Raw genomic sequence first — 576,716 nt, forward strand, 5'->3', positions numbered from 1 at the left:
AACAGATCCTTTATTGTATCGCTTTTCGGTCCTTTGGTTACATTAAACCTCCGTTGAAAACTTCGTCTTGTTGCAACAACACTGTGTTCTAGGCGGTGGAATTCCAACACCACAAAAATCCTCTGTTCTAAGGAATAAACCATGTTGTCTACAGCACACTTCAACGTTGTGAACAGCACACGCTTACAGCAGAAAGACGACGTACAGAATGGCGCACCCACAGACTGCGTTGTCTTCTATATCTTTCACATCACTTGCAGCGCCATCTGTTGTTGAAAATTGTAACTACTGTAATTTCGAAAGTTTGTCCGCCTGAAAATGTACTGTTGTCCCAAGCATATTGCAACAAACGGTGTATTTCTATCGCTGCTCGTTTAGTTTTTATTGCCGTTTCAAATATACCGCTCATTTTTGAAACACCCTGTATCTGTGAACTTATTCCAAATGCTCGCACTTTCGCTAGCAGCCTGCAATGGGGCACGGTGTCAAATGCTTTTCGGAAATCTAGAAATATGGAGTCTGCGTGTTGCTCTTCATCCATAGTTAGCAGCGTATCATGTGAGACAAGTGCAAGCTGAGTTTCGCACGAGTGATGCCTTCTGATTCGTCGGCATAAGTTCCTCACTCTCAAGAAAGTTTATTATATTCGAACTGACTTATTGTTCTACTTTTTCGTGTCCGGAAACCAGGTCACAATCTTTCAGCCCATTATAGGGCCACGTCCAAGGCTTCTTTCTTGTCCAGCCATAAATCGTCTCGGTTGAGCCTATAAGGGCAGTTTGGGCAGACCAGCAGATACTCCATATTCTGCACAGCGCCACAGCCACACTTATCATCCGTGGTCCCAAGACCCCCACCTGATCCTATTTGTCTTCACTGGAGCCACCCCTGTCCTCATTCGGTTCAGTCTCCTCCATGTCTTCCTGTTTGTGTGCTGAATCCGCTGGGCACTTCCTGTGCAGGTGGGTAATCAGCTGATGATTCTTCTATTATCGTGGCTAAGAACCTTTTACGGGATTTCAATTGCCCGGGTTTAGATTCACTGCCAAAAAGGGGATGCCGATGGTCAAGAGTTTGTCTGGGCCTCTCTGTGAATTCATGTGATGTTCTCCGAGAGTTGGTATTCGCAAACCCGGCAGCTCTATATAGTTCTGGCAGGGAAGTAGGTTTATGCATCCCGTTGTTAATCGACATGTTTCGTTAACATGTATGTCGATCTTCTTTGCAAGGGTTGATCTGGACCATACTGGGCAGGCGTATTTGGCTGTAGAGAAGCCTAAGGCTTGTTCGGTGGTTCTTAATAAGGAAGGTTTAGCACCCCATTTGCTGTTAGCTAGTTTCCGCAGAATATTATTTCTGGCAGTCACCTTTTCTCGCGTCTTTCCGCAATGGTACCTGTATGTCAGAGATCTATCGAGCACCACGCCCAGATAAGTTGGTTGTCGGTATGCTCCAGTGTGGTATTAGTCCAAGAGAATTTAAGTTTACCGTTATATTGCCAGAAGCGAAGGTGGAAGGAGCTGACTTGTGTTTTGGACGGGTCTGGCTTAAGAAAGTAGTTTTCATAATACTCTGACATTTCTCTAAGAGCTTTCTCCAGTTGCTGTTCTACATGCTCAAACGTCCTCCTGCGCTGTAATTGCCAGGTCATCGGCATACAGGAAATGAATGTTTCGTATGCTTAGGCGTCGGTTGGTCGTTGGTGTACAGATTAAACAGGCAGGGCGCCAAAACGCTTCCTTGGGCCAGACCATTTTTATGGTTTCTTCATCTGCTCTTTTTCCCATTGAGTACAACATAAGATTGTCTATTTTGTAATAGGGACTCGATAATCTTAACAAACTGATTGTCTCTTAGTTCATTATAGAGCAGCAGCCTGTGGTTAATTGTATCATATGCAGAGCCAAGGTCGACCAGGCCTAGCCCTGTTATCTTTTCATTTTCGTATCCTTCGTCTATGTGTTCTGTCAAGCACAGAATTTGGCTAGTACATGATTTTCCAGGTCTAAACCCAGCTCGTTGAGGAATAAGTTTCATCTCAATAGAGTCTGTCACACGATTTAAAATCAGTCTCTCATACAGTTTGTAAAGATGACAGAGGAGAGATGCTGGGCCAATTTGGCGAATCAGGTACCTTCCCGGGTTTTAAGAGAGCCACTATCCTTGCCTTCCTCCACATCTTGGGGATCTTACACGTTTCGCGACACTGATTGAAAAGTCGCAGGATCCAGTTCTTTGTGCCTGGTCCAAGGCGTTTGATCTGCTCCGTGCACATGTCATCCAACCCAGCTGCTTTACCGCTTTTGGTATTTCTGACACCCTTTTCGAATTCCTTCATTGTAAAGGGTGTTAAAAACATATTAGTTTCTCATTCTAAAGTCCTGTTAATTTTTACTTTCTGTTGTTTTGTATTAGTCTTTCCAATCAGGAGCAGTTAATGAGCCACTTCATTAGATGTTACGATGGGAGACTGTTTGGGCCCATTTGGGTCTCCGTCGAGTTTTTTAATAAGATTCCAGGCTATTTTGCAGCTATGTGTCATATCCGTTCTCTCCAGGGTCTCCATCCATCTATTTTGCCGAGCTTCACTTAACATTTCCATCAAAGCCGTACCACATGCTATTGTTTCTTGATTGAAGGGGTCCTTTTCGTATAACTCCTCGTATTTTGCTAGGAGATGCCTGGAGTCATGTGAGAGACCTGGGATGTACTGTCGGCAGCCTCGTGGTATATGTTGTCTGGAGATTCTCTGTAGCATTCGCACAAATGCCTGGTAGTTCCCTGGGGTTGGGGCGAGGTTTACAATGGCTTTATCCAGTTTCTCTGCGAAAGTTTCCCAATTGGCCTTATTAAAATTAAATCTTCTGCGAAACGGTACTGTAGTGGTCTTGACTGCTGTATACACCTGTATCCCTACTGATCTATGCTGTGTTCGAGGAATAGGTTGATATACTACTTTAGTAAAGCAATCTTTTATGTTTGAGCTGGTAATACAGTTGTTCAAGTTTCCATATTTTAGTTGTGAAGGAGGGGGGAAGTTTTGGATCATGGAGGATACTGAGGTTTCTTATTTCTATTCATTCCTCCAACAGGTGTCCGCTCTCGTCTGTTTCATTATATCCTCATGTGATGCTGTGACAGTTAAAATCTCCTACTATGAATCTGGTGTTTTGGTTTGTGAAGTTTTTTGGCGGGGTGAAAGCAAATCTTTTTCCTGGAAGTTTATAATCGGATATTACTGTAAAGTTTCCAATTTCAGCTGTTAGTATTTCGATATCATTGGCTGTAGATTTTCCAACAAAAGTCACTGTCATCTCAGTTCTAACGAATATGGCAATGCCGTGTTTACGATGTGGTATTTCCACAGCTAGTCGCATTCCTTGTATTGCAGGTTCAAATGGTTCAAATGGCTCTGAGCACTATGGGACTTAACATCTGTGGTCATCAGTCCCCTAGAACTTAGAACTACTTAAACCTAACTAACCTAAGGACAACACACACATCCATGCCCGAGGCAGGATTCGAACCTGCGACCGTAGCGGTCGTGCGGTTGCAGACTGTAGCGCCTAGAACCGCTCGGCCACTCCGGCCGGCTGTTTTTTGTAATTCCCTCGACATTTAGCCTTACAATCGTCAGAATTGGCTCTGAGAAGTGCCTATTTGTTACCTTCTTCCAAGGTTTCCGGTGGTGGGAGGATTGACCTTTATCGTTGATGATAATGTTTCCAGACGACTCCGGTATGCAATAATCTGATGATGTTGCTGTACAATGCTCTCGCGGAAGCTCCTTGCTTGTCCCCTATTCGAACTGAGAATATGTTCAAGGATTCTGCAGCAAACAGAAGTTAGGGACATTGGTCTGTAATTTTGCGGGTCCGCTCTTTTACCCTTCTTATATACTGGAGTCACCTGCGCCTTTTTCCAGTCACTTGAAACTTTGTGCTGGGAGAGAGTTTCACGAAAAATGCAAGATAGGTAAGAAGCCAATGTCGTTTCCAGGCACTTATTAACAAATACGAGGGTTAACTCCTGTGTAGATATTTCATCGCTAAATAAAAGACAACAACAACTCCTGCTTCAAAATGAACACTGGTGAACATAAACTGAGAGCGATTTTTCTCCACTAAGTTCTGAATTAGCCTCACATTGAATTCTTAATAGGGACGGTTCCACTGCCTCCACATACCGCTGTGTGCCTCACGAAGCACAGGACAATAAAGATGACTTGAGAAATCCCAGTAGTTTAGCATAATCCTTATTACACTCCTGGAAATGGAAAAAAGAACACATGGACACCGGTGTGTCAGACCCACCATACTTGCTCCGGACACTGCGAGAGGGCTGTACAAACAATGATCACACGCACGGCACAGCGGACACACCAAGACCCGCGGTGTTGGCCGTCGAATGGCGCTAGCTGCGCAGCATTTGTGCACCGCCGCCGTCAGTGTCAGCCAGTTTGCCGTGGCATACGGAGCTCCATCGCATGCCGCGACAGCGTGGACGTGAACCGTATGTGCAGTTGACGGACTTTGAGCGAGGGCGTATAGTGGGCATGCGGGAGGCCGGGTGGACGTACCACCGAATAGCTCAACACGTGGGGCGTGAGGTCTCCGCAGTACATCGATGTTGTCGCCAGTGGTCGGCGGAAGGTGCACGTGCCCGTCGACCTGGGACCGGACCGCAGCGACGCACGGATGCACGCCAAGACCGTAGGATCCTACGCAGTGCCGTAGGGGACCGCACCGCCACTTCCCGGCAAATTAGGGACACTGTTGCTCCTGGGGTATCGGCGAGGACCATTCGCAACCGTCTCCATGAAGCTGGGCTACGGTCCCGCACACCGTTAGGCCGTCTTCCGCTCACGCCCCAACATCGTGCAGCCCGCCTCCAGTGGTGTCGCGACAGGCGTGAATGGAGGGCAAATGGAGACGTGTCGTCTTCAGCGATGAGAGTCGCTTCTGCCTTGGTGCCAATGATGGTCGTATGCGTGTTTGGCGCCGTGCAGGTGAGCGCCACAATCAGGACTGCATACGACCGAGGCACACAGGGCCAACACCCGGCATCATGGTGTGGGGAGCGATCTCCTACACTGGCCGTACACCACTGGTGATCGTCGAGGGGACACTGAATCACTGAATAGTGCACGGTACATCCAAACCGTCATCGAACCCATCGTTCTACCATTCCTAGACCGGCAAGGGAACTTGCTGTTCCAACAGGACAATGCACGTCCGCATGTATCCCGTGCCACCCAACGTGCTCTAGAAGGTGTAAGTCAACTACCCTGGCCAGCAAGATCTCCGCATCTGTCCCCCATTGAGCATGTTTGGGACTGGATGAAGCGTCGTCTCACACGGTCTGCACGTCCAGCACGAACGCTGGTCCAACTGAGGCGCCAGGTGGAAATGGCATGGCAAGCCGTTCCACAGGACTACATCCAGCATCTCTACGATCGTCTCCATGGGAGAATAGCAGCCTGCATTGCTGCGAAAGGTGGATATACACTGTACTAGTGCCGACATTGTGCATGCTAAGTTGCCTGTGTCTATGTGCCTGAGGTTCTGTCAGTGTGATCATGTGATGTATCTGACCCCAGGAATGTGTCAATAAAGTTTCCCCTTCCTGGGACAATGAATTCACGGTGTTCTTATTTCAATTTCCAGGAGTGTACATTTAAAACATTTTTTCTTATGTTGGTTCTGTTGAAGCAAAGATTTGATGATACCGTAGCTTGAAATATTGTGTAATGACTTACCTTTTAACTATTTTGATATTTTGTCCGGAAGCCTCATCCAGATAACTGAACTGCAATAAGCAGATGACAAAGCTTCACCACCTCATACATCCGCAGAGTTTGCAGTTCTTTATAAATTGTTTCAGCAGTATATGCAAATAGTTTAGCCTGACCATCGTTATGTCGGAAACAAAGGTACTCGCACAACCAATTCCTGCAACTGCCTTTCCGGATTTGGTTGCGCTGTTTGGGGAAGGGTGCCAAACGGCGAGGTCTTCGGTCCCATTGGATTGGACAGGATGGGAAGGAAATCGGCCGTGCTCTTCCAAAAGAACCATCCCGGCATTTGCCTGAAGCGATTTAGGGAAATCGTGGAAAAGTTAAATCATGGTGGGGGACGCGGGTCTGAACTCTCGTCCTCCTGAATGCGAGTCCAGTGTGCTAACCATTGCGCCTCATGCTCGGTCCTTTTCCGGATTTCAGTACCTGTGTTTGCAGTACACCTTTGGTGCAAGTAGGTCACTTCCTCTGTCTAGGAAATATATTACCAGCTAACTGTTCATCGGAAAAGAACGTGGGAAACACAATACGTCCTGATCACGTCGCTTCTACACGTCTCGCAAATCATCTTTTTGAAAATGGACAACATTAAACAACAAATTGGTAATTTTTCGAACAGTTGTTGTTTCTACCCTGCTCTATGGCTGCGAAACCTGCACGCTATAACCCCGTGATCTCAAGAAACTAAATCGTTTTAACCATCACAAGCTTAGATACATTAAGAGCGTCAAATGGTATGACTTCACATTAAACAAAACTCTTCTCGTGAAGGCGAAGATATGCCGTAGAAATGTTCAAATGTGTGTGAAATCTTATGGGACTTAACTGCTAAGGTCATCAGTCCCTAAGCTTGCACACTACTTAACCTAAATTATCCTAAGGACAAACACACACACACACGCCCGAGGGAGGATTCGAAACTCCGCCGGGACCAGCCGCACAGTCCATGACTGCAGCGCCCCAGACCGCTCGCCTAATCCCGCGCGGCTATGCCGTAGAGAAGCCATCGATATTGGTGAAACGTCCCCTTTTGAACAATTTTACAGGACTGAGCTTATACTGACACACAGTATTTTTAGCGCAACGCAATCTGACTTTCAAAATTCCCTACAAAAGAATGGCCCTGACTAACATTAAACTATACCTTTCACAAATCACTTACCTCACAAAAATCTCCGCTGCTCAAGCTACTGCAATACAGCGAGCGCCACTACTACCAGCTAATTAAAAGATTCAAACTATGGAAGGCACTAACTACTGATAGGGATAGTTAGCAAATGAAAGATATTAATAGAGAACAAACAATGTATTTACCTTGATATCATCATATATATAGCAGTTCATGACAAATTACAAAACTCCGCCATCTCTCTCCCCACATCCACCACTGCTGGCGGCTCACCTCCAACTGCGCAACGCTACGCGCTGTTCACAGCCAGCTGCCTAACACTACAATGGTTGAGTATTACAACAATGCAAAGCAGCCACAGACTGCACACAGCACAGCCAGTGATTTTCATACAGAGGTGGCGTTACCAAAAAAAACCTAAACAGCCTACTTACATAGCCCCCATGCTCCCCACAAAAAATTTTACAAATGGTTTTGGGCAGTGGGCAATACATATATGTTAAAATTTTTCATAATCGTAATTACAATAACAAAGAAATCAAATGCACACACTTATTGATACAATGTTGGTCAAAAGCTAAAATTTTCTCACAGTCCATAAAGACAGTCCTGATCATTCATCAAATTGCAGTGTTTTTCTCAAAGTCTGAGCAGTAAAAGAAAATGCACACGGAAGTAGTGGATTTCCATGCAGTCTTGAAGAAGTAGCTTTGTCCTTCCAACGGAAAGACAGTGCTGACTCTTGACATGCTGACAGGTAATGGGCCACAACAGAGCAAACCCACAGCGGAGTCAGTCGAAGTTTTGAAGAGTATTGGTGGGTAGGTCATCACAGAGCAGACCCACTGTAGTCCTGGTAGAGATTACGGTATTGGTGGACCACCAGAGGTGCAGACCCACTGCAGTCCTTGTAGAAATAATGGTACTGGTGAGTCAGCAAAGACGCAGACCCACTGTAGTCCTTGTAGAGATAATGGTACTGGTGGGCCACCAGAGGTGCAGACCCATTGCAGTCCTTGTAGAGATGGCCAGTAGCCATCTGTTGTGACTGTGCAGGTGCACAATCACCATTGAAGAGTCTTGTGGATAATATAGCAAGTCCATAACCACCACTTGTGCACTCACAAAGTTTTTGGAATTGTCCTTAGAACCAGCAATGCTGTTAACCAGCCCCTTGCTGAATTATTAACACATGTGCTAACACTAACAGTCCCTACTTCTCACATATTGTCCATATACTATGACCAACAGAAACGTGTGCAGTGAAATGTAACTTACAAGTTAATAATATGATGAACTGGTGACAATTACAATTTTATAACATGAGAATACAATTACAAAGGTACAAAATACATCATTAAAGAACATAACAATACAGAGAACATTTGTAATACAGGCTTTACAAAAGAATCGAAATAACATATACATCAGTGTCACAGGAATTATGACATAAGTACATACATGAAAGATCAGAATAACTTTTGGAATATCAACTTCACACATGAGCATTAAAACAAAACAGAATAAATAATGTCTAAGCATATTTACAAGGTAAATATCATATTATTAATGCCAATTATATTTGAGGATAACAGTATTCCTCATCATAGTGAATGTAGCTTAAAATTAGAAAAATTCTACAACATAAGTCTTATCAGATAAACATATAAATACAGGAAAAACATAAATACACAAGGGAACACAAACACATAGTGGGATAACACAAGGAAAGGACAGGGTTTCTTTTACTGCAGTATTTTGCAAACAAAACTTTCTTTACTTCTCAGAGATCTCCCTTCGTTCCTCACTATTTCCAAAAAGTCCTATCTATACCTGTTTTCTGTATTCTAACCATATTTCTTTCAAAATAATTATGGCTCATTGTACAATACTCATTTTGGCCCAAATCTTTTTTTATATACCTTGTCAATGCATTGCTTCCAATTCATCATAGTTAGTTTCTTATATAGTCTACCCCCTCTTAAGCTAACTTAAATCTACTGAGCTCAGATGCTAAACTAAGGGACGAGGCAATGCAGTAGCACAAAACAATTAACACAAACAGCAATGATCAAAAATACAAATGGTGAAGCAAGCAACATAAATTAGAACTAACATAAGGCAATGAGCAGCAAACAAGAAAAATAAATCTGGCTTAGCAGAGTAACACAAATTAAAATTCAGTAGCACTATGCCTGGCAAACAGCAGCAGCAAAAAAAAAAAAAAAAAAACTTATCTCTAAACATAACATAGCTCAAGCAGAAAAAATATTACACTAAAAATGGCCATGTCTAATACCTATGTCACATCTTAACACTAGAGTGATGCATCACGATAACTTACTCTACCAAAAAAATTACCAAGTAGTTGAAAAGAAAATTATGTATGCAGTTCCTGTTACTAGTCCCTTCTTATTGTTCTTTCCATTCCAAGAGCTCCTTTTTCGATGAATGTGGATCATAAAGTAATTATTTAATAGATCTGTTGACAGAAAGTGTTCACATTAGCAAATGCATTTAATTTTATTTTATGAAACCAATGCTGCAAGACAGCTGGAAACCAGATATCAAATGAAATAAGCAATTACGCAAACCAAAGCAAAAAAATATCATTCAATAGTCATGTGACATTTCATAAGTTAGTAGAAATTCTCTCAACTCTCTTAGAAAGACGCTTGTCAGAATCAGGTGAGCAGATGTAAAAATATTTCTCGTCATTTCGTTAGGCATTTCTGTAAATATCATAAATTAAGAGCTCCACAGTGTCAACATATGTTTTCAAGTTCGACCGTGTCGTTTTTGCGATGCTCTCTACAAAGAAACGTCAATAGCGAGGATAATGGCCTCCCCTTTTTTTTCTACCTGTGCCGCTGAAAAGGGCTCGTAATAATGGCTTTTTCTCCAGGCGTCTGACACCCCTGGCCGCTCAGCTGGGTGCCCACGACGCATTACGTGCAGGTGGTCACTGAACTTTCTTACCGAAATATTTATGACACCAGTTTCCGCTACAGTGACAGTCTCATATAAATATATTTCACAGGTCAAGAATTTGGGTTACAAATCTGTAGAAACAAAATCCTATAAATATAACAGCGTCCAAAAAATTTTCGCCAGCATTGTGATACATTTACGCATATACACACATTTCCTACCTCTTAAAGTACGATTCTTGGTTTCCAACATCCTTTTTCACAAGTCAGTGTCTCTAACCGCTACTCATTACTCCTTACCTTATTACACATATATATATTCGTCGACCCTTCTTTAATATTTCATTATATGAAATATGTAGCATAATCAAATTCCTCATATAGCATCAGCTTCTTGACCATAAACATACCTCAGCAGCATAATACACATCGTCGTCGTAAAAATAACATCATAACACCTCAGTCAACTCTCAAAATCGTCGTAGCTTCCTCCAATAGTTTCAAAACCTAAAAAAATTCTCTGCTCATTTCAATAGTGTCATCAACCTCAAACGTACTTTAAAAATCATGATCCCATACCAAATACCTCATTCAAAGCTCTCATAGTACCACAATGGCTCCGAAAAAATATGAACAGTTCACAAAGTACTGACAAAATACAATTTCATAAGTGTGAAATTATTCAACTGTGTAATTACGTAAACATCTGTCACTAATGTAGTAAAAAAATGTTTGTTTCTTTGTTAAATAATCAGATAGCTGTGTAATTTATGTGTTAGAGAAATATGGTACCGATGTGTAAAGTTGTACAAGCAAATACCATATTAGCTAGGGCTCCTTGTGCTTGCCAAACACATGGTACACAAAGTAGGCGTGTACCCCCCTGAGGATTAATGTAATTATACCTTCAGGTGTTACAGATTACAGCAATGGGGTACTGTAGCGCTAAACTGTGCGTCATGTTGTAAGATAATCTCTGTGGAACTGTCATAGTTATCGTCCTCTGTAAGCAAAGTTCTGCAGAGGTCAATGTACTTACCTCATGATAAACAAAAGTGAAATGCTTTGCGTATAGATATCTTAGTTATTACGCTTACTGTTGTGATGAAGAAAGTACTGTGCTGTGACGTATTGTTGTGCCACGGAAAAGGCTGTCTCATTGTAGCTATACCACAAAAGTTAAATACTAAAACATGTTTTACTTTCCAGAAGAATTCAGAAAAATTGTGCAGATATAAAACAGATACACCGCAAAAGCAACAATGTAAATTGTGTCACACATTAGTAGCGTCGTGATATAGTCGTGTAGCTGTCACACAAACTCCAGAATGTATATTCAAGTAAACCAAAATGTTGCATTAAAATCTCATTAGCAGTACCAGTATGTGTCCTAAGTATGTAAGCCTGATAGTCGTTATGTAATCGTGCAACTAACAAGCAAGAATGTACAAATACAACACTGTGTCGTCTGTTCACTATAACAATGCATTCGTAATTTCTGTTTAAAAATGTTCCCTAGGTTCTAGACTGGATATTTGACTTCAAACATTGTTGCATGTTAACAGTTTCTTAAGTCTGACAAAGCATACTAGAAATGTGAAGTGAAAAGTTTTATGGCAGAGACAAAGTTAAAAAGCAGATTATCTTTCAATAAACGGTTTTACATGTGAAATGTGGTGTAAACCTTTACTCTTCCTAGTACGCAGAGTTTCAACTTCAACGCAATTATCATGTGGTATACGTCGGATTCTGTAAGGTCCATTGTAAACTAGAAAGAATTTGTGACTCAAGTGTTTCTTCTTATGTGACAATGAATGAGCTTTAATGAGAACTTTCTGACCAATATGTAATTTCTTTACATTTGCTTTACCGTGTAGTTTTCTCCTTTTGTCTGCTGCAGATTTTATATTTTTAATAGCCAAATCAATTATGTCTTTGTGTCGAAGTTTACGTGTATTCGGGAAAGGTACAAGCTCTCTGATTCTGTTCGGTGGTTTTTCATTCTTCAGTACAAGAGTAGGTGGTAAAGCAGTGGAGTCATGAGGAATTTCATTCAGCACGTTTTGAAATAAGTGTAAATATCTGTCCCAATGCTGATGCTTTCTGTGACAATAGTCTGCAAAGCTTATTGATTTCTTTCATAATCCGTTCGGAGGGGTTACAATGTGGTGAGTACAATGAAATAAAAACAGGTTTGATTTTATGGTTGCGAAGCATGCGTGACCAAACAGCAGATCTGAATTGCGGTCCGTTATCTGAAATGACTTTACTAACGTGTCCAACTTCATGTAAGAAATTTTTAACAAAGGCGTTGGATACAGACCGTCCAGTGGCTTTACGTAACGGAGTGAAAGAAACAAATTTTGAAGTAAGTTCAACAGCGACTAGAACGTACGAAAATCCATTAGATGTTCTGACAAGCGGTCCCAAGAGATCAACAGCAGCAAATTCTTTTAATTTAGAAGGAATAATAGGAAACAACGGAGCACGATGTGAGACAGTAGATGGTTTCGCGTTTTGACAAAGTTTACAAATAGAAAAGACTCTTCGAATTCTCTTTTCCATATTGTTAAAATAACAAGTCGTTCGAAGAATATGATAACATTTTCGAATGACAAAATCGTCTGGAATGCAAAGTACCCATAGCTTGTCATCAACAGTGCAGCGTTTGAAGAGTATGTTGTTTCTAACCAGGTAATAATGCCGAATCTGAGTGTGTGTCTTTTCATGCCATTTACTTTTGATGTCTTTCCAAATCGGATCTTTATCTTGTTCGTGAGCAATTTCCTTTAAAGATGTGGTGATGAAGTTTTCAAAGGCGACTTTCTGAATGTAAAGAATACTGAAATTTTTCTCAATGTTGCCTTCTGTGTTACTTTTCTCAAGCCCAGCCAGTGCGCGTGACAGCGCGTCCGCAACAATGTTCTCCTTGCCGGGAATGTAGACTATTGTGAAGCGGAATTCTTGCAGAAACAATGCCCAACGTTTTAACCTGTAATGATTTAATTTTGAAGACATAAGAAATTGTAATGCACGATGATCACTGTATACTTTTACGTGCTTACCAGAAAGACAGAAACGGAATTTGTTAAATGCCCAAGCGATAGCTAAAGCTTCTAATTCAGTAACGGAATAATTTTTTTCAGATTTTGTTAGCACTCGGCTAGCAAAAGCAATGGTTTTCTGAATGGTAGTGTCATTTTCTATGGCTTCTTGAAATAAATGGGCACCAAGACCGACTTTAGAAGAATCCGTGCTAAGGCAGAAATCTTGTGACAGATCTGGATGAGCTAGTATTGGCGCGTTAAGTAGCGATTCTTTCAAAGAATTGAATTCCAACTGTGCTTGTTCGTCCCAGTTCCAAATAGTATTTTTTCCAGTGAGAGAACAAAGTTTTGGTGTAACAAGAATTTGCATATTCAGAAAACGACGGTAAAAATTTACGAGACCTACAAAACTGCGGACTTGTCTTTTTGTGGATGGAACTGGAATGGCTCTGATTGCTTCTAACTTTTCAGGATCCGGCTGAATGCCTTCAGAAGAAATAATATGTCCCAAAAACCTCACCTTTGACCTACCGAATTCAGACTTTTCCAAGTTAACTGTAATTCCAGATTCTGCAAAAATACGTAACAAACTGTTGAGGATGCGATTATGCTGTTCCCATGAAGCTTCTGCTATTAGAATATCGTCCACATATAAGGTGATGTGACGTTTTAAGAACTCAGGTAATATGGAATTTAGCCCGCGAATGAATGCTGCTGAAGAAATGTTCAAACCAAAAGGAAGTTTCCGAAACTGATAACAAACGCCGAAACAAAGGAAAGCTGTGTATTTTCTACATTCTGGATGAAGTTCGATCTGATAAAAGCTGGATCTGAGATCAATGGAAGACAACACGTTTACACCATTAAAATTTTGAAGAAGTTCTTCCAACGTTTGCGGCCTGTCTGTTTCAGGAATGATGATAGTATTGATTTGTCTCGAATCTAAGACAAGCCTGATCGATCCATTTTTCTTCTCAACAACATGTAATGGATTGTATGAGCTTACTGCAGGCTCAATAATGCTCTCGTCAAGCATAGATTATATTTCTGTTCTAACACGCTCCCTATAATGTGCTGGAATTACATATGGTCTAACACAAAATTTAGTATGCTCACGAACACGAAATTGGTATTGAAATCCCTTGATTGTTCCTGTTTTATGAGTAAAAACTGTGGAATGTGCTTGTAAAATCTCAAAAAGGTCCTGCCTATCAGTGTCATTACAATTCTCAATTGTTTGAATTTTATTCTGAATTAACTCATTAATTTCAAATATGCCGTCGATATCATCCCTGTCAGTACTTGCAGAGTGATTGTTAGTGTCAAGTTCCGTCGAAAATTCCGAACTGTTGTCTAACAGGAGGTAAAGCCGGTTAATTTCTTCGTCATGGTTTGAGAGCCAATCTTCAAATTTCAAAGCTACTGACTTACCTTCTTTTTCTAAACTTATTTCAGCATCGTGAAAGTTTAAGATTGCTTTGTATTCATTCAAAAAGTCTACTCCCAATATAATTTCCGTCGACAATAATGGAACAGTGAGAAAGTTCATAGAGAAGCTGTGGCTTTGACAAAAGAATTCTAAATTGGTTTGTTGGCGTACTTCTACACTTTTTCCAAAGATTGCACCTTGTAATTTAATCTTACGTAACGGAAGTGTGGGGCAATCGTTCGATTTGTTGCATTTGCTGAAGGCTGTTTCACTAATTATTGAAATGGGAATGCCAGAGTCAAGTACTGCCGTAAATTTTACGTCATTTACTGTAATGTGAATCACAGGATATGCAATGTTGTTATGTTTTACGTCGTGTTCTTGGAGTAAGATGTCCCTAATGTCTTCCATTTTTACGTAATTGCTAGCTACGGCAGCTGCGTCGTTAGTTTCATACGTGTTTTTTGTGGCTGCCTGCAGTATGAGTCATTGCCTATTGTCTCTTTGTTGGCGCGCGTCGTTATTGGGATTTGGAGACCTAACTTCTACAAATTCACCGTGACGAGAGGGTCCTGCCCTGTTTAAATCCCGCCAGTTCTGATGCAATTCAGGTCTGTCGTTACGATCACATCGCCTGTCGTCATGTTGGTAGTTCCTGTAGTTTCTTTCTTGTCGGTTAAGTGGTGGAGAATTTCTCCCTGAATCGTAACTGCGCGCTGGACCGTTGCGTCTAAAGTTATTCTGTCTCCCGTAATAATAATTATTTTGGTTCCCATATTGTCTGTTTCTCTGATTGTCTCTGTAATAGTCATTACCGCGGAGAGGTGATCTTTCCCTGTAATTATTACTACTCTGCCAACGGTTGTCATACGGGTGGTGTCTGTTTTGGTCACGATTTACGTTATAAGAATAGCCTTGTCGTGTATTATTTCTGTCATCGCGGAATTGTGACATATGTGACCTGTAATTGTTGTGCTCCTGTTCTCGCGCTCCACGATTGTCAGTGTCAATTTCCAGTTCTTGTAACAGTCCCTGTAAAGCTTCAATGTCGTCTTTGCAACGTCCTGCTAAAATAATATGCCGTAAATGTTCAGGTAATTTGATTAAGCAAATGCGGATGAGTTCTGAGGGGCTGTATGGGTTTGACAGGTACTGATTCTTGTGCAACATGTCTTCAAAATATTTCACAACACTGGAGAATTCAGATTGTTCGAAATGTTTCATCATTATGATGCCATGTTTTACTCGGTCTTGTGTGGCTTGAGACCAATATGCTGAGAGGAAGGCATGATAAAAATCTCCTTCACTATGACAATCGTGAATGACCGAACGCATTCTTACAGCTGGTTCATTCTCTAAATAGCCACACATAAATTCTAATCTGTGTTCTAACGACCAGTTGGGAGGAAAACAATGAGAGAATTGATGAAGCCACGCTTGTGGATGAATGTCGTTGGCAGAATTCTTAAACGTTTTGAATTTACGTGTAGTAATGAACAGCTTATAGTCAAAATCATCGTGTCGGCGAGTAGCATATCGGTCATTGTTGCGTCGTGTCGGCGGTTCAATCCCAAAATTCGGTGCACATTGCCAATTTCTTACATAATTTCCGAAATGCCCTGTGTTATTATTTTGCGGCTTTTCCGTATTTCTAAGTCCCTCTTCCCGTGTTGGAGCGCGAGTGTCCTCTGAAATACGTAATTCTTGTATTACCTGTGTCAGCTGATCTTGTACTTCCCGGATTTCTCTTTGGTGTTGCGTATTAATTTGATTCAGATTTTGTTTCAGTTTCCTAATTTGTTCGCTGTCTTCTGTGTCATTAAAGACTACCGGTTTTGTGTCATTCAGATTATCATCTACTTTTGTAGATAAGTTAATGAACTGATCTGAAAGTTCGGCTACTTTCTCCGATAGTGTACTCATTTCCTCAGTGTATTTTTCTGAACCAAGTTTCAGAGTATCTACTGTGTCCTTTAAGTTTTCTTGAGTTTTTGCAAGTTGCGTAACCGAATCGGTAGATGCAACTGAATCAATTTTAGCTTGCAGGGTGTCGTGATTTTCATGAACAATGATTTGCAGTTCTTTTATGGCTGCTTCGTGATTCTGTAATGCATTTTCATGCCGCGAAAAAATAGGTTGGAAATGCTCACAAATTTGTGTTTTTACGTCATTACAGACTTTTTGACATTTCGATTCAATGTTATGTAACTCAGTAGTTAAATCTTCACGTGTTTGTTCAAGAGTTTGTTCCAATGAGTCTAACTTTTTAAGATTTTGTTCCACTGTGTCTAACTTTTGAAGATTTTGTTCCATTGTGTCTAACTTTTGCTGTGTTTGACTCTGATTTTGTTCCATTTGTTTCTGATTTTGTTCAAGCATTGTGTCTAACTTTTGTAGCCTTTGTCCCATTTGTTGCATTAACTGTAATAACAATGCACTGGTGTCTGAAACACGTTCCTCAGTGCTTTTCGGCAGTGAAGTTGCACCGGCAACATTCACATTTTGACAAGCAGAAAATGTGTCTTGACTCATTTGAGAAAACGGTGAGGACCCAAAACCTGAGTGTACAATATTTGCAAAATTGTGTCCTGTCATTCCCGATTCCTGAGGCGAGCTGTTGCCGACCGATCGATCGATAATGCTTCCCTCTTCACTAATTGTTTCACTGTCCACGCCATTGTTTGCCACCCGCTCCATTTCCCTATGCACAGTTACCAAATTACTACTTTGAATGTCTGTTAATTGATTACATGGTGGCGCTAACACACTGCTTTCGTCTTCGCTGTCATTTCTCAATTTACTTTGGAGCCTAGTGTTACGTTTTTCACACGCCATTATTGTCACAATGTTTCACACGACAACACAGAAAAACACAATTTGAAGAGCAAAAATAGGGGAACACATTAACATAGCACTGAAAATAATATCTAGTTAATTGCAGCTGCGAAATACTTGGTGCAAATCTACATGCGTGCCACACCTGTTTTACTGTACAACAATGAAAGACTGCAACTACAAAGGAGATTCTCTCTACAATTACGCGCTAGCAATAAACAAAATCTACACTAATTACACAAACTACAAGAAAAAATCAGAAGATTCCAGTGAGGTATCCTCGGCTAAGGGTCGACATATGAAACGTCCCCTTTTTACAATTGTACACGACTGTGCTTAAACTGACACACAATATTTTTTTAGCGCAACGCAATCTGACTTTCAAAAATCTCTACAAAAGAATGGGCCCTGACTAACATTAAACTATACCTTTCACAAATCACTTACCTCACAAAAATCTTCGCTGCTCAAGCTACTGCAATACAGCGAGCGCCACTACTGCCAGCTAATTAAAAGATTCAAACTATGGAAGGCACTAACTACTGATAGGGATAGTTAGCAAATGAAAGATATTAATAGAGAACAAACAATGTATTTACCTTGATATCATCATATATATAGCAGTTCATGACAAATTACAAAACTCCGCCATCTCTCTCCCCACATCCACCACTGCTGGCGGCTCACCTCCAACTGCGCAACGCTACGCGCTGTTCACAGCCAGCTGCCTAACACTACAATGGTTGAGTATTACAACAATGCAAAGCAGCCACAGACTGCACACAGCACAGCCAGTGATTTTCATACAGAGGTGGCGTTACCAAAAAAAACCTAAACAGCCTACTTACATTGGTTACCAACTTAAATGGATTGGTCGTCTTCAGAGGATGAAAAATTAACCTGGTGCAAGTAGGGCTCGAGCACTAAAGGTTTCGTACAAACTTGGTTACGTATATACACTGAAGAGGCAAAGAAACTGGTACACCTGCGTAATATCGTGAAGGACTCTCTCGAACACGCAGAAGTGTCGCAATACGACGTGGCATGGGCTCGGCTAATGTCTGAAGTAGTGCTGTAGGAAACAGACACCATGAATCCTGCAGGGCTGTCCATAAATCCGTAAGAGTACGATGGGGTGGCGATCTCTTCTAAACAGCACATTGCAAGGCATCCCAGATGTGCTAAATAATTTTCATGTCTGGGGAGTCTGGTGGCCAGCGGAAGCGCTTAAACTCAGAAGAGTGTTCCTGGAGCCACTCTGTGGCAATTCTTGACGTGTGGGGTGTCGCATTGGCCTGCTGGAATTGCCCAAGTCCCTAGGCATGCACAATGGACACGAATGGATGCAGGTGATCGGACATGATGCTTACGTACGTGTCATCTGTCAGAGTCGTATCTATACGTATCAAGGGTCTCATATTACTCCAACTACACACGCTCCACACCATTACAGAGCCTGCACCAGCTTGAACAGTCCCCTGCTGACATTCAGGGTCCAAGGATTCATGAGGTTGTCTCCATACCCGTACGGGTCAACCGCTCGATACAATTTGAAACGAGACTCGTTTCACCAGGCAATATGTTTCCAGTTAGCAACAGTCCAATGTCGGTGTTGACGGGTCCAGGAGAGACGTAAAGCTTTGTGTCCTGCAGTCATCAAGGGTACACGAGTGGGCCTTCGGCTCCGAAAGCCCATATCGATGATGTTTCGTTGAATGATTCGCACGCTGGCATTACTGATGGCTCAGCACTGAAATTTGCAGCGAGTTGCGGAAGGGTTGCACTTCTGTCACGCTGAACGATTCTCTTCAGTTGTCGTTGGTCCCGTTCTTGCAGGATCTCTTTCCAGCCACAGATTTGATGTTTTACCGGATTCGTGATATTTTCGGTACACTCGAGTAATGGTCGTACGGGAAAATCCCCACCTCATCGCTATCTATATCTCACCGCTCGTGCGCCGACCATAACACCATATTCAAACTCGCTTAAATCTTGATAACCTACTACTGTAGCAGCAGTAAGCGATCTAACAACTGCGTCCGACACTTCTTGTCTTATATAGGCGTTGCTGCCCGCAGCGAAGTATTCTGCCTATCTCTATATTTGAATACGCATGCCTATACCAGTTTCTTTGCCGCTTGAGTGTATATATGCAGTTCATTCATCCTGAGAACCGAGAATTTCAACAATCCAGGATGAGATTTTCACTCTGCAGCGGAGTGTGCGCTGATATGAAACTTCCTGGCAGATTAAAACTGTGTGCCGGGCCGAGACTCGAACTCGGGACCTTTGCCTTTCGCGGGCAAGTGCTCTACCAACTGAGCTACCCAAGCATGACTCACGCGCCGTCCTCACAGTTTTACTTCTGCCAGTACCTCGTCTCCTACCTTCCAAACTTTACAGAAGCTCTTCTGCGAACCTCAGTTGGTAGAGCACTTGCCCGCGAAAGGCAAAGGTCCCGAGTTCGAGTCTCGGCCCGGCACATAGTTTTAATCTGCCAGGAAGTTTCAATTTCAACAATTTTTGCCTGTCATTGTTGTTGATACTGGTAAGATTTTGGTCCCGGGAATTCCAAGACTGTATCAAAATCTTTACAGTAGTTTCTCATACTAGCCCGGATATACAAAAACTAACAGGGAGGGGACGTCATTTTATATACGTAGAGAGAGAAAATTTAATAAAACATTTATATTTAGTTACTAAAACAAGACTAAAATTTAATGTGTGTTCAAATGACAAAAGACTTTTTTATATGATATAATTACAGCTAAACAAGTTTCAGATTTTTTGCTCTACTTGTACTGTGAAACCTTACTTCTTGCGAAGATACATGACCCTAGGCCAACTGGGAGCAACCTACAAGTCTTGATGAGTGAGTTTCCTTGTATCAAAATGTGTGACAAATTGGCGTCGCTTTTGACCGCATGACTTAGAGGCTTAGTCTTTTTACGTTGCCAAGGGACCATGGTATGTGACATAAATTTGAACTTGATATGCGACACTGTTCCAGAGAAAACGGGTCTTGACAAACGCACAGACTAACCGACAGGCGGATAAAAAGTGACAAAAATATTTTTTCGTCTTATACAATTACATATTAACAATATTCGGATTTTTTTTTTCCTTTACTTATACCGTGAAACTTTGCTTCTGAGCAAATTCCATGATTCTAGCTCAACGTCAAATACCTCCTGATGAGTGAGTTTTCATCAAACTATCAGACATAAATGGCCACATCTTTTGATTGAAGTGACTTGGAAGATTAAAAATTTTGCACCGGCAAGGGACCGTAGACCTTAATAGGTGACTAAAATTTGAACTTGATATGTCAACGCGTGAATGAGAGAAAGGATTCTTAACGGTCGGACAGACAGGAAACCAGACGGACTAACATCAAAGGGATTCCACAGGGTGTTTCCGGAAGAATGTGCAAAAATGTAACAGGACAGGACTTTGAGAATTCTCCACTGAACAAGAAATTGAGGTAGGAAACCTGGGGTCGGAGAAGCCTGCTTAAGGAGATATGGAAGTAAACTTGTCTATCCCTTTGTCTAGCGTTACTACTTTCCAGCTTATTTACAACACGGGTACAAGTTTACACATACTGTGCTGTTTATTTACATGTACATTCCTTATTTCGCCGGCCATCCTGATTTAGGTTTTCCGTGATTTCCCTAAATCACTCCAGGCAAATGCCGGGATGGTTCCCTTGAAAGGGCACGGCCGACTTCCTTCCCCGTCCTTTCCTAATCCGATGATACCGATGACCTCGCTGTCTGGTCTCCACTCCCAAACAACCCAACCCCTTATTTCCCGCAAGGAAACAAGGAGGACAAGCCTGATTAATAGGAAGTCATGATGCAGGTTTTGTTTACTTTACTTGTCCATAAGGTGTCTCTGTTGTATCTTATTTACATTGTCCCATGACAGAACAGTGCTATCAATCAACATCGGACCCATTCATAACTCAGTGCTATTCAGAGACGTACGGTACTATACGACGGAGTAGTGCCGGTACATTATTCCCTGGTCGCTGGATTGGAAGCGGAGGTCCTATTCCATGGCCTGCAATGTCACCTGACCGGAATCCCCTTGATTATTTCCTATGGGGATAGCTAAACTCACTTGTGTATGAGACCCCAGCGGATACAGAGATGAAATTAGTTGCCAGAATTGTGGCTGTCTGTGATGTCATTCGAAACACACCAGCGATATTTGTCAGGGAGCGTCAGAATCTTTTTCTCCGATGTCATTCTTGCATTAAGGTTGGTGACACTCATTCTGTAAAACACAGTACAAACCGTACGTTCGTCGTGTCAGTGATGGTATGTGCAGTTATCTAATGTAAATAATAAAGTACACAGTAATGTGATTTTATTCCTATTATCTCCTTAAACTGACTTTTCGGACGCGGGATCGCTACCTCAAACTGTTCAGTGGAGCATTCTGTGTCCTGTTATATTTTTGCGCGCTCTTACGGAAACACCACGTATAAGTGTTCCGTTTTTACAGACTGAGCACGGAACCATAAAAACGAGACTTTCTCGGTAATTTCTGAGTAGTGAAGTGTGCACAAGTAGGAGGCCCCGTAGTGCTCCTCTGATGGTATGTAAGAATCAATACAAGAAGGTTCCAGAGAGTCTAAACATTGACCCGAGTAATTGGTGCGCCATAGCAGCCGCCGTTATGCATTTTAAGAAGGACAGTCAAAAACTCGAAGAAAAGTCAGAGATGCAAGCTTCGCCAGGCACGTCTTCTTCCCTCTATTGTGTGTAATCTATGCGGCCGCATGTTTCATGCCAGGACTGGTCTGCTGAACCAGCAGAGGGATCTCCACACGCGACCTGCGATGCAGTAAAGGAAAGACGTCACACAATGAAAACTCGGTACGACTACGAGCCGACGAAGGGGATGTTTCAGTCTTCTTTCCAACGCCGTTTACTATGCAGTGTAATGAAGTTATCAAAGTCTGTAAGATGCGACGGCTTTTGCAGATATGCCTGTGTTAATATCGCATCGTTTGCATGTTTGACTGCTGTTTCATTGTATCTGGCTACATAGCCTGCACTGATCTGGGTCGTAACCTCCCCCAGCTGCATTCAGTGCGCTGCTCTGTGGCGTCGATGCTGGAACTGGTCACAAATATTCCCTGATTTTTAGTTTCCTTTACCTGTAACGCAGACATAGAATGGGTAACAACAGAAATTTCTCCAGATCTATGTCCTATATCCCATCCAGGAAAAGCTCTCCTTGGCCACTTCTTGCTGCATTCGACACGAGGTGTGGCTAGAAAAAAACCGGACTAGTACTGGTGAAACAATAAAACGAATGCAATAAGGCTGAAAGTCGCGTGGCCTGTCACGTGACTCTCGCTCCGCCTACTGCTCGAGTTTCATCTGCCTCCTGCACTCAGTCTGCCCGTGGCGTCTGTTTTAAGTAGTTGACGTTTTGTCTGTGCGTCGGAAAATGTTGAGTGTACAGAAAGAACAGCGTGTTAACATCAAATTTTGTTTCAAACTAGGAAAATCTGCAAGTGAAACGTTTGTAATGTTACAACAAGTGTACGGCGATGATTGTTTATGGCGAACACAAGTGTTTGAGTGGTTTAAACGATTTAAAGATGGCCGCGAAGACACCAGTGATGACACTCGCACTGGCAGACCATTGTCAGCAAAAACTGATGCAAACATTGAAAAAATCGGTAAACTTGTTCGACAAGATCGCCGTTTAACAATCAGAGCAGTGTCTGAGTTAACAGGAGTTGACAAGGAAAGTGTTAGGCAGATTCTTCATGAAAGTTTCAACATGAACAAAGTGTGTTAAAAAATGGTTCCAAAGTGTCTCACAATTGAACAGAAGGAACGCCGAAGAATGATTTGTTCTGACATCCTGGAAAACATTGAAAGTGATACCACCTTCTTACAAAATGTTATTACTTGCGATGAATCGTGGTTTTTTACTTACGATCCCGAAACTAAACGCCAATCGATGCATTGGAAAACTCCTGGTTCTCCACGACAAAAAAAAGCACGAATGCCAAAATCGAAATTCAAGGCAATGATGATTGTTTTTTTTGACATCAGAGGGATTGTGCACATTGATTGGGTACCAGAGGGACAAACAGTGAATCAGCATTACTACATTAGCGTCCTGGCTACCCTACGTGAGCGAGTACGGAGAAAACGGAACGATTTGTGGAGAAACAAGTCATGGATCCTTCACCAAGACAATGCCCCAGCTCACAGTGCGTTGTCAGTGAAGAAGTTTTTGGCAAAACACAACATTCCCATCTTAGATCATCCACCCTACTCATCTGATTTGGCCCCCTGTGACTTTTTTCTTTTCCCTAAAGTCAAGTCAGCTTTGAAAGGAACTAGATTTGAGACTGTTGAAGCAGTAAAAGAAAAAGCGACGGAAGTAATGTATGGACTTACCGAAAATGATCTGCAGCGTTGCTATGAACAGTGGAAAATTCGTATGGAGCGGTGTAGAGACCGAGGAGGAGAGTACATTGAAGGAGATAACATGAAATTGTAAATAATTGTAAATAAATGTTTTTTCCAGCATCAGTCCGGTTTTTTTCTAGCCGCACCTCGTATATGTAGCACAGATCATTAACGAGAAATATCGGAATGTTGTGGACCGAGATTCTGCACAGTCAGTTAACATAATACAGTTTTATACTTATTTACACGCTGCTCGTTGAAGATCAGTATACTTAACTTTGCTCATGCACGCGTGCTATTCTCTGTGGCTAACAAATGAATAACACTTTTTATATAGGGTATTCAGAAGAAACTTCCTCAGTTTATTTTTAAACAGAGCTTTGTTGCATCGGACATTTTGTAATGGAATTAGGTAAAATGTGTAAAAATTAACATTCGTTGATTTTTATTTGCTTATTTATTTATTGTCAATTTTGTTCAGAGTAATTGAAAGCGGATGCACGGGCAGCAATTAACTGAATCTCCTATAGAAATCGCTATAGAGGTTCTGCGGAGACAACCAGAGATTTGTTATAGCAACGCGATGATAAAAGACGGGGTAGGAATATCTATGGAATGGAATAGTCAGCTGAGCATGTCGCCAATATCAGACTGTGACTGTTACGTGCCGTTGGTATGACTTTTTTTTTACGTTTTGTGCCCAGCCCGAAACTTTAATCGTACTCTTACTCGCCTTGTTTGTACTTATTACACAACAGTGATGCTGAATTATCGCCGCTACGGGAGGAAACAAAAGTTCGGCAAAGGAGGGAAAGTTAGTTTTCATTGGTAAGTACCACAAACGTCTGCTCGTAGTAAGGAGCGCTCTACGCGTTGATAATAACAGGACATACTGTAATCAAGACATTAATCGTAGGGCTAATTTTTGTGACTATGTCCACAAATTTAATAGACCGGTGTTAGATAAATTCGGTATACAGACTGGGCCAATGTTACTAGGCGTCGTAACCAATCGAAAACCTTAAGATAATCTTGTTTGTTTGTAATAATTATAGAGAAAAATACCAGAGTCGGTTGCTGCATTTTTTCAGATAATTATTGATACAGATACCAGAGTGCACTGCTATTAGATCAGATCTCCCTGACAATGTTGATCTTAACTTGTTTTGAATATTTTTTCTAATGAAGAAAGGGTTTTTGCTTTAAAAACATAGTACAAAGGATGATTATAATTTAATAATAAATGAGTGGAACAGTCTAGGGAACCTTTCAGAGAAGTGGATCTGCAGCGGAATGTCACAGGTGTAAACGTTGTGTGATTAAACAAAGCTTAGCAGTTATCCATAGCCCTAAAAGCCTGCCAGTAGCTTATCTCTCAAACAGTATATTTTTTAGAAATTCTGTGCGGAGAATTTTACGTAAGCCCAAACTGAAACGCATTTGAAGACACTGGTTCTAATAAACGACTGAGTAAACAAGTGTACTTAAGCGTTCCAGGTCGTCTGATGAAATGTATCAACAAATATGGAAAACGATTAGTGAAAGAATATTATAAATAATACTGTAGCTTGAGTAAAGTGTCCAGTTACATAGGAATTCCAACGGTTTGTTTTGTATTCAATTAGGTTACGGTGTGATAGCTCCATTTTCCATATTTTTCGGGACACTTTCATTTTGGCGTGCTAGGAAGCCATTTGCAACGACACAGCAGAATACTTTACTAAAACAGCGATTCGTTAAAATTTGCAAATGCAGTATAAAATCAGGAAATAGCGTCGGCTATCCCTTCTCCTCGTCTGACAATTGCGACGTATGACCTGTGACTACTGTCGCAAACAAGTCAAACGCGTTTACGATCTTCTCTTCAAATCTTTACGCGGATTTCACCCTACATAGCTATTTAACATTATTAATATGCCAATGCAATACGTGTACAAAATCCACGGTACTTTTCAACAGAATCTGTTAATTATGCTTATCCATTACGGATTAATCCTGACGACGCCATGACATCTAAAAACTTCAAAATGTTTAATGACAAAGCTTACGCTACACCATAGCTGCGCAACTTTTGGAAGTCTGTGTATGTAGGCGACGAAAATGCTGTCCTCCGCATTTGAATACTCATTCTAGAGATGTTACTGCTCTATGCGATGAAACATTTACGTTGTATGAGCACACAGCTATTGAAGTAAAACACTGAAGCTAATTATTGTTATATGGAATTAAATTGCATCACGAATAGAACATCAAATATCGTATGTTACCTATGCAGATTAATAAGTGATACAAATTATTTTACACTGTCTAGAAATACTACAACGTCAGAGCATCTACCGAACTTCACAGATACGTAACAAAATACGTAATAATGTGCACCTACGTCAAAAAACTTTTTGTTGCTAGTAAACGAAAGCAATAAATCGGCTAATATTTTTCACGTTATATTTTCTAGAAGTTACGCGGTGCTCGAAGACATCTGAAAGTTTTTCACATGAAGATGGGATCACTGAGAATTGTCACTTGCAGTTAACAAGCTTGTTTCATTACCCATAAGCGATGCTGTTGGATTTTATTTCTTGTCGTCGGACCGTAAGTGTTAATTCACGTCCATAATGGAAGTAATTAGTAGCGTATCTAGCATTAAACTATGTCGCTGAATGTCAAGGCAGAGACGGTTGCTGTTTTTGTTAATAGTTTGAAAAGTAGTTAGTTATTATTTTTAACTGGTTCTAAGATACTCCTTGAACATGCTAGAGAATTTTTCGTCGTTGTGTGCGCGTAGAGTACCAAATATTTGTTCCGTACAGGCTTTGTTTATTCAAGATCTAAAAATCAAGCATCGGAATTGTGTTGCGACGATTCGGAGCTCATAGTCGTAAGATCAATTCTCTAACGCTGGAGTCGTAAACAGTTTAAGCAGTTAGTGTCATTTCATTCGGGGACTTACAACCTCGGCAAGCCTTTTTTCTAGTTTACGTAAACGCATGAGTGTAAATAAGACGTATCTATGGATCGATATGATGACGTACTCGGCTTCCTAAACACAGGTTAATCACCTGACATTTGTGTTTGGCTCGCATAACCTGCTGATGACTCTTAAATTTGTTTAATAATAATATCCGACCCAGCAATAACAAAATGAAACAAAAGAGAGAATTACCCGTCTTGCTTTCTCAGTTCGCTATTATTTTACATCATTGACCAATTATTCGAAGAAAACAAGTTCTTATTAACGCATACCTTTTTGGGAGGTGAAGTTACATTTCAACACTAGTAGCGAAGGTATATTTTCTTCCTCCTAGTGTTGTAACAAGAAATATCATTACTCACTTTAATTATGGATAAATTAACTCTAAGATTTCAGAACGCAGTAAATGTACCGTGAAGTTTCAGTTAAAATTCCGTACTTTTATAACACAAAGTATTATTTTTGTGACACTTTTTGGACAATGAAAAGTTACGTTCAAAGATAAAGTCATCCAATAATGTTATTCAGTAGTGTATTAGTGACTAAAGAGGAATAAACTGCATTAATTTAACGATATCTAAAAAAGATTTTATCCCTGGCACAATACATTAATATTCACACAGCTTGACATTTTCCAGTTTCACCAAACAGTCATTTTCAGAGCAGTATAAAACATGAAGGTGACAACTGATAGTTCACAACGAAAATACGACCTGAACGCTAGATAGGACTATTCATCTGAAAATGACCATTCAATATTGATGAGACTAATTAATCAACATGCATACATACCACTCTGAGTGCATCCTGGAATTAAAACAGTAAATAATTTTCTCACTCTCCGTACTTCTCCAATTTTTATGTTTTTTTATTTTTTTATTTTCTTTTTTTTTGTGAATAAACCAATCATAGGTGTCTGCAGCACGATTATATCAGCATATTTCATAAAACATAATGAGTTACTTCACACCAGGACTTGCAGTGACACAATGTTTATAAGCTGCAGTAGCTAACTGTTTAACACTCTCCGTAATAAGTTCCTTCCAGTTCAAATGGCTAACTGTATGAAAAGTTAGAAATGTACAACATTTTGCTTTATCTATTAACTAGTGAACATTTAAACTCATTGTTAGTATCGTACCCAATGATCTGTATAGTCGAATATACTGTGCCTCTCTTTAGTTGGGGCAGAAATCATTTGCGCATATCTATTCTAACAATCTACGAAAACTATTAACTACGTATTCTGTTGCTGAATGTATGTCGTGATTGACTGGACTAGTCGCGTTATCTGCAAAAATTGCCGATAGTTCTAGTTTTCTGTTACCGCATATATTGTGTTTACGAATTTTCGTTAGCTTTTCTTGGGAATTTTTTTGAGTACCAACATATAAGAAGGAGGAATCAGCTGATATGCCGTAGTAATCTGGCAGTTAAAACCTTGGACTCACTCACGCACGGAGACATTGAAGTTACACAAAAGGAAAATTATTGTATCGTGGTTTGTTGTTTGTAAGTCTTAGCCAAACTTTCGTCACATGTAATAACAAAAGTAACAATAATCACGTTGGATTGTACGAAATCCTAAGATAAATTTATAGCTGCAGTCAGTAACTAATCGGATGTTACTGTTTTATTTTCTGTACTACCATCGTCTCTCAAAATATATTTAGTACACTCACTCTTTATTTATTTATTTACTTAATTTCAATTAAAAAACAGCGCTACTGCACATCATTCTTAACGTATAGCAATGTTACTTTATCTCAGACTAAAAATTAGTTTTTGCATCCTTTTTACCAAATTAGTACTATCTACTTCATTCTGTAAGTTTTATGAGTTATAAAATATGATAAAAAGATTCATCAAGTTTTAAAAGGGATCAGCTTTTTCAGTTCAAACCAGGTACTTTATCAAAGTTTGCTGGTTAACGTTCTTTATTGTAATGAAAAGGGAAAACGATAGAAAAACCTAATTTCAACTTACTTTAATTTTAATATATACTGAAACGACAAAATACATCTGCAAGCAGGGGCTGTATAGACTCACATTTAAAGTTACGCCGTCCATAGATGAATTCGAAAAAAATCTCACTCTTCCTATCGTTAAACAATTGTTATGACCAGACGAAACTACAATCGTCCAGCCATAACTGTGGGTTCTTTGACTGCTCTTCGAGATAGCTCCTTGGACTGCAACATATGAAATATTAGTTCGTTTATTACACGAATGATAAAAAGATTTACTTAATTTAGTTCAATCCTTTGCCACAGGCGTGGTTGATAATTTAGAACTCTCATTAATTATTAAAGCATCACTTGATGCACTAATTAACAAACTGTTCTCTTGAACTACTATGTTCGACATTTCCATCTGAGACTTAAATAACTCCTTACTCCTACTCTTATGATGTTGGGTGCACCAGCCGGGATCACAAAGTAAGACAGAGTACTTCCATGCTCGGCTCTATACTGACCTCCATGTGAGGTCACTGCTGTGCTGAGAGAGGAGATGTGTCTTCAGAAGCATCTCCCATTTGTCGATGTAGAGTGCAGTAAGACATCGCTAATATCTGTCATATCAGTGCGCCATGCCGCTTTGGTGTGGTACCGCGATCTCTGGATGATACCACAGCTGTAACACAGAAAAATGATAGTGATATAAATTTAACAGCTGTTTACAACAGAATACTCAATAGACAGTCTCATTGAGATTACCATTACACTACCTCTAGCCGATCACACAACAATAATCAGACAGTGAGCTACATTTTAGTGCAAAAATTTAAGACAATCTCGTGACATATATACTTTTCGAAATAGGTACAATACATGCCCTTCTTCCAGTTTTAAACATTTGACATTTATTTTTATTTAATTTAAATACATTAGTTATGCAGTAGCTTTTGTTTAACGAGCATTGCTCCATCAAAATTTTGATCTGAGAAGCAATATTGAAGCATTCTGATGTCGAAATGTAGAATTAACGTGGCTTTGCTGCGCAAAGCTTTGAGGTGCTCATCTTTCTCGTGTGTCACTCCGTGTCACGCAGATGGAAGAAAAGAAAAGAGGACTTCAGTATAATGACATTTTACATATTACTCTGTATTTTATAGAGAATGTAAAGAAATGAAAAATGGTTAGGATTCCTAGTACTACCGTTTCATTTTCACCAGTTTTCAAACACTTCTCCTCACAGCTGTCTAAGGTGACACTCTTGTTTATAAGACTCACTTATGGAAATGGAGTCTTACAAAACAGAGACCTTGGAGGACGTGTTCAGTGCCGTTAGTTACCGCTCTCAGAGTCCAGCCACGGGGACGATGTCTGCAGCACGCGTCGGCTCCAGCGGCGCTATTTCGGACGCATCTTACGGCAGCTGCATCTGCAGCTGCAGCGCCTCGGCCTGCCCTGTGCCACCGCCCACATTTATATCCCGCTGGCGGGCAGGTCACGTGGTCGGCGACAGCGCCGATCGCCTTCTGTTACACCCAATCAGCCCAATTGAGTTGATCAAGCCGCTGCCAGGCTCGCTCGCCTATTCCCCGCCCAGCAGCAGGAGGACGTGGGAGAAAGAGATTTCACTGTCCGCTATAGGGCTACGATTACGCTCGGAGGCTTGGGAACGACATTGTAGCACAGGCTGTCTCGGACACAACCTAAATCACAGCAGCCATACTATTGAAACAAAGCGTGTGTGTTATTTCAGCACCACGCGTTTTGATGGTTGACGTCACCAGCTTCATATAAGGAATTACGTATTCATATTCCTGGTGTTGGTGCAAACCACATACACCTTTTCACAGTAGCAAGTGCAGAACTGGTTACAATTCGTATTTTGAGATAAAGTAAACCCAGAGAAGATGCTGCATACTGCTGTTTGTTGTATGTGGTCTCAACTGTACGAGTGGTGTTACTCTATAACAATGTAGCACTTCACCTTCACTGAAGAACATATACAACAAATACCCATATGCAGCTTCTTTTTGGCTTTACTTACATTCAAAATACGCTTTGCACTTGGCCTGCTGCAGTGGAAAGGTGTCTGTCCTCTACACCAACACCAAGAATATGTATACATAATTCTACACCTCAAGACTATGGTATGAGCCACTGAAACGAGTAGTGGTACGAAATTAACATGTCACTGATGCGGAAAAACTATTTCATTTATATTCAATTATCAGTCCCTCCTCATCACGATACAGTCCTTTATGGACGAAATAATTAATTCGGAGGTCAGTCCGAAGCTCTCGAACAAAAATTTCAGATTTTTTCCATACGCTTTTGAACCCTAGCATCTTCAGAGACCTGAGACATATTTAAGACACGCTATTTTTATATAGAGACATTACTAATGTACCACTTTTAGAAAGAGGAGCGACACGCTGGCATCCCTCCACTGTCCGGGCCGTCCCCAGATACATCTTCGGCTTGGAATCTCACTGACTGGAGTAGAATTTCCTTCGCTGATGAGTCCCGCTTCGAACTGAGCCCCGATGACCAACGAAGACGTGTCTGGAGGCGCCCCAGACTGCGGTGGCGTACCAACCTTATTTTCGTCCGCCATATACCCTGACAACCGAGTATGATGGTCTAGAACGCCATTTCTATTGATAACAGGACCCCTTCAGTTGTTGTCCGGGGCACCCTTTCAGCACAGCGGCACACAGACGGTATTGTGGCCTCGTTTTGTTGCCCTTCATGGCAAGCCCCTCTGGGCTTACATTTCAGCAAGATAATGCCCGTCCGAACACGGCAAGAGTTTCTGCTCCTTCTCTTCGCGCTTGCCAACCCTATCTTGGCCTTCAAGGTCGCCGTTTGGAGCATTGTGGGCAGGGCCCTCCAACAAACTTGGGATTTTGACGACCTAACGCTCTAGTTGGACAGAATTTAGGACGATATGCTTCCAGTGGACATCCAAGAACTTTATCAATCAATGCGAAGCCCAATAACATTTGCCCAAGGCGCAGAGGTGGACCAACGCGTTATTGACTTGCTCAGTTTATGAAGCTCTCTCTCTCTCTTGACTAAATCATCCATTTTTTTCTGAAATTGTAACCATTTGCTAGTCTGTATATGTAATTCACATCTACTGATTTCCACTCCAACCGAGTAATTCCTTCGAAATGCGTCGGTTTTTTTTTCTTGGAGTATATGTAGATATGAAGGACATTTAAGTAAAATGTTAATAACGTTTGTTTTATTTAAAAATCATTAACAATATTCACATAAAAAATTCTGAGGCATTACTTTTCAGGACGCACTCGTATATAGAAATGTATGACTTTTATCTCCATGGTGTCTGATTAACATCCCCATGGTCAAAATAGTAGTTACCTAGTGGCATATGAAACACCACCCCCTGTTTGGCGAGCGGCAGTCAAGTTGGTACTTCACCACTATTTGAGGGGTCTCTAGACACGTCTTCAGTCTAGAATCTAATTGAGTGGAGTAGAATCGTCTTCAGTCATGAGTTCCACTTCAGACTGAGCTCCAATGATCAGCGACTTGCTCCATTTGTGAAGCTCTTTCTCTTGAATTAATCATCCAATTATTCTGAAATTGTAACCATTTGTATATCTGTACATTTACATCACATGTACCGATTTTCGTCCCATTCGGATAATTCCTTCGCGCTGTGTCGTTTTTTATGTCTTAGAGTGTATATAGGCCACTCGACCTCTGCCGTCTTGCCTATCTTTCCTAAAAGTGTTGTATTTGGGAGGCCCAATTTGTTCCTGGCCGTTAGCTACGTTTCGGCGATTCCTGCAGCATGAGTGTCATCTTGTAATGTGTGCATCAGCAGTGTACGCTTTGTCCTCAGTCCTCGTCCGTTTACGAAGAAGATGATGATAATTATGATGATAATGATGGTTTGTTTGTGGGCCGCTCAAGTGCGCGGTTATCAGCTCCCGTACAAATTTCCAATCTTTTACTCAGGTCAGCCTCGCCACTGTCATGAATGATGATGAAATTAGAAAGAGGAGGTGTAGGCGTTGTGCATCATCCATCGTGACGGTGCTTGGGGAGGGGGCGGGGCGTGTTTAGGGTGGGTTGAGGGGTTGGTTTTTTGTGTGTTGTGGTGTGTGATGTGTTTTGTTATGGTTGTCTGAGTGTTGCATGGGGGCTTAATTTTAAAAAATGCAAATAATTTTTTTTTTTTTTTTTTTTTTTTTGCTTTAGTAGCTGTCTGTCCGATTACGAAGTCTCGTAAACGGTTGGCCCTGACTAGTATTATTACGGTATCTGACTGCATATAACAACAACAAAGAATGAAATGAAAATTTTCGTTAATACAATTAATTAATTAAGTCCCCAGCAACTATAAAACCTACGAAACCAAAGCACAAGTATAACTGTTCTGTGTGTGGAAGTATGACTCAACGTACGCATCTGGCACGGTTCTTCTTCAATAACACAAGAAATTTTAAATATCATTTATACTGAATTAATTAAAGAAAATAAAAATACCATAATTACTCAAGAGAACCAGAATTACACTCTAATCCCAGAACACAAGCCAGATGCTTTGTTGACTGAACCTGTAATGAAGCATTATTTACGACATTAAATAATGAAAAGTAAATCAAGTTTCGTTACCTTCATATATTGACCAAAATCACTCTAATCATTACAATATATCTCCACACCGACTCGCTATTACCACATCTCAACAAGAACTTTTCAGTATCACATCTCAGCAAGCACTCCCTACTAGCACATCTCAACAAACACTCTCTGCTACGAGTTCTTAACAAGCACTGACTACTCCGAGTCCTCGACAGGCACTGCCCACTACGACATCTCAATAATCACTGCCAGTGGAGGCGGCGGAACAATAGTCTCTAGCGCGATCTCTGGCGCTGTGGCTCAGTGTAGGCACCTTTCATATGCCCTTCCTCCACGGGCTAGAATTTGATGGTATTTTTGCCAGCATTGGTGGTGAAAATACCACCAAATTCGTCAAAAAAATACAGACAAAAATAAAAGATAATATTAATACGTAGATATCATATAACTAGATAAAATTTTGGCTTTGCACTGACCTTTCAATAACCTAATATGTAAAATACAGTAAGCAATACAAATTCTTTCATACATGTGACTTTACATAATAGTTTACACAAGTATTATGTGGTTAAACAGTTCAATCAATAGCGTCAGCAATGACGAATATGTGCAGGTAAGAGTCTCATAACTTTTCACAAACAGTAATACACAAAAAATCACTTTATACAAATATTCACATAAACGTTTTCCATAGCTCAAGAATAAGCAGTTGACCGTTCCAGCAGTAGCACCCAGCAATGGTCAACAGGTGCAAAAACCAACACGTGACTTTTTTTTTCAGTAGAAACAGTCCATCAGTGGCACCCAGTAATGTTGAATAGGTACAGACACCAACAAGTAACACCATTCCAGTATAAGCAGTTCCATTAGTGGCACCAGCAATGTTGAGCAGGTGCACACAGCAACAGGTGACATCTTTTCAGTAGAAGCAGTCCATCAGTGGCACCCAGCAATGTTGAGCAGGTGCCGACACCAACAAGTGACATCATTTCGGTAGAAGCAGTCCATCAGTGGCACCCAGCAATGTTGAGCAGGTGCAGACATCAACAAGTAACACCATTTCAGTATAAGCAGTTCAATCAGTGGCACCAGCAATGTTGAGCAGGTGCAGACATCAACAGGTGACATCTTTTCAGTAGAAGCAGTCCATCAGTGGCACCCAGTAATGTTGAATAGGTGCAGACACCAACAAGTAACACCATTTCAGTAGAAGCAGTCCATCAGTGGCACCCAGCAATGTTGAGCAGGTGCAGACATCAACAAGTAACACCATTTCAGTACAAGCAGTTCCATCAGTGGCACCAGCAATGTTGAACAGGTGCAGATATCAACAGGTGACATCTTTTCAGTAGAAGCAGTCCATCAGTGGCACCCAGTAATGTTGAATAGGTGCTGACCGCACTCCATAAAATTCACTATCACTAATCACACTGTTCATCAGCAGAAATTAAACATGTCCTAGTGGCACCAATCATGTAGAAAAAGTGCAAATAACAGTCCATAATATTCCCTATCACTAATCACACAGTTCATCAGCAGAAATTAAACATGTCCTAGTGGCACCAATCATGTAGAAAAAGTGCAAATAACAGTCCATAATATTCCCTATCACTAATCAGTCAGTTAATCAAAGTTCATTAGCACAAATTATGTTGAACAAGTGCAGGTAACAGTCCATAATATTCACCATCACTACTGAGACAGTTCAGTCATGAACAATAGTTTGAGTGCACACACAATTAACAAAATTATTATCAATGCTCTTACACTAAACATACAAATCATAATAAACGCACAAATGATATCAGGTAGTTGTCATATTAACTATTACAATACACAATAACAGTAAACCTATAATATTTATGGGTGTCAGTGCAAGCCACAACAAACAAGTAAAATAATATTTATGGAGATAGGTTGGTAGGATTAGGAAAGGAAAACACACAAAACACACTCACTCATCTTTCATCCACATTAGTGCTACTGTATAATTGAATAGTGTTAACTGTGTAAATGCAATTCTGTCAAAATTTTATGTTCATCATGTGTATCAAGTAGTAGTGGCAGCAATGTATAACAGTCAATAATAGTTAGTCAACGTCATAGTCATCATGTCAAGACCAATGTTTGCCAAGCCAGATCAAAATGTACGGTTGCTGAACAACTGTCAGTGAGCCAAGATATGCAAATGCTTCTTCTCTCAAAAAAAAGTATATACTGCTTAGTGATTTGACAAAGTGTGTGTGTAGACAATCTTCCTTCTACTTGAGTGTTCTAGTCTGCCATCTTCATCCTCCTTGTTCCATATAGACCAACAAAAAAAATATGCTCCTCACTTACTTCACCTCTTATCCACCAGAACTCCAATGATCATCAGCATCACATAATCTCAATACTTCAATAATACCTCTTTCATCTACATATAAACCTTATCATCAATAATACCTCTTCAATACGTCGATACATATAAACCTCATTTACCTTACCTCTTGTCCACGAAAACTCCAATAATCATCAACTTCACATAATCTCAATACCTCAATAATACCTCTTCAATACGTCGATACATATAAACCTCAGCACCAATATTATTTCACTTCCATAACAACTCTTTCCTCTAGTCAGTCTCCTCGAACAAGTACAGACAGAATCCTAGTGCAAACTTCAATTCAGCATCCCATACAATCCGAAGACACAGTGTCCACACACAACCTCTGTGTAATCCATCTGACCCAAATTTTCTACTCATTATAAATTATAAGATACATTTTGGTTCCTTGTCCATCATTAAATAAAAGAAATGCATACATGACCTCTAACAGACTTAGTTCGAATAACTCTCAGTAATTAAGTACGATTACGGAGTGTTAATGATCATAATATTTCACAGTGTGTACACCACTTCAAGAATCATGGCAAACAGAAGCAAACGTGTGGAGTATTTCTTGTGTCAAGTGTCACTTCCTATTTCAACTGCTCACGAAGAATGCAGTGTAATAACTGTTAATGGTCTAACCCTAGTGTTGGTATGTCATGTCGTTAGCTTCCTTCCTATTAGCATAAACTTATACAGCTTCCATAAAACCTCCAGCTCATGTGACATCTATGAAGTTTCTTGTACTCATGTCGTTCGTCGAACTACTGCAGTTCATTTTCTTATCTTAAAAATATAAGGCACTGAGCGTAAGCAAAACATGCAACAGCGAGTAAATATACCAGTGGAGAACAGAATGTCAACAAGTGGATGCAGCACAATCCCTATAACGAGGCTCTGCCAAGCAAACAATCTATAATTAATACCACAGTGTAACCTAAACTCCATGTTCGTACACAGTATATCAGCATTGCTATATTCTAAATTGAAGAGTAGTTATGACAACAAAACAGAAATGTGTAAATATGCAATCCATACGCAAAGCGGCAGATACATATCTTACGTAATAAACAAGTCATTAGCATCACATCAGTATAAGCAAATAAATGTTCATATGTAATCTTAATAAGTAAATATGAAGGCGCAAGCAGATAAATCACAAAGTGTAACCTACATACATAACCACAATCAGCACAATTAATCAGTTGACAATTACAATTTACATAAATAAGCACAGCAGGCACATAATTAAAAAATATGACATCAGTGAAAAAGCATAGCAGCCAAGCGATGCATAATATACATAAGTAACAACACTGTTCATTAATCAATAATTGTCAAAATCAGTTAATGTGCGCAAGCACGTCGTTTCACAAGTAAATTCATAGAACATGAAATTAGCACAAAGTATGAATCACGTAATCGCGAGCAGAAAATTACGTCTAAAGTACGTACCTAAGTGGAAATATGTTACCTGAAAAATAAACTCAAATTAATCGTTACCTTTTTAGTTTTTTAGTTTCTTCTTCGAAATTACATTCTTCCTGAAATTTTCTCGATAGCGAGTCCTCTTAACGTCGGACACACACAGAATTTACCTGAAGGTCTTAAATATTTTATACAACCGTATCCTGAAAAATACTGAACGTTAATAACATAATTTATAAAGTCACCATAGCTTTATACATAATTTAGTCGGAGAAATTAGACTGTGTATTTGTTTACGGCTGTCAGTGCATTCGCACTGAGCGCTCGATCAGCTGTGGGCGCGTGACGTAGGAAGTGATTGTTTGCGGTCAACGACTGCCTTGTGCGGCGCGCAGACTGACTGTTGCTTTGAGTATGTGTCGCCGCCAAAACACAGCGCGGTATCCTTGTACTCTCTGCATGTTTACATGTAGCTGTTAGTTTCTCTAAAGTATGTCATTCCACAAAAATTTTAACGTTTGATATATGATGTATTCCTTTAGAGCGTCGTGATATAAGAGTTTCTACTTCAACAGTGTTATCATGAATGATTTTGCGAACTCTATATGGACCGTTATAAAGCAGAAAAAATTTGCGACACAAGCCTTTTCCTTTGTGAGATAAACGATGGGACTTAATTAATACCTTTTGACCAACTGACGAAATTTTTAAACGACCAGGACGTTTAGCTGATTTCTCTCTTCTTGCAGCCGCAGACGCAATATTCCGTAGAGCCAGGTTGACAACTTCAGAATGCCGCAGTTTCCGTGAAGGCGGAAAAGGAACGATTTCAGAAATGCGATTTGTTGGTACTTTATTTTTTAATATCAATAGAGGCGGTAAAGAAGTTGAGTCATTAGGAAGTTCATTCAGAATGTTTTGAAAAATATGAAGATACTGATCCCAAGTTCTGTGATTCTGATGACAATAAAGACGGCACAATTTATTGATTTCCTTCATCCATCTCTCTGAAGCATTAGATTGAGGGTGAAAAAGTGAAATAAAAATTGGTTTAATCTTACGACGCCGTAGAGTACGAAGCCAAACTTTAGAGCGAAACTGTGATCCATTATCTGATATAACCTTATCAACATGACCAACATCTTTAAGAAAATGTTTGATGAAAGCATTAGATACTGAACGAGCTGTTGCTTTGCGTAAAGGTGTAAAACACACATATTTTGATGTCAGTTCCACTGCTACGAAAATGTACGCAAAACCATTAGTAGAACGAACCACAGGACCGAACAAATCGTCTGCAGCCATGTCCTTTAATTTCGATGGAATGATAGGAAACAACGGTGCTCTGTGAGAAACAGTTGGCGGCTTAGCCTTTTGACATAATTTGCATTTGGCAAGAACAGAACGAATACGTTTCTCCATATTACTGAAGTAGCAATTTTCTCGTAATTTATGAAAGCATTTTCTGGGACCAAAATGCGCATAACTGAAATGCGTAAATGAGGTGTGGCCAAATCATCCAATCTAACAAAGCGTCTAAGAAAATTACAGACACCAGGGAAACTACGAACATCACGTTTTGTAGTAGCAACAGCATAATTACGAATAGCGTCTAACTTCTCTGGATCGGGAAGAATACCTTCTGTAGAAATAATGTGACCGAGAAATTTCACCTGAGAACGACCAAATTCAGATTTTTCCAAGTTCACTGTAATGCCAACTCGTGCAAAAATACGTAACAATGAATCCAAAATTTTGTTGTGCTCACTCCAAGAACGTTTAGCAATAAGAATATCGTCAACATATGAAGTAATATTGTCACGAAGATAAACAGGTAAAATTTCATTTAAGCTACGAATGAATGCTGCAGAAGATACAGTAAGTCCAAACGGTAATTTCCAAAGTCACTTTTGGGTAAAATCGTCATATCCGGTTAATCTTTACCTACTGTCTAGATAGATTGATAGTCGAAGAGTTGTTTTGACAGATGCAAAAAATAGTAAAAGAGTAGGCAGCGGTGCAGAAAACTAAAAGGGAAATAGCACCACTACAGCTCGGGGCCCTGTGAACGCTACGGCACATATTCACTTAGAGTAGTGAATCCCCTGAGGACTTAAATAGCCGCACATAAATTCCAGTTTGTGTCTTAGTGGCCAATTTGGTGGAAGTGCGTACGTAAATTGATCTATCCATGAACATGGATGTATGTCATTCTTAGAATTGCGAAAGATCTTAAATTTCCGAACAGTCAAAAAGTGTTTATAGTCAAAGTTTTCGCCTCGTGGCGACAAAGACCTACCGCGTCTGTCCCAGTCCCAATGTCGATTATTGTCAAGTTCGCGCGCCTGGCGCTCTCTTGTTGCATCCCGTAAATGAAACAAATTATTTTCTTCAAACCCCTCTGCTATCTGTGATTCCAAATTTCTTTTGATGTCTTTTCCTACAATTTCGCCTTCAATTTGTTTGACTTGCTTTCGTAATGCCTCAACTTCCCTTTTAACGCGTTCATTAAATTTTCCCTGATTTTCAACATGTTTATTTATGTTCTGGTACTCTTCAGTTTCTGCAAATGGTAATGGAGCTGTATCATCCGAATCTCTGTCCCCATGTAAACTAAGATTTGTCAATTTATCTGAAATCTCCTCAACTCTTTCCGATAAGTCACCTATTTTTTCTTTCTGTTTATTTACGTCTTCCGTAAGTGTCGCGACTCGGGTTTCAGTATTAACACATTTAGTAGTTAACTGTTCATACTGTTGTGTTAGGTTATTTAATCTGTCATTTGGTACGGATTCCTCGATTTTCTCAAATATTTCTTCCTTATCGTGTACACGTTGTAAATTCAACTCTGAAAATTTTTGTACTATCACGCGATCTCTTTCTTCCTGTTCTCTATCCTGTTCCCTTTGTCTAATCTCTACTGCAATTAATCTATTATTGTGAGAATTCAAAATCGGTTGTACTTCTTCTCTAATGTCTTTTTTTAATTCATCTTTCATGTTTTTGAAACATGTCCCTATTCGTGAATCTAACCGTGTTTCCATTGTTTCCATCTCTGTTTTAATTTCAGATCGTAACTGTGATCCCACTGTTTGTAATTCAGATCCCAACTGTGATCCCAGTGAGTCTAACCGTGTTTCCATAGTTCCCATATCAGTTTCTAATCGTGTTGCCAAAGTTCCCATCTGTGATCCCAGTGAGTCTAACCGTGTTTCCATTGTTTCCCTATCTGTTTTTAATTCAGATCGTAACTGTGATCCCAAATTTAATATTGCACTCATCAACTGCTCCATAATAGCCGGTTCGAAATTCTTTTCGCCCCTAACATTTCCCGCGAAACCAACTTCTTTCGTCATAGCTGTAAAGCTATCTGTGTTCGATACTATTTCAGAATCTTCTATCGTTAATCTCGTATTCTGTGAATTTCCTGATTGAGAAAAATTTTGAAATGGTTCCGGACTATTTTCCCGACTTATTAAATTGTTTTCCACTTCATTATTCATTATACTGTTCTCCTGTGTTGGCGAGTTCGCCATGTCAACAATTTCGTCATTCTGACTATCCATCATTTTTGCCTTTTTCATCGAACGCGTAATCATTTACAAAACATACAAAACTCGTCACTCTATGAAAATTACACACAATGACACTTTATCTCCAACAATACCATTCACACGAAATGTTTCCCTCAAACACGATTAATCGAACAATTGAAATAATTGCGCTAAATTGTCAAACGCGTATACAAGACAACAAAATTAAATTCTGAAAAAAAAATACCATTAGAAGAATGACAATTACCAAATCTACACATGCAAAATAGACTACAATTACTAAACTACAAATTACTACAACAATCCTACTGTCTACTATTTCTACAATCAGAAGAATTCCAAGGGACGATCCTGGCAGGGTCGCCACGTGCATGGGGGCTTAATTTTAAAAAAAATGCAATTTTTTTTTTATTGCTTTAGTAGCTGTCTGTCCGATTACGAAGTCTCGTAAACGGTTGGCCCTGACTAGTATTATTACGCTATCTGACTGCATAGAACAACAACAAAGAATGAAATGAAAATTTTCGTTAATACAATTAATTAATTAAGTCCCCAGCAACTATAAAACCTACGAAACCAAAGCACAAGTATAACTGTTCTGTGTGTGGAAGTATGACTCAACGTACGCATCTGGCACGGTTCTTCTTCAATAACACAAGAAATTTTAAATATCATTTATACTGAATTAATTAAAGAAAATAAAAATACCATAATTACTCAAGAGAACCAGAATTACACTCTAATCCCAGAACACAAGCCAGATGCTTTGTTGACTGAACCTGTAATGAAGCATTATTTACGACATTAAATAATGAAAAGTAAATCAAGTTTCGTTACCTTCATATATTGACCAAAATCACTCTAATCATTACAATATATCTCCACACCGACTCGCTATTACCACATCTCAACAAGAACTTTTCAGTATCACATCTCAGCAAGCACTCCCTACTAGCACATCTCAACAAACACTCTCTGCTACGAGTTCTTAACAAGCACTGACTACTCCGAGTCCTCGACAGGCACTGCCCACTACATCTCAATAATCACTGCCAGTGGAGGCGGCGGAACAATACTCTCTAGCGCGATCTCTGGCGCTGTGGCTCAGTGTAGCCACCTTTCAGTGTATGCATTCGTCTTTCAGGGTCAAGTGTACCCTTGTCGTTGTGTGTATTTTATTCCGTGTTTGCATAACCTCAAAGTTTGTTTCCAGTATGCCTTGTGGCTTTTGACTGCCTCTCTACAGACTTGAAATAGGTCGAGCAATACTGCGGAGACGACCCGTGTGCGGTCTCCTTAAAGCTCTACTTGGCGGCCGAGGTCGCTCTCTCTGTCTGCAGGGGACGTTGCCTCGTCTACGACCTTGATGGGGACGCTTGTCTCTATGGTTGTTGCCTCCTTAGGTTGTTCGGAGCATTTTTAGGAGAGGGCACTTGCCGCACTGTTCTTTTTCTTTGTGCTTGGACAGCGGGAGAGGTCATGGGGCTCACTTTACTCTGCACACTTGGTTTGTTGGGTGCAGTTCATCGTTTTATGTACAAATGAAAGTACCTACAACATTGTGCTGCTCGGTGGTGGCGGGGGGTCCTGCGGCTCCCGCGTTATCTGTTTCCCGGCAGTGAACTTCTGGGTGTAGCCGCCACGTTTTATTTGCTTCTAGGCCCTGTTCACACAGTTTTTGGAGCATTGAGACGTCCGTCGTGCCTTGGGATTATTATAGCACAAACTTAACAACGTCCTTGGTTCTCTCCCTGATTTGACACTCGGTACTGCCTCTAGGTACCCCCATTTCCTGAGCGTTCCCATTATTTCTCTTTCCTCTCCCCTAATTTGATTTCTAATGTGTGCTGTTGTTCCCCTTAAGTTTACTTTCAAGTGTTTTATGCTCGCTACGATTTCACTTGTGGTACTTTTCTAGGTCCCCAGTTAACTTGGGACAGGTGGTGCTCTTCGGAACATTTTTTGACTCGTATGCTGTACACTGTATTTCCTGTTTGTTCATCTTCGGTGTGTAACGCCGGAAATGCATATCCTCCTATTTCCATCTATTGTACTATAAATTTGTTTTGCTTATTTTTGTTAACTCAATATATGACATTTCTGTGTCTTTACATATTGTACTTGTTTTACTATTTGTATATATATATATATTTATGCATTTATGTCGATGTATAATTGGTTTGTTTCGTAAATATTATTTGTATTTTTACGCTGGGTCTTGCCTAGGGAAAACTGCTATCGAACGATTACATCAATAGGTCGTGTGAAGAATCAAAGTGTGTAGGATCTTTGGTAGTGTTAACTCGGCCGCGTGGATCGCGGGCAGAGAGAGTCTGGCTGGAGTAGCGAGTGGAGCAGGTGTGTGGTGTGAAGCTCCCGCGAGTTGCCGCGCTTTCGGGGTTTGGCAGCATGTAATTGCGCTCGACTTGCGATGATAGTTTCTGACATGGTGTCGCGGACGGGAAGCATTAGCTGGCGCACATCAAGAGCCCGTTTCGTCTGGTGACCGTGTCGAGAAGAAGGCGCGCCAACATCCAGCTTCTGCAACAGCGACGGCCGACAATGAGTGACTGTCGCCACCTCCTAGATCGACGGCTTCAAACCTTCAATCAACCAACAAGGAAGACTGGAAGCACGTAAAGTTTTAGAACTGTATGGCAGACCTCAGCTTTTCAAATTGTTCCATTTGCCTCGCAAAATTACAGCAACTTAGCATGAACCTTTGTTGCTCATTGTCCCAATTGCATTACCAAGCAGGGTCCGTTCCTTTTACGAAATGAACCCGAGTATCGTTGAAATTCAAACGCCAGCATAATTCCATTTCACGGCTTTAATTTCAAAGTTCAGTTAAAGTATTCATAGCTGGCTACAATACTTAGATTACACAAGCACAAATTAAGAGTGCTAGTTTTGTTACCATATTTTAGCTTACCTGTGACTGCAGCTCAGCTTGGTACGTACTAAATTTTACTATTGTTAATTGTTCAGAATCGTTTAATTCAAGTTCAAAGTTAAATCTCTTATTTCTAAATTGCGTAGATTCAAGTAGCTTTTGAAATGATTGTTGAGGTAGTCCAAGACTAACCGTATTTTACTGAATTTCGATGTGCTTCAGAAAGAAAGCTCACTATTAACTTCAGTCACTAAATTAACTTTCGATTTTCCGGTTTTGTTAATTCTTTTGCTAAATTAAGTCAGAGTGTAGCGAAATTTATTACTTCTGACAAACTTTCAGTTTTCACACTACACGTGTCAACCTCCAGTTGCCACGCTTCTAGTGCTAATTGTATGTGTAATAACCTTTCTTTTTCAGTTACTATAGTAATTGTCCTTAGGACTGGCGACCGTAATTTCCCCCAAATCTCAAATATCTAATTACCGCTAGTTAATTGTTAACGTAACGGCCGCACATTTACTTTCTTTATTAACTTTACCCCTGTTTCAAAATTAATTTCCACCAGTTTCATTTGCATTTTTCCTTTCATTAAGATGTAACCCTTTCCTCCCTCTTTACCGACAAATTAACCTCGGTGACGATTGCTTTTCCCAAATTTCCATTAGGTACACGCGGTTTAATTTTTCACTGTCGTTAAGGTCGATAAGTGAGGGGGAGGTTACAGGTGGATCTCCTTCTGCTTGGCTGGAGTTAGGGGCTATCAGGTGGACTGTCCCTAGTGACGGCGGCGTAGCCCGAAGATAGTGGGGGAGCCTGTGTCCCTGTCACTGGTCATTTTGTGCGCAGTGTTGCCTACTGTGTATGTTGTTGTACTGGAGGTGCTCGAAAATGCTCGGTTGGCATCTTGCGCCGGCAACTGCCTCGGCCTGAGGCTCTCCACGTGAGCCCAGCCCTATCAGACACGTGCGAGGGTATCGCGGCAGTGCCACCGGCCCTGGGACGGAGATTCCCCTACTGCGGAAGAAGCCACAAGAGTTCTGCCACACGAATCTAGTACAAACGACTTGCGCCAATTTTCCTTTTTTCCCCCCCTCTGTAACACGTTGTCTGACACTGCGTTCACGAAATTCCTGCTTTTTTTTTTTTTTTTTTTTAGTCAGACTCGGCTCCGCCGCAATCTTCTTCCTCCTCTGGCCCGCCTTTGCGGCTGCTTTGACAGATCCCGAAGATCTCACCGTTAACTGTCTCGCTGCTGACGCACGTCCGCTCCGCTAGGTTGCTCCGCTAGGTACGCCCGTAGAGATTTCTGCGGGCGCTCCATACATAGAACTGAGCGGTGGCTGTCTCGTCCCACCCCTTCCTACAAGCGTCGGGTTCGACGACCTGTGGTGGGGTCACGGACCGGCGTTCGACTCTCCGTGTGTTCAGTCACGGCCACACTCGCTAACAGTCAACTGCTTGATGCGTTCATGGGGTATAGCTACTAGGGCAAGGTTCCGTGCCGAACTTACCAGGTAGCTCTCATCCCTGCTGATGAGATTACCATGGAGCCCTATCGCAACTGATACTTTAATGAAGCTATCCCAAAAAAACCCTAGTTCGGCACAACAATTCTGTTTTCTCAAATTCGAACGTGTGTCCATCATTGGGGTTGTGTTCTGACATTGCTGATTTATATTCACGCCCCAGACGCACGTATCTAATGTATTAGATGCAGCGCTGTGAGCTGCTGCGCTGCATTTGCCCAATGTACTGGCGCCCACACTCACACTGGATGATGTATGTACCGGGTAATTGCAACTGTAGTTTGTTCTTTACCGAGGCAAGCAAGGTGGCCTTGATGTGGTGCTCTTTCTGAGGATTCTCGCACTTTTGGCTTAGGGTGGAGGGAGGGGGGAGCAATGTAGGGGCTAAAGGCGAGCTTCTCTTCCTCTTTCTGTGTCTCTTCTTGGAGGTTAGATCTATCATTCACCTAGTCTGCTCTTCGCTGTACACATTATGGCGGGACACCTCTCTAAGGTGTTGCAGTTCAGCTAGACGGCTGTCTTTGGCACAAATGGCATGTGCCTTGTTTATTAGAGTCGTTAGAACAATGTACCATTGTGCCGAGTAATGTCAGGTTGTTGCATGAAGGTACAGATCTGCATGGATCTTCTTTCTGTAGTCTTCATATCCTAGGGTACCGTCTGTCTTTTTTCTTATTACAATCAAATGGCTCTGAGCACAATGGGACTCAACTGCTGTGGTTATCAGCCCCTTGAACTTACAACTACTTAAACCTAACTAACCTAAGGACATCACACACATCCATGCCCGAGGCAGGATTCGAACCTGCGACCGTAGCAGTCGCACGGCTCCGGACTGAGCGCCTAGAACCGCGAGACCACTTATTACAATCCCCTAGAATGGAAGACATCCAGTCTGTTCTACCACCATCGTGGAGGAGCCGCTCTGCCATGTTCCCACACAATGACGGTGTCATCCACACAATGACGGTGTCATCCATATAATGGAAGATGTGTTTAGTTTTGAGCCGTGCACTCTTTAGTGGCACACACTGGCGGCTGCGGTGTAAGAGCACAACAGCAGGTGAGCACCCTAACTTTTGACATCTTGCGTATTTATTGGGTATTTTTCTTTGAATGCTGTTAAACGTAATGTAGATGCACTAATCTGAAATACACGGCACTAAATGTACCGTGCTGTGCTACATGTAGCCTCTAGACTAGGTGAAACTTGGTATCAGCTTCGTGAGCACACTTCCATTTGTGCACGTTTTGCAGAGCTTTTGTGTACGCGCAACCGGTGTGATGTAATTGCCTTACGGGCCAAATTCGTACGGATTTAATAAACGCCGTGCGCGATGCACAGCGTGCACTGCTAGACGTTAACATTCAACTACAAGTTTTCGTCAGTGCCACCAGATGGTAGCACACTCGGGAGTAAGCGAGAGCCTACGGCCATTTCATCAACTTGTTCACAGACTTCCCGACCACATTTACAGTAGGCTGTGCTGAGTACACGTTCAAACAGCTTGACTGTTTGTTGCTCAGAATCATCTGCTAAGAGTATTAAGGTGTCTCGAAGTGATACATGTGTTGAAAGAGATGTTATGTCGAAGCTCACCAGCAAACGACCGTTCTGCAGCAACATCTCTTTGAGCAAGGCCACAAATTCAGCCTAGTTCTCCACGTGATAACTGCAGTGATTCACTATGGGTTTCAGATATGAGGCCAGATAATTGGACGCCCCAGATGTGCGTTAATTGTGTTCTCTACAGGGCGCAGTAGTACACGCGCCTTTCGAATTTTAGTTAGTCCGTACAAGCATGGAGGTTCTGGAGCCTTTGGACAGAGGTGCTTCGTATTTTCTTTCGTCAAAGCTGACTCAGGATAGGTACTGTTTTTGTGATCTAAAGTGTTGGGTCCTCCTTCACCTTCCTGTTGGGAGGATTCTGTAGCACAGTGCTTCTTTTCTGGCAGTAACCATCAGTTCGCCGTAGAACTATCGCATTTGTTATCAGGTAGGATTATTGTCTTTCCATCTTCTCTTAGCACCCTAGTGCCCTACGTTCTGCTGTTGTCACATTCGGTACGGGAAGTCGGGATTTGTCGATGATGCTGAATGTTTCCCGCCTAATTTCCTCCACCTTTTCCACTGGTAGGTCACGGATTGGTTCTTCAGCTCCGCTGATAATGTGTTTCGGTATCGTGTTTGGAACAGGAGCCAAGTTCAGCCCTTTGGAGATGGCTGAGGTTGTAGCGGCATCAGTGCCTTCCTGCGTCAGGCTTACTATAGTCATGGTACCCTTGACACCAAGTGTCTTCATCTTAGGTCCAACCAGCCGCTCGACTTTTCCGTGTTGTCTGGCGCCGTCTCGGGATTTCGCTGTCGGCAAATGAGCTTCACTCTGCGCATCGCCAAAAATATGTTCATACTGCGCCAGCGATTGTAGGTGGCGTGCGAGTAGAGTCTACATTGACATATGCCTCACCGACATCCGTCCCCAAAACCCACAAGGACACCCCTCCACCAGATGCACAACTTCAACGGAACAGTATTTTACCATTTGTCCGTACACTGGCTGAATCCACTTACATTATTGCGCCGCAAACGGAAGTGGGAAAATTTGAAATAAATTTTTTTCCATATCGTTTCCCCCTTCTCCGATAAAATTGCCGGCCACTGTAGCCGAGCGGTTATAGGCGCTTCAGTCTTGAACCGCGCTGCTGCTACGGTCATAGGTTCGAATCCTGCCTCGGGCATGGATGTGTGTGATGTCCTTAGGTTAGTTAGGTTTAAGTAGTTCTAAGTGTAGGGGACTGATGACCTCAGATGTTAAGCCCCATAGTGCTTAGAGCCGTTTTGAACCGATAATATTCCGTTAAAAATTGACGTGATTTTGAGCAGCAGTACTTCTTAACTGCAACTTTAATTATAATCACCCTGTATAGGCTGATGAGCCAGAACATTATGACCACCTGCTTAATAATTTGTCTGTCCGTCTTTGGAACGAGATACAACACTCATTCAGCGTGGCAGGGATCCCACAGTTTGTTGGTAAGTTTGTGGAGGTATGTGGCAGTAGACCCGATAGCGACCCAGATGGGACCAATAGATTTACGTCAGGCGAATCTGGTCCCCGAGACATCAGCACGAGTTCAGTATAATGCTCCCCAAACCACAGTAGCATGGTTCAGGCTCTGAGACACGGACAATTATACTGCTGAAAGATGACATGGCCGACGGGGAAAACATCTAGCATGAAGGGATGCAAGTGGTTCGCAAGTGTTATCACGTCTTCGATTACTACCACAGGTCGCAAGCAAGCGGAGGAGAATGTCTCTCATGGCATAATACTGCTCCCGCCAGCCTGCATCCGTGGCGCGCTGCACGTTCAGAGCCACCGTTCACCCCCGTAACGGCGGAGTGGAGACAACCACCGACCAAGTGTAGCAAAAATGCGACCCACCCGAAGAGCCGACAAGTTTCCATCGATCCGTAGTCGGATCCCGATGGTCTCGTGCCCGCTGCCATCGTAATTGATGATGCCGTTGGATCAGCATGTGAAGACGTAGGGGTGGTCTGCTGCGGAGCTAACGTTCAACAACGTACGATGAACGGTGTGCTCCGAAACACCTGTGCCTGCAACAGCATTGTGCTCTTTCGGCAGAGATGCCAGAGATTACCACCTAATGCGCTTTACAGAACAGACAAGAGTCCAAACCACACGTTCTCTGAGGAGTCGACGACGTCCAAACATAGTGGTAGTTTCATTGTCCTCCTTCCTCTTTCCGTAGATGCTCACGACACCAGCACGTGCACATTCGACCAGATTCGCTGTTTTCGAGATACTCGATCACAGTTCTGCGTGATAATAATCCGCGCTTTGTGAAAGTCGCTTATTTTATTTCCCCACTTGAAGCCTATATCGTCGCTAGGGTGACCTCTGTCCGTGTCTGCTCCGCTTCATACTTTCGTTACCTCATCACGTGCCCCCAACGTCACCAGGCCGCATATGACATCGCGGTAGGCAGTGGTTATAATGTTTTGCCTTCTCACTGTATATGCCCCTGCACGTCTTGAAAAAATAAAAGAAACGTCGTATAGCGTAGGAGTAGGAGTAGGAGAGGATTGTTTGGGTGCACGACAGCGAGGTCTTCAGCGCCCGCTCAGTAACAGATGGAGGACGGGTGTCAAGAAGATACTCAGAACGGGAAGATAAGACAGAACCAAAAACACAGGTAACAAGCTCGAAAAAATACGTGCCTACCCACACCGAAACGTGGGACGAAGCATGTCGTCAGCAGTAAAACATGGACAACACAGGAAGAAAGTGGTAGAGGAAGCTGAAACAATATAGCAGATGGAAGTGGCTGGTTGACTGCAAGGAAAAAAGGGAGGAGCCAGCCACTCTGCAATACACTACAACCTCCAACCTAAAAGTTTAGGCCTGAGTCCAGACACACCACAAAACTTTAAAACCCTAGACGCACACGTCTCATCGTTAGCTAAAACACAAGGCATTTCCCCATCAACTTGTGCTTCTGCCCTTGCATCATGGTATAAAATGTAGTCTATTAAAATGTGCTGGACAGAGATGTGCACACCACAAGGAACGATCATTTCGGTTCCATATCCACAAAAAGTGTGTTAGTGATTATTTTTGTGCAGTACCTATCTGAAGCCGATAGTATTCCTAGTGTTCACTTTTTCTGTACTTGGATACTATTTTTCTCATCAGTACGCCCTTTCAAAGCAAAGCACTCTGTCTTCACAACAACTGGTGGACAAAATATGCCACTATCTTTCGACCAGTTGAAGGAAGCAAAATTCTTGTTTATTGCGAAAGAGCAAAAGTCTTGTTTACTGCAAAAGAACTACGATAAAATCCTCTCTAAATGCCTGCCCTTAATTACCATAGCATCGCTAAATGTCAGTAATCGACACGTTGTAATTTTCTATGTACGCCGCTCGTCTTCCAATTGCTATGGAGCTGAGTGAGCACAGCGATCGAGGACCGGCTAATAGTATGGAGCTCCAGCCAAACACAGTAGTCTAAACAATTGCTGAGCTGAAACTCCGGCTCCGTCTCACAAAAGAAGCGCACAAACACACAAAACAGGAAAACAGACATAATAAATTTTACGTAGACGATTCGCAGGCCTTTGGTGTACAAGACTCCCCTTCCCATCTCAAGTTACGACTCTGGAGACAGGAAGAACATCCAGCTACGTATACAAATAAATGTCAAATCTAGGATGACAAAGTAGATCTTCATTGTCAGATGGACCCTAGAAAAGAAAAAGTATACGTCTTCTAAAACTGTCTAAAATTTAAGAGCTCTCCATTGTGAATGCATCAGACCTGTAGAAGCAGAGAGCGCAAATTTGCACACAAAGTTCAAAGCATAGACTTTCACCATTTTTAACCGCTGGATATCGTAAATCGAAACCAGACAGACTTTGTTCCGTACTTAATTACATTCCCAGTGACAGCATGCCTTCGTCTTTAGTATGAAGAAAATAAACTTGATACCGATACATCTATAATTAACGACAACGAGTTGACAAGTTACGTTCCTAGCGAGGTCCTTATTACGATCGGTAATGACGTTCTCAAGGACGGATACTTGGCGCCAACTGTGTTTGGAGTGTTCAGTTCAAACACAACACAAATTATCATGCTTGGGTATACACAGCGCTTTATTTACATTGGCCAAGCAAGGAAACCGAAACTCACGAGGTTTCCTACAAAATGTGGTCGAAGCTCATACTCACTGCACTCAGTGAATTAAACTCACATAACGTGGGATCGTCTCGCCGTAGATGTTATTAGATATTAGGAGGCCGAGGCTATCAGAATCTGCAGTGTGCAGTCGTAATATTTAATTTCAATAATTTCGTGGAGCCGTTTACATATATAGTTTCAGCTCGTGGCTCTCTCAGTATTGTGTATTAGCCGCTGCATATTGCCTTCAGTCGCATCACTCAAGAGAGAGGAGGTGAGGGAGCGGGGGGGGGGGGGGGGGGGGGGAAGATCGTATGAAACGATTGCTGTCAGTAACGTAACGTCCGCCAGCTGAATAGAAACTTCATGGCATAAGAACAGACAAGACGTATTTACAACATTTTTTTCATTCACGTGATTGTTCGGTTGCACGTTTACCGCGATCCGCGCTATTGACCATACTGTACGATTCTCGGCACTACCTGCCCTGCGTTGGATTTTAGTCTCGTTCGGCAGCACTGCTAGGAAGCTGCCGCGCGATTCGCAGCTGCGCCGTTTATCTGCAAGGAGCGAGCGTTCTCTGGAGTCCCTACCCTCGTCCCCGTCCAGAAATACGCACCCCGGCCCGCCCCCACCAGCGGTGTCCGCCGCGCCCAATCGGCGCGCGCGCTCGGCTGCCGCACCGCCGGCCGCTTCCCCCGCCGGCCGGCAGGAGCGCTGGCGTCGCGCCCCGCGGCCGGGACCCGCGGCCCCGGCGCGGCCGCAGTGTGTGCATTGTTGCGGAGCGGAGTGGTCGTGGCCGAGCTCGCGTACGCCGCTGGGACTGCTCGCTGACGGACCGGTGCGCGTCTGTGCGGGAGGGGGCGGACTGGCGTCTGCCGCTGCCGGCTAGCTTTGTGCGCGCGACGGACCTGTGACTGACTGCCGTGCGCTTGTAAACACTTGTGAACTGACGAAGAGACACAGAGTGCCGCTCGTGTGTGTATACTCTCGGTCGGCGGTGTCTGCGACCGTTTGATGTCTGGTGAGTGTTGACTCGTCTCCTCTTGCTATTCTACTTCTGCAGCTACACACGTGTTTGACTATTTTTACAGGCACCCTTTTTGTGTCGTGTCTTTATTCGTCTTCCTTCCATCCCTTTTCTATGTCTACTTCATGTTGGTAAACAAAGCAAATGTTCCTCATTTGGCGTTGCGTTGTCAAGTGTATCTACGCGTTATGCCGGATATATAAAGAATACTCATTTTCTGAAAGAAAATGCGGAAATTCAAGAACGTACCATTCCATCAAAATTCTAGCTATTACATAAACTTTTCACAGCATCTTTAGGAAGTTGCAGTAAGCTCTGTCTGTTTCCACAACAACAATTATGAGTTTAAATTCCGATGTTTTAAAATAAGACATAGAGTCTCAATAAACACACAATAGGACGTTGCATATAAAATGATGCAAGCGTTTTGAACTCAGCCGTGTTGTGAAAGAAGAAAAATAGGTTTTGGTAGTGTCAATATAAACGAAAACTGCGCTAATATTAGAAGACAGACATATAAATATTCGTTATTTTACGTGCATCAAGTACTTCTCAATACCACTATTCTCTGTGTATTATCAATTATCCTTTGGCAACTCCAGCACAGAGTCACAACTTAGAGATCGGAGCTCTTTTTTTTAGATTTACTTTAGATACAGACTTGTGAGTTGACTTCAAAGTAGGATATTTCTGGAATGAGTTACCTGCTGTTTGTCACTTCTGCTGTTCTAAGAGTGCCATTGTTACTCGCTATCTGGATAAGAGTTTATACCTGACGTTTCCCTATGGTACAAGGAGCTTTGGTTAACGGGCCTTACTCGTATTTGGGAACAGGGAGATAAAAGGCGTGCGCAACTGAAGTAGTTCTCTATTTCTAATTATCTAGATGGCAATGAAATTTCGAAGTCCTTCCCAGGTTGTTTTAATGGTGTCTTTGTGCGAAATAATTGAGAGGGAGTGTGAGATCAGTAAGGAAATACAATCAAAATATTCTTGGGGCAAGAATCGCCGCAGATTTAACTACTCCTTCGCATACCGACAGGATCGGGTGCATCCGCTACCGCTACGTTAGATAAATGTTTTATATCAGGCACGTCCTTAAAAAATTGAGATTCCCTAGCTGGTTTTCCATGTGTAGGATACTCTTAGTCACCTTTTACAATTACTTCACTACGATAGCACAGACAGGGATTCGACAAAGTACACCTCGGTTCTGTATAGTAATCTGTTCCATGCAGCACTTCTACGTTACGTGCATCGTTCCAAAGAGAGCCTGTATACGAATCGAACTCGAGCCGTTTCTGAGGTACGGGTTGCACGCCGGAATTTCATTCGGTAAACCACTTCCTCTGCAAAGTGGTCCTGTCTCAAGGGACTTCCGTTTTAATAGTCATACACTATAACTTCTATATCCTACAGAGGGAAACTTTAAAGGCACCGAACATATGTACTTGTACCTCAGGCTTTACGTGCCATGCTATGGAACTGGCATTAAAACACAAGATCTAAGTTCCGCGACTTGAATAAGTGGGAACCCAGAAGTTTGTATCAATTTGAAATGTGTGAGTTTAATTCACTGAGTACAGTGAGTATGAGCTTCGATCACATTTTGTAGGAAATCTCGTGAGTTTCGGTTTCCTTGCTTGGCCAATGTAAATAAAGCGCTGTGTATTCCGAAGCGTGTTAACTGGTGATAATTTGTGTTAATGTTTGGACTGAACACTTCAAACACAGTTGACGCCAAGTATCCGTCCTTCAGAACATCATTACCGATCCTAATAAGGACCTCGCTAAGAACGTAACTTGTCAACTCGTTGTCGTTAATTATAGATGTATCGGTATCAAGTTTATTTTCTTCATACTAAAGACGAAGGTATGCTGTCACTGGGAATGTAATCAAGTACGGAGCAAAGTCTGTCTGGTTTCAATTTACGATTGCCAGCAGTTAAAAATGGTGAAAGTCTATGCTTTGAACTTTGTGTGCAAATTTGCGCTCTCTGCTTCTACAGGTCTGATGCATTCACAATGGAGAGCTCTTAAATTTTAGACAGTTTTAGAAAAGTATACTTTTTCTTTTCTAGCCTCCATCTGACAATGAAGATCTACTTCTGTCATCCTAGATTTAACATTTATTTGTATATGTAGCTGGATGTTCTTCCTGTCTCCAGCGTGGTAACTTGAGATGGGAGGGGAAGTCTTGTACATCAAAGGCCTGAGAATCGTCTACGTAAAATTTATTATGTCTGTTTTCCTGTTTTGTGTGTTTGTGCGCTTCTTTTGTGAGACGGAGCCAGAGTTTCAGCTCAGCAATTGTTTAGACCACTGTGTTTGGCTGGAGCTCCATACTATTAGCCGGTCCTCGATCGCTGTGCTCACTCAGCTCCATAGCAATTGGAAGACGAGCGGCGTACATAGAAAATTACAACGTGTCGATTACTGACATTTAGCGATGCTATGGTAATTAAGGGCAGGCATTTAGTGAGGATTTTATCGTAGTTCTTTTGCAGTAAACAAGACTTTTGCTCTTTCGCAATAAACAAGAATTTTGCTTCCTTCAACTGGTCGAAAGATAGTGGCATATTTTGTCCACCAGTTGTTGTGAAGACAGAGTGCTTTGCTTTGAAAGGGCGTACTGATGAGAAAAATAGTATCCAAGTACAGAAAAAGTGAACACTAGGAATACTATCGGCTTCAGATAGGTACTGCACAAAAATAATCACTAACACACTTTTTGTGGATATGGAACCGAAATGATCGTTGCACGAATGAGACAAAGAATTCTTTACAGTTGTATATAAGAGAGATTTTATTATAAAATGAATGGCTTTTTGGGTCGTATCTACGTTGAATACTCTGTATAACCCGACTTGAGGCGGCATTTGTGCAACCGTGTAAGCATCACATTTACGAATGGACTTGAAAAAGTAAGTTGCACATTATTATGGCAGGCCAAGTAACTTTTATTGAATGCTGCGCTACACTTCAAAGTGATGCAGATACGTGACATTCTTCCTCAACATTGCCACCAAGTCTCTGTAAACGACAGTCGGAGAGATCTGACAGTCGTGAAATTCCTCGACGACAGAAATTCTCTCCCTGGGCGGAGAGCCATTGGAGAACCGTTGTGTGAACGTGCTCGTCGCTGGAAAATCTGCGACTGCTGCGAATCAGTTCGTCGTCTGCCTGGACTGTGTCGCCTCCCTTCCCCCATCAGCATCAGCCACGTCTGTGCGGCCTCCGTATTTCACTACGGTGGAATGCAACATCGTATTTGGTCCAAATAGGGCCAGAATTTCCTGTTGAATTTGTGTGGAATTTAGACCTTTTGCCCATAAGAATCATACTTTCCCGTGTACCTCAAATTTCGAGATGTTTTTCAACTGCCGCGCCATTTCAGTCCTACACTGTGACAGATGTCTTGTCTGTACAGCAGTAGAAGTGTATCTGCACGAAATACAGAACATGTACTCGCTTTCCGATAATGTGCGGTGCGACGTATGTAACTTGCTTCTTGAAGTCCTCTCGTAATTTTTAATGTGCAGCTTCACATGTGGGGTAATCACGCAGCCGTCCGTGGCTGATAATCTCGTGAAACATTGGCCTTAATTTTAACTGTATTTTATAGCATAACGCGGGATCGTACTCAAAAACAATTTACGTATGTTGAGGTGTTAAGTTTATCTCGGTAGTGATTCGATACTGCTTAACCTCGTCCCGTAAAGCATTGCATAGTCATAGACTACAACGGAATGTGGTGAGGGGCGGTTACCGAATGTAAGTGGCTCTTACCAAATTATTATTCTACAGAGTATCATACTGCATGCACGATTAGCTCAAATAATTTCTGACTGATAGAATCCAGCAAGTAAGACTGGACGATAGCATTTGATAGAAACTAATTGTCGTCGGCTGTGTAAAAGAAAAACGGGATAGAAAGGCACATTTTGTCATTATACACAAACCAATAGCTTGAGGAAACACTCAGATGGATCGATAAGGACGATTTTGTCTACAGTAAGTATCACTGGGTGATTGTTCGGAAATGCACAGAGACGTATGCAATATTCAGGTTTAGTGTGTAGACAAATACAGAATAACGCTCACATCCAGAAGGAAGCACCCGACATTATGCGGTTATTAAGTGACTTGTGCGAAATCAATACTGCATAGGTTTACAAATAATTTGTTTTGGTGTTTTCTGGAAAAGCTTTCCAGAAAGCACATACGAGACGCTAGTGCTAACTAGGTACAGTACTGTTCCAGTGTTTGCAGTTCTATCGACTAGGCAAGAAGAACGCACAGCTAGGAGCACAATAGGCCGGTTTGGCCCATATGGAAACACAGTAAAAATGCTCAATGAACTTAGATGAAGATCTTGGACAGAAAGGCTCTCGCAGAATCGGTAGGACATGCGACAATTCTCTTAAGACAGTATAGCGCATGCGGTTGTACAGAGACGACTACGAGTTTTCTTCATATAAGACAACCACTTACACCCGACCTCCTGAATTATTTATTGCGTATATTCCAACATCTGTCTTCCCCTGCAGTTGTTGCCGTTTACTACTAGTTGTAGCGTTACGGAAGTTATTCGATGGTTTTTTTAACATGTGGCCTGTCATCCTAACTCCTTCTCTAGTTAGTGTTTTCTACACATTACCTTCCTCGCCGATTGTGGAGAGAAATTCCTCATTTCTTATCATTTCATTGTGCATAATTTTTGGCGTACTTCCATAACATCAGATTGCAAACACTTCAATTCCTCTTCCTTTCCTGCAGCCTTACAGTCCATTATCCACTTAGACTCTGGAAAGCACTGGGAAGTGGATGACACAGGATACGTAGCATGTTAGGTTTCTTCCTGTTCCACCCTAAGCGTCTCTGTGCTCTCTAATTAGCATCATCTTGTCTTGATGGTTCGTATGGAACAGGTGAGTGCGAATAGCTGTGCGTCAATGTCTATGCAGAACGTGAAAATCTTTCGCGTTGGAGTGCTAAAGTTGGAGCTGCTTTCGTGTGAAACTTTGAAGTACTAACAGTAACTCACTTGCACCAGTAATAGTTTTGGCGGTAAATACGGACTTAATAGCCGTCTTAGAGGCAAATAAGCCCAATTGGTTGGTTGGTTTTTGGGGAAGGAGACCAGACAGCGTGGTCATCGGTCTCATCGGATTAGGGAAGGATGGGGAAGGAAGTCGGCCGTGCCCTTTCAGAGGAACCATCCCGGCATTTGCCTGGAGTGGTTTAGGGAAATCACGGAAAACCTAAATCAGGATGGCCGGACGCGGGATTGAACCGTCGTCCTCCCGAATGCGAGTCCAGTGCCTAAAATAAGCCCAATTAATTGGACTTTAAACCTTTTTACGCAAATTGTTTCGAATCGCTCAAGCCCGATGTTTTTACGTAGGGATGCTGCCTCCGAGCTTGACTTAAACGACCTTCGTTTGGTAGGTATTCAGTAGCTGTTTCGTCATTGCTGCTGTCGCTGTTTCGTCAGTGCTGTTTTTCATCGAACGAATTAGCGTCTACGAGCACAGAGTGAAGGGGATGGAGCGTATCGACGTATGGGGACTGTAATGTTGGAGGTACGGAGAACGAAACTGTCCCGGAGCAATGTCCAAAATTCACTGTATGTCTCTTTGTTAAATCTCCAGCCGCATTCATTCCACACTCGTTATGTAACTCAAATTCTGACTGAAAAGCCTGAATTTCGACGAAGAAAATTACATGTATCTGATGACGGATGAATCGTAGAAAAAAATGTCAAGTTTCCATGTTCGTTGGCAGTGGTCTAAGACAGAGAAGAATCTCGTCAGTTATTGAAAAGTAAACGAACGACGGAAAATTTGCTGCTTATTGTATTCACCTTGACCTGTGCTCTGACTTCGATCTCAAGGCGTCCGCCAGTTTAGGCTTCTCAGAATTTTCGCGACGTTCCCTCGAGAGCAAAACTGAGCTTCCATGGGATGCCTGTGCTCCTGTGGTACATTCTGAAAAGATTTCCTCCTCAAATTAAGACCTCTGTCTTATCTTACTCGACTTATTTCGGCGAAGATGCTATCCTTGCCTGTGTTACTCTGCTCTTTCCGTTATTCTCGCTTCGTCCATCACACACACTGCCAGCGTACGGAAGAGAACAGTGCGTTGCGAGTACAGGAGCAAAGTGCCGTCCGCTATAAACGGCACAGCGGCTCGTGAAGAAGAAAGGTCGCGGTAGATTTTTCACGGCCCTGCGGCGACGCCGGCGGCGTGGTGTGGCCCGCGGCAGAGGCGGGGAAGAAGTATTCCATTAAGCGGGCGAAACCCACGCCGCACTGAGGAATATTTGAGCTACTTAGCGGGCCCTGGGGCCTGCGGCAGGAGGGAAATTCGCCGGACCGCGCGCTGCCCGCCGGTAGCCCGGTAGCCTGGTAGTCTGGTAGCCCCGCGCGCTCCCCTGGTAATCACAATGCGCGCCGCACGTGGGCTCGGCTCCTCCGCTTAATGGAGTTAAGTAGCTCAAACGGCCTGATGGAGCCGGCCGGCATCTGCTCCAGATACGCCCGCTGCCGCGTCTTCGGCCACCGCATACGCTCCAGCCCACATCGCTCTGCGCCCGTGTTAGGGGGCACAGTATAACACGTGGGACAAGACCGAAACGGCACGGCGGTCTCGCAGCGGATGTCAGAGCACGGGTGAAGGTGAAAACCGGAGGCAGGAAATTTTCCTTCACTCGTTTACTTTTTAATAACTGACGAGGCCCTTCTCTGTGCTAGACCATTGCCAACGAAAGCTAACATTTTCTTTTACGCTTCATTCCAGTCCTGAGCTATATGTAATTTTTTTCGTCGCAATTCAGGCTTTTCTGTCAAAATTTCGGTTACATAACGAGTGTGGAATAAATATGGCTGGAGGTCTAAGGAAGAAACGTAGAGTGAATTTTGGATACTGCGGCGGGGCGGGTTCGCTCTCCACACATCCGACATCACAGCCCACATACCTCGATGCGCTTCTTGCTGTCCATCTCCTCGGCTCTGTGTTGGTAGTTGCTCAGTCGATGGATAGCAGCAGTGAGGAAACAGCGACGAAGTACCTACCAAACGAAGGTCGCATAAGTCAAGCTTCCAGGAAGCACACGTACGTAAAAATATCGGGCGTGCCGGACTCTTCAACAGCTTGCGTGAAAGGCTAATGAGTCCGCACATACCGCGAAAACTATTATTGGTGCAAGTTAGTTCCTGTTATTACTACAAAGTTTCACATGGAAGCCATCGGAACTTTACCAGTCCGACGCGAGTAATTTTCGCGTTTTACATTCACTGACTCACAGCTGTTCGCGAGTTACTGCATCAAGTCGTTCAGTTGTTTTATTAAAAAGAAATGTTCGCCACACTGTGTCACGATTGTTCACAATAGACGTCTCGTAGAGTTTAAGTACAACAAAAAATTAACACGCAAATAACTGCCAAATTAAGTTACTCGGAATTCTCAAATCTTAACTAAAATGTTCTAAACTGTAATCGCTTCACAGTTCCAATTCAAGAAGTGACAGAGCGTGAGATTATCGTCATCTTAGCCAAAATTTCTGCGGCTCGGTTTAACATGTTCTGCACTGTAAGACAGTTCCCGATTGACTCCAAGAGACACAGTACTGTAGTGCAAAGTCCAACACGAAGCGCGAGAATTGCTTAATTCCTATTGGTTGACGATTTAGGCATCCAATCTGAACAGCTCCAGCCTACAAATACTCCAAGCATCTCCCAAGTCATCGAGCAGAATTACAGAACGCAGTGTATAAAAGAAATTCTGAATTTACGAAACCAAATTTAATTTCAGTAGATCAAATTACGAAATATTCCCAGAAACGAAGTACTATTTTATTTAAGATCGAACTTTTCTTTTGGCTGTTTTTATACAAAAGCATGCACGCTGGACATACGTCGCATGATGCAAGATTGCACAAGAACGTCCCACGCATACATTTTACATAGTTTTTCATAAAATAAAACATCACACGCTACACATGTCCTCCATACAGTCTGTCACTCTCTCCACAACACCCATACAACAAAACATAATTACTTAATAATTTTGGAATGATTACTTGTACGGCATCAAGCTGTTGTAACGAAAGCAAAGAAACTTCTAGAGAAACAATTGATACGGAGTAGTCTCTTTGGTTATAATTTCAAATTAGATTGTAAGTAAAGACATTACAATACCTAGCTCAGTTTTATAATGCCAGAAAAGTTATTAAGATTTTTAGGTAAAATTCTGTCTCTCCTAAGGTATTGAAGATAATGCACTGAGATCCTTACAGTACTGTTGTAGTGTCAGTACAAGTTTGTATATGAAGTCTGAGAGAGATGGAATAAAATTTAATACTATTTCCTTAGGTTAGTAGGGAGTGTGCGTAGCGAAGTCTACCGCACGGCAGGCCAGCTACTGAAGGTAGCCAGCGCTCAGAGCGCTAGCGGCGCCTGCCTGCACCAGAGGAGCAGGCTCTCCCTCGCTGCTGGGCTGCACGGCAAGATCGCAGACTCTGACATCGTTTACTTCATCGCAGGGAATAAGGACTCGGAATAATCTGGCCGTTCACAAGCAACAGAGAATATTTCAGGAGGTGGCACTATAGGCTGATTCGGATAAAGTATTCCACATAGAATGTGCCGAATTTTTATTGGCTTAGGGATGCAGCTGTTAGAATACGACCCAAACAGACACTCACACAACGTATTAAACAAAGCAAACTGTTAAGCTCAAAGTTGACTTTACTAATCTTCACCTATGACTTTGGAATTCCTCTAAAAAAAAACACATGTAGCTCTTCTGACGCCGTCTCGGTGTTCTTTCATATGTGCAGCACTATTCGTAACGCTAACGATCAATTCCTGTTTTTCTTTGTAGGGTTCGCATTTCAACCATCCCCATAGGCAAAACCTTAAGCAATTAAGGCCCGGGGATTTTGGCGGCACAGAAACGTGACACATCACGTAAACGCTACATTCCCAGGAAGATGCGTCGGCGGAAATCCTCACGTTTCTTGGCCATCAAAGACCTCGACCCTTGCCTTTATGCATTTTTGCCTGTGGGTATGGTCGAAATGCGAAGTCTACAAACAGACAGTAAACACAAGAGACGAACTGACCGTTCGCGTCAGGAACTGTACTGCCTCGATGAAAGGATGCCGAGAGAATCTCAGAAGAGCTACACGTCGACTGTCTTAAATTGGAAAGCGCATTCAAGTCACAAGTGGAATTTGAAAATCGTCTTTGCGTGACACCGTTTGCGAGTATTTATTTGGTTTCCCATCTGTTGTCTCTCTGTAGCTAATAAAAACTGGAGTAATGCTTTATGGAATGTTTTTTCCCAATTAGTCTCCTAAACTATTTACTGATTCCATCGGAAACGCTCTCTATAGGCTGACGCGAGAGCGTAGAACTAGTATCAAATGCTTTTGGGACACATAATTGTTGACGGCTGACAACTTGTCGCAGAAACAAAGATATATAGCACGCGTAATGGGAAATACGTGGAGGAGAGACATCAGAGGGGATGGATAAGGAATCGATTAGCTCGTTACAGGGAGGAAGGAAGATTAGAGTTAGACACCGGAGCAGAAACCCGGACTGAGAAAGGACGGGGATGGAAATGTCGGGCGTATCCCTTCCAGAGTTCTACCACGGCATCTGTCTTAAGCGATTTGGGAATATCACGGAAAGCTGAATCTGAATCGTGCGACAGGGATTTGAAACTTCGCCCTCCCGTGTTCCGTTACTGGGAGGAAATGCGTCTGACCTCGGGCTCAAGATGCACATTAAGGTGGCAAAGAAAACCTGGAGCACTGAGAAGGATGTAGAGCTTTCGGAACGCATGATGACAGGTTCAGTAAGACAGTAACCTTCCGAAAGGATCGAATAAAATGAAATAACACAGTAATAATCAAATGTTTCTCGATGGTGATAATAACGGCGTGGGCTAGCCTTCCCAAAATGGTACAAATTAAAAAATGGCTCTGAGCACTATAGGACTTAACTTCTGAGGTCATCAGTCCCCTAGAACTTAGAACTACTTAAACCTAACTAACCTAAGGACATCACACACATAGATATCCGAGGCAGGATTCGAACCTGCGACCGTAGCGGTCACGCGGTTCCAGACTGAAGCGCCTAGAACCGCTCGGCCACACCGCCCGGCGGTAAAAATTCACCAAACCGTAATAAATACCCTTAGTATCATTCTATTTGTTGTGTACAACGAGATTCAAAATTTCTGTCACAAACTTCCTCAGTTTGGAATTGTAGTTGGATATGTAATATTCAAATAATAGGGCCATTCAGTCAGCCAAAATCGAACTAGCATTTGATGCAACTTTCTCCATTTTTGGTATTGTGCAGTTGCACTGGCTGACTCTTAGATATACATTTCAGTTGCCTTGGATACTTGTGTTCAAATAATTACTATCATAATGAACAAGAGGATACCAGTATTATCAAAGATCGTATCAAACGTAATATTTCACTTAATATCCGTAAACACGATTATGCTTCCTTTCGATAATGGTCCTATGTAAGTCACCTTAAATATAATTATAATCACTATATTTTCATTGTCTCTAGAAGTTCGAGTAAGTTGTTTGCTAAGCAATATTGGCGGCATTTCCAAATTAGTTTCAATTTATAGCAGACCATGAGGGTTACTCAGACGTATATAACACGATTTGTGTACATTACTGATTGTACTGCAACTTGTCATGTAGCCACATTAGGTTAACAATACAGAAAGTGTAACCGTAATATCCATGAGTTTATGACTCGAAACGTATAACTACAACAACTATCAATGACCGGCATACTTTAATAAGTATAACATAAGAACGATTCGGAGCTATAGAAAACTCCTCGCAACTTCCTATGCTGATCACTGCGTTTGTGTCCTGTTCGTAGGATTCGCTCGATATTTTCACAGGTGCGCAACGAAAACTACGCCGTTTGAAAACGGCCGCAGCGAAATATCGTGAGACGTAGCACTCTCCTTTTATCTTCTAAATAACATCCAGTGAACATGAATATTTGCTTTTGCAAAACATGTGTGATTATTTGGGGTAGCGGGCTATAAGTGTAACAACGAAAACATTCTTACTGAGTCAGACGTTATTGAGCGAAATAAATGTCTTCCGCAGTCCATTCCGCCGTCTATATCACAGAACCCATAATTTTATTTATACGGTTTCATAACATGTAGTAGTGCGACGTGTAGCAACCGCTCTCTCGAAATCAACAGCGAGTCATCACAAACTTATTTGAATCAAGCTAGCTAGAGAAGCGTTGTTTACTATGCGGCAAATGCTCAATTAATCTCGGTAGCATCTGTAAGAAAAACCAAAAATGTTGTCCATCTAGATCCGAATTTTTGTATTTCTTACTGTTCTGCACCTAGAGATTTTTTTTCCTCGGTATGCTAGTAATACGTCATTTTCAGTATTGTCCGATCACGTGCTTCATCTCTGAATAGGTAGACGCGTTGTTTACGTAATCAGCGTAGTGCACACCCGAAAAGTACAGTTCTGAAACAGTCTGTTAGTGTTCCACTGTGGCGCCAGAAGGCATTACTGATTTGTATTAACACAAATACATTTGTAAACAATAGATCAAGGAAGATTGTAAACAATATTATTGTTAGATACACCACAGTGGAGTCCACTATTCGTCGCTCACTGAAAATAATGCCGATAGAACAACAACGATTCACAGAAAACAATGAAATGACGCAGTGGTTAAGACACTGAATTCTTATTTGGATGAGTAGCACCGTGGTGTAGTGGTTATGATGCTAAACTGTTGCAGGGAGGGTTGTGAGTTCAAAAGTCACCTGGACTATACAATTTGTCAGCAGCTCGTGGTCTCTCGGTCGCGTTCTCGCTTCTCGAGCACGGAGTCCCGGGTTCGGGGATTTTCACCTGCCTCGAGATGACTGGGTGTTTGTGTTGTCCTCATCATTTCACCATCATTCAAGAAAGTGGCGGGATTGAACTGAGCAAGGGTTGGGAATTTGAACGGGCTCTGATAACCGCGCAGTTGAGCGCCGCACAAACCAAACATCATCATCATCATCATCATCATATTTGGAAGGAGAGTAATTCAAATTCACCTCATATCTTCCAAACATAGGTTCCTCATGGTTTCTCAAAAGCGTTTAATCCGAATGCTGGAATATTTCGTTCGGATAGAGCACGGCCGTTTTCCTCCATCGGCAATCCTTATCGAGCTTCCGCTCCTTTCGTTTCGTCGTCGACGGCCAGTAATATCCTAACGCCACTTTCGTAATCGTAAGAACGTACGTTGCAATCCATAATCGTTTCCCTAGAATTGCACTTGCTACTTGTTTAAAAATATTATCCTGAAAGAATTCAAATTCAATTAATTCAAAACGTCTGCAGAGTGTCTCGCAAAATGCGAGCACTGAGAGAGTTGACGATGGTCCACGCTAAGTTTGAAGGCCCTCTCTCTGCTATGTGAGATGGGCGGGCTATGTGCCGGTAACAGGATTCGCCCTATTGCTCCTCTCTCACCATCTTCTACAATCAGCAACACAAAAACACAACACTACATCTTGCTCTCTCTCTCTCTCTCTCACACACACACACACACACACACACACACACACACACACACATTCCCGTACATAACACATGGAAAGGCGCCTAGAGCGTGAAAAGTAATAAAAATCCTTCCGAATTAAGCAGCTGAACCTTCAAGCCAATATTACCGTACGGCATTACACTTCCTGGTTTCATTTTCACACCACAGTCAGGTGGTCAATAGGCATCACTGTGCAGACTTCGACGTAACGACATAATTCGGAAAATTTGGACTCAGCTTTCGGAGAAATTAGGGAGCTGTAGAAGATTGCTATGATGAAGGTAAACTGGCGATCTTTATTTTGTGACTACGTCGAATAGCAAATTAACGTTCAACAATAATTGTTAACGGTACAGTCTCCGATGTAATGTCATATTTCGAAACAGCTTTTCGCTTTCATGTAAAGGCAAATTGTTTCTGATTCTGGTTTTATTTTGAGCATGAACGCAGAAATTTTGTATGCTTCCTGTGTTGGAACGATGCTCCCTACATTCATCCACATTTTATCTTGACTACCGTCCTCTTGAGGGTTGAACATTTTTGTTCGAAGTGGACAGAGAATTTTGGGGAATGTACTGGTTGTCACTTCAACTAAGTTATGAAATAAAAATGTAACCGTTAAAATGTGGCTCTAACGTCGTGAAACTGGCTGGTTCATGAATAAATATTTACCATAAAGCTAAACAGGAACGCACTTTATATCAAAATTGAAGCTTGACGTAATTTTGTTTCTCCGTTTCTTAGATTCTCTAAAGAAATGCAAGAAAGGCATCGAGACCCTGCTTTTAAGTACACCGCCCGCCTTAGTGACTCTGATGTACTCACATTAGCCGGCCCTTGTGGCCGCACGGTTCTAGGCGCTTAACCGCGCTGCTGCTACGGTCGCAGGTTCGAATCCTGCCTCGGGCATGGATGTGTGTAATGTCCTTAGGTTAGTTAGGTTGAAGTAGCTCTAAGTCTAGGGGACTGATGACCTCAGATGTTAAGTCCCATAGGGGTCAGAGCCATTTGAACCATTTGTACTCACATTCTTCTGGGTGTCTGAAACTAATCCCACGTCAGGAATGGCAAGTGAGGCACGTGCTCCTATGTACTGCACGAGTGCCTTTATTTGAAGGAAGAAAGCAGGACTTTGCTCTCCTCTGCTACTGAGATCCTCAGACAGCCCCCGCTACAGCCTCCTGTAGTCGGCGACCCCTCCTCTCCCAGCGGAGGCTCCCCACGGCGGCGGTCGACTCCGGACGCGGTCCGGCATTGACATTCGTGGAGAGGCCCCACGTCCGCGCCTCGGCCGGAAACGGCTCCTCTGCTGGATGCGCCTTTGTGCGTGACCGCCATTGTGCCAGAGGCTCCTCTCTTGTTTCAGGCGGCACAATATCCCAAGTTTCTCTTCCACCGTACGAAATACGAAAGTAAACCCCTCGAATTTTCCGATTCCACTTTGTACTGCGATGAGACGCACATGAAATCACTGTTTACTTGGAAATTTCTTACACTCCATCACACAGCAAGTTTCATCGAACATCGAGCAGATCTTAACGAACGGGATGGCGCAGCGGTCAGCACACTGGACTCGCATGTGGGAGGACGACGCTTCAAATCTAGATTTACGTCTTCCGTGGTTGCCCTAAAACGCTTGAGGCAAATGCTGGGATGCATCCTTTGACACGGACAAGCCCGATTTCCTTGGCCAGCCTTCCTTAATCCGAGCTCGTTCTGTGTCTCTAATGAGTCGTTATCGACTGGACGTTAAACTCTAATCCTCCTTTCTTCCTTCCTTCAGTCAGACGCTGATCTGACGTCCGTCGAAGCATGGCGACTCAGCCCCTACCCATGGTTCTTGTTTCACGAAAACTTGTTTTAATTGTACTTTGTAATTTTTAAGAAAACCACGTAAAACTTGAATAAGAATACGGGAAAGGAAATATCTTTATGAAGAGCATTTCAGAGGGTTACGTTACACTGATTTCTTTCGCAGTTGTCTATGAGGCAATTTTCCAGTTATTTCCATTTTTTCCGTTTAGTTTTTCCTCGTGTCGCAATGCAACTTATACAGTGGTGATGAAAAAAGTATTAAGCATATACTCGTGCTAGGGACACTCAAACGAAAATCAGACAGATGGAAAAAAGTAAATAAACTGTTTATTATTCCAAAAGTAATCGTAACAGGGGAAAATGGATGCGGTTTCCTACGAAACCACGATGGTACCCAGGCGTACACCTCTTCATCCGGAATAAATCGACAGCCACGTATGTCTTTCTTCAGGGCTTCAAAAACACGGAAATCTCATGCGGAGAGATCGGGACGGTATGGAGAATGTGTGAGGCCGTCCCAGCGAAACTTGTGCAGCGTATCTGAAACAATTTCGGTAATATGTGGACGTGCCCATACACGTCCCCCCTATGTGATTTCTATGTTTCTGGAGCCCTGAAGAAAGACGTTCGCGGTCGTCGATTTGTTTCGATTGCGGAGGCATACGCCTGGATACCATCATGGTTCCGTAGGCAGCCACAGACTTTCTTCCTTCTCGACATTAACCGTGTTGTCTCACAGTCGGATAAATGTATTAAGAGGTGTGGCCATTGTTTTTGAAATAATAAACAGTTAACTTACTTTTTTCCATCTGTTTCGTTTTCATTTGGCCTCCCCCTATATTATTTCTTGGTCTGTTCTGTTATCATGTAAAAACGGTAGTTCATCTAATGACGGAAGTTTATACGCCACAGACTGATCATACAGATAACAAGTGCCACATAAAGCTGATGGTAAATTTATTTGCCCTCATTATTTTTTCATTTTCGCAGATATTAGATACAAATATAAAATATTTGCCGCAGCTTACTCATGTTGCGAAACGTTTCAGCTCGGTTTCAGACAGCAATGGCGTGCCGCACAACATAAATGCGTAATTCAATTTTTCTCCACTTGCTGGCTCGGAGATTATCGGCCGCACGCAGAACTGCGACCCTGAATCTGAGAGATACGTCTGCGACAGAGGAGAGCAAAACGACGGCTTACCCGCCAAAGTCTTGCCGCTGTCGCGTTTGTAGCGTTTTAGCTTTTTATGCGAGCCCCGCATCTGCTTCTTCGCGGCTCCGATCGCTGAGCGGCGCTCGTGGCTGGTTTTTGCACGGCCGGCAGCTCGACGCGTGTGGCCGTGCGATAGCCGGCAGACGGCGGAACGGAGATGGCCCGTCGTTACGTGTGATCGACAGCCGCACTTCTTGCGAGAGGCGAGCGTAGGACGGCCGTAGGACTCTGCTGCTGCGTTCCCCTTGGGCCGTTATGGCGGGCCGAGGAGAGGACTAGAGCACACTTTATTGCAACGGAGCCGCCCGTAGACAAGGTCGTTTTGATTTCAGCGGCCTCAGCTTCGTGTGAATCAATGCCGTGTTTTCATATTTGGCGCCTGACGTCATCCGCCGTAAGAGGAGCTCGCGCCGCCCGCTGCCGTGACAGACGATGGGTCTGCTGCTCGTCTCCACAGTTACCAGACTTTATAGCAGGTCGTAGGGCGAACTGACGGCTGGAAGTTAGCAGCTCCAATTCTTCTTATCCTCAGATGCTAAAAGGCGTCATTCATGAATTTTCAAACATAAACTTGTGTAGGTAAACACAGCTTCCGAAATGGTTAAAGCCTCTGAAAGGTTTCTTCACTGATATTCTAAATGTTACGTCCTTGGCCGAAGGCAACCATCACGTGTCAGTCGTTTCTGCGTCGTCTGTTATAGGAGCGAAAGATTTTAGTTCAAATAGGTAAAACTTAAGACGTAGACTTACATAAATAATTTGCTGATAAAGTCAACGAAATTAAGTGAGAGAAATTGAGGGTTTCAGCAGTTCCATTCAAATCAAAGAATACTGGTATTTTCGTCGGAGTAGAAAATGGTACATTATTTGCCTTTCTAAAGTCTTGGTTTGAAACTCCGCCTTTAGAAGAGGTGTAGGTATTTAGAAACAAGTAGTTCGAAAAACATAAAACTAACCGCGCGTGTAAAGTAATGCTGACGCAGCAATTAAAGCCAGTTGCAAGTAAAGAGAACCGAGGTTCAGACCCATGTAGATTATACCGTTTCTCTTTTTACATTTGTTTTTCGTTTTCTTCGACGTTTATTTAAAATAAATATTTACTACCTGGTGCTACGAAAAACATAAAATGCAAAAAAATGAGCAGGACCTTATGTCCCGATATAAAACAGTTTCTTGTATCATGGAATTAAAATAAATATCAGGAATCGTGAGACAGGAGTACGGACATATTGAACAGCTTGAGACATATCGAACAGAGCACTAAATATTCACAGTGGTCACATATCGTCTTTCCAAGTTCGTATTTGTTTTTCCTTGTAACTTCGGTCACTGAAATCGATGCTTATCGAACAGAATATTGAACACTCTCCGTGATTACACATCATTTTCTGAATTTGTATCTCTTTCTTCTTGTTACTTCTGTCTCAGAATTGTTTATTTGTGTCTCGTCTCTTGTATCTTATTTCTCACCTTTTTTTATATCACTTCCTTCACCCCTCTCTCTCTTCCTCTTTCTGTTTTCCCTGTACCACCTAGCTTCTCACTCCTATCTCTCTCACTCACACTCTCTCTCTCTCTCTCTCTCTCTCTCTCTCTCTCTATGTCTGTCTCTCTGTTTCTCGTCTCTACAATTTTATTTTTAAAGGTATATCGCTGAGATGGAGGATTCTACAAATAGTTTTGGTTAAATTCTTGTGTTTTACGAATCGGAGTATCGTCGACACAAGACGGTTAACTAAAGTTGTGAAATTTTTGTTAACTAACTAACTCCGTCCGAACAGGCCTTGAAGACCCAAAGATACCGACTGTATTTATATTATTACCTAAATGTTCCCAAGATCTTTGTTGAGTCTATCTAACCAAATTGAGTTTGACATCTAGTTTTGCTAATGAATTGTGCTTATCGATATAACACCATTCATCAGAATATTGGTTCAAATGGCTCTAAGCACTATGGGACTTAACATCTGAGTTCATCAGTCCCCTAGACTTAGAAGTACTTAAACCTAACTAACCTAAGGACATCACACAGATTCATACCCGAGGCAGGATTCGAACCTGCGACCGTAGCAGCAGCGTGGTTCCGGACTGAATCGCCTAGAACCGCTCTGCCACAGCGGCCGGCTTCAGAATATTGGTATATTTATTAGGAAAACGCAGGAATCACTAGAACAGAGTAACTCGCAGTACGATCGCTTGCGAAACAGGAAGATGGGTCAGGCCCACATCGAATCCGCGCTTCGCATTAACGATGTTGGACTGGTATACCGGCCAGCCTGAACGTGGTTTCTACACGGTTTCGCACGATCTCTTAGGGAAATGCTGGGCTGGTCCCCAAATTCCGCTTTACAGAATAAGATACACGAACAGTTTAAATACGACAACACGCAGAATAAAGTCTACACGACTCAGAGACAGACGCGCATAAGACTTCCGTCCCTTAGGTTATGTTGACGACTGTGGGGTCGGGACGGGCACCCGACCACAAAGCTACAATAAACTCTGCTGACTTCTCAAACAGGGAATACTCTACTAGGCGGCAAAACGCTAGGCAAAAGAATAAAATGAGTAGCAAAACGCTACTGGGAAACAGGCGGTAAGGTTTAATATTGTACTTTTTAAGAAACGTAACTAACTTTGTCATTAGATTGATGATTTGTTTGATGAAAATAATCCTTCATTACGGCTAGTGCTATTGTAGAATGTTTGCCATTGATTTCTTCCTTCTTGAGAAGGGTCCCTTCCAGCGATTTATCGGAGGAGAACTACTGTGCAACACATAGTCCGAACGACTATAGGGCAGAGGTGAAAGTGATGGTAAGAGTTACAAAATATTTCTCGGACTAACAGCTGCTCAAACTCTGTCTCGTTTGTTTATTAGTCCGACGAATATCCAACTTCCCTAATGAACTTAAATAGATGTGAGAATGGTGTCGGGTTTCTGGCCGGCGTTTCAATGAACGTCACATGCTTCAGGTTTATCTAGCTGGGATGGTGTTGAACGTGTACAATGTCAACAGTGGCTGCGAGGAGCGGAACTTTCACTCCGCTAGCCCTGGGAAATAGGAATCCGAGCTGCCGGTTGTGTCGCCGTGGCCCGGCGTCGCGCCGTCCTCGCGTATGTCGGGATATGTGTCACGCGCCGCGCTTTGTAGCAGACGCCGCTACCAGACTACCAGGCGGCGGAGAGTAGAAGGCGCGACCAGCTAACGAGCGAGCAGCCGGCGCTGCTTTTTTATTCTGGTTCCATTCCACTTATTTATGTCGCGCCTCCTTCCGGCCTAACATACTGCAGCCGCTCATTAAGGCTGGAGCCGTCCCACGTATCGGCAAGCGCGGAAACTCTGGTCTAGTGCGTGAGCGTGGGGCAGGCTCGTCTAGCGCCGCAGTGGCTGCGGCAGCATCCGAAACCTCTCCGGCACGGTGGATGCGGGCCTGACAGCCGTCATCGAGATGAAAATCTATCTCACCACCAAGTATTGCTGCGTCTGCTCCAAAGTTGCCGCACAGGAAGAAGGCAGTATTGACACACACACACAAAGACATCTGAACATTTCGTAAAAAAAAAAAAAAAAAAAAAATATTGGTTATGCTGTGTCGCCATACTATAAAGTCTGATTTCCCTAGGTGTACGAAAACTCAAATGACGTACAGATAATGTTGAAAGGCATCGAAAAGTGATGTGTCATCTATTTACAAATTACGTGTGATCTATTTACAAAGCTACAAAGCTATCGGTAAGTACGTGTGGCTCACAAACGACAACTCCAAAGATCATGATACTTACTAATTAATATATAAAATGGTCACATCACAGCGATTTCGTGGTACTGATTCATCTACACGAAAGACATTGATCACGAAATGCACGAAAAGTGTGAAAACTTTTGGGACACTGTACTTAGTCCCGGCTTGCTGAAAGCGCTGTTTGGCGAATGCCGATGACGAATACTTTCCCTTGGACGTCTCAGACGAACACGAATCACGAAGTCGCCCGTGTGGCTGCCTGTTCTGGTCACAGCAAATTGCTGAAGGCCGTTCCTATAAACGTAAAACCTGAAGTTTAACTGTTGCCTAAACGGTCGACGTGTCAAAAAAATTGACGTGGAATTTTTGTCTGCAAATTATCTTTTTCTTCTGCAGACGACCTCTCCATATGAGTCGAAAACTCACTCTGTACACCAACGTAAGTGTCGAAATAGAATGTAGTCGGTAACATGCGCTGTACCTTCGCTGCCTAAGCCCCTGTGTGTGGGACGGAGCCAAAGTAGACCAACAAACTTCGAAAGTCTTAACGCTAGATAAAATTTTCAGCTGCAGTTAGTACCAATTCACTGTGTGCTCCAGTCTGGAATTGTGACTACAGGGTGTAAAACAGGACATTTTGTACTTATTTTGTATGTGACATACCATTGGAGACCTTGTAACTATAATTAACTAGCGCATAAACTATAAATTATGGCCTCCATTGAATAATATATGGAGTAGTAAAATTTACGATTGTTTACTAACAATTTAACATTCCCCCTGCCCCCCATTTAGTGTTCTAGGGTTACCCTTTACCTATTTTCTATTTCGACATGGCGGACACTTGATCTCTGATGGCTGTTTACAGGATGGTAATGTAATTATGATTTATTCGGCTTGTTATCCGAGTTATGTTTATTTCTGTGAAAATACCATAACGACAATGAAAATGTCTTTAATATGCAAACACCAAAGCGTACAGTACAAACCACGCATGTACAAATACAAAAGTACTATGATATTGTTGCTGTCTCTGCATTCCACCATTCCGCCGCTCTTCCCTTGCATTCAGTGATCCCATACACGCAACGCAAAAGGCCAATTACTTGCCGACAAGCCTATCCATACTGCTTTTTTTGACTGCTTACGTAGAATCAACGGTGCCGGAAAAACAAATCCTAGAAGGAAAATCGCAGAGCTGAACGCAAGTTTTAGGACGAACACTAAGGCCAGCATTAGTGAATCCAACAAGTTTGTTTCCAAACGAGACACATAGCACGCAGTGTGTGCATTTGCACTGTTTTGAAATATTTTCAGTGCAGATCGTATGCAATATGAATGGACTAACAAATCACACGAAACGTAATGATCCTGTAACGGAAGCAACAGATTCTTAGTATTGAAATAATCAGCACAAATTCCTGAAAAAACCGCTGTTATTTTGTCGGTAGAGTCCAGATTACTCTGAATGAGATGAACAAATGATTAGGCTTCGTTTACAGTCTCAGTGGGGCGCCCAGACGTGATCGTGACACCGCGTGTCGCCAGATACTGAAAGTCGTTAACAGAAACTGATTAACCCCGCATCGGCCGACCGGCTGACAGCTGCCCGCGCCGATGCTATCGCGGCTATTTCGGCCGCAGGAACGGCGCAGCAGCAATCGCGGGCGCGGCGCATCTCGCGCTGACGTCACGGCACTACGGCCTCCTCTGGCTCACACGTGCTGCACATCACGCTCTGGTAAACGCTCGCCGGTAGCAGACGCCGGCCGGAACGAAAATAACTGCAGACGAGATCGGTCGGCTCAACGTCACAGGTACGACTAGTCTGAATCATTAGCGGTGGCTGCGATAGGGACTGAAACTGCGCCACCTGCGAACTGGCGTGAGCTCTGAGGCACAGCGGAGAGCTGGGTGGGAACCGGGGTACCGTACCAGCACTCGTTGTTCATTTCAACCGCAAGGCTCTGTTTGCAACAACGGAACAGCTACTTAATGCACAATTAACATTTGTTGCAGGGTACACATGCGAGTGATTCAGCTGCCCCCACAAACAGGTTTTATGCAACCTGCAACGGCCTCAAAAACCACATGCGCCATGCGAAAACTATTAGCTCTGTAGGAAAATGAACAGGACCTTTGTGTAGGAAATTTTAATATAGTTAAATTTTGTTCAAGTATAACTTTTCCTTAGATGCTGCAGTTTTCGAAATATTCGAGAAAATCCGCTATTTTATTGAATAACTCGAAAATTGTGGCCTCTGGCGGAAACGTCTCGCAGTACAAAATTTGATTACATTAAATTTCCTACATAAAGGTACTGTTCATTTTTTTTTTGTAGGACTATTAGTTTGCGCGTAGCAAGCGAGACAATATGAAAACTCGTTCTTGGTTTTTGAAGGCATTGCGGGTTGCATAAAAGACATAGCTAAGGGCAGCTTAATCATCCCGTGTAGTGTTGAATCAGTGGTAAACAACAGATCGCTGTTAGTGGATTGCAAGCATGTGTTCACTGATACCACAAACAGTCTGGAGGAGGACATTAGTGTCAGCAACAATGTCATCAGAGACGGAGCACAAGGGTGGAGAAAGAAAGTGACTGTGCCCTTTCGAAGGAACCATCCCGGCATTTGCCTTAATAGACTCCTAAAACCACGGAAAAAAATCAGAATGACTGGATGCGGGTCTGAACAGATGTCCTCCAGAATGCGAGTCCAGTTTGCTAACCACTGCGCTACCCCGCTCGGGGTACAAACAGTCTAGTCAGTTTTAGAAATGACAAAATTTTTCGCCTCGACCTTAATTACATACACGATCTGTCGTGCCATTCTCAAGTGACAGCCCACTGTGAATCACTCCAACGAGTATTCGTTCGTCTCAAGAGGCCACTGTCCTCGTGATAACCATGTTTACGTATTTCATATGCATAGCAATAAAAATCTGTGTAGCTCAGTGGCATGGTGCTATTCTTTCAGCTGCACGTCACTGTTTGCGTGTCTCTAATATCCCCTAGTAGTCCTACAGGAAGAAGTGGGCCTGGAGTTCAACGTCGAATCCAAACCACCTGTCCGTCCTGGTGGCTCCTCCCATTGCTGAGACTTGAACGCTAGATTAGAGGCGTACGTGGTCCGACCGGGATTCGATCCAGCGAACTTTCGGTTTCCAGCCACGTAATTTTTACCACTAGATCGTCAGGCATCACATGCGCACAATAAGACATGATTTTCGTCATCTGTCCCGTACAAGCATGTAGGACTTCATGTAATAATTCCTGTCGAATGCATGTAGTTATGCTCTTCTGTTTTCCACTGCACGTGCACGGGGAGTGTTACTGACTGCAGGACTGAGGATGCCATTAAATAGGGAAGAAAATTGTCTGCTCGTTGTTGTGTTGTGGAGTATATCTGGAGTATACCAACTCCCTTAGCATATTTCGACAAGCTCCAGAAGGTCGGCCGAAGTGGCCTAGCGGTTCTAGGCGCTTCAGTCCGGAACCGCGCTGCTGCTACGGTCGCAGGTTCGAATCCTGCCTCGAGCATGGATATGTGTGCTGTCCTTAAGTTAGTTAGGCTTAAGTAGTTCTAAGTTCTAGGGGGCTGTTGACCTCAGATGTTAATTCCCAAAGTGCTCAGAGCCATTTTAACCATTTGAACCAAGCTCCAGGATTCTGACCGTTCATTGGTGAAGACGCGTCAGAGACGCTAGGAAAGTATGTGGAATATGTGACATCAGTGGCTCATTTAATGTAATGACGTCTAATATTTAGCAGTTCTTCACTGGTCAGTTACATCATTATGACCTCAAGTCACCTTTTACACCAAACGTCATGTGTAATTACATATGGAGATACGGAGTATCAGTGGCACGATAAAGTGTTGTTTCGTGATCAGATGGACCTCAGACAAACCATGCATGCTGTGCCCCCCCCCCCCCCCCACCTCCAAAATTACTCCAGAATTTTTTAAGATTGTCTAGCTTCCTGACTGGATTGACCGCGTCTTCTTGTAACGTCATCCTTTAAGTGCCTTTTCAAGTGGTGCTTCTCTTGTATGCCAGGAGAAGACAGTATCCTCTTGATCCCAAGGCATGTACGTTGCATGAGTTATGGAAACGTCTTTTAGACACACATCCAATGATCACGTTGATCATTTTGAAGGCGACATTCTGCAAAGAGGAGTGTCACTAGTTTCTCGCGTAGTTCTTAGCGAACGTCCACCTCTCAATCAATCCGCAAGCGTTGCTTCATATGTTCGACATCTGTGCGGCGTTTGTAATATATAAGCAGAATAGACATCAGAATATTTCCATCGCGGACACGGTTATAGGTTGTACATCTTACTTCGGGCAGAAGCAACGTTACTGGATGGACTTGTCTGTACGACAGTACGAGTAACAACGTAGTTTCGGTCATCTGACGGAGCTCAAAGCAGTCTATATTCCTTGTGCTAATTCCTAGTCTGCATTTTTCCGCAGTACCCACTCATCAACATGCACACACACACACACACACACACACACACACACACACACACGGAAACTCACATGTAGCTTGTTGCGTTCCTCTCCGCTGCACTCTTCCAAGAAAGCTATCTGTGAAGAGGCGCCACAGCCGCCAGCATAAAAAAAAATCGCAGAGTTCTTGCGTAGACTTCTTTGCGGCTGCAAAGCGCCACGCTGAAGCCTTCTTCACTTACGAGTATACTGAAGGACATACGAAAGATGGTTGGCGCACTTCTTTTGACAACTACTGAGGTCTCTATTGTAGGCTTTCAATTATAAAAATCTTACTAAACTCGATTCTGAAGTTACCTTTACCATAATGAAATAAGAATGTGCCACTCACTATTTACTGAGATCTTATCTGACGATTATTATTTCGGATACTGATATGAGAATAAGCCACCTATAATAAACTGTTTATCCGATGCCTGCAGGCGCCGATGTTTCGGGTGCGATCTCGGATCAGCCCCGCGGCGAAGAATGTACTAGATGCACTGTGAAAATTTTCCACACAAAGTAAGCAAACATTTATAACGAAACTGAAGAGCAGCTCTAATCCCTGTGCAAATTTTGTCGTTACAACAAACCACATCAACGTTGAGGGTGTCCGCTACAGTTGTTTGGCGTTTCAAGCCATTTAAGCGTCTGTCTCGGAATTATATTCTGCAAAGACCGGAAAAATCCTCAGATAACCACTATTTCGCCTGAGTGTGTACTATGTACAGAAGTACTTGTACTTTTTATGTACTACCTATTCGTCACGCAAATTGTCAACGCTGTTCTTACCAAATCGAAATTAGCGAACTAGGTAAAACTTCTAGGCCGTGATAAAGCAACCCGTCGTCATCAGTGAAGATGTCAAATTTGACTCAGAAGATCTGTAATCTTCCATTATCGAAACATCGAGTTGTTTGGAGACGTCTTGTGCAGTTCGTGCATGTCATCGGTTCTCAGCAACTTTGCACGCGAACGTATGGTGGAACGACCAAGTTCAGTAGACAATGATGGCAGGTGTTCATCCTTCCTAAGTGAATAATTTACCAATGATTACGTTACATAGATTGTGTTCCCACTTTCTCAAGAATGTTGAATATTTGCAAATGCAGACTAGGCAACAACGTAATCCAAGAAGCAGAAGTAAAAACTCCGCTCCGTATCGCATCGACTATAGTCGACAGAAATAACTTTATTTTAGCGCAAGAGCTTAAAAGATCATTAGCTGAGAGATGCCCAAACAGAGCAGCGTTACTGGAAGAGAAGCGCTTCTCTGAAGGGGCACCGCGAGCAAGGGAAAAGTCCCAGCTGGCGTGCGATCTGGCAAGCTGCGGCCGGCTTCCCAGAAGGCGCTGCGCTACGAACAGCAGCCGGGTCCATTTCAGAAGTTCCTGTTACTAATGCTGTCTCAGGAATAGCTCAACACGTATCACTGTTCCGGCGAAAGGGAATCTTTTCGAAGGAATGATAGGCTACATGCCGTTTGTAGGGAATGCTGCTATCCAGCTTTCTGTACTAAGTTCACTACAAAATATAATTTTGTACACGTCTGTTTCCTTTCACCTGCTCCCAAATCGTGCCGTTAATAATCATATTCCTGCTAGTAAGCGAAAATTATGTGAGGTTTATTTGGCAAGTCTTTTCATTTCCGCGTAACTTCGTGCTTTCTGCAGTCCCGCCTCGACCTCCCTCTATATTTCTTACCTCCAAACTTCTCTAAGTAACGAAAATGATGATTCATCGGCAACTGTGAATGTTACCTATTACACCGATGCCTTTAATCAATTTGGGTCATAAATTTCTTTCTCCCAAAATCGATTCAATACCTCTTCATAATTATCCAGCCGGCGCAGCTAATGTTTAGTATTGATTTACTTACACATACATTCTCCGAAAGGCACTATACGGTGCATTGCGGATGTTACTCTGTGCCTCTGCTGTTCTGCCTTTGCTGTTCCACTCGCAAGTGGGGCGAGGAAATCCAGTTATTTACGTGCTTGATTTATCGTATCTTGCCTTCGCAGTCCTTACACGAGATGTGTGTTAGTACCACTAGGATCATTCTGCTGTCTGTTGCAAATGCCGGTTTATAAACTTTATTAATAATGTTTCGCATACGAGCAGCTAATCCACTTGGAGGTGATAACCAGGTAAGTAGAATTATTAATTTCATACAATGATCGACGTTAAGCAGTCACATGTTGTATTTGTTGGCCATTGCCAGTTAGAGACTCTTCCGATATCCACTGACATGTTCAAGTGAATGAAATAGTATATAGTTGAGACGTAATGGGAAGTGTTAGGACAGCGTTCTTTGTACGATAAGCCTTAAAACGTCCGACTTGTAGGATTTGTGCTGTGCGAAAGCTACGCAAGATGCCAATATCGCCTGACAGTTATGCTACCGAGCACCTGGTTCGCCTTCGCGTTTGGCGGGTTGCGCGTCTCAGCATTACTAGGGGTAGCGATCGCACCGATATTGTTCAGATCGCGACCCTGGTATATGAATGCCTGTAATGGTTGATGCAGCTGGTTTCGGTTATACCGGTTTTGTTCATATCCAGTTCAGCCTGATTGTTCAAACCGCTCAAAATAACCAGTTTCTGAAATACCCGATTTTTTGTTTTTTATTGCTGTTGTTTCCAGTAATAAATGTAGACATCGGTTCTTCAGACTTTGACCATGTACGTACCAAGACACGTAGAAACAAATTATCGACTAAAAGAGGTAAATAAAATGGAAGTTAGTCCGTCCGCTGCTTTTTTTTGAAAAGTAATCGGGGTTGAGTACCACAAAAAATCATCAGTATTTTAACAGGAATTTGAATCAAACTGACTTTCTGTTGACAAAAAATTCTAATGAACAGTTTAGATAGTACGAAAAAATGTTTACAAGAATGAATTAAATGACTAATTCAAATTTTAATCACGAATTAATTCATTGCTCAATACTTAGTGTCCAATCTGTTCATAAATATTCGTTCTATAGCGTGTTGATCGGTAAATGGACTCGTTTCATCAGAAATAGTATCACTCAAAGACGATACTAATCCTTCAGAAGCTACAGAAGTTCCTACAAAAGATAAATATTTTAGGACTACAAATGACAAACCTGGCGTATGTCTTTTACTCTCCTTCGAAAGAAAGAAAGGATCACTGCTTCTGGGTAGTGAAGTATGCTGAAAGTTACGCTCTATTCCGTTCCGAAACAAAGTTTCAGGCCCCACTAGCCCGCTCTTGGCTACTTCGTGATCGTGTGATGTGAAAAACGGTTTGCAGTTATTGTGAACTCCTGCCTTTGAAATAAAGATGAAAATATGCCAGTATCATCCAAGCAGTTATTTGTGACAGCTTTTCTGGGTTCATGTACATTTTTGTAGACCGTGGATCTGTGTATAACTGCGCGGCAGAAAGTTCTGTAATAATTTTGACCTTATGTCTTTAGAGCTACTTAGAAACTTTTCAGATAGAAATTTGGCTGTAATATGTTTAGTATAGAGTTTTCTGAATGCATTTTCGAACATGGTCACTAGGGGAATAACAAGACTTCGTGTAATGTACTCACTTCAATTAGTCTTTGTGGCCTCATCGAAAAGCATTAAAATATCCAATAGTTCCGACAGAAATTCAATGCAGTTAAATACCTCCAGACAAGGGACGCCGCCAATCTGCAATACAACCGACCCGTGGCGGCGACGGCGAGAAACTGCCGTGTGGACAGGGTGTGGGCGAGTCTCGCAGACTGCGGTGCGCACCACATGGCAACAGCTGCGTTACTGTCCCACCAGTGCTGTACCGATTCTTGTGTAGTGCATTTATTGTTAGTTTCTTTCCTACAGTAACTGAATGTTACAAAGTAACGGAAATTTTACAAATAAACATTACTCGTTTTTTTTAAAAAAAAAAAGAGTGTTATTTAAAATCCAAAATTTTTAGCACCACAGTTATGGCAAATTTAATAATATAGTTATTATCTTAAAAAATTTAAGAACCTGTCATAAACGTCAGCAAATACCATAAAATACGTGTCATTCAGAAATAAGATAACGGTATCGGTTTTAAGTGGTCGGTTTTTCCCGACCCATATTTTAGTTCTGCATTTTTTTCTAGTTTTTATATATTTTTGTGCTTTCTCAGTAACTGATTTTTGTTATAATACCATTCTACATTGAAGAGTCAAAGAAACTGGTAGACCTGCCTAATAACGTGTAGGGCCCCCGTGATCATGGAGAACTGCCGCAACACGACGTGGCAGGAACTCCACTAATATCTGAAGCAGTGCTGGAGGGAATTGACACCATGAATCCTGTAGGGCTATCCATAAAACTGTAAGCGTATGAGGAGGTGGAGATCTCTTCTGAACATTGCATGGCATCCCAGATGTGTTGTAATGTTCTTGTCTGGGGAGTTCGGTGGCCACCCGAAGTGTTTAAACCCAGAAGCCATACAGAGTAGCCGAGCGGTCTGAGGCACCTTGTCACGGTCCGCTCGGCTCTCCCCGTCGGAGGTTCGAGTCCTCCCTCGGACATGGGTGTGTGTGTTGTCCATAGTGTAAGTCATTTTAAATTAGATTAAGTAGTGTGTAAGCTTAAGGACCGATGACCTCAGCAGTTTGGTCCCATAAGACCTTACCACAAATTTCCAAATTTTAAGCTCAGAAGAGTGTTCTTGGAGCCACTCTGCGCATTGCGCATTGTCCTCCGGGAATTGCCCAAGACCGTTGTAATTCACAACGGACATGAATGGATGCAGATGCTCAGACAGGATGCTTACGTACGTGTCGCCTGTCAGGGTCGTGTCTGGACGTACCGGGGTTCACATATCACTCCAACTGCAGACGGCCCACACCATTACACAGCCTCCACCAGCTTGAATAGTCCACTGCTGACATGCAGGGTCCATGGATGCATGAGGTTGTCTCCATTTCCAGAAATGTCCATCCGTTCGATACAATTTGAAACGAGACTTGTCCGACTAGGCAACATGTTTCCAGTCATCAACAGTGCAATGTCAGCGTTGACGGGCCCAGGAGAAGCGTAAAGCTTTGTGCCGTCCAGTTATCGAGGGTACACGCGTGGGCCTTCGGCTCGGAAAGCCCATGTCGATGACGTTTCGTTGAATGGTTCGCACACTGACACATGTTGATGGCCCAGCACTGAAATCTGCAGCAACTTGCGGAAGGGTTTAGCACTTCCGTGATGTTGGACGATTCTCTTCAGTCGTCGTTGGTCCCGTTCTTGCAGGATCTTCTTCTGGCCGCAGCTTTGTCGGAGATTTGATGTTTTACCTGATTCCTGACATTCACGGTACACTCATGAAATGGTCGCACGGGAAAATCCCCACTTCATTGCTACCTCGGCGACGCTGTGTTCCATCGCTCGTGCCCGAACTGTAACACCAAGTTCAAACTCACTTAAATATTGATAACCTGCCATCGTAGCAGCAGTAACCGATCTAACAACTGCGCCGGACACTTGTTCTCTTATATAGGCGTTACCGACCGCAGCGCCGTATTCTGCCTGTTTTCATAACTCTGTATTTGAATATTCATGCATATACCGGTTTCTTTGGCGCTTCAGTAAAAAAATCAACTTTCTTGAAGATAGCAGGAGATACTTGAATTTTACTAGTTTTCACAACGGAGTATTTCTTTAATCGCAATTAACTAGAAAGTGTTATCGGTGTGCGCCACTTCGACGTATGTTCAGAAAGGTAATGGTGGAAGACCGATACGGTCAGATGTCGAGCAACCATAACTGATACCGAGATTGTGACAGTAGTGCTGAAACATATGCTCTTTCCGCACGTCCGTATAACTCCTAATAATATTCCTTTCCTACTTCCGTGATCTGGTCTAAAACCCTTTCGTAACTGTTAACTGCCGGCCGGAGTGCCCGTGCGGTTCGAGGCGCTTCAGTCCGGAACCGCACGACCGCTACCGTCGCAGGTTCGAATTCTGCCTCGGGCATGGATGTGTGTGATGTCCTTAGGTTAGTTAGGTTTAAGTAGTTCTAAGTTCTAGGGGACTGATGACCTCAGAAGTTAAGTCCCGTAGTGCTCAGAGCCATTTGAACCCTTTTTAATTGTTAGCTAGAACTTCATGAAGACTCTTTTTGCATCACGAATGGCCTTTCATCGCCGAAAGCAAATATTTCTAAATTTGCCTTACTGGCTCTGTACACCTATACTGAAAAGGGGGCGGCCTTTTGTTGGCAGTAGTGGAAGAGAGTTGGATGTTTCCGTATGACAGCTAAGGCTGAAACGATCTCGTTTCGGTTTTGCCACTTCCCGATTTGGCCGCAGGAGGAGAATCGAGGCCACTGCGTGTGTGCCGGCCGTCATAGCACTCGCATGTGGAAACCCGCAGGATAACGGAGTCTGCAGATGAAAATACCCCGCTTTCCGGGCGAGTAAACAGCGGCGTTATTGCGGGCGGCGAGCGACGCTTCCCGCGCCGGCCTCACTGACGCCCGCGGTTGTGATTGGCCGCAGCCGCAGCAGCAGCAGCCGCAGCAGCAGCCGTATCCGCGAGGCCGGCCGTAACTCGCGCCGTGGCGGGCCGTTTGTTTTGGCCGGCGGCGAAATCCTGCGTGCGGCTGACACAGGCCAGCGGCCGGCCTCGGCCAAACCGAAATACCCGCACCCTCGCTCCCTTGCCCTCCCCGTCCCTTACCTTACCTCACCTTCCTCCCGTTTGTTTGTCCAGTGGATCTGGACCTGGGTGCTTCCAGCATTCTGGTACCGCCGGTGACGGGTCCACCCGTGGGGGTGAACGCTGCAATACGGCACCCCGACAGTTAATTCGGATACTTAGATACGATACTTACAGATCGATCACTGCTCCTGTGAAACTACCTACTGCGCCAATAACTGTACGTCTAGAATGAGATTTTCACTCTGCAGCGGAGTGTGCGCTGATATGAAACTTCCTGGCAGATTAAAACTGTGCGCCGGACCGAGATTCGAACTCGGGACCTTTACCTTTGCGCGGGCAAGTCTCGGTCCGGCACACAGTTTTAATCTGCCAGGAAGTTTCATATCAGCGCACACTCCGCTGCAGAGTGAAAATCTCATTCTGGAAACATCCCCCAGGCTGTGGCTAAGCCATGTCTCCGCGATATCCTTTCTTTCAGGAGTGCTAGTTCTGCTAGGTTCGCAGGAGAGCTTCTGTAAAGTTTGGAAGGTAGGAGACGAGGCACTGGCAGAAGTAAAGCTGTGAGGACGGGCCGTGAGTCGTGCTTGGGTAGCTCAGTTGTTGGTAGAGCACTTGCCCGCGAAAGGCAAAGGTCCCGAGTTCGAGTATCGATCCGGCACACAGTTTTAATCTGCCAGGAAGTTTGAACTGTACGTCTACTTGCCCCTGTCAGAAGCTACCGCCCACGACTCTTCTGCCATGCACACAGTCTCAGCATTCCATCCAGCCGCAGCCGTTCTAATCAGAATCCCCTTAGTGGTCGCATAGTAACGCGCGTCTCGTGAACTGCAACGCCAACGTCCAGTTTCCTGGTTTAAAAGCTAGATGTTCTGCCCACAGTAAACCTTTATTCTACATAGTCTCTTATATATATATATATATATATATATATATATATATATATATATATATATATATATATATATACACTCCTGGAAATTGAAATAAGAACACCGTGAATTCATTGTCCCAGGAAGGGGAAACTTTATTGACACATTCCTGGGGTCAGATACATCACATGATCACACTGACAGAACCACAGGCACATAGACACAGGCAACAGAGCATGCACAATGTCGGCACTAGTACAGTGTATATCCACCTTTCGCAGCAATGCAGGCTGCTATTCTCCCATGGAGACGATCGTAGAGATGCTGGATGTAGTCCTGTGGAACGGCTTGCCATGCCATTTCCACCTGCCGCCTCAGTTGGACCAGCGTTCGTGCTGGACGTGCAGACCGCGTGAGACGACGCTTCATCCAGTCCCAAACATGCTCAATGGGGGACAGATCCGGAGATCTTGCTGGCCAGGGTAGTTGACTTACACCTTCTGGAGCACGTTGGGTGGCACGGGATACATGCGGACGTGCATTGTCCTGTTGGAACAGCAAGTTCCCTTGCCGGTCTAGGAATGGTAGAACGATGGTTTCGATGACGGTTTGGATGTACCGTGCACTATTCAGTGTCCCCTCGACGATCACTAGTGGTGTACGGCCAGTGTAGGAGATCGCTCCCCACACCATGATGCCGGGTGTTGGCCCTGTGTGCCTCGGTCGTATGCAGTCCTGATTGTGGCGCTCACCTGCACGGCGCCAAACACGCATACGACCATCATTGGCACCAAGGCAGAAGCGACTCTCATCGCTGAAGACGACACGTCTCCATTCGTCCCTCCATTCACGTCTGTCGCGACACCACTGGAGGCGGCCTGCACGATGTTGGGGCGTGAGCGGAAGACGGCCTAACGGTGTGCGGGACCGTAGCCCAGCTTCATGGAGACGGTTGCGAATGGTCCTCGCCGATACCCCAGGAGCAACAGTGTCCCTAATTTGCTGGGAAGTGGCGGTGCGGTCCCCTACGGCACTGCGTAGGATCCTACGGTCTTGGCGTGCATCCGTGCGTCGCTGCGGTCCGGTCCCAGGTCGACGGGCACGTGCACCTTCCGCCGACCACTGGCGACAACATCGATGTACTGTGGAGACCTCACGCCCCACGTGTTGAGCAATTCGGCGGTACGTCCACCCGGCCTCCCGCATGCCCACTATACGCCCTCGCTCAAAGTCCGTCAACTGCACATACGGTTCACGTCCACGCTGTCGCGGCATGCTACCAGTGTTAAAGACTGCGATGGAGCTCCGTATGCCACGGCAAACTGGCTGACACTGACGGCGGCGGTGCACAAATGCTGCGCAGCTAGCGCCATTCGACGGCCAACACCGCGGTTCCTGGTGTGTCCGCTGTGCCGTGCGTGTGATCATTGCTTGTACAGCCCTCTCGCAGTGTCCGGAGCAACCTAGAACTTAGAACTAGTTGAACCTAACTAACGTAAAGACTCACACTCATCCACGTCCGAGGCAGGATTCGAATCTACGACCATAGCGGTCGCGCGATTCCAGACTGATGCGCCTAGAACCGCTCGGCCACATCGACCAGCGTTTCACATAGTGGAGACTGTTTTACAACTTCACAGTTCTCCCAGTTCATCCTGCTCATTGTCAAGCACTGGAGACTACATATTCCCCATCGCTCTTCTTTCAGAAATACTGAGTTTGTCTTTCTACATCTGACAGCTGTCGAAGTTTCTGAGCCACGTAGCACTACTGAACACGTAACAAATTTGCGACAGTAGTGTACTACTTAAAAACGGAAAGATACATTGATCCTGAAGCAATTCTTTCAGTTCTGCCATTTCTTTGATAATTTGTTGCGAAACCAGGCTATTAGTTACCTGGAGTAACAGTTATCACTTCTAAGACTTCGGACGAGTTTCTTTTTCACGAAACTTGTTACTATTCTATCTTTCTACTTCCCAATAAGTTTACTTAGTACATTATATCGCATGTGGCAGGTGGAATTTTGTATTCTGCGCTTTCATAACGTAATATCTAACGCTAGAAGGAAGAGTACAATGGTTTAGTTAATGGATAACTCTTAAATGTTTTTCGGTTTTGCTGCTTTCTATTTACCACTCATTCTTTAATATACTGATAAGTATGACTGAACACTATGCTGTCCCTTTCGTAAGAATTACGTTGTTAATGATCATCTTTCTTCAAATGGTTCAAGTGGCTCTGAGCACTGTGGGACGTAACTTCTGAGGTCATCAGTCCCCTATAACTTAGAACTACTTAAACCTAACTAACCTAAGGACATCACACACATCCATGTCCGAGGCACGAATCGAACCTGCGACCGTAGCGGTCGCGCGGTTCCAGACTGTAGCGCCTAGAACCGCTCGTCCACCCTGGCCGGCAATCTTTCTTCAAGAACACTCCCAATTATTCAGTTTTGCTTTGGCCGCACCACGAAGAAATCGTGAGGCGCGCAGCTGACGTTTAGTTAGATTAATCCTTGCGAAAGTATTACAGGCACGGTCATCGAACTTAAATGCAGACACCCGAAAGTAATCTAACGTTCTCGCGAAATGAGGGTCGGCAGATTTAGAATATAATTACTTCTGATAAAATATGTCAGTCGCATCTCAGGTGCATGGCTCTTAAGAACAACCTAGCAGATAACAGGATGGGTATAGAACGAGGGAGAGCAACAGTGTGATCTCATTCGATATGCGAAGTGACTACTGAACGAGAGCTGTCGGTAGAATCCATTGAGAACGTTTTTGGCGATATGCGAAACGAAACTACCGAAAAGATACGTATGTTAATGGGGATGGTACGTTAGTGGAGTTGCCGTTGCGTGACGTCTGGCTCTCCCTTTTTCTGTCTCTCTCTCTCTTAGCTACAGTCTCGTGAGCTACTGAGTGGAGAGTCAGTTGGAAGGGTGGGCGCTGTGTCGGATCGCTGGGAGTGGTGGGAAACTCGAGCAAGCCGGCAGCGCCGCAGTGACGGGCGCCACCTGCTCCGCCGCTCCCGGGTTTGCTTTGCTTTCGCGCGCAGCCAACACGATACTCCTTGTAGGCGGCCGTCCGCTGAGCCAGCTGGCTGCGCAGGCGGTGACAGCGGAAGCCGCTTCCTGACTGTCGCAGCGAACGACGCTGGCTGTCAGCGTCGCTATGTCACCAACACACGCAGAAAAAAAAAAAACCGACAGCTCCATTTACGTAGAACTGACTTATTTTCCCCCGAGGTTCCATTATAATTATACTCAAAGTGCAGTAACCTAGGAAGTAAAGCTGTAAACTCATACTCTCCAATAGCTAACATCAGAATCCGCATCTACAGCATTGATTTTGTTATAGATTTTCACTAAATTACTTATGGCAAACGGTGGAAAGGGTCCTGCAGTAAGGAAGCGATCACCTCCTGTTGTTACTCTTGTACATGTTTGTAGGCTGTTCTGCATCTGAGCCGACCGAAGTGGCCGTGCGGTTCTAGGCGCTGCAGTCTGGAACCGCGAGACCACTACGGTCGCAGGTTCGAATCCTCCCTCGTCCATGGATGTGTGTGATGTCCTTAGGTTAGTTAGGTTTAACTAGTTCTAAGTTCTAGGGGACTAATGACCTCAAAAGTTGAGTCGCATAGTGCTTAGAGCCATTTGAACCATTTTTTTCTGCATCCGATAGTTACCAGCAACGTCGATGGTACATTAATGTCTCCCCACACATTCCGCTTGGTTCACCGGACGCCTCGCGTAATACCACGACGTAAGCTTCCTTCTTCGGCTCCAATTCTCTGCCTCGTGATGACTGGGTGTTGTGTGCTGTCCTTAGGTTAGTTAGGTTTAAGTAGTTCTAAGTTCTAGGGGACTGATGACCATGGATGTTAAGTTTCATAGTGCTCAGAGCCATTTTTTTTCTTCGGCTCCAAGCTCTCCGGAATATATCCTGGTATTCTGTGCAGGACACACTCCTCTGTAACAACTGATAAGCTGGCGAACGTCTCAAGCGTCACCAAAATAGAAGAAATTCTCGTAGGTACTTCTTATCCTCCACCGTTCCCACATTACTAAATTTGCTAGCATTGCCTTATCCCATGTTCCGCCAGTTTACTTTTTTCTAATAAACAATAAGCATTTACCTCTATGTCCAATCTGCGTTTTTTTTAACTTATTTCAGTTGCCATCTCTTCATTTCCTGCTTTACCTGTACGCTTATTTTCTTACTGGTTTGTATACCATCACATGTCTAGTACCTCAACTTTATTCTTCTGTCTTCCCCCTACGTTTTACACATAACCGCATGCTGTGTTGCCGTAACTCACTTTGTCACTTCTATCGCCACCTTGCAAACTGGACAGGTTAGCTTGTCCAGTGTACTTTACCCGCTGTCGGAAACTTTGCAACTGCATCTCTGAGCGCCTACCTGCCCCATGGTTCACGGCAGGATGGTACTGCTTAGCAGCCGATGAGAGCCGATGCTCCCACACAGCTTGGAGGCGCCGTAGCGAACGGAAGATTGTCTCAGCCAGGCAAAAAAATGCAGCGAGTACACTTGTGTAGTTTGTAAAGTATGACAGAATAAAGCATTTTTATCTGTCAAGTTGTGTGCCGTCTAATCATAGAGTGGAAATAAGGGGAGATCAATCCTTCGCACTATACTCAAAACTTAGATGTACCAACGCAGGATCAAAGGCCCGCAAGTGGACCTCGTACAGTGTCCTACCAGACGGTAATGATGAATCTGCAGAATTTCGAATGCGGTGCACATCATTCAAGTGACAAAATTTGAAATTCTTTACATGCTCAAGCACGTCGTTAGTATAACAGCTGTGACCATGGAAGGAACGAAGGTTAGGGTTTAGTGCTTCGTCGACGACTGGGCATTACCTACGGAGCGCAGACACGGGTTTGGGAAAGAAATCGGCCCTCCCCTTTTCCATGCTACTGCCTCGAGCGATTTGAGGAAACCGCGGAGAACCTAGAGCTGCGTGGCTGGACCGAACAGCCGCTCTCCCGACTGAGGATCCAGTGGCCCACTACAGTGCCAGCACGCTCGGCCAGCGGTAAGCGGGGAATCAGAGAACAAAACCAATGTCCGTAGCGGAGGAGGAGGCAGCGAGAGCGTCGCAACATCTGCCGCTGGCCGGGGCCTTGGCGGGGGCCGGCCTTAAAAGGTTAACAAATCGCCTTGCACAACGCGGCGCCGCGCCGCGCGACGCAACGCAACGCAACGTCCATTGTTTGCCCAACAGCCGGGCTGCGCAGCTGCGACCGGCCCAGCCGCCGCGCCGCCACGACTCCACAACACCCAGCTCACAGCAGACTGCGCACGGACCAACTTTAACCTCCTCCTTTGACGTTTGTGGAAAATATCACAGCAGTGATCAAGTATAAGTTCTGGTCTTAAACTTTTTTCCCAAGAACACATTTTACCTAAAAGTAATCACATGCCCCTATATAACCGGCCTGTGTGGCCGAGCGGTTCTAGGCGCTTCAGTCTGGAACCGCGCGATCGCTACGGTCACAGGTTCGAATCCTGCCTCGGGCATGGATGTGTGTGATGTCCTTAGGTTAGTTAGATTTAACTACTTCAAAGTTCTAGGGGACTGGTGACCTCAGAAGTTAAGTCCCGTAGTGCTGAGAGCCATTTGAACCATTTTCGCCCCTATATGTACAAAAGACAACAACAGCAATAGTATCATCGCAGACACACGCAAACCATACTACTTGCAAACGATGCTGCAGTATTGGTTTCTCCATTATGCTGCGTAATATACAAGCCATACCCAAGAAGACAAGAGAGGGTTATTTTAGATCTCGGCCTGTTCTACTGTTCTCTTCTTTTCAGCGATATTCCAGCAAGTTTGGACTGGGAGGTAGCAATATTTGGGACGCGAATATCGATTTAAATATTGCTTTACAACGAAATGGAACCACCCAAAACTTTTCGGTGATGTAGGTAAGTTTCGAATTGATTTTCATCTGTAGCCAGATCGAAATTGAAACTGTTACTTACTTACCTGAATTTCCTCATTTTGAGAAGACCGAAGGAACGATCTTTGACTTGCTAAAAACATTCAACAGCCTATATCACATAAATATTTCTTTATTTAAGAAAACCGGTTCGATACACTCTACTTGCCTACTTACTTACTTACTACGTTACCCACACCACAGACGACCTTTGGCCTCGCCGCGACTGATGTCTTCTTCTAGCCGTTGCCTCATGACCTGGCCTTCTCCACACATTACATACCCATAACACTTCAGCCTCGTCTCTTTAATCACTACCATAATGTCCAGCAATTTGTACAATTCCTACAGTCCGCGGTTTTTCCTTTTTCTACAGTCGTCTCCAACCTTCACTGGTCCAAAAATCTGTGTCATAAGTTTCCTTTCTGTCTTTTGGACCAGAGTCCAGGCCATGTAGGACCAGGAGTTGTATTACAGTCCTGGAGATACTACTCTTCGTGAATCTCGATAGGAGTCGGGTCCTCAGCAGCTTTGCAAATGGAAACCATGACCCGTTTCCAACCTATATTCTTGCCGCTATTTCCTGGTCTGACTTGTCACATTCACTGAGTACTGCCGCAAGCTATTTCTACTCTTCCACACTTTCAAAGATTTTACCATCCACATCTAAAGGTCTACCACCGTTCTCCCTGCTCATTACGAAGTATTTGGACTAATCCATATTCATCTTCATACTTGCTCTCGTTGTCTCGTCCATTTACTACTCCTGCCATCTGATCCTGATTTTGTTCATACTTTCCTATTAAAACTGTATCATTCGCATAGACCAGTGTTTTGATCCTTCTATCCAATTGAATTCCTATCTCTAGGCTTGTTATTTTCTTATTGCTCTTTCTCCAGCCAACTGGATAGGGGTGGGGGCAGAGGCGGGGGAGAGGATTCAGTCTCCAGTTCTCACCTTGTACTTCTCCGATATCTTTCCAGTCACTTTCGCCATGTGAGTTGTTTCTTCTGTTCGTTTTATTAACTTTATGAGAACTTGCGTCCTTCCCAGTTCTTGCCATATTGCTTGTATGTTCAAGCGATCATATGATTTTTTGGAAGTCAAAAAATGGTTCAAATGGCTCTGAGAACTATGGGACTTAACATCTGAGGTCATAAATCCCCTAGAACTTTGAACTACTTAAACCTAACTAACCTAAGGACATCACAGACATCCATGCCCGAGGCAGGATTGAAACCTGTGACCGTAGCAGTCGCGAGGTTCCAGACTGAAGCGCCTAGAACCGCACGGCCACCGCGGCCGGCTTTTGGAAGTCGCGTAACAGTTCCTCGTATCGCCTGTTGTTTGATACTCTTCTGTTGTTGTTACCTTGTTATTTATATACACTCCTGGAAATTGAAATAAGAACACCGTGAATTCATTGTCCCAGGAATGGGAAACTTTATTGACACATTCCTAGGGTCAGATACATCACATGATCACACTGACAGAACCACAGGCACATAGACACAGGCAACAGAGCATGCACAATGTCGGCACTAGTACAGTGTATATCCACCTTTCGCAGCAATGCAGGCTGCTATTCTCCCATGGAGACGATCGTAGAGATGCTGGATGTAGTCCTGTGGAACGGCTTGCCATGCCATTTCCACCTGGCGCCTCAGTTGGACCAGCGTTCGTGCTGGACGTGCAGACCGCGTGAGACGACGCTTCATCCAGTCCCAAACATGCTCAATGGGGGACAGATCCGGAGATCTTGCTGGCCAGGGTAGTTGACGTACACCTTGTAGAGCACGATGGGTGGCATGGGATACATGCGGACGTGCATTGTTCTGTTGGAACAGCAAGTTCCCTTGCCGGTCTAGGAATGGTAGAACGATGGGTTCGATGACGGTTTGGATGTACCGTGCACTATTCAGTGTCCCCTCGACGATCACCAGTGGTGTACGGCCAGTGTAGGAGATCGCTCCCCACACCATGATGCCGGGTGTTGGCCCTGTGTGCCTCGGTCGTATGCAGTCCTGATTGTGGCGCTCACCTGCACGGCGCCAAACACGCATACGACCATCATTGGCACCAAGGCAGAAGCGACTCTCATCGCTGAAGACGACACGTCTCCATTCGTCCCTCCATTCACGCCTGTCGCGACACCACTGGAGGCGGGCTGCACGATGTTGGGGCGTGAGCGGAAGACGGCCTAACGGTGTGCGGGACCGTAGCCCAGCTTCATGGAGACGGTTGCGAATGGTCCTCGCCGATACCCCAGGAGCAACAGTGTCCCTAATTTGCTGGGAAGTGGCGGTGCGGTCCCCTACGGCACTGCGTAGGATCCTACGGTCTTGGCGTGCATCCGTGCGTCGCTGCGGTCCGGTCCCAGGTCGACGGGCACGTGCACCTTCCGCCGACCACTGGCGACAACATCGATGTACTGTGGAGACCTCACGCCCCACGTGTTGAGCAATTCGGCGGTACGTCCACCCGGCCTCCCGCATGCCCACTATACGCCCTCGCTCAAAGTCCGTCAGCTGCACATACGGTTCACGTCCACGCTGTCGCGGCATGCTACCAGTGTTAAAGACTGCGATGGAGCTCCGTATGCCACGGCAAACTGGCTGACACTGACGGCGGCGGTGCACAAATGCTGCGCAGCTAGCGCCATTCGACGGCCAACACCGCGGTTCCTGGTGTGTCCGCTGTGCCGTGCATGTGATCATTGCTTGTACAGCCCTCTCGCAGTGTCCGGAGCAAGTATGGTGGGTCTGACACACCGGTGTCAATGTGTTCTTTTTTCCATTTCCAGGAGTGTACATTCCCTTTATCGCTCGAAGGCCTTCCCTTGGCTCTACAGCTGGCTTGTACTTTGACATTGTTCGTTTGTCAGGTATAATGCTGGCCGCGGTTTCTTGTTAACCATATCTCTACATCTGTCTGGAAATAAAATCATCTCAGCCAGAATATGTGACAATGATTAATATCAGTAACTTGTTCCGAAATGGTAGGCAACAAACATTACGTTTCGCCTCTTGTCGTCAGCAAAGTCATTACAGAGTACTAGGTCAGGTGGAGCAGGCATACGATACGATAGCGGGTGCATCCTTTTTCAAGGAAGCTTCCCGCCATTTGCCTGGTTGACTTGGTCTAAACTGGAGCTACTCTACGAATTAAAGCGCTCACAAACCACTTATACCTCCCATACTGGAGCACTGCTCGTGGATATGGGATCCATATGACGCCCAGTGAGGAAGGGGCGTGGAAGGTATACAACCGTGGAAGGTACACAAAAGTGGAAGGTAACTTGAGGTATACCAAGTCTGGGCGAAGAATACTCGTAGTCTTGTTTCACAGATGTAACAGATACGCTGCAAAGTCTTAATTGGAGCCCACTAGAAGTACGGAACTGTGTTCCTCGTGAAACCCCTGTACGGCACGGAGCGAATATCCCACGGAGTGGAAGCAGCCGCCAGTCGGGAAGAGTGTTCTTCCTCCGCGCATATTGGCCCCTTTCCTTGCGGGTACGTGCGGGTTGTATCGTTTGTAACACCTCTCCTTCCTCTTTCCGGCCAAAAACTGGCAGTAATAATTCCATCCACCACTGGGATTCGAGCACGTCCGACTCGACCGTCATCGAACAGCCCTGCGCAAGCGACCTGGGCTGTGGGGCCGGTGTGATATAGACGTAGATGAGGAGACAAAGAGATGCCGACTACAGACACAAATAAATTAGCACTGCATAGGATACCTCGCGAACGAAGACGATGATGAGTCCCATACTCCTTTACAGAGCGTAGGGGAGCGACGCGGGAGACCCGCGCCGCCTTACTAGGCAAGGTCCTAGTGGAGGCGGTTTGCCGCTGCCTTCCTCCGACCGTAATGGGGATGAATGATGATGATGAAGACGACACAGCAACAACCAGTCATCTCGAGGCAGGAAAAATCCCTGACCCCGCCGGGAATCGAACGCGGGACCCCGTGCTCGGGAAGCGAGAACGCTACCGCGAGACCACGAGCTGCGAACGAAGAGGCTGTATGAAAAAGGCAATCATTGTGTAGAACGAGTATCACAAAACAAGCGAAAGCTGTTTGTTACAGAAAAAACTGCAAGATAATAACGGTGTAGAGTAATGAATCTCATAACGAGCAAGTGCCGAAAGAATGAGAGGCGGCAGCAGAACTGCCGCGACAAGTAACCAGACGACATGCAACGACAAACAAACCTTAAGGTGAGATTAATTCAAATCGATGACAAGGCCATTGTTGTGATTAGACGCGAGACGCGCCGGTACCCCGTATTATGGTTACGGCTAGTGCTGAGGTAAGCCGTGGCGATTCGCCGCGGCTGTTGATACGGGAACCACTGGCCGCGACCTGCCTGCTGGAGGCTGAGCTGGCGGCGGGGACTGGGCGGCTCTGGCGAACAACGGCGCGGCCACCGCCTCATAATGGGGGCCGGCAATTAGCGTGTCGGCCGGGCGATAAATAAGGAGCGGGCGCGCGGTGCCGTAAATCAGGGCGAGCGCCGACTGATTAAAACCCTGACACCCGCAGACACCCTGCCCCGGCGCGCGGGGTCGTTGAACCGCGTGCGTGGCACTTGTGCGGGGAGAGGGAATGTGTTGACATTTGCACCGAGCCCAGGACAATGCAGGTAGTGGACAGGGGTTCCAGAAGCAGAATACGCCGTCCTGTCCGCCGCTACTTGCGGCGTATTCTATGCAAAGAAATTTGGAAATTTGTGGTAAGTTTTATGGGACCAAACTGCTGAGGTCATCGGTCACTAGGCTTACACACTATGCTAAGGACAACACTCACACCCAAACCCAACGGAGGACTCGAACCTCCGGCGGGGGGAGCCGCGCGAACCGTGGCAAGGCGCCGTCGACCGCACGGTTACCCCGCGCGTATGGAAGGCCAAAGCCCATTTCGTGCACAAAGTTCCCTGTCCTCGCACCAGTTCGTAGTGTGCGTGGCTTTCCCCCGCAGTTCAGTACAGCAGTTGACTTCTGACTGACAAATAGTATTCCGTTTCTTAGTGCAGCCAATGAAGTACGAAAATATTTTGTGAGCGCAAAGAAGCGGGCAAAAGAAACACACGCTACAGTCACATCAGTTTACGTTGAAGAAGCAGGGCAGCTCTTCAGTCGAGGCTGCGACTTAGTCACACAGAAGTGCGAAAGAATCGTTTCATCGAATTAGGTGAAAATCACACACGACTCTACGGATTCTGGTGGAACATTCTTCCAAGGAAATAATTTATTAATGAATGATGGTAGGAATTTTTTACTTGCAGATGATAACAGGGAACCGAATGACAGAATACAGGTGTTTGTCAACGAAAAGGGAAAAGCTTGTTATCAAACTGCGAATCATTCTTTGTGGATGGAACGTTCAAGTATTCGAGCAAGTAGATATTTATACTCCACGCCGGCCTTAATAGTTCTTCGGAGGAAACAAACACCATTCCAGTTGTTTACGCTTTACTGCCAAATAAAAATCGAGAAACATATGAACATTTTTTTACAGCTATTAAAAGTAATGTGCCTGGATGAAACCCTACGTCTCTAACGATGAACTTCGAGATTGCCATCGTCCAAGCGCCTAACAGTTTGTTTCCTAGAACAGATATTACTGGTTGCAATTATCATTTTAAACAATGTTTGTGGAAACAAGTTCATTGTTCAAATGGCTCTGAGCACTATGGGACTTAAACATCTGAGGTCATCAGTCCCCTAGAACATAGAACTACTTAAACCTAGCTAACCTAATGAAATGACACACATCGATGCCCGAGGCGGGATTCGAACCTGCGACTGTAGCGGTCGCGCGGTTCCAGACTGAAGCGCCTAGAACTGCTCGGCCACATCGGCCGGCCAAGTCATTGTTGCGGCCTTGCTCCAGCCTATAAGGGAAACGAGGAAATAACGCTGTCACATAATTTTGTGTTCTGCTCTAGTAAATCTTCCGCTGGGAACGTTGGGTGATTTTTGGCTGTGTATTCAGGAGGTCACGCCTGAAAACCAAGATCTACAGGACTGTTATAACTATTTTGTGAACCAGTGGCTCGATGACAAACGTATGCCAAGAGAGATGTCGAACTGCAGTGGAAGGTGACATCGCACTAAAAAGGTCTCAGAAGGAGGGAACAGAAGAATAAATATATAAATATCAAAAGTTCATCCGAATCTTTATTCATTAGCGAAAAATCTTCGAGAAGATGCAGAGTACCACGGCCACTAGTTTCACCGACTAATTTTAAACTTTTATGTGAAAAGAAGATAAAAGTCAGCGATGAAGGCTGGCAAAACCATTGCGAAGGCTCTGAAGAAACACCAAACTGACCATCTTTGAAAAATTTGGAAATATTGGAAAGTAGATTGAAAGTTCCAAGAAATGTGTAAAATTTAGTTTTGATATAGAAATTTTTAAGACTCACAATCAGTGCAGGGCAACAAAACTGTGAACATTTGAAATGACGCGGTTCGTAAACCGAGAAGATTTTGTTGAAGCATGCAACCGCGAAAGACTCTGAAGACAACTATCGTCTAATACGGGAACTTCAGAAGCTGTCTTCTAACCAATCAATTTGTATGGTTCTTAATATGCAGTTCGGTAAATTCCGCTTTGCTACCTTAGTACTGTCTGAAAGTCGCAAGTACGACTAAAGCAATAGGCACATCCTAGGGCAATCATTTTGGGACTCCCTGAAGTCGTAGCTACTCGTAAATGTAACGTCAACTGCTGAATCCGGAAGCCATTTGATGATAGTTCAAGCCAGTTTCTGAATTAATATGTTATTTTCGTTGTGAGATTCGCAATTGGTCTGAAAACCAAAAGACATTAAAAAGAAGCAGCAGCAGGAATGACGTACAGGTTTGCTCTCTCGCAGACAGTCTGATGTACCAGTTTTTCGCATCTGGAAGCGCCAGCAGTTGACGTTACATTTACCCATGACTTCAAGGGGCTGGAGAAGAATTGCCCTAGGATATGCGTATTGCTTTACCGAATTGCATATTAAGAACCATACAAATTTATTGGTTAGAAGACAGCTTCTGAAGTTACTCTATACTAGACGATAGTTGTCCTCAGATCTTTCGCGGTTGCATGTTTCAACAAAATCTTCTCGGTTTACGAACCGCGTCATTTCGAATGAGACCCTCGAGCTTTAGAAAGCTGTCTGCGCCATCGTCATCAGGAGTTGGAATCACTGACTGCCAGGCCTGGCACGGTGATCTACTTACAGAGATATAATGGCAGCGTGTGGAACCTTGCAGAGAGGGCCGGAGTGGCGCATGTGCGAGAGGCATGTTGGCCAGCTTGCAGTGGCTGCGTCTCGCCACGGGGCTGAGTGAGATGACACGGCGAGAGCGAAAGCAGAGCAAAGAGGTAGCAGGCCAGACGTTTGTAGGGACGCGGGAGCGGCAGTTTCTAGTGTGGCGCCGGCTGCTCGCGCCGTGTGACGTCACTCGACCCCGCGGCGGAGCAGAGCCGCTAGGAGGTGCCCGACTTGCTTTCCGCGCTTGCGCCACTGCGACCCGCTCTGGGAAGTTCCACACGATGCCATTACATCTATATAAGCAGAACACCGTGCCCGCTGCGGCAGTCAGTGATTTCAACTCCTGATGACGATGGCGGAGACAGCTGTCGAAAGCTCGAGTGTCTTATTCGAAACGATGCGACTTGTAAATCGAGAAGATTTTACTTTAGGCAACAGTTCTTCATTATAGTGAGCCTGGGATGAAGTATTTCCTACGTCACAATCCAATGACCTCTTGGTAGAATGAACTTCATTTTTCTGTCACCATAACTTCGTTATATATAGAAGGCGGCCGCGCGAGTTTAGCCGAGCGGTCTCAGGCGCTGCAGTCGTGGAGTGTGCGGCTGGTCCAGGCGGCGGTTCGAGTCCTTCCTCGGGCATGGGTGTGCGTGTTTGTCCTTAGGATAATTTAGGTCAAGTAGTGTGTGAGCTTAGGGACTGATGACCCTAGCATTTAAGTCCCATAATATTTCACACACATTTGAACATTTTTTAGAATGCGTTTCAGTTACGTCACGCTCCAAATCATCACTTCCCGTCGCCTCGAGGTAGCGATTTCAAACTTCAAAGGGGTCTTCAGTGGATATAGGAAAGTTATGGACCAGATATGGCTGGGGAATGAAGTAGAGTACAGCATCATACGTCTATCTGTCGTCAATCCACATTTGTTGAAATGAACGTCCTCATTTTGAGAACTAAAATTTACGAAGAATCTTACAAATTGAATTTAAGAGGTAAGAGACTGCATAGATTCACTTAATAATAACATAAAATTTTTGTGCTTGTATAAACATATGTTAATCAGTAGGTTCATCGAATACAAACATATGACAACTCTCTCTATGTCAGCAAGGGGATCAAGTGGGTACCAAAAATGGTTGCGAGCTGCAAATATTGGCATTTCGACGTGTTTCTTGCCCGATATCTAGGAACGAGAAGCGCTTTCGGCTTGATGAGAAGTGATGGAACGCAGTCAGAGAGCGTGAAGGGCGAGGCGGCGGGACGGCGCCGGCGGCCTCGGCTGTGTCTGGCGACCGCGGGCCCGCCGCCACCGCCGCTGCCAGAGCCCCGCGGGCCGCTGCGTTGCGCAAGGGCAGGCGCCGCGCCGCGGCGCGACGTGCGCGGGGTGCCCGCCGCGCCTCATCGCCGCCGCTTTAATTACACGTCGGGTGCCGGGTGCGCGCGCGCCGAATACCGCCGCTCTCTCCGGAATCAGCATACGCGGCCTCCCGGACTGGCGCCGTCGCTGGCTGCTGGGCGCGCGCCTCTAGCAGGCCCGGCGCACACTGGCTGTACTCCGCTCTCTGGCACTCAGTTGTTACCTCCTCGGTGGAAATTCTTCATTTAACCGCTAGGGTAGCCGAGAGCGCTAGTGCTCTGCTTCCTGGACAGCGGGCCGGCCGCCGTGACCGAGCGGTTCTAGGCGCTTCAGTCCTACGGTTCAAATCCTGCCTCGGGCATTGATGTTTGTGATGTCTCTAGTTCAGTTAGGTCTAAGTAGTTCTAAATCTAGGGGACTGATGACCTCGGATGTGAAGTCCCATACTGCTTAGAGCCATTTGAACCATTTGAACCTGGACTCGGGTAGGCGCGCCGACCCCGGATCGAATCCGCCTGGCGGATTAACGAGGGACGGTACGCTGGGCAGCCTGGGTGTGGTTTTTAGGCGGTTTTCCACATCCCCATAGGTGAATACCGGGCTGGTCCCCACGTTCCGCCTCAGTTACACTACTCGCAGACATTTGCAGACTTTCGCATTATTTCATTGCTTACACTCGATGCAGTCAGCTAGGGTTCACTACTCACATCCCGGGGGGTTCGGGGTGGCGGCCGGAAGGACATCCGGCAACCCTCACTACCGCAACCAAATCCGTAGTAACACGGCCGACCCCGCGTTGAAGCGGGACAAAGGCGCCAAGAAGGAGAGAAAGAGAGTGTAAATTCTTCATTTGTGTTTACGGACTACGGTACGGTTCTCCCCGTTACCGTTTAGTGCCTAAGTCGCTGCAGTCATGGACTGTGCGGCTGGTCCCGGCGGAGGTTCGAGTCCCCCCTCGGGCATGGGTGTGTGTGTTTGTCCTTAGGATAATTTAGGTTAATTAGAGTGTAAGCTTAGGGACTGATGACCTTAGCAGTTAAGTCCCATAAGATGTCACACACATTTGAACATTTTTTTGTAATGGACTGGCTTGCACAGAGTCCTGATCTGAATCCTATGGAACACCTTTGGGATGTTTCGGGACGCCGACTTCGTGCCAGGCCCCATCGGCCAACATCAATACCTCTCCTCAGTGCAGCACTCCGTGAAGAATGAGCTGCCATTCCCCAAGAAACCTTCCATCACCTGATTTAACGTATGCCTGCGGAAGTGGAAGCTGTCATCAAGGCTAAGGGTGGGCCAAAACCATACTGAATTCCTGCATTACCGATGGAGGGCGCCACGAACTTGTAAGTCATTTTCAGCCAGGTATCCGGATACTTTTGATCACATAGTGTATCTCGTATAAAATATTACCTGTTGTCGAAAAATAGAGCCTTCAGCACAGAACTTACGAAAACTGTCTAAAGATACAACCTCGGAAATATACAAAAGCGGCCGGTATCACAGTTCACTGATAAATGTCGCAAAGTTCTTATCGCCAGATAGCGGCCTTTCAATAGCAAAATCCACCGGAACTAAAAATTTAAGACCTTCGCGAAGTGTTTCTGCTAACATACTATTTCTGTTTAGCGAACTGCAGCAATGAGCTTTTTTCCACAATAACAGACATTCCTACTTTGAAGTAAGACAAAAAAATGGTTCAAATGGCTCTGAGCATTATGCGATTAACATCTCTGGTCATCAGTCCCCTAGAACTTAGAACTACTTAAACCTAACTAGCCTAAGGACATCACACACATCCAATTGAGGCAGGATTCGAACCTGCGACCGTAGCGGTCACGCGGTTCCAGACTGAAGCGCCTAGAACCGCACGGCCATGAAGTAAGACACTCTATCAATAATAATGAAGATAAGAACTCCTTGAAAGTCCATAGATACCTATTAAGAACATTATAAGAGCTGTATGTGCCTTATATTTGACTAGAAGATGGGATCGGTTCGTAGGACATGTTCTGAGGCATCAAGGGATCACCGATTTAGTATTGAAGAGGGACCAAGAGATGAATACACTACGCAGATTCAGAAGGATGTAGGTTGCAGTAGTTACTGGGAGATGAAGAAGCTTGCACAGGATAGAGTAGCATGGAGAGTTGCATCAAACCAGTCTCAGGACTGAAGACCATAACAACAACAACAACGTGCCTGATAGCCGTCACAGACGCGCGCACACACACACACACACACACACACACACACACACACATACACACACATAAGTTATATAAATTATACACATATATTTCAAATAGTTACAAACCCCCGGTACGGAGCTAAGTTTCCAAAAGGTTTCCCTTGGTGACCGGACGCATGCCGGACGTGGATACCTCGTCCCAGACACTCCCAGTTGGGATCGCGTCTTTGCCACTCGCATCTTGCCTAACAAGAACAAAGTTCTACAACCCCACATCTCACGAGTGGAGAACGAATGACGAAACTTGGCGCGATACATTGGAGCTTTCCTAAAGCAGGTAAGGTAAAGCCTTGGACGTACCTTCAAAACGTTTGCGGCCAATTTCCTGCCGTATTTTTTGGACAAATGATGTTGCGTTTCGTGCCTAGGGATCTCGACATCGGCGTATTGTTAAACACTCTCCTCCCTTATTATCTTTCTGAGCGTGGTACTATCTCGTTTGATTGCATCACAACTTGCTTTCTGACGCTAAGAAGCATGTCGATTCCACAACTTGGTCTGAAACGTTCCTGTTTTCACCTATAGCGTGGAACGTTAAGACTTATTCCTAGTCCTGGTATTTGCTCCATGTATGAATTTTCCTTTTCTCTCTGTCACTTCAAAACACACTTTCAGTAGTAGTTACGATGGGGGTAGTGTATTTATTGAGAATATCCAGATATGCGTCCAGCTTGTTCGTAAGTTATTTCATCTCGGAAAATATTCAATGTCAGCAGGTAACATGTCTATTCTTTGCACAACACGATTCCTCCGGATATTAGGCCCTAGCTGTTGGGAAGCCGCCGCAGTAGAGCACTCTTTTTCTTAAATGTCTACGAACTTTTCTCGCACAGCACTTACTTCCAACCTACGGATGGTGCGCCCCACGCTTGGAACGTGAAGAGCTGTCCAGTTTCCGGAATGAAACGGCGTCCTTGTAACATAAGATGCGATGCCAGGAGTCGAGCATTAACATGCATTGCTCGGCGCAGCCGAAGTTGTGATTGCTTAATTAACGACCCGACGGGGGGACGCCGTATATAATTAGGAGCGTCTGCCGGGCGCGCAGCTGCGTCCACCTACTGAATAACAAATGCAATTAGAACGCGCCGGGCTATCTCAATCACATCGTGCTCTCCGTGTCGGTCTCTCTGCTGCCGTGTCTCCCTCCCCGTGGCGTCCCGCCTCCCACACCCGCGTCTCCGGTCTTCTGTGGTGCTGTCCCGTTCCAGCTTTTGTGTGTTCAGCGTTTCTGACGAAGTGATTACGTGGAGGGAGCAGTAATAAACTAAGGCTCTCTATCTAAAGGGAAGCCTTTTCTGACCCCTGTCCACATATTGGTCGCTGCTCGCAGCCATCAATAGCTCCACCGAAATGTTGACCTGTAGTGGGACAGCAGGTGTCTCCCTCGTTATGAGGGTCGTGACTCGCTGGTGGCGCGATCCCACAATAAAAGCGTTCTTATTTCGGGTACTAGCAGAACGATATAACCAGATGACCACGCCTAACAACAAGTGTAAAGATTTATCCATTCGATTTGTTTGTCGAAGAGGACTCGACGGTACCGATGCAGGGAAGTTGGACAGAGAAGCGAACGAAGAGCGGAAGATGTTAAAAATACAAGAATGCGGTGCGCATGATGGCCGCTGCGGAAGACGGTGAGGAGTATTCGTCATTTCTACAGTCCTGTACACCGCCACAGATCCATTTATTTCCGTGATCCAGTCTCAGAAGAATACTGACATCTTTTGCTGGCTACAGCAAGACGAAAATTAGACTAGAGGAATGTAGGCTTTGAGTCGTCCGTACACTGCAGAAGAATGCATAATGGCTCGTTCTGCCCGTCGTTACCATTGGTGCAAGAATTGCAGCACAAGCGATTCTCACTAATTTAAAATATGCTAACACTTTCTCTAATGTGTTACACAGGAAAATAACGATTCTCAGAAACGTATATGAACGTTACATCCTACATTTTAATTAGCCATCTCAAGTCGTAGACCCTTAGGACCTATGTGCAATCAACACACCGTTTCTTCGAATTTCGTCACTTGTTTCGTGGATGGGGTAGTTGCGGGCGGGATAACAAATCAGTGCTACTGGGAAAGGTCAGGGTACGTTAGATACCTCTGCAAACCTCTGGATCAAGAAACAGGCAACTGTTGCTCCTTCGCTGCAATGAGAATCGGAGCGTGTGGAAGGGTAGGGCACGCTGGATGTGAAACTCAGGGTTGCTGCAACGACCACGGATTAGTGAGGACCGCTGTTCGCCGTCCGACCCTCCAGATTTAGTGGTTGCTGCTAGTAATCGCAAATGGCAAATTTGGGTACGATTCTTTAGAAAAGGAAATCGGTGATTTCCTCCTGCATTCTTCACAATCTGAGGATGCACTCCAATAACAATGTCGTCGACGAAGCTTCAGACAGGATCTCCCTTCTGTCGTACGCATGAAGTAGCTAAAATGTTTGGAGACAGTATAACCTCGTTAGCGTCTTACAGAGACGTTCAAGGAATTTGAAAAACGTAAACGACTAGATTAGCGCCGGCCGGGGTGGCCGAGCGGTTCTAGGCGCTACAGTCTGGAACCGCGCGACTGCTACGATCGCAGATTCGAATCCTGCCTCGGGCATGGATTTGTGTGATGTCCTTACGCTAGTTAGGTTTAAGTAGTTCTAAGTCCTAGGGGACTGATGACCTGAGAAGTTAATTCCCTTAGTGCTCAGAGCCATTTGAACCATTTGACTAGATTAGCTGGAACAGGATTTACAAGACAGATGAAAGACTCGTGTAAAAGACGAGGTGCTGCACAACGTTAATTTGCGATCGAGAGTGATTCCAAGGCATTTAAACACGTCATTATGCTAAACATTGGGGTTTTGAGAGGTAATGTGAGAATAAGGATGCTATATGGAAAGATGGGGTCTCTTCTAGGTATTAGCTAATCTCCTTCGTTTTATTTTTATTTTTCGTATTTTTTTAGGTGTGTCTACATCAGCCTCCAGTTTCGGTAGCCAAAATTTTCTCAGAAACTTGATCCATACTGAAGAAATCTTTCCGCAGTGGGAAGAGCAGTGAGCGCTTCGCCGCCAGAACACTGGAAGATTTGCAGCTATTCGTTGATATGATTCTGCCAGCTGTTCCAGCTCTACCTTTGGAGGAGACCGCCTATTAAATATCGTGTATAGGGATAGTTTAGCGAGGTGGCGCAGCGGGCGGGCTGCGTTTACAGGGAATTAATAGGGAGTTTGTCATGTGGCGTGCGTAGCTGGCCGGAGAAAGCGCCCGCTGGTGGGTAGCCAGGACACGACTCGGCGCACCGCGTCCCCTACACGGGCTGCGGCCGACCGTTCTACCATTTCCGTCTCTCTCTCTCTCTCTCTCTCTCTCTCTCTCTGTAACACACACACACACGGGGAATAACAGAACGTCGGAACGAGCACAGGAGTCGGCTGGAACAAATTCAAGCAGTCGACTAGCATTTCGTGACCGGCCAGGATGTAAGCGGCGTGTATCGCTTACAACAGGATCACAACAGGACGAGTTCCTGCCGCCAGCTCTGTCCGTACTCGTTTCTTCGGACAGATAATCGATTATACCGATAATTTAACGATAGGCGTCGACCGAGTCTACATATTGCGATCGGTATCTGTTACCGTCGGAAGCACCCTGCTCCCTGATCGACTTTCTCGCTCGCGTACCACCCCACCTGCCCAGCGAAGAAGGCCGTTGATTAAGATGCCTTCGGCCTTTGAAAGGGAAATCTCGTTTCATAACGCCGTGTGCTGGAAATGCGTGCTCGGAAATTTATCGTCGCGTGCAAATCGTGTGAACACACAGGCGCGCTGGTGGCAGGTGCCGGTCCGAACGCAACACGGCTGCTGTTTCCAGCAACATGCCCATCTGTTGCTCGCTACTGGTGTAAGCAGCGGCCCGAAAAACATGAATAAGGACAGCTCGATTGAATCATCAGTTATCACGAACAGCTGTGATTCTAAATAAACTCATTCGGACAAGAAAATGAACATTTTTAGGAGGGAACCGCCGTTCAATTAATTAGATACACCTTTCCACTACAAATACCCACATCGGAGATTCTGGGCGTGCGATCGCGTCTGCATACACACGCAGTGACACGCGCTACCGCCGCGAATGGGTGCCCACTTGCACGTTTCTGATTGTAGGCGCACGCTGAATGCGAAGAGAATTGTGTACAAATAAGAGTATCTTGCACATATCATAGAAACAAAACATGTACTGATAAATAAATATAATTTATTTGCTCGGCAGCCATAGTTGGACTTCTAGGGAGTTAAAACCTAGTGCTTGGCTGGTATCTCTTGTCTTTCTTTATTATGTATCTTTCGAAGGACTATCTCAGCAGCGACCTTTCGTCTAAGCAGCAGTTAATATTTCGGGCAGCGTGAGCCAGTTTTGTAAAATATTCCGAGGAAAAGAAATCGACGCATTTTCTGCAGAATTAAACCAGGTTATACGAAAATGATTTTGTTAATAAATGACGCAAAATAATGGCGTCAGACCCCGATCTTAGTAGTTCTGATTAATAGACTGTTCCGTCTTGATCAATTTTTCACTTCCGTAAATTGCGCAACTTATCTCTCAGCATCGTCACTCAGCTAGAGATCCGAGAACTTTCCATCAGCAGTAAGCGCCGGTAATGTCTATATTCAGACACATGAGTAGCTGTTTTACACAACGCATACAATTTTATCTTTATATATAAAAAGAAAACAGACCACTTTAAAAAACTATCAATACACAGTATCTCGTCAGATTATTACGAATGCAAACGTACAACGTACGAAACATGCGAAAACGTCCCTTGAACGACAGAAACGCAGCCTTAACTACTAGATGGCGGCTGCGTGTTTTGATGGAACCCGTGTTGTTACCGGAATAGTAAACGGTGATCCGTTTGCGAGTTGTGTTCTCGTTTATTTTGCAAGTAGCAGAAAACACGACGTTGTAAATTTTACAGCATGTCACGCAATATCGTAATAAAACAGCAGCAAGTTATACATTCGTTTTACATATGAGAGAAGTTAATAAGAACGTGAGAATTACTTTCTGCGAAGAAGTGCATTGTGTCTGTAGGACATTGGAACAGTGAGGTAGGGTCTAAGGCGCTGCAGTCCTGGACTGTGCGGCTGGTCCCGGCGGAGGTTCGAGTCCTCCCTCGGGCATGAGTGCGTCTGTTTGTCCTTAGGATAATTTAGGTAACGTAGTGTGTAAGCTTTGGGACTGATGACCTTAGCAGTTAAGTCCCATAAGATTTCACACACATTTGAACCTTTGAGCAGTGAGGTAGTCAAGGACAAAAAATTAACGTAGACATTTAAACAATAGAAATGCATACGACAATTGATAAAGCAATAAATGAGGTAGTTGCCTTTACAGTACCTGTCTCAGCAATTTTCAGCAAACATTCTGAAACTTCCTGGCAGATTAAAACTGCGTGCCGGACAGAGACTCGAACTCGGGACCTTTGCCTTTAGCGTGCAAGTGCTCTACCATCTGAGCTACCCAAGAACCACTCACGCCCCGTCCTCACAGCTTTACTTCTGCCAGCCATGTCTCCGCAATATTCTTTCTTTCAGGAGTGCTAGTTCTGCAAGTTTCGCAGGAGAGCTTCTGTAAAGTTTGGAAGGTAGGAGACGAGGTACTGACAGAAGTAAAACTGTGACGACGGGCGTGAGTCGTGCTTGGGTAGCTCAGATGGTAGAGCACTTGCCCGCGAAAGGCAGAGGTCCCGAGTTCGAGTCTCTGTCCGGCACACAGTTTTAATCTGTCAGGAAGTTTCATATCAGCGCACACTCCGCTGCAGAGTGAAAATCTCATTCAGCAAACATTCTGTTGTTTTGCAACAACCGCAGAGTAAAACTGCTATTGAGTCACAGATCTGTTAAAATGTTGATCAGCTCTTACAGTGCGTTTAGGCATTAGCGCAGATAAAAATCGATTTTAAGTAAATGTTGGACGAAATTAACACAAGCTAAGCAACACATCCAGTATCTTCGTAAAAGACTACATAGATGTTGTCCGTTGTTGTTTCTTTATACACTGAGAACATAGGCACACCGGACAAAAAATTAGTCAACACGAGGAGACATGGAGTTCACGAGTTTCTTAAAATATGCCACGTGCATCTGCAGCCGCTCGTTGATGATTAGATTTCATAGAGATACCAAATTGTTGATCGTTATGATTCACCCGCTGTTCGAAATAGTTCTAGATATATTGTAAGGAATTTAAATCAGATGATTCAGAGCGCCAGTCGAAATGGGACCAGGTGCCTGAATGTCCGTCGAACAGGAAACCTATGCGTGCATACGACTCTTCTCATCCGTGTCCACAGCGTACTAGTCGTGAAGAACATTTATTCACCGACTATGTTCGTGTTGATTGTGACGTCATGGTACGAGAAAGAGCCCCGAAATGTCGCAGAACTTTCTCCGGCCTCAGCTACAATCTTCGCACACTGCGGGCTAAACTCTTCATTTGCCCGTCGACGCACTCGATGACTTGGATCACGTGAAGGAAGAGGACCACAGTACGCGCCTCCAGTCAGCTACTTTCCGGGCCCTGTGTTGTTATGCACATGGCAGGCGTGAAGCTTTATGCGCTGCTCCATTTCTCATTCCGCTCGGGAACTGGTTGAGCTGGACCTTCATTCACTGACTGCAGCAGTCCTTGTCGGATTTGAAACTGACTGTCATTGACAAACCGTGACATTCGTTTCCAGCCGCTGCCGGTTACGATCTTTTTACGATCACAGTTCATGTGACGTGCTACAACGTTGTGGTTGGTGAACCATTCTCTGTAGACACCGTAGACGATTCGCGTTGGTACACCAACAAATCAGGCAACTCCATTCACGGTTTGGTCACTGGCACATCCAAACTCCACATCTCCTTTGCGCCACTTAGTCACGTGTGCATGTCAACCCGTCTCATCTCACCGATTCCGTACACCCGACCGTCACGTGCACAGCACTTCACAGTCATTACTTACGTCAGTGGTCGATGGTCACATGACCACTTGCGGCGCGGCACGTTACTTTTCACCGCCCTGTCAGTGTCCAGCAATGTTTATTTGTCTAGCTGAAAGCTGTAGTAAAAAATACTAGACCACTACTGTCTACTGCAGGTCGCAACATACATAGAATTGTCCGGTAAACGGGATGTGGCTAGCACTGAAATAAAAGTTTTAACTTGGCAATGTAAATTTTCAGGAGTATTTTTACGATAAAGATCACAGTTAATACTGCCAAGTCCGTACTAAGTGTCAACACAATGTAAAGCTCCCACGCACTCCACAATCACACACGTAGCCAGTTTATGGTATTTGCACGCGTTACCGAAGTTAGTAGAGTTCACTAGATCGTTTAGTTATGAAAATGCTCGCTCAAATGTTGTGCACTCTGCTCTACATGTAATACCTGTTCCAGTCTTAGATCGCACAACACGCCACGCGGTTTTAACTAACAGTCAAAAGCAATAATTTTGATATTCCGTCCGAAATTCCACACGACTTCCACTATACCGTTCACTTAAATACACTTTGTACTACTTCGTGAACTCCTAATTAGCACTTTTCCGCGATTTTACAGTACTTTCGTCGGAGCTGTTTTCAATGAGATGTTACTAGTTCGAACCCTCATCCCCGACCCCACTAGATCACACCAAAGGCTTTGTTCCCAGCCAGCATAGATTGGCGCGAGCGTGCATTTTTCTGATTGGCTGATATCACAAACAGCAAATCAGGTTGCAGTATTATCCCGCGCTAACCCGCGCTTTACTTCAATGACCAATCATAGTAAAACATTTCTTTCTATGCCAATTGCTAAATAAATAAATTTAGAAAAGTATCAAATATAAAATTACTCCTTCCGAAATTACCGATTAATTTGTGTTCTACTCACGATTTATTAGTACCATAAACTGAGTGCACACTTAATTATAGTAAATCCCCTGTATAGTTTAACTGGTACTTCGTGAATAAACAAAACAATTTTCATTTACTTCTGTTCTTCTTCACTCATACCACACTCACACTGCTAATTACTACACGTATAAAACAATTATAATTATTCAAATACATTAAATATTAGTCAAAAATAACTTTCCAACATTGTTTTGACTACGACTGCTAGCACTGTCCGTCAACTGCTGACCTCTGCCGCCTACTAGTACAACTACGTGCAGCTCTGTAACTCAGGTCCATGTCAGCTGGTGACATCTGTCGGTGACTCATGCCTATAACGATATCGTCCTAACAAGTGACAGAAGCGATGCGAAGGCGCTACGCCTCACTCTGAACACCAGTTTTGCACCATCTAGGCGAGCGCTGAACTCTTTTCTAAGGCAGTCGCTATTATTTTGCCCATTGAGCTTACTATACCCACGCCGGCGAAACATTGCACTTGACTGTTCGCATTTTGTCTAGTTAGGATGGCTATACTGTAATAGCGATGTTGCAACAGCAGCCTCTATACACACAGCAGACGATACAGTTTTCCGTCCCGTCTCGTAAATGCAAGCGATTGAGCAATTACAGTGTATATAAAAACTCGTGTTTAGTTGTACTACAATGACAGGAAGTAAACAACCGTATAGTAATGCATGTAAAAGCATAACAACGCGCACCCTTTCGATAACGGAGCAAAGAAGTACAAAAAAACAAGCATCTGACGACTGGTACTTTAAAATCAATAATGTACGTAGTTTACAAAATAAATAATAACCGAGATTGCAATAAATAACCAATATTAGTAATTTTTAGCTCACCAATTTACAGCGATAATGGCGCAATTGCAGCCAGCTGGCCATCGTCACTGTTGTCCGACTCGTCCCCAAAACCGTCTTCATCGCCGTCATTAGCAAGATGGCCGCTGATAATGCCTTCTGTTGTCTGTGCTGCTCGTACAAGCTTCTCGACGTGCTCTACTTTTTTTCTCCATGAGGCTGCATCCACAGTCACAAGAGCTTCACACAACAGCTTTTCCACCTCTGTTATTGTAAAGGACTTGTTGTTGTTCCTTACATACATTTTTACATCACTCCACATTAACTCAATAGGGTTGAAATGGCAGTGATATGGTGGCAGCCTTATTACAGTATGACCCCGCTCCTTGGCAATTTCGCCTACTACATATGTAGGTGTCGTAGGCTTATTTTGTTTAACAAGAGAATATAACAGAACCTTTGTCATACTCATATCTGCTGCAATATTTCGAGCCTGTAACAACTGCACCATAACTTCTTTCCGATCATTTGTGGTTGGGGCTTTGTTTTGTATCACCGAATGATATGGAGCATTGACCATCACAATTGTTGTAGGGACAGGAAATTGTTTTAAAAGGTTCCTGAACCACTCAACAAACCGTGTGTGATCCATATCTTCATGGTAATCACCAGTCTTTTTTTATCTAAAAAGTAAAAGTGCGTCAGGGACAAAACCACTGGAGGAGCCTGCATGGACCACAATTAATCTAGCTCCTCTTCCCGTCGGCTGATGGCCGCTACTGCTGGGTGTGTTATCCGTCCAGCATTTACTGACAGCTTCCCCAGCATTAACCCACGTTTCGTCTAGCCAAATTATGGAATGAATGTCTCTGCCCACAATTTTGTGCAAGAAAATGCTACGAGTGGTAACAATATGTGCCCTCTCTAACAGTGCTTTGCGTCCGTCTAGCGTTTTGTAACGGAAACCCATATTTTTAGCACAATTTTTAGTGATGTTTTACCACCCCTGAAGAGTTCAAATGGCTCTGAGCACTATGGGACTCAACTGCTGAGGTCATTATTCCCCTAGAACTTAGAACTAGTTAAACCTAACTAACCTAAGGACATCACAAACATCCATGCCCGAGGCAGGATTCGAACCTGCGACCGTACGCGGTCTTGCGGTTCCAGACTGCAGCGCCTTTAACCGCACGGCCACTTCGGCCGGCCCTGAAGAGGTCACTTTCTTTTAAAGAGACTAATAACTTAGCTACAGTCGGATACTCTTTTCTGCTGTAGTAAGCATAAACATGCCTACGAATTGCATCAGTCTGGAAAAAATCTAAATCTGTGATAGGACTAGGCTGCTTTTTCTTCTTTCCTGGGGTTGTTAAAAATGTGTTATTTGATCCAGACAGCTCTGAATCATTACGGCTCACTTCAGTATCTTCCAAGTTTTGTAGTAATACTCCATTACTTACTACGGTTCTTGCACTAATTCCTAGAGTTTTCGACGTACGTTCCACCACTTTATCGGCAGGAATTGATGGCTGTCCATGAATGCTTACGTAGTTTTTCTCCTGCTCGCAAAACTCACGAGTTCTGCTCAGTAACTCCAGTGCCTGGCTGTTTAGCGGCACCCCTCGACGCAAAGGATTGTTACCAGGTGAACGAAGTGTTTTCGGTGGCATTTTCCAAGTATGTAAACTCACAACGTAACAAAAGTCACAACGATATAGCACACAGTACAACGAAAACACGCGGTAAACAACATACAATTCACGTTGTATACACATTCACTAAACAAAGCCGGCAACGCGGGAACTTCGACGTCACAGCACGTGAGTAACAGCAGTGCTCGGTGCGCTGTGATTGGCTGGCGCCCCACGCTGAACGCCTAGCGCCTATCGTTCTTCACTTGTTACTCTGTTACGCTGCCAACTTCATACGCAAACGTCAAGTGCAATGTTTCAGTGGCCCGGGTGTAGTAAATAATGTGGAATGACGGTGGAGATGTTTACTAGAGAGGCTCCCCGCTGTTTCCCTGTGATGCCGCCCGGACGGCGTCGGTGCAGGCGCGCAGTGCGCAGGTGACGGCCGGGAGGTGAGCTGCGCTGGCAGGTAGCTGCCCGACTCATTACGGATGCGCGCCGGCGGTGCCGTCTTGTTCCCGGGGCGCGCCTGCCGCTCGCCGGCGCTGTTACTCATCTACAACGCCGCCCATTACTAAATACACGTCACTGCGCCGCGGTCGACGCGTCCTTCTCGACGAGTCCTAAACGCGAGCCCGTCCACTGTCCACTGCAGTATAAACACGACACCGACCGATCCCCGGCAGCGGAGCCGGGACCAGCGCTATCACTTTACGCTGCGAGGTGACAGGTGTCGCAGGAGAACGTTGTAAGGCGATTGAATTGAACGTCAGACGTACGCTCCGAGGACACAGAATGTTGTCCGGTGGAAAGGATGACCGGTCAGGCACATAACGCAAAGCCTACATCGCGCGCACAGGAAACTGGATGTGATAACTCGTTATTATCTTGGCAGTATCTCAAGAAGTAAATGTACAATGGAAATGAAGAAAACATGACAACTTTCGAAACTTGTTCTACGAAACGCGCAGTTAACAATCGAGTCCTTCGTCTTCTGCGGCATTACTGATCATCGTGACGTAAAAATAAAACTGATTCTTATTTAAGGGGAAAAAGCACCAGAATTTAACTCTCTTAGGTTACAATATCTTATTGCAAGTCTTAAAAGATGCTGTTTACGGGATATATTGAACAGCTGTGTATAGTGGCTACATGTTTCTCTGTTTTAGACGGCCGGCCGGTGTGGCCGTGCGGTTCTAGGCGCTTCAGTCTGGAACCGCGTGACCGCTACGGTCGCAGGTCCGAATCCTGCCTCGGGCATTGATGTGTGTAATGTCCTTAGGTTAGTTAGGTTTAAGTAGTTCTAAGTTCTAAGGGATTGATAACGACAGATGTTAAGTCCCATAGTGCTCAGAGCCATTTGAACCATTTGTTTTAGATCTTAACTGCAATTTTCTAAGTATGTAAAGTAAGTGTAACGTCATTAAGTACTGACGATTCTCAGACTATTGACACACAATTAATTATAATGCTAAGAGGTAACGTTACATTACATTCGTCAGTGACAGCAGAGTTTACTATCTTTCTATTATGTTTGGCGAGCTAAACCTTGCGTACTACCCCTAAACCCTGACTAGAAAATGAACGGGGAGGCAGGAAGTGGATAAGAATCGCTGTCAGCGCACATCCATCAACTTTCAGAACAGAATACCCAGTGTGGTAATACAGGGATCGAGTAGTACTTACACAGCTGTGGGGACTTGCCTCATCTAGTTCCCCTCACAAAGGATGTCTGCAGCAGTAGCCGAAACGTCAGTTTTCGTGTGGCGCCTTACATGACCCACACCGCCAGGACTACTTATTGAATAAACTGAGGTACATAAAATGATGAGATAGTGCTACGCACGTATACAGACGGCGGTAGTACCGCGTACACGAGGTATAAGAGGGCAGCGAAATTTGCAGAGCTGTCGTCTGTACTCAAGTGATACGTGTGTAAAGGTCTCCGACGTGATTATGGCCACACGACGAAAATTAACAAACTTTGAACGTGGGATGGTAGTTGGAGCTAGACGCATGGAACACTCCATTTCGGAAACAGTTGAGAAATTCGATATTCCGAAACCCAGCATCAACAGAGTGCCGAGAATACCAAATTTGAGGCGTTACCTCTCACGACGGGCTACGCAGTGAGCGACGGCCTTCACTTAACGACCGAGAGCAGCGCCGTTTGCGTAGAATTGTCAGTACTGACAGATAAGTAAGACTGCGTGGAATAACCGCAGAAATGAATGTGGGAGGTACGACAGGCGTACCCACCAAGAGGACGCGAAATTTGGCCTCGATGGGCCAAGGCAGGAGACGAAGGACGGGAATGCCTTTGACAACTGCACGACATCGCCTACAGCGCCTCTCCTGGACTCGTGACCACCTCCGTTGGACTCTAGACGACTGGACGGGCGCTGATGACCGCGCAGTTGAGCGCCCCACAAAGCAAACATCATCATCATCTAAACGACTGGAAAACCTTGACCTGGTCAGACGAATCGGTAAGAGTCGACGGTAAGGTTCGAGCGTGGTGCAGACCCCACGAAAGCATGGACCCAGGCTGTCAACAAGGCACTGTGCAAGTTGGCGATGGTTCCATATGGATGTGGGCAGTGTTTGCGTGGAATGCACTGGGTCCCCTGGTCCAACTGAACCGATCGTTGACTGGAAATGGCTGTGTTCGGCTGCTTGGACACCATTTGCAGCTGTTCGTGGACTTCTTGTTCTTAAATAACCATGTCATGTCACTGGGACACAACTTTTCGTGATTGGTTTGAAGAACATTCCGGATAATTCGAGCGAGTGATTTGACCACCCAGATCGTCCGACATGAATCCCTTCGAACATTTATGGGACACGATCGAGACTTTATTTCGAGTACAACGTCCTGCACCGACAACACTTTCGCGAGTGTGGACAGCTGTAGAAGTAGCATGGCTCAATATTTGTGCAGGGGTCTTCCAACGTCTTCTTGAGTCCATTCCACGCCGAGTTGCTGCACTGTGCCAGGCATAAGGAGCTCTGACGCGATATTAGAAGTTATGTCATGACTTTTATCACCTCAGTGTATAGGAGATACCTAGCCAGTAAGAATACCCACGCAGGGCTAGAGCTACACTTTGACTAAAGTAACAGCCAGCAGAGGCTTGCCAGGAGAAGCATGGCGCAAGGGCCAGGGAGGGGAGAGGAAGGAGACACACACAGACAAACACACACACACACACACACACATACACACACATTTCGCCGACCCTACACTATAGCTGCCGTGGTCACCTCCACAGCCCTTCCCGCTGCCGACAAAGACGGTGATGAAAGTCGATAAATACTAATGTCAGATGCGCGTGCAACTATGTAAACGAGCCAGCAGCAGCGCTCTCCACATCTTACATATGTGAATTATTAAATTTACATTCATCCTGTTACAAAGTTTAATGGTATAAAATCCGGATTTAAATAAAGGTAAACCTAGACATTTACATACAAAGCGTAACATACAATTTCTTGAGTCCACCCGTTTGTTCTTTTAGAGGGCTGTCTTGTACGCCAGGAAAAGAGGATTTCTCCAGCCTGAAGGTAACGGGTTGGATCTTTCCGTGATCCTCTTAAATGGATACGGGTCGGGGCACACGATACCGGCTGCAGTTCGACCGATTTTCCCGTAGCAACCGCTACTGTCCAACGATGCAGAAAAGTTCTTAAAGTGCTGTCTGGAGGCAGCGCCTTAGACAAACAGTGTCAGCACGAGCAGGGAATGGCCAGTGAGAATGCCTACTTTCTGCTCCAAATTCTGACTGGGCTGTATGTCGACTAATATCGTGCTGCTGTATGGAGGTCGCGAAGTAAAGTCGGCAGGCGCCCCTCGTGAGACCGAAGCGGCGAGGCGTGGGCCCTCTGGGACGGATTTGCGTTGTAAAGTGGTGGTCATTTCGTGGTTGTTAAGTTAGTGATCCTCCTTGGTCAGAGAGATTACATTTTGATACGGACAGCTCACTCAGCTTTCGAAATAGAGACCCTGTGTGCGGGCGTCGACTTCTGCTTGAGTGCTTTCCTCTTTTCCTCTGCGAGCTTTGTGGATTAGCGAGCGTAGTCTCGTTCGGTCAAAGAGGCCTCAGAGCAGGGCGAGAAGACATTAGCCAGCTGGAGGCGGTGTTGTGTAACAGTGACGGACTCGGCTACGGCTGATCCGTGCCAATAAATTTTTCGTTTGTTGTGCTAATTTGAGTGCGGTGCTTTTGCGAGACTTTTTCCTTTATTGGCAGTGAAATAAATAAATTAAATGGCTCTGAGCACTGTAGGACTTAACTTCTGAGGTCATCAGTCCCTTAGAACTTAGAACTACTTAAACCTAACTAAGCTAAGAACATCACACTCATCCATACCCGAGGCGGGATTCGAACCTGCGACCGTAGCGGTCGCGCGGTTCCAGACTGTAGCGCCTAGAACCCCTCGGCCACTCCGGCCGGCGGCACTGGAATGGTCTGCTGTTTTGTTGTGTTGCGGGTGCTCAACGGCAGTTGAGTTGAACGTGGAGAACCTGTCGCAGTCCAGGGGTCGCATCTCGGAATATTTCCTCAAAGCAGTCAGGTAGCTGAAAGACTTGTAACTATTGGTTTTAGGATTGTGAGGTTTAACTGTCTGTCGGGTCAAAGAGAGTCTGGCGATGCTTGTTTATATTGATTTGGTAATTAGCAGTGTCGACAATTAATCCGGGTCCGCCAGTAAAGGTTTCCGATTAAATCCGCGGATCAGTGCGTCGTGTAATTTCCCCAGCGCACCGCTCACCGCCAAGAGTGCGTGCCTTCAGACTGCGGCTGTTTCTCACTTCGCGCCACGCCACGGAAACTCATAGGTACGGACAAAACTAGCGTTTCGATAGAAGCACGAAGACGACCTGCTGTACCGTCACAGGAATATCACGACGAGGTTCTGCGGAGCCGGTTCTATCTGCAACCATATGTTGGCTGCTTTGGAACTTGCCTCTCCGATGACCTTGACATTGTAAACCCTGTATTACAAAGAAGCAGTACATCAATTCCTTTCTACTGTCGTGTAATGTCAGTGCGTAACCCCGTACACTTTTGCCGTCCACCATTGCGATAATGACGAAGAAGGAGAAGCGAGCTGTTTTAGAGAGATGTCGCAGTCTGGGGTAAACAGAAGGGGCTAAAATAAGCCGCCTTCCGCTCTTTAACGGCGACGCGAGCGCAGCAGTGGCGTCCGAATAAATTTCGGCGAGGGACAGGTGCGCCGCGCGTCGGCTCGCGGCCAATGCGCGCGGCACCTGTTGGTCGCGGCGGCGTCCACACGCGGGCTGCCGGGCTCCGCGCTACGGGCCCGCTCTGCCTCCCGCGTACGCCCGCGCCTCGGCGGTGGCGGAGGCGGCGGGGGCGGCGGGGGCGGCGGGGGCGGCGGCGCGCTTCTGCAGCCGCTCGTGCTGGCGTTCCAGGCCACCGCACACAGCCGCTCGCGTTCCTAAGGGTCATTCACAGACAAATATGTTTTGGAAAAGGATTCTGCCTTGGGCAAACACAATTTTTCTCTCTCACCCATTCACGTTTCGATGAAATTTCACCATCGTCAGCAAGTTAAAAAATCTGTTAATAGCATTTTCTGATTTTCCATGTAGCTGTCTGTCGTCTGCAGTGCAGCTTGTACTTTGATACAGTTTGTCGTCCGCTGTTTATGTGGTTTCCACGTCATAATGACTTAATGAGAACTGTACTCGCAAATAGACACTGTGTGACTACTACGATTGAATGTTTCGTAAATAGTGACACAGTGAGTGTGAGTATGGTCTGGTGTTATTTTAAGTGAGAAACTTTAGTTTGCATGTGACTGTGGGAATATTTCTGTTGTTACGAGGCACGCTATTCCATATCTATCCGTGGCCGAGCGGTTCTAGGCGCTTCAGTCCGGAACCGCGCGACTGCTACGGTCGCAGGTTCGAATCCTGTCTCGGGCATGGATGTGTGTGATGTCCTTAGGTTAGTTAGGTGTAAGTAGTTCTAAGTTCTTTGGGGACTGATGACCTCAGACGTTACGTCCAATAGTGCTCAGAGCCATTTTAACCATTCCGTATCTAAATGTCTACTACATAGAAGGGCTTCCAATAAACGCTTGTGATAGTGGAAACTGACTTCGTAAAACTACAAAAATACGAATCGAGTGCCTCGTAGAGAGCGGATGTTGCTAATCGATGAAAGACTGAAGCGCTTCGCTAGATAACACTGGAAGAAAAATATTGAGTAATAGTTGCTTCTCGTAGCTAAACGTAACTGTATGTAACTGTGATAGCGCTAGACAGGAAGGAGTAATTTGGCTGTATAGTGGCGCTGGGGTATTGTGCAGTGGTCGCAGATGAGCGAATATGAGTCCCTGGACCATTTCTTTAAGATACCGAGCGACACACATACCTTCTGCCGTAGTGAAACTGCATTTTAGGTCCAGTAGTATATTAAGATCTGCAATTGAGTGATATAAATACCTTTTTTACTTATTTACTAAGAACGAGCAGGGTATTTTTGGGATTGCGAACTGACAACCCTTCGATTACCTATGAGGGTCGCATGCCATTAGCTGGCGTTCAATGTAACTTCTAGTCTTTTGGCGCAGTCCGCCTTGTTAGTTGAGTGGAAGCCGGCAAGGTAGCTCAGAGTCTTCGGTCAGAGGGTTAGCTGGCCGGAGTGGTCGAGCGGTTCTAGGCGCTTCAGTCTGGAACCGCGCGACCGCTACGGTCGCAGGTTCGAATCCTGCCTCGGGCATGGATGTGTGTGATGTCCTTAGGTTAATTAGGTTTAAGTAGTTCTAAGTCTAGGGGACTGATGACCTCAGCAGTTGAGTCCCATAGTGCTCAGAGCCATTTGAACCATTTCTTTCTAATAATAAAAAAAAACTGAGTTAATGGACCAACGATGAACTTGAATAAGCGTCATGGTACGTCCGCCCCAAACAAATACAACGAACAATAACGAACAGAATGAGATTAAAAAAAAAGAATGGTCAGCTCGTCTGACTGCCATGCAGCAGGCCCGGCTTCGATTCCCGCCCGAGTTGGAAATTTTCTCCGCTCAGGGACTGGCTGTTGCGCTGTCCTTACCATCATTTCATCATGATCGACACGCAAGCTGAACAATGTAGCGTCAAGTGAAAAACTTCCAATTTGGCGCCCTATATTCCTCAGGTGGGAACTCCCAGCCATGAATGCCAAACGATCATTTAATTTCATGCCTGTTGGCCCAGTTATGAAAAGGCTTATCCTCCTTAGTATTTACAAGTGCCTTGGGTTAAAAAAAAAGAAAAGAAAAAAGCCGGCAGCGTCGATTGGTCCTAGTAGTGATCCTTGAGGAACACCTGATGTTGTTTCTCTGCATCGCGTATTTGCCGTTCCATTCATTTACGTGCCGTCTAAGAGCACACACTGTATTTTCGTAATGCTGACATTAGAAAGTGTGAGTACTGTGGCATGCCAGACGTGAGTAAAATCATTTAAAGCGTCGGCCGCGTGGCGACCACGTCGCTGCGTCGGAGAGAGCGGCGGCGGCGGCCCGCTATAAAAACGGGCGACTTGGCAGGCGGGCAAGGCCGCAGCGCAGCCGCGAGTTAATTACGGGGAGTCGGCCGGTGACGGCCCTAATCTGCTTACTCAGCCGCCCGTAATGGACACGCGACTCCCAGATCGCTATCGGCGCGCCGCGGTCGCAGCTGCCCATTAAAGGCCGGCCGCGCGCCGCTCCACAGAGAATAACGCCTCATCACGGCGACAGTCACTGCAGCTGACACAGCCAGCGCTGGGAAGACGCGTTCTCGTTCTTTACGAGAAATACTTCCCTATTGTGCAGTGAAAAGCTTCGGAAGACCGGCAACCCTCGCCGGTTGTTACTTTATCCGCACACAGCTTCCTGAGGAATTTTAACGCAGCTGGTTGGGGGTCGCTCCACTGTACATAGGGGATCGTGGACGACACACTGAGGCTTTTGCCCGGCACGAGACATTGCCTCACTCTAACAGACACTCCAAAAGTCACACTGAGAGAGTAAGATCGTTCGGCTACTCGTTATGGTAGTCGGATGCGCAGGAACAGTTTCTCTCTCTCAGTACTAACAACTCCTTACCGTAATCGTTGTTTTCCTCATGCATCACTCAGCCGCGTCTCCGATAAGGCATACTGGCCTGGAGGCCCCACACTCAGATGTCCCAGTTCTAATCTCGATAGCTTCAGTACTATTCATATCCCACGTTAAAACCACGAGAATAGAACAGATGAACATTTTCTAGTCAGTAAGAAGTGCACCACAGTCTTATGCAGTAAAGGCATACGACAGTGTTGATGATGCTTTCTTCCTCGAAGGGTATTTTAACTTCGGCGACCCTCTTGATTGCATAACAGTAGACTCTGTCACCGACATCAGTAACACAAATACAAATGAATAACGTACACGTGCTCATCAGTCACGAAACACATTAACACAAGCCCCAACACTCACAGTTTGCGATGAAAATGTAGATGTGAAAATGTGCTACTGTGCGTGGCTTCCTGTCAGACGCTTGAGTTTTCTTCGGTGCACAGTGAATGTCCACACCCTGCTTGTTCATCATTTAAATACGAAAAGCACCGCCACACTGATGGTGAAGTGCTTCGTTCTCTTTGTAATTTAAAACTTCAGTCGATCTTCATTGCACGATGAGCATAAATAACATTCCAGTTTTTCGTTATGTATCATTAAGTTAAATCATGTCCCTGAGTTTTAGTTTCTTAGTGCATCACTCTTGTGTCTATGTAGTATTGTTAGCGGGTGTCACCATGACATAAACATGAACATTACAGCCGTGTCAGCAGTTTTCACAACAGACTTAGTCCGCAGCGCGTGGGTCTAGCGGCTAGCGTTGCTACCTCTGGACCACGGAGTCCTGGGTTCGATTTCCAACCGGGTTGGGGATTTTGTCTGCCCAGGGACTCGCTGTTACTGTTGTCCTCATCATTTCATCATCATCATCATTCGTGACAGTGGCTAGACTGGACTGTGTAAAAATTGGGACTTTGCACAGGCGCTGATGACTGTGCAGTTGAGCCTCACAAACCAACGGAATGGTTTTTTTCACGCATTCACTGAAATCTCTTTTTTGTGAAATCGAGAGAAACGATGACCATCCAGGGATGACAAGGAAAAGAAACTGGTGCATGTGGTACTGTGAAACGTCACTAAGGGTAACGTATTCGACTGACAATGTCAGCCCATCCATTTTATCGACTTTTCCGTCCTAAGAAAACCGTGACATGGCAAATCGATGTCGCGAATTTTGTTTTATAGAACCACTCATCCGGTTCAAAGTGGCAGACGAATGCAAGTTGGCATGTGCATAGTCGTGCGTTCCCTATATTTCCAATCCAAGGCGAGAGATTTCAAAGCATTATGAGCCCTAGTGAAGATTTAAACATAGCCTAATTGCGAATATGTTTCAAGGAGTCCCTGACTAATTCTACTATCACAGCCATAGCAATAAAAAATTAAATTTCATTTTGATGAAGGTCTTATTCCGTTAATTAAAAGTTAGTGTCTTTTCTGACGAAACAAACAGTAATGTGCAGACAACCTCGTATGTGGTGCAATCACAACTATGAGTATTCATCTCGGAACCGCGCGACTGCTACGGTCGCAGGTTCGAATCCTGCCTCGAGCATGGATGTGTGTGATGTCCTTAGGTTAGTTAGGTTTAAGTAGTGCTAAGTTCTAGGGGACTGATGACCTCAGAAGTTAAGTCCCATAGTGCTCAGAACCATTTGAACCATTTTTTAGTATTCATCTTGGGTATTAATAACCGCTGCAGCTGTATTTTGGTCCGCTATTACTGGACCACTACCGGTTTCGTGGCGTTAAAGCCCCATCTTCAGGTGACATATGATTAAAACATTAGAGCGGAAAAGCTCGGAATCTTTTTTCCCAGCATTCGTTGTCCGTCAACACGAAACGCCGCTAAAAAACTGTATAGCAGGTTTTAATTTCAGACGCACCGTCTTTTAGCGTCGTTTTGTGTTGACGGATAACGAATGCTGGGAAAAAATATTTCGAGCTTTCTCGCTCTAATGTTTTAATCATATGTCACCTGAAGATATGGCTTTAACTTCACGAAACCGGTAATGGTACATTGATAAAGGACCAAAACACGCAAGATGAAACAGTAACGTATCTCTGTTACATTAGAAAGGTTAGCCCTCAATATCGGGTTTCTCAAAACCAGGTAGCTGGTACTGCAGCAGTTTCCCACAGTTGCTTAGTACAGTACCTCGTTAATAACCCGCCTACGCTTCATAAACACAAGACACAATGTCAGAATAAGAGTAAAAGTGGAACAAAATTCCTATGATTCATAGGCAGACGGGAAACACGACTTCCCGTTTTAGAAAAAAATTGGAAATTTGTGGTAAGTTGCTATGGGACCAAACTGCTGAGGTCATCGGTAGCCTAGGCTTACACACTACTTAATCTAACTTAAACTAACTTACACTAATGACAACACACACAAACCCGTACCCGAGGGAGGACTCGAATCTCCGGCGGGGGAAGCCGCGCGAACCGTGGCAAGGCTTGCTTTAGAAAAATGAGGTTTTTAGCAATAGGAACGACATCCGGCAACAAAATAAAAACAAACGACAAATCACGGATGGGTGATTGTCTACCATTAGCGGACTCCTACAAGGGAGACAAACGCTGGACGGACACGAGGATAAGAATCAGAAGGGGAATGCTTCGCAGCGGTGTCCTCGCATCTGCACGCGGGACGGGCCCCTTGTTTATCTCTCCGACACCAATGCAGGACTGAGACGCACGCGCGGCCTTGCGCGCTGCCACTGGGGAGGGCTGCCAACACGCCGGGATTCCCGCGCCGGCCGCGCGTTAGACATGCAGGCAGGCCAGTCTGCGCGGCGGCCTCCCCAGAATAATGACACTCACTGGAATGGCCTGGCCTGGGCCGTGGGAACGCCAGCGGACCCCCTGGCTCAGCCGAGCGCAGCAGCTGCGGCTGGCGGCGGCGTGGCGACACCACCGTGTCTCGGCTGCGTCACGAAGCTTCTGACACAAATTTCCCACGTAGGCTACCGAAACCTCGAAGAATGCCAAACACTCCTTAAGTCTAATACCTTCTTAAAAAGGTCTCCTCGGTAGCCTACTTACGAACAAAACTTACGCCTATCAGGGCTCTCTACAGGTGACCAAATGGAAATAAACTGGACAGCATTAAAAGAGCTCGCTGCCCCTAATGACCACGCTGGCGACATCTTAACGGAACAGCAGGGTTAGGTGGCAGTATGATGTAGCAGCCTGCCCTCGCGGCTAACTCAAAGAGGGTCAGCCGGCGGACCAGCGAATAAGCGGACACCCTGGCCTGGCTGCGCCGGTCTTCTTCCTGCCACGACACTGACCAGAAACCGTTTGAAATGCTTGCAACCGCGTTCCAGCGTAGGTCGTGATCAGAAATAATTGTTCAGAAAAAAATTCGACACGTTGCGCCATTTCTGAGATGTTTAGCACTGAAGTTTCCAGTCAGGTCGTTGCGGGCCCAGATTCGAGCACTTGCACGTGCTAAGTTGCCGTAGTGCATAAACATTACCACTTGCTGAAATGCTCATTTCCAGTTAAAATGTGCCTCTATCGGAAGTGATAAATTTAAGTCAGGTGAGCAAAAACTACATTTGTTCTCTTTGATGAAACCAAACAAAGAACGCGTTTGGCGACTTCGCCTCCGGCAGGCTGCCTGAATTTGCCGGCGCGACGACGTGATTGGCCAACTTCAGTGCTAATGAACTCGGAAACAGCGCAACGTATCAAATTTATTTCTTAAGAATTATTTCTCAGCGCCACCTCCCCTGTAACAGCCTTACAAGCTTTTCAGACTATTTCTGACCACCATCTGTACTGCAGATATTCGCCACGTCTAGACGTGAGTTTTTAGGATTCTCTCTCGCTGGGCAACTCGGTTTGGTGACTCCCTTTGATAGCGGTGTGTAGATGTTCCGGTAAACTCATGAGTACTGCCTGTGTACCGCTAGCGACAACTTCCGTGGCATGGATCTTGTTGACATTTTATCGTCCTACATTTACTGTTTGCAGAAATATACCGTGTATGGAAATTCCTCGCTTTTGCAGCTTTAAAAAGGTGTTTCACAAGTGGGAAGCTGCAAAGATGAACTATTTCTGTAAACAGTTTTCTTACTACTAAGTCGTCTCTGTGATGGCACCTTCACCCACCTAGGCGGACCAAATTGTAAGATAATATTCATTCTGAATATCACAAACTACTGTCAGTGAAGTTTTTGTGTTCAATGTCTAATTTCGAAACTTACAGTACACTTTATTTACTTAAATTAAATTGTTTAGGTTTGTTTGCATCAGGAAATGCGTGCTCCACAACCGTAATAACGACGTCCAAGTTAGGAGGAAGGGCCGGCCTGGGGGGCCGAGCGGTTATAGGCGCTTCAGTTTGGAACTGCGCGACTGGTGCGGTCGCAAAAAAATGGTTCAAATGGCTCTGAGCACTATGGGACTCAACTGCTGTGGTCAACAGTCCCCTAGAACTTACAACTACTTAAACCTAACTAACCTAAGGACATCACACACATCCATGCCCGAGGCAGGATTCGAACCTGCGACCGTAGCAGCCGCACGGTTCCGGACTGCGCGCCGAGAACCGCGAGACCACCGCGGCCGGCCAGGTGGTGCGGTCGCAGGTTCGAATCCTGCCTCGGGCATGGATGTGTGTGATATCCTTAGGTTAGTTAGGTTTAAGTAGTTCTAAGTTGTATGGGACTGATGACCTTAGAACTTAAGTCCCATAGTGCTCAGAGCCATTTTTTTAGGAGGAAGGACAGCACCGCTCGTAAATTTTTAATTTGTTTGATGCAGATCGATTTCATCTAATGTGTAGCTATCTTCAGTGTAATTATGTCCAAGTCATGATGACTAGTCCCAAATAAAATCGTACGCTGTAACACGTTGCCCTTACAGATAACAAAAAGTTGAACTGTTGGGTCAAATGGCTCTGAGCAAAAAAATGGCTCTGAGTACTATGGGACTTAACAGCTCAGGTCATCAGTCCCCTAGAACTTAGAACTACTTAAACCTAACTAACCTAAGGACATCACACACATCCCTTCCCGAGGCAGGATTCGAACCTGCGACCGTAGTAGTCGCGCGGTTCCACACTGAAGCGCCTAGAACCGCTCGGCCACATCGGCCGGCTAACTGTTTGTTATCTGCAATGGCAACGTGGTGCCATGTGCTATTTTATTTACAATAAGTCTCATGGCTTGGATATAATTGTATTAAAGATAGCTACACAGAAGCTGAAATCGATCTGCATCAAATAGATTAAAAGTTTACGACCGATGCTGCCCTTCCTCCTGCCTAGGATTAAATTACATTAATATTAGTCTATTATAGAGACATAGAAAACGATTTACTCAGTTATTTTCTCACTACTGTCATTCTTCGGTGAAACACTGAGACTTGCCACACTGCAATATTTTTTTTATGTTTTTCACTCTTTTCGCCGTATGGCTGGATTTCTCAGCATTTTCTGGCTGGCAGGTTCCTTTCTTTTAGTATGGAACCAATGAAATGAAGTTTCCGCCGGCAGAGACTTCTGCTCCGCTCTACTGAGAAAAATAATTACTTTGCTGAAATATTACTCAGAACCAGAATATATTGGGGCAAGCCATTTTCGCTTGCATGAAAATATCAGTCCGAAATCTAATGGTGGATATCACCAATATGAATGTAATGACACAATGCTCTACTAACAGCACCGTTGTTCCATGACTTCTGCACCTCTTTTTTACAGTATTATGCGTGGATGTGCTCTGGCCAGTTACGACACTGACCATGGTAGAAATTCCAAGCGGATCACCGAGCGAGGTGGCGCAGTGGTTAGACGCTGGACTCGCATTCGGGAGGATGACGGTTCAATCCCGCGCCCGGCCATCCTCATTTAGGTTTTCCGTGATTTCCCTAAATCATTCCAGGCAAATGCCGGGATGGTTCCTCTGAAAGGGCACGGCCGACTTCCTTCCCCATCCTTCCATAATCCGATGAGACCGATGACCACGCTGTCTGGTCTCCTTCCCCAAACCAACCAACCAAGCGGATCCCTTCCTTATAATTCAAATACTTCTCCGAAAGTCAAAACGTTCCGTTAAGCTACATCAGATATGTGTGTCTGTCTGAGCACAGTGGGAGAGGAAATTGTACACATTTAAGTACGAATGAAATGATTTTGTAAAACAAAGACATTAAAATTTTTTATTTTGAGATTGTTTTCCGCCATGCCTATAAATATGCTCCCTGTATCTTTTGACCTGATAATGAATCAGAATTTTCGATTTAGTACTGAGACAAACTTACATAGATGCAATTTTTTTTATTAAACATTTACAATGTGTTATGCAGGAGCTCTTAGGCTCATTCACTCTAGTGAATGATTCCTCACGTGTCGTGGCCTCTGTGTAGGACATTCAGACAGCGCCGATGCCTCCGTTCTGTGGCGATACCATCAGCCGTTGTCACACTCTTCAGCGGCCTTACCTGTGCCAACTGCGCAGCGCGCGACGCAAGCGGAGGATCTGCTCGGACTTGACGAAAGACTGAGCGATGACGGAATTTCCGTCGAGGCCAAACAAAACAGCGAGCTACATCCCAGGACACCAGTGGCTGCTGACGAAAGATAGCAGCCCCCACGTCGTTAACCAGTGGAAGAGAAAACATCGACGAATATGATCACAACCGTTTAAGAATCCTTCTCTAGCACATATCGTTTTCAAACATTATATTCGGCTGTGCCAGCAGGAGAATGTTTAGGAAATTATGGTAGCTCTGTTCAACATGGTTGAAATGGCTCTGAGCACTATGGGACATAACATCTGAGGTCATCAGTCCCCTAGAACTTACAACTACTTAAACCTAACTAACCTAAGGACAGCAGACACATCCATGCCCTAGGCAGGATTCGAACCTGCGACCGTAGCGGTCACGCGGTTCCAGACTGAAGCGCCTAGAACCGCTCGGACACACCGGCCGGCGACATCTCAGTTTTTAAACTATTTTCCTAGACTCAGCAATTTTTTCATTATTTATCTGTGACTGACGAAACATACAAAGTCTGTGTAAGTTTTCATTGGTTTTATTTGATGCACTAACTGCCTATATTTTTTTATTTCATATATGAAAATAAATTAGAATTTGACATTCGAGGAGGAACGCTGTTTTATCTGTCGTCGTAGCAACTGCGGTTTACAGCCGAGATTTACTTCGAACGCGCTAGTAATGTAAGAGTATGCATAACGTCGACACCGTAGCAGCTAGTTTCTGTAGTCCCGTTTCAGCTGGAATTAAAGTTGTAACCATAGTAACCACAGTAACCACACTGACTCGACTACAAAACTACACTTGAAGCTACCTAGAAAACGTTCAAGGTACATGACGAAATTTAGCAAATCTGAGGCTGTTTTGCATAAGAAAGAGAAACGGTGCGGCTTCCTCCACTGTAGTAAAATACGTTTTTGTTCATGCATTTCACAAGTAATAACTTTTTAACAATTTTGAATTACAAAAGTTTGTTAACATATTATACTATGAGCCTACCAGTGGAACTTTGATCACACTAGGAACCTTACGTGCAAACTGTTCCACATCCACAAGGTGCGTTTTCAGGCTAAAGTCCTGAGAGACGGCGAGCGCCTATAACAGGTTGGTGCTATAGCCAGCCACGCGAAAGCTCCTGACACTTTTGCACACGAACTCACCTCGCTCATTAACAGTGAAAGTTGAAATATTAACGCCAGAAAAAGTAACCAACTGAGACGAAAGAGTCAGATATATTGAAAACAACATTAAACTTCGTTAGGACTCGTCACTAACTTTTACATGTTGTCCTTTTAGGAATGGACGACGTGATAGTTACTACGCAATGAATAAATGACTTTCAGTGCCCGACGTATGCAAGTTGTAACTTATTACCCTCCCACTTCTCCGCCAGGAAAAGAATTGTCTCAGTTTTATAGCAGACGAAGAGGACATTTTGTGTTCAAAATGGTTCAAATGGCTCTGAGCACTATGGGACTTAACTACTAAGGTCATCAGTCCCCTAGAACTTAGAACTACTTAAACCTAACTAACCTAATGACATCGCACACATCCATGCCCGAGGCAGGATTCGAAACTGCGACCGTGGCGGTCGCGCGGTTCCAGACTATAGCGCCTAGAACCGCTCGGCCACCACGCCGGCGACATTTTGTGTAATGAGTGCTGTACAGTACCAATGTATGTAAAGAAAAGCGACTTAGAGCCACCAGATGTTGTTGCAGTCTCTATTTATGCACAGGAAACCAGTTTTGCTCAAGCGACGATCTTTAAGTGACGAGTCAACTCAACGTCAAGTTCAAGGAAGCGTCCTTGTCGTCAAATGCGCAATTGCTTTTAGTTGTGACATAATGCGTGTAGACGTTAAAGATGCTGCAACTAAAACATTTACGAATTTTATCTTTGTTTAAGTTGTTGCAATGTTAATCCGTAACTTGTAAACGGTTGTCTGTGAATAAATACGCATTACAGCAGCTTCTGGTAGCTTCGTGACGCTGTTCTTTTGGTAGGCTGGACGTAATCCTGGATACGTTGAGTGAAAGTTCATGATTTATGCCACTAGAACGCCGCGGGTTTCTTCTACAAGTATTATGGTGCAAAATCTTTCGTAGGGGAGGCGGGGGGCGCGGGATTAGCCGAGCGGTCTGGGGCGCTGGAAAATGGTTCAAATGGCTCTGAGCACTATGGGACTTAACTTCTGAGGTCATCAGTCCCCTAGAACTTATAACTATTTAAACCTAACTAACCTAAGGACATCACATACATCCATGCCCGAGGCAGGATTCGAACCAGCGACCGTAGCAGTCGCGCGGTTCCAGACTGAAGCGCCTAGAACCGCTCGGCCACTCCGGCCGGCTAAGGCGCTGCAGTCATGGACTGTGCGGCTGGTCCCGGCGGAGGTTCGAGTCCTCCCTCGGGCATGGGTGTGTGTATTTGTCCTTAGGGTAATTTAGGTTAAGCAGTGTGTAAGCTTAGGGACTGATGACCTTAGCAGTTAAGTCCCATAAGATTTTACATGTATTTGGACATTTTTGGAGGTGGGGGGGGGGGGGGGAGAGGAGGTATATACAAGGCGTAAACGTTATAAGCTGCCAAAATTATACAGACGGAACATCTCGGAGTGCTTTACAAAAAAGTCTAACAAATGTCGTTGTATCACGTTCTTTATTCCTGTATTTCTAAAAGGCAGATATTTCGACGTGTGATAGTAGACACATTTCTGCTTATGTTGTCAGATAACGGTACACAATCTTGCTAATGTATAATTGACATCGACGCGGCGGTCAGAGAAAGGTAACGGACGAACTACGGCAATGTAAACACTGGACGTGAGCAAAGACGCGGCGAGGCGGCTAGGTACTACCGAAACAAGCACAGGAAACAGTTACCGAGTTGTTAACATCGTGTAATTCGTTTTACGTAAACAATGAATTAAATACGACCAGATTTTTTTCTCGTTTACAACATTATCAAAACGGTGGTCGTGGTAGTAAAGAAAAGCTATCATCAAATAAAATGTCTTTCCCCTAGAATAAAATCAACCAGTTACCACGTAATTTTATGTGCGTTCATTATAATAAACTGTTTCCTCTTTTTACAACAATATCATAACGAAAATTAAATTCGGATTACTTTCCTTTCCTACAATAGTACCGTAATCATCAATTACTTGTATTCTACTCACAGGGCCTTTTATGGCACTTTATACCGTTTACACCCTGCATTATTGTGCAGATGATTGCAAAGCGTCCGTGCTTTCTGTACGCGACCCCGAGAAGACACCTCCGAAGTGCGTGTACGGGCGAGGAGTGGAGGGGGGCTGGCTGCCGGGCAGGCAGTGGCCGCCGCTTTGAAGGTTTGACGTGTAGCAGGCGCGTCCATTTGGGACGGCGCTGGCGCCAGCGGTCCTCTGAGGGCTGAGTGCCCTGGCGCCAGTCACAGCCGCGCGCCACTGGGTACCCAGCCCGCACCTTTTGTGCTCTCCTCGCCAGCACACGTGCTCAGCGGTGGCCGGCGATTTCGCCTATTCGCTTTACAGTATGTTGGCGATACATTTTCATGTCCTGGCCAACCGACTTACTCGAACGACTATTTAGGTACTTGTTACGAGTAATTAACGTGGAACACCGACTCAAGATCTAATTTTCTGTTATTCGCATTCATAAACCCAAGTATTGCCGCAGGTGAAAGTTACGGTATGAGCCAGAAGGGCATGCACGAGATGTCTAGAACCGTCGACTTTTGATTTGTAACGTGACACTTCACTTACTGGTATCCTACATACTACGGACACTATCAACGTTACGTCAAGTGTTCAAGAGGTGAGCATTCGACAACTGATAATTCGCAAAGAAGCGACCATTTTTCCGTATGGTTAATATTCCTAACTCTTCTTTTGATTTTTTAATTGGCTGGATGTACTGTGTGATAGACCGATCGAAATCATTATAGTGGTGCAACATATTATATAACTTGCGCGGTGAAGGTTTTGGCGAAAACAACTAAGCGAGGATGTAAATGAGAGGCTGCAGTCTGCACACACAGCTTCTTCATTTGTTTGCCAGCAGCCACAGTTAGTGCTGTAAATGCTCCAAAATGGTTCAAATGGCTCTGAGCACTAGGGACGTAACATCTGAGGTCATCAGTCACCTAGAACTTAGAACTACTTAAACCTAAGTAACCTAAGGACATGACACACATCCATGCCCGAGGCAGTATTCGAACCTGCGACCGTAGCAGCAGCGCGGTTCCGGACTAAAGCGGCTAGAACCGCTCGGCCAGTAAATGCTGTACGCGGACAAATTTCTGACTCACATTCACCACGTTTTTCCCTATTTTTGCAGATGAATCGACCACTTGCGTATCACCACTTGCAGGGAATGTTGTTCCGACATCACTGATTATTAATGTTGTACAACAAACGATTGTTTAATATGGGAGATCACTGAAGCTGTGTAATTAACGTGAAATGAGGTGAATAATAGCGATGTGACAGTCGATCTAGTAGTATTTGGTTTCAGAAGAAGAAGTAGAGGTTTCAACCGGGCTTCGCAGTGCGAACCGTAACAGGGATGAGGCGGAAAAAGGTTCGTCAATTTCCAACCATAAATCTGAAGAAAATACAAAGAACGAATATGAGTGTAATGTGAAGCAATTCATTCGGCAGCTTTAGTCCCCAGAACCCAAAGTTTAACGCAAGACGCGCGAAATTTGTATCAAATATGATCGAAATTATCCGGATACCTGTTAGTGGACATTAATATGTGTTGCGTCCACTCTCCGCCTTTATGGCGGTTTGAAGTCTACTGGGGAAAGTTTCAGTGAGGTGTCTGGATATCTGCGGAGGAACAGGGCTCCACTGTCCACGAAAAGGCGAAACCGGAGGAGGTAGTGATGATGTTAAAAGCTGCGATCTGATGCGAAGTCGATGTTAAACTCATCCCAGAGGTGTTCCACTGGGTTCATGTCGGGACTCTTGACAGGACAGTCCATTTCAGGAATGTTATGGTGCACAAACAATTGCCTTCCAGGTGCTGCTTCGTGACAGCATGCATTGTCATGCTCATGAAAACAAACATAATATCCGAAGTGTTCCTCTACTGTACGCAGTATACAAAATACATTCATGTCCTTCAGCATTTCATCTGCATACCATAAACACCTCCTACATAGTCCACTGCTGACACTACACATGACGGCAGGTAACATTCTACAGGCAGTAGCCAAACCTGAAGCCTCACATCGTGTTGCCGCAGGTTATAGCGCGATTCATCATTCCAAATAAGTCGTTTCCTGTGCCCAGCAGCATCTCCATTTACACCAACTGAAACGTGGGTCAGCTTTGACTACACAAATGTGTGGCTTACAGGAGATGCTCGAGCATCGCGCCCCGTTGTTTTCAACTCCTTACGCGTAATCAATGTGCTAGTTGGAGAGCTACAACCACTTTGGGAGTTACAAGTGATCCGTTTCGCTGATTTCATCCGCTTTCTATACAACCACCTTCGGCAATGATAGACGGCCCTGGTGTGTCAGGACTTGGGGACTGCCGGTTCTTGGTTTTTCTATGGTTGTTCCTTCGCGTTTCCACTTCACAGTCACGTCACCAACAGTCGAACTGGGTGCCTTTAGAAGGACTGACACGTCCCTGGTGGATTCTTCACCCAGGTGACATCCAATGACTGGTCCACGTTCGAAGTCACTGAGCTTTCCTGCCGGCCGCTGTGGCCGAGCGGTTCTGGGCGCTTATGTCCAGAACCGCGCTGCTGCTACGGTCGCAGGTTCGAATCCTGCCTGGGGCATCGATGTGTGTGATGTCCTTAGGTTAGTTTAAGTAGTTCTAAGTGTAGGGGACTGATGACCTCCGATGTTAAGTCCCATAGTGCTTAGAGCCATTTGAAACATTTTTGAAACCTTTTATCACACAGTGTGTTCTTTGTCGAAGTCCACGAGAAATACGGGCCCGCAATGAACTTGTCACACTAATCACTTTGCCCGCCATACGCTCGGATCCGTGCAGGGCCCACGGGAAATCAATACGTAGTTGAAAAGGTACGGACTACAGGTCTTAACTTTGAAGTGTGTTATGGAAAGCACAGTGAAGAGCTATTAAACTCGCCTGAAGCAGGTACTGGCTCCTCGCTAGGGGTGGGCTAGTGGTACTCTTAAGAGCTGTTGTGTCACGTGCTGTGACGTGGATCTCGGAGTGTGTAGACTCCTGGATGGAATCTTCCTAAGGACTAGAGGGCAGCAGTGGGTGCCAGGTACAAGCGACGACCTTTTGCGTCGCTGGGAGTGACGCAAGTGCCGGCTGCGGAAGGTAAGTGTCGACGGAGGCCGGCGGCCCGCGCACGCTGGCCGGAAGGGCGTGTGGCGGCTGGCGGCTGCGACTTCCGCCGGCCGCGCCGCGCCGCGCCGTATCGCTGGACGATGGCCGTCCGGCGCGGCGGTGTGCCCAGCCGCTGCGCAAACACACCGGCCGCCTTATCGCGCCGCTGCCGCCCCTCATCACTGCGGCCTGTCGTGGTCTCTTCCTTCACCACTCGACGCACGAATTTCTTACGCACTTTTCCTTCTGCATTTGACACGTTGAATGCGTCAGCTTTAAGGGTAAGCCAGCTTACAACTAACTGGCAGTGAGGCCCATATCACTAACGTCGATTTGCAGTACGGTTTTGGAACATATACTGTATTCGAACATTATGAACCACCTCGAAGAAAACGATTTATTGACACGTAGTCAACACGAATCCAGAAAATATCGTTCTTGTGAAACACAACTAGCTCTTTATACGCATGAGGTAATGACTGCTATCGTCAGGAGATGCCAAATTGATTCCATATTTTTAGATTTGCAGAAGGCTTTCGACTCCGTTCCTTACAAGCGTCTTCTAACCAAACTGCGTGCCTATGGAGTATCGCCTGTGCGACTGGATTCGTGATTTCCTGTCAGAAAGGTCACAGTTCGTAGCAGTACACGTAAAGTCATCGAGTAAAACAGAAGTAATATCCGGCGTTCTCCAAGGAAGTGTTATAGGCCCTCTATTGTTCCTGATCTATATTAACGACATAGGAGACAATCTGAGTAGCCGTCTTAGATTGTTTCCAGACGATGCTGTCATTTACCGTCTTGTAAAGTCATCAAATCACCAAAACGAATTGCAAAATGATTTACATAACATACCTTTCTGGTGCGAAAAGTGGCAATTGACCCTGAATAAGGAAAAGTGTGAAGTTATTCACATGAATGCTAAAAGAAATCCGCTAAATTTCGTATACACGGTAAGTCACACAAATTTGAAGGCTGTAAATTCAACTAAATACTTAAGGATTACAGTCTCAAATAACCTAAACTGGAACGATCACATAGATAATGTTATCGGTTGAGCAAACCGAAGACTGCGATTGATTGTCAGAACACTTAGAAGGTGCAACAGGTCTACTAAAGAGACTCTCTTACACCACGCTTGTCCGCCCAATTATGCAGTATTGCTGTGCGGTGTAGGATCCACATCAGGTGGGACTGACGGATGACCTCCAAAAAGTTCAAAGAAAGGCGTCTGGTTTTGTATTATAGCGAAATAGGGGAGATAGCGCCGCAGTTATGATACGTGAATTGCAGTGGCAATCATTAAAACAAAGACGTTTTTCGTTGCGACGGGATCTTATTACGAAATTTCAATCACCAGTTTTCTCCTCCGATTGCGAAAACATTCTGTTGGCACCCACTTACATAGGGTGAAATGACCATCGCGATCAAATAAGAGAAATCAGGCCTTGCTCAGAAAAATTTAAGTGCTCGTTTTTCCCGCGCGCCGTTCGAGAGTGGAACAGTACAGAGACAGCTTGAAGGTGGTTCACTGTACACTCTGCCAGGCACTTTACTGTGAATAGCAGAGTAAACACGTAGATGTAGTTTTGGATGGGAACTGTTGGCACGGAGCTTTTCTAAAGCGGTGTCGCTTTATATTTTGGAGGGCCGTGATTCGAATCCGCATCCTGCACTCCAGAATTAGGTTTTAGTGTGTGTTTTATTTCTTCATATTTTGCTGAACCGTGTAAGGGAAACAGAAGAATACTGCTTATCAGAAGGGACAGATGATATCCTGTGCCAATCTTCTACATCTACATCTACACTCCGCGAGACAGCTGTCGGTGTATGGCGGAGGGTGTTTCTGGTACCATTAACTATGGAGCGTGGCAAGAATGATTATCGGTAAGCCTCTGTAGTAGCTCTAATTTCTCGAATTTTATCGTCGTGGTCTTTTCGCGAGATGTATGTGGGAGGAATTAATATCTTGACCCACTCTTCCAGTAAAGAGCTCTTTCTAAATTTCAATAATAACCCTCTCCGTGATGGACAAGTCTCTCTTATAACGACTGCCACCGGAGAGTGTTGACCGTCTCGGCAACGCTCTCGCGCCGACTGAACGGTCCCGTTACCAAACGCGCCTCTCTTAGTTGGATGTCCTACCTCGTAAGGATCCCAGACTGATAAACAGCATTCACGAATCGGTCGAACAAGCGGCTTGTAAGCAATTTCTTTCCTGGATGAGCTACATTTCATAAGACTCTTCCCATGAATCTCCTTCTGGCACCTGCTTTTTCTACTATTATTATTAATGTCGCTCTGATTAGTGACATTTTACGGTAGATACTGTTTGCAGCAATATGTGACTAATAGTGCAGTAGTTGGTTTCTTTCCCTGCATATGCACAATATATTACATTTATTTACGTTCCGGGTCCAATGTCAGTGCCTGCACTGTTCATCAATCCTTTGTAGGTCTTTCTGCAAATCGATACTCTCTTCTGGTGTTGCTACTTCGTTATAGACAACCGCATCATCTGCGAACAGCTTTAAACACCTTCCGAGCCTTCCTGATAAATCATTCACACACACACACACTGTAAACAGTAACGTTCCTATCAAACTTCCTTAGCGTAATTTGGAAATTAGCTTTGCATCGACCGATTTTGTTCCACTAAGAGCGATGTGCTGAGGTCTATTTGCAAGGAAATCTTGAATTCATTCGCAAATCTGGTCCGATACTCGGTAAGGTCGTATTGTCTTTACTAATCGTCAGTGCGGGGCGCTGCCAAATGCCTTCCTTCTCCAATCCAGGCTCTTGATCAATCTCTAACACCTCGTAGCAGAGGGACGTTAAATCCTAACAACCTCTCCTTTCTCGTTTTACATTACATTTCCTGCGTGGAATGTAAAAATTAATAACCAATTGCTAAGTGATTTAATAAGGCTATATTCTATATTTTAACCGGCAGTATATATTATTCTTGTGCTCGCTACCATCTCGAAGAGTGACTACTTAAATTTTCACAGTGGTCTTACACACACTCGCTGTGAGCCCCTGTGCAACAGTACTCATTTCCAGGCAGCAGTCTCATTTACGCGTAGAATGAATGACTGACGCGACGTACTAAATTGCTGTCCTGTTCCCAGTTCTGGCTAGGTCACTGGAGATGCGGGAATGTAGGTCACGCTGCAAGAAGTCTCGTACAGAAAGATTCCTCGACTAGGGTAACAATGCGCACAGGTGTTACGTGTCATCACTTCTCGTCAAATCCATCGATTAGACAGGTCCCAACTGAGGTTTTCCCAGACTTTCACATGTTAATGCGGGGGAGCGTCTTTTTTTAAAAATGAATCTTTGTTGTTTCTGATCTCTCACCGTCAACTAAGGTATTAACAGGCGTTTCCTGATGTGCATGTACATATACATGTGCCTTGCGCATCCTGATGTAGTTACTTCGGCGAACCTAACGAGTGGGAAGCGAGTCGTTTAGAGAAGTTAGATTGCAATGACAGCTGTGGGAAAACGACAGAGGAGGGGCGAATTTCAGTACCCGCAACTGGGCGTTGTGCCTACTGAATTTCCAGTTAAACGAAATTATGGCATGTCAGACACCGATTTGTTCACACAATCCATCAGCCGGATCGCTAAATGGTATAGGTCCCAGACATCGGCTTTGAGTCGCGGAATAATATTGGTGTGGCGTCTACCATCGTATGTGCACAAACAGAGACACAACAGAACAATGACAATATTTATTTTACCTCTGCACTATTCTTTGCAATGTATATTGTGGTGACAGACTGATCTGTAGCGTTGTCTGAGCTCTTCTTTGGGCTGAAACGCGACAGTTTAAGATGGCTATTTTTGGATGATGTTATTGGATGTGTTAATATTTGTAAAGGAAAATGATATATTTGAAGAGTTGTGGTCAGGGAAACAGGTGTTAGGCAACAGTATCTCTGTCTGCGATGGCAGCACTGTGGAGTCGCAGAGTCTTTGACAGTCAACAGTGGAAAGCTGTGGTGCGCCGCAGCACACTGTGTACAGTATACAGCGTAATGCGTGGATGCACTTTTGGAGTTATGTGAGTTGCAGATTTATTACGAGGAGGAATGGTGACTCAGAACAATGGTTGGATACCATACGGACATAAAAAAGTTTTGAAATAAAGGCCGGCTGCGGTGGCCGTGCGGTTCTAGGCGCTTCAGTCCGGAACCGCGGGACTGCTACGGTCGCAGGTTCGAATCCTGCCTCGGGCATGGATGTGTGTACTGTCCTTAGGTTAGTTAGGTTTAAGTAGTTCTAAGTTCTAGGGGACTGATGACCTAAGATGTTAAGTCCCATAGTGCTCAGAGCCATTTGAACCATTTTTTTTAAAATAAAGAACGAGATATTATTTGATGAGCCAAAAGTTTATTTTTATTGTTTTAGACTTGTATTGTTGGCCGATTTCACCCTCGGGACAGTCGTGTTTTTGCTAATTATTCTGTTGATTGATCTTCTGAGTAATTTACTGTACCACGGAAGTTATTAGATTAAGTGAATTTTGATAGCAGAGCCTGTAATTGTTTGCTTTGAAAAGTTCCTTCCTAGCTGAAATTTCAGTACTTAAAGGTTCAATCATGTGTTTCATTGGCATTCTGTCTCAAGATTATGAACCCAGTTTCCCTGGAACAACTGTAGTTAGATTTTAGCAGTATTTGCTTAACTGGTGCGAGTCTTGCAGTGTTGCTGTTTCTGCCAGTACTTCATTTTGCAGGTGAGATTCATAATACGTGATTGCTTCGTTTCCTTTGCGCAATGTAGGTTCTGTCACTTTCTTTATTTTACCAGGGCCATATGTCAGTACACTGAAATTTTCATGTGTTTCCGGTTACATTCTTATACAGGTCGGTATTACAGTTTGGTTTGTTTTTTTATACAGTTACGTTTCTTTGAAACAGTTCGCACTGACCAAGTCTACTGAGAATGAAATTATTGGTTTGCTTATTTCAAATGGTTCAAATGGCTCTGAGCACTATGGGACTTAACATCTGAGGTCATCAGTCCCCTAGAACTACTTAAACCTAATTAACCTAAGGACGTCACACACATCCATGCCCGAGGCAGGATTCGAACCTGCGACCGTAACGGTCGCGCGGTTGCAGACTGTAGCGCCTAGAACCGCTCGGTCACGCCGGCCGGCGTTTGCTTATTTATTTGCTTGTGAATGAGATCGGCGGTTTTCACACACACACACACACATACACACACACACACGCAGCTCGTGGTCTAGTGGCTAGCGTTGCTGCCTCTGGATCCCGGGGTCGTGGGTTCGATTTCTGGCCTGGCTGGGGATTTCTCTGACTCATCATTTCATCATCATCATCGTTCGTGACTGTGGAAAAAAATTAGACTGTGTAAAAATAGGTACTTTGCACCGGCGCTGATGACCGCGCAGTTGAGTGCCCCACAAATCAAACATCATCATCACACACACACACACACACATACACACAGGATTATTTTCAGTTCCATAAAATTGATGTGGCTTTGAGCTCAGCAGCACACTTGGGTTGTCAGTTCACATTCCCAGGTTTGTATTTACGATAACACGCGCAAGTAAAGGTTACTCACACAGTTTTGTCTATAAATAGCAGCGCGACATCAGCAATTGTTGACAGTCTGTTTGGAGTGAAGCCAGCGAGTACAGAAACGAACACATCTCGCAGAACGTAAATAACAGCCGAAGCCAGGCCACTGATCAATCACACCGAAGAAGCCAGATTAAATTGAAAATGTACGTAAGTTAACGGCAAGTGGCTGTCGAAAGCGGCCGGCTCTGCGGCCGCACCACGAGCTCCGCAGCGTGCTGTTCTGCGCCGACTCCCTGGTCTGCGGACGGCAGGGAGGCGAGTCGAGGCAGCTGCCGGGGCACGGCGCGCCGTCGCCAGCTCTGCGGAAGAATGCGCCGCCGGAAGCACGTGTGTGGGGGAGGCGGCGCCGCCCAGCAGCTCGGAGGAGTAGCGCGCCGCCGTCGTCGCGTTTCTAGCTGTCTCGAGTACCTGCTAGAGTAATCTGTACCATTTTCACTCCCCCCCCTTTTTTGTTCCTTTATTGTAACTGTAATCACCTATACAGGCGGGCTGTCAGCAGCATAGTATGCTGCTCTTCAGCCTTAAGTGGAACAATAACATGACATAGAGGTGATACAGACAATACAAAAAACGGCAGGCAAAAAAATGGAGATACAAGAAACAATAAACAAGAAGCCGTTCACGTTGGACGATAAAAACACTAACACTTGTAGACACGGCGCACAAAACACGCAGAACGGCGACGACACATGTGAACAGTTGAGTTGTAACTGCACGAAACACAAAACGAAGCACACACACTAGACACTGATGGCGATGATCTCCGGAGCGCGAATGTTCACTATGCGTGTGCGAGTCCGGGGACCTGCCAAGAGAGGAGGAGGAGGAAGGGGAGTGGGAGAGGGAGAGGGGAGAAAGGGGTGAGGGAGGAAGGGGGAGGGGAAGCCCGGGGGAAGAGGGGTGGAGGGAGGGGACGGGGGAAAAGGAAAGAGAAGGGAAGGGAAGAGAAGGGAGGGAGGGTGCCTAAAGAAAAGGACACCGGAAGTGGGGGGTGGGGCAGGGTCAAAGTTGATAGGAGGGGTAGATGGAGGGGAGGAGGACATCATCAGGGAGGGGGAGCTGGCGGAAGCCACCTTGGGAGAGGGTAAGGAGGGTGGAGAGATGGAGACCAGGTGGGACGTGGGCATACAGGCGCGGCAGCGGGCGGGGGTGGGAGAGGACTGGGGAGACGAGCGGGTGAGGAGGATCGAGTTTACGGGAGGTGTACAGGATCCGTATCCTTTCAAGGAAAAGGAGGAGGTGGGGGAAGGGGATGAGATCGTACAGGATCCGCGTAGGGGGGGGGGGAGACGGATGCGATAGGCGAGGCGGAGAGCATGGCGGTCAAGGATTTGGAGGGATTTATAAAAGGAAGGGGGGGCGGAGATCCAAGCCGGATGGGCATAACAAAGGATAGGGCGGATGAGGGATTTATAAGTGTGGAGGATGGTGGAGGGGTCCAGACCCCACGTGCGGCCGGAGAGGAGCTTGAGGAGACTGAGTCGGGAGCACTCCCCCCTTCCCCCTCTTTTTATACCTATTTTCGTATTGCAGTTTCCGGGCAAGTGTAGCATTATCGTGTCTACCATACACCCTAGTCGTTGCAATGAAATGCTGTTATTCCACCACAGTACCCGATCCTGTAGTGTTTCAAAGTTTTAGGGTGAGAGAAATATTAAATAAAGCTCCCTTGTTCATTCTCGGCACGTCTGAACCGGTAGCTCTGTGCCGGTACGGCCGCCTCCCGCCTCCCGCCTCCCGCCGACGCCTCCGCCGGTGCTGCGCGCCTCGGGCAGCAGAGCGCGCGGGCGCCGCGTCACGCGACGGCGCGGCCAGACCTCGGCCAATCAAGCAATCAGCGCCGCCTTCCGCCGCCTCGCCACACACACACAACACAGTCTAGCGCTGACGAAGGCCAGCTGCCGTCTAGAACAAGAGCAGAGTCCGCTACTGTTCCCGATGTGGCAGAGTTGTGTGAGGCAAAGTATTTGATATACAAAGCGCAGTTCAGCATCGGATGTTAAAACTGACAACGTGAATGAAACTTCATTAGTACCAGGGTACTCATACAGTTTTAAGTATCATCTGTAAAATTCATGACTTTCGGAAATCCCCGTTACAAACTTCCAGGGCTTGTAGAGAGGGGTGAGTACATAAAATTCTGTACTAGAAAAAAATGGTTCAAATGGCTGTAAGCACTATGCGACTTAACTTCTGAGGTCATCAGTCACCTAGAACTTAGAACTAATTAAACCTAACTAACCTAAGGACATCACACACATCCATGCCCGAGGCAGATTTCGAACCTGCGACCGTAGCGGTCGCTCGGCTCCAGACTGTAGCGCCTAGAACCGCACGGCCATTTCGGCCGCCTCTGTACTGGAACCCACGTCTGAAAACGTACCGTTTTCGTGCTACAACCATTTGAAACCATGTTGGTAACGCGACCACTTCTACGAGTAATTGATTAGGCGGGACCCAGTACATCACTTGTTTTTCAGTTCCGCTCATTAATAGCTAAATAGATTGCTTGCGTACTCTTTGATAGGTTCTCTTCAACGTGATGCAGTACGCTCTCTACCAATTCCGGTATGCTGCGTCTCCTTGGAGCAACATAGTCACGCTTGCTGACAGTGAAAGTACCCTCTCTCGTAGCCTTTGCGTAACTGTGCGGAAAGGGTATGTGGTGGAGTCGGACGTCGTGGAGAACGATCTTCATAAAGGCGACGAACTGCTCTCACATTATCGTGCGCTTCGCCATTCAGAGAGCCACGTCGGTGTATTCTGCAAATGTGTGGTCAGCCATGTTGTTCTAACACTCGCAGACACGTGAATGAGCCTCAAGCAGGTCGGATAGGTAGGAAGGACGTCAAATGACATCAGCTGGTGACGTAACCGTCCACCACTATGAATACCCTGTTACATACCTGCCTAACAAACTTGTTTCCAAAGGGCTGTAGCACGGAAATGGCATGTTTCGGGACATATGTTCCTGTTCAAAGTATTTTGTACTCACTCTAATCGAAGCCGTGCGGTCTCGGGTGTCTTGTTACGGTTCGCGCGGCTGCCCCCCCCTCCCCCCCCCCTCCCCCCCCCCCCCCCACCACTCCCCCGTCGGAGGAGGTTCGAGTCCTCCCTCGGGCATGGGGATTTCTGTTGTCCTTAGCGTATGTTAGTTTAAGTAGTGTGTAACCCTAGGGACCCATGACCTCAGCAGTTTGGCCCTATAGAAAAAAAAGGAGCAAGGAACTCTCCAATCTAACCGTCCCAGAAGTTTTTTTCAGAGCAATTAATATTTTCTTTATTTGCAGGTACATATCTGCAGGCCCGGTAAACATTCAAATCTCTGCTCCATAATATCGTATCGCGCCGTTACGGGAGCCACAATAAAATGGCGAAAGGTATCTACCACTTTATAAATGGCTTCTCTGTCGGCAGGCTACAATATTGTGACGTGGTGATTCAAATGGTTCAAATGGCTCTGAGCACTATGGGACTCAACTTCTCAGGTCATCAGTGCCCTAGAACTTAGAACTACTTAAACCTAACTAACCTAAGGACATCACACACATCCATGCCCGAGGTAGGATTCCAACCTGCGACCGTAGCGGTCTCGCGGTTCCGGACTGTAGCGCCTAGAACCGCACGGCCACTCCGCCCGGCGTGACGTGGGGACTTCAATGTATTCCACGCCTCTGATAATGAAAACTTTATCAATGCACCTCGTGGAAAGTATATCCAGAGCCACGTTTCGTGAAAACTCAAAATCATTTCAACACGGATGTTCAAATGGTTCAAATGGCTCTGAGCACTATGGGACTTAACTGCTGAGGTCATCAGTCCCCTAGAACTTAGAACTATTTAAACCTAACTAACCTAAGGACATCACACGCATCCATGCCCGAGGCAGGATTCGAACCTGCGACCGTAGCGGTCGCGCGGTTCCAGACTGTAGCGCCTAGAACCGCTCGGCCACTCCGGCCGGCAACACGGATGTCTTAGAAACTGAAAATGCTAGACGGATCTCAGTCCCAAAAGCTTCCAAACCGTTTTGCATTCAATACATGATGTTCTTTTTGTGTTACCAGCCAATGTATGAAACTACAGAAAATACACTCCTGGAAATTGAAATAAGAACACCGTGAATTCATTGTCCCAGGAAAGGGAAACTTTATTGACACATTCCTGGGGTCAGATACATCACATGATCACACTGACAGAACCACAGACACATAGACACAGGCAACAGAGCATGCACAATGTCGGCACTAGTACAGTGTATATCCACCTTTCGCAGCAATGCAGGCTGCTATTCTCCCATGGAGACGATCGTAGAGATGCTGGATGTAGTACTGTGGAACGGCTTGCCATGCCATTTCCACCTGGCGCCTCAGTTGGACCAGCGTTCGTGCTGGACGTGCAGACCGCGTGAGACGACGCTTCATCCAGTCCCAAACATGCTCAATGGGGGACAGATCCGGAGATCTTGCTGGCCAGGGTAGTTGACTTACACCTTCTAGAGCACGTTGGGTGGCACGGGATACATGCGGACGTGCATTGTCCTGTTGGAACAGCAAGTTCCCTTGCCGGTCTAGGAATGGTAGAACGATGGGTTCGATGACGGTTTGGATGTACCGTGCACTATTCAGTGTCCCCTCGACGATCACCAATGGTGTACGGCCAGTGTAGGAGATCGCTCCCCACACCATGATGCCGGGTGTTGGCCCTGTGTGCCTCGGTCGTATGCAGTCCTGATTGCGGCGCTCACCTGCACGGCGCCAAACACGCATACGACCATCATTGGCACCAAGGCAGAAGCGACTCTCATCGCTGAAGACGACACGTCTCCATTCGTCCCTCCATTCACGCCTGTCGCGACACCACTGGAGGCGGGCTGCACGATGTTGGGGCGTGAGCGGAAGACGGCCTAACGGTGTGCGGGACCGTAGCCCAGCTTCATGGAGACGGTTGCGAATGGTCCTCGCCGGTACCCCAGGAGCAACAGTGTCCCTAATTTGCTGGGAAGTGGCGGTGCGGTCCCCTACGGCACTGCGTAGGATCCTACGGTCTTGGCGTGCATCCGTGCGTCGCTGCGGTCCGGTCCCAGGTCGACGGGCACGTGCACTTCCGCCGACCACTGGCGACAACATCGATGTACTGTGGAGACCTCACGCCCCACGTGTTGAGCAATTCGGCGGTACGTCCACCCGGCCTCCCGCATGCCCACTATACGCCCTCGCTCAAAGTCCGTCAACTGCACATACGGTTCACGTCCACGCTGTCGCGGCATGCTACCAGTGTTAAAGACTGCGATGGAGCTCCGTATGCCACGGCAAACTGGCTGACACTGACGGCGGCGGTGCACAAATGCTGCGCAGCTAGCGCCATTCGACGGCCAACACCGCGGTTCCTGGTGTGTCCGCTGTGCCGTGCGTGTGATCATTGCTTGTACAGCCCTCTCGCAGTGTCCGGAGCAAGTATGGTGGGTCTGACACACCGGTGTCAATGTGTTCTTTTTTCCATTTCCAGGAGTGTATCATAACAAGTACTCGCATTTCTCTGAACGTTATCTGCCTGACAGCAGAAATCTTCATACGAGCTATTCCTCAGCTGAGTACACTGAAGGTAGTAAGAGCTTATTACAAAATAGCAGCATTAATAAACGCTGTTTCTCTGTAGCTTTGCGATTTATTTTCTAAGGAACTGCGTCTGTTTACTTGCGCCCTCCTCCATTCTAAGAAACTAATGAGTGGCCACAGCTCTCTCTCTCTCCCCCTCTCCTGCCTCCGATACCATTCCACGGCCCATAGCTCAGTTTATGGGTACGTTTTTCTGATGCACAGTACTTATAGATCGTATAAATTCGTGACATGCCGCAGTTCCTTGGCTTTCCGCCTTCATTGCACTACATAATCCAAACTGTTGCCTGACGATGATCACATTCTCAGCGCAACGGAACATGCCTTTCCTGGAACACTTTACGACTGTTGACCAAACTAGCAGCCAGCCGGAGTGGCCGATCGGTTCTAGGCGCTACAGTCTGGAGCTGCGTGACCGCTACGGTCGCAGGCTCGAATCCTGCCTCGGTCATGGATGTGTGTGATGTCCTTAGGTTAGTTAGGTTTAAGTAGTGCTAAGTTCTAGGGGACTGATGACCTCAGAAGTTAAGTCCCATAGTGCTCAGAGCCATTTGAACCAAACTAGCAAAAACTAACCAATGCTCAGTTCGCTTAACAGTTTCTGCGTCCTCAAACAAATTGTATGCAATCGCCTGCTCTTTTTTACTTCACCGTCCCAACAAAACACACTGAGTATATCTAAAGGAGATATTAAATCGGTACCACTAAAATTCGAAGAATTGCGTTCTTGTTCTTATTGTTAAGGCGTCGAGATCGCTCACTGCAGCAAGCATTTCCCTGGGGAAAAAATTACAGGGGCTAAAATGCACTTACGGTGTATCGCGACTCTTGACGTTGCGTGCTACTGTCGGCAATTCGTTATCGTTGTTCCTAGCCCATAAGGTGATAGTATACTATGACCAGTGAGACTCACTGAATGTGATGACTTGTTTCGGCGGAAGACACTAATTGATTACTTTTGTTATCTGCACGGAGAGCGCGAGATTTACGACTAGGTATTATGGATCACAAAACTAGTTACTAATTATCGTATTTATTCCTTGTATTGTATGTTTCTCGGAATATGACAGGATTTCCTGGGATATTGTTCTGCATTCCATTGCTATAGATTGGTTGTGGGTTGGCGAAGTCAACCATTGTGAGTATAAGGAAATTGGTTGTAATAATGGACTGCTCTAAAGTGTAGCCTGATGATGATTTCAAAAATTTCACGGGGTATTTTCAGAACGTCCCAATTTCCGAGATGGTGGTGAGGCAGGAACTTGAGAGTACGGTTTAAATTTCACGGAATATTCAGTTTTATATGACAGCATTCTGTACAATATATTCCAATGTGCTGCCACGTAGTTTCATACGCTCGACATCATGATGAGGTTTATCGACCTCTGTTTTCTCACTGGTTTGGCCGCCTTCTCTAATCGTCCATTCACGATTCGCCGTGTTCGCTTCCCATAATTCACCACGCACACAGTTGCCAGCTGCAGCGCAAAACGGGAAAGCCACAGTACACCGTATGAGCACTTTTATCAATATATATATGGAGAAGGGAGTGGGCGGGGACTTGATTTAACGACTAATTACAGGATTTAGCTGAGGCATCCCACGCTTCCGACAGGAAAACCTGCGTCAAATTTGGAGAAATTATGAACACCAAGGGGACACAATGAAACTAGGCAGCACTGTATGTGCGTGCAGCTGGTAAAACAATGTCTGAAAGCACAGAGGTAGATGGGTTCAAATCCCCGTGTCGCATTCAGTTAGTATCTTTCACGTACGACCGTCATAATGTGCGAGTTTCAAGGAACGGAGTAAAAGAGTACTTGCGCTAAGCCTCAGTGGACACCTCTTAGTAGTATGATTTGTATTCGTGATTCCATTTTTCAGCCTCCAGAAAGTTTCATCTATGGCTGCTCAGCCTCACATTTAAGTTTAAACAGCTGTCTTAATTATGATATTTTAGAACGCTGCCTCTTGCAGAATGTCAACCCACCGGTTAACAGAGTACTAATTTGGCATACAGTGGCAGGAACAACCGTTACATCTGACGTAATGCAAATGGCACAGGACTTTAACACTGGCGAACTGGAGGGAGAGTACTGGTATTCGCGAAAAGCTCGATACAAATCTCCACCCGTCTGTCTGGTTTAGCTTCTTGGTGGTGTTCCTAGATCATTTTACACGAACACTGCAGTGGTTACTCGGTTCTTTTCCTCAATCCAATTTCTTATCCAACCAAGCTAGTGTATCCTCTCAAGTGGCGTCATCGCGTTTTGGAACTGTAACTTGCCTTCCCTACATTTCTAGATAATAAAGTAATATTATGAATCCCTGTGTGAGTACAACTTGTTTTATCTCTTACCAAAAAATACCAAAACTAAAATAAACACCGCCAATTAACGAGTATTATTTTGCATGCTATGTAGGACATTCAGTGGCAGCTAGGCTATTTGCGCACTCGTGCACCGGACCTTTCCGCACGTCCCAAGACTAGTATTTGTTTCCCGATATCAGCCGCCGTTACCCAGTCGAGCAGAAAGAGAAACGACGGGCATAACTCTTTCGGAAAATGCGCTGTTTGTTGAAATACACGTCAGAGCACTTTGTTTGACGGCGGGCACAATTTTAGCCGTCGGTGCTCTCTGGAACTGTGAAGCAAACCGCCGCGGCTCAGATCTGAGTGACTGCCTGCCAAACACGCGGCTCTCTGTAGATGGGCGCGGTACCCGCGTATCACACGCACACCGGAATTTTCCACTGGTAGATACGAACACACGACCTTGCACGACATTCTTTAGCTATTTAGCTGCAAACACTCAAGCTCTGCACTAGGTCGCGCAGAAAAATCCACCTCTGACGTATGGTAAGGAATGAAATGAAACGACCTGACTCAGTACTTGCATACTTTTGCTTGGGACACACACGTTCAAGCTACATCTATGAATCGTCATAAAACATATACATTCTATATAACATCGTAAAACATATGTGGCCATCAAAATTTTAAAAGGACGTCACCGCCAGACACAATGGCTTACAATGTAGAGGCATTCGATAACAGGCCAAGGTGTATCTGCCTACTTTTTTCCGTGGAGATGATCTACGTGAAGCCTATACGTACACACGAAAAACGAATATTCCGTATCTTTTTGGCGAAGCGCTCTCTGGACAATACGGAGCTTTGTTCGGCTCCGTTGGACATACGAAATAAACCCAGGAAAAGACCAATTCACCCTGTTGACCTCTCGAAAAGCGCTGTTGAAGAAACTGACAGTAAAAAGACATACGAGTACGGAACTACGCAGGCTCGTGACTGTAGAATTGGCTGTGCGCTCTTGTGTGGCTGCAATCCACGTGGCCGCTTGCCCAATGCTGGGCAATAAATTACGATTTGAGAGCCCATTTAACGGGCCAGATGTAGGCTTGGGCGGCAGGCCGTGGAGATTATGCTGATGGCCCATCAGCCTTGGGCGTTCTGATGCGTTGTGTGTTGCAAGTCTCTGCGAGAAGCAGGGGGAAGAATAACGACGCTGAAGAAAGGGCGGTGCGAGTTACGTCCGTGAGTGAATAAGGCACGACGTTACCACATCTTCTTCTAGATATCTATGTAGGGCAGGTGCCTGAACTGAGTAGTTAATAATTTAGTTGCCTCGCAGGCCTGCATTCTAAATTGAAGGCTATTTGCGCACAGAAATATCAACGTCGCTATTTAGAGCGAGGGTAATACGTTAGAAGCCCAGGGGTACTGCAGCGCTTGTCTACCGAAATTATCGCTATTTGTATCGACCCTTGTAAGGAGGTATTACTGGCTAGACACGTGTAATTTTGGAGCGTCTGTTGCCGCTAGTTTTCGTCGTTCATAGTCCCTGTCTGTAGACTGCGTGTGTGTTCATGTGGCTGTGTGTGTGTATGTGTGTTCAAATGGTTCAAATGGCTCTGAGCACTATGGAACTTAACTTCTGAGGTGATTAGTCCCCTAGAACTTAGAACTACTTAAACCTAACTAACCTAAGAACATCACACACATCCATGCCCGAAGCAGGATTGGAACCTGCGACCGTAGCGGTCTCGCGGTTCCAGACTGTAGTGCCTAGAACCGATCGGTCACTCCGGCCGGCCTGTGTGTGTGTGTGTGTGTGTCTTTGTATTATTGAGTAAGTTTTACTGTCGAATACGCCAGTAACTTTGCATCTGCTTTAACAATTGGGCAAAGGATGTTGTCCTTCACATTTCCAATTTTTTCACATGAGTCCAGAGGCTCGATACTTTTTCCAAATGAAAACTTTGTCTTTTATTGGCTGTAAATTTTGTTTAATGTTCCAATTTATATGATACTGACCAATCTCGACTTTTTACTCACTAGAAACCTACCTATAAAACATGTGAAAACACGTATAGAATCAAACATGTAACGTATATGAGAAAACACCATTGGTAATGTTGTCAATTTAACTCAGGACACAGCTTATTACTCACATTCAGATAACCTGTATGTAGCGCGTCGTAACACATGTAGCACGGGAATCGATCCACCAGCCAAGATGTGGAGCCAGTTGCAAAAACTAACGTGATATGTATGATACACGCACATAATGATTTTAAGACACCTGGGAGAACCACGTACGTATAACTTAAGTCTGTATTTAACAACAAAACACTGATAATCCGTATCATTTCATGCACCAACGTCAAATTCATTCTCCTGGTCTGTTTCACATTCAGGCTGAACGATAAAACAAATGTTCGAACGTATTACAAAGGGGCATCTGTTTTGTACTTCAGTCTGCGTATGAGCCGAGCACGATAATAAGTTCGATTGTGGTGCAAGAAATGATGTCGCTTGTCTTTTGTGCGTGGTTAAGTTATACTGTACTGTACGTGATTCTCCTGGTTCCATTATAAAAACTGCCTCCCTTTTTGATACAGATCACGTTGATGTTAATAAATGTCTCCATATGTTGATCTATTTCCATGCTACAAGTGTCGTGACACGTTACGTACAGCTGGATGCCAGGCTGTATGCTACGTCAAACTGACAACGTTGCTATTTCGTGTTTTTTTTATAGACGTTACATTTTTATTCTTCTGTATTTCGGTACGTTTCATAGACAGTTTGATAATGACTACAAGCGGCCGGCCGCAGTGGTCTCGCGGTTCTAGGCGCGCAGTCCGGAACCGTGCGACTGCTACGGTCGCAGGTTCGAATCCTGCCTCGGGCATGGATGTGTGTGATGTCCTTAGGTTAGTTAGGTTTAAGTAGTTCTAAGTTCTAGGGGACTGATGACCACAGCAGTTGAGCCCCATAGTGCTCAGAGCCATTTGAACCAATGACTACAACGTCGAACGTGGCCAATAGCAGACACATTTTAAAATGCTCGTAGTACAGCCAATAACGGAAATGCTTTCGTTGAGAAACATTACACGTTTGTTCGTCCAATCTTCAGTGAATCTGTCACGGTGGTAAGACACTGCCTGATCAAAAGTACGCGGACACCTGCTGCTGCAACGGCCTTCGCCTCTGTGTCGGCTTCGTCTCTGCTGGGCGTACTTCCAGTGAAGACTCTGAATGTCTGCTGAGGAGTGGCAGCCAGTAACCTGAGAAGGTGGTGATGTTTCACACTGGGGTCTGGATCGAAGTCGACGTTCTACCTCATCCCAAAGTTGTTCCACTGGGTTCACATAGGGACTCTGCGTAGGAAAGTCTATTTCAGGAATGTTATCGTCCACAGAGAATTCCTCCATATGCACTGCTTTATGATGTGGTCCATTGTCATGCTGATGCAAAAAATCATCAGCTCCGAACTTTTCCTCTGGTGTACACAGTACACCGTGCTGTAAAACTGTGGTCATATCCTTCCGTATTGAGGCCGGCCGAAGTGGCCGTGCGGTTAAAGGCGCTGCAGTCTGGAACCGCAGGACCGCTACGGTCGCAGGTTCGAATCCTGCCTCAGGCATGGATGTTTGTGATGTCCTTAGGTTAGTTAGGTTTAAGTAGTTCAAAGTTCTACTGGACTGATGACCACAGCAGTTGAGTCCCATAGTGCTCAGAGCCATTTGAACCATCCTTCCGTATTGAGCGTCTTACACGCAATAAGGGTACCACACCTTAACCGCGAAGAACATCGCCATACCATAACATAAACTCCTCCGCGCTGCGCTGTTGTGGTAGACATGATGACAACAGGTAACTTTCTTCAGGAGTTGACCAAATCCAAAGCCTCCCATCAGACTGTCACAATATGTAGCGTAAGTCATCACTACAAACCACTTGACCACTGAACCCCATTATTTGTAACTGCCTCCGCACAGTCATTGTGCTAACTGGACTGCTGGTAGCAGCTTGGAACTCAGTGGTCGTTCCCTTCAGCCGATTTCATGCTATTTCTTACGGCCATCCTGCACAATGGTGTACGGTCCTTGTCCACCAGTACGTGAGGTCTGCCTGTTCTTGGTACTATCAAAGTCCTGAGCAGTCTTGCCTGACACATTCTACTGTTAATACTGACAACACGTTACTTCCCACGTCCTTTTATACTCGTGAGTCCGTCTCTGCTGTCATCTAGTGATGAATTCCGCGTTACGTAAGGGTGTCCGGGCACTTTCGATGAGACACTGTTTCTTGTGTGCCACAGGAGCCCGCGCGCTGTGATCGCAGAGTGTTGTGAATGTGACGCGACCCCGCAGGGCCCGTGGGCCGCTAAGCAGTACAGATGGGCTCCCTCTCCGCGCCTCTCCTCTCCTCTGGACGACGGCGAGCGAATCACGGCCGCTTCCTGCCGCGACGCTTAATGGCCGCCTTCCTTCAGGAGGCGACGTCGCCTCAACTCGACGACCTCCTCCTGACGCTCCGCCGCCAACTGCGCAGCCAAAACACCTCGCCAGTCTTCTTTCCGAATAGTAGAATGGACGATATAAAGGTGTGTAGAACAAGGTACACGAGTAAAAGATGGCTAATGGAATAACACAGCAGAAGAAAGGAGTAACGTTCGAGTGAGACGACGTTGCACGATGAACGTAAGTCGCCATGGTTTTCTTTAAAGTGCCTTTTTAGCATTCACATCAGTTGACTGGTGGAAGCGGGTGAGTGGGAGGGAGAGAGAGAGATGATGATGATGATGATGATGTTTGGTTTGTGGGGCGCCCACTGTGCAGTCATCGGCGCCTGTGCAAAGACCCAATTTCGACACAGTCCAATTTTTCACGCAATCCAATCGGCCCACTCTCACGAACGATGATGATGATGATGATGATGGTTATGATTATGAAATGATGAGGACGACACAAACACCCAGTCCGCGGGCTGAGAAAATCCCCGACGCGGCCGGGAATCGAACCCGGGACCCCGTGATCCAGGCAGGAACGCTAGAGAGAGAGAGAGAGAGAGAGAGAGAGAGAGAAACAAAACTGAGGCGGCAACGCAGGCGTTTAAACACCATATTTACCGATTTGGAGTCCTGTAGCGTAAACACTGTGTCACTTCCGATACTCCCAGGAAGTAGGGGGGGTTCAGCTGGCATAGTAACGGATGGAACCGTAAATAATGAACATTTATAATATGCCGCGGCAGTTCCCGATATGGAAGGATCGCTTAGTATTGGAGAGAGTTCTGGGCAATGAACTGTCTCTGGATTTCTGTGTGTTCTAACAACACGTCTCGTAACTCAAGTCGATGTATTAATCTTTCAGAACTTTGTATCTACAGCTCCGAACGACACATATTGTTGTACCCGTTATCTGTATACGATGTGGATAGGCCGAGAGACTGGTAGAACATGGGCGACGAGCAGTAAACCATTTTGAGGATCGATCATTAAAAATGCTCCTTGACTTCGATTTTTAGTCGGTGTCGTTGACTTACATTACGTCATATACCGCCGTGTACACTTCCGTAACTGATGTTCTGACAGAGCTGCCGGCTCTTACGTGTCTTGGTACAGGTTTTGCGCTCACAGCGCAACACTTCTTCCCACGCAAAGTAAAGCTTCTGTGCCCTCTCCAATTCCATAAACTTGTTTTTCTCTGTTCTGTAACTGAGATCTTGTGCTGCATCACAAAATGTATTGTTGGTAGGAAAGCGCGATTATGAGACACTGTTTGATAGAGCACGTTTTCACGACGACATTACGATATTTTATAATTTGGGTTTATTTATCTGTATAAAAATACTCTCTTTTACAAGCGTACATGTTAAGAGATGGAGGATACATCACTTGAACTGTCCTAAATTCTTAATTATATGTGGGTCTTTTCTTTTCTTCTAGAACGTTAACAGTTTCTGGTACTTTGTTCGTAGTACTCCTCACATTCTCAATAGTTGTATTCAGAGTGTTTTTAATGTGTTTCCACTTGTCTGAAGTGTCTCTGGAAGAGCGTTCTGAGTCAGGTGCGGTTGCGAATACTATGCGTCTTGCAGTGCCAACGTCTTGCTTTTTCACACGATCCCTTTTGTTACATTCCCGAAGCAGGGTCTCCTATATCGCACTTTTGTCGACGTCGGAGTAGGATTTTATGGCAGCGTTTCTAAGGGATCGCCGAAGTATTTCTCCTATTTTTGTTTCAATAATTCATGTGGCGTAGGAATCATTTCATATATGGTACTTGGAAAACGCTGTCAAGGTGAATTTATTCTCAATACTAGGTGTAAGCGTGCGCTTCGCAGCGGAAATTAAAGATGGGCCTTTACATAATGCCGCTTTTTCGAGTTCCCTATCTGCGTCGGTAAAAGCGGAACGCCTTGTCAATAAATTTCTTTTTTCCTAGCTAAGAAGTCAAACATAAAGGAAACCTGTCGAAATAATCAAAGAAATAGTTTTGTAATACACAAAGCGAAATCAGTACATTCGTACATTCTAGCCAAGTAAAGTCAATGTTAGTTTGTATTCGTAAAGATAAGAATGCGGAGCTTAATTCTGTCACAGATGGGAACATCTGTCACTGAGTTAAAAAAAAAACTAAGGTAAAAAGTAACAGCACCATTTATTCGTTGCCTGCAGAACGACGAAACCAACAGCGCTTTCTATTCGCCCTTTGCTTTACTACACCGTCACGTAGGTAAACAATCGAACTACAGAGCTGAACAGACACCTAAACCTTTAAATTACGCTACTTTTCTCGTAATCCGATTTTGGTGAAATGAAGCCACAAGTTAGCCATGAAAACGCCATGAAAATTCGTGTAACAGTTTTGCACATTATCGTGTTCAAACCGACAAACAGAAGGAGACGACGGGGTTCACAGTTTTATTATTAATATAGATTAGAGGCAAACGATAAAGTAGAAGATGAAGAATACGTATCGGAGCAGCCACGAGCAGATAGAAAAATAAATGTAAAGATTGTAATTTATAAGAAACGACCTGCAAGACGACTGACTAAAACCTGGGAAAAAGTGAGGGAGGGTAACATGTGCATAGATTTAGAAGTGGAGAGAGGGAAAGCGAGTTACAGGAAGAGAAGTTGGAAGGAACAGACAGGTAAGGTGAGGTGAGGAGAGGGTTATAACGAAATCTGCGAGTGAGAGAAAAAGAACGGAGGCGTTTAAGGGTAGGAAGAGGACTGTGGAGATAACTAGAAGAAAATGACGGACGAGATGAAAAGGACTCGAAAAATAAATCTTCACATGTCCTGATGAGTGTAGAGAAATCGAATGTAAGAGAAGACAGGTACTGTGGCAGCGTAAGGAACTTCATGGAGGTACATCTACATCTATATTTACACTCCGCAAGCCACCCAACGGTGTGTGGCCGAGGGCACTTTACGTGCCACTGTCATTACCTCCCTTTCCTGTTCCAGTTGCGTATGGTTCGCGGGAAGAACGACTGCCGGAAAGCCTCCGTGCGCCCTCGAATCTCTCTAGTTTTACATTCGTGATCCCCTCGGGAGGTATAAGTAGGGGGAAGCAATATATTCGATACCTCATCCAGAAACGCACCCTCTCGAAACCTGAACAGCAAGCTACACCGCGATGCAGAGAGCTTCTCTTGCAGAGTCTGCCACTTGAGTTTGCTAAACATCTCCGTAACGCTATCACGCTTACCAAAAAACCCTGTGACGAAACGCACCGCTCTTCTTTGGATCTTCTCTATCTCCTTTATCAACCCGACCTGGCACGGATCCCACACTGATGAGCAATACTCGAGTACAGGTCGAACGAGTATTTTGTAAGCCACCTTCTTTGTTGATGGACTACATTTTCTAAGGACTCTCCCAATGAATCTCAACCTGGCACCCGCCTTACCAACAATTGATTTTATATGATCACTCCACTTCAAATCGTTCCGTACGCATACTCCAAGATATTTTATAGAAGTAACTGCTACCAGTGTTTGTTACGCTATCATATAATCATACAATAAAGGATCCTTCCGTCTATGTCACTATTTGAAGGCAGTTTGTTTACTGCCATTCTTTTATTTGTGAAGCATCTTCACTGGCGATTTCCAGAGCTGTTAGCGCATGCATCTGGTCCTGGAGATGTATTCATTAGTTTCCATGCTCCAGTTGGCCGATTTCCGGCGTTCTTTCATCCACATTTGATTCAACACATCGCACTTGCAAGAGCTAACAGCGCTGGAAATCGTCACTGGAGATGTTGCATAAATAAAAGAAGCGAAACGCATATGGCAATTAAGAAACTGCCTTCAGTTAGTGGCATAGACGGAACATACTTCCACGAATTTTGAAGCAACTAAAGAAAGACGCAAAGCAGAAAAAGAATGATGGTACGCGGTCTTAAGAAGGCGGGCTAGAGACAGGGCTGTTACTCAGCCTGGAGGGAAGACACTGCGAACGAGCCACCGCGGAGTAATGGAGGCATAATTGTGGCGGGCTGCACACACAGCGGGACGGGGGCCTTTCAGCGCCAGCTGTTACTTTCGCCGCTGGCCCGAGTGTGCAGGCGCGCAGATGGCGGCGGCGGCGGCGGTGGGTTATTAAAAGCCGGCCGGCCAGAGAGGCTGCCGCGACTGGCTCAGCCGCTGCGTCCGCACCCCGCCATTCCCAGAATTTTAGCGTCGCTCCTATAAATAGCGGCCCAAAACATGGCCACTAATAGCGGACTCTGTCGAAGGGAGAGCCGGAGAGAGGGAGAGAGGCTCCGCGCGAAAACTGCGGCCGGCCGCAGTAAAGTGGCCCGCAGCAGGTGATAAGCGGCGTAAGGGGATCGGGGTTGCGCCGTCTGCCAGGGACGGGACGGACTGCTAAGAGAGCAAAAATGGTTCAAATGGCTCTGAGCACTATGGCACTTAACTTCTGAGGTCATCAGTCCCCTACAACTTAGAACTACTTAAACCTAACTAATCTAAGGACACCACACACATCCATGCCCGAGGCAGGATTCGAACCTGCGACCGTAGCGGTCGCGCGGTTCCAGACTGTTGTGCCTAGAACTAAGCGAGGAACACGCTCCCTTAGACTCACCAGTCTCTCCAGAACACAGAGTTTGGTAGCGATGCGAGATTGAGGAAAAGATCCGTGAATGATATTTTGAACACTCGTGGGGGATAATCTGCAAGGTAGGGGGATGAGTCAGATCCACAACTAATTTTTGCAGACAAATAACGGGCATTTTATCTGGTGCATCGTCCAGGTTGGCACTCCTGAGTGGTTTTCCGTATACAATTTTTTGCTAATTTTCGTCACTTCACGACCCAGTTACACAATTGATAAAAAGACCAAATAATTGATAAGAACACGATGAGGTTGTGGGGACCGTGTAATTTAGTCCCTTCACTGCTTCCTCAATTGCAGTTCGACGTTACTGGAAGGCAACACGGAGGAAGGATGCTGGTCTTTAGTTTTGAAAGTTGTCCTTCTAAGCGGGCTTTGTCATTTACTTTCAGTTCAATTGAATGAAAATCCGTCAGTTGTTCCAGAGGCTCAATCCAGGTGACAGTCAGAGGCGTTTCGTGATCAGCTAAATGTTTTGGGTTGAGAATACACCCTGGATCTATAAAGGACATGTAGCAATTCGAATGTCAGACCCTGCGTTTGAGCTACTCTGTTACCCGTAGTGAGAAGGCATGCAATACAATTACGGAAATCAGAACCAGATTGGTCAAAACAAAATTAAAAACAGTTGATTAATTGCGCTAACCAATGAAATTGTCATTTTCGGACATTCAACCCACGCTTACAAAATATAGTAGAGAAGAGAAGAGCTTATCATATAATTCAAAGAGTGTCGCATTCATGAGAGAAAGATGTACGTAAGTAGTGAGTGTTCTTTCGCACATGTCAGAAAGAACAGACATTACATACACTTTATTCAGGCGAGGACGGCCAGTAATCTCTTCGGTGTGAATGCAAAGCAGACTCGAACTCTTCTGGGAATCGGCAATGTGCCGCGAGTAACGGGGGTAATAGGCAACGGGCACTACGTTAATAGTGTGTGGACAACTTGAGAAGTTGGGTGTGGCGTGCTAGGCAGGTCGCGCACTTGCGCCGACCGCTGTGTTCCCGGACGGGTCAGTGGCGAGAGCGCCTGCCTACTAAGCAGCCTTACTGCTTTCGAAGTCCGGTCCGCCACAAATTTACAGCTTTCATCTTTGTTTTAAGTCAGTGTCCACTCGCAGCCATTGTCTGTAATTCCTTTGTGTGTGAAGACGAAGTCGAGTTTGTGCCAGTATTGTTACTAGCAAAGTAATCTTTCATCATTCGAAACATAAAATTGGCGTTACGTTTTAACGACATTTCACGACACTGTGATAGGAGCATTAGCTGGGGGTTTAAAAGTTCTGCTGTATGCATTTTAGGAGGACAAGCTACGAGGTTGAGTCAGTGCTTAGGCCGCAAACTGGGCCAGAAACAACAGCGGCGCGTCTACCAGACTGAAATTTATTTTGCTTTTCACATTAGTCCCCTTGTAAACTTAAAGACTTTTCTCATCGTTCGACAAGTCCTTAAAGGTCTACAGCATGGAATCCTTGTGGCAACGTTCCCATCTAAGCGGTGACCCCTCCGGGTGAAACAACTTTATTTGGCTCCTTAAACTGCTGTGTCATGTGGCGTAGCGAACCACCCCTAGGACGGGGAAACAATGTACCACCACAGCATGACGAAGACGACCAGGACGCTCCTTGCTTGTCATTTTTTTTCTTGTCCTTTGTTGAGTCTCTGTATCCATCGGAACACAACTTTGTACGAAATTCCTTTCTCACCATACACCAGACGAATTTCACTATGAACGTCCGCTGTGGACAGTCCCATGGTTCACAAAAATCGTGTTGTTCTAGTCGGGCCCACATGTCACACCTGCCATCTCGGTCTGAGTGCAGACGATTAAGCGTTGGCCGCAGAATACTGTGTATCGGTTATCTTCCAAGCGCCGTGCGGTTAAAGGCGCTTCAGTCTGGAACCGCGTGACCGCTACGGTCGCAGGTTCGAATCCTGCTTCGGGCATGGATGTGTGTGATGTCCTTAGGTTAGTTAGGTTTAAGTAGTTCTAAGTTCTAGGGGACTGATGACCACAGAAGTTAAGTCCCATAGTGCTCAGAGCCATTTGAACCATTTATCTTCCAAGCGACATGCTGTCACCTACTAGATGCGTACGGGCGCGAAATTTAAAACGATATGCGATATTCTAGCGTTTGCGACTTGTTTTTTGACACGTCCGCGTAGTTTTGTTGGTGTTGAGCGCTTTTGTATGCACACAGACGTGGCAACGCCGCTACACCGTCCTATGAACACAAATGTCGCTATTGTAGCAGTCGATGGGTGCTCTTCTGAGAAACCGGGCAGTTGAACCCCAGACGAGCAAAACTCGGTGTGCGGGTAAGTCTACGGGTGGCAGATCGTCAAAACGTCGCGTAGAGAGTGGCACGTGGAGAGCACAAACGCGACGGCGCGAATGATCGAAACAGCAAACAGGCGGAACAGAGAGCGCGGCGCGATGGGGAAGTCGGGTCCGCTTCATGTGGTCCCAGCGTACGAACCCACTGGCCAGGCCTGTCGCCGCCGGGGTCAGCGAGCCCGGTAGCCTTGCGCGCTACTCTACCGTGAGACCCACGCCACCTCATCTGTGTCCATACGCGTGTCCGCTGGAGCGGATACTAAGAACGCTACCAAAGGTTCGGATTTTTCGTCGTCTACTGCACCTCCGGATGCCTCACTTATCAACTTCCTTTCTTCCCGAAACTCGCGCAGAGGAGATCTACCTTTTAACATTTCGCAGTACAGCAAGCGAATCTTTGCGTTACGAAAGCTCACCTGCGATGGCGTTTTTAAGGTAACGATTTTTAGTTGGTGCAGGAAAAAGAACTCATCTTGATTGTCTGAGACACCTGCAACAATTATACTGTAACTGAAAACTAACTGCCGGCCGAAGTGGCCGTGCGGTTAAAGGCGCTGCAGTCTGGAACCGCAAGACCGCTACGGTCGCAGGTTCGAATCCTGCCTCGGGCATGGATGTTTGTGATGTCCTTAGGTTAGTTAGGTTTAACTAGTTCTAAGTTCTAGGGGACTACTGACCTCGGCAGTTAAGTCCCCTAGTGCTCAGAGCCATTTGAACCATTTGAAAACTAACTGTCGCGTGAGACTCCGCCTCAACGATGGGTTGCGCCCTTTCGTATTTCCTTCCCTGATCTTAATTGTGGTTCCTCTCTTTTGAGCCCAATCCGGCGGATACCTATGGTAGATCGGGGAAAACCACCGTTCAGGCTGTGTTGCTGGCGGGGCCGGAAGGTGCTAACTGCCACACCACGTATCATTATAAGTCTCATTGGCTCAGCATGAATTCTTTGTACAACCAACCTACACAGCCTATACCTCAACCTCCACTACACTAATAACTTCTGATGTGAAGCTTAAAGTTAGGCACCTCTTCAAGGGACCTACGCCTCCTGGTAAGACGCGGCGCACGGCCTGGATGGAAGGATCTTAACTGTGGTCCCTCTCTTTTGACCCCAACCCGACGGATACCTATGGTAGATCGGGGAAAACCACCGTTCAGGTCGTGTTGTCGGCGGGGCCGGGAGGTGCTTGCGCCTCATGTACTCTACCAGGAGCCTTGTAGGCTCAACACAAACCGTTAGCGTCATTACCTGTATTAGTTTTACCACAAGTACCCATCCATTAGCAATTTTGAGCCAAGCACCAAATCAGTTACCTCTCTATTGTATATCGTAAATAGTTCAGTAGGCTGGACATGGAGGTCTTAGTCTTAGTTTCTAGCTTTAACGTACCCTAATCTCTTCTAGTTAAGTTAGTTTTTAGGATGGTAGATGTTAAAGGTATGGTGAGCGATAGCCAGCGTCTTGAGGGTCATTCCAAGACCCGGGCCACCGCCCACAACCAGGTGACGGGAAATATTATACCTATCTCTTCTCTATTCAATTCTCTTCCTTCCTTCTTACTAAATATTTAATTTCGGTTTGTTTCTTAATATCTCACTTGATTTTGTATTAGTTATAAGTTTTTCTAATGCTGCACTAAAAAAAAAGATATCAAATGGATGTAAACAAATAGAGCCCGCCTCCACGTGGCGGGACACGGGCAACGGTGTAAGTGGAGACGGGATCCACTTACAGGTTAGGTGTGAGGTGCTGAACGCCCCCTTAATGTCCTTTCCTTGCATTTTATTAGTTGCGGATACCCGTTGCCTCGGAGAGATCCGTATGCACTTACCCTCCGTGCACTTCTCCCTCCAAGCGATGGTACTCCCTGCAAACGCATCAAGAAGTTTCGTATAGTGGTACTGCCTTCGCGGGAAGATCGGACAGGCGGCGAGCGAGGCAGAGGGAGGGCGTGTTGCGTGTCTGCGGAAGCGGCGAGTAGCAGCGTTCGCACACGGCAGCCAGCAGCAGCAGCAGCAACGGCGGCAGTGTTTGTTGGCGCAGAACGGCGCAGCGCGCACGCCGGCCGTAAACTGGCCGCCCGTAAACACCGCCGCCGCCTCCCTGAGTCACTGGCCGGCGGTTTGCGGGCGCGCACCGCACCGTGGGCGGCGTTTCCCTTCCAGCATTTTCGCTACAGCGGTGGGTTGACGCCGCGCAACCTACAAGCCCCCTGCTTGCCGAATACGAGGACTGCAGGTTCCGCTACTCGCGTTCTCCGACGCTCAAGAGCATAGTTATTAGGGTCCTTCTCCTTCTTCCGGCCACCCCTAAACTACCGGGGTTTGAAAAGAAATGTGAACAGCACCTGATACGATGTATGGGGGACACTGACCTCCAAACCGGACTAAATCCTCCGGAGGACTGACACATGTATGTGTTGAACACTGGCCAGAGGGATTTTACTCCATTCCTCGTGATAAAATTTTAGATAGAGTATGATGACAGGACCATGAATCGTTAAGTCACGAAAGACATATGTCATTTCGGCTCACACGAACTCGGCAACTGTTACCTGTTCAGCACACTGACTCTGTGTATGGCCCAAAATTGCCTTTATCGTCAGTACCTGAACGCGGTGACTTACAGCAGACCTACTACTTTGTCGTGGTCACTACCTGCAGCAGGTTAACAGGCGATATTGTAGGAGTGTAGCAATGCTAAGCTTCAGAGTGTGCGTATGTGTATTGAACCGGGGACCTAGAAACGACGGAGAGGCTTCGTGGTTCACAACCCCACAACAGGCCACAGCAGTCCACCCGCCCCACCGCCGCCCCACACCGAACCCAGGGTTATTGTGGGGTTCGGCCCCCAGTGGGCCTCCCCCCCCCACCCCCCCCCCCCACCCCTCCCACCCCCCAGGAACGTCTCATACCAGACGAGTCTAACCCCAAATGTTTGCGTGGTAGAGTAATTATGGTGTACGCATACGTGGAGACAGTGTTGGCGCAGCAATCGCCGACATAGTGTAACTGAGACAGAATAGGGGAACGAGCTCGCATTGGCCGACGCAGAAAGCTACAGAGTAGTATGTATTACAAAATTTTAAAAAAGGTTAAGTTATTTTCTGCAATATCCTTACTTACGAGTAAGTATTTAAAGAACATAAAAGGTATAATAACGAGTTTCGGTTGCGACGACTTTAATTCCGAAGATATTTTTAAGCTAACGAGAACACAAAAGCTTTGCATGAGAGGCGCTAAAAAAAGGGCATTTCACCATTTTGCGCCGGCCGGTGTGGCCGTGCGGTTAAAGGCGCTTCAGTCTGGAACCGCGTGACCGCTACGGTCGCAGGTTCGAATCCTGCCTCGGGCATGGATGTGTGTCATGTCCTTAGGTTAGTTAGGTTTAATTAGTTCTAAGTTCTAGGCGACTGATGACCTCAGAAGTTAAGTCGCATAGTGCTCAGAGCCATTTGAACCATTTGAACCACCATTTTGCCACTTCACAATTAGTTCTGGAAGCATCTTGTCTTTCTCTCCTATTGTTGTCAGATTTTGGTACGGAACCAGACCCGAGACTATTTCACCAAACGTAAGAGAGTTTATATTGTTCTCGAGTTACTCACAAAGAAGTAAATGTTAAGGATGAGCCTATTCAAACAAGGAGTTAAAACGAGAGTTCAGTCTTCCGGGTTGCACTTGTTCTTACATAAAGAGCGCAGAGAACTCTTCTCCCCAAGATTTATGTGTGCACTGTGCTGCCTGAAGGATAAGTTGTGGAACTGGGGTAGGAGGTTTAGAGGACCCTTCCTCGTTTTTTTCTGAGTTTCAGAGTTCGTGAACGCCCCGATCTTCGCAACTTTTCAGAACACGGGCCTTGATTCATCCCGAGTAGACGCCGCTGCTTTATGGTTGCAGTCGCAGTTGTGTCCCAGCGCTGATCGTCAAGAAATCTTAGACTCATTCCGAAAGCTCTGAAGAAAAAATGGACATTCGACTGCCCCTTCCGCTGCCTCACTTACTCCTTTTTCCCTATCTCTCCTAGCGAACACATGCAGCTCCGTGCGCCACACAACTGGAAATACATTCAAACTTCGTCGTGATAGATCCTATTGTTTTCCTGCAATATTATGACATTCAAATGGTTCAAATGGTTCTGAGCACTATGGGACTTAACTGCTGAGGTCATCAGTCCCCTAGAACTTAGAACTACTTAAACCTAAGTAACCTAAGGACATCACACACATCCATGCCCGAGGCAGGATTCGAACCTGCGACCGTAGCGGTCGCGCGGTTCCAGACTGTAGCGACTAGAACCGCTCGGCCACTCCGGCACAGAATCTGCAATAATGAAATTTAGAGAACGGCGTATATAGATGCTACAGGCAACCATTACGACTGCTCAAGTTGTGCAACCACTTTTCACTCGACAAAGAATAAGACACATTCCGATGACGTATGGCTTCCTGCAAGGTTTCCAATGTGTGATGATGCAACCATCGTAAATGACTATATATTATGTTCTGACATCAGGGCAGAGATTAATTTACTAGTTAGTCTGTCGTCTATTTTAGCACAGACTGAGACGGGGGTGAATTGCGAAATATCTGACTTCTTGCCTAAGACATTAGGGAAAAGGTTTTACTGTATCCTTAGGATGGATGGCTCATCCTGTTTCTCTCTTCCTCCCCTCTCCCTTCTTTTTTTGCGAGTGATCAGACGGCAAAATTTTTCAGAGTTACTTTTAAGCATGTATTGTACAGTTCAGCATAATTTAAAATCGAAGAAGCTGAAAATTTTGTGTTTTCATGACTGGGTCTGAATATATAGGTGAATGTGATTGAAAATTTGAAAAAATAAGTGTAATTTAAGGTGAAAATGTATTTTCTGCGTTTCAGTTTTAACTCCCTTGACCATATGCTTCTCGGACTATTTTAGCATGGGCGCCAATAAATTCGCTGTTAAGCGCCCTAAATACACACACACACACACACAGGTACTAGCACAATACAGTGGCTTGCAAACTTTGAATTGTGTACAAAACGATTTGTGGATGTTACTTGAGCCCCAGTGAAATAACGAGGACGACCAAAGATGAAGAGTGTAAGCTTCGATCGAACGAATCAGCGAGAGCACGTGTTGCGCTGTTGGGATGCCTGCCCGTCAGTTTTCCACTCACGGCTCCGTATTCGTGTCCTGCTTCAGTCCTGTTGCGCCTCTGGGAAACGTCTGCAGCCGCGTTAAAATCTTACGGACTGCAAATGGGAGCAAAATTTCCGGCGTATTCCCGAGGGACCGCGGCAGCAACACGTGGCAGGTCGGGACGCGTGTCCCCAAAGCACCAATGGGGCAGCCGCGACTCGGTTAGGGCAGCAGCCGCCGCCGCCTTACCAGCTCCTGGAGGTGAGCGGGCTGTTCGGCCCTTCCGGCGGACACGCAGTCTATGCGCGTCTTGTAGCCAGGCAGTGCGCCGTGCGTAGCCGCGGTCAGGGCCACCGTCAGCTCGGTTTACTACGCTGTGGGCTTAAAGCCAGCTGCCAGCTGTGGCACCCACTACCAATGAGTGGCAGCTGACGTCGGCATCGGCACTCCGCGAGCCACTGTGCTCTACCAGTATTATCTATTTTCACTCCTACCCCAGTTGCGTTACGAGCGAAGGAAAATGACTAGACGTCTCTGTGCGTACACTAAAATCTCTCTTCCATTTTTCTGCCGGCCGAAGTGGCCGCGCGGTTCTGGCGCTGCAGTCTGGAACCGCGAGACCGCTACGGTCGCAGGTTCGAATCCTGCCTCAGGCATGGATGTGTGTGATGTCCTTAGGTTAGTTAGGTTTAACTAGTTCTAAGTTCTAGGGGACTAATGACCTCAGCAGTTGAGTCCCATAGTGCTCAGAGCCATTTGAACCATTTTTCTCTTCATCTCTACTTGAGACACATCATGGCAGCGGCATAATGATAGCATAGTCTTCTTAGAATACAAATACTCTAAATATACCCATTAGGTAATGATGGAAGCTGAAAAAATGAATTAAAATTTGTGCTCATTTCTTCAGCTGTAGATAAAGATGGGACTCAACTGTCTCGAGGAAAATTACGCCCAATAATGTTTGCCGACAACTGCGTCATCTTTTTTCCAAGGATTGCCACGTAAGTTCCCCGAGCACATGTATTACACTCCGGTATGGGCTGAACCGACCTGTTGCAGTCGTACCAACGCGCCTCTGAATTTGTTTAAACTCTTTTTTTTCTTGTCATGCCTACTCGCTAGCGACTTCGAATAGATACCAACTCTCTAGAGTTGGTCGTACTACCATACTGCACGCAAAAGAAGAAACGAGCGTATGGCATCGTTGATGGGGAGGCCCCATCCGGGGAAGTTCGGACGCCAAATGCAAGTCTTATTTCTGTCGACGCCACACTGGGTGATTTGGGCACCGGTCATGAGGACAACACGACACTCAGTCCCCGAGCGGAGAAAATCTCCACCCGGCCAGGAATCCAACCCCGGCCCGGTTGCATGGGAGGCGAGCACGTTACCACCCAGCTAAGCAGGCGGACATTGCACGAAACTTCCTTTACAGATCCTTTCATTTTCCGACTATCTTTCTTCCGTTCGCCTTTCCTAATACTGATTCTACGTGATTTACTTCTTACTATTACCCCTAAATACTTACACAATTTGATGTGATGTTCACCACAAACCATATTGTGTGCCGCTCCTTCCGTATCTTATAGGCTTTATCTTTATTCACCTCAACACGAAGGTCGATCTTAACAATGCTCTGATTTGCTAGTGATCCATTGGAGGTAGGGTGACAGTTATCTCCCCCAGCTGGAGAGCTATTTAATGTAATTACTTACTGAGGAACCTACGGTCTACTGGGAATGTCTTCAGTATGGCTCTACTCTCTAGAAGCATAAATCACAGGAGACACGAGAAAATTTAATCTGAGACCCAATATAGCATGGTAGATAGATCCCTTGGGTTACTTAACTTTTTATTTTTTTAACGGAGCGACGAACCACTACGAAGTTTACTGAAATCTGTAGCAGTGACTATGCAAGCGGAGGTAATGCGCGGCATAATCGCTAGATATATACATGCCATATATTTATTTATATAAATCATCAAATCATGTTGATGCATTATGCGCAGGTCAAAATCACACTTCGTTCATGACAAGATTCAAATTTTCTCTCCATTCTTGGATTTCAAGCCATGTACATTTGGGAAATGTCTGTCGTACTTCTAGAACAATCTCTCTTGCCACTGCCATCTGTTACAGAAAATGAGAAGAGGAAGTACCTTGCGAACTCAGCAGGTTGGAAACACAAGAAACTGTGGTATAGCAGCTGGCCGATACAACCTTCCTCTCTGACAGCCTTTGATCACTGCTTCCTCGCCTTGGTTAGTATCGTTGTGCGAGCTGACTACACTAGACCATAGCTCTGCCTGAAGGAAGGTTATCTGCCACATCTCGTAACAGAGCGCTGTAAAGTGTTGTAGATATCGATATCTGTTAAAATGCTACATTTCATTGTATTTCTGTCACATATCACTAACTAAATATTAGTTTCATGGTTATTTCTGAAGTAGTCAGGATATTTCATGCGAATAAAACATAGTTGGGAACTATCAACAGTAGATCACATGACTCTGGAATGAAAAGAGACGTATCTTCCCTTCAGCCTGAGTACTCAAAAATAATTTTAAAATATCGCTTGGTAATTCAGCTCCGTATCTTTCTTTATTGATCTCTCTCTTAGCGGTATGACACCAGATATGTGGGAACGGTATTAGGCTTATATATTTATATTATCTACTGCTCAACATTCCGGGTAGAGTAAACTCATTACAAACAGTTTAGTACAGACACATTACTTTAAGATTTTACAAAGGCGGCAGCTGCTAACAACTTATTTGTCAGAAGAGAGGTTTCAGTTTAGCCTCCTGATAACATCAACACTGACACACATGCACAGAATACTTTGATAACGGATGATTACCTTAGTGACTGCAATTAAAAGATTAGGGATTAACGTAACGTCGAAGACGTGTGCATTATAAATTACATGACTGAAGTGGCAATGGTTCTACCGCACAACAGCAGTCTCAGTCTCTCAAGTGGTGTCCGAAAATAAATATTCCCCAAGTACGGACAATAGCTAGTATGAAGACTTGGTGACGCAAGTCCCTTCGGTGTGATTATGACACACCATCCCAGGCGGAGACGGGCTTGTAGGTCAGGGACGGGTGCCTCAAGGACGGCGGCGGCGGCGGCGGCGGCGGCCTCTGCTCGGTGCCGGCCCACGCCGCCCACACGTGTCGCACACGTGTGTGCCGACCTCTAATTACCGACTGCGTCTCTTCCGTCCGCCTCGGCCGCGCCGTGTGAAAGACGGGGGTGGTGAGCGCGCCCCCCTGTCCGCAGCCAGCCACCGAGTTTCCTGGGACTCGCGCCCCAGGTGGACACAGGGGCCTAGGGGGAATGGCACGCAGCACGCGCACGTAGCTGTACACCAGTACTCGTCCAAAGCGACCTCGCGGAAAGATGCGGAAATACCTAGTGTCCCCTCCAACAGAGGAATGCGTGTCCTTGATTTTCATTCAACCTGGATTCACAGCTGTGATAACTTGTTGAAATGATTGCATTCCGCCTGAAAATGTCAGTTGTACTGTAGTACAACTTACTGGTACATCAACATTTACAGACAATACATTCGCCAAAAACCAGCTATGGCACATTATGCTGCATTATTCTCTTGTACATATTGTACGGCAGGGTCACTCCAAGAGAAATGCACACTATTTTTTCAAAAAAAAATCCATCTTTTATTCTGCATGTTTGAAAGTTTTACAGTGTGTAGATACATCCTTTAGCAACAATATTTTCATTTCTCCACATAATTTCCATCCCTCCCAACTGTCTTACGCCATCTTGGAACCAACGTCTGTATACACGCACGGTAAAATTCTGGACCAACCTGTTGGAGCCACTGTTTGGCATGCATGTGAATTTGCATGATGCCACTCCATTGATTGCCTCTTCGTCTCTGGCGAAAAATGATGGAGCCATGTTTCATCACCTGTCACAATTCTTCCAAGAAATTCATCTACACTATTCTCGTACTGTTCCAAAAGTTCGCTGCATACCGTTTTTCTTGTTTCTTTGTGAGCCACTGTCAACATCCTGGGAACCCACCTCGCAGAAACCTTTTTTAACGCCAATACTTCCAGTATTCTGCAAACACTTCCTTCCCCTATCCCAACGTAGGGTGACAATTCGTCCACTGTGATGCGTCTGTCAGCAGACACCAATTCGTTAACTCTCTGCACATTGTCTGGAGTGTGTGCAGTACGAGGCCTGAAGCTGCGAGGACAATCCTCAATATTGCCGTGCCCGCTTTCATCATGTAGCCTGATTGCCAACCGACTAACTGTACTGCGATCGACAGCAGCATCTCCATACACCTTTCTCAATCTCTTGTGGATGTTTCCCACTGTCTCGTTTTCACAGCACAGGTATTCTGTGACAGCACGTTGCTTCTGACGAACGTCAAGTGTAGCACCCATCTTGAAGACATGCTGTGATGGTGCCACTCACGGGAACAGGTTGGACTAAGTTTGAAAACAAGCGGGAAGGATGTATCCACACACTGTGAAAGTTTCACGCCTTCAGAATGAAAACTTTATTTTTACAAAAATAATGTGCATTTCTTCTGGAGTGACCCTCGTAATTAAAGAGGGTCCACAGCCTTCGTACTCACGCTGTGCGAGGTGCTAGAGATACAGGTTTTAATTACATCTGCAACATTTGCACTCAAAAAGTGCAATGGATGTGGACATTCTTCAGATACCACTTGTTCTAGGGACTAGTTTGCTGCGAGGTGCCATCGCTGATTGTGCTGTCCAGATACTTGAAAATTGTACAATAGGACAACGAAAAAAGCAAAACTAACAGTTGCAGGCGCAATGCCATCATTTACAGAATGCCTATTTACTTTTGTTCGTTGCGGATTGTATATGGGAGTATGTGACTTTACATAATAAAAGCGCTAATGATAATACACAGCAAACAGTCACAGAAATTCCTTGTATTTTTCTACTACCAGTTTCAAGAGAAACGCATTATTTGATGGGGTGCATACGCGTTCGTGCGTGTGGAGATACAAGTTAAAAGTCTTCAGCATTTAATCTGGTGACGACATTATATTTCAATGCGCATTTACGTACCCGACAATATAGCATATGCAAGGTGACTTGACAAATTGCCGGCCGGGGTGACCGAGCGGTTCTAGGCGCTACAGTCTGGAACCGCGCGACCGCTACGGTCGCAGGTTCGAATCCTGCCTCGGTCATGGATGTGTGTGATGTCCTTAGGTTAGTTAGGTTTAAGTAGTTCTAAGTTCTAGGGGACTGATGACCTCAGAAGTTAAGTCCCATAGTGCTCAGAGCCATTTGAACCATTTGAAGCTGGCAATTTTTCAGCAACCGCAAATTATAGTTCGGGAGTTAACGTGAGTTAACGTACTACCTTCCTCCCATGGTATGCTGTACGATTAGTACGAAAACAAAGCAAAGTGGGTTAACGATATTGCCGCCAATTAAACCGAACAGAGTGTTATTTGTTTTTAAGACCGCTTACGGCCATGAAAGAGACTTAGGGGCACATGATGTGAAGGGGTAGCAGTGTGATAGTGTGGGGCCACCAGAAAAGCTCCGGTGAAAAGTTGTTTGAGTTTGCCTTTTGGTGAAAGTCCCTTTATTTTACAGGCCGGTGCACGTGGCTTCACTGCTTCTTTGGATCCTGTTATAACATTCGTGTTTGAACAGGCAAAATATTTAAGCTTGTTATTTTTTTTTGTCTGTCTTGAAATTGTGCCTTCCTATCTTGTGTTAATCCTGTCACCGCTTCCGTCTTACGCATTCTGGCCTTTCTCGCGGAGGGGCATAATGAGGTCGTGAGACAGAGCAGTTGTACTCGCGAGGAAGATGGAACAAATCCCAGACCGATGATCCAGATTTTGATCTCCCATGGTTTCTCGAAATCGTTTAAGGCAAATGCTGGGATGATTCATTTTGAAAAGTGCACGGCCGATTTGCTTCCCCACTGCAACCTTTTGCTACGCCTGTAATGACCTAGTCGTTGACAGGACGTGTACCCTTCCGTCCTTTCATTCTGATCTTTGTTGCCACTACAATGTTCCCCTAGCTACAATACTTTTCGCCAATTCGGGTTTTCGATGCCAAGCTAATCCTTTGTACTTGTTTAGCAGATGTCTCAGAGTTTTTTCTCTCCTCCTGGTAAGCGGTGGTTTATGGATTTCTCTCGAAGTCTATTGTATGCAGCACCGTTTCGATAGTACATACTTTATCTACTTTATTCACTGTAACGCCTGTCTTTTTCCCACATTTCAAATATTTCCTTTTTTGTTATTACACGGTCGTCACAGAGGTTTATACAGCGTATTTCACAATTCCTTTTACAGTCTTCTAGCGGCTGAAGAGAGGACTTGGTAAATAAAGTTCTGATAGAGAGAACCTCTGTCCGGGCATGTAGCGTTTGGATATAAAATAGGTCTGAGGATCGGATCACTTTCAAATCTGCCGCTTTGCCGTACTATACGTCACGGTAAAGATGCACAACGTGTGCCCCGGATCGTCTCAGTCCATCACACACCATTTTCGTCGGAGTACAGAAACAGCTGGAGAAACTGGTGCATTCGCGAGTAGGAGGGTTGACTGCGGTGCGCCACGGTTCTATACCAGAGGTTTGTGCAACTCGTGTGTGGAAGCACGAGTGGCAGATACAACCCGTACAGCGAACAGCAGGTCACTACGGGGAGCACACAACTCATACCTCACTGTCTACGCTGCGTGCGTGCCCTGAAGAGAGATATTTGGAACTTAACCGATCTTCATACTTCCCCATCAAAACTTTATCTACTATCTCCCCTCTACAACCCATAAGAGCCTGTAATAGGAATTTTGACAATCCTAAATATTGTTCGATATACGGCTGTCGTTGTATTTATTTTTTCGATGGTGGTTTCTACTAATTTTACGTACTAAGTAGCTGAAATATTGTGCGTAGGCTTACTGTGGTGGCGTGTGCACTCTTTTGGAATAGATTATGCTCAAGTAGAGTGGAGACTTTTATTCCTATACTCTTCCAATGATCTTGAAATATAAATGGAGCTTTTTTATTGGTAATTAAAAGCTCGATAATAACTACATGCCAAAATCAGCTAACAGTGTACGACAAGTAACTAATTTATTCTGAAATTCAGCAGTCGATGGGCGTAAAACGGTTTTAACCTTAGAAAGAGAATGACAAATTCTGGTTTCAGTTATCACCAATAACATTGCCACCGGTTTTCCGTACTTCATCCGACGACTTCGCGTTTCTCTGCCAGTATTTGAATTTTGCAGCTTTTACTATCGCAGTCCACACTATCGGAAGGGAAAACGCCGAACAGATGCCTCTAGCGTCTCAGTTGTGTGTCTGTATGTCGCATTCTTCAGTTAGCAACATCGTTTCACAGAAAGAGAGGAACGGGAGAAATCAGGGAGACACTTTGCGGCGCCCCGTGTCCCGCCCCTTCCTGCTTGCCCCGGGCTGCAGCCACCCACCGTCGAGTGTCCGCCCCCGCCGCCGCCGCCGCCCCCGCGCGTCACAGCTGCCGGCCGGCCGCCTGCCTACAATATTGACTCTGTACACGGCGGGCTTCGGCCGCCTCTATCTTCCCCGCCTGTATCGCTCGGGCAGAGCCGGCGGCACCATAAACATTAGGCTCCACAAATAAAGCCCAATAAAAGTGGTTGCGCCCCAGCGGCAGCTGGCTGCCAGCTATTTTAATCTCTGTTATAATGTTTGTGTCCGGCCGCCGCGCGGGAACAAGAGCCTTCCGAACGACTCCTTTTCTTTTTTAATGAGTGTTTACACGGCTCGTGAAGCAGCTCAGAACCCTGATACACGCTCTTGGCGCGCTGCAACGATCGCAGCGGCACTAGCTCTTTTTTAATACTTTTATAAAAGTGTGCTTGAGCATGGGCAGCAGGTCTGTCAGACACTGCTTCCAGGACGGCAACACATTTGATCAGCACGGGTCAAAACTACGCCGTAACTCAGCTTCTGATCTTCGCTGTAACATTCATAGAATCACTGACTTGATGGCGAGATTTTAGCTCTCATTCGAAAGGAGCGTGGTTTCAATCCCCTATCAGTAATTAGCGTGTATTCCTTCCGTGGCTTACCTAAATCACTTAAAGCGAATGTCAAGATTGTTCCTTTGAAAAGGGCGTGCCTGATTCCTTCCTCTAAGCTTGTCCACTCCGAGCTCGTGTTCTGCTCTGATCAGCTCCTCGTCGACGGTACCTTAGATCATAAACTACTCTCCTTCCTTCCTTTCACTAAGTTTCTTTGCAGTTTTTTTAAGTATACGCTACTGTCCAATGCTTGATTCACAGTTTAACTTCCGATTTTACCCCGTATGTCTCACTCTCCGAGACAACGTTCTTGCTTTGTTAGCCATATTGAACATTGTGACTCTTCTAACCAGTCCATGAACAACTGAACAAAGAGCTGAATGTTTGGGACGATATACTACTGTCCAGGAAGAATGGGGTGTCAAAACCCTGCCATGTCATATTGACATAAGTTTTCCGCGATGTCGCTAAGCAATTTCAGGCGAATAATCCAATGCTTCCTTCAACACGACCAAGGCCTTCGTTAATCATATTTCTCCCTCATCGTTATAGTTACGCTGATGTTGTTGAACATTAAAGTCTGTAATTCCGCTTCCTTCACCGAATCAGATAAGGTGCTTTAAGTACGGTAATAAGTCCAATAACTGGCGAATTCCATGTCATCTCTTATAGATGTGATCGAAGGAGCATATTGGATAACTAGGGATATCTTATGGATGTACGATGCAGATAATCCCCAAGCTTCACTTTCTCTCAAAACACCAAGTCTCTTCTGTGTACTGACACTCTCGTACTGGCGACACAGTTCGCCTAATTTGAAGATATTCATTTCAGTCTGCAGGATGGGACTATAAGTCTCCAGGACTACTGCAGAAATGACTAGCTGACCCTCAGGACATCAGAGACACAAATGACTGCTTCGGTCTGCAAACTAACCATGTTGGAAGGAAAGTAAAGTGGATCCACTGTATCGGAAACAGTTGTCTGCCCTAAACCGATACTCATCCTCAAGAACTGCTGTGAGGGCTTGAAAAGGAAGAATCAGACGAAAAACAACTTGCTTTGTAAAATCGCGCAGATTTGAGATCTTATGCTGTGCTATTCGGCAGGTTGACATTGCACTGAACAACGCATCAAGTATTATCATTGATGTTCTTACGCCCATCCAACTGTAAAAGACATTATTTAGAATGGTTCAAATGGCTTTAAGCACTATGCGACTTAACTTCTGACGTCATCAGTCGCCTAGAACTTAGAACTACTTAAACCCAACTAACCTAATGACACCACACACATCCATGCCCGAGACAGGATTCGAACCTGCGACCGTAGCAGCAGCGCCTAGAACCGCTCGTCCACAGCGGCCGGCTATTTAGAATGAAATGATAATTAAATCGACACCCTAGCTGCAAACAGGCGTTGATATACATCCTTGGGGACATGTTGAAAATGTGTGCCCCGCCGCGATTTAGAAACAGGAATTGCTCCATAAAACATCACAAGGGAAGTTTGAACTGATGTGGAATTTACGCCCATTTAACGAATAGATTAGCTGCAGGTCATGACTTCGGTGGAAATGGATGGTTCTCGACAACGCCCGAAAGGTTGTACAGTCAACAGAGAATGCACTTACGGACTTATGGGGAGCGCATCAAAATAAATAAGTGAATTCTGCTGAAGAAATTATTGTTACTTTTAAGTTCGTGAAATAAAGGGATACCTCTACTTTTCTTTTGTTTTTCTTGTTCTTTCTTTATCTGTGCCATTTATAATTTTCTTACTTTTTCTGTTTATCTTGATTCTTGCTCCCGCGCGTAGTTTTCTTTTAAGACAGACATTTTGAATAGTAAGAGCAGTGCATCTTGTTCAAATATATTCCAGACTCTCTTTTCCCTAGCGTTTATCCCATCGTACGATGTCCGCTTTTTCATGATTTGGTGAATATGTTTATTACTTTACTTTGTGGTCGGATGCTCTTCTTTGCGCCAGTTGACCACCCATATGTGAATGGTGTAAACTTTGTTTTGTGTGCCATCATATTTTAACTGTCCGTGTATCGTATACTCCGAGGCAAGTCGAGACCAGACCTACATTTTCTTAACCGATAGGGAAAATCGTATCGCTCACAATTTTAAAAAAATGTTGAAACGAGACATGTCATGTCTGGCACGGTACAGAGCATTTGCAACTGAGCTGTTAGATCAGAAACGAGTGCAAAAATTACTCCAGTCAAGATTGTCTGCGAGACAAAACACGATCGCGAACACGTTATACATCTACATCTACATCTACATGATTACTCTGCAATTCACATTTAAGTGCTTGGCAGAGGGTTCATCGAACCACAATCATACTATCTCTCTACCATTCCACCACCGAACAGCGCGCGGGAAAAACGAACACCTAAACCTCTCTGTTCGAGCTCTAATTTCTCTTATTTTATTTTGATGATCATTCCTACCTATGTAGGTTGGGCTCAACAAAATATTTTCGCATTCGGAAGAGAAAGTTGGTGATTGAAATTTCGTAAATAGATCTCGCCGCGACGATAAACGTCTTTGCTTTAATGACTTCCATCCCAACTCGCGTATCATATCTGCCACACTCTCTCCCCTATTACGTTATAATACAAAACGAGCTGCCCTTTTTTGCACCCTTTCGATGTCCTCCGTCAATCCCACCTGGTAAGGATCCCACACGGCGCAGCAATATTCTAACGGAGGACGAACGAGTGTAGTGTAAGCTGTGTCTTTAGTGGACTTGTTGCATCTTCTAAGTGTCCTGCCAATGAAACGCAACCTTTGGCTCGCCTTCCCCACAATATTATCTATGTGGTCTTTCCAACTGAAGTTGTTCGTAATTTTAACACCCAGGTACTTAGTTGAACTGACAGCCTTGAGAATTGTACTATTTATCGAGTAATCGAATTCCAACGGATTTCTTTTGGAACTCGTGTGGATCACCTCACACTTTTCGTTATTTAGCGTCAACTGCCACCTCCCACACCATACAGCAATCTTTTCTAAATCGCTTTGCAACCGATACTGGTCTTCGAATGACCTTACTAAACGGTAAATTACAGCATCATCTACGAACAACCTAAGAGAACTGCTCAGATTGTCACCCAGGTCATTTATATACACTCCTGGAAATGGAAAAAAGAACACATTGACACCGGTGTGTCAGACCCACCATACTTGCTCCGGACACTGCGAGAGGGCTGTACAAGCAATGATCACACGCACGGCACAGCGGACACACCAGGAACCGCGGTGTTGGCCGTCGAATGGCGCTAGCTGCGCAGCATTTGTGCACCGCCGCCGTCAGTGTCAGCCAGTTTGCGGTGGCATACGGAGCTCCATCGCAGTCTTTAACACTGGTAGCATGCCGCGACAGCGTGGACGTGAACCGTATGTGCAGTTGACGGACTTTAAGCGAGGGCGTATAGTGGGCATGCGGGAGGCCGGGTGGACGTACCGCCGAATTGCTCAACACGTGGGGCGTGAGGTCTCCACAGTACATCGATGTTGTCGCCAGTGGTCGGCGGAAGGTGCACGTGCCCGTCGACCTGGGACCGGACCGCAGCGACGCACGGATGCACGCCAAGACCGCAGGATCCTACACAGTGCCGTAGGGGACCGCACCGCCACTTCCCAGCAAATTAGGGACACTGTTGCTCCTGGGGTATCGGCGAGGACCATTCGCAACCGTCTCCATGAAGCTGGGCTACGGTCCCGCACACCGTTAGGCCGTCTTCCGCTCACGCCCCAACATCGTGCAGCCCGCCTCCAGTGGTGTCGCGACGGCGTGAATGGAGGGACGAATGGAGACGTGTCGTCTTCAGCGATGAGAGTCGCTTCTGCCTTGGTGCCAATGATGGTCGTATGCGTGTTTGGCGCCGTGCAGGTGAGCGCCACAATCAGGACTGCATACGACCGAGGCACACAGGGCCAACACCCGGCATCATGGTGTGGGGAGTGATCTCCTACACTGGCCGTACACCACTGGTGATCGTCGAGGGGACACTGAATAGTGCACGGTACATCCAAACCGTCATCGAACCCATCGTTCCACCATTCCTAGACCGGCAAGGGAACTTGCTGTTCCAACAGGACAATGCACGTCCGCATGTATCCCGTGCCACCCAACGTGCTCTAGAAGGTGTAAGTCAACTACCCTGGCCAGCAAGATCTCCGGATCTGTCCCCCATTGAGCATGTTTCGGACTGGATGAAGCGTCGTCTCACGCGGTCTGCACGTCCAGCACGAACGCTGGTCCAGCTGAGGCGCCAGGTGGAAATGGCATGGCACGCCGTTCCACAGGACTACATCCAGCATCTCTACGATCGTCTCCATGGGAGAATAGCAGCCTGCATTGCTGCGAAAGGTGGATATACACTGTACTAGTGCTGACATTGTGCATGCTCTGTTGCCTGTGTCTATGTGCCTGTGGTTCTGTCAGTGTGATCATGTGATGTATCTGACCCCAGGAATGTGTCAATAAAGTTTCCCCTTCCTGGGACAATGAATTCACGGTGTTCTTATTTCAATTTCCAGGAGTGTAGATCAGGAACAGCAGAGGTCCCAGGACGCTTCCCTGGGGAACACCTGATATCATTTCAGTTTTATTCGATGATTTGCGGTCTATTACTACGAACTGCGACCTTCCTGACAGGAAACCACGAATCCAGTCGCAAAACTGAGACGATACCCCGTAGGACCGCAGCTTGATTAGAAGTCGCTTGTGAGGAGCGGTGTCAAAAGCTTTCCGGAAATCTAGAAATACGGAATCAACTTGAGATCCCCTGTCGATAGCGGCCATTACTTCGTGCGAGTAAAGAGCTAGCTGCGTTGCACAAGAACGATGTTTTCTGAAACCATGCTGATTACGTGCCAATAGATCGTTCCCTTCGAGGTGATTCATAATGTTTGAATACAGTATATGCCGCAAAACCCTACTGCAAACCGACGTCAATGATATAGGTCTGTAGTTCGATGGATTACTCCTACTACCCTCTTATGCTGGTGCGACCCGCGCAATTTTCCAATCTGTAGGTTCAGATATATCGGTGAGCGAGCGTTCCGTTGCTTCTCTGCGAGACACGGAGTGCCTGCCTTCCTGATGACGGGAGCGAGCCCAGACGCGGTCACCTGCTGTCGCAGGGCGCAGGAAGCTGTGGGGCGCTGGATGGAGGACACAGCACGCAGCAGTAAGTACGGCGCGGGGCCGTTGCCCGGCCGGCAGCCGGCCTGTCGGCGCTAAAACGGTTTGTCGATACCCACTGCGGCTCTCCGCAGAGAAGCGCTGAGTGCGTGCTGCGAGCGCGCGCTGACCACCGCTACCGGCCAGCCAGCCAGGCCTGCCGCATCAGATACGGGTGGGCTCTTAAGCCGAGCGCCGCGCCCGCCTGTCCGTCACTCACTCTGGGAGCAACGCCCCCGGCGTTCGGCCGCCTGCAGCCTCCATTACGACAGCGCCCACAGTAACACGCGTAAGCCACCAGCTAGATTTGTCTCGAGCCGTTTAGGTGCCGGGACAATTCTGTTTTTTCACCATTACTGAGATCCATTTCATTAGTCGTACGACACTTCTTCCAAATACGTCCCAATTTCTTCCTTCCTGCGTAATTTACTACATCCAAGGTGCTCAGTAAGCTTTACTATATATCTCAACGTTTATTTTTTCTGCGACTTTTTCCTGATTTTGTACAAACTGGTGTCTCGATGAACCTCGTAACGCTGAAACCAAAATGTACCCTTAAACTATTTCCTTCCGTTTCCTCCTACATCAGATCTTGTGAGTTGTCGCTAATGACCTAGACTTGCCCTTCCTGCCTCCCAGCTGCACGTCTCACCGCATACTTCTTCCAGTGAAGGCTTCTTCATCAATTACTTATCTAGTCTCTGCTTTCTACTATCGCCTCGTTTCGTGATTCATCTGCCCACGTAAATTTTCACATCCTTCTAGAGTTTCATATTTCAAACGCTTGACGTTTTGTACTTTTGTATTTTCCACACTATCTGCATTATACTCTTATACAAAGCCGTGCTCCTGACAAGCATATGAATCAATTATGGACAAATTTTCTCAGCAGTTTTCTTGTATCGAGGAACATTTTTCGTAATAAGCGTTACTTTTGTTCGAGTTATCTTCTCGTGTGATCTTGACAGAGAGCAGAGTTCTTTATCTCGTCCATTGTATCTTCTGCATTTGCGGTGTTTATAAATCGATAAGGTAGTTATTGTTACTCTTCAGCAGCGTGACATTGTATTTGATGTAAACAACAATATGATGCTGTGTGTGACCTAAACACGTCGGATAAAGCCCTGAAAGACAGTGCCTCATATTACCCAAAGTCTTGCATACAATATATACATGTCTTATTAACTGACCTAAACCCAGCTGAAACACGTCTTGGAAATAAAAATAAATCGCAACTTGTTGCTAACAACTTGTAGTTTTGACTGAAAGAGGGATGCATCAAATATTTGTTTTTGAACAATAATTTTGGGCATTTACTTCCACTTATTGTAATTAGTTTGTATTCTCTAACAGTAGTGTTCTCTTCCCCCTCCTGTTCCACTATTTTGCCTATACGTTAATTTCCTCTTATAAGGCAGATAAATGTCCAAGGACGAGAAGGCAGCGTCTTTCGTTTGCTCAACTCCGCTATCAGACATTACCATTTCCCACTAGGCAGTGAAGAAAATGCGTCTCTATGAAGCTGACAAGGTATTCTCCATGTAGCATTCTTCATGTACCACACAGCGCAGACTTAGCACCTTCATATGCGTATTATCCAGAGAGAATAAAAAGTACTGCTCGGTGGAGAACATCCAAGTGATAGCGAAGTATGACATTGTATCAGAAACAGTAGGGCTAACGCTAAAAATAAAACTGTCCGTAAAATATCTGTAAGGCTGACGCGGAAATGACGCTTCTTAATGAAAAAAAAAAATGGCTCTGAGCACTATGGGACTTAACTTCTGAGGTCATCAGTCCCCTAGAACTTAGAACTACTTAAACCTAACTAACCTAAGGACATCACACACATCCATGCCCGAGGCAGGATTCGAACCTGCGACCGTAGCGGTCACGCGGTTCCAGACTGTAGCGTCTAGAACCGCACGGCCACTCCAGCCGGCGCTTCTTAATGAACAGGAGAAAACTGTCATCGCAGAAAATGCTGGAGACCGTGCTTTCGGTGCACCGATCGGTTGCTGTGGTGTTACGTGTCTGCGCACGCACACCACCCGCAAACCGTATCCCGAGTACATCGGTGCGACATTGCCTTTGACTGAGCGGAGGAGGCGTGTTTAGGGGCCAGTTGTATTCAACACAACATGGCGCTCACAATAAAACGGCATGTGTACATTTCTGCGCATTTAAGCAAAAGGCAGTTCGTGGAAAACAAAAGAAGAAGAAAAAAACGTTTTTGGTGGAGTCCCTCAGCACAGCTGACACGCGTGTCTCACAGTCTGACAAAGCAGCACCTTCTGTGATGCTCACTAACAAGGGCCGAACCCGTCTCGGTCTTACTGTAAATATTTTCCGGTGCAGTTTTGTTTTACCACCCCGTATTTTGTGGGAATAGTGAATGATTTTACATGTCACCCTCATGAGATTATTGACACCCGGCTAATATTCTTACTTTTGTTATCAGCAAGATGTTTCAAGGAAACTACAAAAGCTCAACAGACAAACACAAGCCAAACAGACCGCAGAACCATCACTCAGCGTGGTGATAACTAAGGTAACCCATGATGTCACGGAAAAGGACATAGAGGACGAACTAACAGAACAAGGGCTCGAGTTTACGAAAGCAAAAAGAATCACTTCGAGAGAATATGGGAAGCCTATACAAAAATTAAGGGTCATAACCCGAAGCAAATGAACAGTAGACAACCTACTCAACAACCATTTTAGAATCTTCCACAAATTCCATCCAGTGGAACAGTCCCATGTACCACCACCACAACCGGCTCAGTGTGCAAGGTGCCATAAGTTTGAACACACTACCGAGAACTGCAAAAGCAAATTGCTGTGCAACAGATGCGGAGGGCCACACACCATAGCAAATTGCCAACAAGACATAAACAAACCAGCCTGTGTCAACTGCGGCGGACAACATCTCTCGACGGACATCAAATGCCCAAAACGCCCAAAAACACCAGTGTCAATAGAAGCCACAGCCAAGATTGTCTGCACAGATGAACCAATGGTTGAAACAACAGACGACAACCAAAAAATACAAACGGTAGTGTGTGAGGACTTCCTCCGAGCGACAACGCTGGCACTTATAAACATACTCCCTGACCGAAAACACCTCGTTCTAACGGCGATGAAATACCGAGCACAGAAACTTGCGAACGTAGTTGTCCGCAGTTCCCGTCGTCGAGCGTGGTGGCTAGGAGAACAGTGTCCGGCTCCACGGTAACCGCCGCGGACACGGGCGCGCGTCCTCACAGCCGGCAAACCGCGCGCCGGGCGGGCCGCCCGCTGCGGCTGTCGCAACGGTTTCCGGTGCCCTCGGCCAGCGAGGTGGCGCACTTCCAAAGCCAGGGGCTGCGTGTCCGTCTCCGGTCGCCACCTTCCGAGTCTCGCCACGGGTAACCTCGTTTACGGTTTTCGTGGTACTCTGAAATTGCAGTAGGCAGTTGCTGTGAGGTTGTCAGCAACATAAATTTCTTCTACCTTCACTCTACATCGGCATGTACTGTATCCCCAACATCTGCCCTGTAGAGAGAATTATCCATAATCGACTGTTAAGGCTGGATCTTATTAACGACTGTTTTGATGCTGAGGCTTTTGTAACAGGGATAACATTGTTGGTACTAGACCCTTACCAAGACTGGATGCAGAAAGATTCATATATCGATTACTACTACGTGGTCTAAGTTAATATCCAGACAAACCAAGAAGACATAGCTACTTAAAGAATTACATTTCGAGTGTAATTTTTGCGACGCGGATGAAGCGACACCTAAGATAAGAATGTCTGCGGGTGTGTCTACAGGCATGGCTAGAGTTCATGCTGTGGACTACCTTTGTTACGAGGTTTTGCTTCATTGAAAAGTTTGGCATATGCAACGTACTGTTCGCTTGCTGCAAGTGTGTACGGTCTAAGAACCACAGGAAAAATTTCTCTACTTACATAGTACACGGCTCTCTGGATTCTGGCATCATACATCAGCTTCAGAGTTGGCAACAATAACGGCGAGTATCGCACTGGGGTCGCAGTATCTCTTGCCGTCGATTTTTCGGACTGTCTCTCAGGCTTTTGGTAGGACGAAATAAATCTTTCAGGATTCCTTCTTATGCGCTCTTTCCTCGCGGAAATGTTTCATTTATTGTTAGTTTTCATCATAAGCGAAGGCATAGCCGGCCGCGGTGGCCGAGCTGTTCTAGGCGCTTCAGTCCGGAACCGCGCGACTGCTGCGGTCGCAGGTTCGAATCCTGCCTCGGGCGTGGGTGTGTGTGATGTCCTTAGGTTAGGTAGGTTTAAGTCGTTCTAAGTTCTAGGGGACTGATGACCTCAGATGTTAAGTCCCTTAGTGCTCAGAGCCATTTGAACCATTTTTTCAGCGAAGACATATCCGACACTCGGAAAATGACTACAAATAACTGATAACCGCTCAGATAGTTGTTATTCTGACAGGCATCCGTTTCTATTCGAGTTCTGGTGGTACTCGTCAAGAAGTGTCATGGTAATCAGAAACTTCCTGCGCCTATTTACTGTCGCCAGAGTCGAATGTTTGCTAACCAGTTGTTGTTAAAGGATAATACACAGACAAGAAACCAATTGAGAGAAGAAGAAGAAAAGTGAAAATCTTTACGTTTCTCTTGATTGTCCACTCGGTACGGACACTCCTATACAGCACCAGTCCCTGCAGGTGGTTTGGTTTGAAATTTGGTGTTAACATAAGCCAACTCAGTTTCATAATAAATTTCTTCAATATATATTCAATAAATAATACGTTTCTTCAATGAACAAGAAATAAATGAACAAAAACGCTAAATCTGAATTTCAGTTAGTTCCTGCTAGTTTACGACGAGTAAGAAAGGCGCAATAGACGTACATTATGACACGACATAAAAACCACCTCCGTAAAAATTTACATAGGTATCGTCACGCACCGCAAGAAATTTTAAAACCCGCGCTACACTTGTCCCATCATTATCTAAAATAGAGCGAAACGCCCCACTCACTGGTAGACACGCCCCACAACCAACAAGTAAACCACAGCTAACTGAAACGTGGAAAACTAAATGCTGTGCATCGCTGACACGATTCATCCGTTCCCCACCCAAACGCCAGGTATCGATTCCACACGTCGAGGGTCAGTGCTTTGCGTAGATAACTACACCTTCTTCAGAACAATAAAACCCACAAGTGCCTAAGAAGACCTTTGTCAATGATTAAAAGAACACCACAGCTATACATTTATAAAAGAAAAAAGGCAATTTATGGCGGGTCATGGCCCATCGAATATAGGCCCGTGTGAGGTGGAGCGTACACCATTAAGTTAAGTAGTGCTTTAGACTTTGTACATATGTACTGTTTGTGTTTTCCTTTTTTTCGTTTATAATGTATAGCTATGGTGTTCTTATAATCATTGACAAAGGCCTTCTTTGGCACTTGTGGGTTTTATTGTTCTGAAGAAGGTGTAGTTATCTACGCCGAAACCTAGGTTAGCACTAGGTGCTTTTTTCGCAGTCGAGGCGGGTTTCTAGTTTTTTAATATATTAACCAACGATTGCTAACGCGCTGCGATGTTGAAGGTTCTTTCAGAGACTGGTGGAAGTGGTTTGAGTTCGCGTATGGGTTGAGATGGGAACATCGCGGCTGTGTTGAAATGGAATATTAGTGTTCGATACCCATCAACGACTAGGTCACTGGTGACTGAATGTCAGATTAGGGAAGGTTGTGTCCTTCCCAACGGTACCATCCCAAGTTTTCCCTAAGCCTTTTAGGGCAATCACGGACAAGCTAAAACCGGATGTCCGGACAGGGATTTGAATAGCCGTTCTCCCAAATACGAGTGCCTAGTTTCACCACTGCGCCACCTCGACCCGTCTTGGCTGCATTATCACCAGTGAAGCACGCTAAATATTTTTTCTATCTATCCATCTTGTATGAGATTCTTTCTCGCGATCAAAGTACCGCCATTAGAACAGTGAGAACGCTCCCAAGCCTAGAACGTGAGCGACAAAGCACGGACAGACATACAATGTTCAACACCAGGCTGGTCCCGCCTCGTCGAGGAGTCGGGCCGACATCTGGGAGAGCGCGGTGCTGCGCGGCGGCGCCCGCCTACAGAGGTGTTTGACTTGGGCTCGCGTTACAGTCGGACCGCCTCCAAAATATTTTGCCGCCTTCCACTGCTGACGAGCCGCGAGTTCCCTGAACGCGCCGACGGCGGGACGCCAGCTGGAAGGCCAGTGGTCCTACCGTGTTACCAGATGTTGCAATATCGCTATCGTTACTTAGCTGGCAAAGAGAGGAGACGTGCATTCTGACCATTACATTCAGTCCAAGTTTACTGCCCTTGCAAGACTACCTGTTCGTTTCATTCGCAAAAACTCTACGTGATTGTGAATATAGTTCTGACAAGGAGTCCCCTCACGCCTTGTTGACTGGCGCGCCGGAAGACGCCTCTGTAACGGGCCTGCGGACATAGTTGCTCTCTTATACGAAAATACTCAGAAAGTGTCCGTGGACAACCCGTGAAAGTGTATGGCAGCAAGTTGGGCGCTTACACGCTAGGGTTTTAATTCAGTCTAATTCTATAATATATACTTCATTAAGACAACCCAATCACAGGTATTACCTGGTTCGAAATTTATTTGTGCAGTAAAGGATATTGAAAAGGGGAAATTATTTAAAATAATTCTTTTTAAAAACTTTTCATATTCTGCCATCACCTTCAATTCGCAACTGAAATGTTCAGATATGCTCGTGTCTATATACTTTACTGTTTTCTGAGGCAAAGTAAAATTAAAATTTGAATAGTGGAAAGTAGTTTTACTCCTAGTGTTGTAATAATAAATGCAAGTCGTATTTTCATACTTTGACTTCACAACAAGCTGCATAGGCGAGACAACTGTTTTTAGGTTGTTCTTAGTGTTCTAATTTATTAAAGAGTTGCCTGCATGAAGTCCGCTATAGCAACTCCTTGAAAAGAATTATTTTCTTCTATGTTTAGCAACGTCCCAAATAATATTTCCACGAGACGTTGATGAGTGCATATCTACAAAATAAGTCAATCATCGCCAAACCACTGAACTCCTAAATATAGAAAATAGACGGAGACAACTGGACCCTCTTGTGAAGCTGATCAAAGAACTTTCGTTCGCTGCCAGACCTACGGGCTGAGTCACGTTACAAGATGGGGAACTCTTCTGCCCCTGCCAGATAGTCGCGGCCCTGTCCCTGGCGTCGCACGCGTGTCAACGTGGTGTAGCGTGGCCGCTGCTGGACTACCTCTGTCCGCCTCTGGTCCCGTTTTATACACCGAAGAGGCCGTTTCCGTCGTCGCCTTGACTGTATCCATCATACTGACTGCTGGCCCACTTTCTATTCTGTGCACGAGCATCTTTTCGCCAGTGTAAGATGACATGTGCTCCATATGCACAGTGACTCTTTTCTTTTTTAAAAAAAGTCCTTGTGTTTAATGCTTTGCTGGTAATAAAGGCATGAGCATCTCTGCATACACGCGTATAGGTGATATGATACACGTATATGTTTTACGTAACTTTAGCCTTTTAGTAATATAATACATCCGAATCAATGTACGTTCTCTCTGTATAACAGCTGTTACTGAAATTATGTGGTTGTAACGACCGCGACTCTGCATGTGGTACAAAGTGAAAGTTAGTAATATGCCTCTGAGCACTATGGGACTTAACTGCTGAGGTCATCAGTCCCATAGACGTAGAACTACTTGAACTTAACTAACCTAAGGACATCACACTCATCCATGCCCGAGGCAGGATTCGAACCTGCGACCGTAGCGGTCGCGCGGTTCCAAACTGTAACGCCTAGAACCGCTCGACCTCTCCGGCCGGCGTTCATGATATGCTTTGCAACATAAGAGGTCTTCTATTCTATCTGTTCTTACATACGTCTGTGAACTCCTTATGGGAAAAAATTCAGCGACCACAATATTGGTAATACAGGTTTATAGAATAATTTTGTTAGGAGAATGGACCAAAGACCTAAGCAGAGAAGAGTTGACGCAATCGGCTACAACAGTACATGAAGTCGCTAGAAATAAGCCATGTTGGACTCTCAAAGGACGTTGGTCACATCAAACGGCACGCTGAAAGCGGCTACCTCCGTGACGGATACACACTGTCGTCGCACATTTCATCACGTCCGCGGTACTCAAGCCCGACACGCTTTAGCTTTGAAACGGAAGGAAAAAGTTTAGAAATCAAAGAAAAAAGCTTCCTTTTACGACGGCTATTTCGTACGCCTGGGAATGAAGACTGGAGAGCAAAGTGCCATCCAACAAGGAGGTAGCCTATTGCATAAAGAAGCGAAGAAAACTAACCGGAAAAGCGAGGGAGGTTGTTCAGTCGCTAAGCCCTGTACCGATATTCTACAGGAATCGATTTCCAACCCCAGAACGGCGATTAGGATTAAAAAAGGGGTTTCCCGAATGACTTCCGGAGAATGTCTCGATTGTTTTTCCAACAACGGAAAACGAGATCCCTTCTCCCATTATTATCCTGCTCCGTCTTACGCTCTGTCTCTAATTATGTGGATTGCTAAGGGGCGACCTATGCGGCCGAGCGGTTCTAGGCGCTTCAGTGCGGAACCGCGCTGCTCCTACGGTCGCAGGTTCGAATCCCGCCTCGGGCATGGATGTGTGTGATGTCCTTCGGTTAGTTAGGTTTAAGTAGTTCTAGGGGACTGATAACCTCAGATGTTAAGTCCCATAGTGCTCAGAGCCATTTGAACCATTCTAGGGGACTGATGACCTCAGGTGATAAGTCCCAGAGTGCTTACAGCCATTTGAACTGTTTTTTTTATTGCTAAGGGGCGTTAAAAAGTCCAAACCTTACATGCTCCCCAACATGGACGTTAGACGCTGTGCAGTGCTTACAACGACTCTACAGATATCTTCTTAGTATCACAAGTTACGAATGTATTGCACTGCTGTTGTTCCTCCCTTCCTCGGTTGTAGCATCGTCATTCAAGAGAGAGGGTCTGACGGCCTTGTCAAGCCTGTCCTGTTTTGGTTTCCAGCATTAGTGGCTAACAGCAGACACGATGGAGCTGGTGTTCAAATGTTCGAATGTGTGTGAATTCCTAAGCGACCAAACTTAGGTCACCCGTCCCTAGACTTCCACGCTACTTAAACTGACTTATGCTAAGAACAACAGACACACCCCTGTCCGAGGGAGGACTCCAACGCGGCGATCTGCAGCGAATTGACGCATGGTGCAGGAAATGGCAATTGAATCTCAATGTAGACAAGTGTAATGTGCTGCAAATACATAGAAAGAAAGATCCCTTATCATTTAGCTACAATATAGCAGGTCAGCAACTGGAAGCAGCTAATTCCATGAATTATCTGGGAGTACGCATTAGGAGTGATTTAAAATGGAATGATGATATAAAGTTGATAGTCGGTAAAGCAGATGGCAGACTGAGATTCATTGGAAGAATCCTAAGGAAATGCAACCCGAAAACAAAGGAAGTAGGTTACAGTACGCTTGTTCGCCCACTGCTTGAATACTGCTCAGCAGTGTGGGATCCGTACCAGATAGGGTTGATAGAAGAGAGAGAGAAGATCCAACGGAGAGCAGCGCGCTTCTTTACAGGATCATTTAGTAATCGCTAAAGCGTTACGGAGATGGTAGATAAACTCCAGTGGAAGACTCTGCAGGAGAGACGCTCAGTAGCTCGGTATGGGCTTTTGTTGAAGTTTCGACAACATACCTTCACCGAGGAGTCAAGCAGTATATTGCTCCCTCCTACGTATATCTCGCGAAGAGACCATGAGGATAAAATCAGAGGGATTAGAGCCCACACAGAGGCATACCGAGAATCCTTCTTTCCACGAACAATACGAGACTGGAATAGAAGGGAGGACCGATAGAGGTACTCAAGGTACCCTCCGCCACACGCCGTCGGGTGGCTTGCGGAGTATGGATGTAGATGTAGATGTAGATGTAGAACCTCCGGCGGGAGGAGCCGCGCAACCCGTGACATGGCGGCTCTAACCGCGCGATCACTCCGCGCGGCGATGAAACTGACTGTCGTCCCGCACCCCGTGCAACTACATACAACGATTTGTCGCCTCTTTTCCTGGTTTTCGATCGCGATTGATTTCTGAAATCAAATGTTCAAATGTGTGTGAAATCTTATGGGACTTAACTGCTAACGTCACCAGTCCCTAACCTTACACACTACTTAACCTAAATTACCCTAAAGACACACACACCCGTGCCCGAGGGACGACTCGAACATCCACCGGGACCAGCCGCACAGTCCATGACTGCAGCGCCTTATACCGCTCGGCTACTCCCGCGCGGCTTGATTTCTCAACCCTGGTGTACAGCACGCTTGACACTGAGACTGGAGGGAGACACTTGCGACACGGTGGCCGTAACTCGCTCTGCGGTGGTTTTCCCACGGTGAGGGGAGTGAGCGTGGCGTGGGCGGCACCGCAGAAGCAGCAACGCAGGCCGCTGGCTGGCGGGCTGGGCTGCGTCGCGGTTCGCGGCTTGGCACCTGCTTGCTCGCCGGCGGCCTTCCTGAATGGGCGCCTTGTGTGGGCCGGGGAGAGCGCGGCGCGGGGCCGGGGCAGTGGCCGGGCCGGGCAACGCGGCGGCAACAGTGGGAAGGCGGTAACGGCAAAGCCCGTAGTGCCAGTGTTTTGGGAGGCCATTTCACCTTAGGCCGGAAGTGAGCAACAGGTAGCGGAAATGTTAGGGGAATTTTACTAACACTGCTTGTTGTTTGTCTGATCAAGACACAGACAGGGCAAAAGCACCAGTGGCGCAAAGATGTGAGCTGGTGTCAGTGCCACAGAGACTCGGTACTTTCGTGAGTTCCACCAGCAGCACGGGCGGCACTGAAGATGTGGATATCGACTTCGCCTTGGCCAGTTGCCGGCCGGGTACAAACAGCCAGTAACCGGATGACAACGGACCGAAGCCTACTCGTAAGATAGAAGAGCAGCTCTCGCCCATTTGATTATAGGTCATCGTCCAGGGCTGACTTAGACAGGAAACGTCGTTCCGTAAACAGACAGTTCATGTAAATTGCTTTTGCTGTGTACTGTGAAGTCTACCTACGATTATCTTCACTTAGCCATTGGGGGCCTCTTCTGTGTTGTACTGCCGGCCGGAGTGGCCGTGCGGTTCTAGGCGCTACAGTCTGCAACCCCGAGACCGCTACGGTCGCAGGTTCGAATCCTGCCTCGGGCATGGATGTGTATGATGTCCTTAGGTTAGTTAGGTTTAAGTAGTTCTAAGTTCTAGGGGACTGATGACCTCAGAAGTTGAGTCCCATAGTGCTCAGAGCCATTTGAACTATTTTCTTTTTTTTTTTTTTTTGTGTTGTATTACAAGTACTGTTGCGAAGTTCTTATTTGTCAAGACACAAACATAAGTTAACCTTTTACCTCGTTTGTGCGACTTTGTTACTAATTTGTTGGAGTGTCGCAGAACCTTCGTTCCCCTATGCTGTTACGACAGTCTGGGGCACAGCTGTGTAATAGTGGCTGGGAGAAATTGTCTTAGCCCTTTCACGGACTCACAAATTCGGTCTACAGTAACAACAGTGGCAACTCGACCTGCACACCAGTAGGTACGAGGTCTTTACAAAACTGGCTGCGAGGGTTTGCAAAACTACCTAGTTCGATATTCGTTTAGAGGTTGAAAGAAAGAACACGGAGAAGTGTTGTGAGAGGAACCAAAAGAAGGAAAGATCTTCGGAGTAGCAGCTAATGAAAGGAATTGAGGAAATCAAATGCCTACGAATCAAAATAATACACTATACCTGTAACACGGAAGTGATGTATACTAAATAGGGTACGCGAAGGAAATTTAATTGGACAACAGCACCTAACTAATCCGAAATCTTAAAAATGGTTCAAATGGCTCTGAGCACTATGGGACTTAACATCTGCGGTCATCAGTCCCCTAGAACTTAGAACTACTTAAACCTAGCTAACCTAAGGACATCTCACACAGCCGGCCGGAGTGGCCAAGCGGTTCTAGGCGCTTCAGTCTGGGACCGCGCGACCGCTACGGTCGCAGGTTCGAATCCTGCCTCGGGCATGGATGTGTGTGATGTCCTTACGTTAATTATGTTTAAGTAGTTCTAAGTTCTAGGGGACTGATGACCTCAGATGTTAAGTCCCATAGTGCTCAAAGCCATTTTTTCAACATCTCACACACACCTATGCCCGAGGCAGGATTCGAACCTGCGACCGTAGCGGTCGCGCGGTTCTAGATTGTAGCGTCTAGAACCGCTCGGCCACCTCGGCCGGCCCTACCCCTACCCTCCACCCCCTAGAAAACAAAACAAAGTAACAAAAAATAAACTGCTCGGTGCAAGCGTATAAGATAGCATTACGAACGAACAATGAGCGACCCTTCGCTAGAGGTGGTGAGTTCTCAGACTGCTGCTGTTAGGTGGCCCTGGTCTGGAGTTCGGTGCGCTGTGTTTGTAGAACGGGGCGCCCGACGCCGCCACGGCGCTGTTTGTTTACAAGGGAGGGGGAGGCGAGCGATTTCTGGACACCGCCATGTTCTGCACTCACTGGCTGGATCGTTATACGCGCGGTTTGTGTGTGTACGCGCGTGTTTAAAAACTTCTGGGAGGGAAAGACGGAGGAAAGCAAAAGAGAGCAAAAAAATCTCTTCGCGAGAAACGGATTGACTGAGCTCAGGCGTTATTAATACCACGCGGAATCTTCCGTGAGCGAGGCGGTTGTTTCGCACGGTCGGGTAAGGACGCGGCTGCGTACACTGGACGGTATTTACTGCACTGTCGCCGGCTCCTTTGTTTCGAACTGAGTGATAGGTCGGTGGACAGGAAGCTTTCAAACTGGCCCTGCCGCTACAGTAAACTGTTCACCTGAAACAATGCCACTCGCATGCGACGCCGAGAATATCGAGGGCAGAGATGTTCCAAAGAAGCTACTTTTCCGAAAACTACGAGCATGCGTAGGAATATCGTCCTGGACGCTTTCTGGTAGGCAGAGAGTTTTTTCTATTTACAGAACCGCCCGAGACGGTGCAGAGATGAGCACACTGGACTCGCTTTCGGGTGGACGACGGCTCAAATCCCAATCCGGCCACTGGCTTAGATTTTTCGTGATTTCCCTAAAGCGCTTAGCCGGGGTCGTTCATTTGCAAGGGCACCACCGATTTCCTTCTCAATCCCTCTTTACCCAAACTTCTTCTCTGTCTCGAACGACCTCGTTGTCGACGGGACCTAATACTCTAATTTTCCTTCCTTCTTTACTTCTGTTTGTAATGCGTGCCCGCGTGAAGTCCTTCAGTTTCCTTGTTTTAAAACAAACGTCATGCAGATCTTAGTTACACAGTTCACGGCTGTAACAACTCATCTTACAGCATTTACATAGTACTCTCTTCGTCCGTCATGTGTGATGAATGCATATCAAACATCACGTGCGGATTATAAGAACGAAAAATAAATCTTAGAAATACCACAGATCATTGAGAATTGAGATGTTGGTACATTGTATACCACATGAAGACGTCAATTAAATGAAAAATATTTTTTCCTGGAATCTGTACATTCAATACTAGGGTGATCCAAATGATCTACATCTACATCTACATCCATACTCTGCAAGCCACCTGACGGTGTGTGGCGGAGGGTACCTTGAGTACCCCTATCGGTTCTCCCTTCTATTCCAGTCTCGTATGGTTCGTGGAAAGAAGAATTCTCGGTATGCCTCTGTGTGGGCTCTAATCTCTCTCATTTTATCCTCACGGTCTCTTCGCGAGATATACGTAGGAGGGAGCAATATACTGCTTGATTCCTCGGTGAAGGTATGTTCTCGAAACTTCAACAAAAGCCTGTACCGAGCTACTGAGCGTCTCACCTGCAGAGTCTTCCACTGGCGTTAATCTATCATCTCCGTAACGCTTTCGCGATTACTAAATGATCCTGTAACGAAGCGCGCTGCTCTCCGTTGGATCTTTTCTATCTCTTCTATCAACCCTATCTGGTAAGGATCCCACACTGCTGAGCAGTATTCAAGCAGTGGGCGAACAAGCGTACTGTAACCTACTTCCTTTGTTTTCGGATTGCATTTCCTTAGGATTCTTCCAATGAATCTCAGTCTGGCATCTGCTTTAGCGACGATCAACTTTATATAACCATTCCATTTTAAATCATTCCTTGTGAGTACTCCCAGATAATTTATGGAATTAACTGCTTCCAGTTGCTGACCTGCTATATTGTAGCTAAATGATAAGGGATCTTTCTTTCTATATATTCGCAGCACATTACACTTGTCTACATTGAGATTCAATTGCCATTCCCTGCGCCATGCGTCAGTTCGCTGCAGATCCTCCTGCATTTCAGTACAATTTTCCATTGTTACAACCTCCCGATATACCACAGCATCATCCGCAAAAAGCCTCAGTGAACTTCCGATGTCATCCACAAGGTCATTTATGTATATTGTGAATAGCAACGGTCCCACGACACTGCCGGCCGCGGTGGCCAAGCGGTTCTAGGCGCTTCAGTCCGGAACCGCGCGACTGCTACGGTCGCAGGTCCGAATCCTGCCTCGGGCATGGATGTGTGTGAAGTCCTTAGGTTAGTTAGGTTTAAGTAGTTCTAAGTTCTAGGGGACTGATGACCTCAGATGTTAAGTCCCATAGTGGTCAGAGCCATTTGAACCATTTTCCTACGACACTCCCCTGCGGCACACCTGAAATCACTCTTACTTCGGAAGACTTCTCTCCATTGAGAATTACATGATGCGTCCTGTTATCTAGGAACTCTTCAATCCAATCACACAATTGGTCTGATAGTCCATATGCTCTTACTTTGTTCATCAAACGGCTGTGGGGAACTGTATCTAACGCCTTGCGGAAGTCAAGAAACACGGCATCTACCGGTGAACCCGTGTCTATGGCCCTCTGAGTCTCGTGGACGAATAGCGCGAGCTGGGTTTCACGCGATCGTCTTTTTCGAAACCCTTGCTGATTCCTACGGAGTAGATTTCTAGTCTCCAGAAAAGTCATTATACTAGAACATAACACATGTTCCAAAATTCTACAACTGATCGACGTTAGAGATATAGGTCTATAGTTCTGCACATCTGTTCGACGTCCCTTCTTGAAAACGGGGATGACCTGTGCCCTTTTCCAATGCTTTGGAACGCTACGCTCTTCTAGAGGCCTACGGTACACCGCTGCGAGAAGGGGGGCAAGTTCCTTCGCGTACTCTGTGTAAAATCGAATTGGTATCCCATCAGGTCCAGCGGCCTTTCCTCTTTTGAGCAATTTTAATTGTTTCTATATCCCTCTGTCGTCTATTTCGATATCTACAATTTTGTCATCTGTGCGACAATCTAGAGAAGGAACTACAGTGCAGTCTTCCTCTGTGAAACAGCTTTGGAAAAAGACATTTAGTATTTCGGCCTTTAGTCTGTCATCCTCTGTTTCAGTACCATTTTGGTCACAGAGTTTGTTATTATTCAAACGAGATAACACAGATACATCATCTTTCGATGTAATGCCCGTTACGTGTAAAGCACGAATTCCACCGCTTCGGAACTGCAACGAGACCTTTTTTTTTTTTTCGCCACCGTGTGTTTCGCATCTTGATCGCTTCGCAAGTAAGTCGGTCGGGACAAGGTCCGTTGAGCAACGCAGATGTTGGAGTGTTCGAAACGTTCAAATTTCATATGCTGTTTTGTTTCTACGGCTGAACTGGCACTATTGGGACGATTACTCGTATTGTCGAATTGCAACGAAACACTTGTCAGATTTGGGTATGAATTGCTGATCACTGTGCCCTTTCCGTGTAATCGTGCAGAATTGCCCCTTTTATGTGCCAAAAGAGACTGAACACGACTTTGACTGCCGATGGTTGACTGAGCAATTTGTTTTCGTTTTGGTGAAAACCTGTGGCACCACTCCAAACCCGATCTTATCGTTCGTGTTGGAGGTAGTGCATCCAAGTTTCACTCCTGTAACAATCCTGTCGAAAAATCCATTATCTTGAACCTGGAAACGACACAAAAGTTCCTCACAGGTGCCGACGCGACGATCAGTCAATTCACTCGCCAACAGACGTGGCACCCTTCTTGCGGACTCTTTGTTGAATCGCAGAACACCACCTGACAACGTTGCTTGCTGAACCAGCACAAATATAAAAAAAAAAATCTGTGTACTTTCGTTGCAGAAATAAGCCTATTTTCCTTCAGTACCTCTTCCACTGCGGCGACGGGGTATGCTTGGGTCATCTTCCGCAGACGTAATGGGCTCTATTAAAGTTTCTGCACCACTCTTACATTTGCTGTAGCAACGTAGGGAAACATCGTATTGTGCTTTAACGGCTTCACTACTCAGATAATGTGTGACGCGTCGTGCTCCAACAGCGGACAAAGCGGCGGCCGCGTTTGCATTGATGTAGCTTTCTTTCCCGTTACGCAACACCAGGCTGTCGACTGCTGGACATTTGTCGAAAAAATCAAATCGGCAGTACAACTTCCAGTAATTTTATTGATCCTCTAAGGTTTTTATTGTTTAATCACTCTCATAGCTTAAAGAAGTGTTTACAATAAACAAGTAGCTTTGTGACGAGTATATTCGCTGTCACAGCATGTCCTTGAAGGGAACTGGTAACAAAGATAATTAACAATAAAAGTGGTGGAAGCGTTTGGAACGAAATGCTGCAGTGGAGCACAATAATCAAGAGAGCAGGTCCAATATGATCAAAGTAAGAGTACAAAGCAGTGAAATCTTATCATGAGTAGGACCAGCTGAGCTGTCGAAGACAATCGAAAGAGCAGCAAAAAAAAAAAAAAAAGTGTAGATCGGCTAGCGTGTGTACAGGTGTACGGGGGGCACTGAGAATAGCACAACGCAGAAAGAAATACGGGACAGTGCTAAGCCTTTCGATAATCTGATGCCGAAGAAAGAACAAGAAAGAGCTTTCATACTGTTTGTTCAGGATTGCAAGGCGAGTCTGAGTAGGCAAAACTGTTTTTTAGAGCCGCTGCGTGTCACAAGATTTATTATAGCAAATGGGCGTTTCAAAATAAATAAGTACGTATATCGGATAAATCTTATGACCAGCGGTGGCTTAAGTAAGCAAATTTATTTGGCAAGTTTTGTAGATTTCTGAATTTATTGTAGTCGAGCTTAACAAAGGAACCGCAGAAGTGGGGCACCGAATCGAAGTAACACATACAAATCTTCGGGGAAACTAATTTCTTAAAGCAGTTAAACTTTTAGTGGCGCTAAAATTAATGAGAAGAGGAAAACAAACCTCACTGCGGTCTTGTGTTGAGGAGGCTGTTGGATGAGAAAGTGTGTGTGTGTGTGTGTGTGTGTGTGTGTGTGTGTGTGTGCGTGCGTGCGTGCGTGTGCGTGTGGAGGGGGATGGCGGGCATCGCACCGCTTGTGGCATAATGTTAGCCGCGCTGTCCACGTCTCGTCGTAAATCTCATCCGGTGTTGTAAAAGTCCGGCCGGGGAGCCAAGGAGAGGAAATAGGCTCTGCGCCCGTGGCTCGGAGGTCCGCTAGGAACAGGCGGAGAGGCCGCGGATGTCCGGCCGCCACTGAGTTCTCGATGTACTCCGACTCTGCGAGTGCCGACAGGTGTGCAAACATCGAACGGTGGATAAGTCTTCTCGTGCATTGTAAATGGTTCCGAACTTGGCAGTCGAATACTAGCCAGCCTCCAGTGCATTCGTCATTTGAGACTAGCCCAATATTTGGACGTTCCCAGCGGTAAACAAAACTTATGGCAACTCTGAGACTACCAGACGATACACATACCCAGATCTATTTTCAGGTGGTGTTCCCTCACGTCTTACCTGAAATTCGCAAGGTCTGCTCACGGTACAAAGAAAGTCTCTTAAGTTGGATGAGTTAAAAACTAACGGCTTAAAACATGTGGCACCCACTCCTGCAGTAAGATAAGTCGTTAAGCGTACCGTCAACTCATTCCAAATCTTGTTACTCATAGCGAGTCACAACCATACTTCTCATGTCACGAACGTATAAGACGCCTGTTTATGCCTTAACGCAGAGGAAGAGTGTCTGATATTGAAACAGTGTTGAAGAAAATGTTTGTGGAAGGCAGAGTCGCTGTTTTGGTGTGATTTTTTATTTATATATTTCTGTCACAATTATTCATTGTTGCCAATTAGTTTCTAAATATTTACAGTATACTGATGAACTCTTTTTTCTCATTTCAGGTGAGTAAAAGCTGCTGATTATAAATTACGGTGCAACTCCACTTCCTGTGTGTCGTGTAAGTACTATCTGTGAGTACTACTCGCAGCGGTCACCAGCGCAATTTTTACTGTATCACATGAATCACTTGCAGCACGGCGTTTCAGGGCTGTGTAGATGGTGGCCGCACACGTGGTAGCCAGATATGTACGAAGTGACGCAGCTGGGTATCCACGAGCAGCGTCCTCGGTGCCTGTACACAGCGCACATGACCGAGTCCGAAAGGTCGGATTCACGTTTGGTGCCGATATGGACTGAAATCTCTGTCTGGCCATTCCGATTTAGGTATCCCAATGTTTCCTTGTTTTGCGTGGGGCCCGTGTTATGTGGTCCAATGTAGGGTCTCTTACTGCTCTCTCGGGTTAAGTTGGGAACGGGTACTCTCGAGAATTCCAGCGTGAGCGTATATGGCGGGCTGAAATACACTGACTAGATAGTGCGGAGACTACTTGGTTACTTGCGGTGCACACACAAACGGTTTAGAATGCTGTTCCAGTCCGCCTGGTTAGTTTATTTTCACAATACTAAACTACGATGTTGAATTTGTTAGTAAAGATAAAGGACGGTCAGTAGACTCAACAGTAAGATGGTTGTCGCAAGTATAAAAATCTCAAGCATGTTATGAAGATGTGGTCATTTCAAGTAGCTCTTAAAAAATGAGCATCATATGCGAAGAATACGGATATTTCTGAATAAATCTCATTTTCATTCTTGACGAGAACGCCACACGAACAATATCTTGCATTTTTATTGAAAGTGGGCTTGATAGTGAAAATAATCAAAAAGATTAGTAGATAAGTGTTAAAACAAAGATGGAAACTGATGTTGTTATCGTACTTTGCGAAATGTCCTAAGTTAGGAAGTGAACTGGTGTTCGGCTAGACTGATATAAAGAAGTAGGCGATAACATTGTTACACACCTTCAGCTGTCCTTACCTTTGGCTGCCCTACTTGCCAGCAAACACGAAAAAGTACAGCACTACTGCACCATAAAATGTGTATAAATAATTGATGGAGTCAGTAGTTACAGACACAGTGTGTTTCATATGTCCGACACCACATGCTCGCTTTATATTTCCTCTATTTTTTTTAATTTCATTTGGCCTTCACCATGAATACACTATTTAGCCATCAAAAATTGAAAATATTTTTTAAACATAAAAATGAAATGGTTACTTTAAAATGATAAAACAATATTTCTTAGTAGTAACTAAAACAGAAAATACTCTTAATTTCTAAAGACAAAAGTAATAAGTACGCTATTGTCTATGAAAATATTTACAAACAGGTTTGTGAAGTTGCTGCTCGTTGACGTACGATCAGTTTTATAATCAAGCACGAAAAATGGTGATTTTCTCATTCGTTGATGTGTGATAAGATTTTAAAATTGCCAACTGAAATAAATCTTATCAGACATCTAAGAACTGCCTTTGCGTTCTTTGTTAGGAGACAAGTAATGCCTGTAGGGAATGGTGTCCTCTGTTTTCTCAGTTCTGAGAGGAACTATTATCTGTGATGCTGCAGCTTGGAACAAGCGAGGATTGGGCTACTGCAGTCAGAGGTATCTGAATTTCTTAGTTTTGTGAAATCTTATGGGACTTAAGGGCAACGGCCTTGCCGCAGTGGCTACACCGGTTCCCGTGAGATCACCGAAGTTAAGCGCTGTCGGGCGTGGCCGGCGCTTGGATGGGTCACCATCCCGCCGCCATGTGCTGTTGCCATTTTTCGGGGTGCACTCAGCCTCGTGATGCCAATTGAGGAGCTACTCGACCGATTAGTAGCGGCTTCGGTCAAAGAATACCGTCCTAACGGTCGGGAGTGCGGTGTGCTGACCACACGCCCCTCCTTATCCGCATCTTCCTCGGAAGATGACACGGCGGCCGGACGGTCCCGGAAGGGCCACTTGTGGCCTAAAGACGGAGCTTTTTTTTTTTATGGGACTTAAGAGCTAAGGTCATCAGTCCCTAAGCTTACACACTACTTAACCTAAATTATCCTAAGGACAAACACGCACACCCATGCCCGAGGGAGGACTCGAAGCTCCGCCGGGACCAGCCGCACAGTCCACGACTGCAGGCCGCTAGACGGCTCGGCTAATCCTGCGCTGCACTTAGTTTTAAGAGCTGCGAATGAGCAGAGAAGCTGCCGTGATTTAATCTCATTGGAGTAACTGAAGAGATAGCTTTGCGGTGCAGTGACATGTTATGAAACAAAGGAAAGCGAGGTTTGTGAGGCTAAGCCCATCCATAACACTTCATTTAAGTTGGCATTCCTTCTACCCACTGGGAACTGACTCCCATTTTAACTTGACGCAAGAGGCCTGGGAATGGTAAGTGGATACCGAAGTAAGTCCCGGATGTGGAAGATTCCTTGGCCAAATGATCTATTGTTCCACTGTACAGAGTGCCAAAGTAAGTGAATGTATTTATTCCGTCGAGAACCCTCAGTTGCTTGAAAGCCCTGTGTCTGGCAGCAGCAGTAGCAGTCGCGTCGTCTGCCCGTGCGGCGGCAGTAGCCGCTCTGAAGCGCCTTGTTGCAGGAGCACCCTTCCGAAACGTCGCGGCAGCCGAAAACCTGCCCCCCGCCACAAAAATAGACAAAAATACGACACCGTAAAGCGCAGCCCCCGGCGCGCCCCGCCGCTGCCGGACCACCGGCGCCGCCGCCGGCCCGGTGTTGGGGTTGGGGTTGTTTTTGTGCCGGCCATTGTGCACCCCCGGCACTTATTCATGCGCGAGACCGCCGCTGCATTAATACAGGGCGGTGCGAGCGCCGCGCCCCGCATAGCTGGCGCCCAAGTGGCGCGTGGGCGGCCGGCGCGAAGGGCGGCAGGGTCTCCAGACTCCAGGTTCCAGGCTCCAGGCTCCAGGCTCCTGTCCGCTCGACAGTCGGCCGCCGAGGCTCCGGCTAACAAGAGAACGTCTCCAGTACAAGTAAACATTTTGTTTAAAAATAAGTTATCCGAAAGGTCGGTGGAACGCTGCCGTTGCTTGCGCCTTTACTTGGAGTCGATAAAAGAAACGTATGAGCCCCATTCAATACAGCGCAAGTACTCCACAAATCCAGCTTGTAGATTTCATCAAAGTAACGTGATGAATTTGATGGCTATAGTCTATTCTAGATCTCGGCAGGTTAGCCGAGAGCGCTAACGCGCTGCTTCCTGGACTCGGGTAGGCGCGCCGGCCCCGGATCGAATCCGCCCGGCGGATTAACCACGAGGGCCTCGATGTGATTTTTAGGCGGTTTTCCACATCCCGCTAGGTGAATACCGGGCTGGTCCCCACGTTCCGCGTGTTACACGTGTCGCAGACATTTGAAACACGTCCGCACTATTTCACGATTTACACTAGACGCAGACAGTTGGGTTACACACTGATTCCGTCCTGGGGGCGGAGGGGGGGGGGGTACGGGGTGGGAGCAGGAAGGGCATCCGGCCATCCCTAACACTAACATTGCCAAGCCCGTTGTAACCACGCCGACACTGCGATCGCTCAGGGAGTATGGCGTAAGCGAAAGAAAGAAAGTCTATTCCAGGTCTCTAATCCCGAATTCCACTTGTGCCGTCACTATTTGGACGAGGGCTGTTCGGAAAGCGGAATCCGATCGATCGCGACATGGAAAAGCACACTTTTGTTTTGTTTTTAGAGCGCAAAAAAACTAGGGTCGTACGCGCCCGTGTCGGAACTGTAGAACACGAAGGCAAAGAGAGGACTTAAAAACGGCTAAGCGTTAAGCCCAAACGACGGAAGAGGAGACAGCTAAAAACAGGGACGTGGAGAAAGGTCTATAAAACACGCCATAGAGAAACGGAGGTCCTGAAATGAAAATTACTGCGACGGATAAAAAGTAAAACGCGGTCGAGAGCCCGCTCGTCGTTCGCTAAAACGGCCGATAACTCACACAGCAAACACAAACGAGAACGTAAAAGATAAAAAAAAGGGCATTCCGTCAGGAAATGGCGGACCGTCAAAGGTTGAGCGCAGTGAGTACAAAGTGGTGGGGGAGCACCACTTAAGAAATGGCGATCGCTAAAAAGACAATGCCCGATGCGCAGTCTAGTTAAAACGATCTCCACGCGGCAACCGGGCCGAGAGGAAATCGTCGAAGCCGCTGGGAGCGGCTTAGTAACCCGGAGGTCGTTACTGCGAAGGGAGGGCCAGAGGGGATGCCAAAGGGACACCACCTGCTGACAGTCGGGAACACAGGGATCACCGGAGGGAGTGTAAGAGCTAGCGGCCTGAGGTAGGAGGACTGCAGCCCTGGCAGCAGCGTTGGTAGCCTCGCTTCCTGTCAGACCGACGTGAGCAGGAACCCACATAAACATCACACTGGCTCCATCAAGAGCGAGCAAGTAACAGCTCTCCTGAACCCGTTGCACTAAGGGATGGACGGTGTAAGGTCAGGTGACCTCGGAGGTCAGTTAATAGCACCGCCACGGCAAATCCAGCGTTTGGGGTAGGTGCGGTGGAGATGGTTCCTCACACGTAAGGTAACATGTGGAGGGGCACCGCCATGTTGAAAGTATATTCGCTTGGCTCAAGGACTGTCTTCCAATAGCTGCACAAATGAATTTTCCAAAAAATGCACGTAGCTCTCTCTCTCGTCAGTTGCTGATTGGATCCTTCAAAAGGTTACCGATCAAGCCGCACCAAACATTTATGGCAAAACGATCTTGGAAATTGCTACTCACTGAACCGTATTTTGCCATGACCATCGATGGCTATTGCGTGTGTTGTTTGTTCCATGTCGTGAAAACTGGGCTTCGTCAGTGAATAGTATAGATCGAAGCAAATGACTATTCGGAATTACCCAGTAGCAGAATTGAAGTCGTTGGGCATTGTCACCAACGTGGAGATTTTGGACACGCTGATTGTGAAATGGATACAGGTTTTCCGCATGTAATGTTTTCCATACACGTATCTGTGAGACATTCATACGCAGGGACATTCTTCATAGGCTCGTACTGGGACTTGGCTCAACATTTGCGATAAGTTCTTCCTGTTCTTGCAAAGTTTGTTGACGTGCACGCTCGGACGAAAAATGTCTACTTGTAAGAGAGCCTGTTGCACGCAAATTGATGAACACTTTGATAGACACCCTGCGATCAGCTAATCGTCGAGTCGGAAAGCGCCTGTGGTATTCTTCTCTTGCAGCGGTAGGACCACCGTCGCAGAAGCCATGAACATACACCATGTCTGGGTATTCCTCATTATAGTGGACTTGCGGCATTGTTAGCAGCGCTTGTACGAACACAGTTAAACCTTACACTATACAGTTAACAGATCCGTCGCAGGTACATTACACAATGCGGCTAACACGGGACAATTGCGCAAGCAGCGGGTGATTGTACTACGTACGTCACATGACCATAATATGTGGTAGGTTGCATAGCGGAAATATGGCATGTACCCGTTCATTGTTTGCAAGAAAATCACGTTACGGTCCAGTTGTATTGCGTATACGTAAATTTTGCAGAATTAAAGTTCCTTTCAATACCGATAGCTCCATAACGAAGCATTTGCGGACCTATGTTCGTATAACATTTTTTGTTCAGGAGTACTTGTACTATCATAGTTTAAAATATTGACTTCCCCCCCCCCCCCCCAAGCACCGTCTATATTCCTGCAGGTGTGTATATTCTCAGTTTCTCGAACACGTGCGTAACGCTTCCTTCCTCGCTTTTCTGCAGTAAAACGTAGGTCTTCTCCAGCTTCTGAAGTAGTGTGGCCGGCCTGTTTCACATGTGTTGCCAGAGTGGAGTACGGGACTAGGCAGGCGCGAGCTCAGCCGAGGCGGCCCTCGTGCCGGCCGCACGCAGGAAGCTGAGTCGGCCGCGGAATCCGCGCTGGCGCCACGTGGCCCCCAGGCTGTGGCTAAGTAAGCCATGTCTCCGCGGTATCCATTCTTTCAGGAGTGCTAGTTTTGCAAGGTTCGCAGGAGAGCTTCTGTAAAGTTTGGAAGGTAGGAGACGAGGTACTGGCAGAAGTAAAGCTGTGAGTACCGGGCGTGAGTCGTGCTTCCGTAGCTCAGATGGTAGAGCACTTGCCCGCGAAAAGCAAAGGTCCCGAGTTCGAGTCTAGGTCCAGCACACAGTTTTAATCTGCCAGGAAGTTTCATATCAGCACACACTCCGCTGCAGAGTGAAAATATCATTCTGGAGATGGTTATTTCTGCTGTATGAGAATTCCAACTCTGTACTCCAGTTGGAGCCCCAACCCAACTTGCGGATGCCTATGGCAAGACAGCTCGTTCAAAAGGCAAAAGTCACGGTTTGAGTGTCGGTCCTTCATACAGTCTTGTGTTTCTGTGAGTTTCAGAGAAAGATCCTGTTTGGCTTTTTGTGCTGTTTACACACTTGATACGGACATTTTTTTTATTGGGTGGCTCAGATTGAACACGAATTTATCAGTGCATGTTGCGGCCTGACGTCAGTAGAATCAAGTGATCTTGCCTGCACGGTCGCCCTGACCTTTCGTTTCCCTAAAAGCCGCACGGCTATTCACCGCGCACAGTAGGTATCCTCTGGAAGTCCTCCTGAACCCCCCCCCCCCTCCCTATAGTCACCCGGCACGCAGCAGCGCCCCCTCCAGCAGCCGGGCAGCCCGCGGCCGCCGCCCGCTGCCGTAGCTCAGGCTATCGACACGAGACAGCACAGCGGCGCCCCCGCTCGACACTAAATCTGCGCGGCTGCTGCTGTGGCTGCTGCCGCCGGTAAAAAACGCGGCCCGCCTTTGGGACGGCGCGCCGTACGTCATCGGCGGCTCTTCCCGCTGACTATTCCTGTCTGCGCCACGCCCTCTGCACGCCGGTGTGGCAGCCGGCGCGGGGGCCGGCGTCTGATTGATAGTCCGGCCACCGGGCGGAAAGAAGCGCCGCGCACCCCGCCGCTGCGGCAGATCCCTGTGGCAATCGCGGTCGCTGTACGTAAATCTCTCGCGGCTGCAAGTCCCGACAAAACCTGTTCCGCGCGGGCTACACCCAGCTCCTGTGTCTGCAAACAAGGCCCGTCACCTGTCGGTACTCGCACTGTCGCTAAGGACGCTAGCTGCACCTACATGTTGTCGTCGCAAAAGCAGCGTATTTCCGACGATGTAGGGACCTTGAGATTTCGTCTCAGGCGCTGCAGTAATGGGCTCCAGATAATTAGGTTAAGTAGTGTGTAAGCTTAGGGACTGATGACCTTAGCAGTGAAGTCCCATAAGATGTCACACACATATGAACATTTTTTAACCTTGAGATTTCGTCTGTGTATAGGTTACGACTCACAGAAAGAGGGAACAGTCGTTAAGTCGTAGTTGCCAGGGTTACATGTCCTCTTAGTGAGGGACGATCTAAGGACGTTCAGAAATCCCGAGTTCCTTCAGAAATGTTCTACAGCCTGATTGCGAATCAGAAACAAATGAGAAAAAATTTCCTCTAGTTGCCAACTTATTTGAAATTGCTTAATAATCTGCACAGCAAAAAAATGTGACAATTTTACTACTTGAAATGATTTCACGCATAACAGTTGAAGCCATCGGTTTAATGCTGTCATACCAAGTACCATTTCACACTACCTCTCCGAGCTATTGGGTTTCAGTTTTGCTCTATTCGCTAATTTTATGGTAAGATATGTTTATTTTCTGTAATTTAAACCTTCAAACGTTGTAATAGTAATAAATATGAAGCAAATTTGTTTTCTGGTTTAACTGAAATGTGAAGTGTTGAAAAGATTCGACAAACTAGCTTCAGTACATGACTAGAAGATAAATTCGCAGTATACAGTACTTTTTAATGGAGTATGTGACACATCGCGCAACGTAATTTGTAAATGTAGAATTGTATCCAGTTTGAATTTAATATTATATTCTGTAAATGCCGTTGAAATACATTGCTAAATTTAACAACATTATTGTTTTGGGACTGTTAAGTAGAAGCGAAATATACTTAGGTTCGTAGACGTTGATACCGTTAACTATCGATTTTCACTAATTCTGTGGCAGTTTTCTTCAGTAAAGTACAGTAGCAGCGTGCGTTTCCATGAATAATTGCGAAAGACCAATAAAAATCGATATTTGCAGTATCGTCAAAGTATCTGAACATATATGAGGAATTTAACTGAGTCTGTTCGTTTCTCTCTCTCTCTCTCTCTCTCTCTCTCTCTCTAAATATATATATATATATATATATATATATATATATATATATATATATATATCACTCTTTCTCGTTCTCTCTTCTGAAAAAGCTAGACACGAAGTTGGTCTTATTTTTAATATTTTGGTTCTGAACTTAGAATTTGTAGATAAAAACGTATTTATACGATATTGCGAAAGAGCTGACTAGCGTGTAAATGGAATGTTTCGCTGCTGCTTCATAATTAAAAACATCACGACTGCGGTTTTATTTGTTCTTCTCTATCTCCGTCTCTTCTTTTCCAGTATGTTTAATTTCTTTTGCTAGCTATCTACCATTTTTGTCAACAGTGCTCCGTGAGTTGTAAAAAGAGTAAAATCGAAAGCTTCTGGAACTTGCACATTGTCTTCTGTTATTCGAGAGAAATACTCGAAACGAACACGGCGTTGACTCAGTTTATAGTTTATGATATTTTTAAACGTTCGCATACAACGCTTCCGTAGGGATGTCACGGCAGTAAATGTCGATGTAGAACACCGTAGCGCACTCCAACTGCCAGACTGCTACCGGAACGGTGCGATAAGTGGCGAACAAGTCCTTCCATTGGGCCTTTTAATTTTACCCGCTTAGTAAGAGCAGCTGGAAACCTGCATAGTCGGCCGTTAAGACAACAGCTGTCCGGGGCCACTCGGCACCTCCGCCGGCGTTTTTACGGCGCCGCAGTCGCAGAGCAGACGAGAGGCGGGGGTTCGGCGGCGCGGCGCGTCCCGCCCGCCCGCGCCTCTGCAGAAAGTCGCGGCGCGCTCGCTTTTTGCGTCAGCAGCCAGCAGCAGGAGCAGCCGGCCGCTGTCGGGGTGCGCGGCTCGGCCGACCTGCACGCGATACCAGTCGTTCTTTGAGGAACGCCAGCCCGGCCTTAGCTGTACGCGCGAGATAGCAGCGATTGCGGTGGCCGGTGCCTTCCGTCTCTCCAACTCGTGGCACACATCGCAGGGCAGACACTGGCCGTCTGTCTGCCGACTGAGCACTGCGCATGTCGTCAGCATCGGACCAAAATTGTTCGTGGCGGATGCATAACGCTGTTTGTTTACATTTCCAGCTAAAGCTTCAACTTTAATACTGTACTTAGTAGCCCATTTTCTTACATATCGTTGCTGCTACGTATGTAAACTGTAATACGTCAAAGCAGGGAAAGCGAGGCCGACGAGAAAGACAGGCCGCAGCCCGTACGTCACCAAGGTAGTCCTGCGCTCGCCCGCTCGCTCAAATCAGCAGACAAACTGCGTTTCTACACCTGTTAACTAGTAACTAGGCGTGTCCGTACAAACGAAAACTTGAATTTCTACTGGGATCCGCTATTATGGAATCTTAATGTAATTGGCAATTCCTTGGGCCTACTTATAATTTCTTACCACTGTACTGGCATACAATAAAATAAAATCATCCTAAAATGATTATCAGTTGCATAAGGCACCACTTCCAGCATGTAATGAGTACTCTTAGGCAGAAGAGACTAAATGCTATAAACAAATGGTTATACTATTTATATCGAGTATTGATATTAAATTAAATTTTGCTGTAGTACTGTTAATCAGTAAGACTTCATAATAGCGGATTCCAGTGGAAGATGCAATTCTCGTTAGTACTTACACGCCCAGCTGCGAGTTAACAAGTTTAGAAACGCATTTTGTCTGCTGAGCTGAGCGAGCGAGCGTGTTCAGGACTACCTTCGTGACGTACGCGCCGCAGCCTGTCTTTCTCGTAGACCTCGAGGGAAAGTTACTTGTTGATTGGTCGATTCGGACGACGGGACCAAACAGCGAGGTCATCCGTCCCATCGGACCATGGAAGGATGAGAAAGGAAGTCGGTCGTGCCCTTTCACAGGAACCATCCCAGCATTTACCTGAAGCAATTTAGGGGAATCACGGAAAATCTAAGACAGGATGGCTGGACACAGGTTGGAACCATAGTCCTCCCTGTGAGACCACTGTGCTAACCACTGCGCCACATCGCTCGGTGAAAGTTACTTGTCACAAGCACATAGCACAGTGGCCTAATCTAATTTATCACAATGGAATAGGCACTTCATCTTCTGAAAATATTGAGATGTACTGTAATGAAGAGTTAATATCGGCCGGCTGGAGCAGCCGTGCGGTTCTAGGCGCTACAGTCTGGAACAGAGCGACCGCTACGGTCGCAGGTTCGAATCCTGCCTCGGGCATGGATGTGTGTGATGTCCTTAGGTTAGTTAGGTTTAATTAGTTCTAAGTTCTAGGTGACTGATGACCACAGAAGTTAAGTTGCATAGTGCTCAGAGCCATTTTTAGTTAATATCGCAGGGCTAATTTATGTGACTGTTTGGCCATGTATTAGTAGTGGGACTAAGCAGGAACTGGGCCACTTTGTTAGTGCGGGTTGTCTACATCAGGGGCAGGTATGCATTCAGTGGCAATCCTGTTAAGTGCTTTTCCATGTCAGCCTATTGTTCTCCTTTGATTGACAGGAGAACAATAGGCTAACATGGAAAAACACTTAACAGGTTTGCCCCTGAATGCATACCTGCCCCTGATGAAGCCAACCTGCACTAACAAAATGGCCCAGCTCCTGGTTAGTCCCACTACTTGTATTTAAGACACAAGTTCATAAATTCGCTATTAGTCCGTTGAATGTAACAAACATTTCGAGCAATTTCCATGCTGCTAGTAAGATTTACCTACAACAACTCTGAATTGTACCGATCTCCAAACTTCAGTGCTTATTTCAGTCACAATACCATACTATTAGAAGTGCTTATGTCATGGAGAAGAGTGCATACAATTAATAATTCAGCTTCCGAAAACAAATCGCATTAAAAAAAATAAAAACAGAAGAATTTTGGCCATAAAAATATTTCATTGTGTGATAAATCGCTAATTTGGTACATGTCAGAGCTCCAAATTCAGTCTTCTTTCACAACACTTTCACCTCGATGCACTAAGAATACATTTACACAATACCATCCATGCAGAATTTATTATAGCAGACACTCGAAAATCCGATGAAGTGTGTTGTAAAACCCCTAAAAGTACCTGTGGCTATCCCTTACTTCCCGCTATAAAAAAAATATTAAAAAAAGCGATCTGTGACACTTGTATGCCCTTCCATTTTATTCCTCAGAGCTTTAAGCCAAGCTCTTTCCAGACATTGAGATAACGAATGCAAATTTTTAAGATACAAGTGAAACGGCTGTAATATGAATGGTACTTTTGAACGATATCTGTCTCTATCAGCGATGTAATGACATTCAGAACCCGCAGAGCGCTTTAGCAGCAAACCTCATTCGCAACAAAGTCACGTAACACTTGGAGCCGATGTGACAAAACATCTCTTCTGCGCATCTGAATGCTCACTCCGTAGATATTCGTAACCTATGGTCCGTATTAGGTATTTGAACCTCGCCAAAACACAAATGTGACCCTTGTTTGAAATTTCGTGACAGGCTGCAACTGTGTGAGGGACCGACGTTCGAAGAGATATCCTTGACTTGTGACGCTCTTGCCAGTTAATCTGCCCAAGCGCACCTCACAGCGTGACTCAAGTCTGCCAGCAAACACATTTTTTTTTTTTTGGCCGTTATTCCTCTGTCGCAGGGCCCGCATTTGGAAATTCTCATTGATGTAGCACCTGTATCTATGCTCTTTGCGGTTTCACAGCTTAATTGTAATTTAAGGGCAGTAAATTCTGTTTTGTGTTCAATTTGTCAGTTCTCTGAGACGGATACAGGAAAGTAGTCCGGTATTCATCCAAACAGCAGCATAAAACCATCCAAAACACACCGACGCCACCGATTTGATTGATCAACCCGACTCACTGATCCGATATATGTCTTGCTAGTCGTCATGTGTCAAGGTATAATCTCTATACGTGATAGTAAATAACGTAAAAAGAACTGAAGATAACGAAAATAAATAAGAACAGAAAAAGAGGTAAGTATGCATGACTGAAATAAATTATCATCGTAATGTATGCTAATAAGAAACGCACAGAGAATCTTTAAATCCGTTACAGTACATCGCATGATGAAATCATAATATTATGAAATAGCGTTAATTTTTAATAATAACGAGACTAGTACACAAGCAACAAAAATTCACAATAAGTAGGGTCTAAGAAATATTGGAATTGGTAACTAGAATTAAGCTGTACTCGAGGGTTCATTAATTAGATCGCCTTTTCAGCAGGTGTATACACTAAAACGTAATCTAATAGGACTTCTGCACTTGTAATTGCTCTCTGAAACACTGCGAAGACGTTACTAATATTGGAATTGCTAGCTCGAATTGACCTATGTAGGTAAATTCTAGTTACCAATTCCAGTTTTTTGTTGCTTGACAGCGGTAGTTTTACAGAACAAGTACATATATAGAAATACAATTACGTTTCAGAGAATACAGCTACCGCAAATATATTTGACATATGTATCATGGAACGGTTGGAATCGGTAACTAGAATTCGCCTGTATAGCTTAATTCTAGTTATCGATTGCAATAGTCATTGCTTTTTGTGGATTTAAGTTGGCTGTGTTCTATCTTATCTTTTAGAACTAATACGTCGGTTTCTCCACATTTCGAGCTACTGTTCCGTATTCGTTGTCATTCATTTCATTTTCCCGTTTTTCTGTTGCATTTTAGTTTCTCCACGTTCAAAATCCCAACTTCCCAGCGCTTCTCCCGCTAGATTCAGTAATTAATACAAAAATTAGCGCTATTTTATAATAGTATGACTTCGCCATCACTTTACTGTAATGAAATTTAAATTACGGGAATAGTTCTTATCAGGCATGATTTTTTTTAATTGTTGTTCTTATTTATTTTAGTCAACTGTAACTCGTTTCGACTTTATTCATGACTAAATAACTGCGTGAAATGTGACTGTAATTCTGTCGCATACTACTTTTGTTTACGAGTATGATCCGCTGCTTTCATTTAAAAAAATGGTTCAAATGGCTCTGAGCACTATGGGACTTAACTTCTGAGGTCATCAGTCCCCTAGAACTTAGAACTACTTAAACCTAACTAACGTAAGGACATCACACACATCCATGCCCACGGTAGGATTCGAACCTGCGACCGTATCGGTCGCGCGGTTCCAGACTGTAGCGCCTAGAACCGTTCGGCCACTCCGGCTTGCCGTTGCTTTCATAAATTGCCTATATGTAGCGCCTTTGCTTTAGGTATGACGTCATTGCTCAAAGCCGACGAGTCGAATCTGACACTAGGATTTGTCGAAAGAAGCATCAATACCGGGCTTATATAAAAAAAAGGGCAATTTGTTGTCTAGTGAACACGGATAGAACGGCAATAGCAGATCACGAACTGGGACCAGGGAACAACCAAATTACTTACTGCAATACTGAAGTTTTTTCGAGGTCCTATCATCACTATCTAGAATGTTCAAAGACGCCACTGAAATTTGAAAGCATGAATAGAATTTTACGAGAATAGAAAGAGAATTTAAATTGGACAAGCTGTCTTTTCAAGCAGCTGATTTGGTCGGCTCTCGAAAACAAATAAGTCGAGTGTTAGTAGTCGGGGACGCGTTGTGTGCTGAATAATCGTCACCTCCTTAGAGGCGCGCCGCTTCCTGGGTGGCCGGAACTGCCCCGCGACGCAGCCAACACACGTGGCCGCCGCAGGCTGCGGGCCCTCGAGGAGGATCAGCCTGCACTCAGCCTCTCCAGGATTCCTCGCCGTCCTCCAGCTGCAGACTCACGCCTTCCAGATGCGCCGCGCCGGCATGTGCTGCTCGCGGAATTTCCCGAGCAGCTGCCTGCTCCCTGCCACGTCACGACCACGCTCTGTGTCGCCTAGCAACGGACCCTCACCCACTCCCGCACGTCCTTTGTTAAAATAACAAGACGCGCGTTCTGTTCACAGCTATACGCCTTTCCATTTTATTTACATGTTTTCCGTCTAACTTTTGTTCTCTCAAGTATTCTCTAGTTACTAACGTAAACAGTGCACGTAGTACCTAAAGCACTAGGTCCGTATTCTGGTGGTTCGAGGCACATGTTCCCGACCATTTGTCTTCACTTTTGGGTTTGTTGAACTTTCCTACATCACTACGCCGTATGCTGAGATTGTTCCTGCTCCTCTGGTTGCCAAAGTTTGCTTTTTTTCTGCCTCTGTTGACCTCAACTTTTGTGAAATGTTAAATTGTCGCTCCTCCATCCTTCTCTCTTGGTATATGCTAAGATGGTGTATGTTCTTTCGGACATGTCCATGTGACCATGCAGCTGGTTAGAATGAAATTACAATGCAATGAAAATCCCTTAGTATATATATAGTTAAGGCTCACCGGCCACTTCACCATCTTCTTCTTCTGTGCAGACGCACTCTTACGGGAATTGGCAACGCGCCACGAGTAATGAGTGTAATGTGCGGGGGACACTACGAATGTAGTGCGGAACAATACGTTGAGAATGTGGGTTTCGCGGGAGGCGTGCCAGAGATAAATCCCTGCAGTCGCGCTATCCTCTGTGTCCTCGGTGGCTTTGCCGGCACGGTAGCTCAGCGTGTTCGGTCAGAGAGCTGGTTGGCCCCTGTAATAAAAAACTGAGTGGGAGGATCAACAAGCCAACTTGACCGAATGTCATGTGACATCCACAACGACCAAACGCAAACGATCAACAACGAACAAAATGAAAAAAAGGAAAAAAAGATGGATCGAGAGTCTGCCATGTAAGCAGGAGATCCCGGGTTCGAGTCCCGGTCGGGGCACACATTTTCATCTGTCTCCATTGACGTATGTCAACGCCTGTAAGCACCTAAGGGTTTTCATTTCATTGTAACTTCTCTCCTGACAATATCCGTTTTATCTTTATTTTACTTTTTTGCATTCATGAGTCGTCACGTTTTACCAGTATACTAAGCATCTCTCATGAGATGAGGTTTCTATGGATTAACCTTCTCTACCTGTTGTCACGTTTCACAAATTTCATTCGATTGTCTCTACCGAGTAATTAATCACAAATCGTGATCGTGATAGCGGGACACTGTTGTAGCTGGCCAGTGGGTCGAGGAAACATCACCAAGGTGACAGTTGCCACACATGTTTTACTTAGTAATCATATTTGTCATTACGTGTACCGAAACAAAACGCTGGGCAGTTGTACTGAGTTTAACAGAACAAATATGTACACAAGGTAGTGCTAGAAACTGAGGCACTGAGGCACTGATCGCAGTAGGATTGTTTGGCCTTCGTTAACACTTGTCTTTAATGCCAGAAAAATCTTCATCCTGGAAGTATCTGGAGAGAACGCTGAGAACAAGAGCTCCAAACAGATGCCTCGTATCAAATTAGATTTATTACTGAGCATTTAAAAATGGAGAACTCACTAGTTTTGGAGTATTTCCAATAAAATGTGTTGTGACTTTTAAAGCGCGGACTGCATTTTAATCTTTCCAAAACTTTAACTTACCATTTTTAGTCACTTTCGTCCTATGCTGCAGCATCTAGCACTTCCTCATTCACAAATAATTGATGTGGCCACAATCGTTTGACTTTAACAAGGGACTGAACAGCAGTCTTAGATACTGATTCAGCAGTCTGGATCAAACAAAAAGCGACTCTGGCTTCTTACGGTTTCGAGTACCTAAACGAGCTAAATTCACGAAGCCAAACACGATTTTTTTTTCAGCCTAATAAACGTCTCCACATTCAGTTCTATGCTTTCCTTACTTGTAAGTTAGCACAGCTTAACTCATACTAAGACGATATGTGTGTAAACAACTCTTTCTCGATAAGTATAGACTACTGCGGGGAGCTGAGAGCTGTAAAACGCTAGCAGGCCAGAGTGTGTGCCTTTGGCTGGCTGCGACCACGTCCGGCCTGTGTGTGCGCAGACGTCGCCGCCCGTTTATCTGCTGTGTGTGTGAGAGCGCTGCTGCCGGCACAGACACCGCCGCTATCGCCCCTGCCCAATGTCTGACCGGCCGTGGCTGCGCCTCTCTCTACGCGGGTACGAGGCCGCCTAGATTATTCTAATCACGTCTCTGCTTTACCGACAGCAGCAAGGCGAACAAAAACACTGCTGCAGCGTCCAGGTGCACTCGTACAGCGCATGGTTTTGCGTATCAGTTCCAACGCTTGAATCACGGCACGTCGAGTTACTCAGTTTACAGGTACTGCGTTGACACAACACCGTTTTACTGTCTCTGCGAGGCCTCGAATCCTTCCCTGTCACTTCCCAATACCATTTCTTAATTTCTTGACTTGTACTGATTACTATTTTCCGTAATCTTCTTTTCGATGATACCTTTGACCCATTGCGGTTTTGCGTACGATTAGTTGCTAATTTCGTGTAGATAATATTTAGTATGTGCTACAATATACTTGATGGTCGAGTGTGTAAGAGTCTATAAATCGAAAGGTTCAAAACTTTACATCCGTGTGGTCCTGAGGTACTCTGTGGCACACGACACATTTCAACAGTAGCAGCGTTCTGCACTTCTCAAAAATGCGAACCTGTAATGTTACTCTGAACAGATATTGAAGCGCAGAACCCCACTACGACCGACTGCCGGTAATTCTTCATATTTGTGAGTAAAGAAACGCGGTACAGTGTCCAACTGGATGGTGCGTAATAAATCAGTTCAAATGGCTCTGAGAACTATAGCACTTAAGATCTGAGGTCATCAGTTCCCTAGACTTATAACTACTTAAATCCAACTAACTTAAGGACATCATACACATCGATGCTCGAAACAGGATTCGAACCTGCGACCGTAGCAGCAGTGCGGTTCCGCACTAAAGTGCCTAGAACCGCTCGGCCACAACGGCCGGCTGAACACCAGAGCTTAGATTTGCTTGGGTGTGTGGCGCCTATATTAACATTTCACGGCCAGAAATGTACCTTAACAACCATCAGCTTACACTCCCTTTTGGTTTCGCATACAGTGAGACGACCAGAAATCTTACAAGTTTTTCTCGCCAGCTATCTCGCTATTTACAAAGTATCCGAAAATTTGTGAATTATCCTAATGAATAATTGTTTCATAGGCTCTATGTAAATCGCCACCAATTTCACCTTCATTAGAGAAGACATGTTGGAACTGCGATCGGTAGGAACTGACTACTATACCGATTTTGAAATATATCGAAATTCTGTCTTTAATGTGGAATTTGATAACGAGACCACAAGAGAGAGTCTACAAAACAATGTGTCCATAGTTTCGCAACTAACTAAAAGACGTACCCCGTATTAAAAAGCATAATAATTTCAACCGGGCGAGGTGGTGCAGTGGTTAGTACTCTGGACTCGCATTCGGGAGGACGACAGTTCAAATTCTGACTTCGGTTTTCCGTGATTTCTCTAAATCGCTTCAGGCAAATACCAGGATGGTTCCTTGGAAAGAGCACGGCCGACTTCCTTCCCTACTCCGATGGTACCGATGACCTCGCTGTTTGGTCCCTTCCCCCGAATCAAGCAAGCAAGCATAGTCATTTCATGCATCGATGAGGCTCTTTTTGTACCCGTGACACTGGTTAAGAAGACTGTTCATCTTAATCATCTGGAATGTGGTGATAAAAGCAGTAGTTCACCGCCACATCGGTTCAACGATTCAATCGTCATCATTTACACTCTGAGGGGCATATTCCTCACTTACATAGCAACACGAGAAAAGTTCGCGTTTAGGTGATTATGCTGAACAGGGTCGAGTAAACGGTGAGCAAAGACTCTTTGAAGACGAGAGGGAGAGTACTGGTCTGAGCAAGTGTTTAGGGGCAACGCAGAGGATTTAGACTGGCACCGCTGTTAAGACGGCCCGGCAGAGAGGGCAGCGGAAACCAGATGTGAGCGGGGCGGATGGTACGCTCTGATAGAGGCGCATCCTCCTCCTCCCCCTCCCCCTCTCCCTCCCGCCACCGCCTCCGTCCAGTGGTCGTCCCCTCTGGTGCAGCGGCCTCTTAATTGCCTTCTTTCCGACCGGCGAGTTTTAATGGGGACGCTCCGCGATGCCAATCACGCTTCCTTCCGCCGCCCCCGCCCCCGCCTGCAGCCTTCGACAGCGATCCGTCTCAGGGCCTTAGAGCTGTCAGTTGTGGGCCACTGTGGGACCCGCGAGACACGACGAAGTTCACTAATTCGCGCAGAAGAGTTTCTCATCAGTGCTGAAAAAAGCCGACTCACTGGTCCCACATCCTGGTGAACACCTATGGAACACGACAAATGTGTCTTCACCAACGGTGAGAGGATCCGAGATAATACTTTGCCATCAGTATCTCCATCTGCTCGTTGTAGACAAATATTACAGGCCACATGTCTTCGGACGTCTGGGGTCGATGGTGCTACTATGCTGCAGTCTTTGCTGTCGAACTGCGGAACACTTCGAACCTGCGCTTGTCTTTATTTCCCGAATGTTTCAAGAAAATTGTCTCGGTGCCATTTTTGTGTCCACATAAATCACTGACTGTTTGTTACGTAGCTTTTCGTCATTATATCGACTATTATGATGCGATCTTGCGTATCCTGCGTGTCTTCTTTATGTCCAGCTAAACCTTTCTCAAAAGCATGGACTGTATTACACTTTATAATCTTAGCCTGCTCCTGCAGATTTCTAGTCTGATGCTTATTTTAATGGTAACTTACCTATTCCTAATACCTTGCCTACAACTTCGATAACCTAAGCCATATTCTACAAAATATAGAAATGTCTTGCTTAAACTACTTTCCCTAGGTGGTCTTTCTACTAACTGTTCATTTTTTTTTTCTTTAGCTGCTCACTGTGTAAATCGTATATAACTAATGAAAGTTCAGGAGGAATAAAAATTCTCAGTTTTGAAAAACAAGCCATAAATTGACAGCACTACCTCCTGAGGGCACAGTACACAATCTCATGTATATATTATAGGTTAAAATATATGCCTTCTCGGCGTTTTCGCGTGTCCGAAGATGTACGTCGTCAGAGCTATCGAAAATCCTAATACACACCTCGTAAGTACAGACAGATGCGATATGGGTGCCACAAATCCCTTCTGCCGCCACTATCAATCGTTCACAAACATTACATCCCCAAACACTCTTGAACAGTGTTAAAAGTGTCGTGCTAGAGTCTGCGTTAGTCAGGGTAAGCCCAAGGCTCGTTTACTATGTGATGTGTTTGATCTACATTCTGCAAAAAGAAAAAAAAATCTTCAGCTGTAAGTGGACGCAATTCAATGAATACTTTCTGGTATTTTGTTTAAATTAACCATATGATTTCGGAGCGTCAGCCATTTTCAGTTGTCACTTACTTTATTTTCAGTCGCAGTCCCAAACAACTTTTGGAGCTGTTACCGGCATCAGAAGATAGCCAGCAGCCGCAGGTTCAGCCGCGGATGATGACATCCAGGGGTTACATAATCATCCGAACTGGTAGCAGCTGTAAAAGTAGTGCGCGACTGTGATTGAAAACAAATTTGTTCTTTACTTTTAAGACTACTTGCATAAGTAGACTCAAAAATTTCAATTTGAGGAGAGGTGTAAACCGTGCTCACAGGCCGAGTTTCTTTACAGTCTGGAATACGTCACATATAGGACTAGGGGAAGTGCAGACTGTTACAGAACTTCGTTCATTTCATCCAAATGATCTGTTAGGCTGTAAGTAGTGCAGATGTGGAATGGAACGAGCATATGAGAACTATGATACTGAAGGCGAATGGTCGAGTTTGGTTTATTGGGAGAATTTTGGGAATTCTCGTTCATTTGTAAGCAACTAGCGTGACATAGACTCCTGGAAATTGAAATAAGAACACCGTGAATTCATTGTCCCAGGAAGGGGAAACTTTATTGACACATTCCTGGGGTCAGATACATCACATGATCACACTGACAGAACCACAGGCACATAGACACAGGCAACAGAGCATGCACAATGTCGGTACTAGTACAGTGTATATCCACCTTTCGCAGCAATGCAGGCTGCTATTCTCCCATGGAGACGATCGTAGAGATGCTGCATGTAGTCCTGTGGAACGGCTTGCCATGCCATTTCCACCTGGCGCCTCAGTTGGACCAGCGTTCGTGCTGGACGTGCAGACCGCGTGAGACGACGCTTCATCCAGTCCCAAACATGCTCAATGGGGGACAGATCCAGAGATCTTGCTGGCCAGGGTAGTTGACTTACACCTTCTAGAGCACGTTGGGTGGCACGGGATACATGCGGACGTGCATTGTCCTGTTGGAACAGCAAGTTCCCTTGCCGGTCTAGGAATGGTAGAACGATGGGTTCGATGACGGTTTGGATGTACCGTACACTATTCAGTGTCCCCTCGACGATCACCAGTGGTGTACGGCCAGTGTAGGAGATCGCTCCCCCACACCATGATGCCGGGTGTTGGCCCTGTGTGCCTCTGTCGTATGCAGTCCTGATTGTGGCGCTCACCTGCACGGCGCCAGACACGCATGCGACCATCATTGGCACCAAGGCAGAAGCGACTCTCATCGCTGAAGACGACACGTCTCCATTCGTCCCTCCATTCACGCCTGCCGCGACACCACTGGAGGCGGGCTGCACGATGTTGGGGCGTGAGCGGAAGACGGCCTAACGGTGTGCGGGACCGTAGCCCAGCTTCATGGAGACGGTTCCGAATGGTCCTCGCCGATACCCCAGGAGCAACAGTGTCCCTAATTTGCTGGGAAGTGGCGGTGCGGTCCCCTACGGCACTGCGTAGGATCCTACGGTCTTGGCGTGCATCCGTGCGTCGCTGAGGTCCGGTCCCAGGTCGACGGGCACGTGCACCTTCCGCCGACCACTGGCGACAACATCGATGTACTGTGGAGACCTCACGCCCCACGTGTTGAGCAATTCGGCGGTACGTCCACCCGGCCTCCCGCATGCCCACTATACGCCCTCGCTCAAAGTCCGTCAACTGCACATACGGTTCACGTCCACGCTGTCGCGGCATGCTACCAGTTTTAAAGACTGCGATGGAGCTCCGTATGCCACGGCAAACTGGCTGACACTGACGGCGGCGGTGCACAAATGCTGCGCAGCTAGCGCCATTCGACGGCCAACACCGCGGGTCCTGGTGTGTCCGCTGTGCCGTGCGTGTGATCATTGCTTGTACAGCCCTCTCGCAGTGTCCGGAGCAAGTGTGGTGGGTCTGACACACCGGTGTCAATGTGTTCTTTTTTCCATTTCCAGGAGTGTATTTTTGAGTACTTTTCGAGTTTTTGGGATACGCAGCAGGTCTGGTTAATGGAAGACGTCAACGAAAATCAGAGGCGGACTGTTAGGTTTGTTACCGGTATGTTCGAACAACACGTATGTGTTACAGAGAGACTTCGGGAACTTAAATAGGAATGCTTGGAGGAATTGCGACGTTCTTTTCGAGAAACACTATTAATAAAATTTAGAGAACAGGCATTTGAAGCTGACTGCAGAACCGTTCTACTGCCGCCAACGTGCATTTCGCCTAAGTACCACGAAGATAAGGAAAATTGGGGCTCTTGCGGAGGCGTGTAGACAGTCCTTTTTCCCTCGCGCTATTTGCAAGTGGAACAGGACGAGCAATGAGTAGTAGTGGTACAGGAGATTTTGGAGATTTCCAGCTTTGGCATTCCCATGAGGACCATGCAGATCTTCTCGGAAACTTTGGTCGGAACTTGGAAATCGAACTGCTAAATGTTATTGTGTGCCCATTGTCCTATGGAAAAATTAAAATGTGTGTGTGTGTGTGTGTGTGTGTGTGTGTGTGTGTGTGCGTGTGCGTTTGTGCGTGCGTGAGTAACAATGTAAACTACGGATACTGAACGGACGCGTGTTTCCTGTCGCAATGTAGCCGCACGAGTTTCGCTAGCCACTGTGCGCTCTCGGGGAGCGCGTGGGCGCGCGGGGCGCTGCGGTGTTTTTCTACCGTGTGGCCGTGCCGCGGCGCGTCAGTGTATCAAGCGGTGCCGCGCCACAGATTGGGTTCCCGAAACCGCGGCGCTCTGCCGCGCTGACTCAGCCGCGTCACCTGACCGCCCGGCCGCGCCGCTGCTCTCGCCCTGCACGCCTGCTCGTATTTAAAAACCAGCTGTGGCACCGCACCGCGCGGTAATTTATGGCGGCTCCCCGTGGTTGTCACAAGGGCGAGGCGGCCCATTTAAAAAATCTGGCTTCTGCGCTCCATCCTGTCACCAAATACATCTGTACTCTGTGTGGGGTGTGTGCGGCAGGGCGCTTCGATTCGTGAGTCGCTCACAGGAAGAATGGCATCAGCTCTGTTTTCCTCGTCCTGGTCATTTAGCGAGATTGTGTATGAGACAACACGGTACATCGCCCGAATTTTCTCGCAACGCATGCTCTCGGAATGTCGACAGTAAATCTCTGCGCTCATAAGCGACGTCTGCAAGCCACCGAGCCCAATGTTTTTTTTTATTCCAGAGTTCAGTCCTGTAGAACAAAAATGTTCTAAAACGTGCGCAGCGACTGGTCGGTCGTCGCCTCTTCGAACGCCTGCCATGAGGTCGAGTTGTTGCTACCGACTGGCTACAATTAAACTGCAACTACTCACGAAGGTCCAGTATGGGCTGTGATTATCGTATGGCAGCGAAACTTGGTAGATATGCTAATTCGTTAATGCGGAATCGATTCACGTTGGGAAAAAAATTAGTTCCAAGTATTGTGGCCACCAGGTGCCAATCTGGCACTTTGAATACAAGAAAGACGTATAGAAATGTTTCCACACATAACGGATTAGGAACGATATGTCGAGAGGAACGGTCAGACAAGTGAGGAAGGCATAATGTTGACTTTATTATTAACCTCTGTGGGTTTTCAGATGACAGCGTGCATTTCAATTCGCCATACAAGGAGTGTACAGCTCTACATTTGCATCTGGTGGCAAAAATTAGAACTATTTTTTTTTCAGCGTAAATCGGTGTAACGTATCTACCGAGTTTCGTTGCCAGACGACAGTTACAACCCACACTGAACCTGCGTGAGTAGTTAAACTTTAAGTAGTCGTCAGATATGTCAATAAATAAATATTCAATTTCAATGCATGCCCGTGTCTTGCAGGACGTTACACACATCCGCATCGAAGCAATTTAATTCCTTGGCTGTGGACCGCGTTATGGAGTGGAGGTTGTCCACAATTTGCTGTAACAGTTCTACAAACTGAGCAGTCCGCACACGGAAGGTCTAAGAGTTTCCTGTGCCTGGTCGAGGGGTCCCTGATTCACCGACGCGACCATTAACTCTCAGACATAATTTGGGAACATTCTCCTTGGAAATCCTTCTGTATACAGGCGCCTTGCTGCTTGACTCTTGCATTGTTCCTCCCCATAAACGAGATGCGTGTCAGCTACCTCGGGAGGAGTGCAGTCAACCGTCAAAAAACTGTAACCAACAGTGGAAATTTTCATGTAAACGTTGTTGTTGATGTGGTCTTCAGTCCTGAGACTGGTTTGATGCAGCTCTCCATGCTACTCTATCCTGTACAAGCTTCTTCATCTCCCAGTACTTACTGCAACCTACATGCTTCTGAATCAGCTTAGTGTATTCATATCTTGCTCTCCCTCGGCGATTTTTACCCTCCACGCTGCCGTCCAATACTAAATTGGTGATCCCTTGATGCCTCAAAACATGTCCTACCAACCGATCCCTTCTTCTAGTGAAGTTGTGCCACAAACTTCTCTTCTCCCCTATTCTATTCAATACCTCCTCATTATTTATGTGATCTACCCATCTAATCTTCAGCATTCTTCTGTAGCACCACATTTCGAAAGCTTCTACTTCCAAACTATTTACTGACCATGTTTCACTTCCACACATGGCTACACTCCATACAAATACTTTCAGAAACGACTTCCTGACACTTAAATCTATACTGGATATTAACAAATTTCTCTTCTTCCGAAACGCTTTCCTTGCCATTGCCAGTCTACATTTTATATCCTCTCTACTTCGACCATCATCAGTTATTTTGCTCCCCAAATAGCAAAACTCGTTTACTACTTTGAGTGTCTCATTTCCTAATCTAATTCCCTCAGCATCACCCGACTTAATTCGACTACATTCCATTATCCTCGTTTTGCTTTTGTTGATGTTCATCTTATATCCTCTTTTCAGAACACTGTTCATTCTGTTCAACGTAACTTAACGTAAACCAGTGATAATGTAATTCTTTATCCAAGAACGTGGAAACAGCTACCACTAATGTAAACATACCAATCGAAGCAGTAGGATTAAATTGTGTTGCAGATGAAATTACTATCTCAACGTATTGCATACGAAGCAGTCAAAACAACTGTGGATCTTGTAACGTGGGAAGTGCAACGGCCCATAGCGGGGAAATGGCCCACTTTTGACATATTTGTCTCACAAAAATTGTTTTTGATATCTCCTCTAAACACTAAAATTTTGTGTACCTACTAATTTTACCACACACACACAGACACGCACACACACACACACACACACACACACAGGGTGTCCCAACAAATCACCGACAAGCTTTATGAGCAAGGTCCTTACACCAAAACAAGATGGTTCAAATGGCTCGGAGTACTATGGGACTCAACTGCTGAGGTCATTAGTCCCCTAGAACTTAGAACTAGTTAAACCTAACTAACCTAAGGACATCACAAACATCCATGCCCGAGGCAGGATTCGAACCTGCGACCGTAGCGGTCTTGCGGTTCCAGACTGCAGCGCCTTTAACCGCACGGCCACTTCGGCCGGCTCCAAAACAAGAAAAAATGTCTATTAACGATGAGCTCTACAATTCATACCTTACGACATATGAGCACTTATTCAGTAGAAGAAATGTAGTTCACACTAGTGAAGATGAAAAAGTGCTCATATTTCTTAAAGTATGCATTTTAGAGAACATGTTTGCCCGCATCTCGTGGTCGTGCGGTAGCTTCTCGCTTCCCACGCCCGGGTTCGCGGGTTCGATTCCCGGTGGGGTCAGGGATTTTCTCTGCCTCGTGATGGCTGGGTGTTGTGTGCTGTCCTTAGGTTAGTTAGGTTTAAGTAGTTCTAAGTTCTAGGGGACTTATGACCACAGCAGTTGAGTCCCATAGTGCTCAGAGCCATTTGAACCATTTTTTTAGAGAACATGTTTACTGGACATTTTTTCCTTCGTTTGGTCGATAACAACTCGTCCCAAATTATGGAAAGCAAAGTCATTGCAGTAGAAGAGAACTGTTTCACAGTATCGAAGATACGTGTAAAGGCATGTATTTTAAAGCCCATGTTTTCTAGATACTTTGAGTGCAGATATTTTTGCTGACGACTGAGGACAGTGTACTGAACAACACTGTAGGAATATTTACTTCATCTGCATCATACCGCTATGTTGCGTGTTTTGTAATCGCAATCACGAATGTACAGAATTCAAAGTGATTTGCACTTGTAAACTGAACAACCTGATTTTAGCTTAAGGTCACGCGGTTTACATGCACTGATACAAGCTCCACACATTCGTAACGCGCAGTTGCTGGACTGTATGAATGTTGGAAGTTGATAACACGCTCTCGTCATAAGTTTTATTTCGGCCAATTACTCACAAGTTCACGGTAAACAGCTGTATAGCCGTTCCGTTTATTAAGACTGACGGGGCGTGCTAGCCGGGTGTAAACGCTCGCCGCGTCGACATGGAAATCGCGCAATCGCTGCGGTGTCGTGGTGTGTGTCCGGAGGCGGGCGGCCGCGTCGGCGCCAGCCCTGTTTGCCCACCGACCGTCCGAAGTGCAGCGGCAGCAGCAGCAGCATGAGCAGCACGTACTCACGCGGGACAGCCGGCGCAGTGGGTCGCAGGGTCCCAGGCGCGTCTCGCGAAGCCCTCGTGCATCGTGCTCGTTACTGGTGACAAAGCCGGCGGCGTTAAAGTTCACAGTGACTGCAGTGCCACCGAGTCTGTTTTAAGGAAAGTGGTCGAGGTTCACATGACCGCGTGATTTCCGTCAGTGTTGTGCCACAAACGGACGTTGTCTGCTATGTGCTGTACGTTATCCGACATTGCTCTAGACACTGTGACAATTGCATCCGTTTTTCTCTAAGGGTGGCCACCAATATTTCCAGGTAAGTGTAAAGTTGCCATTCACATCGAAAGAAATCTCAAAACGAGAACTCAGCTACTCCAAAAAAATCTCGTTCGAAAGAGATGTAGCTTTTTTGACAAGATGGTTACAATGGAGATTGCTGTCATGTTAGGGCGAGCTAATCATCTTTATAAAACTCGACAGTGGAATGCTCGTGCGAAAATTAATCTGACATCCAGGAAATCGGTAACCTGCTTTATCTCAGTGAGTGTTTCCACATTTTTCAATAAAAATCTCATTTAGGAAAAGAAAGGAATACAATACATCTAATTCTGGATTATAGTAGTTTAAAATTGGCCTTACCATGGTGAATAAAATTCCATATAATAATAATTTGTACAACAGCTAAAATACGAACGTTGCCCAGAAAGTAATGCAACGCATTTTTTTTTCTCAGCCGAAAACAATGCCACGAATGCGAAGCGTTACGTATGTGTTATTTGAAGTCTCCTGAGCGAGCGCGACAAGTTTCCCTCACTTCCGACAGATAGCGTTGCTGCAGGGCAGTTTCAAAATGGCGTCTGTAGGTGACGTACGTTACAAGCAACGTGCAATTAGTCGCTGGGCACGGAGGGTGAGGTCATCAGAAGGCGGTTCGGCGCAGCTCCACGATTTGCAGCGGTCGGGGAGACCATCCATTGCTGTCACACCTGGCATGTTGCAGCAAGGTGATGTCATTCGCGAGGACAGACGCATTACGACTGTAGAAGACATTTTGAGAACGAAGAGGAGGCGATTCACAAAGTGAAGCACCGGCTCCGCCACCAGGACAGGCCATACACGCCGTTGTTTCGAGCTGGAGGAAGGCTGTGCAACTGGATGGATATTACGTGGAAAAATAGGGCGTGTAGATAAAACGCCATTTTTTCGTGTGTGTAATTCTCAATATGTTCAATAAAGAACTGTTGAAGGAGAAAAATGAGGTCCATTACTTTCTAGGCAACCGTCGTAAAATAAAATGTGTGCTTGAACTGACAACTTCGCACGAGGTAGTCAATTCCCACCGTTATGCCTCAGTCGCTCTTGTCACAAGCGAAAAGGTTTTCTTTCGGTACTGGTACTGAAGTTTCAAGCGAATCAACATATTATTCTTCCGCTCAAAGGTAGGGACGTCTACGAACAATCAGTTCTAGCCGATATGGACTCGCATTCGGGAGGACGACGGTTCAATCCCGTCTCCACCCATCCTGATTTAGGTTTTCCGTGATTTCCCTAAATCGTTTCAGGCAAATGCCGGGATGGTTCCTTTGAAAGGACACGGCCGATTTCCTTCCCCATCCTTCCCTAACCCGAGCTTGTGCTCCGTCTCTAATGACCTCGTTGTCGACGGGACGTTAAACAACACTAACATAACCTAACCTTCTAGCCGATATCACCATCATCACAGACACAACACTATCTCACTTGGACAAGCTTGAGTCAAGAAATCGGTCGCGGTCCACCTCAATTTATCTAACAGACGACGGAGCACTTAAATCACGGTGGCCAGTGTGAGGTTCGAACCATACAGCTACTGAGCACAGGTAAAGTCTCCTAACAGCTGTGACGCCTTCTGCCTTTTATGTGTAACAAGGACAGACATTGGTTAAATTTCACGTTTTCTTTACTTTCGCTAAAATGTAACTTTGTGCTGACACTCATATGCAGTTAACTTTGATGATAACACCGCCCCTAGCGTTTCCGTCACAAAATTACATTTACTTGAGCTGAAAATGAGTGCGTCTTTCGTAATCACCATTGTCTTATTTTCATACAACGAACAGTAGAACAATGTTAGAAATTCATGGATGATGGACTGACAGACAAGAATGGCAGAGTTATTTTCGATCTTCAGGGCGCTATCGAGGAATTTTGTTTTCAGTTATTTAGTGGTAAGTGTCTTCAGATATTAATTGTATTAAATACAGTTCAAATAATCGATTTGTAAGCAACACGTTCTCAGAATTCGATATATCTGGAAGAAGCTGAGATTTCTTTAAGATTTTGACCGTTGCGTTCTGCGCTGTTAAGTGCAAGCTTTCCACTAGTAATTCCTATTGCATCAGACCGGAGAATACAGCCTTAATAAGTTTCGATGACGTTTAGGTCGACTATCGAAAACCGCAATGACTGTCAAATCGTATATGGTCAGAGACACATTTATACGACTTATTTGCAACACTTGTCAGCTACTGCGAGCATTTACTAACCTTTTTCTCCTCAGAACGCGACCACAGCAATACCTACTTTTGTAGTAATGTGCCTGCTTTACAATTTCCATATTAGCCAGAAGTAATTCCCTGTGCTTGCTGCCAACTCTGGGTCCTCATAGTGAAATAAAACCCGAGGTTAACAAGTTGACCTCAGCAGGAGCCCTACTTCGAAGTCTGCCTTCCGCACCACACGTCCGTTCTTTTACTACCGCTACGGGGTAATTGAAAATCTCGCGGCGCTTCTGTTTTGAAACCCAGAAGGTTAAACGCTGCCTGTACGTGCAGCTGAAACGAACCATTCGACTTCCTCATACTGTTCGCTCTATTTTTAACGACATAAGCGGCGTTAATCGAGTGCGACCTTCTGTATTAAAACAAAAGGCAAATGATAGATGCAAACCTCAGATTGCGTAACACAAATTATACACTGAAAATTCACTGAAAGATGTCGAAATATAGTGATAAAGGCACGATTCGTAGCAATTCTAATTTTGAAGACATGTATTGAGGACAAATCGAATTTAAGCCATCCCTACAAAATTAAAACAAATGAAACTGAAAAGAGGTGGAACACCTTTCAACAACTGCTGTAAGCTGTACAGCTGAAAACGATCTGGAAGCAACGATATGGTGACTAAAGTTACAGCTTATCTCGGTAATGTTAACATATAATAAAAATCTGCCTATACGTGTATTTCGATGTCAGTCTGTTTGCATGTTTACACTGTTGGATATTTTTTGACCACCGACGTAGATCCTAGAGTTTAACGGCGAGTGATGGAGCGTACAGGAGTACCATCAACAAGGACGCAGTAGGTGACAGCTGTGTTTCATACACTCACTGAGTACATATGTTGAATTTTATATTATGGAACCTGTTGAACACGGAACTGAGAGCGGAATATCAAAACCCCCAGGAGCTACATCAGATGAAAAAGGTATTACGCGGCTAACGTTTCATACAGATGGTTTTGAACAGGAAAAGTAAGTAGAAACTGTTAGTAACAAGATCTGTATACAAACAAATCACTTCGCGAGTTTTAGAACGTAGAAGGGGATTAACAATATTTCATTTCACATCGTGGACTTCAAAATAATAATCTCGCAGGAATTCTACTAGATGTACTTCCTTTTCCACGTTCACATTGCGTTGTTCAATGCGATTCCAATCCTTGTTCAGCTGCACGTTTTAATTACGAGATGAAATGATTAGGACAACACGAACACCAAATACCCGAGCGGAGAACATCTGCGACTCAGCCTCACATCCCCAATTACCTCGTCTGCTACCTTCGAAACTCCACAGATATTCTGCAGCACACCCGCTCCTAAAAGGAAGGATATTGCGGGAACATGGCTTAGTGACAGCGTAGAGCAGGAAGTTTCAAATCACAGCACGCTCCACTGCAGGGTTGAAATTTATTCTGGAAACGACGACCTTCGCTGTCCTTCACTCATCCTTAGTACGGCACAGTTCAGTCGTAGAAGTCTTTGACCGCCCACCCACTGATGTAAACAATTCAATATACGGGGTGTAACAGGTATCAGTGCAGATATTTCTATTGGTGATTGAGGAAGGGGTACTGAACAACATTATACTTGCAGACTAATAGTTATAGCCATTACAGGTCATACGTTTTTAGGTTCGTTTGTACCTTCAAGTACATGTGGCAAGCGTGAGCCATTCTCCCGTGAGCAGCAGGTCAGGCGTTGAAGTGTGGACACATGGACGCAAAACGGTTAGTTTAGACAGATAGGCGTAGTGCAGTACGACTGAGCAGAAAGCACCAGCTCGTAATAGAACTACAAATTCCAGGGCGCCGTACTTTCTGCGCTCTTTCAATTGATGAGAAAAGATGTGACACGGACAGAAGTTTATATCGGCTGCTTCCTTGTTCTCCGCTCACCAGCGTTAACACGGGCTCTAAAGAAAGCGAACGTATCAGATTACAGTGGCTTCGGAATCCAGGCCGAGGTGACAGACGTCGCCGTCCCTGCGGCACGTCCTGCGCCCGGCGTTGACACCTCAAGTACACGCGCGCCGCGAGGCGACCGCACTCTCCAGTTTAATTCCGTGCCCATACTTGGCGGAGCGCCTCCTTTGTGCCGTCGGCCACGGAGCCGGATTTCCAAAGCCGCTATCGCTGTCGGATCTCACCGGCGCTACGTGCGTACAGCGCGACGCGGCTCTACACGTCTGCGACACGCGGGCGGCGCCACCTCGCCGGCCACGGGTTAAGCTCACGCAGCTGCCCACTCTCCGCCAGCAAGCCACACACACTGCTCCACGCTCGACGCCTAACAGGCGATTACTTCTCCACTTCCATATACGACGTAAACTCATTACGAGACAGGTACTTGATATACAGCTTACTACACAGCTATTCGTCCAAATTTACACTGAAGACAGTAGAAAACAGGATAACCTTGTATGGAATAACGACTTAAGTCCCGGCGTCTAGTGTTGGAGTCAGCCATCACTTTTCACTTTGCTATCCGGTTGGAGTGACTGCGTAACTAGGCACTCACGGATAATACGCGACGCAAATGGTCGGAGGGGGACGCTTATTCTCACCACAGAAGAATAAACTCTCCAATCAGTTGGATAAAAATCGATTGACAAGTATAGGACACAACAAGTGTTTCAGATAAGCCATGCGTAGGACATGCTATTGTGTGGAGAGTTCTACAGGGTGAGGTAAATACAGTGTTAATGGTTGTAACTTGTAAGTGCAGATATTTCTCTTGGTGACTGAGGAAAAAGTGGCTCTGAGCACTATGGGACTTAACATCTGTGGTCATCAGTCCCCTAGAACTTAGAACTACTTAAACCTAACTAACCTAAGGACATCACACACATCCATGCCCGAGGCAGGATTCGAACCTGCGACCGTAGCAGTTGCGCGGTTCCGGACTGAGCAACTAGAACCGCGAGACCACCGCGGCCGGCCGGTGACTGAGGACTGTGTGCTGAACAACATTACATTGGTATTTACATCATTTGCACACTAATAATTATATCGATTACAAATCGTACGTTTCTAGATTGATTGGTGCCTCCAAGTAAATGTGGCAAGGGCAAGTAAATAATGCTTAATCCTCCCCCCCCCCTGTGCAGCAGATCAGGTACTGAAATGTGCACGCGTGGATGCAAAATGGACAGTCTATATTGACAGGCGTCGTCCACTTAGTGGGCCAGTACGACTGTGGAGAAAACATCAGATCGTGAAGTTCGTGACGTGTTTGTGGGAAGATTGTTCGATGCAGAGAAAAAACAACCAACACGCTGATCTGGTTACAAGTTAAGGTACCACATATAAAGATATCTGTACTTATACACGTTACACCCTGCATGTAAAACCGATCCAGAACAGATTTCATGCACCTTAAGCTATGCAACCGAACGTACATCATCTGCAGCACATGTACACACATGCGCTGCTTCTCTCCCACGTGTACGTTGGATTGTCTACCTCAAGGTGCATGAAATATTTTCCGGGCCAGTTTCATATCTTTAGCCTGCCCTGTAAATATGCAGCAGTATTACTCTTTATACAGCTAGCTCGTCACTGCACTGAGAGCACATGATTACCTCTCCACTCTTGTTGTTTACACGTTGGACACTTCAACAGATTTTCCAGAAAATTACATTTTTATCAGCAGTAAAATATTAGATTCTTCCACCTTCTACACAACACCAGAAAAGTACATGAATCCATAGAGATTCTACAACTGACACTTGAATTTTTATTAAGCATTAGGGTTCCTTACTTCAATCGCTAAAAACTGAGTCCTTATGGGTTCACTTTGTTGTCCGGCCGGCTGCCTGACTTAAGACCCCTTTTTCTCAGGAAAGGGTAGATGTACCAAATTACAATGTATGTCACATACAAAGGTCTAAGGTGCATTCGCCGTGTGAAAAATTTAAGCCCTAAGTCAGTGTAACCAAAAATACGACGATTTATACCACACAAATTGATAATCGCATACTCACACATCTAGTCCTATAGATGAAGAATGCACATACATGTCCATCCTGGAAGTCTAGTGGTAAAGCGCGTGCCTGGAAACAGAAGTCGCAGGATTGAATCGCAGTCGCTCCACGGATTTTTCAGTCTTTGTTCTAGTCTAGCTATCTCAACGATGCCAGGAGTCGCCACAAACAACACGTGATTCGGATTCCACTTTAAGCTGTATGTCTGCTTCCCCAGTTGGATAACTGGTATAGGTTAGGGACACGCAAGTTGCCGAAGTGGCATCCAGGCCATTGGGCCAAAGGAAATTATTATTATTATTATTACGATAATGTTATTAATATTGTTTTTGCATTTGTACATAACTACTATATTTATGCATAATTAAGTTATGCGGAACCCTCAAAGCAGAAGTCCTCCTCGCTCTTGTCCAGTTTTTCCTTCATAATAGGTCCTCAATTTCTCCTTGAAAAAATCACCGCTGCTTCCTCCATCCATCATTCTCCAACTGAGGTAGACGTTGGCGAGACGTAAAAGGGCAATCCATCACCTTAAATTTTATCAAATAGCGATTAGTTTCTAATGACAGTGGTCATCAGTGACTGAAAGCCATCTTTCAAAACTTTTTACTTTGCTTCCACGTTTCTGCAATGGAATCTCTAGCCACGTGCTCCTTCTATGGATAGAAGACTCTCCTGCTCACAAGCCCTTTTGCAAGTGCGAATCGTAATATTTTCCGTTTTTTTTTTTTTTTTCGGAAGCCTTCTCAGAGTAAACCAGTTACTCAGAAGTCAATTAGGATCGCGGCTAAGCACATGCGTTCTTCCTAGAACGTTTCCGACGGTTCTCAGATATAAGAAGAGATTTCAACAAATGGAGGGAACCCGAGTGGCCGAGCGGAGCGTCAGTTTATTACGCTCCTCCTCAGGCCTATCATTTGATTCGCTCTGACCGTTTGTGGGGCGCTAAGTGGCCCCGCGCACAGTGGCGTGCAAGAACTCCATTAGCGGCCACTGCGAGGGGGGGGGGGGGGGGGGGCGGACCTCGCTTTTTTGCTCCAGCCGCGGAATGGCTGCCGGAGCCACAGAGGCAGAGCGAGGGGTCAGACACGAGGGAGGGCAGCCGGGTCCATCAGCCACAGCCTCCCTCCTCACTAGTCTACAACACCAGCACCAAATTCTTTATTTTAAAATGGGACTATTTGCGCAACAAGTAAAACTACTAATCTCTACATTTGCTATCCTGTCATCAGACGGAGATATGGTTGACCGATTTATATCAGGGCACCTATGACCCAGCAGTTTAACACCCTAAGATCGTAATCAGTCAATTAATCTATCTATGTCTTAGATTACTACTCATGAAAGGTTACGCTGCAATTGCTCCATACGAAAGAACACGAAAAACAACAAAAATATTGTACACACATTAACAGAAACATTCTTTTGTAGGCTATAAACTTAGAAAATATTATCTTCGTATTAGCATTTTTTTAAAATATTCTAAGTAAGACAGAAAAGACATCTATTTCTGGTCGATGAAACAGAAATATTAGTAACGTCTCAAAAATAATGATCGACTGGCTAGTCAAAGCGACGATCTATAATAGTGATGAGCGCCTGCCCCAGTAAAATACCGTGTGCGAATAGCTTCAGTACCTCATACTGTCTTTGATTTCCCTGAGAAAATAAACATTTTCATCAGGGTATCAGCCGCTGTCATAGATCGATCTCCCACTGCAAATGAGCGTAATGCGGCTGTTTATGAAATTGCAGCTTGCACGGAAAAAATTGACAGTTGCAATAAGAACTGTGTTCTAAAGCAGCAAACTGCATAAATGCTTTATGAGATGTTGCGGCCATTTTTAATGCCCTCACAAACTGACATTAATCTTGTTGCGAAACAGAGACATGCCCATAACAGTCCAGAATCGATTCTGACTACTGCATTATCGAGATAATACTGGAGAGAAATATCATAACCTTCCAGTAGCCCTTATTTCCCATTCAGTGAGTGTCAACTGTTCCCATACCTGACGAAATGGCTTTTTCCTCAAGATTTTGTGGAGAAGTGTTAAGTACTTCTGATCCGGCATGAGTGAAACGTCTGACGATAAATTAAATTCTTCTTAGATGACCAGAGAATGTTCTTCCATAGTACTTAACCTGCTTGGGGCGACGGTGACTAAAAATACTGTAACGCCTTCCAAGTTTTCGCTGGGTAGTACGTCGATTTGCCTATGATGCGATCCGAGCTTGTAATTGCTCTATCAAAGCGTCCACAAAACAAATGCCAAGTGAAAGTCTCATCTCAGAGACAAACGCACAGTGAGTGAGACCCTGGAGTGGCTGGGCGAGCGCGTCTTCTGCCGCCAAACTGCGATGTTTGGGGCAGCTGGCGGCTGGAGCACGTGTTGCTGCCTGCTGGGTGTACGCGGCAGAGTACCCAACCAGCCACACTAGCCTAATTTACAAACGGTCCATGCAAATGTAAAGCAGGAAAATACCATAATTATCTGGATACGTAATACACACCTCAGTAGAACCGTGTTGCATTATAGATGTCACGCTGTTGTTAGATGTGATGGTGCACTCAAAATCATTAGCCATTTTGGCTTCGTCAAGCAAATAAAAATTTGGTATGTGAAGAGCACCGTTGAAGCGTACATACTGCACGTGAAGAGAGACACAACAGCCCGCATCTCGTGGTCGTGCGGTAGCGTTCTCGCTTCCCACGCCCGGGTTCCCGGGTTCGATTCCCGGCGGGGTCAGGGATTTTCTCTGCCCCGTGATGGCTGGGTGTTGTGTGATGTCCTTAGGTTAGTTAGGTTTAAGTAGTTCTAAGTTCTAGGGGACTTATGACCACAGTAGTTGAGTCCCATAGTGCTCAGAGCCATTTGAACCATTTTTGAGAGACACAACAGCACTGCAGTAGATAATCCTTACTTTTACGGTGAAAATGGTACCTTGTTTGTTGTTTTGAGGAATCTGTATTTTCTGACGTTTCGCTTTTCTATTTCGACTGAAGGTATTTCACTTCTGTCCGTTACTTTGCCTTTTTCAGCAGTGCTTGTAAACTAAGTACTTCATGTGGAATGTACTCATTTCGTATCGAGCTATATGATTCAGCTGAAACGTATTTTTTTTACATTCTTCCAACCCACTGATTGGTGCATCATTCGTAAGGCGGCAAATTCTGACAAGGTGCATAGCCCACAGCTGAGCTATCACCGTGTTGAAAAGTTGGATTCAGCTTGAGGTATTACAGTACACTCAACTTCCCGAGGAAAACTCGGGAGCCAGTTGGACGACAACTGGCAGCTCTGAAAGTTCGGGAAGTTTATATCTGCTGGGAGGGCGGTGTGGTAACCCCAGGGCCTCCATAGCGCAGTCCAAATGGCACCTCAGAGAACGACACGGCGGACTGTCAGCGAGTCGTGCTCCTCTGGGCCTGACGGTGGACTGACTGCTCGGCCAGACCGTGAGCGGCCAGCTTTAGGGAGGAGAGACGCCAGTTGGGGCCGGCCAGGTGGGCGGCGGCGCGGCCCGCCACAGCCGGACTCCCACGCCCCGCCGCTGCCGGAGCCAGCAGCAGCCGCAGACGCAGGCGGCAGCGGCAGCGGCAGATGGTCGGGGCCGCAGTATCTGCGCTTATCTGGCGCGCTGGCCGCGCCCGCTCCCGGACCAGCTTTTTTAGCGGCGGCTTCTGGTAGCAGCGTGGGACACGCCGCGCCGTTCCCAAGGCTTCCCGAAGTTCACCTGCTGCTCTGCTCTGCCCTGTCCCGTTCACTGGCTTACACGGCATCGGCGACGTTTAAGGGGAGCTGCCAGCGTGTTGGGGAGTCGGCCAGTTCGGATTAATTAGCATAAGGGGCCAATTGGTACATAGCTTCCATTTCCTGCGACCGTAGAGCTGTCATCGTGCTAGTTGGGAGTGTAGGTAAAGAGCCAGCACTCACTCTAACTTCAGTCTGCTTGGAAAGTCACGAAGAAAGGACCCTTATTTCATCATTTGTCTGAATGACAAGTGAACGTTTTGATTGTAATTCTTTTTTTAATGTGATGAACACGTAGCTCGAATGCTCTTATGGGTGCTCAGAGGCGAGCTCCTCAGCGCCCGTAGCTCAAACTGGGGCCCTCCTTATGGTGATTTTCGAAGGAGTAGTTAACAGTGGCTGCATGCCTCTTGTGTTTGAGGTATGGAACTGTCTGGTTTCCAGTTTGTTGTCGATATCCCTTTGGGACTAGTTGGCACCTTTAGGTACACGGTCAGTTGGCTTAGCTGTAGCAACAGGACGCATCGAACAATAACAACAAGGTTATGGTGAAGTACATTGCCCATAAGTACCCTTCGAACATTGTCAAAACCGATGCCAACGAGATTCGTCTGTCCACTATGGTCAGATATAGGAAAACCTGGAGGTGGCCGAATGACGATGATTCGGTTTGATACCACCAACGGAAAATTTTGTGAAAATTCAACCCTCCTGTTCAAATAAACGAGCGCCCAACTCCTACCATTAGTGGGTTATGTAAAAATCGAGCTAATTCTACACTCCTGGAAATGGAAAAAAGAACACATTGACACCGGTGTGTCAGACCCACCATACTTGCTCCGGACACTGCGAGAGGGCTGTACAAGCAATGATCACACGCACGGCACAGCGGACACACCAGGAACCGCGGTGTTGGCCGTCGAATGGCGCTAGCTGCGCAGCATTTGTGCACCGCCGCCGTCAGTGTCAGCCAGTTTGCCGTGGCATACGGAGCTCCATCGCAGTCTTTAACACTGGTAGCATGCCGCGACAGCGTGGACGTGAACCGTATGTGCAGTTGACGGACTTTGAGCGAGGGCGTATAGTGGGCATGTGGGAGGCCGGGTGGACGTACCGCCGAACTGCTCAACACGTGGGGCGTGAGGTCTCCACAGTACATCGATGTTGTCGCCAGTGGTCGGCGGAAGGTGCACGTGCCCGTCGACCTGGGACCGGACCGCAGCGACGCACGGATGCACGCCAAGACCGTAGGATCCTACGCAGTGCCGTAGGGGACCGCACCGCCACTTCCCAGCAAATTAGGGACACTGTTGCTCCTGGGGTATCGGCGAGGACCATTCGCAACCGTCTCCATGAAGCTGGGCTACGGTCCCGCACACCGTTAGGCCGTCTTCCGCTCACGCCCCAACATCGTGCAGCCCGTCTCCAGTGGTGTCGCGACAGGCGTGAATGGAGGGACGAATGGAGACGTGTCGTCTTCAGCGATGACAGTCGCTTCTGCCTTGGTGCCAATGATGGTCGTATGCGTGTTTGGCGCCGTGCAGGTGAGCGCCACAATCAGGACTGCATACGACCGAGGCACACAGGGCCAACACCCGGCATCATGGTGTGGGGAGCGATCTCCTACACTGGCCGTACACCACTGGTGATCGTCGAGGGGACACTGAATAGTGCACGGTACATCCAAACCGTCATCGAACCCATCGTTCTACCATTCCTAGACCGGCAAGGGAACTTGCTGTTCCAACAGGACAATGCACGTCCGCATGTGTCCCGTGCCACCCAACGTGCTCTAGAAGGTGTAAGTCAACTACCCTGGCCAGCAAGATCTCCGGATCTGTCCCCCATTGAGCATGTTTGGGACTGGATGAAGCGTCGTCTCACGCGGTCTGCACGTCCAGCACGAACGCTGGTCCAACTGAGGCGCCAGGTGGAAATGGCATGGCAAGCCGTTCCACAGGACTACATCCAGCATCTCTACGATCGTCTCCATGGGAGAATAGCAGCCTGCATTGCTGCGAAAGGTGGATATACACTGTACTAGTGCCGACATTGTGCATGCTCTGTTGCCTGTGTCTATGTGCCTGTGGTTCTGTCAGTGTGATCATGTGATGTATCTGACCCCAGGAATGTGTCAATAAAGTTTCCCCTTCCTGGGACAATGAATTCACGGTGTTGTTATTTCAATTTCCAGGTGTGTATTTTAATAACTACAGGTAGCTATAATAATAAGCAGAACTTATTTTTCTTGAAGAATTCATTGTTTGTCCATATATTTAAGTTCGTACTGTTGTTTATACATTGAAGAAGAATTTATTTTTGTTTATGTATTATTTCTTCAAGAAGAAATTATGTTTTGGTTCAAATCAAATGGCTGTGAGCACTAAGCCACTTAACTTTTGAGGTCATCAGTCCTCTAGAACTTAGAACTACTTAAACCTAACTAACCTAAGGACATCACACACAGCCATGCCCGAGGCAGGATTCGAACCTGCGACCGTAGCAGAAGCGTGGTTCCGGAATGAAGCGCCTAGAACCGCTCGGCACAGTGACTGTCACTATCCACCAGAGTGGAGGAGCTTCAGCGTTACAGGCGAATCATTACCGTGCGTCGATTGGTGTATTTGCACTGTTGTATTTTCTCGGAAATACATTTCCTCCGAGCGCTCATACGCCGTGACTGCGACAAAGATCTCACAGGGAGCTCCTCTGTTGGTGCTGGAGACGCCAGCAGCGCGTTTGTACCGTAACTGGAGCTGGATGACGGCGCTGTCACACACGCACGCCCGCAGCGCCGCTGACCGGAAAGGAAAGCGGAGCAGAGCAGCCTTTTACCAGCGGCAACGCGAGGCGCGGCGGGGTGCTTGCTTGGGTGGTAACGTAAACAAAGCGCGCCGCGTAAACAGGGCCGGGCCTAGCTCAACACGTGTTCCTCGGAGGCCCACGTGGCCGCCCAACGGACGATATTCCGTGCCGGCGTCAACAGCCGCGCAGCCTCCTCTCGGCTTATTTGGTGGGGCGGGAGGGGGGGGGGGGGGGGGGAAGGGCCACGCACACTCGCGGGTAGTGCAACGACTTCCCGGCGCTGCGGGGCCGTGGACGACGAAGCTGAGTTTCACTTCGGGTCTCGGACAACAGACTTGTTCCCGTCTTCCCAGCTTCCACAGTGGATCCGTGATAGTTTTCGAAGGCAGGCATCCGCGGCCAATTCCACTGATGGAATCTTCTCAGACTGTCGTGTTGATGCACTGCTTCGTCTCAGGATATCGCACGTCCACCGTAGTTGTTGGCTAGAGACACCACAGGGGTTGCTCAGCGATCCACTGGAAACCCTTTCCTTACTCTTGCACATTGACACCTTTCCATCAAGACTTCTGAATTCAGTGCAGGCGGCTGTTAAGGTTCGTTGATCTGGGAGGGGGGGGGGGGGGAGGGGACCAAACAGCAAAGTCATCGGTCCCATCGAATTAGGGAAGGATGGCGAAGGAAGTCGGCCGTGCTCTTTCAAAGGAACCATCCCGGCATTGCCTGAAGCGATTTAGGGAAATCACGGAAAATCTAAATCAGTGATATGACATAAATGAGCGTTAGTGACCTCGGGCATGGGTGTGCTTGGGAAACTGTAAGACCTCGTCTTTAATACAGCGACGCATAGGGCGGATAATTTGTGTTGTCACTTACTCATCGGCCAGACAGCTCACTACCAGCTCCTTCCTCATCACGACACAGAGCCATCAACCACCATCTCTGAAGACATGTGGTTGGCTTGCTTAATGCTCCGTCGGGAACGGAGATGCACTCTCTAAGATAAGTGTTTCTACTACATCCTGACACTACACCACAAGATGACGAGTAGGAAACTTGAAAATTTCCTAAAGCGACGCTGGTACAAAGTTAATAATCCGATATTCCACCAGACTGGCGCTGATATAAAAAAGGAAGGAACAAAGAGCAAAGAAAAATCCAGTCACAATTTAAGCGTTTTTTCCACAATACAGTATTTGATGTAGCAGCGGAATGTGTGCTTAGGTGACCTTCTCCTGAATAGATGTCAATTATAGATTTCTATAAAACCAGTCTGAGTAAGATCTGTAATGTGTGTCAAGGACAGCTGTTTGTGGTAATATAAAATTTCCTTGGTCCAAGATCCCTTAAAACTGCAATGTTCACGTTATGAATTTCGGAACTTGATTGTTATCTTCAAATGTGACTAATTCACTAACTGTTCCTCAAGATATGTGACAGCTATTAGTGAAGTAATCACATCTGGAGATGGCAAACAAGTGCTGAAAGCGGTAATGTGAACATCGTAATCTTTAAACGATCTTGGACGTAATAAATTATTATATTAACGCCTTACACTTCCGTTTGACAATATGGCAATTTTTAAAGAATCTGTCAGTGGAATGTCCGTGATTGTAATTCTGTGATATTGACAGCTAAGTTCAGTGGACTGAAAGTATTGTCAGGCGTTTCTTTGCTGTTTTTATTGCATTATCAGTACTACAGAATACGAAAACATTTCGTAGCATATAAAAGTTTTCAGTCGTCGCTTCTCGCAGGTCTCGAATATTGAAGAAAATACATTTTTTAAACGTTTAATGCCAAAGCTGCTGTTTGTTTCCGCGCTGACTAGTTTCAGGCTTTGCCCATTTTCGCGAGCTGCTTATTTTGTGTATAGGTTATATTCGTTGTGGAAAGTTCTGTTTATGTCATGACATATGTATCTCAGACATCCATTGTCCAGCATGATGTGACACATGCGACAAGGATATTTTATGAACAGTGGAGAATTTGTTGTCATTGGATTACACTGTGTGACGCGCTGACTTTTTATAAAGATCACGTCATGCTGGATAATGAAGACCTGAGACAGATTTGAGTATGATGATATAAACAGAACTGTCCACACCAAATATATCCTATATACAAAATACGTGGCTTGTGAAAATGGGTAAAGCTCGAAACAAATCAGCCAGGAAATAAATAGCGGGCTTTGTGTTAAACATTTAAAATAACTTTTCTTTAATTTTCGCAGTGTACTACATAGCATATCACAACCATTCAGCGTATGCCTCCGAAGGTGAGATTTAGTCTGTAGTGAATGTGTGAAACAGACACAATAATTACTGCACTTGTCGCACCCGTCTGAATGCCTTTCATTTCTTTCTCCACGGTAGCTTAACGAGTATCCCAGACAAGCTACCAAGAATAGGTACTCCGTTGATGCACAATCAAGTTTCACCAATCCTAAAGGTGATGTACGTATTCTAGCATAACTTAGTGTCATATATTTAACCAACGTGATAGAATATGTTGGATAGAATAAAAGCAGGCATACATAGCGAGTTTTTCACAAGTCATGTACCTGATTTCACTCATCAAAACTATTCTCTGTAGATAACGGTAAAGTGACTGGTAAAGAGTACTTTTACATTGTGCGATGTGTTATCATTTCCCATTGTTCTGCTCACAGATGGAGCGTGGAAACGATGAGGTCTTATAAACATACTTTCGATTCCTGGTGTTAGGATTATTATGTCTTGTAAGATTTACAACAAAAGAAATTATGAATTTTCGTAGATTTTACCCCGAAAATAAGTAATTTTTGAAGTAAATTTAAGCAAGGTGCAGGCTTTCTTTTTCCTCGAGCGTCTACCATTTTGGATTATAGGCCTACGGTATTTATACTGCTCTCTCCCAATAGTCAGCCAATCTACTGACTATCTGCTGTGCTCTTGCTCCATGTGCTCCTTGCAGTTCATACTCCCGCGTATTTTACTGGCACTTAGGGTGATCTGCCACTCATGACACAAATCTAAATTTGGCTAAATGGTGCCTAATTGTCTTCTAGATTCAGATACAGAAGGCGCACAGCACCAGGACTTCTTCTTTACGTTCAGTGACGACTGAAGTAAAAGGTAGGTGATCCAACCACAAAGGTAAAATAAAATAAATTCTCCAAATCATGAAAACGGCGCAACCTTCTCGACAGGAGCAACACTAGGGTAGAGAGAGAGAGAGAGAGAGAGGACGGAAGGGGGGGGGGGGGAGGGGGCAGGAAACGACAGAGAAAGAGGGGGGTACCTAATTGCCTTAGAGTTAGTCGTGCGACAGAGGAGAATTAATGAGCCGCCGTCGCATCGAGCGGTCGTGACACTGTTGTAAAGCGTCGGGAGCTCGGATGGTTCACTCAGTGGAGAGCGCCCTGGAATCTGTAACGGGACCGGCAGCGCGGCGTAATTCGTCGCAGTGTGCAGTGAGGGCAGGGCAGCACGCACAGACCGGACTCCCACACCCTCTTCTTCCCTCTCCTCCTCCCTTCCCCCCCCCCCCCCCGCCTTCATTAATAATACCCCCGACGCAGCCGGTGGCGGCGGGTGGCGCATTAATTCTCTGTATCATCTCTCGGCGGGTGATTATTTCCCTTCGGCCTGCCCGGACACGCAAATAGATCCTCGCCTGCGCCGCTGAGTTATGAGCGCGAGATGCAGGCCCTCACGCTCGGAATGCGAGATCTCGCCGAGTAATTATAGTAGCCACGGACAAGCGGGCCAGCGTTGCTCCAGGCCGGCCTAGTCGTGCGTCCATGGGAATCCACCACCAGCTCGCGGGACAGCTGCGAGAACGACTCTCACGTTCCAGAGTGCTCTCTGTGGAAATTTCTTGCGGATGCCTAGAAAACGTTATGTCTTTTCACTTTCTCAAGTTAATGGTACCTCCTCCCCCCTACTCACCCTCCCCCCTTCCAGAGTAATGAAAGAAACTCACTCATATGCCGCTAGGTTCAACTCTGCCCCTTGCAGTCAAAGTAAAAGAAGAAATCTGAATCCAGAGAGTGAGAAAAACTGCAGTTGTTAAGCCAAAGGAATATTGTTGCTGCGTTCGGAGTCTTTATTAAACATGAGTGACCACAGACATCGAACTAATTCAGAGACGACGTGTTAGGATCGTAACAGGTAGATTTAGCCGATAAGAAAGGGCAACTGAAGTGCTCAGAGAACTAAACCCTTCGGGGGAAAAGCAATGCATTCCTCACGAAACCCTGCTAGGAAATTTTACAGAATCTGTATTCAAAGAAGACTGTTCGACCATTATGCAGGCACCGCCGTGATCTCGCAGCAAGGATCATCAAAATAAGTCACATTAGTGCACGTAAATACGCATACAGAGACCCATTTTTACTTCGCTCAGCATCTGAACGGAATAGTGGCAGTACTAGTACGATGCACCCTCCACCATGCACTATACAGGTTGATTCAGCTAACCCTACTTGTGGGTTTTATGCAACCCACAACGCCTTCAAAAAACACGCGCGACATCTTTATTCTTTTCGAAAATAACGCTCAAGTGGCTAAAATCGTGACTTTGCGACTGGTAAGATGTGTGCAGAGTATATATGTGTGTGTGTGTCGAGCTGTCAGCAGTGCATATTATTAGTCATACAGAAAAAATGATCTGGACCTTTTGTACGAAATTTAATGTAGTTTAGTTTTGTTCTGGGATACGTTTTCACTGGAGGCCACAGTTTTCGAGCTACTCAAGAAAACGCGTTTGAAGGTCACTTTTGCACGTTTTTCTTGAATAGTTCGAAAAGTAAGGCCTCTAGCGAACTACAAAGTTAATTAAATTTCCTACAAAAAGATTCTGCTCATTTTTCCGTAGGACTAATAGCTTGCATGTAGTGAGTTGGAGAATATGAAAATCTTGCGCGTGGTATTTGAAGGCATTGCGAGTTGCATAAAACCCATAACAGTTGGAGAATAAACACGCTGCATACTGTTTGTTTGTAGGCGGAGAACAACTTCCATTCCGGTGGATCCGCAAAATTAGATCTGCTGTGGCCTCAGTGAATCATTCCGGCCTAAATTCAAACTGTTTTCTTCAACAAGGATCCGTCCGATCCTGCTTGTTAAATCGAAGCTCTAATGAACTCCATGATGGCGAGACCTCAAGATCTAACATTTTTTTTCCTTTCAAATGAAAGTTTCGGATTGTAGAACTTCGCATCTTGCCGCAATACTGCGCTTCGAAAACTGTTTTGAACACGGGGATTTAACGAAATCATATTATATGGCGAACCAGTATCACTGGTCCTTCACATAGTTCCCTCAACACTCCTGCACACGGACAGCTGCCGAAGAGCTTCCGTACAAATCTGTATTTTCCTATAAAGCTTGAAATAGTCAAGTCAAGTTGTGACGTACGCTGCTTCATTGCTCAGTAAAATTTTTATTTGCCTTGGTGGTATATTGTAACTGTATTACTGAGCCACTACCTCCGAACCTGGAATTCAATAACAATTGCTGGTTGCTTCCTAATGGCTTCGAGGGGCAACAAAAATCTAACTTTCAGTATTTCGCTAAATCATTGACCGAATGTAAAAATTTAAAATGCTCCCATAACCTACCTGAAGATGCGTATTCTTGTGTTAAGAGCTTAAGACAATAAGAGAAGTAATACAAACTATGTTGATGTCTTGAGACACCGTAGGTCACGGTGCGTAAATCATCCATATTATATTCATCTAGTATTTGAAAATTAGATCACTTAGCGATGTCCGACAAACCGTACACACAGTTTCTAACCGTTACGGAACTTTTTCTCACAGAAACTTTCCAGATTATGAAGAAAGAAAAAGAATTTATTGCCTACTACATTTTCGCTGTTCTTGCAGTAAAACTTCAGCATATGACATGACTTTCTAATTTATTACTTCTTACAAAGGAAACTCCCCATCTAACCCGCCTCAGATTTAGTGGTAAAGTGGCCCAGTGGATAGATCGTCAAAAACTGAACGCAGATGAATCATGGAAACAAGAAGAAAGTGTACTGAACTGTGACAAAAGAAGCAAAACAGAAACTGTGAACAGTCCAAGCTCAAGACGTGCAACATCGAGCGAACTGCAAGAACCAGTACGTCGTGGTCGTGTAGTCACGGTATGGACTTGCAAAGTGGGAGATCCGTGTTCAGATCCCCCACGTGCTCCCTTATGTTTCACCAATTTATGAACTGTCCGTCCGGTCACTGACGTGTCTGTTCACCATCTGTAGTCTTGACAATTGTCGTACTATACACTGGTTGTAGAATATGAATCATGCTGTATGACTATATTACCGTCGCAAGTAAATGTGATGAACGGTGAGAGCAGGCGAGATGCCGCATACAGCTCTCACAGAAATTAAAACAAAAAAGAAACAGGTGTGAACTATGCTACAACAAAGGAATTCGAGAGTCAAAGCTTCCAAAATGGAACGTTGGAGTCGTAACATGCGGTACTTGTGTAGAACAAATAACATGGTATGTACGTCTGGAGGTTCCTTCGTTACACGGACGTTACACCACGACACAGACACAAATTTGAATACGGAGAACAGACAAGTCAGTGACCGGGCAGACAGTTCATAAATTTTGTGAAAATAAATAAATAAATAAATGTGGCGCGAAGGAAATTCGTACGCGGATGTTCCCATCGCAGTCCAACACCGTGACCACGTAACCACGGCGCCATGGCTATTCAAATTCGCTCAATCTTGAGCTTGGATCGTTGTTTCTATTTTCCTTCCCTTATCACATTTCAGTACACGTTCTTCCTCTTTCCACGATTGATCTGTGTTCAGATCTTGACAGGCTATCCATTGGACCATATTACTAATAAACGTGAGATGGGCGATGCGGAGTTTGCCTTGTTATTACCGACTCTATTCGCAGCACGTTTTGCAGGCAGTATCCAGATATATCACTGATAGTACCTGCAAAATTACATCATTGTACGATATATAGCTCAGGAGATATGACGTGAAGCCGAGCGGTCTGAGGCACTGCAGTCATGGACTGTGCGGCTGGTCCCGGCGGAGGTTCGAGTCCTCCCTGTGGCATGGGTGTGTGTGTGTTTGTCCTCAGGATAATTTAGGTTAAGTAGTGTGTAAGCTTAGGGACTGATGACCTTAGCAGTTAAGTCCCATAAGATTTCACACACATTTGAACATTTTTTTGAGATATGACGTGATAAACGCTGATGTGTGTGAATATCAAGTTTTTGCTTAAAATGAAGCGCAAATTACCCAGACTATATTCGCCCAGTGTTTCGTAATGAAAGTGCTTGGCGGCTTCCAACAGACGTTAAGGGCAATTTCAAAACTTGTCTAAACCTTTTCTCTCGGAGGTGCCTAACATCAAATATATAACACATTAACTCATTCGTTAAGTGAGCAGACGTTTAATGCAGTTTTGTACAAGGTGGTCCGATTCTGTAGAGAATCGGGGACAGTAATTATAACTGGCGATCGAGACAAGTCAGTTCTGTGTTGCTGAATTTCTCCTTGTTCAGCATCACTGGCCTAAGAGTGGACAGCATCTGAACGTAAGGACAGAATGTCTTACTTGACTTTTAAGAAACAATAACGGCGTATGTGCATGAGGAGCACCATAATCCGAAATATCCGTTGAGGAGTTGTACGGTGGTGGATTGTTCTGGGGAGAAATCGTTAGCTATAATTTCCGCATTAAACCGACGTCGCTGGAACAAACGTCCTCCGTCACAGAGTATTACGTTTCCTTCCAGAGGCCGCTCCTCCTCCCTGTTGTGTTTAGCACGCAGCCCGCGCTACCGCCACGTTCCCTGCCCACCTACCGCGCGGCGGCTGCCCGTATCCCCCAGCTTGCCCCCTCCCACAATTACGGGCGCCGCCTCAGGCCCTGATTGGTCACGCTCTCTGGTGGGCGCGCAGCGCGGCACGCCGTGTCGCTTAATTGCCTCCGTCAGGGATGCGCCGGGACCCGCGTTACGGTCCCGGCCTGGCTTGGCCCAGTAAAGGGCGTCACCGTGCCGTACAGTCGCACAGTGTCACATCAAGTTCCGTGAGCACTAATTTCATTGGTCACAGAAGCGTACAGCATACGTTAGAAAAAGAGCAAAAAGATAGAGTAAAGAAAAGAGGACGAAAGGAAAAGAAAGGATACGAAAATAATTACTTTGACTCTCTGACAAGCGCTGTTTGTGGCTAAATGGTTCAAATGGCTCTCGGCATTATGCGACTTAACATCGGAGGTCATCAGTCCCTTAGAACTTAGAACTACTTAAACCTAACCAACCTAAGAACACCACACACATCCATGCCTGAGGCAGGAGTAGAACCTGCGACCGTAGCGCGTCGCTAAATAATCTTGAAGATTGGCGAGGAGTGCGTCACTCCAGCAATGTTATTTCGCGTGTATTCGAGCTCTTACTGAAGGTCATAACCGCCTCGATCAGTCAAACACTAAAGCAGAAGATATATTGGAGATGATGCAGATTTTAACATTTAAATACGTAGTATGAAGTTAGCTGAATAAATAACTACGACTGAAAATGGGAAAAACTGTTTGTTTTAATAGTGTTTACTTACACTTTCACATTAAGTTTAAACTACTTTTTAAACGGAATTTACACTTGTGAGTAAGCAGACACCTTCGATCCTTATTTCTATATATTAGACTTACTTTCAATGTGTCCTGATTACCAGTCTCAGGTAGCAAATAAGATGTCCTTCCTAAGAGTCGTCATGCGCATTTTCCCTACGTGTTTCGGCATATATTTCTGGTTTAGAAATTCTTCCAATCCATATGTGGCATACAGCAAACCAGTGTTTAACAGTATTGGTTAAAAACAGTCTTGGTTGCAATTTTACTATTTTCATTTTTCAACGACGCGTTTCGTCTTATTTTGGCATCTTCAGGTTATCTTTTCTAGATGGACGCGAGAGGCACCAAGATCTGCCTCTCGCGGCCATCTAGAAAAGATAACCTGAAGATGCCTAAATAAGGCGAAACGCGTCGTTGAAAAAGAAAAAAGTAAAATTGCAACCTAGACTGTTTTTAACCAATATTTCTAGTTTAGTTTTTTTAAACGTCTAACTGGAGTCAGCCCAAGCAACCTCTGCTCATAGCGTCCTTCATGCAACGTCTATTGTCGACGGAAAGCTTCGGTTTGTCTCCTGGTTCTTAAAGCGGCATTTTACATGCCCATTCGCTTGAGTTTAGCGCTTTATTGGCTCAAAATTTTATATCTTGTTGCTAACTGGTTGAGATGAGTGTTCCTAGGTCTGTTTTTTGTCCTACCGAATGGAATAAGTGCACTGCAAGACTTGGATTTCGCCTTTTGTGAAATCGGTAAGCAGATGCCGAGTCTTTAAACGGCCACGAGCCGGCAGCCGATGTCAGCCTCTTAGGCGCCCGGGGCATGTCGGCTGGCCGCCGTCGCCGTCGCCGTCGCCGTGTGCCCTGTTTCCGGGCCGCAGCTTCCCGCCAAATCTGTCCGCCGGCCGCACATGTTGCTCTGGAATGCGCGGCCGGGGCCCAGGGGGAGTGTCTCCGGCGCAGTCGGGGCGCTGCACGGCATCCGTCACGCGGCCGGCATTGTGCCGGCGCCCGTCTTCCCACTGCCAGCTGCCCCAGCTAGGCCGCACATTCGGCAACTCTGGACGGTGCCTACCCATTAAGGCTGCACCAGCTTCCAGACTCCCCACTTAGTCGGCCGTTTTCGTTACCGAAGTACTACAACACAAACCCGAAAAATCCTTTTTTGTTACTAACTGAGGAGAGCCCACGTAGATCTTACAAGCAGCTCCTCCATTGGCTTGAAAACTATTGGTTGTTGCTGTGGGTATAACAAGAAATTAAGACCACCTCCTGAACGGTTCCAACTAAATCCTGAGGTATAGGTTCCAACTAACTCCCGGGAGCCGGAACTAAAGCGGAAAAAAATTAGCAGTCGAGGAACTGTTGCCTACTACGAAGCCTAACTTCTCGGCGTAACGCAGTCTTGTCCGCTAACACATCGAAGAGAGCTTAAGTGATGGACTTTAAGCATTGGGCCCTGGGTTGGCTTCAGTAGTCACTCCCACCATTCACTCGTGACCGGATGGAGGCATGATTGTCTGCTGATGCATGACGAGCTACCGTTGGACCGTAGCTATCGGTGCGCCTCTTGGCGGCACGGGTTTATACTTGAAGTTCCCGCGTCACCAGTTCGATTCGCGCATCCGAACTGTCGTGAGGGTTACGGCTGTAGGCCCGTGGCAGCATAGCAAAATCAACTTAAACCAAATCCCACAAAGACTCAAGCGTGTGCTTCTTATTTGAAAAACAGGGAAACTAGTCGCAAATTAAAGATAGTATAGTCACGTATCGAACTGGAACACTGTGAGACCCCAAAATATATAGGAGTGATGATAGATGTCTTACTTTCAAGAGGCTCTGCAGGAATGTTACCATCAGTCTTCTACGGAAACTGGCCGGATCACTCTGGGGTAGTCAAACTGAAATTCTACGAACTTCTTCAATGATACTGCGCTATTCTGCAGCAGAGTATGCATGTCCTGTTTGGTATAATTCATCACATGTCAAACAGGTGGATATCACTCTCAGTGATACCTACCGAGTCACAACAAGTTGCTTGAAGTCCACTCCAGTCCATGGCTTTACCACCTTGCAGATATAGCACCACCTCCTGCTCGAAGATAAATATCTGCAAATGAGGAAGGCATCAAAAATGGCTCTGAGCACTATGAGACTTAACATCTATGGTCATCAGTCCCCTAGAACTTAGAACTACTTAAACCTAACTAACCTAAGGACATCACACAACACCCAGCCATCACGAGGCAGAGAAAATCCCTGACCCCGCCGTGAATCGAACCCGGGAACCCGGGCGTTGGAAGCGAGAACGCTACCGCACGACCACGAGCTGCGGGCGAGGAAGGCTTCCTCTGTATGGAAACGAACAGCATCCGTAACGGCTGAAGTCAAGGAGGAATTGCCTCAGCACTTAAAACCACCGCTGAAAAAGCTAGGTTGGACTGTGGAGGGCTACGACCTCTTTCCCCCCTGGTTGGAAAAGAACAGACTGATCTCTGGATTTGGCATATCAAAGGTGATTTTGGCAAGAGGAGGATACTATGTTCAAGATCATCGAGAAGACGAGACTGTTCGTCATATACTTCGCTGCTGACTGTCTCCAGCCTCCTGCACAGAAGATGAACTTCATCAGGGAATAGAAAATTCGTTGGAAAAGGACAATTTTTGCGCAAAAGTAATACAGCCATAACCGTGTATAATATCACTCACTTAAAGAAAAAAAAAGAACATGTCGACCTGCCCTTCGTGGGAAGATCAAGTTACCTTCACCTGAATTATTCTGTACCAACGATTTCGACGGGAAAAGTCTTTAATAATTGTCTTGTGTATATGGTGTTCTGCAGCTTATATATATATATATATATATATATATATATACTGCTGGCCACCGTAAATGCAACACCCTGAAGGAAGCATCCGAATCGAGTGAAATTTACATCATGAGTTTGCAGCGATGAGATATGCAACTGATTAGAATTTCAGCGCAGACGCACATCACGCGCGCCTGTGGCGCCACCTCATAGCGCCATTTAAGGCTTGGCGATTTCGACGAGTGTACGTTCGGCACGTGTGTTTACCTTGTGGTTGTTTCACAAGACGATCAGTTATGCCTCGTAGACAACAGCGAACATCTTTTGATCAAGTATCCGAGTTCGACAGAGGAAGGATAGTGGCTTACCGAGATTGTGGATTATCATACAGAGAAATCGCTAGTCGTGTTGGACGAAACCAAACAACTGTAATGCGGATATGTGACCGTTGGATGCAGGAGGGTACGACGGACCGATGTGGTCGATCGCATTCACCTCGGTGCACCACTGCACGTGCTGATAGGCAAATTGTGCGCATGGCAGTGACGGATCGCTCAGTGACATCCCGAACCATAGCACAGCACATTGCGTCTGTAACGCATCATCCAGTGTCTGCGCGTACCATTCTACGCCGTTTACAGCAGAGTGGTCTGTCCGCAAGACGTCCATTGCTTCGTCTACCATTGACGCAGAACCACAGACGTCTCCGTCGCCAATGGTGTGATGACAGACGGATGTGGACGGCAGAATGGAATGACGTTGTCTTTACTGACGAGGCACGCTTCTGTCTGCAGCACCACGATGGTCGGATTCGAGTGTGGAGACACCGTGGAGAGAGGATGCTGGACAGCTGCATTATGCAACGCCACACTGGTCTTGCACTGGGTATTATGGTATGGGGCGGTTTTGGATATTACTCTCGCACGCCTCTAGTACACATTGCCGGTACTTTAAATAGCCGGCGCTACATATCCGAGGTGCTGGAGCCAGTTGTCCTTCCTTACCTTCAGGGCTCGGCCACAGCCATATTTCAACAGGATAATGCGCGACCACACGTGGCACGCATTGTCCAAAGGTTCTTCGTCAATAACCAGATTGAATTGCTTCCCTGGCCGGCTCGCTCTCCGGATCTTTCGCCGATAGAAAACATGTGGTCCATGGCTGCTCAACGAGTGACCCAGATTACATCCCCAGCTGCCACACCAGATGATCTTTGGCAACGTGTGGAAGCTGCTTGGGCTGCTGTACCCCAGGAACACATCCAACGTCTCTTTGACTCAATGCCGAGACGTGTGGCAGCGGTGATCTCCAACAATGGCGGCTACTCTGGCTACTGATTCTGGCAGGAACCACATGTCACAGACGTCTGTAAACGTAATCATTTGATACTTGGTCAACATGTTATCTACAAAATAAATTTTGTTGTGCTACCTCTTGTCTTTCTTGGTGTTGCATTTACGGTGGCCAGATATATATATATATAAAGGACACGAAGAGAGTTATCGAGTTCTACGCGCTATCGCATGCCAATAGATAGTGTCCAACAAGAATGACAATTTAGCGAATGTGCAAAAAATCCTTATGAGAAGGGCACTGGAATAAAACAAAGAGGGTAAAGAGCAAGCCTTCAACAAGCGAAGTAAACGAAGTAGATGTTCCGGTAGCTGTTGCAGATAATCCATAAGTTAGCTCCAGAGAAGTTAGAGATGCCTTTAGAATAAGTCACCACAATGTTGTTCACATTTGGCAGGTACGTGGGGTGCCGTTTCACGCTCTTAGCGAGTGTACGATTAGTTGTAGTTCAGTAGCAGAAAGGAAACAGACGCATGGCTGCTACGCGTACGTTTAGAATGTGCCAAACTTCTAAAAGTGATTTCATCACTGATGAAAATTTTGAATACAAAAATTCATGAGTGACAAAAAAAGCATCGAAACAAAACAAACGATGGATGGAGCAGTGAGTTTCAAATATAAATACAACGGAGGGAGCGACAAAAAACAACGAAAAGTCTCTCGAACCTAGTAGATTCCGTCCTACGGCTATTCTCGTCTACGGTTTGAAAATCTGACTGGTAAAAACGAAGGAAGAACAGTTCACAGGTTTGTGGTAGGAATGGACATTGTGGTAGTGATATGTAGATATTTTAAAGTAGGTACAAACAGAAAAAAAAGAAAAGATAACGTTTATTCTGCGTACAAGCTAGAATTCGTAAATACTTTACTGCTTTGACAATATCGGACAGAACGACGCCTGCGTTCAGAGAGGACGGAAGCAACGGCCGTGTGCGTTGCGGGTTGCGTCGCGCACGGCAGCAGGCGAGCTGGAGTGACCGTTAGCGTAGCGGAAGCGGAAGGACAATACTGACGCTTCTAAGAGGAATCGGCGCACACTAGCAGCAAGCCAGCAACTCGTACAGATACCAAGGCTACCGAAATCTGCCGAAGTACAACTGTCGTCGGTGCAGGTGTTCCAACATATTCTCACTATAGTTGGTACTGACTTCTTTCTTAGATGTTTTTCTTCCGTATCCATGTTGATGTTACTAGTTGCCTGTTGCTGAACTAACTGTTAATTATGATAGCCCTCAGTCTTCACCAAAATTAACTAATAAAAGCTATTTACAGTAAACATTAATTACATTTTCCTTGTTACCAACGCTCCGAGGAACGAAAGTAAATTAGGAAATTGATCACGAAAAGTTTTCCGTATTCCTGCGCAGATGCCGGAAATCTCGTTCAGTGCTGTCAAGTGTCGTAACTGGCAGAACTTAATCACTGCAAGTATTTTAATCACTGCGAGATGTCTTTCAAAAAATTACCTGTGGCAGTGGCAGTTTGGAAAGAGAAGATCGCGGCACGTAAGTTAAACTGGCAATCGGCATGAAGTTAGGAGAGAGAAACGATCCATTCAGAATAATATGTTTTCAAACTTTTCCGATAGAACGGATAATAATGTAGGAGGTCAGCTATAGTAAGCGATTGTTATGTCTCCGTGCGATAGAGCTTAATCACGTTACCTTCCATTAGGAATGTGGAATGCACTCAATGACTGTGATATGACGTTCTAACTGATGAAGCATTATTTATATATATATATATATTCGAACATTGGAACAAAGGAAAGAAATAAACAAGAAAGAGAAATTAACTTTGGCCCATCGACCGAGTGATCATTTAAGAAAAAGCACGACATCGCGTAAGAAAATCAAGGCAAATAAGACCGGCCATGTCTTTTCAAACGATCGATCCCATTACTCAGAATAATCTATTTAGAGCAACCAAGGAAGACTAAAATAGTGATGACTGGACGAGAACTGGTCCCGAATGTGAATCTCATATCTTGACTAAAATATAGCGAAATTTTTTTAAACAAATATTAGAAACTGAAAAATGTATAGGTTTTGGTATGCCTTCGACAGTAAAACTATTAGAAATGAATAGTATAGCCTTTTGAGACAATAAGAGGCCATGAGTAAGGACTGCACTTTCACCACAAATGAGATAGTCACTATTACACCCCGGCCTTACTCTGAGGACCATATCACGTAGCTGTTATAAATGGGGGAAGCAGGTCAGTTGTAGGGGTCAGTACCACATCTGAAACCATCGCGACCAGTTCTGTTAGCACTGTGAGGTGGTCATGTCATTTTGGTTTTTGTAAGCTACCAATGTGCGCGTCAGAGAGAGGGAGCTAGTTACGTTACTGTTAAACAATCTTTTATCTTGTCGTGGCACAGGCTTTGTCTCTGCGCAGTCTGATACATTCTTAGTTGAAGTGTGGTGGGTGGTGGATGTGTTCAGTAGTGCTGTGTTGGCTCGCGATGGTATCTATTAGACGAAGAAAGATTTATTGTAAAGGACAGCAAGGATAAATATAATGTATGTATTGGAAGGTGAAAAGGATATTAAGTTTGAATAATGTTATTATTTTTTAACAGAAGAAGTCTGGGGTAAGACTGCAGCACTGCACAGCTAGTTAACTTGCACAGAGCTGTGAGAAAGACCACCGCACTTCACTGAATCATGCAATAATTTATTAACTGATTAAGCTGTTTGGCTGTTACAGAAATTCTCTGTTATCACTGTACCCTTTTTAAATCATTGTTCACTTTGTTAAGGAAAATATTGTTCAGACCAATGTTATGTGTGAAGACCACGCAAAGTCTTGCTCTGTCTTTTTTAACATACATTCATTCTCAAATGGTTGTCTTGGATATCATTTCATAGGAATAGTTACTCTCGCCACCCACTATTTATCGTTACGCATTACCACATGCAACAGTTTGAATAGGTATTTAGAAACAGAAATCTCATTTAGCCGCATCCTGCTTGCTGTCTGCTGTTGTGCTCTAGAGAAATCTGCAATGATGTTATCAAGACACTAGGTAAGTGGAGATTTTGATTAGGGCCAGACAATCGTTTTGCTTCAGTTGCGCATTTAATATAAAAACAAGATGCATTCAGATCAGTTACAGTTCAGTTCAAATTCGGATCTGTTTGGTCAAAGGTTAGCACTCAAGTTTAAGTTGGTAGCAGTTTGCGGGGAGATAGTTTTGGTAATATGTAGGCTTTTGTGGAGTGGGAGGTAAAGTTGGGCTACATTTCAGGCAGTTGGGAGGCTGCAGCACAACAGAGGGGCATCGCCCTGAGACGTCCTGTGACCAGTCAACATTATTGCGACGCTGTACTCCTTCCACAAGTGCGTCATTTGAGGAGTGCGTTCGGCCATAACGTCATTTTTGTGACAATGCGCGGCCGCATCGAATAGCGCACATGAAGGAGCTGCTGGAACAAGAGGATATTCGGCGAAAGGACTGGCTTGTCCGTTCCCGCGACTCAAATCCCATCGAGCACATGCGGTGTGCGTCGGGTGATGTATCGCAGAACGTCCAAGTGCACCAATGACGATCCAACAGTAGTCAGCCACCTTCGTGGAGAAATGGAGCGCCCTACCACAACAACTGCTTACCAACATGACGGCCGACGTAGGAGCGCGTTGCAGAGCATGTATAGCCATCCCTAGTGATCAGAGACACCATTAAGAGCCATGGCTCTGTTTCGTAACCTCCAAGGAGACTATCGCAAATAGCAGCGACTTCAGTGTGTCTTTCAATGGCTCAAATGGCTCTAACAAGGGAACCTCCCCATCGCACCCCCCTCAGATTTAGTTATAAGTTGGCACAGTGGATAGGCCTTGAAAAACTGAACACAGATCAGTTGAGAAAACAGGAAGAAGTTGTGTGGAACTGTGAAAAAATAAGCAAAATATACAAACTGAGTAATTTATGGGAAGATAGGTAACATCAAGGACATGGGGAAGGCAGGAGCGCCGTGGTCTCGTGGTAACGTGAGCAGCTGCGGAATGAAAGGTCGTTGGTTCAAATCTTCCATCGAGTGAAAAGTTTAATTTTTTATTTTCAGTTTATGTGACAAACTCATGTTTTCATCACTTTTTTGGGAGTGATTATCACATCCACAAGAAAACCTAAATCGGGCAAGGTACAAGAATCTTTTTACCCATTCGCCAAGTGTACAAGTTAGGTGGGTCGACAACATATTCCTGTCATGTGACGCACATGCCGTCTCCAGTGTCGTATAGAATATATCAGATGTGTTTTCCTGTGGAGGAATCGGTTGACCTATGACCTTGCGATCAAATGTTTTCGGTTCCCATTGGAGAGGCACGTCCTTTCGTCTACTAATCGCACGGTTTTGTGATGCGGTCGCAAAACACAGACACTAAACTTAGTACAGTGAACAGAGACGTCAATGAACGAACGGACAGATAATAACTATGCAAAAATAAAGAAAGTAAAATTTTCACTCGAGGGAAGACTTGAACCAAGGACCTTTCGTTTTGCAGCTGTTCACGGGACCACAGCTCTCCTGAACTGAAATTTGTCCATGATGTTGCATATGTGGCCCATGGACTACTCAGTTTGTATATTTTGCTTATTTTTTCACAGTTCCACACAACTTCTTCCTGTTTTCTCAGTTGATCTGTGTTCAGTTTATCAAGGCCTACCCACTGTGCCAACTTATAACTAAATTTGAGGGGGTGCGATGGGGACGTTCCCTTGTAAACACTATGGCTAAATCTGAGGTCATCAGTCCCCTAGAACTACTTAAACCTAACTAAGCAAAGGACATCACACACATCCATGCCCGAGGCAGCATTGCAACCTGCGACCGTAGCAGTCGCTCGGTTCCAGGCTGAAGCGCCTAGAACCGCTCGGCCACACCGGCCGGCTGTCTTTCAATAAAAGTTTCATTTCTGTTCCTCTTGTTGCCTTTTCTCTCAGTTGCCTTCTGAACTGTACTGTAGCAGTTCATGGAGATATGTTACTTGGTAGCGACACATTATGCGAAAGTTTACTGTCGTCCTTACGTTTTGCAGACCAGTGTCTTACGCTCTCAGCGCGCATCAGTTGTCTTGCCAGTTGGCCATCCGAGGTCTGGTGCGAGGCAAAAGCAGCCATCTGATCTGGCTGGAAGAATGCTGGGTGTCTATTTCTGCGGCGCGTCTGTCTGCCAGGTACCCGCCAGCCCCTAAAAGCCGTCGTAAACAGAGCGCCGGGGTGTTTCGGCAGCCCTGAGGACCTCGCTAACGGCGCGCCGCTGACTGACGTAATGACCTGTCGAGGCGCGCCACGCTCCGCTTTATTTCCGGAGTGCTGGCTTGTTTGTCTGCCCGCGCCCGCCCCCGCCCCGTTTGTCCGGTTCCCAGCCGCGCCACCTTGTCCTCTTCCACGCCACGCCACAACTTGCACCTCCGTGTCCAACCATTTGTAAACAATGGAGCCGGACGTGAGTGCGGGACCACCTGTCGTGACGCGTCGCGGCTGTTGCCCAGCTGCGCGCCTTCTCTGCAGGAGCTGCCCACACTTCTCTGTGGCAGCCTGACACCTCTGCCCCTTCTGCTCGTTATTTTGAGGATTCAAGTACTTAAAACTTTTACCGTATCTGAGGTTAACAAAAATTTGCCATGCGCCTTCCGTGACATGGGCGTGTAATCAGTATTCCAGTAAGTTTATTTTAATTTGACGGACTTATAATGCAGCCTATCGAGAAGGTCTGCTTCCCATAGAAGAAAAAAAAAAGTGGCGTACTTAGGTCCGAAGAACAACGTAATTAGATACAGGAACCGTTTAGCTACGTCCTAGGCGCACTTAAAAAGGGACGATCATCTCTCCAATGTGACGGCGTACCGTTCTCTTGATAAATCGTCTTCATTCTTCCGGTAATTCTTGTAGCGCATCTTTCAGATTCCGAAACAGAGAAGACGTACAAATCAAACTGCCCAATCAGTATCCCTGCCCGGACATTTGCCGTTTGTCACTTCTGGAAAGAAGAAATAGGCACGGCACGATCATTCTCCCGGATGAAGGAGGTCCTCTACGAGATGCGTGGGCGTGTGGGCCGGCGCCGGTCGTGACTGCGGATCCCGCTGGTCGCTCGCGGAAAACAATGGCGCCGGCGATGTGAGATACCCCCACCGAAGGCAGTCTTTGTCCGCCGGCCCTCTCCCGACCCCGTGCGCGCAGTGTCCTTCGGCGTTCGTCTCCTAAGATACTGCAATCTCTTTCCAGAATCTGAAAAATAGCCGCGAAGTTTGCAAAATACTCGTCCTGTATTTCGTTCTCCCAGGCCTTCTGTGACAGCACTCCCGTGTCTCGTGTTCTATGCAGCACAGCGTACAGGCGATTATACTCATCGCATCCGAACCGTGAACGTTTTGGAGGAAGCTCTACACCTGTTACTAACAAAACAGCTACGAGCACCAGGTGAAAACTTTCTGGCCGTGCTGTGAAATATCACCCTTAGGACGGACGAAATACATTTTTTTTTTCGACGTAAGTTGCTCTTAGCAAGTCAACTCTGTTCGACATTTTTTTCCTTTGAATTACTTTCATCTCCGAAGTGCGATTCTAGACTCTCTGCAAAATGTCCATCTAAACTGATTGGAAAGTTTTTCAGGCACTAATTTCGTTAGATGGGGAACAGTATAATTCGAGTTACCAGACTGTGAAAGCACTTTTGTACGCATTGCACTGTCCTGACGGAAAGAAGATACGTTTTTCTTTGCAATGCGGACATCTTGTCAGGTTTTTTTTATCGATTTGGTATGTACAACTTTCGTAAGAAAATGTTCAAATGTGTGTGAATTACTAAGGTACCAAACTGCTGAGGTCATCAGTTCGTAGACTTACACACTACTTAAACTAACTTATGCTAAGAACAACACATACCGATGCCCGAGAGAGGACTCGAACCTCCGGCGGCAGGGGCCGCGCAATCCGTGAGATTGCGCCTCAAAACGCGCGGCCACCAACTTTCGTTTGACTCGCTATACCCTTCGTAAGCTAACTATATGAAGAATCCCTTTTGAAATCATGAAACTAACATAAGCTTTCTGGGACATGAAATCGAGTTCCCCTTATTTGATGGTATCCACCAGGTTCTACCCACAGCTTTGACTGTTGTTCCGTTTTTGCTGTGAATTCTCAACCACAGCAGAAAGTCGACGCACAGTTTGGTTCGTTTCAAACCTGTACAGACATTACTGAGGAATTTAGCTTTTGTTGTTGGTTTTTACTGAGTATTCCACAACTATGTCGCCCACAAACCTCTCTCACAGTTCATTCGTCCAGTAAAATGTGGCTTACCCTTTCTTCCTTCTAATGTGGTATGGTGGTCAGCTATTTCACACTCATCCAAACCCATATTCTGGACTTTCTTAGTGTTTTAATTTGTGGACGAAGTTTTGGGAGATGGTCCTCCTGGACCACATTCAAGAGAAATGCGATCATGTTTGAATTTGTAAGTAGGCTGTTTAGGTTTTTATGTTGGTAAACCCACGTGGCGCTCCATATGAAAATCACTGACTGTGCTGTGTGCAGTCTGTGGCTGGTTTCCATTGTTGAAATATTTGCTATTGTAGCGTTGGGCAGTTGGATGTGAACAGCGCGTGCCGACCGCGGTGGTCTAGCGGTTCTAGGCGCACAGTCCGGAACCACGAGACTTCTACGGTCGCAGGTTCGAATCCTGTCTCGGGCATGGATGTGTGTGATGTCCTTAGGTTAGTTAGGTTTAAGTAGTTCTAAGTTCTAGGGGACTGATGACCACAGATGTTAAGTCCCATAGCGCTCAGAGCCATTTGAACCATTTGAACAGCGCGTAGCGTAGCGCAGTTGGAGGTGAGCCGCCAGCAGTGATGGATGTGGGGAGAGAGATGGCGGAATTTTAAGAGCAGACGATCTCGACGTGTGTCCACCAGAAAGAGTAAATTTGTAATACTGGATATCATGAACTGATATATATATATATATATATATATATATATATATATATATATATATATATATATATATATGTGTGTGTGTGTGTGTGTGTGTGTGTGTGTGTGTATAATGACTTTTGAACATTATTAAGGTAAATACATTGTTCTCTATCAAAATCTTTCATTTGCTGACTATGTTTATCAGTAGTTAGTGGCTTTAGTAGTTAGAGTCTTTTATTTAGCTGGCAGTAGTGGCGCTCGCTGTATTGCAGTAGTTCAAGCAACGAAGATTTTTGTGAGGTAAGTGATTCATGAAAGGTATAGGTTACTGTTAGTCAGGGCCATTCTTTAGTAGGGATTATTGAAAGTCAGATTGCGTTGCGCTAAAAATATTATATGTCAGTGTAGTATTGATCAGAATAAGTAAAGAGAGAAACGTCTGAGTACGCTCAGTTTTGCTCAGCTGTTTGGAAATTAAATAACGTAGAGGTTTATCAGCACAGTAATTCATTCATTTTTCAAAGGGGATGTTTCAAATTTAGTCACTCATTTCTTACGTAACGGTCCGTCAGACACCTTATAAGCCTTCACCAACTTTATATGTATAAATGCTGGAGGCAGACCGACCGTGGAGTTATCCAAAAGTGCGCCACAGACGTTGAATACTGTGGGAGCACGACACACGCAATCTCTGTGGTTTCCGACAATCGGATCGAAACGAAGCTTTCAGCAACATAAAAGTCTGTTTTTAACTGTATAAACTTGTTTTCACGAAGTAATTTGTTTCTAAATTTGAGGTTTTACAGGCGGGAGGGTTATTGGACTTTTAGCGCGACTGTAGACTGTATTTAGAATAACCCAAAAATAGCGACTAAAGTACTAAGTGCATTCGCGACGCATCTATTGACTGTATAAACTAATACGTGCCAAAAATCTAATGCAGCTCTACTGCGATTAATTTGTGGAGGTGTGAATGGTACGCCGAGTTCGGCTGGTCTCACATTGTAATGGATTAACATAGTCTCCAGAATGAGATTTTCACCCTGCAGCGGAGTGTGCGCTGATGCGAAACTTCCTGGCAGATTAAAACTGTGTGCCGGACCGAGACTCGAACTCGGGACCTTTGCCTTTCGCGGGTAGGAAGTTTCATATCAGCGCACACTCCGCTGCAGAGTGAAAATCTCATTCTGGAAACATCCCCTAGGCTGTGGCTAAGCCATGTCCCCGCAATATCCTTTCTTTCAGGAGTGCTAGTCCTGCATGGTTCGCAGGAGAGCTTCTGTAAACTTTGGAATGTAGGAGGCGAGGTACTGGCAGAAGTGAAGCTGTGAGGACGGGGCGTGAGTCGTGCTTGGGTAGCTCAGTTGGTAGAGCACTTGCCCGCGGAAGGCAAAGGTTCCGAGTTCGAGTCTCGGTCCGGCACACAGTTTTAATCTGCCAGGAAGTTTCGGATTGCCATAGTATTGTTCATTTTCTAATAATTTGAGAGATGGCCTTCATCAGATTGGCGTGCGAGAAATCAAGTGTTAATCTGACTGTAGGAATTTTGATGCAGCTTTTCTTCAAAAATGGCTCTGAGCACTATGGGACTCAACTGCTGTGGTCATAAGTCCCCTAGAACTTAGAACTACTTAAACCTAACTAACCTAAGGACAGCACACAACACCCAGCCATCACGAGGCAGCTTTTCTTGTTATGTACTTTTCCTCTCTTCCATTTAGCGTCCAGCCCACGGATAACTCATAGGAACAAGTTGAGCAGTGGTGCCAACCGCAGTGGGCCGCCCCCTCGCTGCGAGGCTCGGTCCCCCCGCAGACGGCGGCCTTGGCATTCGCCTGCCCGATACATATCTCCGCTCCTCCTCCGCTGCCGCTCGCATCCCACAGTGGCCGCCACTGGTTCTTGTAGCACCCCGGTGCGCGGCGCCCACGCCCGCAAGCCTTCATAAATTTCGCTACTGTTTCTGCACCCGTGTACAAAGGCTCCGCCTTAATAAAACTACCGCGCCGACAGCGGGTTATCTACGTGTGTCGGACGTCGACACTACAGGGAATAAGTCTAGCGATCCAGATAAACACTGTGCAGCAATGCTTTTACTGCGGCAGTACTGAGCGTCGCAAGGCATTGATAAAACGTTATCTAGTGCAATGAGATAACTCCTGCTCTCCATCACTCTTAAGAACTTTCTGTCGTCGACAGCTGTCTCTTTCCTTGATAATATGTTTCTTTTATTTTGTTTAGTTGTAATATTTACGTTTGTAACATGTACAAAAAATATATAGCAGGGATCTTTGTTTTTTTTTAAATGACACACCGCCATTTGAATGTATTGTTCTTTATTTAATTACGACCTAAGTTTAGGCCTTTTACACCATTTTCAAGTGATTGAGTTTATGTCATCAAAATATATTGCAGGACATCAAGCTCAAACTTGGCCATAAGAAAAATACTGACTCCCCACGAAATGCCAGATGTAAAATCATCATCATCATTTTGTGGAGAGCCAATATTTTTCTTAATTTATGGCGAGAGCTTCGTGTCCTGCATTATTTGTTAATGGCATAAACTACATCACTTGAAAATGGCATGAAAGGTCGAAAATTAGGTCGTAATTAAGTAAAGAACAATACAGTCAAATAGAGGTGTGTTCATTTAAAAATTATCGAACAGTTTGTTGGTATATTCAAGTTTAATAGCATTACCCGCACCAATTGAAATCAAGTGCCTCTATTCAATATGTTAACAAGATAAAGACACTGCGGCAAAGTGAAAGTGGTTGATAAACCCTAACCTATGAGAGGAGAGCAATATCTGCATCACCGTAGCTCTCTTTCCCATACTGTCCTGAGGATTGACATCGTCTCCGCCAGTGTAGCTGCTATGAGAACATTCTAAGAACATTCATTCCAGATTTGATCCATTATAAATGGTTTTTGAAAGCCTGCGACTGCAGAAACAATAGGTTTGTTTATTAATAAATAAATCTTCTGCTACCAGTCACGATTTTTCTTTATTTTACTTTTCGCACAACGCGTTTCGAGAAATAATTCCCATTTTCAAGTGCGTTCCTAAATTTCGCCACTAACTTCACAAAAAGAATTGATACCCAACTAAAAATTCGCGTGTTTCTTATATATTGCAGTAAAAATCAACGAAATGAAGCAGATTCACACACACTGACAACATCAAAAGAAATGGCTTAATACACATAAAAAACCCACTTGAAAATGGGAATTATTTCTCGAAACGCGTCGTGCGAAAAGTAAAATAAAGGAAAATCGTGACTAGTAGCAGAAGATTTATTTATTAATAAACAAACCTATTCATTTCAGAGATACAAGCTTTGGTTTATTTTTATGGCGAAGCGCGGTAATGTACGCCTCTGCGGAACGGAAGATGTTTTCGCACATCATCTACTCGTGCAGTTATTCGTAAAGTTGCCAACCGTCGAACAATGAAACAATTTCATCACAACAGCGAAGTTTTTACTAGACACTAACGTCAGTCTTAGACCGAAATGTAGTAATCATAAAGTCATTGTATATTTTAAATAAATAACGATTTTTATTCTCACAGTTTACGCTTAAAACCTCATCGCATTGCGCGCGCGTAAGTGATTGCATGTTACACAGACTGATAAAGACAATCAAAAGGTAGTAGCAGTTTCAGAAACGAGGCCAAGGGAACGCGAAACGGCTAGGCAAGTTTCAGGGAAAACATCTTTCACCCTGTACACCCCTTTAGTTTACACACTTTATTCAAACAACACCCAAAATTTTTCAATAACAAAACATCTCGGGTGTTTTAAGAAATATGAAAACAAAGCTTAAAAGATTTAAATAAAAAGTGCGTAACGTAAGCAACAGACCTACTCAAGCGGAAAAACCAATTTAGGAGACTCTCCAAAAATGTGCTTTCAGCTTAACTTTGCAAATATGTATCAAATGCTTTAAGGTATTAAACTCTCAGTGAGTCCAGAATGTTTAACAAAATCTTACATTTTCCTATCAGCTAAATATGCAACAGGATTTTTTTTAAAAAAAAAAAAGAGAAACAACCATTTAAGAGGCTTTGAAGGCAAGCTTCCAGTTATGGGCAATTGCTTTAAAATATTAAAGTCTCAGTGATTCCACCATACTTAATAAAATCTTACAGTTTCTTTCACATACAGAAATAAGAGGAAAATTCTTAAATTAATAATCATTTGATAGACACCTCAAAAATGTGCTTTCAACTCAAATTTGCAAATGCGTATAAATTTCTTTTTCGTAACTCTTGATCCTGTGAGCCTTTTGCTGAGCCGTCGTCCTCCGTTGTCGCAGGTCCGGACGTCCTTCCACCCCATCAGACCGGCGTCGTATTCTGCAAGGTCTGGCCCTCACGCCGGCAAAACTAATTGTACAATTAGTAACGACGTGTTCAAAAATGGTTCAAATGGCTCTGAGCACTATGGTACTTAACATCTGAGGTCATCAGTCCCCTAGAACTTAGAACTACTTAAACCTAACTAACCTAAGGACATCACACACATCCATGCCCGAGGCAGGATTCGAACCTGCGACCGTAGCAGTCGCGCGGTTCCGGACTGAGCGCCTAGAACCACTAGACCACCGCGGCCGGCAGTAATGACGTGTATTTTCATGTAAACATATAATTATAATAGCATCTTTTATTTGATACAGATGACGGCGTACACTTTCTTACATAACTTCGTGGTAACAACCGAAGACTTAGCACAGATTGTCTAGGTCACACCTGTTGGTCCAGGTACCAGTCAAGTTCCCTATCACTGTGTCATCTCGCACATTGGTAAACCGTAATATCAACGTCATAAACGCCACTTCTGTCTTCGTGATGATGCTATATATTTATTTTATTCAAATGCTTATTTATTTTAATGTATCCTTTGCAGATCGGGTGTTCGTTCGTGTGTCGACACAGGTGACACAAAATTTTCGTATGAGCGCTGTGGTAAGCACACTTGTGGTGACTGGAGATCCTCGATAAAGAGAAACTGGTATTTTGGACAGCAGCGTTTCGTGTTGCACCGGCGGCGCCGCGCGTGTGGGAACCGTTCGTCGGCCGGTGAGGAGAGCCCGTGCTGTGGTGTTTCCCCCGTGACAGCGAGCAGCCGCCCTCAGTCGCCGTCGCCACCCACGCCTCCTCCCATCGGTTTCGAAACATGAGGCGCGCCCGGCCGGCCGGGGGAATTTTAACGAACTCACAAACTGCCGTGTTTATTTGAACTGCGCGGGTGCTTGAGTGCGGCCCGCGGCAGCCGGCGACAAGCCGGGAGTCGATATCTCTCGCGTCGAATCGATTGTGCTGCGTATAACGAGAAAGCCGCTTGACAGATTTAGGCTCTTCAGTACCTACGTCAGAGACACGCAAACGTGTCTGTTTCTCTCTCTGTTATCTAGAAGACACTGGAGAAAGCGTGAGAGAAAGTACAGTTTCATGTGGAACTGAGACAAGTTATTCCTGTTTTACCGAATAATGTGTCCGAAGGAGAGACCGCGTCGTCATTAGCGGTTACTTGACGTGAATATAAGTGTAAGGGAAGAGAGGACGGGACACGTCAAAAAAAAAAAAAAAAAAAAAAAGTCTGGTCTCGATGTGCTTATGGCGTTCCTTCACGTGACATGAATAGTACGCAAGAAGCTGGGAATGAACCAGAGGTTATCGCCACGCAGTGTGCTTGTCGACGAGCACTAACAAGTTTATGTTTTATTTCATTACAATAACGATAGGAGCCGCCGGCCGCGGTGGCCGTGCGGTTCCAGGCGCTTCAGTCCGGAACCGCGAGACTGCTACGGTCGCAGGTTCGAATCCTACCCCGGGCATGGATGTGTGTGATGTCCTTAGGTTACTTAGGGGACTGATGACCTCAGATGTTAAGTCCCATACTGCTCAGAGCCATTTGATTTCAATAACGATGGCCAGTCAAATTTTTATGCATAACTCATATTAGTGTCTTTAGATGACCGCTCATATTCAGACGATTGAAACGCGTATATTCTTGACCAGCTCGCTCCTTACAGTTGTCACAATGTATCACAGTGGGGCTGTAAATATTAATCTCGGCAAATTTTATGTACAAAAAGCTACAAAAAACAAATACACTTAGTCTTCGTCTGTCCATCTTTGTTGAAGAAGTTAGTTGGGACGTCCGCTGGTCAGTTTGAAATGAACAGCAGTATACCATCAGCCGTCAATTTTCAACTTTTCACTAAGCCACCGGTTTAGATGTTACACTACATCCTCATCAGGCCCTTGACAATAATAATACATCGGATAAAATCCAGTTGCTTGTAGTCATTGTAGGAGCCACTATAAGATGACCGGTGCTGCAGATCTCTGAAATAAACGACGTGGTCACTTCGTTTACATCAGAGAACTTCGGACATTGGGCACGTTATTATGGCTCCTACAGTGACTACAAGCGATTCGATTTTATCCGATCTACTTTCTTCAAGTGGCCTGATGACGATGTAATGTGACATCTAAACCGGTAGCTTAACAAGGTGTTCGTAATTTACGGCTGAAAGTGTACAGCTGTTTGATTCAAATTTATGCTAAAAGTAATCTACACGTCGGACAGAGAGAAGAAATGGTAGTTAGTACGCCCATTTCTACATAGGAAAATGCATCCGAGTACTTTTGTTGGGTGTGCCACCATGTTTGCGACTTGTTTTGTACAGACCCCAAACACTAAGTCGTATGTTGTCACGTAGTAAAGAGTACAGCAATAAGTCGCAAATAAAGTGCAGGTTTCGGTTACTGTGTAAGAATATTCAGTGCTAAAAGACATATAAAGCACAACTACAGTAAGGTAGAGGGGAGCGTACTGAAAAGTAATGCCTCTTTATGTGAAAACTCTAGAAGCCCTATAACAACGTACCGAGTCGCACCGTAATTGCAGAATGTGTTTTGTTACTTTAACTCGCCTCTGTGCTTTTAGGTTCATAAAACGGTACGAGCACACTGTCGGCAGCAGTAGCAGTAAAGTACGTTCAACAGAGGTAAATCGTCTGCACAATGATGTGTACAGCTTCTTCTCCATGCCTACTAATTTTCTAGTCATGAACATTTACAGAACTGAAAGACAGAGGCCCTCGAGAAGACGACATTCCCTGATGTCCTTGAGAGAGAGAGCCATGATAATACTATTCCGCTTGTTGTGCAAGATGTATGAGACATGCGAAAAACCCTCAGACTTCGAAAAGTATGTAATAATTCCAGTTCCAAAGACACCAGGTGCTGACAGGTGTAAACATTATCGAACGCAAGTCATGGTTGTAAAATCGTGACACTGACACTAATTATTTATAGAAGATTGGAAATAATGGTGGAAGTCGACATCGAGAAAGAACAGTTTTGATTACGGAGAAGTATAGGAACACGCAACGTAATACTGAGGTCACGACATTTCTTAGGATAAAGGTTAAAGAAACGCAAACCTGCGTTTATAGTATTTTTAGTTCTAAAGAAAGCTTTTGACAGTGTTGACTGGAATACTCTCTTTGAAATTCTGAAGATAGGAGGAGTAAAATACATGGGGGAAAGGCTGTTTATAAATTGTATAGAAACGAGACGGCATTTATAACAGTCTAGGTGCATGAGGGGGAAGAAGTGGCTGACAAGGGCGTGAGGCAGGGCTGTAGCCTATCCATGATGTCAATCAGTTTATACACTAATGAGAAGTAAGGGAAACGACGGAGAAATTTGCGAAGGGGGTTAAAGTTCAGAGAGAAGAAATAAAAAAAATTGAGGTTCAAGCGGCAAAATAACAGGTGATGGACGAAGTAGAGAGGATGTATAATGTACACTGGCTATAGCAAGAAAATCATTTCCGAAAAACATGAATTTTCTAACATCTAATGTAAATTTAAGCGTTAGAAGATCGTTTCTGGAAGTACTTGGGTGGAATGGAGCCTTGTATGGAAACTGAACGTAGAAGATAAGCAGTTCAGACGAGAAGAGCATTGAAGGTTTTGAAATGTGGTTCTACAGGTTAATGCTAAAGATTAGATGCGTACATCGAGTAGCTAATGAGGAGGTAGAGAATCTAACTGGGGGGAAAAAAAAGGAATTTATGTCACAATTGAACTATAAGAAAGACTGGTTGATGGAATAGATTTTCAGGCACCATAAGTATGGCAATGGAGAGAAGTGTGGAGGGTAGGAACTGCAGAGGGAGACAAAGACAATAAATACAGTAAACAGAATAAGGTTCAGATGGATGTAGTTGTCGTAGTTAGGCACAGATGCAGGTGCTTGCACAGGACTGCCCAGCGTGCGAGACGGATCGAGCAAGTCTTCGAACGTGAGCGTTTAACGCTTACCGATTTCGGTAAATATCTGCTTTAGAGAAGTGTCCGCCTCGTAACATTTCTAAAACTGCTGAGGAGAGACGGACGTCACACCGCGAAGCGTTCCCGCCAGCGCTCGGTCCAACTCGCGGAATTGCTGCAGCAAGCTGGCGGCCGAGGCTTTTTGCTGTGCCGCCGGGAGTTGTGTGGTGGCGGCGGGAGCAGCATCTAGCAGCAGCTTAGCAGTTTCTGCTGCAGATGGGAATGAGCGATAGCGCGGTTCCCCACTCACCGAGCCCCGCTGCGACGTTCTGCTGGCCTCGCCGCACCTTCTGCAGATACCGGGAAAACATCCGCGTGCCGCGCTCCACTACAGAGAGCTATCGGCAAGCCCATTCCTAACTAGGTTCTTCTACACACTCATCCAAAAAGACATTTCTTCCGGAAATGAAACTCCGAATCATCGCAAACAAACGAAAACAATGAGCTGAGGGCGGTTCTCCAGGGTTATTAGCGCCAGTTCTCGTAGGAGAAACAGAGCTGTTCAGCTGGCAAACTGGTCAGCATTTCCACCTGGAATTTGCGAGTATAAGTCGGACCTTCCTTGATCCGCCTTGGTGGGTCGTGTCGTCGGATTTCCTCCTACCTGTGCGCGGTGCAGCTCTCGTAAATGTCGTCCCGTGCAGATTCTTCATTGGCGCATTGGATGTCTCTGTCGGTGGAAGCTAATTATCTGAAATTGCTGTCGATCAACTTTGAGGTATCTATTTACTCGTAATTAACATTCAGAATGCCGTAATATCACTTTTATTCCTATTAGATCAATAATGAAACACTCATGTCACAAACTACTCGTAACCGAGAGCATGGCTACCATCGAACAAGACAGGAAGACCTCTTAACGCTGACTGCCGACTTTGGCGCGCAGTCTGTATCTCTTACTACTTTCGTCACAGTTCGTGGATTTCCGATCAAGTTCGTACTTACTAAGATATGCATTTGTTAACGAAGGGGTGTGAATTTTAACGAGGCAAAATTAAATAGCTTTAAACTTCCAGAGGCTCCTCCTAGTATTCATGTTGTCATAAATGACTTTAATTATTAAATATAAATAAACAAAATCGGTGACTTTGGCGCCAAGATGGCGGTACTTCCCGTCATGTATATTTCCCAGGGTAACGCTTGTTGCTACGGTCCAGCGCCGAGCCTCACACCACTACGCGCGACATCTGGTCGCTTCGTCACCTGGCCGGCTACGGACTACACTATCGTGAATACATCATTTGAGAGAAAATAATTTATTAAAACTGGTAAAAATGTCTTCCTCACGTAAGAGGCACCTTACATCGTGGTGCCAGTTTTCTATTAAAAAAGAAAACCAAAAAAATGAAGTGTTTTTTCCAGTGTAATATCGACAAATTTCATTTGCATGTATTGGTGAAAACATTTTAGAAATTGTGCAGTGGATTCGGTGTGAGTAGATCCCGGACAGTTTCTGTATGGCTGCGCGTGTCTGCAGCGCGACCTTGTAAACTTCTCTATGGCAACGCTTCGTTATAGCTCTATTAGAAGGCTACTGTTTCTCTGTTTCTGCCTACAGCCGTTTGCGATCCGCACCTGAAAGCTGTCAAAAGGAGTCAGGGATTTCTTTAAGTTGACTAGACTGCTGGAGTGTTTTAGTAGTAAAGAATAAGTCTACTAAAACTTCATGCATGATGCACCTTTTTTTACGCATCTCAGTGTTCATGACGTCATATCTCTTGAACTGTGTGTCGTAAGTGATATGTGTAGGTACATTCAGCGGCATATGTGGATACTGTCTGCGAAATATGTTGCGAATACCACTACGGGACTTAACATCGGAGGTCATCACTCCCCTGGAACTTAGAACTACTTAAACATAACTAACCTAAGGACATCACACACATCCATGTCCGAGGCTGGCTTCGAACCTGCGACCGCAGTAGTCGCGCGGTTCCAGACTGAAGCGCCTAGAACTCGGCCACACGAACCGGCCGCGAATACAATTAATAGCAAAGAAGTAATAAATGTAACGTCAGGCATGACGCGGCAGCTTTTCACGTATCTCACTGTTTTTGACCACATATTTTCGGAAATCTATTTGTATTATGTATGGATGTAGCCTTTCATCTGTTTTATCGGCATTAGGCCGGGGTCCAAGGCATAACTCTCTACTTGCGTTTCGTCTCCTAAAGCTGGAGACATCATCAGAGGGTAATAACACACAGGTAGTAGTTTCAAACTGAAACCTCGACAAGCCGAGCCGGGCGGGACAGCCGCGCAGTCTCGGGTGCCTTGTCACGGTTCCCGCGGCTCCCCCTCCCCCACGCCCTCGGAGGTTCGAATCCTCCTTCGGTCATAGGTGTGTTAGTTTAAGTTAGGTTAAGTACTGTCTAAGCTTAGGGACCGATGACCTCAGCAGTTTGGTCCCACAGAATCTTACCGCAAATTTCCAAAATTTCGACAAGCCGAACTGTTTATTCGCTTCCAAGCAACATTCGGACCGCGACGTCATCACACCACTGCCTAAATCGCGGAGTCACGCCGACGTGTGTTAAGTAAAATGGTAATGGGGAACAGTTGGCAGTGTCTGCTTTATTTAGGACTAAAGCCCACGACTTCCCTAATTTCAATCCATCTTCTTTTCTGTTATGGTAGTTTTGGTATTTTTGAATCTCTAAGGCCTCTTTGTTATCCTAGTATGGTAGTGATTGGATCTTGATAAAATCATAGTATCAGACAAACGAATTTGGTTATTCCATCCTCTCAATGCACTGCCGACTTATCTGTCACCCAGACGTCAACTGATCTTGTGCTCCTTAAACCACGTGTTCATGCTTCTTATTGTAGTTGCTACGTCCAGGGCAAGGGAATTTTATATACTCGTGCTGTGGTGAATGGTGGGCGTGAGTACTTTACAGTGTTGTCCGTTAAGCATAGAAATGTGGCTTGGACCAAGACGTAATGCCTCTAAAATAAGATTTTGGAGTTGTTCTTTAGCCTTTTCGAAGACAGTGAATTAACAGTATGCCGTCCGGCGACACCACTGTGGTGTCTTCTGCACAGTATCGGTCAGTGGCCGGCGACTGCACTTTAGTACCTTTTGCATTCTGTTGGTGTTTTGTTTAGGTAACAATAAGTTACACGCGTCAACAAGTTTTTTGTTTGTATAAGTACTTGTGCACTTTCATCATGGCGGACGAAAGAGACAATGGGAGCATTTACGATGAATGCTCGGACGTCTTATGTGACGTTCCGGACGACTTGGCCGATTGGGAAGAAGACACTGGATATAAAAAAAAAAGCAGACTCGTAGGAAGATAGTGAAATACGTCCAACAGTTATACATTGGGAACGATGTATCTGAATATATTAGCAACGAAACCAACAAGTAATACAGTCAAAATTGCAATAGAAGGACACTGGATTAAAAAAAATACCAGATTTGTCGACTTTACGAGACCCGAACTTAGAAAATGGTTTGGGCTTGCTATCCTTATGGGAACAGTAAAAAAAAAGTAAGGATCGATGATTATTGGTCAACGATTCCGTTGATAGCCACATCGATATTTCGCAAAACGATGTACCGCAACCGATTCAGACAAATATTATGATTTTTACATTTTTCGACAGCAACAATAAACCGGCTAATGCCGACCGGCTTGTCAAACTGCAATTCTTAAAGTTTGAAGAAACGTTTAGCTAAGTCAAAACATCTGAATTGTTGAAGGAATGATAGCGTGGCGTGGACGGTTAAATTTTGAAGTTTACAATCCGTCGCAAATTACGAAATACGGCATACTGAATCGGATGCTGTGTGATTCCAGTACGGGATACATTTCCTCATTCAAGAAATATTCCGGCGCTGGAAAGCCTTTAGAAAAAACAGTGATGGAACTATTGAGACCTTCTGCTGGAAGGTGGCATCACCTCTGCATGGATAAGTATTATAACAGTGTAGAACTTGCAGAGAAGTTACTTGAAAAGAAAACTCGAGTTTGTGGAACGATACGGCAAAATAGAGGATTTCCGGAAAATTAAAGAGCGCAAAAGTCAATGTGTTTGAAGGTTGTCATCAACGTAAAGGTGTAAGCGGCCGGCGACAAGCCCAGTAATCCGACTTAGCGCTGCCGGCGCCAACCGAGTAAACCTTTGGCAGCAAGCGTAACTTTTTACGCTGACGGACCGTAGGCGGAACGTCTCGGAATGTTGTTAGTCATTCAGTGATCGCAACCGATTGCCACGATCGCTGGTCGAGAAGAAAAGAAGCTAGCTTCTGCGTAGAAACACCTTGCCTCCTATGAATGTGATGCTCCGTTCCCTCAGCGGATGACGATTTCGGACACGATTGTCTATCCGCAGTTTATTTCTATCCCAGAACCTTGTAAAATCTCTAATGTCTTTCGTCATCCACCAAGACAACTCCTGGATCAGTGAAAAACAAAGAACACTGCAAGCCGCTCTGCCTACGGTCCGGCAGTGTACGAAGTCACGTTTGCTGCCGAACAGGTGGCCTATCGGCAGGCGCCAGTGCCTATAACTTCGACACTACGTAGCGTCGTTGTATGACGTTTCCGGACGCGCGTTCCTATCCTCGACATGTTTCTTAAGACACCCTCTACAACCTCTTGATGTTTGTTGCAACATTTCAAGGGCACTCTGTACGTAGAAGAAAGCAATATTTTTTTGACTCTTCTCAGAACGTACATTGTAGGAATTTCAACAGCAAATCTCGCCCTCATCCACAAAAGTTGTCTTGTACTGTGTGCCACTGGATTGGGATGAGCAGATTTAGCTTTCTAGGATCAATTTTAACTCTGCAATGGAGTGTGAGCTCATTTGAAACTTCCTGGCCGATTAAAATTGTGTACCGAACCAGAACTCGATACCGGGACCTTCACCTTTCGCGGGCAAGTGTGCTACCAGCTGAGTTATCTATTCATCATTCACGACACTCCTTGACAGCCTTATCGGTAGAGAGAAAGTCTCGGTAAGTACGCAGTAGAGCTTCTGTGGAGTAGGAAACGTAGGAGATGAGGTACTAGCGCGCGTAAAGCTGCGGGTTGTGAGTCCTACCTGAATGGCTCAATCGGTAGAACACTGGCCCGCGAACATTCCAGGTTCGAATCTCGGTACAACCGCACTCTTAATCTGCCAGAGACTTTTTTCATCTTTGATTTTTATCTTTCAACTTGAAAAAGCTTGAAATGAACATTTTAAACTTGTAACTGAGTAAATTTTTGTTTCATCTAGAAGGTGAGAGCGCAAATTGGATATGTGTGGTATAGCACAAGGAACATCAATAACGAACGTAATTCTGTGACCAGTAATACCGTATGTGCTGTAATCTACTGGGCCGGCCGAAGTGGCCGTGCGGTTAAAGGCGCTGCAGTCTGGAACCGCAAGACCGCTACGGTCGCAGGTTCGAATCCTGCCTCGGGCATGGATGTTTGTGATGTCCTTAGCTTAGTTAGGTTTAACTAGTTCTAAGTTCTAGGGGACTAATGACCTCAGCAGTTGAGTCCCATAGTGCTCAGAGCCATTTGAACCATTTTTTGTAATCTACTGGACTGTAAATTACGGTGTTTACGAACTCCACGTTTGCTCCCAATGAAAAATGCTCCGCAGATATTAAACTTACCATATTATATTAAGTCTCAAGGCCAAACTAAAAATGCATGGATGTCAATCGGTTGGCTATGGACAACATTCGTCCTCCATAGGAACTCTGCACTTACGATCATTAGTATCTCGTAGCATCAAATCATCACGTGTTGCAGTAGCATAATCAAGTACAAATGTATCAGGAGCGTCATCTTCATAGAATCACACAGCGATATTCGAAGTGGAAAAATGGAATTTGAAAGTTCACCATACGATATCCGCACCAACACACACCCGCGCCCGCAGTGCTGGTAATATATGTTTGATAAATAAAAGGGAAACCAACTATAAAATGGTGTTTCAAGGGAAGTGGTGCATTGGCAAGACAACCGACTCGCATTCTGAGTACCGCGATTATTTATCAAACATCTGTTACCAGCACTGCGTGTGTGTGTGTGTGTGTGTGTGTGTGTGTGTGTGTGTGTGCGTGCGTGTGCGTGTGCGGATATTTTCTGAGCTCTCAAATCCGGTTTTAGATTTTGCGTGGTTTCCCTAAATCGCCGAAGGGAAATGTCAGGATGACCGCCTGGAAAGATCACGGCCGCTTTGCCTCCCTATCGCTGTCCGGTCCAAACCAAGTTTGTGTTGTGGCACAATGACCTCATCATCGATAGGACATAAAATCCCAGCCCGCCGTACTTCCGGTGTAAATAAGATACTGCCGACATCATTTCTACGAACTACGCGACGAGTGGTGAGCAACTCAGATATGATTGGTCGCTTACTTTACCTAACACACTCACGAAACTTTCAGAGGTCAGAGGTCAAACTGTAACAGTGAAGTGAAAACCTTTAACGGATTAAAAGATCTAATTATGAATTTAGTTCACTTGTCGACGAATGTTCTGTTCGTCTTAGGATATTAAACCACTGAAAGCGGACAATGTGAAACTAGAATATATAAACTGATACCTGTCGGAGGATGTAGTTTTCAGTCCGGAACCAGCTTAAATATAGACTTATTATCTTCTTCTTCTTTCGCTACTGCCCTTATCCCGCATTGTGCGCAGGGTCCGCAGGGTTGAGTACGGATTTGGCATGGTTAATATTAAGGGGTGGCCGGATGGCCTTCCTGCCGCCACCCCATACCCCCCCCCCCCCCCCCCGGAACGGAAGTAGTGTACCCCAGCTGTCTGCGTCTAGTGTAAATCGTGAAACAGTGTGAATGTGTTTCAAATTTCGGCGAGTCGTGTAACAGAAGCGGGACGTGGGGACCAGCCCGGTATTCACCTAGTAGGATGTGGAAAACCCCCTAAAAACCACATCCAGGCTGGCCGGCACACCGGCCGTCGTCGTTAATCCGGGCGGATTCGATCCGCGGCCGGCGCGCCTACCCGAGTCCAGGAAGCAGCGCGTTAAGCCCGTCTCACACGGAGCAAGGTTCGCTGCAAGTTTGCGAGATGGCGTGCATGCCTGCCGGCTTGCAGGGAAAGGAGCCGGCTATCTTCCATGCCGAAGCTCTCCCACGGTGCAAGATCGGCAGCTAGTTGTGTTGTGATCGGCTGCATGTTGTATCGAACGAAGATGGCTGCTTCAGGTACAGATGTTCAGAGAAAACTGGCGTTATTAGCTGTTTTGATGCTAAACGATGCAGAAATGCACGTTAATGGGAGAAGAAGAAAGAAATAATGGATGAAAAACTGGATTAAGAGGAGAAACGCTGGAAAAGGTGCGCTCTTCATGCTTCATGAAGAGTTGAGGTTAGTTCGCATAACACCTACTTTTGTTTGAAAAGTATCACCATTTCATTACTGTTTGATTTTATAAATATACCAATAATGACTGTTACAAACGACTTTATTTTATAGGATAGAAGATCGTACATCCTTTGCAAATTTTATGCGGATGGATGTATTGGTATTTTGCTTCAATCGCTTCCTTGGACCACTGCAGTGCCATTATTTAATAATTATAAGAACTTCCTAGCGCACCTCACAACAGCAGAAAAGCTGCTATCAACAAAGGCTTCCCGCCCAAGCTTTCCGCGTCTGGCGTCACAAACGAAACGCCTCATGATTGGCCAACGCAGGTAGCATGCAGGGAACCTTGCAAGAAAAATAGCACCGGACCTATCCTGGAAATCTTGCAAGGTTCCCAGCAAGGTAGCCCGCTAGCAGACGACGGAGCCCGCAAGGTAGCCGCCGCGCGAGCCAGCAAGGAAACTTACAGCGAATCTTGCTCCGTGTGAGACGGGCTTTAGCGCTCTCGGCTACCCTGGCGGGTCCTTAGTGACTTCTTATTATCTTAATTTAAAATTCTGGTCAAAGGAAGTCAGAGGTTTTAACATACCTGTCTGGGAGGAACTGGTATTCAGCTTTCCTTTTATTTGACTTGCCCGTAACACCATCACTGCACCACTCCGAGTTCAAAAGCACAAGTGGAATACATTGCTCCCACAGCTGGAGATAAAATTCCTTTCTGGAAATTACGAGCCGGCTCCGAACGTCTATTTCAGCGCCGCGATAAGCGCCCGCCGGTAAAATATGGATCGACGTCGCGTTTATGTGGAGGCTAACTGCGGCTGTCCCCGCGCTAGTGGTCGTCATTTGTCCGCGCGGGCGACACGCATTGTCTACGCACCTCGCGTCACGACCTTGTTAGCGGCATTGTCGGTCTTTTTGTGAGGCTTGTAAAAGGCTGCACAGATAGCATCGGACAGGGTCGGCCTGCGGTAGCGGCCGGCATTACAACGGATTAGACGGTGGGCGGACCGCGGAGGCAAAAAGCGGACGGAGCACCTCGGGCAAAAACAAGCGCGCCGCGCCGCCCCGACCACAGCGGCGTGGTTCAGGTCAGGCTGGCCGCCCACGCCACGTCCCAGGAATCCGTCCGGGCCGGGGCGGCGGCGACGGCGGGCTCCAGTTCTGGAGGCGCGTCGCCCGTGGGTGACGCGTGACTGGAGCAACTGCCGACCAAACGTACGAGTCGGGCACGAGTAACTTTGCAGTTTCTTCCTCAGTGTTTACTACTGTGTTCATTTATACAAGTCTAGCAATTATCATGAAAGTGATATGAAAACCCTTGTCACGCTAAATAATTAAACGAACAAGTATTTAACAGAGCACACTGTGAAGGCACAGCCTCCTCCAGCATTACTATTCCTCAACAGTCGTAGTCAATGCTAATAATATTTATCAAATTTTGGACATGTGAATACTGTCTCAGCTGTTTTTGTGAAAAATTCATAGAACTATATACACGATGTTATATTTCAAGCTAAAATTTATGAAAAGGAGTTGCTTTATTTCGCTGTTGCAATCGATATGTACTAGCTCTGAATGTACAGTGAAAATTATTTTTTAAGAAACATTTGAAATTAGGTAATATTTGGCACACTTAAAATTTCTATTATTAATTAAGCAATCTAGTACTGTTTATTATGTTATCTGTGGATTCATTTACGAAATAACAATTGAAATAGTAGAAATGCATTTGTCAAGAAAAATTGTAAATTCTTTGGAGTATTGTTATTACCGCAGAGTGATGTAGTAGTAAGCATGCTTATGATGTGATCGGACGTATTTTTGGTATTTGGTATTTGTGCGCATCTCCCATATCTCCTGACCGCCCGAGCACCCTTGCTCGGTCGCTGACGGAAGCTTCACGCTGCCAACGTCTGTCTGCCACTGTTCATCTCTTCTCGTGTGATCAGACAAGTTTATTAACGTACTGGAATCCTAGTCAGAAAAATGACTTTCAAATCCCTGTCTGTCCGTCCGGATATAGGTCTTCCTTAGATATCCTAAATCAGTCTAATATGCGTCGATTGTGCCTTCAGAACAACAGAGACCATTTCTTGCCATGGTTGTATAAACTCCGTGTTTCATAATACCAATGTGCAAAGACAGTAATCCCTTCACTTCTGAAACATAAAGTGAGTTCCTATTGTGGCGGTTTTATGGGACAGAAACTGTAATACAATCCTTCCAAGCGATCTGTGAACGGATAGAGCTTTTAAGTAAACAGATAGAGCCTATCTCGTACCTGTAAATTTGTGACTACCGTATACATTTCCGAGGACCCACATTGTGTGAGACGTTCAGACAGTTTGAATCTTCTGTTTTGCTGCCGGAAGCAACAAGAACCCAAGTAAAGGCTCAGCGGCACACAACAGAGGGAAGGAAAGGGACACCATAACTATCTAGAGGGTAATATATGCGGACCGAGTCTTCTCTGCCCTCCCCCCTTCCTTCCCCACATCCCTCCCCCACCACCACCAGAGGACCCGACCGAACTCCCTGCGAAGGGTTGTTTGTCTCCAGTTTACAAGATCCAGACTGATGGCTTACACAGTTTCTTTGCTTTTCACTGGTGGGTCTCGACTTCGGCTTTCCGACGGCCTAATATGTCAAGAAAGTGCAGCGAGAAAGATGTCAGTTCACAAGATGCAAAATGGCTCTGAGCACTATGGGACTCAACTGCTGAGGTCATTAGTCCCCTAGAACTTAGAACTAGTTAAACCTAACTAACCTAAGGACATCACAAACATCCATGCCCGAGGCAGGATTCGAACCTGCGACCGTAGCGGTCTTGCGGTTCCAGACTGCAGCGCCTTTAACCGCACGGCCACTTCGGCCGGCCACAAGATGCAATGCAGTGCTAAAAGTAGCTGAACAAATCAGCCATCCACACGTACCGCAACGGCCAACGCGCCGACGGAGTAACAGCTGTACGGCGACATCACGCGCTGACGGCCACATCTTTCATCCCATGGAGAAAGTCGTTGGTATATCGAAATAAAAATGTCCAAGAAAAGAAGAATAGAATGTCTTAAAATGATGAAGTGTTATAAAACTGTTAGTATTAATTATCTCATCACCAAACGCGTGTTTTGTAAAAATTCCTGCGCAAATATTCCTCAGTAATCTAGAAACTGTTAGTGGACAGAAAATTCTTTATCTTGTTCTAAAGCTGCACTTTTCCACTTTTGTATTCTGTAGAGGGCTGTTGAATATATGTGTGCCCATTAGTCCAGTTTCCTTCTGTATTACTATTAAACTCTCGTGTGTTTGAAACATTGCTTGTGGTGCTGATATTATTACTTTTGTTGTTATTATTATCTTCCTTGTATAAACCTTTGTATAAATATCTAAAGCAGTCCGATGACGGCCGTGAAAGAAATAATAATAAAATTTATTGTCCAGTTTCTTGGTGTGGCCATTGTCTGCAGCTAGTATATAATTTTTTTTTAAATGAAACAGAGCTATTTGATTGTATTGTTGTTTATTTAATTACGACCCAGGTTTCGGCCTCTTATGCCATTTTCAAGTGATTGAATTTATGTCATAAACGTACAGTCAAATGACGGCGAGTTCATTTAAAAATCATTGTATGATTATTGCTCAGCAACATGAAAAACTGTTTAGTATATAAATATTCGTTTTATAGATTCAAACGCTTTTTTCTTGCTGCAGTCTAATATTATACATGTTCCAGACACGTTTTGTGTTTCACATTAAGGCACATTCAATACATTTAATAGTCATTCGTTTGTCGTGCCAAAATCTGCTTTTCATCTCCTCTGGTCATAGGGCAAGGAATGTAAAAGGCGCAACACGTCGAGCATGGCAATAAATATCAGATTGCAGCAAGAGAAAGGCGTTTGAATCTATAAGACGAATATTATTATTTGAGAGTCGTTGGTAAGGACAGCCGACATTAATTTACTTTTATTTACTTCATTTTTATATCATTGGACCTCTGTGTAAATGACGCAGAATCATTAATATACCCATGATACGAAACAGACAATACTACATAGCGTTCCAAATTGGTCATTGTACGATATTCTGATCATCGGATATATTTCGAGTAACAGACTTCTGTATACTATAACTCAAATTTAAAGAATTCAAATTTAAAGAATTCCCTGTTTTGTAACCGATCTGCACCGCACGCAACCAATTTTAAATTACAGATTCGACTGCTCTGATATGATCTATCACTCATAGATGCATAAGTCGCGATTCCATAAGGTTTCCATGTGTTGTCAGCGTCCGGTTGAAGACGAATGAAAATTTCGAGTAACATGAAGTGTTTTCACCTGAGGAATTCTGAGTCTGTTAAAGAACATTCTTACACAGATAACACTTCGTCATCTGACTGAGCCGACGGCGTGTGTGGGTTTTACTCACCAGCAAGTACCATCGTTATCGCCGCTAACGTACGCTTAGTACTGTTACCTGGAACTTCTGACGAGAAGTAACTACGAAGTAAAGAGTAAATTTGCCGTGGAAGGCCTTTATACTTTCTTTTCTTCACAGAGGAGTCATTACCAAACGTCGTACCACGTAAGAATGGCTGGTCCGTCGCAATCATCCAGACACAAAGTGGAGGCGCAGTTAACGTAAAACACATCTCTGACGTACGTACTGTGACGTATGGCGGTCCCTCTACTGCGGGGGAAGACGCCTCGCCTTTCACGCCAACCTTCATTCTTCAACTGAAAGTTGATTTACGAGCCAGAGAGTAATGAATTCTGGCTTGCCATGACGATGCGAAAACGAGCGTAGTTGTTTGTCGCGTAATGGGCTAGAGCCCGTAGTAAATTCCTTAAGAGACAGCGCGCGAAACCATTAAGCGATGTCCGCTATTTCTTTTGCCTCTCGTCTCAACAGGAAATTGCGTCAATATTTCTTCTCGGCTTTACGGAGACAATATTGGTTTCCATAAGAGTTAGTGGCGAGTAGAACGTCTTGCACAATTTGCGGACCGCTAAATGGTGACCTTTTAACATTGCTCACGTACGCAAGAATGCTAAATATACCCGGATAAGCCCAGTCCTGTAACAAGAAATTTGATTAATGGAATGTCTTTATGCATTTTTGGGAACTGCTGTATGAGTTAATGTACGGTCACGCGTGCAGTCACATTAAATTAAACACTAATGTCTCACGTTCTGGAAGAAAATGGATATTGGTAATATAGGCAAAACATTCGTCATTGTTTACGACCCCCTCTAGCTCTCGTGCTCGTCTTGAGAAGCCTCTCTTTTAACAGGGCCTGCAATCATTGCCGACGCTGCGGAATGCTTGGCTTATTTTTCATCCACCGATATTTTTTCAGCCCCCTCTGAAGCTACAAACAACCCTCTATCCAAAGATGTCGTCTGCCCAAAGTCACTCGCAACCGAATTTGGCAATCTAACGGCCATAAAAGTCCCCTTTCTGATAAAGATACGTGCTCCAAGTGCCCCGTGTTTAAATGCTTTACCGAGTGCCGGATGTGGAGTAAATCCGCTTATGTCCTGCTGACATCGGGAGTATTCCGGTTGCCACGCAGTTCCGAACGACTACCCTGCCGGCGGAAGCCATGTGTCGACTCAGTGAGTACGTCTGCCGCTACACATTTAAAACGCGCCAAGTTGCTCTCCGATTTGAAATCCGGATCGAAAAATAACTCCTTCGACAGTCTGTTCCTGTCGATATGGAAAAGATACAACGATGTCGAATACTTGTGCAAATCGTTTATTTACGAGGGCGGTTCAGAAAGTAATCTCCGATGGGTCACAGTGCGGGTTGTGGGGGGAGTAGCGACGCCATCTGTGCGTTCACGCACTCAACAGGTCAGTCGGCATCAAGCCGTGGTCGAGTGAACGTCGTACCTGCGCTAGTTTAGTTTTTGTGGCAGTTTGAAATGTGTGCTGCAATAGAAAACCCCGCCAAATGTGAAGTGCGTGCTGTCATAAGGTTTTTTTACAGCCAAAGGATATTCTGCAGCAGCTATTCATCGTCAGCTTTGTGCCGTGTACGGACCAAGAGTTATGAGTGAAGGAGTTGTCCGTGAATGGGTACGTTTATTTAAAAGTGGACGAGAAAACGTTCATGATGAAGAGAGGAGTGGTAGACCATAATTGGTGACTGACGAACTCGTTCAGACAGTTGATGCAAAAGTTCGTGAAAATCGACGTTTCTCAATGTCGGAGTTGTCTACTGGTTTTCCACAGGTTTCTAAGACTCTCTTGTACGAGATAGTGACAGCAAGATTGGGTTACCGTAAGTTCTGTGCACGATGGGTGCCCAAAATTCTTACCGACCACCACAAAACTCAAAGAATGGCCTCTGCATTAGACTTTCTGTCACGTTATGAGGTCGAAGGAGGACCATTGTTAAACAGAATCGTGACCGGTGACGAAACCTGGATTAAGTACGTGAACCCTGAGACAAAAGAACAATCAAAGATGTGGGCACATTCAAATTCGCCTACCAAACCAAGAAAAGCCTCGCAAGATTTTTCTGCCAGAAAACTGAAGGCAACGGTGTTTTGGGATGCCAAAGGGGTGTTGTTGGTTGAATTCATGGAACGTGGTACGACCATTAATCAAGACGTGTACTGTGAAACAATAAAAAAGTTACGACGGGCTATACAGAACAAACGCCGTGGTATGCTCACTTCCGGTATCGTTTTTTTGCACGATAACGCCCGTCCTCACTCTGCTCGCAGAACAACGGCCCTTCTTGAGTCCTTCAAGTGGGACGTTATCAACCATCCACCTTACAGCCCAGGCCTGGCGCCAAGTGATTATCACCTCTTCATGCATTTGAAGAAATGGCTCGGGTCACAGCGGTTTGATGACGACGAAGAGCTCAAAGATGCGGTCACAGGCTGGCCCCAGGCACAAGCGGGTGATTTTTATGCAGAAGGAATTTCAAAGCTTGTGAAGAGATACGATAAGTGCCTCAATCGCTATGGAGACTATGTAGAAAAATAGTGCAAAGGCCGGCCGCGGTGGTCTCGCGGTTCTAGGCGCGCAGTCCGGAACCGTGCGACTGCTACGGTCGCAGGTTCGAATCCTGCCTCGGGCATGGATATGTGTGAAGTCCTTAGGTTAGTTAGGTTTCAGTAGTTCTAAGTTCTAGGGGACTGATAACCACAGCAGTTGAGTCCCATAGTGCTCAGAGCCATTTGAACCATTTTTTAGTGCAAAGATGTAGTTGTAAGATGTATATATTAAAATATTTTTATTTAACTTGGTGTATTTTTTTAAATCAACCGGAGGTTACTTTCTGAACGGCCCTCGTATTTATTTATTCTTTTTTTCCCTCCTCTGCGGTAGAGATTTGGGGAATCAAACGGCGATTTACCAGTTATCACGAAAAGTTGTCTTAACACATCCTGCGGGCAAATAAAGGACGTCGGCCTAGCGCAGTGTTCACTCAGACAGGTGATAAAAGCCACCTGTGGAGCCTTCCCGAGTTTGTGCAGCTGGCGAGTACTTTGAATTGTGTAGCAGAAGTGATCCGGGTCCCTGGGCAGTTGCAGACAACTGCTATTTGTCATAGGTGACTGAGATGGAATGTTCCGGAAAGAAAACAAGGTCCTTGATATTCGAGGAGCGTCAGCTCACATTCAATGCAGAGTCATTTGCCGTGCTGGAGTAACGTCGTTACGTAGCACAAAGACGGCAGTCACGGTTGTAGCCCACCGGCTGTGGGTGCAGTCCGATGAGTCGAGGGCAGATGCAGGCGCCGCCGAGCGCCAGCCACACACACACACACACACACACTGCGGTTCACGTGGAGAGTGAATAAAGCGGCCGAAGACAGGGGGCGCGTGTTGCTCTTGGGCCGCGTTACAAAAGGAACCAGAGACAATAAACGCCGCGCTTCAAAGCAGAGCGCCGCCCCGCCGCCTGGCGCGCGCTCTCTCGGCCACGCCGGGAAGCTCTGCGTCTCCGTAGCGAAGCTCCTGCGTCCGAGTAGGACATTATGGTAGTGAAACCACTCAAACGTTTACAAACGAAGATGTCGAACGCAACTAACAAAAATGTCACAAAGTCCATAAGTAAACTACACTCCTGGAAATTGAAATAAGAACACCGTGAATTCATTGTCCCAGGAAGGGGAAACTTTATTGACACATTCCTGGGGTCAGATACATCACATGATCACACTGACAGAACCACAGGCACATAGACACAGGCGACAGAGCATGCACAATGTCGGCACTAGTACAGTGTATATCCACCTTTCGCAGCAATGCAGGCTGCTATTCTCCCATGGAGACGATCGTAGAGATGCTGGATGTAGTCCTGTGGAACGGCTTGCCATGCCATTTCCACCTGGCGCCTCAGTTGGACCAGCGTTCGTGCCGGACGTGCAGACCGCGTGAGACGACGCTTCATCCAGTCCCAAACATGCTCAATGGGGGACAGATCCGGAGATCTTGCTGGCCAGGCTAGTTGACTTACACCTTCTAGAGCACGTTGGGTGGCACGGGATACATGCGGACGTGCATTGTCCTGTCGGAACAGCAAGTTCCCTTGCCGGTCTAGGAATGGTAGAACGATGGGTTCGATGACGGTTTGGATGTACCGTGCACTATTCAGTGTCCCCTCGACGATCACCAGTGGTGTACGGCCAGTGTAGGAGATCGCTCCCCACACCATTATGCCGGGTGTTGGCCCTGTGTTCCTCGGTCGTATGCAGTCCTGATTGTGGCGCTCACCTGCACGGCGCCAAACACGCATACGACCATCATTGGCACCAAGGCAGAAGCGACTCTCATCGCTGAAGACGACACGTCTCCATTCGTCCCTCCTTTCACGCCTGTCGCGACACCACTGGAGGCGGGCTGCACGATGTTGGGGCGTGAGCGGAAGACGGCCTAACGGTGTGCGGGACCGTAGCCCAGCTTCATGGAGACGGTTGCGAATGGTCCTCGCCGATACCCCAGGAGCAACAGTGTCCCTAATTTGCTGGGAAGTGGCGGTGCGGCCCCTACGGCACTGCGTAGGATCCTACGGTCTTGGCTTGCATCCGTGCGTCGCTGCGGTCCGGTCCCAGGTCGACGGGCACGTGCACCTTCCGCCGACCACTGGCGACAACATCGATGTACTGTGGAGACCTCACGCCCCACGTGTTGAGCAATTCGGCGGTACGTCCACCCGGCCTCCCGCATGCCCACTATACGCCCTCGCTCAAAGTCCGTCAACTGCACATACGGTTCACGTCCACGCTGTCGCGGCATGCTACCAGTGTTAAAGACTGCGATGGAGCTCCGTATGCCACGGCAAACTGGCTGACACTGACGGCGGCGGTGCACAAATGCTGCGCAGCTAGCGCCATTCGACGGCCAACACCGCGGTTCCTGGTGTGTCCGCTGTGCAGTGCGTGTGATCATTGCTTGTACAGCCCTCTCGCAGTGTCCGGAGCAAGTATGGTGGGTCTGACACACCGGTGTCAATGTGTTCTTTTTTCCATTTCCAGGAGTGTATATGGAGGACATGAACACAGGCTAGTAATTAACCTCGTTTTGTCCTCCCCAAGTCTTATTAACGCCAAATTTCTCCTTTCTTCTTCTTGTTTAAAATGCGGATACATTCTGGTCGACTAGTATTCTAATACACAAGATACTTTCATGGAAACGCCAAAGTTTCTTGGAACCTTCAAGAACTGATTGTTGTTGTTGTTGTTGTCTTCAGTCCTGAGACTGGTTTGATGCAGCTCTCCATGCTACTCTATCCTGTGCAAGCTTCTTCATCTCCCAGTACTTACTGCAACCTACATCCTTCTGAATCTGCTTAGTGTATTCATCTCTTGGTCTCCCTCTACCGTTTTTACCCTCCACGCTGCCCTCCAATGCTAAATTTGTGATCCCTTGATGCCTCAGAACATGTCCTACCAACCGGTCCCTTCTTCTTGTCAAGTTGTGCCACAAACTCCTCTTCTCCCCAATTCTATTCAATACCTTCTCATTAGTTATGTGATCTACCCATCTAATCTTCAGCATTCTTCTGTAGCACCAAATTTCGAAAGCTTCTATTCTCTTCTTGTCTAAACTATTTATCGTCCATGTTTCACTTTCATACATGGCTACACTCCATACAAATACTTTCAGAAACGACTTCCTGACACTTAAATCTATACTCAATGTTAACAGATTTCTCTTCTTCAGAAACGCTTTCCTTGCCATTGCCAGTCTACATTTCATATCCTCTCTACTTCGACCATCATCAGTTATTTTGCTCCCCAAATAGCAAAACTCCATTACTACTGTAAGTGTCTCATTTCCTACTCTAATTCCTTCAGCATCACCCGACTTAATTCGGCTACATTCCATTATCCTCGTTTTGCTTTTGTTGATGTTCATCTTATATCCTCCTTTCAAGACCTGTCCATTCCGTTCAACTGCGCTTCTAAGTCCTTTGCTGTCTCTGAGACAGAATAGGAAATTAAAATTTCATCGTTTGTAACCCGATGATCCCTTGGTTAGAATGAAAATTTGAAGGGCGAGATGTGATACCGCGGCAGTTAACGTCATTTTCTTCTCTGGTAATTGGTTTCATACGTGAAAAAAAAATTAATAGGTGCCACGTCAGACGATTGTATATTTTGGTGTGATGATTATTTCTTAACAACAGAATCACACCGAGTTAAGTACTCAGGTGTTCATACCAGTCGTAGCATCGATAGCGTTTATTACAAGTGGTGTATGCCGTATTAAATGGTTCAAATGGCTCTAAGCACTACGAGACTTAACATCTGACGTCATCAGTCCCCTAGACTTAGAACTACTTAAACCTAACTAACCTAAGGACATTACACACATCCATACCCGAGGTAGGATTCGACCCTGCAACCGTAGCAGCATCGCGGTTCCGTACTGAAGCGCCTAGAACCGCTCGGCCACAGCGGCCGAATGCCGTATTAGATCCTCCGTATGTGAAGTATTAACATTTGCTAAAAAGCGGTATAGACGTGTATTGAGTATCTGCTTTTCATTCAGTTTGCGTCGTCTTGAAAACAAGAAACTGATATGAAATTCTGGGAACATTGTCGTGGTAGGGAATGACAGATCAGGATGAACGTAACATAGAGGGATGCACGATGAAAACCGCTGATGGTCTGAGGATTTTTCGTAAAAGACAAGCATTACCCACCAACAAGCTAACGCGAATATTTAATTGTTGTCGTAGGTGCGTTATATGTTTTTTTGCGTGGCATAATCGGTGTTAACTCTTATCAATGTCACTATTTATGTGACAGTGGTCCGGCGGCCGGAGTGGCCTAGCGGTTCTAGGCGCTTCAGTCTGGAACCGTGCAACCACTACATTTGCAGGTTCGAATCCTGCCTCGGGCATGGACGTGTGTGATGTCCTTAGGTTAGTTAGGATTTAGTAGTTCTAAGTTCTAGGGGATTGATGACCTTAGCAGTTAAGTCCCATAGTGCTCAGAGCCAATTGAACCACTTAGACAGTGATTTAAAAACAAGAATATTATTCAAATATTTACCAGTTTTGTACCTGGTAAGTGTTGGACAGTAAGTCATCTTCCCATTCTGCTTCGGCCATCCTCACCGTGTCATCCGTTGATAAAATACTTTTTTTTATTAAAAGCCATTGGTTTCTTAAATAAGCAGAAGAAGTAATCACGAATTTATTACTCGAAAATTCCACATGAAATGTTTCCAGGAACGGGAATATTTCTTTAAACTTCTTCCTTTGAGAATTCTGCGTGTGCTTTTGTTTAATTCACTCCGTGTAAGTACACGACATCGAGCTGTTACTTTTGCATCGAACGCTGAGGCGTTCGTAAGTGGTGTAAGCGAGTTTTCTGACAACGATACAGCGATCCGTCATAGCATATGACCAATGGTTAGGTGTGTTTCCAAACCAAAGTGGTGACAGTTGAGATTTATAACGCGGAGCAAATAAATTTATGAGAAATATTTACTGCCCTACAAATACGCCGATGCTTTCGAGTCTCGTCGTAAATTTTACAGCTTCCATACATAGCGGTTCGATTCGTTCAGAATGGAGCAGTTAAGGCGTAATTGTAGGAGCAGCAGTTATTATTTTGTCAGCACAGTGCTGGCTGTGAGTGACGTGTCCCCCCGCACAGCAAGTGCTGCAGGTGCGCAAAGCGCAGGCGCAGGCGCAGGCGCCGTCCCTGCGACTCGACTCGAGGCTGCCGCTCGTTACGACCGGCGGCGCAATTTGTCTCGCAGCTCAACAAATCAATTTCACGCGCCCCAAAGTGGCTGCGCTCCGGAATTGCCGCCGCCGAATAAATCAGGAGGCGCTTTTTTTCTCTTCTTTTTGGCCGCCCGCTGATGGACGACGTGCTACGAGCACCCTGCCCGCACTGACCCCGATTCCCCTACGCGGTGCGCCGCCAGGCCGATAACTTTCCCGGTCCGGGTAACGGTACCTGGCAACAGGTAGCGGGGTGGCGAGGTGGCGTCCCCGTAAAGGGAAGCAGTCGTCGCCACTCGCCAGCTCCTGCCGTTTATCAGATGAGGGCTCTCCGCCAAGTCGCAGCCGCCCGTGTCCAAACTCCGTCCACAGAGCCCTCGAGCCGTGAAGGCCGACTTTCCAAAACGACCTGGCAGTCAAAACTGTCGATGACCAACTGACGGGGTTAAACCAACCAAATTCTGCTCCATTCCATCCCCCACCGCTCCTCCTTCTCTGTGCACGACAGGGATGTACAGGGTTAGCCAGTGAAAAGAGCAGATTCGAGATGGCCTTGACAGCTGGAATGTGAGTGGTGGGGGTAATGGTGGCCGGCTCTGTTGTACCTGCATGTCCCGCCATTTAGTTGCGATGGATCGTTGGACGGGTGGACATCGCGGCTACGCGGTTAAAGCGTATTGTACGAATGGGGAGAGTTTGGTGAAAACGCGACGTGCTTTTCGACGCCATTTCAACATACCGCGCAACAGGCCTGTTCCCTCGGATAACGCAGTTCGTTCGTGGATAAACAACCTTTATCTGCCAAACAACATGCTCTACGTCTTGGAATAAGTAACACTACGGTGAGAAGGATTCTTCGTCAAGATTTACATTTTCACCATACAAAATACAGATTGTGCAATCTCTCAAACCAAGTGACTATCAGAAACGATTACAATTTTGTGAGGAAATGGCCAGAAGAAAAAATGGTTCAAATGGCTCTGAGCACTATGGGACTGAACATCTGAGGTCATCAGCCCCTAGAACTACTTAAACCTAACTAACCTAAGGACATCACACACATCCATGCTCGAGGCAGGATTCGAACCTGCGACCGTACCGGTCGCGCGTTTCCAAACTGAAGCGCCTAGAACCGCAAGGCCACTCCGGCCGGCCTCTCACGACAAATATTGTTGCCCTTCCCCGCAGTACACTCTTGCATTACAGAATTTGAAAACTCCTGGCTCGAACAAAATTTACACGTGTTTGTGGAGCGGAAACCTCGCTTACATTGGTATGGATCGAGGATTCGTTTCTGGCAGGAGGGGGGGCCGGAGGGAGGGGGGGGGGCAGGACGAGAGTAACATTTCGTTATGCCGCCTCCTCCCGCAAATATACGTTAACGTGATCCACACCGGCAACATGCCACAGAGGCCAATAAATATGTAACATGTCTTAATATAATAGTAATGTGCTTCCTAAATTGATGCTTACAAGGGAACCTCCCCATCGCACCCCCCTCAGATTTAGTTATAAGTTGGCACAGTGGATAGGCCTTGATAAACTGAACACAGATCAATTGAGAAAACAGGAAGAAGTTGTGTGGAACTGCGAAAAAATAAAATATACAAACTGAGCAGTCTATGGGCCATATAGGTAACATCATGGACAATCTGAGTTTAGGAGCGCCGCGGTCCCGTGGTAGCGTGAGCAGCTGCAGAACGAGAGATCCTTGGTTCAAGTGTTCCCGGGAGTGAAAATTTTACTTTCTTTATTTTTGCGTAGTTATTATCCGTCCGTTCGTTCATTGACGTCTCTGTTCACTGTAATAAGTTTAGTGTCTGTGTTTTGCGACCGCATCGCAAAACCGTGCGATTAGTAGACGAAAGGACGTGCCTCTCCAATGGGAACCGAAAACATTTGATCGCAAGGTCATAAGTCAAACGATTCCTCCACAGGAAAACACATCTGATATACTCTATACGACACTGGTGACGGCATGTGCGTCACATGACAGGAGTATGTTGTCGACCCACCTAACTTGTACACTTGGCGAATGGGTAAAAAGATTCTTCTACATTGCCCGATTTAGGTTTTCTTGTGGATGTGATAATCACTCCCAAAAAAGTGATGAAAACATAAGAGTTTGTCACATAAACTGAAATAAAAAACTAAATTTTTCACTTGATGGAAGATTTGAACCAAGGACCTTTCGTTCCGCAGCTGCTCACGTTACCACGAGACCACGGCGCGCCTGAGTTCCTAGTGTCCTTGATGTTGCCTATCTTCCCATGAACTACTCAGTTTGTATATTTTGCTTATTTTTTTCATAGTTCCACACAACTTCTTCCTGTTTTCTCAGTTGATCTGTGTTCAGTTTTTCAAGGCCTATCCACTGTGCCAACTTATAACTAAATCTGAGGGGGGTGCGATGGGGAGGTTCCCTTGTTAGTAGACTCCTGTAACCATAGCTTCCCAAAAATTGCGGTTCAGAAATGTGTAGGACTTTAGTTTGAAAAGCATACGTCTGAAAAATTGAACTTTATATTGTTGTATTGGACATTTAATGCGATTCAGCTCAAAAGATTATGTCGATGTGTAATACCTAGTGACTCAAATGGTTCAAATGGCTCTGAGCACTATCAGTCCCCTAGAACTTAGAACTACTTAAACCTAATTAACCTAAGGACACCACACAGATCCATGCCCGAGGCAGGATTCGAACCTGCGACCGTAGCGGACGCGCGGTTCCAGACTGAAGCGTCTAGAACCGCTTGGCCACCAGCGACCGGCACCTAGTGACTGATACTGAACAAAATAATAATGTTATGTTGCGAGGTATCGTATTATGCCAACGGTCTCGCCGAAGTGGTAACAACGATTCCCGTCAAATCACCGAAGTTAAGCGCTGTCGGCACTTGGATGGGTACTTACTTTCGGCAACTAAAACGGAAAGTCCACCTGAGTTTGCTAAAACTCTAAAGGAGAAATAGGACTGTAGTTTCACGTGTGTGTGTGTGGGGGGGGGGGGGGGGGGGGGGGGAACTGTGTTTGTGGATGGGTGCGTGGAAGAGTTTGTGTGAGTCAATGTAAATTAGTTAGGATGTGTTACATGTCCAGAACACACATGAGTGGTCAGGGAAGAGGGGAGGGGGCAACGGCGGTTTGAGTGATTATAAGAAAGCAACTAAGAGATGGTTGTGGTGGGTGGAAACCGAGTGATGTAAATTTCTTTTATTTGTCGTCTATGGACACAAACTTGTACAGATAGGTCCTGAGACAATCGGTTTCGGTTAGCAGTGACCATCTTCAGATGTGTTTTTTATAAAAATGAAAGAAATTTATTCTACATTATCGGGTCACTGATCCACTCGCGACCGTGTCGCAGCTTGTGAGTGATATATGAACATAATACATAGGCTGTCAGTGACATGTCCTCTGATGGGGCAGGAGGGGGTGTGCGTCGTGAACCCCCTGCCACGGCCCTCGGATCGACGGCTCCGGCCCTCGCAGCAGGCGGGAAGAGCGGAAGAGAGTGCGGGAAGCGAGTGACTGCAGGCGGCAGGCGCGCGGACTCGGTCAGTGTGCTGCGGTGGCGGCGTTACGTAAGGCGCAGCGGTGCGAATGTTTACCTGGCGGGGCGCGGAACCGGTCCTCCTTGACCGACAGACGCCGACTGAGGCAGTGAGGCTGGCTGTGGCTGGCTGTGGCTGCGACCTGCCCCAACCGCCGGCCGGACCCGTCGCAGGCGCAGCCGCCGGCCGCACGCAGCCGCTCTGCGCACACGCACTGCCGACGCTGCGGCAGACATCATTCTGCCTCTAGTGCTGACGCATCCTTCCAAATACTCTTTAATATGCACAACTGGCCATTACAATTGCTACACAGACAAGAAATGCTGATGATAAACGGGTATTCATTGCACAAATATATTACACTACAAATGACATGTGATTGCATTTTCACGCAATTTGGGTGCATAGATCCTGAGAGTACCCAGAACAACCACCTCTGGCCGTAATAACGGCTTTCATATGTCAGGACATTGAGTCAAACAGAGCTTGGATGGCGTGTACAGGTACAGCTGCCCATGCCGCTTCATCACCATACCACATTTCATCGTCAAGAGTAGTGACTGGCGTATTGTGACGAGCCAGTTGCTCGGCCACCATTGACCAGACGTTTTCAGTTGCTGAGAGATCTGGCGAATGTGCTGTCCAGGGCAGCAGTCGAACATTTTCTGTATCCAGAAAGGCCCGTACAGAACCTGCAACATGCGGTCGTCCATTATCCTGCTGAAATGTAGGGTTTCGCAGGGATCGAATAAAGTGTAGAGCCACGGGTCGTAACACATCTGAAATCTAACGTCCACTGCCGTCAATGCGAACAAGACGTGACCGAGACGTGTAACTAATGGCACCCCATACCATCACGCCGGGTGATACGCCAGTATGGCGATGACGAATACACGTTTCCAATGTGAGTTCACCGCGATGTCGCCAAACACGGATGCGACCATCACGATGCTGTAAGCGGAACCTGGATTCATCCGAAAAAATGACGTTTTGCCATTCGTGCATCCAGGTTCGTCGTTGAGTACACCATAGCAGGCGCTCCTGTCTGTGATGCAGCGTCAAGGGTAACCGCAGCCACGGTCTCCGAGCTGATAGTCCGTGCTGCTGCAAACGTCGTCGAACTGTTCGTGCAGATGGCTGTTGTCTTCGAAACGTCCCCATCTGTTGACTCTGGGATCGAGACGTGGCTGCACGATCCGTTACTGCCGTGCGGATAAGATGCCTGTCATCTCGACTGCTAGTGATACGAGGCCGTTGGGATCCGGCACTGCGTTCCGTATTACCCTCCTGAACCCACCGATACCATATTCTGCTAACAGTCATTGGATCTCTACCAATGCGAGCAGCAATGTCGCGATACGATAAACCGCAATCGTGATAGGTTACAATCCGACCTTTGTCAAATTCGGAAACGTGATGGTACGCATTTCTCCTCCTTACACGAGGCATCACGACTACGTTTCACCAGGAAACGCCGGTCAACTGCTGTTTGTGTATGAGAAATCGGTTGGAAACCTTCCTCATGTGAGCACGTTGTAGATATCGCCACCGGCGCGAACCTTTTGTGCATGCTCTGAGAAGCTAATGATTTGCATATCACAGCATCTTCTTCCTGTCGGTTAACTTTCGCGTCTGTAGCACGTCATCTTCGTGGTGTAGCAATTTTAATGGCCGGTAGTGTAGTTAAGACCAGGATGAAAGGATAAGTAGGTAAGTACGTAGGAGAAGACCACTTTGGATTCAGGGATGGCACACGAACGAGAGGAATAATTTTGAACTTCGTACGCAATTGGAGAGTAGCACGGTTATGAATGGAAGCACTTATCTTACGTTCATTGACTCAGAAAAAGCTTTTGACAACTGGGAGCTAATCTTTACAATTATGAGGAAGATAGGACAGGACTGAAAGAGTACAAGAACGATTGATCAACTATATAAAGATCAGTTATGCAGAGGGAGCGTGTTCCTCGCTTAGTTCTAGGCGCTACAGTCTGGAACCGCCCGACCGCTACGGTCGCAGGTTCGAATCCTGCCTCGGGCATGGATGTGTGTGATGTCGTTAGGTTAGTTAGGTTTAAGTAGTTCTAAGTGTTACGGGACTGATGACCTCAGATGTTAAGTCCCATAGTGCTCAGAGCCATTTTTTTTCCTACTGACAGCCGCAACAATAAGTCTGTCGTGAAACACTCCCATTTTCAGGACTCACTCGTCACGGGTAGTCATTAATCCCCGAATTAGCAGTTAGTAGCCCTGTGTCGTCTCGAGCCATTGTTGCCATTTACGTCCAGCCTAAGACGGTAGCCCCGTGTACGCCATCTGTCAGCCGATTACGAGGTCGCACTAAGTGATGACCACGGGAGACGCCCCCTCCCCCCCGCCCCGCCCCCTCCCCCCCACCAAAAAAAAGAATAGATTCCTCCGCGGGAACAAAAAAAAACTTTGGGAAGTGAAGCGCCGTACAGGTGGACCTATCACTTAGTACATTCAGAACTTGTAATGGCTATTGAGTGGTAGCAAGTGTTTCACAGAGCAGCTTCTTGTGAAACCTCAAAATCATCTCACCGTTACGCAATATTCTCCTTGGAACCATATTCGAGCTTGATCTCAAGCACTCATACTGTAGTTTAGGGAAACCTCGTAAAACTTAAATCGTCGTTCCACAATGGCACTTGATCCTCGACGCTCCTGGAAGCGTCTTAAGCACTGCGCCCTCGCGTTCGGTGGCGCATACTGGTTCTTGTTAGCTACTGGGACAGCATCACTTCTTACGGCGGCTGAATCTGTAAGGAGCGTACGATGTCACGCGACAGATGAACTGCAGACGGTGTCGTTCTTGTAGTCCCCGTCGCGGTTTGAAAGACTTTAATGTTCGAAGTTTATCGCCGACGCAGCGCCCTCCTACACGGAAGTCTAGGGCATTACTGGAGATGTGGCGCAGCTGTTGACACGGCGCGGGAAACTATTCGTGAACACACGATAAACAACCTCAGGCAAGGATACGGAAACGTTCAGCTGAGCGAGTGTAGTCAACGAAAAGATACGGAGTGTTCGCCGTCCTCTGATCGGCGGGCCACGCCCCAGCTGGTGCCGCTCGTGTCCGCACAGTGGATTTGCGGCCGTGCGGCTGTGTGGCGACGCGCGGTGTAGGGTGCGGCCGGTGGCGCATTCGGCGCACATCGGCCGTTGTGAGGCGGCGGGCGTAGATGCAGATGCGCGCCGTCATGAATAGTGGATGGCGCAACGGCCGCTACACACGTGCTGCCAGCCGCTACACCTGCGGCCAGCCGCCTACGTCGCCGCCTCTACCTCCACTACACCACCCGCGAAAAACTACTCAGTGAGGACCGTCGTCTCTGTGGAGAAGAACGCTGGGCCCAGCTGTTCACAGCAGTAATGGGGAACGGCGTTCCGAGATGTGACTACCGGCGGAAGATAGTTACTAACATTTCTGGGTACTTTTTTTTAAATCCGCCTTGTGCAAAACACTATTTCTTTTTTTCACCCAGACATGTTCAAAATGTTCAAATGTGTGTGAAATCTTATGGGACTTAACTGCTAAGGTCATCAGTCCCTAAGCTTACACACTACTTAAACTAAATTATCCTAAGGACAAACACACACACCCATGCCCGAGGGAGGACTCGAACCTCCGCCGGGATCAGCCGCACAGTCCATGACTGCAGCGCCCCAAGACCGCTCGGCCAATCCCGCGCGGCTCACCAAGAGATGTTTCGACACATATGTGTCATCATCTGTGGGTCAGATTTATTTCTGTACAGTATAATACAAATATTATAATCGTTTATCTACTGTACGCCTAAAAATTGTAACATGTGTATTTTTTATCTACATCTAGATCTACATGATTACTCTGCAATCATGTAGATGATTGCCAGAGTGTTTATCGAACCACTTTTAAAGTACTTCTCTACTGTTCCACTTTGGAACAGCGCGCGGGAAAAACGAACGCTTAAATCTTTCCGCGTGAGCTCTGATTTGTCTCTTTTTATTATGGTGATCGTTTCTTCCTATATAGGTATGCGCCAACGAATTATTTTCATACTCTGAGGAGAAAGTTAGTGATTGAAATTAAATGAGAAAGTCCTGCCGCAGCGACATACGTCTTTGTTCTAATGACTGCCACCCCAAATCCTGATCATGTCTCCGGCACTATCTCGCCTATTTCGCGATAATACAAAACGAGCTGCCCTTCTTTGAAGTTTTTCGGTGTCCCCCAAAAATCCTATCTGATGCGGATCGCACACCGCACAGAAATACTGCACAAGAGGATGGACAAGCGAAGTGTAAACAGTCTCTATAGCAGATCTGTTGCATCTTCTAAGCTTTGTGCCATTATTGGTGTAGTGTCGGCAGACTTGCCAACACTACGCACACTAATTGAAAGAGGCGGCCAAGATGCACGCGCTAACTCACGAAGGATGGAGTGAGGTCTGAAACAGGATACGTAATGAATGTTATAAAGAAAAGTACGTCTCCTTGAATACTTAACTTTTAATCCATCCTTTGTATACATCGTTCTTGATGAGACATCTGGAGATTGTGGCGATACAAGTGAGACTCTTTAGATACAAGCTATCTAAGGCTAATGGCGCCTTGCTAGGTCGTAGACATGGACTTAGCTGAAGGCTATTCTAACTGTCTCTCGGCAATTGAGAGAAAGGCTTCGTCAGTGTAGTCGCTAGCAACGTCGTCGTACAACTGGGGCGAGTGCTCGTACGTCTCTCGAGACCTGCCTTGTGGTGGCGCTCGGTCTGCGATCCTGACAGTGGCGACACGCGGGTCCGACATGTACTAATGGGCCGCGGCCGATTTAAGCTACCACCTAGCAAGTGTGGTGTCTGGCGGTGACACCACAATTGGCTTTGGTTTGCTTCCCTCACAACACTTTCTGTGCGATCGTTCCAATTTAAATTATTCGTAATTGTAATCCCTAACTACTTAGTCGAGGTTTTTGGTCAGTTTTCGATAGTTCACCTGAAAATCACACTGCTAGCGAAAATGCTTTTTTACAGATCGGTTTTTGTGCGCTTTTTTGCCCCTTTGGTAGCATGTCTTCTGCAAACTAGTCATGAAGAAAATTTGTGCATTTCTGAAGCCTACTTTTTATCGTTGGTGCTAATTACGTATAGTACTGTACTTACCTGTACTTACATTTTTCGTCCTGTTATGTATTTTTTGTGGATATCTTCTTCCACAGCTCTTGATTACCTGTTTTCACTCAATTTTTATCTAATTTGACCATCACATTTACTTCACACATATTCACCACAAAACGTCATTTGAGCAGATGCTTCTGTCTCTATTCCCAGTGAGAGATGCTATGTTGTCGCTGCTCACTTGTTTATCGTTGCCTTGGTTCAAATGGCTCTGAGCACTATGGGACTTAACATCTATGGTCATCAGTCCCCTAGAACTTAGAACTACTTAAACCTAACTAACCTAAGGACAGCACACAACACCCAGTCATCACGAGGCAGAGAAAATCCCTGACCCCGCCTGGAATCGAACCCGGGAACCCGGGCGTGGGATACCGTTGCCTTGAATTTAATGTAGTGCTGATTTTGAACGTTTGGTGAGAACTGTCGTCGTGTCTCTGCTGGAAGACAACTTGTGCCGTGTTGTGTGTGTGTGTGTGTGTGTGTGTGTGTGTGTAAGACAACTTGTGCCGTGTTGTGTGAGTGTGTGTGTAAGACAACTTGTGCCGTGTTGTGTGTGTGTGTGTGTGTAAGACAACTTGTGCCGTGTTGTGTGTGTGTGTGTGTGTGTGTGTGTGTCTGTGTGTGTGTAAGACAACTTGTGCCGTGTTGTGTATGTGTGTGTGTGTGTGTGTGTGTGTGTGTGTGTGTGTGTGTGTGTGTGTGTGTAAGACAACTTGTGCCGTGTTTTGTGTGTGTGTGTGTGTGTGTGTGTGTGTGTGTGAGACAACTTGTGCCGTGTTTTGTGTGTGTGTGTGTGTGTGTGTGTGTGTGTGTGTGTGTGTAAGACAACTTGTGCCGTGTTGTGTGTGTGTGTGTGTGTGTGTGTGTGTGTGTGTGTGTGTGTGTGTGTGTGTGTGTCTAAAAATGAGAGAGGAAGTGTCTTTTTATATCTCATTGAGTGTTCGTAAGTTCGTAAGAGTTGGTAAAGACGGGCAGTCATAAAGTTGTAAGTGCGCCAATAATTTTACATTTGTTTGCAGTGATTGTCTGCAGTCGAAGTACACACAGAAATCCCCACGCTGCAGTACCGTAGCAAGTCGCTACAGGCACCAAAACGAAACGGCACACCCCTTGATAAAGCTGAATACCGCGCGGTAAATCGCTTTCTGCATTTTAATGGCAACTGAACTGCGACAGCCCACTCTGAGCTGGTGGAAATGTGCGGCATAATACGCCATCATGTGTGGAGAAATCGGTTCCAGTGTGGTCAGACAAGTCTGATTGGCGGATACGAAGTGGCAGATCATTATTTCGTGGAGAACTCGTAATCGCAAGAAAAGTACAAGCCCTGGAGTTCGAAGAGCAGACTATCGCAATCGAGCTGATACTTTAAGAAGGTGAAGTCAGTCGTGGATCAGCTTTGAACATCTCGCCCGACGTTAAGCCCCCGAACCGAGGTAGCAGCGGAACTGTGGCAGCAGTGACAGGCCAGTTCAGAGGACGCCTGTAGCTGCTCATTCGCTGTGGACGAGTGCTGCCCGTAGCACTATGACGCTCACACACAGAGGCACAGCGAGCAGTGGGAACGTGTCCGTTCACCACTGTGGAGAGAGCTGGAGACCTAGCCATCACCGGACAAGGCGATGCTGAGAGTTTTATGGGACTGTCATGTTGTGGAGCTAACACATTATGCTGTGGAAGTTTTGCGGACACGTACTACCGAAATCCGATGAAGTTGCGGCAGGTTGTCAAGGCGAACTGTCGCGGGAAACTGTCCGACAGTGTTCTTCTGTTCTGCACGTGACACTCACATGTGCCCCTGCTTTACACTATCAAACAGTGCCGCAACTCCTGTATTCTCTTAGAGATCCCATCCAGTGACTTCTTCTTCTTTCCTCAGGTTAAGGATTAGCAGCCATCTCCATAATGACGGCAAGGTGTGCAAGGCGGAAACAGTGGAGGTTAGAAGGAAGGAAGGTTAGTGTTTAACGTCCCGTCGATGACGACGTCATTGGAGAACAGATTTGGTTTAGGGAAGGACTGGGAAGGAACTCGGACGTGCCCTGGTCAGAGGAACCATCCTGCCGTTTGCCTCAAGCCATTGAGGGGAAACCTTAATGCCGGATGGCCACTTAAGGACCGTCTCCCCCCCCCCCCCCCCCCCCCGAATGCGAGTTCTATGAGCTGACCACAGCGTCACTTCGCGCGGTGTGAAGGTTAAGCGTTTAATTGTTTCGTGTATTGTCATCGAGTATATGTCCCTCATTTTTCTGTCCATTCGGTGTACTTCAGAGTATATCACATGGGTGTCCTGTTACCTGGTATCGTCCCAGCCTTAAGAATCGCGCCTATATACACTGATGAGCCAAAGAAACTGGTACACCTGCCTAATATCATGTAGCGCCTTCGTCCCCCTCCCCCCGAGCACGCAGAAGTACCACAACATGACTGGCATGGACTGATGTCTGAAGTACTGCTAGAGGGAACTGTCGGTGAGGCTGTCCATAAATCTGTAAGAGTACGAGGGGGTGGAGATCTCTTCCGAACAGCAGATATGCTCAATAATCCCAGATATGCTCAATAATGTTCGTGTCTGGGGAGTTTGGTGGCCAGCGGAAGTGTTTAAACTCGGAAGAGTGTTCCTCGAGCCACTCTATAGAAACTCTGACCGTGTGGGGTGTCGCATTGTCCTGCTGCAACTGTCCGTCTGAGTACACAATGGACACGAATGGATGCAGGTGATCAGACAGGATGATTACGTACGTGTCTCCCGTCAGCGTCGTATCTAGACGCATCAGGGGCCCCATATCACTCCAACTGCACACGCCCTACTCCATTACAGAGCCTCCACCAGCTTGAACAGTCCCCTGCTGACATGCAGGGTCCGCGGATTCATGAGGTTGTCTCCATACCCATACACGTCCATCCGCTCGGTACTATTAGAAACCAGACCTGGCAACATGTTTCCAGTCATCAACAATCCAATGTCTCTGCTGATGGGCCCAGGCGAGACGTAAAGCTTTCTGTCGTGCAGTTATCAAGCATATACGAGTGGGCCTTGGGCTCCGAAAGACCATATCGATCATTTTTCATTGAGTGGTTCGCACGCTGACACTTGTTGATGACCCAGCATTGAAATCTGCATCAGTCTGCGAAAGGGTTGCACTTCTGTCACGTTAAGCTATTCCCTTCAGTCGTCGTTTGCTCCTGTGCTTGTAGGGTCCAGCGATGCCGGAGATTTGATGTTTTACCGGATTCCCGATATGCACGGTACACTCGTGAAATGGCCGCTGCCTCGCAGATGCTGTGTCCCATCGCTCGTGCGCCGACTACAACACCACGTTCAAACTAACTTAAATCTTAAAACCTGCCACTGTAGCAGCAGTAACCTATCTAACGACTGCGCCAGACACTTGTTGTCTTTTGTAGGCGTCGTCGACTTCAGCGCCGCGTACTGCACGTTTACGTATATCTGAATACGCATGCCTATACCAGTTTCTTTGGTGCTTCAGTATATATACTTATACATATCCAAGTTTGGTGGCGTAATTGTACAGCCATGTCCCAAACAGTTTGAGATTGCGTCCTCTTAAGAAATTTCTTTCCGTTAATTTACTACACTGTTGAGTCTGTAAACATCCTCAAAATTTAAACCAGGGAAAGCCAACGTTATACTGATATTTCTAAGACTGTGAACAGGGATTTGCAAGGCCACCATAACAAAGATATCTACCTATGCGTGTGTGTTAGTACTGCGGACTGTTCGCCTTGTGATTACTTTTATAGCTTCAGATATAATGTCATAGCACTATGGACGACCGTCATTGGTAGAATTAACACTGTACTACGTAAATCATATTACCAAAAAATATATATATACGGGCTGTATCACTTCTGTGTTTCACCACTTGTTGACCCAGTAAAGAAGCAACATGCTAGCACCGTCCCTAGTATATCTAGAGTGTTTCCAGCAAAGTAGGACTTTAGGGTAGACGGCAGCAAGCGATCCAGTCGCCTCCAGGTGCAAGTGGACCGGATGAGGACCAACTCTCTCAAGTTACGCAAGCAGTGTTTACTTTTTGCTACCCTCGAGTCATTATAACCTGTTCTGGCTTGCAAACTAGACCTCTGCTATCTAGGAAGGTTATGAGCTAGATCACACATCGATGTGATGTAACGTGTTTACAAGAGAAGGTTTTCTCCGTGTCGATAACTTTTATACCACTTCCTGTTGGCACGATACAGTGGCTGTTACAGTAACATTTCCAAAGATGTCCCCAGCGCTTCTGGGCTTTGAGCTAATGAAAAAGTTATAAAATGGGTTATGTAGAAAGTAAGTTCCACCCACCGACGAAAAAAGTAGGACATATATCGAGAAGTGTGAAGCGAATGTGTAACAGATGCATTGAGTTAGCCGGCCGAAGTGGCCGAGCGGTTCTAGGCACTCAAGTCTGGAACGGCGCGACCGCTACGATCGCAGGTTCGAATCCTGCCTCGGGCATGGATGTGTGTGATGTCCTTATGTTAGTTAGGTTTAACTAGTTCTAAGTTTTAGGGGACTGATGACCTCAGAAGTTAAGTTCCAAAGTGCTCAGAGCCATTTGAACCATTTGCATTGAGTTATTTATCTATGCGATTGTTGTCACTTGTCAGTCGCTCGTCGTATCGACTGTGATGAAGTTTTTGGACGCACAGAATGTATCGTCGATAAAAAAAAATAAAAACGCAACTTCTGTTTAGTGTACAGTTCGAGTGCTCTTCTAAAGTATACTACAAACTGTGGTTCCTTAAGACTTAAAAGAACTAAGCAGCAACAATTATAACAGCTGCTTTGAAGATCTGCGTCCAAAAAATACTAATTACCTATTTACAGGTGGTTATGGAAACGCATGTGATGAATAGTAGGCGGCTGTTTCTTTCCGATTACCGCCTCGTGGATTCGCCGCTCTAGTGTGAGCTCGAGAATCGTAGTTTTATGGTTTCCCGCAACAGTTACCCCTCTCCTGTAACTGAAACGAACTGCAAGAAACAGGTGCGGGATGCTCAGTACGGGTGTCGCGCGAACGCACGCCCTCACACGGCACGCTCGATCTCTGTAAGCGTCGCAGTGGAAGGCCTTTGACCATCCATCTTACAGTTCTGATCTTGCTGCCGGCATGTTCTGTCTGTCCTGTCACCTGAGGAACTTCTTGGGGTCAGCACGTTTACAGTTACGAAAAGGTGCAGACGGAGACCTTAACGCCGAGTCCACTCGCCGCCGCAGACTCCTACGCCACTGGAACATTAAAGTTGATCGCAAGGTATAAAGAGTATTTCAGGACCGGCCTTGAGGAGGTTAACAATTGCTAAGAAACATTATCATGCAACTATGGTTTCATTCTTTGTAAGGCTGTAGAGCAACTTCCTCTCTGGATGGTAGTGATGATATGAGTTAATGATATGACATAAATTATAATACAAAATCAACGAAAGTGGAACAAGGTCAATGGAATGTAGTAGAATTAAATCAGGCGACGCTGAAATAATTATATGAAGAAATGAGGCACTAAAAGTAGAAGTTTTGGTGTTTGGACAGTAAATAAAATAATTTTATGCGTTGGGAAGTCTATTTTGAAGTTCCAGAGCGAAACTATGATCATAAAGTGTTCAGACAGATGTAGGATGTAAGCTTCTAAATTTTGGTGCAACAAAAGGATGCTTGAGATTAAATGAGTACGTCGGGTAAATAATGAGCAGGTACTGAATCGGATTGGGGAGACAATAAATTTGTGGCACAATTAAAAGAAGATAGGACACATTCTGAGGCATCATGGAATTAGATTAGTTATAGAAGGAATTGTGGGAGATAAATGTTGTAGAGGGAAACAAAAGCTAGACTGCAGAAAACAGACTCAGATGGATGTAGGCTGCAGTAGCCGTTCAGGGGCTTGCACAGGATGGACTACTGTGATGAGCTGCATAAAACCAGTCTTCGAACTGAAGACTGCAACAGCAACAACAACAACACGACATGAAATAAACATCGTGTACTACCCGACCACGATATTACTGCACTTGGACCCCCGCTGCCGTTATCGGAAACACGTGGCGACGTTACAGTACATAAGTACAGTGATGACCAAGGAAAACACATCGCACTGTGAATGATTTCAGAACAGTTGTGCTTATACTGTTAAGTGGTTCAACGTGTCCTCGTGAAACATCTCCAAAAAAACTCGTGACAAACCGATCGAAGCGCCCTAGCTTCCACGTGCAATACTACTATTGCGATCGACTTATAATGTACACAGTGGCGTAGATGCTCATGAATTCGGAAAAGGCAAATTCTGTATTTTGTTACAAGTGGAACGAATGGCTCTGCTCGGTCAAAGAAGTGCCGTTAGAAGCGAGTGTGGATACTTTTGAAAATGGAGCGCCAGCTCTAGGCTGCTGTGCACGGCTAGCCCCGCTGTCGTTTGTCTTCACTTGTGGGCCGTCCCGTGTCGCCGGTGTTGGTCTACGTTTGGTATTTCGACAGCATCGCACCTCTCTGGGCTGTCATGTCCCTTGCAGAACTGTCTAGTGGACCAAATTAGCTGGCTGACGACTTAAGTCTCCACCATTTGAAATAGTCAGCCGCGAAATATACACTCCTGGAAATGGAAAAAAGAACACATTGACACCGGTGTGTCAGACCCACCATACTTGCTCCGGACACTGCGAGAGGGCTGTACAAGCATTGATCACACGCACGGCACAGCGGACACACCAGGAACCGCGGTGTTGGCCGTCGAATGGCGCTAGCTGCGCAGCATTTGTGCACCGCCGCCGTCAGTGTCAGCCAGTTTGCCGTGGCATACGGAGCTCCATCGCAGTCTTTAACACTGGTAGCATGCCGCGACAGCGTGGACGTGAACCGTATGTGCAGTTGACGGACTTTGAGCGAGGGCGTATAGTGGGCATGCGGGAGGCCGGGTGGACGTACCGCCGAATTGCTCAACACGTGGGGCGTGAGGTCTCCACAGTACATCGATGTTGTCGCCAGTGGTCGGCGGAAGGTGCACGTGCCCGTCGACCTGGGACCGGACCGCAGCGACGCACGGATGCACGCCAAGACCGTAGGATCCTACGCAGTGCCGTAGGGGACCGCACCGCCACTTCCCAGCAAATTAGGGACACTGTTGCTCCTGGGGTATCGGCGAGGACCATTCGCAACCGTCTCCATGAAGCTGGGCTACGGTCCCGCACACCGTTAGGCCGTCTTCCGCTCACGCCCCAACATCGTGCAGCCCGCCTCCAGTGGTGTCGCGACAGGCGTGAATGGAGGGACGAATGGAGACGTGTCGTCTTCAGCGATGAGAGTCGCTTCTGCCTTGGTGCCAATGATGGTCGTATGCATGTTTGGCGCCGTGCAGGTGAGCGCCACAATCAGGACTGCATACGACCGAGGCACACAGGGCCAACACCCGGCATCATGGTGTGGGGAGCGATCCCCTACACTGGCCGTACACCACTGGTGATCGTCGAGGGGACACTGAATAGTGCACGGTACATCCAAACCGTCATCGAACCCATCGTTCTACCATTCCTAGACCGGCAAGGGAACTTGCTGTTCCAACAGGACAATGCACGTCCGCATGTATCCCGTGCCACCCAACGTGCTCTAGAAGGTGTAAGTCAACTACCCTGGCCAGCAAGATCTCCGGATCTGTCCCCCATTGAGCATGTTTGGGACTGGATGAAGCGTCGTCTCACGCGGTCTGCACGTCCAGCACGAACGCTGGTCCAACTGAGGCGCCAGGTGGAAATGGCATGGCAAGCCGTTCCACAGGACTACATCCAGCACATCTACGATCGTCTCCATGGGAGAATAGCAGCCTTCATTACTGCGAAAGGTGGATATACACTGTACTATTGCCGACATTGTGCATGCTCTGTTGCCTGTGTCTATGTGCCTGTGGTTCTGTCAGTGTGATCATGTGATGTATCTGACCCCAGGAATGTGTCAATAAAGTTTCCCCTTCCTGGGACAATGAATTCACGGTGTTCTTATTTCAATTTCCAGGAGTGTACTTACAAATTCAACAATATTGTCATTGTGCAAACAACAAAGATATATTTGTGTCCTCACACACCAGACACAATACCAGACTTTAAAAAAAATGCTAATTTTTCCTGGTTTCTAAAACGCACTCATTGGGAGCATTAGTGGTGGGTTAACACGACATCTCGGCAAAGATTTTCAGTCAGCCCGTGCGAGAGAGCTGCTACAGGGTGTTTCACGTCCGACGTGAGGCTGCAGAGCTGGCTGCGTTGCCCACAAACGCTCCAGCCCATTCCTCCGACTTTAGCAGGTGGCATATCTGTATTAGCATAACCCGCATCTCGTGGTCGTGCGGTAGCGTTCTCGCTTCCCACGCCCGGGTTCCCGGGTTCGATTGCCGGTGGGGTCAGGGATTTTCTCTGCCTCGTGATGGCTGAGTGTTGTGTGATGTCCTTAGGTTAATTAGGTTTAAGTAGTTCTAAGTTCTAGGGGACTTATGACCATAGATGTTGAGTCCCATAGTGCTCAGAGCCATTTGAACCATTTTTTTCTATTAGCATACCGCGGGTAGGCGAATGAAAAGCGACCTCGGAAAGAAATGCGAAAACATCGTAGCGCTATTTCCGCCACTATTAGTTCCCACTTGCTTAAGGTTCAGATGGTCACAGGCTGTTTTTCCTATGCAGACTGTAGCGTCAGTAGCGTTAACTCACAGAACTGTTCTCAAACTCAAACTGAAACCTTACAGAGTAATGGCATTTCGTCGACTGATCCTGAATTCGAGAGGAGAGAGAAGAGAGAGAGAGAGAGAGAGAGAGAGAGAGAGATTCAAATCTCCTTCAGAGTCTGCAGGCTAACCCTAATCATTGTAAAGAATGGGACATGACCAGTTTCTTGCACCATCCATGTCCTACCCGAGTGAGTCGGTTTAAACCTCAACACACCGTCTTTCCTTCTTAACTTTCCTACCTTCTTTCTTGGTGAGCCATTTAAAATAATGTTTTGTGATGATAATAGGAATTGAAAGACAGCATAGCGGTGAGCCTAACATGTTCCACTTTGCTGTGTGCAGGGCACCGCGACGGTGACAGCGCCATGGCGTCGACGTCGGGGCGATTAGCGCTGGCGTGCCTGCTGTTGCTCGCGACAGCGGTAGAAGCGCGTCCCGCCACCAGATACATCCTGCTCGGTAAGTACGCACTTCCAACACTGTAGTCTGTTTTGTAACTATTCTCACGTACTGGTGCTCTGAATTTACACAAAAACTTATCTCCCGAAAAACATCGCATATCTTGCAAAGACAACACTTGTTTCGCTTCCATTAGCATCCATTACATATGGGAACGTATCTATACGTTCTTGTTGCATGGACAGTGCCAGATTTGCACAAGGTGGCGAAAATTGGAACTAAGTTTCGCTATAGTAAAGTAATTTCAGCCCGCACTTGATCTCTGCGAGCAGCTGTACTTTAGTTATAACCACCTGGTACTCAATACGACTCATGGAGCTGTATCTTGCCAAAGTCTTTCAGTGTGCCGGCCGCGGTGGCCGAGCGGTTCTAGGCGCTTCAGTCCGGAGCCGCGCTGCTGCTACGGTCGCAGGTTCGAATCCTGTCTCGGGCATGGATGTGTGTGCTGTCCTTAGGTTATTTAGGTTTAAGTCTAGGGGACTGATGGCCTCAGATTTTAACTCCCATAGTGCTTACAGCCATTTGAACCATTTGAACCATCTCCGTAACACTACCTTATGGACTGCCCCGTTTCAACACTAGTATTGTACATTACGACTGTCTTCACAGACGCTGACTTCAAGTCAATACAAATTAACATCGACTCACGATTTGTTTCAAAATTGCATGAGAAACATAAAATAGTGACTGCAGCTAAATACCTATTACGTGCTACGTATGCGTTACTTGCGAACTACCTAGGTCTCGTTGTGGCATCGCTGCTTCGTAAACAGAGATCGCGGCTTCCAATTCCACTACGGACACGTTAGTACATTTCAAATGAACCGAAACTACGTCGAAATTTATGTTGCAGACAATTAAATACACTGTCCGGTCACATTAACGTGACCATCTTTCGAAAGCCTGATAATCGCCTTTGCCAGCGCGCACCGCTCTAAGACGTGCAGGAAGAGAGTCACTGAGTTTCTGGACGGACCGACAGGGCTGTGGAGACACGGGGACTCCAGGGCCGCGACCACCTGCGCTGGGTTACTCGGCTGAGTGGCCATGGCGCGTACACAGAGATCGAGATGGTCCCACAGGTTTTCGGTTGGATTTAAATCCAAGGAGTCTGATAGCCAGGAGAGTAAGTTAAACTCGACTTGGTGTTCTTCGAAGTGCGCACGTACAGTGCGAGCTGTGGGACACGTTCCATTGTCCTGTTGGTAGATGCCACCGTGCCGAGAAGAAACAAACTGAAGTTAATAAAGTTAAAATCTTCTGGGTTATTAGGCCGCGTCATGTTTCTTCTAAAATGATCGACGTCTCGACCCTCTGCTGGGATCTTCCTCAGGATCTTCTGGTGTCGCCGGCCGGTGTGGCCGTGCGGTTCTAGGCGCTTCAGCCTGGATCCGCGTGACCGCTACGGTCGCAGGTTCAAATCCTGTCTCGGGCACGGATGTGTGTGTAGGTTAGTTAGGTTTAAGTAGTTCTAATTCTAGGGGACTGATGACCACAGATGTTAAGTCCCGTAGTGCTCAGAGCCAACTGTCTTTCGACATATTTTTGTAGTTGAAATAGCGGCAGATAAACATTTTTCGTAATTAATTTGTACAAAACGAAGTGACCCGTAATGAGCACTTGATAATATTTTTGCAACTAGGACCAAATGCAGATATTTTAACGACTATTTCTGTTGACTCCGCTAGCTTTTTATTGCGTGTATCATTTGGTAATTCTGGTTGTGTTTTAAGAGCGTTGATTATCTTCTTCGGTATTATTAAGATCTCTGTCACTTTAGCCAGTCAAAGGTAGTTGCCGCGCCCGTTACCTCCTGGCACTACAAGGAAGATCATTTGTCAAATATTGTCAGCCGGCCGAAGTGGCCGTGCGGTTAAAGGCGCTGCAGTCTGGAACCGCAAGACCGCTACGGTTGCAGGTTCGAATCCTGCCTCGGGCATGCATGTTTGTGATGTCCTTAGGTTAGTTAGGTTTAACTAGTTCTAAGTTCTAGGGGACTAATGACCTCAGCAGTTGAGTCCCATAGTGCTCAGAACCATTTGAACCATTTTTTTGAAATATTGTCAGAAACGAGTAAACAGTGATAAAGATGGGACGAAGCACGAGAGGTGATTACTGGGCTGTAGTATCCATCCGTGACCGCGCTGACTCGTTTTACGATCGCCGGTCTCGCTCGCAGTTACCAAAGGGAACATCAAAGCTACCGTTTATAGTCGACCTTGCATTCTCACACGCTTGAAGGAGACAGTAGGACGATGTGTTGTAATAGAGAGCTGACGCTGATCGCGCCGCAGCGAGGTGTTAACAACGTTGTCTCCTGTGCGCCGCGAGGAGTTTACAGTGGTGTACCAGCTGTGTTGTCAACACCGAGGGAATACTGAACTGCTTATGACTAGGGAAATTGTATGCCGTCCATTAGAAGCTAATCGTGATGTCACACCAGCAAATAACGTACAGAGTGTGGTACACATTACAAGAGTAAAGAAAGAACAGTGTCTCGTATACGAGGCAATGATTTCTATTAGCGGACACCAAGGCTGAATTAATTGCGCATAGCAGAGCGTGTAGGAAGCACTTTATCTGCCTGGCTGCCTACCCGTCAGTTGCGACCTAACCGAGGCGATGAGTGCGTGACAGATGTTTCACATTAACTTTGTGCTGTTGGCATAGCCAGTGGTTCAGTCACGGTTGTATAGACACAAACTAAATATGTGGTTAAATAGTAGAAAAAAGAACTTTATCCATAGTGGATGCTGTCGAACTCCGTGACTGTTGATTTATAGGGTGCAAAAAAATTTCGACTGCCAGTCACAATAAAAGATTATTTATTCGTCACAAGACCGGCCTCCTCGGGTGTTTATACATTCGTGTACATGTTTATATTGCTGGATGGTACTGTTTCAGCACAAAAGAAATTACTTGCTGGTGACTATACAGATACAAGTGGTACAATTGTAAATGGCGAGGCAGCATATATCGAAAACGCATCTGTACTTACATAAATATGAAGTATCCTTGTTATAATTATGCTGCGGCGACAGTTTTTCCACTCGGTTGCACATTTGTTACCATTTTTACGTCCATGTTTCACTTTTTTAAAATTTAGCTGCATATTTCACTATTGCGTGATTTACACGGTGTTTACATTCAAACATGTACGTTATGGTCAAAGAACTTAGAGATAGGTGGAGCAAAGATGTTGCTCATACAGAACCATGAAGGTAATGGTCAAAGAACTTAGACGTGGGAAATGGAAAGATGTCGCACACCGAGAAATTTAAAAAGCTACTACAAATTGAGAAAACAATTTTGCAATTTATAATAGCTTTTTAAGTTTCTACATGTGCATCATCTTGCATTTCCTATATCTAAGGTCTTTGACCATAACCTAAATGTTTCTATGTCAGCAACATCTTTGCACCACCTATGTCTAAGTTCTTTGACCATGACGTACATGTTTGAATGCAAACACCGTGTGAATCACGAGTTCACGACACAGTAGTGAAATATGCAGCTAAAATTTAAAAAGTGAAACATGGACATAAAAATGGTAACAAATGTGCAACTGAGTGGAAATAATAATAAGGATACTTTATCTTTATGCATGTACAGATATATTTTCGACAAATGCTGATTTGCCACTTACAATTGTTCCACCAGTATCTGTTTAGTCACCAGCAAACAATTTTCTTTGTATTCAAACTGTGATCTCCAGCAATATAAACATGTACATGAATGTGTAAACACCTGAGGATAGGCACAAGCACTAAAACCGGTCGTGTGAGTAATAAATAATCTTTTATTGTGACTGACAGCGGAAATTTTTCTACACCCTAGAGAGAAGAACGTTACGTCGACGACAATATCGTTACAGAGTGAGCACAAACTCGGATTGAAGAAGAATGGGGAACAGTAATTGAAGATGTCCTGCGAAGAAGACCATCCCGGCTTTCACAGCCAGCTATTTGTGGAAACCACGGAAAAATCTAAGTCCGGATGGCCAGAGGCGTATTTGAACACCTGCCCTCCAAGAACAGCTGAGCCAGCTCGCTCTGTGTGAAGATTAGAACAGCTAGGCCCATCGTGTCCATTCGATCTGAGGTTGGCGTAACTGAGAGCTTCGCAGATTTCTCTAGCGTATATGTGGAAAGGTAGCAACAATCCTAGCACATACAAAGTCGAGCGATGTCTAGTAAAGCCCTGTGATGTTGAAAAAACTTTCATGTAGACAACAGCTATACTACAAAGGAATTCGTCGCTTCCCTTATGCGTTTGAGGACAATAGAATACGCTTCATTTAAGGTCATTATTGCTGCTGACGGAAATAAAAGTGAGCATGTGCAGTGCGCTCCCTTAACGAAAATCCAGTCGTTCACTTTTTGTGACATCTTTCGTATTATTAAAACGTTTCGTAGCACCAATACATCTTCACTGGAATGCAGTCGTTACATTAACCACAAAATGTATTTTAGCATTATTTCTTCATACTAATGTATGTTCTGCCTTTGAGAAGTCAAAGGAGTATTCCTCATTTTGTTAAATGACGTTCAAGGCATCGACTTATGGAATGTCTATGAACACATAAAAACTGGAACGTGAATGGAAAGGTTTTAGGGCACTCTGTCAGTGCACTGTCTTGTAAAAAGTTCAGAGAGAAATATTTTGTGTACCTCAGTGCGTGTGTTAGTAACTATGCGGAACTGTGTTACTAGCTTCCTGGCGTTATATTGTTTCTGCTCTGCCCTTTTCTCTAGTCACCTCTTCCAGCATAAAATTCCGTTTCACCGGTGCATGTACATTTAGTAAATCACAATTTAACCCTATAAGAGAACGGAAACTTTTTTTTAATGAAATGAAGAATCGCTTCTTTCGAGTAATCTCTGCTTTTGTCGATCAGCAATCTCAGTTTCCACGGCAATCTTTGAAATGGGATAACAGCATGATTACACGGTAGCGTGCGGCGATTTAACGGTAGACAGCTTTCACAGCCGTTTCACATCCCTCAGAGAAGGCGTTTCCACTACTTAATGCCAGCCTTCAGGGGGAGAAAGGCCGTCAGCATCCCCTCCGCTCAAGCGATACACGACTGGAAATTGTAGGGGGTCGGTGGTAGCGGGGGTAATTCTCGCTACCTGCCGGGGTGGAGCTGAGGCAATCATCCCCACACGCGCGACCCTTGCATGTCGAGGACGGGGTGTCATGTAGTGCAGGGGCGGCGGGCTTAACCAGTAGGGGACGCACATGCGACAATACTCTGTCGGAGAAGAAACTGGGAGTGTCCATACAGTGGGTCATGTGGTGCAGTTGTTAACATACAGATTATACTTGCCTGTTCGAAGACATTGCAGAAAAATTGGCACTGCTCTTCCTTCTGCGTATTATTAACAATCACGACAAGAAGTTTTGCTGGAAATTAAAAACAACTGTTGTCTTGCTGTCTATAAGGAAACAAAAGCAAATTTACGAACGCCAGAATTTAGGCGGATTAAACACGGATTAAGGCTGCCTACTGACGTGGACTAGAATGCAATGTTCAGACTACTCAGAGACATTTTTGCAAATCTGCATGGCCATAGAGTACCTGGATGGTGAGGGTGGACTCCAATGAGAAGTACGCAAAGGCGTTATTTAGCTTTCTGCGGTATATCTATTGTTAAGTAATTGACATGCATGGTGTATGACAGAGGGGTTTCCACAAGCAGACAGCATCGACTTATGCAAATTAATTTCAGAAAACTGTAGTAACTAGTGTTCCGAGGGATGAAAGTGCCTTTACACATAAATTGGACTAAAACTTGAAGTTTGAAACGCTGTCAAACATGTCACAGTAAGGAAAAAAACCTAATGTGAACTTACTCGTTGAAGTACACCAAGAGTTTTTAGCATCAGATGGCTGATGTACAACGGACATAAAATGCAACAAGGCTGAATCAACAAAAGAAGAAAAACCGGGTGACACCACATACTCAATTCGTGCCAGACAGCGCCAAAGGTGCCACTCAGCTTAACGTCTCCGCCCAACTAAAAAGTCTGCGACAGCAACGTCCCGTCTCTTCACTTTATGAGACCCTGCGAAGAGGTTTAGGATTCAGCGCAGGACATAAGCGCCCAGACTGCTTACCAAAAGTGATACGTCAACCCTGAAATGCAGAAGGAAGTACGGACTTTTATGATTGCATCTAGAAACCAGATGTTAACGTTAAAACTTCGTCCGGTTGCATTACTGTAGTTGATTAATCTTGGACGCGGCAACACATTTTAGTAGAACGGGTGGTTACTACGAGAAAAGTTTCGTGCCCCTGCGCAATGTGGAGCTGACCACGGAATGTAAACATTGAGTTTTAAGTTAGTCGTCTCTCCATTGTGATTAAGAAATGATTATATTTGATTAGGTATTTCAGTTTGTTTGAGGTACAAAGATAATCAAAATCCTAAGGATTCGATCCCTGGTTTTTACAGAGGCTGGAGCCAAAGACAGTTTGAGCTGTTGCGATGCTTCGTGTATGAGAAAAACATAAAGTCGCGACGGCGCTAGTGATGTATGTTAATCTGTAAATCACTCAACTTCCTCTTGAAACTGCTAGTTCTCAAGCCGGAGGAAGACATACAAGTACTATTTCATCTATCCTCAGTAAATCAATGCGTTATTCATATCAATCTTCCAGATGATTGTCACAACTATGAGTAGCCAATATCCTAATGCCTTCTGCCCATTCCGTATATCCAGTAACGATAACAGATTCAAAAATTGAAGACTTTTATTGTTCCCACTAGCACCTGTAAAAGAGGTCTCAAACGCAAGCCACTGTGAAGTTGTCTGAATGAACGAATCACTGCGGGCGAATATATTCTGCTCGCCAGACCTACGCCAGAGCTTGAGGTGAACCGGTGCCGTTGTCGCCGATGCCCTGCAGTGACACTTTGGTGCTACTGCCAGGCACTCAGTTGTGAATTGCAGGGCACTCATGCAGATGTAGATAATAACCTACGACATAAAACTACTTACCTGACGTATCATTTAAGTCGGAAGAAGGACTCTCAAAAATCTCCTTCAATAGATTATAGCCAAAAGGCCTGTCAACGTGTTTAGTAATGATTGCGAGATTATTTATCTTATCATTCCCTGCCTAATGGAACTACGGCGTTGCTCACTTTACATTTTCAATACTTTACTGTCTGTGGCTGTCTTAAGAATCTGCGTCACTTGCCACCTTACGTGTTATACGAATGTCCATCTTTTCAGCGATAATTGCGGGAGTCGGCTGGTCGATAGAGGATGTCAAATTAAACGCCTTTCAGCCGTCAATTTTCTACCTTATTTTATTGGACAACTAGTTTCAGCGTTTTACTGCGCCATCTTCGGTCGGCAGTTGATGGCTGAAGTGGTCACTGCAAAAAATATCTACCAATACCAGTATTTCTGGCCCCTGTTTTGATCACAAGCCAGGTAGGTTATTCCTACACGTCAATCAGGGGCCTGAAGATGGCGTAGTAAAACGCTGAAACTGCTTGCCCAATATAATAAGGTCGAAAACTGACGGCGTTTAATTCGACGCCCTTTACGCGTTATAGTTTCGAAAGGTCTGCAGGAAGAACGATCGTCGGTAAGCCTCGGCGGTCGTCTTTCCGGAAGGAGAAAGGAATGTACAGGCTGAGTGTTCTAGGAACGTACGCTGTCAGAATTTTAACAGTAGACCACTGGAGATGGCTGAGAATCTCCGTGACGATATCGCGCTCAGTAAATGAACCTGTAACGAAACGCGCTGCTCTCCTTTGAATCTTCTCTATTTCCTGTAACAATCCTATCTGGTGCGGATCGCAAAGTGAGGAACAATATTCAGATGTTGGTCTAACAGGATTTTGTAAGCTAACTCATTTGTGGGTAGAGAACATTAGGATTCTTTCATTGAATGTTAATCTAGTATCTGTCTCACCTTTCTTTTATGTAATCGTTCCCCTATAAATCGCTCCGTATTCATATTCCTAGATTTTTTATGGATGTTACTGCATCCAGTGATTGTTCTGCAACCGTCTAATCATCCGGCAAGCGGTCTTCCTGCCTGTTAATACGCAATACCTTACACTTGCTTACGGTGAGGCACAACATCCAATCCCTGCACCAGGCGTCCATCATCTGCAGGGTTTGAACTGCTCGAGGAAACAAGGCTGGAGATGTCCGGTGCTGAACTACACGAGAACTCGAGTACCGTCGGCTGCTCGCGATGACCGCCGCAGGTGACTCGCCGCGTCCAGTTTGTGGGCGTGGCGGCGCGGCGCGGCCACCGGGCGGGTGTCGGATTGCGGGCACTTCCTGCCTCCCCGGGCGTTGCGATTCCCGCCGGGGAGCCCCCGTGCGAGGCTGGTCTTTTCTCCGCCGCCGCCTACCCTGCTTCCCTCGCTTTTTTGTATCTCTGTCTTTTGCCAGGGAGGCGTGGGACGAGATTAGGGCGCCTTGGCAGGTAAGAGGCCTGCAGCAGCAGAAGCAGCGGCAGCAGGCGCGGGGCTCCTCTCACCCCGGGCGCAGCCAGCGTTGCCGTCCCTGCCGCCTTAATTCTATTACGCCGCTGCTGCTCCGCTGGGGAAAAAATATGCGAAGCAGGGAGCCACGTGAGGAAAGACAGGAACGCGGAGTGAAAGACAAAAGACGACGTCGTCATCTGCTACCTCACCTGTTCTCCTTACCTTACTGGGTACCTCGTCGGTGGGGAGGGGTGTGCTATTGTTACCTTTTGTTTAACACACATCTACGTACACATTCTCCTGGTTACAGTAGGGTACATTGTATCGACACTAATCATTTCCTTCCTTGTTCCACTCTCAAATAGAGCCAAAGAAACTGATACACCTGTCTAATATCGTGTAGGGCCCCCGCGAGCATGCAGAAGTGCCACAACACGACGCGGCATGGACTCAACTAATGTCTGGAGTAGTGCTGGAGGGAACTGACGTCATGAATCCTGCAGGGCTGCCTATAAATCCGTAAGAGTACGAGGGGGTGGCGATCTCTTCTGAACAGCACTTTGCAAGGAACCCCAGATATGCTCAATAATGTTCATGTCTCGAGAGTTTGGTGGCCAACAAAAGTGTTTAAACTCAGAAGGGTGTTCCCCGAGCCACCCAGCAGCAATTCTGGAAATGTGGGGTGTCGCATTGTCCTACTGAAATTGCTCAAGTCCGTCGGAATGCACAATGGACATGAATGGATGCAGGTAACGAGACAGGATGCTTACGTACGTGTCATCTGTCAGAGTCATATCGAGACGTATCAGGGGTCCTACACCACTCCAACTGTAGACGCCCCACATAATTACAGAGTCTCCACCAGCTTAAATAGCCTCTGCTGAAGTGCAGGGTTCGTGGATTCATCAGGTTGTCTCCATACCTGTACACGTCCATCAGCTCGATACAATTTGAAATGAGACTCGTCCTACCAGGCAACATGTTTCCAGTCATCAACAGTCTAATGACGGTGTTGATGGGTCCAGGCGAGGCGTAAAGCTTTGTGTCTTGCAGTCATCAAGGGTACACGAGTGGGCCTTGGGCTCCAGAAGGCCACACCGATAATGTTTCGTTGGAACGCTCGCACGCTGACACTTGTTGATGGCCCAGCATTGAAATCGGCACCAATTTGTGGAAGGTTTGCACTTCTGTACACTGAACGATTCTCTTCAGTCGTCGTTGGGCCCGCTCTTGCAGGATGTTCTTCCGGCCGCAGCGATCTCGGGGATTTGATGTTTTACTGGATTCCTGATGTTGAGGGCACACTCGTGAAATGGTAGTACGCTAAAATCCCCACTTCATCGCTACCTCGGATATGCTGTGTCCCACTGCTCGTGTGCCGACTATAACACCACGTTCAAACTCACTTAAATCCGATAACCTGCCATTGTAGCAGCAGTAACCGAGCTACCAACTGCGCCAAACACTTGTCTTTTATAGGCGTCGCCGACCGCTGCGCCGTATTCTGCCTGTTTACATGTCTGTATATTTAAATACGCATGTCTATACCAGTTTCTTTGTCTCTTCAGTGTATATGCCTCCATATGAGACCTAATTTCTCTTGTCTTCGCGATCTTTACGCGACATGTGCAGTGGCGGTGGCAGAATTGTTCTGCTGGCACAAACGCTGCATTCTTCGATCCGAAAACTAGTTACCAATCAATACTGCAGCTCCTGTGAATCGCTTACTCTAACGCTGCTAGCAGTGAACGGAATGTTTGTGCAGAGCTTGTGAGTACCGTCGTATCTCTAAAGAGTACACTTTACAGCTAGATTTATTCGTTTAGTAGTAAGATATAATGCCGATTGCGCTATCCCTGCTGTAACTTTTAACGCTCTCCTGGCGCACATCTAAACAAAGAGGACTGCCAGCGAGACGTAGTTGAAACCAGAGAGTAGGTAGGTGGGCATCTTACTTTAGAGTAGGGCCCGAAGTGCTCTGTTTTACGAGGCTGCCGCGAGAGCAGTAAACCCGGAGGGGCGTGGAGCCTCGGCCATCCATCACGTCGGTAACGAACTCGGCCCAGCGAGGAGGGCCCACCAGCCGCCACTTAAAACACACGGCCGTTCCTCGAAGCTCTCCTCCGCTGCTGCCCGTATTGTTACCGGGAAGGGGCCGTGGCTCTGCACGGCACCACGTAACCGTATACCACTCCCCGTTATAGACCCGCGGACGTTCCCTGCCGTGCGTCAATAGCCTAGAATCCAAATTGTTTACCTACTTTATTTTAATGGTAAAGTTAGCGCGTTAAGGCTAATTCTTGCCTTTAATCAGGTACCAGACCTGGGATTCAGGTTGGGATGAAAAGTATTACGAAGGGCGTTCAGTAGGTAATGCGACTCATTTTTTTCTCGGCCCGTTTGTGTTGAATAAATGCGGATTTTGTTGTCGTACATCGCTGAATGTACCCGCTTCAGCCCCTATAGTTCCATAAAGTTCCGATAGATAACGGCGCTATACATATACACTATGTGATCAAAAGTATCCAAACACCTGGCTGAAAATTATTTACAAGTTTGTGGCGCCCTCCATCGGTAATGCTGGAATTCAATATGGTGTTGGCCCACCCTTACCCTTGATGACAGCTTCCACTTTCGCAGCCATACATTCAATCAGGTGCTGGAAGGTTTCTTGGGAATGGCAGCCCATTCTTCACGGAGTGCTGCACTGAGGAGAGGTATCGAAGTCGCTCGGTGAGGCCTGGCACGAAGTCGGCGTTCCAAAACATCCCAAAGGTGTTCTGTAAGATTCAGGTCAGGATTTTGTGCACGCCAGTCCATTACAGGGATGTTATTGTCGTGCAACCACTCCGCCACAGGCCGTGGATTATGAATAGGTGCTCGATCGTGTTGAAAGAAGTAGTCGCCATCCTCGAATTGCTCTTCAACAGTGGGTAGCAAGAAGGTACTTAAAACATCAATCTAGGCCTTTGCTGTGACAGTGGCACGAAAAACAACAAGGGGTGCAAGCCCATTCCATGAAAAACATGACCACACCATAACACCACCGCCTCCGAATTTCACTGTTGGCACTACACACGCTGGCAGATGACGTTAACCGGGCTTTCGCCATACCCAGAACCTGCCACACTGTGTACCGTGATTCGTCACTGCACACAACGTTCTCCCACTGTTCAATCGTCCAATGTTTACGCTCCTTGCACCAAGCGAAGCGTTGTTTGTCATTTAACGGCGTGATGTGTGTCTTATGAGCAGCCTCTCGGTCATGAAATCCAAGTTTTCTCACCTCCCGCCTAACTTTCATAGTAATTGCAGTGGATCGCGATGCAGGATGGATTTCTGTGTGATGGTCTGGATAGATGTCTGCCTATTACTCATTACTACCATCTTCGACTGTCGGCGGTCTCTGTCAGTCAACAGACAAGGTCGGCCTGTACGCTTTTGTGCTGTACGTGTCCCTTCACGATTCCACCTAACTATCGGAAACAGTGGAGTTAGAGATGTTTAGGAGTGCAGAAACCTCGCTTACAGACGTATGACACAAGTGACACCCAATCACCTGACCACGTTCGAAGTCCGTGAGTTCCGCGGAGCGTCCCATTCTGGTTTCGCACGATGTCTAATGACTACAGAGGTCACTCATATAGAGTACCTGGCAGTAGGTGGCAGCACAGTGCACCTAATATGAAAAACGTATGTTTTTGGAGGTGTCCGGATACTTTTGATCACATAGTGTACTTCAAATGGCGTCTATAACGGGGTGCGTTCCAAGCAAAGAGCTCTAATTGAGTTTGTTTTTGTGGAAAACCAGAGCATCACCGAATTTCACAGTCACTTGCGGAACGCCTACGGAGACCCGGCGGTGAACAAAAGCACGGTGAGTCGTGGGGCAAGGCGTCTGTCATCATTGCAACAACGTCGCACAAACGAACGACGGAGCGAGGTGGCGCAGTCGCTAGCACAATGGACTCACATTCGAGTGGACGACTGTTCAAACCCTTATCCGGCCATCCTGATTTAGACTTTCCGTGATTTCCCTAAATCGCTTCCGGCCAGTGACGGGATGGTCCCTTTGACAGGGCACGCCTGTCTTCTTTTCCCGTCATTCCCCAATCCGATGGGCCCAAGCAAACTCCTTTTCATTATATTCATTCTTAGTAACAATAAGCTTCAGCCGCTGCTGCTGCGCACTGCTGTAAACCACTTTGAAAAAGGCAGTTATCTAAAGAGGTGAGTGCAAAACTTGGGGCGAAAACAGAGACACTGACACACAACAACGTGTCACGTAGTCTAGTCCAGTAAATTTCGTTGCACAAGTCAGATTCTGTATCACTTGCAAATTCTTGTTCAAAAACGCAGTCATATAGCTTATCCAAATGTTAGTGTTAAGTTTTTCATGTAACTATCTGTTGAGGGCTTAAATGACAGTGAAACTGACACTTATACAACACGCACACAGTTTTATGCACGTTATATTCAGTTTACTGATTGCTCTGGCTGCTTATCCAGTTTCACAGATGAACATGGACAATATTGGCTGTAGCTACGTCACATATTTGTTGCATATATGTTACAGTATGCCGTAGGAAGAAACGTCACCGAAATACATGGATATGTTTGGGAAAAATATCGATACATTGATATTTTATCAACAGCCCTAGTACGTAGGGCCAGCAGATGCCGCCCTCAGGGTGAAGGGCCGCCCCCACACCTGCCACGCCATGCCACGCCACCCCCGCGTTGGCAGGCCGGCCACCTTCCCGCGGCGGGGGGCGTCCGGTTGGCAGATGTGGGCCATCCACCACCCCCGCGTCTCTCCCACAACAGGAGCCATCTTCCTGGACGAGCGAGATCTTATCGAAGACTTCTAAAACTCTGCCTGGGGAGAATTCAGCGAATTTACTGTTCCCACCAAGAAACATGGCTCTGAGAAAAACAGACAAATTACGAGAGTGTTCCAAAATACGTGCTGTGTAAAAGGGAAGTACGTTGTTAATAACAATCTCAATATAAGCTTCTCAGGATATTCTGCGGACTACCAAGCTTTTAAATAAGAAATAACTTTTAAAAAAGCTTTTAATCACTTCTCCACTTATAGTCCTCTGTCAGGAGTTCAAAATTTGTGAATGAAAAGTTAATAATGATAATCGGTGCATTGTTCTGGCACAAAATAAGACCAAAACACGAAATTTAAAAAATTGGTGTGATTCACCAAAATTTTATTACATGTCCAGTATGAGTATTATTTATGTCATAAAATGACAAAAATATGTGCAATATTTAGAAAACAACAGAGCAGACAACTAAAAATTATCAAAAAAATTCCACTGGAATTTCAGATTATAATTCGTTGTCGAATGTATGTCGAGCGCTACATCAAAAGAAATATATTTATTAATTTAACCTGATGTAACTAAACAAATAAATAAATAAATACACGGTGAACATCAATAAAACCGCCAAACTGAAGGGGCAGGTCCCTGGCTGGAAACGGAGAAAGCAGGTCCTATGAACACGTGTCCGGAAATGTATCACTACCGGGTGTTTGTTTTGTGTTGCAGTCTGTGTGATTGGCGCAACGTATTGTAAGCAGCAGAATGGTCCGGTATTCGTGTCGGGAACAAGCACAGCTGTGCCAAAATACGTGCCCTCAGAGACACCAACCACATCATACAACATTTCAAGCCCTTTTTGGACGTTTGTGTGATCGTGGGTCCTGTGCGTACACTAGATCTGGAGTACGGGGCACTACAGCACATTGAGACGAACCCTAGTACAAGCTCCATATCTGGTGTACGCAAAGACCGCCGCCTCCCTGCACGTTCGTCCTTCTGATCAGACAAACGCCCAAACAATGCTTGAAATGTTGGTGTCTGTGAGCGTATTTGTTTTGCTAAAGTCGTCTAGCCTTTCGATCGTTTCCATCTGCTTGGCCATACACAGTCACCATCTCGGATTGTTCGAGATATGAACACCGGACCATTCTGCTGCTTACAGTACGCTGAACCAATCACACAGCCTGCAACACACAAGGACCACGCGGCACGTAGTCAAACAAACTTTCATTCGTCAACGCCATCTACCACGGCAACGATGCTTTTCCGCACCCATGTTCAAAGGACCTTTTTTTCCTCAATTTCCAGTCTGGAATCCGTCCCTACAGTTTGCCGGTTTTATTAACGTTCACCCTGTGTATTTCTCTCGATGCAGCGCTGGGTCTACATTCGACAACGATCTAAACTTTGACATTCCAGTGGAATTTTTTTGTAATATATCGGTGTATTACTGTGATGAAATCACTTATTCGATAGAATAGGCTATCTTAGCGCATTACAGGCGTATTCTAAACACATTCTACTTCAATATTACCCAAAAACAAACAGAAATTACTCGAAGAAATGCCGACAGTGCGATAAAACACTTTCTTCAAGCAGATGCAGCGACCTAGCGGTAATATGTAGAAATGAAAACAAGTGATACACAGAAAGCACACGGTGTAAAGAATGTGCTACAATCGTGCACAGCGAGCTTAGCTATTCCCTGTGATAGAAAAAGTAGAAGTTGTATGTAGCGTACATGCCAGGTAAGGACTGGAGAGGTCTAGACCGATGGAGGATTTTGGATAGCTGAAAACGGAGTATGTTGTTTTCCTTTGCGATGATTATTGTCCGGCTGTAGTTAATAGGAAGAGTAAAGAGCAGGTAGCAGCAGATATGAATAAAATAGAGATGCAACTTTACGACTACATTCACATTCGATGTCTCGCAAATGGTAGATGCAGGTGAACAGATGGCCGTCTTCCTAGACTTCCGACAGGCGTTAGTCGCTCTGCCACACTGCCCACTACTAAACAAGACAGCATAGTGCGGAGTAGCCTCCCAAACATGAGCCTGACTCAAGGCAGTTTCCACAAAGAGAACCCAGAACGATATCGTGGACACCGAATGTTCAGCAGAAACGAAACTAACGCGGGTTGTGCCCCAAACAAAGTTAATAGATCTTTACTGTATTCCGTGGACGTAAACGATCTGTCAGCTAGGATGAGCATATCCGTCTGGCTGTTCACTGACGGTTCTATGGTCTACAGGAAAGAGCCGTCCAAGGGGAATCGTAGTGAAAGGCGGGAAGACGCGCAGAAAATTCCTATATATAATAAGGAATGGCTGCTCTATTCAAATGTGAATAAAAGCGAAACTGACAACCGTTCTTTCAAAACAAGCTCTCTGCAAAACTATCCAAAATGAGTTTTTTCTTTCATAGCAGCTAATTTTTTATTTTAATAATGTCATTTTCAATGTTCTGGTTGGTAAAATTTCCAGAAATAACAATACCGCCTCGTGGAATTTGCCTTCTGTCTACTTGCATGACTGTCAGGTTATTGTCAGTTGCATGACAAAGGTGTTGTATGTATTCTTTGTTTGTATTCATTTATTTTTAAATGAAAATACTCTGAACCTGTAATAGAAATTGAAAAGGGAAGGGAGAGTAGAAAAGTGTCGCATAAAAGAGCCAGTGAAAGACACCGTGAAGAACCAAGTGCGGGGCCATTGGTTGTCAGAAGTGGTCACCTTTCGAGCGACTGTACGTCCATAATAGGGTTAATGGGCTATTATGCTGCTGTGATGAAATGGATGATAAGCACTTGACAATACTTCTGATTAATGTTTCATTCAGCAATTGCAATGGACTGGCGATTCATAAGTAGCATTTGAATTTAATTGAATTTTATTTGATTACATTTCAGATTTTCGAATGCTCCTATATATGAATGCAGTGCAACTTCAAGGCTCAGATTTCTGTTACATATACACATGGTGGGGACTCACCTGTAATAGAGATCTTCAAGAAAGGACAGAAATCCTTGAGAGCCATGCATGCAGCCCAAAAATTTGAAAACGAATCATGTAAGGAAAGAAAAGAGTCGAGGTATGGCGAAGTTGACGGAGTTCATTAAAATACCAGAGAGTTCTGTGAGGACCTACTGAAGGAGATTAGTGCTGTGGATAGCGCAAATATAAGTGATGTGATGGAAAAACGTAGATGTTACGAAAACATAAACACTGGACTGTAGCCGCGCGGGATTAGCCGAGCGGTCTTCGGCGCTGCAGTCTTGGACTGTGCGGCTGGTGCCGGCGGAGGTTCGAGTCCTACCTCGGGCATGGGTGTGTGTGTGTTTGTCCATAGGATAATTTAGGTTAAGTAGTGTGTAAGCTTTGGGACTGGTGACCTTAGCAGTTAAGTCCTATAGGATTTCATACCCATTTGAACATTTGAACTGGACTGTAAATATGTTAACTGGATTGGTTTAAAATATTTAAATGTTTGTCTTAATGTAATTACCGCAGTCAACATCACTAACAGCTAAAAAAGTAATATGTAAAGATACTTGTTTACTGTGTTTCATTGGTAAACGGATGATAAGAAAGAAAGTTGTACGTCAACATGATGTGCAGAAAGCTTTGAAATAGCTTGATTTTTTTTGGGTCGTTTTTAAACATATGTATGTAGATTGTTCTTTTGATTTATGGATGTGTCAATTACTGTTTAGAAATTAGTACATTACATGTGAAGTTTGCAAAATTTTCATCGTTATACGTACTGCTTGCAGTCTTTGGCATATTCTGAAGTATAGCAATTTTGCAGAAAACGAGTTTTGAAATAATGGTCCTCAATTATGTCTATGATAAAGATAAAAGAACCCGATTGTATCCGACTAAATAGCTTCACATTTGGAGTAATTGTTCTAAATCTCAGTCGCGCTGAGATTGAACTAATGCTAATAACGCGGTACTCTCAAACCTCGCCGCAGTCAGGTAGGAACAGATCCTTCCTTCTTCCACTGTGCACCTCTCTCGGCTTGGGAAGTCATTGAGCAGCGGACCGCTGCTGCCGCGGTCGCCAGCTTCTTCCGTCAGCGGGCAGCGCGGCGTGCTCTTTGGATTCCGAGAGTTCTTCCCAGAGTTTCTCCTTGTTCGCCCCCTCCCCGGGTCCCCGCTGCATGTCTCCCCATGCCGCACCTGTCCGGCTGCCGAGCTATTTCCCGACAGCGCGCGTTACTCAGTGGCTGGCTTCCTTCCTCCGAAGCGCCGCGCCGCGCCGCCCTGGCTCCTCTTTATCTGCGGCGCGGGGTCACGGGCCCCATCCCTCTCGCCTCTGCACTGACCACGCTCTGCACTCGGCCCGATAACGGAGCACTAAAAGTTATGTACCGCTGGACAATGCCCTCTAGAGTGAGCCATCTATAACGTGGGGGCCGGCGCATCTGACAGGGCATTAAGCCAAGTCTCGCGTTCGGTAGCAGCGTAGTTCTCCTGATCTATGAATTTAAATTTTTTTTTTTAATTCAGAATTGGTCGTATTTCGTGAATTTATGACACTTAACAGGTTTCGACTCTGAGTCATCATCAGAACAAATATCTTGTTACAAAAGTAGTATGTCATGTTGCCGATCAGTCGATTTCAGAAACCACTAGACGACAAGTTGACGTGTTACTTTCCTAATAAGATACTCGTACTGCTGATGTTTTGTTGGAGTAGAAATGTCGCCAACTGTCGTATATACCTAAAATTCAGTCGAGACGATTAGGAGTAAAACTGCATTTCTAAAATTGGATCGCCTCCTCCAATTTTATAATGTCACTTTCATTGGCTTTAAAAATTGCTCGTGCTCCTCAGAATTAAGAGTTACGGTAAAGATCACACAGTCTGCCTATGTTTCAGTAAAAATATAACGTGTGGTTTAACCGGTGGCGAGTATCGTGGGAACACATAGCTTTGAAGAAACGAAATATTGGAAATAAAACGTAATGCAAATTACCTGGACTTCTATTTACTGCCAATTCCAAATTTTCCACAACTCTCTAACCGTGCGAAATGACAAGCAATTGTTCAACCTGCTGAAATCAATATTAGAGAATGTGGGCTACTGACTCCAGCGCAAATGAAGAGTCTCGATTCCGTAGAGGAAACTGATAACAAAGACATCCTACGAACCATTTTCTAAGCGGAAAGACAAAATCACCTTCATACCGAATTTGTTACGATGTGTCACCTTTGTATCAGTATCGCTGATTTAACTGTGACGAGAGGTAGTACAGTGTGTGACAGATGGGAGAGCGAAACCGGATCACCGTCAACCAAGTCACGTGTCCTCACTCTCAGACATATGCCATTGTCTCGAAGTCTAGTCATCAGGAACCTTAAAGCCTCCACTTCTCCTTCGCTTTCCGAACGGATACTGGCTACAAAAATATCTCCCACCACGAGGATTCGAAACATTCTGTTACGATGGAGACTTAGTGGGCTGGTCTGGAGGGATTGGTACTTCACCCAGAACACCGCCTTCCATAACCCCCCCCCCCCCCCCTCTTTCCCTCCCGCAACGGCCACCGGATTCAAATTATGCCTGCATTACACCCAAACGGAAAACGCTGCTGCAGTCTGGAACCGCAAGACCGCTACGGTCGCAGGTTCGAATCCTGCCTCGGGCATGGATGTTTGTGATGTCCTTAGGTTAGTTAGGTTTAACTAGTTCTAAGTTCTAGGGGACTAATAACCTCAGCAGTTGAGTCCCATAGTGCTCAGAGCCATTTGAACCATTTTTTTTGAAAACGCTGATTATTATTACCAGTGGTCGCACTAAGCCAGAATTACAAAGATTTCCAGTGATTGTTAGGAAGACTAGAAAGAGAAGCGGCACAATTTACTGAGAGTCGTTGATAGCACCGTAGATGGTGCCTCCTTGCTTCCATTAAATCTTATGTACCACTGTGTAACCATCGAAATGGACTCTACTCGTAATCGGTACCCAACGTATAACATCGCTTGGAAACCGAAAAACGCACACAGTTCGAAAAGCATGGTAATCCAATGGCGATTTTAGTACCTTCCTAAAATGAGTCCTCCGGCTGGAGGTGAAACCGTGCCAGGACTGAAATGTTGATCGGAAACAGATGTGTTCCACTCGCTCCATCTTGATGAACCTGAAATGGCACGCCGTTTTTCTCTAGGTGTAGTACATTAAACAAAGCAGTGTTTCACAACACAGTGGACGTCAGTGTCGCCTGTAGCGCATGTGGAAGTGCCCGCTGGAGACTAAATATAAGCCCGATCGACAGCCGATCGCAGATGTGGCGGCCATCTGCGGGCCCCGCCTGAATGTTGACGCTGCCCCGTAACGCCAGCCGCGCCTGGCCGGCACCAGCCAGCACACGTGACGGCGCCTGCAGCTCAGCCCGCCAGTGTAAACCCAGAACGGGTTTTCCGCGAAAGACTGCCCACTGCCGCCTGCAGGGAAAATAAGCTGCCCGCGTCGCGTCACTGCCTCGGAGCGGAAATATTGGCAACTCCAATATTCCTCGCGTCATTTAGCTATTGCTGCATGTTGTACAAGGTCTATAAGAGAAGTAAGGAGACTGGCATTTTTATATTCCAAAGTTCTAGTTTTGTCAAACAACAACAGTGTCCCTTTCAAAGTGGTTCCTTTCATCAGATATACAGGGTGTATCAAAAAGAATCATCCTATTTGGTACGTCTATATTTCTCAAAAAAATGGCTCTGAGCACTATGGGACTTAACTTCTGAAGTCATCAGTCCCCTAGAACTTAGAACTACTTAAAGCTAACTAACCTAAGGACATCACACACATCCATGCCCGAGGCGGGATTCGAAACTGCGACCGTAGCAGCAGCGCGGTTCCAGACGGAAGCGCCTAGAACCGCTCGGCCACTGCGGCCGGCATATATTTCTGAAACTAATAAACATATACAGTGAATTTTGTTTTTTGATGAACGGGAAACTCAAAAAGTTTTTTTTCATACCTTTCCACAGGTGTTCAGTATGCCCCCCTTGAGATGTACGGCATATGGCGTTGCGGAATTCAAATTGTTCCCACTCTGCAGCGAGCATGTTTCGACTTACAGTTTCCACAGCTGCTGTTATGCGATGTCTCAGCTCATTCATTGTTGTTGATAACAGAACCAAGTAAACAGAGTGTTTTATAAACCCCCACGAGAAATAATCACATACAGTCTGGTTCGGTGACCTTCGAGGTCAGTAATGTAAGGCTGAATCGTTTGGTCGAGTGCGAACGAACATCGTTCACTAACCCTTTGATTTAAAAATTTCCGCACTTCCAGACGCTAGTGTGGCGGTGCCCCATTGTGTTGGTATATAAAGTCGTTCGAATCAGTCTCCAACTGTGGGAAAAGAAAGTACTCAAGCATATCGAGATATGTGCTTCCTGTAACAGTGTTCTCGGCAAAGAAAAATGGACCGTACATCTCTTCCCGTGAAACTGCACAAAACACATTAAATTTTGGAGAGTCCCTCCCATGTTGTACAACTTCATATGGGTGTTCCGTACCCCATATTCTGACATTATGACGGTTCACCTTTCCATTTAAATGGAATGTAGCCTTATCACTGAACAGGAAATGTGGAAGAAAACTGACATCCTGCATTTCGTCAAGAACGAAATTATAGAATTCCACACGTGTTGTTTGTCACCTTCACGAAGAGCTTGCAGTACTTGAATTTTGTATGGTTTCATGTGTAAACGTACATGTAACACACGCCAGACGGATATCGCGTGCATGTTGAGCTGTCGAGTTACACGGCGAAAAGATTTCTCTTGAGTCCTCGTGAAACTGTGGCAGATGCGTTCGACGTTTGTGTCAGACACTCGGGGACTGCCCGGCGATTTGCCTTTACACAGACAACCTGTTTCTCGGAATTGTTCGTGTCATCGTCTAATGCTCTGTGTTGTACGAGGATCCACACCATACCTGGTACGAAAGTCACGCTGAACAGTTATTACTGACCAGCACATTGCAAAACGTAGAACACGAAACGCTTTCTGTTGTCCGCACACCAATTTTACTAGAACTCAAGTGGGCGCACAGTGCTGCTACCTAGCGGGAACCATGTACAACTCGAGAATTTGTTCTTTCCAACAAACAGTACATGATTTTTTTTAAAAATCGGATGATTCTTTCTGATACAGCCTGTACACTGGGGGGGGGGGCGGGGGGGGGGGGGGGCGCCGTCGTTCCCAACCTTGGCAGCAGTGCCGAAACGCTTCCACTGGTAGGGCCTGTAGCATGTCTGTCGCAGTCTTTTCAATGTTCTCCAGAATCACAAAATTATGTCATTTTAAGTCATTTTTCAATCTTGGAGAAACAAAAAATGTGTGCCCGACCGAGACTCGAACTCGGGACCTTTGCCTTTCGCGGGCGAGTGCTCTACCATCTGAGCTACCGAAGCACGCCCCGTCCTCACAGCTTTACTTCTGCCAGTATCTCGTCTCCTACTTTCCAAACTTCTGGAAACATCCCCCAGGCTGTGGCTAAGCCATGTCTCCGCAATATCCTTTCTTTCAGGAGTGCTAGTTCTGCATGGTTCGCAGGAGAGCTTCTTAAAGTTTGGAAGGTAGGAGACGAGATACTGGCAGAAGTAAAGTCGTGCTTCGGTAGCTCAGATAGTAGAGCACTCGCCCGCGAAAGGCAAAGGTCCCGAGTTCGAGTCTCGGTCGGGCACACAGTTTTAATCTGCCAGGAAGTTTCGTATCAGCGCACACTCCGCTGCAGAGTGAAAATCTCATTCTAGAATTTTCTTTTCTATTCTGTGGTGTTTCTTGCCTCCAAACTGCTCTTCCCTACACATAACCATCTTACACCTGCGACAATGAAGGAATGTAAAGTAACATCTGTCTGTGCTTTACCAACGAATCACGTGTCACGAACAAGAGAGATTGAAGGTAACTCACAGTTGCGTTCGTTTTTGAATACTATCGTAACGTTTGGTAGAGGATCGAAGTATGTTATCGAGATAAGTCGTTTTCAAGATATTACGACAGTTTTATTCATAGCTTATAGGAGCGCCTTGTATGGCTTGCATCAGTTGAGACTGCATACTGTGGTGCAGCAGTTTTGTAGTTGAAGGTAAGTCTGGAAACTTTAAGCAGGAAGTCGTATATTTTTCAGTTCATTTATGTGAAGACACGAGAACATTTATTTGTGTTTGACCAGATACGTGAACACCTGTAACACCTCGTTGCCAGAGTCTTACCGTCGACGGAAGCTCGAGCCTAGTTTCTCCCAGTTGACCCACAGAAGGGTCCCGTGCGGCGAGTGGTCGCCGCCGTTGCCGCTGCCGCTGCTGCTGCTGCTCGGGTTTCAACCAGTGCCCCAGCCGGCTACACTTTAACTCAAACGACAAATCACCCTCGGCCACTTAAACCGCCTCCTGCTGATGCCTCGGGTAACACGAACCCGCCTCGGACAGGGCAGCTTGTTAAACAGGCACACCGCGCGAGTGAGACGCCGTACTGGCGGATCTCAGGCAACACGACACCAGTTTACACTCCTTCGGACATCTGCCATGTTTTGTGCAGCCCCAACCAAAATTCCTTGTCTAAGCTAGTGAGTAGGGGAGATTGTGAATATTGTTGTTAGACGGGGCAGTTTTTTGCATTGACGTCTATATCTATGTTCCGCAAGCCACTTTACGGTGTGTGGCGGAGGATACGTTGTGTATCAATGTTGCTTCCTCGTTTTCCTATTCCATTCGCGGACGGTTTGCGAGAAGGGCGACTGCTCGTAAACCTCCGTGTGTGCTCGAATCTCTACTTTTATCTTCGTGGTTACATGCGAATTTTGAATTAACCACTGGTAGCAACACACTCCCCTTCCAGTAGATAGTAATATCTGATAGTACACTTCTCCTACCAAATGCTGGAGGCCGAGCTGTCAGTATCAGAGATTTAGGGATACCGCTAGAGGAAACATTGTGTCTCTGTCTGTAATTTTTTTTTCTCAGAGAATTTTTTAACAGCAACACAATCTTTGTATACATATCAGTGCAAGTAGCGCATCACGTGAAAGTCACAAAGTCAGGTGGGTGGCAAAATGTTTAAAATTTGTCTACAATTGAAAATTGGTTCAATTCAATTGGCTCTGAGCACTATGGGACTTAACATCTATGGTCATCAGTCCCCTAGAACTTAGAACTACTTAAACCTAACTAACCTAAGGACATCACAAAACACCTAGTCATCACGAGGCAGACGAAATCACTGACCCCGCCGGGAATCGAACCCGGGAACCCGGGCGTGGGAAGCGAGAAATTGAAAATTGATGCTTGCCTGTAACTGAATATAAAAGTCGTTACAATTTCGTTGAGACTATCTGTTGCGATGTAACAACCTGCCCCATGTCATGTGCAATTCTTATTATGTGTTTTCCTTGTAAAGGCAACATGAGAAATTGCAAATGAAGACAAGCAGAGGCACAACTCCAAACAGCATACAACGAAGTAGCAAAAAAACTGTTAATGTGAAGAATAAACCTGGCATGGTGATTAAACATCGGGGCTTGGTCATATTTGTATCGAACGAATATTCAATTGGTGATGAAGCTTTGATTTCACGACTTAATGTAATACATGCAGATTGTCATATATTGCACTGTTGTTCTATGAAGGAGGAATTGGACTCGTCGGAGGCGTCCGATATGGAAGCCGCGGAGGAAGTTATTTGCCTTTCGTCGGATGAGGATGATCCGCAGGGTTCGCGCTACACGCCCGAGGCGTTGGATACGCCGACGGACGAATCTCAGTAGACCATATTTTGGCCGTATGTGCAGATGGCGCACAGAGTATACTCAATCTGATGGTGTTAGGTTCGAATATGGAAAAATGGGCGCCACTGAGAAATATGATGAGAGTGCTATTAATTTTTCTACCTTTAAACATTACGACATTACAGATGAATTTAAGTTTTTTGCTAACAAATATGCATCAGTAATAATTAATAAAGGTGTAACGTATGTGTATAGGATTAATGTAAGGGTTGAGCGTTTGACATTGGATGATAGAGCAAATAAAAAAATATTTGAGGACCAAGGTGCTTTGGAGAAAGTTCGTATAGCCTGTAGTAATAAAATTGGTGCATTTAGTCTTAAACCGGAACGTTCTTCTGGAGTTCCATGGCGTAGATATAGTAGAAGAAATAGATTTAAGTTTGTCACGTATTCAAAGCCTGAGACAAGTGCAGATATATCAAAAGTAAAATCATGGACCGATTTGGAAAACCAATGTCGTGCTAAAAATAAATTACTTCAAGGTATTAATTCTTTTTATATTCGACTGCAAATTGCTGGTGATGAGCCTGCGAAGAATTATGTAGTTCAAAGTGAAGTTAAATATGTAACATTTGTTGTTAGAAATAGAGTATATATGACTTTTTGTAAAAGGAAGGGAACCGTAACGTTCTGAATAAAGCTTGTTGTTTACAGTTAATGTCTGCGTTGGAGTTTTTTTATGGCAACTGGGACCATATCAGAAATTACCCGGACGACCTGCGCCTCGCCTTCCTTGTTCCTACCAATCAAGAAAGGATTGACGAATTAGCAATTACGTTTTATGGAAACAAAATAAATTATTCAGCAGCTATTATTGTAGTTGAAGAACTGTGGTATTACAAGCCTAATTTGAATGATTTAATTCGGCAATTTAGAGATGCATATAGAGAGTTTGTGTTTATGCCAAATGGTATAAGATGTGCACACAGGTACTACGATTTTAGACAAGGACGTTATAGACCTTTGTGGTATAACTACTAGAGCCTCAATAAATAAAACCTCAAAAGTCAGATAAAAATAATTTTTAGAAACAAGAAACAAGACAGACTTTTCTCTAATACTGATAAAAACTTACATGTAAGAGAAAAACAACTATAAATAATGCAAAACTATAAAATTTTTGGTCAACGCTTAATAGGCTAAACCATGTTTAACATTCCTCATTGAGGGATGAACTGCTAGATAGCACATTGTTGCGTGACTGGAAATAATATCGAGTCAGTGATATTCCTGACAGATCAGCATATTAGGAAAAAATGCTGTGTTTCTATAAAATGGTGCTGCACTATAAGGAATTTCGCATTAAGAATCTGTAAAACCTCCTTGTATAAAATTTACTGATGAAACTCCGTGTACAAGTAACCACTGACAGAATGCCCTCACTGCGACGATGTTTTCTTCTCCATAGCGTAAAAGTTAGATCTTCTGTCTTCTTTGAGAAAATAACACAATCATGTTCTGATATTGCTATGGGATGAGACTGAATCCTACCTCAGAAAGTAAGAAAGATTAGGGTTTTGCGTCCCGTAGACGAGGAAGTCATCCGAGACAGAACATAAACATTGGTTGGGAAGCGTTTTAGAAAGAAACCGGCCGTGTTCTTTCGAAGAAATCATCCCGGAGTTTTCCTTGATTGATTTATGGAAATCAAGGAAATGCTATATCCGGGTAGTTGGATGGAGATTTGAAACACAGTTCTCTCAAAACCGAGTCCAGTGACTTACCTCTGCGTTGCCTCGATCGAGAAACGCCTAAACGAGTATCAGCAAGTCCCCACACAGCCAGCAGTAGACGGACTCTGAAACCGTAAACTGTGAAGTTTCTGGTGCACATCTCGTAATGGAAAACCAAGACGCAGACCACAATTGTTCCAGCAAACTGTACACTGCTGAGACCGTAGGTACCTAGACTTACACACAACTTAGACTACCCTATGCTAAGGACAACACACACACAGACACACACACACACACATGCCCGAGGAAGGACTCGAACCTCCGACGGAGAGGGCTGCGCGAACCGTGGCAAGGCGCCCAAGACAGCGCGGCTGCCCCGAGCGGCAATGTTATTTCAAACGTCCTCCGTTCAGTGAGAATTTATGACTATTTCCGTGTTCAGAAATTTAAAATCGTGTGCTTCACAAAACAAAACAAAAACAGCAATGTTACAAGGCTATAAGACTTTGTAAGGTTATGAAATGGAACGATCCCATAGGCTCGATGGTGTAGAGGTATGAAATGAAACGATCACATTTTCTCAGTCATAGATAAAAGTGGTGACAGAGTTTAGTTCATTGGTAGGTCACTGATAAACTGCAATTAACGTACTAAAAATGGGGACTGCTTATAAAACACTGTAGAAATGCACAGGTGTTTGCGTGTCGTACCAAATAGGAGTAACAGGGCTTGTGAACACACACAGAGAAGACAGCAGACGTGTTAGAGGTTTGTTTGACTCATGGGAGAGTGTCACAGAGATGTTGAAGAAATTGAACTGACAGACTCTTGAAGATAAACGCCATCTGTCACGGAAAAACATAGCTACAAAATTTCAGGCACCACTATTAACCTTCAGTGAGAAATCTAGGAATCTTACAGCACGCATAGGAAGACAAGATCAGTCCACCCACAGCGCTCACAGTTAAATGGTTCAAATGGCTCTGAGCACTATGGGACTTAACATGTGAGGTCATCATCCCCTAGAACTTAGAACTACTTAAACATAACTAACCTAAGGACATCACACACATCCATTCCCGAGGCAGGATTCGAACCTGCGACCGTAGTAGCAGCGCCATTCCGGACTGAAGCTCCTAGAACCACGTGGCCACAGCGGCCGGCGCTCACAGTTACCCTTGCTGCAATTCATACATGAGTGGAAGGGGAAGTAAGACGCAATATGTGGTAAAATGCGAAGTACCAGGCACTTCATAGTGGTTTTCAGAGTTTAGTTTGTTACCAATATTAGTTTATTCCCAAGAATAAGCAGCTTTCACTCGGTTAATACTCGGCAGAAATCAAACCTCGATTTGGATCGGACTTCCTTAACTCTTGTGCAAAAAGGTGTGCAGTATACTGCTGCATCCATTTTCAATAAGCTGCCACTCTAATACAAAAATCTTAGCAGTAATCCACGCGCTTTCAAATCGACACTGAAGAGTTTCCTCATGGGTCACTCCTTTTATTCTGTCGAGGAGATCCTTGAAAAATTATGCTGATTCTTATTGTATTGCTGATAGCGTTTACTTAAACTTATCGATTGGCTTTTAAGGGTTCATAAACGTTTTATTTTTATCTGTTATTACTTTTAAGTTGTAATTTTATGTATTGACACGTTCCATGACCTAGGAGGTTTGCTCCTCAATTTAGTCCTACGGAACTTGACGTGTAAATAAAATAAATAAATAAATTTGGGTGTAAACGACTACTCCAGTTCGCATTTATTTGTTTGCGCAGAATAAAATCACACAACTTAGGAACCCGGCGAAGTGTTTTCAAGAGTCCTCGTCCACAACTGAGGGGCCAGGGGTGTCCAACTGCCACGCGCATGAACCAGGTTCGATTGTCGCTTCTGAAAAGGATTTCTGTTTGGAGGCAGAATTGGATGCGGGCGTATTCACGGTCGTGAATTCGCTTCAAGAGCTACTTGTATGAGAAGTAGCGGCTTCAGTTTGGCAAAGCGGGCATTAGCGGCCGGGAGACGGGTGTGCTGAACACGCGACCCTCCGCAGTGACGTGGCGCTGGCGCCGCTGCCGAAGGAGGACACAGTGGTCGGTCGGAAAGGAGTCGCCCAAGAAGGCTGATTGTATTTAAATACTAAAATGAAGAAGTGTCGCCTTTTATCTGGTGCATACACATTTAAGGAGTCTGACTGTCTGCCATAATAAATAGAAACTAAAGTTGTCTGAGTAAGAATATGTCGTGAGTACTGTTGGAGTGTTTGGGATCCCTATCAGATCAGAATAAAGGAACATAATGAAACAGTTCAGATGTTAACGGTCGGTTCGGACAGTATGCGAGCTTCCTTTCGAGGAAAGAACATTATCTTCGTGGCCGAGCGATTCTAGGCGCCTCAGTCCGGAACCGCGACATCGCTACGGTCGCAGCTTCGAATCCTGCCTCGGGCATGGATGTGTGTGATGTCCTTAATTTAGTTAGGTTTAAGTAGTTCTAAGTTCTAGGTGACTGATGACCTCAGATGTTATGTCCCATAGTGCTCAGAGCCATTTGAACCATTATCTTCCCTGAAACGCTGCTGAGGAGTGTTAGAGAACCAAAATTGGCGGAACACTGTTTAACGGATACACGACAACCTACGTTCATCTCGCGCAAGGACAATGAAGACAAAATAAAGGAAATTCTGGTTCGTACAGAGGCATTCAGGCAATGATGCACTGCGGAACAGAATTAAAGGGACAGTTTTTCGAAACCTCGTAATTCTCAACCATTGCGACGCCTAAGTCTGAAATTTGGCTCAAAGGTTCGTACAGTCTATAACACTATACTCCAACAGTGTTCCGGGAATAACCACTTATAACAGTATTATATGGCGAATTGGGTATGTAGTATACGCGTCATAAACGTGCCTACTTTCCACATCTCACGCATGAAGTTACCTCTTTTACCTCATTTGACCGTGATGTGTGACTAATGGATTTGGAAATCAGACTATTTGTTCTGTTGCTTAGAGTTTTCTAGCTTTTAGAAAGAAACGCAATAAAAATGGAATAATACCGAACCCAGGACCTTTCTTTAGCAGGTTCATTAAGTGGTGTGTCTAATGGATTTACGGTCGGCAGGCTATCTAGGCAAAGGAATGGTTGAGTTTCAGAAAAGCAGAAGAAGTAAATTTGGCCTACTTTTCTGCTGTTCCCCAACATGACTTCACAAATAAATATAACTTTTAAGGATATGGTTCTGAGAAAGACACAGAAATCTTTTAGCTACTACATCCACAGACATATATAGTTTTGATTTAGAAAGCCCATGAATTTTTAATCATCACTATGTACTGAAAAATGGGGACTTCTATGTCTGCATTTTGTATACTCAACAAATATTCTAAGAGCATAAAAATATTTGAATTTATTAAGACACTTTGCTCATATCTTCCTGTAAAAAAATGATCTGGAAAAGCAAAAGGTAGGATGTGCCCACTCTAGATTATCATTCAGTCTTTCTTATGCAGTCTTACTTCATGGTTACTGAGCCACATTAGCAACTTTCTTTTTATAACTCTTTCTAATTTACTGAATTTTATTTATAAGTGAAAGAATTTTACCTTTACTTTACTCAGAACTTAAAAATTTGCTAAACCTCACGCGGTTTTTTATATGAGTGGCCGAGGAAAACATTCCAGACCCACCGTTCAAAACCATTCGACGAAATACGAATGTGATCCGTAGCAGCGAAGGATGCTTATGCTTTCCAGCGCTACTGTTTTGTGTCTTCCTGCACCGTGATCTCAGGGGAAGAGGGGGGGGGGGGGGGGGGGTAAGGGTTGCGACATTGACACATTCCTGAATAAAACAGCAATGCGTTCCTGTAAGAACCCCCCCCCCCCACACACACACACACACACAGTTGTAGAAAGCCTCAGTGGCACCCGCCGTCTTTCCTGAGAATGCCTGTACCTGTTCAGACAGAACCTGTGACGAAGTCCTAGGTGCTCGCTGACCGGCAACCCTTTCGCCACTCTTCGATTCCAGCTGGCCTACTACCGGGCACAAGAGCAGCAACATAGTGGCGAAACAGTAGCAGTGTAGCCTGCCTGCAGGCGCCTGGGACTCACATCACAGGTTCTGTCTCGTAAAGGTAAATTTTTGAGGTGCTCAGCAAAGGCGGATCAGTGGCCTCGAGGCTATTGCCGATATGGGGGTCGTCTTAGAAGGACCTTTATTCACTCACGTGTCAATGTCATACGCCTCCATACTCGTGCCGCTAGAGGGCGCTAAATAGGAGGGATGGAAAAGCGTAAGTACCCTTTGCGCTTCGGATCACGTTCAGATTTCGTCGAATGGTGTTGACGGTCCCAGTGGTTCCAAACTGTACATGACAGCAAAAATGCGGTCGCGCTGATCTCCAGAGGGGTCACATTACATTTAATGGGAAGGGCTGAAGCGTCCGAGGGTGTCAGCACTGTCAAAGGCTGTCAAGACAGTCTCCCTGGTCTTCACAGCACTTCGACAGTGGTCTCATTGAGGTCCTCCGTGCCACCCCATGAGGCCTTTTCGTACCGATTCTGAGCAGCGTTGTCTGGAATGTTTTCGTCGGCCACTCTTGAGAAAACCGAGTGATTTGAACGCCGTGCGTCGCAGGTCTAACCTCCATCGCGCGGGCATCAAAAGAAGGGGCGAAATATGGGCAGGAGGGGCTGTGACAACCCTCCAATCAAGTGACGCGTCAGCGGTGCCTTTGGGCAGAACAGTGGTGACACTTGGTGCCAATGTGACACCATTAACCCACCTTACATGTCACATTAACTTCTGAGCTACGGCTTTCTTTCCGTATACGTCGACACGTTGCCATTCAAGCGTTGTTGAGTCTGAGGGTGACGTCGGAGGGCATCACGCTTTTGCACCGTTACAGAGGAAGCTTTTACGCACTTTCGAGTCAAATTTCAAACTTAAGCGTCGCTGTGGATGGGTATTGCTTGATTTGGAAAAACTGATCCTTTAATTTTGTTGCGCAGTGTATTTCTCTCGCTATTTTTGTGAGTGGATCGGGGAAGGGAGTGACTATCACTAGTACAATGTACATTCCGCCATGTTCTGCACAGTGACTGAGTGGAGTGCGAGTACGTATATAGAAGTAGATGTAGAAGTGTCATTATTTGTTGTGGATAGCCGCGCGGGATTAGCCGAGCGGTCTGAGGCGCTGCAGTCATGGGCTGTGCGGCTGATCCCGGCGGAGTGTGTAAGCTTAGGGACTGATGACCTTAGCAGTTAAGTCCCATAAGATTTCACACACATTGGAATATTTGTTGCGGATAAGATGGCTACTGGAAAGAGGATCTTCCCGTCCCCCCCGTTTACTAGTCCATCGTGTTATCTCTTACCGCTTGGTATTCCTATGCTGGTTCACTGTTTTTAACGCCCTTAGCTTATTGGCTTAAAAAACCATACTAATCTAACTACAGAAAAGCCGTACCTTCCCATTTTAAAATGAAAATACTAGCTTCGGAATTTTTTAGCGCCTACGCTTATCAAACTGGAAATATGTGACGCTATGTATGGTGCGTGTGTGAGTGCACGCCGGGGACTTCTGGAGTCTGAACAGAACGCGATCAGCTCTAGCTCTGCTAGAGGCAAGACGGTAGGGACGTCTCATCAGGGAGAGCTGTGCTGCTGCTACTGCTGCCTGGGTACGTAACCTGAGTACTGACTGCCACCCCTCTCCCCCCCCCCCCCCTCACCCACGTGGAACAACATATAGAGGGAGGGCGCCGTCCCGAAGAGCAGCGTGGCGAACCGTAATAGCGGCGTGCAGCCCGGCCCCCATCTCCCGGTGGGGCCGTCTTTTGTTACGGCAGCACTCGACAACAAGTTTATTGAAATCACTCTCCCCGCCTCCCCCTCCCCCTCTCCCCTCGCTTAATAGGCTGTCACGTCACATTAATTTCCGTCTCTCCTGCAGCTTCTCGGCTATGTGGCGACCATTATCTTGTTAAACTTGCGACCAATGTCTGGGCTGTCTATTAACTTTACAAGGTTTCTCCTCGGTTTTTCTAGCTTCTTAACTCCTCTGCACGTACCTTTCGCTGAAAAAGTCCGAAACCCATTGGTTACTAGGTGTCACTTCTGAAGAATACTTTTAATCTTGTGCGGTAACGAGGAATACAGGCAGCAGTGGAAAAAAGCTGTACACTATACGACAATAAAGATCCTATAGAAGCCGTAAGTTTCAGTTGCATCACTAGCTTTCCAGTGCATCATTGAAGCAAGCAGATATAATTGAACTGAAATGCAAATGCTTTATCATGGTCGACCGGAGTGGCCGAGCGGTTCTAGGCGCTACAGTCTGGAACCGCGCGACCGCTACGGTCTCCGGTTCGAATCCTGCCTCGGGCATGGTTGTGTGTGATGTCCTTAGGTTAGTTAGGTTTAAGTAGTTCTAAGTTCTAGGCGACTGATGACCTCAGAAGTTAAGTCCCGTAGTGCTCAGAGCCATTTGAACCATCTTGCTATATCGTGGTAGACAATTACTGTTTATAGTAGGCCTACATATAAATAAGCTGGAGGAAAAAGTCGGAGGGTCCGTAACGCTGATCGCCGATGCTGCTGCTATGTATCGAGAAATGCAGGAAGACCAGAAGAGGATTGTCACTGGGTGCACAGATTGGCAGTTGATCGTAAACATGAACATATATAACGGTCTGAGCATAAATAGGCGACAGTCACAGGAAGGGCAGATGTCAGATTGATTGGAACAATCGTATTGAAGCGTAGTCCATCGACGAAAGCGATAGCTCACACATCCTCGCTCGATCTATACTTGAGTACTGCTTCTCAGTCTGAGGCCGTCAACAAGTAGAAATGATAGAGGATACTGAGAGGATCGGAACACGAGTAGCGTTTCCGTGGCGGGTTCGGTTTGTAAAGGTGAAATAAACGTTGAGGTGCTTTTCCAGCTCCAGTGGCAGGCCATAAAGGAGAGAGGTTCCGGATCGCTGTGTGATTCACTGTTGAAATTCCGAGAGCGTACTGGAACCAAACCATTGCTTTCTCTTACTTGTATCTCGCGCAAAGTTCATGCGGTAAAATAGCGAGACTGGAACTGACATGAGTAGCAGTTGTACACGAGGTACCCTCCGCCACACTCCATAAGGCGGCTTTTGGAGAACAAAAGTAGGTATGAATAATGTAGATCTAGAATGGCACGTATAGGACAGTAATCGCTGTACCAGTCTCGTTGCATATATTCTGATGTATGCAGTGTGTCCTAAATTCCGTTGATTGGAGACTCATTTACTTAGCAGATATCACAACGATGTTACCTTTAGGCTCCTTCGATAGAAGACACATCTAAATCCTTATTAATGTGCTAGTACTTTAAAACAGAAGAAAGAAAACAACATCACTGATCCTATATGATCTTACAGGTGCCAAAGTAGAAACAGCTAAAAGTTTAAAAGGATAACAGCATGAAAAGTGGAAAATCTGGCGCTTTGATTGTTCCCTGTCAGTACTAAAGATAATCTTAAAGCTCTTCTTTTTCCCTTACAGTATCAACACAGTCTGTACTTCCACCTCAGCGTTAATTGGCCGTTTATTTTTGCCTCATGGAAACAAAAAAGTGAGAAATCCGCCGGATCACGTGTGAGCGCCGTGACAGCGACACGAACCGGCTGACACACCGTAGGCCTAAGTCCGGCATTACAGCCGCTGAGAGAGCGCGTCCGTCAGAGTGTCAAAAGCGGACCGGAGCAGGCAACGCTAAGCTGGATCAGGCAACGCGCGGGGAAAACGTTCGTCAAGTCAAGGGCTGGCTGCAGCTTAAGGCGATCCGAGGGGCTACGCGTGAGTAATAATTTGAGTATGATTTATTCGGCTTGTTGCCCCAGTTGCCTTCGTTTCTGTGAAAGCATTTTCACAATAATGAAATACGCAATCACCGTAACACGGAAGACACCGTTTTCTCTTGGGAGCCAGTGCATAGAAGCGAAAGTGCTGTGATGAGGTTGCCGTCGCTACAGGAAGAGCTCGGCATAGCGTACTTCTCCAGCCCTTCCGTTACATTCAGGTGACCCATACACCACATGCAACTCTTCTCTAGCAAACCTAGGTACACACCTGTGTATCACTATCAGCAGTCAGCTGATATCGCCTGAGAATAAAGCGAGACAGAACCGAGCGGCACCGAAGACAAGCTTAATGACGAAGAGTAAAGTGCGTCTTACTGCTGCCAACAGCAAGTACCGCGACGGATCAGAACAAGTTTGTTTCCAAACAAGACGTGGAATGTGTACCGTCGACATTTCAGATAAGAAATCGAACGAAATGCAACTACTATGCTGTGACGGGTTGGGGTTGGGTTGTTTGGGGGAAGAGACCAAATAGCGAGGTCATCGGTCTCATCGGATTAGGGAAGGACGGGGAAGGAAGTCGGCCGTGCCCTTTCGAAGGAACCATCCCGGCATTTCCCTGGAGCGATTTAGGGAAAGCACGGAATACCTAAATCAGGATGGTCGGACGCTTGATTGAACCGTCATCCTCCCGAATACGAGTCCAGTGTTGCTGTGACGCCTCGCCGGCTACCAAGGGACGCTTACACTGAAACACTCGAAAGAGTATCATTGAACAACTTCCGAAATTTCCTCTTTGCGGTTCGGGTTCATCCTGTAGACCGTTGTTGCGTGCACAACTGATCTCCAACATCTTCGCTGTTTTACAGTTCTGCTATAGCGCGAACAGTTTGTCGTGGCACCACTTCTAATACACACAACAAAACAAGATTCTGTATCAGTTATTTCTTCAATAGGTGTGTGTCATTGTAGAGACCACTTGCAAAGAGATGATTTTTACGGATCGATGTGGAAATGAAAGAAGTGGAAAGGACTGAAATCGGAGCCCGTACATAGCCTAATTGCCCTGTCCCGTCGCATAAATGCAACCGCCTGTCAAAAACCTGAATAACCGCCTTTCGTAGCGCAGTCTGCAGCGAGACGCGCAGGAGAAGAGTCATTGAAGTTCTGGAAGGGACCGACTGGAACGTAGGGGCCATTCCGACTCCAGGGCCATGGCCAGCTGCGCTATGTTTCTCGGTTGAGGTTCCATGGCGCGAACAACGCGACCGAGGTATCCCCATAGATTCTCAATTGGGGTTAAATCCGGGCAGTCTGATAACCAGGAGAGTACGGTTAAGTCATCCTGGTGTATTTCGAACTACGCACGTACTCTACGAGCTGTTTCCCATTGTCCTGCTGATAGATGCCATCGTGCCAAGGAGAAACAAACTGCTTGTAGGGGTCTACAATAGTCCCCAAGGATAGATGCATACTCGTGTTGATCCATCGGGCCATCAGAATGACTAAACCGCTCTGGTAATGCCACGTAAATGCTCACCAGATCATATCGCTCCATCGTCCGGCCTGGACACTTCCGAAAATTGTACCAGGGTGATTGCTTTCTGTCCAGCGGCGCATAAAACGTGATTCATTTGATAGGGTCGCCTGTTGCCACTCAGTGAACGTCCATTTCCGTATTGGCGTGTGAACCCCAGCCTTCGTCGCAGTCAGCAGTGGCCCATGAACCAGGCACCTGTTGCGGGATCCCATAAGCAGCAACGTTCGCTAAACGGCAGCTGAAGAAAAACTGTTCGTACTCATCGGTTCGTCTTGGCAATCAGTTGCTCAATACTCGCACGTGTTTTCGCTCGTATACGTCACTGCGGCCGTCGTTCAGCCCTGTCTCCTATGGCATATATGGCCCGTGGTGCACCACAGTTGGTTCGGCACCGCTGTTTGATAGCATCATTTTGCCATACACGGTATACTTCAACCGTAGCGGCACGCGAACAGTTTGCAAACTTGAGCATTTCGGAAACGCTTCCACCCTTGGCCCGAAAGCCAATGAGTATGACCTGTTGGACGTCAGATTCATACCTCCGTTTCCGCATTGCGACCGCTCCAATGTTTTCCGTGTCCGCCCAACATGTTTTGTATACCCTCCACCGCCACTGCTGCCATCTGTCGTCTGCGAGCGGTCATTGCACGTTGACTCTTAACATAGGTGGTGGTGACATTAACGGGACCGGGCCGTGTATTTTGTAGACAAACGAGGATGGCACGAGTCTAAAGTTCAAATGCGATCACCACTAACGCATGTGCTTTACAGAGAGATAAGCCTTTTGTTTGCCAACTGTTTGCGCTCAATTCCACAGTCTTAGTTTATGCAACATACCTTACTCGCCAATCCACAGTAAAAGATCATTTGTGGAAGCAACCTTCAGACGACTAAGCCCTTCACTGTCACTTACTTTCTGCCATAGTCTTACACTAGCAAGGTATTACCATAGCCTCTCTGTCGACCATCGAAACTGGGACGGATGAAGACTCTGAGAGCATCATCTCTGAAACTGTAACAGTCCGAGTTCGGTTCCCAGTCGAACACAAAGGCTTTATCTGTCAGAAAGTTTGAGTTCGAAAACTATTCAACAATGCTCGTATTCCCGGATTCATCACTCAAAGCTGGTGCTTGAAACTTTCTAAGTAGGCTATCCCGGGAGAATCTACGTCTATCTTCATGTTTCTACCAGTTCAGCTCCTTCAGTGTCTCCTTAACACTTTCCCATTGCTCAAACAAACTTGTGGTCATTTGCTATGCCCTTATCTGTATATGTTGAGTACCCTCTTTTAGTCCTGTTCGGTACGGGTCTTACACATCTGAGCAGTTTCCCGGGGTGGGCGCCACGAGCACTTACAAGCAGTCACCACCGAGCGAGATGGTGCAGTGGTTAGCACACTGGACTCGCATTCGGAAGGTCGACGGTTCAGACCCGCGTCCGGCCATACTGATTTAGCTTTTCCGTGATTTACCTAACTCGCTTCAGGCAAATGCCGGGATGGTTCCTTTAAAAGGGCACGGCCGACTTCCTTCCCCATCCTGCGCTATACCGATGGGACCGACGACCTCGCTGTTTGGTCCTCTCGCGCAAATCGTACAACCAACCTAAGGAATCACCGTTCCTGACTGCATTTCCCTATAGTTACACCAATGAACCCAAGTGTTCCACCTCCAGTATACCTATTCAGCGCTAGTTTCACTTCACATTCCATAATCGCATACCTAGATACTTGAATGAGTTGACCGACTACAGTTGTGACTCGTTTATACGTTACTCATAGGATACTACGCTCTTTCATTTTTACGAAGTCCACAGTTATACATTTCTGAACATTTAAAGCAAGTTCCCAGTCTGTGCACCACTTTGAATTCTTACCAGGATCCGACTGAATATTTGTGAAGTATTTTCAGACAATACTTCCTTACAGATAACCAAATCAAATGCGAAAATTCTGAGGTTGTTATTAACGTTGTCTGTGAAATCGTTAATGTACAGCACGAACAGCCAGGGCCCTAAAACTCTTCTCTGGGGCACACCCGATGTTACTTCTACATCTGTCCATGACTCTACATCCGAGATAATATGCTCCGTTCTCCCTGACAAAAAATCGTCTGTGCAGTCTGCTGTCTCTCTTTATTAAATACACTACTGGCCATTTAAATTGCTAAACCACGAAGATGTACTACAGACGCGAAATTTAACCGACAAAAAGAAGATGCTGTGATATGCAAATGATTAGCTTTTCAGAGCATTCACACAAGGTTGGCGCCGGTGGCGACACCTACAACGTGCTGACATGAGGAAAGTTTCCAACCGATTTCTCATACAAAAACAGCACTTGACCGGCGTTGCCTGGTGAAACGTTGTTGTGAAGCCTCGTGCAAGGAGGAGAAATGCGTACCATCACGTTTCCGACTTTGATAAAGGTCGGATTGTAGCCTATCGCGATTGAGGTTTATCGTATCGCGACATTGCTGTTCGCGTTGTTCGAGATCCAATGACTGTTAGCACAATATGGAATCGGTGGGTTCAGGAGGGTAATACGGAACGCCATGCTGGATCCCAACGGCCTGGTATCACTAGCAGTCGAGATGACAGGCATCTTATCCGCATGGCTGTAAAGGATCGTGCAGCCACGTCTCGATGCCTGAGTCAACAGATGGGGACGTTTGCAAGACAACGACCATCTCCACGAACAGTTCGACGACGTTTCCAACAGCATGCACTATCAGCTCGGAGACCATGGCTGCGGTTACCCTTGACGCTGCATCACAGACAGGAGCGCCTGCGATGGTGTACTCAGCGACGAACCTGGCTGCACGAATGGCAAAACGTCATTTTTGCGGATGAATCCAGGTTCTGTTTACAGCATCATGATGGTCGCGTCCGTGTTTGGTGACATCGTGGTGAACGCACATAGGAAGCGTGTATTCGTCTTCGCCATACTGGCGTATCACCCGGCGTGATGGTATTGTGTGCCATTGGTTACACGTCTCGGTCACCTCTTGTTTCGCACTGACGGCACTTTGAACAGTGGACGTTACATTTCAGATGTAATACGACGCGTGACTCTACCCTTCATTCGATCCCTGCGAAACCCTACATTTCAGCAGGATAATGCACGACCGCATGTTGCAGGTCCTGTACGGGCCTTTCGGGATACAGAAAATGTTCGGCTGCTGCCCTGGCCAGCACATTCTCCAGGTCTCTCACCAATTGAAAACGTGTGGTCAATGGTGGCCGAGCAACTGGCTCGTCACAATACGCCAGTCAGTACTGTTGATGAACTGTGGTCTCGTGTTGAAGCTGCATGGGCAGCTGTACCTGTGCACGCCATCCAAGCTCTGACTGAATGCCCAGGCGTATCAAGGCCGTTATTACGGCCAGAGGTGGTCGTTCTGGGTACTGATTTCTCAGGATCTATGCACCCAAATTGCGACAAAATGTAATCACATGTCAGTCCTAGTATAATACATTTGTCCAATGAATACCCGTTTGTCATCTGCATTTCTTCTCGGTGTAGCAATTTTAATGGCCAGTAGTGTATGATGCTGACCAGTAACGCAAGCGCCGCTTCCCCCGCCCCGCGCCGTGCCTCGACTACTTTGCCTCGGGATGAGGACGCCCGACTGCGGCTGCGGCTGCGCCCGTGTCCCGGCGGCCCTTTTTGTCGCGGCTGGCTGGGAATATTGGTGGCCTGTGGCTTGTGGGCTGTGTACACAGCGGCGCCGTCAGTCAGCCGCTGCCTCAGTCAGTCAGTCAGTGTGGCGGCCTGAAGTAAACACTGCGCCGCGCCGCGCCGCCGGGGGTTGTTGAACCCGGAGCGCGGACGCGGCCTGCCTCAAGCGGCGCTCAGGGCGCCCTGGCGGCCTCGTGCCACTGCACCAGCACTGCTGGTGTTTACCAAGTAACGGGTATCCCATGTATCGACATTTGAAATGTGTCGCTACTGCTACGATATATCGAAGACATGTCGAATTATCGATGTGACGACGGAAAATATATCGACGTATTGGCAAAAAAATATATCGGCTGCACATAATAAATATACTGCCAGTTTCAGAGTTGTGTATTTAGGTATTCATTTACTATCACACTACTGGCCATTAAAATTGCTACACCAAGAAGAAATGCAGATGATAAACAGGTATTCATTGGAAAAATATATTATACTAGATCTGACATGTGATTACATTTTCACGCAATTTGGTTGCATAGATCCTGAGAAATCAGTATCCAGAACAACCACCTCTGGCCGTAATAGCGGCCTTCATCCTCCTGGGCATCGAGTCAAAGCGTGTACAGGTACAGCTGCCCGTGCACGTTCAACACGATACCACAGTTCATCAAGAATATTGTGGCTGGCGTATTGTGACGAGCCAGTTGCTCGGCCACCATTGAGCGGACGTTTTCAGTTGGTGAGAGATCTGGAGAATGTGCTGGCCAGGGCAGCAGTCAAACATTTTCTTTATCCAGAAAGGCCCGTACAGGACCTGCAACATGCGGTCGTTCATTGTACTGCTGAAATGTAGGCTTTCGCAGGGATCGAATCAAGGGTAGAGCAACGGGTCGTAACACATCTGAAATGTAACGTCCACTGTTCAGAGTGCCGTCAATGCGAACGTGAGATGACCGAGACGTGTAACCAGTGGCACCCCATACCGTCACGCCGGGTGATACGCAAGCATGGCGATGACGAATACACACTTCCAATGTGCGTTCACCGCGATATCGCCAAACACGCGTGCGACCATCATGATGCTGTAAACAGAACCTGTATTCATCCCAAAAAATGACGTTTTGCCATTCGTGCAGCCAGGTTCGTCGTCGTGTACACCATCGCAGGCGCTCCTGTCTGTGATGCAGCATCAAGGGTAACTGCAGCCACGGTCTCCGAGCTGATAGTCCATGCTGCTGCAAACGTCGTCGAACTGTTCGTGCAGATGGTTGTTGTCTTGCAAACGTCCCCATCTGTTGACTCAGGCATCGAGTCGTGGCTGCACGATCCGTTACAGCCATGCGGATAAGATGCCTGTAATCTCGACTGCTAGTGGTACGATGCCGTTGGGATCTAGCACGGCGTTCCGTATTACTCTCCCGAACCCACCGATTCCATATTCTGCTAACAGTCATTGGATCTCGTCCAACGCCATCAGCAATGTCGCGATACGATACACGGCAATCGCGATAGGCTACAATCCGACCTTTATCAAAGTCGGAAACGTGATGGTATGCATTTCTCCTCCTTACACGAGGCATCACAACGTTTCACCAGGCAGCGCCGGTCAAGTGCTGTTTTTGTATGAGAAATCGGTTTGAAACTTTCGTCATGTCAGAACTTTGTAGGTTTCGCCACCGGCGCCAACCTTGTTTGAATGCTCTGAAAAGCTAATCATTTGCATATCACCGCATCTTCTTCCTGTCGGTTAAATTTCGCGTCTGTAGCACGTCATCTTCAAGGTGTAGCAATTTTAATGGCCAGTAGTGTAGATACTCTGTACATCAACCAGCTAGCTGCCTGCTTACCCCGTTAGAGCAAGAATTGAAAGGAAAACGGTACACGTTCACGGTTAGCAAAGATCAATCCTGTCATTTAGATTTTTGTTCATGAGTTTTAGCAACCGTTTCTGAAGAAAGGCGATGTGAAGAAACAGCACACTAGTTGGGTTAAAAATTGTTCTTTAACGCTACTGCAGTGCTATTTCTTTACATCGGGTATCTTGTTGTTCCATTCACACCGTAACCCTCCCCCCTCCCCAACCCCCACCCGCCAGTGCAGTTGGACTTCTCTTTGTGCCATCTATACTTGCTTCACACAGTCAAAGAGAAACAATGGACGTGATGGAAGCTCAAAAAGTAGTAAGACTCCTTCACACAGTGAAAGTAAAATTATGTTCTACTACAATTTCGAAAGAGGAACTTAAGAAATTGATCGAAAACTGCGAAAAAATATAATATAAAATAAAAATATCCGCACTCGATATTGCTATTTCGATATCGATATATCGGTGAAAAGTATATCCTGGATAACTATATAATATATTGGAAAATATCAATTTATTGATATTTTATCAACAGCCGTAGACTGCACTCAGAGCAGGCTGCGCCACAAAGACTACTTTGTCAAAAGCGCTCTCTGTCAGTAGTGGTGGCTGTTGTGGTCTTCAGTCCGAAGACTCGTTCGATGCAGCTCTCCGTACTACTCAATCCATTGCAATCTTCTTCATCTCGGAATAACTACTGCAAGCTAAATCCTTCTGAATCTGAGTAGTGTATTCACCTCTTGGTCGCCCTCTACGGTTTTTTCCCCCACGCTTCCCTCCAATATCAAGTCGACAGTTCTTTGACGCCTTAGTGTCTGTCCTAAAAATTTGACCCCCTCTTTCAGTCGACTTGTGCCGTAATCTCCTGTTTTCCCCAGTCGGTTGAGTACCTCCTCATTTTTTATTCAATCTGCCCATCTAATCCGCAACACTCTTCTTTGCACTAAATTCCCAAAACATCTATACTCTTTTTGTCTGAACTGTTTGTCCTCCACGTTTTACTTTCGTAGAAGGCTGCGCTCCAGACAAATGTCTCCGAAAATATTTACGAACACTTAAATTTGTATGGGCTGTTAGCAAACTTCCTTTTTCAGAAATTATTTTCCTGCCGTTGCCTGTCTGCATTTTATATCATCTCTTCTTCGACCATTACCAGATATTTTACTGCCCAAATAGCAAAATTCATCTACTACCTTTAGTGTATCGTTTTTGCTCGGCATCACCTGACTTAATTCAGCTGCATCCATTAACCTTGTTTTACGTTTGTTGATCTTTATCTTATACGCTCCTTTCAAAACGCTGTCCATTTCTTCATCTGGTCATCCAAGTCCTTTATCTTCTCTCACAGAATGACAAAGTCACTGGAAAACCTCGAAGTTTTATTTCATGTCCCTGAACTTTAATCCTAAATTTCTTCTTGCTTTCCCTTACTGCCTACTCAATTGCTCAACGTACAGATTGAATAAGATCGGGAGTCGTCTACAACACTGACTCATTCCCTACTGAACCACTGCTTCCCTCTCATGTCCCCGACTCCTTTAACTGCTGTCCGGTTTCCCTACTAACTGTAAATAGCCTTTCGCACCATGCATAATTTCAAAGAGTGAATTCCAATTATCATTGTCAAGAGCATTTCTCTAAATCTACAAATCCTACAAATTCCTTTAACCCATCTTCTAAGGATTAATATTGACCACATGATCCTATACTTCATCGGAATCAAATGTTACCTTCCCCGCGGTCGGCTTCTGCCAATATTTCCATTTTTCTGCAAATAATTCGGGTCTGAATTTCATATCAATGAAGTATTGAACTCATGATTCGGTAATATTCTCTCTTGTAAGCACCTATAATTGTTTTGTGTGGAGATGGAAGTCTCTCCAAGAGGCAAGTCGCTATGTATTTCAGAGACGTAATTCGTCTCTATAAGACAGCTAGTCTTATCGAGAGCAAGTCGTGAAACCACTCTTCAAGCTACGCCATGCAACGCTGAAGGTGCATGAACCGAATCGCTTCGTATCAGACGCATAAAAATTAATAACTATAAAGAACAGATAAACATTCTACTCATGCCTCCAGTTGATGATTTTCTCAACAAGTTATATCTTTGTCAAAGATATTTCTCTGAAGTTGCTTTTTAGAATAATGGAACTCTATTGAAAAGTCATGGGAACGTAGTCTATATTTTCGTTACCAGGTATGTGAAGTAGGAGTTTAAAACAACTTTTCTTAGATTGTGGTTGAGTATGTCTGTGGGCGAGCCTAATATTACGAATCCACAGTTTTACAACAGTTTTGTACCTTCTCCGTGGTTCTGATTCTATTTCCAGAGGGTGAATTCTCAGGTCGGAACAGTACAAAACCGTATCATCTTCTGCGGAATCATGCATTCTTCACCACAGCGATCAGCCTTTGGACTTCCGAGTTATTTATTCACCTGTATACTACCACTCAAGAATAAAGCACTGAGATGAAACTTCACTGCCAAGAAAAACTTAAGAGTATTGGTTCAGCAATAGTCATCGGATATCGATAGCCGGCCGGAGTGGCTGTGCGGTTCTGGGCGCTACAGTCTGGAGCCGAGCGACCGCTACGGTCGCAGGTTCGAATCCTGCCTCGGGCATGGATGTGTGTGATGTCCTTACGTTAGTTAGGTTTAATTACTTCTAAGTTCTAGGCGACTGATGACCTCAGAAGTTAAGTCGCATAGTGCTCAGAGCCATTTGAACCATTTGATATCGATATCCTCGATTTTTTCGCTCGGAGGCGTGCAGAAGAAATCAAACACATTGGACTAAGTTGCGCTCCATCATTCAACTTCTGTCCCAATGTGCGCTTCAGCCTTCCGCTTCTGTCCCAGTGGATTTACAAATGAATGACGGAAACAAGATCCTCTATTTATGTCAAATGAATTCGTAATTTCGTTGCCATAGCGAGTATTATCTCAATCGAGTAAAGGTGGTCCTCAGTCGTAGTTAGTATGTATAAGGTTATTTGTATCTTACAAATATAAACGTGGCTGTGAGAAAGCCACCGTACAAGAATATGATAGATATAAAACAGCCAACCGGTTGCAACAAAATTTTACTTCCACTAGGTTTCGACACCGACTGTGGATACCTTCATCAGAAAATCCACTATTAGCTAAAAAGGTTTTAAATAAACATTAACTTGGAAAAAAATGAGGAGACAGTTTTTATTCCGAACAGATTTATAAGAAGACTGTACTCATCTGTAGTAACTGACGAATAAATTTAAGAGCAATTATGCTCTTGTCACATAAAATTCTTCATTAAGAAGTTAATATTAAAAACACATACAATCAAAGACACTGAAACTAAGACAAAGCTGGTAACTGGTAGTAAAATTATAGCTAAGTGGCGTAGCACAGTAGACGCCGCTAAAGGCTGGAAGAGGTGACAGTCACTGAACTGTGCGTATCTCCTGTGAGAATTGTATTAGAGTTTCAGTCCACACAAAAGACGCAAAACATACACTCCTGGAAATGGAAAAAAGAACACATTGACACCGGTGTGTCAGACCCACCATACTTGCTCCGGACACTGCGAGAGGGCTGTACAAGCAATGATCACACGCACGGCACAGCGGACACACCAGGAACCGCGGTGTTGGCCGTCGAATGGCGCTAGCTGCGCAGCATTTGTGCACCGCCGCCGTCAGTGTCAGCCAGTTTGCCGTGGCATACGGAGCTCCATCGCAGTCTTTAACACTGGTAGCATGCCGCGACAGCGTGGACGTGAACCGTATGTGCAGTTGACGGACTTTGAGCGAGGGCGTATAGTGGGCATGCGGGAGGCCGGGTGGACGTACCGCCGAATTGCTCAACACGTGGGGCGTGAGGTCTCCACAGTACATCGATGTTGTCGCCAGTGGTCGGCGGAAGGTGCACGTGCCCGTCGACCTGGGACCGGACCGCAGCGACGCACGGATGCACGCCAAGACCGTAGGATCCTACGCAGTGCCGTAGGGGACCGCACCGCCACTTCCCAGCAAATTAGGGACACTGTTGCTCCTGGGGTATCGGCGAGGACCATTCGCAACCGTCTCCATGAAGCTGGGCTACGGTCCCGCACACCGTTAGGCCGTCTTCCGCTCACGCCCCAACATCGTGCAGCCCGCCTCCAGTGGTGTCGCGACAGGCGTGAGTGGAGGGACGAATGGAGACGTGTCGTCTTCAGCGATGAGAGTCGCTTCTGCCTTGGTGCCAATGATGGTCGTATGCGTGTTTGGCGCCGTGCAGGTGAGCGCCACAACCAGGACTGCATACGACCGAGGCACACAGGGCCAACACCCGGCATCATGGTGTGGGGAGCGATCTCCTACACTGGCCGTACACCACTGGTGATCGTCGAGGGGACACTGAATAGTGCACGGTACATCCAAACCGTCATCGAACCCATCGTTCTACCATTCCTAGACCGGCAAGGGAACTTGCTGTTCCAACAGGACAATGCACGTCCGCATGTATCCCGTGCCACCCAACGTGCTCTAGAAGGTGTAAGTCAACTACCCTGGCCAACAAGATCTCCGGATCTGTCCCCCATTGAGCATGTTTGGGACTGGATGAAGCGTCGTCTCACGCGGTCTGCACGTCCAGCACGAACGCTGGTCCAACTGAGGCGCCAGGTGGAAATGGCATGGCAAGCCGTTCCACAGGACTACATCCAGCATCTCTACGATCGTCTCCATGGGAGAATAGCAGCCTGCATTGCTGCGAAAGGTGGATATACACTGTACTAGTGCCGACATTGTGCATGCTCTGTTGCCTGTGTCTATGTGCCTGTGGTTCTGTCAGTGTGATCATGTGATGTATCTGACCCCAGGAATGTGTCAATAAAGTTTCCCCTTCCTGGGACAATGAATTCACGGTGTTCTTATTTCAATTTCCAGGAGTGTATTATTACCACATACAAAGTTGCAGTGGCCCGGGAGGATCCTATGTCAATAGGAGAAGTTTCCAGTTATTGTTTTTTTTTCCTTTAAAATATCGATGCATTGGAGGTATTAGTAAGTATAGCAACCACCCTGGATTTTCTACGAATATAAAAAGTAGAAAATCGTTAAGAATCATACGTTTTCTCAGTGAATTTTCGATGATAAATTTAGATAGCGTCAAAAATTTTGCACTGCAAGGGACTAATAAATTATGATTCGTAAAGTAATATCTACGTATAATTTAACACAATGTGCTCTGAAACAAATCCCCTGTAACATCTGTATATACGCCGTAAAACGCGCTGCTAAAGTCAACAGCCTGTGCCAAGTCCTGGCGTCTCCGTCTGCTTTCTCCGCTAGGCACTTTGTGGCGCAATCAGCTCTCTGACCCCCAACCTGCTGCCACAAAACGTGGAGGTCGCTGGAGGTCACGACATACATGTCACGTAGCATCGATTCCCTTTGAAGGGGAGAAACTTTCGCTGAACATCAACCCAATTATCAGCCGTATACGGCCACCGTAATCTATTCGTTCATTGCGTATTATAAATCACACGTGGAGAAGTTGCTGTGTAAAGGCGAGACTAAAGAGCACTCAAAAACAGATACTAAACTGAGGTGATGATTTAAAACCAAGTGGGGAACTTTATTACCTTTGAGATTGGACGTGGTGGGTTGATGTTAGTCAAGAACGCCTTCTAGGTGACAAAGACGCCGTTATCAGCACCTAGCTGAGTTTGAACGAGGTCGTGAAATAAGACTGCGAGAAGTGGATGTTCCTTCTACGATACTGCAGAAAGACTTGACAGGAATGTGGCCACTGTACATTTTTGAACGCTGGCTGCGGTGGCAAGAAAAAAATGGTTCAAATGGCTCTGAGCACTATGGGACTCAACTGCTGTGGTCATTAGTCCCCTAGAACTTAGAACTAGTTAAACCTAACTAACCTAAGGACATCACACACAGCCATGCCCGAGGCAGGATTCGAACCTGCGACCGTAGCGGTCACGCGGTTCCAGACTGCAGCGCCTAGAACCGCACGGCCACTTCGCCGGCGGTGGCAAGAAGACCGGGCTCCGGACGCACTCGTGACACTACCGATAGGGAAGGCAATCGTGTTCGGCATCGCACTGCATCTGCAGTAGCAATTTGAGCAGCAGTTGGCACTACCGTGACACAGCGAACTGTTACAACTAGGTTACTTCAAGGATAACTGCGAGCCAAACGCACAGTAGCGTGCATTCCACCGACCCCAGACCACAGCTATTTGTGACTTCAATGGTGTCAGGCGAGAGCACATTGGAGGGCAGAATGGATGTCTGTGGTATTTTCTGATGAAAGCTCGTTTTGGTGCCAGTGATGGTCATGTGTTGTTTAGAAGGAGGTCAGTCGAGGCCCTGGGACCAACCTGCACCTGGAGTTTTGGTCAGGGGTGCGGTTTCGTATAACAGCACGAGCACTCTCGTGGCTATCCCACGTAGTCTGACCCCCAGTTTGTGCGTCTGCCTGGTCATTCGACCTGTTGTGCTGCCATTCACGAACAGCATTTCAGGGGGTGTTTTCCAGCAGGATAACGCTCACCGACATATCCCTGTTGTAATCCAACAATCCCTACACACTGTCGACATGTTGCCTTGGTCTGCTCGATCACCAGACCTGTCCCCAACCAGACACGGAGGGGACATCATCGGACAACAACTTCAGCAGCGTCTACAACCAACATTAACCGCCCGTGTACTGACCGATCAAGTGCAACCGGCATGACACTCCATCCCACAAACTGGCATCCAGCACCTGCACAACACAATTCGTGCAAATTTGCATATTCGCATCCTACATTCTGGCGTCTACACCGGTTAATAACGTACGAGCATTTCAAGTTTGCAATGGCTTATCTCACGCTTAGATAAACTTGTGATTTCGGATTTGTTTCTGTGAAAATGCCTTCACAGCAGTGAAGAATATGCAACAACCAAAACACAAAGGCACAACACGAAGTCTCAGACGAGACGCTGTACTGTCGTGTGGTCGCCGCCGCTCAGGGAACAACTGAACGCAGCGTCACTCTGCTGCTCTCGCACTGAACTGAGTGAACCTACAGACGAGGTGCATATCGGCCGACTATTCAACAGTAAACCTGTCCACACACCTTTGTACCACTCTTATCGTAATGTAACACAGATACTACCACAACGCCGCGCCAACACGAGGTTGGCAGCCCGTCGTCTGCCGAGCACAGAGAACTCTAGCGGGCTGTACAGCTCGACGGAACTGGAGTCTGCCTCGTTCACTTCTTAGCTACATTTCAACCTAGGCAGACGCACTTTCATAATCGGCCCTCAGCCAGTTCTGTAATGTTTGCATTGATTCTCTGAGGAGCACCCATCAGGCTTAGTCCCTGAGAATATATTGTCTTAGTTCGTGGTATTCCATGTTACGAGATTGTCAGTTCATAGCCGCAGCTGCAGTGCTACAAACTACTGAAGATAAGTAATTTAATGTTACTATGTGTTTCTCGAATAATAATCCTTCTCTCTAACACTGTGGCGTACTGCACATTATTGCAACCTGGACTCCTTCAACTCCTATCAACTCGGTTCAAAAATGGTTCAAATGGCTCTGAGCACTATGGGACTTAACATCTATGGTCATCAGTCCCCTAGAACTTAGAACTACTTAAACCGAACTAACCTAAGGACATCACACAACACCCAGTCATCACGAGGCAGAGAAAATCCCTGACCCCGCCGGGAATCGAACCCGGGCGTGGGAAGCGAGAACGCTACCGCACGACCACGAGCTGCGGACCCTATCAACTCGGCCTCCTACTTGTTTGCATTCAGTAACGAGCTGAAAACATCCATGCGTTTTGTGCCTCTAAACAGTGAGACACAAAAGTAACCTGTTGTGGGGAAATCTGTTTTGTCGGTGCCAAGAGCAGGCGAACACGAAACGGTGGGGGTCTATTATCTTCGGCAGTTCAAAGGGCAGCTAGGGACAGGAAAGGACATCAGGCGCATTCAGTCTGTATGCGTGGGGGCCTCATTAAACATGTTGAACAGGCTAATCCGGCAGCCATAGAGGAAACTGGGTGCAACCAGCAGCAGACTGTGGCGCACTTTGGAACAAATGATGGCTTCCGGCCGGAATCCGTGGCCACAGTAGGCTCGTTCCAGCGACTGCCAGAGAAGGTGGGGAAGACCAACCTTGCGCAGGGAGTTTCAACGAAGCTCTCAATTCCCACTGTTGTCCCCTGCACTGATCGTCGCCAGTTGATTCTGAGTCGAGTGGAAGGACTGAACCAGGGACTTCGAAGGTTCTGTGACAAGCTAGGCTGCGACTTCCTGGAGTTGAACGATAGGATTGAGAACTGTAGGGCCGGCCGGAGTGGCCGTGCGGTCCTAGGCGCTACAGCGACCGCTACGGTCGCAGGTTCGAATCCTGCCTCGGGCATGGATGTCTGTGTTGTCCTTAGATTAGTTCTAGGCGACTGATGACCTCAGAGCCATTTGAACCATTTGAGCCAGAACTGTAGGGTCCAACTAAATGGGTCACGTGTGCACTACACATCACAGGCTGACAGTGTGTGGGGTGCACAGAAGGGCTTTTTAGATTAGGTAACTGTCCATCCAGTCCAGATGACGACAGCTGTAGGAATCCCAAAAGAAATCTGGCGCAGGGCGCGCAGTGCACTGGGGTGGGTATGGCTCGACATCCACGTCGCTGCCTTGCAAATCGTCACTGACTCTCTTCTTGCACGTCTCGCAACGGTCCACGCTACAAAAGGTGTATATCCAGAGTTTTGACACGTGGTGACATTAATATGACTCGACAGTGCGTATTACACAGGATTATGGACCGCGAGTCGTCGATCAGTGAGTCCTTCGCGCAACCGGCGGTTCCCGCGGTCTTCCCGCCAGTGCTGCTAATCGCAGGTGTCGCCGACACAGAGGTGGCGGTGGCCACCGGCGGTAGACAAAGGAACACGGGGCGCGGGCGGACACGCCCTGTCGGCGGCAGCGGCAGCTGTGCGATGAGCCAAGGACGGCCGCGGCGTTCCTGCAGCAGGGCAACAGACGCCTGTCCCGCCTGTCCCGGCTGTCCACCTCAGGCGGACACGCCCACGCCGCCGCAGCGCTCGCATTCCGCCGCACCGAATGCCCGGCCGGCCTTTTCAGACGTCAGGAGGCAACACTTTAGTGCTGCGTCCACTCTGCTCCGAGTGAGCGTCCTCCTCCTGCTCTCCGCAGCTCGGGCATCTGCTACCGTCGTGAAATCTAAAAAAAAAAAAAAAGACACGAAGGAAAGGAAAGAAACAGCGTGAGAGCAAAGTCGCGTAAGGCGGGGCACTGTTGTAAGCGGACCGCGTCTATCGAAGGGCCATCGTTGTGACGCTGGCGGTGTGGGGTTTACGGTCTGAGCGCGCGTGCGGTGGGCGTGAGACGAGTCAGCCAGTGACGAGCGCTCGAGTGGAGCTGAGCAGAGTATGGAGTGGAGCACTTACATTCAGTAGTAGTAAAGGTTACAAGTGAAGTAATTTCTACGGTAGGTAAGAAGTGCAAACGAGATACGGGAAAGGATACTGATTAAAAAATTCAGGGAGAAGTATAGTAAGAGGAAGTAATTAAGGAACCTGACTTTGGGTTTAAACGACTCAAGTACCTGCAACATGAAAAACAGTAACTGTCCCATTCAAGTTTTCGTCTAAACGTGAGTAATTTTTATGGGGAGGCATTAACCCAAAGTAAAATGGAAATGCCGTGTGGCTAGGCCCTCCCGTCGGGTAGTCCGTTCGCCTGGTGCAAGTCTTTCGAGTTGACGCCACTTCGGCGACTTGCGTGTGGATGGGGATGAAATGATGATGATAAGGACAACACAACACCCAGTCCCTGAGCGGAGAAAATCTCCGAACCTGCCGGGAATAGAACGCGGGCCATTAGGTGCGACATTCCGTCGCGCTGACCACTCAGCTACCAGACGCAGACACTAACCAAAGTGAAAATAGTATTGTAAAGCAATGAGTGCGAAGTGAAGCTTATTAGGGTTGGAATTATGTCTCCTGAACAGTCACATTAACGACAAGTGTCCTTCTTAATTACTGAAAACAAATGAGGCAGATCGTACTACCTACGAGTATCAAAAGGAAAAATCTCTCAAATTGTATTAAAAGATCGAAATAGCGAACTGGTGTTGGTAATGGTCACGCAGTATCGTCTGTACGTCTTCGATTGTTTACCTGTAAGTCGGTTATTCATCACCAACTAATTTCCGATTACCTCTCATCAAATCGAAATAAAGCAGACTCGGGGTGAAAGACCGCACACTCTGATCTGTCGTACTGAGATGTCTTTTTTCTCATACATGCACATTCTGATTGGATAATCTGTCACTTAACTGTCTGACATGATGTATCGTAGTTGCTCATTGTATTCTTTCCGTACATCTTTTTAGACTCAAGAAAAGTTTTCCGAGGATGTGACCCCGTCCTCATAGTGCAGGCCAGGAGTCAAGGATTTGTGACGGCGCCACAACATTGGTGGTTCCCGCTGCTGTGGCGTCATAGCCTTGATTACGTTATCTCAAACAATATAGCTATCCTCCGAACGTCGAAATCTAGCGTTTTTATCACTATTAGTAATTCCTTTACCCAAACGATCATTTCACTATCTATAGGATCTGTGAGGTTCATGCAAGCAAAAGGTAAGACGTATGTACAGAAATGATTATACCCACGTGTTTAATGACGAGAACACTGGACAAGAGATATGTTCAAAAACAAAGAGGATGTATTATTTTCAAGCAAGCGAGTCAGCATTTAACACAGCACCGAGCGTGGTGTCGCAGTGGTTAGCACACTAGACTCGCATTCGAGAGGACGACGGTTCAAACCCGCGTCCGGTTATCCTGATTTAGGTTTTCCGTGATTTCCCTGAACGCTTCAGGCAAATGCCGGGATGGTTCCTTTGAAAGGTCACGGCCGACTCCATTCCTCATCCTTCCTTAATCAGGTGGGACCGATGACCTCTCTGTTTGGTTCCCTCCCCCAAATCAATCAACCAACCGACCAATTCCACACAGCAACGTAGAGACTAAATGCCTATCAAATACTAATCTGCATCTACATACACAGTCCGCAACCCACAGTATGGTGCATGGCGAAGGGTACCTTGTGCCAGTATTAGTCATTTCCTTTACTGTTCCACTCGCAAATGAAGGAAAGACGGTTGTCTCTACGTATGCGTACAGTGCCTGATTTCTCTTATATTGTCTTCGTGGTCCTTATGCCAAGTGTACGCTGGTGGCAGTAGATTCGTTCTGGAGTCTGCTGAAAATCCCGGTTCTCTAAATTTTCTCAATAACGTTTCGCGAAGAGAACGTCATCTTCCCTCCTGAGATTCCCAGATGAGTTCACGAGGAGTCACCCTAATACTTGCATTTTGATCGAGTCTACCGGTAACAAATCTAGCTTCACGACTCCGAATAGTTTCCACGTCTACCTTCAGTCCGACCTGGTGGGGAACCCAAGCACTGGTGCAGTACTCAAGAATCGGTCGCACCAGTGTTCTTTGTAGTTGAGCTACACTTCCCCAAAATTCTCAGAATAAACCAGAGTCGACCATTCGCCTTACCTGCCACCGCGCTCACGCCCTCGTTCCATTCCACGTCGCATTGCAACGTTACACCTAGATATTTAATCGAGGTGACCGTCTCTTTGTGCACCAGCTGTTATTGATGGGTCATGTTTCACGACAAATTGACACAAGCTTCCCGCCAGATCGCCATGCAATGATATGGCAGTTTACACTCTGAGGTGGCGCTAAGATTATATGTTTATATTCGGCGATGGTAAAATCATAGCTTCATCGAGTCTTTAACAATGCACAGTCGCCCAGTAATTTGCAGTGATACCTTAAAGCACGACGAGGCGTGCAAGATGGAGCCTCGTTGTGGACAGACAGGGCCGCAGCTGCGCCGGACTACAAAGCGTGTATTGTCTGGAGGGAGTCACGAGGGCAGGTCCCGAGGAGATCTCCGTGAGTCGATAGTGACGCGCGGGCGGAGACGCAGACGTAGACGGCGTCATTAGGGGCGGTTAGCGCCGTGTTTGTCAATTAGCGGCCAGTGACGGATGGCCCGGACCCGATCTCCGCCGCTGATGCGAAACCCGCGCCGCCGCCATCACGTCCCTAGCTAGCAGAGCGATTTGTTTACCTGCGGCACGCAGCACGATGTCCCGAGGCGCGCCGATACCTCAGCGTTATCTGCCGGGGCGGCGGACTGCGCCCTGGCTGAAACGAATGCCGCATTCCGGGCCGCCGCTCTTCTGTTTCAGTGATTTGCCGTACCTCAGCTCAAGAGACGCTTACAGAGGGGAGGCCAGTAAAGAGCAGCTCACCGACGTATTTCCGAGTCTCACAAATACTTTACTGAGCATCCGCTAGTTATGACGCTGCTGATCTCGTAAGGACATGTGAAGAGTCAGTAGAAGAAGAAGAAAGAGTTCCAGTTTCGAAAGCCGACGTTGACAGTCGGCTTAGTCAAAACTTCAGTCCAATGTCCTCTTTGGGAGAGAAGAGGTAGTAGTCGGCTGGCAAGCCTGCGTTCTGAAGGGCACAAGTTTCGCAGGGTTTTAGTTCTTAATAGTTATTAGACCGTACGGAATGTGGAGGTTCTCCTCCGAATCGTCGAAGAAAGCAACAAAAACTGAAAAGAAGAAGAGACAGGATGATAGGACATGGATTAAGGTACCAGGGAGTAACGTCCATGGTGCTTCAGGAAACAGTAGCGGATATAAACTTTTCGGGAAATCGTAGATTGGAATACATCCAGCAGATGATTTAGTGCTTGTCTGAGATGAAGAGGTTGGTGCAGGAAACGAATTCGTGGCAGGTGCCATCGAACCAGTCAGGAGACTGATTACTCAAAAAACCGGCCCTCGCACTCCCTATCCTCCCACGCATATTTCGAATAGATCTCTAAATGTTTGTCTATTTAATATTTCAGCTGAAAGGCCCTGCGCTACAATTGTGCGAAAACGGAATTATGCATATTACTGTTCCTAATGGAAGAAAAAAAAAATTGAAGCGCACTGAGTCCATAATTGGACAGCTGCATTCAAACACATCTGGTGATCGCCAGGATGGTTCCTTAAACAATACAACAGTGAACCTCCTTCATCGTTGTCTTGTCCGACCCTAAGTTCTTCGCGAATGACGTCGACATCCAGGAGACATTACACCCTCACACTTCCATCAACGTTCAAAGATATGTTCCATTCAGCAAACATTGCCTATGTCGTTCTCAGTGCCCATTCAATCAACTACTTTACGATGCATTACTATAGAGACAACTGTTCCTCCATAACGCTGTGAGGATGCTTTTCGTGTCTGATAATAAATCGTTCATGCATACTGAGAGCACGAGATGTCATGTTAACGGTTCTTTGCGGCAAGACCTATCTAAGTAATAGAGACTATCAAATACAGATTCATCGAACGAGAAAGAAACTTCGAATGATCGTATGTTGATTATCAATCGTCAGTGTGTTACGATGTCGAATCTCTCCCGGAAATTTAGAGAGTCACAATCTACCTATTGGCCTGCGAGCAGTGTTAGCGAGAGTTATATTTACTTATTTATTTGCTGCCATTTACAAGTGATCTGACACCATATTACTAAGACAGGTCGTACTTTTACAATACGAAATTGTACATGTCAGAATATGATACTTATTTGCTATTTCAGGTTTTTAATAACGATTAACAATATTGCAGCTTTAATAACTTACAAACTTAAAAGAAAGAATGAAACGAAAATCTTAAAATTTGCGATTTATGAGTGGAAGACAGGAATTTATGAAGACAGAGAAGAGGTTATGACATATTATAACTATTACAGCGTAAAGTGAAGCGCCGCAACGCCAGTCGGAAACGTTAGAGCTGTGAAGAAGACGTCAGCCACCTGCACGCCGACCGACCCCTCTCCAGGACGAAAACGCGACGGCGGCGACCTCTGCGTGAAGAGAACGTAAGCGCTGCGACGACTGATCTCTGCCGAGTTCTACAGAAGCGTCAAGACCAGCGATAATGGATAGAAGCATCCAGTGTATTCAGAATGAGATTTTCACTCTGCAGCGGAGTGTGCGCTGATATGAATCTTCCTGGCAGATTAAAACTGTTTGCCGGACCGAGACTCGAACTCGGGACCTTTGCCTTTCGCGGGCAAGTGCTCTACCAACTGAGCTACCCAAGCACGACTCACGACCCCTCCTTTCAGCTTTACTTCTGCTAGTACCTCGTCTCATATCTTCCAAGCTCGCAGGAAAACTTCTGTCACGTATGGAAGGTAGGAGACGAGGTACTGGCAGAAGTAAAGCTGTGAGGACGGGTCGTGAGTCGTGCTTGGGTAGCTCAGTTTGTAGAGCACTTGCCCTGAAAGGCAAACGTCCCGAGTTCGAGTCTCGGTCCGGCGCACAGTTTTAATCTGCCAGGAAGATTCACCCACTGTATTACTTCACTTGCATTGTAATCGGTATGCTGACGACATTGATTATATTGCATGCCACCCTTTGCTTGCGACACATCTATGTATTTCTCAAAGTTAAGTATTGTCATTTATTTTCTGTGATAAAATTCATTGATACGATTTGCTTGAACTGTTGTCTAGCGATCCAAGAAAGCAGGTTTCCTAGGCATCTCATATTTGACGAGTAGGGAGGACACAACAAAAACTTTAACACATATTATGAACTCGGAAAAAAATTTCTAAAATAAACAAGATTCTTGCATTTAAGATTGATAGATAAAAGATAATAAACATTTATGAAATTAATAAAATTTTGGAAAATACAATTATAAACGACAGTCATATTGTTAGGAAGAATGACAACAGAAGATAGGAAAGATGGTAGCGGAAGAATGCCCCTTCACCAAGTGTGTATGACGATGAATGTCTTGGAATTGTACATCACGCCACCGACCTCCAACCAAAGCTCTTCATCTAATCTAACATCTATTCTAGGTTTGAAACTTCCTGGCAGATTAAAACTGTGTGCCGGACCGAGACTCGAACTCGGGTCCTTTGCCTTTCGCGGGCAAGTGCTCTACCAAATGAGCTACCCAAGCACGACTCACGCCCCGTCCCCACAGCTGTATTTCTGCCAGTATCTCGTCTCCTACCTTCCAAACTTTAGAGAAGCTCTCCTGCGAACCTAGCAAAACTAGCACTCCTGAAAGAAAGGATATTGCGTGGACATGGCTTAGCCACAGCCTGGGGGAAGTTTCCAGAATGAGAATTTCACCATGCAGGCAATATTCTAGGTTTCCTAGCAACTAAACCTCAACCTCTAAATTTTTTAATGTTGTTGTGTTGTTTATTTAGGATATTTCAAATGGTTCAAATGGCTCTGAGCACTATGGGACTCAACTTCTGAGGTCATCAGTCCCCTAGAACTTAGAACTACTACCTAACTAACCTAAGGACATCACACACATCCATGCCCAAGGCAGGATTCGAACCTGCGACCGCAGCGGTCGCGCGGTTCCAGACTGTAGCGCCTAGAACCGCTCGGCCACTCCGGCCGGCCTAGGATTTTTCTTCATTTTCATTTACGGTCGTGTCGGGATCAGTGTCATCACCAGATTCCATGTCGGAATCAGTGCTGTTTTCCACCCTGTGGATTCTTTCCTGTCTGTGCACATAGTCCCGTTGTGTGGCTCGGACATACTATCTACACGAGAACACGATAAAGGTCTGTTCCACGTTGAGGCTCGTCTCAGAGGCTGAGGCCAGTGGAGGTGTACACAGCTGGGTGAGATGAGCGAAGCCGCGTGCTGACAGAGGAGGCGCAGAGTCGCGGCCGCGTGATTTGGGCTGCGGGGTGGTCCGCCCCCAGGGAGCAGCGGCCAGCGGCCACCCGGCCCGGCGCGTCGCTCGTGTCTGATGAAGTCATCGCCCGCGCTGGCCGCCGCGCCGCGCCGCGATAACCGCTGAGTGGTGCGGCTGCGGCCTTCCACAAGGATTTATGGCCGGCCGGGTCTGGCGCCGCTGCCCGCCACCCAGCACCCAGCTCCCGGAGGCGCCGTCTTCCTCGCTCCGGAGTCTCGCTTAACACTGCCCGGCCGACCGCTGATACCTGCAGGAGCGTCGAGGGCTCCTGCCGGCCGGGGTGCGGGCTGCTGTCAGGTGCCAGCACGCCGCCACCGGTATACACTGTGGCGAGGTCAGCAGTTACGTTCTTAGAATATACAGGGTGGTCCATTGATCGTGACCGGGCCGAATATCTCACGAAATAAGCGTCAAACGAAAAAACTACAAAGAACGAAACTCGTCTAGCTTCAAGGGGGAAGCCAGATGGCGCTATGGTTGGCCCGCTAGATGGCGCTGCCATGGGTCAAACGGATACCAACTGCGTTTTTTCAAACAGCAACCCCCATTTTTTATTACATATTCGTGTAGTACGTAAAGAAATATGAATGTTTTAGTTGGACCACTTTTTTCGTTTTGTGATAGATGGCGCTGTAATACAAATGTATAAGTACGTGGTATCACGTAACATTCCGCCAGTGCGGACGGTATTTGCTTCGTAATACATTACCCTTGTTAAAACGGACCGTTTACCAATTGCGGAAAACGTCGATATCGTGTTGGTGTATGGCTATTGTGATCAAAATGCCCAACGGGCGTGTGCTATGTATGCTGCTCGGTATCCTGGACGACATCATCCAAGTCTCCGGACCGTTCGCCGCATAGTTACGTTATTTAAGGAAACAGGAAGTGTTCAGCCACATGTGCAACGTCAACCACAACCTGCAACAAATGATGAGGCCCAAGCAGGTGTTTTAGCTGCTTTCGCGGCTAATCCGCACATCAGTAGCAGACAAATTGCGCGAGAATCGGGAATCTCAAAAACGTCGGTGTTGAGAATGCTACATCAACATCGATTGCACCCGTACCATATTTATATGCACCAGGAATTGCACGGCGACGACTTTGAACGTCGTGTACAGTTCTGCCACTAGCCACAAAAGGAATTACGGAACGATGACAGATTTTTTTGCACGCGTTCTGTTTAGCGACGAAGCATCATTCACCAACAGCGGTAACGTAAACCGGCATAATATCCGCTAATGGGCAACGGAAAATCCACGATGGCTGCGACAAGTGGAACATCAGCGACCTTGGCGGGTTAATGTATGGTGCGGCATTATGGGAGGAAGGATAATTGGCCCCCATATTATCGATGGCAATCTAAATGGTGCAATGTATGCTGATTTCCTACGTAATGATCTACCGATGTTACTACAAGATGTTTCACTGCATGACAGAATGGCGATGTACTTCCAACATGATGGATGTCCGGAACATAGCTCGCGTGCGGTTGAAACCGTATTGAATAGCATATTTCTGACGTCCCCGGATTTCTTTCTGTGGGGAAAGTTGAAGGATATTTGCTATCGTGATCCACCGACAACGCCTGACAACATGCGTCAGCGCATTGTCAATGCGTGCGAGAACATTACGGAAGGCGAAGTACTCGCTGTTGAGAGGAACGTCGTTACACGTATTGCCAAATGCACTGAGGTTGACGTACATGATTTTGAGCAGTTTTTGCATTAATGTGGTATTTACAGGTAATCACGTTGTAACAGCATGCGTTCTCAGAAATGATAAGTCCATAAACGTACATGTATCACATTGGAACAACCGAAATAAAATATTCAAACGTACCTACGTTCTGTATTTTAATTTAAAAAACTTACCTGTGACCAACTGTTCGTCTAAAATTGTGAGCCACATGTTTGTGACTATTACAACGCCATCTATCACAAAGCGAAAAAAGTGGTCCAAGTAAAACATTCATATTTCTTTACCTACTACACGAATATGTATAAAAAAATGGGGGTTCCTATTTAAAAAACGAAGTTGATATCCGTTTGACCTATGCCAGCGCCATCTAGCGGCCCAACCATAGAGCCATCTGGTTTCCCCCTTCAAGCTAGATAAGTTTTGTACTTTGTAGTTTTTTCGTTTGATGCTTATTTCGTGAGATATTTGGCCCGGTCACTATCAATGGACCACCCTGTATAGTCCGTAAACAGCGCAGCATGACATCTGCCTTAATGAAGGTAACAAATGATCTGAAGCTCCCCAACAGGAAACTATCGTGTGCTTCTTGGACTTCTGAAAAAAGCCTTGGACACTGCCGACTTCGACATTTTACATGCCAAACTTACCAGCCTAAATTTCCCGCCAACTGTTCAGTGCGATACTTTCGCTCATGTCTTGACGTCTCGTCAGCAATCCGGCACCTCCGGCACCAGAAGGTCACAATGGAGGCACGCAGAATCGGGAGTTCCTCAGGGTTCGGTATTAGGTCCCACAGTCTTTTCATTGTATTTAAATGATGCGTCATCAGTTTCGTCCTACTGCAAATACCACATGTTCGCTGAACGACTAATTGTATCTAAGTGCCAAACCAATAAACCTGAAGACAGCCATCGATAATCTCAGTATCGACCTGTGAGCGCTATGAAAATCGGCGCAGGATATCGGGTTAAAGCTCAACGTATCCAAAAACCAAACGGCACTGGTTGGTCATTGTACGCTCATTAGCCCAAAGTATCTGAAATCCCTACCATATTTAACCCTAAATGGGACAAATATCAACTTCAGTAAAGAGTCTAGGAGTAACAATAGATGCCGGCCGGTGTGGCCGTGCGGTTCTAAGCGCGTCAGTTTGGAACCGCGTGACCGCTACGGTCGCAGGTTCGAATCCTGCCTCGGGCATGGATGTGTGTGATGTCCTTAGGTTAGTTAGGTTTAAGTAGTTCTAAGTTCTAGGGGACTGATGACCTCAGTAGTTAAGTCCCATAGTGCTCAGAGCCATTTGAACCAAGTAACAATAGATGAAAATCTAAATTGGACTGGTCACGTAACTGCAAAGTGCAAGAAGGCTCAAGCATCACGTTCTAAAAAAATATAAAAACCTATTCCTTCTTGAACTGAAAAAGAAACTTGTGCAAACACTTATACTTCCAACCATTCATTACATTGATGTTATCCTGCAAGGTCTTTCTCAGGAAAGCTCATGGCGCCTTATGGTTATAAATACCTGTGTTCGCTATATCTGCTGTGTTCATATTTCACAACCAAATGCACAGCTATCCTGCGTGCGTGCAGACAAGCGCAGAGCTTTCCATACCCTCCCTTTCAAGTGAACAGTCAAACCTAGATAAACTTCACATTTCTATCCATGGCAGGTTACATTAGACGAAAATTTTCTGTGATATTTACTGCGTATAGCCAGACCACGCTTAAAGTAGTGCAATGACAATAATAGTGTCAGGGCAAGCATAACTGGGGCAAGACGGTTTACATATAGCAGCTACCGTGCTACCGCGCGGATTTTATGACCATAGCTCCACAGCGATGCGTTTCCACAAAATTGTAGAGTGTTTAGAGTAGGCAAGAGGAATCAATTTGACAAAAATGTCACAAGTGCACCGTTTCCCCGTTAGCGGTCCGTGACGGTTTTGATGCTAGTGACGTTGAGAGATGGGTGTTAGACTGGCATAATTCAGGAGTGTGTGTCGGTGTCTCATACACTAAACACTTTACCCATCGCCACAAAAAGAAATTCACAGTAAGTCACCAAACAGAACAATATTTATGCGACAGCAGCTAGTGTAGTGGCTCCAAACGTTACTGCCGAGGCGTGCACGTAAGAAGGCGGGAGCGCGATGCGATCTGCGCAGAGAGAGAGAGAGAGAGAGAGAGAGAGAGAGAGAGAGATAGAGAGAGAGAGACAGAGAGAGGCGGAGAATTTTTTATGTCGTCGGTGTGCTTTCTGTCTCTGGCCCATACCACACGGTCCAGCCGTCGCATGTCTCGGTAACCGGCAACTCAGGGGCAAGACATACACCGGGCCACCTGTTCCGCTTCTGACTCTGCTTAGTAGAACTTGCATTCTGGGTAAACGGTCGCTGTCGCGAACATCAGGTGGTGCTCTGCTCCTTGCCACTGCGCATCGCACTAAGATGTGCCTTCTTACGTGCTCACCATTATAGCGCCGAAACGTTCGTGGACCCCTAGCGCTGCACCTGTGAAATTCTTGTCACATCAAAAAGTGTTTGTTTTTATCTCCTTTAAGATTCTAACAAGGGTACCTCCTCATCACACCCCCCTCAGATTTAGTTATAAGTTGCAATAGTCGATAGGCCTTGAAAAACTGAACACAGATCAATCGAGAAAACAGGAAGAAGTTGTGTGTAACTATGAGAAAAATAAGCAAAATATACAAACTGAGTAGTCCATCAGTAACATAGGTAATATCAAGGCTAACGTTATGTCAGGAGCGCCGTGGTCCCGTGGTTAGCGTGAGCAGCTGCGGAACGAGATGTCCTTGGTTCAAGTCGTCCCTCGAGTGAAAAGTTTAATTTTTTTATTTTCAGACAATTATTATCTGTCCGTCTGTCCGTCCGATGCGAGGTAACTGCGCCGTAGTATGGGGTCGCTACACCTAAACAAACATCGAAACAAAACATATGTTTTGACAGAGCAGAGGGAAAATTGTGCGACTGTGAAACTGTTGCATTCATTTGTTGCAGTTTATGTGACACACTCTTATGTTTTCATTACTTTTTTGGGAGCAATTATCACATCCACAAGAAAACCTAAATCGGGCAAGGTAGAAGAATCTATTTACCCATTCGCCAAGTGTGCAAGTTAGATGGGTCGACAACATATTCCTGTCATGTGACGCACATGCTGTCACCAGTGTCGTATGGAATATATCAGACGTGTTTTCCTGTGGAGGAATCGGTTGACCTATGACCTTGCGATCAAATGTTTTCGGTTCCCATTGGAGAGGCACGTCCTTTCGTCTACTAATAGCACGGTTTTGCCGTGCGGTCGCAAAACGCAGACACTAAACGTATTACAGTGAACAGAGACGTCAATGAACGAACGGACGGATCATAACTTTGCGAAAATAAAGAAAGAAAACTTTTTACTTGAGGGTAGACTTGAACCTAGGACTTCTCACTCCGCAGCTGCTCACGCTAACCATGGGACCACGGCGCTTCTGAACTCGTATTGTCCATGATGTTGCCTATCTTGCACATGGACTACTCAATTTGTATATTTTGCTTATTTTTTACGTAGTTCCACACAACTTCTTCCTGTTTTCTCGATTGATCTGTGTTCAGTTTTTCAAGGCCTATCCACTGTGCCAACTTATAACTAAATCTGAGGGGGGTGCGATGGGGAGGTTCCCTTGTAAGGGCGATTCGTCTCCCGTTAGCGGTGTCGTTGTATGCAACCCGCACTACATCTGTATCAGGAACGGTATCCCGACAGGCGACATACGCGGAACTGATGATATACACGGTGACAATTATTGAACTGTATGAAATAAAATCGGCAACTTCTGAACGGTTTGCGCTAGGATGTTCAAACTGCATGGTTGGCCGCGGGGCATGATGGGAATTAGTAATGTGAAGATGGTTCGGTGTAGCAAAGAAACCCACTTTCATTCGGACAGGTTCGTCAACAAGCAAAATTGGCGCATTCGGGGGGCCTAAGAATCCGCATTTCGCGATCGAGAAGTCTCTTCATCATCAACCAGTGACTGTGTGGTGTGCAATGTACAGTCACGGAATAATTGGTGCGATATTCCTTTGTGGCACCGTGACTACCGAATGGTACGTACAGGTTTTGGAAGAAGATTTCATCCCTATTATCCAAAGTGCCCTGATTTCGACAAGATGCGGTTCATGCAAGACGGAGCTCGACCCCATCGAAGCAGGAGAGTGATCTCCTGGAGGAGCACTTTGGAGACAGCATTCTGCCTCTGGGGTACCACTGAGGCCACTGCCACGGGCCTCGATTGGCCGACACATTTTCCGGGCCTGAACACATGCGACTTATTTTTGTGGGGCTTATTAAAGAAAAGATGTACAGCAATAACTCCAAAACCATTCCTGAGCTGAAAACAGCCATTCAGGAGGTCATCGACAGCATCAATGTCCCTACAGTTCAATGGGTCATGCACAATTTCGCTGTTCGTCTGCCGCACATCATCGCCAATGATGGCTGGCTGAATATCTGTAGTGAAGCTTACATGTTTAATGAAGGGTGTGCACGCCGTATTTTGTAACTAATTTATGTTTTTTTTTCATACAGTTCAATAATTGTGACCCAGTAAGTTCCGTCTGAGAACTTTGAGTGACTGGTGGTAGCCGGCCGGAGTGGCCGAGCGGTTCTAGGCGCTACAGTCTGGAACCGCGCGACCGCTACGGTCGCAAGTTCGAATCCTGCCTCGGGCATGGATGTGTGTGACGTCCTTAGGTTAATTAGGTTTAAGTAGTTCTATGTTCTAGGGGACTAATGACTTCAGAAGTTAAGTCCCATAGTGCTCAGAGTCATTTGAACCATTTTGACTGATGGTAAACGAAATCATGCTGTAAAAAATACTACCGATTCTCGGCCATGAGTTAAACGGTACTTTTGGACCAAGATATATCTTACTTCTCCCAAACTTATCCAAGTGTCTCCACTCTTTCTTTATGTTCAAAAATGGTTCAAATAGCTCTGAGCACAATGCTACTTAACTTCTGAGGTCATCAATCGCCTAGAACTTAGAACTAGTTAAACCTAACTAACATAAGGACATCACACACATCCATGCCCGAGGCAGGATTCGAACCTGCGACCGTAGCGGTCGCTCGGCTCCAGACTGTAGCGCCTAGAACCGCACGGCGACTCCGGCCGGCTTTCTTTATGTAATTAGCTGTGTAGTCATACGTGTTTTGGATGTCTTTGTAAGTTTCTTACTTTTATAGTACTTAATCTTTCGTAAATGGCTCAGAAACGTTGCCTTGTACAGTGTATTTCAACATCGGAAGCAACGAAATTAACAGAAGATATGAAAATGGAAGCGTAGTAGTAACAACTTTCCGGTATAAAGCCCAATGAAAAGATTAATATGTGACGCTCCGCGTTAATGTGCTAAAGTATTTTCATAAACAAAATTTGTACAATAGGTCTAAATGTCTTTGTAAACTTTACCAGTTATTCTGCGACGTTTTGTCAAAAATGTTCTAATGTGTGTGTGAAATCTTATGGGACTTAACTGCTAAGGTCATCAGTTCCTAAGCTTACTCACTACTGAACCTAAATTACCCTAAGGACACACACACCCATGCCCGAGGGAGGACTCGAACCTCCGCCGGTAGCAGCCTCACAGTGACGGTTTGTGAATGCACCTCACATCTCCAGAGCGAACCGGCAAATGACATTGTTCTGTCATGCGGGACTGCATAAAACGACATCGGTAGGGGCAACTGAACCACGGTGTATGGGCGCGTGCAGTTCGGGGTGGAGAGCAGTACCGTCATCAACGAGGCGCGTCAGAGTAGACAACCGGCCCGCCGCCTCCTGGATACTCGGCACATGCTGAACGTGTGTCCCCACCAGTGCTTACGCGAAGAAGCGGCCGCGCTGTGTAGCCGTCTGCGGTACCGGCCTGCTTTCTTTAGCGTCGGCCGGGCTTTTTTGCGGCGGCGCGCTGGCGGTTTTAGGCGTGCGCATGCGTGCCCGCTCCTTCCGCCACGCACACGCAGCGGCGGCGGTCCGGCGCGCCTGCGCCTCTCTGCCCCTGTCTCTGCCTCTGCCACAGCGCCCAGTGTTCCAGTGTTTACGCGGGCCGGGGTGAGCGGCCGCGCCAACACGTGCGCCGCAGCTTGCTCGCCCGCCTCCAGTCCTGCCGGGCCGCCAAAAGCTCGGCCGCAGGCGCGCCCCGCCCCGCCCCGCCACGCTGCAGCGCCGCCGCTTCCGGGCCAGCTGCGAGCCGCTTTAAAGCGCGCCCGTCTCCGCAGTGCAGGCGCACTGATACGATGACGGGCACAGACCATCACCGTGAAGGACGTTTCGCTCCGATAGCGCTAGAAAGTGAATGTTTGGACACTGAATACAAACAAGCTGCCACCATACAGGACGTACATGGAGATATTTCTATTGGTGACGGAGGGCGGTGTATTGAACAACGTCACATCAGTAGTTACCCATTTGTTGACCAATAATTATAGCTATTAGGAGTGGTATGTTTTTAGATTGGTTAGTACTTCCTAGTACGCGTGACAAGAGCATGCCATTAATACTTGTTTTCCCCTGGGCACCAGGTCAGCTGTTGAAGTGTGAGCTCGTGGTCGCAAAACGGTAGTCTATACTGACAGGCGTAGTCCACTTAGTGGTACAGTTACGGCCAAACAAAAAACATTAAGTGGTAAACTTTGTGATTTGTTTGTGGGGAGACTGTTAGACACAGAGAAAAAAACAACCACCACACTGGTGTGTGTGTAATGATTCAAATGGCTCTGAGCACTATGGGACTTGACATCTGAGGTCATCAGTCCCCTAGACTGCGGCGGAGGTTCGAGTCCTCCCTAGGGCATGGGTATGTCTGTTTGTCCTCAGGATAATTTAGGATAAGTAGTGTGTAAGCTTAGGGACTGATGACCTTAGCAGTTAAGTACCATAAGATTTCACACACATTTGAACGTTTTTCACAAAACGTCGCATAAGTACTGGTAAAGTTTACGAAGACATTTAGGCCTATTGTACAAATTTTGTTTAGGAAAATACTCTTGCGCATTAAGGCGGAGAGACACATATTAATCTTTTCATTGGGCTATATATCGGAAAGTTGTTACTACCACGCTTCCCATTTTCATATCTTCTGTTAATTTCGTTGTTTCCGATGGTGAAATAGACTGTACAAGGCAACTTTTCTGACCCATTTACGAAAGATTAGGTACTATAAAAGGAAGAAACTTACAAAGACATCCAAAACAGGTATGACTACACAGCTAATTACATAAAGAAAGAGTGGAGACACTTGGATAAGTTTGGCAGAAGTAAGATATATCTTGGTCCAAAAGTATCGTTTAGCTCATGGCCAGAAATCAGTAGCATTTTTTACAGCATGATTTCGTTTACCATCTGTTAAAATGGTTCAAATGACTCTGAGTTCTATGGGACTTAGAACCTAACTAACCTAAGGAAATCACACACATCCATGCCCGAGGCAGGATTCGAACCTGCGACCATAGCAGCAGCGCGGTTCCGAACTGAAGCGCCTAGAATAGCTCGGCCACAGCGGCCGCCACTGGTGTGTCTACATCTTAGGTCACTACATATAAAAATACCTGCACTTGTATCCATTGCACCCTTCGTAAAGCACCTCGTGATAAGAAAATGAAAACACAATGCAAGTAAGCTGTGATCCCATTTATTATACGCGCAATGGGACCATTGCACGCTGCGGAAAGTACCTCGTGATATGAAAATGAAAACAGGGTGCAAGTAAGCTGTAATCCATTTATTATACGTGCAATGGGCCTATTTGAGCCGTATGACAGTTTCAAACGTTTGTCTTAAGCTTCACCCTTCTTTTCACATTCTAATACATCACTGCTACATGTGGACAGGTATTTCTGTGCGTACGTGGCTCAAGAACAGCAATAGTGTACATGATCACGTCCATTAGCCACCGCTAGACGTAATCATGTACACTACAATGACGTTCCAAAAGTTATGGGATAGCGATATGGGCATATACATATGGCGGTTGTATCTTTTACACGGGGTATAGAAGGCTAGTGTATTTGCGGAGCTGTCATTTGTACTCGTGTGACTCGTGTGAAAAGGTGCCCCACATGATTATGGCCGCACGACGGGAACTAACAGGCTTTCAACGAGGAACGGTAGTTAGAGCTAGGCGCATGAGCCATTCCATTCCGGAAATTGTTAAGCAGTTCGATATTCCGAGATCCACAGTGTGGTGTCACCGCCAGACACCACACTTGCTAGGTGGTAGCTTTAAATCGGCCGCGGTCCATTAGTACATGTCGGACCCGCGTGTCGCCACTGTCAGGATCGTAGACCGAGCGCCACCTCACGGCAGGTCTCGAGAGACTGACTAGCACTCGCCCCAGTTGTACGACGACGTTGCTAGCGACTACACTGACGAAGCCTTTCTCTCATTTGCCGAGAGACAGTTAGAATAGCCTTCAGCTAAGTCCATGGCTACGACCTAGCAAGGCGCCATTTGTAACATTGCATGTATCTAAAGAGTCTCACTTGTATCGCCACAATTTCCAGATGTACCACTAGGATGAATTAAAGTTAAGTATTCAAAAAGCTACGTACTTTTCTTTATAGCATTTATTACGTATACTGTTTCAGACCTAAACTAGCCTGCGTGAGTTGACGCGTGCCCTTTCGGCTACTTCAGTGTGGCGTAGCTAGATTGTTACGCCACAACACACAGTGTCAAGAGAATGGCGAGAATAACAAATCTCAGACGTTACTTCCCACTATGTACAACGCAGTGGCCGACGAACTTTTCACTTAACGACCGAGAACAGCGGCGTTTGCGTAGTGTCGTCAATGCTAACAGATAAGCAACAGTGTATTAAATAACCGCAGAAATCAATGTGGGACGTACGACCAACGTATCCGCTAGGACAGGCGGCGAAATGTGGCGTTAATAGGCAGACGACCGGCGGGAGTGCCTTTGCTAACAGCACGACATCGTCTGCAGCCCCTCTGCTGGGCCCTAGAAGAGTGAGAAACCGTGGCCTGCTCAAATGAGTCCCGATTTCAGTTGGTAAGAGGTGATGGTAGGGTTCCAGTGCGATACAGGCCCCACGAAGTCACGGACCCAAGTCAACAAGGCACTGTACAATCTGGCGGTGGCTCCACAGTGGTGTGGATTGTGTTTACACGACATTGGCTGAGTCCTCTGGTCCAACTGAACCGATAACTGACCATTCGGACCATTCGTGGACTTCATGTTCCCAAACAACGGTCGAATTTTCACGGATGACAATGGGTGATGTTACCGGACCACAACTGTTCGTGACTGGCATGAAGAACATTCTGAACAATTTGAACGAATTATTTGGCCACCCAGATCGCCCGACATGAATCCCATAGAACAAATATTGAACAGAATCCACAAATCAGTTGGTGCACAAAGTCCTGCGCCGGCAACGCTTTCGCAGTTATGGACGGCAATACGCAACGTGGCTCAATATTTCTGCGGACCACTTGTTGAGACCACGCGACGTCGAGTTACTGCACACTACGGTAGACAAAGGGAGATACGGCACGATATCAGTAGGTTGCCCGTGACCTTTGTCACCTCATTGTATTGTTCTGTTCTTGTGCCACGCACGCACAGAAAGACCTCACATTTAGCACATTTTCTTGAAAATCTTGTGAATAGTCTAACTGCGAATTCTATCATGAGTGCCCTTCGTGGCCTTGGAATAAAATAGCTGTCTCATATTAGGAATCTCTCTCGCTCGAGTTCGACGTTGGACTTGAGTGTGGGTCTTAAATATTTCTCTTCAAGCCGACGACACACAGTCTAGAAGGAGATGTGTAACGTAGGGGTTGACACGATGCCTCTAGCAAAGGGCAGTTACTGTGCTCGCTGGTCATCTTCGGGAGCAAAATGAATGATAATTATTCTGGCGATTGGTTATCGCATATGATGAACCTCGCGCTTACTGCCGTTGCGTATTTCGTCTTTCTTGCCTCCTAGAATTAGGTAGCATCACCCGAAAGGTTAGTTTGAACAAGAGAGTATTTTACTGGCTGTGGGCGTAAAACGGGTGCTATGCCGTTGCCTTCTTCGGACTTTTGAACTGTATTTACCAGTCAATTGTAGGGGGATCTACGCTTTTAAGTGATGTCTGAACCACGGTGAATTTCGGCGTTTTTCGCGTGATGACATGGCTAGATCTGAAGAAAAAACTTGTAGAATTCTTCAAACTCTTGAACCATTGAAAGCACACTAACTAGTGTCACATTGACGTTGTACTACTTCACACGGTAGTTCGTCGTCCCATGCAGTATCGCCGTGACGTAAAGTGTTTCCCTGGGTCTCGACGATGCCTTCACATTTGGACGAGAATGTACATTCAGAGGCAAAGATCCGCGTTGTGAGACCTACTAAACATCCGCAATTGCCTAATTTGAGGCAGGAACGTTTTCGCCACTGCGGTGAATAATGTTCCGCAAATAGCACAGCTATTAGAGGTGGTTGAGATGCAAATAACACGGCAAGCAGAAGCATGCACAAAGCACTCGGTCACTAGCCAATTACCGCAGACTTTAGGGCGGTAACGCACCGTGGCATTACGGGAATGACGCGGCTAGACGGAACAATTTACGTAAGCGACAGCCGTGGGCGTCGTGGTTGCTGGCCGTGACAGGGGAGGGGAGGGGGGGGGGAGTATTGCTGCGTGTTGCGAGAAGGCCGGTGTGGGTGCTGGGTGCTGGGTGCGCTAGTGGCGAACCCATTTTGCAGTGAGGGGTCGAGCACGTCACCGCCGCGTGCCCACTGTGTACAGCCAGAGGACACGAGTGGTGAGAAACTTCGATCAGCTATTCTTTCTGCCAATGACAAGTCTGGTTTTACCACTTCCTCCACGCCTTCAAGCTTTTGTGCCAATTTACTGATTCATTACGTAAATGTTGTCCCAGCGTGCCTTTATTAACAACTCGGAAACTTCGCGACACTGTACACGTGCCACGGAGGATTAAGAAAACTTTTCGTACACAGAACTTGACCGTACTATCAGAGAAAAGTCGAGGGTATACGGAGGCGTCCTGTCTGTGGTTTCTCCCGTGCACAACGTCTGATTGGAGGACGCACACAGGGAAGTGATCTTGGTATATTGTGCAATTGATGAGTGTTCTCAAACGTTATTATGTCAATTTTATACGCAGAAGTACATAGAAACGGGGATACAAAACCGCAGGATTTTTTTCTTCCCCAACAACCGAGCGTCGGTTGGTAGCCAAATGATTAAGCGTCAGACTGCACGATCCCGATTTCCCTCCTCAGTTCGTCACTTGGAGCTTATCTCGCCTCTGCGATAACTTTTAGAAGCGAACGATACCGAGTTCCACCGCCATTCGGAAGCCGTGCTAAACTCCAAATCCCCCCTATAAACGACCACATAAGGGAGTTCGTTGTGAATCCTCAATTGCTCACTTTTGCGTCAAACGGTAATTTACGTTAAATGGGCTATCTTAGAGTTTTCTCTGTTTCATAAGTCTGTGAATTTTCGTAGACCGAATCTCGAATAAAAAGGAAATGGAACGTGGTACATTTCGTTGCAGTATTTAGCGCTGCTAGTAACGTCCTAACTGCAGTCAATACATCTACACCTGCATGGATACCACGCTTATCACTCTTAAGTGTCTGGCAGAAGGTTCATCGAACCACCCCTACAATAATTCTGTATTATTCCAATCTCGAGCAGCACGCGGAAAAAAACGAACATTTTCCGTGCACGCTTTGATTTCCCTTATTTTATTATGATGCTCGTTTCTCCCTATGTAGGCCGGCGTCAACAAAATATTTCCGCATTTGGAGAAGAAAGTTGGTGATTGAAATTCCGTGAGAAGATTTCGGGGCAACGAAAAACGCCTTTGTTTAATGATGTCCACCCCAAATCCCGTATCATGTCAGTGACACTCTCTCCCCTATTTCGCGATAATACAAAACGTGCTCCCCTTCTTTGAACTCTCTAGATGTACTCCGTTGATCGTATCTAGTAAGGATCCCAGACCTCGCAGCAGTACTCCAAAAGAGGACAGACAGGGGTAGTGTAGGTAGTCTCGTTAGTAGATCTGTTGCATTTTTTAAGTTTTCTGTCAATAAAACGCAGTCTTTCGTTTGCCTTCCCCAGAACATTTTCTGATTGTTCTTTCCAATTTAAGTTGTTCATAATAGTAATTCCTAGGTATTTAGTTGAATTTACGACCTTTAGATATGACATTTATCGCATAGCCGAAGTTTAACGGATTCCTCTTAGCACTCATGTGGATGACCCCACACTTTACGTTATTTAGGGTCAATTGCCAATTTTCACACCATACAGATACCTTTTCTGAATCGTTTGGCAATTTGTTTTGATCCTTTGATGGCTGTATAAATGTAATTATGTAGAAGACATGACTACTACATGAGTTACGTCAGATTTATTATCATTACTTCCTTTTTAGGCAGCCGTTAAGATGACATACACTCCTGGAAATGGAAAAAAGAACACATTGACACCGGTGTGTCAGACCCACCATACTTGCTCCGGACACTGCGAGAGGGCTGTACAAGCAATGATCACACGCACGGCACAGCGGACACACCAGGAACCGCGGTGTTGGCCGTCAAATGGCGCTAGCTGCACAGCATTTGTGCACCGCCGCCGTCAGTGTCAGCCAGTTTGCCGTGGCATACGGAGCTCCATCGCAGTCTTTAACACTGGTAGCATGCCGCGACACCGTGGACGTGAACCGTATGTGCAGTTGACGGACTTTGAGCGAGGGCGTATAGTGGGCATGCGGGAGGCCGGGTGGACGTACCGCCGAATTGCTCAACACGTGGGGCGTGAGGTCTCCACAGTACATCGATGTTGTCGCCAGTGGTCAGCGGAAGGTGCACGTGCCCGTCGACCTGGGACCGGACCGCAGCGACGCACGGATGCACGCCAAGACCGTAGGATCCTACGCAGTGCCGTAGGGGACCGCACCGCCACTTCCCAGCAAATTAGGGACACTGTTGCTCCTGGGGTATCGGCGAGGACCATTCGCAACCGTCTCCATGAAGCTGGGCTACGGTCCCGCACACCGTTAGGCCGTCTTAAGCTCACGCCCCAACATCGTGCAGCCCGCCTCCAGTGGTGTTGGCTCTGAGCACTATGGGACTCAACTGCTGTGGTTATCAGTCCCCTAGAACTTAGAGCTACTTAAACCTAACTAACCTAAGGACATCACACACATCCATGCTCGAGGCAGGATTCGAACCTGCGACCGTAGCAGTCGCACGGTTCCGGACTGCGTGCCCAGAACCGCGAGACCACCGCGGCCGGCAGTGGTGTTGCGACAGGCGTGAATGGAGGGACGAATGGAGACGTGTCGTCTTCAGCGATGAGAGTCGCTTCTGCCTTGGTGCCAATGATGGTCGTATGCGTGTTTGGCGCCGTGCAGGTGAGCGCCACAATCAGGACTGCATACGACTGAGGCACACAGGGCCAACACCCGGCATCATGGTGTGGGGAGCGATCTCCTACACTGGCCGTACACCACTGGTGATCGTCGAGGGGACACTGAATAGTGCACGGTACATCCAAACCGTCATCGAACCCATCGTTCTACCATTCCTGGACCGGCAAGGGAACTTGCTGTTCCAACAGGACAATGCACGTCCGCATGTATCCCGTGCCACCCAACGTGCTCTAGAAGGTGTAAGTCAACTACCCTGGCCAGCAAGATCTCCGGATCTGTCCCCCATTGAGCATGTTTGGGACTGGATGAAGCGTCGTCTCACGCGGTCTGCACGTCCAGCATGAACGCTGGTCCAACTGAGGCGCCAGGTGGAAATGGCATGGCAAGCCGTTCCACAGGACTACATCCAGCATCTCTACGATCGTCTCCATGGGAGAATAGCAGCCTGCATTGCTGCAAAAGGTGGATATACACTGTACTAGTGCCGACATTGTGCATGCTCTGTTGCCTGTGTCTATGTGCCTGTGGTTCTGTCAGTGTGATCATGTGATGTATCTGACCCCAGGAATGTGTCAATAAAGTTTCCCCTTCCTGGGACAATGAATTCACGGTGTTCTTATTTCAATTTCCAGGAGTGTAGTTGCAGATTCTTTCGTGAAACGTCAAAAGTGCTACACTCAGTTACTGTGAAGCTTATAATGACAACACCTGCCACCGAATGGACATTTCCGGAAACACCCAATAGCTGAAAAGACACGCAGAACCCGATTTATTATAAGCACGCAGCAATCTTCGACAACAGTACACGCCCAGAATGAGTGTTTCTCTCAGCAGTAGACGGTGCGCCGTTATGTGATATTGTTGTAGATTAAAAGTGTGTGTCTGACCAAGAAGAGAACCCAGGAATAGCTGCACTCTACCGAAACTACGGTTCGGTAGCTTCGGTACAGTACTTAAACGACGTAGCAAATGGTAGGATTAACGATAGTACTAGTAGCATTGGCAGGGGAAGAAACATAAAAGAATGTATGGGGGAGCCGACGACTTCTCTTTGTTTTTTGTTTCATTGTTTTTCACGTAATTAGAACCGCGCCTCGCTCAGTGTTAGTCCATTGTGCATTTTATATCCTTACAAAATATAAATTGCATTTTATAACCTATAAAAATTAATTCCTCGCATAATTTCTGCGCATTTATGTAACCAAAGCAATTACTTTTGATGAAAGTGCAGTTTACATGCACAAACATACAAAAAATATATATAATTATTATTGTCGTTTTGTACTCGGTAGAAATTCCTCCATCATGATCAGAGGCAAAAGTTCATTGTTATTATTGATAACTGTGGAAGTTGGTTATGAATTACAGAAACATGTTCTGTACGAGCTCCACAATGTATTGAAGCGGTGTTTGGTATTTTTCTGTTTCGGGTTTTCTTTTTAATTTTACCTTTTTGAAGCAAATTGCGTTTTCTAGCGCTGCATAATAAATCTGTATTACTCTTTTTTTTATTTCTGCTGCAATATCCCTCTGTTTCATGTTACAAATCAACAATTTTCGAATAAAACCTGTATTAAACATTGACAATTTTAATTTTCCTATAAATACTGTTCATTTTAATGTAACAGCCAGGATTTTCCACTGATTACGCAGCTCTTTATGTATTCTCACGGTTTACATTTTGGGGGAATCTATGAAGACGCTGATCGCATACGCAAGTTAAGCGACCGGAATGAGGTACGCCCGATAGGTATGCAACACAGCTAACGCACAAGTAACACGGTTACGGTCTTAACATACCAGGGCACCAGGAAAACGGCAGCAGCCCACAGTTACTTCTGACAGTCTGTGGTGGCCTACGGTAGTTTGAGAACTCTAGTCCCTCGCGGGCAGAGCTCTTATAGACTAAGCTATCCTGCCGCATCTCATAATCCCTCTACACATCGTCAGTTCTACCTTATCTTTCACGTTCTTTCCTGACCGATACGAGCATCGTTCGTGAAAGGGAAGAGTCTGATATCGAGTCCAGGTGCAGCACTCAGTTTTAATCTGTCGGCAACCTTTCGATATTACATACTTTTAAAGAACTGGAAATCGCAGAAATCACCCCCGCCCCTCAGCTTCCCTCCAACAGCAAGTTGAACATTCATAGATGGCTCAAAATGTGTACTATCAACCGATCCCTTCTTTTAGTCACGTTTTCGGGTAATTTGTTTCCTCCCCAATCCACCCACATCATTTACAGCGTTCTGCTGTAGCAACACATTTCAGAAGCTTGTATTCTCTTTGTTATACGAACTACTTATCGTCAATATTTCACTTCCGTAGAGGGCTACACGCCAGACAAGTACCTTTAGATTAGGCTGCCTAACGCTTCGATTTATATTCCTTGTTAAGAAATTCTTCTTTTCCAGAAATGTTTTATTCGTTGTAGCCAGTCTGCATTTTACATCCTCTCTACTTCGGCCATCATCTGGGTGTCCAAATAACAAAAGTCATCTACTATTTTTAGTGTCTCATTTCCTAATCTAATTGCCTCAGCATCGCCTGATGTAATTTGGGTGCATTCCATTACCATCGTTTTACTTCTGTCGATATTAATCTTTCAACTTCTTTTCGAGATACTATCAATTCCACTCAGTTCTTCTTCCAAGTCCTTTGCTATATCTGACAAAATTACAATGTCATCAACAAACCTGAAAGTTTTTATTTTTTCGCCCTGAACTTTAATTCCATCAGATTTTTTTTTCTTTGGGGTCCTCTACTGCTTGCTCGATGTACAGACTGAATAACACGGAGGACAGGCTACAACCCTGTCGCACTTCCGACGCAACTACTGCTCCCGTTTCGTTTCCTTCTATTTTTATACCTGCAGTCTGGTTTCTGTGCAAGCTGTATACAAACATTCGTTCCTTCTATTTTATCCTAGCTACTTTCAAAATCTCAAAGTGTGTATTCCAATCAACATTGTCAAGAGATTTCTACGTACATCTCGGCGGCGCGGTCCTTTCCGTCCCTTTACGACGGACCTGCACCTACCTGTGAACATTGTCTCAGCAGATCATCAGTAGGAAAGCCGAGTGAAACCTACTGTACTTCGACGTGAACCAGGCTGCAATTTAAGTCACTAATCTACGTTTCGGGAGAAAGTTTTCACACAAAGGAAATGTTGGAAATTTTGTCCTCAATTAACATATTCTGAAACTTAGGTGAACAAGTATCACTCCCAAGCCCGTGCTAGTCTTTAACACAGTCACTCATAATCCCTTTCACTCACGTTAGCAAGTTTATGGTGTTGCATTTCCCGGAAACGTAATAGCTACAAAAATACTGATTGTTCTTGTTTGTGAATGCTCGCCAAATATTAGGTCTGTCGGTACCAAATGCAGTCACAGTTTTTAGCCACCGACCTGCTCAATACGCCACGCGGAATATATGTCTTCTCTCGTCACAAAATTCACTTAAAAATTCCGAAATTTCTACACGCCCATCGGAATAATTGTGCAGTCACTTTACCACACTTTTGATGTATGAAACACCGTTAGATCCGGCAACTTATCGTTTCCATCGGAACTACTACTACACACGTCCGAACTGTTTCATGGCTAGGCACCGACTCTTCTCTAGAATACTCTAAGTCTTCTCTACCAGCAGAGAAAGGCGCGCGAAGAATATTGCTTTACCATTGATCAGTTTAGTAAACAGCCAATAGCAAAACAACATTCTCCCGCGTCAATCCGCGCTTTTCATCAATAACCAATCGCAAAATAGTAAACCTAACGACTGCACTTTTTACCGACGTAATTATCTAATATGCTGAAGTTTTGTTTATGCATAAAGTTATTTACTAATATTATTTATACCTAAATTAACTTTCCCTTTACCATAAACTTACTTTACAAATCTGTTCTACAAAAATCCCCTTTGTACACATCCATACTTCTTCGAAATATTCCCACATTAAATTCCACTACATACCTCGTTAAACAATTATCTTCATATTAAACTTAAACCCCACTCACGCATCATTCATACCGCTAAAACACTTTTATAACATTTTACCTACACAAAAAAGACAAAATAACACTTTATGAAAATACTAGAATAGTTTATGAAAAACATTCTATTACTTTAGTGCACTCTAGTGGGCACAATCGAAACTAAAATCACAGTCCCCCTATCCAATACTGTCCTCTGTCGGCTGATACATAAACTACGTGCGGGTCCAGTCTCGCGTCACCATCTGTCACTATCCAGCTCTGAGACACATCTCCCACTTAATCGCCTCCAAGGCAGGATCGGTATACGACGCTACGCCCAAACACGTTAGTTTGCCTTTGTTTAACCTAAGACCTAAGTCGCAGTGCCAGTATTACCCCGCGTCTCTACATTTCTATGGAAACATAACTGATCTTGCCCGATATCGGCTTCCACCAATTTCTCCATCCTTCTGCAATTAATTCAATTCGTGACTTCCAAGCATGACGTTTTAAAGTGACGACATTCAGTAATATTCACACCTGAGAGAACTTGCTGTCTTTGCAATTGGATTTATTATCTCCTTTCTGAAGTCTGAGGGTATTTCTCCTGTATCATGTATCTTCTACACCAGGTGGAAGAGTTTTGTCATGGATCGCTCTCCCAGGGATGTCATTACGAGCACGGAAGTGTAGTATGACAGTCCTGTTATCTGTTTTTTTGTGGTGGGCGGAGAAACTGGGATATCCAGCGATTAATGATGATGCGAGGAGCTGCTTGCTGCACACCACTGCAGTGGCGACAACTCACCCTCGTTAGGGCCCGCGATGTGAAAGCGTGCCAGCGCTTCCGGCTCTGCCCTTGGCATGCCGGCACGAGCCGTCGCGACGCCGTAGCGGGCGGCGGCAGCCCGGCGCGTGCGCAGACCGCTCCGCATACTGACGCGCATGCGCCGAGGAATGCTCAGCTCCCTCCCTCCCTCCCCTCATGACGCACGACCCACCGCTGTCGCTATACTTGAACTCTGGGAATTACCTGCCATAGCGCGTTGGGCTCTGTTCAAAAACCGTGTAGCCACCTGTGGAAAACACGAGCAAGCATCTGAGGACCATCGCTGCCTCCAGTCTGTATATTCACAAGTTATCACCAGCTCTCTTTCAGATTTAAAAAGAAAAATGTAGTTATTACGAGAGTCACAATAAATTAATGTACACTACTGGCCATTAAAGTAGCTACACCACGAAGATGACGTGCTACAGACGCGAAATTTAACCGACAGAAAGAAGATGCTGTGATATGCAAATGATTAGCTTTTCAGAGCATTCACACAAGGTTGGCGCCGGTGGCGACACCTACCTGACATGAGGAAATTTTCCAGCCGAATTTCTCATACACACAGCAGTTGACCGTCATTCCCTGGTAAAAAGTTGTTATGATGCCTCGTCTAAGGAGAAGAAATGCGTACCATCACGTTTCCGACTTTGATAAAGGTCGGATTGTAGCCTGTGGCGATTGCGGTTTATCGTATCGCGACATTGCTGCGCGCGTTGGTCGACATCCAACGACTGCTAGCAGAATATGGAATCGGTGGGTTCAGGAGGGTAATACGGAACGCCGTGCTGGATCCAACGGCCTCGTTTCACTAGCAGTCGAGATGAGAGGCATCTTATCCGCATGGCTGTAACGGATCGTGCAGCCACGTATCGATCGCTGAGTCAACAGATGGGGACGTTTGCAAGACAACAATCACCTGCACGAACAGTTCGACGACGTTTGCAGCAGCATGGACTATCAGCTCGGAGACCATGGCTGCGGTTACCCTTGACGCTGCATCACAGACAGGAGCGCCTGCGATGGTGTACTCAACGACGAACCTGGGTGCACGAATGGCAAAACGTCATTTTTTCGGATGAATCCAGGTTCTGTTTACAGCATCATGATGGTCGCATCGGTGTTTGGCGACATCGCAGTGAACGCACATTGGAAACGAGTATTCGTCATCGCCATACTGGCGCATCACCCGGCGTGATGGTATGTGGTGGCATTGGTTACACGTCTCGGTCACCTCTTGTTCGTATTGATGGCACTTTGAAAAGTGGACGTTACATTTCAGATGTGTTACGACCCGTGGCTCTACCCTTCATTCGATCCCTGCGAAACCCTACATTTCAGCAGGATAATGCACGACCGCATGTTGCAAGTCCTGTACGGTCCTTTCTGGATACAGAAAATGTTCGAGTGCTGCCCTGGCCAGCACATTCTCCAGATCTCTCACCAATTGGAAACGTCTGGTCAGTGGTGGCCGAGCAACTGTCTTGTCACAATACGCCAGTCACTACTCTTGATGAACTGTGGTATCGTGTTGAAGCTGCATGTGCAGCTGTACCTGTACACGCCATCCAAGCACTGTTTGACTCAATACCCAGGCGTATCAAGGCAGTTATTACGGCCAGAGTTGGTTGTTCTGGGTACTGATTTTTCAGTATCTATGCACCCAAATTGAGTGAAAATGTAATCACATGTCAGATATAGTATAATATATTTGTCCAATGAATACCCATTTATCATCTGCATTTCTTCTTGGTGTAGCAATTTTAATGGCCAGTAGTGTAGCTGTCCCAGCCAGCAGACGCAGGAGTTTAGAGCACATCGTTCATATGTGATTACTGTAGCGCGGAGAAGGTCTGTCTCCGGACGTAGGTTTCTGTTCAAATTGCCACCTACCAGACGGGTAGTATGCGTCTATATAAGTTTTTGTATAAATACAGGCTGTATCAAAAGAATCATCCGATTTTTTAAAAATCATAACTATTATATTATTTGAGATATGTGCGTGAAGAACGTACTGTTAGAAAGAGCAAACTCTCGAGTTTAACATGGTTCCCTCTACGTAGCAGCAGTGTGCGCCCACTTCATTTCTAGTAAAAATGGTGTCTGGCAACAGAAAGCGTTTCGTGTTCTATGTTTTGCGCAGTGCGGCTCAGTAACAACAGTTCAGCGTGACTTTCGTACTGGGTATGGTGTGGATCCTACTACAGCCGGCCGAAGTGGCCGTGCGGTTAAAGGCGCTGCAGTCTGGAACCGCACGACCGCTACGGTCGCAGGTTCGAATCCTGCCTCGGGCATGGATGTTTGTGATGTCCTTAGGTTAGTTAGGTTTAACTAGTTCTAAGTTCTAGGGGACTAATGACCTCAGCAGTTGAGTCCCATAGTGCTCAGAGCCATTTGATCCTACTACAGCACGCAGCATTAGAAGATGGCACGAACAACAACAGATGTAAAGGCAAATCGCCGGGCAGTCCCCAAGTATCGGACACAGACCTCGAACGCATCCGCCACAGTTTCACAAAGCAGTCCGCAGAAATCCGTTCGCCGTGCAACTCGACAGCTGAAGATGCCCCCGATGTCCGTCTGGCGTGTGTTGCGTCGACGTTTACACATGAAACAATACAAAATTCAACTCCTGCAAGCTCTTTCTGCAGGTGACAAACACCAACTTGTGGAGTTCTGTAATTTCGTTCTTGGCAAGGTGAAGGACTACAGGTTTCTTTGGCGCTTAGTGTTTAGTGACAAGGCAACATTCCATTTAAATGCAAAGGTGAACCGCGATAATCTGAGAATATGGGGTGTGGAACAACCATATGAAGTTTTAGAACATGAGAGGGACTCTCCAAAATTTAACGTGTTTTGTGCAGTTTCACGGGAAGAGGTGTACGGTCCATTTTTCTTTGCGGAGAACACTGTTACAGAAAGCACATACCTCGATATGCTTGAGTACTTTCTTTTCCCACAGTTGGAGACTGATTCGAACGACTTTATATACCAACACAATGGGGCACCGCCACACTGGCATCTGCAAGTGCGGGAATTTTAAAACAAAGGATTACTGAACGATGGACCAAATAATCCAGCCGCTCATTGCTGGCCACCATTGTCACCGGCGCAGACTGTATGTGATTATTTCTTGTGGAGGTTTATAAATAATTCTGTTTATGTGCCTCCGTTACCAACAACAATGAATGAACTGAGATATCGCATAACAGCAGCTTTGGAAGCTGTAACTCAAGACATGCTCGCTGCAATGTGGGAACAATCCGAATACTGCACTGACATATGCTTTGCATCTCAAGGGGCATATTGAACACCTACGAAAAGGTATCAAAAACTTTTTGAGGTCCCCGTTCATCAAAAAACAAAATTCACTGTATATGTTTATTAGCTTCAGAAATGTTAACGTGATGATTCTTTTTGATACTCCCTGCACTTTGTACTTTATACATGTTCGCAAGCTTTCGTGTCCATTGTTAATAAAGTGGAAAATATCTCCTACGTTGATAGGCCGCCTCAGTTTTCTCTTTTGCGTCTCATTCAACTCAACCTTCATTTTCTTCGGAAAGAATGACATTTGAGTCTATGGTAATCCATCAAGGAAAGTGAGATAGCAGCCAGACACGTGGTACTTAAATAACGATAACAAACCCAGCGGCTGTACTTGAATGGAACGTCATTTATTCTTTCTAAAACATGCTACCAGTTCCGACGTCAAATGGTGCTATCTTCAGTCCCCAAGCCTTACCTGCGATCCACAACCGTTTTCATGCACAATGAACGGAATCGTAGGGAGCAGGCCAAATTTAACTGGATTCCGTGCATTCCGTGGCAATAACAAGCCCAGCGTGGTCAGACAACAGCTGCACTTTTTATGTAACAGAGTCTGTGTTCAGTTTTTGGGGACAAGAGTCTAGTCTTGTCGATGTCATGGAGTGGAGTTACATTTTTGGTCAGATTACTGTGAACTCAGTGCGTAGCATGTGTGTCATTTTTACGTAATTCTACAACTGTAAATGAAACATGGAACTTAAACGCAATGCAGTCTCATACATTTGAAATCAGTGTTTGTTTAACAGTGACTCTGTTTAGGGAAGTTCATAATGCTGAAAACGTGAAGATGATTGTTTGAAATGTTGGATTTTGGAATAAAGCACGTTGCCATTAGACTGTGAATTAATGTCTTGAGTGATACGGTAGAAACCCTGGACCTCAAGAATGACCCCCAAGACATACCAAGGCGACGATCTGAGCCGAAAATACTTCGAAAATCCGAACGAGTATTAAAAGTATTTTTGGTTAATGCAACAACGTTATTGAGACTGATATTCTACAGTGCTGTTTCATCTTATTGTAGATAGCATTTACATAACAGATTCGCAGGTTCGAATCTTGGCTCGGGCATGGATGTTTGTGATGTCCTTGGGTTAGGTGGGTTTAAGTAGTTGTAAGTTCTAGGGGACTGATGACCTCAGAAGTTAAGTCCCATAGTGCTCAGAGCCATTTGAACCATGATAGATTGTGCTGATAAACAAATACAGATCGTTTGATTACATAATTATAATCTGTTCTTGTTGACTGGATTTTAGGAAACAGTATTGTTGGGAGTGCGAAGAGTAAAGTGGCTATTAACGTCATGAGCAGCAGGTGTTTTGTGTGAATGGGACAAGTTCGTTTCTAGACGAGACAGAAAGCACATACCATCGAGATTTGGACTGTTGTGCAAATAGTCTTATAGGAATGCGGACACAAATGTTAATGGGTGTAGCATTCTCGCCGCCACTGTAGAGTCTTGTACCATACAAGCATGGCAGAGGATGTGGTTAATGGTGGCCAGTGTCCTCTTTTTACAACACAAATGCACACGTTGTGTAATACGGTTCTTTATTTACATGAGCAGACAGCTGATACTCAACTTTAAAATGGTCCATGTGTTGTGATACGAGCTCATCCTTATTAGACCTCTTGCAAACAATATCGATAATCTTCCTATTACAAGTAATCTGGTCGCTAAGTACTGTCGTAGTCTGCGATGTGAAATGACAGACGTCGAACTGGAGTGTGAGTCAGTGCCTGAGTGACTGAGGGAGGCTCTGTTTTTTTTTTTTCCTTTATTGAATTTCGATTCCCCCCGAAGGGGGCGGGCTGGAAGCAGCTTAGTACGCTGCTCTACAGCCTACAGCCTACAGACTGTTTAAAACGTAAGAAGAAGAGAAGAAACAATAAAAGCAGGCGATAAAACGGTGACTTAAATTGTAAAACGGCGGAAAAAGTGTGGAAAGTTAGAAGCTCTTTCAGCGGCGGCGGCCTAAATACTTGTGGTCGAGAGGGCGTTGGCGGCACGGTACTTGCGAGTCTGTCTCTGGCCGTTCTCGAGATAGGCGCGCTCGATCGAGCGCCTACTATCGATCTTCGCGCTACATCTTTGCCGACCGGTGCGCTGCCGACCGTTTACGCCAGCACAATGAGAGAAATAAATAAATCGAAATGCAATTACTCTGTCGCGATCCACCGCACAACACGGATCCCTTATGCCAAAATACTCTCAGAGTATCGCCGGATAGCACCCTACATTTTGTCGGGGTGTTCGCGCTCCCCTGTATATGGTGGTGCCCTTCGTCAGCCTCCTGTGGGAACTCCTGAAGACAATCCTGCCAGTCGAATCACAATATACCGTCGAGGAAGAAGAAGCTGAAAATGATGCAAACAGACTACGTGGGAGTCTCCGTGATGCGGACGCCGCAGCAGTGAAGTGCAGAGGCGGACGGCGGCGACGGCGTGGGCGCCACGCGGGCTGCGAGCCGTCCAGACAGCCGGCGGCGCGCGCCACTGTACGGCGTGCCTGTCTGCCGGCGGAGCGGAGCTGGCCCCGTCTGGACGGCTCTTTGAAGTCGGCGGCGGCGTCGCGGCGGCTGCGGCGGCGTCGCGTCTCACACAGCCGCGGCGTCGCCGACCGCTGCCGTCACTCCCGCCGACCCGTTTACGTCGCTCTTACTGCGTAACCCCGTCTCTCGCAGATCCATAACTCACGTCGCGTGTATCGAGTAAAGCAGTCCTTCCCCCGTGATGCAGTCTCCTCTTTCTAAGCACATGTTCACACGAAGCCAGTAACTTAATGCATTTTCGAGCGATTTACACTGCTGGCTACTAAAATCCCAACACTAGAAATGGTAGAAAATAGTGAAATTTTACTAACTGCGCATTTTTGCACCCTTTTTAGCCTTTATTTTTCAATTACATAGGAACGTTTTAATACGTACGTGCATACGCACACAATTAACTTTCTTAAAGAATAGGTGCTAGATTCACAAAGGAAATATTTTTGTACTCTATCCAATAGTTAAATGTGCAAACTGCACGTACGCTTGTCCGTCCTCTTTTAGAATACTGTTGTGCGGTGTCGGATCCTTATCAGATAGGACTGACGGAGTACCTCGAAAAAGTTCGAAGAAACGCAGCGCGTTTTCTATTATCGCGAAATATGGGAGAGAGTGTCACAGAAATGATACAGGATTTGGGATGGACATCATTAAAAGAAAGGCGTTTTTCGTTGCGACGGAATCTTCTCACGAAATTCCAATCACCAACTTTCTGCTCCGAATGCTAAAATATTTTCTTGACATCGGCCTGCATAGGGAGAAACGATCACCACGATAAAATAAGGGAAATCGTACGAAAGATATAGGTGTTCTTTCTTCCCGCGCGCTATACGACATTGGAATAATAGAGAATTGTGAACGTGGTTCGATGAACCCTCTGCGAGGCACTTAAATGTGGTTTGCAGAGTATCCATGTAGATGTAGATGTAGAGTTTACATTATAAGAAAATTTTCTTTATATTTTAACATACAACTATGCGCTGAATCCAAATACAGTTAACAGTTTATAAGAATTAAGTACCTTCACCAAAATTATTTTTGCACTGTATCGTCTAGTTTTATGTTCAAACAGTACTTTAAGTAAAGAATTCCTTTTCTTGTAGTAAACTGTTCCATTTCCATCATTGATCCACAGGATAAATAAATCACTTGTATACAGATGGCAACTCACTGATCTTATGAAGTAGCCTTTTAGAATCTTTAGTAATCCTTACACCAATGCACTTGTCCACATTGGGCTGGTTACTTCTCAGACCGTGAAATATTCTTGTTGAAGGTTATATTAGTCTTGCATATAAATATAGGATATTAGTAGTTGTACTTGTAGAAACAGGAGATCAAAAAATGTGTGTGAAATCTTATGGGACTTGACTGCTAAGGTCATCAGTCCCTAAGCTTATACACTACTTAACCTAAATTATCCTAAGGACAAACACACACACCCATGCCCGAGGGAGGACTCGAACCTCCGCCGGGACCAGCCGCACAGAACAGGAGATAAGTTTCAAGCAATACCCTGCTATTTTCACAAAATAATCTTCCCCTGGATAGTTGTGAAACAGAAATTTTCTTTTTTGTCTTCTTGTATTTTTCATTAAGCTTTTCAGTAACTAAAAGAATTGTGCCACATTAGTATGAGAAGTGATATCTGTCTTCACGTAGATGACAAATAATCTCCTGATGATATAAAATGTCTTCTTGTAGAAACTAAATTTGGCTCCTTGCCAAATGAAGGAAAAAATAATAAATAATTATTATTTTAACATACGATAGTTCTATAACTTTCGCTGGTTTTTCCTTGTTTTTCTCATACGTAGTTTTGTACTAAGTAGTGACTTAAATGTATTGATTCACATCTGCACCATAATTTTCATCATGTTACCGTACGTGTCAACGTAATCTCTCTGTCCTCTTATGTTTGCATGTTCGTATGCCATATATATGGACAGTATTCTTTAAGTCTTCTATGACGATTATTGGTAACATAAGCAGCGGTTGAACCATTTATGGTGTTAAGAACGTAGGATGGCTCGCATACACAGATATTTTACCAGCCAATCTGAAGATACCTCGTATAAGGCGAAACGCGACATTGGAGGATAATCTTTAAAAAATCTGCAGTTTTGCAACCAAGACTGTTTATTCTTTGATAATGTTATCACTGGTTGCTATAATACAACACTACGGATTGTAAAAAGTGGACAGCGTTAGTCCAAGCTACTTTGTTGGGCTGAAATGCTTATCATTTGATTACCAGGCATCAAGTTTACTTTATTATAACTTGTTGCTCGTTGCATGCCGCTTTCGTGATGCAACTTGAGTAGAGAGTAATGTAGTATCTCAATTACGAAAATACAAGGGAGAGAAAGTACAGATGGTGATTTGTTGTCGACTGTTGTGGAATGTACACTGCAGGCATTCCGGGAACAGAGACAATAGGTCTGGAGAGGCAGAAAGAGTTCTTGAAAGAAGTGGATCAAGAGAATAAGAGTCCAATGGATTGGTCGAAGAGAGCCTTCAGATTGCTTCTTACAGGACTGGCAAATAGGGACTTAAAAAAAGTACCTTTCCACAGAGTCATAAAATTGCTTGAATTTCGTTTCGTAAAAAAGTGTAGACTACCGCTTACCGACCTTCATCAAATACAGTCAAAATTAAAAAAAGGTAATGTTGTACTTTTTCTGCTGAATGAATTACGTTAACAATTACATATACGTTTCATCTAAGGAAATTAAACATAGATCCGAGTTTCCGCAATACATTAGTACTCCTGTTCTACGTAAACAGAAACAAAATTCACAAAACTGATCAACTTTCAGCACTACCGAAACACATAGTCAGTCCACAAGGAACAGAGAAAATTGGTAATGGACAACAATTTAAAAGTAAATTACCGATTAAGTATTTTAAGTGGGTAATATTCAGACACAGCCAGCGGCGCGGCATTTCTAGGTGCGTTGGTGCTTGGAACTGAACTCCACTGCCAGCGTTCCACGTTGCTGCATTAGATTCAGTAATATGTTTACTAATCTGCGCTTCACGCCACTGGACAACTTTAATGACCTAGTGGGAACTACGCCTTTAGCAGCGAGCTTTTGGCTGCGTTCCACCCAGCCACAGTCGGTGTTAATGATTACCTTGCAGCAGCTGGCAGCGCCTTCACATTCCTGCGCCACCGGTTATGATGGTCGCATAACTAGTGTGCAGGTGGAGTAATCGTCTTATGTTCAAGGGTCCGCTGTAAGCAAACGGCAGCATCTCCCGTCGATTTTGTACACTAAATCGCTTCCATCTGCACTAAATAGATAAATAAAAAACAAAGAATAAAGGGCATTCTTCCCTACTGTCTGTAGGAGCACTGAGGAAACATTTGCGTGATTTCCCACCACAAGATGTAGCAAACTTTTCTCTTCGTTTCGCCAGATTGCACTTGGCACTATGAGCGAGGAGACTATTTAACAGTGGGACCTACTTTTTCTGTCTTTTGTGTGGCACATATGTTACTCCGGGACAAACTCATAGTGGCTGTAGCTGAGTGTTCTCGATTGATTAACTGTCACGCGAAGGACCCGGGTTCGGTTCCTGAATCTGACAAGGATCTTTCCTCGGTGGGAGGAGTTGAACGGCATCTGATGAACGTTTTGAAGCCCTCTGACGAGCTGCTTGAGGGACTAGCAGTGACTTCGACTGGAGAAACCCGTCGTGAGCGGCCGGAAGGGCGGTGTGCCAGCCACAAGCTTCCCCTCCCCCCCTCTCCTACCCCCTCCCGCCGTTGACACTGATCGCCAGTGACGTCGCTGACGGAAGATGCAACAGTGTTCTGTCGGCAGCGCCTGTTGCACGACGTCTACATCTACATTAATACTCCGCAAGCCACCCAACGGTGTGGCGGAGGGCACTTTACGTGCCACTGTCATTACCTCCCTTTCCTGTTCCAGTCGCGTATGGTTCGCGGGAAGAACGAGTGTCGGAAAGCCTCCGTGCGCGCTCGAATCTCTCTAATTTTACATTCGTGATCCCCTCGGGAGGTATAAGTAGGGGGAAGCAATATATTCGATACCTCATCCAGAAACGCACCCTCTCGAAACCTGGACAGCAAGCTACACCGCGATGCAGAGCGCCTCTCCCGCAGAGTCTGCCACTCGAGTTTGCTAAACATCTCCGTAACGCTATCACGCTTACCAAATAACTCTGTGACGAAACGCGCCGCTCTTCTTTGGATCTTCTCTACCTCCTCTGTCAACCCGATCTGGTACGGATCCCACACTAATGAGCAATACTCAAGTATAGGTCGAACGAGTGTTTTGTAAGCCACCTCCTTTGTTGATGGACTACATTTTCTAAGGACTCTCCCAATGAATCTCAACCTGGTACCCGCCTAACCAGCAATTAATTTTATATGATCATTCCACTTCAGATCGTTCCGTACGCATGCTCCCAGATATTTTACAGAAGTAACTGCTACCAGTGTTTGTTCCGCTATCATATAATCATACAATAAAGAATCCTTCTTTCTATGTATTCGCAATACATTAGATTTGTCTATGTTAAGGGTCAGTTGCCACTCCCTGCACCAAGTGCCTATCCGCTGCAGATCTTCTTGCAATTTTCTAATGCTACTACTTCTCTGTATACTACAGCATCATCCGCGAAAAGCCGCATGGAACTTCCGACACTATCTACTTGGTCATTTCGCTTCTGTTCGCGAAGTTAGTTTTCAAGGAGACAGCTCTTCATCAATTACGGACATTCGTTAATCCGTTTTTTAATCTGTCATGTCGTGTAATATAAAAGCGAGAGATAATTATAAGCCTTTAATGTCGAGATAATGGTGTCGTTTCATAAAATATAGAAGCTAATGAAATTATAGCCTCATCCGTGTGAATCACGCTGTTCTCGAAGCGGAGGCGAACAGTGAGAGAGCTTTCCTCCCGGTGAGACAAGTGGCTTTCGGAAGCGACCTGCCACTGATAAAAAAAGTTAACTGCAGTCGCCCGCTGCTCGACAATTGTCTGGCGGGGACGGAAAAAGCGGTCTGGGCGGGCGCCCAATCTGGACGCTAAGTGGGCTGCCGGGCTGGGACGGGCGTCAGCAGTCGACACAGGCGTGGAGAGGTGGGGGGGACAGCAAGTAGCAAGACAAGCGGCGCTCACTGCGTCCACACGCTCAGAGTCAGCCGCAACAGCCACGCGCTAGTACTGCAATAAGCAAACGTCCGTGTCAGTAACTAAAGTCTGTACAAAGGTTGCGGTAGAGAGTCGTCTCCAGAATCTGTGATACGAAAAAGGTAATAAAGGTATGATTGGAGGCCAACTGTAGCCTACCATACGCTTCTGCAATGACGCAAGCTCCGAATGGAAACGAACAGAAGCGGCGTATCACGTCACAATGTATAAGTAACACAGCAGTATTGTCTGAAACTGCCTGCGGTGATCTACAGACAGCAGTTTCATTCTGAGTTAACAGTAAACATGGCCAGGCACGCTACATGGTGTGTCAGTGTACAGTTACTCTATATTTGTAACTGAGCCACTGAAAGAGGCGAGTAACGTTACAACATTAAGAAATTGGAAATCTGTGGTAAGGTCGTATCGGACCAAACTGCTGAGGTCATCGGTCCCTAAGCTTACACACCATTTAATCTAACTTAAACTAACTTACGCTAAGGACGACACATACACACCCATTCCCGAGGGAGGGCTCGAATCTCCGATGGGGCCAGCCGCGCGGGTCGTGACAAGACGCTTTAGACCGCAACCTTAATGAAGACTCCTTTGCAATGGTTGTAAAAAGCGCAAAACAAACCAAAGTCTTAGTAGGTAAAGCGCTGTTAAGAAAATTCTCTAAAATATTCTTTTCTACTTTTCTTCCATTTTATTCTCTTACTGGTAGTACTGACTATTCCGAATTGAACCCACAGTAGAGTCAACTTCTTTTCAGGCAAAGACAAGGTGAGGTGCAAGTGAGTTATAAAAGTTTCAATTGGCAAAACTAAGGAGAACGTTTCCGGTTCCGAGATTTGCCTTGTAAACGAGGGAAACGTCCAAAACCGGGGTGTGCACCAGGGGATTAGAGCAGCCTTGATTTGCCTCGCATTTACATCGATTGCCAGTCCAACCATATCTCGATGCCTTTGTATGTGTGCTAGCAACCGATTCCTCTTTTAAGTCAAATTGCGGCATAAACTTCTTCTCTTCTCGAGTAGATTTAATATGTCCTCCTTAATAACCCGATCTTCCCATCTAGGAGTTTTGTGAAGCAGCAAAATTGAAAAGCTACTCTTTGTGTATATAGGACGAAAATGGTTCAAATGGCTCTGAGCACTATGGGACTTAACATCTATGGTCATTAGTCCCCTAGAACTACTTAAACGTAACTAACCTAACGACATCACACAATACCCAGTCATCACGAGGGCCGGCCGAAGTGGCCGTGCGGTTAAAGGCGCTGCAGTCTGGAACCGCAAGACCGCTACGGTCGCAGGTTCGAATCCTGCCTCGGGGATGGATGTTTGTGATGTCCTTAGGTTAGTTAGGTTTAACTAGTTCTAAGTTCTAGGGGACTAATGACCTCAGCAGTTGAGTCCCATAGTGCTCAGAGCCATTTGAACCATTCATCACGAGGCAGAGAAAATCCCTGACCCCGCCGGGAATGTATATAGGACGACTTATCGATAAGTAAGGGAAATAAATCAAACGATGAAAAAAAATTGCTGAAAGTTATCGAAAAATTACGTAGGCCCTGCATTTCTTCACGCAAAACAATATTTGCAGAGCTGTCGCTAGTTTTCTGTGACTCACAAACGACACATTGGAAGAACTTACAGGTTACGAAATCATGTGAAAAATGATCACATTATAAGGATTTCATGAAGCGGTTCCGTTTAAACGGTGGACGTTGGTCGCAAAATGCACGAAAAGTTCCTGCAGTGAACCAAGCGGAAGCAGGTCGCATCTTTGAAAGATCGCATTTCCTGTGGGCTGGGTATTCACAAATCAGACTTCAGCTGCACAGTTTACTCGGGAATCGAAACAGGATTTCCAGCTTTAAGCGAGCGGTCGCCTTAACCAGTTTATTTCATTAAAAAAAAACTGAAACTGAGGAGTGCACTTGTGGCCTCAAATTGGGGGGGGGGGGGAGGGGGGGGGCTAGGTGTTCAGAGTGGATTGACAGAACTTAACATGTAGTTATAGTCGTGACAAAAGAAAAAAAGTGTGTGAGAGTGAGATAGGCATGAAACGAAATCGAAGGGTGCAATCGACACCACCAGTCATCGGCGCTGCATTGTGCGCTGGACTAGAAACAAAGACTGCCGAAGATTTTTGCCCAGTTAAGACGGAAAATAAAAAGGGGCACATACCGCAGAAGAGGGTCATGACGAAACTCTCCCACCGCTTAATCACGCACGTGTGACTTCCAGTATCGACTAAGGTGCATACAGCTCCGGCTACCGTGCACACCTCCAGCGTCGACCCAAACTTCCGTATATCACCGAGTGCGCACTTCCAGCGCTCGCACAGCTGCTGCTGTGATTCCCGCCCAGGGAGTGACTTGGTTATTACTGTCGCGGCCAGTCTGGGCACTCATGCATATCTGAAGGGCGTAGCATGGTAGGTCTACATCGCAAAACGCACACACTGCAAATAACCCTCCGGGCGTGACTGGGAGCGCTAATTGGTGAATATCCTGCAGCAATTGTAGCACATGTGTCCTCGTATATGTCCGCTGCGCACTGTCGACACGGGCCAGGGAGTCAGCTGTGCGACTGCTCGTTCCAGTGTCTGTCTGCGGCCACTTGTTCTGGCCGCAGTCGTTTCCAGAGGCAGTTCCTATAAACAAAAAACTTCGACGTCACTACACTACTGGCTATTAAAATTGCTACACCACGAAAATGACGTGCTACAGACGCGAAATTTAACCGACAGGAAGAAGATGCTGCGATATCCAAATGATTACCTTCTCAGAGCATTCACACACGGTTGGCGCCGGTGGCGATACCTACAACGTGCTGACATGAGAAAAGTTTCCAACCGATTTCTCATACAAAAACAGCAGTTGACAGCCGTTGCCTGGTGAAACGTTGTTGTGATGCCTCGTGTAATGAGAAGAAATGCGTACCATCACGTTTCCGACTTTGATAAAGGTCGGATTGTACCCTATCGCGATTGCGATTTATCGTATCGCGGCATTGCTGCTCGCGTTGGTCGAGATCCAATGACTGTTAGCAGAACATGGAATGGGTGGGTTCAGGAGGGTAACACGGAACGCCGTGCTGGATCCCAACGGCCTGGTATCACTAGCAGTCGAGATAGGTATCTTATCGGAATGGCTGCAACGGATCGTGCAGCCACATCTCGATCCCTGAGTCAACAGATGGGGACGTTTGCAAGACAACATCCATCTGCACGAACAGTTCGAGAAGATTGCAGCAGCGTGGAGTATCAGCTCGGAGACCACGGCTGGGGTTACCCTTGACGCTGCATCACAGACAGGAGCGCCTGCGATGGTGTACTCAATGACGAACCTGGGTGCACGAATGGCAAAACGTCATTTTTTCGGATGAATCCCGGTTCTGTTTACAGCATCATGATGGTCGTATCCGTGTTTGGCGACAACGCGGTGGACGCACATTGGAATCGTGTATTCGTCATCGCCATACTGGCGCATCACCCGGCGTGATGGTATGGGGTGCCATTGGTTACACGTCTCTGTCACCTCTTGTTCGCATTGATGGCACTTTTAAAAGTGGACGTTACATTTCAGATGTGTTACGACCCGTGACTCTACCCTTCATTCGATCCCTGCGAAACCCTACATTTCAGCAGGATAATGCACGACCGCATGTTGCAGGTCCTGTACGGGCCTTTCTGCATACAGAAAATGTTCGACTGCTGGCCTGGCCAGCACATTCTCCAGATCTGTTACCAATTGAAAAGGTCTGGTCAATGGTGGCCGAGTAACTGGCTCGTCACAATACGACAATCACTACTCTTGATGAACTGTGGTATCGTGTTGAAGCTGCATGGGCAGCTGTACCTGTACACGTCATCCAAGCTCTGTTTGACTCAATGCCCAGGCCTATCAAGGTCGTTATTACGGCCAAAGGTGGTTGTTCTGGGTACTGATTCTCAGGACCTATGCACCCAAATTGTGTGAAAAGCTATCACATGTAAGTTCTAGTATAATATATCTGTCCATTAAATACCCGTTCATCGTCTGCGTTTCTTCTTGGTGTACCAATTTTAATGGTCAGTAGTGTAACTGACTGAACTGAAAATAAAACACGGTTGTGAAATTTTCGTCTGCAGACTACGTGTACCTTCTGGAGGGAACATTTCTGAAAGCCTAGCCTGTTTACGGAAACACAGAAAAATATTTAGCGTAACCGGTCCGCATACTCTGCCTCGGTACGGAACTTGGAAGTTGGTCGGTCACAGCCCACACCGAGCAGACGGACAGAGAGAGAGAGAGAGAGAGAGAGAGAGAGAGCAGAGAGGTGCAGGGTGGGGGCGGCTGGCAGCCCTGGCCGGAGCGCGGCGGCGGGGAGCAGGGGAGGGCTGAGAGGGCGCGTCTTTGTGCGGCCCAGATGGCACGGCCCGATACGGTAATGGCGCGTGGCCGGCCAGATGAGGGCGCGCTCTGTGCCGCGCCGGCTCAATTAACAGAGGGCGCCGGCGTAGCGGCCGCGCCGCCCATTGAGTCGCTCACCCGCACGCCGGCCGCGCTAATCCCCACCGAGCGGGCCGCTGTCCCTAAGTGGTGCCGAGGCTGCGGTGCAGCTCACACGCCTAGTCGTGTCCGCTGACAATACTGGACACACTCTGTCTCAGTCCTGAGAATTAAATTTCTTTCTTGAGCAAACAACTGACAAATCTGCATTGCTAGAGCTCAGTTCGAGAGCTGCCTGTTGCAGTAATTACCCACAATACAGTCAGGGACTTGTCAGCCAAACATCAGTCGGTCTGGCAGTGGGGCGGAGCGAGAACCCAGTTAGGAATGTTTCTCAACGTCTGCGACGGGGTTTCAAAATGGTTCAAATGGCTCTGAGCACTATGGAACTTAACATCTGTGGTCATCAGTCGCCTAGAACTTAGAACTACTTAAACCTAACTAACCTAAGGACATCACACACATCCATGCCCGAGGCAGGATTCGAACCTGTGACCGTAGCGGTCACGCGGTTCCAGACTGAAGCGGCTAGAACCGCACGGCCACACCGGCCGGCTGTGACGGGGTTTCCAGTTCCGTCAGCCGCCTTACAACCAGAGGAAACCACCTAAAAGAGCGATGGCATCGATTAAGGAATGCAGGTTGAATGGGGAGGTACATAAGAAAACAGGAGACAAATGAATCACAAGAATTCTCAGAGGTAGTCGGTAGAGATAGTTCGTGGGTAAACAGTGCCCGACAAATGTTGCGACAGATTGTGAGAGAGTTATTTATTTCAAGTTTCTGCTACCAGTCACTTTTTATTTTATGCTTAATCTAACATAATGCAACGCGTTTCGAACATGTTCTGTTCATCTTCAGGCGTTTATACATACATATAGAGAAATGTTACTTAAAAATAAAGTCTTAAACTAGATTAATGTAGAACTCTTTGTCGATTGTTTTATACTGTAGGTGCCGGAGTAGCATTTTCCTTGTAAGGAAGAAAACCAGCAGAAGACATCACTGATTTCGATTGCTAGCCATACACTGCCCCCCTCCTTCCCCCCAAATGCCACACCAGCAGCTACAGTAAAAAACAATTGACAAAGAGTTCTAGATTAATCTGGTTTAAGACTGTTTATTTTTAAGTAACATTTCTCTATAGGTATGTATGTATGTATAAACCCCTGAAGATGAACAGAACATGTTCGAAACGCGTTGCATTATGTTAGATTAAGCATAAAATAAAAAATTACCGGTAGCAGAAACTTGAAATAAATAATTATCCCACACAGTCACGGTGCACAAACATAGCCATTATGGCTGAAAATAATTTAGATTGTGAGAGGCTGTAGAGGGTGTCTTGAGAAACAAATGGAGGACAGGAACCCGTGTCAGTAAACGTCATACAACGGCGCCACAGATCGTCGAAGTTATAGGCAAATACGCATTCCACGAGGCCACTCCTTCGGTAGCAAACGTGACGTTGTACGCTAGCCACGAACCGTAGGATGAACGTCTCGCAAGGTTGTTTGTTATTCGATGAACGCGACTGATTGCCACGATTACCACTTGAGAAGATGGAGCTACCTGCTGAGTAGAAAGGCCTTGTCTCCTATGAAAGCGGTGCTCCGCGCATAGCTGGACGACGGTTTCGGACACGGTTTCCATCCGCAGTTTATTTTTCTCCTGTAACCCTCTTAAATCTCCTACGCTTTTCGGTTTACAGGACAAAAATAAACCGCAAGTGGAAAACCGTGTGCGAATTCGTCGTCCGGCGAGGCAACAGCGCATCGCATTCATAGAAGAGAAGGCCTTTCTACGCAGCAGCTTGCTCCATCTTCTGCAGCGGCGATCTTGGGAATCAGTCGCTATCACTGAATGACTAGCAACACTGCGAGGCGGTCCACCTATATTCCGTCAGAGTACAAAGCCACATTCGCTGCCGAAGGGGTGGTCTAGTGACAGGAGCCGGTGCCTATAACTTCGACGCTCTGTGGTGTTGTTGGATGACGTATGCGGACACGGTTTCCTATCCTAGATTTGTTCCTCAAGACTCGCTCTACAGCCTCTCGAAGTTTGTCGCAACATGCGTGGGGCGCCTCTGCAAATGGACTAACTGATAGGAAATGTATAAGAGTCTCAAATGTGTGCAAGTACAAGAGGAGAACAAGAGTTTTCAAGATAAACTAGTGGATTGCAAAATTAATTGCTCATCTTTAATTTGACTACGAAATAATTCAGCTAATTAATTTGCATTCTATCACCTATAGCAAAATCATTGACTGAATTTTCTTCTACGTTCAATGAACGGTTTGTAGTGTACTACATATGCTATTCCAGTGATCGAGGCGGAGACTAGCTCAACTGTCACAAAACGGTAAAGTCGCATCGTTATAAAAATTTCCACTCCTAAGACGTAAATAGCCGATAGAAGAGAAGGGTTCCAGCCGGCCGCTGTGGCCGAGCGGTTCTAGGCGCTTCAGTCTGGAACCGCGCGACCGCTACTGTCACAGGTTCGAATTCTGCCTCGGGCATGGATGTGTGTGATGTCCTTAGGTTAGGTTTAAGTAGTTCTAAGTTCTAGGGGACTGATGACCTCAGACGTTAAGTTGCATAGTGCTCAGAGCCATTTGAACCATTTTTGAACAAGGGTTCCTGTAGGACAGACAGAATATCTTGAATAACGGCACACTTGTCCTTTCCCGTCTCTGGCAGAATTGCAATGTCATCGGAGGGCCATAAAGTTTCTGTACACCCTCCTTGAACTTTAATTCCGTTTCGAAATTTCGCCTTCGTCCCCTTCACTGCTTCGCCAGGGCACAGACTCAATAGCGCTGGAGTCCGGATACTACCTGTCTCACTCCCTTCTCAACTACCATTTCCCTTTCATGTACTCCGAACATTCTACTGCAGTTTTGCTTGTGCACGAGTTAGACGCAACATGTTAGATGTCTTCAGCCTCTGTTTCGCAATGCCGACGCGCAGAACGCGACAGCTCGTCGTCACATCGATCAGAGCACGCCGCCTCACGAGGCCGCAATGCTGCCGCCGTAATACGACACTTAGAGGTCGTGCGAGAGGAACGCTACTGCCCGGAGGCGGTTTATTTAGGAGTGCGCGCCGTATTTATTTAGGAGATTTGTCCGGCAGCGCCGACTGCCTGCCGACTGCCTGCCGACCGGCCGGCCGCGCAGACTGCGCTATTTATTTGTGTGTTGAGGCGCGATGCCCGCGTGATGAAAAGCCCGATATCCCCCCCCCCCTTCCCTCTCCCCCTACATACAGACAGTGAGTGAGTGACGGGCTGGGCGTCGCTCTCCGCTGTCCGCCACGCCGCCGGCTCAGCTCTGTGTCCGTCAGCGGTGTCTCCCCCGGGAGCCGGCCGCTGGTTCTTCTGCGGTGGGAAGTCTCTGCTGACCAGTCTCCAACACTCTCCGGACAAATCAGTCAGCCTGCGGTTCTCCATATGCCCGGAGCCATTCTGTTGTAGAACTACGGCGCACGTCTTACGCTCACCTAGTACTATTTTTTTCTTTATTTCAACGAAAATCTTCTTAGTAAAAATCAACATGGATTACACAAACCGAGATCTTGCGAAACCCAGCTCGCTCTGTTCGTCCACGTGATCTGGAGTGCCGAAGACATCGGCGATCCAGAAAGGAGTTTCGTGCACTATCGTTTACTGAAAAAATATGAGCCCGCCGAGTATCGGAGCAGTTTAGCTACTGCATTCGAGACTTCCATGCAGACAGAACACAACACGTCGCTCCTAATGCAACAAAATGAACAGACTGAAAGTTAATTTCAAGAGTACCCCGACGAAGAATGATAGGACCGTCACTGTGTACATTTATATTTACGAGTGAATAGCGCCGCAAGCTGCCTGATACTCTTCCCAGGCGAAGCGGTAGCGAATCGCAGGGATACTTGCAGAGGGTCGATGATTGGTGCAGCGTCTGACAGTTGACCCTGAATGTAAACAAAGTAACGTATTGTGCGCAAATAGGCGAAGAAATCGATTACTCTTCCATTACACTGTTGGCGACATACCACTGCAAACAGTAAATACTTAAAATATTTACGAGTAACTATCGAGAGCGAGCTACAGTGCAATGAGCATCTAAAATAAACTACAGGAAAATCAGATGCCAGGCTGACGTTTACTGGAAGAATCTTAAGCAAATATAACACCTCCACAAACGAAGTTACTCACAAAACACATAAAATACATCCTCATCAATCGGGATTAATATGAGAGCTAGACCATGTCCAAACAAGAGCGTAGTGTTTCGTCACGGGCCCGCTTGGACGGCGCATGACCATTGCCAAAGTTTTCAACAAACTCCAGTGGTAACGACACAAGAAACGAGAGTTATGCTATTGAAATTCCGAGAGACGAAGTTTCCGGAACAGTGGGACGATATATAATTTCATTTCACGTACGTCTCGTGAAATGGCCACACCGAGAAAATTCTAGCAATTTTGAGTAATACTGAGGTTTACCTACAATCATTCTTGCTCTCCGTCACACATAGTATGATGGCTTACGGAGTATGTATGTAGATGTAGATCCGCGATGGGCGGAGAAGACGACCGAAGCACTTGTCAGCCCGGTTTTAGCTATTTGGATAAATGTTGTCAGAGTCACCTAGTGTTCATTACATTAGCTTTTACACTCGTACTATCGAACAGTTTGCCACAGAAAGATTTTAAATCGCCGATTCAAGCATCGCCTACACAGACCATTGTTTTTAGTGTACATACCTGGAGTATTATGTGATTTACATGACTAGTTTCGTCCATCACATCTTAGCATCATCAGAGATATTAACTGCTCTGGTGGCAACACGTTAAACTTTTAAAGTACTGCTTGGTACCATCAGTTGAGATTTTATATATGCTGCAGAACACACAGTAAGGAAGATCAATGCTTGACGTACCGTCGACAGCGTAAGACCACAAGCTTACAACCGATATGGAATGTGTAAGAATATCATCTGTATCCCTTTCAAACGACCCCCCCACCTCCCCCCCACCCTATTCGCCTTAAGAAATTTAGGGAAACCACGTAGAGAGCACTAAAAGCCAAAGTCTTAGCGAAACGGAAAAGTTAGAGTATTTCATTCATGGTGGTAACGAGGCAACTACAAGTTCAAATAATCGTTCTTACCATCTTACAGAAGTTATAAATATTATCAATAGGCTGATAGGTAACAACAAGGGAAACTGGCAGTATGAAGCTGCTGGGAAAGAATAAACGTCACCGGTTAGCATCCACCTAATGCTGAGATCATTACCAGAAACAGAGATAGAATGGACGAACTATGTAATCGAGGTATATTTAAACAAACACCGTAAAAGTGCTGAACTGACTGAAGTAAATAATGGGTAACACAAACTGGATTCTTTGCTAACTACGTCACTTCATGTAATCCTTGTACATGTGACATATAATGAAGTTCTCACGTGAATCTCACAGGATTCTGTAGCATATTTGACCCCAATATTGTTTAAAAGCCGAGCTGAGACCCAAACAAGACACCGAAAAGCTGAAGGTGGCATTAGCATGTGATGGATAACATGTACATGTCTTTAGGTAATGCTTAGCATATAATGTTGTACGTGTCTGTGAATGTGTAATACTGACCTCTGCAACGTTACCAAACAATCCTTTCATGCGGCTTAATATCAATACAAACTTTTACTGGAACATGGTCGTCTACGTTATCTTGAGCCAAAATCTGACATGTGCTGTTTTACTGATAAAGCCGAATAAATGTTTTGTCTTTTTCTTTCCGACATTACATCTACTTTGCACAGCCGAGATGCTTGAATGTAGAAAACTCTTTCGATGTTTCATCTGACGGTAAACAGACAACAGACTTAGGAAGATGGAAAGAAAGAGAGAAGAGGAAGTGCAGATAGAAAAAGACAATGACAAGAACGGCGTCCTTGACAGTAAGCAGCAGTTTCTGACAGCAGCTGTAGCATCTTGCGTGTGTGTGTGTGTGTGTGTGTGTGTGTGTGTGTGTGAGTATTAGAGATCAGATACGTTATGCGTTTTACTGACAGACAACTCTGTTCTCTCGAGTTCGTTAGAGTAACACAGCTGGCACGAAATCGTGAGAGGTTCAGGGTGGCCCCTGGCTGGTATGCAACCCTTTGATCCGTACTGTGATGCATATTGCATGTAACAAACCTACCAGGCGCAACTGTGACTTCGAACTTTATTGAAATCGATTGACACTGACAGAACGAGACATGGCTCTTCAGTTTTTGTCGGCTAAGATCTTTTTACGACCTCTGTTATTACACCGTGTTACGTCGCTGCGAGTGGTACACTGTTCGTTGTAGGGCCGTTGGACAATCCGCTACGATTCAGCAACAAATCAGGAAACTTCATTTATGACGTGTTCGTGGGCACGTCCATATACGATGGCTCTTTGAGGCCATTATTGTTACGTCGCGCCGTAGTCTTGCTGCACTGATTCACTAGGACCCACTTTCACAATCACATGGCATGACAGCCATAATTTACGTAGTGGTGGAGAGTCTGTTACCAGATCTACAGTACATTATTAAGGGCGTTCGAAAGCGACTACTGTTCTTTTGTCTGGTAAGCTTACTATGAAAGGCGTGAAGTGTGCTACCTGTCTTTTTGATGCCTACCCTGTTTGGTACTAATTAACGTAACTTGTACCTCATATCGGAATTGAAAACCTAACCAGTTTATGTGCATGTTGTCTGCAGGGTCGGTTGAACACTTTTTCCTGCTTGTCATCTGCTCCCCTCCGCCTCCCTCACAGACACTATTTACCTTTCCTTGGGTTATTGGCGAGAACTTTATAAATAATTCTAAATCAAATGCTTGGACTCTGCAACTCACTCCAACCGCTATCTAGAGGCAGCTTTCATACTGGGCAGGTCAGGCTGTCCAGCACAATCTGCTCCCTGTCGGGAGACCTTGCAACCTGCGTGAAGAAGTGAATCTCCCAGGTCCTTTGTAGTTGCAGGTGAGATTAGCGCCGTTGTAAAGCCGAGCCGGTAGCTTCGAGACCCCGTAGCGGACGGGCGTGTATGTCTCTAAGCTAAGCCAGGAGCCGCAGTTGGTGCGTTGCCCATGCACATTGTACAGGTTATTAGAATAAACATTTATAGCAGATACTGTGTTCCGTCCAATTAGTGTGAGTGGAAATAAGGGGAGGACAGTGTGTCCTCTCGCATTATACGCTCAAACTCTAATGTACCAACATGGGAGGCAGAGCCCGTGCGTACATCAAGTGATCATGCAAACGGGTCTCTTTTTTTTTTTTTTTAAATGTGGCACTTAGGCATTTCTCTGCAGTATTGATAACTTTGTCAATCTTATTTCAGTGTTAAAAATTAGCAGAAGAAACAATTTCCATTTAAGGTAATTCCCAAATCTTTAAATGCTTTTATTGTAAGCAGAAATAACTAGACATATAGCTTCAATAAAAATGTGCTATCTATTAGGCTGAATCAAAAAATGGAAACATAAAGTTTCTTTTCTTCTAGTTTGATAAAAGACCTGAATAATTCTATAATTTACTAATTATCTCACTTTCTATCGGAAAAAGTGGGACGGAAAGACTCCTACAAAATATATGATACAATGTAATACTGACGTGTTAAACAAAATACACTGTTGAGCTGCGTAAGTCATCGTTAGATGTGAAGAACTCATCTGTAAGTAGTTCTGTTTCAGAAAAGTTGTTTACAGCTGATGAGCATGATCAATATTTTTATACACGCAACTGGAAACGAAAACACAAAATTTGTGTGTGTTGCGAAAGAGAAATGTTGTGTTACTAAAGTCATGTGAGGCCGAAACATGGGACAGAAAATGTAAGTGGTAACATGTTAACGTAATACTGTATTTGTTGGTAAGGTAAGTCTTGGGTGAAATCTTGAGCCCGATCAAATGGCGACTTGATCGAAATGTTTACGTTTCTACTAACTAGGACAGTATTTGATACGGAAGTCAGTGGCGGCTCGCATCCCCAGCTTCTCAGGTATTTCATTAACGTATCGTTTGGGGGCCCGGCTTACTGGATCGTTTTTTCTTCCATTATTGTATACTTTTAGCCGTCTCAATTATCGCTATTAATTGAGATACACAAAGTATAGAAATTTTGCATTTGGACGCTCCCATCAGTTTAGCTCCCCAAGCGGCCGCTCGTGTCTCTTGGGCCTTAAACCGCGCTTGGATGTGTGCCTGTCGTGCAGGTTGGGGGTGGTGGGGAAAGAGAAAGAGGGAGAGAAAGAGGCGAGGGAGAGAGAGAGAAACAAGGCTACAACCGTGTCAGCAGTCGTCACACCACGATTCGATGGCGAGTCATGCGACATGAGGCTGGCCGCAGTACAGGTTACTCTAAATGCGACATCGAGTGCAATCGGTCGCTCACCTCGACAATTCACACGCGAGAGATTGGCCAAGCAGTTTCAGACAGTATTACGAACGCCATTGGGTCTGGAAGTTGTGCTATGGAAAGTGACTGCTGTGTTTAGGAGCTAAGGAACGGGAACTGCTGTGTTTAGGAGCAGTAACAGTTGATTACTGTGTTCCACGAATATTTGAAAAAATTAGAATAAATGAGAATTGTAATTTACTAAACTAGTTTTGAAAAGCTTTTCTTGGGAAGTGTAGGTCGCTTTACAGAATAGATTACATTTTACACTGACGCCAAGTCGGTTATGTACATCACTCCAGTGTCCTAATACAATTTGTTTTCCATTTATTAGTCCTCAATTCCTTTTTTATCCATTATTCCTGCAGTTCAAACGCAATTATTTGCACAATTTGTTTCCAGTCTCGTAGCGCCTATAGAGATTTGTCAGTAGCAGCACTACTGGTTACCATAACTCTTGTTATAAATTGTGTGAGGAAGAGTTACAATACACGAAATGACAAGGCACTCGAGTGTAGGTGTATAGTAGATTTGCCCTTAAAATTTAAAACTTTAATAATACGTGAAATTATTTAACAAATAACTGAAAATCATCCTACTGTGCTCATCGTATCTTGGCTATTATTATGGACTTCTCATCAACTCTGCTTCCAGCTGTAATCTCCCCCCTCTTTCCTAATTCCATCTGTTCTCCACATTAGTCTTTTATGAAGATTTGAGAGTAGCGAAGATTACAATAAACTTTCTAGTTTACTTAGCTTTTCATGTAGAGTTGACGCCACTTCTTCTTGTCTAGGGGTCTAATTCTTGGAGCTTCAAATGTCACATTTTAGGTCCTTACGGTTGGATTGGTCTAAATAAATCTGAAGATTGTTGTTACAGAATTTTTGTTTTTTACGTAAATCCCTTTTTTTCTCACATTTTAGTATATGATACAGTCTTTTGATTTTTCACATTAACAATGCCGAAATTACATTGTTCGCTCAAAAATACGTCCGATCACATCAGAGGCATGGTTACGAGTATTCCAAAGTATTGCAAAGGGTTTACAAATTTTGTTAACAAATGAATTTCTAATAGTTTCTGTTACATTATTACTTTCGATTATTATTTCATAAATGTATGCAGAAATAAACATAGTAACCAGTACAGTATTGCGTAATTAATAACAGAAATTTTAAGTGTGCCAATAGTTCCTAATTTCAAATGTTTCTAAAAAATAGTTTTAACTGTACATTCAGAACTAGTACTTATCGATTACAACACTGAGACTGAAACATTGTATAAAGTAATCCATTTTCATAAATTTTAGCTTGAAATGTAATTGTGTGAAAGTTTTCAGAAAAGCAACCGAGATAATACTGACCTGCCCAAAATTCGGAAAATAATACTGGTATCGACGACTACTGTTAAGGAAAAGTAATGCTAGAGGAGGATGTCCCGATACACAGAACATAAGCTTCGAACTGCTAATCACTTCAAAATGGGAAGGCGCATTTTGTATTAGTTGTTAATATAAATGGCAACTCTGGGGTCCACTTTTCAGAATAGTTCGTGGTCCCTGAATAACTATAAAATCTAAACTAAAGACCTTACTCACTGTGGGCGCAGAGAAACAATGAAAAAGTCTACAACCGCGCTCAACTAGAGAAACAAGTGCAGCCATATTGCCACACATCGCCTGTAATCAGCCAGGCAGCCACCTTGCAAGAACAAATCACACGCGGCCCATCAGACTGCCTGGGGATTCCCTGCGATCAGAGATCGGTCGCTGCAATTTGCCCACACACGTGCGATCTACGAAGCTGTCGGTCTCCCGTATGTGTGGCCCTTAGGAATCAAGTGTCTTAAGACGACCCGCTGGTGCGTCGGGTATTTAAAGGCTTCATACGGCAACGAAAAACCTATATCGCTCGTTGTTTGCTTACGTGTTGGTTCACGCGCGCAAGCTGAGAACGGTAAAAAAGAGAGCGCAGAGCAGTGGCTGGCAGCGTTTACACGTGTGAGGGGCGCGCGGCCATGTGGCGACCGCGTGTCCAAACTTCCGCGCTGGCGTCGCCAGAAGGCGGCCATTGTCCGCGGCCGCCGCCCGCCGACGGACGCTTCCTTCGGCGCGCGTCAACACGGCCGGCCCGCCCCTTGCACGCGTCCGCACGTGGCGGCGCAGCGGCGGAGGTGCGCGCGCTACTCGCTACCTCGCCCAGTGGCGACACCGCCTGTCCGCGGGCAGCCTGCGGCGGCGGGGCTAGGGGGAGTAGTGCGTGCACTGAGGGTGTTGCGCACCAGCTGTCAAGCGTGAGACATATTTACCACGACAAGTTTGGTGGCTGCGTTGTCTCATTATCAAGGAAACAAATCCATACATTCCTGTACTAGACACGCTCACAACTACATACGTATTTATATCGTCGTGTAATACACTCCTGGAAATGGAAAAAAGAACACATTGACACCGGTGTGTCAGACCCACCATACTTGCTCCGGACACTGCGAGAGGGCTGTACAAGCAATGATCACACGCACGGCACAGCGGACACACCAGGAACCGCGGTGTTGGCCGTCGAATGGCGCTAGCTGCGCAGCATTTGTGCACCGCCGCCGTCAGTGTCAGCCAGTTTGCCGTGGCATACGGAGCTCCATCGCAGTCTCTAACACTGGTAGCATGCCGCGACAGCGTGGACGTGAACCGTATGTGCAGTTGACGGACTTTGAGCGAGGGCGTATAGTGGGCATGCGGGAGGCCGGGTGGACGTACCGCCGTATTGCTCAACACGTGGGGCGTGAGGTCTCCACAGTACATCGATGTTGTCGCCAGTGGTCGGCGGAAGGTGCACGTGCCCGTCGACCTGGGACCGGACCGCAGCGACGCACGGATGCACGCCAAGACCGTAGGATCCTACGCAGTGCCGTAGGGGACCGCACCGCCAATTCCCAGCAAATTAGGGACACTGTTGCTCCTGGGGTATCGGCGAGGACCATTCGCAACCGTCTCCATGAAGCTGGGCTACGGTCCCGCACACCGTTAGGCCGTCTTCCGCTCACGCCCCAACATCGTGCAGCCCGCCTCCAGTGGTGTCGCGACAGGCGTGAATGGAGGGACGAATGGAGACGTGTCGTCTTCAGCGATGAGAGTCGCTTCTGCCTTGGTGCCAATGATGGTCGTATGCGTGTTTGGCGCCGTGCAGGTGAGCGCCACAATCAGGACTGCATACGACCGAGGCACACAGGGCCAACACCCGGCATCATGGTGTGGGGAGCGATCTCCTACACTGGCCGTACACCACTGGTGATCGTCGAGGGGACACTGAATAGTGCACGGTACATCCAAACCGTCATCGAACCCATCGTTCTACCATTCCTAGACCGGCAAGGGAACTTGCTGTTCCAACAGGACAATGCACGTCCGCATGTATCCCGTGCCACCCAACGTGCTCTACAAGGTGTAAGTCAACTACCCTGGCCAGCAAGATCTCCGGATCTGTCCCCCATTGAGCATGTTTGGGACTGGATGAAGCGTCGTCTCACGCGGTCTGCACGTCCAGCACGAACGCTGGTCCAACTGAGGCGCCAGGTGGAAATGGCATGGCAAGCCGTTCCACAGGACTACATCCAGCATCTCTACGATCGTCTCCATGGGAGAATAGCAGCCTGCATTGCTGCGAAAGGTGGATATACACTGTACTAGTGCCGACATTGTGCATGCTCTGTTGCCAGTGTCTATGTGCCTGTGGTTCTGTCAGTGTGATTATGTGATGTATCTGACCCCAGGAATGTGTCAATAAAGTTTCCCCTTCCTGGGACAATGAATTCACGGTGTTCTTATTTCAATTTCCAGGAGTGTATTTACCACGACAAGTTTGGGGGCTGCGTTGTCTCATTATCAAGGAAACAAATCAATACATTCCTGTACTACACACGCTCACAACTACATACGTATTTATATCGTCGTGTAATATAAAATACCTAAAAGCTTCTACGTCATTAGGCACCGGCAAAAGTAAAAATCCACCAGAAAACATTTATTATCACACATAAAACTCCCCCCTGAAAGTCAATTTGGCCCATCATACTCTCACAAGGGTCTTCTCATTCCATGAGGAAAAAACGAATCGCGTAAGCTTACTTTTCCGAGGTGGTGGTTAAAGCTTTATGTCTGACCCTCTAATCACAACATTCATCTGGTAGCTACGAGAACAATCATCTGTAACGGTCGTATCGCCATTTTAAATTTTACCAATGCGCTGCAGACCTTGTTAAATAATGAGTTTGTAGGGTAAGTGGAAATCAGACGGGATCTTTCTTAAATATTTATTTTTCCATATACTGCCTTTCCATATACTGCCTTTCAATTCTCAGAAGACTTATCGCCAAAAGGTGCAGTATTTTGATGGCAAGAGCTCGTAAATCACCTCCACATCGTCGCCAGAATTGAAGCGCCGGAGAATTAGATATAGTCACTTAAGGACATCTCAGCACATTAACATTTAAAGGAAGATTTCTTTGCAGTTTCTAACATTTTATTTATTTTCAATCGATAACTAATTATTTGTGCGGGGGTTAATCTTGCAGGGAAATGAAACGTGAACGATAAGGAGTCCAGTCAGGAAGAGAATAGAAAGTTTTGAAACGTGGTGCTACACACGATGCTGAAGATTATACGGGTGGATCGGAGTACTAGGGAGGTGCAACTGAATCGAACTGGCGAAAACAGAAATGTGTGGCACAATTTGACGCAAAGAAGGAATCGGATTGATGGGATACATTGTGAAACATTAACGAATCGTCATTTTGATAATGGGCGGAAGGGGTGACTGAGAGCAAGTGGAAGAAGTGATATATTGTCGGTTATCTGGTGATCTTTGTATTGGTTGATGGTTCATTGCAGCGTTCTGGGTTGTTATGAAATTTTATATACAACATGTGGACTTGATCATAAAGCTTTTAACTCACTAATTCATCACTTCTTTTAAATTTTCAGCAGCTGCAATATTTATTACTATTCGATAACAGAACTTTACTCTCAGCTACGGATCTCATCTTATTACTTCTACCCGAGCTGTCTGCAGGCTAGAACTACCTAAGATGTGGTCGCGATAGATGATGTAATAGACGGAGATGAACAGTTCAAAGAGATAAAATGAATGTTGTTAAAATGGTGGATTTTACAAAAAATGGCTCTAAGCACTATGGGAGGTCATCAGTCCCCTAGACTTAGAAGTACTTAAACCTGACTAACCCAAGCACATCACACACATTCATGCCCGAGGCAGGATTCGAACCTGCGACCGCAGCAGCAGCGCGGTTGCGGACTGCAGCGCTCTAGAACCGCTCGACCACCGCGGCCGGCGGGGGATTTTGCACAGTCAATTTGCATTTTTAAACCTTAGTATGATTATTGGAACTGTTCAGGTTCACACAAATGATTTACAAACTGAAATAACTTTTTAAGACATTAGAGTTACACAGTATGATCAAAACATGTAAATTTACATCGTAGCTATGTACTAATTACCAGATCATAGAAATAACAAAATTAATTAAATGATACCACACCGCGACAGTAAATGAAGAGACCGATACCCATAAAGTTAAAAGCATTACACACTGCCTCGCCTCACTCTTTCTCTCCGTCTCTCTCTCTCTCTCTCTCTCTCTCTCTCTCTGTCTCTCTCTCTCTCTCTCTCTCTGTCTCTGTGTGTGTGTGTGTGTGTGTGTGTGTGTGTGTGTGTGTGTGTGTGTGTGAGTGTGTGTGTGAGAGAGAGAGAGAGAGAGAGAGAGAGAGAGAGAGAGAGAGAATATTAGAGCTACGTGTTAAGTTCTGTTTGCTAAGAAGCTATAATCCAGTCGAAAATGGCAGCAAAACAAAAACAGTTGTAAAGTCAGTCACGTGTGGCTCGCTTTTGGGAAGCAGGTGTGAGGCAGTGATAGCCAGGTGTGACGTAATGAATTAAAAGCGGGCGGCTAGGAGCAGCAGGTGGACGGGGAGCCGGCCGCGGGACAATAGCGCTGGGCCGCCGCCAGCAGCTGATGAACGGCGCATTAGCGCGCCGCGAAACAAGGCGGCGGGCGGCCGGGCAGTCCACACAAAGGGCCGCCGCTGCTGCTGCTGCTGCTGCAGGCCTCTGTCCGGAGACCCGCGCGACGCGCCTCGCCCGCGACCAGACGCAACGCTGCTCCGCACCTAGCGAGCCACCAACACTCCCAAAGTATTATTGCTGCCAAAGCATTCATCTGCAGCTGTCACGACAGTGTCTTTGCGACGGCGGCCGGAGGCTGATTACAGAGGAAGATAACTGGTGGATAGGGAATCGAGGAGTACTGAAGGCGGCGTTACGCACATACGCTAATACTACTTTTGGCAGCTCAGAAGTATTGTTTCCCATCTCCAGCACACTGAGCATGTCCACCGCTGGAAATATACCTTCGCCAAGCAACGTTTTTTGAGCCATCAGCCTCCTGAGTGGTTTCATACGGCCCACCACGAATTTCCCTCCTTTGGCAACCTTTCCATATCAGAGTAGCACTTGCAAACATACGTCCTCAATTATTTGTTGGATGTATTCCAATCTGTCTTCCCTCACACTTTTATCTTCTATAGCTCCCTCTGGTACCATGGAAGCTGCCCAACAAGTTACCGTGCATTTGTCAACTGGCCGGTGTCGGTAGTGTTTCTGTAAACGGCTGTAAATATTTGCGATGGTCTGGTTTTCTGCCGAAAGAAAGTAAACGGCTGCTCTCTGCTCGGAACGTACGTCAGTTGCAAACGCCATTTTGAAGACGCTGCCATCTTCCGGGAGTCGCTGGAGTGTATATGTGATGACGCGGAAATGTTTAACTACGCCGTAAAGAAAATTAGAAGTTTTTCGACCCCAGAATTGGCCGAGAAAAAAAAGTGTTGCCTTACTCATTGAACACCCCTCCGTATCTTCTACGCGAAGCGTGGCGTAAAGTTGAATGCGATGCTACATTTTTATGAACTGAAAACAACGGCCGCACGCTCAGAACCGGTAGTAGCGTGAAACTACTCGCCGACTGTGTCTGCGCCGGTGAGTAAACACGCCTGAGAACCGGCGGCACCTGGCCTAAAGGCCGGCCAGATGCGGCGTCGCGGCTGCCAGGAATAGCCGTGGTCGGCCGCCCTTCCTAACCCTGACGGGGCGCCCAGGAGCGCGTGACGTCACCTCCAGCCGCAGGCAGTGGACGGCGGGCCGCTGATCCTGGCCGTAATCGACGTACTTCCTAATGAGGCCAACCGAGTCTTCAATTACTGAACCAGTAGGTATATACACTGCTGGCCATTAAAATTGCTATACCAAGAAGAAATGCAGATGATAACCGGGTATTCATTGGACAAAAATATTATACATTTGGGTGCATAGATCCTGAGAAATCAGTACCCAGAACAACCACGTCTGGCCGTAATAACGGCCTTGATACGCCTGGGAATTGACTGAAACAGAGCTTGGATGGCGTGTACACGTACAGCTGCCCATGCAGCTTCAACACGATACCACAGTTCATCAAGAGTAGTGTCTGACGTATTATGACAAGCCAGTTGCTCGGCCACCATTGACAGACGTTTTCAATTGGTGAGAGATCTGGAGAATGTGCTGGCCAGGGCAGCAGTCGAACATTTTCTGTATCCAGAAAGGCCCGTACAGGACCTGCAACATGCGGTCGTGCATTATCCTGCTGAAATGTAGCGTTTCGCAGTGATCGAATGAAGCGTACAGCCAGGGCTCGTAACACGTCTGAAATGTAACTTCCACTGTTCAAATTGCCGTCAATGCGAACAAGAGGTGACCGAGACGTGTAACCAATGGCACCCCATACCATCACGCCGGGTGATACGCCAGTATGGCGATGACGAATACACGCTTCCAATGTGCGTTCACGGCGATGTCGCCAAACACGGATGCGACCATCATGATGCTGTGAACAGAACCTGGATTCATCAGAAAAAATGACGTTTTGCTATTCGTGCACCCAGGTTCGTCGTTGAGTACACCATCGCAGGCGCTCCCGTCTGTGATGCAGCGTCAAGGTTAACCACAGCCACGGCCTCCGAGCTGATAGTCCATGCTGCTGCAAACGTCGTCGAACTGTTCGTGCAGATAGTTGTTGTCTTGCAAACGTCCCCATCTGTTGACTCTGGGATCGAGACGTCGCTGCACGATCCGTTACAGCTATGCGGATAAGATGCCTGTCATCTCGACTGCTAGTGATTCGAGGCCGTTGGGATCCAGCACGGCGTTCTGTATTGCCCTCCTGAACCCACCGATTCCATATTCTGCTAACAGTCATTGGATGTCGACCAACGCGAGCAGCAACGTCGCGATACGATTAACCGCAATCGCGATAGGCTACAATCCGACCTTTATCAAAGTCGGAAACGTGATGGTACGCATTTCTCCTCATTACACGAGGCATCACAACAACGTTTCACCAGGCAACGCCGGTCAACTGCTGTTTGTGTATGAGAAATCGGTTGGAAACTTTCCACATGTTGGCGAGTTGTAGGTGTCGCCACCGGCGCCAACCTTGTGTGAATGCTCTGAAAAGCTAATCATTTGTATATCACAGCATCTTCTTCCTGTCGGTTAAATTTCGCGTCTGTAGCACGTCATCTTCGTGGTGTAGCAATTTTAATGGCCAGTAGTGTATATGGAATCCAGATATTGTAAAAAATTTGAACCTATGTTCACAATTCAGTTCCAAATCATCTGCAATATCTAGTGGACTGAGCACGTGTGGTGTCTGTTGGCTGATGGAATGTAACCGAAATCATCGTCCATTTATAACTATATTTTTGTTCTGCACTTTGTTTAAACCATTTGCAAATGGTTTCTCAAACAAGGACAAGGCCGATTTCCTTTCCCACCTCTGTCAAATCCGAAATTGTCTTAATGTCTTCGGCGCCGATGTAACCTTAATCCCTAAACTTCCGTCACTTTATCTGCTGATGATACGTGAGTTGGATGGGACATATATAAACGTCCCTCTTTATGTTACCTGAGTCGGCACCGGTGTTTACCATGTTTTCTTTACGTACTCACCGACAACCACACAAGCACTGCACTGAACAGAGCCACATACAGTTATTTTCACGACATACAATCTGCTGAGTAAATCTAATCGCAGTATTTTAGTACTTCCCCGGAAACCCAGACCTTTCACGACTAATGACTCGACAGAAGGTAATATCCAATATCCACCTCACAGGATATCATTTTATATCGTTACTCTCATAACACCAGTAAAGATTTATTTAATTCCACGTGGTATTTCTGCTACCATGAAGGCGACTTCATCGCTGCTTATCTCGCGCATGTGCCCGCATCTCGTGGTCGTGCGGTAGCGTTCTCGCTTCCCACGCCTGGGTTCCCGGGTTCGATTCCCGGCGGGGTCAGGGATTTTCTCCGCCTCGTGATGGCTGGGCGTTGTGTGATGTCCTTAGGTTAGTTAGGTTTAAGTAGTTCTAAGTTCTAGGGGACTGATGACCATAGCTGTTAAGTCCCATAGTGCTCAGAGCCATTTTTTTTATCTCGCGCATCCCCACAGAAAGTTCCGGAAGAGGTAAATTAAAATATTGTTGTACATGTTTTCATCAGAAGCGTTCAAGTTCCGCTGGGACTTTTTTAACTTGTACTTAGACTACCAGAAGGCAGCCACACTGTTTCCTACGTGGCAAGGAAAAACAACGTATCCATATTGCGTCTTGACAACTTAAGTGGGTATCCTCAATTCTCGCCTCGCGGAACTAGCCCTTTTCTCATACCTGCAACGGCTTAATGAAGACACAACCGTTACTCTGACAGAATCGCGGTTAGTGTTGCTTTTGATACGTAATCACGCAGTCAGTAATACCAAGTACTTGGTGTACCAGACAATAGAACACATAGAAGAACTACATCGTCCCAACAAGAAAGTTATCGTGTAATGGGTGAAAGGGGACTACGGTACCAGACGAAATTAAATTTCCGACTTTCTTGGCACGTGTGTTACCCACCATGGACCAGAGGCAGACCACCATGTTTCTTAAACAGATATTCTCCGACATGTGCGGCGGCCAATCTAAGCCTTACGAAATCACAGGTATCATCTATCGCGCCAACATAGGGGAAGACGTTATATATATATATATATATATATATATATATATATATATATATATATATATATATATATATATATAGTGCAGAACACCTCTGCATAACCGTGGCACTCCATTGGCACTTACAAAAGAAAGTACGCAGTTACAATGTAATGTTTGGCCTCCGCTTTATCCACGGAAGGTTGAGACTGCACTTCTGTGGTCCACAGCGAATTGAGACACCCCTCTGTGTTTGTGGCGCGGAGGACGACAGTAATCACTACCCTCTGCTACGACATGCGACAACCAATTTACTGCAGTGCCTAGTGCTGCGTGGACAACTAAGAAGCTTCGTGTAACAAATGCTGCGTCCATATACAGGCCGATCAGAAAGTCATGTCCCAAACAACAAACAGGGTGAACAAAAAGACATGTCGCATATAACAAACAGGTTGAACCATCTACAAACTTACAGAGGTGGTAGTATGGACAAAAACAAGAAAAATATCTAGTAAACAGGGGCTCTAAAACGCATTCCTTAAGAGTTATGAGCACTTGCTGATGTTCGCTACTGTGAAACATCTCATCTACTGGACAGGAGCTGACAGCTCTTAAGGTATTCACTTTAAGGTCCTTGTTTATTGGACTCTTTTTTGTCTTGTTTTGGTCCATACTACCACCTCTGAAAATATGAAAGCAAAGAGGTTTTAGTAGAAGAAATTTGTTTCACAGTATCGAAAGTGAAGAAGTGCTCGTAGCTCTTAAGATACGTCTTTTAGAACACATGTTTAGTTGAGATTTTTCTCTTGATTTGTCCATGCTGCCACCTCTGAAAGTTTTCTGCTGCAGTTTTGGTCCTATGGCACACTACGTTTAAAACACTCTGTCTATTCTGTCGCTTGAGCCTTGTCCCGCAGCTACGCAGGGTCAGCAATGGTTAATCGGATTTGGCATGTTCATTGTTAAAGGGTGGCCGGATGCCCTTCCTGCCGCCACCCCGTACCCCTCCCCCCCCCCCCCTGGACGGAATTAGTGTACCCCAGCTGTCTGCGTCGAGTGTAATCCATGGAATAGTGCGAATGTGTTCAGATGTCTGCGAGCCGTGTAACTGAGGCGGAGCATGGGGACCAGTCCGGTATTCACCTAGCGAGATGTGGAAAACCGCCTAAAAACCACATCCAGGCTGGCCGACACATCGTCCCTCGTCGTTAATCCGCCGGACCGATTCGATGCGGGGCCGGCGCGCACGTTTAAAACACTCTGTATGAATGTGTATTTAACTTCTTAGCGACTGGGCAAATTACGAATGAATTAAATTAAAATCTTTAGATTCCAGTCTCAGAATTAGGGTACATGTCTGTGTGTGTGTGTGTGTGTGTGTGTGTGCGTGCATGTGTGGAGGCGGGGGGGGGGGGGGGGGGGAGTTATTCCACAATTTCTAGAATATCGTTTATCGGATGCTGACTGACGGCATAATGTCCGAAGACGACAGTGAACTTACTTTCAAAAGATTGGCCCTGGAAGTACCTGGTGACGCGACATCCAGTACTGTGCTTCTGCTTATTTCTTTCCCCCGCCAAACTAAACGACAGTGGCATCCTCTCTGGCGGTAAAATCCGAGAGCCCAGCCTCTGGCCTGCTGGCGGTTCCGCGCGCGGGGCGAATGCTCGCACTCGCAGTTCCGGAGCGGCAGGCGGGACACCTGCGGCCGGCGAGCGGCGACAGAATTAGAGGAAGAATGCGGCTGGCAGCGCGCCCGAGCTCCACTCCAGCCGGCGCGTCCGCCCTCTGCGCTGCGAGGAGCGCGTGCGTCTGGAGTCCGGCCGTGAGTGGGGGGCTGCGTCGGCGCCCGCACAATTCGCTATTGCGCTCCAGGAAAAGCTTTCCTAGGAATATCCCATCAGCACTCCTGCCAAGTAGCTGCGACGTTGCAGACGGAAGTGATGCTCCCTTGGTAACCACAGCATGTGTAGACTTTACAAACTGATAAAGCAAACCTAGAAGTAGACGTCTTATCCACAGCCTATTCGTGGCGGACGGATCACTGATTCAGACGGAGGGGGTAAATGATCTCTACAACTACCGGCATTCGTTTGATGTGCTTCAAGAAAACCAATGGACATCTAAAACCAGTTGGGTGCATTCTTGTCGAATACAAGTCCAAATCTGAGAGAATTGGTGCTGGTCCTTTGAAAACTGTAGTGTCACTTTCCTTCCGACTGTTACAACGGTACAAAATTTACAAAATGAGAACATGTTCTGCTTTCGACTATAATTATCACTTATTGCCACTGTCAGCCAATTTCAGCTATTGAGCGATTTTCTAGGGGCAGCTGATGTGCACGAGTACAACGATGTACCCAGCCATCAAAATACGGCGGCAAAAGTTAAAATTTACGAGAAGCACGCTTGACTACTTGTAAGTTTTACGTTTACCCGTCAGGTGCTAGTGGCTGGACACCACACTGACTCCTATTCACAAAACTATAAAGAGTTCACAGGTGACACATTTGTGTAGGATAATCAGGAAATAGTGCAAAATGCGTAAATGCCTTAACATGATTAACATTAGGTGCAAATACTGTCAGCTGAGCCTCGACATAGTGAATTAGGAGGTAATGTATGCAAAAACGTAGAAAAATTCGCTGTTGTCGTTCTACGGAGTCACATGGAACACCATTGGACGCAGTTGTAACCGTTAGATGCAAAGGACGGTCCACCTGGAGGTAGAGTACTGTCTTTTTTTTTTTTTTTTTTTTTTTTTTTTTTTTTTTTTTTTTTTTTTTTTTACGGACATAGTCGGCATCAGCGTATGTCGTACGAAAAATTCTGGCTTGTGCAGTAGATGGTCATACAAAGTACGCTTTCAGTGAGTGGTATTTGTACAGTGATGAGCAAAAGTTGGCAAACATCACTGCTATCATTTCCGTGAGGAGATGCATGCCATACGTAGGAAATGAATAGACAAGCAGTACTCAGCCATGAAACAATTTACACAATACATAAACAAATGGGTCTCGTATTTCGTGTGCAACATACCTCGAGATAAAGTTAATGTCAGAGTTGGTCTCCCACTGGCAATGAGCAATGGCGTTAAAGAATAGCAACGACCCCCCCCCCCCCCTCCAGGCAAGGGGTTTCATAACGGAACACTCTAAATGGTGTAATGTGGTTCCAGCTGAATCAGGCCAACGAGCCAGGAGGTAATCGGAGCTCGTGAGAGGCAACGTATGCAACTCGCATCCACTGCATCCTCAATCGCAGAGATGTTGGTCTAGAAGACTTTGCAAGGGAACCTATATGGAGCTCGTAGTGCGAGATAGACGTTGCAGATGGTCCGTTAGCAGCGCGCACGAGAGGTAATCGTAAATTTTTAATTACTTTCTCGGAAAAAAATGAAGCTACCGAATTAATTTACTGTTTGTTTGCAGGCAAAAATCTGCAGCTGCGCTGTGGCGTTTTGCTTTGGTGCCTCTAGCGCCTTGCCACGCTACTTTGGCGCAGAGATTTCATTGTGTACCGCAACGGCAGGTGTTTTCCTGCAAACAAACAATGAACTTACTACACAGCTTCAGTTTTTCCGAAACGGTAATTAAAACGTACTTGTCGTATAGACTGAAATGGCAGAAAAAACTCCGTGGACGGTGAGTGCCGTGTTCCCGGCCCAGCACGGGTTTCAAACTGTCACCGTCTCTCTGTTTGGTCGCCTACCCACACGACATACTCGCTGTTATTGTGCCGTCTGCCCAACAAGTTGCCCTTACTCAGCTCACGAGGAACGCCAGCACAGTGGGGCGGCTCTCGGAGGCTTCCGCTGAACGCCAGAGGGTTCGAGGTCGTCGTACGGCGAGCGCTTGCGACACGACCGGTGGCCGCGGATTCATATATATGAGTCCTCTTAAAGCGTCCGGAGCCATCTGCTTGTCGTGGCGTGGGCGGTGAGGGAGTGCCCTGGCAGTGCGCCGCGACGCCGCCTCCGCCTCCTCAATGGGACGACCGGCACGAGAAGCACCACCGCCGCCGCCGCCGCCGCCGCCGCCACCACCTCTTTCAGGCCGGCTCGTGAATGGCGGACTGATGCACCAGCTGTTCACCTCACTTCACACTCCAACCTCACCGCATTCATGCCTTGGTCCCTCTCTACGATTTTCACCCTCCGCGTTTCTCTCCAATACTAAACTGGTGATCCCTTGATGCCTCAGAATATGCGCTACCTACTGTTCTCTTCTTCTAGTGAAGTTGTGCCACAAATTTCTCTTCTCTACAATTCTATTCAATAGCCCCTCATTAGTTACATGGTCTACCCATCTAATCTTAAGCATTCTTCTGTAGCACCACAGTTTGAAAGCTTCTGGTCTCTTCTTGTCTCAACTATTTATTGTCCATGTTTCGCTTCCATACATGGCCACACTTCATACAAATACTTTCAGAAAGGTCTTCCTGACACTTAAATCTATACTCGATGTTAACAAATTTCTCTTCCTCAGGAAAGCTTTCCTTACCATTGCCAGTCTACACTTTATATCCTACTTCGACCACCATCTGTTATTTTGCTCCCCAAATAGCAAAACTCATCTACTACTTTAAGTGTCTCATTTGCTAATCTAATTACCTGAGCATCACCTGATTTAATTGGACTACAGACCATTATCCTCGTTTTGCTTTTGTTGATGTTCATGTTATATCCTCCTTTCAAGACACTGTCCAATCCGTTCAACTGTTCTTCCAAGCCCTTTGCTGTCTCTGACAGAATTGCAATGTCATCGGCGAACCTCAAAGTTTTTATTTCTTCTCCGTGGATTTTAGTTGTTGCACCTTTTTTTTATTTGCTTTACCGCTTGCTCAATATACAGATTGAATAACATCGGCGATAGGCTACAACACTGTCTGACTTCCTTCGCAAACACTCATTCCCTTTCGTGCCCCACGACTCTTATAACTGCGATTTGGTTTCTGTACAAATTATAGACAGCCTTTCGCCATCTGTATTTGAACCCTGCCACCTTCAGAATTTGAAAGAGTGTATTCCAGTCAACAATGTCAACAGCTTTCTCTACATCTACAAATGCTAGAAACGTAGGCTTGCCTTTCGTCAACGTATGTTGTAAGACAAGCCATAGCGTCGGTATTCCCTCATGTGTTCCTACATTTCTACGGAATCCAAACTGATCTTCCCCGAGGTCGTCTTCTACCAGTTTTTCCATTCGTCTGTAAAGAATTCGTGTTAGTATTTTGCAGCCGTGACTTATTAAACTGACAGTTCGGTAATTTTTACACTTGACAGCACCTGCTTCCTTTAGAATTGGAATTATTATATTCCTGTTGAAGTCTATTTCGCCTGTCTCATGTATCTTGCCCACCAGATGGAAGAGAGTGGTCATGGCTGGCTCTCCCGAGGCTATCAGTAGTTCTAACGGAATGTCGTCTACTCCCGGGGCCTTGTTTATACTTAGGTCTTTCAGTGCTCTGAGGGTTACTACGATTTCAAAGATCACTCCACCTCCCGCCCTCCTGGGGGTAGGGCAGGGGGGGGGGGGTCGAGCTCGGTGTCATTATATGTCCCCCATAGAGACGAACTACTTTTATTACAACGTTTTTTAATCCGATTTGTGGTTTTCCAGTTGTTTCCGAGAACAGTTTTAAATACCTCTCCCTACACACAGGAAAGTTCAAGAAGAAACTGCTTCGTTATTGAATCTTGTGGAACTCGTTCGAGCATGTTCCCCAAGCAGAAAGTGCTACTTTCTTCCCTACATAAAACGGGCCGTGCTCCTCGCAGCGGTTCCATTACTAGTCGCTTCACAGGTTTTTTTTTATTTACTTTCTTTTCGTGCAGCTAGAAGTGGGTCCTGCAGCCAGCTTGCTCTCTTGTGTTGCAGGCTCGGAGCACGCGGCGGTGAGCGTGCAGCTGGGAGACACGGTGCGCCTCGAGTGCTCCCACCACCACCAGCAGCACCAGCAGCACCAGACCCTGGTGCAGCCCGCGGCGCCGCTGTGGTTCCGCGACGGCCGCCGCCTGCACACGGCGCTGCCGAGGCTCACCATCGCCAGGCACTGGTGAGCCGACACCGCCTCTCTTCCTCCTTCCTGTGTTTACGCTTTTTGTCCGCGCGCGGCCTACATACGCCGTGTTTAAATCCTCGCCGCTGTTTACCTCCGCCCATTTAAATGCCGCAAAAAAACCTCCTCTAACTTATAACGACACGCGCCTACGCCATCAGGTGGCTCACTTCCTGTCTGAAGCTAATGCCTCTCTTTTTACGCGTAACGCCCAAGGAAAAACGATACCGCGTAACTGACTTTTACGATCTAATTTCGCTTAGTTGACTTATTTGACTCAGCGCACCTGCGAAAGCGATGCGGAAAGCATACCGTGTCAGTCAAAGGAGGTGCAATAAAATCGGACAAGTGCGAAAAGGACTCGCTCGCTGAGGATTATTACGTATACAGACAGATCACACTTAGGTTTTTATCAGAGTGTTTGCGAGTATCAGAATATGTGACGTAAATGGCCATATGTTTTCCTTGCATTGACTAAGAACCTTAAATTTTCTTACTCCGCCAAGGGACCCTAGACTTTAGTGTTTGACGTTAATTTCAGCTAGGTACCTCTACACGTTCGTGAGAAAAAGGCGTCTTAACAGACGACAAACGGCAGCGGCGCGGCGCGGCGCGCTGTCGCACCGTCTAGTGTGGCGCGCCCTGTTTCGTCGCAGCCAAATGCCAAAATGTATCACATATTTACCCGAAACTTCAAACAGATACGGCTTTCCTTACGGCGTTAAAAACATTTCTTACGCAGCAATATAAGTCGTAAAATGCACCAAACGTAAACTTGTCGCCGAGTACATTTTACTCTGCAAATTTTTCAAAATCGTGCTGTCGTAGTTTACTTTGAACTATCGCAATAGCTATGGGCAAAAACGAAAAGAAAACCAGTTCACTGTCAAGTGCTCATGCGTGACTGTACGATGCGGAAAAATACTCTTTTTCTTACCGAAAAGTTCCTTTAAAATAGAATGAGAAGATTGCATACCGGAGAACACGCACGAATACCAAAACAGTCGTTTTTATTTTTTCACGCGAAAAGTAAAAGTTCTGCTGAGAAGATAACTCCAGAGACGGATGTAGGTTTATTTAATCTACATGAAAGAGTTGTTTTAGGCAAATCGAATGACTCGAAATCTCACTCCCCGCGTATCGTACGATACGAGCTGCGTGGAGCGTCCAGCACTCCTCGCTGCGCCGGGCGGTACAAGAGAGACAGGTATCGGTGTCGTACTGCTGTCGTCCCAGTGTTGACCAGCTGATTCCATTGCTGTACTGATTTGAACTGCGCCGATTGTCGAAAGAAATGGTTCAAATGGTTCTGAGCACTATGGGACTCAACTGCTGTGGTCATCAGTCCCCTAGAACTTAGAACTACTTAAACCTAACTAACCTATGGACATCACACACAATCATGCCCGAGGCAGGATTCGAACCTGCGACCGTAGCGGTCACGCGGTTCCAGACTGAAGCGCCTAGAACCGCCTGGCCACACCGGCCGGCGCCGATTGTCGTCCGAAGTCTACACTTTCGGGTGATGACATCGGCTACACCCTGACCGCACTCATTGTGGCGTATTGATTTGAAAAGATCGGCCGACTTCGGCCGATGTTATCGTCGGCGCAATCCACCACTGTGACCGCAGCCTAGGGTTCTGCTTTTACCGACTGAGGTACGAAACCCTAAAAAAGATTTGAACGGCGCTTAGTTGCGGAATAATGAATGACCGCCTAACTGCAGCGTTGCAAGCTCCCGTGTCTGTGGGGCTGTCCTGTACGGAGGTTGGGGCGAAATAAAGGAAGACGTGCAGAGTATCGGCAGCTAGCAGTCGCCCTCGATAACAGACCTCAACTTTCATTCGCGTCTTACGGGAGAGCAACGATTCCTTTCCCGGTGAAAAGATTGTCATCTGAAACGCATTCCTATAACCTGAAGCCCTGACCCAGAAACTGCTAACACGGATACGTAAGTAACAAGCAAAACCAATGTGCTGCGGCAGCGCGCGCTTTTGCATTTTTGCAGCAAACCGATGTGGAGCCAGTTATGACCGACGTCTACCTACACAATCCGCAAGGCACCGTACAGTGCATGGCAGAGGGTAAATTGTACTGCTACTACTCACTCCACTTCCAGTTCCACTAGCAAATGGAACGAGGGAAAAACATCTATCGATAAACGTTCGTACGAGAGCATCTGTTACTGGCAGTACGGTCGCTCTACTGTGCTTCGCTAATATCGCTTCTGTAAACTGTCTCAGTAATAATTCCCGAAAATAATGTTGTCTTCCTTCCAGAGACTCAAATGAGTGTTTATGGAACATTTGCGTAATATTCTGGTGTTGATCGAACCTACCAGTAACTAATATAGCACACACCTCTGAGGTTCTTCGCTGTATTCCTTTAAGCCCATCTAGTGGGAATCTCAATTACTCGAGCAGTACTGTGGATGAGCTACACTTCCAATAGATTTCTGCCCATAAACCAAGGTCGACCATTTGCCTTTCTTACCACCAATCTTATATGCTCGTTCCGCGCCGTATCACTTTCCAAAGTAAACCCAGTGAGTTTGTCAATCAGCTCATCGCCGATACTGTACTGCAACACTACAGGGTTGTTTTCCCAAATCATCTGCATTAACTTATACAAGGTGATTTTTTCCACCGTGTATAAACTCTAGACTGATCGATGAGAGGATATGGAACAAAAAAGGTCTAATGAAGTTGTGTGCGTCCGCAGCTCGTGGTCGTGCGGTAGCGTTCTCGCTTCCCACGCCCGGGTTCCCGGGTTCGATTCCCGGCGGGGTCAGAGATTTTCTCTACCTCGTGATGACTGGGTGTTGTGTGATGTCCTTAGGTTAGTTAGGTTTAAGTAGTTCTAAGTTCTAGGGGACTGATGACCATAGATGTTAAGTCCCATAGTGCTCAGAGTCATTTTTGAACTTGTGTGCGAAAATGCATAGTTTCCATGCTAAGAGTCCACTGATTCAATCATACATTGTTACAGAGACTGCGGTCTGGCACGTCTAATACAGCCACTGCTCCAGTATGTGTTGAAAATGGTTTCCATGTGCCTCAACACATGCGCCTACGTGCCGTAGCATGTTCTGCCTCAAGCGTTCACATCGGCGTGGCTGCATTCGATCAGTGCCAAAGGCAGCATAAATATTCTGCTCCAGTGTTTTAGGCTCTGAGCACTATGGGACTCAACATCTTAGGTCATAAGTCCCCTAGAACTTAGAACTACTTAAACCTAACTAACCTAAGGACATCACACACACCCATGCCCGAGGCAGGATTCGAACCTGCGACCGTAGCAGCCCCTGCTCCAGTGTCTCCACATCTGGAATGAGCACTGCATACACGATACTTCTGAGATGGCCCCATAACAACAAATCGCACAGGTTGAGAGCCGGTGAACGTGCAGCCACGCAACTGGACCCCCTCGTCCGATCCATCGACCAAGGAAGACAAGACTGAGATGCGTCCGGACGTTAACAGTGAAGTCAGCTGGAGCAACCATCACGTAGCACTTCTTCCAGCAGGGGAGGCGAAGTCACCCGCAAGAAACGCCGATAGTTCCGGCCTGTTAGGCGACGTGGAAGAAGGACTGGTCCCAAAATACTGTCGCCAGTTATTCCAGCCCACACATTCCACTTGTACCGATGCTGATGATTCACTGTCAATTTACCATGGGGGTTCTTCATACATCCCACAGATAAAAGTTGAAGATACCACTCCTCGTAAAGGTAGCCTCACCTGTGAATAGCATGCGTCACACAAATCCCGGAATCGTGGTTGCCTCGTGAATTACACGCTGTAAGTGATAAGGGTAGTAACAGTTGTCATGGAGAATGTTCCACACGTCTGGCTTACACTGTACTTACTGGTGGGCCAACTGCCCGCTGCTGACACGGCGGTCGCCTTCCTCAGTGTTAATCACATTTTCCTCAAAGTCGAGTATCCGAACATTTCTGGTACGTCTATCATGATTTCCTGCTTCCTGAAACCACCCTGTCTCAGACAAATGGCGAAACACTTTTGAAGACATTGAACGCTGTGGTTGTTGTCGGCGGGGATAGGTCTCCTGATACAACCTTGCTGCCGCCAGCGGCCATTTGCCTTTGCGTAAGTAAACACCATGTCGGCAAGCTCTCAATTCGAATACGGGAACTCTGTGTACAACGCTGTACCAGATCCACTATAAGGTGAGTCAGCAAGAGAACTGAATAGGACACGACATGGCCAACTACTGTGGCAGGAGAGGTCACTAGGACATCACGTATGAGGAACAGTACCATCGTCTAGGAGGAAATCACGCAAACTGCATGGTACAGCGCGTATTAGACTGCAGTCTCTGTAACAATGTATGACTGAATAAATGGTCTCGAGCCTGGAAACCATGCATTTCCTGACGTAAGTTCATTAGACCTGAAATTGGGTCAGTTCGCCTGGGTTTTCCTTTTTAAAGGAACAGTTCAAAACGCATTTAAGCATTTCAGCTTTCGCTTTGTTACTCTCAATTTCAATTCCTGACTCTTTCGCTAGAGACTGAATACTAGCTTTGGTGCCTCTAATAGCCTTTACGCACGACAAGAATTTCTTTGGATTTTATGAAAGATAATTAGACAATATTGTGGTACGGCAGTTACCTAAGGCTTCACGCATTGTCCTCTTGACAGTCAAACGTGTTTCGTTCTATCTATAGCACTACGCTTCGTTTTACTTCTATTATGGAGCAGTCTCTGTTTCTTTAGAAGTTTGTTTACAGTGACTATATACCACGAATGAGCAATTCCATTATGAACTGTTCTACTGGGTACAATTTCTTACTGGACTCATCGTTTCTATGGTAAGAATGGATTTTTAAAGGTCAACAATTATTTTGTGAGAAAACAAACAGTTGCTTTGCCTAGCAAATATTCCTCAAAGTCGTATGGTAATACTTATACTAATCAAGCAAACGTTTTTGTTTCAGGCTAAACATAAAATCCGTGAAGTGTAGTGATGCTGCAAAGTACAGCTGCTATCTCGAAACGGACAATGGAAGATTATGGCAAAACATTACGGTATCAGTCAACGACATGAACTGCCAAAAAGCTGTAAATACAAAGCGAGCGTCCCTAAATCAAGAGAGCTTCACAAGCAAAGCTGACTTGATGCCTGTCGAGGGCTCAGGGAGCATTCTCGGTGCAAGTGGCATGGAAACTCAGCACGGGACCCCAGCGGAATCCGTGGACTATGTTTCAGATGAAGATGCTGTAGAAGGTACGTGACTCCATACATTTAGAAACAAATTATTCATTTACCCCTTTATGTGTAGTAACAGACACGTATCATGTACCACATTTTTTTTTAAAAAAAAAGTGTTACCTTATCGTTTATTTTCCTCAGTTAGCGACCACTTGCAACCTCTACTTCGCACCAAATGAGTCTTATGTACCCATTTTGTTTGGTTTGAAGGTCATTGCTTTCTGAATATCTCCAGTCACTTCCTTTTACCTTTTCCTCAGCTTGAACTATTTTTTCACAAAAAATGTTAAAACTTGATGATTTGGACAAATAAACTACTACGCATAAATCTTCGAACGTCATAAAACACTACCATCCAAAGTTAGTACTTCGACAGCATTCGTGCTACCTCTGTATTAGGCCCATAACTTTCCCCATATGGTGATCTTGTCCAAAATATGAACTATTCTACTAACCATGACTGACAGAATCTTTTATTTTGTGTAATAATTTTTCATAAATACATTTTGAACATCTTTCTAGTTTCCTTAACCCATTCTTTAGATTGTTCTGGGACACTGAGTATTTTTATTGTGAACAGAAATGCTGTTTTACATTATGCATTTGAGCTTTCAACACATCTACAGGCAGTCATAATAACATTCTTCACAATACTCTAGCATATGTTTGTACCCTGTTTGGGAAAGCATGTAGCCATGCAACTCAGTGAAAGTGTGCTGTGTGACACCAGCAAGAAAACTGTTGTGGAAGAACTGATTCAAGAACCTTCATAATTCACTTGTTTACTGTGACACTTCCTCTTCAGTCTTCCAAAATATCTTCATGAAATTATTGTTTTTCTTCTGTTAAAGTTATTGCTTATACTGAGACAAAGCTTTCTTTTTGCATTTAGAATTTTTGTAGCATGCACTTGAACACCTACACCTGATTCTTACTTTACTTGTAAAAATGATCATTTCCTCTAACATCTATAAAAGTGGAAAGTTCATAATGCAAGAATTGCTAGATGTCTTGATGCTTTTTATTTTCTGAGGCACTGGTGCAATGTATACATTATATAATGTATTCATAGTAAGAATATGAGGAAATTATGAATGATAGACACAACATTGCATGCAAGAGATATATGTTTCATGATAATTGATATTAATTTTACTAATTCAGTTATGGTTAGCTACTAAATACAGATATTTACTTCTGTGCAGGTAGCTTTATCCAAGCTGAGGTACCTTTGAGGATGCAAAAGACAAAGGTTGCCATTATAGGAAGTTCACCTGTTCTTGACTGTGGTGTTCCAGAGGAAGCTGAAAGTAATATTACTTGGATAAAACATGATACAAATGAAATTCCTAGCATTGATCTGGACAATATCCCTGATGAATATGTTATTAAGGTAAGTAACATACCTTTTAAAAATACTGTCACAATCCACTAACTAGAATCCATTTGTCAAACTATTTCTCTTGGCATTTACTTCTCTTTTGTATAGTTTCTGAAATTTTCAAAACATGGTGCTCTCATACATATACTTTTTGTTTGTGCTAAAATTGTTGTTTACTGCATATTTGTCTCTTTATTTACATTAGTTTCCAAGTTTTAGTTTTGGGTCTCAAGTTAAAATATGCAAACTTTTTAACAACAAAAACACAGAATGAATTATATGAATCTTGCAGCAATTGTTATTTGACACACTGTCTTTGAGTTGAAACACTGACTGGGAGGTAGATCTACTTTTACGCAACAAGTAAATACTCAACGTATGACTACACCAACTTATTAACATAGGCATTTGTTTTGCATCTACTGTTTCTGTCACTCAGAGTGATGATCCGAATGCGGATTATTACATTCTACCACATGCTCTGCAAGTAGTATGTTTTCATGACTTCTTTTTACTGTCAAAAATTTCTCATTAAAGTAATTCATACATTTATTCACTGTATATCATTGCAGTTTGGCCCACATCAGCTACTAGAGCTTCAGGATATCAATGTGGATGATGCTGGCTGGTACACATGTATAGCTTGCTCACTGCACTGTCAAGCAGTTACAACAATTTGGCTCCAATTAGATCATGGTATGTATTCTGCATAATTTGTTGGCATTGTATTATTGTTTTTAACTTTATGTTAATAAAAAAAACATAGTAATAAAAATACAAAGACTAGAATAATAGCTTGGCAATAATACGTCCATATATTTCATGGTAGTCTAACATTTTAAGGCATTCAGAATTGCATAAAATTTGCTTGCCACCTATAAAACTTTTTTCCCTTGTGTGAAGGTGATCATATTGTGTTTCAGCTATGTCACTTATTGCTGATTCAGAAGTGGACACATCTGTGGATACCAATATATCTCTACAGGATATAGATGTGTCAGAAGAGCAGAAACTTTATGGTTCTACAACATATTTAAAATCACCAGTGTTCTCAAAACCAAACAAGATGCATCCTCTAAACATAAAGGCAGCAGGCAGTTCTCTCAATCTGAAATGTCAAGCTGATGGTATAGTCCCTGATATTAACTTTCATCCACAATTTGTCTTGTTATTTAAATACTTCTTCACATATCTTGAACTATCTACATTTTTCAGCCCTCTCTGTCATAATATAGTATTTATAACCACTAAATGCATAGTTATGTTAATGCTTTAGTAACACTGAGAATAAAATGCCATGAAGAACCTAATTAGTTATGTCACATGACTGCTGATTTACAGGAATTAAATGTAAGAAGTTGGATGTACAACCTGTATGAACTGCAATAACACAGTGAGAATGAAATTTTATACCAGTCTTTTATACTATCTGCAACTAATTACAGGTTTCCATAACCACTTTCATGTTGACTTTTTCTGTTAGACTATGCCATGGATTACAAACTTACAACTACAGAGAGTTGTAATGATGAACAATGTAACAGAAAGCAAAATAGTTATAACATGTGCAATGAATCTGAGACACACACAGTTCTTCTGTGTGTTTTTTCTTTCAGTACTTACCAAGCTAGTTGGCAACTGTCAATAACCAAAAATAAATAATTATATTTTAATTCATATATTAAATCCAAATTATTTTTATAATAACTGAAACTAGACTGAGGCATCCGATATGTTGTTGCTGTGATTGTCTCCCACAGCTTTTGGAATTGAACTTTCAGTCTTCTGAAGAAATGTAAAATTAATAAATGATGGAAAGGTTGAAATAAGGTAACTAAGAATTCCAAATCAAAGCAACAGCTGAAATCAAGTCAGTCTTGAACTGTATTTGGTCAAAGGCTAGAGAAATTGTACCAGATGGCATCAGACTCTTGTAACACAAAATGGCATAAACACTTGTTGATAGGAAGTAATATAACTGCATGACAAGATGTGCAGAAGAATCAGAAACATGTTGTTCTCTAATTTAACTATGAGAAGGGAAAGAAACTGATTTCCATAATCTTATCTACATAGCTTTGTTAAGTTATGTATAATACTGGTCTTGAAGTCAATTTCAGTTTCACTAAGAATGTCTTTTTCATGTGTTTCTAGGAGATCCAACTCCAAACATCACATGGTATAAAGATGGAGGGAGTTTAGATCATAACTTGGAGGTGACATATAAACGATGGTCCATTAATCTTGAGAAGTTGCAGACTTCTGATTCTGGAAATTACACTTGTATTGTCTGTAATGTAAATGGATGCATAAATTTCACCCATATAGTGGAAGTAATTGGTATGAGGATGTTTCTGTTTCAAAATATTGTTTTTTTGCTATTGAATAAATGTGAAGAACTATTTATGAGTTTAACAAACTTAACTGCATTTATGATTGTAAGTGAATTTCAGTTATAAACATAGCTAGATTGTTTCTCATTTTGTAAGTGTTTTCTTAATAAATTTTAGACAAACATTCTGGGAGGCAGTTTCCTCACTACATCAAGAACATAACAGCTGCTGTAAATACAACAACTGAACTGAAATGTGTCCCTGTCATGGATAACCAAGCACACATTCTGTGGCAACGTGTAGCCAGTTGTCCAAGCAGTAATACTGATAGTGGTTCAGAGTCAGTGTTTCCATCACAGGTAAGCTATTTGAATTGTTGTATACAATATTACAAGAAAAACACAATACTCTTCTTGAAAATAATAGGTGGAACGATAAAAAATCTTCTCGCCAAGCAGCAGCAGGAGAAAACATATAAAAGTTAACAAAATGTGCAAGAAAGGTAACGAAATGTGCAAGCTTTTGTAGCCAGTGGCTCCTTCCTCTGGCAGAAAGGTTGAAGGAGAAGGAAGAGGGATGAAGGAAAAGGACTGAAGAGTTTTATGAAATGAGGAGGATTGTGGAAAAGTCACCCAGAATGCACTTACCAGGAAGAATGAGAAGGAAAGACTGATTTTTGGGGACTATACCCCATAATATTTAAAACCTGAGAGCTAAAAGGTTGAATATAGGGTAGAAATCAAGACAGAGCTTACTAACAAAACATTGTGCAAGAGTTAATAAAGCTAAGTGCCTAACACATGCTAGAGATGAAGGTGGGAAAAATAGACAGGCCAGAAAATAAAAGATATAGAAGACTAAACGTGGACCAAAGGAAGGAATAGTTATTGAGAGAAAATGCAGAGACTGAAGAAATCAACATAAATTAAGGCCAGGTGGGAGGTGAGAACCAAAGACATGTTGTAACACCAGTTTCCACCAGCAGAGTTCTGGAAAACTGGCATCAAGAGGAAGAATCCAGATGGCATGTGTGGTGAAAAACACAGTGAGGCCACAACAATCATGCTGTAGGGCATGCTCTGCAACGGGATATTGTGTGTTGTCAGTATACATGCTCTGTCCATGTCCACACATCCTAACTGATACCACGGTGGTGGTCATACCAATGTAGAAGACCAAACAGAGATTGCATAATAGCTAGCATACAATATGTGTTGCTTCACAGGTGACTCTCCCTTTGATAGTATACATTTTGCCAGTTATGGAGCTGGCAGTAGGATGCATAGGGCAAGCCTACAACAGGGACAGTCACAGCGATAGGAGGGTAGGGAAATGGGTGGAGAAGAAGCTTGGATCTGACTATGATATTGTGGAGACTGGGGAGAGGGGCAATGAAAAGCTATTCTAGTTGTATTGGGCAAAATGTCAGACAGGATTGGTTCTTGGGAAATTTGCTCTTGAATGAGGCTGGTAGGGTAATTATGTCCAGTGAAGGCTGAAGTGGTGTACTGTTGTGTGAGAGGGAGCGTTTGACATGGAAAGAATGGCAACTGTCAAATTGTAAATACTGTTGTTTGTTAGTAGGTTTAATATGAAAAGAAGTGTGCAGGTGACCCTCAGTGAGGATGAGGTCAACTTCAAGGAAAGTGGTATAGGATCTAGAATAGTCCCATGTTAAATTTAATTGGGAGTGTGTAGTTGGAGATTCCAAGAACTTTAACAGGTCAACCTCACCATGAGTGCATATGGCAAAGATTTCATCAATGTATCTACGCCAAACCAGGGGCTGAAGGCTTATGGATCCCAGGAAAGCCCCTCCAAAGCAATCTATGAAAAGGTTGGCATAGGCAGGAGCTATCCTAGTTCCCATGGACTCATCCCTGATTTGTTTGTAAGTCTGCTCCTCAAACATATGTTGTCTGTAAGCATAAAGATGATTAAGGTGAGCAGGAAGGATGTCATAGATTTGGAATCTGGTGGGCACTGGTTGAGATAATGTTCAGCAGCAGAAATAACATGTACATGGTGGATGTTGGTATAGAGGGAGGTGGGATCAGTAGTGACAATCAAGGTTTGTGGTGGAGGAGGGTCGGGCATAGATTTCAGACGATGTGGCCATCCTTGTAGTAGATGGTTACAAGTACTCCGACTGTTCGTTATGACATGAAAATTAAAACACCTGCAGCCACATCTCCTGCATTTAATTTAATTATGAAACCAGTCTCAGTGTTAATTACACCATCTCCAGGCCTCATGACTGATGTAAATTGGGAGGAATCCAATTCAAGTGCAGTCACAACAGGAGCCAATATTAAATAACTGGTGTTCATAGATATGTTTTACATTGATTTCTATTATGACTGCACACAAGACTGGATTCCTTCCAATTTATGTTGGTAAAGAAGCCTGAAGATGGTGTGATGGAACACTGAAACTGGTTGCATAAATAAATTAACTGAAAAAGGCATGTCTGCAGGTGTTTTAATTGTCATTTCAATCTAGAAAACAGTTAGTGTCTTTAATATAGGTACTTCTACTATAGGTTGGAGTTTTTGATCAACTAAGGCAGATATATGTTCGGTTGGTGCTTTGATGCCAGCAACAATGAGACAGCCAGGGTGGCTGAGTTCATGGATCTTAGAAAGAAGATAGTAAGTGAGAGTGCCTGGTTTTGGGAGGAGTAAGAAGTTCTATAGATTACAGGGATGGGATCTTGATGGCAGAAGGTGTATGTCAAGGTGTCAGACAGTTGTGTTGGCACAGACCTTCACTTACACACTCCCATCTGTCAAGAACTACAATGGTAGATACCTTGTCTGTTGGGGGAATAATAATGGAGTTATCAGTTTTTGGGGAATAAAGAGCCTATAGATCTGCAGAGGACAGGTTAGGGTCATATTGTAGGGACCTGAATGGGATTGTAGAGCAATGCAGGCTGTTAGGAATTCTTGAAAGGCTTGCAAATGGTGATTATGAGGTAATGATGGTGGATCAAGTTGGGATCATGGTTGAAACTGTTTAAGGCAGGGTTCAGTGTCAAGTCTGCTGTTGGAAAAGTTTTGGAACTGAGTTTCCCAGTGATATTTCCAGTTGATGTTACATGTAAAGGGAAGTAGGTCCTTCACCAAAGCAGCACCCTTGGATAATACAGATAATTCAGATGGGGGAGAGTGCCTTAAGTAGAAGGTTGAGAACACTGTAGTGTTGTGGCTGGTTCTTGTGATCATGAGTTACCACTGCTCGGGGAGGCAGTGGTGAAATCTGGATATATGAAGAAGGTTAGCCAAACTCAGTTTGTAAGGGAGGAGTGGTAGTAGATGGCATGGCTGTTTAGGAAGCTGGAGAGGAACAGGAAGAGAAATAATACTGTTGAGGTCCTTTAAGTGAAGATAGGATAGCTTTTTCAGGTGAGCTCTTGGCTGTTGTTGTAGTTTGAACTTGACTTGGTGGATGATACCATCCAAGGAAACATGAGAGGCAGATAACTGCAGGGTTTTGTAGGAGAAAAGTCTGATGTAGTGGATATTGGCAGATGAGGGATATAGGTTACAGATTAGCCAGGTAAGTGCAAGAGATTGCTGTATTTGAAACTGTAAAAGAGGCTGGTATAGAGTAGGATTCCATCCAGAAACAGGGACTTCCAATCCTTTGGGGGGTAACTCCAAGAACGAAGCAGGTGTCAAGAGACAGAATGTGGGGATCAGTGCAGATATATGCCTTTCAGCCCTTCTGCCAGAAGAAGTTGCCACTGTCTCAAGAAGCTTGCACATTTAGTTAATTACAATGTGTTTTCTGCTGCTGCTGTGTGAATAGATTTTTTGTCTACCCAGTTACATTATATTTTCAAAAAAATGTTTTTGTTGAGATAATACTCTTCTTGAGATAAATATGTGATAGCACAGATTTTCTTTATATTGTTGCTGGAAATTATTATTAGTTTTTAAGAGAAAATTAACAATGTTTGCTGGTAACTTTGGTCTAATTGTTTTTAAATTTTCCTTTTTCGCTGTGAAGTGAACAGTTCAGTTTAAAATCATACATAATCATTTCTTTTTATTCTTTTGTTAAACTGTAGTAAAGAACAATGAGACACTTTCAAACTTATAATTTCTCATATATAATCAATAACAAAATGTATAAGTAACATGAATAAGAGTTTTTCTTTTTTCTTTGTGCTTCAAAGGACAAAGTGACCTGTAAGTACCATTCATTGGCAATCTGTAAAAGTGATTTCCAGTTGTTCATACAGAGCATATATCTTATGTCAAACCAGAGTTAGTGCTCTTCAGTTAAAATAAGACAGTTATTATAAAAAATTTTAAAAAGTTGAAAAGAGACACTGAAATTGTGAGTGGAACACATCAGTACTAAGCTAACATGACTGTATGATGAATTATAATATCTGTGTTCCTCAATTGGACTGGACTTTTCAATAAGCAGTTCCCAGGCATCTGATATACAGTAAGGATAAATCTATTCATAGAAAAATATTCCACACTGAAATGTTAATCCAATAATGGGAGATGATAATATCATTTAGCAATCTACATGAAGGAGAAACTCTAAAGCATAAATATAAATGTGTCTCACAAGCTGGTTTGTGTGTCCATCGTCTGCAGCAAGCAGAGAAGGAGGTTTTATTTACAAAGCAAGTATAAATGAGTCTGAATATTTCGGAGTTATGCTCCATTATCCAAATGGTGTAGAGGAGAAATGCTTAGAGTTTTGATCACTGAAGTTACGTAGATGAGGCACAAAGAATCCCAAGCCAAGAGCATCACAATACTAAGATGGTTATTAAAAAAGATAATATTTGTTTACCTTCACATGTGTTTACACTGCTTCCCAGGTTAATAGGCAATGTTTTATCAAGCTTCCTTTTGTAAAACATTTAATGTGTGTATTGTGACGTATAGGACTGTGCAATATAAGTATATAGAGTAGTTTAAATCTGCCATAGTGCAACATTTCTTTCTGAGTTTAAAACACAAATGCTCAAGGAATATTTTTATTACAAAATGTTCTTTTTATTTGCATTTTTGAAATAGACAGTTCCTGTATTAAGATAGAGAATTAAAACATAAGACACAGTAGTGAGGTTGTTAATGTATCAATGGTTTTTAGCCTAGGGGCAGCCAACATCTGCTGATTATTCCAAACATAACACACAACAGTGAGGGCTGGTATGAGTGCATCACAACCATCAAAACTGGAAGCATTTTTACCTGTGTCTACCTACAAGTGATTGACGGTAAGCAGTCTGTAGATTATTTTGGCAAATTAACTAACACAGTATAACCAAACTAATAAATGTGAAAATGAACTCCAAGACAAAAAAAAAGATGTGCCATGAAGGAATTATCCAAATGGCATGGAAATCAGTAGATGTGATGTACTCGTACATGCACAAACAGACAAATGTTTACAATTTCAGAAAAAATGGATGATTTATTCAAGAAGAAGAGTTTCACGAATGGAGAAAATCAGTAACACATTGGTCCATTCCTAGCCCTTGTGCAAGCAGTTATTCAGCTTGGCATTGATTGACAGAGTTATTGGATGTCCTCCTAAGGGATATGATGTCAAATGCTGTCCAAATGGCATGTTAGATTGTCAAAATCCTAAGCTGGCTGTAGGGCCCTGCTCATAATACTCCAAATATTCTCAATTGTGGAGTGATCCAGTGAGATTACTGGTCAAGCTAGGATTTGGCAAGCAACAGTAGAAATTCTCGCCATGTGCGGGTGGGAATTATCTTGCAGAAATGTAAGCCCAAAATGGCTTTCTATGAAGAGCAACTAAACAGGGTGTAGAATATTTTGACATCTATCCTGTGTTGTAAGGGTGCTGCAAATGACAACTGAACAAGTCCTGTTGTTGGGCTGCACGGTGGGTGACAGTGAGGCTGGTATCCCACTACTGTCCGAGGCATCTCGAGACACATTTCCATTGGTCACAGGGCTCAACTCAATGTGGGACTCACCACTGAAGACAATTCTGTTCCAGTCAAGTAGTTTATAGGTCAAAGACATCCCTGGAGATGCCCCGAATGGTAGTAGGATACCAACCTGACTGTCGCCCACCGTACACTCTGACAACCAGGAGTGACCGTCTGGGGTGCCATTTCTTTTCACAGCAGGACCCCTTTGGTTGTTATCTGCAGCACCCTTTAAGCACAGTGGTATGTCAAAAACATTCTACACCTTGTTTTGTTGCCCTTCGTGGCAAGCTGTCCCAGGCTCACATGTAGTGAGATAATTTCTACTGCTCACCTTTGTGCTTGCCAAAGTGTACCTTGGCCAGAAAGATCACCATATCTCTCCTCAACTGAAAATGTTTGGAGCATTATTGACAGGGCCCTCCAACCATGTAATGAGCTAATTGGAAATAATTTGGTATGATATCCCTCAGGAGGGTATACAACTATTCTATCAATCAGCGACAAGCTGAATAACTGCTTCCCTAACAGGTAGAAATGGATCAACACGTTATTGACTCGATCAATTTGTTAAGCTTTTTGTCTTGAATATAACATCCAATTTTTCTGAAATTGTAATCATATGTTTTTCTGCACTTGTACATCATACCTACCAATTTCTGTCCCATTCAGATAATTCCAGCCACACAGTTGTCATTTTCCTTGTCTTAAGAGTCTAATTTGTTTGACAAGGACAAATTTTAATCACACTGCATAATTCTCATAGTGTACCATAGTTGAAGTACACACACACACACAAGATGAACATTAAATCTTGAGCCATGGAGTAGTAAATTCCTCCTTCAAGTGAGAAGAATATGGAGGGTAGGCACAAGCAAGATTTTGTATTTTTAATCTCAAGGAAGAAGAATTTTTTTATACTTTTCACATTGTTTACTATTCCTTTCTCACTTCCTCTCATCAGATGACTCTCACCTCTTCTATTCTAATCTGCCATTATTTACTGTTTTCCACTAAGTTAGCTTTTGTTCTTTTCCTCCTTTTCTGACATTCATATTTCATCTGTGCTGCATCATTCCATGTATTCTACTTCCTTCCTGTAAGATGTACTCTCTTGATTTTGATTTGTGAGTAACTTATCATTGTTTTACAGTCATCTGATTCGTTTGTTATTTTGTTTTCTTCTTTATTATCCAAGAAACATCTTTTGATGCAAAATTTCAAATTTCATATTCTCGTTTTCATACATTTGTCTGTACTGAAGTCAAACAATGTTACTTCTTGCTCGCCCAATAATTTTGCTTTTGATGTACGATTAAATTGTAGAGAAATGAGATAAATCAGGAAGCCTGTGCTAATTATCATTTCCTTTGAGATAGAACTGCTGGCAAGAAATTACCTACATAAGGCGAAATATCAGAATAGTTGATACAGAACTACTAGTTTCTTCCTAGGGGAGGAGAGATGGACAGCCTGGGCAAGGTTAAAGATAAAGGGTCACTAATACTCTAGCATTAGAGAGACCCACCTGTTGTGAGGACAAGGAAAGGCACAGTTTTTTTATCAAATCTTCCTGTTGATGCGATAATCATATCCTTTTTGTTTCCAAAAGTCTACAACTCTTTTACATATATTTATTCTTAGTATACTGATCTGTTCCTTACATTTTATTTTCAGAACATTTTACCTATGCTGGTAAGACAGCTCAGGTAGAAAGAAAGAAGGTTGCTGTCGTTGGGAGTTCTCCAACACTCACCTGTGATGTCCCACCTGGACCTGACATTAATGTTCGCTGGATAAAGCACAATACCAGAAGACTGCCTTTCAAAGATTTAAATAATATACCTTCTCAGTACATTGTTTTAGTAAGTAAATAACTTATTTTGATCCAAGGCTTCTCAAAAATGCTCATCAGTATAAATGCTGTCAAGTACACGATTTCTACATAGTAAGTTACAATTAATCATAGTAATTTGCCTTGGCTATTGAAACCACTTACAGATATGAATGAAGTTTGTCATAATGATACTTGTGCATGTACGAGGTACATTCAGAAAATAACCGAACTTTACTTTCCTAAACTTAATTATTAATTTTATAGATCAATAGCCCTTGCCACCCTAAAAGCACCCCCCCCCCCCTCATTTCATGAAGCAGTTCTCAATAGCTTCATTTGAGATGGCCTTTAAGGTCTGAGATGAATTTGCTTTGACAGTACACATGGTTCACTTTTTCACTTTGAGGAAATAATTCAAAATGCACAATTCCATTAAAGTCAAAAAAGCAGTGAGCATTGCTGTGACATGGGATTGAAACTGATGACTGAACTTCTGTCTTAATGTTGTAGCTGTAAACTGAGCTTTTGTCTCCCATCATGATCCTCTGGATAAATGTTTCTTCATTGTCTTGTTTCTAGGAGTTTCCGACTACCATCCACTCCATTTTTGTTTTTTGTTTTTTTTTTTTTTTTTGTTTTTTTTTTCTGTTGTCCTGTCATCAAACAAGGAACAAATATTACTGCAATGTTCAATTCTTGCATCAAAATTCCATGACATGATATGAAGATAGTAACTGTTCTCAAAAGAACAGATACCATTGATGACCATGTAGCTTCTCTAGAATAAATGATAATTAATTGAAACCCTCAGCTGCCGACAGGTGTTGTTGACATACCTTGTTGGGCAGCTGAAAATGTGTGCCCCAACTGGGACTCAAACCTGGGATCTCCTGCTTACATGGCAGACGCTCTATCCATCTGAGCCACCGAGGACACAGATGAATAGCACGACTGCAGGGACTTATCCCTTGCATGCTTCTCGTGAGACTCACATTCCCAAATGTCCATAATCTACATACGTAATGTTCCTAATAGATACTTCGCCCATCCACTCGTTACTCATGCCCACTTAAGTTGACGATTCCCGTAAGAGTTCGGGAAACCTGTGCGCACTCGCACCTGTGTCCTCAGTGGCTCAGATGGATGGAGCGTCTGCCATGTAAGCCTGTAAGCAGGAGATCCCAGATTCGAGTCCCGGTCAGGGCACACATTTTCAGCTGTCCCCATCAAGGTATGTCAACAACACCTGTCGGCAGCTGAGGGTTTCAATTAATTATCATTTATCCCTGACACGACCAATTTGAGATGCTAAGCTCTTCTCTAACAGTCAATTGGCAATTTACATGCAATAGATTGTTGATTTTTTTGAAAGTGTCAGTTATCAATTGCAGAGGAACGCCTCCTTAGTCCAGAATGTTGGAAATTTGCATGCACTAGATTGTTGATTTTTCTGAATCTGTGAGTCATCAATTGAAGTGGGCAACCTCCTTGGTTGAGAATCATCTTCAGTTCACTGATAACTGCCCATTTCAAAAATCACCACAAACATTTTTAAACATGTTACACTCAAATAAAAATATCATGAAAACTAAATGAGATATTCACACTTCAAAAACATGTGGTTAGGTAGAAGGTAATGCACAAGGCACTGCTGCAAACTGCATACCACTAAATATCTCCATTGGCACATAATTCAAAATGTTTCGGTATTTTCAAAACAGACCTTGTATTTTCAAAAATCTGTTTTCATTTTATGATGGCTGCCATTGTGATTTGATTTTCTGTTTTCTGCATAATTTTTTATTCTGTTACTATGTACATTGACACAAAAATCAAATCCCAAGTACCTGCAATTAGATGAACAATGATCTTATGACATCATGTGAGTGTACTCTTCTGCCTTACTTTTTCCTGTCTTGTCTCTTTGTCATTGATTTTTGTGGCAAAACTGCCATACTGGTGAGATATGATCTCAAGGCAATTAATTCAGTCATTTGATGATTTCAACCTGTTGTTTTAAAACCATCTGCTGCTAACTTTCATGACATTGTGTGCTGTCTGTAATTCTTCCAAAGCAACATTCATATTTCGTAATGTGTATTAAAATATACTTTGATCTATACCACTCAGCCACTACCAGTGTAGTAAGAAGTGTTACATCATGATCTCTTCATATATTTACTTACATGATGAACTTCAGAAATGAGCAGAGCTACCTTTTTTGAATGGTCTGTTGATCTCTCACATTTAATGAATATTTAGATGTTTCAAAATATTTTGTTACAGTCTGATAAAAGTGGCCAGTTGTTGCTCCAGCATATAAGCTTGGATCATGCTGGATGGTACACTTGTTTGGTATGCAACAGACAGTGCACTTTCTCTGGTACCACATGGCTTCAAGTCAACCCAGGTAATGTGAAAAATACAATCAAAATTAAAGAAGTACTGTATTTTAGACAACATTAAAATTCATAAATTAATTAAGTTTACAAGATAGCAGGGATTTGTGACTCATACTTTTAGAAGAGGAAAGTTGCCCCTCATCATATAGCATGGATGCTGAGTGTGTGTGTGTGTGTGTGTGTGTGTGTGTGTGTGTATGTGTGTGTGTGTGATCCATTTCTGACAAAGGCCTTACTGGCCAAAATATTTATTTGTGACAGCCTTTTTGTTGTACCTATCTGCAACTCAGCGTCTCTGCTATATGGTGAGTGGCAACTTTCCTTTTCATAATATTGTTAAATTTCGTCCTGGGTTTTCCATTGTTTGATACTTTTAGAAGATGTTTCTAGTATTATTTTGAAGATGATTTAATTTCAGTACTCATCATTCTCCACTTTCTCTCTCTCCTGGAGCAAAATATTTCATGATTTTTTTATATACAAATGAACAGGAAAAATTTGCCAGTATTCATAAATAAATAATGAATAATTTCACTATGATAATAAACTATGTATATGAGAACTAAATATACAGCTTATGTCAAAAATTTATGTCATTTATAATGATTCAGTAAATGTTAATAGTTTCAATAGATGTCTGTGATTTTACATTTTCCCTATGTATAGTGATTTTGAAATGTTCTCAATTATTGAAACTGGTGATATCATCTATATGGTGCAATATTTGAGTATAAATGCTGTGCAGTAAGAGATAATCAGTGGTCTGCCCCACTTGAGGATGGTAAAAATTCAACTTGTGATATCACACCATCTGGACAAAAATTCCTGCTTAAATGCCAAAGAATAGTTCAAGCATGTTTTAAGAGCTCAATCACACTTGTTAAGAATTTTACCATTGATTTTTATACATAAGTCCTGTACATCTAAAATCAAAATAAAATCAAAAGAATTTTACTTTCAGCTTTATCTCAACTGGGAACTGCAGAAGCAGATGATTCTCATGATGTTGATGGGCCTGACAGAGAGACTGATCTTCTATCTAAGCCAGGTTCTGTAAATGCTACAGGGGATTTAAAACCACCAACTTTTGTAAAACCTAACACTATGCATCCTGTAATCATGAAGCCTGCTGGAAACACTTTGCGTCTCAAATGTCAAGCTGATGGTGAGCTAGATTTATATATTTATTAACATATACTGTAGAATTCACAAGTAAAATAAAATATTACAAATTGAATGATATCTATATTACTGTTCTGTGCACATTTTCCCTTGCTCTGTTTGTATATCAAACACAATTACTTTGCAAGCTTTCTTGGGGAAGTTGCATATATGATATCCCAAAACGATTTAACATCCTCAATTTTTTCATTCATTCACACATCCTGTTCTGTAAATCCCATTATGAAAGAGAAGTTGTTGGATGATTAGTGTTACATATTAACAGGCACGAGCAGACACTCTAAGCCACTTCTGTAAAGCATACTAACAACAAAATTTGGCTATTGCTGATTTCCTCACATTGGTAACTATGAGAATTATTTCTAAGGTATTTTATATACGTACATATTAGGAGAAAAGTAGCAATTAAAAAAAGGCCCACTGTACCTCCCCTCACATTATGCAGCTGCTGCTTTTATCTGATACTAAAGCATTATCAGCTGTCTGTCTGTGTACTGCCAAAGACAAAACATGTTTAATACAAATGGAATTTACACTCCTTAGTCCAAATATCCTCATAAATTACAGAAAGTTTGGCTAATAAGGTACTCCTGTACCTTGTTTTTAGATATCTGAGGTTTTTCAATTTGCTAGAAATCTGATACCATTTGTTAGGAAAAGTAACTGGGGGGTATCATCATGATTAGTATACTGATTTCAAGAAATACAGCCTCAGAATTTTTTTTAAATACCTCACCATACCTTTGGCAATATAAGGAAATGTAGACTGCCACTCAGTACAGAGATGGTATGTTGAGCTGCAGACAGGCACAATGAAAAAGAGTTACAATTTAGCTTCCAGCCAAACCTTACTTCTGAAAAGAAAACACACATTTATTCATTGAAGGCATTCTGGTCCAAGCTGCCAGAGATGGTGGTCACGCGTGCATGAGGTGTGCTTGCTTGTGTGAATGAATGTATGTGTTTTCTTCTCTGAAGAAGGATTTGGCCAAAAGCTAAGTCATAAAAGTCTTTTCATTGTGCTTGTCTGAAACTCGACATTTTTGCAGTGAATAATAATCTATACTTTTCCTTATATTGTTTCCACTATATCTTTAACTATTGCAGCCCCAAGAAACTTAAATAATATTTTTAATTTTCTTCTTGCAAATTATCTGAACATTGAGTTTTATTGACAACATTGTCATTTTGTTACATTTAATGGCATTTACAAAAGTATTACCAATGTCTGTTTTTGTACAGGAAATCCAAGTCCAAATATTACTTGGTACAAAAATGGTGTGATCCCAGAACGCCATTTAGGTGTTATATCATATAGGCGATGGTCAATGAATTTAGAAGATCTGACAACTTTTGATTCTGGCAATTACAGTTGTGTTGTCTGCAATGAACTGGAGTGTATCAACCACACATTTAAAGTGGATGTTATTGGTATGTGGACAGTTTCCTTATCTAAAAAGCTTTTTTAAACATTTATTGCACTTATATATTGATCAGCATATATGACAACTTAAAACTGTAAATTGGGACTTGAACTTAAATCTCTGCATCTTGCAGGCAGTTCACCATGAATTATACACATCCTGCAGTCTATGAGGTGTCAACATACAGTGCAATTATTGGCACTTTTTGAAAAACAGTTTTACCTTGTCACTAATGTTGATCATTGGGTACATGCCAAAGAAGTCGCCCTGATGTGTTTTTCAATTAATATGAGCCACACAATGAATGATTGATTGACATAGTTAGGAAATTAGTTATTCAATTAAAATGGAAAGAGGGACTGTTATGACATGCAAACCACAAAAGCAAGCTGATGTAAAGTAGAGATATAATACTTTCACGTAAATATTAAAAGTGGACAGTCAAGTGTTGAAAGACTGCCCTGTGATATTCCTAGTTAATATAAGATTTTTATTACTTAAATTTATATTTTTTCACCTCATCTACAAAATGGCAACAAAAGAGGCACATAATACATGTTTCTTTTACATATTTATAAACTATACAAAATAAGCACTAATATGATTCACTAGGTACAAATATAATATTTATTTAAAGCAGTTCCAGTAGCTGTCCAGTTATTATTCTTGGATGGTGCTACTGTTTATACGGTATTGATCTTCCTTTAGAACTACTCATAATCATCAGGAGAATTTGTGGAAGATTCACATTAGGTGCAGCTACAGTAGCTCTCTTTAGTAACAGGTAAATGAGAAGTAATAAAAGTAGGTAAAATATATTGTTTCAGTACAATAATTAATCACTTAAGTTAATGTTGTCATTTAAATTTTTCATTAGTGCTAATAACTGGTACAATGAGATGTGACCTCTGCCATGCGTTTTGCAATGGTTTGGAGTTTGTAGATGTAGCAAATGGGAAAGGCAAGTAAGAGACTTTGAGTTATGGCAAATGGCAAGACTCATTGCAATTTTAGCCCTGATGTAGAAAATAGTGAAAGAAACATGTGCACTACTACTACGTGAATAATGTTCACTGTCCGGGAATGACATTGAGTCAGACTGAGTAGATAAATTTGAAAAAGTTCAATGAACAAATTTAAAAAGGACAAAGTAACATTTCATGATTTGTGAAAAATATACACATCTTGTACAAATGTTTTATTGGTATGCTCAATTAACTAGAATGAGAAACTGTATGAGGTAGGCACTATGTAGCATGCAAAGGCCTGCTAGAAAATGTTCACGTGTTCTTTGCAAATATCCTAAAAACATATTACTGGCCCATTCTTGCATGCTGTGAACTATCTCTTAATAACCCTAAAGTCCACAGGACATTAAACCCTAATCTGTTCCTTTATACTGTGAAGGGACCACAGTGTTAATATTAGGTACAGTATGTCACATATTTCTGTCCTAGCAATTTCCATAAATAGAATGTGAATACAAGCCAATGTGAGGCACAAGCAAATATGAAGCACCCTGTGTGATTTGTTGCATATTAGAATGAGGGACATTAATCTAGATGTAGATACAGGAAGAGCAATTTTCAACTTCACACTTCACATCTATGCAAAAATTATGGCCATGGGCACTGCTATCTACTATCTCTGTGTAACATTACTTGTTACAAACTCCCAGTGCCATGGAAAAATGATAGTTTATTATTTTGTGCGTGGCCTCTTTAAATCAACGAAAACAAAGTGTATCCCAAATTTGATACAAATGGAATTTGTATGTTACTAAAAGAATAATACTGATCTTGCATTTTCATTACCATGCTGCCAATGGGGGTTATGATCTCTTCACACTCCATATTTCTAGATTTTTGTTTTGTGGGGCATAAATATGATTTTAAAAAAACTTCCATGCATATGACTTTTAATTTTGATTATGATTTAATGAAAATAATTTGGGCTGAATTTACACAGAATTCAAACACTCTCAGACACTCCTTATCACTCTCTAATGCTGTCTTGATATTGTAATGCTATCTGGGGTTGTTAATAATAAAATTTTGACTTATTTTCAAATGTTAAATTATTTATTTCAAATAGACCACAAAAGTTTTACTAATCATAGTTTCTCAAAGATCAGATCTTAATAAACAGGTAACTAGTTTTTTAAATTTATTTCCTAACATGTATGGCATAAAACAATATTGGATAGTTTCATGTAGTTTGTTTGTTTTTGTACAAATGTTCATATAAATAGATAGTATGGTGCTTACATAGTAGACAAATAGATCTTTTGCACAATTGACTAATAACATCATTGTATTGTACACATTGTATTGTATTGTGTAACATCATTGTATTATATTCAAAGGTAACATAATGAACAGCATTAACACAAATAAATAAAAACATGAGGCAGGGTACTTACAAATGTAACAAAATGAGGCTCAAGTGATCTATTTGGTATGGTATTGAATATTTCAATATATGAATCTCAATGCGTTACATTGATCTGCTAGCAGTCATGTGCTCATTTTTTGTAGTAACTGTTCTCTTTACATTTACCTGCAGAATATACGTAATGACTGTGCATATTATTTTCCACCCACGCCACTATTTCACAGAGAGATCAATGAATGGCACACATCTTGCATGATAGGCACACAACATCCCTTATAGCAACTGTTCACTGTTAAAATATTGTTTTGAATTGTAATCTGACTATTAAAAACCCTTATTTTCTGTCTTTTTTAAAACCATTATTTAGTAGCACCACATTTTTTTTATTTTTGTTGCTTACTGCATATACTTGCATAGGTTAATAAGTTTGTTGAAATAATTTAAGACAGTTTAAAACAACAACATCTGCGCAAACTGCTTCATTTTTGTATAGCATATTTTTCACCTTGCTTTTGATATTCAGCAAATTTCAAGTTCTTTTTCTTAATTTTTAAGTCTCATTGCAATTGAATGAACTCAGACTCTGTGTTATTGTGATAGCCCTTTGAACAAACCCTTCAGTGGGACTCTTTGTGGTGCTGTGTCCAGATATAAAATTAAGAGAAATGATGAACAGCTGTAGCAGTTGCATGTTGAATGTACAACAATGTGGAATTTGGTTTAAATCCCGTGTTAACCACCCTGATAACCTATCCCATGCATTTCACAATCACAGGTGTGTCACCTATATTTACCCTGATGATAAGATTACATTAGCTGCTTTCACATATGATCATCTACTGAAAAGGTGTGCACTTGCAGACATTTTTATCCAAATGTTACTTTAAGAGTCTGAAGTAAAGTTTAGCATAGTATTTCTAAAATATTTATCTTGTCAATTGACAATGAGACAATGAATCTAAAGTAGTGACCCTCTGTCAACATTTCCTTTCCTTGCTAACACAAATATCCGTGAGGGAGGGAAAAATACTTGGAAAAGTAGAAAGATACTGCTTAAAAATGAAAGAATTTTAAATTTTCTATTATTTGGAGATTACAGTGTGGGAAATGTCCCCTTTTATATCACACTACCAACACACATGATCTTGAACAAGTTAGAAGAAGGTGTGTATTTACACCTGAGAGCATGTTTTAGTTACAGAGTGAATGTATTTTGGATTTGCATACATTTTCATCAAGTGTAAGTTTAAAATATAATAAAAATAGATATTCTGAATATGATCTACTGCATGATAATTCCTTTGTCAGAACGGTATCCACACAGACCTTATATACACAGCGCCGAAAATAAGACAGCTGTTGTGAACACTACTGCTGAGTTAACATGTACCACGGTCTCAGACCTTGAACCACACATCCAATGGCTACGTGTTGAATCTTGTCCAAGTGGTGATATTGATGATGCAGATGATATTCCCAATGCAACACTTCTTCCTCAGGTAAGAATTGGATGCGATTTTTTAAATTGAGGAAGTCTTGCTTTCTTTTTCAGGAACCTGGTGGTTGGGTGTGGTGGCAGGCAGACGTCAAATTTTTATCCATTTTTAAAAGCAACATGATGAAAAATCTATAACAGTGCTGAATACAGTTTACAAAAATTATGAAGCACAGTTTCACTTTCCATTTTCTTTCATTGTACCTTATAACAAAAACTTGATTCGAGCACTTTTATGGATTTTTATGTCAGTTCTTTTATGGTTTTGTACACATTTTCAGCTGATAATTTAAAACACTCTATTTTTCTAGAGCGAGTGCATCACAGGCCAATATTCACAGAAGCTCCTGAGAACTCCACCTTGGTTTTGGGTGCCACAGCTTCATTTAACTGCAAAGTCCTGTCTGATCTTCATCCTCATGTTGCCTGGTATAAGGGCTATTACATGGACTTTAATGAAACAGAGTCTAGTAACACGGTGAAGGTATACTTAAGTGTTTATTCTCTGGATGCTGTGGGCTATCTGATGCATGAGCATGACAAGTTACTAACTTTCTTTTAATAACATCTTGTAATTTGTGCGTAATATGTCAATAAGAAGTGACTTGAATTTTGTTTTAGTTTTATTTGCAAGAGCATGGATACTGCTTCTTAGTCACTAAATCTATGCTGAAAAACTATCTGTACTTAGATATTTTTGTATTGTTACTAGAAATGTACTAAAACTGTAACTAATTTATTGTTACAAGGTGTACAACTTTGCTTCCGCCATTTGCCGATAGCGGTCAAAAGAAACAGATTGCAGACATCAGGCAGTTAGCTTGGACCTCAGTCAACATAACCTCATTCAAACATTAGTCAATTTGTGTCTGCATCATAAAGTTGTTCTTGATTGAAAATGTCAGTTTATGAGCCTAATTCTCGTCATTTGCAGGAGGTGTTACTGTTTTGTTTCAATATGAAGAAAACAGCAGCTGAGTCTCATCGATTGCTCTCTAGTACATATGCTAAGGATGCTATTAGTGAAAGAATGTGTCGTGAGTGGTTTCAACACTTCAAGAATCGTGATTTTAACATCTTAGACCGGCGTAGTGGTGGAAGAGAGAATGTTTTTGAACATGCAGAATTGGGGACAATGCTGAGTGAAGACTCGTGTCAAACTCAAGAAGAATTGGCATGATTAGTAGGACATGATTAGTAGGAGTGACACAGCAAGCCATTTCAAAATGTCTCAAGGCTATGGGCATGATTCAGAAAGAAGGAAATTGGGGCCCGTGTGAGCTGAAATCAAGAGACGTTGAATGGCGTTTGTGTGTTTGTGAACAGTTGCTTCAGAGGCAAAAACGAACGGGATTTCTGCATCTCATTGTGGCTGGGGATGAAAAATGGGTTCATTACAATAACCCTAAACATAAAAAATCATGGGGATAACCTGGCCATGCTTCCACATTGACGGCCAAACTGAATATTCAGGGCTCCAAGATCATGCTCTGCATTTGGTGGGACCAGCTCAGCGTTGTGTACTGTGAGGTGTTAGAACAAAATGAAACAATCACAGGTGCTCATGATTGAATGCAATTAATGTGTTTGAGCAGAGCATTAAGAGACAAATGGCTGCAATACAGTGAGAGGCACGATAAATTGATTTTGCAGCATGACAACACTCGACCCCACGTTGCAAAAGAGGTCAAAACGTACTTGGAAACGTTAAAATGGGAAGTCCTACCCCACCCGCCATATTCTCCAGACATTGCTCCCTCTGACTATCACCTGTTTAAATCAGTGGTGCATTGCCTGGCTGACCAACACTTCCAATCTCATGAAGAAGTCACAAATTGGATCGATTTGTGGATCACTTCAAAAGATGAACAATTTTTTCGACGTGGGATTCATACACTGCCCAAAGATGGCAGAAAGTAGTGGCCAGTGATGTAAAATACTTTGAATGATACATGTGTAACCAATTTGTTTCATTAAAGCCTCAAATGTTGGGGAAAAATGGAAGAAGCAAAGTTGTACACCTTTTACATTCTATCTCAATTATAGCACTCTCTTAAGTTACAAATATATCATGAAATAACAACTATTTTCAATAAATAATTAAAATTGTAGTAAAATGGTTGTAGCAAGTAAGAGGCAAAGATTGCCAGCCTTGCACGTCCACAGGTGTACATAATTTTTTTGCTTATATCTTGGTAGCATCCTGTTAATGTATTAGTTGTTACCCAGAATGTTACTCATAAATCTGAACTGGTGATCATTGCAGATTAAGGAGCTGTACATGAAAATTGAAAGCCACATTTTACAGTTTCTCTGCCATGTTGCAACAAATTGAATCACAGTACCATTGTCTCTTCTTCATTTGTTGTTATGATCTAATTGACCAAATGCTCGGTCCATGCCTCTCCATGTTTTCCACATTGTGGCTGTACTTACCAGTTCTTCTTCATTTCTGTCAGCTTCATCTTTTATATTGTCAGTGTTGGCTTTCAATCTTTTCTGGGGACTACATCATTTCTTGATGCCATCCTGTGTTGCCCTGACTATCTATAGGCATATTTTGCTTTCTCTTATTCTCATTATTTGTCAAAATTTAATTGTTTTTTGTTAAGATGTCATTTTTCCTGGATTCATCTTGATATCTTTAAACAACATGAGCTGTTTCAAACCATGGATGAAGGGCAATAAGAAGATTCCATTCTCCTAGATTTCTGTAAACTATTAACAAAGGTACGAGCATACGGCATAGGTTCCCATGTACGTGAGTGGCTCAAAGACTTCTTAAGCAACAGAACCCAGTATGTTATTCTTGATGGGAAGTGTTCATCAGAGACAAGGGTATCGTCAGGAGTGCCCCAGGGAAATGTGATATGACCACTGTCATTTTCTATATACATAAATGATGTGGCAGACAGGGTAAGCCACTGTCTGCAGCTGTTTGCTGATGAAGCTGTGGTGTATGGGAAGGTGTTGGTCATTTAGTGACTGTAGGAGGATACATGATGACTTACACAAAATTTAAAGTTGGTGCAATGAATGGCAGCTACCTATAAATGTAGAAATACACTCCTGGAAATTGAAATAAGAACACCGTGAATTCATTGTCCCAGGAAGGGGAAACTTTATTGACACATTCCTGGGGTCAGATACATCACATGATCACACTGACAGAACCACAGGCACATAGACACAGGCAACAGAGCATGCACAATGTCGGCACTAGTACAGTGTATATCCACCTTTCGCAGCAATGCAGGCTGCTATTCTCCCATGGAGACGATCGTAGAGATGCTGGATGTAGTCCTGTGGAATGGCTTGCCATGCCATTTCCACCTGGCGCCTCAGTTGGACCAGCGTTCGTGCTGGACGTGCAGACCGTGTGAGACGACGCTTCATCCAGTCCCAAACATGCTCAATGGGGGACAGATCCGGAGATCTTGCTGGCCAGGGTAGTTGACTTACACCTTCTAGAGCACGTTGGGTGGCACGGGATACATGCGGACGTGCATTGTCCTGTTGGAACAGCAAGTTCCCTTGCTGGTCTAGGAATGGTAGAACGATGGGTTCGATGACGGTTTGGATGTACCGTGCACTATTCAGTGTCCCCTCGACGATCACCAGTGGTGTACGGCCAGTGTAGGAGATCGCTCCCCACACCATGATGCCGGGTGTTGGCCCTGTGTGCCTCGGTCGTATGCAGTCCTGATTGTGGCGCTCACCTGCACGGCGCCAAACACGCATACGACCATCATTGGCACCAAGGCAGAAGCGACTCTCATCGCTGAAGACGACACGTCTCCATTCGTCCCTCCATTCACGCCTGTCGCGACACCACTGGAGGCGGGCTGCACGATGTTGGGGCGTGAGCGGAAGACGGCCTAACGGTGTGCGGGACCGTAGCCCAGCTTCATGGAGATGGTTGCGAATGGTCCTCGCCGATACCCCAGGAGCAACAGTGTCCCTAATTTGCTGGGAAGTGGCGGTGCGGTCCCCTACGGCACTGCGTAGGATACTACGGTCTTGGCGTGCATCCGTGCGTCGCTGCGGTCCGGTCCCAGGTCGACGGGCACGTGCACCTTCCGCCGACCACTGGCGACAACATCGATGTACTGTGGAGACCTCACGCCCCACGTGTTGAGCAATTCGGCGGTACGTCCACCCGGCCTCCCGCATGCCCACTATACGCCCTCGCTCAAAGTCCGTCAACTGCACATACGGTTCACGTCCACGCTGTCGCGGCATGCTACCAGTGTTAAAGACTGCGATGGAGCTCCGTATGCCACGGCAAACTGGCTGACACTGACGTCGGCGGTGCACAAATGCTGCGCAGCTAGCGCCATTCGACGGCCAACACCGCGGTTCCTGGTGTGTCCGCTGTGCCGTGCGTGTGATCATTGCTTGTACAGCCCTCTCGCAGTGTCCGGAGCAAGTATGGTGGGTCTGACACACTGGTGTCAATGTGTTCTTTTCTCCATTTCCAGGAGTGTATGTCAATTAATGCAGATGAGTAGAGAAAAAAAACCATACTCTTTCAGTACAGCATTAGTAGTGTGCAACTTGACACAATCGTGATGATTACCTAAGTGTAACATTGCAAAGCAATATGAGATAGAATGAGCATGTGAGGACTGTAGCATGGAAGGCAAATGGTCAACTTTGGTTTGTCGGGAGAATTTTGGGAATGTGTGGTTCATCTGTAAAGGGGTCTGCATATAGGACACTAGTGTGATCCACTTTTGAGTGCTGTTTGAGTGTTAGGTATTCTTGCCAGGTCCAACTAACAGAAAACATCATAGCAGTTCAGACACAGGCTGCTAGATTTGTTACCGGTAGGTTTAAAAAACATGCCTTTCTTCCAAATATGCTATGTCTACAGTCTGCTAATATAGCGAGGACCGGAATTCTACATTTCCTTGTAATGTGACATTCAAAACATTTCATTTCTCATTTCTACACAATTATTACACTCTCTCTACAATATATTCTTCACTCATGTAACTCCCTGGCCTCAACCTTTGCTAGTCCCGGCTCTCCGCCTTCCTTGCTCCCACTCCAGCACTACACATGCCTACTATCCCACCAATGTATGTACTAGTCTTTCCCACATCTCTGCTTCCCTCCCCCTCTCCTCCCACCCCTCAGTACAGCCTCTCAACACTGCACCTAGCAGCCCTATCTTGAAGACTTTGTCCAAAAGCTTAATTATTTTAGCAGTCTTTCTCATTGTGCCTTCTGCGACTCAGTCCCTCCTCTATGTTATGAGTAGAAATCTATCTTATCCACACTATTGTTATTTCATACTGAGCTTTCCATTGTTTAATTATTACACCTCACATGTTTTTCTCAGTTATTTATTATGTTTTACATGTGAGTGAATAACAGAATTCAGTTTTGACAAACAGTCTAAGTAGGTCTGTATATCCTGCCTTTGTAACAAATAGATAAAGGTATTTGGGTAACTGGCCTTGGTGTTTTTAATTTATATATTTTGACTTTGCAACAGTAATTGGTACTTTATACTGATATCTTAATGTGAGTCTCTTAATTTTTAAAGTGTTATGGTGTAGGTGTTGTCTTCTGCTCAATGTTTAACAGACAGTGTAGTGGGTCAACTATAAAGCTTTCTTTCATGTAGCATTGATTTGTCAAAGAATGGTATTAACAGAATACTTCATGTGTGAAACACTGGTGAAGGCAGCATTATTAAGTTCCAACCATGTTTTACTAATTCCTGGAGTTCCATTGGCATTAAAATCTTTATACACCTAATGTCCCATATTATCACTGTTGTAAGGCATTTCCTTATGTAACTTTATGGTTGATACTCAAGACGCAATTACAGCAGCTGTAAGTCTGTATACCTGGCAAAGCAAACTAGCAGAATATGCGATGTAATTAGGAGCACTTAATGAAATATATTTGGTGTTGATTTGGCCTGCATTGTAATTTTCAATTATTTTGGATTCGTGTAAGTATAACTTTATAGTTGATTATATTTATAATAACAGCATGTTAAAAATGAGAATGATGATGCACTTGCCTAAATTATCTAACTGCAAAGTTTTTGCTTTGTTTTTATATTTGCAGTTTTAAGCATCAGTAGCATCAGTTACAGATTTTCTAGAAATTGTAGATGGGGCACTATGACACTTTTAACATTCTCATTTTTATTATAATTAAATAGATACATACTTGGTCTGTAGTGTGGTGTTGTTAATGTAGTGCCAAGCAATGTGGGAACTGCACATAGAAGCATGACAGTAGCCACAAATTTTGTTAATACATTAAGAAAACTACTTATATGATTAAATGTGGATCATAAAGGTAATAATTCATTTCGTTCTCAAATGGAATTGCTCCACTAATTTTATTAGTTGGTGGTCTGATGAGAATTCATTAATCTGAAGGGCAACAATTAAATCTTATCCATCATATTATAAAACCATGTAATGATAAAGAAATTCTGTAGATCATGCAGCCCATGAACAAACACATTCGGTACCAGATGTGTTGCATCTAAATCAATAAGATAAAGTTGAAGGACATTGGGTTTTCAATGGTTGTAAAGCTAATCCATTATCAACAGAGATGCATAAGAGTGAATGGATACTGACCAAAGCCACTTTGGGAAAGGCTCTACCACTCAGTAATCAAATACAGGACTCGTGCATAGCCTGAAATAGAGAGTTGTTAACACTACAAGAGCAGTTGCGAGTAAGGTGCAGAACTGGGAAGAGTTGCTGAATTGATGCACTGAGTTGTGGTTATTGTTGCAGTCTTGAGTCCAAAGACTGGTTTCATGCAGCTCTTCGTGCCAGTTTCTCTCCCATACAAATTTTTTCAACTCACACAACATAACTACTGCAGCCTGCATCAGCTTGAACATGTTGGCAGCAGGCAAGCCATGGTGACATCTCCCTCCCCCAACCCCCTGCCCAACCAAATTTACGGTAAGTAGCAATCTATCTTTTCCTGGATTGTTGATCTATGACCTACTGGTCTTGATGGCACCTCATCTGAGTCTGGGAAGGATGATCTGCTTCTTCAAAAGGCAGGAATCTATATACTTCCTTACCAGTATGGTAAATTTTGTACAGAACAAATCATATACACTGTACAAGTATGGTGCATTGGGCACCAGTGGTACTCCTGCCTCTTACAGTGTAACAAATTTGCAGTGGCTGAACATTGTTTTTTCACTTGCCTTTTCATAGGTTATGAAAAAGTTATGAAAGTGACCATAGCAGCATCTTATTGAGATTCAGAGGTCAAAGAAGCTGAGGAAATACAACTGGCAGACAACCAGCTCAATCAAGACAAGAGTTTTCATCTTGACAGCTGATGCAAACCTCTTTTCAGCATTACTCGCAAGTGCAATATAGAGTGTAAACTCATTGAGAAGTGAATGGAGCTGTGCAAGATGTGTCACTAACTGCTTTATGCAATATTCTTAACTGCTTACTTTTACTGAATAAATGTTTTATTTACTTTAGCTGCATTGCCTTAGACTATAATTCTGTAACTCAATAGTGAGATCAGTCAGATATTCTATTATACACTAAATGTCTTTACATAATTAAGCAGTGACTGATTACAGCCAGAAGATGATCCTCAGACACTGGTTCTTCATAATGTCACATATGATGATGAAGGATGGTACACATGTATAGCAGCAAACAGCTTGGGAACCACTTATGCAAGTGCATACCTGAAAGTTGTTGATGGTGAGTCAGAAACTTCCCATTGTTCAATGGATACATTATAATTAAGGATTACTGGTCAGTACTTAGCTTCATATTCATACATCTGTTTCTCTTTCTACAAAGCACATGGACATATATAAAAGTACTTTTGAACACCTTACTAGTGTCAGACTATTAGTTGCTTCCTTGAATAGTAAAGAGGTGTAGGTTGGGGACCCACCTATTGTGAAGATGAGGTTAGATGATGATGAAGGGGGGAACATCGAAGAGATTACCCCCCAACCCCCCCCCCCCCCCTCCAAGTCTCTGTATACAACAATCCACTCTCCTCCTGAAGAACGCAAATTATAATTTCAAAAGCTACTATAGTGTAATGTACATTCATATGTGTCTATCAGCAGTACTTATGTGTCTTCTGTGCCATATTTATGTGAACATGAAATTCTATTTTATTACATATATTTAACTGGAATATTTCTTACTTTAGTAAAAACAACCAAGATCTTCCAATAAATTTTCAGTTTTTGGCTTTTGTGTCTATTCGTAATGTTGTGGCTATCTGTTCAGTAGCTGTCACCCTAGTATGACTGTGCCAGTACAACTACACAAATAAATTATCCAATTACAGTAACTGCATTTACTGCAAAAGAAATGTAGAACTCTGTTATATCTGAAAGCAAATAACATTTCCTCGAATGGTTAGCTTCCAACAACTAAGTACATAACCTGACTTTTTTTAAATTTTTTAATTTTTTTTACATTTTAAGGGGAGGGGGGGGAGGTGAGGGTCATTCGTCTTCTGACTGGTTTGATGCGGCCCACCATGAATTCCTCTCTGTCCCTTCTACTTATCAGTGTTTTCCACATATTCCTTTCCTCTCCGATTCTGTACAGAACATCTTCATTCCTACCTTATGTCTCCACCTAATTTTCAACATTCACCTGTAGAACCACATCTCAAATGTTTTGGTTCACTTCTGTTCCAATTTTCACACAGTCCATGGTTCACTACCATATAATGCTGTGCTCCAGATGTACATTCTCAGAAATTTCTTCCTCAAATCAAGGCCTATGTTTGATACTAATAGACTTCTCTTGGCCAGAAATGCCCTTTTTGTCAGTGCTAGACTGCTTTTGATGTCGTTATTGCTCTGTCCATCATTGGTTATTTTGCTGCTTAGGTAGCAGAATGCCTTAACTTCATCTACATCATAACCATCAACCCTGATGTTCAGTTTCTCACTGTTCTTATTCCTGCTGTCCGCAGCTTGTGGTCTAGTGGTTAGCATTGCTACCTCTGGATCATGGGGTCCCAGGTTTGATCCCCGGCCGGGTTAGGGATTTTCTCTGCCTGGGGTCTGGGTGTTAGTGTTGTGCTCATCATTCCATCATCATTTATGTAAGTGGCTAGATTGGACTGTGTACAGATTGGGATTACAAATACAAAAATATTAAGTTTTTTGATATACATGTTTTCCAGCTCTGGAAGTCAATGACCCAACCATCACCATCACTCAGCGTCCACATCCAATGTTAGTCAACACACTTGTCGGTGTTTTATGTGCTATATTTTTTGTTGGAATGTTTTCAATGGTATGCATCTTCAAGAAGCTCAACAGGTAAGATCCATCATGACACAAGTTCCTATGGCATTTTCAATAAGATTTTATACACTTTAAATGATGAACTGAACATGAAGTCTCAAATTCCTCTGTTTCTTTTTCAGGGAGAAGAAACAAAAACTGCAAGCTATTGAAATTGCTGCAAGAGCTGCTGTGGTAACACAGTGGACTAAGAAAGTTATTGTTGAAAAACAGCAGTTATCAAATGCACAGAACACACAGGAACCCCTGGTAAATTGCTTACATTTTCAAATGAAACAATGTAGCATTATGTTTAAGCTATATATTCCTTTCCTACAAACTAAGGGTGGGACTGAACTGTTGTAATTATGTGGAGAGAATTTAACAAAAAAATACTTGAATTGTATTCATATATGATATTTACCTTTTTGAACTAAAACCTAAACCTTGCAAGAAAGAGTTTTTATTTTTGTTTTAATGCATCAGGCATTTTGAAGTAAGCATATCAAGCTCATTTTTTAAATATTATTACATTAAAAAACATATATTTTGCTTTCTCACAAAATCAAGTACAAACAAGTGAATGTTTTTATCATTTTAGACAGAACTTCTAAATTTTTAATTTCCATCTCTTCTGTTTTTCTCTTTGAATACAAACATGAAAGCTTCCTTCACCTCTGAGAATCTTTATGTATAACTTGATTTTGATTTGTTGTTCACCATGACTCATCTACTAATTGAAATCTTACTATATAGAAGAATTTGCCCCAATATTGTAAGAACTGTGATACCTTTTCTTCACTACCTCTCCAATCCATCATGTTAACAACTGCATAAACATTACAGTAGATGATTCCTCTAAAACTTGATACAAAACATCATTGTTAAAAGTTTCATTTTAAAGTTGATTCCTGCTTAGTATTTGATATTCTTTTTAGTTAGTGGTACATAAAAATCAAAATCACTGTCCTCAAATATTGTAAGTTATTAATTGCATTTGGAACAACACAGACATCAAGGTCATCATTGGAACTATATTTAGTGATTTCCTAAGTTAATAATTTTCCTTTAGTTGTAATAGAATTTCTCTCATTACATCATTTTTTTCATATTACACTTTTAATGCCACCTAGATTTCATGGTACAATGCACTGTGGAAGTTAATGAAAAATGACTCATTCCTGCCCTCTTTCATACCTGACAACTTACGGTACCAAAAAAAATTGTGATTATGATGACATGCCTTATGTGATTATCATAAAATCTTACTTTAGTTTTTGACTAGAAGTGCAAACTCAGTTCCATTGTATTGTTACAATTTTCTTCTGCAGCTAATGCCAATTGTGAAAATAGAGAAGCAAAAGTCACATGGTCAGACAAACACATCCTCTGGTTCTGACTTAATGATATCTGAGTACGAACTTCCTTTGGATTCTGAGTGGGAATTTCCAAGGGAACTACTTACTCTTGGTAAATCATTGGGTGAAGGTGCTTTTGGAAAAGTAGTCAAAGCTGAGGCACAAGGAATTGTAAAACATGGAGTCAGTACTATTGTAGCAGTTAAAATGTTAAAAGGTATGTTATAAAACACTTTATTTTATATTTGTTATGTTAAATGAATTAATGAATAAGTTAATTCAATTGTATGTGCCATAGTGTCTATATTTGAAAGGCAAATGAGTACAGAATAAGATCATAAAATGAAATATATTGAAATGCAAAATGTCATGGTTAGTTTGTCATAGATGAATTTCAATAGGTAACAGTGATGTGAGACACTTATTTACTATGTCAGCAGATCTAAAAATTAAGATTTGAGACAGAAGATTCAGTTCCATATATTTAATGAAAGTACTTTTATTGGTGCTTGGGTCTATTTAGTATACCATGACATAAAGCAGTGCCAGACTCATTAAGTTGGATTAATTTTTCAGAGGGGCACACTGATGCTGAGATGATGGATTTAGTGTCAGAAATGGAAATGATGAAGATGATTGGCAAGCATATTAACATCATTAACTTGTTAGGTTGTTGCACTCAAGACGGTCCATTATATGTAGTTGTGGAATATGCCCCACATGGCAATCTTCGAGATTTCTTACGACAACGAAGACCATCCTCTGGATATGAACCAGCTATTGGTACTGACCTCAAAGAGAAAAACACACTGACTCAAAAAGATCTTGTTTCATTTGCATACCAAGTTGCAAGAGGAATGGAGTATCTAGCATCAAGAAGGGTGAGCTGCAAAATTTGTTTTCCTCATGAGCATTACTTAAAAAGGAAACTGTTAAAGTTTATTTACAATAAAACATGTGTATAATTAAATTTGTCAATGGGTGTAAATACTTCTTTTGTGGGGCTCACATTTATATTGTAGAATGAAGGCTTTCACGACCGGGTGACATGGCTGTTGATATACTTTCCGGGATGTGAGGTCGTGGTCCAAGAACTTTTCTGCTCCTTACGTTTCGTCCAGAACTGCGCTGGACTTCCTCAGAGGCGCTGCTCCGCTGAGTCTTGCCGACTCAGCGGAGCAGCGCCTCTGAGGAAGTCCAGCGCAGTTCTGGACGAAACGTAAGGAGCAGAAAAGTTCTTGGACCACGACCTCACATCCCGGAAAGTATATCAACAGTCACATTTATATGTTTATTTGTAAGTAAAACTTAAGATAACTCTTTTCATGATTCCCATAGGATTCAAGTATTCTCACACAAGAGTTGAAAACACAAAATGTGTAAGATGATTTTTAAAATCTTTAATGAGCATCAAATGTTACCAAATATTAAATGAACTGCAGTTTATACTATGAAACAGCAGCAAAGCATAAACATTTCACTTACTTGCCTGCAAGGGTTTCTTGCCCATTTGCACTAAGCTTTAAATACAGATAAAACATGAGAAGTGTATAATCTCAGATTTTCCTATCAAATAATTTGATCTCAGTACGTCTTCCTCATCAAAAGGATTTTTGGTCTGGGCTTTGTGAAATTAATAATGAAGCAAGTTACTGAAGTGACAATTTTTACTGGGAACTGTTGCATTGTCAATTCTGAAATTAGGAACCAGATTTTTGAGATAATATAAAGTATCTCCATTTTTAAATAGTTTTTGGATACAACATATTATGAATGCAAAATAAGTACTTTGTGAAGTGATTGATTTACAACAACCCTAAAATACATACCAAAACAAAAATCTATTTTCAGTGCATCCATAGGGATCTAGCAGCAAGAAATGTTCTTGTAAGTGATGAATATATTCTCAAAATTGCTGATTTTGGTCTGGCAAGAGATATACACTGTCATGACTACTACCGTAAAACTACTGATGGAAGGTTACCTGTGAAATGGATGGCACCTGAGGCCTTATTCCATAGGGTATACACAACTCAGTCTGATGTGTGAGTATTATTTCATGTTTTTTTTTTTTTTTTTTTTTTTTCATTATTAAAATGATTCATATGGCTTCCAAGTGAAGTAGTTTAAGAAAGAGCAAAGCATCAACTCTGTATTCATTTTATGCCTTGTAATTCACTTTTTTAAATGCACAACTTAGCTGTCATTGATTATTCAAAGACATGTCTCCTTTTTAAATACAGATATAAATCTACGTTGTTACAGAATGGATATGGTTAATTATGAAGTTCATGTGTGATCAAATTTACTTATAATATGGCTAAAATGAACAGGAATGCAAGGTTAGAACTGAGATGGAGGGAGGCTTGAGAGATAGAGAGATAGGAAAATAAACTGCACTTGAAGATAAATATATCTGTCATAATGTTTAAATAATACCGTAAAATTACAAAGATGCACTGCTTCATCACAATTATTTATGAGAAAATAAACCAGAAAATCAATTTTATTAGTAAACTGGCATATAGTTTAAACTGTCTGATAATATACACAACTGTCTCTTGTGCTCTACATTGAAAATTTCTAATCAGTTTTTAGTTTTCCATATTAAACCACTTCAAAACAAATCATACAAATATTTCATTAACAATACAAGGAAAAATAGATTCCTACTCACTGTTAAGATGACACATTGAGTCGCGTACAGGCACAATGAAAGGACACTTACCCATTAGTTTTCAGATAAGAAGCCTTTGTCAGAAAAGAAAACACATATACATTCATTCTCATCAGCAAGTACACTTCATGTCCTCATGATTGCAATCTCTGGCAGCTCAGACTGGAAGCCAGAGATGGTGGTCATGTGTACATGAGGTGTGCTTGCTTGTGTGAAGGAATATATATATATAAAACAAAGATGGTGTAACTTACCAAACGAAACAGTTGGTCTGTTGATAGAGACAATAAAAAACACACACACAAATTTCAAGCTTTCGCAACCCAAGGTTGCTTCATCAGGAAAGAGGGAAGGAGAGTGAAAGATGAAAGGATGTGGGTTTTAAGGGAGAGGGTAAGGAGTCATTCCAATCCCGGGAGCAGAAAGACTTACCTTAGGGGGAAAAAAGGACAGGTATACACTTGCAACACACACACATATCCATCCGCACATATACAGACACAGGCGGATGGATATGTGTGTGTGTGCAGTTCATAATCGATAAATTATAGCCAGGATCCACATCTGCCTCTAGAAATCTCTTACAGCATAAAATATAGTTTTGAAATTTATGTCTTATATTTAAATAATTAATCTGAAAGTTTCCAATTTCCATGGGTCTCTTCCACATACACAGCCTTCTTTCATTATTCTTAAACCAAATGTTAGTGATGATAAAATTATGCTCTGTGCAAAATTCTACAGTCCAAAGACTGACTTGATACCACTCTCTGCACTACTCTATCCTGTGCAAGCCTCTTCATTTCTGAATAACTACTGCAACATATATCCTTCTGAATCTGGCTGTATTTGTCTCTTGGTCTCCCTCTATAATTCTTACCCCCACACTTTCTATCCCATACTAAATTGGTGATCCCTTGATGTCTCAGTATGTGTCCTAACAACCGACCCCATTTTCTAGTCAGGTTGTGCCACAAATTTCTTCTCTCCCAGTTGTATTCTGTACCTCTTCATTAGATATGTGATCTATTCAACGAATCTTCAGCATTCTTCTGTTGCACCACATTTTAAGCGCTTCTATTCTCTTCTTCTCTAAACTATTTACCATACATGTTTCCATACATGGCTACACTCCATACACATACTTTCAGAAAAGATTTCCCAACGCTTACATCTACTATGTTAACAAACTTCTTTTCTTCAGAAATGTTTTCCTTGCCATTTCCAGTCTACATTTTATATCCTCTCTAGGTTGGCCATCATCATTTATTATGCTGCCAAAAAAGCAAAACTCACCTAGTTCTTTAAATGTCATTTCATAATCAAAGTCCCTCAGCATTATCTGATTTAGCTTGACTGCATTCCATTACCCTTGTTCTGCTTTTGTCGATGTTCATCTTATATCCTCCTGTCAAGACAGTGTCCACACCATTCAACTGATTTTCCAAGTTCTTTGCTGTATCTGACAGAATAACAGTGTAATCAGCAAATCTCAAAGTTTTTATTTCTTCTCCCTGAACTTTAATTTCTATTCCAAATCATTCTTTCGTTTCCTTTACTATTTGCTCAATGTGCACATTGAATAACATTGGCGACATGCTACAGTCCTGTCTCACTCCCTTCTCAACTACTGCCTCCCTTTCATGCCCCTCAACTCTTATAATTGCCTTCTGGTTACTGTACAAGTTGTGACTAGCCTTTTGCTCCCTGTATTTTGCCCCTGTTACTTTCAAAATTTCAAAGAGAGTATTCCAGTAAACACTGTCAAATGCTTTCTCTGAGTCTACAAATTCTATAAATGCATGTTTGATTTTCCTTATCCTTTCTTCTAAGATAAGTTGTGAGACCGGTATTACCTTGTGACTTTCTATGTTTCTCCAGAATCCAAATTGATCTTCCTCGAGGTCAGTTTCTACCAGTTTTTCTCTTCATGTTAGTATTTTGCAGCCATGACTTACTTTGCACTTGTAGGCACCTGCTTTCATTGAAATTTGAATTATTACATTCTCCTTGAAGTCTGAGGGTATTTCACCTGTTTCACACATCTTGCACACTATATGGTAGTGTTTTGTCACAGCTGGCTCTCCCAAGTCTGTCAGTAGTTCTGATGGGATGCCATCTACTCCTGCAGCCTTGTTTTGACTTACATCTTTCAGTGCTGATTCAAATTCTTCTCACAGTATTATACCTCCCATCTCATCTTCATGTAAGTCCCTTTCATCACACACCGTATGGTGGCTTGCAGAGTATCTATGTAGATGTAAGTCCTCTTCCATTTCTATAATATTGCCTTCAAGTTCAACTCCCTTGTGTAGACCCTCTACATACTTCTTCATCATTCAGCTTCCCTTCTTTGCTTAGGATTACTTTTCCATCTGAGCTCTTCATATTCATACATCTGTTTCTCTTTCTACAAAGCCCTCTTTATAATTTTCCTGTAGCCGGTATCTATCTTTCCCCTAGTGAAATACACTTCTAAATCCTTACATTTGCCCTCTAACCATTCCTGCTTAGCCAGTATGCACTTCCTGTCAATCCCATTTTTTAGATATTTGTATTCCCTTTTGCTTGATTCATTCGCTGCATTTTTATATTTCCTCCTTTCAACAGTTAAATTCAGTACTTCCAGTCTTATTCAAGGATTTCTACTAGACCTTTTCTTTTATCTATTTGATCCTTGCTGCCTTTGCTATTTCATTTCCAAGCTACCCATTCATCTTCTACCATATTTCTTTCCCCTGTTCTAATTAATCTTTGCTTAATGCTCACTCTGAATCTCTCAACAACCTCTGGTTCTTTCAGCTTCTTTAACACCTGTCTCCTTAATTTCCCCCATTTTTGCAATTTCTTTAGTTGTAATCTACAGTTCATAACCAATAAATTGTGGTTAGATTCCACATCTACCTCTGGAAATGTCTTACAGTTTAAAATCTGGTTCTGAAAACTCATTCCCATCATTATATAATCAATTTGAAACATTCCAGTGTCTCCAGGTCTCTTCCACGTATACAACACTCATGATTCTTAAACCAAGTGTTCATTATGATTAAATTATGCTCTATGCAAAATTCTACTGGGCAGCTTCCTCTTTCATTAATTTCCCCCATCAATATTCATCTAATACTTTTCGTTCTCTTCCTTTTCCTACTATCAAATGACATCCCCCATCATAATTAAATTTTTGTCTCCCTTAACTATTTGAATAATTTCTTTTGTCTCATCTACATTTCTTCAATCTCTTCATCATCTGCAGAGTTAGTTATTAAACAAACTTGGTGGGTGTTGGCTTTGTATCTGTCTTGGTCACAATAATGCATTCACTGTGCTGTTCATAGTAGCTTACCCACATTCCTATTTTCTTATCTTATTCATTACAAAACCTACTCCTGAATTACCACTATTTGGTTTTGTATTTATAGCCCTCTCTTCACCTGATCAGGGGACCTGTTCCTCCTGCCACTGAACTTCACTACATCCCACTGCATCCCACTTAAACCTTTCCATTTCCAATTTTGAATTTTCTAACCTGCCTGCATTATTAAACGATGAAACAGTCTACACTCCAGTCCATAGAATGCCAGTTTTGTTTCTCCTGATGATGACATCCTCCTGAGTAGCCCTGCCTGGAGATCTGAATGGGAGGCTATTTTAGCTCTGGAATATTTTATCCAAGAAAATGCCTCCATCATTTAACTATTCAGTAGAATTGTATACATTCTTTCAATCTCTTCATCAACTGTGGAAATAGATGGTATATAAAACTGTACTAGTGTGGTGGGTGTTGGTTTCATGCCTATCTTGGCTGTCATAATGTCTTTGCCATGCTGTTCATGGTATCTTACCTGCAGTCTTATTATTTTTATTCACTATTAGATCCAAACCTGTGTTACCACTATTTTATTTTGTGCTGTACTGACCTGACCAGAAGTGTGTCCCTTCTGCCACCAAACTTCACTAATTCCCACTAGAACTGTTGATATTTTTAAAAATATGGGGAATCTGATATATTTATATTAAAAATATATCATTATCAGCTCTCAATATATCGAAAAAAAGTATCAGTATACTGGTGAAAAAAATATTGACTTACCTGCCTATAAAAATATTGGGTGCATTTTGTAAATATATTGCTGGTTTTAGAGCTCTGTATTTAAATATTGATTTATTGTAAGATATTCTATAAACCAACAAGCTAGCTGCCTGCTGATCCCCCTTAGAGCAAGAACTGAAAGGAAAATGATGCCTGTTCATGCTTGGCAATAACCATTTTGCTAACAATGGTAAATTATGTAAGTGGCACAATAAAATGTGTCTGATGGGTCCATCGTTTTGTTTCATCGCATAATGGATTTGTCCAGAACACTTCACTTCATTTCAACTTCTCTGTTTTTTCATTTCTGCAGATGCCAGTGACTTAGCACTTGTAGTATCAATATTGCGTGGTGAAGCTAAACATTGCAGTTTCTGAAACTTCCTGGCAGATCAAAACTGTGTGCCATACCAAGACTTGAACTTGGGACCTTTGCCTGTGAGGATGGATCATGAGTTGTGCTTGGGTAGCTTAGTTGTTAGAGCATTTTCCCGCCAAGGTAAAGTCCCAAGTTCAAGTCTCAGTCCGGCACACAGTTTTAATCTGCCAGGAAGTTTCATATCAGCACACACTCCACCACAGAGTGAAAAGTTCATTCTGTTGTAGTTTCTGTTGGTAGCACCAAGTTCTGATTGCAACAGCATTTCCCCTCACACATCTCCACCCACCGCAAAGACCAATATTGCCATTTAGATTTTTGTTCATCATTTTCAGCAACTGTTTTTGAAGAATGTTGATGTGAAGAAATAGCATACTAGTTGTGTTAAAAATTGTTTTTTAGTCCAATTGGTGTGCTGTTTCTTCACATTGGAAATCTTGTCATTCCATTCACCCCCCCCCCCCCCCCCCCACGCCCCAGTGCAATCGGAATTGTTCTTTTGTCCACATATACTTCCTTCACACAGTAAAAGAGAAATACTTGATGTGATGAAGGCTCAAAAAGTAGTAAGACTCCTTCACACAATGAAAGTAAAATTATGTACCACTACAATTTCAAAAGAACAACTTCAAAAATTTTCTAACTATTGTGAAAAAATTTAATATAAAATAAAAATATCAGCATTCAATATTTCTGTTTTGATATTGATATATTGGGAGAAAAACTATTGCTGACATATATTGATATATTTTGAAAAAGTATCGAAATATTAATATTTTATCAACAGCCCTAATTCCCATTACATCTAAATTCATCCTATCCTCTTCCTTTTTAAAATCGGTAACCTACCTATGCTATTAAGGACAACTAAACATTTCTTAAACATCTAAAACAAATTCCTAACATCAAACAGAGATGCACAATGTATGCTCTAATAATAATAAGTAGTGTTGTTATTAATGTGATTATTAAAATTTTTACAAAGAAGTATGATTAAAATATAAATTCTGTTATTTTACCTAAGGTGGTCATATGGTATACTGTTATGGGAGATAATGACTCTTGGGGGAACTCCATATCCTTCAGTTCCCAGTGTTGAGAAACTTTTTCAACTATTGAGAAGTGGCCACAGAATGGAGAAGCCACCATGCTGTTCCCTGGAAATGTAAGACTCGCCTTTTAAGTATTTGAGAATTCTATTTCCTCCTTCTACAGAAGGCCATATGACTTAATTGTTTCTCATTACAGATACATGCTAATGAGGGATTGCTGGAACTATCAGCCAAATGAAAGACCCATGTTCAGTGAACTGGTTGAAGATTTGGACAGAATACTCACAATTACAGCAAATGAGGTAGTGTATTGTAATAACGGAAATTTTGAAACTACTGAGCAACAATGAGGTGGATGGTGCATGCTCAAGGTCTGTTGTATTTAATATATATGTATGAAACCCTGTAGTTACACTGCGTGCAACGTTTTTGGCCATGACTAGGTGTTCTGGCATGATTTTACAAGAATTTAATGCAGTCCAAAGTTTGTACAAGAAATACTGTTTGTGTAAGAAACTGACCAAACAAATGGGTAGGCTTCTAAGAAATGCTTTCTCTGCTGTTCATTGATAATGAGAGTGAGTTGTTGAATTTTGTTAAATTTATGAGTGAAATTGAGAAGCTTCTTCTAACACATTGCTTGTGCAACAAGTTTTCAAAGAAGACTGGTATTTGACTGTATGCATGCCATGAGGGATAAATAGTTTTTGGTCTCGGACATGAAATTACTTGCAATTACTTTACATGTGACCCTTATTGCTGCTCATTGTTTTTAAGGACCAGCTATGACAAAGCATAAAAAGACCATATTATTTTACATTCAGTAGGATATCATCAATAACAGTGACTGTAGTTTGCAAAGTGTTTGTGTTCCCAATGAAGTTGAGAGACAGTAGTGCAGTGTAGAGCTGTTTGCCCTTGATGGAGTGATACTTATGATAATAAAGTAAAAAATAACACTACTGAGTGAGAGCAGCATACATAATGTCTTGATGTGAAGGAAATGCAAACTAGATGACAAATTAAGATTGTAATAGGATATTAGTTGACTAATTAAGATGATCTAGGCAACAGTAACCATGCCATTCAGGCAACAGTAACCATCTCATCTAGGCAACAGGAACCATCCCAAGATATTAAAGCACTGAACTTTGAAAGGTAATTTTTATCTGGAAGCCCAATAACTGAGTTACCAAAGCTGGAACTGAGAATTACTGATTAAATAAAACACAATTGAAAGACAGAGCTACAAGAACAAAAAATAACCAAGTGATATTAAAAATAGATAACAGTTGATTATAAGATATCACTGCAAGAAAGATTAGAAAAAATTATTGACAGAGAGCATAGCCAAAGTGTTCCCAAAACTTATGATAGCAGTAGTATAAGGCCAAATATTTTTTGCAACCATGAAGTCACAAGAATATTTATCTCAGTTAACATGAATATAAGAGGTATCTAGTAAACATCTGCATATAAATTTCAAAGACACTGATTTTAGAGAAAAGCATACCAATAACTCCAAGGACTGCATTTCAGATAACGCCAACTGCAGTTATTTTGCTCTCTGCAGGGAGGCAATAGATAGATACTGAATTCCAAAGCATGTTGTTACAAAAAGGTACCAACAGAGATATTCATGTACAAGAGGAAACAAATATGAAGAACAGCATTAGAGATTGTAACTTCTCACTTCATTTTTGGCTCAAATAAAAAAATTATTTTGAGCACATTTTTATTAAATAATAAAGAAATTGTTAGTACTATACACATTGTCATGAGAAAATGAGAGGGACCATTCTATATTTTTATCTTATCTGAATTTTTAAATGAGACAAAGCATTTATCAAATTTCATTCTGCAGTATCTTCTTTTCCTCAGGTTTATTTCCGTGACATACTTAATTTGAATAGGTTAGTTATTTCAATTTTCAAAGAAAATTTCATTCACAAATAGAAATGTAACAAATTTTATCATAATTTATGCATACTTATTGGGCAATTCCAACTAACTGACTATTCTTTCTACTCTTTCCCATTATTGACAACTTGCCTTGACAATGTTAGCACCACAAAACATTTTTTGTGCTGAGCTCCACCTAAGCAGCTTTTACATTATTATTTTTGAAATGTCACATATATTTAACATACAGGGATCGAATGAAGGGTGGAGCCACGGGTCGTAACACATCTGAAATGTAACGTCCATGGTTCAAAGTGCCGTCAATGCGAACAAGAGGTGACCAAGATGTGTAAGCAATGGTACCCCATACCATCACGCCGGGTGATACACCTGTATGCCAATGACGAATACATGCCTCCAACGTGCGTTCGTGGTGATGTCGCCAAACACGGATGCAACCATCATGAAGCTGCAAACAGAACTTGGATTCATCAGAAAAAATGATGTTTTGCCATTCGTGCACCTAGGTTCGTTGTTGAGTACACCATTGCAGGCGCTCCTGTCTGTGATGCAGGATCAAGAGTAACCGCAGCCATGGTCTCCGAGCTGATAGTCCATGCTGGTGCAAACGTCATTGAAATGCTCATGCAGATAGTTGTTGTCTTACAAACGTCCCCATCTGTTGACTCAGGGATCGAGACGTGGCTGCACGATCCGTTACAGCCGTGCAGATAAGATGCTTGCCATCTCGACTGCTAGTGATACGAGACCATTGGGATCCAGCACAGCATTTTGTATTACCCCCCTGAACCCACTGATTCCATATTCTGCTAACAGTCATGGGGTCTCGACCAATGCGAGTAGCAATGTCGCGATACGATAAACCGCCATCACGATAGGCTTTAATCCGACCTTTATCAAAGTCGGAAACGTGATGGTACGCATTCCTCCTCCTTACATGAGGCATCAAAACAACGTTTCACCAGGCAACGCTGGTCAACTGCTGTTTGTGTATGAGAAATAGGTTGGAAACTTTCCTCATGTCAGCACACTGTAGGTGTCGCCACCGGCACCAACCTTGTGTGAATGCTCTGAAAAGCTAATCATTTGCATATCACAGCATCTTCTGCCTGTTGGTTAAATTTCGCGTCTGTAGCACGTCATCTTTGTGGTGTAGCAATTTTAATGGCCAGTAGTGTACATTAACAATGGAAAGAATATAAGGTAACAACTCGCTGTATAGTTGAGGTGTAGAGTTATTTATAGGCACATAAACAAGGCCAAGAAAACTGCTAGTTTCTGGACAAATCTTTTGCCAGAGTGTCCCAGTTGACTGAACTGTGCTGGAAGTGCAACATGACTAAGACAAGGAGGTTGTGCCACATGGAGTGGTAGAGGGTTGCAACTGCCCTCAGGCTACAGGCAAAAGTTTGATAGTCAGATTTTTCCTAAGTTCTGAAATTCAAACCTAAATTATAGGGACATTTGCAAAATGATTATTTATATAATTTGGTATACGGTAATTCACACATTAATTTTTTCTGTGCTTTTAAGTATGACATCAAGTTTCTTCCCTGATTGTGGTTTTACAATTTCCATAATGATTTTGATTTGTTCCCAGACTGTCTCACTAAGCTATCATTTCAAAAAAAAAAGATTACATTAACTATTAACTTTCCACATACTTTCCTAGAACTTTTTACACGTTGTGTAAATGGAGTTACTGTATCTGTTTCCCTTGGAGAATTGAAGCTTTTCAAAGTAATGCTGGCATTTTTAATAGTTTTTGTGATTCATGTAATGGGTTTAATGATTTAACAAGACTGAGTTCATTGAAACACATATTTCAAAGTTAACAAAGAAGGCAAGAAAAAGTAATTCAATCATTTTGGCACTTGTTTCATGAGAGAATCTACAACAAGCAAACATCGATTTGTTTCTAAAATCCTACAACTTTCATTAGAAAATTCTCTTTTGTAATGCAGATATTCTTCTTTCTTTGAGATGTTGCAGGAATTATGAGGATGAGAGCATTAATAATCAGACATTCACAAATCTGTTTCATGCATTTCAATTACCATGGTACTTATGTTTGAAACCACATTATCTATGTGCACATTTTGTTCTATAGTTATTCTTAAAGGAGCATTTCTATAAGGAAACACATGAAAAAGGCCATTATTTCAAAACTTGTATTTTGATGGAGTTACATTCATAACTTATACTGAAGTCTTAACAGATAATTGCTGTGATTTTATTGGACAGCATGCAACAAGGCATTTTATTTATTAATGTATATTTTCATATCCCTACTAGGTGATAAACGTATTGTTATGATTGTCACGTCTCCCTGTTGTCCATTGTATTTGAACAGTATGTGCCGTAAAATGTTTTTCCGAACTCAACGTGTCTGGTTCATACTTTTTTTTATATATTTTATGCCTAATTTAGTAAATTATACAGACTTCCATCATTGACAGACTCTCTTCGAGTATTGAACAGCCATATACGTAATACATTTTCAATAGCCCTCAAATAATGATTGTGAGATCTAATTATATATTGGGAAAACAATTTTCTCTGTCATGCACAAATTAGTATTTCTATTAGATGTGGTCCTTTCTAATTTTCCATATATGTCTTCAGGAAGCAGACCAAGTATTTTACATGTGTTTTACCAGTGATTATTATTCTTGGGTTAACATCTTTGGGCTTGAATATTTGATTTCTTCTGACAGCAGAGATTATCTTTCTCCAAATCCTCTCCCAGTTTTCCCTTCATGCATGTGTGTGAGCATGTCAGGTAACAGTTTGGTAAAGTGTTGAAGAAATGTTTAATTATTAGAAAGTTTAGCAAAACTGCATCCCCTTTATGAGTGAGTACATCATTTTTGAGTAAATAGTTTAACAGTAATGTACCTTTAATGAAAGCAGCAGCTTTCAGTTGTTGTAGAATAAGTAACATTTTATGGTATGGTTCACATTTTTAGTATTATTCATGATTCATAAGAGCTTATAATAAGCGTTTTAAGTGTAGGTGAGATTTTTGTCACCACAGACATATCTCTGATATTCTAAAGCTACTATTCAGTGAAGGAAGAAGTTTGTAGGTCACTCAGAATGCTGTTTCAAGGTGTGCAAAATTCAAAAATCAAATGGTGTGTAGTTATTGCTGAAAGGAATTAAAACGATATTCACAATTTTCATGTAAACTAATATTTACTGAGCTATATCTGCTTTTTTGTAGCTCACAAAGGACAAGTTGAAAGACATAAAACTAACCAATTCATGCATTATGATCACATTGCAAAGATTTCATGGAGCTGTTTCATACAAACGAAGCACAAGGCTGAAAAAATGCACTGAAAGTTAAAGTAATGAATTAATTGAGTGCTCCATTGGTTCATAGTAAAATATTTTGCGCATTATGAATCAAAACCACACAACACTTATGTAATAGCCTAATTACCTGTTTTTTGGCTGTTCTGCCATTGTAAGGGCTGACCCCATCTGTACTTTGTAAAATGTTTTTAAAGCAAGTTTTTACGTATGCATTCAGCAGAGAAATGCCAAAGTAGTCTATTGTGATAGCTGATTTAACAATATGAATTAAGAGGAACAGCAAAACAAAGAATAATTAATCAGTATTCCAGCAGCTACTGAGTATGGCTGCTTCATGACAATAGCAGACTCACAGTGTACCCCCGACCAGATTATGATAGGAGACAAACTGAACAAGGAGGGTGTGGCAAACAAATGTTTACAAAATTTTCAGTTTATTTTTTATTTTTTAGCTACTAAATTACTGATGTTGACAGCAAGCAATGGTACTAATTTAGCCCACAACAATTTCACTTTCAAGATATTTATGAAAAAAATGATTATTTTACTGCTTTTGCAAAATGTCTAGAACATGATAACAGTACCAAGCAGTAGTAATACTGCAGCCACTTGGTTTGGTTTTGACGAGTCAACAACAACAGATATACCTAAATAAGTAATCAGTTGGTGGCCACATCTTCCTTGCTCAACTTTCCGCATCTCATGTCATGTGCCAGACAATCTGCAGAAGCTTTCTTTTTAACAAACCCTCCTAGCAAAATGTGAAGTCAAAATAAAACAAAATTACCATAAATGTTTTTAGAACCTCTTGCTCAAACTCTGTTTCTACCCATCATAATGATACCTCCTAATTTGATGAAATTTCATCAAGGTAGAAGTGATAATGTTATTCAGATTTTCACCAAGAACACAGAAATTAAACCATGATCTCAGTTTATATTGCAAAAATTAAAGATAAATGTCCTAATCCTGTAGCAATTCCTATTTAAAATAACTCAGTTAATAGAATTTTTTGCATTATCATAAAAGAACATATTGGTAGGTAAGGATACTGTTCATAAAAATGAATAAAAGAAAATTACAAGCTAGAAGCAGGTAATTAAAACATCAAATTTTCTTTTAGGAATACCTTGATCTTGGGCTGCCACAACTAGACACCCCACCATCGAGTCAAGAATCTTGTCAAGAATCAAGTGATGATGAAGAAAAGTTTCCCAGTCTTTTGTGATTAACTACTTCAGATGATATGTGTGATGCTCAAAGCAACTACTGCAAGTGAAAAGTCCCAGAGACTTAAAGCTTCAGTTATGTGCCTGAATAAACATGTAAATTTATTTATTGACTGTTATGCTGTGAAGTGAAAAAATGAAAGGAAGAAGCACATTATGTATTTGTTGTTGTGTGTGTGTGTGTGTGTGTGTGTGTGTGTGTGTGTGTGTGTGTGTGTGACAGAAGGGGGAGGGAGAGAGAGAGAGAGAGAGATAGAGAGAGAACGAATATTGAGAAGTACAGATACTTTTTGTACATTTTGTGCTGAAGTTATTGAACTCATTTTGTTTTGTGTTATTGATTGAATGAGCTCACTGTGGTGAAAAACTTTCTGTATTTGAATTCACAGTGGAGCTTAAATGTGTTGTATGCATCACTAATGATGTTGCCACAAAAGACTGAGAAGAACGCGATGACAAACATTATCTAAATGGAACAGAAGATTCATTTAACAACACAAAAATGTACATTTGTGAAACTACTGCAGCATAAAAGTGAAAGTGAAATTTTCATTACTAGTCGTTTATTATTTAATAAGTGCAACTCTATGACACTTGCAGCTAGGCAGTGAGAGAAATGATCATTGTAGAAAGAGGAACTAATGGGCTGGCAGTGTCACTGAGTGGAGAAATTCACTCAATATTAATGTTAAATAGTTTCACCAATGAAACTGCCTTATCAGTATATAATAATGAAAGTACAAAGCATAACCTCTAATTAACATTGCTACAAGTAATAATAAAAATTTATTTTTAGGTTGTAACAAAACAATTAGGGCATTACTTGTTGTAATTTTTTGTAAATCTGTGTTCCTCTTAGCTGTTAGTCTCTTTGTACATATAGAGTTTCATAGTTATACAATACATTGTTGTTACCAGAAATTATCATGAAGCAATTGTTCTGTTTACATTTAAGTTTTCAACAGATCTCAGGCTCAATGAATATATATCTTTATACCCAAGCAATTATATATTACTAGCTATAATATTCTGCCTGCAGATTTTCCCTTTGGTTTTTCAAAGAGGGGACAGTGGGGATCCCATGGTATAAAGTCCACTTAGAAGTATGAGGACAACTGAAAGTAAATTGGCAGCTTCACCTGATATGTAATGCTGCTAACAACAGAAATAAGTCTTGAGTTTTATACTTTATATCAATTATTCACTAGAAAAATTAGCAGAAAAGGGTGCAGAGCTACTGGATGTACAAGCTGAAAATGCATCTCTGAGTCAAATTCATGGATAATGCCTATAACTGATCATACAGTGTGCTCTGTTCACTCATTTTCAAACATGTTAAAAACACACAACAACAAAGAAAACACTGTGCTCAACAGTGTCACTGTCACTGTTAGAGTTCTATTCAAACAATAAGATTTCCAGAACAGAAGATAAAAACTATTTATCTGGCTCTTGTTCCTGTGGATGCTGGACTGTCCAGTTAAGTGCCAAAGAACGACTGTGAAGATAATATACACCCTACAATGTATTTGATCAAATTAGTTCATGTTTATGAATTATTGGAAATCTTCTGCTGATATAAGCACAAATAACTGCCTTACCTTATAGTCACCTTACAACTTCATTGTCACTTGCTACTGTAATTAACCAGATGAGTGGGGGACAGTGGTTATGTCTTAACATACCACTACAAGATGACCTGTTAAAATATATATATTCCAAATTTTATATTACAAAAATATGCTATTATATTAACTAAAAAGTTGTTCATTTTCTTAATTTTGTAATCATTAGATTATTTGGCATAACATCACCAAAATAATAATATCTAAACTTCATTTCATCACACTTAGACAGGATTTTCAGTTACTGAGCAGCTTTTAAAATTTAAGAACACTATAATGTTTAAACAGACATACAAAAGTATGGATATATCCATTACCTACCGATAAACTTGTGTTTGTTTTGTTGTAAACATAAACCTACCACAAGACTTTTTCTTTTTACAAAATAGTGATTTTAAAATTATTCACCATTATCTCTTGTACTTTAGAAAATAACAACATATATTGTACAGTTGATGTCAAACTTCCGAAAAGGAGGTCACACTTAAGAAAATTGCAGCATTATTAAGTTATTAAATTCAGCTTTTCATTTCTTGAATATTAAATGATAATTTGAAAAAATGCAACATGAGTAACTAAAAAAGAGACATTCATATACAAATACTGCTGCTGCTTCAGTTGCTTAGCGACTCTGAAAATGACTTCATTAAATCTTTTGAAGAATCTGTAGTGCTAAATTTAGTGAAGTCCACTGACGTTCATCTGGTATTAAAAAGTTCTAAAATGTTGGCTTTAATCCATAGTTCAATGGAGGAGGTGGTTCCTAACACTTAAACATTAGAAAAAAATAGGCCTATGTTATTTTCATGTGTTAAAAACAGGAAATTGTAATGTGGAAGATGCACTTGTGATATTGTAACTATTACGATGTGCTTGCCTCAGTCATATAAAGTGGAGTAGGGAGTGTGATGAGGAACATGCACATGTACTTGTTGTAACATCTTTTCTGTTTAATTTCACATTATTTTTCTTTTCATTCATAAATCTGTCCAAAGAGATCTGCAGCATGTTTCCTTCTGTCATATCAGTTTTAATTCTGTCCCATTTATCTGATGTTTCAATGCAGCTAAACACTATACTTCATACATAACCTCAAGTAAATTATTTCATTATTCAAGTAAATTATCTGACTATTAAACTGTTTTTCATTAATCACTTTAACCTATTATGAAGGAGAAAATGGCATATATTTGGCAGTACCAAATAAATGCATCTGTTGGCTGTCTGTACACAAGGAATGACGCTTGCATTTCACAGTTTTAATTATGGGCATTTCTTCATTACTTTTTGTTATAAATATTAGGCTGTTAGGGAACAAGTCACCTTGTACAATGTAAGGTAGTCAGAAATTTGGCTCAGGAATGTTCAGCAGGGTGAATTTCTGCATTGCTCTTGCAAATCTGGAGCCCTACGTATTACATCAGAAACATAGTGCCTAATGGAGGAGCTGCTAGTTACAGATTTTATCTTAAAACTGACAATAATGTTATTAAGTGAATGTAATATTCAGTATTATTTAGTTTCTTTTAAGTTATTCAAATCCAGGAAGGCATTTCTACTGTTGGTCAGAAGGGCAGCTATATCAATAATTCATATTCTTTCTCTAGCTATAACATTATATAGAAAATTGTTAATAAAATGTATCAACTTTACTCAAACTACCTTTATTGGGTTGAACATATTTTACACTGAAACATATTTGTGTGAGCTGTTCTACACCAATATCCATCTAATTTTTAAAACTAATTACTTGGATTTCTAAAATCAAAACTGGATCTGAAATTTTAGGCCAGAGTGTCATAGACTCTTTAAAGTTTACCCAGTGTTCTGCATTTATAGCGAGTTATACTGAAACAGTTTTGGATTATATACATGTCAAATGAGATATAACCAAGTTTGTATAGAATTTTCAATTATGTACATAAAACAATAAAGAACTGTTTTAATAAATGTTACAAATAGTGTTGTTACTGAACTGGTATCAGATGTTAAAAATTGCAGAACTTCTCCCAAAAACATTGCAGCTGCAGCAATAAGTCAGCATACTCATGGTATTTAAAAAGTATTTCATTATGAAATAAAGTATCTGCTTCCAAACTTCACTGCAGCTACTGGAGTGAGCCTCTAAAAGAAATGTAAACAACAGGAATACTATGTCTGTAAGTATGAAGGATTTTGTACCTATTATCAAACAGTATAAAACTTTGGTCTGCTGCATTACTCTGTTTCCACTAAAAATGTCAGAAATTATTCAGTAACACTGTTGGTGGTGTTTTCTTCAGGTGCCAGCTTCAGAGTTCTTACATACAACATCATAAAGTCCTTGCAAGGTCCTCATAAGGAGCATGTTGTCATCATCTCATCATTTTAACAACCCTTTTTTTTATTTTAATGAAAATTCATCTCCTCTGTTTTGTTATATGGTTGCAAGAGAGATGGAACACAACAGTTTTCAGACTTTGTAAAATGAATGGAACTTAAAAAATTACGTGGTTCGAAGTAGTATTCATAAAATATTATGTTGGGTATTGAAAAGGTGTGTGTAAAGAACACAGTTATTGAACTCAAAAATGTTTAGTATGGGAAGAAGAACAAATAGAATAATACATCATCAAAAGTTATCCATAACAGTGACAGTAAAATTGCGACTACAAATGAGAAGCCTAAAACTATTCCATCTATGTTAGAAGGATAGAAAACATGATAAAGTATGCAGATGAACACGATGCATTTAATAAAGAGAAGGGGAAGTTCAAAGTACACAGAGGAACAACACGCATTTAATAAAGAGAAGAGAAAGCTTCAACTTGAGAGCCTACCCAACATCACTGAAAATATGACAGATCACAAATAAGTATAATCCTTCATGACAGTGATCTCAAACTAAATCAGCCTACAATTGCCTGGTTACCTATAGGCAACTGTGTTTATGAAATTGTTCATGAATATATAAAACAATATACAGAAAAGACATGGAGCAAAACTAAATAAAGAAACAAGAAACACTTACTGCCAACTGTTATGATGTTGTCAATGTTCAAACATTAATAAGAATGCAGACAGCTGATCAATTTTAGTAACATGTATTTACTAGGTAGTCCAGCAGAAGTCCACGCAACTCATAGACCAACACTGACGCAGTCAGATTTCAGCTGAAAACAAGTCTGGTTACCTGCATTATGTGTCTTCAATCGTAAATGCATACAGCATGTCACTGCAAACAAATCAAATAAACATATACAAGGTGGTCCACTGATAGTGACCGGGCCAAATATCTCACAAAATAAGCATCAAATGAGAAAACTACAAAGAATGAAACTCGTCTAGCTTGAAGGGGGAAACCAGATGGCGATATGGTTGGACCACTAGATGGTGCTGCCATAGGTCAAATGGATATAAACTGCATTTTTTAAAATAGGAACCACCATTTTTTATGTAGTACATAAGGAAATATGAATGTTTTACTTGGACCACTTTTTTCTCTTTGTGACAGACGGCACTGTAGTAGTCACAAACGTATAAGTACATGGTATCACATAACATTCCGCCAGTGCGGATGGTATTTTCTTCGTGATACATTACCCGTGTTAAAATAGACCGTTTACCAATTTCAGAAAAGGTCGATATCGTGTTGATGTATGGCTATTGTGATCAAAATGCCCAACAGGAGTGTGCTATGTATGCTGCTCAGTATCCTGGATGACATCATCCAAGTGTCCAGACCGTACGCCGGATAGTTAAGTTATTCGAGGAAACAGGAAATGTTCAGCCACATGTGAAACGTCAACCATGACCTGCAACAAATGAAGATGCCCAAGTAGGTGTTTTAGCTGCTGTCGCGTCTAATCCGCACATCAGTATATAACAGAACATAAAATCATGTATGTTAGTAATTTCTTTACGTGTAATGTTTTATGTAAATATAGCCTTTGACTGCGAGTTTAATAACTAAGAGACGGTTATCTTTGGTCATGCGGGAAGGAGGTGGATCTTTGAAAGAGGTGGTTGGGGGTCTTTGAATTGGGAGTGTGGTTTGGAGAAGGTGGTGATACAGATGTGGTGTAAAACAATGTCTTATTTCATATTATTGTAGAAGTGTTAAATGTGAATAAATGAATTAAATAGTGATGTGCAAAACTAACGTAACATTTGCTCTCTAAAAATCATACCACGTCACCCTACAAACCAGTTAGTCTCATCCAAACACAAAGAAAACAGCGAGAACATCGCAGTGGAATCACCTCTAGACTTCACGAAGACAACAACGCAGCCATCGATATGAGTTAAGTACCAAACTGTTCGTACTTGTTAACGACCTCGGACTATAAATTTGAATCTCCTGTAGTGCCTGAAGTCACCATGTGGACAAAGGAGTAGGATAACTTATAGACTGTGGAAATCTTAGGAAGAGGTCTGTTAAACTTGGGGGCTCGTCCGAGATATTACAGTTAAATGCGATGAGACTAATTGTGCTTCGTTTGCAGAACATAAAATTTATAATTCGTAAAACATGAATAATGTTGTACACGTTTCATGGACCATAAAATGTAGTGTGAGAACCAACAAAGCGCTGGCTTATCGGAGAGGTGGACCTGTGATCGACGTCGTGGTGTGAAAAGATAAGTACAATTCTGCTTTGTTTTAAACTTTTCGTCAAAACTGTGTCCAAACACGTGGTGTCATCATGACGCTATCAGAAGAAATTAAAAAGGAAGTGGAAGAAATGTTAGACTCGAACGTGTGTGGTGTAGGTGACGATCCAGATGACTCACAAACCGAAAGAAAACCAGATCAACAGGACTGGGTAAGTTTACTCTTTGCTAGAATGGGACAAATGCAGTTTGAATTAACAATGGCAATGAATTCAAACAGTGAATTCCTAGAATCGAAAATAAATGCATCCAGTGAATCGCTAGAAGCAAAATTAAACTTAACTAGTGAATCGCTGGAAGCAAAAATGAAAAGCAACGGTGATGTACTGAAAGAAGATATCTCAAATTTAAAACTTCAATTAGGAGAAAGTTTGAAGGGTGTGAACTCCAAAATTGAGGCTATAGAAAATAAGTTTGTGACCTTAGAAAATAAATTGGCCACAGTTAGCTCAAGTCAAGGGAAAGAGATTGAAAGGTTAAGTGCAGCTCAAAGAACTTTGGAGGAGAGGGTAGACAAATTAAGTCTAGATACAGAATCAAAAGTTAATTCCTTAGATGCTGAATTAAATACGATACAAGAGTCTGTAACATGTAATTTAAGTGTAATAGACAAGAGATTCACTGAAATGCAAGATAATTTTGTGTCTAGAAATTTATGTATGAATGGTGGAAGTGTGTGGAGTAATTCACCTGTAAAAAGTTTTCCTTGTGATAATTTACACCCTGTAGACTTTTTACAACACTGCTCTGACAACCTTGTTCCTGGCATGTCTGATAATCTAAAGATTAAATTTGTCAAAAAATTTCTTGAGGGAGAAGCTTTGTTTTGGGCAAACCAACATTTTGATGAGTGGAAAACGTTTGATGATTTTAAGAAGAGTTTCTTAAATAAGTTTTGGTCTGAGACTGAACAGGGTAGAATAAAAAGTGAATTTTTAAATGGGCCTAGTTTCAGGGGCAGAAACCACTCAATAAAAGACTTTTGCAGGGATCAACTTAGGAAATTGGTGCATCTAGATAAACCCTTCGATGAAATGAAAATTGATGCCCTTAAAAGAAGGTTACCTGAAAGAATACAGTGGGGATTAGTGCATGGACCTGACGACTGTTTAGACCAGTTTCTAAAATATATAGACAAATTAGACAGGGCAATGGAGAGAAATGTACAACAGTTTAGTGATGGAAACCATTACAGTGGGAGGTGGAATTCTGATTACCGTGGGGAGAACACTAGAAGGGACGATAGAGATTTTCGGAATGAACACCAATATGATAGAACAAGAGAGTACAATGCTAATGGGAGAGGGAGTAACTGGGAAAACAATGGTGTAACTAGGAACAACAGATGGGAAGGTAACAACAGAATGAATACAAATTGGAGGAGTGACAATAGAGGTAGACATCCGGAAAACTCCGGACCGCCTCAATGAGGGTCCACAGCTTTGGGGCCAACAGATTTAAACATAATAGGACCACTAACGTTCACACAAAACCCAATAGTGTAAATCACTGTACCATTAACAAACAGGTTACAAACCAGGAATACCAAGTGAATTATATAAATTTTGATAAAAAATTTTGGGATGCCATGTGGCACAGTAGACCATCACAAAATAAACATAGGAGAGATCAAAGTTCTGACTCAATTCTGGATGAGGAGATGTTAAATGATTTTTACAGCTGGGCAAAAAGGGGAGAGCAAGCTAATAATGAAGAGAGTAATAAATGTTTTAGTTCAGAATTGGGGGGGTTGTTCACACAAGAAGGTAATAGTGAATCAGCTGATGATAAACCTAAGCAACAGGAAAAAGAATCAACCATAGATAGTGAGAAACAGAGAGAAATAGATGAAACTGACAGTAAAGTATACCATAGTAGTGATGATGTTAGTATTATTGACATGAAAAGTATGGTAAGCAAACCAGAAGGTGAGTACAATGTTTTTATTGAAATAAATAATGAAGTGTTGAAACTTGATGATAGTTGTGGTGACGAAGCAAAGGAATATGATAAGAATAATGAAGTGACAGCTGAAAATCAATTGCTACATGTCTGTCCTGATGATTTCATGGTTAATCAAAGTGGTGATAACAAAAGTGAAAATATTGTGAAAGAATTAGTTTTGCGTGATATTACTGAAAGTAAAGGAAGCCAATTTTTAGAAATCCTGTGGAACCAGTATAATGAGAGTTGTAATAGCAAAGTGTTTTGGTATCATCTAAGTATAATTAGTAGAGTTTTATGCCCACACTGGTGAGAGAGTAAAAGAAAGAGTCTGAGTGAAAGGTACACAAACAGTAGGGAGATATTTTGTGTGCAGCCAAAGTGTAAACTTGACACTAGCAACTTAGAATCTGAAAATCAGGTAAACCTGATGAAGACTGAAAGGGAGGAAGTAGATGGAAATTATAAAGAAATTGAAAATGATTTATTATATGAAGTCCCTGAGGGGAAGGCAGATGAAAAGGAATTAGGCTGTCCGTACATTAAAATAAGAGTAAATCAGTGGGAAGGGCACTGTCTTATTGATACAGGCAGCCCCATATGTGCAATATCAGAAAAATTTAGAGATAAAATTAGAGATGGTAAGAACTTTGTAGAAATGCCGGTTGTAGGGGTAAAAATCAGAGGTGCTCTGGTAGGCAAAGTAAGATAGTTAAGAGTCAAGTATTGTTAATGTTTGAAATTGAAAATGTGGAATTTGAGCAGGGTTGCCTTGTGGTCCCAAGGTTAGAAGAAAATATCAATTTTGGCATGGATTGGGTCTTAAAAGTGGGTGTAAGCATCTCTTGGGAAGATAAGAGTGTCATAATTACTGAACCTGAGAAGAATAGTATTCTGAAAACAGAAATGTTCATCCTTAACTGTAGTAATTCTTGCAAACATATCAAAGCTGTTGTAAGCGAGGCAGATAATCAAGCCATAAGTGATAACACATCCTTTGACCTTATAAATGAACAAAATTTCGAAGAATTAGTCGAAGTCAAATTGAAGGAAGCTGTAAATCTAAGTGAAAGTCAGAAAAATCAGTTAAGAGAAGTGTTATGGGAATTTCAGGATACATTCAGTGAGAGACCAGGGAAGGTAAAAGACTATCAGTGCAGACTTCAACTCAGAGATCATCATCCTTTCTTCCTAAAACCATATGGCATTCCATTCTCCAGGAAAAAAGATGTAGAAAGGGAAATCCAAAAAATGGAAACTTGGGGGATTATAGAAAGAAGTAGAAGTGCTTACAACAACCCATTAGTAGTTGTGTCTAAGAGAAATGGTGGGTTTAGGCTTGTACTTCACTCTAGGCACCTTAACAAGTTTTTGATTAGAGAAAATGACCATCCTGACAATATGGATGAACTTCTGCACAAATCTGATAATGTAAAATTTATGAGTAGCCTAGACTTGACATCTGGTTTTCACCAACTTGAACCAACTTGAACGTGATTCTAGGAAGTATACTGCCTTTTTGTATGGTGGCAAAAGTTACAAATATTGTGTTGCCCCTTTTGGATTGAATGTATCTGTGGCTGAATTTATCAGAGCATTGGATTTTGTATTAGGTGATGAATTGTCTTCAAAATTAATAGTATATGTAGATGACATTCTTGTAACTGGAAAAACCTGGGAAGATCATCTAAACCTTCTGAGACAAGTCTGTTCAAAATTGAGGGAATGGGGAATGACTGTAAAATTGGAAAAATGTTGTTTTGGAGTTAATGAACTGAAATTTTTGGGGCATAATATTTCAGAAAAGGGAATCTTACCTGATAAGGATAAACTTGAGGCCATTGTAAACTTCCCTACTCCCAAGAACAAAAAACAACTCAAGTCCTTTTTTGGTCTCACTGGATTCTATAGAAAATTTCTTAGTACCCAAGCTTTAAATGCAAACTGCTTATGTAACTTACTAAAAAAGAATACTGTTTGGGATTGGACACAAGAATGTCACGATGCATTCGTGGAAATAAAACAACAACTGTCCCAAAGTCAGATGTTGTATAGACCTGTTATGTCGTTACCATTCTGTATAATGACAGATAGTAGTGAGACAGGTTTAGGGGCACACTTGTTTCAAAACATAGAAGTAGAAGGAAAATTAGAACACCATTCTATTGCTTTTGCTAACCAGGTTTTACAAAAGTATGAAAAATCATATACAGCCACAGAGAAGGAACTACTTGCCATCCACTGGGCATTTAATAAGTTTAAAAGTTATCTGTTAGGGCACAAGGTAATTGTTTTCTCTGACCATAAAGCTCTATCTTACATTCAGGAGTGCAGACTCTATCATGACCGTATAACAAGGTGGGTTTTATTCCTTCAACAGTTTGACTATGAGATCAAATTTATTCAGGGTAAACATAATGTCATTGCAGATGCCCTTTCCAGACTACCAGTAGGTGCAGATGTTGAAAATACTTATGGAAAAGAGGAGAAAGAGTTCAAACTTATGTACTTAAAGGGTGTAAAAGATGAAGCTGAAATACTGAAAATCTGTAATGATATTCGTAGAAACCAAAACCATGATGAAAATTGTAAGTTGGTTAAAAGTTATATAGGGAAAAAGGGAGGAGAAAAGGTAGATCAGTATTATAAAGTACAAAACGGGATTTTGTTTAGGAGACCTAGACCTGACTTAGACAATTGGAAACTATGCTGGCCTAAGCAATGTATTGACACGTTAATCAGTTACATACATGAAAGCTTCGGACACTGCGGAGCAACAAAATGTATACAGAAGATACAGGAAAATGTATACTTCTATAATATCAATAGGAGAGTGAAGAAAAAACTTGAAACCTGTGATCGTTGTCAGAGGGTAAAAGTGAGTAACCAGACTTCTAAAGGATTGATGCAAAACATTTTACCAAATAAAAACCTTGAATTGACAGCTATCGATTTATATGGACCACTGCCAAAATCAAGAGGAGGGTACAGTTACATCTTCGTTATAGTTGATGTTTTCTCTAAATTTATAAAATTGTATCCATTAAAGAAAGCAACCAGTAAACAAATTATCATCAAGCTGACGAATCATTATTTCAAAAATGTTGGTATACCCCAGGCCATCATGTCTGATAATGGGTCACAGTTTACATCTAAATTATGGAAAATTTTTATTGAAGGTACAGGAATAAAACATATTTTGATTTCGGTTTGTCACCCATCAAGTAATCCAGCAGAAATGTACATGAGGGAAATTGGAAGGCTCTGCAGAACACATTGTAGTAAAAATCATGTTAATTGGATTGAAAATGTTACTGACTTCGAGAATATAATAAACAGCCTACAGCATTCATCCACTGGTTTTTCACCTTATGAAGTAATGTTTAACAGACGACCTGCAAATTTGATTTCTGAGATTGTTGACTTTCCACCTTGTCAAACTATGACACCCCAGGAAAGAGAGACAGCTGTTAGGAACACTATGAAAAGACAAGGAGAGGTAAGAAAACAGAGACATGATGCAAGAAGTAAAGGAGTACAGTTCGGGACAGGAGATCTGGTTTTAGTAAAAACATAGGAAAAATCTAAATTGATGAGTTCAGAAATAAAGAAATTTTTTGACATCTATATAGGCCCCTTTGAAATCAAGGAAAACCTGCACCCTAATGCCTATAGGCTAATCTACCCAAAATCCAAGAAGTTATTTGGACTGCGTAATGTTACAGAGTTAAAACTCTACAAACATGACCCATAAAATAGCCATTAATAAGTAAAATGCTGCTTGGAAAGAACTGGTTGACTGGCCCAACTATATCACTTTATTGTTTTATCATTCAAGGAAAACTTCATGTCAAAGTGTGGTACTATGTCAACTAAAAGTATGAAGTAGATTTTGTGTTAATGTGAATTATGATTGTACTAATTTCTCTTTTTTCTCTAACATACCCATTCATTAAATTTGGTATGAGATCAGTGTGTCAGACTACAAACCATTCTATAGTGTCATAGTAATGTCTCTTAACAGAAACCAAAGTTAATGATGTGGACACTTTTAAAGTAATAAGATACGAATAATGATTGTGTGTAAGAAGACAAAATCTTGCCATTTGTAAGCTATGTCAGATGGAACACTATTTAATGGATAAAGCAAACTGGAGGTACTTGTCAGATTATGAGAGTGTGCTTTGAAAGACAAGGTATGTTGTAGTGTGTTAAAAATATAGTGGGTAGTCATGAAATTTAATTATGCGAATTAAGAATGTATTGAGGTTTAGAGCATTATGGAGACAGATGTTGATGTGTTACTTTTGAAACCCTTGTGATGGACTGAAGGTTATGTGATGCTAATTTTGAAGTTTATATTGTGGGAGAATATTTTGTAATAGTTTAGATAATTTAATGTTAAAGTGAATGAAGAGCTGTTAGGAATTTATCCCATACTCTGTTACACAATTTGAAATAATTTCTATTCATGGCAATATGCTATTTGAGCACAGGAGAGTAAATCAAAATGAAACTCTGTTTAATAATGATGTAAAGTTAAGGTATAAATACTAACAATCTTACACAATTTAAGTGTAGAGTTTGTCATAATTTGACCTATAAAGCTGACATAGATGTACAATGTGAGGATACTGCAATGATAGTCACAATCATATATGGAACGTCTCAGCTACCTCATTATAAAGGAAACATTAAATCATAAATATGTAAACCAATCTGACTCTGAAAATACAGTGCTGATCACACATAATTGAATTTGCACTGGATTCACCATGGGATAACATTCATCTCGTATACATGAATTTTTCCTAAGAGACAACCATTTAACACTGTGTATAAGTATCACAATATTTTGAACTATGTCTATTTTATGTATGTGGTTAAAAGAACCTGTTTATTTTAGAACAATGATTTCTTTAGATTTAATGGTTGTTTTGGGCACAAGCCATGCCATAAGGTATTTTATTGAAGCATTTATATTAAAAGATTGTGAGAGATGCCTTCATTCCACAGTTAATATATTCTAAAGAAACCACTGACAGTGTTTCCTGCTATCAGAAGAGTGAGTTTAACTAAGATGCATTAAGTCAGCATTGAAGTAAACTTGAGTTTATACATATACTATATAATTATGTACCCATCTTAACACGGCTCTGCAGCTACCATGATCAATTAAATATAAGGTGCCATATTTTATTGTTAGCTATAAGCTCATTACACTTATTACTCAATACAGCCAATGTAACCTTCAAATTGTATATCATGGAAAGTATATGTATAACTAAGATCACTTGGGAAACCAATTTTATTACTAACTTTCGGAACTGTAAATTTTATTATGATGTGTGTATTAGATATATTTTATTCCTTAGTGACACACAATCCCATGCATGCCATGCATGGACTTGTGTTGGGGGGGGGGGGGGGTAATTATAACAGAACGTAAAATCATGTATGTTAGTAATTTCTTTACGTGTAATGTTTTATGTAAATATAGCCTTTGACTGCGAGTTTAACAACTAAGAGATGGTTACCTTTGGTCATGCGGGAAGGAGGTGGATCTTTGGAAGAGGTGGTTGGGGGTCTTTGAATCGGGAGCGTGGTTTGGAGAAGGTGGTGATACAGATGTGGTGTAAAACAATGTCTTATTTCATATTATTGTAGAAGTGTTAAATGTGAATAAATGAATTAAATAGTGATGTGCAAAACTAACGTAACGTTTGCTCTCTAGAAATCAAAATACCACGTTGCCCTACAAACCAGTTAGTCTCATCCAAACACAAAGAAAACTGCGGGAACATCACAGAGGAATCACCTCTAGACTTCACGAAGACAACAATGCAGCCATCGATATGAGTTAAGTACCAAACTGTTCGTACTTGTTAACGACCTCGGACTATAAATTTGAATCTCCTGTAGTGCCTGAAGTCACCATGTGGACAAAGGAGTAGGATAACTTATAGACTGTGGAAATCTTAGGAAGAGGTCTGTTAAAAGTAGCAGACAAACTGCGCGAGAATTGGGAATCTCAAAAACGTCGGTGTTGAGAATGCTACATCCACATCGATTGCACACATACCATATTTCTATGCACCAGAAATTGCATGGCGACGATTCTGAATGTTGTATACAGTTCTGCCACTGGGCACAAGAGAAATTACGGGACGATGACAGATTTTTTGCACGCGTTCTATTTAGCGACAAAGTGTCATTCACCAACAGCGGTAACGTAAACCATCATAATATGCACTACTACGCAATGGAAAATCCACGATGACTGTGCAAGTAGAACATCAGCGACCTTGGAGGGTTAATGTATGGCACAGCATTATGAGAGGAAGGATGGTTGGCCCCCATTTTATTGATGGCAGTCTAAATGGTGCAATGTATGCTGATTTCCTATGTAATGTTCTACTGATGTTACTACAAGATGTTTCACTGCATGACAGAATGGCGATGTACTTCCAACATGATGGATGTCTGGCACATAGCTCGCGTGCAGTTGAAGTGGTATTGAATAGCATATTCAATAGCATATTTCATTACAGGTGGATTGATCATTGAAGCACGTTCACCGGATCTGACGTCCCTGGATTTCTTTCTGTCAGGAAAGTTGAAGGATATTTGCTATCGTGATCCACCGACAACACCTGACAACATGTGTCAGCGCATTGTCAATGCATGTGCGAACATTACGAAAGGCAAACTACTCGCTGTTGAGAGGACTGTCATTACACGTATTGCCAAATGCATTGAGGTTGATGGACATTCATTGCATTAATGTGGTATTTACAGGTAATCACGCTGTAACATCATGCGTTCTCAGAAATGATAAGTTCACAAAGGCACATGTATCACATTGGAACAACCGAAATAAAATGTTGAAACGTACCTACGTTCTGTATTTTAATTTAAAAAACCTACCTGTTACCAACTGTTCATCTAAAATTGTGAGCCATATGTTTGTGACTATTACAGTGCCATCTATCACAAAGTGAAAAAATTGGTCCAAGTAAAACATTCATATTTCTTTACATACTACACAAATATGTAACAAAAATGGGGGTTCCTTTTTAAAAAAATGTAGTTGATATCCGTTTGACCTATGGCAGCACCATCTAGCGGGCCAACCACAGCACCATCTGGTTTCCCCCATCAAGCTAGACAAGTTTTGTTCTTTGTAGTTTTTTTGTTTGACGCTTATTTCGTGAGATATTTGGCCCGGTCATGATCAACACACACACACACACACACACACACACATATATATATATATATATATATATATATATATATATATATATATATATATATATATATATATATATATAAACAAAGATGATGTGACTTACCAAATGAAAGTGCTGGCAGATCAACAGACACACAAACGAACACAAACATACACACAAAATTCAAGCTTTCGCAACAAACTGTTGCCTTATCAGGAAAGAGGGAAGGAGAGGGAAAGACAAAAGGATGTGGGTTTTAAGGGAGAGGGTAAGGAGTCATTCCAATCCCGGGAGCAGAAAGACTTACCTTAGGGGGAAAAAAGGACGGGTATACACTCGCACACACACACATATCCATCCACACATATACAGACACAAGCAGACATATTTCTGCTTGTGTCTGTATATGTGTGGATGGATATGTGTGTGTGTGCGAGTGTATACCCGTCCTTTTTTCCCCCTAAGGTAAGTCTTTCCGCTCCCGGGATTGGAATGACTCCTTACCCTCTCCCTTAAAACCCACATCCTTTCGTCTTTCCCTCTCCTTCCCTCTTTCCTGATGAGGCAACAGTTTGTTGCGAAAGCTTGAATTTTGTGTGTATGTTTGTGTTCGTTTGTGTGTCTGTCGACCTGCCAGCACTTTCATTTGGTAAGTCACATCATCTTTGTTTTTAGATATATATATACACTCCTGGAAATGGAAAAAAGAACACATTGACACCGGTGTGTCAGACCCACCATACTTGCTCCGGACACTGCGAGAGGGCTGTACAAGCAATGATCACACGCACGGCACAGCGGACACACCAGGAACCGCGGTGTTGGCCGTCGAATGGCGCTAGCTGCGCAGCATTTGTGCACCGCCGCCGTCAGTGTCAGCCAGTTTGCCGTGGCATACGGAGCTCCATCGCAGTCTTTAACACTGGTAGCATGCCGCGACAGCATGGACGTGAACCGTATGTGCAGTTGACGGACTTTGAGCGAGGGCGTATAGTGGGCATGCGGGAGGCCGGGTGGACGTACCGCCGAATTGCTCAACACGTGGGGCGTGAGGTCTCCACAGTACATCGATGTTGTCGCCAGTGGTTGGCGGAAGGTGCACGTGCCCGTCGACCTGGGACCGGGCAGCTGCGACGCACGGATGCACGCCATGACCGTAGGATCCTACGCAGTGCCGTAGGGGACCGCACCGCCACTTCCCAGCAAATTAGGGACACTGTTGCTCCTGGGGTATCGGCGAGGACCATTCGCAACCATCTCCATGAAGCTGGGCTACGGTCCCGCACACCGTTAGGCCGTCTTCCGCTCACGCCCCAACATCGTGCAGCCCGCCTCCAGTGGTGTCGCGACAGGCGTGAATGGAGGGACGAATGGAGACGTGTCGTCTTCAGCGATGAGAGTCGCTTCTGCCTTGGTGCCAATGATGGTCGTATGCGTGTTTGGCGCCGTGCAGGTGAGCGCCACAATCAGGACTGCATACGACCAAGGCACACAGGGCCAACACCCGGCATCATGGTGTGGGGAGCGATCTCCTACACTGGCCGTACACCACTGGTGATCGTCGAGGGGAAACTGAATAGTGCACGGTACATCCAAACCGTCATCGAACCCATCGTTCTACCATTCCTAGACCGGCAAGGGAACTTGCTGTTCCAACAGGACAATGCACGTCCGCATGTATCCCGTGCCACCCAACGTGCTCTTGAAGGTGTAAGTCAACTACCCTGGCCAGCAAGATCTCCGGATCTGTCCCCCATTGAGCATGTTTGGGACTGGATGAAGCGTCGTCTCACGCGGTCTGCACGTCCAGCACGAACGCTGGTCCAACTGAGGCGCCAGGCGGAAATGGCATGGCAAGCCGTTCCACAGGACTACATCCAGCATCTCTACGATCGTCTCCATGGGAGAATAGCAGCCTGCATTGCTGCAAAAGGTGGATATAACTGTACTAGTGCCGACATTGTGCATGCTCTGTTGCCTGTGTCTATGTGCCTGTGGTTCTGTCAGTGTGATCATGTGATGTATCTGACCCCAGGAATGTGTCAATAAAGTTTCCCCTTCCTGGGACAATGAGTTCACGGTGTTCTTATTTCAATTTCCAGGAGTGTATAAACAAAGATGATGTAACTCACCAAACGAAAGCGCTGGCATGTTGATACACACACACAAACAAACACAAACACACACACAAAATTCAAGCTTTTGCAACCAACGGTTGCTTCATCAGGAAAGAGGGAAGGAGAGGGAAAGATGAAAGGATGTGGGTTTTAAGGGAGAGGGTAAGGAGTCATTCCAATCCCAGGAGCGAAAAGACTTACGTTAGGGGGGGAAAAGGACAGGTATATACTCGCGCGCACACACACACACACACACACACACATATCCATCCGCACATACACAGACACGAGCAGACATTTGTAAAGGCAAAGAGTTCAGGCAGAGATGTCAGTCGAGGCAGAATTACAGAGGCAAAGATGTTGAAAGACAGGTGAGGTATGAGCGGCGGCAACTTGAAATTAGCGGAGGTTGAAGCCTGGCGGATAACGAGAGGAGAGGATATACTGAAGGGCAAGTTCCCATCTCCGGAGTTCTGACAGGTTGGTGTTAGTGGGAAGTATCCAGATAACCCGGACGGTGTAACACTGTGCCAAGATGTGCTGGCCGTGCACCAAGGCATGTTTAGCCACAGGGTGATCCTCATTACCAACAAACACTGTCTGCCTGTGTCCATTCATGCGAATGGACAGTTTGTTGCTGGTCATTCCCACATAGAAAGCTTCACAGTGTAGGCAGGTCAGTTGGTAAATCACGTGGGTGCTTTCACACGTGGCTCTGCCTTTGATCGTGTACACCTTCCGGGTTACAGGACTGGAGTAGGTGGTGGTGGGAGGGTGCATGGGACAGGTTTTACAGCGGGGGCGGTTACAAGGGTAGGAGCCAGAGGATAGGGAAAGTGGTTTTGGGATTTCATAGGGATGAACTAACAGATTACGAAGGTTAGGTGGACGGCGGAAAGACACTCTTGGTGGAGTGGGTAGGATTTCATGAAGGATGGATCTCATTTCAGGGCAGGATTTGAGGAAGTCGTATCCCTGCTGGAGAGCCACATTCAGAGTCTGATCCAGTCCCAGAAAGTATCCTGTCACAAGTGGGGCACTTTTGTGGTTCTTCTGTGGGAGGTTCTGGGTTTGAGGGGATGAGGAAGTGGCTCTGGTTATTTGCTTCTGTACCAGGTCGGGAGGGTAGTTGCGGTATGCGAAAGCTGTTTTCAGTTTGTTGGTGTAATGGTTCAGGGATTCAGGACTGGAGCAGATTCGTTTGCCACGAAGACCTAGGCTGTAGGGAAGGGACCGTTTGATGTAGAATGGGTGGCAGCTGTCATAATGGAGGTACTGTTGCTTGTTGGTGGGTTTGATGTGGACGGATGTGTGAAGCTGGCCATTGGCCAGATGGAGGTCAACGTCAAGGAAAGTGGCATGGGATTTGGAGTAGGACCAGGTGAATCTGATGGAACCAAAGGAGTTGAGGTTGGAGAGGAAATTCTGGAGTTCTTCCTCACTGTGAGTCCAGATCATGAAGATGTCATCAATAAATCTGTACCAAACTTTGGGTTGGCAGGCCTGGGTAACCAAGAAGGCTTCCTCTAAGCAACCCATGAATAGGTTGGCGTACGAGGGGGCCATCCTGGTACCCATGGCTGTTCCCTTTAATTGCTGGTATGTCTGGCCTTCAAAAGTGAAGAAGTTGTGGGTCAGGATGAAGCTGGCTAAGGTAATGAGGAAAGAGGTTTTAGGTAGGGTGGCAGGTGTGAAAGGAAGTGCTCCATCGCAGCAAGGCCCTGGACGTGCGGAATATTTGTGTATAAGGAAGTGGCATCAATGGTTACAAGGATGGTTTCCGGGGGTAACAGACTGGGTAAGGATTCCAGGCGTTCGAGAAAGTGGTTGGTGTCTTTGATGAAGGATGGGAGACTGCATGTAATTGGTTGAAGGTGTTGATCTACGTAGGCAGAGATATGCTCTGTGGGGGCTTGGTAACCAGCTACAATGGGGATTGTTGTGAAGGTTGTGAAGGGTGAGTGAGTTGCCTTTCCGGAGGTGGGAAACCAGGAAATTGGATAGTTTTTTGAAGTGGAGGGTGGCATGCTGTTCTAATTTGCGGTTGGCCTGTAGGAGGATGCTCTGAACAGCCGGTATGGATGTGGGATAGGAAAGATTAAGGACTTTTATTAAGGATAGGAGTTGACAGGTGTGTTCGTTGGCTGAGTTGATGTGTAGGTGAAGGATTAGGTGGGTGAGGGCAATGGATTGTTCAGTTTGGAACTGGTATAGGGACTGATGGAAAGAATCCCGCTCCCGGGATTGGAATGACTCCTTACCCTCTCCCTTAAAACCCACATCCTTTCGTCTTTCCCTCTCCTTCCCCTCTTTCCTGATGAGGCAACAGTTTGTTGCGAAAGCTTGAATTTTGTGTGTGTGTTTGTGTTTGTTTGTGTATCTATCGACCTGCCAGCGCTTTCGTTCGGTAAGTCACATCATCTTTGTTTTTAGATATATTTTTCCCACGTGGAATGTTTCCCTCTATTATATATATATATATATATATATATATATATATATATATATATATATATATATATATATATATATATATATATATACACTCCTGGAAATTGAAATAAGAACACCGTGAATTCATTGTCCCAGGAAGGGGAAACTTTATTGACACATTCCTGGGGTCAGATACATCACATGATCACACTGACAGAACCACAGGCACATAGACACAGGCAACAGAGCATGCACAGTGTCGGCACTAGTACAGAGTATATCCACCTTTCGCAGCAATGCAGGCTGCTATTCTCCCATGGAGACGATCGTAGAGATGCTGGATGTAGTCCTGTGGAACGGCTTGCCATGCCATTTCCACCTGGCGACTCAGTTGGACCAGCATTCGTGCTGGACGTGCAGACCGCGTGAGACGACGCTTCATCCAGTCCCAAACATGCTCAATGGGGGACAGATCCGGAGATCTTGCTGGCCAGGGTAGTTGACTTACACCTTCAAGAGCACGTTGGGTGGCACGGGATACATGCGGACGTGCATTGTCCTGTTGGAACAGCAAGTTCCCTTGCCGGTCTAGGAATGGTAGAACGATGGGTTCGATGACGGTTTGGATGTACCGTGCACTATTCAGTGTCCCCTCGACGATCACCAGTGGTGTACGGCCAGTGTAGGAGATTGTAGGAGATCGCTCCCCACACCATGATGCCGGGTGTTGGCCTGTGTGCCTCGGTCGTATGCAGTCCTGATTGTGGCGCTCACCTGCACGGCGCCAAACACGCATACGACTATCATTGGCACCAAGGCAGAAGCGACTCTCATCACTGAAGACGACACGTCTCCATTCGTCCCTCTATTCACGCCTGTCGCGACACCACTGGAGGCGGGCTGCACGATGTTGGGGCGTGAGCGGAAGACGGCCTAACGGTGTGCAGGACCGTAGCCCAGCTTCATGGTGACGGTTGCGAATGGTCCTCGCCGATACCCCAGGAGCAACAGTGTCCCTAATTTGCTGGGAAGTGGCGGTGCGGTCCCCTACGGCACTGCGTAGGATCCTACGGTCTTGGCATGCATCCGTGCGTCGCTGCTGCCCGGTCCCAGGTCGACGGGCACGTGCACCTTCCGCCAACCACTGGCGACAACATCGATGTACTGTGGAGACCTCACGCCCCACGTGTTGAGCAATTCGGCAGTACGTCCACCCGGCCTCCCGCATGCCCACTATACGCCCTCGCTCAAAGTCCGTCAACTGCACATACGGTTCACGTCCATGCTTTCGCGGCATGCTACCAGTGTTAAAGACTGCGATGGAGCTCCGTATGCCACGGCAAACTGGCTGACACTGACGGCGGCGGTGCACAAATGCTGCGCAGCTAGCGCCATTCAACGGCCAACACCGCGGGTCCTGGTGTGTCCGCTGTGCCGTGCGTGTGATCATTGCTTGTACAGCCCTCTCGCAGTGTCCGGAGCAAGTATGGTGGGTCTGACACACTGGTGTCAATGTGTTCTTTTTTCCATTTTCATATATATATATATATATATATATATATATATATATATATATATATATATATGTGTGTGTGTGTGTGTGTGTGTGTGTGTGTGTGTGTGTGTGTGTGTTCAGTAAACTAGATAAAAAATCAGGAACTTGAAACTTTCAGCACAGCACAGAAGCATATAGCGGATTTATGGCTCAAGTTTAAAAGAACAGTTGATCACAGGACAGATACAAAAAGTTCATAATGGGAAGTACACACCATGGTTTACCGTCACTGTAAAGAAACTTCTAAGGAAACAGAGATTACTGCGTAATAGGTGTAAAACAAAGCGAAGGACTACAGATAGAGAGATGCAAGATTAAATGCGTTTTGCTGTCAAGAGAGCATCATGTGGTGCCATCAGTGATTACCGTAGCAGAATACTGTCAAGTGACCTTTCACAAAACTCAAAGAAATTCTGGTCATATGTAGAGGCTGTTAGTGGCACCAACGTTAGTGTCCAATCCCTAGCGAATGAGACAGGAACTGAAATTGAGTGTAGAAAAACAACTGAAATGCTTAACTCCATTTTCAAATGTTCCTCTACAAAGAAAAACCCAGGAGAACTGTGCCAATTTAACCTCTTACCACTGAAAAGGTGAATGAAATAAATATTAGCGTCTGTGTTGTTGAGAAAGAGCTGAAACCATTAAAGTTAAAGAAAGCTCCAGAGCCCAATGGGAATCCTATCAGATTCTACACTCAATTGGTGGCTGAGTTAATCCCTCTTACAAATATAATCTATTGTAGATTCCTTGAGCAAAACACCGTGCCCAGTTATCGAAAAAAAGGCAAAGGTCACACCCGACTACCAGAAGAGCAGTAGAAGTGATCCACATAACTACCATCCAATATCCTTTACGTGGATTTGGTGCAGAATGACATAACATATTCTGAGCTCAAACATAATGAGGTATCTTGACCAGAATGACAAGCTCAGTGCCAACCAGCATGGATTCCAAAAATATCGATCATGTAAAACCCAACTTGCCGTTTTCTGCATTCAAATGTGTGTGAAATCTTATGGGACTTGACTGCTAAGGTCATCAGTCCCCAAGCTTACACACTACTTAACCTAAAGTATCCTAAGGACAAACGCACACACCCATGCCTGAGGGAGGACTCGAACTTCCGCCGGGACCAGCCGCACAGTCCATGACTGCAGCGCCTTAGACTGCTTGGCTAATCGCACGCTGCTGCCCTTTTCTCACTTGACATACTGAAAACTTTGCATCAAGGCAGTCATGAAGATACAGTATTTGTGCACTTTATAAAACGAAAATATGTAGTGTCCTATGACTACATCAGTGAGTCAGTGTTCAGTGAGTCACTGTTGGAATCGGCCAACTCATACAAATGCCCGGCTATAACACTCTGTAGGGGTATGAAATGGAATGATCATATAGGCTCAGTTGCAGGTGAAGTAGGTGGTAGACTTTGGTTTATTGGTAGAATACTGAGGAAGTGCAATCAGTCTGCAAAGGAGATAGCTTCCAAGTCACTCATGTGACAGTTCTAGAATATTGCTCAAGTGTGTGAGTTCCATACCAAATATAACTAACAGGGGATATTTAACGCATGCAGAGAAGTGCAACACGAATGGTCACAGATTTGTTTGATCCTTGGGAGAATACTGAAAGAATTAATGTAGTAGACTCCTGAAGATAGACGTAAAGTGTCTCGAGAAAGTCTATTAACATAGTTTCAAGAACCGGCTTTAAATGATGACTCTAGGAATATACTACAACCCACTATGTAACGCTCACAGAGCGACTGTGAGGATAAAATTATAATAATTACTACATGCGCAGAAGTGTTTAAAGAATCATTCTTCCCGTGCTCCACAAATGAATGGAATGGGAAGTAACCCTAATAATTGGTGCAATGGGAAGTAGCCTCTGCCATGCACCTCACGGTGGTTTGCAGAGTATAGATGTAGATGTAGGTTAGCATGAACCAGCTATTAATAAAGGGGGCGCGGTCAGCAGGAGAGACGAGTGGTGTTAGTGGGAAATGGAAGAGTATGTTGGCAACGAACGCGTCATGAAGACAGGCGTCTGACTGCCGCACGAGAGGCATCTAGCCTCTGGTGTATGTGGTTTAGATGGCGTCTGGCAGGCAGAGCTGAGTTGTTGAAGCGACCCATCACTATTTCAGTTAGTGAGTGAGTTCAGAGGAATGGTAGCTATGACCGAGCATGACAGCCTACGATGAGCAGACAGAGTGATTATATGAGTGTTGCGTGCCTCTTGCTGTCGGGTCAGAATAAGGACCCCAGTTGACACAATTTTTGTAAGTAAGGTAGTCTTTGTAATCCTGAAGACACCCTTGGGTTCTTTCCTTGGGTTGCCTCCTGCTCTACCCAGTGTTTTAATGTGAGGTACTGCTGTGAACTATTTACTTGTTGTGAAACTTCCTGGCAGATTAAAACTGTGTGCCCGACCGAGACTCGAACTCGGGACCTTTGCCTTTCGCGGGCAAGTGTTCTACCATCTGAGCTACCGAAGCACGACTCACGCCCGGTACTCACAGCTTTACTTCTGCCAGTATCTTGTCTCCTACCTTCCAAACCTTACAGAAGCTCTCCTGCGAAACTTGCAGAACTAGCACTCCTGAAAGAAAGGATATTGCGGAGACATGGCTTAGCCACAGCCTGGGGGATGTTTCCAGAATGAGATTTTCACTCTGCAGTGGAGTGTGCGCTGATATGAAATTTCCTGGCAGATTAAAACTGTGTGCCCGACCGAGACTTGAACTCGGGACCTTCGCCTTTCGCGGGCAAGTGCTCTACCATCTGAGCTACCGAAGCACGACTGACGCCCGGTACTCACAACTTTACTTCTGCCGGTATCTTGTCTCCTACTTTCCAAACTTTACAGCAGCTCTCCTGCGAAACTTGCAGAGCTAGCACTCCTGAAAGAAAGGATGTGCACTGGCTTATGGGCACTAGCCCACACAAACGGTTCTAATTTTATAATTCAGGTTCCAGGCTGTTTCCCATTTGCAAACAGTTATTTCCTACAACCACAATTGTTAATCCAATTTTTCGAAAGTGGGCTACTGCCTGAGAATTTGAGTAACTTCTGTTTATTCTGTGTTCTTTTAAATGAGCTAGTGCTTGTAAGAACTAATTATTTGCAAGTATTTGAATAACATATTTAACTGTGTTTGAGTGGGCTAGTGCCTGTGAGCTATTTACTTGTTGCTAATCTAATTTTGAAGAGTGGTCTACCATCCGATATTTTGAGTAACTTCTATTTATACTGTGTTTTTAAACGAGCCAGAGGTTGTAGGAAATTACTGTTTGCAAATGGGAGACAGCCTGGAATCTGAATTATAAAATTAGAACCGTTTATGTGTAGGCTAGTGTCCATAAGCCGGTGCACATTTTGGAAAGCAGGCTCCTGCCCAACATTTTGAATCACTAGCATTTATCCCGTATTGTTTACTTAAATGAACTACTCTTCATACATGGTTTATTTTGTCACTGCTGTTTCATAAGCATTTTAATCCTTAAATCCATTTAGTATTTTCAAGTGGCCGAGTGGCTGTTACATAATTCATACCATAAAGGTCATTGTGTATTTTCAGATCAGTAGGCTATCAATCCATCAAGATCCTTAGGAGATTATATTGCTCACTAACAAATTCTCTATACCTAGATTGTTAAATTAATATTTTAACTAGAAAGTGTCCAGTGGCTTTCCACTCCTGGATCCGTGTGTACAAATCTACCATCTCCAAGATATCATTACACCCTTATCCTTCCTGGTCTCAAAGGAGGAAGGCTTTCAAATGGTTGCCCAGAGCATGGTTGTGATATACTTGTCACTGAGCAAGATAAGAAAGTAGTGGCTAAGCTAAGTAATCAGTGATATCTTTGTATTTTAGTGCACAACTACTTTTAAGTTTATTTGGTTGTAGGAGTTACCATAAGAGCCTGAAGTGCGATTCAGCTGAGTTACTTGAAGGGTTTCTGAGCATGGCAATGTAGAAGAGTTGTGCCAGCAGCTGGGTGGGGTTTAAACAATCTAGTCAACATCACACCACAGTCAATGGGTGAGGTGAATGCTACATGTTCCTTCTTGCTGGGCATAGCGTAGGAGGGTGTGGAGTTGTTGGAAGGCATTACACCCTCCTGAGCTCAGACGCTGAGGTTACATGATCCGGTAGATCACGTGTCAGAGAGAGTAGGTGGTCTCTGTATGGTAGATCAAGGCTTCATCGATACAGATCCTTCATGAGGAGATTATTTTCCTGATTCTTGAAGTTTTCCCAGAGTAGTGAATATTCTATGAGGTTGTGGGATTTCAGCCGGATCATGTTGACTTCTTGCCACAATATTTCGGATGGAAACTGTTCAGCCATCTTCACGTGTCCGCCACTGGAGACTGTTTTTTTTTTTTCTTTTCTTTTCTTTCTTTCCCCCTATGGTGTAGAGAGGTTCGTGGTGTGGGTTCCTGTTGTCATGTCCTAGTTAATGAACCACGGGCAATGTATGAGTGGCCAAGTAAGTGGTCCTGACAGTCAGGATACCAGTTACTTTGGAATAAGGCTGGGCATCTTGGACATATTCTGAGTCGTGGCCACCTTTGTGCTCAGACGGCAAAGACTACCAAATCCACCGGTTAGTCCCTCAACGTTAGGGGTAAAACCCAATGGGGCCCAGGGCAAGTAAGGCTAGCAACCTGCTTCCCTGGTACTTTAAATATGATGCTGGCAACAATCAGAACAAAATGCCTCGGACCTTTGGAGGTGACAGAGTCCCACCTCTAATTGACAAACCAGGGACTCCTAAGATACGACTTGGCAAACAAATGGTAACAAGATGGGGAGCTATTAATATCAATGGCGGCTACTCTGGGAAGAAGGTAGAGTTGGCAGAGGCTGCAAGTAAGACGGGGTTGGACGTTTTAGCTGTTAGTGACATTCGGGTAAGGGGTGAGAAAGAAGAGGAAGTGGGAGAATACAAGGTTTACCTGTCAGGAGTCAAAGCAATAAGGTACATAAACGAACAACTGATGTGAATAGATTTGACAGTGTCTAACAAGAAAATTAGGATTGTGTCAGTATATTCGCATTGTGAAGGGACAGACCAAGATAAGATGGATAGTTTTTATGACGCACTCAGTGACATAGTTGTTAGAGTAAAGGACAAGGCCAGTGTTCTGCTCATGGATGATTTTAATGCCAGGATTGGAAATAGAACAGAAGGGTATGAAAAGGTTATGAGTAAATTTGGAGAGGATATGGAGGCCAACAGGAATGGGAAACAACTCTTGGATTTCTCTGTCAGTATGGGCTTAGTAATCACAAACTCCTTTTTTAAACATAAGAACATTCACCAGTATACTTGGGAAGGCAGGGGAACCAGATCTGTCACTGACTATATAATAACAGATCAGGAATTCAGGAAGGCTGTGAGGGACACACGTGTATTCAGGGGATTCTTTGATGACATTGATCACTATTTAATCTGCAGTGAAATTGGTATTGTGAGTCCGAAAGTGCACCAGGTCAGGTCCATATGTAGGAGGCTAAGAGTGGAGAAACTTCAGGATAAGGAAATCAGGCACAAGTACATAACAGTGATCTCAGAAAGGTACCAGTTAGTTGAATGTAGTCAATTACAGTCATTGGAAAAGGAATGGACAAGGTACAGGGACACAGTACTAGAAGTGACTAAAGAATGTCTTGGAACAGTAATGTGTAAAGGTAGGATGAACCAAACAGCCTGTAAAAGGAAAAAGATGGCGTATCAAAAATGGCTACATACTAGAACTCAGGTAGACAGAGAAAGTTATGTTGAAGAAAGAAACAAAGCCAAACAGATAATTGCAGCATCCAAGAAGACATCTTGGGAAGACTTTGGAAACAGGTTGGAGACTTTGGGTCAAGCTGCTGGAAAACCATTCTGGAGTGTAATTAGCAGTCTTCGAAAGGGAGGTAAGAAGGAAATGACAAGTATTATTGACAGGTCAGGAAAACTGATGGTGAATCCTGTTGATGCCTTGGGAAGATGGAGGGAATATTTTGAAGAGTTGCTCAATGTAGATGAAAATACGATCAGTAATGTTTCAGATTTCGATGTACAATGGGATAGGAATGATGATGAAAATAGGATCACATTTGATGAAGTGGAGAAAATGGTCAATATATTGCAGCGCAATAAAGTGGCTGGGGTGGATGAAATTAAGTTGAAACTCATCAAATACAGTGGAATGTCAGGTCTTAAATGGCTACACAGGATAATTGAAATGGCGTGGGAGTCGGGACAGGTTCCATCAGACTGGACGAAAGCAGTAATCACACCAATCTTTAAACATGGAAACAGAAAAGATTGTAACAACTACAGAGGTATCTCTTTAATCAGCATTGTGGGTAAAATCTTCTCAGGTATTGTTGAAAGGAAAGTGCGAGTATTAGTTGAGGACAAATTGGATGAAAATCAGTGTGGGTTTAGGCCTCTTAGAGGTTGTCAGGACCAGATCTTTAGCTTACGGCAAATAATGGAGAAGTGTTACGAGTGGAACAGGGAATTGTATCTATGCTTTATAGATCTAGAAAAGGCATATGACCGGGTTCCTAGAAGGAAGTTATTGTCTGTTCTACGAGATTATAGAATAGGAGGCAAACTTTTGCAAGCAATTAAAGGTCTTTACATAGATAGTCAGGCAGCAGTTAGAGCTGATGGTAAATTGAGTTCATGGTTCAGTGTAGTTTCAGGGGTAAGACAAGGCTGCAACCTGTCTCCACTGTTGTTCATATTATTTATGGATCATATGTTGAAAACAATAAACTGGCTGGGTGAGATTAAGATATGTGAACACAAAATAAGCAGTCTCGCATATGCGGATCACTTAGTTGTGATGGCAGATTTGATAGAAAGTTTGCAAAGTAATATTTCAGAGCTAGATCAGAAATGTAAGGACTGTGGTATGAAGATTAACATCTCGAAAATGAAAGTAATGGCAGTGGGAAAGAGATATAAACGGATTGAGTGCCAAATAGGAGGAACAAAGTTGGAACAGGTGGACGGTTTCAAGTACTTAGGATGCATATTCTCACAGGATGGCAACATAGTGAAAGAACTGGAAGCGAGGTGTAGCAAAGCTAATGCAGTGAGCGCTCAGCTACAATCTACTCTCTTCTGCAAGAAGGAAGTCAGTACCAAGACTAAGCTATCTGTGCACTGTTCAATCTTTCGACCAACTTTGTTGTATGGGAGCGAAAGCTGGGTGGATTCAGGTTACCTTATCAATAAGGTTGAGGTTACAGATATGAAAGTAGCTAGGATGATTGCAGATACTAGTAGATGGCAGGAGGGTGTCCACAATGAGGAAATAAAGAAAAACTGGGAATTAACTCTATAGATGTAGCAGTCAGGGCGAACAGGCTTAGATGGTGGGGTCATGTTACACACATGGGAGAAGCAAGGTTACCCAAGAGACTCATGGGTTCAGCAGTAGAGGGTAGGAGGAGTTGGGGTAGGCCAAGGAGAAGGTACCTGTATTCGGTTAAGAATGATTTTGAAGTAATAGGCCTAACATCAGAAGAGGCATCAATGTTAGCACTGAATAGGGGATCATGAAGGAATTTTATAAGGGGGACTATGCTCCAGACTGAAAGCTGAAAGGCATAATCAGTCTTAAATGATGATGATGATGATGACTATGGTGTAGAGCCGTCTAACTGCCTTGGTGGCAGAGTAACGTTTTACTATCTTGCAATAATGGAATTATTAACTGGTAAAATTAGGTAAGCAGCAGTCGTAGCTATCAAAAATGAACTTGCCATCTGTGCCATCGCTAGTGCGAAGCTCGAGAGGTGATTGGAAGAGTTAGAGAAGGAGAGTGAGTGGCTGTGTAAACAACCAACAAAGACCTGGGCTGGAGACACTAACTACTAAAGACACAATTTCCAAAGTGTCAAAAAGACAGGACACGGCGGTCTTCCTAAGACCCCTGCCTGGTCAAGACATTAAAAAGGTGCAGGAGATTTTCACAACAACTGTAAACCCTGCAGAAGACAGAATCAAAGTAAACAAAGTAAAGGAGACTAAAAGTGTAGTTACAGTGGATGTCGCCACGGAGGAGGACCGAAATAAAATCCTAAATCACACAAAATTAAACAAAGTAATAAAATGTGAACAACCCAAAAAACAGAATCCACTGGTAATTCTTTATGGTGTACCTGTTAAACTTAAAGAAAATTATATTTAAGAGCCAATTAGCCAACAGAACTTTGAGGATATGAATTTAGAAACATTTAAAAACGAGTTTGAGCTGCGTTTTAAGACCGGACCCCGGGAATGAGATGTCATACATCACATTGCTGAGGTCTCTGGGAATATGTGCCGCAGGCTCACCACTATGGGCAGAATATACATGGGCTTTCATGCCATCAACGTGAGGGATTACCTAGTAGTTTCCCAGTGCCACAGTCGTGGCGATTTGGACCATGTTCACAAACACTGCGAATGGAAGCCGGCTTGCTCCAGGTGTGGGGCTGCAGACCATGCACGGAAAAACTGCGGTCGAACAGGGATATGTATCCACTGCACGCCAAGAGGCAAGAAAAGCTGCAACACCTCAGGAAGAAACTGCCCTACCTACAGGATGCTGGAGCAAAGGCTCATTGCCAGAACTGATTATGGCTGAGGCTATACCTGTACACAGGAAGCCTCAGAGAAAGTCCCCGAGCAAAAGGTTGAGGGATGCACTGAGAACCAGCAGATTCAGGGAATTCATACAAAAGTTAACCAAGACGCAAACTGAAGGAGTGGTAATGAAGGATACATGTATGCGAAGGGATCCTTGTGGTCAGAAAGATGCTCCCTCTCCTTTAAGCCAGGGACAAAGGTCGCATGAAGATCATGAACGACCGAAAGGGCATCCTTCGGTAGGGAGTCTTCCAATGACAAGGCACAATGACATGGTCACCAAAGAGCGAGTGCAGGTCAATGTTGTGAGCAGCACTAATTTGCCTATAGATCCATCTTTACAGAGAGGTTTGTGTGTGGAACCCATAAGGGTATATCCAAACCTAGAGCACACTATGCAATTAGCGCGCCTGGAGGAGTCGGCTGTCCTCACCACAGCTCTGAGATATGTGGTGCATGTTGACCATGAGTATGTAGGGACTCACCTTCTCGGTGGTGGGGGCTGTGGATAGGATACAACTTAAGATGATGAATCTCCCCACTGACTTCAGGGCCCTGTGAGACTTGGTTAAAAAAGTTTTTGAAAGACGAAATGAAAAATTTGATTTAGATGAGTTGTACAATCAATCTGTTATTACAACTGGGAGAATAGCGCATGATTGGAGTAAGAACTGGCCAAAATCACACATACGAACATACTTTCCACAAGCACGATACACATAGGACAAATAAATGTGCACAACAGTGAACCAGTAATGCAGGAACTCCAAAGAGTGATGGAGGAGAGGAGTCTGGACGTGCTCTGTCTGCAGGAGCCATACTCCCAAGCTGGGCAGATCTCCTTCGCAGCAGCCATCTGGCAGGTAATCCACAGTGAAGTGCAACCAAGAGCTGCAATCATTATCACAAATAGGGCGCTGAGAGCTACGGTTCTAGCACAGTTTTCTGATGACCACTGCAATGTCGTGGAGTTACAGTCACCTATTGGAGTGCTGTACCTTATAAATATGTACTTCCAGTATGGTAGAGGAATCGACGAATCCCCAGCAAATTAACTCAGGTGGCCATGTTGTTGCGGGGGCGTAGATTTGTCGTCACAGCAGAAGTCTCTCCTATGGTTCAGTGGCACCCGAGACGACAGTGGAGAAAAAGCTGAAGAGACTATCATAGCATTGCAATTAATGGTCGCCAATAAACAAGGACACCTCCCTATCTACACAGGTGGTGGGTGTGAGGGCATATATATTGACGTTACGTTGGTAATGCCTAATCTCGTAACCAAGGTAACAGACTGGACCATCTGGGACCAAATCACTACCAGCGACCACAATCTAATAACGTTCTCATTGGGAGATAGAGAGTGCCACTGGGACATGGGGTGGGAAATACAGTTCAACTACAACAGGACTGACTGGCAGCGCTTGGCAAGGGAGTGTGTCATACCAACATTGCCAGAAGGTGACGAGGACATGGAAGAATACGCCAAGGAACTGCTGAAAGCAGTCATTAGGACGGTTAAGGCAGCTGTACCAACCAGGAGGAGAGCCGTTGCGGCTTCCCTGTCACCATGGTCAGCCGAACTGGGACAGATGCACCAGTCTGTAAGGAGGGTGAAGAAGTACTACCAGCGAAGTGTCGTCTGGGGAAAAAGGCAACTTTGGTTGCGTATTTACAGGGAGGCTAAAGAACAGTTTCAACAGGAGCTAAGGGCAGTTAGGTTGAAGAGTTGGGAGAAATATGTCCAAAACCAGTTGGCTACAGACCCATGGGGTATCCCTTAGAAGTTAGTACAGGAAAAGATAAGATCACCAATGGTGTTGTGTACCGTCAGGGACGGGGGCCAGATGACGGAAACTTGGCAGGAGACTGCCGATGTCCTCCTCTGGGTCCTGTTGCCTGATGACAGAGAAGAAGATGATTCAGAAGAACAATGGCGAATCATAAGGGAAGACCAACAGGACTACGGAAATAATAGTATGGTTTATCCCTCTTCTGAAGAGGAGGTCGGTGCCCAAATAAAGGCCCTGAAGAAGGGCAAAGCTCCCGGCCCACACAGCATCACAGCAGTGTGGTGCAATTCCTGGCCCACCAGCTGGTGGCGCCTCTCACTAAGTTATGCAATGAGTGCCTAAGGCTCAGAAAATTCCCCTCCATCTGGAAAAAGGCAAATGTCGTAATAATTAAGAAATGTCCAAATAAAGACCCAAAATAAGCCAAATCATACAGGCCTATTTGCTTACTGGACCCGCTGAGGAAACTTTTTCAGAGGTTGCTGGCAGACAGACCGGCAGCACACTGCGCATTGTGTGGGATGACTGACAGGCAGTTCAGCTTTCGATCGGGGGCATCAGCGTCTGACGTAATCACACTGGCTGCGGAGGTCTGTGGCTCAGCCCCGCACAAGTACATCGTTGGCATCATAGTGGATATCACTGGCGCCTTTGACAACGTGTGGTGGCCGTCGCTCTTCTCCTGCTTGTGGAAAAAGGAGCTGTTGTGAAGAAATGGAGGTCTGGCTATCGTCCCCTAACGGAAAAATCAGTAAAAAGATAACGAAGGGGTGTCCACAGGGCTCTGTCCTGGGGCCACTCTTTTGGAACATAAACATGGAACCCCTCTTGGACAACTTAAAGAACAGTAATGATGTGCTAGAGGTCATAGCCCAATCAGACGACCTCCTCCTGCTGGTCGGCGGCCACGAAGACTTAGAGCCCAAAATCGAAGGGCTATATCCATCCTGACTACATCGTGCCATGCAGCAAAAATGACGATAGCACCTAGCAAGTCCACGTACTTACTACTAAAGGGACAACTCACAAGAAACCCAACAGTAAGAATAAACGGCTTACCAGTTCTTCGGCGCCTTGAGGCACGATATCTAGGTGTAGTCGTCGACGAGAGGTGGAACTATGCATCACTTATTGACACTGTAACGTAAAGCTCCCTGGAAACACTCAATAACTTGATTGGGATTGGACACAAACGTTTCCACTTGTCACCAGACTTAATAAAACTATACTACAATAGTATTCTAGCCTCGATTGTAGAATATGGGTCAGGAGTCTGGGCACACAGGCTCACAAGGGTCATGTTCACCATGGCCGTAAGAAGAGTGCAGCGAAATAAGCTCCTGCGTTCTGTAGGGGCATACAGGATAACTCTGGTGGAAGCACTGCTTGTACTGATGGGACTTTGTCCTCTTGATATAAAAATCAGAGTACAGGTAGCATGGTACTGGGTGAAAAAAGAGAAAACGAACAAAATACGTAATTGAAATCATGGGGATTCGCGTAGGGGATAAGTCTGGAATTGAAAGAAGGGAGGAGGAGTTAGGGAAGGAACAATATGATAATGATGAAACGGGTCGAAGAACACATGAGTTGCTGCCAATATCAAGGAGCGTTTACAGCTCAAATACTTCAAGCCATCAAGAGGACTGCTGCATTTTCTTACTGGACATGGACCCTACCCGGCATACCTAAGGCGGTTTGGGAAGTGGGCTACACCAACGTGCGACTGTGGTGCCGTACAGGTCACCCCGGGCCATGTAGTGTATGACTGCCCTCTCTTCGACGATGTAGCAGCACAATTAAGACAATAACTTCCAAATCACGATGCGTACCACCTTCTCAGGCAAGAGGACTGCTTCCAGATCCTAAATAAACTTGCTAACTAAATATCGAGTAAAGTTCTAAAAGAGTTTCAAAGGAACAATCAATAATAAATAAAACCCGAATCAGACTCCGTGCACCTGTCCTGTTTCGCTGGGGTGTGGACTTGGCCAGCCGCTTCACGGCTGGGATCCGCCAGGTCTTGGACTAGGGGGAGGTTGCACATTTCAACCGATTATGACACGCACCAGATATGACAGCAGAAATTAGAATTAGATGTAGGATAAGATCGGATAACCACACTAGAATAGAACTGCAGCGATTCCAACATTATGGGCCAGCCCGGTGCCAGGGCATGCCCACTGGGATTAGCTCAGTGGGCACGGCCGATAACGTAGGTTTATAACACACTGGCACACCTGTAACGCTGCAAGTAGTGTAGACTAGTTAGGCACAGACAAAGTAGCATATAAAGAAAATACACCAGTAGTGAAGTAATCCTGAGCAACATAGGAATAAAAGAAACATGTAGCATAAGATAGCAGTAGAACTAGTAATGCCCATAGTGGAAACAGAAGTAGTACTAACACTCCTGTAGTGACAAATAAGATAAGCTGCAGTATTTGTAACACAAATATAAATTAGGTTCAAATGGTTCAAATGGCTCTGAGCACTATGGGACTCAACTGCTGAGGTCATTAGTCCCCTAGAACTTAGAACTAGTTAAACCTAACTAACCTAAGGACATCACAAACATCCATGCCCGAGGCAGGATTCGAACCTGCGACCGTAGCGGTCCTGCGGTTCCAGACTGCAGCGCCTTTAACCGCACGGCCACTTCGGCCGGTCTATAAATTAGGACCCACTAATGTATTTAGGTGGTGGGTTAAGCATGTAGCATGTAATTTCTGAATAAAGAATTTAAAAAACATAATGGGATCACAATGATATCATTGTACTGCACACTGAAGGTGTTGCATTGGGCTTGCAGTCCCATACCAGCTTCCGGCGGTGTACGGTCAAGGTTTCTGATAAGATGTGACACAACTATAAACGCAGTTAGAATAGTGGTCACACCAAGGGTTGTGCAGAATAAGTAACCATATTAAAATACATACTATTAGTGGCCATCCAGGGGCTCCGAACCCGAGTCCTCGAGGATGATAAAGAGGAACAGGGTGGTGGTGCCAATGGTGGGGAATCGTGGCGCCAATGTGTTGCAAACTGCTGACCGTGTCGAACAGGGCATCTACTTTGTTATAGAGGTGCCTGGCCTTCTCTTGAATGGACATCTTTAAAGGGACTATGTTGGTCTCCTCGTGTAGAGGAACAATGCTCGTGAGTGGAGTGGCATGCACACTCCACCGAAGCATATTATTCTGCAGGGGCTCGAAGGTCTGCATCCAGGAGACATCAACTGTGGCCCACGCAGAGAAGCCCCAGGTGAGGGAAGGGTGGACAACCGTCCGGTACAGTTAGAGCTTGGTATCTAAGGTCAGTTCCCTGCTATTGAAGAGTGGGTACAACGCTTTTATCAGCTTCTGCCCCATTTGAATGTATTCCGCACATCGATGGAAGAGCTGATCTTTATTCATCACCGAGCGAGGTGGCGCAGTGGTTAGACACTGGACTCGCATTCGGGAGGACGACGGTTCAATCCCGCGTCCGGCCATCCTGATTTAGGTTTTCCGTGATTTCCCTAAATCACTCCAGGCAAATGCCGGGATGGTTCCTCTGAAAGGGCACGGCCGAATTCCTTTCCCATCCTTCCCTAAACCGATGAGACCGATGACCTCGCTGTCTGGTCTCCTTCCCCGAAACCAACCAACCAACCTTTATTCATCCAGACACCTAGATATTTGGTATCTGGAGACCATGGGACTAGGACGTCTGCAATAGTGATGTTGTGGCGTAGAAGAGGACGCCGTTTGGTGAAGTAGACCTGCATAGTTTTGGTAGCGTGAAGGGTAATCTCGCTTCTACGACACGAAGTGACTGTTGCGTCCACCTACCTCTGGAGACGAGCAATGAGCTGGCCAGTGTTGCGACCAGTCGTATAGAGCGCCTTATCATCGTTGTATTGTAGTGAGGGATGGTTCAAATGGTTCAAAGGGCTCTGAGCACTATGCGACTTAACTTCTGAGGTCATCAGTCGCCTAGAACTTAGAACTAATTAAACCTAACTAACCTAAGTACATCACACACATCCATGCCCGAGGCAGGATTCGAATCTACGACCGTAGCGGTCGCTCCGTTCCAGACTGTAGCGCCTAGAACCACACGGCCACTCCGGCCAGCAGTGAGGGATGACTGGCATATCACAAACATTAATAGGAGACAACACAGAGCCTTGAGGGGTACCCATCGACATGTGACATACGCTCGAGCTTTTTCCTTGCTGAATGATCAAGAAGGTTTTATTACGGAGGAAATCATCCACAATTTTGATATAGATGCCTCGGATGGTTGTCTGTGTCAGCATTTTTTACACGAAATTGTTCTGCCATATCCTGTTGTAAGTGTTTTGTCAGTCCAGGAAAACCGTTAGCGTGGATATGGTGGAGTTAAAGCCATTGCAGATGTGTTCTATGATCCTAAGAAATTATAGTTAGGTGACAAGACGGATCGTCCAAGCTGCCACCTGAGGCTGGTAAATCCGGTGCAGGATCAAAGATGGTATTTAGAAGGCTAATGGGTGTATTTTTGGTAGGGACCATAGGATCCTTCGAGGGCTTGGCGATGACAATCAATATGCCTGCTTCCACTGTGGAGGAAAAAGGGCAGTTGTGAAAACAGCGGTTCATAATGTTGGTGAATAACACCAGTGATTTTCGCGGGAGCCGAAAAAAGTTTTCGTTTAAGATGCCGTCCAAGCCGGCAGGCAACTGCCCATACTTCCGCTGGAGGAGCCTTTGCACTTCGCAAGGAACCTAATGTGAGGGGCAGTAAGAGGTGGTCGTTGTCTGACAGTGGTAACGGCCTCGTCCTTAGAATTTTGGCACAGTGGGCACATGTTGTTTCTGATGGAAACAGCCTTACAAAGGAGCTAGAACATCTACAGTCGGTGTTCAAATATAATGGTTACTCTCGACATCAGATTAGTAAAGAGCTGAGGAGGAAAAAATGTGACCATCCACAACATCAAGAAAAGAAAAGGAGCTGTTCAAGTACAGGGCGTTCCGTCTATACGTCGGCAACGTTTCGTCTGAAGTAGGCAGGGTCCTACGGAAACATCAAGTTAACCTAATCTTCTGGCCAATGGCCAAGATTAGTGCTCTCTTTAGTTCGGTAAAGGACGATCTGGGACTGCGGCAGACCAGAATTTACAAAATGCCTAGCCGGTATGGCAAAGCTATCATAGGTCGGATAATACGCGCGGTACAAGAAAGGTGCGTTGAACATGAGCGCCACACTGGCCTTTCACAGCCCATTATGTCGGCCGTAGCTGAGCATTGTGTTTGTTACCATAGGACACTAAGGATTATTCTGCCACAAAAATCTTGGCCACGTCGAGATCCTTTTGAAATTCAATGATTAAAGAATCTGTGGAAATACGTCTCGCATAAGATCTCATAAATCGTGACGGCGGTTTTCAGCTGGACAAGGCTTGGGACCGAGTTATCTCTTTAATTTCTTCTGAGAGAAGACACTTTACTCATGATGACACTTTCTTTTAGCGCCTCGACCGCGCGCTCCGACAGAGGGCGGGCATGTCGTTTCACCTTTACGAATACGCCTGGGCGCCACAGATGGAAGAGGATTTGAGGAGGGCGCGTATTTCGATACAGGGCGCTATTATGTGAGCATGCACCTACGAATTAGTACTATAAAGACCATGAACTAGCAGTCTTCCGTGGCGTAGATCTGAAGCTGGCTGTGCGGTTGCCAGCCTAAATATTGTGGCAAGAAGTCAACATGATCCGGCTGTAATCCTGAAACCTCATAGGAGACTATTTATGTGTAAAGGCTTTTGTATGATCCTAAGTGGCAGGAAGGTACTGAGGTGGGGGAAAATCCGAGAGGGGAAGATTCGGAAAGACAGTTAAAACCAGTTCCTCTACATCTACATCTACGTCTACATCCATACTCCGCAAGCCACCTGACGGTGTGGGCGCAGGGTACTTTGAGTACCTCTATCGGTTCTCCGTTCTATTCCAGTCTCGTATTGTTCGTGGAAAGAAGGATTGTCGGTATGCCTCTGTGTGAGCTCTAATCTCTCTGATCTTATCCTCATGGTCTCTTAGCGAGATATACGTAGGAGGGAGCAATATACTGCTTGACTCCTCGGTGAAGGTATGTTCTCGAAACTTCAACAAAAGCCCGTACCGAGCTACTGAGCGCCTCTCCTGCAAAGTCTTCCACTGGAGTTTATCATCTCCGTAACGCTTTCGCGATTACTAAATGATTCTGTAACGAAGCGCGCTGCTCTCCGTTGGATATTCTCTATCTCTTCTATCAACCCCATCTGGTACGGATCCCACACTGGTGAGCAATATTCAAGTAGTGGGCGAACAAGTGTACTGAAATCTACTCCCTTTGTTTTCGGATTGCAACGAATCTCAGTCTGGCATCTGCTTTACCGACGATCAACTTTATATGATCACTCCATTTTACATCACTCCTAATGCCTACTCCCAGATAATTTATGGAATTAACTGCTTCCAGTTGCTGACCTGCTATATTGTAGCTAAATTTGGTCAATTTGGTAAGCTCCCCAGCCCCCTTTTGCTGATCACCCAGAGCATTCAGAGTCTGTCAGTAGATGATAAGCAGCTCATGAAAGTGGTTTTGTGGCTGCCTGTGGACTGGAAGACAAAGCAGCGCTTTTTCAGATATCAGGTGTGCTAGTGTGTCCATCGGCCGAGAGATATTAAATTGGCTGATAGCTGACGTATTGGATGGGGGAGCGAGGGGGAGGATCCTTCACTCTCCATAAGAAAATTTTGGACAACTCTATGAGGTCACGGGGTCAAAATTATTTTTGTAAGGTTGAGAGCATGGGGAAAACATCGGCAGAAAATGGAGAAAGGGTACGAGTAGCCAGGGTCGCCCTGTGCCTAGAGCTGTTTGAAACAGAAGCTATAATGAATATCTTGGAGCGTATGAGACCTTCAGATAGATTTCAAGTGATGTCCATTGACAAGCAACAGTCATTTTCTGACCTAGATCATTTTCTGAGAAGCATTGAGAAAATTAGGTATGGAGATGCAAAACAAGAGGAGGGTCGGTGTCCTGGTAGGGATGAGGGACTGTAAGGGGCAGATTCCATCGTGTAAAAAGGGTCCATGAGTCATGACTCATTTGTTTTAGGTGCGGTAGCACGAAACATTTAATAAAGAATAGCAAGTTGCAGCACTTGGGGGTGGGGTGTGGAGGGAGGGGGTGGACGAACAGTTGACGCCAAGCACGTGCGCCAGGTCCCGGAAGTAGCAGACCACTGGGCGGATGCAGACGAGTATGTGCGGTGAGCACTGGGAAGTTGCCTTCTGTGCGTATCTGTTTGGGAAATAAATCCATATGCATGCTCATTGACTCTGGGAGTAGAATCTCGATTCTTAATTATGTATGGCTGAGGTCTAATGGAAATCTCGACGTTTTGGAAAAGCTACACCGTGGGAATGGGGACTGTTGGAACATAACTGGATACCCTTTGCAAGTGGGAGGTAAGTCCAGTGTAAGCTTGAAATTGGTGGGTTTACCTAGCCAATGAAATTCTTGGTTGCAAACAGTGAGCTCATTGTTGGGCGTGATTTCTTGGAGCGCTCTCAGTGCATGTTGGACTATGTAAGTAGGTGCTTGTACTTACAAGGAAAACGAGATTAAGTTTTGTCACTGGGGTAATCTAGATGTGTGTCTAGTAGAGCATAGAGTCGGGAGATTCAAGAAATCGGAAGGGAACAACTATTGGAATTGTTGCGCCGATTCCCGAAAGTACTAATGGAGAATTTAGGAGTGACCAATAAGATCAAATACAGAATTAAGTTAATGGACCATGTTCCATAAGGCAGGCTCCCTACAGCTTTCACCACCCAAGATGCACAACCTTCTAAACAGACAGTTGAAGGAAGATGTAATTCGGCCAGCTGTGTCTCCGTATGCCTCACCGATATTCATCTTGCCTAAGCCCAAAAGCTCTGAGTACTGTCCAGTAGTGGACTACCATTTGCTCTACCAGAAGGTGGTTTTGGAATCTGTACCTCTACCAGACTTACATAGTTGTTTTGTGTGGTTCTCCAGGGTCCATATTTTCACTGTCTTGGATCTGAACCAGGAATGCTATCAGGTACCTTTAGCTGGGGATCCAAGACAGATACAGCCTTTTGCATGGACTATAACCTTCACGAAGTCAAGCAAGTATCCTTTGGCTTAGCCAACAGAGCAGTGGTCTCTCACAGTTGCTGGATAATGTTTTGGGTGATTTAAACTTTCATTGTGTCTATAATTATTTGAGCAATGTGGTTATTTAAAATACGAATTTCGAAGAAAATTTGAGCTGTCTGGAGCAGGTCTTAAGTCAACTGAAGGCATCTGAGGTGACCGTTAAACCTAGCAAGGTCACTTTGACCAGACGGAAGATTTCATTTATCAGGCACTCAGTGTCGTCCAAAGGAACTCGAATTAATCAGTCACAAACTGGAGCTACTTGTAGATTCCCTGTTCCCTGAAATAGGAAAGATGTATTCGTTTTATAAGAATGGCATTTTTTTTCGAAAGTCTGTGCCCAATTTTTCCACGTTAACAGCACCCTTAAACCAGTTGAGATAGAAAGACGAAACCTTTTTGTGGGGGAGAGCCTAGGAGTTGCCTTTCAGGCCTTGAAAGTGACCCTGAGTATGGCGCCAGTGTTGGGAATGCCAAATTTCAATCTATCTTACATTGTGAAGACTGATGCATTGCGTGGGGGGCCACACCGATGCTGTTGTAAGAGGGAGGGTGAGGTCATTGGCGTATGCATCAAGGGCTCTGGTTGGACGTGAATTATACTTCACTGTGTACGAGGAATAGGCCTTGGCATTACTGTTTGCCTTAGAAAAGTTCGAATTTTATCTCGAACATAAAAAATTTCGTCTGGAAACTGATAACCAGGCACTAAGTTGGGTCTTGGCATGGGCTTGCGAAACTGGACGTGTAGCATGGTGGGCCATTAGAATATCTGTCTTTCACTTTGAGGTGTCGGACATCAAGGGTGGCGAAACAAGGTAGCCAATGTACTGAGTCAGAAGTTTGAGTTAGACGAGTGAGAAGCCAGGGGAGGCAGAGGATAGCCCGTGACGTCGTTATCTGACGACAGGGGGAAGGCACCCAGTCGCCAAGTGGTCGCTGCCGTACTCACTGAGATTCCAAGGCTCTTCTGTGACCTAGAGTCAGAGCAAGAGAAAGAGCCCGATTTGTGCAGGCTTCAACCAAAGGTAGAAGGAGGGAGTTACGCTAACCACTGTTCAATGGAAAGAGAAATCCTCTGTTATAGGACAAGGAAGGATGAAAAAAAAGAAGATTTCTTTACCCTTTATGCTAGTCCCAGTCGTGTGTGCTTACTTTCAGGACTCCTTGTGTGGGAGCATTTAAGTGTCATTAAAACCTTTGCTAAGATAAACAAGCAAGTGACCTGGTGACACATGAAATGCGACATCTGCAGTTTGGTAGGGAGATCAACAGTAGATGTGATTTCTTGCAACCAATCCACGACTTCCGCCTCATTGAGAAGCTCTTTATCGACTATTTGGAGCCCCTGCCACAGCAGGGTCCACCATTATCCACCTTACCTTGGCGACATTTGGTCCACCTCAGAAGGTATTCAGTGATAATATGGCAGCTTTTAGGTCTTGTAAGTTCAAGGGGTTTTGTTTTAGTCAAGGAACTGGCCATGTAAAGACTATACCCTACTATCCTCAACCCTCATTTGCAGAACGCATAAATCGTAATTTAATGTCAGCCCTCAGAATATACCATGCGAACTCGCAGAGGAAGTGGGATGCATCGCTGGGGTTGCTTAGTCTGGCCTTTAACATTGCTTAGTATGAAGCCCACAAAAGCACCCCAGCACGACTAATATTTGCCTGTGAAGTGAATTCCCCCTTAAGCATTTTGTCGTTGTTTCACGAATTTCTACCAAAGCATGTGTGCCCCAATAGTCAAAGAAGCAGACGGGAGGCGCATGGCGAAACATCATGTGCGCTCACAGTGTATAAAAGCAGAAACGAAGCCGCCGTGAGACTATGAGATAAGAGTCTTCGTCAGGAACTCTTGAGGACACAATAAGGGTGCAAGTGGTGATACTAAAAAAATGCAGCCAAGGTACATGCGTCCTTAGCAGGTGGCTAAAATCTTGACACCTGTAAGTTCCCTGGTGGAGGATGTCCGATCCCATAACCGTATGCAGGTCCATTTGACCCAGCTCAAACGGGCAGGTTGTGAGACTGGCCATAATTAAGTTGCTGTGTCTCTCCGTTCCCTCGCCTACCGGCTGATGGGTGTCTGTCGATCCTTCTCAGGAAGTGACGAGCATCCAAGGTTGGCGCATGCTGGCTATGAATAAAAGGGGTGAAGCGCAAGACAGGTGGTGTTGGTGGGAGATGGACAAGAATGTGTTGGCAATGAGTGCAGCATGAAGACTGGCTTCCAACTGCTGGATGAGAGGAATCTGGCACATCTAGTATACGTATGTGGTGGAGCCGAGATGTTGAAGCGACCTGTCGTTGTTTGAGTTGACAAGTGAGTTCACAGGAATACTAGCTATGATCCAACACGACCTGCTGTGATGATTGGACAGAGTGTGATTATACAAAAGTTACGTACCTCTGGTTATTGGGCTGGAATAAGGACCCTGTCTGTGTCACCATTTTTGCGAGTAAGTTTGTCCTTGTGTTCCTGAAGGCACCCTGTGCCCTTTCCTTGGTTCACCTGCTGCTCTACCCAGTGTTTTGATGTGAGCCAGAGCCATGAGAAATTTACCTGTTGCTTCTCAAGAGTGGTCTACCATCCGAGATTTTTTAATAACTTCTATTTATACTGTGTTTTTTTTAAATGAACCAGTGCTAGTAGGAAATAATGGTTTGCAAATGGGAAACAGCGTGGTACTTGAATTTTAAAATTAATACCGTTTATATGTGGGCTAATGCCCGTAAGCCATTTGAAATTTGCCACTTCAGATTTTAAAAGTTGGTCTCTGCCCGACATGTAGGATCACTAGCATTTATCCTTTACTATTTGCTTAAATGAACTAGTGGTCACACATGATGAATTTTGTCATTGCTGTTTCATAAGCATTTTAATCCATAAAACCGTGTAGCATTTTAAAGTGGTCGAGAGGCAGTAAGAATTTGTTAGATTAAATACAGGGTGGCGCACGAAATGTGCTACCATTTTGTTTTTGAATATAAACTTTATTGTCAATACGGTCTGAAAGGAACATATACTACAATGAAGAGCCGTCCATGGAGATTTGTTGTAACTCAGCACATGCTCAATATGTCCACCATTTCGTTTCCAAACTTCCTTCAAACGAACACTGAAGTTAGTGATTACCATTCGGCACATGTCTCCCGTAATTTCACTGCAAGCTTGAAGAATAAGTCTTCTGAGCTCCATTAAATCACGTGGACGTTTCGGGAAAATTTTTTCCTTTAGGTACCCCAAAGAAACATGTCATATGGATTGAGGTCTGGACTATTGGGGGGCCAATTTAGTCCGTCATTGAAGCGACCTGGAAACCTGAGTGAAATGATCCGCATGTCGAAATGCTCGTGTAAAAACTTCAACACAGTGTTTGCAGTATGTGGCCTTCCTCCATCTTGCATGAACCACTGCGTGTTCAAGGGCAAGGCAGTAGCAAGAAGCTCTGGAATGAAGCTATTGCGAAGCATGCTCAAATAACGCTCGCTGTTCACAGTTTCTTCAAAGAAAAAGGGTCCAATAAGTCCGTGACTGGAAATTGCTGCCCACCCTGTAATCCTCGGAGCATAATGTTGTCGTTCATGAAGCACTTGTGGGTTTTCAGTTGCCCAAAGGCGTACATTTTGTTTGTTAACCACATCGTCTAAATGAAAATGCCCCTCGTCTGAAAACCAAACGTTGTTGAGAGTTTCTTCCCTATCCTCCGCCCACTGAGCAAACAGTAGTCTCTGCTGCTTGTGTTCTTCAGTGAGCTTCTGTGCACAGGTCATCTTGTATGGGTACATATGGAGGTCACTTTTAAGAATGTGTTGAACGGAGCGTCTGGATATTTCCAGTTGCACTGCTGCCTTTCTACACGATTTCCCGGGACTTTCTGTACAGCAACTCGCACCGCTTCAATATTCTCCAGCGAACAAGCAGGCTTAGGCCGAGGTTGCTTCGCTTCCAATACTCTTTCTTCCTGTACAAATTTATTGTACAACCTGTGGATGGTCTTGCAAGGGACCCATCGTGTGTTAAACTGTTGTCGAAAACGCCTCTGAGTCACAACAAGGCTTTTCGTTTCATGAAAAAGTAACACAATTGCCGATCGTTGCTGAGTCGTCAGTCTTCCATTGTCAGCCATTGCTGCTTACTAGTCTCCTAGCGGCAGTATCGTGAATTACACGTCATTTCGTAACTCATTTGTTTTTCCAAGCTCTGCTGGTACTGCTGTAGAGATCCCAGCGGGATATCTAATGTGCGTCGTAAATCGTGATAGAAACAATTGGTAACACATTTCGTGCGGCACCCTGTAATTTACAGTGTAGGGTTAAACCATACGATCAACAAATATGAGGAGTGTCCATAAATGCTAAAATCTCAATATCGGTGACTGTGTGCTTTAGGCCGTTAGGGTTATCAGAGACTTAAATCATAAATTTTTCTGGCCAAACAAAAGAATGAAACTGCGTGTTCTGGTGCCCTTGCAGCATCATTCACAATTAGATTTAGGGAAAGATTACTGCAGGGAACGTAAAATGCCTTGAGATTTAGATCCATAACCTGTTTCTGCAATCCTAAGTTTTTGCCTTTGCATTTCATATTAGCCTTGGCCCCCTTATGTTCTCCAAACGTATTTTCATTTCGAGTAACTGATTTTTAAGACTACATATGTAAGTCCCCAACCACATGTATCTCTTACAGGTACAAAGTCACGAAAATATTCACTAATATTTATATCACAAATACCAACATCAGAAGAATTCACATTAACAATATGCACTATCATTATCATTTGCTTAACAACAGATGTATCTGGTGTACAGTCCAAAATTATGCTACAATATTTAGCAGCTTTCAATAAAGAAAACATTTTGTTTTTAATTTTTTGATGGAGAAAGTGAATTAGTCCATTTTGTGTGCCTATCCCCAGATAATGACGAAACTTATCTTTATCTTCACCACGAGCTGTTCCCCTAAAACTGAATCAAATTTTGCAAATAATTTGACCAGGTTTCAGAAATTTTCATTGTTGTGAGTAAAAAGTTTGAAGTTCCTCTTCAAAGAAGACACTGTCTATGAATACACTGTCTGTGAATAATTGCAATGCAAACAATGTTAAATCGACGATGGAATAATGACAATATACTGTCAACAGTTGCTATAAGGGGTTCGATTACACCTTTCCAATACCGTTTATCCGCATTTAATATCTGCAGAGTTCCCGCATCGACAGTACTGCCAGATTTTTATCTCCCGGAGAGCTCCATCCACTTATGGTCTAATTCTAAGTGCTCTCGGGACATACTGTGGCTCGCTAGCGTCATACAAATGTGACACCACTTATTGTAACCACCTAAAGTGAGTAATATTTTAATATTAGAAAAGAGTTGCCAGCAAAAACGAAAAACATCATCTGCGTTTTTTAACAAAATAAACTACTTTCTCTGAGCATCACTGCACAAAATGTAATTACAATTTTTAGTAGTAAAGAGACGATTAGTATCATCCTCAGAACAGCTGTCAATTAAAATTATTTGTTCTCAAGGGCCTCTTTTGACTTAAGCCGTCCTAACTTTTTAGTATGTTTTGTCTTCCATTTGCGGGTATTGAATCATAATTTCTACTCTATGAGATAAGCAGTTGCTAGACTGAACTGAAACAGTTTCGCATTCATTGGAGAGATCGCACTTACGTTCAATATCCTCTGGATCAGTAAAGCTACATCTTCACCTACCAAAGACTTCATGTAATTTATGTGTGCATGTGCATTCGTGTATGGATCATCTTGATCGAAACTTCCATTAGACTGAAAAACATTTATCTAACGAAAAGTTCAATTTTTTGTCTACTTTTTCTCTTTCAGCTCGTCTTTTCCTATACTGATTTTCTGAGAGGCACTTCCTGCCCTCAGAGATACCATTTACAATGTAGCCCAATGAAAACACGTCATGAGCCACTGAGAAAGCATTTTCACATTAAACCATTAATCCCTAGATACTGTCAGATGAATGTATAGGTATTAACTTTTAACACAATCTTTGATGTCGTCTTTACTGGCAAGCCTACAACAGGAATGATAAGACCAGTGACACGAAGTTACTAGACGAAAATAAATTGTGTGAGGCAAATGAATTGAAATATGAAAATGGCCTATATCAGCGAGACAAACCGCATTTCGACTACTATACCACACTCCACTCGCTACTTAATTATTAGCTGTAGTCCATTAACAAAGCAAGCGAATGCTGTTTCCCTACACTGAAACTGCCAACCGTCGGTTGCTGGTGACTGGGAGAAGAGAGCTCGCAATACCGCCACGGAGACAGGGCGCCAGTACACAGACAACACGAGATCTGCAGCAACTAGCACGCTTGCAATGTTGCCATCCCTCTAAAACTAAATAAGCCAAATATGTCTACAAAGACAAGCCAGAAAAATGATGAAATAAAGTAAGATGTTTTATGTGTTGTTCTATTTTTGCAATAATTACACTGTTAACAGAATAGCAGGGATTTGTATTAATTTTTTTATTTGAAAACAGCTGGACGTTACGTAATACAACAATTAAGTGTGAATGTATAATATTATTTGATTGATATATCCTCGATAATATGGAAACATAGACATGCATTCTTAAAAGTTCAAAACGGATGATATGAATCACTACACAGGGAGCGGGAAGCCACCGAAACCTCTGTGTTGCATGCTATGCCATCATTCCGGTCAAACAGGAGGCGGGCACCCGCGCTACACCAGTTGCTCACGCGGCGGGAAACTGGCAGGTTGTGATTTTCTACAAGTGGCAAGATGGAAAAAGCGAAAGAGTGATTGACTCGATACATGCAAACGTATTTTTGTACGATACACAACATTTTGAAAGAAAAAAGCCTACAACACAGAACACGTTTAACACAAGCAGGAATTTTCTTTGTTTATGAGTAAATACGTAGATATTCCAGCGTTGTAAAAGATAAATATTGTAATGTAAAATACAGTTCAGCTGAAATTGCAATATGCTTACGCAAACTAGTAGTATAATTAAGGCTCGATTCACACGGTGAGCAACGTCACGTCAACGTCAGTGGCGTCACACACCGTCAAAAATCCACTTGCATTCACACTGGACGGAACATCAAGCGACGGCAAAACTTCAACCACGTTTTGGCGCGTTATTGGAAACACGCAGAAGTGTTCACGAGAGAGGATGGCGGACATTAGGCCTATATTTAGTCTTGATGAACTTGCTACGATTGCAATTGCTTTAGATGATGAGGAAAGGGAGCGGAAATTGGCAAGGCAATCAAAACGAACGTGGGTGAAGAAAATGATTTTGAAGGCGAATATCATACATTGTAAAGAGAGCTGGATGAAGAGGAGACGTCATTTTATAAATATTTACGAATGTCGAGACAGCAATTTTTTAATTTGCTGTCTTTGATAAGCAGCAGCATCAAGAAAGCAGACACAAACATGCGCCGTGCAATTTCTCCACGAGAACAACTAATGGTTTGTTTGAGGTGAGACTGATGCTTCAGCTTTACCAATTCCTTTGAGGGTTCCTGTTCTGTACCTTTACGTATTTTATAGAACAGAATATTTATTGTAATTCTGCACACTATCAACAAACTGATCTATAGGCTAAACATTCACAATTTATGGGCTCTTGTTATGTAGATCTAAATCTGCTACAGTTCGTCCTGCATAAACTTTGGCACCGCAGAGAACCAACTGCACACTGTATATGAATGTGGAACATCGAAATTTTTACTGCAGTTGTACATAAATAAGCTGTATCCACACGAAATGCTGAGTGAGACTCAGTACCAGAAAGTATGTAAATAAATACTATACATAAGTAAACTACTAGCCAAAATGGCTATGTGGCGTAGAATACTCATATTTGCTTCGAAATGATAAGTATTACATATAAACATGGTCGAAACAAACTTTCACGACTCGCGAGTAATTGTGAAATTGGAAAGCAGGAAGGTTCTAACCTCTGCTAAGCGTTTTCACCTCCTAATCGTGAGTACATACATACATAAATAGATGCAGGTGCGATGTTATACATCTGAATACATTACATACAAAATGAATATAATCTGCAGTAGGCCTACAATATTCATACAGTTATTTACCTGGGCGGCCGATAACCAATCCAATTTTCTTCCATATTTCTTCTTTAAACAAAGTGTCGCTGTATTTTTTGCAGCTCATGTCATACAACTCCACATTTTGTAGAACAAGTTCGATTAACTTCTTGTCGTTCATGTTTATATAAAAACATTTATAACTAAAAACTCAGTAGATATTTTCGATGTGGAAAACACTGCTAGCAGAATCAAACTCGTGCCATGCGAGCAGCCGCAGAACAGACAGAAAAGTAACAGCCAATCGTAAGCAGTTCGCCAACCACGTGATCCCCACCGTCAACGTCAAACTATTCTTTCGAAGTATACCGACCAGCAGGAAAACTGACGTAGACGTGACGTTGCCCACCGTGTGAACCTCGCCATTTGAAAGCATTGGACGAATATTTTGAGGTCTCGTAACCCGCGTTGACGTTAACGTGACGTTGCCCACCGAGTGAATCGAGCCTTAAGCTGCAAACACGTTATTTATAGCAAGTGTGAATACATTGTTACGTCACAACTTATTACTAATGAATAGGTCGGAAATTTGTCTCGCACAGCATGGACACAACAACATTTTTGAAAACGTGTTAACTTATCTGTTGTCTGACTGTTCCAGTCGGTCAGTTGGTATGTGGTTCAAATGGCTCTGAGCACTATGGGACTTAACTTCTGAGGTCATCAGTCCCCTAGAACTTAGAACTACTTAAACCTAACTAACCTAAGGACATCACACACATCCATGCCCGAGGGAGGATTCGAACCTGCGACCGTAGCAGTCGCAGTTGGTATGTAGTTTGTATCATTTTGATGGAAGTTATGTAGACAACATGCCGCTTTGACGACAGCTTCTGCAGTATCGAGTTGTGTGTCTATACTCTATACACCTTAAAAAGACTTCCCACTTTTGAGCGAGTATACTGAAAGCACTTTCCGCAACATGACAGGCCATGCAAACAGAATTTGTTTGTTGATTATTGGCTTCCAAGACTGCTGATTTGCGTTAGCCCTTTCGGTCATGGCGTCCTCATATAAGAACATACTAAATAAATGCTTAGTATGTTAAACGTCGTTAAATCTTACCATTTGTGATTGTTTTCCTCATATTGTCACAAGCAGAGAGGTTATTTGAGGACGGTGTCGACATCCGTTGTCAATCTGTGGTACCACAAAACAAAACTGAACACGCACAGTCACATGGACCTTGCCAGTAATCTTGTAGCTTCCATCAGCCGGTTAATATCTTCTGAGATTAGGTAAAAAAATTTATTTGTACGTACGAAGGTGCATTCTTGAAGGTGAAAACTAAAGGTTTCTTTCAGAAAGGTATGTGACATATTTATAACGTTATACATGTCTCCAAATGAGGACATTGTTATTGAAAGGTTGTAATAACATAGACATTTGCGACATTATTTCGCTGTCTTTTTAGTCATCTTATGGTGATTTCACAGTGCCCCAAATCTAAGATAGACGAAGGCTACTTACAGAAGAAGAACTTGTAGAGCTCCTTAATTCATCCGATGATCCTGTGACAAAAAATCATTTGACAAGTGCAAGTAACCGGGTTGCAAAGGCAAAACCAAATTTTATTGTGCAAAATGTAACATTCACGTATGTCTGGATCGAAAAAACTTGTTTCTTTGATTATCATTCTTCACAAGGGTAAAACCATAATTTATGTATATAATCATTAAATAAGTTAATTTATGAATTTTGATGAAATAAAATCAAATAAAATACACTTATACTGCATCCACTTGAACACAATGTCCTCATTTGGGGACGCGTTGTATCCCCCCTTGCGGAGGGGGGGGGGGGGGCGGGGCGGGGGGGGGGGCACCTCGGAATATTTCATACATCTGCAAAATCATAATTTAACTCAAAGAACTGGATGGCAAAGCCATGATTTTTTCCAGAAAAAAATAATTCGTGACCGAAAGGGTTAAGGAAGCACCAGACACGTTTTAAATTAAAATCCTTAATGACCAATCAGCACATTAGGAAAGGGAGTGTTTGTTCATGGCAGTGGCTTCGGAGGCAGAATACATTTACCTTGCATGAATTAGCGAAAAAATGCAGTTTTCAAAAATTATGTTGTCAGAGTTGACCGGGATAAACAACTGGAAGCAGGGCAATTAAAAAAAGTTTTTGTAACAAAAATAATTTGATTCACTCGATTTAGGATACTTCATTCTCAACATGCTTCCCATGTACTCCGCCAATGTAGTTAGGATATTTCCATGAAGCCTGTCTCAATTTTCTTCCGTTTTTCCTATGTTGGTGGAGGTAAAGGTTGTAAAAAGTGATGCAGTTCGCCGTGAGAGCTGCATGTCGTACTTACAAGGGAACCTCCCCATCGCATCCCCCTCAGATTTAATTACAAGTTGGCACAGTGGATAGGCCTTGAAAAACTGAACACAGATCAATCGAGAAACAGGAAGAAGTTATGTGGAACTATGAAAAAAAATAAGCAAAATATACAAACTGAGTAGTCCATGCGAAATATAGGCAGCATTAAGGGCACTGGAAACTCTGAAGCGCCGTGGTCCTGTGGTTAGCGTGAGCAGCTGCAAACCGAAATGCCGGCACGGTATCTCAGCGTGTTCGGTCAGAGAGCCGGTTGGCCTCTGTAATAAAAAAACTGAGTTGAAGGATCAACAAACGAACTTGAACGGATGTCATGTAACGTCCGCAACGACCAAACACAACGATCGAAAAAAAAAGTCTTTGGTTCAAGCCTCCCTCGAGTGAAAAGTTTTTTATTTTCAGACTATTATCAAAGTTAAGGCACTCAAACATAATCAACTTCGCTCTCCAAAATTCCAAAACATGTTCAGATTTGCTTGGACACATGCAGGATTTGACGGTGTACACACGGAAAAATTTGAAAACGTTAAAAACATATGTTTTGACAGAGCACGCGGAAAACTGTGCGACTGTGAAGCTGTTGCATTCATTTGTTACCCATTCGCCAAGTGTACAAGTTAGATGGGTCGACAACATATTCCTGTCAGGTGACGCACATGCCGTCACCAGTGTTGTATAGAATATATCAGACGTGTTGTCTTGTGGAGGAATCGGTAGACCTATGACCTTGCGAGCAAATGTTTTCGCTGCTCATTGGAGAGGCACGTCATTTCGTCTACTAATCGCACGGTTTTGCGGTGCGGTGGCAAAACACAGACACTAAACTTATTACAGTGAACAGAGACGTCAATGAACGAACGGACGGATCATAACTTTGCGAGAGTAAAGAAAGTAAAATTTTCACTCGATGGAAGACTTGAACCATTGACCTCTTACTCCGGAGCTGCTCGCGCTAACCACGGGACCACGGCGCTCCTAAGCTCGCAATATCCTTAATGTTGCTTATGTTGCTCATGGATTACACAGTTCGTATATTTTGCTTATTTTTTTCGTAGTTCCACACAACGTCTTCCTGTTTTCTCGTTTGATCTGTGTCCAGTTTTTCAAGGCCTATCCACTGTGCCAACTTATAACAAAGTCTGAGGGGGGTGCGATGGGGAGGTTCCCTTGTTAGTACTCAGCAGCTGACGCAACGAGAGCCATTCGACAAGCAGAATCGCTGCGTCCTGCCCATGCAGCCGAGTGCTGTAGCAAGCGAGGTGGCGCAGTGGTTAGCGCACTGGACTCGCATTCGGGAGGACGACGGTTCAAACTCGCGCCAGGTCATCCTGATTCAGGTTTTTCGTGATTTCTCTAAATCACTTCATGCAAATGCCGAGATGGGTGCTCTGAAAGGGCATGGAGGACTTCCTTCCCAATCCTTCCCTAATCCTATGGTACCGGTGACCTGGTTGTTTGGTCCCGTCCCACCCCAAATCAACCAACCCACCGAGTGCGGTGGCAACAGGGCGTTCTCGTCGCACAGGCAGCCCACACTACGAGCTTTAATTTGCAACCATGGAATGTATATTTAATATTGCTTTATCCAAATCAACTGGCACTGTAGTGAGGTTGACATCTTAGCAAGCTGCTGCACTGAACAGAATTTAGCTGTTCCTCTCGTCAGGTGTGGTTCCTGAAGTGGGGCAACAGCCTTTTCAGTAGTTGCAGGGGCAACAGTCTGGATGATTGACTGATCTGGCCTTGTAACACTAACCAAAACGGCCTTGCTGTGCTGGTACTGCGAACGGCTGAAAGCAAGGGGAAACTACGGCCGTAATTTTTCCTGAGGGCATGGAGCTTTACTGTGATGATGGCGTCCTCTTGGGTAAAATATTCCGGAGGTAAAATAATCCCCCATTCGGATCTCCGGGCGGGGACTACTCAAGAGGACGTCATTATCAGGAGAAAGAAAACTGGCGTTCTACGGATCGGAGCGTGGAATGTCAGATCCCTTAATCGGGCAGGTAGGTTAGAAAATTTAAAAAGGGAAATGGATAGGTTAAAATTAGATAAAGTGGAAATTAGTGAAGTTCGGTGGCAGGAAGAACAAGACTTTTGGTCAGGTGAATGCAGAGTTATAAATACAAAATCAAATAGGGGTAATGCAGGAGTAGGTTTAATAATGAATAAAAAAATAGGAGTGCGGGTAAGCTAATACAAACAACATAGTGAACGCACTATTGTGGCCACGATAGACACGAAGCCCACACCTACTATAGTAGTACAAATTTATATGCCAACTAGCTCTGCAGATGATGAAGAAATAGATGAAATGTATGATGAGATAAAAGAAATTATTCAGGTAGTGAAGGAAGACGAAAATTTAATAGTCAAGGGTGACTGGAATTCACCAGTAGGAAAAGGAAGAGAAGGAAACTTAGGTGTATATGGATTGGGGCTAAGAAATACAAGAGGAAGCCGCCTGGTAGAATGTTGCACATTGCATAACTTAATCATAGCTAACACTTGGTTCAAGAATCAAGAAAGAAGGTTGTATACGTGGAACAACCCTGGAGATACTAGAAGGTTTCAGATAGATTATGTAATGGTAAGACAGAGATTTAGGAACCAGATTTTAAATTGTAAGACATTTCCAGGGGCAGATGTGGACTCTGACCACAATCTATTGGTTATGAACTGTAGATTAAAACCGAAGAAACTGCAAAAAGGTGGGAATTTAAGTAGATGGGACCTGGATAAACTGAAAGAACCAGAGGTTGTGTAGAGTTTCAGGGAGAGCATAAGGGAACAATTGACAGGAATGGGGGAAAGAAATACAGTAGAAGAAGAATGGGTAACTTTGAGGAATGAAATAGTGAAGGCAGCAGAGGATCAAGTAGGTAAAAAGACGAGGGCTAGTAGAAATCCTTGGGTGACAGAAGAGATACTGAATCTAAACGATGAAAGGAGAAAATACAAAAATGCAGTAAGTGAAGCAGGCAAAAAGGAATACAAACGTCTCAAAAATGAGATCGACAGGAAGTGCAAAATGGCTAAGCAGGCATGGCTAGAGGACAAATGTATGGATGTAGAGGCTTATCTTACGAGGGGTAAGATAGACACTGCCTCCAGGAAAATTAAAGAGACCTTTGGAAGAAAAGAGAACCACTAGCATGAATATCAAGATCTCAGATGGAAACCCAGTTCTAAGCGAAGAAGGGAAACCACAAAGGTGGAAAGAGTATATAGAGGGTCTATACAGGGGTGATGTTGTTGAGGACAATATTATGGAAATGGAAGAAGAGGTAGATGAAGATGAAATGGGAGATATGATACTGCGTGAAGAGTTTGACAGAGCACTGAAAGATCTAAGTCGAAACAAGGCCCCCGGAGTAGACAACATTCCATTAGAACTACTGACAGCCTTGGGAGAGCCAGTTTTGACAAAACTCTACCATCTGGTTAGCAAGACGTATGAGACAGGCGAAATCCCCTCAGACCTCAAGAATAATATATTAATTCCAATCCCAAAGAAAGCAGGTGTTGACAGATGTGAAAATTACCGAACTATCAGTTTAATAAGTCACAGCTGCAAAATAATAACGCAAATTCTTTACACACGAATGGAGAAACTGGTAGAAGCCGACTTCGGGGAAGATCAGTTTGGATTCCGTAGAAATATTGGAACACGTGAGGCAATACTGACCGTACGACTTATCTTAGAAGCTAGATTAAGGAAAGGCAAACCTACGTTTCTAGCATTTGTAGACTTAGAGAAAGCTTTTGACAACGTTGACTGGCATACTCTCTTTCAAATTCTGAAGGTGGCAGGGTAAAATACAGGGAGCGAAAGGCTATTTACAATTTGTACAGAAACCAGAGGCAGTTATAAGAGTCGAGGGACACGAAAGGGAAGCAGTGGTTGGGAAAGGAGTGAGACAGGGTTGTAGCCTCTCCCCGATGTTATTCAATCTGTATATTGAGCAAGCAGTGAAGGAAACAAAAGAAAAATTTGGAGTAGGTATTAAAATCCATGGAGAAGAAATAAAAACTTTGAGATTCGCCGATGACATTGTAATTCTGTCAGAGACAGCAAAGGACTTGGAAGAGCAGTTGAACGGAATGGATAGTGTCTTGAAAGGAGGACATAAGATGAACATCAACTAAAGCAAAACGAGGATAATGGAATGTAGTCGAATTAAGTCGGGTGATGCTGAGGGAATTAGATTAGGAAATGAGACACTTAAAATAGTAAAGGAGTTTTGCTATTTGGGGAGCAAAATAACTGATGATGGTCGAAGTAGAGAGCATATAAAATGTAGACTGGCAATGGCAAGGAAAGCGTTTCTGAAGAAGAGAAATTTGTTAACGTCGAGTATATGGCTCTGAGCACTATGGGACTCAACTGCTGAGGTCATTAGTCCCCTAGAACTTAGAACTAGTTAAACCTAACTAACCTAAGGACATCACAAACATCCATGCCCACGGCAGGATTCGAACCTGCGACCGTAGCGGTCTTGCGGTTCCAGACTGCAGTGCCTTTAACCGCACGGCCACTTCGGCCGGCTAACGTCGAGTATAGATTTAAGTGACAGGAAGTCGTTTCTGAAAGTATTTGTATGGAGTGTAGCCATGTATGGAAGTGAAACGTGGACGATAAATAGTTTAGACAAGAAGAGAATAGAAACTTTCGAAATGTGGTGCTACAGAAGAATGCTGAAGATTAGATGGGTAGATCACGTAACTACTGAGGAGGTATTGAATAGAATTGAAGAGAAATTTGTGGCACAACTTGACTAGAAGAAGGGATAGGTTGGTAGGACTTGTTCTGAGGCATCAAGGGATCACCAATTTAGTATTGGAGGGCAGCTTGGAGGTAAAAATCGTAGACGGAGACCAAGAGATGAATACACTAAGCAGATTCAGAAGGATGTAGGTTGCAGTAGTTACTGGGAGATGAAGAAGCTTGCACAGGATAGAGTAGCATGGAGAGCTGCATCAAACCAGTCTTAGGACTGAAGACCACAACAACAACAACTCGTCAGGTCAGTCGCTCCGGCATTGTTCACTGCAACTCTTAAGCGGACAACTTCTGATTCATCCTGTATAAATCAAAGTCTGCTTTGCTTAGAACAGCTTCCTTCATTATTACGAAGTTGAGATACTTTGTCGATGTCCACTACGCCACAACAGCGTCTCCAGTAATGCTTTCAACTGTTTCTCTTCCGTAGTTACGTTTTTGTTCTTGTGTATATGTATAAAGTGAGGCTATAAAATAACAGTACTATTGTTGTAAAACATTGTATTTCAAAAACGAACATATTTAATTATTGTCAGCCTCAATACATTGCCCTCCTCTATCCTTACAAGACTACATGTGAATTTTCCATTGATGGAAACAGGGCTGGATGTATTCCTCTAGACACTCCTTGAGGACGCATGCTGATTTTTCTTTCACTGCTTCCACGGACTAAAATATCTTGTTCTTTTTGATGCAGATTTGACTTCGGGGAATAGATAAAAATCACATGGTGCTACGTCATGCGAATAATATTACCCGGCTTTTAATGATGACTGTAGGAATATACTACAGTCCCCTACATAAAGCTCACATAGGGATCGTGAGGATAAGATTCGAATAATCAATGCACGCACAGAGGCATTGAAACAATCATTCTTCCTGCGCTCAATATGTGAATGTAACGGGAAGAAACCCTAATAACGGCACAATGGGACGTACCCTTTGCCACGCACCTCAACGTGGTTTGCAGGTGTAGATGTAGATAGCTGAGTTCCAGCCCGAGATGCTGGAGCTGGTGGTCATGTGTGTGCAAGGTCTGAATGCTTGTGTGTGTGAACGGTGTGTTTTTCTCTCTTGCTGTCAAAGCCTGTGGCCGAAAGCTTTATGTATCTTTTAGTTGTGACTGTCTGGAATTTAATATGTCTTCTTTAAGGTAAGTAACGATCTATCTTTTTCTACATTGTGGGTATTCCTGCCTGGAGTTTCCATGTTTGAGAAGGGTCATATGCCTGAGATCGATTTGTTGTAGATTCTTAGAACATATTCTGAGTTCAAACATAATGAGGTATCTTGAACAGCTCCATGCGAGGGATTTCATAAACGTTTATTATGTGAAACCCAACTCACACTTTTCTCACATTACATATTGAAAGCTTTGGACCAATGCAGTCTGGTAGATGCAGAATTTCTTGAGTTCCCAAAAGGTTTGAGCCAGTACCACACCTATGCTTGTCAAAAGTATGATCATATGGGGCACCAAGTGAAATTTGTGATTCTATTGAGAACTTTTTGGCAGGGAGGATGTAGCATGTTATCTTGGATGGAGAGTCTTCGTAAGATGTAGAAGTAACTTCAGGTGTGTTCCAGGGAAGTACGTTGCGAACCATGCTGTTCATGATGCGTATTAATGACCTTGCAGGCAATATTAATAGTAACCTCAGACCTTTTGCAGACGTTGCAGTTTTCTATGATAAAGTACTGTCTGAAAGAATATGCATAAATATCCTGTCAGATCTTAATAAAATTTCAAAGTGTTTCAAAGATTGGCAACTTGCTATAAATGTCCAGAAATTAAAATTGTGCACTTCACAAAACGAAAAAACGTAGTATCCTATGACTATAATATCAACAGTATTCTATGGCTGTAATATCAATGAGTCACTGTTGTAATCGGTCATCAGCCAACTTATACATGTACCTAGGTGCAACACTTGGAATGACCACATAGGCTCAGTTGTGGGTAAGCAGGTGGTAGACTTCGGTTTATTGATAGATTTCTGGGGAAGAGCAATCACTCTACAAAGGATGCTGTTCACGAATCGCTCGTGTGGCTGGTTCTACAATATTGCTCAAGTGTGTGGGACCCACACCAAATAGGACTAACAGCGGATATTGAAAGTATGCAGAGAAGAGAGCACAAGTATCACTGGTTTGAAACTTCCTGGCAGATTAAAACTGTGTGCTGGACCGAAACTCTAACTCGGGACCTTTGACCAACTTGGGCAAGTGCTTTACCGACTGGCCTACCCAAGCAAAACTCACGACCCGTCCTCACAGCTTTACTTTCGCCAGTACCTCGTCTCTTACCTTCCAAACTTCACAGAAGTTCTCCTGCGAACCTTGCAAGACTAGCACTCCTGGAAGAAAGGATACTGCGGAGACGTGGCTTAGCCACAGCCTAGGGGATGTTTCCAGAATGAAATTTTCACTCTGCAGCTGCAGGTGTGCTAGTCGGCTCGTAGGAGAGCTTCTGTGAGGTTTGGAAGGTAGGAGACAGGTAATGGCAGAAGTAAAGCAGTGAGGATGGGTCCTGAATCGTGATTGGGTAGCTCAGTCGTTAGAGCACTTATCCGCGATAGGCAAAAGTACCGAGTTCGAGTCTCGTTCCGCCACACAGTTTTAATCTGCCAGGAAGTTTCATATCAACGCATACTCCGCTGCAGAGCGAAAGTTTCTTCTGGGTTCCAGATTTGTTTGATCCATGTGACAGTGTCACAGAGATAATGAAGAAACTGAATTGGCAGACTCTTGAAGACAGATGTAAGTTTCTAGAGCCAGCTTGAAACGATGACTCTAGGAATATACTGCAGCTCCCTACGTATCGCTTACACAGGGATCGTGAGGATAAGATTAGAATAATTACAGAACACACAGAGGAATTCAAACAATCATTCTTCCCACACTCCATACATTAATGGAACGGGAAGAAATCCTAATCATTGATACAATGGAACGTACCCTTTGCCAAGCACTTCATGATGTAGAAGTAGATGCCGAAAAAAAAAACTTATATCTTTATTTGTTCATTATAATTTTTTTCGCTGTCAGTGAAGTTAGGCCCTTCCAATACATGGATTGGCACTTAGTTTCTGGTTAATAAGTGTAAAACCAAGATTCGTCAAATTTTGTTTCTGGATAATAAGTGAAAATCCAAGATTCGTCAAATTTTATCACTCTTTCCAAGAAATTAGGATCATTTTCCATGGTATCCATAGTGTTCAGTACAGACATTTTCCCGAGCTTGTTTTTGTTTGATCATGAGAATTCCCTGCACCATTTTTGCACATACTTTTCTGATGTTAAATTGGTTATGTAAAATTTGCTTTATGCAACTTTTTGGGTATTTTGATCCGTTTTTGATGCTGAAGTGCGTCCTAGGCGTAAGTCATCTTCAACTTCTTCTCGGCCATCTTGGAAACGCTTGAACCACTGAAAAACTCGCGTATGCGATAAGCAGTCGTCGCCATACACTTCTTTAAGTAAAAAATAGGTTTCAATAGCAGATTTTCCAAGTTTCGCGTAAAAACTCATAAAAATTCGTTGCTCTATTATTACGTTTTTCGTTTTTCCAGCAGAACGAAAGGACAGCTTTCGTTCAAACGAAGGCCACGGCCACACTGATTCGTCTACAGACACCAGAGATGCTGCATTGTATTGTGAAGGTTTTATGCTTTACAGCTATTAGTCGTTCTTCTTTGATGGATGCGTTCTTACTGTGTGACAGCATCAGTCCCATTATTTTACAGTCACACGTCGAATCTGACGAGGCTGCAACGTACTCCAACACACGTTTAGTTTGTTTTTCTGGGCTTTTTAATTCAATCTAATTACATATTTTCGTGGAATATTACAGCATGTTTTGAAATCTTAGTTCAGTGCAAGTAATGTTCCTTTAATCAACATGGTTGGTTGGTTGGTTGGTTGATTTGGGGCAAGGAACCAAACACCGAAGTCATCGGATCAGGGAAGGATGGGGAAGGAAGTCGGCTGTGCCTTTTCAAAGGAACCATCCCGGCATTTGCCTGAAGTGATTTAGAGAAATCACAGCAAAGCTAAATCAGGATAGCCGAACGCGGGTTTGAACCGTTGTCCTCACGCATGCGAGTCCAGTGTGCTCACCACTGCGCCACCGCCCTCGGTGATCAACATGGATTTTAATGCTTTCCTATAGTCAAGGAAAAAGAAGCCAAAAAATGTCAAGTGATTGTAAAAAATGCCATACTTCCAGACCCCAGCTAAATACCTCATTTGCCAGTTAAATACACATCAAAAAAAGTTTTGCATCACCTCGGTTCCGATAGTTCCGGAACCTGTACATAAAATCATTTCCGCCCTTTTTATTGCTCATGAAAACCACACATTGCACGTTGTACTACCATACAGCGAGACCTTCAGAGGTGGTGGTCCAGATTGCTGTACACACTGGTACCTCTAATACCCAGTAGCACGTCCGCTTGCATTGATGCATGCCTGTATTCGTCGTGGCATACTATCCACAAGTTCATCAATGCACTGTTGGTCCAGATTGTCCCACTCCTCAACGGCGACTCGGCGTAGATCCCTCAGAGTGGTTGGTGCGTCACGTCGTCCGTAAACAGCCCTTTCCAATCTATCCTAGGTATGTTCGATAGGGTTCATGCTGGAGAACATGCTGGCCACTCTAGTCGAGCGATGTCGTTATCCTGAAGGAAGTTATTCACAAAATGTGTACGATGGGGGCGCGAATTGTCGTCGATGAAGACGAATGCCTAACCAATATGCTGCCGATATGATTGCACTATCGATCGTAGGATGGCATTCGCGTATCGTACAGCCGCTACGGCGCCTTCCATGACCACAGAGGCGTACGTCGGCCCCACCTAATGCTACCCCAAAGCAGCAGGGAACCTCCACCATGCTGCACTTGCTGTACAGTGTGTCTAAGGCGTTCAGCCTGACCGGGTTGCCTCCAAACACTGGGTGAAGGCATATGCGAAACTCATCGGTGAGGAGAACGTGATGCCAGTCATGAGCGGTCCATTCGGCATGTTGTTGAGCCCATCTGTACTGCGCTGCATGGTGTCGTGGTCACAATGATTGACCTCGCCATGGACGTCTATCTTCAAGAGTTCTGGGAACCGTGGTGATGCAAAAGTTCTTTAAATGTGTGTAGTTTTAAAAAAATTGCTATATAGGACCTATTAGGCTGTTAAATGTTGAAATTTATCTTTATTATGAAGTTTTACGCTTATGTAGGGGCTTTCAAGCTGCCGTAGGTATATTTCGTGTATTGTGTAGACGGATAGTAGAAATTAAGCTGGGAATACTACCACTAATAAGATTTGCTATTTTGAAAGACGCACCCAACATGACGAACTCCAGCGTTTAATTTGTCATCCGTTTCAAAACACCGCAGGTAATTCCCAGTAATACACTAGATTTTATGATCATTTGTACATTGAAGAGCCAAAGAAACTGGTACACCTGCCAAATATCGTGTAGGGCCTCTGGGAGCACGCATAAGTGCCGCAACACGACGTGACTTGGACTCGACTAATGTCTGAAGTAGTGCTGGAGGGAACTGACACCATGAATTCGACAGGGCTGTCCATAAGCCCGTAAGAGTACGAGGGGCTAGAGATCTCTTCTGAACAGCACGTTGCAAGGCATCCCAGATGTGCTCAATGGTGTTCATGTCTGACGAGTTTGGTGGCCAGCGGAAGTGTTTAAACTCAGAAGAGTGTTCCTGGAGCCACTCTGTAGCAATTTTGGACATGTGGGGAATCGCATTGTCCTGCTGGAATTGCCCAGAATGCACAAGGGACATGACTGGATGCAGATGATCAGACAGGATGCTTACGCACGTGTCACCTGTCAGAGTCGTATCTAGACTATCGCCGGCCGGTGTGGCCAAGCGGTTCTAGACGCTTCAGTCCGGAACCGCGTGACCGCTACGGTCGCAGGTTCGAATCCTGCCTCGGGCATGGATGTGTGTGATGTCCTTAGGTTAGTTAGGTTTAACTAGTTCTAAGTTCTAGGGGACTGATGACCTCAGATGTTAAGTCCCATAGTGCTCAGAGCCATTTTCTAGACTGTCAAGAGTCCCATATCACTCCAACTGTACACTCCCCACACGATTACAGAGCCTCCATCAGCTTGAATACTCCCCTGCTGGCATGCAGGGTCCATGGATTCATGAGGTTGTCTTCATAGCCGTACACGTCCATCCGCTCGATACAATTTGGAAATGAGACACGTCCGACCAGGAAAATGTTTCCAGTCACAGTCCGATGTCGGTGTTGACGGGCCCAGGTGAGAAGAAAAGCTTTGTTTCGTGCAGCCATCAAGGGTACACGAGTGGGCCTTCGGCTCCGAAAGCCTATATCGATGATATTTCTTTGAGTGGTTCGCACGCTGACACTTATTGATGGTAGCTAGACACTGGACTCGCATTCGGGAGGACGACGGTTCAATCCCGCGTCCGGCCATCCTGATTTAGGTTTCCCGTGATTTCCCTAAATCGCTCCAGGCAAATGCCGGGGTGGTTCCTTTCAAAGGGCACGGCCGACTTCCTTCCCCGTCCTTCCCTAATCCGATGAGACCGATGACCTCGCTGTCTGGTCTCCTTCCCCAAAAACAACCAACAACGAGCTTATTGATGGTCCAGCATTGAAATCTGGAGCAATTTGCGGAAGGGTTGCACTTCTGTCATGTTGAACAATTCTTTTCAGTTGTCGTTGGCCCCGTTCTTGCAGGATCTTTTTTCGGCCGCAGCGATGTTGGGGATCTGATGTTTTGCCGGCTTTCTGATATTCACGGAACACTCGTGAAATTGTCATACCGGAAAATTCCCATTTCATCGGTACCTCAGAGATGCTGTGTCCCATTGCTCGTGTTTCGACTATAACACCACGTTCAAACACTTAAATCTTGATTACCTGTCATTGTAGCAGCAGTAACCGATCTAACAACTGCGCCAGACACTTGTTATGTTATAGAGGGGTTGCAGACCGCAGCGCCGTATTCTACCTGTTTACATATCTCTGTATTCGAATACGCATGCCTATATGAGTTTCTTTGGCGCTTCAGTACATATGGCACTTATTCTCAGACTTCTTGCGAACTTTCGTTTTGGTTATTTCATTGTTTTGGAGTCATATTTAAATTTAAGATTTTGCCGCCCGAAAAACCTGCCGACTTGGGCTGGGCGGTGGCACGTTCGCTCCTCCTCCCCCCTCCCCCCCCCCCTTTGTCACCAAGCCGGCTACAGCCATAACTGAAATGTTCAGCTTCTTAAGACTGTTGGGAATCCATCTGAAGTGATTTGCGATGTATGAAACTGAGCTGAGCACTTCAGAAATGTTGAATGCCGACAAGCATTCACTCACTCACACTGCAGGATCAGAAGAAAAGTTCTCAATCACTGACTTCACAGCTTCAGTGCTTACTGTAGAAAATCAGATTTCAGTCCATGTTGCCCACCTTGTTCCCGTTGGCTTAAGAGACAGCCTAGACGCTAAGGACAGGTAAAGGAAATCATCTTCGTTACTGATACCAGTATATTTACTTTTGGGAATTGGTATCTGCCACTCGTTGCTATGCATGAGCCGTACATGTAACATGTTCTAAGTTTGGATAAAATACGTCCAGTGACTTCCTCGCTTTCAACAAGTATGGAGTTTGCAATGCATGAGCCGTACATGTAACATGTATTAGGCTTGGATAAAATACATCGATCGATTTCCCCACTTTCAACATGTATGGATATGTATCTGTGTACATCAATAGGAACCTCTCTTGTTTTACGCAATGGACCATAGTCCATCTATGGCAATTGTTCAACTATTTGTTGTCTCCAAAGGTTTACAATAAATTAAATAGGGTTTAGATGAAGCCTCAGAGTGCAACTTGCCCTCAGATTAGGAATGAGGTGGCCTGTAGCCTCCGTCGTCTCATCAGCAGAAATCTATGTAGATGGTTTGTCAACGTCAGTCCCGATTTTTTTCTAATATGTCAACTAGCAAGAACCCAGGTAATCCATCTTGAGAGTGGACTCATCATGAATGTTGCGGTTGCAGTATTTCTGTAAGAAGTCTGTTCAGGGTATTTTCCTTGCAACCAATACAAAACACAGTTTTTGTGTCTTTTTTTATTTTTTTCTATAATTCACTATTAGATGATGTGGCTGTCCTTGCAAGTCGAACCTGTTTCTCTGAAGAAATCCGTTGTTTACTGCTAATATGTAGATTGCTTCAAAAATGTAGTTTAGTTTGAGATTTCATCGTACATCCTATACATTTATCACAAGTTTGGCAGAGGACTATTTTGCCATCAGTCGTTGAAACACTGTCAATAGAAAGCGACGGTTCCGGCTTTGATCAAAACCAAGACGCAACCGGCGCCATGGTTAACTTAAATGCAGCTGACTGTTACACAGTGTGAAGTGCTTGAGAACAAGAAAGGAAAACGTTAGAAAAGACTCATTGTTGTCTGTACTGAACTACTGCAATTTAGTTTTGAGTATAAGGGCGCTGACGGCAGTATGAGAAACACAATAATAAAACTTATTTTATTCCGTTCGTTTATTCCTTTATCTGTAATTCGTTGACACTAGTTTTTCTTATCTAATTATATTAATCCGGGTTCTAGTCATGACCAATGAATAAGGCGTGTAATAACGAACACGAGCGAAATGTATACTTTGTTGTTATGTGTTTCATTATATTATGCATAGAGTAGAAGTGTCCTTTCTACATCTACATTCTACCAACCAATGTGAAGAGCATGGCAGAGTGTACTTCCCACCGTACCACTTATTACAGCTTCTTCACTTTCTATTCATCTCTGAGGCGCTGGGAAAATGACTGGTTAAAAGCCTCTATACGCACTGTAATTATTATCGTCTTCGCAACCCGCACGAGAGCGATAGGTGCGGTTGTGGCATATTCCTATACTGATCATTTAAAGCAAGTTCTTGAAACTTTGTAAGTAGGCTCCCACGGTGTGGGGCGGCGTGTTTGTTAGGATTGAAAATTAATCGTTTGCTGTATAAATGTTTGAATGTTGATTCAGTTTCTGGCTTTTAGCATGTTGTTAATGCTGTCTTTCGCCGTTCTCAACACTGGCTCTCTATTTACTTTTTAGCCCCCAGAAAGCGATTTAACAAAACGTGAAGCCTGTAATTAGAGTTCCTAGTGCCCACTTCATGTGAGAAGAATATTATAGCTGCAGCTTATAACTATGAGGAATTAGGAGATTGTCCGGGATTTCTAATCAAAAACGATTTTCCAAAATAGTTGAGTATATTCTCAAAGTCACAAATAAAAAAACACAAGTATCCCTACAACCTAACTAACAGAGCAGTTCAGAGTCTAATGCGCTGATGCAACTATAAATGTCCGAATTAAATGTTAAAAAGAATGCTCGCCATAATTTGATGAAAATATTTCATCAAACGCCACGCTAAATAATCGGTAGAATGTCTGTCCCGCGACGGCACGTGAAAATACGACAATACGCACACTGAGGCTAGATAATGAAAATCACTTGACATGATTTCATGGTTCCGCGTATCTCTAGTAACTTAATACGGCACCCGAGGCTGTTTGTAGCAGTGATACCGACGCGACGCGACTCCCGTCACAGATGGCGTATTATTCAGCGTCTGGAGAGAACTGGGGCCTTGCTTCCTCTCGCAGCGTTCTTATATATAAAGCCGCGGTGCGGACGGCTAAGAGAACGCCTGATCAAATCGGCTCTCCCGACTAGCCGCTGGGCTAGTAACGCACCACTTCAAGTTACATAATAAATTATAGCTTCTCTTGCTGATGGCCGAATAAGCTCTTAATTTAAATGTGCATTCAGCACGCAGGTAAGTATTGATAATAAAATTTTGACGTGGCTAGGTTAAATATTTTGGGCGAGAGAATTAATTAAATTACACTGCACGCAGCATATGAGCTCTGAACTGTCCCTTTTGAGATCCGCTATCGCTATAATTTTATAGGTATTCAAAAGAAACTTTTCACATCTTCATAGTCATAGCGGACCTCCAACCTATTTAAATCTAAACATCCTAGCCTTATTTACTAGCCTACTTAATCTATCTTGCTTCCTTCAGTTTTGAGACGAAAACCAGAAAATCATGAATTTCCACTAAAATCTTAATTTGTGAAATCCAAAGTACTATTTTTATTAAATCATTATGAAAGATGAATCTAAATATAAATTTTGAAGTCTCTAGCTCTTTTCTGTTGCGCCAATGGTTTTCACAGAAAAACGTCCAAATTTCGGAAATGGCTTAAGTTATCGAACTGATTTTTAACACACATTAATTTAGTATTATTTCTGACATGCTAGAAAAGTTTTAGGTCATTTGCTTGATTTTTAAGGTATTGCGCAACATTTATGACGTCAGAGCTAGTTACAGCAGACTGGCTGGCACACAATGGAAAGACTGATGCGAGTTTACTACAGCGTGAGTAGGCTGCTTCCCTACATCACCCTCTACTTAAATTTTTTTGTTTATGAATGTTAATGAATTTAAAAAAAATTTAATTACAAAAAGGGAAGCAAGAGTACAGTTTAACTCCCTATGAAAAATCAAAATTGAAATGTAAACATGTAGAAAAATTAAAAGAAAACTGATTACCTACATTAATTATTTAAATTGTGGGCATGTTCATTGCCTCTTAATATTATTACTCAAAATTTTAAGCAAAGTCAATGAAATCTTTTGGCATACATATTGCCTTAGACAAACAAACACATACAAATTGAAAAATTATGAAAATCTTAGATCCATTAAATACATTTTTACATACACAAATTCAAAGAAAATAACATGATACATAAACAAATGATTATCTCTTAGCAGTCTTTTCTAGACCTGAAAGAAAATTTTCACAAATGATTTTTACACACGTGGTTGTAGCCGCTTTGGCTGGCGTCCTACACTTCCATTCACAAGGGTAGAGGGGGGGAAGTTGCTATGGTGTGCGTCCTTCACGTTCTCTCTAAATTACATGGGGAAAGGGGAGGGGTCACTGTGAGTTGTGTCCAAGTCACTCCACGCTTTCACGCAGCTACCAGGCTGCCATTATCTGGTTTGTCCTGTAGAACAAACAAAAAGAGTGCCTCAGACTCTGTTCACTTAATATCTAAGGGTGGGTCACAATGAAATGGGGATATATACATTTTATCTTTCAATAATTTTCTGGAACAAAGTTAACAGAACTTTTTCAGTTTTACTCTCGTGGTTACTTAGTTGTCATAAAATCGTTAAACAAATGGCTCAAAACGCCTTTAGTTATGTACTAGAGAAAATTTATGCCCCTAAGGCATACAATCATAAATCCTATTTAATCTGAATTTATTATTTCTGGGCCGGAACACTGAACCAATGCTCGGTACATTCCTGATACATTTGTATTTTAAGCACTTAACTGACTCATCTTGAATACCTTATTCTTAGAGATAGTATGAGTATGATTAGTGGTTGTTTTCTCAGCTTCTTTGTACATGTGAGTAACTTTTGGTAATAGTACAGTTCTGAGTGTTCAAAACACACTACGTTTAGTTGTCTACAAAATCCACTTATTGGTCCTCTGCTGTTGTGTCAGTTCCACACCTGCAATCATGTACTTACTTACTTTGAAGTGTATTTATGCTGAGCTAAAATAATATTTCACGTCTGTCATTATGTTATTCAATTACTTTGCTAGTGTATGTACTTATTTAACACTCACTCTATTAATATTTAAAGCATAGGATAGCACATTTATTTCATATCTTTAGTGTATTGCAGCTGATTAGTTTGCTCACGTGGCAATCCATTTCCACTCGATCGGACGCTGAAACCACAGGTAGTCTCTCTCGACCTACCACTAAAGTGCATCAAGTAATTATGGACGAGCGTAATGCTAAATTCCTTAAACCTATAGGACACCATGAGCTGCTCTGTCTCATCTAACATTAGGGTACCTATGGTCGCATTCACGCCTCCACCTCATAACCTCAATACGTGTAGGTGTATCCTGTCACACACTACATAAAAATAATGGCCAGCTCCAACCTTATAAATACGTCAGGGACGTGTCCTTCACGTCTCAACCACAAACACTGCTCAATTCTATTACACTGCCTTTCCTTGCTACACCAGGTGAGTTTAATCTTACAACTTATCTGCATATTTTTCCTAACACTAAGCAGTCTCTTTTACTATTTCTTAGTTAGCTCTAATGCATACACTAGGTTTCACTACCACTTCAGATCCTGTTTGTACATGAATCTGTACATCTTTTTTAAAATATTATTGTGGGACCATTTCCAATAAAACAACACTCTGTACTTACTATTTTACTAGGGTTCTATACATAATTGTTACTCAAATACATTTGTATCTTAATTACGTCATACTTCTCTATTGTTTGTCACTATTAGGTTTGTCACATTAGGTATTTTTCTTCACTAATCGGTAGATAGAATGGTTACATAACTCATGGCTTGATATTCATGACAGAAAATTTTCCTTTTGTTGGAAAGAAGAGGTCGAAATTTTTGGTGGATAGAAAAGATGAAGAAAGAGTGAGACCTGAAATGGAAAGAAGATCTCACACAGCTGGGACTGCACAGCTGCCACACTGTGTAGAGGTTACAGAACAACCTCCTCCCTACAGCATTCATTAGTTGAATGCTGGCTTAATAGTCATAACGGAAAATTCTAGTATTTGAAAAGAAAAGGTCGAAATTTTTGTGGATAGGAAAGATGAAGAATGAGTGAGACCTGAAAAGGAAAGAAGATCTCACACAGCTGGGACTGCACAGCTGCCACACTGTGTAGAGGTTACAGAACAACCTCCTCCCTACAGCATTCATTGGCTTCAGAAAATTTTCATAATGGAAAGAAGGGGTCGAAATTTTTGTAGATAGGAAAGATGAAGAATGAGTGAGACCTGAAAGGGAAAGAAGATCTCACACAGCTGGGACTGCACAGCTGCCACACTGTGTAGAGGTTACAGAACAACCTCCTCCCTACAGCATTCATTGGCTGCCTATGAACACGCCACGTCGATCTGAAAATACTTTATGATGCCTTTTTAGAACCTGTCTCAGTTCTTCCTTCTGATTGGCGGAAATTTTATCGATTTCTTGCAATTTAACTTCTATTTTGTCCAAAATATTTGCTTCTTCTTCTTCTTCTTCTTCTTCTGTGTTTAGCTTACTTGTACTAGGATTAACACCTTCGTCCCAATACCTCCTATTTTTCAGAACTCGTATAGGCAGCTCCCAAGTTACATCATCAGTTACTACATGTTTATCACTAAAATGTACTATCATTACTCCGGTTATTGGCAAGACCATTTTTAACTGGCTTCTTTCAAAGTCAACAACACTCTGATATTTTGACAAGAAATCTATGCCAATTAAAACCTCAATACTGAGATTGTTTACAATTAAACATGGATCATCAATTAAATTACCATTTATGTTAAAGGGCAGTAAAGCTTCTTGCTTTACCGTTTTTGACACCTTGCCAGTAGCACCAATTATTCTTAGTCCTGATACCCTCATTACTGTAAGCTTGTCTTTACCCGGTAATGCATCAAAGAAGGACTGAGATATTGCACTCACTTCACTTCCACTGTCTAAGAGACAACGTACATTGATACCCAACATATTCACTATTATTATAGGGTGGCTTATTTTAGGTTGTACAGGTGGTTCCTCAAATTCATCTAACAGTTCCTTTTGGATTTGTCTCCAACTAAAGTGATTGACATCTGTCTTCATTACATTTAGGTCACAGTGTGTAGGGTTTTCCTGAATTACATTTTCAGCTGCCTTTTCCAGTCGGTCTATTAATTTTAAATCGAAACACCGCACGACTTCATTACATTTAGTTTGCTGAACATAACCCAAATTACTGTAGTCTGGGCGATTCTGCGCCTCCAGACCGGGCATAATACTAGTTACAGCTAAACCACTTTCACCATTATCGTCGGTTTCCTTCTCAAATGACAACTGGTCACAGCTACCGGGTTCATCGACCCCCAACAACCTACCCTCTACATTCTCACTTACCTCCTGTCCTAAATCTATTAGTACATTATCAACATCCTGCACAGGCACTTTAGATAAGAGCACATCATTCTCATCATAAATATAAGCATGAATTTCTTCTGCTTCTTCACCTGACAATTCAGTATTTTGTAGCTCTTCCCTACTGTTACACTGCTGCGCCTTCTCTTGCTCTTCCCACTTAGAAAGCGTCTCTAACACGGTATCTATCAAATACTGTGAGTGATCTAATATTTCTACTGTGTTCTTAGGTGCTGCCGACTCTTCATCCACCTGTTCAGTTTTAGTATTCTGATCTGTCTTACCAATTACTTTAACTACTGGCTTAGGAAAAGTAACCGCCTGGTGAGCGCCAGTGTCCTCATAGACGGGAACTAGTTTTCCTGCCTCGGCCTACTGCTGTTTCCTTTAGTTTCATTATAGTTAGCTGGCATAGCATTGCTTTCCGTACTGTTGTTTACATGCATATTTCTGTTTGGAACAATATTATTATCCCTTGGACGCCATTGTTGGTTCTGATAATTATTTCCCCAATTCCTACCTCCATTAGGATGGCGAACACCTACTGTTCTGATGTTTACATTGCCATTTTGCTCGTTCCTAAAATTACTACTATTGTTATTAGCATTTCTGTTATTACGTGCTTGCTCCTCATTGGCAGCAACACGTTCTACACGTTCCAGATACTCAATGAAACGATCCAGATTGTCTCGAGGGGCAGATATAATTCTAGTTTGCCAATACCATGGCAGTTTGGCTTCAATACCTAGTATAATCATTTCAGGTTTCAGCTGTTCGGCCAAATGTGACAAACGTGAGATCCATGACCAAGCAAACTCTTTAATTGATTCCTTGCCTGCATTGAAGCGTTTTCCACTCCAAAATTCTCTCAACACTTCATTTTGCTTGTTACTAGACCAATACTCATTAATGAAAGCTGCTTTAAACTCCGCTAATGTTTTACACTTCAACATAACATCAGCTGACCAACGCATGGCGTCACCTGCTAAATGGCTTCTAATATTTGAGATTTTCTCTCGTTCAGACCAAGTTGGTGGAATCACATCTTCAGAATCGTTCCAGAAAGCTAGCGGGTGGATATTTTTATCTGGATCGAACCGCAAGAACTGCCGACACCCGATAAAAGCGGCGTTTGCAGCTACAACTTGTTGTATACTACCATTACCAGAAGTTACTGAAGCTACTTTACTTTCAATGTTAGCAATGTTAGTACTAATATTTTCTACTTTCATCTCAACATTATCTACTCTTTGTACAATATGAGTAGTATCATTTTTTATTGCATCTATGTCAGCTTGACATATGTTTACTTTTATATTAACATCTTTAAATCTATCTGAGCACAGTTCAGATTCCGCCTCGATCTTTTCTGTTAACTTGTGCTCCAGCTTCGCATCTTCCATTTGGAAGTCTTTGCGAACCTCAGCAACTTCGGATTTAACTGTTTTATACATTTCAAAAAACTGTTGAGCAACCTTTTTCTTAATATCCTCATGATTGTAATCAATTTTACAATTCAAACTGTCTAGATCCTCTTTCAACTTATTGCAACCAGCCTTGAAGGTATCGTCCATTACCTCCAATCGTTTATTAAAATTAGTTTGACTGGTCACAATCCTGTTATTTACCTCAATTATATCAGATTTTAATTCAGCTGTCATTCTAGCATTACTGGCTGACATTTCTGCATTACTGCTTTTGACCTGTTCACTTATTTCAGACTTTAATTCAGCATTATTGGATTCTAATTTATTGTCCATTGCCTCAAACCGTTTATTAAAATTTGTTTGACTGGCAGCTATTGCTTGTAATATAACATTTAAATCCACAGCCCCAGCATCTTTGGGTTGCTCACTAGCTGGCTTTTTATCACACTGAGGTGACGAAAAACTAGCTCCAATACCATAATCATCAAAACTACATGAAACTGCAGATTGATCAGTTATATCTAACTTCTCCTTCTTAAACTCTACCATCTCTGATGACTGTTTCATTATTAATTCATCAGAGAAACTATCATCCAATAAATTTACAATTTCTGCTTTCTGCTTTACTACAGGGGTCTCTGTTATTGAATCATCGCCCCTTCCCACACTACTGTCAGGAGACAATATTTCATATTTCACCTTAACATTACTACTTCCATGCATATTTACACTTGAACCGTTGTCTGAATTTACAGTTCCCTCAACAGACATAGGTTCTAATTTAAGTTTAAACTCGGTTTCTTTTGGCGGTTCCATCGCCGACAGTCTTTTAGTGCAGGTTAGTAAAATTTTCAACAGCTTTTCACTTAACTTAGTTCCTTCTGCACGACGTATGGCGTTGCCGGCGCGGCGTACCAGGATTACTGATGCGACGTGGCACGTTGAACTGTAGACGGCACTCCGACGGCTGTTGTGTGTTTGCGTGGCCCGTAACCACAGGCGCGGCTCTGGCTGCTGCGGCTGACGACTGCGGTGCGGCAGCACTCGGTGCCTAGACTCGGTGCCAGCTCCATGAATCCAGATGCGTTGTTAATCCAATTGCTTCGCCCACATGCACACGTAACACTTTCACTGTTCTATTACTCGGCTGCGTGTCGCATTCCACTCGCGAATCCAAATAGTTAAAAATCACTTTCACTTAGTAGATTTCCCGGCCGATGCACCATATGTGGGGCGGCGTGGTTGTTAGGATTGAAAATTAATCGTTTGCTGTATAAATGTTTGAATGTTGATTCAGTTTCTGGCTTTTAGCTTGTTGTTAATGCTGTCTTTCGCCGTTCTCAACACTGGCTCTCTATTTACTTTTAAGCCCCCAGAAAGCGATTTAACAAAACGTGAAGCCTGTAATTAGAGTTCCTAGTGCCCACTTCATGTGAGAAGAATATTATAGCTGCAGCTTATAACTATGAGGAATTAGGAGATTGTCCGGGATTTCTAATCAAAAACGATTTTCCAAAATAGTTGAGTATATTCTCAAAGTCACAAATAAAAAAACACAAGTATCCCTACAACCTAACTAACAGAGCAGTTCAGAGTCTAATGCGCTGATGCAACTATAAATGTCCGAATTAAATGTTAAAAAGAATGCTCGCCATAATTTGATGAAAATATTTCATCAAACGCCACGCTAAATAATTGGTAGAATGTCTGTTCCGCGACGGCACGTGAAAATACGACAATACGCACACTGAGGCTAGATAATGAAAATCACTTGAAATGATTTCATGGTTCTGCGTATCTCTAGTAACTTAATACGGCACCCGAGGCTGTTTGTAGCAGTGATACCGACGCGACGCGACTCCCGTCACAGATGGCGTATTATTCAGCGTCTGGAGAGAACTGGGGCCTTGCTTCCTCGCGCAGCGTTCTTATATATAAAGCCGCGGTGCGGACGGCTAAGAGAACGCCTGATCAAATCGGCTCTCCCGACTAGCCGCTGGGCTAGTAACGCACCACTTCAAGTTACATAATAAATTATAGCTTCTCTTGCTGATGGCCGAATAAGCTCTTAATTTAAATGTGCATTCAGCACGCAGGTAAGTATTGATAATAAAATTTTGACGTGGCTAGGTTAAATATTTTGGGCGAGAGTTAATTAAATTACACTGCACGCAGCATATGAGCTCTGAACTGTCCCTTTTGAGATCCGCTATCGCTATAATTTTATAGGTATTCAAAAGAAACTTTTCACATCTTCATAGTCATAGCGGACCTCCAACCTATTTAAATCTAAACATCCTAGCCTTATTTACTAGCCTACTTAATCTATCTTGCTTCCTTCAGTTTTGAGACGAAAACCAGAAAATCATGAATTTCCACTAAAATCTTAATTTGTGAAATCCAAAGTACTATTTTTATTAAATCATTATGAAAGATGAATCTAAATATAAATTTTGAAGTCTCTAGCTCTTTTCTGTTGCGCCAATGGTTTTTACAGAAAAACGTCCAAATTTCGGAAATGGCTTAAGTTATCGAACTGATTTTTAACACACATTAATTTAGTATTATTTCTGACATGCTAGAAAAGTTTTAGGTCATTTGCTTGATTTTTAAGGTATTGCGCAACATTTATGACGTCAGAGCTAGTTACAGCAGACTGGCTGGCACACAATGGAAAGACTGATGCGAGTTTACTACAGCGTGAGTAGGCTGCTTCCCTACAACAGTGAAACAAACCTGTGATAGTCGGTGCTGTCCTTCTCTGCGTACGTTCAATATACCATGTTAGTCCTATTTGGGACAGGTTCCACACGCTTGAGCGCTGTTCTAGAATAGGTCACAAAGGAGCTTTGTAAGAAATCTCCTTTGTAAACTCACTGCATTTTCCAATGAACCTAAGTCTGCCAGCTGCTTTAACTACAAACAAGCTTATTTCATCGTTCTGTTCTATACCCCTACAAACTGTTATGCCCTGGTATAATCTGTCGACTCATTGATAATTTAGTCGCAGGATTAGGGTTGCCGTCCGTATTGGGACCGTCACCGTTGTGAACCTTCTTGTCCCGAGAGGACACAATTTTGTCCACATATTGCAAAATACTGTTAGAAGTTTGGCTCAAATACGTAAGCCAACATGTAAGTGCACCCTCATTTTGTTTTATTTATGTCATCAAGTTTATGTTGACAAGGCCATCTCAGAGATGGCGTTGCGTATTACGTATCGACGATGCAAGCACCTTCTAGATCTAGCGCCATCACTGGAGAAAATGCCAGACTTCTCCAATAGCACGGGGCTGGAAGAGTCGGCCAGTTCACATTTTAATAGCGATCTGATAAGACGTTTTCTTCTAAACATAATATGAACAACGAGTGCAGGTTTGTAATGTCTGAACTGTTTACCGCGGGTTGGAAAGAGAAAGTATCACTTTTCGGATGGTACACAAGGGAGTGGTCTTTTGTCAACAAAGGACGCACGGATCGCGAAGCGTTGTGTGAGATTTGTAACTATTTCACCTCAGTAACTCATGGGGGTAAGGCAGATGTGAGGCATCACATATCTACGAAGAATCATACAAATAGATTCACGGTAGTCTCGACACCAAAGCGTATTTTTGTATTCCCGATTAAGAAAATACCCAGGAAGAACTGTTAGTTGCTGTTGCAGAGCAACTGTGTCGTAAAACTGAATGCCGCCATGTTTCCTGACTCCAAAGGCGCCCAAAGCAGTCTACAGCCAGGACCAAACCTACAGCGATTTTTAAAAATATTCTCGCACCACCCTCCGTATCCGAATGCATAAAACAATTGCAAGAAGTTTCATTTTACGGCATAGGACCGATGCATCTAACCATAAGTCTGAGAAGATGCTTCCTTTAGTTGTTCAATACTTAACTGAAACTGACGGAATCCAACAGAAGCTGTTGAAGTTTGATTCGCTAAATTACGAAACATTGGTGACAATTGCAAAGTTTTGTCTCGACACTTTAAGACAATTGCAAATTCCCTTACATAAAGTAATCGCTTTTTTCTGGAGACAAGACCAATATCAACTTCGGAGGGCTTCGTTGAAGGGGCCAGCGACACGTGTTTCACCAAATTAAAGAATAACTAGAAGTAATGTAGAAGGAACTGGATGCCCTGCCCATATTCTCCACTGTACTATATCACGCACTGCTGAAGTCTTAAGTTTTAACACTCAAATAATCGTCATAAAAATATTTAATTATTTTACAGAAACCAGTAAAGAAATTAAATGTCTTGTATGCAACTGGTTGCTTATTATTTCATTATATACGACTACAGTTGCTGAAGATGGATAAAGTAATAATATTATTTTTCAAAATACGTGGTAAGGACAGAGAAGCTGAAAGGTTTCTGCTTATACGCTGATGGCAGTTATCAGACTCTTCTACCTCATTCAAAAACTAGACGGCTGTCGTTAATGCCGGCAGTTGAGAAAATTCTTCAGCTCTGAATTCCGTTAAAACAATTTTTTACACCTAAGACAGGCCACCTATAATAATTTCAGATTTTTTCAGTAAGTCGGATCAGTGAAATTTACTTCATGTTTCTGCAGTCAAACTTGGCTCTGTTTGAAAATAAAATAGAAAAAGCATGGAGAAGAATAAAGTCTTGATAGTGGAAATAAGAAATATGTTAAGGGACACTACAAGCTGTCTGAATGAAAGGAAGATTGCTCATTTTATTGGCATGCGAACCAAGGTGAATTTGAACAAATTAAATAATGAGAGCCCTAACAAAGAAATAATTAATTTGATATCGAAATCTGATGGAGAGACAATGGATTTCTACATCATAGCATTTGACTACTTAGAGAAATGGGCTATGTCTTTTAACAAATATCAAGTATTTGATTCATGACGCTATCTGAAAGCCCAGATTGGATGGTTTCAATAAATTATGTTGTTGTGGCATTGCGAAATGATTTCCTAATACTTCAAAGTACAAGTTTCCCGAAAAACGTCGAATTTGGACCTATAAGAAGCAGCAAATTTGCGATTTATCACAATCTGAAATATCTTGCAAGGGTGAAATTCTTCCGTTCTATTTTTTGATATGATTTTTTAAGTCTGCATTCCTCCTTAGGAAAAATAAAATGGCAATCGTATATAATCATTATCCACATTATATAGTGCTAAAATTTCCTACCATAACTAAAGCTTTGACCTGTGACGCAATGGTGCTACTTCTTCATGTTTTGGTGTGTTTTTAACTGAATTTCTGTGTAGCCTTCCATTCTATCGATCGCAATCTCATTGGTTAATAAAGAAAGTAATTTGTTAGTCATTGTGCGGGATTTGAAATTGCTTGTCAAGAATTAGTAGCATCGTGAAATATGAGGCAAGTGCGGGGCCAAGTACTGCTCCAGATACTGAAGATGTGGAAAGTAGTGGTAATGGGGAACTACATATTCTTCATGTTCGTTTCACTATTGTGAAATTGGCTGATGAACTGAGGGAGCCAATGAATGGCATCAGTTTTGCCAGACGCAGTACAATTTAATTTCATGCTATTATGCGAGGGTAACTCAATTTAGTTATATTTTTGTTTATTTTGGTAGTACTGTCGTTTTACGTTGATGACGCATCCTTTGTTTATTTGTTGTTATATCTTTGCAATTTTCGAAGTGCTAGGTTAGTTTCGTCACAGTCTAACATAACAGTCGCGACACTTCGCCTCGATTTTGTTGCCTACAGCGCCAGCAGTGCCCCAAGCGGCCGGTAGGTTGAACTGTGAGTTCGGCGCGATCGTGAAAGCGAATAGTGATTATTTATTTTGATTTATACAATGGTTTTTACCATCGGGAGCGTTCGTAGCACAATAAGTTGCAGTGACAACAGGAAGAAGACACCACAACTGTCTTTTTTTAGGTTTCCTAAGGATCCTGAGAGGTATATACCATCACGTTTTAGGAGCAGAAAATGGCTAGTTAATAGCAGACGAGAAGACCTTATGAAGAAAGACCCAGTTTACCTGTACAATAATATTAGGTTTTGCCCGATACATTTCGAACAAGACCAGTTCATGAACTTGTGTGGAATGCAGTACCCACACTGTTGGACGTTCGAAATAAGCCACCTCTACGGACGATGAACAGGAAACTGCCACAAAGATTCGAAATCAGTCTAAAGCTGTAAAACAGTCCTATGACACAGAAGCAACCAGTTAAACTCTCCATGTATCAGTGCCAGATTCGTGTGAACATCAACACAGACCTGCTTTGGCGATGAAGTGGTTAGATTAAGTGCAGCTCTTCGTGTCTTACAAAAGCGCGTGAAGTGTCAGAATGTACAGATCGAGCGAAACTATTACGGGAGAAGCAAAGTGCCTACAGACAGATTGTTTGAAAATTATTCAAATATTTGGTTTTTCGTGAAAGATAATGTAATCAGCTCATTATAATGTTTTCAGCATATTTCTCCCACTATTTGGCAGTTGCTTGTCCCACTTAAGAGTAATATAGAGGTGAAGGTCGTACTTGTGGCAACAGGCGGCAATGACACTCATAGTAGGCCTACAGAACGATAAACGAGCTGTCGATCGCTTTTGCATGTAGAGGTACATGTCTGTGCTTCTCACATGTGAATCTGTGTGTTTATATTGTTTTGATATCAACGTGGTAAGCTGCAATTCTGTCCAATGTCACAAGCGTTTCTTCACGAATGTGTTGTAGCTTGCCAATCTATTCATGGTTTTTGCCCATACTTGCGCTTATTTTAGAATCACTTTTAGAAACATATATGCCTTCTGATACTACAAAAACTCTTGGAGGCAAGAAAATAACTCGAATAATTCGGAAATGGAAGCAAACAAACATTATGCTTACGACGCGTCCGACGTTCACCTTACCTGCCGCTTGGAGCGCTAGTGTCGCTCCATCTGTCAAACGGCAACAACTTTTACAGCAGAGAGTGTCGCGACTGTTATGTTAGACTGTGGTTTCGTTATCGCTGCCGTGCTCTTAATCATGGCTGCTCCGCTGTCTTTTTGCACCAAAGAAGAGCAACGTTCAGTGATCCATTTTTTGTGGTCGGAAGGCGTATCAGGGGCCGAAATTCATTGAAGACTTTCGGTACAGTACGGGAACAGTGTTTTGCCACAACGGAGTGTCTACGAATGAATTGAAAAATTCCGAAATGGTCGCACAAGTGTTACGCACGATGAAGGCGCCCGACGACCGGTTACCGCCACAAATGAAGAAACCATTGAGCGTTCACGTGAAATGATTCTCTAAGGACAGACCCATATTCAAGACAGGTTGTAGGAATAATCCACTAAATTAGAGGCCCATATCGTTAACGTCGATATGCAGCAGGTTTTTTAGAACATATATTGTATTCGAACATTATGAATTACCTCGAAGAAAACGGTCTATTGACACACAGTCAACATGGGTTTAGAAAACATCGTTCCTGTGAAACACAACTTGCTCTTTATTCACATGAAGTGTTGAGTGCTATTGACAAGGGATTTTAGATCGATTCCGTGTTTCTGGATTTGACACTGTACCACACAAGCGCTTCGTAGTGAAATTGCGTGTTTATGGAATATCGTCTCAGTTATGTGACTGGATTTATGATTTCCTGTCAGAGAAGTCATAGTTCGTAGTAATTGACGGGAAGTCATGGAGTAAAACAGAAGTGATTTCGGGCGTTCCCCAAGGTAGTGTTATAGGCCCTTTGCTGTTCCTTGTCTATATAAACGATTTTGGAGACAATTTGAGCAGTCGTCTTCGGTTCTTTGCAGATGACACTGTCGTTTATCGACTAATAAAGTCATCAGAAGCTCAAAACAAACAGCAAAACGATTTAGAAAATATATCTGAATGGTGCGAAAAGTGGCAGTTGACCCTAAATAGCGAAAAGTGTGAGGTCATCCACATGAGTGCTAAAAAGAACTCGTTACACGATAAATCAGTATAATCTAAAAGTCGTAAATTCAACTAAATACCGAGGTATTAAAATTACGAACAACTTAAATTGGAAGGAACACATAGAAAATGTTGTGGGAAAGGCTAACCAAAGACTGCGTTTTATTGGCAGGACACTTAGAAAATGTAACAGACCTACTAAGGAGACTGTCTACACTACGCTTGTCCGTCCTCTCTTAGAATACTGCTGCGCGGTGTGGGATCCTTACCAGATAGGACTGACGGAGTACGTCGAAAAAGTTCAAAGAAAGGCAGCACGTTTTGTATTATCGCGAAATATGGGAGAGAGTGTCACAGAAATCATACAGGATTTGGGCTGGAAATCATTAAAAGAAAGGTGTTTTTCGTTGCGACGGAATCTTCTCACGAAATTCCAATCACCAACTTTCTCCTCCGAATGCGAAAATATTTTTTTGACACCGACTTAGGTAGGGAGGAACGATCACCACGGTAAACTAAGGGAAATCAGAGCTCGTACGGCAAGATATAGGTGTTCATTCGTTCTGCGCTCTATACGAGATTGGAATAATAGAGAATTGTGAAGATGGTTCGATGAACCCTCTGCCAGGCATTTGAATGTGATTTTCAGAGTATCCATGTAGATGTAGATGTAGACGATTAACTATTGACGAAGTGGCACATCGTCTGCAAATTAGTCACGTTTCTGCCTAGGAAATCATCCACAACAGACTTGGGTTTCATAAAATTTGTGCAGGATGGCTCCTAAAACAACTCACTCAGTTGCATAAACAAAAGCGCTTGGACATCTGCGAAAGACATTTTGATCGCTATGGTAACGAAGGGGACAACTTTTTAGACAGGATCATTACTGGTAACGAAACATGGATCCATCATTACGAGCCGGAGATATAAGTGTGCAATGGAAATATCCAAATTCGCAGTGCAAGAAAAAGTTCAAGACCCAACCGTCCGCAGGAAAACTGATGCTTACGGTTTTTTGGGACGCACAAGGTCCAGTACTGGAACATTATGGGGAAAGGGGCACAACAGTAAACAGTGTACGTTGCAGTGAGATGCTTACTGTCAGGCTAAAGCATGCAGTTCGAAGCAAACGCCGAGGACTGCTGTCAAAAGGTGTTACGTTGTTGCACGACAATGCCCGTCCGCATACTGCTGCCCACACTGTTGAAACGCTACAGAAACTCAAATTTGAAGTACTGGATCATCCTCCATATAGCCCCGATCTTGGTCCTTCTGGCTATCACTTGTTTGCTTATATGGATATGGTGCCCGTTCTTTCGGACATGGCCTGCAGCCGTCTAGAACGAAATTATAATTATATATTAATACCTTTAGGTGCTGACGGGCGGTGATATATATCAACGGAGACAGGTGAAAATGTGTGCCCCGACCGGGACTCGAGCCCGGGATCTCCTGCTTACATGGGAGACGCTCTATCCACCTGAGCCACCGAGAGCACAGAGATAGCGTAACTGCAGGGACTGTCTCGTGCACGCCTCCCGCGAGACCCACATTCTCACTTTATATGTCCACACACTACATTCGTAGTGTCCCTGCCCAACACACTCATTACTCGTGGAAGACATTCTTACCAAGTCCTGTAAGAGTTCGGGTCAATATGTCTGTATCCGTACAGAAGAGTAAGGTCATGGCTGTTACTGCCGGAACTACATGCTTATATGGATATGGTGTCTGTTCTTTCAGACATCGCCGAAACGCAAGCAGACTATGTCGAAAAATGATGTTATTGTAAGTTTACTATTTGATTACAATAAAATTTTATAACTACTTTGCGGATCCTAATTGACTTACCCTCGTAAGTGTAGTGCTTGTGGTAACGACATGACATTTTCCAAGTTTTCTAAGAAACACACGAGCGATTTGTTTATGTGGCGGTGTGCAAAAGATCGTGTGTGGCAGTCTGTTCGTTAGAGGGACGTGGTTTGAGAAATCAAGCCTTCCCATGAAAAGTATTTTATTACTTCCTTACTTTTTTCGTTTAAGATCTCCTATTTGGCTTGTTGCTCGTGAGACAGAAACAGGCCGTAAAACTGTTACAGACTGGCATTCGTTTTGCCGGAAAGTTTGTTAAGATTTGGTTATGAAAAGGGGCAAAATTGGTGGGCCGCGGAAATTGAAGAATCGCAATTTCCGAGAGAGTGGTTACCTCGTGATAGAACAGCTTAATGTTATGATAATGGACTGGTTCAGCCGGAGGTCTGGATTGTGATGGAATGTGATAATTTTGACGTGATTTGGCAAAGTCAACGAATCTTATAGCGGAAAAGGTATCTGTGGTGACACACTGATCTGTAACGTAATCTGAGGTCTAGGTTAGATTGGAATGCAACAGTTTGGTTTTGAATTGGCGAAGTCAACTAATCTGACAGTTAAAATATTTCTGTGGTGATACAATGAATGTAGTCGAATTAAGTCGGATAATGCTGAGGGAATTAGATTAGGAAATGAGACACTTAAAGTAGTAAAGGAGTTTTGCTATTTGGGGAGCAAAATAACTGATGATGGTCGAAGTAGAGAGTATATAAAATGTAGACTGGCAGTGGCAAGGAAAGCGTTTCTGAAGAAGAGAAATTTGTTAACATCGAGTATAGATTTAAGTGTCAGGAAGTCGTTTCTGAAAGTATTTGCATGGAGTGTAGCCATGTATGGAAGTGAAACATGGACGATAAATAGTTTGGACAAGAAGAGAATAGAAGCTTTCGAAATGTGATGCTACAGAAGAATGCTGAAGATTAGATGGGTAGATCACATAACTAACGAGGAGGTGTTGAATAGGATTGGGGAGAAGAGAAGCTTGTGGCACAACTTGACTAGAAGAAGGGATCTGTTGGTAGGACATGTTCTGAGGCATCAAGGGATCACCAATTTAGTATTGGAGGGCAGCGTGGAGGCTAAAAATCGTAGAGGGAGACCAAGAGATGAATACAGCAAGCATATTCAGAAGGATGTAAGTTGCAGTAGTTACTGGGAGATGAAGAAGCTTGCACAGGATAGAGTAGCATGGAGAGCTGCATCAAACCAGTCTCAGGACTGAAGACCACAACAACAACAACAACAATTATCTGTAGCGTACCCCGGGAACTAGGTTAGGTTGGAATGCAACAGTTTGGTTGTGAGTCGGTGAAACCAACGAATCTGACAGCGGAAAAGATTTCTGTGGCGACAAGCTGATCTGTAGCGTAGCCTGAGGTCTGTGTTTGGTTATAATTCAACAGTTTTCTCGTTAAAGCCAAGAAAACTAGATGTCGTAAGTGACTGATCTGTAGTGTAGCAAGAGATCGCTGTTAGGTGTAACGTGTAAATTTCGTTGAGGTGTTGAAGGAAACGAATGTCAACACGAATGTAAGTTGCTTGATTGATCTGTATCGTATGTCGTGATATATGATGCTCTTCGCAATATCCTAATTCTACACTCATGCTCATAAAGTAAGGATAATTGTAGAATGTGGTGCCACACAACGTGGCACCACACAAAACTGGCGCTAATAGCATAGGCACGTAGGGGACACACACGAAAAGATCTGTAAGTCCACGGTATTGGTGATAAGTTGAGAAAACCGCCCCAAAACACACGTGCTACAAAACGCCACTGTTTCCTGCGCATGTACCCCGACATCAATATGGGGTATCATCACCATGCACACGTACACAGGCCTCACAACGGGCTGGCATACTCTGGATCAGGTGGTCGAGCAGCTGCTGGGGTATAGCCTCCCATTCTTGCACCAGTGCCTGTCGGAGCTCCTGAAATGTCGTAGGGGTTTGAAGACGTGCAGCGATACCCAGACGTGGTCGATGGGGTTTAGGTTTGGAGAACAGGCAGGCCACTCCAGTCGCCTGATATCTTCTGTTTCAAGATACTCCTCCACGATGGTGGGACCCACTGCACCCCTGAGGAGGCGGACATGCTGGTGAAAAATGACGTCCCGGTACACGTGACCTGTTACAGTTCCTCTGTCAAATACATGCAGGGGTGTACGTGCACCAATCATAATCCCACCCCACACCATCAAACCACGACGTCCATACAGGTCCCTTTCAAGGACATTAAGGGGTTGGTATCTGGTTCCTGGTTCAAGCCAGATGAAAACCCGGCGAGAATCACTGTTCAGACTATACCTCGACTCGTCCGTGGACATACCCTGGGACCACTGTTCCAATGACCATGTACTGTGTTCTTGACACCAGGCTTTACGGGCTCTCCTGTGACCAGGGGTCAGTGGGTTGCACCTAACAGGTCTCCGGGCGAATAAACCATGTCTGTTCAGTCGTCTGTAGACTGTATGTCTGGAGACAACTGTTCCAATGGCTGCAGTAAGGTCCCGAGCAAGGCTACCTGCAGTACGCCGTGGCCGTCTGCGGGAACTGATGGTTAGATATCGGTCTTCTTGTGGAGTTGTACGCTGTGGACGTCCCGTACTGTAGCGCCTGGACACGTTTCCTGTCTGCTGGAATCGTTGCCGTAATCTTGAAATCACACTTTGTGGCACACGGAGGGCCCGTGCTACGACCTGTTATGTTTGACGAGCCTCCAGTCGCCCTACTATTCTACTCCTCATAACGTCATCAATATGTGTTCTTTGAGCCATTTTAAACACACTGTCACCATTAGCACGTCTGAAAACGTCTGCACATTTACTCGCTGCGCCGTACTCTGACATGCACCAACACACCTCTGCGTATGTGGACTACTGCCAGCGCCACAGTGCGACGACTGCAGGTCAAATGCACCGCATGGTTATACCCCGAGGTGATTTAAACCCGCAAACCTCCCGCCAGAGCGTTGTTTCACCATTTATCAGCATTATCCTTAATTTATGAGCATGAGTGTATTTACGACTTTGCCGAATATTTGGACTATGTGGTTCAATTATGAGTTATTTGTGGAAAACTGCAGCTGATATGATCTACGAATGAGTACTATTGTCATTGGCTGACAACATACCAACGATTTAAGATCATCAGTTTGTCCGTTGTGATACTTGTTTGGCTTAGTTCCCATTATTCAATTTACGTGTAACTATTTATTAGAAATATTTCGCTGTTTCCAAGTATAACATGAGGTTCGGTTATTTGGGAATCGAATGTTATGTCCGAGAATCTTTGGAGCTATTGTCAACAGTAGCAGACTTCGGATAGGTTAGCTGAGCTTGTAAGTGTTTATCTAGTTTACTTTTTATAAGATAATTTTGGCTCCTTCGTTTGATTGCATTTTTTCAGTAACTTGTGCTGTATTTTGTGAAAATTAATGTGTATTTTTTATTTTGGTAGTTTCTGGCATTTTAAGATACCGACAGTTACAGTTCTCGGTTATCTATCGATTTAGTGTCCAACAGTCCATCTACAGTATTTCTAAACTCGTAATGTAATGATCTTTTCATTTCTTTCCACGTCATATTTAGTGCCCACTCGATTCTTTTTTCGTTTCGAAATCTGCTTCTTTCATTACAATATGCGTAATCCCAAGTATCTGTTTTGCGACATTGTCAATTGTTTTTTAACTCACTGTTTCTGTCTATTACGTTGCCGAAATCCACGTTGATATGACGTCATATTGGACTTAATTACGACGTTTGTCGCACGGTTTATTCGTCACTCGCCATGGCCTGCGACTCATATCGAAGATGTTGAAATTGTGTGAAAAATATATTTCGTGTGAGACGGCGGCAAAGTGCATCATATGAAATATAATAGACGTCTCTGGCGCTATTGTACGCTCTAAAGTTTTATGTGTGTAATATAATGTTCCTTGGTTGTTGTGTTCGATGTATTTTACCTGGAAGTGCAAATATAGTTACTGGCACTAAATGTCTTTTACTCACTATTACTTATTCAAACTGTTTAGACTCTGACATGAAATGAAATGTGTGACGAGGTCCTACCGTCGGGTAGACCGTTCGCCTGGTGCAAGTCTTTCGATTTGACGCCACTTCGGCGACTTGCGCGTCGATGGGGATGAAATGATGATGATTAGGACAACACAACACCCAGTCCCTGAGTGGAGAAAATCTCCGACCCAGCCGGGAATCGAACCCGGGACCTTTGGATTGACAATCAGTCGCGCTGGCCACTTTTTTTTTTTTTCAGCTGGATTTATTAGTCATAACATTCCACAGTAGTACATATTTTTCAACTGACATTTAAAAGTAATAAAACAAAGGTTCCTTGGCATTAAAAAAAAAAGTCTAAACCAGATAGTGATGTTCGTCACTTGATCGTATTTGTTTTTCAAAGATCAAATTGTCTCTCGTTTCTTCATGTTCTGAATCGCGTCATCGAAAATGGTGTTCACATGACTGTTCTTCTGAGGAAGTTGGCGTATGTATCATAATAATTATTCATGCGTAGTAGCTTGTGATGCTGGTCGGAAATGTACGTCAAAAAATCTCCTTCGCTCCTCCACTCAGCTACCGGGGGCGGACTTGTTTAGACTCTAATAGAAGATGCGTCTTAATCCATCTAAAATACGGAAGATGTCCATTATAAAAAAACTACTCCGCGAATGAAAATTGCTCGAAACATGTCACAGATGAAGTGGAAGCACACAATCTAATTTCTCGCGCATTTATAATGTAAGCATATGGCCATATAACTGCGGTATTTTTATCACACTATGTTTTTCAACACAAAACTAGCACGATAGCCATAATTTATGGTACTTACCCACCAGAAATAACGTTTTTTCTCAGATGTATTTCGATTTCCATCCATAGCAGTAATAATTATTCGCCATTGCTGTAACTAATGAATAAACGTGTAAAAACAGGGCAGGTGCACGTAATATTAAAGCTTCAGTCTTAGCGCAAAATGTAAACGGGCATGATACCGCGTTCGAAAGTCCGCGCGTAACAATCCCAGTTTGATGTTTAAACCAAGCACAGTACACATTGCTCACACCAGAGATTTTGTTACTCTGTGACATTACTCTGTGGTCGTTTGAAGGTGCTCCTTGGTTGTTACTCGTGTCAGTTGTTCCTTACACAACGCTCGTAACAGCATTATGGTAAGTACAGCTGTAATAGTAATTTTCATCTTTTGATCCTTCAAAGGATATTCACTCTTTATCTGTCAACCGCCCATTGCGTTATCTGGTTGTATTACAACTTCGTCGTGCTAGTCTCTGTAAGCTATAACTGGGAGAGAAATGCAGTATTATTTCTCGGTTATGTTGTAAACCTAACCCCTAAGTGTTTTCCGTTTTTTGTCATCTTAAGCCGTAGTAAACAACGTAATTCATAGTGCACAGTTTGCGCACGTTAGAGCAACTTAGCACTAGAGAGTTATCTAATTAAAATATTTTGCATCTTCATACAGTTTTTCTCAATTTAAATTGCATCGCCTGTAATCAGCCAAACTTTTCTTTTTGCTATCGCCATGCGACTGTGAGTTGCACTACTACGCTTGAAATCAGAAATACAGCAGTGACAATCTTCCATTATTTTGTTTGTTAACCCAGACCTCGCATATGTAGCTTACATTTCTTTGATTTTCTCTTCATTGTTTTACCGTTACTATTGCATTTCGATTTGCATTGCAAATTTTCCTGGTGCAGTATATTTAAAGGTACGTGTCTATACGCAACTCGGAGTCTTCGAACAGTTTACGTCACATCAAGGGAACTCTGATTCTTTTCAATCTTTCGATCGAGCTGCAATCTAGTGACCCTTGTCGGTACTCTGACAACGACCTGTGTTAACGTTTTTAATGCACTTCGAATTTTAATAATCAGAATAACTGTGAAACGCGGACTGAAATATTCTCTAGGGTGCAGGTCACGCATAACAACAACTAATACATGTATAAAAGACTAAAATTATGTTTCGCTCGTCGTCCGATCTAGTGACATCTGATGATACTATCACTAAGACGGGTTTTGGTGTTGCAATTCATTCTCGTGATAAAAGTTACAGTCAGTTTATTACGATATATTTCGTTTGTTCCATATTTAATTCTTGATTAATTTTTTTGACTGTTTAGTTTGAATGTTGCCGTCTTGTTTTCAAACTGTTTTTTAATATGTGAACAGGGATTGAATTGCTCGTCTGTAAGCTACTGGGTAAATCATTACCCTCTCTCAGAAACAAATAAAATATTGTACTGGGTTCAGTCAAGTCATATTTTTTAGAGGACTTAAAAATCTGCATAGATATTTGTTTACATATCGATACTGTATAAGAAATCGTAAATTTGTTGAAACATAATAGTTTGTGCAGTGGTAGGATTTAGTGTTCTTTCCTCCGGTGTTTCACGAAACGGTAATTTCCAAGAATGATTGCCTATCGAACGCATGAGCTCCTAACGATATATATCGAACTTGTGACTCCATGTCAACATGTCAACCATACGATTGCGGTGGCGCGAATTATGGTAAACGTGTAGTGCGTTGCCAGGGGGACATATTTTATCGTTTCCGGTGTGAATAGCAATAAGCGAAATCGTTGCAGTTTCGAGTGCCGAGAGCTTCACATGACGTGATCTAATTCCTCGTTTATATAGCATGGAAAGTTAATTTCATCCGAAATGTTTCTACAACTTGAGGTTGCCTGGAAAAATTGACCCTACTGATACTCTCCTGCTATCTCTGACTGACAGCAAGAGTGTACCTAGGTTGTGGGTAAAAGAATTGCTGCTGGCAGCTTACACAACACGAGCAATAGTGCACGAAGAGGACGTGGCTGACGAGTAAAGTAAGTAAAGTTACTACTCGTATTTTCATTTATTATTAAGTATAACTTAATAAACGTTTGTCATTCGTCGTTGTTCTAGTCAATATCCATAACTCGCGCCACCAAGTTGTGTGGTCGACATCGTGTCGCACGTTCGATAAATATCGTTAGGAGCCAACGCGTTCGATAGGCAATCATTCTTGGAAATTACCCACGAAATTGTAGCTTGTTGTAGGGCTGTAGTTCTTGCGTTTATTGTAGAGCGAGTTCGTAGTTTCTTGTGTATCCCTTGCAATCGCGCCGCGCTAGTGAAATGTCACGTGATTGTTCCAAGGAATCTAACCGTCTTAGGGTTGTTCGAACATGCTCGATAACACAGTCTACACTGTGCTCGATAATGTATCGAACGCTGCGGCATATCGGGAAATCTCGAGCCTGTTTGGATGCAAGGCCTTTCTAAACGGCGTAGAGCTTATTACAGTGGTAACTGTGAAAGTTAATTTGATGGTGCCCCTAATGGTAAATGCGTTAAATTAAAGAAACTATTATATCGCTCTAGGGACACCTAAAGGAGAGATTCGGGATTGTTGTGCATCCATGAAACACATGATATTCTTCAGGTCTAAATCCTCACATATTTCGTACAACATTCATACAAAACGAAAAGCATGTATTACCTCAAGTTTTACTAGCTTAAATCTGCAATCTTGTTCATGCATCTTCTAATGAGTTTGTGTTGTGAAACAATCAGGGTGTTCCACCAACTATCTTCTGGATAACTGAATATTGCACCCAAGTTGAGTTGTATCTGTCCAATGAAAAAACCACTTTACAAACATGAACAAAAAGATGTTAAACAACAATGGCCAAATTCACAGCACCTGCCCAAGGCAACTAGAAATAAGCATCTGCCACTGAAAACGCGTGAGTTGTCGGTTCTCCACCCAGAGCGTGGAAAACTTCAACGAGCATCAGTTTCTTTAGTGATTCCTTTAAACTGTAGGTCACGATATTCACGCGACACATCAGATATGAAATACATGAAAAGTAAGCCCTGCTTTGCTGCAGGTCCACTATGCAGCTGTCAAGGGCGCCAAAGAATTGATACCAGAAAAAAAATTGGGCGGAAATCCAGGAGTTTATTAGCTTATGCAGCTTCCTTTCCATCATAATCAAAAAAACATTTGTCTTTTGACCATGCAATCATCATTCAACAGCGACTAAATTTGCTGATATGTAGGACATAAAAATATAGCATCCATGTCGAAAACCTTTCATATAAATAAAAAAATAATTTTCATTTTTTGCAATCCTAAGTGTTCCTTAAATTTGATATCAAAATGTGTTCATTTCCATTACTTAACCCTGATTTCGTTACAGCTTACTTAGCAGTTACATACATGATTATTGATTATTGTTGCCGGTGGATGGTGTAAGTCTCTCATACCTACGTTCACAGTTTCTAATTTGTTTGAGGTCAGTAATTGTTCTCCTTTTTTTCTTTTTTCTATTCACACTCAAAACTCTTATTACACCCCGTATAATACAAAGTACATCCTCTAAATGAACCTTGGACTATTGTTTGAAGCACTGATTGCCCTAATTAAAACTTGATTTAGCGTTGAACCGTTAACAGTCGGTACAAGCGTGGAAACTCATCATTGTACTTTCACGCGGTCGCTGGAGGTTATTCAACATTTGTATATTTGTTACTTGACTTCCCACACGTTAACCATTTGTTAATTCGTTATTGCTCAGCTATTTGTGCATGATGTTATTATACCCAATTTTTATGCATTATAATTGTTGTATTAGCTATCAGACAGAGTTAAGGTTTTTTTAGGTATGCGGGAAGATGTCTATAACAAATATGGTATGGTTGCGTTGGAAGGGCTACAAGAAAGATCATTATGATTTTTACATACTAAATTCACATCCTGACATGCCGCCTAGACATAAGCATCAGTTCATTATCAGTTTGTAGGAAGCCAGAACATGCAGTGAGTTTTGATTAGTAGTAAGTGAACCCAGAGCCATTTGCTGTGAAATCTCTAAAACTATTCGCCGTCTGCCACTATTGTCGTTGCAACTGAAAATGCAATATGGCTCATTGTAAGGCCTTCCAGGATTGCGGAAAAATGGCATACAACTTGTCGACTTTGACCAATAATGTCACAAGTTACCAGAGATGATGTATCGCACAGATTTAACATCAAAGCCGAATGTTGAGAAACAAAAGATTGCAGGACAGAGGAAACTGAAAGTAGACATATATTACGTATATTCATATACTGAAGAGCCAAAGAAACTGGTACACCTGCCTAATACTGTGTAGGGCCCCCATGAGCACACAGAAGTGCCACAACACGACGTGGCATGGACTCGACTAATGTCTGAAGTAGTGCTGGAAGTAACTGACACCATGATTCCTGCAGGGCTGTACATAAGTCTGTAAAAGAACGAGAGGATGGAGATTTCTTGTGAACAGCACTTTGTGAGGCATTCCAGATATGCTCTATAATGTTCATGTTTGGCGAGTCTGGTGGCCAGCGGAAATGTTTAAACTCAGAAGAGTGTTCCTGGAGCCACTCTCTAGTAATTTTGGGCGTGTGGTGTGTTGCATTGTCCTGCTGGAATTGCCAAGTCCGTCGGAATGCACAATGGACACGAATGGATGCAGGTGATCAGATAGGATGCTTACGTATGTGTCACCTCTCAGATTCGTATCTAGATGTGTCAGAGGTCCCATATTGCTCCAGCTGCACACGCCCCACACCATTACATAGCCTCCACTAGCTTGAATAGTCCCCTGGTGGCATGAAGGGCCCATGGGGTTCATGAGGATGTCTCCATACCCGCACACATCTATCTGTTCAATACAATTTGAAATCGTCTGTCCAGGCAACATGTTTCCAGTCATCAACAGTCCAATGCTGATGTTGAGAGGCGCAGGGTGAGGTGTAAAGCTTGTTGTCGTGCAGTCATGAAGGATAGAACTCAATGGAGTGACTGCGTATCCAAAGACCTTCAGAGAGTGGGACTGCTGGAAGAATGGCAGAAAGGAGCTGAAGACAGGCTGAAGTGTAGGCAATCTCTCAAAGCAGTGCATGGTCCATTGGGCCTGATCTCATAAAGGGGGTGGAGGGGGGGGGGAGGAAGTCATGAAGGGTACATGAGTAAGCCTTCAGCTCTGAAAGCCCATACTGATGATGTTTCATTGAATGCTTCGCATGCTGATACTTGTTGATGGCCCAGCATTGAAATCAGCAGCAGTTTGCGGAAGGGTTGCACTTCTATCATGTTGTAAAATTCTGTTCAGTCGTCGTTGGTCCCATTCTCACAGAATCTTTTTTCGGTGCAGCAATATTGGAGATTTGATGTTTTACAAGATTCCTAATATTCACAGTACACTTGTGAAATGCTCATATGGGAAAATTCCGTTTCATTGCTACCTCAGAAATGCTATGTCCCATCACTCATGCTTCGACTATAACACTAGGTTCAAACTCACATCTTGATAACCTGCCATTGTAACAGCATCAACCAATCTAACAACTGCAGCCGTTGTTCATTTGACCTGTGGGGTTAAAATAGGATACTAGTGTTAGCGAAGGCAAAAATCTCGACAAACGTAAAATTTGTATCTCTACTATTAGTTGAACTATATAGGTCGACTGAAGAATAGGATACTAGTATTAGTGCCGGCGAAAAATAGCAACATTAATAAGATTTGTATCCCGTACTTCAGTTGACCTGTATAGGTAGGGTGACCAGATACAATTGTTTAAAAAGGAAGACAAAGAGCTTCAAAAAGGAGGACAAACGAAGAAAAAAGAGGACACGGGTCAACTGCAGATGAGGACACCACTCGTCAGCTTTGAACAAGTCACGTGACTGCCGGGAATTACCGGTAAAACTAGTAATTAATTGTTACTGATGGTCAGGTGGTGGTTAACTGAGCAATACAAAAAAAAATTAACAACATTGATTGTGGTGACAATGTGACGCCAATTGGTTTGTTATGTCAACAACACGGAATGGTTTACAAACTGTAAAACGTAAGACCATTCACCTCCCTTCGTTCGACGCACCGCTACCAACATCTACAATTCAAGCAGCAGCTGACGACATGTAAACTGCACTTTAACCTTCGGAATAAAATAAATTGAATGACTATGAAACAATGAAATAAAACCATGACAGTTAATCTGTCTAGTTATTTCTTACCTTTATTGGCCACTGAGACGTACGTTCCAGCTCCACATATCTTACATTCCGCTTCAAATTCATTTCTGCCTTTCTTGAAAGCTGGATATTTGCAGGAAAGGACATCAGAAAATGTACACTTTCGTTTAGGCATAACCAAATATTTAACGTAGCTCACTCGGTTAAAAATTACACTCACAAATCACACTTGCACTACAGGAAGTCAAGCGAAGATAAGAAACGAAAATTTTAAATAATCGATATTTGCATTCGCTGATAGGTCGATCAACGATAACATCGACGATCCTTGTGCCACCTACTAACATTGTGTGTGTTCATCACAAAGGCTGTGCCAATAGTTAAAGTATTTAAGAAAACAGCAATAGAGCGCGACGAATTGTAAATTTAACTGTATTACGCTCAACTTTCCCAAAAAGCCGGACACTGTAAAAATCCGCCCGGACCCCGGACAAAGAGCTAAAAAGGAGGACATGTCCGGATTAATCCGGACGTCTGGTCACCCTATGTATAGGTGAAATCTTATGTATATTGCTGCTACCTTCATATTTCAACTAAGGTGCAGGATGCCGCTGTTAAGTATGTCGCTTCTTTCGTCTTTGCTAGTACTAGTATCCTGTACTTCAGTTGACCTATATAGGTGAACTTAAGTATGGGATACAAAGTTTTTATATGACAGTCTTTTTGCCTTCCATAGTGCTAGTATGGACTGAAAAATATCGTAGTAATACTAGTGCTAGTGAAAGCGAAAAAAAGCCACAACTGTAAAATTTGTATTCCCTACTGTTGACGAATCCTGCTTCAAGTCTTCCATATTCATAGGAGAAGATAAAGTCATAACTACAAACGAAGATCCAGAATGAAAGACAGTTCTTCTAAAATATCTCAGTCTCACTAAGAATGAAAATAAATACCGAATCAATTGGAATGAAAAAATGATTTAACCTCTTGTGATACGAATTTTTTAAATAATTTCCATTTTGACAATTATTTGTAACACTATATTTGAGATGTAAGGATGTCATTACAAATATATTTTTTCCACAAATGCTTCAATTTACTGTACAACAATGAAAATAGGAAATTGCCACATTTGTGTACATAGTGCATAGCAGGTTACACGAGAGCAAGCATGGTGAAAACATAAAGAAACCAAAAAATGTGATAAATAATGGCAAAATTCAAGTAACAAGAAATTGTTCACATCATTTATTGTGGAAGAACTCAATACATTCTGGACAAACAGGAACGTTGCATTTTTTGCAAATGTATCTAGTTCTTCTTTTGCAGTTTTTATCCATGCACCTAGGAGGGTTCTTACATTCCTTTTTTTTCAGGGTAATGGGCTATTCTATCCAGTATTATATCTGCAGAACATCCAGTGCGTTGCCTTTCCTTCATGTCAGCATGGCAGGGGTGTTTGATGATCTGCCACACTTCCTTTGCAGGCTTTCAATCTCTATAACTGTTGTAGCAACTGATTCCTTGAACTCCACAAAAGAAATATTCCCTTCATTGTCACTTTTGTAAAAAATCCATGCATTTACTAGTGCCACATTATAAAAGTGGAAAAATATTCTCAAATAAAACTTCTTGCACTTCGTTGTATGACTGTAGTGTGCAACCATCTGGTCAATCATGTCTACTCCGCCCATGAATTTGTTGTAGATGCTACAGCATATGGCCTCTCTATATGTGAGCATGGTTCTTCACATCGTATCTTTTGACAGAATCAGTTGGTGTCCCTCCAGCAAAGGTAGATACCATGTGGACAATGTTCCTATCCACCCATCGCACAACTGTAATATTGTCATTATAAGTAGCAACAGACAGTGAACCTCGACCTGATTTCATTAGAGTTTTGCTGTTGGTCAATTTACTCTCTGCACCCTACTGTCTGTTTGACCTTATGGTTTCCAATACATGAGTTTTCTTTTGCTTCGGATATGGAAGCAATGGGATTGTTGTGAGTAAATTGTCAAGAATGATCTTGTGATTCTTTCCTGCTAACCCCTGGCACAATTTTACGACAGTGTTCGAAATAGGACCAACGTTAGGAGTCAGTGTGTTATTCTGTTCCTGCCTTTACCCTGGTACATCTCAAAAAATGTCATGTATCCATCTGAGCTAGAGCGCACCCATGCTTTGAATCCCCACTTTTTGGGTTTAGACTTTATATGGGCAATTCCATAGTTACGGGTGTTACATGTACACACCTTGAAATCAGGAAAAATAATGTAAGGAAAAATATTTATTGAACTTAATATTGAAAACTTTTAAGGCTTACATTTTACTTCATGTTAGAAATTTTGATACTGGAATTGTTTTATTGTTCTCCTGGTTATTAATCAAAAAAGTAGTGTTACGGGTGTTACCAAAAGTAGACCTGGCCACTGTTATGAGTTAGGGAATTCTCTAATTTCTGCAAACTTGATGAAGCTTGTATTCTTGTAAAACAACTGTTAAGAGGTATTACCCCAAATTTTATTTTGGAATATAAATTTTTATTTTTTTTGACATCATAACTCAGTATATATATATATATATATATATATATATATATATATATATATATATATATATATATATATATTTTGCTGCTACGGGTGTTACACTTAATGTTACGGGTGTTATATAGATTTATTGGATTTGATTCTTGAAGGAATAAATCTACCTCTTACAATTGCATAAAAAGAAAAGAAGTATTGTTTTTTATTTGGAATAAAAGTATGTACTTAAGAAAACATATTTGAAGGATAAAGCTATTTATTACACAAAAAATTTTGTTACAATTTTATAGTACAAGTAGACCAAGATATCGTTACTTATTTAACATTTACCGCATTTTGTAGGCCTAATAAATTTATAACAAAAATGTTTTCTTATTATTGATAGGTTTAAAAACTTCATTTAATAAACTTTTTCAGCAACATCCAATTCAAAATTGTACTCATCTCATAGTACAAACGGTTACCTTGTTGTTTGATTTCTGGTGTTGTTGCCTTAGATAGTACTTGACTGAATTTAACAAAACAAACATCAGTTTCATCTAGTTTAAAAATTGTTTTACTTTTTCCTACTGACTTCAGAAACATTATTTTCACATCCTCCTCTTCATCAACCTCACTCTGGCAGATTCCCAAGTGTTGGCTTCTTTTTGTCACTTGTAATGTCAACCAAGACAAATGACCCAAATTTTAAATCAGACTTTTCAATTTTATTAGTTAGGCTTAACTCACAAGCACTTCCAATATTGTCTTGTGATTCAGATAGTGAAACAGTCTCCTGATCAGAATCATCAGAACTGCACACTTCATGAAAGTTTATGCATCTTTTTGCATGTAATGTTTTAACTTTGGCATCCTCAGTAATAAATACTGACATCCTTGTCATTAATGGCTCTGCTGTTTTTGAAACCAGCAAATCAGTTGTGTTATAAGCCCGAAAGTGATGGCAGTCCTGGATTTGAGGAATTGCTTGTAAATTTTTCCACCTTTCATCCAAAATAGGAATGTTATGCCCCACTTTTATCTTATCAACCCATAGTACCTTACTTGTTGAAAAATTCTTCAGAGTGTAGTCATAAAAGTCAATTGCGTTGTTAATAATAACTTTCCTAGATCTAACAGCTGTCCACACATTCCTCTTCAGTGCACCTCCTATGCTATCCATGGCTCCTTTACCATGTGAACTGGCAAAAAAATCCCACTCATCTGTCAATCCGAAGTTTCAGAGCCAATTATATCGGAAACTATCTTTTTAATAACACCAGATTTTTTACTGGGGCTTTTTGGAAGTACCTTCAACACTTTCTTCACAGCTTTACCAAATGTCTGTTTACACTTATAAGTCCCAATAAGAGAAGATTCATTTGGAACTTTTGATCTTGCGAGTTCTAGTTTTTTCTTTTCTCTGAATGCTCTCTCTCTCTCTCTCTCTCTCTCTCTCTCTTATTTTTGTTGGATTCTTATCTCTTAAGATGTTGATTATTTTTCTTTCTTTTTTTTTACCTGCAGTCTTCATAATTTGTCTCATTCTCGTCCTTTCTTCAAGTAAGCTTCTCTGTTTTCATTGTTTTCTTTCATCTTTTCTCGGTACTTCTTCACTCTTTCCCTTGCTGGTACTGGTGCCATGGTCTCCGAAGACAGAAATCCTGATTATGTAGGCCTATATATGTATAAACATAACACTGTGCAGAGAGATAAAAGTAAAAAACATTGTTAAACATAGGCTCTTATGAATGACTAGAATTTGGCTCAATGAGCAGTTTACTGGGCCTATATAAAATTTAAAATTGCGGTTAGCAATATTGTTGTTCTTGGAAAAGTTAGAATGGAAAACATAAACTATATGTAATCTGAAGAATTTTGGGCTTAATTAACTTTTTAGAAGAATGTCAGTTGAGTCATGTTAATGTCCAAATTAACTTTTATAATGTAGGTGTAGTGCTTAAACAAATGTATGCAATGGAATAAAATTTTTAGTTTTCATGCTTAAAATTGTTTTCAAAAATGGCTCTGAGCACTATGGGACTTAACATCTGTAGTCATCAGTCCCCTAGAACTTAGAGCTTCTTAAACATAACTAACCTAAGGACATCACACACATCCACGCCTGAGGCAGGATTCGAACCTGCGAACGTAGCGGTCACGCGGTTCCAGACGGAAGCGCCTAGAAACGCACGGCCACACTGGCCGGCAAAACTGTTTTCATATGTAATAAACATAGTTAAGAAAATTTATTCATTAATAATAATACCCTTTGGTTATAATTTAAATGTAGGACCTAGACCTACTAAAGATTAAGGTGGCATTAAACCTTCCAATTCAAGTTATGGGTGTTACGCATGTGTTAAGTAACACCCGAAACAAAAATTAGTAACACCCGTATCAGCTCTAAGAATGTTAAATAAGATTTCAAAATGCCGTGTAATGGTATGGTATTGTAAAACATGTGCATAACCTCACTTTTACAGAAAGGTATTGTACAGAACAAATTTAGTAGATTACAAATTAAACTTTTGTACCTTTTTTGTTACGGGTGTTACAAGCTGTATATACATTATAAAACTAACAAAATAAAGAAATGCAATTAGCTTACCTCAACAAAATGAATTATTATGAGCTATAACAATGTTGACTTCAATATTCTTTGCAACAATAGAGCAATCAGCCCGAGATAACACAACTAATATTCATCTGGAAATAGCATAAAACATACCTCTCTTTGGTGCCATAGAGTAGTGCACTTTAAACACTTAGTGAAGGTAGAAATTTATTTTTTTCATATCATGATTATTTTGCAATGAACAAATGTACTTTTAACTTGGCATTTTTAAGGTTATATTTGTAATATTGTCATTTTAATTTTTTTGTCAGAAAGTCTCTTTAACATGGAATGACCCATATACTGTTTTGCCCTGCTTCTGCCCTTGAAGGAGATAATCATTTCATCTATAGATTGATATTCAGTAGGAGTTACTGTCCATGAAAATGTCTCTTTCAGTATGTCCAAAATGGGTTTCACCTTCACAAAGCATGTCAGTGTTGTTTTCAGGGATTTCGTCTTTGTCCACATAATGTAAATACATTTTTATTTTCTCAAATCTCTTTAGTGACATGATGTTAGCAATAAGGTCCATTCTCAAAGTTGAGTTACTTGTTCAGTACCTACAATAGTTTGGGTACTTTATATATGTCATAATCAAATTATTCGCTAAGAAGCAATGAATTTCACTTACTGAGACAGAGAAATTGCATTCACCATTTGAAAAAGCATATTGTGTTGCCTCTCTAACTATCACATCCAGTGCTTCAGGAGTGTACATGTTGCAGTAGTAAAAATATGGTGTCTTTTCTACTGAAGAATCATTATTACTTTTGTAAACGCCACAGAATGCAGGAACGTTACCAACAAAGTCATTGTTCTTGTTTGGATGCAATATAATACGGGAAGATGTTGGAGAATTCGAAACTGTGGAACTTGTAGTTGCAGTATTGGTCAGCACTGTTACTGACTGAATTGCGCTATCAACAGCTAAATCACCATTAGCTACGATGTCATCACCAACAACAATATCATCATCAGAATTTTCATCAGGAATGTCACTGCCTTCATGACTTGTAATTACATCCAAATCAGAACTATCATCAACAGAATCTAAAATGAGTAAAATTTCGTCTGGGCTCAATGTTTTCCTTTGAGTCATTTCTAATAATGTTGGAAGAGAAACTGTAAAATAAATGAAAGTAACAAAAATCATATTTTATGATTGATACACTGGTGGTTACGTTGTATTTCAGGTTATGTCACCTATTGCACTGTGTCCACAAATGTGTACGTTTGTAAACAGTCGATTTGTACAAAATAGTTACCAGATCTCACTGTTTCAACAGTAACATTATAATAATAAATGTTCAAATCACACTATAAAAAATTGTAGATGATAAATTTTACTGCAAAAAAGTGTAAATTATGATTTCAAATGCGTGTATTGAACAACAGGCATCCGCTGACTATCCACAGATATAAAAACATCTCTCTCCATAACAGCCAAAGATAATGAACTAGGGACTGGCTAGCCAACATATGGGAACACGATGGCCACAAATGTAACCACTGCCCATTTTACAGGACCTCATTTTCTTCAATATATTCAGCATAAGGTTAATGGCTAAATATGAACCAATATCCCTGAAGAGGTTAAATTAATACAAGCGACGAAAATCGTACACAATGTCTAGCTTTATCTTCTAAAAAAACATTCATTTATTTCAATTTACAGTGATGACACCTTGCCATAGACAATAATTTATTATCTACAGCTCGAAAATAAAGACATTAATATCTATGGGTTAACTATGACGTTATCGCTCAAAGCTAATGGGTTGTATCCCATTCTTCAGTTGACCTGAGCTTCCAAAAGAACTGTACATTGAAATACCAATATTTTCTTACGTGTTATCAATAACAAAATGTTCTTAAAACTTGGATACAGAAATTGTTTGTAAGATACCTCTGTGGCAAATAGTAGAAAACACCAACGAATTTATTGTTGGTGTGTACCATCTTTTCATTGATTTCAAATCTGCATATGAGACAGTAAATTGGGCTAAACTTTATGAGGCACTGCGGAAATTTCGGGTGCCTAGGAAGTTGGCGCTTTTGACAGTGATCACCGCAAGGCGCCACCAGTGTACTGTGTGAGTGCAGTCTAGGCTATCAATGCAGTTTTCCACATGCATTGGTCTAAGACAAGGGGATGGGCTTTCCTGCCTGCTTACCAATCTGGCACTTGAAAATGTGGTACGTGAATCGGGTATCCACACAAGAGGTACTATCTACTATAAGTCTGTACAACTGCTGGGATATGCAGATGATTTGGACCTAATGAGTAGAACATTTAGAGATCTACAAAGTACATTCTCAGCTCTAAAACTGGGTGTAGAGAAGATGGGCTTGAAAATTAATGAAGGAATGACCAAAGCTACTTGCATGATGTGGCATTTTTTCACGTATCTCGGTGTTTATGACGTTACATCTCCTGAACTATGTGTTGTACCATGGTATTATTTTGTAGGTGCATTTAGCGGCATATGTGGACACTGTCTAAGCATTACGACATTTCTGGGGAGGGAAACAAGCTCCTCTCAATGAATTCTGGAAAAACCTCTCGTGAGCAAAACGTGTCGCTTCTTTGTGCACGATACCTTGCCGACTGTAGATGGTGATGAACAGCTAGATGTCGTGTTCCTAGATTTCCGAAAGGTACCGCATTTGCAACTACTAACTAAGACGCTATCACATGGAGTATCTTCTCAAATATGTGATTGACTCGAGTAATATTTGAGAAATAAAACCCAGAACGTTATAGAGGACTACATTCGGTGAGCCTCAAAGGACGTTTGATATTGTCAGTGTATGTATAGGCCGTAAGACTTATCAGATAAAATCAGTAGCACTTCCAGATGGTTCGCTGGCGATGCTGTTGATAACACGAAGGTATCATCGTTGAACGATCGCAAGAAAGTGTATTCTACTTCGACGAAATTGCCAATGGGTGTAATGATTGGCAGTTGTTTTTAAATGTAGTTAATGCGAGATAACGCGTATAACAAATAGAAAGAACACAATAGAAACATTAGTGTTGAACATCTCGAGCATATCGTATTTTTAAGTATGTAGGCTAATATTAAGAAGCGACAATGATATAGGACGATCACATAAAATCAGCGCAGTATTAGGGGAGACGAATCAGAAACTTAGATTTGTTGGAACGATTTTGGGATGATGCAATGTATCTGAAAATAAACTCGTATACGAGACGATAGTGCGGCCAATTCTGGAGTATTGCTTCAGTGTTCGTAGTTCTTATCAAGCAGGGGTAACACCAGAGTGGCACTGATAGGATCGTGACAGGTATGATCGTAGACCATATGAAAGTGTAACAGGTATGTTCAGGGAATGTAAACTGGATTCTTTGTGAAAAAAGCGAAGCAGTTCTTACGAAACCTTGTTACGTAAATTTAGAGAATCAGAGTTCGAGAAAAACATTGTGCTGCTACCATAGTAGCTTTCGTGTGGGGGTCATGACAGTAAGATAAAAGAGACTGTAGCGCGTCCGGTTACATTTGGACAGTCGTTTTACCATCGCTGAAGACGTAAGTAAAGCGGACCGGAAAATCAATGATACTGACACAAAGCGCGCTCCGTCGCGCACTTTACAATGACTTGCGGAGTATGTATGTATATATAGATGGACAGCACAAATTAAGGGGCAGGACCCAGGGAGGAACAGGGGAGAGCAACTGCTCCTCCAGTTCCCCTCCCCACCCTCTCGATCACCGCACCCACAGAAGTAGTAGCATTAGTTCCGTACCAATAAAAGTGCACTTATGGTGTCGGCGGGTTTTTCCGTTGAATTATGTTCTTGGTTAAGGTTCGCACGATGAATGATGGATAGTCAACAGTACGACTAATCAGTCGGATGCAGCATATGAGAATCTCGTTGGTAATTTCCTTTGCTTCGTAAATGAAGTTTACTGATATTCTATTTCACTCGCAGCAATTTAACCATTTTATGTTTTGTTTCACTCGCAGAAATTTAAGCTGTTCACAGACGTTCCTATCTAACCACAACCTCTGTCGCCGTGAGGTATTTGGGTAAAACAGCCACAAATTCGTGATAAGCAACTATAACTGTAATTGCTGCTCGCTTCAGTCACAACAATTTAAGCTGTGTTATTACCTCACAACCTTATCACAAACGCGGAAATCGTGCCGTATTCGAAAAAAAAAGTTCAGAGATTTGTGATAACCAATATTATAAGATTGAGTTGTTCTCCCGTATACTATCATCTGATTGGTTACGACCAACGATTACGAGTTGCTCAGATATACTCGTAGCAATGATCAAGGGTTTGTTTGACTCACGCAAGAACGTCAAAGGAGTACAAAAAACCGTAAATTGGCAAATCACTTAAGACAGGCGCCAATTATCCCTCGAAAACCTACGTAGCAAAGTTTCTATGACCTTTTATTATGCGAGAAACAGATGGCAGACCCCTAAGCACCAGGCCCGTAAACCGCGAGGGCAAGACAGGCGCCGACCAGAGTAGCCGAGCGGTTCTAGGCGCTACAGTCTGGAACCGCGCGACCGCTACGGTCTCAGGTTCGAATCCTGCCTCGGGCATGGATGTGTGTGATGTCCTTAGGTTAGTTAGGTTTACGTAGTTCTAAGTTCTAGGGGATGACCTCAGAAGTTAAGTTCCATAGTGCTCAGAGCCATTTGAACCATTTTTGAGCAAGACAGGCTAATTATAGCGAGCAGTGTAACTGGGCTTTAGGACCCTGCTCAGTGCCGTGGGGTCGTCCGATAATAGGAGACCCCTGGCGCTCGAAAGGAAGACACGGAAATAACAAGAAATGATTAAAACTGAAAGAAAAATGGATAAGTCAGAAAAATCGATCATTCAAGTAACATGTTTTTCTGTGTTAAAATAATCAAAACTGGTACCGGAAATCTTTTAGAGGTAGAGATATGCGAATCATTGTCATCCTTTACTCAGGTCAAAGACGAATTTGCATTACAACTCGTACATCAATTAATTAGATCCGTAGAACGACAGGGACTAGACGTTAGCAAATGTGGCGCCCCGGGACTTGACAGAGTTGGGGACTTCAAGATATATTTGTGAAATTTAGACTCGAAGGATGATCTACACAAAACAATTGGCGTAAATGAAAAATGAAATATATTCTGTAACATCAGCATAGGTTATAAGCTTCGAAAAAAATTCCAAAAAATTAGTATGTTTATGTGGTTAATGCTTCTAAATTCTGCACTACGAATAGAATCACCAAATTATTCAGAATAAGTATCAGTGGACATGGAGGGCTACAGCGTTAAATCATATTACAAACTGAACTGTAAAATTCTAAGGAAATTCATCATAGATTCATAATTCAGGCATTTTCCCGTCTACGACAATGTAATTAGAGTTGGAGTAGAAGCGCAAATTGGGGAAGGAAAGGGCCACGGCCGGCGCAAGGCACGTGCGAAACGTGCGGCCGCACTTTCCGAGGGTCGGCATATCTTCCGCTCCCCCCCCCCCCTCCCCTCCCCCTTAACATTCATGCCCGACAGGGGATTCGAAACCAAACCTCGGAGGGAGCGGCTTCGGGAACTGTGGCATGGCGCCTCGACTACCAGCCGGCCGCCCCTATTGAACAAGGGGAGGGAGGAGGACTAATTTCTTCCTCGCCACGTGGCAGCACTGTCGTGTTTACGCTGGAGGAACAGAGAGGGGAAGCAGTCTGGCGTACACGCCAGTATTCTTATGAGTGGAACACTGCCAGCCTGTTAAGCGCCGTGCGTTTACTCACAACTAATTTTGCAGAAGACGAAATCTAATTTGGAAATTAGAATGCAATGTCCAATACTGCGGTAACATGTTAAGCCTGAAGAAATTTTGCTAAGCCCTTCAATGGCAGTTTCAGAGTGTTTTATTCTTCCAGCATTATGGAAAAAAACAGTCGAACAGGTCCAACACCTACAGTGGCTAGAAGTATTCAGAATGGGTAAATACGTTGCCAGTAATTACGAGGGATAAAGACGTTGCTAATAAGCCTGGCATAAGTTGGGTTTCGACGTATTTCTGAAAATTTTTGCTATCCGTTTCTGAGTGATAGTCGGACGTTTTGGTTTTTGAGCCATGAAACACCTGTCTCCGCCTGCATGGACAATAATTAAACTCTGACCGGCACTTTTGTTTGACAATACTACTCGCACACTCACTTTGCCAACATTTATTTACTGAATAATGCGTGTGAATCCATGTTTTATCTTAGTAAAATACTGGTAGCTTTGATTCTGATGAAAACCTGAGAAAGTATGCTCTTTCATCAACAATGCCCTCTCGTCTGCACAAAACAAAACGTTAATTTTGACACCTTCTAAAACGAAAATCCATAGACAGAACATTGCTTCTAAGAATTTCCTTGCTAGCTTTGAAGCTCATTTCTGTTTCACAAAAGTTGCGCAGTTTTCGCAAAGTTCGTATTTCTTTGTATTGTTCGTAATGCCATAGAGATTGCTGCCTGATAATACATTTATCCATATCATCGGTCATACTTATTGTGATCTTCTTGCTTCTTCTTCTTGGGCGCTAGTTTAACTGTAGCCTCGCTGTACCTCATCATGTGACCTAGTTCCTGGCACTGCCGCGTCACCACTTCGCCTTTCCAGGCAATAGTTATTGTTGCGTTCTCTACAACGAAAACTACCGTACAGAATTCATTTCGGTAGTTGGCCGAAGGAGTCTACTATTATTCCACTATTATCTTTTAAATATAGTAACCACATCTTTGGATGAGAGATTCAATCAACTGAAATCTCATTGTGATTATTTTGATTTTCTCTATGACATCGGCGAGCTGAAGAATGCACGTCCTGACAACCTGGACACAAAGTGTAGAAACCTCGCAGCGATTTTGCAAGATCATGAGTCAAGCAACATTGATACACTGGAGTTGAGGGAAGAACTAAAAGTGCTTTCAACATTGTTGAAACCTTGAATAGGTCCAAAAGAGACTGAAGTTTATAGGAAGACATAATTTTTGCCCTAATGTTAACATTGCGCTGAGAAATCTCCTAACAGTCCCAGTGACAGTTGCAGGTGGAGAGAGGAGTTTCTCAAAACTGAAATTGATAAAGGCATACCTCCGATCAACGATGAGCCAAACTCGTTTGAATGGTCTTGCAACAATATCGATTGAGCACGAGCTTGCAGAGGACTTAAATTACACAGATCGTGTGAAAGAGTTGGCACAAGCAAAAGCAAGGAAGGTTCAATTTGTCTAGTATTTTTTAAAATTTTTATGTTATGATCAGTGTCTTGGTTATTTACTGTGTTGTTTCTTATTTTGCTCAACATTAAATAGTTGTAAATATTATTGTTCAAACCAAATTATCGTTAAATTGTAAATATATTTTGTTTCCCGTTGAATACATTGTCGTTCACAACCATTGAAAAATGTTTATGTACGTTAACTGAAGGGGCTAAGTTCATGCCGCGCGATTAGCCGAGCGATCTAAGGTGCTGTAGTCATGGACTGTGCGGCTGGTCCCGGCGAAGATTCGAGTCCTCCCTCGGGCATGGGTGTGTGTGTTTGTCCTTAGGATAATTTAGGTTAAGTAGTGTGTAAGCTTAGGGACTGATGACCTTAGCAGCTAAATCCCATAAGATTTCACACACATTTGAACATTTTTATAAATTCACAAGGCTTATTAAAATTAGCTAGATTTCTTCAATCAGGTTTGACTTCATTTTTGAGCTGGTGTCCTGCGACTGTTTTCTTCAAATTTGCAGAGAATGTCACCAATCAGTCGGAATTTTTGTTTTTATTTTCCAGATCTACATAGATTTCGGGCACAGTGTGGCTATTCTCAATGCTTTGAGTTATGTTTACATCTATATTGTCATGCACAACGTAACTGTCAACATGATGGTTTAGATGTAAGCACATAATGAAAGCTTTGAGACTGGCCATTCAGTGGCCGAAACCTAGTTAGATCTGAAAAGTAAAAACAAAAATTGCGATTGATTGCTGACATTTTCTACAGATTTGTTTACATAAAGTTCCACAAACGTTAAAAAAAAACTCGTGGCGCCAAGTGTGTCTTGGGAGCTGGTACACGGAGTTTCGAGATAACAGATCGTACTCGCTCCAATAAAGGGGGCAAGTCAACAGTTGGCAATGGAGGTGAGTCGTTGACGTACTCGGCGGGGAGGACGAGGGATTCCCCATACAACACCTCTGCGAGTGATGAATTTAGATCCTCCTTGACTGTGGTTCGCAAGCCCAGTAAAACCCACGGGAGGGCGTCTGTCCACTGGCCACCATGTGCCATGATTGCTGCTTTTAAGATGCGGTGGAACTTCTCCACCAGGCCGTTGCTCTGAGGGTGGTAAGCTGCCGTACGGAATCTGTCTACACCACACAGTTGGCAGAGCCGTGCGAAGAGATTCGCTTCAAACTGGCGCCCCTGGTCCGCTGTTATAGAGGAGGGACAGCCAAAACGTGAGATCCACGACTCGATGAAGGTGCGGACTATAGTTGTAGCGGAAGCGTCGGTGATGGGCATGACCTCGACCCAGTGGGTTGCTCTGTCTATCATTGTGAATAAGTAGTTTAATGGGCCCGCAGGGAGTAGGGGTCCCACGATGTCAATGTGGACGTGGCGAAAACAACCGGTACGTACATCAAGGGGGGCGAGAGGAGGATGGGTGTGACGGGAAACCTTGCTATGTTGGCACGTCACACACGCTTGTGCCCATCATTTGCAGTCCTGACGTACGCCAGGCCACGCAAAACGTTCCGCCACAAGGTTCGTGGCCCGGACGCCCGGGTGTGCTAAATCATGGAGTGCATGGAAAATGGGTTGTCGCATGGACAGTGGGACCCATGGTCGAGGTCGTCCGGTTGAAATGTCACACCTTAGTGTAAGGTCTGAGTCCGGGAGCAGATGGTCTTCAAATCGAGGAGTTGAGATTGAGCTATCAATCTCAGCATTAGTTTCATGTTCAGTCCACTGGCGGCGTGCAAGTTCGGTGAGGGATATGTCAGCTGACACCACTGCGATCCTCGACCAAAAATCAGCGACCACATTATCAGAACTGCGAACATGTTGTGCATTGGTTGAAAACTGTGAAATGTATTCCAAATGCCGAAGTCTGCGAGGGGGTGCGTCGGCGCTCCGGTTGCGGATCGCCTCCGCAAGGGGTTTGTGGTCAGTGTAAATGACAAAGGCACGTCCCTCGAAGTCATCCAGAAAGTGGCGAATGGCGGCGTAAACCCTGAAAAGTTCTCTATCAAAAGCTGACCATTTAGTCTGAGCAGGTGACTGTTTTTGCGAAAAGAAGTGTAGTGGTTGGACAGAACTACCTAAATGTTGGTGGAGCACGGCGCCAACTGCTGAGTCACTTGCATCTGTTGTAAGCGAAAGCTGTGCATCCGGGATAGGATGTGAAAGAGTCACTGCTGTCTGAACGGCCGTTTTGAGTTTGTCGAAAACCGTCGTCATTTCATCTGTCCATTGAACTTTGCGCGTGCCTGAAGTATTCTTCCTGCGAAGTGCATCGATAAGCAGAAGCTGTAATGCCGCGGCATGGGAAATGTGTCTTCTATAAAAATTAACCGTGCCGAGGAACCGTCGTAACCCTTGAAAGTCATTCGGTCGTGGGACGTTGGTAATTACCTCCATGCGAGGGGGTGGTGGAACGATACCTGCAGCGGAAACCACGTGTCCGAGGAAAGTTACTTGTCAAAGCGCAAGTTGCGATTTTTCGTGGTTGATTTCAACACTTGAGCTTGACAAAACGTCTGTGACAGCATGTAGATGGGCTTGATGATCCTCGCTAGAGGGTGAGAAGATTAAAATGTCATCTAAATATGCACCTCGTCAATAAATCTCTGCCAAGTTTGCGCGGCGTTTTTTAACCCGAAAGGCATGTATAAGTATTCATAGAGCCCGCTGGGTGTGATAATTGCCGTCTTTTCGATATCGTCTGGTGCCGTCAGTATCTGATGGTACGCTTTTTTACAGTCTATCACTGAGAAAACCTGAGAGCCATGTAACCACTGTGTGAATTCCTGAATATGTGGCACTGGATAGTTATCCACGATTGTTCTGGAATTCAAAGCGCGGTAGTCGCCGCTAAGTCTGTACGTGCCACCGGGTTTATCTACTAAATGAATAGGAGACGACCAACTGCTACTAGAGCATCTGATGATGTTGGCATCTAAGAGATCGGATATGATGGGACGTGCATTCAGGAGTTTTTCGGGATTAAGCCTGCGGGCTTTGTGTCTGATTGGCGGTCCCGGTGTCTTGAGAATATGATGTACAGTACCCGTTGTTACTGCGCACACTGATGTGTGGAGTCGTCAACCTGACTGTCATAGCGGGGAAACACAGGGAGACGCTGGACTGACCTGTATGTGGCGCTTTGAGTGCGTTGGTGTGGATGTGGTGGCGGCGGCGGCACGTGTGGTGGCAGAGCTCGGAATGGGCGTCATTACTGCAACCACCGCCTCGTAGGTCAGCAGTGGAGGCATCATGGTGACAGCTACAGGCAATGAGGGCACGCGTGAGGCATGCCCGGTGTTGTGGCGGTGTGGTGGGGTCTGGGTGCCAACCGGGCACCGCTCGATAATCCTCGGCACTGCGGCATCGTGCTGGGTCGGCGAGGTGTCGGCCACGAGCGCTGCGTCTGTGGCATCGATAGACCCGACGTCGTGTTGAACACGGCGACCAGGAAAGGAGCAGTCCAGTGGCAAAACAACGTTGTGGGGCGGAGTAAGAGATGCAATTGTGCGGTCGCAGGAATCGATTTCAGCCTGTAATTCACAAAGACGGCGCCGAAGAGTGCTGTTGTCAATGATGAGGGCTGAGGATTCACGTTGGAGGCAGATGAGAGAAGATGTGGTTGTAGCCAAATCGATGGAGAGTGCCACACAACGGCGACGTTCCTCGATGATAGAGGATGAGGTGTCGGTGGTGCGTGTCGAGAATGGAATGCGAATGCCTGATTTTGAGAGTAAAGAAGAATCATCGATGTCCACTGATAGCTTGTAGTGACGGAGGAAGTCTATACCAATGATGGGTTCATCAACTGAAACTACGCAGAAGGACCATGGGAATGTAGTACCAGTATTGAAATTGAGCTGGACGAGAGCTGCGCCAGTGACAGGAATGCGTGTGCGGTTAGCCGCAAAAAGCTCAACGGGTGGAGCAGAGTCAGTGACAGGCGTAATAGAGACAGGTAATGTACTCATTTCTGCACCCGTATCGATTAAGAATGAAGAGTATAACGTATGATCATATACATACAGACGTGCTGATGGCGCCGGAAGGCTCGAAAAATGATTGCAGGCGCAGAGGTTCATTAGGACAGAGTGGCACGCCTAAACCGCTCCGTCCGCGGAGTTTAAAGCGTTGGAGGGCGCGCGGCACTTCACGGCTTTATCACAGAATGTTACATTGTACCAGCAGATTGATGACAGAGCCCTGTTGCTGTTGGTAGAAGCCGCAGAGTCATCTGTCCATCGGGCGGATGACCCGGTACTGGGTGCAGTCGGTTTGGTGTGTGGTTTAATGCTGGCGCGCGTAGCCGGTTGTGTGGCTGTGCATGCGGAGTTGCCTATCTCGGTTGGTGAAGAGTGCGTCACGTCCTGCATGGTCGCCGGGGGATGTAGGAAGGTGTAATGATTGTACGATGAAACTGTGTTGGAACCAGCAACTGGTTGATGGGGTTTGAATAGGGTGTAAGCTTCGTCTGCTAGGCGCAGCTTAGCATCTAGGGGAAGGTGTCTCTGTGGCAAGAGCGTTAACTGCAAGGTTAAAGGGAATTTATCCAACCAAATAGTCCAAATGGAGTTGTCTGGCAGGGCTTCTTTAGGAACCATAGCTCATAAGTACCGCCAGTACTGGGACGGAGACTGGTCTCCGGGTGGTTCGTGATAAATTGCTTGGCGTAACAATTCAGTTTCGGAGCGTGAAGCACGCTCGATAATAGCTTGTTTAAGTGCAACATATTTGTCATGTGCAGGTGGGTCAAGTATAATATCAGAAAATAACTCCGTGAAATTATGGAGGTGACTGACGAGGAGAGCAAATTTTGTGTCGTCCTCGTGAATTCAGAGAAAATGAAAAATACAGTCCACAATGGCGAAACAGATGCGTGTGTTAGCCTGATTAAACGGCGGTAAGTCAGGCTTGTGAGCTGGTGGATAGTAAAGTGCGGCAGCAGACGAGGGTGGGCCACAGGGTGGGGGTACCATAAACTGGGCCGAGGAAACGGGGGCAGAACCCGCATTAGCGGTGGGCAATGACTGACCTGTACTCAACGGTGTGGAGATGTGTGACGCAGGTTGGTTGTAGAGCCACTTGGGACGTTGCTGCGGTGGAGGAAGAGCCGTTGAGGCGATGTTGTCCCACGTAGCCAGATTGGAGTCTGACACGGCAGCGGTGACCGATTGCACCGGAATTACGGGCGGCGGTGGGGATGCATGAAAAGTACCCGAGTCAGGCACAAAATACACTGAAACGTCGCCGTCAAAGTGCGGCGCGGTTGCAACCGTTGCGGTTGTCATGTTAGCGGGCGGAATCGTTCCCTGAACACGCACCGCGGCAGGCACGGCAGAAACCGTGGTTGGCGGTTGCGGCGGGAAAGTTTGGTTTTGAATAGCCTTCTGAGCCATACGGAACTGGTTTGGCGTTTAGTCCAGTGAAGGTAGTGCACTGTCCACGATCGGTCGTACACACAAATTGGTCCGTCGAGCACGTTGTGCAACATTTAGCGATATATCACAATTCGGTTCAAACGGCGAAAAATGTGCCGTGGAGTCAGGAAAACCGCGGAACGGCGATTGTGACATGCCTGAGTCGAACGCACTGTCTGTAGTACTGTTAACACTGTAACGGTTAACGGTCACACAAGGCATCGAAGAATTCCACGTCCGTAAACACACATTTGGAGCACTATTATGCGGAAGCACTGTGGAAAGAAAACCTGATTATAAGTCAATTAAAACGTCCATAGAAGGCGGAACCGATAATCCGGCGGTTTGGCACGGTATCGTTGTTCGGATGCATTGTCAGTAACATAGTTTGTTGGAAAATTCAGTAACTGAGCGGCAATAACTCGCGTTACACGGAATTAACTTGTCTGGGGTCACCAATGTAGAGATTTGGTAGGTATTGAGTCCCATAAACCAACTTATTACAGCACAATAACGATTTATTCGGATAACGTTCACAGGTTAACATCACAGTGCAAGAGTAAACACTTGACTCCCACCAACTCTCTAGGCGAAGCCGACCCAAAGATTGTAAATATAGCAAAGACATATACATAGGTATGCACGGAAGTACAGGTTCTTACTGTACAATCGCTACACACTCATGTTTAGAAAAAAACAGAACATGTTGAATGACTAGAGAGAGGACGTTCGTGTTCACAGGACATGTACAATAGTATTTTCTGCAGAAATGATTAGCATTTCAGTCACCATGATTAGTATGAACTCTGATAACTTGTTCCATGTGTAATGGCATCGACGCGTATGAGGCGCAAATGGCATTATCCATGCTGCATTCACTTGTTGTAAAGCTCATCTGTGGTGGTTGGAAATGCGTCATAGTACTGCACCTGTCGTTTCTCCATATCCCACAAATTTTCGGATGGTGTCAAGTCTGGTGATCTGGCGAGCCAGATCAAAAGGAAAACATCCTATTACACCAAGAACGCACGTGTTTGTGCAGTAACAAGTGGCTGTGCATTGTCTTGCTGAAAAATATGGTCTGGGGTG

The 576,716-nt window shown here is 44.2% G+C and overlaps 1 protein-coding gene and 2 non-coding genes across 3 annotated transcripts; 1 reads left to right on the top strand and 2 right to left on the bottom strand.

The window, feature by feature from the left end:
- Positions 1-19,426: 19,426 nt before the first annotated feature.
- Trnas-cga (transfer RNA serine (anticodon CGA)) lies at positions 19,427-19,501 on the bottom strand. The gene has a single exon. It is a non-coding gene; the product is annotated as a tRNA-Ser (tRNA).
- A 32,025-nt stretch (positions 19,502-51,526) lies between these two features.
- Positions 51,527-469,561, top strand: LOC126259304 (fibroblast growth factor receptor 3-like). Its single transcript, XM_049955976.1, has 24 exons — positions 51,527-51,662; positions 298,284-298,400; positions 414,887-415,064; positions 420,029-420,318; positions 421,509-421,696; positions 422,257-422,380; positions 422,608-422,811; positions 423,839-424,024; positions 424,195-424,376; positions 429,142-429,268; positions 431,633-431,820; positions 434,079-434,202; positions 435,156-435,359; positions 436,619-436,807; positions 441,001-441,173; positions 448,287-448,413; positions 449,873-450,011; positions 450,119-450,245; positions 451,307-451,550; positions 451,910-452,214; positions 453,185-453,378; positions 459,504-459,644; positions 459,728-459,833; positions 465,899-469,561. Exons 1-24 carry the CDS (start codon positions 51,656-51,658, stop codon positions 466,001-466,003), a joined length of 3,969 nt encoding a protein of 1,322 aa, XP_049811933.1. The 5' UTR covers positions 51,527-51,655; the 3' UTR covers positions 466,004-469,561.
- Trnas-cga (transfer RNA serine (anticodon CGA)) lies at positions 353,240-353,314 on the bottom strand. The gene has a single exon. It is a non-coding gene; the product is annotated as a tRNA-Ser (tRNA).
- Positions 469,562-576,716: the final 107,155 nt, after the last annotated feature.

This window comes from Schistocerca nitens, chromosome 5 (assembly GCF_023898315.1).
Source record: "Schistocerca nitens isolate TAMUIC-IGC-003100 chromosome 5, iqSchNite1.1, whole genome shotgun sequence".
Taxonomy (NCBI): domain Eukaryota; kingdom Metazoa; phylum Arthropoda; class Insecta; order Orthoptera; family Acrididae; genus Schistocerca; species Schistocerca nitens.

Excerpts from the sequence above, each read along its gene's own strand:
- LOC126259304 (XM_049955976.1), top strand. Across the intron at positions 431,821-434,078 it reads CTTCTCAGTACATTGTTTTA|TCTGATAAAAGTGGCCAGTT; the intron begins GTAAGTAAATAA and ends ATTTTGTTACAG. Across the intron at positions 452,215-453,184 it reads AGTATCTAGCATCAAGAAGG|TGCATCCATAGGGATCTAGC; the intron begins GTGAGCTGCAAA and ends ATCTATTTTCAG.